General features: G+C 45.1%; 5 protein-coding genes and 1 long non-coding RNA gene across 37 annotated transcripts; 2 read left to right on the forward strand and 4 right to left on the reverse strand.

Annotated features, from left to right (window-relative positions):
- Nucleotides 1-49931: 49931 nt before the first annotated feature.
- HMGB3 (high mobility group box 3) lies at nucleotides 49932-54910 on the reverse strand. Of its 3 annotated transcripts, none has more exons than XM_086387968.1 (5): nucleotides 54782-54910; nucleotides 52445-52599; nucleotides 52026-52165; nucleotides 51363-51537; nucleotides 49932-50949 (listed from the first exon to the last, which is right to left on the reverse strand). In XM_086387968.1, the coding sequence occupies exons 2-5, from the start codon at nucleotides 52592-52594 to the stop codon at nucleotides 50812-50814; spliced, it is 603 nt and encodes a 200-aa protein (XP_086244094.1). In that variant the 5' UTR covers nucleotides 52595-52599; nucleotides 54782-54910; the 3' UTR covers nucleotides 49932-50811. The 3 variants fall into 3 exon arrangements, with proteins under 3 accessions (XP_086244094.1, XP_086244096.1, XP_086244095.1); XM_086387970.1 differs by lacking the exon at nucleotides 54782-54910 and adding an exon at nucleotides 54597-54779; XM_086387969.1 differs by lacking the exon at nucleotides 54782-54910 and adding an exon at nucleotides 54277-54690.
- Nucleotides 54911-112381: 57471 nt separating this feature from the next.
- On the forward strand, nucleotides 112382-230507 carry CD99L2 (CD99 molecule like 2). Of its 2 annotated transcripts, XM_086386278.1 has the most exons (10): nucleotides 112382-112502; nucleotides 190106-190168; nucleotides 206940-207008; nucleotides 207126-207221; nucleotides 209737-209802; nucleotides 220290-220331; nucleotides 220464-220583; nucleotides 224264-224281; nucleotides 225273-225338; nucleotides 226976-230507. In XM_086386278.1, the coding sequence occupies exons 1-10, from the start codon at nucleotides 112436-112438 to the stop codon at nucleotides 227038-227040; spliced, it is 672 nt and encodes a 223-aa protein (XP_086242404.1). In that variant the 5' UTR covers nucleotides 112382-112435; the 3' UTR covers nucleotides 227041-230507. The 2 variants fall into 2 exon arrangements, with proteins under 2 accessions (XP_086242404.1, XP_086242405.1); XM_086386279.1 differs by lacking the exon at nucleotides 224264-224281.
- Nucleotides 230508-230755: 248 nt separating this feature from the next.
- MTMR1 (myotubularin related protein 1) lies at nucleotides 230756-291677 on the reverse strand. Of its 9 annotated transcripts, XM_086386258.1 has the most exons (18): nucleotides 291354-291676; nucleotides 285554-285659; nucleotides 274284-274307; nucleotides 273633-273659; nucleotides 272083-272133; nucleotides 268236-268311; nucleotides 265736-265830; nucleotides 265236-265343; nucleotides 260683-260784; nucleotides 260282-260365; nucleotides 259292-259441; nucleotides 257676-257864; nucleotides 248190-248375; nucleotides 247297-247503; nucleotides 243967-244059; nucleotides 239247-239360; nucleotides 235609-235785; nucleotides 230756-232860 (listed from the first exon to the last, which is right to left on the reverse strand). In XM_086386258.1, exons 1-18 carry the CDS (start codon nucleotides 291512-291514, stop codon nucleotides 232699-232701), a joined length of 2112 nt encoding a protein of 703 aa, XP_086242384.1. In that variant the 5' UTR covers nucleotides 291515-291676; the 3' UTR covers nucleotides 230756-232698. The 9 variants fall into 9 exon arrangements, with proteins under 9 accessions (XP_086242384.1, XP_086242383.1, XP_086242385.1 ...); XM_086386257.1 differs by lacking the exons at nucleotides 272083-272133; nucleotides 273633-273659; nucleotides 274284-274307 and adding exons at nucleotides 269566-269620; nucleotides 284899-285005; XM_086386259.1 differs by lacking the exon at nucleotides 273633-273659 and having other exon boundaries at nucleotides 291354-291675.
- A 5894-nt stretch (nucleotides 291678-297571) lies between these two features.
- Nucleotides 297572-390031, reverse strand: MTM1 (myotubularin 1). Of its 10 annotated transcripts, none has more exons than XM_086386271.1 (16): nucleotides 389971-390031; nucleotides 387738-387839; nucleotides 366715-366787; nucleotides 364917-364989; nucleotides 363062-363156; nucleotides 349373-349483; nucleotides 344972-345073; nucleotides 324745-324828; nucleotides 322380-322529; nucleotides 317862-318050; nucleotides 313512-313697; nucleotides 311842-312048; nucleotides 310741-310833; nucleotides 310022-310135; nucleotides 305968-306144; nucleotides 297572-299257 (listed from the first exon to the last, which is right to left on the reverse strand). In XM_086386271.1, exons 3-16 carry the CDS (start codon nucleotides 366775-366777, stop codon nucleotides 299093-299095), a joined length of 1809 nt encoding a protein of 602 aa, XP_086242397.1. In that variant the 5' UTR covers nucleotides 366778-366787; nucleotides 387738-387839; nucleotides 389971-390031; the 3' UTR covers nucleotides 297572-299092. The 10 variants fall into 10 exon arrangements, with proteins under 10 accessions (XP_086242397.1, XP_086242395.1, XP_086242399.1 ...); XM_086386269.1 differs by having other exon boundaries at nucleotides 297572-299260; XM_086386273.1 differs by having other exon boundaries at nucleotides 297572-299260; nucleotides 363062-363178.
- Nucleotides 390032-444554: 54523 nt separating this feature from the next.
- Nucleotides 444555-564058, reverse strand: MAMLD1 (mastermind like domain containing 1). 11 transcript variants are annotated; one of them, XM_086386287.1, is made up of 7 exons: nucleotides 563903-564058; nucleotides 498519-498677; nucleotides 480658-482334; nucleotides 478421-478546; nucleotides 454117-454360; nucleotides 447987-448071; nucleotides 444555-447014 (listed from the first exon to the last, which is right to left on the reverse strand). In XM_086386287.1, the coding sequence occupies exons 2-6, from the start codon at nucleotides 498612-498614 to the stop codon at nucleotides 448031-448033; spliced, it is 2184 nt and encodes a 727-aa protein (XP_086242413.1). In that variant the 5' UTR covers nucleotides 498615-498677; nucleotides 563903-564058; the 3' UTR covers nucleotides 444555-447014; nucleotides 447987-448030. The 11 variants fall into 11 exon arrangements, 8 of the variants coding, with proteins under 8 accessions (XP_086242413.1, XP_086242412.1, XP_086242407.1 ...); XM_086386286.1 differs by lacking the exon at nucleotides 563903-564058 and adding an exon at nucleotides 561926-562151; XR_015158382.1 differs by having other exon boundaries at nucleotides 446963-447014; nucleotides 451658-454360.
- On the forward strand, nucleotides 562228-569491 carry LOC147341164 (uncharacterized). 2 transcript variants are annotated; one of them, XR_015158383.1, is made up of 3 exons: nucleotides 562228-562726; nucleotides 567438-567557; nucleotides 568449-569491. It is a non-coding gene; the product is annotated as an uncharacterized LOC147341164 (long non-coding RNA). The 2 variants fall into 2 exon arrangements; XR_015158384.1 differs by having other exon boundaries at nucleotides 562264-562726; nucleotides 567441-567557.
- Nucleotides 569492-576716: the final 7225 nt, after the last annotated feature.

The raw sequence follows: 576716 nt of genomic DNA on the forward strand, positions 1-576716 counted from the left end.
TAATATGCTGTCTAGGTTTGTCACAGCTTTCTTTCCAAGTAGCAAGCATCTTTTAATTTTATGGCTGCAGTCATGGTCCACACTGATTTTGGAGCTCAAGAAAATAAAGAATGTCACTCACTGCTTGTACTTTTTTCCCCTTCTATTTGCCATGAAGTGATGGGACCTGATGCCTTGATCTTAGTTTTTTGAATATTGAGTTTCAAGCCAGCTTTTTTCACTCTCCTTTTTCACCTTCATCAAGAAGCTCTTTAGTTCCTCTTCAATTTCTCCTATTAGGGTGGTATCATCTGCACATTTGAGGTTGTTGATATTTCTCCCAGTGATCTTGATTCCAGCTTGGGATTCATCCAGCCTGGCATTTTGCATGATGTACTCTGCATACTTGGGAAAAACTCCAGGAGATGGTGAGGAACAGGGAAACCTGGAATGCTACAGTCCATAGGGTCATGGAGTGTCAGACATGATTCAGCGACTGAACAACACCATCATTCTGCATATAAGTTAAATATACAGCCTTGACATATTCATTTCCCAATTTGGAACCAGTCCATTGTTTCATGTCTGGTTCTAACTGTTGCTTCTTGACCCACATACAAGTTTCTCAGGAGACAGGTCAGGTGGTATGCTATTCCCATCTCTTGAAGAATTTTCCACAGTTTGTTGTCATCCACATAGTCAAAGGCTTTAGCACAGTCAATGAAGCAGAAGTAGATGTTTTTCTGAAACTTCCTTGTTTTCTCCATGATTCAATGAAGGTTGGCAATTTGATCTGTAGTTCCTCTGCCCCTTCAGAATTCAGCTTGTACATCTGGAAATTCTTGGTTCATGTATTGCTGAAGCCTAGCTTGAGGGATTGTTGAGCACAACTTTGCTAGCATGTGAAATGAGCACAGTTGTACAGTACTTTGAACATTCTTTGGCATTGCCCTTCTTTGGGATTGGAATGAAAACTGATCTTTTTCCAGTACTGTGACCACTGCTGAGTTTCTCAAATTTGCTGATATATTGAATGCATCATTTTAACAGCATCATCTTTCAGGATTTGAAATAGCTCAACTGGAATTCCATCACCTCCACTAGATTTGTTCATCTGGAGAAGGAAATGGCAACCCACTCCAGTATTGTTGTCTGGAGAATCCCATGGACAAAGGAGCCTGGTGGGCTACAGTGGTCACAAAAGAGTCAGACACCACTGAGCAACTAACAAACACCTTTGTTCATAGTAATGCTTCTTAAGGCCCACTTGAATTCACACTCAAAACAACAGAATGGGAAAGACTAGAGATCTCTTCAAGAAAATTAGAGATACCAAGGGAAATGTTTTTCATGCAAAGATGGGCTCGATACAGGACAGAAATGGTATGGACCTAACAGAAGCAGAAGATATTAAGAAGAGGTGGCAAGAATACACAGAAGAACTGTACAAAAAAGATCTTTACGACCCAGATAATCATGATGGTGTGATCACTGACCTAGAGCCAGACATCCTGGAATGTGAAGTCAAGTGGGCCTTAGAAAGTATCATTATGAACAAAGGTGGTGGAGGTGATGGAATTCCAGTTGAGCTATTTCAAATCCTGAAAGATGATGCTGTGAAAGTGCTGCACTCAATATGTCAGCAAATTTGGAAAACTCAGCAGTGGCCACAGGACTGGAAAAGGTCATTCATTCCAATCCCAAAGAAAGACAATGCCAAAGAGTGCTCAAACTACTGCACAATTGCACTCATCTCACACGCTAGTAAAGTAATGCTCAAAATTCTCCAAGCCAGGCTGCAGCAGTACATGAACCGTGAACTTCCTGATGTTCAAGCTGGCTTTAGAGAAGGCAGAGGAACCAGAGATCAAATTGCCAACATCTACTGGATCATTGAAAAAGCAAGAAAGTTCCAGAAAAACATGTATTTCTGCTTTATTGACTATGCCAAAGCCTTTGACTGTGTGGATCACAATAAACTGTGGGAAATTCTGAAAGAGATGGGAATACCAGACCACCTGACTGGCCTTTTGAGAATCCTATATGCAGGTCAGGAAGCAATAGTTAGAACTGGACATGGAACAACAGACTGGTTCCAAATAGGAAAAGGAGGACGTCAAGGCTGCATATTGTCACCCTGCTTATTTAACTTATATGCAGAGTACATCATGAGAAACGCTGGGCTGGAAGAAGCACAAGCTGGAATCAAGATTGCCAGGAGAAATATCAATAACCTCAGATATGCAGATGACACCACCCTTATGGCAGAAAGTGAAGAAGAACTAAAGAGCTTCTTGATGAAGGTGAAGGAGGAGAGTGAAAAAGTTGGCTTAAAGCTCAACATTCAGAAAACGAAGATCATGGCATCTGGTCCCATCACTTCATGGGAAATAGATGGAGAAACGGTGGAAACAGTGTCAGACTTTATTTTTCTGGGCTCCAAAATCACTGCAGATGGTGACTGCAGCCATGAAATTAAAAGGCGCTTACTCCTTGGAAGGAAAGTTATGAGCAACCTAGATATCATATTCAAAAGCAGAGACATTACTTTGCCAACAAAGGTCCATCTAGTCAAGGCTATGGTTTTTCCAGTGGTCGTGTATGGATGTGAGAGTTGGACTGTGAAGAAAGCTGAGTGCCGAAGAATTGATGCTTTTGAACTGTGGTGTTGGAGAAGACTCTTGAGAGTCCCTTGGACTGCAAGGAGATCCAACCAGTCCATTCTGAAGGAGATCAGTCCTGGGTGTTCATTGGAAGGACTGATACTAAAGCTGAAACTCCAATACATTGGCCACCTCATGTGAAAAGCTGACTCATTGGAAAAGACTCTGATGCTGGGAGGGATTGGGGGCAGGAGGAGAAGGGGACGACAGAGGATGAGATGGCTGGATGGCATCACTGACTCGATGGACATGAGTTTGAGTAAACTCTGGGAGTTGGTGATGGACAGGGAGGCCTGGCATGCTGCGGATTCATGGGGTCGCAAGGAGTTGAACACAACTGAGCGACTGAACTGAACTGATAGATAAGATCATATCATCTGCAAAGACAGTTTTACATCTTCCTTTCCAATTTTGATGCTTTTTATTTCTTTTGCTTGCCTAATTGCTCTAGCTAGGATTTCCAGTTCTGTTGAATAGGAATGGTGACAGTGAGCACTCTTGTGTCGTTCCTTATTTTAGAGGAAAGTTTTCAAAACTTCACCACTGAGTATGATGTTACCTGTGTACTTATCACATATGGACTTGATTATATTGAGGCACATTCCTTCTATTCCCAATTTGTTGAGAGTTTTTATAATAAACAAATGTTAAACTTTGTGAAATGTTTTTCTTGCATCTATTGATATTACTATGTAATTATTATCCTTCATTTTATTAATGTAGTATATCACATTTATTGATTTGCTTATGTTGAAACATCCTTGCATCCCAGGGATAAACCCCACTTGATCATGATGTATAATCCTTTTAATATGCTGTTGATTTTAGTAGTATTTCATTGAGAATTTTAGCATTTGTATTTATGAGAGATATTGGCCTATAATTTTCTTTTCTTTCAGTGTTTTGGTATCATGGTAATGCTGGCCTTGTGAAATGAGTTTGAGAGTGTCCCCTCCTCTTCAGTTTTTTTAAGAGTTTGCTAATAACTGACATTAATTGGCCTTTAAATATTTGGTAAAATTTACCAGGGAAACAATCTTATATTGGAATTTTCCTTGTTTGACAGTTTTGACTACTGATACAATTTCCTTACTCATTATCGATCTGCTCAATTTGTTTATTTTCACATGATTCTGTCTTGATAGGTTATATGTTTCTAAAAATTTATCCATTTCTTCTGGATTATCTAATTTGGAGGAGACATGAAGATGCTGCCAGAGATACCACCCAAAGCAAAGAGAGAAGGGAGAAAATACCCTGGCTTCTCCCTCCTCTTGCTTTTAGATGTCAGGTCAGTTCTTCCCTTTGGCCAAAGTTTAACTGGCAGCCAATAGGCATGCAAGCCTGAAGAGTACCAGCTCCTGGTGATTCAAACCAGAGCAAGGAGAGGGCAGAGAATGAATCTGAGAACAAACAGGCAAATGGCCAGCACAGGTTTCTTAAATTAGTCACAAAAAGCACTAACTAAAAGAAGACAAATTTACAACATTAAAATGCAGAACGCTGGCTCATTAGAAGTCTCCTTAAAGAAAATGAAAAGACAAGCTACAAATTGGGAGAAGATATTTGGTAACACATATGATTGACAAAAGATTGTTACATAAAGGACTACAAATCAATAATAAGGAAAAAACTCCAAATAACTCAACAGGTAAACAGGCAGAAGACATGAACAGACATTTCATAAAAGAGGAAACACATATGCCCCATATCCATATAAGCAGATGCTCAACCTCATTAGCAATCAGGGAAATTAAAACCTAAAGTACAGTGAGATGTCATTTTAGACTGATTCAACTGGCAAAATTTTAAAAGTCTGGAAAGTGTTGGAGAGGATGAGGGACATCACAATATCTTATGCTTTTCTGATGAGAGTAAAAATTGGTATCACCACTTAGCCAAAACAATCTGGCCTAATATCGTGAAGTAGGATGTTTGTATCCCCTACAATGTAGCAATCACTTCTAAGTACAAGAAAAGGCCTAAGAATGTTCACAGCACTACGGCCCACCACAGCACAAAACAAGAACAACCCAAATGACAACAGGAGAATCAATAAACAAATTATGGTATAGTATTCAGTGGTGAAAATGAATGAACTAAAATCTTAAATAATAGCACAGAAAAATGTTAGTAACAATGTTGAGTGAAAGAAGCAAGCCAATATTGCATATATGATATGATCTTCTCTTTATAAATTTCAAAAAGGAGCAAAATGACAGTCTATTGCATTTATATGATAAAATTATATGTTATACTAATGCATATATATGGAATTTAGAAAGATGGTAATGATAACCCTGTATGCAAGACAACAAAAGAGACACAGATGTATAGAACAGTCTTTTGGATTCTGTGGGAGAGGGCGAGGGTGGGATGATTTGGGAGAATGGCGTTGAAACATGTATAATATCATATGTGAAACAAATCGCCAGTCCAGGTTCGATGCATGATACAGGATGCTCGGGGCTGGTGCACTGGGATGACCCAGAGCGATGGTATGGGGAGGGAGGTGGGAAGGGGGTTCAGGATGGGGAACATGTGTACACCCGTGGTGGATTCATGTTGATGTATGGCAAAACCAATACAATATTGTAAAGTAATTAGCCTCCAATTAAAATAAATAATTTATATTAAAAAAAGGGGGAACGAAGTCATAGAGAACAATTTCTAGGAGGCTGCATGCTCCCAAAACAAGCCTTTCTGTAAGTCCACTATAAAGCAGTTGTTGAATCTTGGGAAAAAATTATATATATATATATGTATTTCAATTATAAGTACAAAAATTCAGGATAGTGATTACCTCTTAATTACGGGAGAGACAGGGAATACGATGAAAGATGAACATAAAGTCAGATGTCAGATATAGGTAATATCTTAGTTCTCAGGTTGGATATAAGGAACATAGACAGTCTTTATATTAATCAAACAATTAAAATGAATATATTAAGTCCATGAAAAAAAAAAACAAGTAGTGATCATGCATTGTAAACCAAGAGTTATGCTTAATCCAATTCTTTGCAAAAAAAGGTTCTAAAGAAAAGAAAAAGAATCAGTTAAAAATTCTGGTTAAGCACAGCAGATTGAACAGATGAACTTATTCTGGTCACTCCAGAAACCTCACTCAAAGTGACTCTAGAGTGACTGTTTAAAACATTATAAACTCACTTGCAATTATTTTCTCCCGTTTTGAGGGTTGTCTTTTAATCTTGCTTATTGTTTCCTTTGCTGTTCAGAAGCTTTTAACTTTAATTAGGTCCCATTTGTTTATTTTTGTTTTATTTCCTTTACTCTAGGAGATTCTGACAAAGGATTAATCTCCAAAAGATATAAGCAGCTCATACAGTTCAATATCAGTAAAACAAATAGCCCGATAAAAAAAACTGGCAGAAGACCTAAACAGACATTTTTCCAAAGACATACAGATAGCCAATAAACACATGAAAAGATGCTCAACACCACTAATTATCAGAGAAATGCAAATCAAAACTACAATGAGGTATCACCTCACACCAGTCACAAAGGCCATCATCAAAAAATCTATTAACAATAAATGCTGGAGAGGATGTGGAAAGAAGGGAACTCTCCTGCACTGTTAGTGGGAATGTAAATTGATACAGCCACTATGGAGAATAGGAGATTCTTAAAAAACTAGAAATAGGACTACCATATGACCCAGAAATCCCACTACTGGGCATATACCCTGAGAAAGCCATAACTGAGAAAGATACAAGTGCCTCAGTGTTCATAGCAGCACGTTTACAGTAGCCAGGACATGGAAACAACCTAGACATCCATGAACAGATGAATGGAGAAAGAAGATATGGTACAAATATACGATGGAATATTACTCAGCAACACAAAAGAACAAATTTGAGTCAGTTCCAGTGATGTGGATGAACCTAGAGCCTGTTATACAGAGTGAAGTCAGGAAGAAAAAAATACCATATATTATCACATACATATGGAATCTAGAAAAATGGTATTGATGAACGTGTTTGCAGGAAAAGAATGGAGATGCAGATAGAGGACAGACTTGTGGACACAGTGGGGGAAGGGAAGAGTGGAGCAAGTAGCATCAACATATATACGCTACCATGTGTAAACTAGAGAGCTGGTGAGAAATTGCTATGTAACACAGGGAGCCCAGACTAGCACTCCGTGATGACCTAGAGGGGTGGCATGGGAGAAGGGGACAAAGACTCAAGAGGGAGGTGATATATGTATAATTATGGCTGATTTGCTTTGTTGTACGGCAGAAAGCAACACAACATTGCAATTTTCCCCCAATAAAAAATACTATAAATTCACAATAGTTGTAAGAGCAAAGGAAAAGACCTGCAGGAGAAATGGCAATTTGGAGAAGCTGGAACATGGAAGGAGGAACAGTGACTGACTTACCAGCCAGAGGAAGCCGTTGAGGGGAGAAGCAAGCTGATTTCCAGAGAATCCAGAGAGTCTTCAGAATTGGAGATGCCAGGTACCAAGGAAGGCAGGGTAATGTGTGGGGTTGAAAATACAGGGGTTTATTAAAAATATTATAAGGGACAGGTCCCCATTTCTATCCCAGCCTGTCAGATACCATGCCTCCAGTCAGGACACAGGAGGTTTATTCTCTGGGAAGGATAGGAGGGCAAACAGAAGGATTAGCAAACCTACACGCCTAGTGAAGTCTCCCTCTCCTCCAGCTCCCAGAACTCTGAAAGCTAAGATCACCATGTGAGCAGCTAGCTTCCCCCACACCCAACACACATGCACTTCACAGATTCCAGTAGAAGCAGAGAAAGCACATTTCAAACAAACATTAATATTAAGGGAGGTATGGCAAGATGTTGCAATAATTAAAGAAGGAGAAGAGGCTATGGGAAAGGAAAGAGGAAAAAGAAAATTATTGGTAACTTTAAAAATAAAATGCGCTATGTATGTGCTCAGTTACTAAGTCATGTCTGACTCTTTGCGACCCTATGGACTGTAGCCCACCAGACTCTTCTGTCCATGGGAATCTCCAGGCAAGAATACTGGAGTGTGTTTCCATGCCCTCCTTCAGAGGATCTTCTGGACACAGGGATTGAACCCACATTTCTTACATGGAACCCACATCTCCTGCATTGGCAGGCAGATTCTTTACCACTAGTGCCAGCTGGGAAGCCCTATTTTCCAACATATACAATCCTCCCAAATATATAATTCCCACACACACTTTCTCAGGAAGCTACAAGAAGATGTGCACCTCCTCCCCCACAATGAAGAATTAAACCATAAAAGAGAAGTAATGTGGGATCTAAGAAATGAGGGAAGAAGAGGGAGGAAACAAGAACCTTCAGAATAAGAGCTAGGCATTATGTCTAAAGAATGAGACACCATTGTAGGAAGGCGATCTCCAAGGGTAAAAAACAAGGAAGCAAATCTAATGTGTGTGTGACTGTATTATGAGGAATTTTACATCTCTGTTTAGAAAATCTGGAAAAAAAAAACTTAATCATAGGTACAGAAAAAGTGAAAGCAAATCAACTAAAGGCAGCAAGTATTGGCTCCAGAAAAAAATCAAAAGATGTGTTATAGTGGGATAGAAAGATATTGTTCAGCTAAGCCCAATATCTACATAGTTGTGATAATGTAAACGCTGAACATTTATTCCACCAAAGACTTTGACGGAACTACATTGAGAGCAGGGGGAATAAAGAATAGAGCAGGCATACTAATATAACAGAGATCATGCCTCATCTTAAAGAGTTGCTGCTGCTGCTGCTAAGTCGCTTCAGTCATGTCTGACTCTGTGAGACCCCAGAGACGGTAGCCATCAGGCTCCTCTGTCCATGGGATCCTCCAGGCAAGAGTACTGGAATGGGTTGCCAGTGCCTTCTCCGCTTAAAGAGTTAGGCCTTGCTAAATCATGTGTAAAAAGAAACATCAAGGAATATTAGTACAAGAATGTTATTTTGAATATAGGGGGTTAATATCAGTTTAAAAAGATGTGATTTGAACATGCTATCTCTGTAGGGTGATGCACAGGAATGGAGAGGAGGGTGGGGACTGGTGTTTTTCAAGATTAGTCCACTTATACATAGTGCTATGATTTTTTAATTACATTTGTATATTACTTTGATAAAAGATTAAGAAAACAAAGTGAAAGTTCTCCACGCCCAGAGGTCACCACTGTTAACTGCTGAGTATATAGTCTTCCAGATGTTCTGTCCCATCTCATACCACACACAAAAATCAACTCCAGATGGATCAAATGCTTAAATCTCAAAGTAAAACTTAAAAACCTTTTTGTGGACCACAGCTTTCTGACTTTGGGGTGGGGAAGAATTTCTTAACCAAGATTCAAAACGCACTTAGAAAAGATCAATAAGTAGGAAATTCTCTTCCTTAAAAGACATCATAATCAAAATGAAACAATAAGTCTGAGATGGGGAGATTTTTGCCACATATATAAACAACAAAAAATATCCAGGGCAAAGAACTAGAAATCATTTAAAAGTGGATAAGCTTTGCAATGCAAACAGGCAGAGGGCATGAGTAGGTATTTCACAGGAAAGGATATATATATAGTCTCCGTGTCTCTGTCTGTCTCTGTCTCTCTCTCTGTACACACACACACACACACACACACACACACACACACTGTGAAGGGAGGAGAGAAAGGGGGGTCCACCTCATTCAGACCCAGGGATCAAACAGCTAACAAGCATTGCAGGCAGATTCTTTACTGACTGAGCCACTGGGGAAGCACCATTATTGATCATGGAAATGCAAATCAAGAGAAGGCGAAGCCTTTCTCAAATGTCACCTTCTGCAGGAAGCCTTTCCTGGCCATCCTATTTAGGTTTCTAGCCCCATATATTCACTGATTTATATAGTACTCATCACCATCTAATACACTATCTACTATATGTGTTTATTTAGTTTATTTCCTGTTATCTTCATCCCACTAAAATGCCAGCTACAGGAAGGCAGAGATTTTTATCTGGCACAATGCCTGGCACTTGGTAAACTCTTAATAAATATTTGTTGACTGAGTGGATGAATGGATTTAATAAAACAAGAGCTCAAAGAGAATAAATAAAATGGGAGAAAATCTTCACAGGTCTATCGTGAATAAATTTTCTCAAAATAAAGCACGAACTGAATCAGCAGGTCATAAAACCATATTACATATTAAAAAAATGGATACAGAATCATTAACTTGGAAGCATGTTCTGATTAAATTATTTAACTTGAAGTAGAAAGACAGAGTTCTTCACATATTCAAGCAGAAAAAGCAAATCACCAAGGGAATAAAAACCAGGCTTCCCTGTACTTCTCCATACAAAGTACCTGTGCCAGAAGACAGTGGGGTTATGTTCTACAAAGTTCTGAGGGAAAGAATGTATGACTCAAGAATATTACACCCGCCCAATTCATTATTCAAGGCTAAATGCTATTCACAGTCAGGAAAGACTCAGGGAATTGAGTATTCATTAGTCCTTCTTGAAAAACATACCCACTGAAAAAAATCTTGCCAACCAAGGGGTAGACCAGAATTCAGAAATAGATAGCTATGAGCATTGAATCCATTAAAATATGAAACTAACTATAGAATCTCCACTAAGTGACCAGAGGGGTCACTCCCTTGCAGAATAAAGTGCATTATAACCATTAACAAAGTGAAGCCAATATAACCAACAAAAATTGGTTAAGTGAGAGAACAAGAAAATGAGATGGGAAAGATGAGACCAAGCCTTATTTCCTGTGGAGAGTCAATTGATAGGAGCTATGTAGATTTCAAAAGGTAGGGAAGGGGAGGGGTAAAGAGGAAGGAAAGAAGAGGGGAAAACAGGAAAAGAAAAGAATGTTTCCAATCACTTAACCCTCTTGATAATCTTTTTGACCCCCAGAGGAGCCTCTCTGGAGCTAATAAACCTTTGGGGGAAGAAACATCTACAAAGAACCCGCCTGCCAACACAGGAGACATAAGAGATGTGAGTTCAATCCCTGGGTCAAGAAGATCCCCTCTAGTAGGGCATGGCAACCCACTCCAGGATTCTTGTCTGGAGAGTTCCCATGGACAGAGGAGCCTAGTGGGCTACAGTCCACGGGGTCGCAAAGAGTCAGACATGACTGAGTGACTAAGCACACACACAAAATCAAATTTCACACTTGTTTTTAAAAATAACATGACTGGTATGATCCTAGTATTGGAAAATTCTTTCTGGATAGCCTGCTGTCTTCTACCTGGACATATGTATAAAGAGATAGTTGGGGGGGCTTCCCTGATGGCTCAGTGATGAAGAATCTGCCTGTCAATCCAAGAGACATGGGTTCAATCCCTGATCCAGGAAGATCCCAGATGCAGTGGAGCAAATAAGCCTGTGCACCACAGCTATTGAGCCTGTACTCTAGAGACTGGGAACCACAACTATTGAGCCCACATGCCGCAACTACTGAAGTCCATGTGCCCTAGAGCCAGTGCTCTGCAACAAAAGAAGTTACCGGATTGAGAAGCTCACGCACCGCCACTAGATAGTAGCCCCTGCTCACTGCAACCAAAGAAAAGCCCATGCAGCAATAAAGACCCAGTGCAGACAGTAATAAATTAAAAACTTAAATTATTTTTTAAAAAACAGGGAGATGATTGGGAAGCTATTCCCCAAATAGTAACCTTATTTCTTTATTTTCCAGATAATGAAACTGTTGGTGATTTGTTTCATCATTGTAATTCTTAAATTGCTTCAGAATTATAATATGCATTACCTACTTTATAAAAACAACAAATTGATTATTCTTTTAAAACTAGTAAGAATGAAGAGGCATCCTCCATGTGTGCAAGGCAACACATAGAAAGCTGTTTATTACTGCATTTTTTATAACAGGGCATAACAAAAACAACATAAATGTTCATGCTGGAGGAATGACTTAAAAACACGTGATACTGGCAAAAAGGGGTACAATGCACCAACTTTAAGAAATTAAGAAGAATTGTCCTTGGAAAGATTACCAGGACAGATAAGTGAAAAAGACCAAGTTACAGAATGATGTTTTTAGTAAGATGTCATTTGTAGTTTGGGTTTGTTTTTCTTTTTTTAACGCACACCAAAACTCCACATTGCTTTTTTTTTTTTTTTTTTTTTACTTTTTATTTTGTATTGGAGTATAGCAGATTAACATTTTTGTGATAGTTTCAGGTGAACAGCAGAGGGACCCAGCCATACATACACAAGTATCCATTCTCCTCTAAACTCCCCTTCCATCCAGGCTGCCATGTAACACTGATGGGAGTTTGCTATGCTATAGACTAGGTCCTTGTTGGTTATCCATTTTAAATATAGCAGTGTGTGCATGTCCATCCCACACTCTGTAACTATCCCTCCGCCCCATTCTTCCCCAACCATAAGTTTGTTCTCTAAGCCTGTGAGTATGCAAAACTCTACATTTCTCTATATGGATTATTGCAGAGGACAAGGTCAGGAGAGAGATGCACCAACCAGATAAATAAGATTCACCCAAGAGCAACTAGGGATGGGGCCAAGGGCTGCCTTTATCTGGGAAAGATGACATTTTTGGGGGGCGGATGACATTTTTAAAACTAGGATTTATCATGTATTAATTGCATAACTTATCCTTTGTTTTTAAGACAAAATGTTCAGCTTGATAGTTTAAGGCTCATGGAAGGGTCAGCTTTGACAGTAGAAGAATCATGCTATCGTCTAGACCTAGCATAAAGGAGCCAGAAGAACCTGCCTCCTCTCTCCCTGAGATGGGAGGTGGTAAGAGGAGATTGCACCCTAACGGGTGGGGGTGGCCTCTCCAGTGAAGGCTGCAAGACAGTGTAGAAAGCCTTCTGTTCTATACATTGGAGAATGGCATTTAAACATGTATAATATCATATATGAAACGAATCACCAGTCCAAGATCGATTCATGATACTGGTTGCTTAAGGCTGGTGCACTGGGACGACCCAGAGGGATGGTACGGGGAGGGAGGAGGGAGGGGAGTTCGGGATGGGGAACACGTGTATACCTGTGGTGGATTCATGTTGATGTATGGCAAACCAATACAATATTGTAAAGTAATTAACCTCCAATTTAAAAAAAAAAAAGAAAAAAAAAAAGCCTTCTGGGAAGAGATTGAGAGCAGAGTGGCATTTGTTTGCAGAGGAATGGAAGTCCTTGGAAAGAGCTTGATGGGGAAGGGCAAACCCTGGGAGAAGCCAGAATGGTCATAGCCACTGGGGATGGGGGCACTGGGTTGGGGAGGAGTTTGTCTCTCCTGAAGTATCTGAGGATTACCAAGATGAGAGATCTTGTTGGAAATGATTAGCCTCAGACATGCCCAGGTTGGCTTACAATCCCACTTGCACCTGACAATCCCAAATGGCGATGAGGCAGCAAGGAATCTGTTCTTGGCAAGGGCTGCCAAGAGGTTTGTGGAGGGCTGGCAAGAGTCCTGCTTACCTAGAGAGGAGTAGCAGCAAGGTGACCAGGGTGGTGGCAAAGGCCTTATTTGTAGATGTGATGGAGATCATATTAAAAAAAAAAAGAAAGAAACATCAAATACATATAATACTTACTATGTTCCAGGCACTATTTGAAATGTTTTACACATATATTCGATCCTCACAACAACAGGACATTGATCTATCCCTGTTATATCATCATAGAAATGAAGGCACAGTGATAGTGAGTGACTGGCCTAGGACCCCAGCACTTGGACATGGTGGAGCTGGGATTCAAACCCTTGCAACCTGGCTCTCGTATCAGGGCTCTAAACCATTACACAAATTACAAAATACCATATTTTAGTGATTCTGAGATGTATTTTTTTCATCTCTGAAACTGAGTTGCATCTTATGAGCAATGGTATTTCCTGGTTTAGCTGGCAATGTGTTCACTGTGTTGCTGCTGCTGCTGCTAAGTCACTTCAGTCGTTTCCGACTCTGTGCAACCCCATAGATGGCAACCCACCAGGCTCCCCCATCCCTAGGATTCTCTAGGCAAGAACACTGGAGTGGGTTGCCATTTCCTTCTCCAATGCATGAAAGTGAAAAGTGAAAGTGAAGCCATTCTAGCCGTGTCTGACTCTTCGAGACCCCATGGACTGCAGCCTACCAGGCTCCTCCGTCCATGGGATTTTCCAGGCAAGAGTACTGGAGTGGGGTGCCATTGCCTTCTCTGGTTCACTGTGTTAGGGGTATGCAAAATAATGGTGCTTCTTAAATTCGATGATACAGAGTGTTAAACTGTTATATTATCCATTCTCTTGAAATTGTGGTGCCATGGCACTTTGCACACATTAGGGATTGGGGAAGATCTTTGGCACCAGTAGGACCCAAGATGGGGCTGAGCAGGGCGGTGGTGGGATATCAGGGCTTGGTAGCCCACTTCCTGAATTTCATTAATGTCCCTTTCAGGAGAAGATGCCAGTGACATCAGTGACCTGGTAGGACAAAAGACATGGCCACATCAGTCATCGAGAACCCAGAGGGAAGCACAGAGACCCCTATGTGGATATGGGACCTTCTCTCCCTAAGGATACATAAGAATCTCCCCATGCCAGATGCCATCTTGGATAGCAAAAGTGTTTGGAGAAGAAAATAGAAAAGACTGACTGTTTGGTTAGACTGAAGTATCTAAAAAAAAAAATGGCTTTAATCAACATCAATAAGTAGAGGAGTTTCAAGGTGGGATAATAAGAATTATAGGAAGTTAGGAAGGCTGAACTTCTTTGCCTATTTGGATATGGTGAGTATAAATTGTGAATCTCACATTAATTACTTCTTCATTTGTATACTTGGCCATTACAAAAAAAAAAAAGATTTAAGATAGCCCAAATAGCATTATGACTATAGGATTTGGAGAGAATGGCACTCAGAAAGCCAGAGATGCTCATGGTGGCGTATCGCCCTGGGTCTCTCCACGCCCCAGTATTGCTACCCCATCACGTGGCAACTGGGAACTCTCCATCCCTCAGTATCTCAGTGCCCCTCTTGTATCCACTCAGCACTCCCCACCACTCACAGGTTGCTCTTGCTGGGGCCCATTCCATAGCCCATCACAGGATTCTGCTTCCTCAAACATGGTGCTGCCAGGAAGATCACCAAGTCCCCTTCTGCTGGTACAGACTCAAATCTCTTTGCTGTTTCCCCTTATCACACCACACAGGACTATCTGAAACACCAAGAGAACCCAAAACCAAAGGAGACAGGCAGCACTTATTCTCAGGAGATCCCTCTGGTTCCCAGGAAGAGATGCCTTCCAATGTCCTCAGGTCGGGGGAGAAGGACTCCATGGAGTGGACATGTCTGCTTTGGTCAGCCCATAACCCTCCCTATGTCTTCTAAGAATACTAGGTTTTTCCTTTAAGGAACTACGAGAGTCCCTTGGACTTCAAGGAGATCCAACCAGTCAATCCTAAAGAAAATCAGTCCTGAATATTCATTGGAAGGACTGATGCTGAAGCTAAAAGTCCAATAATTTGGCACCTGATGCGAAGAACTGACTCATTTGAAAAGACCTTGATGCCAGGAAAGACTGAAGGTGGGAGGAGAAGGGGACGACAGAGGATGAGATGGTTTGATGGCATCACCGACTCTATGGGCAGCTCAGGGAGTTGGTGATGGACAGGGAGGCCTGGCATGCTGCAGTCCTTGGGGTCGCAAAGAGTCAGATAAGACTGAGCGACTGAACTGAACTGAACCTCCTCAATTAATATGGTCCTAGAGGGAGCGGGCTGTAACTATAGCTCAGACTAGCCAATGAAAGTGATTCATCTCTCTAGTGAGAGGAATTGATGTTCTCAGGCAGATTATCTTCATATTTTTCTAGTTTTTCTATGTTGTTCTCAGCTGAGGAATTGAGCTGAAACAACCTAGTCTGCTGTTTTTGAAAGCAAAATTTTATTTCTACATTTTAAAATGTATGGACAATTTATTCGTGGGCCAGTATATGTTCAATTTTTGTGAATGTGCAGTGGTACTTGCAAACTGCATTACATAGTACAGAATATGATATATATCAATAAGATATTGTGACTGTATTATCATTACCAACTATTTGCTGCCATACTTGTAAAAAGACTACACGATTCTTGCCCACTGTCACATGACTTGCAGTGCCATCCTGTGGATGGAGTATAATTTCTCATCTCAATGACATCAGGCTTGGTGATGTGACTTAGTTTGGCCAGGGGAATATGAATAGAAATGATCTGAGCCACAAGGAGCAGAAGCTTTGAGCCATCACTGGCTATGCCATTGCTCTTTTGCCTCTGCCTCAATGCTGATATGTCCTGGGAAAGGGCTTCTCTTTCCGTTTGGATTTCAGAATAAAGAAAAACGATGGAGGCGAGTCAAAGGCTACCCCCACCAACACGTAATGTGATCAAGAAACAAACATTTGCTATTCAACAAACTACTGAAACTTGGAAGTTGTTTCTTACCACAGGATAATCTACCAAAAGATGATAAGTGTAGATAGACTTTATCATATCTTTGGATCTTCTATATATTTGCTTATCTTTTGTCCACTTGTTCGCTTATGTGCTGAGAGAGATAAATGTCTTTACTACAAATGGGTTTCTATTTCTCCTTGCATTTTCTGTGTGAACTTTGATACTCTATTATTTGGTTCATGGGTTTTCAGAACTATTAGATCACCGTGGCTCTTATACCTTCTTTTGTTTCTTGATTCAACCTTCTCTAAGAATAACATTAGGATCCCAGCTCTTTCACTTTGACTTCCCCGTTCACTGAGATAGAGTACTTTTATGGACCAGGACTGAGTCATGCAATATCACTCCTAAGGTTGAAGGGCTTGGAGACCATTCAGCCCTCTGAATCACACAGAACAGATAGGGATACTATTATATACCAGTCGTGATACTTCTAATAATAATACCACCTACCAAACGCTTGGCATGCCTCAAGCACTCTTCTAAACACTAACACATTTGGTGTGTGTGTTGTATTATTTGAGTAATGTATTATTTCTTGAGAAATCCAATGAGAGAGGTATTATTACTAGCCTCACTTTTAAGATGGGTAAACTGAAGCACAGAGAGGTTAAGTAACTTGCCCAAGGCTACATACGGAGTAGGTGGTAGATTGAAGAGGAGGGGCTGTTAGGCCAACACAAAGGCATGTATTCACTACAGTCAGTCAAACTGTGTTAATGTGAATTCTGCTGGAGCTACGAGTATGAGGACCCAGGGCTCTAACTCCTAGCAAGGTCAATTTTCAAACTCTGTTATGGAACTGGGATAATTTATCAAGATGTGTCAAGATGAGCCAGAGGCAAAATATCCTTCAAGATCAACCAACTCCCTTGGTTTCTGAGAAATCTGTACTAACTAGCTCACTTTTCCAAATGCCCTGAGAGTGAGACAGAGACTCCCTGACCAGAAGGCTCCCATCACTGCACAGCTCTCTTCCGCAGAGAGATGAACCACTGGCCACTTGAGAATTTACATACAGTGAGTGTCTGTCTCTCCTCACTCCCATTCCAAACCCCTAAGTTTAGCTTGAACTGACCAGAGACGTATTTTGCTTCTACAAATCCGAAGGCAAGAAATCACAGGTTTGGGGGATGGACTATCTCCCCCATGATAACTGACATAGTGTCATGATTATTCTATGGCACTTCTGTTCATTCCATGTTGTTTCAAAGGGTGGATGATCCCCACTCCTGTTGAGCCCTGGGGCAGTACCCCTCCCCTCAGAATTAGGGACAGCTTGCTCACCTCTCCTCCTCCTCCTCCCCCTTCCCTTCCTTCTTGTTCATGGTCTTGTTGCTCTCTCTTCACTGCAGGAGATGGAGGCGCCCTGGTAGGACGGCAGCACAAGGTGAGTCAGGCCATTCCAGACACTACTGCCTAGCACGAGGCCCATTCACCTCAGGCTCCTCTGCATCCCTCTGGCATAGCTGCCCCTGGCATCTGCAAGATGTGGCCTTCAGCAGGTGCCAGTTGCCCAGGGCAGTCATCCAGGCCCCTAATGGACCCACTCATGTGCGCTTTACTCTTTTCCCTGGAAGTGGATTAAGCATGTGGTAGCATCCATTACAGGCCAGGCTCTTTTCATGTAATGTAATGCTCTAGTCAAGTGTTTGGGATTATTATGACAAAAGGCTATCTGTCCTCGGATCCTCCAGCTTTTCCATCAGGCCCGTGAAGTTGCCTGCACATTGAATCAGCCCTTAAGGAAGAAGTATTCCTTCATTCCTCCCAACTCCCAGATGGGGACATAGAAGCTCAGGGAGGTGAAGGGACTTCATCAAGTTCACACAGAATGGACAGAGAAGGAGATTGTCGAACTCCAAGACTAGTGCTCTTGGCCCTACACCAAGCTAGGTTCCAAGGAGTCACAGTGATTGGGCCTGAGGGAGGAGCACAGGCCTGGTGTCTAGGCCTGCTTGGGCCACATAACAACATACAACAGACTGGCTGGCTTCAACACCAGACACTTATTTTCTCATGATTCTGGAGGTTTGAAGCCCAACACCAAGGTCATGTGATCTTCCCTTTGTATAGTTTCTTCTTAAAAAGATGCTAGTCAGATGGGACGAGAGCCCACTCTAACAGCCTCATTTTATCTTCATTACTTCTTTTAAGACCTTATCTCCAAATACAGTTGCATTTTTACATACCAGGTGTTAAGACTTCAACGTATCATTTTTGAGGGATACAGCTCAGTCTGATTCCATCCTGCCACTCCTGGCTGTCAGCCTCAGACAGGTCCCAGACCTCACTGTGCCCCCTGTGAAGACAGTTGGCCCAGGTCTCTAAGGCTCTATGCAACCTTGGTATCCTCCATGTCATAAACCCTCTCATCAGAGGTCTACGTCTGGGCAAATTTCCAAGGGATGCCTGTATTCCTGGCATAGAGGCTGACTCTTAGAAGGGAATCTGAGCAGAAAGGACTAGGGACCCTGTATCAGGGCCCATAAATCCCACAGAACCAGGGTGGGACAGACAGGTGGGCCAGGAAGATGGGATGAGTAGTTGACTGCTCCATATGAATCAGTACAGTCAAGTGGAGGCCCTGCCCTTGGGCTGTATCAACAGAGGCAAGGAGTTCAGAACAGGGGAGGTGAACCCAGTGGTTAGGAGCTCACTCCTTAGAGTAAGACTCATCTGCATTGGAACCCCATTTAGCTGTCAGATCTCTGTGTGCATGCTCAGTGGCTCAGTCATGTCCAACTCTTTGCAACCCCATGGACTGTAGCCCGCCAGCCTCCTCTGTTCATGGGATTCTCCAGGAAAGAATACTGGAATGGGTTGCCATTTCCTTCTCCAGGGGACCAAGCGGACCCAGAGATTGAAGCCCGCATCTCCTACACTGGCAGGAGGATTCTTTACCACTGAGCCATCTGGGAAGCCCCCTCAGTCTCTTTGGGTCTCTTCTAAAAAGTGAAACTAATTATAATACTTAACTCACAGGTTTTGTGTGAGGATTAAATCAGACCATTCTTATAAAGTGCTTAGCAGGGTACCTGAGTTAACATGAGTTCTCAGTGCTACGCAACATAGTGGATGCCATGGTGTATCACTCAAATCTCCCTTCAGGGCTAAAGCACTTCTTTCCCCAGCTGCTGGGCATGTGGATTCTCAGGTGTCAGTTTTCCTGAGAGTCCACTCCTGCAGAAATGGCCTCAGATCACATGCTCTGTGAAGGGCAGCCCCATCCAGTGACCAGTGGATATACACAGAGGGGAATAATGGCCTGGGCATTAATAATGGCCTCCATAATGTAGAATGATGCTAACGAGTCATCCCAGCTCCAAAGTTCCCCATCAGATTAGCTGAGTCCTTGTTCTCTCTTCCCACTGCTTCATGCCCTTCCCTTGCCCAAACATCTATCCTGATAGCATGCTAAGCTCCAACCCAAAGCCTGTGTCCCAGGGAATCCAACTTACAGGAAAAACAATAAAGACACTTATAGTGATCCCACTGCAAGAGGAGCATTCCCATGGCTCAATGAGGGGAGCCCCTCTGTGATCTCTTTCCCTCTAGCTCCACTTTCACTCCAGACCCACAGGCTTCCTTGTGTTCCTTATACACACCAAGAACACTTCTCCTCAGGGCCTTTGCACATGCTGTTCACCATGCCTGGAACACACTTCTCTCAGCCATGTGGCATACTCCTTCCCCTCCTTCAAGTCCAAAATTACAGCATCACTTTTACCATTTCAAGGCAAATCAAGCTGACCTCCCATGCTTAATTTTTATCCACAGCACCTACCACCTTCTAATGGACTGTGGAATACAATGTTGTCAGTATCCCCCAACTAGAACATCAGCTCCACAAAGTCAGGGAGCTTTGTCTATTTTTGTCTCTCTGTTTACCCAGCACCTTGATTCATGCCTGACATACAATGTTCTCAGGAAATACTTATTGAATGAAAGGATGGATGAATGATTAATCAACCCATAGGGGAATGAGGGCAAACAGGGGTGGGGGTGCTGAAAGAGTTCCTGAAGGAAGTTTCAGCTAAGCTGAGTGCGAAAGCTAATCATGACCTTAGGGCATTGTTTTTCTGAAGTGTCTCCAGGAAGAAATGTACAAGCACTTAACTTGTGAGTTTTCCATCTTAGATTTCTGACTATTTTAAGGCTAGAAGGTTTTTCCGTTTAATTTATTTTATAGCCCCACAAAAAAAACAAAACAAAACATTTTTCTCATCTTTTTTTACAAGTGTGAGCACCTGGGGAATGTGGGTGGAGGCAGGGGGGCCCTCGGGCCTGGTTCCTTGGCCCACACGTATATGGAAAAGGCATTCTCTAAACAGGGTTTATAGTAAACAGAAATCTTTGTCTTGAACATTTTTTGAAGCAGCCTTCTTCACAGCCCACAGGCCTTCGTGTGATGGGTAGAATTCAAGCATAGTGTCCTATCTGAGTTACCTCTGTGTGAGAAAGTTCTGGGAAAGACGGTGAACATATTTTCAATAAAATTTCTGCCATGACCTGGGAGACAGGATGGTATGTTCTGGTTAGTACAAGCATCTTGCAAGCCTCACAGTGATCTTGTGAGTTTGAGGAATGTGGGTGTAACTGACTTCTAGTTGGGAACGTGCGCCGTGTCCTTTATAACGAACTCATGAAATGAAAGCCAGTTCCTTAAGAACTTGTTGCCCACATATCTTCCAGTACAACGGTTCTCAGAGGGTGAGGAGGGTTGGGAGAAGCCCTCCTAGGAGGAGGATGGTCTCCAAATTATCTGGCAACCTCTTTTTTCAATGTGAATACCCTCACTAGGGCTTCCCAGGTGGTCCTAGTGGTAAAGAACCTGCCTACCAATGCAGAAGACACTGGAGACACGGGTTTGGTCCCTAGGTCACAAGATCCCCTGGAGGAGGGCATGAAAAACCACTCCGGGTATTCTTTCCTGGAGAATCCCATGGACAGAGGAGCCTGGCGGGCTATAGTCCATGGGATTGCAAAGAGTTGGACATGACTGAGCAACTGAGCACGCATGCACACACTCTCACTCATCACAGCCAGAGATTCAGACCCTTGCATGATGGATCACAAAGCACATTTATATCTGCATCACCAACACTAGTATCTCCCAGGCACAAGCTCTGGGCTCCAGTCTCCACCCATCACTGACTGAGAGTCCAACACTGTGCAGGAGGGTGGCAAAGATCAGCCTGCCTGCTCTCCACACACTCATGGGAGGCCTTAGACAAGGTTAACATCTGTGAGCCTCACTTTCCTATTCTGTAAAATGGGGCTAGTAATCCTTGCACTGAGTGCCTCCCAATATATTCTGCTTGCAGGAAGGATGACTGTTTGCCACAAAACCACCTGAAAATAGCCTCATCTCTGCATGCTAGGATGTGAGCAAGCACATGTGCACAGCAAATGGAGTCACACAGACTGCATCTCTATCCAGCTGAGACCACTTGCCAGCACTTCCTGTCTCTCCACTGAGCTATCACAGTCCCACGGACAGGTACCCTTCCTTCTCTATAGCGCCATCTCTGGTCAGCCTCACACATGTCACCCCTGTGTTGGCACCACCTTCAACGCCACAGAACATGCCAGCAAGGGTGAATGGTATCACTGATAAAATCAATCAATATTCCAAAAAGCCGGCTGCCCTTCTCAGACAGACACTGCTCTTTGATACATTCCATTGTGATGCTTCTGTATATGCATCGAGTTCTACTCTGACATCGAGATCATTTTCAGTTTTGTGTGTCTGACCTGCTAGGAATGGCCATTTTGAATGCGAATTCAATTTTGGTTTTCCAGGGTGTCCCTCACTTTCCCACCTTGTGGTCCAGGGCCAGCAAATCTTCAGAAACCGAGTTCAAGTGCATACCTTCATTCATCTGTTTAAGCATTCATTTGTTCATTCAGCAAACATGTGCTGAGGACCTGCTACATGCCAAGTGCTGTGCTAGGCTGTGGGACATAATAATGGAGCTTATAGTCTAGGCAGGAAATCAGAAATTAACAAAAAAAATAGTTACCCAAAAGCCATGACAGATGTCACTAAAGAAATGAATGGGAGGCCATGACAGAGGATGAAGGGAAAGGGTTATTTAAGGAGAGAGGGTACTCACAGGCTACGTCTCTAAGGATGAGAAGGCCGACATAAAAATAATAGTGGAAGGACATTTCAGGTAGAAGGAAGAGTAGGTACAAAGGCCCTGAGGCATGAAGGTGTGAGGAGAAAAAGGATGATGTGACCCTCTAGTGACCAGAAGGTTATGCTGGCACCCCTGCCCTTCCTGGCACAAGGTGGTACGGGGCTCCCTGACAACTCTGCCTGCTGTACTGGGATGCCAGCTCTGAGATAGAAGCAGCTTCCTCGCCAGGCTGGAAAGGTCAAATGGAGTGTTACTTGTGGAGGTATCTTTGAGAAACTGCCACCTTCCTTAAAAAGGAAATCCTGAAACCTCTTGCGTGAGAGAGGCAACATGGGCTCTGGACACTCACCCTGATCTTTGGCCTTCCCCCGGATGCTTCTTGCTTATCACCATTGCCAGTCTCTGGAGGACACTGCTCTTTTTCTGTTCTCCTTTTCCTCAGCCCTAGGACACAACTGAGAGGAGGTCAGGTATCTAAAGAAGATTCACCTGAGGGCTGAAGGGTAAGAACAAGTTAAGAAACACAGAGAATAACATGTAACCAGAAGTGGCTTTATCACTTCAGCATGTGGTCCACCAGGGTGTCTCCTTTCTAACAGCATCTGCTTCCCTGCATGCAGACGGCCTTTATCTCCTGCCACAATAGAGAAGTGGAGGGCATGGAACCTGTGGCCAAAGACAGACTCTTTTAAGACTGAAAGAAAGCACTATTGTATACATCACTTTGGCCGACCAGGACACATGTTAGCCCTCCCAAAGAGCAACACCAGGGAAAGAAAGAAGCAGAAGCCCCTCCCAGCCTTCCTAAGGCCTATTGTTCTCCAAATATTTCCAGTTCATTTTCCAGGCACATGGTAGTCCTGTATCCCTGGTGCCTTGGGATTAGGTGTGAACATGTGACCTGCTCTGGCCAATGGAGTATGAATATAAGTGTGGCATCTCCCTTCTGGGCAGAAACATATATATATATATATGTCAGTATACCATAGGGCATACTCCCTTGTTCCTGCCTTGGGGATAAGTGGAATGATGAGAACAGAGCCTCTCTCAGCCTAGGCTCTAAGTGAGGAGAATATAGAGGTAAACACTCAAAGAGACCCATGATCAACATATTACATAAGTGAGAAAGAATTCTTTGTTGAGTTAAGCACTGAGATCTTGTGGTTGGTTGTCACTGCAGCATCACCTAACCCAACCTGATTGACTCTCCTCCCAAATTCCAGTTCTAGGTCTGAGGAGCCACCCTTACCCAGACCTCTGCCCCACAGGACTGTGCCCTGGGCTGCCCTGGAGCTACCTTCCCCAAATAATGCCAGTATCCTTCTCAATTAGCTGTCCCAGACCCAAAGGAGAGCCCAGAGCAAAGCCAGTCTGAAGGATGGAGCCAGGAGCTTGTTGAGGTCAGAGCTTGGCAGTGAAATGAAGGAGCAAAATGAGTATTATGTGTTGATTTGTATCCCCCCAAATTCATATGAAGTCCTATCCAGCAGACTCCAAAATGTGATCTTATTTGGAAACGGGATCAATGGAGATGTCATTAGGAAAGATGAGGTCATTAGGGTGGATTCTAATATGACTGATGTCCTTACAAAGAGGAGAAATTTGGACACAGAGTCACCTTCACATGGAGAACACCACATGAAGATGAAGACATACATCAGTAATGATTCTACAAGCAAAGAAATGACAGTGATTTCCAACAAACTAGAAGCTAGAAGAGACGCCTGGAACAGATTCTCCATCACAGCCCTCAGAAGGAACTCTCCCAGCCAAAACATTGACCTCAGATTTTTAGCCATCAGAACATTAAGGCAATAAATGTCACTTTTTTAAGCCACCCAGTTTGTGGTCATTTTCTACAGTAGTCTCAGGAAACTGACATAATGAGAAGCAATGGCAGAACTAGCAGCAGAGTTAACAAGCAAATTTTGCAACCCTTCCTGAAAGTCTCAGAGCATCTCCAAGTTCCCTTGACACATACAGGTATGGTACAGATCGAGACACAGGGACAGATAAAGACACAGATACAGGTAAAGATGGAGATTTGAGTACATACAGAGCTGTAGATACAGGTACACACACACACACACACACACAGAGGGAGAAGTACATAGACACACCTGGACATGGGAACACACTGAGAGAAAGACACAGGTAAATATATAAATCAGATAAAGGTAGGATAGAGGTAGAGACACAGAAAAGAAGTGCAAATAGCTGGACAGATACAGAAACTAATAGAGGCCTAATAGAGGTAAAGACAGAGAAATAATACAGATAGAGACCCAGATACAGGTAGACATAGAGACAAACATAGAGATACTTATAGAAAACCAGATAAAGGTTCAGGGAGAGTCAAAGGTATAGATACAGACCAAGAAAGCATGAAAGGCTACAGTACAAAGATAAATTTTCAGATAGAGACCCAGATAGAGGGACAGCTGAAGATGCTGGAACAGGCTGCTAGAAACCCAGATACAGGTAAAGATATTGATCCATGGATAGACCTAGGTAGAGACACTGATAGGTACCTATAGAGACCCAGATATGGTAACAGACAGAAAGACAGATATAGGGCCAAGTTAGGAACAGATAAAGATGTTGACCCAGGTATTATACAGAAAGAGACACATTTACAGTCACAAATAGAGACATAGATACTGGCTCTTAAAGAAACACAAATAAATGTACAGGTGGACAACCAGATACATGTATAGATAAAGACTAGTTTACAGATACAGATACATCACTATAAGTACTTACTGAGAATCAAATACGGTAACTTGTGGAGACACTCATACTGGTACAGATAAAGACATAGTGATAGGTGCTTATATAGAGAAACAGGTACATATAGATAAACAGGTAGATAAATAGATAAACATATAGATAGACAGAGACAAAGATTGAATTATAACTAGAAACACAGACACAGGCACTGATAGAGACATAGTTACAGATACCATTATAGATGCAGATGCAAGTACTGATACATATAATGACAAAAATACAGGTACTGATACAGGCACAGAGACACAGACACAAGTACAGTTAGAGATACAGATACAGAGACAGTTACAGGTAGAAGACACAATACATGTACAAGCAGAGAGCCAGATATGGGCATGATACAGAAACATATGTACAGATAGAGACACACATGGATCTACAGGTAGCAACCCAGACACAGGGAGAGACATCAATACATGTGCAGGTAGAGACCAGGTACCAGTTAGAGATAGAGACACAGTTGGAGGAACAGATAAAGACACAGATTCAATTGCACACAGAGACTTAGACCCAGATAGAGGTATCTATAGAGATAGAGACGCTGACAGTTACAGAGAGACTCACAAAGAAATACAAATAGAGACGCAGATACAAATTGTTACAGAAACTCAGATAAAGGTACAGATAGTAAAGCAGATACAAGAATAAATAAAAAGAAAGATGCAGGCACAGAGAGAAATACAGGAATAGACTGAGACAGAGAAGAAAGTATTTCTAGAGATATAAATACAGGTACAAATAGAAACATAGACACAGATACTTAAAGCCACACAGATAGAGGTATAAACAGAGACACGGATACAGATACAGGGACAGGTAAAGGCACAGATCCAGGTAGTGACATCAATGCAGGTATGGATAGAGACACAGATGAGGTCTAGAGGTATTATACTTCTGCCCCTTCACTGACATCAGGACCCAAAGGTGCCCAATGGTCTCTGGGCAGGTGCCTAATGCCAACAGTTGATAATATCATAGATGGTATTCATAAATGGCTTTTAGAGTTCTTTGCTTGCTACATTTTCTCTAAAGAACTTCTTACTGGTGATGAGAATTATAAAGATAATTGGCTTTCTCTTTTCAGTTGGGCAGCCTGACAGCCCATGGTAACCCTTACTGGCAACTGTAGCCTAGGTGTGTTACATATTCATACATTTCTTTACCTTGTTTTGATTTTCTACTGCTTTTTGTACTTCCTCTAGGCTTGCATCTCTATTTCTATTTTATTAAATTGTGAATATTCTAAGCTATCTCAAATTCATTATCGAATGAAGTCAGATGTCAATCAATGAAATGGAGGCAGCTGTACACTACAGCGGTTCAAATGGACAGACCGGGGTCGAACTCCAGCTTTGCCTCTTCAGATTATGACGTTGTCAGCACTCATGGTCCTCTGCTAGGCCTCAGTTCCTCCATCTGTAAAATGTAGATGATAATATCTCTTTCACAGGGTCGTTTGGATAATTAAAGGAAAGAACATACATACATCACAAGCCCCAAGCCTGGAACGTACCACACAGTCAATAAAGATTTGTTCTTTCTTAGAGATGGGTATTTCACTTAGAGCAGTGGTCCCCAACCTTTTTGGCACCAGGGACTGGTTCTGTGGCAGACAATTTTTCCACAGATTGGGTGGGGGTGGGTGGAGAGGGAGATGAATTTTAGATAATTGGAGCATGTTATATTTATTGTACACTGTATTTCTATTATTATTACGTCAGCTCCACTTCAGATCATCCAGCATTGGATCCCAGAGGTTGGGGACCCCTGCCTTAGAGAGAACAAATAAAGAGAGAGGATTTTGGCGGGGAAAAGTTTGAGCTGACTTGGGAATCCCCGTGTTGATTAAAAAATTATTCACAACCTAAAAGTTTAGAGTTACATTTTATGCAGCAGGAATTTTTAGGACTTCAAGCCCAGGAGGCAGCATCTCAAGGAATCCTGAGAGAACTTCTTGGAGGAGGTGAGGGGGCAGCCAGGATATGCAGGAGTTTCTCTAGCAAAGGGTAGGTAGTCCGAACATCAAAAGATCACTGTGAATTAAAGAAAACCTGATATGTCAAGGAATTTAGCACTTTTCTGTCTATGGAAAGATGCAAGACTCTGGGCTTACTGAAATCATTCCTTTGATGTGCACCTCAGCTATCTGGGGCCGGTTTCCTGCTTTTATATCCACTGCTTCCTCAAGGCTCATGATGGAGAGTGGCTGCCTTTTGAGGGCTGCTAGATGGCAGGTCTTCTTTGCTTCCTGAGTTCATTCCCTCAGGGCTCTCTGGCTCCCCATGGGCTGTGGCTGCAATGGCTGATGAACTGTGACATCCCTTGTTTACTGATATGGCAGGAAAGAATCCGTTTCTCAAAACTCACTCCAATGAGGATGGATTTTCTCTGGGCACTGCCCCCTAGGCTAGATGCTTCTGAGAGCAGTGGAGGGCTGTGGTCTGACAGGCAGAGAGGGTGGTGACCTTGGCAGAGTGAGAAGGGAGCTCTGGCCAGGAGAGTCCCACATCCCACCGTGAAGGCCTCAGATGATCCCCAAGCCTCCCTGCTGAGTTCAGACATCCCCCCACCTGGCCCCCAGCCCCACCATCTGGGTAGCAGCCTTCTCCTCCCACACTGGCTCAAGCCACCAAGGGGCCGGCCAGCCCTCCCCACCTCCATCCTCTGCCTGGGGAGGACTGAGGCCCACGGTGCTGTGGGGAACAAAAGGCAATGATTAACGAGGCTCGGGGCAAGCTGACCCAAAGCAAGAGCCCAGCTCCAGCCAGTCACTGCACAGAGAGGCCTCCACCCTTGGCCTCAACCTCCTTTCGCCTTACCCCAAGCCTGTGTGAACTTGCTCTCTCAGCCACAGTGCAGGCCTGAATCCCAGGCCCCAGCCCAGCCCTTTCGTCTTCTCAGCTTGCTGTCCTCATCCAGTCCTTGTTGTTCACCTGCTTATTTGGTACTTTACAAAAAGAAGAGCTCCCTTTTGTTTTTTTCTTAACATTGCCATAAGAAATCTACGTGCAATGTACCAGGCTCAAAAAAATGCAGATGAGCAAAAAGAAACTAGTGCCCATTACTCACGACCCAAACACAGCCACAGGTAACACTTTGCTTTGGGCCTTCCAGCCTTGATTCTGTCAATATGTATCAATTGATCGTGGGAAAGCATTGTTTGGGTAGGTCAACAATGGTTGAATATCAGCAAATGCATATGGCTCATCCTGATTACACATTTAGCTATAAATGCATACATACATATATATTTTTTTTTCAAAGTGGGATTTTATTATACATAGTTATTTATAGCGTTTCATTACTTGAAATATATAGTGCACACAGTTCCACATTAATATGGAATCTATATCAGCAGTTTTAAGACATCTTAGTATTTCGAGATATAAATATATCATTATATCTTTAATCATTTGCCTGTTTTCCATCATTTACCATTTCAGCTACCTACAGGCACTAATGAATCACTGCAAACCTCAGTGGATTAAAATAATAGTGATGTGTTCATGGCCTCAATTTGGCCGGTAGGCTGACAGTCCTTCTCCTGGGCTCTCCTGGGCTTACTTGTGCAGTTACAGACACCCAACAACTTGATGGGGGTTCCAAGACCCCAGATGTTCTCAGTCAGATGTCTGCTGGTTAGTGCTGGCTGTTGGCCAGAGCTCCTCACTTCTCCACCTAGCCTCTGTGACAGGGGGCCCCAAGACCGCCCTCAGGCTTGCTGGCTGACTAGAAAGACTCACAGGACTCAGAGAAGTTGTTACAGTTATACTTTAAAGCAGCAAAAGGAAACTGACTGAAATAGGCAAAGGGAAAAGGTAGGTGGGACAAAGTCCAACAGAAACCAGCCACAAATTTCCAAGCATCTCCTCCCAGTGGAATCCCATGGGGACATGCTGAATTCTTCCAGCAATGATGAGTGACAACACATGCAATGTATTGCCAACCAGGAAAGCTCACCAAGCCTTAGTGCCCCAGGTCTTCAGTGCGGCACCCGTGTGACTGGCCTCGGCACTCAGACCCCAGTTAACCAGAGGTCAAACTGATACAGCGGGCCAAAGCCGCAGGGATACCTAGACACTCGCAGGCAGGAGAGGTCATGGGCTGGGAGCCAGGGGCTAGGGGAGGGCTAGCCTTTTTTGGAGATGCAGATTCTGAGTACTGAGCACCCAGAGCCTGCAGGGTCCCCCGTTACTGCACACCTCTAATCTTCCGGGACTGTAGAATACCATGGTGGTCTGAGAACCAAGAGGGTGCAAATGGAAACTGCAAGGCTTCTTAAGGCCGAAGTTCGAAGTCACACAGGATCACTTCTGATGCATTGTATTGGTAGGAGGAAGTCACAAGTCTAGCCCAGAGTCAAAAGGGTGAGAAAGTCCATTTTTCCTCTTGATGGAAGGAGCAGTGGGGCAACACTGCAAAGGAGGATGGACACGGGGAGGTGGACTTCATCGAGGGCATTATTGTAACCACATACTAGCAAAAATTCTTCTGTATTTTTTTACCATTAATAAGTAAGGCCGTGGTAATCAACCTTATTTGATGTTTCATTGATAATGCATTTTCTTTTTAAGATGTGCTGTGAAATAGTCCCTACATATCAAAACATGAAAATAACATAAAAAGCAGTAGGTGTACCAGGTTTAAGGATGTGTACTCTTAAACCTGTGTTTAATACTTTTCCTTTGCAATTGTAGCTTTTATGTCTGTTACTTAAATATATTTAATATGTTATGTGGGAATTTGGGGATTCTATGATGAAGCAATACAAATGGAAAAATCTATCAATGTTCTGAATTTTTTAACTTGGATAAGTAGTTGGAAGAGAAATTAGAATAAAAATGTTTAGCTTAATATAAGTGTCTTTTGAATGGGCTATATTTTTAAAGCACTACAGAAGTTTGCTTTTAATAAAAATCTGAATTATTTAAAACATTTAAAAGAATAATATGCTGGTATGTACTTACATTTTTGATGTATCTCAGTTGCTCTTAGAGTACACCCCAAGAGTAAAGAATGTGAACTTTTGAAAAACGTTCCCCAGGTTGCTAAATTCTTTTCATAACTTTTTTCCAGTGTTAAATGTGGGATTTCTCTTTTTTTCTATGGCTGTCAGTGGCTCTTTTTAAATAAAGGGTATTAACTAGTTATCTGTCCATTCAGAACTTACCAAGTATGTCAACATGAATGGTCTGATTTTCTTTTCATAAGGCTCTGGTGAGGAACATATGATTGGATTATTCTTTATTTTTTTCCCCCAAACAAGATTTTTTTTTTCCTTTCTTTCTTTGAACTTTTTATTTTGTATTGGGGTATAGCTGATTCACAAACAATGTTGTGATAATTTCAGGTGGACAGTGAAGGGACTCAGCCATACATATATTCGTATCCATTCTCCCCAAGATTCCCCTCCCATCCAGGATGCTACACAATATTAAGCAGAGTTCCATGTGCTGTACAGTAGGTCCTTGTTGATTATCTATTTTAAAGATATCGGTGTGGACATGTCCATCCCAAACTTGCTAACTACCTCTTCCCCACACCCTTCCCCCCACCCCGGGCAACCATATGCTCATTCTCTAAGTCTGTGTGTCTCTGTTTTGTAAGTAAGTTCATTTGTATCGTTTCTTTTTATATTCCACATATAAGGAATATTATATTATATTTCTCCTTCTCTGACTTACTTCACTCAGTATGACACTAAGTCCATCCATGTTGCTGCAAATGGCATTATTTCTTTTTTTAATGCCTGAGTAATATTCCATTGTATATATGTACCACATCTTTATCCATTTGTCTGTTGATGGACATTTAGGTTGCTTCCATGTTGTGGCTATTGTAAACGGTGCTGCAATGAACATTGGGGTGTATGTATCTTTTCAGATCATGTTTTTCTCTGGATACATGGAGAAGGAAATGGCAACCCACTCCAGTATTCTTGCCTGGAAAATCCCATGGATGGAGGAGCCTGGTAGGCTACAGTCCATGGGGTTGCAAAGAGTTGGACATGACCGACTTCACTTTCACTTTCATGCCCAGGAGTGGGATTGCAGGGTCATATGGTAGCTCTATTTTTAGTTTTTAAAGGAAGCTCCATACTGTTCTCCATGGTGCTGGACCAATTTACATTCCCACCAACAATATAGGAGGGTGCGATACAGTTATTCTTAACTCCATTGTATAGATGAGGAAAGTGAGGCTCAGAAAAGAAGCTGAAGGTGGAATCCAGGTTTCCATCTTCCAGCCCAGGGCACTTCCTCAAGACCACGGACTTCTAGAAGAAGAGATGACCTGATTCACGAGCCTTTGACCTGAAGGTTGAATCTTAGTCCCAACAGCACATTCCTGTAAGGAGATCATGAACGACACCCCTGGGGGAGCAGGGATGCAGGTCCCCCAGATACCAGGTTTTCCACTCCCACTGGCCACAGGAAATTGAGGGTTTGAGGAAACTAATTAACTGGCTAAAGGTCAAAGCTTGTAAAATTGAAAAAGAAAAGACTTATTATTCCCTCCCTCCCCCAGACGTTAAGCTCCGCTGGGGCTAAGCATACTTTGCACCTGGTTTGCAGAGGTCAGAGGGTTTGGAGAAGAAACCATTCATCTTTACTTTTCTCAAGTGACTGTGGTTAACCTGTCACCAGGGCAGAAGACCTTGCTCTACAAGATCAGGGCGCCCGCTAGTGCAGGTCAAATCCAGCTTTCAGCGGCTACTCATTTGTCCATCATCACCAAGTTCTGGCTTCTTTTCTATGCTGAGACCCAACCTGCAGGTGTTTGCCCTCCCCTCTCCGGACAGCCTTGCTGCATGTTCCCTTGCTTGACAAGAGGGTAAAAGGAAGAAAGTTCTAGTTTTTCCACCACCTCCACGCCAGGAAGAGTTCTGCCCTGTGCACAGCTCCACCAGCAGCATCCTGAGACCTCAGACACTTCCCCACCTTCTCAGCACCTCAGTTTCCCCCTCTGGATAATAAGGGTTTGAACTGGAGGCCTTCACAGGGTCCTACCAGCCCTGGCATCCTGGGATTCTCTGTTTGCTAAGCTCAGATGTTAGAGTAACTGGTCAGGAAAGTCCTAGGCAACAAAAGGATGGTTTCAGATGGAGCAGGCAGAAGGCAAGTGCTGTCAGGTGATGCCAGAGGACCCAGTAAGATTTCAGGGGGCTGGTGGCAACAACAGAAAGTGACCCACACAAACCAAAGGCCTCAGCATGGGGCTAGGGCATGCTCCTAAGAAGCACCAGGGCTAACCTGCTGAGAGATCCTACCTTCCATGGATAGGCAGGAGTATGCTGGAAGGAAAAAGGAGCCTTAGACTGCATGGTGTGGGATAATTCATCTGACCTCTCTGAGGCTCAGTTTCCTCATCAAGGAAAATGGAGTTAACAATCCTTGCCAATAAGCACATGAAAAGAAGTTCCACATCATTAGTCATTAGGGAAATGCAAATCAAAACCAAAAAGAGATGCCACTTCCCACCTACTAGGATGACTATAATAATAAAAAAAAAAAGGCAGAGAATAACAAGCATTGGCAAGGCTGTGGAGAAATTGGAACCCTCATACACTGCTGCTGCTGCTAAGTCGCTTCAGTTGTGTCCGACTCTGTGCGAATGTAAAAATGATGCAGCCACCATGGAAAATAGTTTGGTGGTTCTTCAGCAAAGTAAACATAGAATCACTGCATGACCTAGAAATTCACTCCTAGGTGTATACCCCAAAGACCTGAAAACATGGCTCCACAACACCTTGTATGCAAATATTCATAGTAGCATTCTTGATCACAGCCCAAAAATGGAAACAGCCCAAATATCCACTAACTTATGAGTGAATAAAATGATGTGTACTAACGCATATATATGGAATTTAGAAAGATGGTAACAATAACCCTGTATATGAGACAGCAAAAGAGACACTGATGTATAGAACAGTCTTTTGGACTCTGTGGGAGAGGGAGAGGGTGGGATGATTTGGGAGAATGGCATTGAAACATGTATAATATCATATATGAAACGAGTCACCAGTCCAGATTTGATGCACGATACTGGATGCTTGGGGCTGGTGTGCTAGGATGACCCAGAGGGATGGTACAGGGAGGGAGGAGGGAGGAGGGAGGAGGGTTCAGGATGGGGAACACGTGTATACCTGTGGTGGATTCATGTTGATATATGGCAAAACCAATACAATATTGTAAAGTTAAAAAATAAAATTTTAAAAAAAGAAAAAAAAAAAGATGTGATCTATGTATACAATCAAAAAGGAATGAAGTACTAATACACACATTACAACATGTAGGAACCCTGGAAACATACTAAATGAAAGAAGACAGAAAGACCCCATACTACATGATTTAATTTATATGAAATGTTCAGAGTAGGCCTATAGACACAGAAAGTTGATTAGTGGTTGCCAGGGGTTGGTATGGATGGGGAATGACAGGCAAAAGGTACAGAGTTTATGTTTGAGATGATGCAAATGTTCTGTAATTGATTAAGGTGATGGCTGCTGATACATATACTAAAAACCACTGAATTCTTCAACTTTAATTAATGAGTTGTATGGTATGTGAATTATATTTCAATAAAACTGTTTACTAAAAAGAAAGAGTCTTTTCCAAGTCTTTTTGATAGGATTGGTGTGAAGATCCAATGAGAGCAAAATCTTTTTTCCCTGCCTAGGCCAGGTCATTCTTTATTGGTTTACTCTTTTATTGTGAAATATAATACACGTACAGAAAAGTAAATAAAGGTTAAATATACAACCTAGCAATCTATGGTAAAGCACTGACACTCACCACAACATGGATGGACCTTGAACACATGATGCTCAGTGTGAGAAGCCAGACACAGAAGGACACTGTCTTAGTCTGTAAAATATCAGGCTCTGGGCTTCAACAACAGAAATGCATTTGCTCCCAGTTCTGGAGGCTGGAAGTAAAAGATCAAGGTGTCAGCATGGTTGATTTCTTTTCAGAACTCTCTCCTTGGCTTGGAGATGGCCCTCCCAATGTTGTCACCTGGTCTTCCTTCTGTACACCTCTGTGTCCTAATCTCTTCTCATAAGGACACCAGTCATCCTGGGTTAACACTCATCTTAATGACCTCATTTAACTTAATCACCTTCTAAAGGCCCTCGTTCCAAAGATGCTCACATTCTGGGGTACTGGGGATAATGACTCAACATGTGAACTTGGGGGACACCACTCAACCCATACACCCATCCTGAATAACTATCGTCTTCATCCCCCACTTGGGGTAAACACCATTATGACTTTTAGATTATCCTCTACTTGCTTTTCTTTATAACTGAGCCACTTTTTTACATCTCTAAACAATGGGGTTTAGTTTTGCCTATCTATGAATTTTGTACAAATGGAATCATCCAGCTTCTTTCCCTCAGCACAGTGTCTATGAGATTCTTCCACGTTGCCAAGGGTATCTGAAGCGCATCCATTTCCACTGTGGGAATATACCTCAGATTACTGATCTAGCCTGCTGTGGTGAACATTTGTGTTGTTTCCACTTCTTGCCCATTACAGGCTGTGCTGCTGTCACGTGCACGCCCAATTTGCTAGATGAAGCTCAACCATGTTCAAAGTGGTGGTACCAACATAAATTCCCATGAATGGTACAAGAGTTTCCTTTGCTCCACAGCTTCCTCAACACTTAGAATTGTCAGACTTGTTCATTTTAGTCAATCTGATAAGTGATGGTACCTCGTTGTTACATAAACATTTCATTTTTGTTACTACTAACAAGACTGAGCACATTTTCATAGATTTACTGGCTGTTGAATAGCCCCTTTTGTGAAGTAACTGTTCAAAACTGTTCTTTTGCCCACTTTTCTATGGGGTTGTCTGACTTCTTCATATTGATTTGTAAGTGTTCTTTATATATTCTGGATTCAAGTCCCTTTGCGTGCATGCTCAGTCATGTATGACTCTTTGCGATCCCCTGAACTGTAGCCCATCTGGCTCCTCTGTCCATGGGGTTTTTTAGGCAAGAACACTGGAGTGGGTTGCCATTTCCTTCTCCAGGGGATCTTCCCGACTCAGGGATCAAACCCACATCTCATGTGTCCCCTGCATTGCAGGCAGATTCTTTAGACACCAAGCCCCCTGGGAAGCCCCCCTTTGCAGTTACACACACTACAAATATCCTCTCCTTTTCTGTGGCTGGCCTAGTCATGCCTTTTGATGTCAATGTATTTTGATGAACAGAAGTTCTGGATTTTATTGTAGTGCAGTTGATCAGTCTTCTATGCTTAATGCCTGTTTCATGGGTGTTGATTATAAAGTCTTTCCCTACCCTATTTTATGAAGACATTCTCCAATATTACCTTCGAAAAGTGTTGTTGTTTCACCTTTTAGACTTAGGTCTACAATCCACCCAGGATTTGTTTCTGTGTGTGGTGCCAGGCAGAGCTTTAATTTCGTCTTCTCATATGGATCTCTCTCATTGTCTTAGCACTGTTACACATTTGTTCTAACACAGTGACACATTTGTCACAGATCAAGTGTCCATATATGCTCTTGGTGGAGTCTGGACTGTGACTCTTTGTCCTAAGCCCCCAGCTGTTTCCTCTAGGTCAACGGTCCCCAAACATCTCAAGGCAAAAGCAATTCTAAGTACCAGGCTCACCTCTTGAGTCCCTGGTCTCCTGGATCTTGGCTCAGTCATTTTTTTAACTCTGTAGTTAGCTCAGTGATGCTTTATGATGTTTTTAAAGGTTTTGTCCAGTTTTTTCAACAGGAGGGTTGGCTCAAATTATCTAGCCTTCCATGACTAGAAATGAAAATCCAGAACATGTACATCTGTTTTTCTTCAAATAAAAATATATGAGCATAGGTTTTTAAATTAAGGGATAATGAATATACAATATGCCAAAGCCTTTGACTGTGTGGATCACAATCAACTGTGGAAAATTCTGAAAGAGATGGGAATACCAGACCACCTGACCTGCCTCTTGAGAAACCTGTATGCAGGTCAGGAAGCAACAGTCAGAACTGGACATGGAACAATAGACTGGTTCCAAATAGGAAAAGGAGTACATCAAGGCTGTATATTGTCACCCTGCTTATTTAACTTATATGCAGAGTACATCATGAGAAACGCTGGGCTGGAAGAAGCACAAGCTGGAATCAAGATTGCCGGGAGAAATATCCATAACCTCAGATATGCAGATGACACCACCCTTATGGCAGAAACTGAAGAGGAACTAAAGAGCTTCTTGATGAAGGTGAAAGAGGAGAGTGAAAAAGTTGGCTTAAAGCTCAACATTCAGAAAATGAAGATCATGGCATCTGGTCCCATCACTTCATGCGAAATAGATGGGGAAACATTGGAAATAGTAGCTGACTTTATTTTTCTGGGCTCCAAAATCACTGCAGATGGTGATTGCAGCCATGAAATTAAAAGACGCTTACTCCTTGGAAGAAAAGTTATGACCAACCTAGACAGCATATTGAAAAGCAGAGACATTACTTTGTCAACAAAGGTCTGTCTAGTCAAGGCTATGGTTTTTCCAGTAGTCATGTATGGATGTGAGAGTTGGACTATAAAGAAAGCTGAGCACCAAAGAAGAATTGATACTTTTGAACTGTGGTGTTGGAAAAGACTTTTGAGAGCCCCTTGGACTGCAAGGAGATACTAGTCCATCCTAAAGGAAATCAGTCCTGAATATTCATTGGAAGAACTGATGCTGAAGCTGAAACTCGAATCATTTGGCCACCTGATACGAAGAGCTGACTCATTTGAAAAGACCCTGATGCTGGAAAAGACTGAGGGCAGGAGGAGAAGGGGACGACGGAGGATGAGATTATTGGATGGCATCACCGACTCAATAGACATGGGTTTGGGTGAACTCTGGGAGTTGGTGAAGGACAGACAGGGAGGCCTGGTGTGCTGCCGTTCATGGGGTCGCAAAGAGTCAGACAGGACTGAGCAATTGAACTGAACTGAATATACAATAGAGTGTATAAAATCTACTAATCTTAACTGTACATCCAGATGCATTCATGTATATGTATACACCCATAGATCCATCATTCCAAGACACAGAGTGTTTCCAGCACCCCAGATTTCCTCATTCCTTTTCCTGGTCAGTACCCTGCTCTCAGGAATATCTACTATTGCCATCCATTATTTTTGCTTGTTTTGAGTCATTCAATATGTACTCTTTTTTGAGTCATTCAATACTCTTCAACATTGTGTCTGCAAGATTCACCCATGTAATTGTTATACCTGCATTTCATTACCTTGCATTGTTGTACAGCATTCCATCACATGAGTATTGCACAGTTGATGTTTCCTTTCTACTGTTGATGAGCATCTGTGTTGTTTCTAGTTTGGCTACTACAAATAGTGCCATAATGAACATCGGCTTCATGCCTTGCGAGTATGGAGCCATTCTATTGCTATACACACCTAGAAGTGGAATTTCTGCTTTGCAGGATATGCAAATATGTAGGGTGGGGTTTTTTGCTATTAATATTTTTTCCAGTTTTATTGGCATATAATTGACAAAAAGTACTGTATAAGTTTCAAGTGTGCAGCGTAATGACTTACATACATTGTGAAATGATTACTAAACAAAGTGCAGTTAACATCCATCATCTCATATAGATACAAAAAAGAGGGAAAAGGTATTTTCCTCGTGATGAGAACTCTTAGATCTAGTCTCTTAACAACTTGCAAGTATAGCAAACATTCAGTTCTCATAAATACTAGCAAGTAGTCTTTCAAAATGGATCTACTACCAATTAGTACTCTCACCAGCAGTGTAGGAGAAGGCCATTTGCTCTACATCCTCACCAGCATTTGGTGGTATCTTATTTTTTAATTTTAGCCATTCTAGTGGGTGTGCAGTGGTATCTCATTGTAGTTTTTTCTTTTCCATTATGGTCTATCACAGGATATGACTATAGTTTTCTGTGCTCTACAGTAGGATCTTTTTTGCTGTTTATCCATTCTCTGTATAATAGTTTGCATCTTCTCATCCCAAACTCTCAATCCCTCTCCCCCTTAGCAGCCACAAGTTTGTCCTCTATGTCTGTGAGTCTGTTTCTATTGCATAGATAAGTACATTTGTGTCATATTTTAGATTTCTCAATGTAGTTTTAACTTGTGTTTCCTGATTAACTGATGAGCATCTTTTCATTCACTAATTGGACACTTGGGTTGTTTTTTTATGGTAGACCTTTAATTTCTTTTTAATCTGTTAAGGATTATTTATATCTTTAAGATTTCTAGTTTTTTGGGGGTTAATGTTGGTATTTTATGTTCTGCTAGTAAATCATCCATTTTTTTCCTCTACATTTTCAAATTCATTGCCTTAGAGTTTTTATAGCAACTTTATTGAGATATAGTGCATATGCCATGTAATTCACCCATTTAAAGGGCTTCCCTGATAGCTCCGTTGGTAAAGAATCTACCTGCAATGCAGGAGACCCCTGCTTGATTCCTGGGTCAGGAAGATCCGCTGGAGAAGGGATAGGCTACCCTCTCCAGTATTGTTGGGCTTCCCTTGTGGCTCAGCTCATAAAGAATCCACCTGCAATGTGGGAGACCTGGGTTCAGTCCCTAGGTTGGGGATATAGTGCACATGCCATGTAATTCACCCATTTAAAATGCACAGTTTGGTGGGTTTTAGTATGCAGTTTGCAATCATTACTGCCATGTAATTGTAGAACATTTTAATTATCCCCCCAAAAAAACCCTTAGCAGTAATTCCCCATTTCTCCCCAATTCCCCTTCCTCAGCCCCAGGCAACTCAAATGCCCATCCATGGGAGAAAACAAATAATCTGTGATATATATATGATATTATTTTTGTTTTATTTATATACAATGGAATACAGCAGTTGAAATGAATGAACTAAAGCAACAAAACAATATGCATGGATACTTGTGATGTCATTTTATGTAGAAAACAAGCCGTAAAAGAGTGCATATACCATGGTACCTTCTGGGACTTCCTGATGGTCCAGTGGTTAAGAATCTGCCTTGCAATGCAGAGGACTCTGGTTCAATCTGTGATCAGGAAACTAGGATCCCACATGTAGTGAGACAACCAAGCCCACACACCACAACTAAGGCTGCTCTCCACAATGACTGACCCCATGCACCACAGCTGGAGAGTCTGTGAGCCCTCATGAAAGACCCCACAGGTCACGACAAAGACCCCATGTACTGCAATTAAGACCTGATGCAACCAAATTAAAAAAAAAAAAAAAAAGAATGGTATCTTTTTGTAAAGTTAAATACAACTGAAATTTTCTGATTCGGTTTCCAATTATCCCCACCTCCTGGCATTCACACCCTCATATAATTTGCTACCCTTGAGTGGAGACTGAGCCTAGTCACTTGTTTCTAATAGACAGAATATTGCAAATTTGATGCAATTTCACTTCCGAGATTAGGTTACAAAGAAACTGTGACTTCCATCTTGCTCCCACACTCTCTCTGACTCTTGTCATTTACTCTCCCTTAATGAATCAAGCCACCATGTTTGAGCTGCCCTGTGGGGAGGCCCATGTGACAAGAAACTAAGGTCAGCTTCCAACCACCAAAGAGAAACTCAACACTCCCTAGAACCATGTGAGTGAGCTTGGAAGCAAGCCTCCTCCAGACAAGACTGGAGATGACTATAACCCTGAACCACAGGATCCAGCTAAGTGGTCTGGATTCCTGACCTAAAGAGCTGTGAGCTAATAAATGTTATATTTTAAGCCACTAGAATTTAGGGTGACTTGTTCTGCAGCAATAAATAACTAAGACAGTTCTCACCAAAGGAAATTGCTTGCAAATTCCAAGTACTCACCATGCTGCTTCTCCTCTCTATACTTTTGTCTGTGCTACCCCCTCCCCCATCCCTCTTCATTTAGTTAACTTCTCTTCTTTAACAAATAGCCCAGGCACCTCCTCCACCAGGCAGACTTCCCTAATTGAGCACTGACTAAAAGAGCCCTCCTCCTTATTCCCTAGGAACCCCCTGCTGACTTCTATTAGCACAGTTACAGTATTTTAATTACGTGTTTACTTAACTCTGCGGCCAGAATCATGCTCTAGTGCCATTATGTCCATATCCCCAGCTTTTAGTGGGATACTTGGCACAGAGTCCTTGGACATAAATCTAAATTCTGGTTCTGCTACCAACTATCTGTGTAACCTAGGATGAGTGACTTAGACTCTCTAGAACCCAGACCTCCTCCTTGAGCTGAACCAGGGAGGGGAATTCATATTTGCACTCTTCGTGCATTCCAGACACCAAGCAAGATTTTTAATGTCCTCTCTACAATCCTGTGTAGCCTCTTAGTCTTAGGATGATCTTCCACATCTAAATCAAGGTAGAAACTTTAGCGATTATGCTCCTCAATCAGCTGCTTTCATTTGATCAATTAAATATATGAGAAGAGAGTCTCTTGATAGAGAAATTAAAAGCAGATCCAACCCAAGAGGATTAAAAAAGTCACAGCTAATCCGATATTTTTAAGTGACATATTTCAGCCTTCTGTGAATGTTTCATGCCTGAAATAGGAGCCTCTTTTCATGTAAATGACTGAGGGTTTGGACAGAGGACAGAAGCATCATATGTTCTACACATCTTGCAGTGGGAACTGTCAAATGTCACAGTCAACATTGCCACAGTATCAGCACTGACATGAATCCACAAACCCACTGCAGGCCCAGGCCTGTAACGAAATGCACAGCCTAGGAAAATGTGCATCTCATATTTCCTACATGAACTGAAAAAAACAACTGTGGCCTGAGGCTAACAGCACGAAGATTCTTTGAGCTTTTCCTCAAATACTCCAGTTTAGAAACAGGTTGCAGAGTGTGAGTATGGAGAGGGGGAAGCCCTCTTCTAGCCCAAGGGATTTCGTTTCCCTCCAGGGACATTTCCAGGTCTGACACTTGGTGAGATCCTACCAGAGCAGACAGCTTCTACCAGGGTGGCAGAGCTAGAGATTTCCCTAGGGGGAAACTGATGCAGGGGGTGGGGTGGGGGGGTGGGGAAAGAAAGCCTGAAAAATGCAACTTCCAGGGGAAAGAGTGAGGCTGACAGCATGAATGGTCTGTGATTGCAAGTTCCAAATTTTCCCTCCTGGGGAAACCTGAGCAGGAACTTGTTACCCTTTTGAACACTGCTAAGCCTGGAGATGATTCTCTCTTAAAGCAGCTTCTCCTCAGGGACTTTATCTTGTTGAGACACTCTGCAACTCTTCCAGTGCTCCAAGCAAAAAAAACAGGCTCCTTCTCAATACCTCCTTCTTCCCCATCCACCACATCCAACCCCTACCAATCCTAAGTATCTCTCAAATCCAGCTACTCCTTTCTACCCCAGCAGCACCTCTGTGTACACAGCCCCAGCAGCCCTTGTCTAGATAAACTCCCACAATCACCCCATTTCATCTCCTTGAGCAGAACAGAAAATGCTGCGTGTTCATGATCCATTTCACATCCTTCATGGGCACACGGAATGATCACGTCTCCCAACTGCCCTTGCAGGTTCAATTCTGAGCCAGGGAATGTGGGTGAAAGTAAAGTAATGTCACTTCTGGGCCTCATTCTACAGCCTATTCTTTCCACTTCCTAGAATAATGAAAATAAAAACAAAAATAAACAAATGGGACCTACTTAAACTTAAAAGTTTTCATACAGCAAAGGAAAGCATAAACAAAATGAAAAGACAACGCTCAGAATGGGAGAAAATATTTGTAAAAAAAAAGCAATTGACAAGGGATTAATCTCCAAAATATAAAAACCACTCATGCAGAGCAATGTCAAAAAAACCCAAACAACTCAATCAAAAAATGGGCGGAAGACCTAAATAGACATTCCTCCAAAGAAGACATTCAGATGGTCAAGAGGCACATAAAAAGATGTTCAACATCACTAATTATTAGAGAAATGCAAATAAAAACTGAGATGAGGTATCACCTCACATTGGTCAGAATGGCCAACATGAAAAGATCTACAAGTAATAAATGCTGGAGAGGGTGTGGAGAAAAGGGAACCTTCCTACACTATTGGTGGGAATGTAAATTGGTGTAGCCACTATGGAAAACAGTACGGAGGTTTGTTAAAAGACTAAAAATAGAGGTGTCATATGATCTAGCAATACCGCTCCTGGGCATGGGTCCAGAGAAAAACATGGTCCAAAAAGATACATGCACCCCAGTGTTCACTGCAGCATTGTTTACAATAGCCAAGATATGGAAGCAACCCAAATATTCATCAATAGTTGAATGGATAAAGATGTGGTATATCATGGGCCTATATATATATGTATATATGTGTGTGTGTATATATATATATATATATACACATACATACAGGAATGGGCTTTGTGGTTCAGCCAGTAAAGAATCTGCCTGTAATGCAGGAGACCTGGGTTCAATCCCTGGGTTAGGAAGATCCCCTGGAGAAGGGAAAGGCTACCCACTCCAGTATTCTGGCCTGGAGAATTCCATGAACTGTATAGTCCATGGGGTCACAAAGAGTTGGACACGACTGAGCGACTTTTACTTTCATATATAGGAATATTACTCAGCCATAAAAAAGAATGAAATAATGCCTTTGCTGCAGCATGGATGGACCTAGAGATTATCATACTAATTGAAGTAAGCCAGACAAAGACAAATGTCATATAGTCTCACTTCTGTATGGAATCTAAAAAAATAATACAAATGAACTTATTTACAAAATAAAAACAGACTACAGACTTCAAAAACAAACTTATGGTTACCACAGGGGAAAGATGAGGGAGAGGGATACATTAGAAGTTAGGGATTAACATATACACATTACTGTATATAAAATAGAAAATCAACAAGGACCTACCGTATAGTACAGGGAACTCCATTCAACATTCTTTAATAACCTATATATATATATAGGTAAAATTGAATCACTTTGCTGTATACCTAAAACTAACACAATACTATAAATCAACTATATGCCAATGTAAGTAAAAATTAAATCAAAAAAATAAGTAAAGTCTATTCTGCAGTGACATGGAGGTTGTGGACTGAAGATGGTGCCACCACCAAATGCAAGGAGCTACCTGTGACATCAGTGAGATATAATCCTCCCGTTGTGCTTAAGTCACTGAGAGTTGACGACTGCTTTCACTCTTGCCCCCCCCCCCAATACCTTCTAATCCATTCTCCTCACAGATGCCATTGTAATTTAACTACAATACCTATCTGATCATGTCACCAGCCACCACACCCCAAACACCAACAGATGAAAATTCTTACCCTTGACCTTAGGAAAGCTCAAATTCTTAAGATGGCACATGAAGTCTAGCTCTGCTGAATTTTCCCCTTATCTGTTTCTCTTACTCATTTATTTAGGCAATGAATATGCATTTAGCACCAAGTATGCATCAGTGGCTCTACTAGGTCTGGGGAAGAGGGAACACAGGGAAATCATTTGGGAAGCTGTTACACTCATCCAGACAAAAGATAGTGAGGACCTGAACTACAAACTGTCTCCAGCTCTGGGTGCCACACCAGGGCATCAGAGTTGCAGATTTCCCTGGAGCGAAACTAATGAGCAAAAGCCTGAAAATGTAAGTTCTAGGCTAGCTCTAATGGGAGAATTTGGAGACAAGAGATTTACCTACACTGAGAGCATGAGTAAGAGGAAGGGTGGATCCAAGATGCTTGAGGAGGATATAATTGCCAGGATTCAAGAACTGATTGGCTGCAGAGGGTTAGGGAAAGAAGCCCAGGATAACTGCTTAGATTTTATTGGTGACATTAGATTAGTGGTTGTATTAAATAACTAAATTCCAATTATGATTATTAATTGAAATTTGTCTTGAAGCAAACAGTTATTTGTAAATACAAGCCGGGATGCAGTTCCAGATTGCAGGCTGGGATGAAGAACAGATTTGAGAAAAGATGAGCTTCGTTTTGAACACATGGAGTTCCAGGTGCCTGTGGGTACTCATCACCTGATGGGCCCAACTCTGTCTCCACTCTAGAGCCAGGTCTCCTGAACCAGCTGTCCAGAAGGACCACCAGTTCCCCACGGTGTCAAGTGCAAAATCACCTTTCCACTGCTGTGTCTCATATTTAGACTGTACACTTTTTACTATATTCACAGAGTTGTGCAACTATCACTGCTATCTAATTTTAGAACATTTTGTTTTCCCCCAAAGAATCCTATTAGCAGTTATTCCTCATTTCCCACCAGCAACCCCTAGCCCCTGACAACCACTAATCAACTGTCTTTATGGATTTTCCTTTTTCTGGGCATTTCATATAAATGGAATTATACAATACGTGGCCCTCTGTGACTGGTTTCTTCCCCTTCACACAATGTTTCCAAGGTCCATCTATGTGGCATCTGTAGTCAGGACTTCATTCCTTTTTATGGCTCAACAATATTGTGTTATATGGATAGACCACATATTGCTTATCTAGTCATTACTTGATGGACATTTGGATTGTTTTCATTTTTTTTAACTATTATGAGGTTACTTTTTTTCTGTTTTTTGTTGTTGTTGTTGTTGTTGTTTGGTTGTTTGGTTGTTTGGTTGCTTTTGATTTTTGTTTTTTTTTTTTCCAACTACAATTTTATTTTATTTTTAAACTTTACAGAATTGTTTTAGTTTTGCCAAATATCAGAATGGCTACACTGTGTGGCATGTGGGATCTTAGTTCAGGGATCAGGGATCCAGGGATGGAACCCATGCCCACTGCAAAGGAAGCACAGATTCTTAAGCACTGGCCTGCTGAGGAAGTCCCTCAGTTTTTACCTGTTATGAATAATGCTGCTATGAACATTCATGTACAAATATTTGTTTGAATAAGTGTTACTCACTCAGTAGTGTCAGACTCTTTGTGACCCCATGGACTGTAGCCCACCAAGCTCTTCTGTCGATGGAATTCTCCAGACAAGAATACTGCAGTGGATAGCCATTCCCTTCTCCAGGGGATCTTGCTGACACAGGGATTGAACTCAGGTCTCCTGCATTGCAGGCAGATTTATTTATTTTACCATCTGAGCCACCAGGGAAGCCCATTTGTTTGAATACTTGTTTTCAATTCATTGGGTGTATACCTAGGAATGGAATTGCTGGGTCAAAGTCTATATTCACATTCTATGTATAACTCTGCTTCAGGGACCAAATTGTTTTCCATACCATTTTATATTCTTACCAGCAATGTACAAGGATTCCAATTTCTCCATGTCTTCATCAATACTAGTTATTTTCCTTTTTATATTATTATTAAATGCATTCTAGAAGGAGTGAAGTGGTACCTTATTATGATTTTGATGTGCATTTTCCTGATCTATAGATCAGTTTCAGGAGTACTGCCATCTTTTCTGCCTGCCCGTAAACATGGCAGGTCTTTCCATTTCCTTTTTTTTTTTTTCCCCATTCCTTAAGGTAATTTATTTTTTTTTAATTTTATTTTATTTTTAAACTTTACATAATTGTATTAGTTTTGCCAAATATCAAAATGAATCCATCACAGGTATACATGTGCTCCCCATCCTGAACCCTCCTCCCTCCTCCCTCCCCATACCATCCCTCTGGGTCGTCCCAGTGCACTAGCCCCAAGCATCCATTTCTTTAGGTGATGACCTCTTTCAATAATGTTCTGTAGTTCTCTTCATATACATTTTACATTTTGTTGTTTGTTACTAGGTATTTTTTTTAGCTTTTGTTTTGTTACTTTCAGGTGTAAAGCAAAGTAATTCAGTGATACATATATATGTACCTATTTTTTTTTCAAATTCTTTTCCCATTTAGGTTATTACATAGTATTGAGCCAAGTTCTCTTGCTATATAGAAGATCCTTGTCAGCTATCCATTTTAAGTATAGCATTGTGTACATGTCAAACCCAAGCTCCCTATCTACCCCTCCCCCAACCTATCAATAAGTATTTCTTTTTGATGCTATTATAAATGGAATTGTTTAGTTTCATTTTTCAAATTTTTCATTGCTAATATATAGAAAAACAATTGTTATACATTGATCTTGTGTCCTGCAATTTTGCTGAACTCATCTGTTCTGACAGTTTTATTTGGAAACTCCTTAGGATTGTCTATATACAAGATGACCTCACCTGCAAGTGCACATAGCTTTATTCCTTCATTTCCAGTCTGGATGCTTTTGGTTTTTTTTCTTGCTTAATTGCCCTGGCTAGAACTTCTAGCACAATGATGAATAGAAGTGGCACAAATAGATGTCCTTCTCTTGTTCCTTAACCTATGGGGAAAGCAGGAAAGCTTTCAGTCTTTCACTGAGTATATTAGTTATGGGTTTTCCTAATTGTTCTCTACATTTTGAGGAAGTTCCATTCTTTTTTTTTTAATTTTATTTTATTTTTAAACTTTACATAATTGTATTAGTTTTGCCAAAAATCAAAATGAATCCATCACAGGTATACATGTGCTCCCCATCCTGAACCCTCCTCCCTCCTCCCTCCCCATACCATCCCTCTGGGTCGTCCCAGTGCACCAGCCCCGAGCATCCAGTATCGTGCATCGAACCTGGGCTGGCATCTCGTTTCATACATGATATTTTACATGTTTCAATGCCATTCTCCCAAATCTTCCCACCCTCTCCCTCTCCCACAGAGTCCATAAGACTGTTCCATACATCAGTGTCTCTTTTGCTGTCTCGTACACAGGGTTATTGTTATCATCTTTCTAAATTCCATATATATGCGTTAGTATACTGTATTGGTGTTTTTCCTTCTGGCTTACTTCACTCTGTATAATAGGCTCCAGTTTCATCCACCTCACTAGAACTGATTCAAATGAATTCTTTTTAATGGCTGAGTAATACTCCATTGTGTATATGTACCATAACTTTCTTATCCATTCATCTGCTGATGGACATCTAGGTTGCTTCCATGTCCTGGCTATTATAAACAGTGCTGCGATGAACATTGGGGTACATGTGTCTCTTTCCCGTCTGAAGTTCCATTCTATTTCCAGTTTTCTGAGTTTTTCTTTTTAAATCACAGAGGGGTGTTATATATTTTTTTTTGTCCCCTACTCCCCAGGGGTGTTATATTTTATCAAACACTTTTAATATATCTACTGAGATGATGCTTTCCTTATTTTGTCAATATGCTATCCCAGATTATTTTTTAAGCTAACATCTTAGGAGGATGGAGCTTCCCAGGTGGCTCAGTGGTGAAGAATCATCTGCCAATTCAGGAGACACAGGTTTGATCCCTGGGTTGGGAAGATCCCCTGGAGAAGGGGATGTCAACCCACTCCAGTATTATTGCCTGAAAAATCTCGTGGACAGAGAAGCCTGGCAGGCTGTTGTCCATGGGGTCTCAAAAGAGTCGGACATGACTGAGCAACTGGGTACACACTTAGGAGGATGCTCAAGATACAAAACAAGGTGGAATGTGGTTTGTTTGAAGCAGGAAAGGAAGCCTGGGGCTGCAGAGTTGACGGAGTGATCACTCCCTCCCAAATAGCTTTGGGCTCCACATGAAACTAAGCCAGAGGCCGAGTACAGCAAGTGGCCCCAGCGGCTCTCATCTAAGACTCCTTGTTGGGGTTGGCTCTGCCAGCCAATTGAGCCCTAACCCTTGGTCTTAGGGAGTGCTGGCTGGCCAGGCTGGCTGATTACAAGTACCCAGCCACTTTATCAACAGCAGCTCCTGAAAACTGCATATTCACCCTGACACAGGGCTCCAGAGCCAACTCCCTGCTACCCCTCTGGCTGAAGGGTTGATCTAGGTAGGGGTTTTGGAGTCCTTAACACTTGCTCTTTTTGATAGTATCTTTCTATTAAATGTTAGTTGAGATCTATCGTTACGGTGAAGTGTCCTTTTAAAGCCTTGATTATAATCAACCCAAAATACAGAGGTTCAGTATCTCAGACAGATTGCAGACAGCCCACTGATTACTTTTCGGGAAGACTGATTAAGAAACTTTATTACAGGAAATGAATGCATCCAAAGTCCCCAAACACATTTGTGACAAGAAGAGACACACAGAAGACACAGACAACAGTTTCCACATCACAGCCTTGTTCTTTCCAAAGTATAAAACATCATTCAAGAACGGGGTGAGGGTGTTAGAGGTGGTTAGAGAAAGTGGCTACTGTCCTTTTGATTAAAAAAATAACAAACAGGTTGGTGTTGCAGGAACACATACTGCGGGCCCAGAAATCAAGCTAAGCTGAAGCCTTAGGTGGTGACACCATACCACTTTTAGCATCTCAAAGAAGCTACAAGGCATCATTCTATTAAAAAGGAGCAATGGTAATGGGTGAGAATCTTACAGTAAGCAGTCCTCTCACTGCAAGCAGCGTATGGGCCAAGCTGTCTGAGTCTCTTTAGAACTAAATGTCTCCTTAATCAAAGACCACTTAACAAGTCCCCCACTTAGGTTTAACTACTATAGGAGCACAAAAAAAGTCATCCCTTTTAGTCTTTGCCCTTCCATAGTTGGCTTCTCTAGCTTCCACCAGACAGGAGCACTTCGAAGCACAAAATCGCTCCTTTGTGACTACAGGTTGAGCTTCCCTCCCATACTTGACTAGGTTGGTCACAGCTCCCATGTCTTAGCTTGGTTGGTTGTGTGTCAGGCAGCAGAGGCTTCAGTTGACGATGCCAAAGGCTGGAGGGAAGTGACTGGGCACAGCTAAAGCAGGCAGGGACCACCTGGGAACAGGTGCCTCTGGGCAAACCTCAGGACCAACGTTTTTTTAATTAGTGGTCATTTTCTAGAACTAGAAAAACACATTTAGGACAAACAGTTGCGATGTGAGAAGGAATGGCTATGAATACAGATTAGAGACCCAGCCAGTGACCATGACCATGACCCTGACAGAGTGGGGAAGATACTACCTGTAGACAGCCAAGCTTCTCAATAGTGAATTTTAAGAAAAGCACTTTCTTCTGTGTCATTAAAACACCCTTGAGTGCTTCACAGCCTTCAGCACGTACATTTGCGGATTAACGCCGGACATGTATTAACACTCACCCCCAGCACAGTCCCCTTCATTACTGCCGACACTTCAGTGCACATACACAGCAGAGCTCAAAATATTTAAGGTCACCATCTGCCACTATGGCCATCACCCCTCAGCCCAACTTGGACAAAATGCTACATCTTCCAAAAGGAATTAAACACTGAAACATATAACAAGCCTCTTCAAGCGTAAGAACATTTTAACAATTTATATTCCAAATAAACAAGCTCAAACCATGGGTAGACCAGTCTTTTTTCTGATGACATCTACTACTTAGAAGCAGTTGATGCCATCAGCTTGCCCTGCAGGTGCCCCTTGATGGAGCCCAGCCATCTTCCTTGAGGTGTTTGGTTTCTTGAAGTTGGAAGGAAAAGGACACTGCACCCTCCTCCATGTACCCCTCATTGGGGTCTAGGAGAGGATGCCAAGCTCAAGAACATCTTGATCATTGAGCAAAATAATGTTCTACTATGAGTACTGGGGCATGGGGAGGCATGGGTGAAAGAAAAAAAAAAAGCCTGAAATAATGTTTTGCTGTCTAGCAATGAATTTGACCACCTCCCCAGTGTGTGTGTTGGCGGGGGGGGGGGGGGGGGGGGGGTAGAGTGGGAGATTAAAAAAAAAAAAAAGAAACCAAAAACAAACCCCAGTAGTAGTGAGCCTCAATCTTAACCACCCACCTTCCTAAACCTCTGAGGACTGCTAAATCTTGTCTGTGACCTTAGCACCTACATTCAGCAGCTTAGACTTCACCTTAACGCCTTTCAGACACAAAATCACACAGTAGCTTCAAGTAGCCCTCTTTATCTCTGTCCTCAGTAGGTTGGCCACAGTAAGCAAGAGAGAAGTTATTTACCAGATTCACCAGGAGGCTAGTTACCAGATGCCATGGAGTGGGTTGTCCTCCTGCTAAGACTGCTGTGAGTCAGACATTTAGACTGTCATCATAGAGCACAATTTTAAAAATGTAATACTGTTTATTTAACTTCAAAAACATTTCAACATTCTAAACATACAAAAAAAATAACAGAACATTGCAGATCGTATTTAGTACAGAAGATTCTTGAACTTTCACTGGTGCAGTGGCTCTTGGCTTTGCTGACAATGAACAGTTCTACAGTTTGTTTAAAAAAAAAAACAAACAGTTTAAAACTACCGCACTTCAACTAAAAAGGATCCAAAACACTTCTCATGCCTGCTGACCCCCCCCCCCTCCACAGCTAAGAATGGCAGCGGGATGCTACGCTATATACAAAAACAAGACAACCTGAAGCTAAATGGATGCCCACTGCAGTGTCCACAGGTCCAGCCCCACAGTGCACGCCCTGAGCTACAGCCCCTCTGGAAGGCATTGCCCCCACAGCCTCCACACCAAGCAAGGAGCATCAAGAGTGTGTCTCGGTTGCTTTGTTCTTTTTACAAACTATAGATATGTACAGTTGAAAACTCGGGATTTCTAGCCAATGACCATAGAATTAACACACCACCTTACAAATTAAAAAAAAAAAAAATGCCAGAAACATCTTTAAATGCCTTGTCACACCAACAGCAAAGTGCACAGAGTGAGGAGAACACGAGAGCCTTTTCATTTTAAAAATGTTTGGAAATATGTACAACTTTGATACAGTTTCCAGGTGCTCCAGACACCCATGGCCACTTAACGTAAACCACTGACAATTGCTAGAGCACTTTCAGAGACTAAGATATGATCATGATCCAATTGGGTAATTAAACCTAATAAGGGCAACAGACACATCTTGGGTGAGAGGTGTGTCAATCAAGGCGCTCCCTACTCTAAGGTATTCACAAGGAGACAGATCAACAGTTTTTTTTTTTTTTATTCATCCTCTTCCTCCTCCTCCTCCTCCTCCTCCTCCTCATCCTCTTCGTCTTCCTCTTCCACCTTTTTCCGGGCAACTTTAGCAGCACCCTTGGCGCCATCAAACTTCCCTTTAGACTTATAGTCTGCGACATCCTGGAAGGGACAGACACATATTGCAAATCAGTCAAGGGTAGAAGCAAGCTATCCCCACCCCAGAAGGAGAAAACACAGGAGAAAGACAGGGCTGCTCTTTTAAATATTTCTTTCCAGATTCAAACTGGGTTCACAGCCATTGCAATTGCAGAGTGCATGGGTATTCACGCACTCTAAAAGTCCAGTGAATAAGCACTATCTGACCCTCTGCTGGGGGCACCCCAATATGATCACATTTTGAAGCCTGCCTGAAAAGCTGTCTTAGACACAACCATCTGTCAGAAGCCGGACCACCAATATACTAGGCGGATCTGGCATGGAGACGAGTCCTGCAGCAGCCATGGCAGCTGACCGTTCATCTTTCCAGGCTCCCGGAGGCCCCAACCTGTGCAGGGTACACTCTGGTCCCTCACCTTCTCATACTTCTCCTTCAGCTTCGCAGCCTTGTTGATATATGGCTGCTTCTCACTATCACTTAAGTTATTCCACATCTCGCCCAGCTTCTTTGCCACATCTCCAATAGAGATACCAGGGTTAGCAGACTTGATCTTAGGGCGGAATTCCGAGCAGAATAGGAAAAATCCAGACCTTGTCGGGAGAGAATTGTATACATCAGAGGAGAACCCACCAAAACGGGAGCTGAAGTCAAGATCTCATGTCGCTGAATGCACAAATTCCTACTACTATGACTCTTCCCTCAAGTGAAGAAATACGTGATGCCATGCACAATATTACAAAGTTGCAGGCACTAGAATGCTTAAGAGGTTTCAGCAACATACAGTGCTTTCTCAGTTACTGGGAAAAGGATAACGAAAATGCCAGTGGACACTGACACCCAGAACTGGGCTGTCTGCCCTCTTCCCAGTGGAAATGCCAACAGCCAACCACCATGCATGCGTACAGCTCACAAAGACAGCCACAACCAGGAATTTCCCTGGCCCTGCACTGTACAGCTCAAAGTATACATTGTTTCGCTGAGGTATCGCAACATCTCTTTAGGTACAGCTGTCTTTTTAAAAATCTTTCAAGCAGAAGGAAAACTCTTAACTGCTATCCTGAATCCTACAGCCACTTACGGTGGTCTCTTGGGGGCATTAGGGTCCTTCTTCTTCTTGCCTCCCTTAGCTGGTCCATAATCCTTCATTTCCCGATCATAGCGCACCTTATCCGCCTTTGCCATTTCATCGAACTTCGACTTCTCTTTCCCGGACATGGTCTGCAAAACACAGGACCTGTTAAATTCCTCAATGCAGTGAGCACATACCTGTTCAGCTGTCCTGTAATTATGGTGGCAGCAGCGAGAATCACTTGCAAAAGGGGATGACAGCCTTAAACCCTTGCAGAGTCTTCAAAAATAAAACAAAATTCTAAGGAGAGACAAGATGAGTCTAAGTAAAGAGGAAGAAAACAGCCACCTGGAGCTACACTGAAGGTCAGTAACCAGAAAGTGTGAAATCCAACTAAGCGTGGCTGGAAAGATATAAAAGAAAAATACCTTCCACCTCTCAGAGCATTTCTTGGAAAATTCAGCAAAATTGACAGGGACCTCTGGGTTTTTCTTCTTATGTTCCTCTCTGCACGTCTGCACAAAGAAGGCATAAGCAGACATCTTGCCCTTTGGTTTCTTGGGATCACCTTTAGCCATCTTGACTGATGAAGGGAAGAGAGACAAAGAGAAACAAACACAATGAACATCTGCAAGATATACAAAAAGTGGCCCTTTTGGAAGAACCCTTGCCCCCATCCTGCAGCCGCTCTAGCAGCTGAAGGCAGAGTAGGGAGGAAATCAGTTTCACTGTCGCTTGTCATTTAACTTTTGACCAGCATGAAGTGCGCTGGTTTGTGAGTTACTTCTCCGGGAGTGATCAAGTTCTCCAAATGGAACCGGCCCAAGCTGGGTGGTTCTGAGCTATATTGTGACTCAGAACTATTACGTTTTGCAAACTACAATTCAAAAGTGGTAAGGGCACACGGAGGACACGTTGGTAAAGGGTGCAGGCGGGTGGCAGAAGCTTGCAACCAACCACTTCGGCTAGCAGGTCATCTGTTTTACTATGTTAGAGACAACAATACTGTTGCCACTGAGGATTACAAGACCAAAGCAGGAGAACTGTAAATAGGGAACACTTGAAATTTCACTATTTTTGATGCGTTCTGGCTTATAAAAATGGCTTTTACAAGAACAGTAATCTGGCAAATGAGCAGATCTCCCTTGTACTATTTAGTTCCAATCTGTATCTTCATCATTACCTAAAGGGGGAGGGGAAACAGAAAGGGCTAGTCTTGCCCATCGGTAAAGGCAAGCATGTCCAGCCAGGAACACTTTCTGCAAAGTTTCCAAATCAAAATGCAGCTGTGGCGTGTCATCGTCCCTGTCCCACCCCCCCTGCTTCCCGCCATCTTTTCCTTTTCCCACACCCAAGGTCATCACGCTAAATTCAAGCCCTCCCCTTCCCTGGGAGCGACCGAGGGGTTGAATCTGGGCCCCGTGGCGGCGGCGCGGGTGCGGCGGCGCGGGTCGCGGAGGAGCCCGGGGCCGGCCACGGACGGCCGGGCTCGGCCCCGCGCTGGGTCACTCGGACACGCAGAATTCACCTTCCATTTTGTCAAAAGCTTCCTGATGAAAGAAAGTGCCCCTGAAATCCGCCACTGCCACCCGCGGGGGGCGTAGGGAGCGGGGGGCGGCGGCGGCGGCAGCGCGCCGGGGGCGCGGAGCCGAGCGGGCAGCGGCGGTGACCGCGGCGCCCGCCGCGCCTCCAAGCTCCGCTCGCTAAAATGGCTGATCCGCGCGCGGCCGGCGCGGGCGGCGGCGACGGCGGCGAACAAAGCGGTCCGGGCCCCGCCACCGCCGCCGCCCGCTCGCCAGCCCCCACCCCACCCCGCCCCGCCCGGGGCTGCGGGGGCAGCGGGCTGGACCCCCCGCCCCCGGCGGCGGCGCGGAGCGCACTCCTCGGGATAACAAAGGCGCCCGTGCGGCCATGACGCTCGGCCGCGCAGGGGCCCGCGGCGGCGCCCCCGGCCCTCCACGCCACCCGCCCCAGGCCGCGGGCGCTGGGGCCGAGGCCGGAGCCCGCCCGGGTGTCCCCGCCGCCCGTCCGCCCGCCGCTCGCCTGAGCCCAGCGCCGCGCCGTGCCGCGCCAGCCATGTTCACGGCGGCGGCGGCGGCGGCGGTGCCCTGCGGGCAGGAGATGAGCGGGGGGCGGCCGGCCCGCGCCCCCCCCTCCCCGGGCCGCCGGGCGCTCCCGCGACGGCCATGTTAATGCAGAAGCAGCAGTGCAGCCCCCCGGGGCCGCGCGGCGCCCAGCCGAGACCAGGAGCGAAGTTTGCCTGAGCCGTAGTCCCCGGTGGGCAGCGGTCGCCCGGCCTCCCCGGAGTCCGTCCCGGGCGGAGAAACACCGGCCCCCTGCCGAGGTCCGCCGCCCGGCGCCGGGACGCGCGCCGCCAGAACCCGCAGTCGCCCCTCGGCTCGCGCCGCCGCAGCTGCCCGAACATCTGGCTTCAGTGGGGGGGCCAAGGTCCCTGGGCCGCTGCCCCAGGGGGCGTCGGCCGAGACGGGTTCCGCGGAGGGAACGCAGCCCCGACAGTGGGGAGCTCAGGTTGATGCATGGAAAAGTTGAAACACCTGAATCGCTTTTTCCTTCCCGCACCTATAGCAAAGAAGAGAGGAGAAGGGGGCGGGAAGGGCGCGCGGAGGAGAGGCAGGGGGCGGCGGCGGAGCGCGCTTGCGGCGGCGCGGGCCGGAGGAAAGTTGTGCCGGCGCTGCTTCTGCGGAGGCGGCGACGGTAGCGGTGGCGGTGGTGGCGGCGGCGGCGGCGGGCGGTGCGAAACGTACCTGTATTGTTCGCTAGTCTGGGCAGCGCAGGGCACGACGCGAGGCTCAGCGCTCCACAGCCTCGCGCTAGCTGCCTCCACGAGAGCCGCCTGATTGGCCAGCGGGCTCCGCCGTTTAAAACAACCTCCTCGCCCGGCCATTGGCTGCGGGCCTCATGAATATTAAACAGGCGCGGGAGCCCATTGGGCGCGGCCGCTGGGCTCATTCATTCAAACAGAACAACCCGCCGGCGCTAGCTGCCGCGGCAAAACCCAGGAATAATAATAATCTCACTTGCCCACTCCCCGCGCCCCCCCCTCGCCCTTTTCGCATCGAGGTGGCATCTCAAAGGACTTTGGAGAGGTGGCTCCGCCATTCCCTGCGGCCTCGGCCTCTGCTGTTTGGAGGGCAAGGTCGAGCTGGGTTGCGCTGCCCTCTGCTCCTTCTGAGCCGCGGCCTCTGCGACCCGGGTCCCCTGTCCCCTAGGCAGCCCCACCCGCCACGCCTCACCCCAGCCACCCTCTCCGGGACGACTCTGGGATCGACTGTGAGGGTCGACTGTCCTTCACCTCCACCGAGTTCCGCCGCGACTCTGCTGCAGGGGCCTTGCGGCAGGCACCTAGCTCTCGTAAGCCCGGCGGAAAGCGACTGCTCGCTCGAGCAGGAAAGCTGCTGTGAGATCTCAGGGTTTCGGGACTCGCACTCCGCCTTAAAACAACCTGATTGTGCTCCCGAGAATTGCGCTCATCTAGACTCTTTCCACTGATTCCCAGAATGTTAATCTGTGCTGCAATTGCGGAACCAGCGAGCTAGGTGGGCTAGAGGACGAAAACGGAGTTTGGCAAAAGGAGAGAAATCGGGAGAAGTAGTAACTTTGTGGGCAGGGAGTCAGTCCCATATTCACCGCCTCAGTTTAGGCCCGCTTTCCCTTTGCTCTTGTGACACACACCCTATTGAAGAATGAAAGTTCTTGGAATGAATGAATGGGATTTGACTTGGCCTTGGCTTTGTCACTGGGTAGTATGGCCTTGAGGAAGTCAGTTCTTTGAGGGGATTCAGGCAATGATTTTCAAAGAGGGAGAGGGCAGTGTCACCTCTAACGGATGTTGGGAAATGTTGCTGCTGGAATTTAAAAGGCAAGGATGGCCAGAGATGCCAAATGTCCTGCATTGTGCAGGAGAGTCACTTAGGAGGGAGCAATGTCCCATTCCAAATGCTAGTATCAGCCCTGCTGAAAACTGTCTGAGGGTCCCCTTCCCTCTTGAAGATACCGTGAACCTCCTGGAAAGAATGGAGGAGAAAAAAGGAAAGCTGAGAAAAGGAGCACATTTCAAGCTTTGAAATTTGGAGAAAATAGTGGAAGAGGTATCATGAGTTATTCTACAGATATTCTGTTTCTAAAGCACTTTGAAAGCCCAGGATACTCACCTATTAATAATTTCCATATTTAGAAATGAGAGCCACCTGAAGATGAGTTTTTGAAACACTGTTTCCAGCAACTGTGGCTGAGTCTGAGCTGTACAAGGGAGATGACCTCAGAATGAACCTACCTCCCCACCCCCACCCAGCTCTTGCCACCTCCTCAGAGTGTCATGACCTAGGCTGTGGCCCTGTAGCTGGCATTGCTGGGCTTGGAACGTTAGGGATCCACTTGGAAGCTAATGAAGGCAAAGATAATAGTGCCCTTTTGCAAGAGCCACAGGTATCAAACTCAGTTTGTTAGGTCCCCAGTTTACAGACTCCTTGGAATGCAGACATCTTAAAGCTCTCTCATCTAATCCCCTGCCCTGTAAAGAGATAGCTGAGTGCTCACCTACCTTCTTGCATACCTCCACTCACAGTGAACTTACCATCTCCCTTCTGGGTTGTCGTCCATCTGGGCCTATCTCTGAGCCCTGGGGTCACCATCCCACACACAGTCTAACCCCTCATCCTTCAGAGATTGCACGGCAGGCCAAGTCTCTTCTCCAGGCCGACGGCTCCAACTTCTTCCACTGCCAGGTTCTCAGAGCCTGCTACTCTCAAGCCACCGCCCCCGCCCCGTCTTCTGTTTCTACCCTTCCCAGAGGGAAGCAGGGCCTCATTATAGTATGACCACTCTCCAGAGTGCCCTAGCCTCTCAGTGTTGTCAGGCCTTTCTGGGCCAGAGATGTGAGATGGGACAGGGGCCTCCTTCTGGTCCGGCCACTGCCTGGTGTCCTGGCCGCAATGGGAAGCTGCCCTTAGCAGTTGGAAGCACCAAGCTGGGAAAATCAGAATGGTCAGCCTCAGAGCCCATGGGCACTTCTTAACGGGCCCCGAGTGGCTGGTGAGGGTCACACTCATAAGCACAGGGAAGTCACAAGCAGCACATATATACAGACTCACACACACACCTGGGCACACCTAGGGCATTCACACACAGTAGCTTGAAAGCCAAGCCAGAGAAGTAAGAGAGCTTAGAGTAAGTCATGCCCAGACACCACCATCAAGATCCCCTCTTCCCACCCACTGCCAGAGCCCTGCCCATTGGTCTCTGATTTCTGTGTACATACCCCGAAGGACAAACTTCGTCTTCTTACTTGTCGAAGGAAGACTTTCCACGTCTGCTCCTGTAGAGTAAGTTGTCTTCTTACTCGTCGAAGGAAGACTTTCCATGTCTGCTCCTGTAGAGTAAGTTGTGCCCAGACACCACCATCAAGATCCCCTCTTCCCACCCACTGCCAGAGCCCTGCCCATTGGTCTCTGATTTCTGTGTACATACCCTGAAGGACAAACTTCGTCTTCTTACTTGTCGAAGGAAGACTTTCCATGTCTGCTCCTGTAGAGTAAGTTGTGCCCAGACACCACCATCAAGATCCCCTCTTCCCACCCACTGCCAGAGCCCTGCCCATTGGTCTCTGATTTCTATATACATACCCTGAAGGACAAACTTCGTCTTCTCACTCATCGAAGGAAGACTTTCCATGTCTTCCTTCGATGAGCAGCGATGAGCTTCCTTCCTCCTGAGCAGTGCCTTCTATCCAGTCGGGGCACTTGGCCTGAAGTGGCAACCTGTGCTCTCTGTTACCAGAACCTCCAGAAAGTGACTATGACATCACCGAGCCGTGTCAGAGGTCTGCTGATGGTTGTCATGTTTCCCTGCCCAGCCCCCCACAAACATACCTATGACCCAAGTCTCATGTCTCCCTCAGGCCCAGTGTCCCCAGTTTCTCCATTCCTTCCACACTGAGTCTCAGTTGGCAGGCTCCTCACAGCTTCAGTTTCTCCTCAGCCCATACTGTCCATGGCAGCAGCCTGAGTGCAAAAACTCTCTCATAACTCAATCCCATGTACATATCTTGAATGTCTACTCATAAGTAACAGAAAGGAGATGGGATGAAGGGGAGGGGCTGGGGATGGAGGGCATGGGAGAGACAGTAGCTTTGGGCTGTCACTGACGTTGTGGTGGGCCTTCTGCCATGTCACCTCAGCTCCCCCAGTCTCAGTGTTAGCTGTCAAAGGTGGTACGACCTAACTTCTCCATGCTGGCCACTATCCAGTCTGTGGGTGAGGAAGGGTAGGTGTGAAAGTGATCTGGTGGTCATGTATAAAAGGCCACCCAGGGGAGGCTAAGAATCAGCATGGAAGGGTAGAAAAAGTGACAAAGTCAGGGGTGAGCAGACATGGCCCAGACTCAGGGGTTCCAAGGCACTTTGCCTTTTCTATCTGCAGCAGAATTCAGTGCTCAGTGGCTTGGCTTGGGGGTAGCTCAAGGTGCTGGAGTGTGCTAAGCCCCTGCCTGGGCCTCCCTGGAAAGTACTTTAATGACATCAGTCCCCTAGGAGGCCAGGCCCATCCATGCAAGGGAACCTCAAACCAGAATCCCATAAGCCACTCCACTGCCTGGAGATGTCAGGAGAACATTCAAAGGAGATAAGAAATATGACGAAGTGTGGTAAAGAGGTTTACATTCAGTTCCTGTCAGTTCAAGACCCTCTCCCCCAACCCCCAAATTAGGAGTAATCCTCATCAGTCAACACAAATGAAACCCTAGTCCCTTAGACCTCACCCTACCCTACCCCTACCCCAGGTCTCCATCTGAGCACCCAGGGCTGAAAGTAACATCTCTGAGGCCCAACCTTCACTGGCTGTGAAGATCCCAAAATGAGCAGTCTTTCACAAGGGATCTGGTGGTGGTGGTGGTGGTTGTTTAGTCACTAACTTGTATCCAGCTCTTGCAACCCCATGGACTGTAGCCTGCCAGGCTCCTTTATCCATGAGATTCTCTAGGCAAGAATACTTGAGTGGGTTGCCATTTCCTTCTCCGGGGAATCTTCCTGACCCAGGAATTGAAACCAGATCTCCTGCATTGCAGGTAGATTCTTTACCCACTGAGCTACGAGGGTATCTGGGAGCCTTTGTAAAGTTCCATCTTTGCAGGTAGGGAGTCTTTAACTGCAAGCTTCTAGGCTTTCCCAGGGCCCCTGCCCACCTCTGCTCACTACCAGGGGAGCTGGGGCCTCCCGTCTCCTCTCCCCCTTGGCTTGTGGATGGGAATTGCCTTCCAACTGGACTCTTCCCAAGGAGAGGAAAAGTGCTTTCCCAGAGAGGGTTTCTGACACTCTTCTGATGGGCTGGATTCAGAGGCCACCCCCCCAGGAGCCAGTGGCTGAGCAGGGGCTGGAAACTTGGTCTCTTGATTGACCCTTAGTGTCACACTTGTCTTACTCTTAATAGCTCAGCTCTATGGCCATTGGCAATGTGGCAGGGGCAGTCAGCACCCCCAAGAAGAAGACGTTGCAGGTTGGGAACAGACAGGCAACTGGGGCTAGCCTATCCCACCTCTCCTGCTCCCAGGGCCACTGGAGAAGGGAGCCCAGAAGCCAGTGCTGTTTAGTGTGACACGGCCACACCAGCTTCCCAAGTGGCACTTGTGGTTAAAGAACCCGCTTGCCAATGCAAGAGACACAGGAGACGTGGGTTTGATCTCTGGGTTGGGAAGATCCCCTGGAGAAGGAAATGGCAACCCCCTCCAGTATTCTTGTCTGAGAATCCCATGGACAGAAGAGATTACAGTTCATAGAGTCTCAAAGAGTCAGACATGACTGAAGGGACTTAGCACACATGCACACACACACAAGGCCACACCAGCCCCACCAGGCCCACTGGCTCTCCTTTCAATGGATGACTGAAAGAGGAAGGAGGTCAACAACCAAAAGACTTCCTCCATATTTACTGTCCACACCACTGCCCTGTGGGCACACAATCCTAACCACACGAGCCAATGCAGAGTCAAGGATGTGCCAGGTAGACCAGGGCTCCTGGGAAAGATGAAGATGAAGTGAGAGCTCCCTGCCCCACCACCCTCCCCACGCACCCAGTCCTGGGAAGGCTGTAGGGAAGAGGGGACATTGAGGGGCAGGGAAGGGAGGGAAGGGGACACTCAGTAGGGTCAGCTCCGCTGACCCAGCCTATTCCCAGAACAGCCCTGCCCTGTCGGGCCTTGAAGACTTTCCCCACTACTGAGTGACCCAGTCTACACCACCTCTCCCTGGACTCCCTCCCACCTAGAGCGCAGCAGGAGGTTCTCAGAATCCTGCCCCCTCCCCGATCTCGCCTAATACCGCAGGCCGTTTGGTACCCACCTGAGTGATACAAAGGCCTGGCTCTGACTCATTGAGCAGCTAATGGACCAGTGTCTCCCTCTTTGGGAAAAGTTACAAACTGTTTCTCCTCACCTGAACCAGGGGGATTCCTGTGGTGGGGAGAGGGAGCAACGGAAGATTGCCACTCTTGAAAACGGGACCGGTGTTGCTGCGTTTAAAATTTGCCCCACGCCCTCTTTCTGGGACTAAGTTTAACATCATGAAAAGGGGAAGCAGTGACTGGTCCCCAGGGGAAGCAGTGACTGGTCCCCAGCATCCCTTCGGACATCACCATTCTTAGGATGGCTGGTGGGGCTTCACAAAGAGAATGGTTCTCCTATCTTCACCTACCTACCCCCCAAAAAAACCCCAAAACAAACCTGAAATGTGGCCTAGCAAAGGCCCTTCATGTGTCCAGTCCCTCTGGGAAGAGGGCTTTAGAAACAAGCCCAGTGGATGGTGTTAGAATCTGACTCTGACAAGGATGGCACTTATCATCACTATACATACCATCTCCCCCACCAGCTTCAATCTGTGTCTGCCCAGAAACTGGGGGCATCCTGTTAAGTCTGAACCTGTCCTTAGTCCACTGAGAACACTCAGACCTTTACCCTGTCCCTCCAGGGTACAGCCCATCTCTCCAATGGTCCTCGGGGGACTTCACAAGTCACCCCTCATCACCACACTCACCTCGGATTCCAGCTCTCAAGTTTCTCCTCACCCTGCTCGCACTCAGCAATAGCCACCCCAGGCCCTTGGCACATGCTCTTCCCTTAGCCTGGGAAGATCTGCTCCCTAAATCAGCAAGGCTCTAGCCCTCACTTCCTTTAGGTCTTTGCTCCAGTGTCACATTCCCTGACGATCAGTGGAAAACTGAAAGCCACAATTTCACATCGCCTGCCTTCCTTCTCCTGCTCTGTTTATGCACACACATTCAACACCAGCTCGTGAGCTCACTCACTATACTTTTACATTTATCACTCTGATTGGCAGTCTCCCCAGGAGATTGACTGCTGTTCTCTGCCATCTCCCCAAGTGTAGCATAGAGCAGGGACTCCATTCAGATTTGTAAAAAATGAGTTCTCCATTGACTCCATTCAGATTTGTTGATAATGAGTTCTCCATTGACCCTGATGGCTTACTACGTACATTCTTAAGGCAGAATCCCCAGCCTCAGGCAACTTGCCATCTAGAAAGCAGACATACCAACATCAATAAACAGGTCAAGGGTAAAATGTTGTTGTTCAGTCGCTCGGTGGTGTCCAACTCTTTGCAACCCCATGGACTGCAGCATGCCAGGCTTTCCTGTCCTTCACTATCTCCCAGAGCTTGCTCAAACTCACAGCTATTGAGTTGGTGATGCCATCCAACCATCCCATCCTCTGTTGTCCCCTTCTTCTCCTGCCTTCAATCTTTCCCAGCATCAGGGTCTTTTCCAATGAGTCAGCTCTTCGCATCAGGTGGCCACAGTACTGGAGCTTCAGCTTCAGCATCAGTCCTTCCAAGGATAAAATAAATGCCAGCAAAATAGAAGTGAAGGCCGGGGGAGAGCTTCAGTTGTGACTGTGGTGGGGCGGGTCTGAGGATAGGTAGCCACTTTGAGCTTGGCATCCAGGGTTAGTAAGGGTTCCATGGGCCAAGAAGGAGCAAATTACCACAGGCCGGGGGAAAGCAGAGTCAGACACGACTGAATGACTGAATGGAACTGAACTGGGGGAAAGCAGGACCCCTGAATGGAGGTGCAAAGTTGTGCACTGAACTCACTCAAAGGCGGATTCCAAGGCTGGAGAGGTAAGGGGAGAAGCCTCTCTGGAGACAGGGCAGTTGTCTGGGTGGACACTATCACCTGCAGCTTTTTGCAGGTAGTGACCCAAGCAGAGCTCTGTCTGAGAAAGCGCTCCTGTGTTGCTGTGGGAGGATGGGCCAGAGGCAGAGCGCTGGTGCGGGCCTGGAGTCCAGACCTTGGCAGTGAAGGTGGGGAAAACACCTGGATTTCTGCGGCGCCCACCTCCCAGCTAGAGCCCGTTGATCAAGTTGTAAACCTGACTGTCATGTCAGCCCTCCAGGGCCTCTCCTCCCCACTTCTGCTTCTGTAGCTTCTTCTTCCCGCTCCCCCCTTCACTCTTAATGGCAGTTCCCTCCCAGAGTGTCCCCTCTCCCATCCCTGGAAGTATGTGTGTTTACCTGCCATTCCTGCTGCCTCGGATCTGCACCCACTTTGGCTCTTAAGCAAGTGCTGCCACCCTTGAGACCTCAGCCCAATCCCCAGTCAGTGAAGGCACACTCCCCTGCCTGCAACTGACTTTCTCCCTCTGGCCTCCTTTGTGGTACGTCTCACAAATGGCATTTGGGCCCGCTTTAGGCGATTGCCTGCCGAATGTCTGTCTCAATTGGGCTTCTGCCCAATAAGCACATGGCTTGGGACCTAAGATACATTCAGAGGGATACTAGATGAATGAGCGAAGGTGTATCTGTGTTATCAGATGCTGGTGTGGAAGGCACCTCTCCTCCCTCACCTCCTACCCCCCCAGAAGGAGATAGCAGCCATCTCTGACTCCGGGAGAAGTGATGAGAAAACTAGAGGAACTGTGCCAATTCTGCCAAGGACTTCACTCAGCCAACCAGGGGAGCTCCCATGAATCTACCCCTCTCCTAGAAGACAGCCCAGGGCACTGACACGTAGGGCACTGCAGCAGGGGTCTGGATGCCCAGTCTTTATTTCTCAGCCCTGTAGTCCTGCAATGAATTTGCAGCGCTCCCTAGGGCTCTGGCTCGGCTTGCCAAGGGAGCTCCCAAGTCCAAATAGCACCAAGGAGCATTTAGGTTGGATGTCAGCCAACTTGGGCAAGGAACTTCAGTGCCCCGTATCTCAGGGTCTAAGTCACAAGTTGTTGCACGGATCCTGTGAAACATTCAGTGCAACATGGGTTGATTGTTTTAATGGTCACCTTTTGATTTTTTGGCTGCACCACATATACCAGGGGCTAAGCGGTGAAGAATCTGCCTGCAATGCAGGAGACGAAGGAAACTCAGGTTTGATCCCTGGGTCAGGAAGATCCACTGGAGGAGGAAATGGCAACCTACTCCAGTATTCTTGCCTGGAAAATCTCATGGACACTGGAGCCTGATGTGCTACAGTGCATGGGGTCGCAAAGACTCAGACACGACTGAGGGACTGAGAACACACGCGTGTTGGATGTTAGTTCCCCAACCAGGGATTGAACCTCACTCCCTGAATTGGAAGCCCAGAGCCTTAACCACTGGGCTGACAGGAAAGTCCCTCTAGTCGTCACATTTGACCTCACTCTGAGTTCTTCAGACAAAGCAAAGGAGCAGCAGTCAGAGGTCGATCCAAACACAGGTGGCACAAGCCTGAAGCATATCTGTCCGCAGCCAAGCCGCCTATGCTGGGAACTGCATCTTTCCTAGCAAATCAGCTCTCTCTGGGCTTTCTGCAACCTCAACTATAGGATCAAGACAAACTGGACTGGTGCATCTGAATGCATGCAGCACACCAGTCCTACACAACGAATATCCGTCCTCTAAATACCTGATGAGTTTCTGGTTCTGGGTTCCTGGCATCGGAGTGGGGAGTGGGGAAGGGCCAGAACCCTAGCAAGGGGGCATGTGGGACACAGTACTGTGATTGCCAGGTTCAGAGCAAGGATTGAGCTCCATTCATCTCCCAATGGCCCCACCTCCCCAGGCTGGCACAGTGTTTAGGCTCAGCCAGCCAGTGTTTGCTCTGAGGGAGACTTTTGTGCAAGAGTGGACGCTTGGTGAAAGGGACATCCTGAGTAACTGACAAAGGCCAACCTCATTGCTGCATTCTGAGGGGATAAGTGATATCTCTTGATGAAGTATTAGGCATATAGCTCTGCATTTCCAAACCCAAACCCACAGAGATATCTTAGAAGGACTAGCATCTTAGGATCACAGGCAGGTATCTGCTGTGATCTTAAGAGCTGCCCTCTGCTCCTCCACAGCTTCAAGGGGCCTTGGAAAATCCTTAGACAAGCTCCTGAGCCTCACTGATCCTCAGTTTCCTCTTCTGGACAGTGAATCGAGCTAGATACTAGATGATCTCCAGGGTGCTGGAGCATCCCTCAAAGGCAGCCACATCCCCTACCTCCATTCTCAATTGCCTAGAAGAAAGCACACTGGAAATGCCAGTGAATATTTGTTGAATGAATGAATGGGTGGAGATGCTCGAATTCTATGGTCTGGCAATGAGGTGGAAAAGTGTGTTTATATTCATAAAGGGATCTCCTTTGTTTGGGTTCTTTGCAAATGATTCTAGACAGCTTTTTCAACATGATGTGACCCAGATCAGCCTGTGTCAAGATTTTTTGCCTTCTCTTTTAACATGATTTATATAGATTATCATCTATATAGATTATCAACTTTCCACTTTCTTTTGGATATGTTCATACCTGACCTGCAAATAGACGGTCAGATAAAATGATAGCGGTAAGGAACTATAAACATAAACTACAAATGGCCCAAGTCTGATCAGAGAACATGATAATGATGATCGTCTAATGCTGCCTTGTATTTTGTCCCTTAACAGTTTGCTTATCTACTATCTGACCTGCACCCCACAAAGGTCCTGTGAGATATGTGGCATATTTTGAAAAAAAAATTAAAGCCCGGAGAAAGCAAATATTTTGCCCAAGGGTACCAGACCTTCGGGAGTAGAATAAGGAGTCACTCAGTGTTTCTTGCTTGCCTGTCTTTTTAACAGGCTTCACTGTCAGATTGTTTTCAGTGGGCAAACAATGACCATCCAGGATCCTCTGCCTGGGACAGTCCCAGAGAGAAGGGCAGCAAAGATCAAAGGGCCTGAGGTCAACTGCTGTAGTCATCAGATGAGTGACCTCCCAGCACCTCACCCCAGTGTGTCCCAAACTGACTCCCCAAGCTAAGCTCTTCCCCAATATGTGCCCCTCCCCCACCCTTCCCCCACTCCCTCCTGGCCTCCTGCCTGGCTCTCATTTTACCATATCTGCGCCCTCCCAAACACTGTCCATTCACTCTCCTAAACCTAGTGGCATCTCCCCATCCCAGTACTGAGCTGTGATCATCTCTCCCCTGGATGGCCACGACCACCCCAGCTGGTTTCCCTGTGCAGCCTCACGGATTACCCAGTCTCCACGCCAGCAACCCGAGGGACCTTTATAAATGTACTTTCCTGTCTTGTTACTGTTCAGTTTCAAACGCTTCGTGACTCTAGAACTTTGAGATGAAGCCACAGAGGGGTCTTTCCTCAGGGTCTGGTTCCCGCCAGGTTCCTACCACTACTTTGCCCCCAGCCCTGATCAAACACGGAGATCCTATTACTCCCCGCTCACTGGTCACACTTTTCCTAAGGGCTGAAAACCCTGGGTGTTCCAGTTGTTTCTGTACCTGTCTGGCTACCCTACCAGACCTGTAGCGCCCTGTTAAAACAACCCACGGCCCCATGGAAGGTCTGGGCCCTACTAGGATCTCAGAGTACAATGTGAGCAAAGTGGCAATGGCTTGCGGCATGGAGAGAGGAGGGCCAGCATATGGTAAAAACACTCTGAAGGAAAAAAAAACACGGGTGAAGAGAGAAACCCTCAGTAGCTTTGCCACTGCTGCAGCTGCCACCGCCACCACTGTGGCCTCTGAGAAATGCATCCACTCACTTCTGCTTCTTACCTTTAGTCTTAAGAACTGGATGATGCTAATGACAATGATCAGCCAGGGACCACATGGAAAGCCAGCTTCTGGAACACTTGACTGGGGGACCTAAAGCACAGTGAGTGTCACATGAGGAGTCACCCACTGTCTTCCAGATCCTGCTCCACGATGGGCTCGTGATTCTGTCATGAGGTCAACATATGTCGCTAGCTCATTTAAATATTTATGGTGGGTTTTCAAATCCCTTCTTAGCATGCCAGAGTGTTCAGTTCAGTTCAGCTGCTCAGTTGTGTCTGGCTCTTTGCAACCCCATGGACTGCAGCACGCAAGGCCTCCCTGTCCATCACCAACTCCCGGAGTTTACTCAAACTCGTGTCCATTGAGTCAGTGATGCCATCCAACCATCTCATCCTCTGTCGTCCCCTTCTCCTCCTGCCTTCAATCTTTCCCAGCATCAGGGTCTTTTCAAATGAGTCAGTTCTTCGCATCAGGTGGCCAAAGTATTGGAGTTTCAGCTTCAGCATCAGTCCAGAGTGTTGACACTAGATAAATCCTAGAACTTTACAGGTGCAAGGGCCATCTGCATCTAGTGGGAACTTTCCCTTTCTGAGATGGGGAACTGTGTGGGGCAGGTTCACAGAGGAGGTCACATGCACTTCCAGCCTCTGGATCAACTTGCAGCCAGATGAGTACCCCATCTGAACTTCCCCTCCAAAAACCCAGAGTGGTACAACCTCACAGAACAAAGCTTTGAGCAGGACAGAGTAAAAGTCAACTCCAGTGAGGATACAGTCTTGCAAGAATGCACCCTAGTGAGGATGTATCCTGGTGGGCTTATGCCCTGGCAAGCATGCATTCTTACTGTCAGGTTGTTTTGGCAGCTTTAAATACAAAGTTGTACTGAATGTGCATGGAGAGCACAAGCTTTGGAATCAGGAGTACCTGGGTTCAAGTCTCAACTCTATCCTTTCCTGATGCCCATGGGCTGGTTGCTAAATTTTCCTGTGCCTCAGTTTCCTCATAGGTAAAATGGATCTGGTAAGACCCACCTCACAGGGTAGCTGTGAGGATGGCAGAGGATAAAGGATGGAGCACACTTAGCCTGTGTCTGGGCACATAGGGACCATTCAGTATGTGTGTTTGCCCAGTAAATGTGAGATTATGGATCATCTTTTATCCTATTTCTTTATACTTTTTGACTCTAAGCAAGAATAATTTTATGACCAGAAAAAACAATAGAAGATAAGGGGAAGAAAACTATCCTTGCAATAATTTTTTTTTCAAACAGATTCTAGGAGGTACTGTGACTTCCTTTGTGCACCCGCCCCACACATTTCCCTATCTCGGAAAGGGAAAGTTCCCACTAGATGCAGATAGCCCTTGCACCTGTAAAGTTCTAGGATTTATAGGTATTCTCTCTACTGTCAGAGGGCAGACAGATGCTGCCGTGTCACAGGGCAGAGGGCAGAGGCAAGCTGGGAGACAGTGCCGGGACTATGGCCCCATGCTCTGGAACCATCACTGGTGCTTTCCTGCATGCTGCCCGGTGGCCAACCAGGCAAAGCCAACTCATAATTCCGAGACTTTTTACGGAAATAAAAGCACCCAGATCAGATGGGGCATTCAAATTTACATGCATTCATGATGAAGGGATGAAGTTTGCATTTCTTATTTCTGAGTTGAATGAAAACATAATGCTGTATTCTTAGGTTCTTTAAGGCATGGGAACAGAGAGAAGGTGGACTTCCCTGGTGGCTCAGTGGTAAAGAATCTGTCTGCCAATGCAGCAGACACAGGTTCAGTCTCTGGGTGGGGAAGATCCCCTGGAGAAGGGAATGGCAACCCACTCCAGTATTCTTGCCTGGAAAATCCCATGGACACAGGAGCCTGGTGGGATACAGTCCATGGGGTCACAAAAACTCAGACACGACTGGGAGACTAAATAACAACACAATTAAGATGGGAATTTGGGGGAAAGAGTGAATTCTAAAATTTTATTGGTTAAAAGGCCTGTGATCAGCTGCAACGTGGTCCTCCAAGAAATATCTATGCCACAATCATCAGGCAGGTCTCAAGAGGCAGGTCAGGTGGTCTGGTATTCCCATCTCTTTCAGAATTTCCCACAGTTTATTGTGATTCACACAGTCGAAGGCTTTGACATAGTCAATAAAGCAGAAATAGATGTTTTTCTGGAACTCTCTTGCTTTTTTGATGATCCAGCAGATGTTGGAAATTTGATCTCTGGTTCCTCTGCCTTTTCTAAAACCAGCTTCAACATCTGGAAGTTCACAGTTCATGTATTACTGAAGCCTGGCTTGGAGAATTTTGAGCATTACTTTACTAGTGTGTGAGATGAGTGCAATTGTGCGGTAGTTTGAGCATTCTTTGGCATTGGCTTTCTTTGGGATTGGAATGAAAACTGACCTTTTCCAGTCCTGTGGCCACTGCTGAGTTTTCCAAATTTGCTAACATATTGAGTGCAGCACTTTCACAGCATCATCTTTCAGGATCCTAAATAGCTCAACTGCAATTCCATCACCTCCACTAGCTTTGTTCATAGTGATGCTTCCTAAGGCCCACTTGACTTCACATTCCAGGATGTCTGGCTCTAGGTGAGTGTGAGTGATCACATCATCATGATTATCTGGATCATGAAGATCTTTTTTGTATAGTTACTCTGTGTATTCTTGCCACCTCTTCTTAATATCTTCTGCTTCTCTTAGGTCCTTATCATTTCTGTCCTTTATCAAGCCCATCTTTGCATGAAATGTTCCCTTGGTATCTCTAGTTTTCTTGAAAAGACCTCTAGTCTTTCCCATTCTCTTGTTTTCCTCTATTTCTTTGCATTTATTGCTGAGGAAGGCTTTCTTATCTCTCCTTGCTATTCTTTGGAACTCTGCATTCAAATGGGTATATCTTTCCTTTTCCCCTTTGCTTTTTGCTTCTCTTCTTTTCACAGCTATTTGTAAGGCCTCCTCAGACACTCATTTTGCTTTTCTGCATTTCTTTTTTTGGGGGATTGTGTTGATTCCTGTCTCCTGTACAATGTCACAAACTTCCGTCCATAGTTCATCAGGCACTCTGTCTATCAGATCTAGTCCCTTAAATCTATTTCTCACTTCCACTGTATAGTCATAAGGTATTTGATATAGGTCATACCTGAATGGTCTAGTGGTTTCCCCCACTTTCTTCAATTTAAGTCTGAATTTGGCAGTAAGGAGTTCATGATCTGAGCCACAGTCAGCTCCCGGTCTTGTTTCTGCTGACTGTATAGAGCTTCTCCATCTCTGGCTGCAAAGAATATAATCAATCTGATTTTAGTGTTGACCATCTGGTGATGTCCACGTGTAGAGTCTTCTCTTGTGTTGTTGGAAGACGGTGTTTTCTATGACCAGTGCATTCTCTTGGTAGAACTCTATTAGCCTTTGCCCTGCTTCATTCTGTACTCCAAGGCCAAATTTGCCTGTTACCCCAGGTGTTTCTTGAATTCCTACTTTTGCATTCCAGTCCCCTATAATGAAAAGGACATCTTTTTGGGGTGTTAGTTCTAGAAGTTCCCGTAGGCCTTCATAGAACCATTCTACTTCAGCTTCTTCAGTGTTACTGGTTGGGGCATAGACTTGGATTACCATGATATTGAATGGTTTGCCTTGGAAACGAACAGAGATCATTCTGTTGTTTTTGAGATTGCATCCAAGTACTGCATTTCAGACTCTTTGTTGACTATGAGGGCTACTCCATTTCTTCGAAGGGATTCTTGCCCACAGTAGTAGATATAATGGTCATCTGAGGTAAATTCACCCATTCCAGTCCATTTTAGTTCGCTGATTCCTAGAATGTCGACGTTCACTCTTGCCATCTACTGTTTGACCACTTCCAATTTGCCTTGATTCATAAACTTAACACTCCAGGTTCCTATGCAGTATTGCTCTTTACAGCATTGGACCTTGCTTCTATCAATAGTCACATGCACAACTGGGTGTTGTTTTTGCTTTGGCTCCATCCCTTCATTCTTTCTGGAGTTATTTCTCCTCTGATCTCCAGTAGCATATTGGGCACCTACCGACCTGTGGAGTTCATCTTTCAATGTCTTATCTTTTTGCCTTTTCATACTGTTCATGGGGTTCTCAAGGCAAGAATAGTGAAGTCGTTTGCCATTCCCTTCCCCAGTGGCCCACATTCTGTCAGACCTCTCCACCATGACCCGCCTATCTTGGGTGGCCCCACACCACATGGCTTAATTTCATTGAGTTAGACAAGGCTGTGGTCTGTGTGATCAGATTGGCTAGTTGTCTGTGATTGTGGTTTCAGTCTGTCTGCCCTCTGATGCCCTCTCTCAGCGCCTACCATCTTACTTGGGTTTCTCTTACCTTGGACGTGGGGTAGCTCCTCTTGGCCACCGGCCCTGACCTTGAACATGGGGTAGCTCTTCTTGGCTACTCCTGTGCCGTTGCAGCCTCTGCTCCTGCACCGTCACAGACCTGCTTCTTGAGAAACCTGTACACAGGTCAGGAAGCAAAAGTTAGAACTGGACATGGAACAACAGACTGGTTCCATATAGGGAAAGGAGTACATCAAGGCTGTGTACTGTCACCCTGTTTAACTTATATGCAGAATACATCATGAGAAATGCTGGGCTGGAAGAAGCACAAGCTGGAATCAAGATTGCGGGGAGAAATACCAATAACCTCAGATATGCAGATGACACCACCTTTATGGCAGAAAGTGAAGAAGAACTGAAAAGCCTCTTGATGAAAGTCAAAGAGCAGAGTGGAAAAAGTTGGCTTAAAGCTCAACATTCAGAAAACTAAGATCATGGCATCTGGTCCCATCAATTCATGGCAAATAGATGGGGAAACATGGAAACAGTGGCTGACTTTATTTTTTGGGGCTCCAAAATCACTGCAGATGGTGATTGCAGCCATGAAATTAAAAGACGCTTACTCCTTGGAAGGAAAGTTATGACCAACCTAGATAGCATATTGAAAAGCAGAGACATTACTTTGCCAACAAAGGTCCGTCTAGTCAAGGCTATGGTTTTTCCAGCAGTCATGTATGGATGTGAGAGTTAGACTATAAGGAAAGCTGAGCACCAAAGAATTGATGCTTTTGAACTGTGGTGTTGGAGAAGACTCTTGAGAGTCCCTTGGACTGCCAGGAGATCCAACCAGTCCATCCTAAAGGAGGTCAGGCCTGGGTGTTCATTGGAAGGACTGATGTTCAAGCTGAAACTCCAATACTTTGGCCATCTCATGTGAAGAGTTGACTCATTGGAAAAGACTCTGATGCTGGGAAAGATTGAGGGCTGGAGGAGAAGGGGATGACAGAGGATGAGATTGTTGGATGGCATCACCGACTCAATGGACATGAGTTTGGGTAGACTCCAGGAGTTGGTGATGGACAGGGCAGCCTGGTGTGCTGCGGTTCATGGGGTCACAAAGAGTCGGACAAGACTGAGCGACTGAATTAAACAATCATCAGGACCTCTAAAATATTAACTTATATGGAAAAAAGGCTTATGCAGATGTGGATGTGATGAAGTTGAGGCTACTGAGATGGGGAAATTATCTTGGATTACCTGGATGGGCCCTAATGCCATCACATGAAGCCTTATAAGAAGAGGCTGAGGAAAAATAGACACACAGAGGAGAAGAAGATGTAAAGACAGTGAAGATCAGCATTTGAAGACACAGGTTGGATAGATTCAGCTACAAGCCAAGGAATGCCAGCAGCCAGCTGAGGCTGGAAGAGATAAGGAATGAATTCTCCCTGGAGCACCTTAACTTCAGTCCTACAATACTGATTTTGAACTTCAGAACCAGAACAGAGTAAATTTCTGTTTTGTCAAGTCATTGAATTTATGATAATTTGTTACAGCAGCCACAGGAAACTAGTACAGGGCCCCTAGAGTTCACCTAGTCCAGTGGTTTCTGTACCTTTTTAAGCAGCAAAATCAATGACTTTTGGAATGAAATCATATGCCACAGCCTTTTGAGATGAAAGTAGAGGGGCAATGGTTCAAAGGGGTGGGGGCGGGCAAGGTCCTGACCTGCTTGGTCTTCTCCTTTCTTCATGGTGGCACCTTCCAGAACCTTCCATCAACAGAGTATAAAAAATATATACTAGTTCCAAGCACCTCATTGTACAAATGGGTGGCTGAGACTCTGGGGGGCTGGGTGATTGGCTGAAGGCCTCTCTTGGTAGGCAAGCAAGGCATACTTATGAGGAGTAAGCAAGATAAGCTACCTTTGCCTGCTCTTTTATCTTCCTTTTGCTGTTGGACTAAACCCCTGTCTCCCAGGCAAATAACTAAGAATACATTGGCATCTGTAGATGAGTTTCTGTTCTGAACAAGGACTGCCAATTGTGTCAAATATGGCAAGGCTCAAATGAAATATTTGTTCACAAAGAGCACAGACCTTGGGCAGGCTGTTAAAGCATCTTCAGAGATGAAAAACCACCCCTTGATTCCTCACCTGTGTTTGGAAATTTAGTCTCCCGGGTATGCCTGTAACAGGAGAGAGGGGGTGGACAGGAATGAATAGCAAAATTAAACAGCTGTTAGTATACCTGAAAATATGAATCCTTAACTGAATCAAAGAGAGCCCAGACAAGAACGCTGCTGAATGTCACAATGAGAGTTTTTTCTTGTTGCTAGATTCAAAAATACTGAAGGTCAGTTCTGCTAAAAGGCCTTTGTGGGGGATAAAGTAAAGGTTACAGTAAAATATGACTCCCCCTTTTCCCTCTGGCCTTGGGACTAACAGACAAAACATTAAAAGTCAGGTTGTCTTTTCTCCCCAAGCATAGCCAAGAAGGACGGCATTTTCAAAGGGAACTTTACAGGGAATTAACAGGAACCCGATGTGAAAGAAGCAGACAACATTCACCACCCCCTCCCCACAGGTTAAAATAGCTGATCATTTACCAAACTGATTCAGAATCCCTGATGATTATCATGACTGTTTCCAGGACTACTGGCCTTGTTCTATTTTGCACTCCTGCTACTTGATCAAACGGCATTGGGAAAAGTATTGTATCTGGAAAAAGGGAGGCAGGGTGTATTCCGCATGTTCTGAGAATGAACAAAACCCTGGGAGGTCTGAACCAAGACCAGTGGGTGAGCCAATGACGACATCAGTCGCCCGCTCAAGGCTGCTGGGAGGGAGCGCTTAGCACAGCAGATGGAAAACAACTGTCAGGCGATGGCAAGTGGCATTCGTCTGGCTTTCTTTGTTCATTGGAGTCGCTAAAGAGGGTGTGCTCCCTCCGCTCTGGAGGCCACATGGTTCCTCCCTTCCCTAAAGGAAAAGAAGGATGAAGCTCAACTGGCATAAAGATATCTTTATGCAAAACAAGCCAAGGCACTTCCAGAGTGGGGCAGCCTTCACAAAACGACTCATCTGGAACTTCTTTTTTCCTGGTTTATTTTGGCCTTCATTTAAGTATGGTCCTCAATTCGTGGCATCACCATCATTGGTGTTTGAGGTCCCTCTCTGCCTGGATCAATGCATCCACACATCCAGACCCTGTAGTTCCTGTCTGCCACTCCCATCCCCTTCCCTCAGAGCAAACACTTATGTGTGTGCTCTGGCAAGTGTGTAGAGTAGTGTGTCCGTGTGTTTTCAGTAAACACAAGTGATACTGTCCTGGAGAACTTGTTCAGTTTCTTCCTGGGTTCCTTTTCCACTCAGCCCTGTGTGTTACCACTCCATGCTGCTGTGTGTTTTTGTCAATTGCTTGTACATACTCCCTTACTCCTTTCACCAGTAATAAATACTTAGGTTGCCACTGATCCTCTGTCACCACAAACAATGCACGATGAATTCCTTCTGTGTGAGGGTCTCCGTGGGCTGCAGGCTGCATAAAGGTCTCTGAAGATATCAGGTCCTAATCCCTGGAACGTGTGATGTGACCTTAGATAGAAAAAGAGACTATGCAGATGTGATTAAATAAAGACACAGGGGCTGGAGAGGTGATCTACACATCAGGGTGGGCCTGAAGTGTAATCACAGAAACCAGGGGCCTTAAAAACAACAGACATTTACTCTTCTATGGTTCCGGAGGTCAGAAATCCAAGATCAAGCAGGACAAACTGCCTCCAAAGGCTCCAGGGCAGGATTCTTCCCGCTTTGTCCAGCTTCTGCTCGCCCCAGGTGCTCATTCCTAAGCTTGCAGCTGCATCCCTTACATTTCTGTCTCCATCTTCACATGGCCTTTCTTATGTCTTCATGTATCATTTCCTCCTTTTATAAGGATAACAGCCATTGGATAAGGGTCCCTTCTAATCCAGTATGACCCCAGCTTAATTAATTCCAGCTACAAACCCAATTTCCTAAAAGGGTCCCTTTCTGAGTTCCTGGGGGAACATGAACTTTTGGGAGACACTATTTAAGTGGTACATGTGCATTCTTTTAAAAGAGGGGCCAGGTATATGTCACACACACACACACACACACAGAAGGAAGCCATGTGAAGATGGAAGAGAGAGAGATGTGAAGATGCTGGCCTTAAAGATAGAAGTGATGTGGCCACAAGCCAAGGAACACCTGCAGCCACCAGAAACAGGAAGAGGCCAAGAAGCCTCCTCTCATAGAGAATTTGGGGGGAGTGTGATCTGCTGACAGCTTGATTTCTGCCCAGTGATGCTGATTTTGGATTTCTGGCCTTCAGAACTACAAATTTCTATTTTTTCAAGCCATTCAGTTTATGGGTCAATGTGGACATGTACCCTTGACCTGATGAGATACTGCCAGGTGGCTTTCCAAAGCAGCTGCTCCAAGTAGCTGGACCCCTACCAGCAGTGCACAGTGGTTCCCCTTTCTCCTTACCCTAGCCAATGCTTGGCATCCTAACTCTGCTTTTTGCCAATCTGACATGTGTGTATCTTATCTCATTGTTTTAATTTGCATTTCTCTCATTACTAATGAATCTGAACATCTCTTCACATACTCACTTGCTAGCCTTTTGGGTTTCTCCTTCTGGGAATTGCCTATTCATATGCTTTGCTCATTTTCCTGTTGGGTCTTTTTCTTGTTGGTTTGCAGAATTTTCTTGTATATTTTATCCATTAATCCCTTGTCAGCTTTAAACAGCAAATATCTTCTCCCCATCTGTTGTCTGTCTGTTAACTATCTGTGATGTCCTTCATGGAAAGAAATCATGAATTTTGCTGTAATGAAATCTATCAAAAGCAAGGCTGTCAACAGACCAGGGGGACTGGCCAGGGACTTTTGTGCAAACAGAGTAAGTGCATGTGTGTGTGCGTGTGTGGCACACACACAGACAGATACAGCACGGGCCATGCATGAGTAAGCATCTCTGAATGTCAACCCCCAGAGCTCAGTGCATCACCCACCATTTGGAATGAACTGCTCCCCTGCTCCTTCTGCAAAGACAAACAGTTTGGCACTGTGGTTCTCGGTCTTGGGTGTACATTAGAATGACCCCAAGGGCTTGCTGAAACCCAGATTCCTGGTCCCAGACTCAGAATTGCTTAATCAGTGAGTCTGCAGAAAGGTGCAGGTTCTGTTGCAGTTTTGGGGGGATGCTGCTGCTGGCCCAGGGACCACACTTGGAAAGCTGCTCCAGAGTAGGCAGGGAAGGCCAGCCTGGGGGGTCAGAGGCCATACCAGCTCGCAACTACACAGCCTAGAGAAGATGTGACAGCAGCTTATCAGCTAAAGGCCACTGCTCAAAGGACCCCAGGGGCTACCCAGCCAAGGAGTTCACATGGGAGAAAAATGAGACCCAAAGGGTCATTGACTTGCCCAGTCACGCTGGTGGCCAAGTCCAGATGGCCGGCTCAGTGCTCTCTTCCTTTCTACATACGTACATCCAAAGGACTCTCTTAGGAAGCACACATGAGCCTCCATGGTGCAACGACTTGCTGGGCAAAGGGACCCCCTGCCCCCCGGCAGCCACCCTGGATTGCGTTCCTGTAGTGCCACCATCCTTGTGGCTGGTCCAGGAGAAAGAAGCCAAGAAGTGCCTGAAAAGCATCCAGTGGACACCGAGACCCTGCCTTCAGCCGTCTCTTCCCTTCCCAGGCACTCTGGAGCAGCAGAACCACCCCACTAGGTTCCTCCCTGCCCCACCCATCCCCATTCCCCCTCTCCTGTCTCCCCTGCCCCCTGCCCCACCAAGGGAGGCATAGAAACTGGGCCCAGCCTCCTGTTCCACTTGGCATGTTCCCTGGGCTGATGACAAAGACTGAAAGGAGAGCAGGAAAGGTTGAAGACAGGTGAAGCAACCTGGCCCCATTCCCAGAGAAGGTGGGGAGGGTGGGAGAAAAAGTGGGGGAGGGGAGGAAAGGGGGCTAGAGGAGACAGAGAGAGACTGTGGGAAAGGAGAGCAAAAGAGAAGGGAGGTTAGGGAGAGAAACAAGGGGAGGGAGGAGAACAGAGGTGGGGAAGGGAAGGGGAGGGCAAAGGAGGGAGGAGGAAATGGCAGTGGGGGAGGGTGAAGGGGCAGGAAAAAGAAGCAGCCTTGTCAAGGGAGGGACCAGCCCAGAGGTTGGTAATCCCAGTGGGATGCCCCCAGGATGTCTCTGGGGAGACTGCAGGATGGGGCAAGGGCCTCTGGTGTCCACATCACGATGATGGCCACTAGGAGGCTGCCTCAGCCTGTGGAGTAGGGGAAAGGCTCTGGAAAGGGTGACCTGCTTTCTGGAAAAGAAGCAGTACAGCTGGGTGGTTCTTGCACCCTTGCCATCTCCCTCCTCCACCAATCCTTGCATCCCTCCCCTTCTTGCATTCCAGGTCTTAGTTTCAGTTCTGGAAGTCCAGCGTTCCCAGGTTCCATTAAAGCGGACCAGGCTGGGAGATGGACAGGCTATTCAGAGAGCCCAGGGCCCTGAATTCCCCCACAGTGCCAGTCCAATCCGTCACCACTCACTGGGCACACTGGGTGCCCACCTGCAGCAGGCCCCACTCAGTGAGGTCAGGCGTGGGCCCTGCTAACTGGCTTCAGGGCTGGGTGCCCTTTCATCAAGTAATAGGGAGCAGGCCAAGGAAAAGAGGGCAAGAGGACGTGGCCTGGGGTGACCCTTGGACCAATGGGCCTGCCAGCCTCTTGTCTCTTGAGTTCCTGGGGTTCCCACAGCCCCAGCAGCTGCCACCACCACCTGCCCCAGCCCTACGGGCCACCCCAGGAACTTTACAGGATCTCATGCCAAAGGACTCCTGGAAGCCCATCTCTCTCGCCTCATTCATCCAAACACATGTGTTGAGTTCCACCATTTCCTGGGCACTGAGCTTACTTTCTCCCTGTGGAGAGAGGGGCTTGTCATTTCAGTGGTGGGGATGACTCCAGCACTGCTCCTGCTTTCCAGAGGTGCCCCCAATCCTGTCTTCCCCGACCCCACCCGTCCCCTGCCCCACAGCCCTGCTTCCGCCAGATTACCTGGCTGCTGTGTCAGGGCAGCATTTCTTCCAACAAGCTGTCAAGCCAGTCAGGCCTCTGAGCTTCAGCACATGCATTGATGGGGACCACTACCAGAGCAGGAGCTAGATCTAATGCTAGCCAGCAAGTCCTGCAGCCCTGACAAAGGGACTCCCTTGAACCCCACTTACTCTCTCCTGCATCCACCCCACTCACTGCATGCCCAGCCCAGCACTCCCTACCCCCGTGGGTACTGCACACTCCCCCGCCTCATCTACCACACCTCAAGTGCCTTCCCCAGCTTTATCTTCCTCCCTTCCCCACTGGCCTCTTCCAGATCCCTCCTTCTTAACCTCTCCCTTACAATTCAGCATCTCCATAACAAGTATTGGTGAAGATGTGAAGAACTTGTCCCGGCTCGTGAGAATGTAAAAGATGCCACAGCCACTTTAGAATTGGGCGATTGGTTCTGCAACCAGTGAAACAGAGAGCTCCTATATGACCCAGAAATTCCATTCCTAGTTATAGACTCCAAAGAACTAAAACAGTGGCGAGGATTGTCCACCCAAACAGGGATTAAACATGAACATTCCGGGCAATATTGTTCATCACAGCTCCAAAGTGGGAATAACTCAAATGTCCATTAACAATGAATGCTAAATAAGCTGTGGTCTCTCCATACAATGGAAAATTTTTCAGCCACATGGAGGCATGAAGTACTGACACGGCTGCAACATGGATGAACCCTGAAAACATTACACTGAGTGAAAGGAGGCAAATACAAAAGACTGCATATTGTATGATTCCATTTATAGAAAGTGTCCAGAGTAGGCGAATCCATAGAGACAGAAAGCAGATGAGTGTTTCCCAGGGGCTAGAGGGGAGGGAAGCATGGGAGGGACTCCTTAACAGGGAGAGGGGTTTCTTTTTGGCATGATAAAAAAGATCTGAAATTTGACAGAGATGGTGGTTGCACAACACCGAATGAATGAAATGTCTCTGAATTGCACATGTTAAAATGATGCTTTGTACACTTTATTTTGCCTCTTACAAAAAAAAAAAAAATCCAGTTTTTTATGTCCTTGGCCCTTTTTCCTCACTCCACACCCTTACTCTGCCTGCAGCATGCAGCTCAGGGACCTAGTACAACCTTGCCTCTGCTCCCACTATGACAGTAATCATTCCTCTGCTTGCCCAACATCCTCTTCTCCCAGTGCCTGGAATACAGTAGGGGCTCAAGGCATTCTTGGCCAACCAATAAATGCACCACTGAATCCGGTCCCATTCCCTTGTTTACTGATGGGAAAGTGATGGCCAGAAAGTGGAAGTGATTTGTCCAGGGTCCCAGGGCCATCAGTGCCAGAGAGGAGGTTACAGACCTTGGCTCCAGCCCCTTCGGTAGGTGCCTCTTCTGTCCTACACCCTGCCTTCTCAGCATCTTTTCTGGCCCTCCTGCCCTCACTGGTCCCTATTTCTCACCCCTGGCTGCTCCTGGGGACTTGAATTGGGGTGCCTCTGGAGCCTTTGTAGCCCTGAGGCTCCAGAATTGGTGTGCCCCCTCACAACCCCTGCAAGACCCCAAAGCTGCTGATGAGTGGCCTCTGGCAGCATGATAGACAAGCTGTGTCTGAATCAGACCTTCCTGGCCAGGAAAACCTGCTGTGCCCAGGTGGGAGAGGAAGCCTGAGGGTGGCTCTTATGGACTCAATTGCTTCTCCTGTGTGCTTCTATCCTGGTTTGCAGAAGGATAGAAAGGTAGGCCGGATATTGGGGCTCATGGAGAGGCCCCAAGAAGGAAACTGACTTAACTTCACTGCTGAATTTCTTCTTCTCCAGGGCCTGGACCACTCAGGTGTCCTCAGCCTCTGAGGAAGTCGCCCTGGTCTGTGAGTGCAGTTCCCGGGCTTGGGGGGCGGGGGGCAGCCCTTCTCCATTTCTGGGCCATGAGGGGCAGCATGACTTTCTGGGCTTCAGCTCACACATTGGAGGAAGCAGAGAGAAGGCCAGCAACAGATCAGAGCTCAGGGCAGCCTTCCATGTCAGCCCCTGTGCCCAGAGCAGCAGAATAGGGCCAAGAGGCTGTCGCTGAAGCACTGGGGTCACTTTAATGGTAGCTAGAGGAGGCCACAGGGTGTGGAAGTCTTCTACAGGCCCCCTAAAGACCTAAATTCCATCATTAGAGATGCAATCCTTTGAGTGAAATGTTGCCCTCTTCCCCACTTTAAAGTCTACAAGAATATTTCTAACAAGCTTGAAATTCATATAACACATGACGTTCCTACCTCACGTAGTCATTGCACTGATGCCTGAAAGCAGGCAGGGCAGGACAAGAACTGTGAATCTGAGTTTATCACTGCAGAAACCAAGGCCCAAAGAGGGTGATCAACTTACTGTAAGGAGCCCAGCTAGCCTAGTACTTGTCACCTTGGATTCATCTGTCTCTATTACCTATAGTCCATGACTAACTGTAATAGCTTCTTCCTGTAGTACAGGGACAAGTAAACAACTCCAAAATAAACCTTTGCTTGGGGGCCCAGAATCCAAGTCAAAGCCACTGGGTTTAGAATTTAGAGTTCAAACTGCAGATCATTCAGCCAGCCCACAGACATCTTTCTGAATACCTCCTCTAAGCTGCCTTCTAGGCTAGGGACTTGAGCTTTGTGGGAGATTAAATAATGCCTCCAAAGATACCCAGGTCCTAATCTGTGGAACCTGCTTCATGCTACTTTATATGGCAAATGGGATTTTGTGTATGTGATTAGGTTGAGGATCTAGACATGGGGAACTTGGTCTGTGTTATTCAGGTGGTCTCTAAATGCCATCGTATACAGCTTTGTAAGAGGGATATTTTTATGACATACATGCAGAAGAAGAAGAGTCCGTGTAAAGACAAAGGCAGGCTGGAGTGATGTGGCCACAAGCCAAGGAATTCCGGCAGCTACCAGAAGCTGGATGAGGGTGAGGAACAGATTTTTCCATAGAACCTCCAGAGGGAGTCTTACTCTGCAACAGCTGAGTTTCAGCTCAGTGAGACCCATTTTGGACTTCTGGCCTCCAAAATTGAGACAGACTCAATTTCTGTAATATTAAGCCACTAACTTTGTGATAATTTGTTATGACAGCCATAAGAACAAGGCCTAACCTCTGTCCTAGAGGCACACCTGGAGGGTTAAACTGATGAATTCTGCAACAGAGGGATAAGTGCCCAGATGCAGACATCTCTCCCACCATTTTAGGATGCTCTCCTGGGACCAGAGGGATTCTGGAGGATTACCATCCATTTTTAACAGATAATAAACTTAAAGTTGAGCATTTCTCCTTGCTTGGCCCCAGGTTGACATCTGGATTTCCTGTAACAGCTTCCTGGCCATCCCCCCACATTGCCCACTTGGATTTCAAGATCACTTCACCTCTTTTAGCCATAAAACTGGGGTCCCAATGGATCTACTTTATGCGGCTGCAATGAAAATTCAAGATGGTAGGTGTGAAACCACTAGGGCAGTACCTGCCGTGTAGTAGATACTCTCTTAGAATTAGCTGCCATTATTCTTCGGTTTTAACCTCCATTGCTGTAGCCAGCTAAATAACATCCCCCCTTGTCCTGGTCCCATCAATATGTCAAGGATCTTGAAATAGGGAGATGGTCCTGGATTATCCAAGTGGGCCCAATCTAATCACAAGGGTCCTACATAAGGAAGAGAGAAGAGGCGATGATCTAAGCCAACATTGGGGGGATGAGGTCATGGCCAAAGGAAGTCAGTGGCATCTACAAACTGGAAAGGGGGAGTAATGGATTCTCCCCTAGAGGCTCCAGAAGGAACATAACTCTACTGACGTCTTAATGTCAGCCCAGGAGACCCTTGTCAGCCATCCAACATCAAGAATGATAAAATGATATATCTGTATTATTTAAAGCCACTCAGTCTGTGGAAGTTTGTTCCAGGAGCACTAGGAGATGAAGACACTTGTCTTTGTACAAGTATGAGCCTTTCATGCAGAGACCATTGCTCCCCTCCCCCTCCCCACACAGACATCCATGCCAGGGCCTGAACTGGTGCAGTGGTTCTACAGTGTGATCCCTAGACCCACGGCATCAGCATTGCTGGAGAATGTGGAAGAAATGAGCATGCTCGGGCCCCACACCAGACTTAATGACTCAGAAACTCTAGGCTGCAGCCCAGGAATCTGTTGTAACAAGGCCCCCAGAGGATGCTGATATGCCCTCTAGTTTGCCAACCGCAGAGCTCGTTGATTTGCATGTTTGCATCCCCTTGCCCCCACCACAGAGCAAGCAAGGACTTCTGTTACCTAGTCCCGCTGGTCAGACAGGGACCTCTACTCTATGTGCCTACAAAGCAGCTGTCCCAGCAGCCCTTGGGCCCCACCACCATCCTCTGGCTTGCATGTTTTTCCACTAGATTTTGAGTTCTGCCAGCCAACTGATGTGGCTTCTTGCAGGCTGTATGTATTCTTGACATCTGGGTAATCAGTAGGTGCTCAATGTTCAGGGGTATCTGATGGACAGATTGAATGCATGAAGCGATGTGCTGGAGACACATGTCTAGACCCTGTGTTTCCTGTCACCTGGCAGGGAGGTCTCCAGGCTTGGGCAAAGCAGTGTGTGTTTCTGCTGTGTGTACTGTATTGTCTGCCGTGTACTGTATTGTACACAGCCACAAACGACGGTGCAGAGAACAAATGAGAGCTGGAAAGAAGGAGTGGGAGGGTGGATGTGTGTGTAGAAGATGTGAGAGTGTTTGTGTGAGGGCCGATGGGGGGGATGTGACTGGGCGTGCATATGAGTGCCTGTGAGTGTGTGCATGTGTGAAGACACATGCATGGGAATGAAAGAGTATGTGTGAGCATGCGTGGTTGTGTGAAAGTGTGTGAGCCTGAGAGGGTGGCTGTGTGAGGGGTTATGGGTGTGTATGTATGCAGGTGTGTGGGTTTGTGTGTAAGTACAGACATGTATGTGAATGAGAGCTTGTGTGAGCCTGTGTGAATATATGTGACTGGAGAAATGTGTGGATGTGTGTGGGGGTGTGACAAGGGCAGATGTGTATGAGTGTGTGTGTGTGTGTGTGTGTGTGTGCATGTGTGCTAAATCAGTCAGTTGTGTCTGACTCTTTGCGACCCAATGGACTGTATCCCATCAGGCTGCTCTGTCCATGGGATTCTCCAGGCAAGAATACTGAAGCAGGTTGCCATTTCCTCCTCCAGGGAATTTTCTGGACGCAGGGTCTCCTGTGGCTTCTGCATTGCAGGTGGATTCTTTACCACTGAGCCACCAGGGGAAGCTCCCTGAATGATCCCTGTGTGAGCGTGGTTGTGGGACCACTTGTGGGAGGAGGGAGGAAGGGGTGGGAGGGAGGAAGGGAGAGAGCCCCTTGCCCCAGGCAGAGCTCCCCGGGCCCAGTGGGCCTGTGGGCTTCGGGCCCCCCAGGTGGCGTGCCCCGTGGCCCCGAGTTGAGCAACACAGAGCAGGTCAGCACCGGAGCTGTTGCTTCACCTTGGATTCCCATAGCACCTGCCCCGGGCCTGTCACCAGGGGCTGAGGAACCATGGCTGGAATTGAAGGCATGTTAATTACTACCAGCTTTGGGGCAGGTGCAGTGAGCCGGCTTGGCCACCTTCAGGGCCCTTCCCTGCTCCCCTCCCCAGGTCTGCAATCCCCCTGACTCCGAGCCTGCTGCTGATCAATGAATCAACTGCCCCAAGTCGCTAAGTGGGATATGACACGGCTTTGGAAGTCAGCAACAAATAATCACTGGCTGCTGACAGTCTATAAAGCGCACACTTGTGGAGAAACTGGATGCATCCAACACAGCCTAAGTAGCAGCTCGGGGTTTATGGGAAGCCACTGGCAAGCCGGCCTGTGAGCAATGTGGAGAGGCTTCCTCACCAGCAGGGAAGGCCCAGCACCAGCTTGCAGCATCACATACTCAGCCCCTGACAGCCGTGGGGGCAGCTCTGCACATGCAGCAGCAGGAGACCCGGGCCCTGCTGTCTTGCACCCCTGAAAATGTGACCTCTAAGAGAGTTCTGGACATTCCCAGGAGGGTGGAGGCAGCGGAGGAACTAGAGGTGGGCTCTTGGCTTTACACAGGGCAAGGAGTGGGTGGGAAGAGTAGTCTTGGTGCCACTTAGTCCCCAACAAAGAGACCAGAGATAGAGAGATGGACAACGAAGGCATTGAGCACCACTGGAGCCAAGCGAGTGATGCTGAAGCAAGACAACCCCTCTGAAACTGAGCATGGGGAAAAGATAGTCTGACATGTGACTCTCCAAGAACATGCGGCTTCCCTGGTGGAGCAGTGGTAGAGTCTCCCTGCAATGCAGAAGACCTGCGTTTGATCCCTGGGTTGGGAAGATCCCCTGGAGAAGGAAATGGTAACCTACTCCAGTATTCTTGCCTGGAAAATCCCATGGACAGAGGGGCCTGGTGGGCTATACAGTCCATGGGTTTGCGAGGAGTCGGACACAACTGAAGCAACTGAGCATGCACACACACATTCTGGGAACATGTGAATCCTCAGAGCCTCCTGCAAATTGTGGCCATGTGCGTGGAGGAGAGGGCACTTAGCCTGCAGAATCCACAGGGCTGAATGAGGCCCATATGGATGAGTCTCCCTTTAGATGTGAGAGAGTGCAGACCTTTGTGCTGGATGATCCCATTAGGGGATTGGAATGTTCTCTAGAGTTAAAGGACAAGGGGCACTCCAGAGGCCCAGGAGGGCTCAGACAGGCTTGTCTCTCGGGGATGTTGGGTCAGGGCTCCGTCTGGGGGCCTGGCTCAGCCTGGGTGGGTCGCTCACTGTTCAGGAAGTGTCGTACTCTCTCCTTTCCTGCTCCTTCCCTCCCCTGGCTCTTCTTTGTCGGCCCACCTACCCCAAATGCAGGCCTTGACCTTGGGCCCCACAGTCTCTGGCCCTCCCCATCCCATGAGCGAACCCCTTCTCAGGGCCTTGATGAGCCATCCCTGTTCCTGGTAAAGCACATCTTCTGGCTTCATCTGCTTGATGCAGAGGCTTTACTTTGAAGTCCCGCTGTCACCTCCAAACCAAAAGAATCCTTCCTTTCACCTTCTTCTGCCCTTCCCTTCCCCTGAAGCTCTCCCTGCCAACCTTCCAGTCTCTGGCTGAGGCCTCAGTGTTCAGGTTGGCCTCTAAGTGCCACAGAAAGGAAAGGCCTGAAGTTGGCCATCCCTGTTGTTTGCTCCTCTTCTGCCAAGGCAACTGCCTTAGTTTCTATTGTGCTTGGTCACTCAGTCGTGTCTGACTCTTTGCGACAATATGGACTATAGCCTGGCAGGCTCCTCTGTCTATGGGGATTGTCCAGACAACAATACTGGAGTGGGTTTCCATGCCCTCCACCAGGGGATCTTCCCACCCCAGGTCTCCCATGTTGCAGGCAGATTCTTTACCAGCTGAGCCAGGGAAGCCCATTTTGAAAGTCGCTCAGTCGTGTCCAACTCTTTGTGACCCCATGGGCTATACAGTCCATGGAATTCTCCAGGCCAGAATGCTGGAGTGGGTAGCCTTTCCCTTCTCCAGGGGATCTTCCCAACCCAGGGATCAAACCCAGGGATCCTGCATTGCAGGTGGATTCTTTACCAGCTGAGCTATCAGGGAAGCCTTAGTTGCTATTAGGTTGGCCAAAAAGTTCTTTTGGGTTTCCCATAGCGGGCTGACAGGTAATGGAGCACCAGGTCAGTCACTTACTTTCTAATGGTTCGGAAAAAAATGAGTGTGTGTGTGTGTATGTGTGTGTGAATGAGAACACACGCCCACACATATAAGGTCCAGTCTCCCTGCATGGAGTGTTCTCAGCTGTCCTCCTTGGGTGGCACCCAGAGGGACTTCTTAACTGAGGCCTTGTAGGGTGGACAGAGTAATGCCTCTCAAGGATGTCCCTGTACTAATTCTTGAACGTTTGGATACCATACCTTACATGACAGAAGAAACCTAGCAGCAATGATTAACTTAAGTACCTCCCAATAGGCTAATTCTCCTGGGACTTCCCAGGCGGCACTAGTGGTAAAGAACCCATATGCCAATGGAGGAGATTCAAGAGACAAGACGTGGGTTCAATGGCTGGGTCAGGAACATCCCCTAGCAAAGTAAATGGCAAATCACTCCAGTATTCTTGCCTGGAGAATTCCATGAACAGAGGAGCCTGGTGGGCTACAGTCCATGGGGTCGCACATGGAGAGACTTAGCACAGCATAATGTCCTTATAAGAGGGAGACAGGAAGATCAGAGTCAGAGAAGATATGGCGACAGAAGCAGAGATGGAGCAACGTGGTCCCAAGCCAAAAAATGTGGGCAGCCTCTCAAAGCTGAAAAAGGCAGGGAATTTGACTCTCCCTAGAGAGGAGGACTCTCTCTTCCCGAGAGAAGGAACACAGCCCTGCCAGCACCTTGCTGTTCGTTACTCCAGGGAGACCCATTTCAGACTTCTGCTCTCCAGAGCTGCAAGGTCATAAATATGTGCTGTCTTAAGCCACCAGATTGTGACAATTGGTTACAGCCTCTGCTGCATGGAACCTGGGGCTCTCCAGGGTCTGACTGTCTTGCTGACATTTACATCCCTTCTGGGGCTTCCCTACCTGAGCCCTGGCCCCCAGCAGGTGTTCGGAAACATTTATTGGAATTCACTCAGCCAGGGAGGCAGTGAGGGCTGCAGGGGCACGGCAAAGGTGTGAGGCCTCCTAGGGGCCTCTCAGAAGGAACTAGGATGGGATGCTTGCTCACACGTCTGGCTGCAGGGGTGGAAAGTGTACCTGTGTGGAGGAAGGGGGTGTGTGTCATTTTCCTGTTTGAGGAGGAGTCCCATGCCTAAGCACTCTGCCCAGGAAGCCTCTGGAACCTGCCATGCCTGGCTCTGACCTGTGCAGGTGTCACCTGGCCCAGGTGACAAGCTCTAGACCTGCAGAGCCCGGGAGCACTCTTATGCCAGGGCACACATCCTCACACTGGGCCCGAGCTGGGAGGCCCTCTGAGGGACAGCTGTGTCCCCTCCTCAGTGCCATCTTTGCCACTTGCCAGGAGGGAAAACCATGCATGGAGAGGCGAACGGCTTGCTTGCACATGGGCCCACAACCGCTCAGTGGCAGAGCTGGCGGGGAGGACCAAGGTGGCTGCTCCCCTTCCCCAGGGGTCACTGAGTGTTCACTTGTGAGCGCTGGGAAGGGGAGGAAACGGGACACGTGGCACCTCTGGGTGTATCAGAATCTGGGGGCATTTTCAGTGATGGACATGTGCTCAAAAGGGATTGCAGTAGGGGCTGCACAGCTATACCAATTTCCTAAAAATCACTGAATTGTACACCTAGATTTATGGCACTGACATTAAACCTCAACGCATCTGGGAGAGAAAAAAGGCATTAGAACATCTTTTTGGAAAACCCATCAAGAAACCTATATTATTTTTCCCAGTACAGACGCCTGGAAGTACAGACTTGCATTAATATTTTTGTCTAGTGTGTGTGGGGGTGGTTTAAAAAATAGGGCCCCCAGCAGCCCCCCAGGGCCTCCCCAGAGCAGACACAATGAGCATTTGTCTGCCCTCCAGGAGCACACAGTGGGCAGAGAGATATGTCTGTTTGCACAGAGTGAGCCAGCCATCACATCAGGCCCGCCCCACCCCCCTCCCCCGTAGCTGCTTTGAGGGCTGTGCAACTGGGTCTCCCCCCAACCCCCACCGCCCTGCCCCACCACCAAGGCCTTCCCTCTAGCCCTCCTTCAACTCAATCCATTACCTTCTGTTTACAGCCTCTTCAGACAGTTTTTCTTGGCCTGATGCCAAGCCAATTTGAATTCATTTTCCAAGCATGACCCTGTGAGTCACTGTATTAAATGCCTTCCAGAGAGTTCTCATTGCTGCATCCACACGGCACGCTTGGCCAGCCATCTGCAACCACAGTGAGGCGCCCAGCCCTGCGATGCAGCCCAGCGCCACTGACAATGGGCCTGAGAACGACACCCGTGCAGGCCAGGCGCAAACAGACCCACAACACGCATTCCTCTGAGAGTTCTTGGAAATTTCAAGAGAGGTAGGTCAGCTAAGGAAGGACTGCCTGTGAGAAAGACTTCCTTAAAAAAAAAAAAAAAGCTTTATGGACATATACCATGATATGTCCAGAAAGCTGTTTGTTTATATATACCATATACCATGGGCTTCCCAGGTGAGTTGATGGTAAAGAACCCACCTGCCAATGCAGAAGACCCAGGTTTGATCCCTGGGTCAGGAAGATCCCCTGGAGAGGGAAGTGGCAACCCACTCCAGTATTCTTGCCTGGGAGATCCCATTGACAGAGGAGCCAGGTGGGCTAAAGTCCATAAGGCCCAAAGAGTTGGACACAACTGAACAAATGAGCATGCACACATACCATACAATTTACACATTCAAGGTGTACAACTCAGTAATTTTTAATAAATTCACAGGTACATGTAACCATCAACCAGAGTCAATTTTGGAACATTTCTGAAACCCCTGAAAGACACCTCATACCCTCGAGGTATTGTCCCCTCTATCTCTGCATCCTGCCAGCCCCTGGCAGCCACTCACCTACTCTCTGCCTCTACTAGTCTCTACTAGACTCCCCTAGCACACTTTCACATGAATCTACTACATGAACTTTAATTTTTCAAAGGGAAAATTCGCCCAAGGACTGAGGAGCAGGATTTGGGGTCTAGGGGACAGGGTTCCTCCATACAGACAGGAGAACAGAACCTCATCAGGAGGAGACCTCAAAGGTGGGGTGTGAAAGTCACCCCTCTTCACTCCAGTGACCAGTGCACCAGCCCAACTCAGCCCCAGCCTCTCCCTACCCCGGCCCCTGCTCCAGGAGGGCCCTGTCGCCATAGAGACCCACCCTTCCTTGTGTTTTCATCCCCCACCCCCCAGCTGGCCTTCCCTGGGGCTGCCATCCCAAGAGGAGAGGAAGAGTAGGGGGGATACCTTTTTAATTCTCTGGAGGAGGCAGGAGGGAGCCCGGTTTTATTTGCACCCCAGGAAGAGAAGCACACATATGTACACATGCAGGCAGTCACCTCCTTATGGAGTCTGTTTCCTGACAGGGGCTCCTCCCTTTCCCTCCTGGCCAGAGAGAATTGGCCTTCCTCCAGTTCACCAGGCTTCCCTGGTGGTTCAGATGGTAAAGTGTCTGCCTGCAATGTGGGAGACCCAGGTTCAACCCCTGAGTTGGGAAGATCCCCTGGAGAAGGAAATGGCAACCCACTCCAGTACTTTTGCCTGGAAAATTCCATGGACGGAGGAACCTGGTAGGCTATAGTCCATGGGGTCGCAAAGAGTTGGACACAACTGAGTGACTTCACTTTCTTTTTTTCCAGTTCACCAGAGCACCATCCCCTGACTCGGAATCGCTAACACTGAGCTGCCCGAGGTTGGAGGCTTAGAGGTTGTCAGGCTCAGACCGGCCCAGGGCCCACTCAGGTTCTGCTTGCACACCTCCAGGGACCCACTTGTCACTGCCTTTCAGGGCAGCCCATTGCCTCCTGGGAAAACTCTCCCCAGCATCTTTAATGAAGTTTCCCTGTTTTCCCAGTCAGGCCTCAGGGGTCTCCTAACCTAACTCCTCCTCTCCTGGATAGCCTTCAAGAGATCTGAAGACAGGTATCAGTTCCCCTTGAGTCTTCTCTTGTCCAGGATGAGAAAAACAACCACCACCACAACTGTAATTATAACAGCACTGCCACACCAGCCCTGGAGTATTATCAGAAGCATTTTACCAATAAGAAAATGGAGGCACAGAGAAGTTTGACAAGCAGCTCAAGGGCACAGACTGGAAAGAGAGGGAGTTGAAGTTTGCATCCAGGTCCCTCTGACTGAAGCCCATGTTCTTGACCCCTGCATCCAACATATGCCCTCAGTATGGCCCATGCAGCTTTTTTTTTTTTTTTTTGAGCTAGAATTCACATACCATGACATTCACCTTTTAAAGTGGACAATTCAATGGTTTTTAGTGTGTGTACAGGGTTGAGCAGCCATTACCACTGTATAATTCCAGGACATTTTTACCACACCCAGATGAACCCTCATACACTTTAGGCAGTCACTCCCCATCTCCCCCTCCCCCAGGTGCTGGCCATCACTATTATTGCCTCTAACGGATTTGCCTATTTTGGACATTGTATATGAATAGAATCACACAATATGTGGCCTTTTCTGTCTGGCTTCTTTCAATTAGCAAAATGTTCTCAAGGTTCATTCCTGTTGTAGCATGTATTAGTACTTTCTTCCCTTTCATGGCTGAATAATATTCCATTGAATAGATATACTATGGTTGGTTTATCCAGTCATCTATTGATGGATATTTATGCTGTTTCCACCTTTTGACTCTTGTGAATAGTGCTGCAATGAACATTTTGTGTACAAAGTATTTGTTTGAACACCTTTTTGCAATCCTTTTAGATATATACTTAGAAGTAGAACTTCTGGGTCATATCTCTAATTTTTTGAGAAACTTCCAACTTGTTTTCCACCATGATTGCACTATTTTATATTCATACCAGCAATCAAGGAGAGTTCCAATCTTTCACTTTCTAGATTGTGTCCTTTGAAGTACAAAAGATTTAAGTTTTGATGAAGTATCTACTTTTTCTTTGGTCACTTCTGCTTTGGGTATCATACCTTAAGAAAGCACTGCCTAATCTAAGGTCATACAGATTGACACCTGTGTTTTCTTCTAAGCGTTTTATAGTTTTAGCTCTTATATTTGAGTCTTCGATCCACTTTGAATTAATTTCATACACAGGGACAAGCACAGGATCCAAATTCACTCTTTTGCATGTTAATATCCTCTTTTCCCTGCACCATGTGTTGAAAAGATGATTACTTTCCCATTTAATTATTGTGGCACAATTGTAAAAAATCAATTGGCCATAAATGTGAGAGTTTATTTCTGGAATCTCAATTCTATTCCATTGATCTCTATGTCTGTATATATATATATATATATATGGCTTCCCAGGTGGCACTATTGGTAAAGAACTCGCCTGCCAATGCAAGAGACATAAGAGTCGAGGGTTCAATCCCTGGGTTGGGAAGATTCAAAGATCCCCTGGTGGAGGGAATGGCAACCACTCCAGTAGTCTTGCCCGGAGAATCCCATGGACAGAGGAGTCTGTTGGGCTACAGTCCATAGGGTCGCAAAGAGTCAGACACGACTGAAGCAACTTAGCACACATGCACACACACACACACACACACACACACACATATATATATATATATATATATATATATATATATATATACTTGCTTTGCTGTGCCAGGTCTTAGTTGCAGCATGCAGGATATTTAGTTGTGGAATGTGAGCTCTTAGTTGTGGCATATGGGATCTAGTTCCCTGAGCAGAGATTGAACCCAGGTCCTCTGCATTGGAAGAACGGAGTCTTAGCCAGTAGACCACAGGAAGCCCCTCCATGGTCATTCTTATGCCAGTATCATACCTATGCAATTTTTAATTCAGGGATATCAAGACAATATAATGGAAACTACCCTCATCAAGGTGTATCCTTGCCAGGATGTATCCTTGAAACAGAAAAGGTTTTACTTTGGAAAAAGTCTCAATCTACTTTTTTTTTTTTTTTGGTAGCTTGTGCTTTCAGTGTTGTATCTAGGAAACCATTGCCAAGGTTGTGACAATTTGCCTCTATGTTTTAAGAATTTTATAGTTTCATATCTGTAGTTCTCATATTTAAGCCCTTGACCCATTTTTGAGTTGATGGCAAGGATGGCTGGCTTGATTTACATTCTGTCTGGCTCAAATTCTTACTCGCTATGGCTGTTGTTTCATTCTGAGTTTTTGAAGGTGATGTTCAATCGGTGCTCAGTTCTGCTAGAAGCTGATCAAGAGGCTTGGAGAACAAAGCAAGAGTCCGTCAGCAGGGCAGGACAGGCTCCACTCACAACCGCAGGCTGAGGGAGCAGGATTCTGCACATTGGGAAACTGATCTGCTAGGACCGAAGGGTATGGTTCTTTACCATGCCTCCCATTATTCCATGGGTTATTTCAGGAAGTTCCACAATAGCTGGGACACTGTACACAAAGGAACACAGCCAGGCCAGTGTAAACTGTCCTTGGCAAGTGGCAAACGGACACCAAACTCCCTACTCCTGAGCCTAAACTTCTCTGACCACAGCAGTATTCTTGCTCTGGCCTTTGGTGTCTGACTTCTCTCACTTAGCAAAATATTCTCAAGGTTCATTAATGCTGTTGCCTGTAGCCTGTATTAGTACTTCATTCTCAAAGCATATCATGTCATGGGCATTGTTTTCATTTCCTTTGGTTGCTGTAACAAATGACCACCACCTCAGTGGCTTCAAACAACATACATTGATTTTCTTACATTTCTGTAAGTCGGAAGGCCAGAATCAATTTCACTGGGCCAAAACCAACATGTCGGCTGGGCCAACCTCTTCTGCAGGCTTTCAGGGAGAATCTGTTTGCTTGCCTTCTCCAGCACTTCCTTGTATTCCTTGGTGCATGGGCCCAGCCTCCATATTCAAAGCCAGCAACAGAGCATCTTGCTTCAGCGGTGACAATGCCTCTGTGGGCAATGTCTCTGCCTCTCTTATGAGCCCACTTGTGATCCAGTTTAGAGCCAAGCTGGAGAATCCAGAATAATCTCCTGATCTCAGGGTCCTTAACTAAATCACATCTGCCAACTTTCTCTTGCTATATAAGATAACATTCAAAGGTTTTCAGAATTAGGATTCAGATATTTTTGTGAGCTGTTATTCAGCCTCCCACGGGAATGGAGGTGAAAATGTCTGCCTGTGGGTTTAGAATCTACATTGACCAACCCAAATCTTCCCTGCTAAATGGTAATGGGAGAGACTCCAGGATCACTCAAGAGGTTCCCTTTCTGCTGGTCTGAGTTACAATGACACCAGTTTCCATGCTTCTGGGTGCAGAGGGAGCAGCCAGCTGGGGGGACTCGAGTTGACTATGAATCTGCTCCAGTGCTGGGGCCAACAGTGGGCACCAGTCCCTGGCCTTGTGGATCCCTGACCATTTCCCCTGGGCCCATTTCCCCTGGGCCTTGTTTGTAGCCTGGTGCTTCTCATCAGAAGGCCACCTGCTTTTCTTATTGATGTATTATTGTGCTTTCCAGGCTTTATATATGTAACTGAGCCTGTTACCGGAGAAGGCAATGGCACCTCACTCCAGTACTCCTGCCTGGAAAATCCCATGGAAGGAGGAGCCTGGTAGGCTTCAGTCCATGGGGTCGCTGAGGGTCAGACATGACTGAGCGACTTCAGTTTGAGTTTTCACTTTCATGCATTGGAGAAGGAAATGGCAACCCACTCCAGTGTTCTTGCCTGGAGAATCCCAGGGACGGGGGAGCCTGGTGAGCTGCCGTCTATGAGGTCACACAGAGTCGGACACAACTGAAGTGACTTAGCAGCAGCAGCAGCAGAGCCTGTTACAGACACTGCAGAGCTGAGCACATTTATTCCCACTAGGAAAGTCCCACTCTTCAACGCCTAAACTTGCAAGGGCATGATGGCATGCCACCTGCCAACTGGTCTCTCTGATGAACACTCTGCCCCCTCACTGCCCCAGGGTGAATTGATAAGTCCTCCAATGGCGCCCCACTGTTGAAAACAAGACGAAATTCAATGGTCCTCATTTGGCATCAAGGCATTCCATGATCAAGCCCTGTACTTGGATCAGCCCCATGTCTACCAACACCACTCTTGGCTACCTGCAGCCTTTACACTTGCCTCCTTGGGCTACTTTTGTTTCCCCTCAGCATACAATGTCTTTTTTATTGAGATAGAATTCACATAAGGTAAAATGTATCAGTTTAGAACTTTTGACACATGCTACAACATGGATGAACCTTGAAAGCTTATGCTCAGTGAAAAAGGCCAGACACAAAAGGAAAAATAGCCTGTGGTTTCATTTCTATGAGGGATCCAAAACAGTAAAACCCATAGAGACAAAAAATAGAATGGAGATGACCAGGGGCTGAAGGGAAGCGATCACTGAGAATTATTATATGATGGGTATACAGTTTCAATTTTCAATGACAAATAGGTTCTGGAGGTGAATACTGGTGAAGGATGCATACCAATGTGAATGTACTTAATACCATTGAATTGTACACTTAAAATGGCTACATTTTATGTTATGTGTATTTTGCCATAATAAAACAAAAAATTTAAAGACAAAATTTACTGCTGTAACCAATTCCAAGTGTATATATCACTGGTATTTTCACTACATTTACAGGTTGTGAAATCAGCATCATAATCAATTTTAGAACATTTTCATCACTCCAAAAATACATCCCACCCTTATTATGCAGTCCTTACTCATCCCTCCCCTTCACCCTACTTTTTGTCTCTATTGGTTTGCCCATTTTTGACATTTCATATAAATTATGCCATACAATATGTGACCTTTTGTGTTTGGCTTATTTCACTTGGCATAATGTTTTCAACATTCATTCATGTTGCAGCATGTATCAATACTTTATTCTTTTTTATGGCTGAATAATACTCCATTCTCTGGAGAGACATTTCCTTTATCTACTCAATCAATTGATGGGCATTTGGTTTGTTTCCACTTTGGCTATTATGAATAATGCTGCTATGAAACAGACCTTGGGCTTGTGCATTGAAAGCTGGTAGTGGGATATAGAGAATGTCTAGCAAGCTAAATGGTTTGGGTTGGTTCATTCTGTTCAGTGACCATGAAGAGCACTGGACTCATGGAGCAGAAGTAGAACACTGCACGTGATAGACTCATCCCAGGGTGCAGCAGAATTAGACTCAGCACACTCTCTGTAGTTCTGTCACTCTCTGAGAAGATGAACAAGTCAAATACAAAACAGGTGAAAATCTTCTGATAAAGGGTAGCATTATTTTCAGTTCCCAACAGTCCACAAGAAATAGATGACACTGAAGGAAGGAAGGCACTCTCTGCGCTATGGGGCTGCATTTGGAAAGTGCTCCATGTAGCTTTCAATGCCGAACTGAATGAAAAATTTTATAAAAGATATTAAAATGGATCACATTTAAATGCCAGAATTTCATTTTCAAGATATGAAGGGACACATCGAGGAATGCACTTTAGAATGGAGTTCTCTGGAAAGGATAGGCTGAGCTAGCAACTAGACACTGGCCTTGATCGAGATAGAATCCTAGGAATTATCTCCACATGATGCTTTCCTCATTCACCCACTGGTCCTGTTTCTAAAGACAAAATGACAACTAAAAGCTCCTGGCAGAAGTTCTCTTGCAGCCTCACTCCCTCAGCTTGGGCTCACAGCAGCACAAGAGCGGAAGAGTGGTGGGGGCGGAAGAACCAGCAGATGTTCAGCTTGGCCACAGGCAGCACGTGGCAGAGCCTCAAACGTGTGTCTCAAATTCAGGCTTAGACTAAACAATTTGTTGTTGTTATTCAGTTACTAAGTCGTGTCTGACTCTTTACAACCCAATGGACTGCAGCACTCAGGCTCCTCTGTCCTCCACTATCTCCCAGAGTATGCTCAGGTTCATGTAATTGAGTCATCGATGCTACCTAACCATCTGACCCTCTGCCAACTCCTTCTCCTTTTGCCTTCAATCTTTTTCCAGCATCACAGACTTTCCCAATGAGTCAGTTTTTCACATCACGTGGCCAAAGTATTGGAGCTTCAGCTTCAGCATCAGTCCTTCCAATGAATATTCAGGACTGATTTCCTTTAGGATTCACGGGTTTGATCTCCTTGCAGTCCAAGGGATTCTCAAGAGTCTTCTCCAACACCATAGTTTAAAAGCATCCATTCTTCTGTGCTCAGCTTTCTTTATAATCCAACTCTCACATCCATACTTGACTACAGGAAAAACCATAGCTTTGACTAGATGGACTTTCGCTGGCAAAGTAATTTATTTGCTTTTTAATATCCTGTCTAGGTTGGTCATAGCTTTTCTTCCAAGGAGCAAGCATCTTTTAATTTCAGGGCTGCAGTCACAATCTGCAGTGATTTTGGAGCCCACAAAAATAAAGTCTCTCACTGTTTCTATTGTTTCCCCATCTATTTGCCATGAAGTGATGGGACTGGATGCCATGATGTTAGTTTTCTGAAAGTTGAGTTTGAAGCCAACTTTTTCATTCTCCTCTTTCACTTTCATCAAGAGGCTCTTTAGTTCTTCTTTGCTTTCTGCCATAAGGGTGGTGTGATCTGCATATCTGAGGTTATTGCTGTTTCTCTCGGCAATCTTGATTCCAGCTTGTGCTTCATTCAGCCTGGCATTTTTGTACTCTGCATATAAGTTAAATAAGCAGGGTGACAATATATAGCTTTGACGTACTCCTTTCCTGACTTGGAACCAGTCTGTTGTTCCATGTACAGTTATAACTGTTGCTTCTTGACTGGCATACAGATTTCTCAGGAGGCAGGTCAGGTAGTCTGGTATTCCCATTTCTTGAAGAATTTTCCACAGTTTGTGATGATCCACACAGTCAAAGTTTTTGGCATAATCAATAAAGCAGAAGTAGATGTTTTTCTAGAACTCTCTTGCCTTTTTGATGATCCAGTGGATGTTGGCAATTTGATCTCTGGTTCCTCTGCCTTTTCTAAATCCACATTGAACATCTGGAAGTTCATGGTTCACATACTGTTGAAGCCTGGCTTGGAGAATTTTGAGCATTACTTTGGTAGCATGTGAGATGAGTGCAATTGTGCGGTAGTTTGAACATTCTTTGGCATTGTCTTTCTTTGGGATTGGAATGAAAATTGACCTTTTCCAGTCTTGTGGCCACTGCTGAGTTTTCCAAATTTGCTGACATATTGAGTGCAGCACTTTCACAGCATTATCTTTCAGGATTTTAAGTAGCTCAACTGGAATTCCATCACTTCCACTACCTTTGTTCATAGTGATGCTTCCTAAGGCCCACTTGCCTTCACATTCCAGGATGTCTGGCTCTAGGTGAGTGATCATATCATCATGGTTGTCTGGGTCATGAAGATCTTTTTTGTATAGTTTTTTTGTGTATTCCTGCCACCTCTTCTTAATGTCTTCTGCTTCTGTTAGGTCCATGCCATTTCTGTCCTTTATTGTGCCCATCTTTGCACGAAATATTCTCTTGGTATCTCTGATTTTCTTGAAGAGATCTCTGGTCTTTCTCATTCTATTATTTCCCTCTATTTCTTTGCATTGATTGCTGAGGAAGGCTTTCTTATCTCTCCTTGCTATTCTTTGGAACTCTGCATTCAGATGGGTATATCTTTCCTTTTCTCCTTTGCCTTTCACTTCTCTTCTTTTCTCAGCTATTTGTAAGGCCTCCTCAGACAACCATTTTGCCTTTTTTCATTTCGTTTTCTTGGGGATGGTCTTGATCCGTCTCCTGTACAATGTCATGAACCTCTGTCCATAATTCTTTAAGCACTCTGTCTATCAGATCTAATCCCTTGAATCTATTTGTCACTTCCACTGTATAATTGTAAGGGATTTGATTTAGGTCATACCTGAATGGTCTAGTGGTTTTCCCTACTTTCTTCAATTTAAGTCTGAATTTGGCAATAAAGAGTTCATGATCTGAGCCACAGTCAGCTCCTGGTCTTATTTTTGTGGACTGTATGGAGCTTCTCCATCTTTGGCTGCAAAGAATATAATCAATCTGATTTTGGTATTTATCATCTGGTGATGTCCATGTGTAGAGTCTTCTCTTGTGTTGTTGGAAGGGGGTGATTGCTATGACCAGTGCGTTCTCTTGGCAGAACTCTATTAGCCTTTGACCTGGTTCGTTTTGTACTTTAAGGCAAAACTTGCCTATTACTCCTGGTATCTCTTGACATCCTACTTTTGCATTCCAGTCCACTATAATGAAAAGGACATCTTTTGGGGGTGTTAGGTCTGGAAGGTCTTGTAGGTCTTCATAGAACCATTCAACTTCAGCTTCTTCAGCAATACTGGTCAGGGCATAGACTTGGATTACTGTGATTTTGAATGGTTTGCCTTGGAAACGAACAGATATCATTCTGTTGTTTTTGAGATTGCATCCAAATACTGCATTTGGGACTCTTTCATTGACTATGAGGGCTACTCCATTTCTTCTAAGGGATTCTTGCCCACAGTAGTAAGTACAATGGTCATCTGAGTTAAATTCACCCATTCCAGTCCATTTTAGTTCGCTGATTCCTAAAATCCCAATGCCAATGTTCAGTCTTGCCATCTCCTGTTTGAACACTTCCAATTTGCCTTGATTCATGGATCTAACATTCCAGGTTCCTATGCAATATTGCTCTTTATAACATCAGACTTTACTTCCATGAAGTCAAATATTACCTGTTTAAGAAGGGAATCATTTGTTACTGCCTTGCGTGAGCATTTCCAGCTTTTGTTATCTTCAAATATACCCTAATGTTGATTTTATCTAGTGAGAAAGCTGTGGAAGCCAAGGACACATCTTATTTCATATTTCTCTCTGGGAGCCCTGCATGTGACTGACATGAAATGAGCATCGTCCATGATGCCTTGGTGAAGAGGAGGGTATAGCTATATATTTGGTGCTCTGGGCACTTTGGTCCCTCCTTCCTGTGCCACCTTCACACTTTCCATCAGACTCCAGCAGGGAGTTGTGACCTGGGCTCAGAACACACAGAGGTCAGCAACCCTCCCCCCTCTCTGTCACTGGTGGGAATTTTACTTTAGAAACTCTGATTTTGGATTTCTCCAAGACTATCTTTCTGTGGCAAAAAACAGTGAAAGAACTGAGCACTCCACTCAGAGGTCTCACTGTGTCTTCTGGGACTGCTGTCTCCTCACTGTCACTGCTGTGTCTGCCATGGTTCTAGCTGTCACCATTTTGCACCAGAATTATTGGAGCAGCTGCGCCTTGGCCCCTCTGTCTCCAGTGCTGCCCCCATAAATTCATGCTCCACACGTGCCAGTCAAGGTGGTGGTCCTAAAACAGATTTCTCCCTTTTACTTCCCAGTTCACAAATGGCAATTTAGCTTCAAGGAAATACCAAGATCCTGAGACTGGGGTTCTAGGCACCTTGACCATCTATCTGACCCCCATGTCGCAGCCCATGTCATAACTCCTATGATTCTCATGCTTCACGTATGGCACAATTTGTTTATTTCCAAAATGAAATGGATATTTCAATGCCTCTGAGTCTAATTTCAAGCAAATCTCACCTCCCAGAATGTCTGACTGTCTGAGACAAATTCTGAAAGGTTCACCTCCTCTCTAAGCTCTATTTCCTCAGTTCTCCTCCCATCTTGGGGTTTTGCCACAGTATGAAATCAATACATAATCTCCAAGGAAAGTGAGTAGACCACAATGAGATCCAACTTCATACCCACTAGGACACTATAATGAAAAGGTAGATAATGACAAGTATCGTTGAGGGTATGGAGAAATTGGAACCATGCTACACTGCAGCTGGGAACATTGTCTTAGTTCAGACTGCTATAACAATACCATACACCGGCTGGCTTATAAAAACATACATTTAATTTTCACAGTTTTGAAGGCTTGGGAGTCCAAGATCAAGGCACCACCAGATCTGATGTCTGATGAGAGTCTAGTTCACACTGTCTTCTCACTGTGACCTCACATGGCAGAAGGGACAAGGGAGCTCTCTCTATAAGGGACAGGGGTCTCTTCTATAAGGGCACTAATCTCATTAATGAGGGCTCTACCTTTCTGATCTAATCACCTACAAAGGCCCCACCTTCAATACCATTTCACTGGGGATTAATTAGGATTTCAGGATATGAATGTGGGGAGGACACATTCAGTCTACAGCAAATGTAAAAGGTTGCTGCCATTATGGAAAACACTCTGGGAGATCCCCATCGAGTTAAAGATAGCATTGCAGGCAGATTCTTAACCATCTGAGCCACCAGGGGAGCCCAGAGTCACTATAAGACTCAGCATATTCCATTCCTAGGTATATATCCAAGAAAAATTAAAATATGTGTCCATACAAAACTTGTACATGAGTCTTCATAGCAACATTATTCATAATAACAAAAGTGAAACCAGTTCAAATGTCCATCAATTGACGTATAAACAAATGAAATGTAGTGTAGTCATGCAATAGAATACCATTATGCAATAAAGAGGAATGAGGTATGGATATATTCTATAATATGGATAAGCCTTGAAAATAGTATGCTAAGTGAAAAAAGCCATACAAGAAAGACCATGTATTATATGATTCCATATATATGAAATGTCCAGTCTATGCAAATCAACAGAGACCAAATGGAGATTAATGGTTTTTAGCAGCTGGGGAGGGGGAAGTGGGAGGTGATGGCAAGGAGGGGTAGGGTTTCCTTTTGGTGTGATGAAAATCTTGTGGCACTAGATAGTGGTGATGGTTGCATAACTTTGTGAATATAATAAGAACCACTGAACTGTACATTTTGAAGGAGGGAATTATACAGTATATGCATTATGTCTCAAAAAAGCTATCAAAAATAAAGAAACTACTTGGTGAGTGCGTATTGAACAGTTACCCTATACTCAACACTGAGCAAGTATTTTCTCATTAAAATCCTATGAGATAGTGTTATAGCCTGAATGTTTGAATCACTGGTAAATTCTTATGTTGAAGTCTTAATCCCCAATGTGATGGTATTAAGAGTTGGGACCTTTTTGGGGTAATAAGATTTAGACGCAGTCATGAGGGTGGAGCCCCTAAGATAGGATTAATGCCCTTTCAAATTTGAGCAAACTCCAGGAGATAGTGAAGGATAAGGAAGCCTGTGTCCATGGGGTCTCAAAGAGTCAGATGCGATTTAGCAACTGAACAACAACAAGCAGGATAGAAGGACTAAGGGAAGATGCAATGGACAACAGAAAGCTCATAAGGCAAGGAGGCAGGTAGGCATGAAACCTGTTCAGGGGACAGTGAGGTCACCTGTTGAGCCTGATGTACTAAGACCAGGCAGGTTGTGAATTGAATGCCCAGACCCATGGCCTGATGCAGGAGAGGCAGTGGAACATTATGTTCAAAGGAGGAGATGACTGGTGTGGTGGTCGCTCTCAGAGACAAGCAAAAACTCAGCCAGCAGCCAGAGTATGTGAAGGAGCCACACAGCAAATGTCACTCCCAGGGCCTGACAGACTGGGGCAGGGGACAAAGAGAGTGACAGGAAGCAGAAGTGGGGATCTGTGATTACAAATGGGCTGGATATAGAGGATGATAAAGAATGATGAGAATAATAAAAAGAGATATGGGTACATGAAAACCTCTTCCTCTTGGGACTCTGCCTAAGCAGGAAATAAAGGGTGAAAGCCTGGGGAAGAAACCAGCTTCAGGGAACATTGACAGGAGGCAAGGTGGCGGGAACCGTGCCCAGATGGCTGTCCTGTGTCCGGGCGCCTTCTGTTTTCTCTTCCAAAGTGCTTTCCTTGAAGCTCACGTGGTTTGTTTTCTCTTTAAACAGCCTTTTAAAAATTGTGGTAAAATATAGTACATAATAGTTATCATTTTAGCCATCTGTAAATGCACAATTCAGTGGCATTAATTACATTAATCACCACCACTATTTACACCCCAAACTTTTCATCATTTCTGACATAAGCTCTACCCATTAAATAACACTTACCTTTCCCCCAACCCCCAACTCATGGTAACCTCTATCCTGTGTTCTGTCTCTATAAATTAGCCTATTCTAGCGAGATATTTCCTGTAAGTGGAATCATGCAATATTCGTCTTTCTGTTTCTGGCTTATTTCACTAAGCATAAGTTTCCAAGGTCCATCTATGTTGTAGAATCTATCAAACTCTTTTTCTCTTTTTTATAAATTGAAGTGTAGTTGATTTACAAAGTTGTGCTAGTTTCAGACGTAGAAATTTTGTTCCTTTATATGGTTGAGTAGTGTTTCATTATGAGAACAGATTCCACCCGTGCTTATCAGTGTCCACTGACACTGACAGGGTGACGCAGGTGACAGTGCTTGGCGCTATGACTACCAGAGACCTGAACACCAGAACCAGAGCTGCAAGTGACCTCAGAGAGTCTTGTCCAACCCAGAAGGAGAGTGAGCTGCCCAAAGCCTCAGAGGGATCGCCTAACACCTTCCCCTCCCCACCTTGCGCATACCCAGCACCCATATGAGAGGTAGAAGTGGCCCAGCTCCCGAAAACTGGGTACCCAGGTCCACCCACATGGGATGTTCCTTAGTTCCAGAGAGGCAGCTCCAAAAAAGAGCAGATTTCCAGCTGTTAGGGAAAGAAAGTATTCCAGACGGTAGGGCGATCAACTGTGCCAACGCTGCTGAAAGAACAAAGATGAGAGGACTCTGAATGGACGAAAGCAAACCTTTTTTGTAAAAGATTGGATAGTAAATATTTTCAGCTTGGTGGGCCATACGGTCTCTATCACAACTACTCAGCTCTGTCCTGGTGGCACAGTTATAGACAGTAGGTAAATGTGCCAATACAACTTTATTTATAGACATGGGATGCTGAATGTTGCATCATTACATGTGTCAGAAAATACTGTTATTTCTATTTTTCTCAAGAATTCTTAGCTGGCAGGCCATGTGAACGTAGGCAGTAGGTGAGTCTTAGCCCACAGGCACTAATTTGGCCAGCCATGGTCTCAGTCACTGATTCTCAGCCTTCACTGTGTGTTAGAATTACCAGGGGAGGCTCTAGAAAAACAGTAGTGCCTTACCCCACCCCCAGCCGAGCACATCAAAATCTCACAAAGGGAAGCCTGGCAGGGGGTCATTTTGAAAGCTTCCCTGATAACTGGCAATTCAGGTACAGACCCCAGAGAAATGAAAACATGCACCCACACAAAAACTTTTACATACATGTTCATGGCAGCATCACTTACAATAGCTCTTAACTGAAAACAACCCAATATCTATCTACTGATGACTGGATAAACAAAGTGTGGTATAGCCACACAATGGAATATTATTCAGCCATTAAAAATGAGGTTCTAATACACACTGCATCATGGATGAACTCAGAAAACATTATGCTGTATGAAAGGAGCCAAACGCAAAAGTCAAACATTGTATGATTTATTTGTATCCATTGTCCAGAATAGGCAAATCCATTAAGACAGAAAGATTTGTGGTTGCTAGAGGTTCAGTTCAGTTCAGTCGCTCAGTTGTGTCCGACTCCTTGTGACCCCATGGACTGCAGCACGCCAGGCCTCCCTGTCCATCACCAACTCCTGGAGATCACTTAAAATCATGTCCATTGAGTCGGTGATGCCATCCAACCATCCTATCCTCTGTTGTCCCCTTCTCCTCCTGCCTTCAATCTTTCCCAGAATCAGAGTCTTTTCAAATGAGTCAGTTCTTCACATCAGGTGGCCAAAGTATTGGACTTTCAGCTTCAGCATCAGTCCTTCCAATAAATAATCAGGGCTGATTTCCTTTAGGATTGACTAGTTTGATCTCCTTGCAGTCCAAGGGACTCTCAAGAACACCACAGTTCAAAAGCATCAATTCTTCGGCGCTCAACTTTCTTTATAGTCCAACTTCTCACATCCATACATGACTACTGGAAAAGCCATAGCTTTGACTAGATGGACGTTTGTCGGCAAAGTAATGTCTCTGCTTTTTAATATACTATCTAGGTTGGTCATAACTTTTCTTCCAAGGAGCAAGCATCTTTTAATTTCATGGCTGCAATCACCATCTGCAGTGATTTTGGAGCCCCCCTCCAAAAATGAAGCCTGCCACTGTTTCCACTGTTTCCCCATCTATTTGCCATGAAGTGATGGGACCGGATGTCATGATCTTAGTTTTCTGAATGTTGAGTTTTAAGCCAACTTTTTCACTTCCCTCTTTCACTTTCATCAAGAGGCTCTTTAGTTCATCTTCACTTTCTGCCATATGGATGATGTTATCTGCATATCTGAGGTTATTGATATTTCTCCTGGCAACCTTGATTCCAGCTTGTGCTTCATCCAGCCCAGCGTTTCTCGTGATGTACTCTGCATATAAGTTAAATAAGCAGGGGGACAATATACAGCCTTGACATACTCCTTTCCCTATATAGAACCAGTCTGTTGTTCCATGTCCAGGTCTAACTGTTGCTTCCTGACCTGCATACATATTTCTCAAGAGGCAGGTCAGGTGGTCTGGTATTCCCATCTCTTTAAGAATTTTCCACAGTTTGTTGTGTTCCACACAGTCAAAGGCTTTGGTATAGTCAATAAAGCAGAAGTAGATGTTTTTCTGAAACTCTCTTGCTTTTTCCATGATCCAATGGATGTTGGCAATGTGATCTCTGCTTCCTCTGCCTTTTCTAAATCCAGCTTTAACATCTGGAAGTTCACAGTTCACGTACTGTTGAAGCCTGGCTTGGAGAATTTTGAGCATTACTTTACTAGTGTGTGAGATGAGTGCAATTGTGCAGTAGTTTGAACATTCTTTGGCATTGCCTTTCTTTGGAATTGGAATGAAAACTGACCTTTTCTAGTCCTGTGGCCACTGCTGAGTTTTCCAAATGTGCTGGCATATTGCTAGGGGTTGGGGAAGGGGCAATAGGGAGTGACTGCTAATGGGTTTGGGGTTTCCTTTGGGGGCAATGGAAAGATTCTGGAAGTAAATAGAGGTGATTGTCATGCAATGCTGTGAATGTGCTCAGTGCCACTGCATTGTATACTTAAAAAGGTAAAATTTACCTCCATTTAAAAAAAAAAAAGTTTCCCTGATGCTTGTTTCATGTCACCAGGGTTGAGAACCAAGGGACCAGTGGAAGGAGACAGTGAATTTCAAAGCAGTAGGCCGGGAACTGATGTAGAGTTCAGTGGAGATGCCTTAGGAGTAGAAAGGATGGGCCCCTAATGCTTCCTGGGCTGGAAAGGACAGTACATTTCAGTTAGGCCCAAGGGCTAGAGGGGAGCCAGTCTGGTGGAGAAGGGCAGGAAAACACGAGCTTAGATTTGCTCTGATTGAGATGGAGGGCCTTTAACATGAGATTGACACACTTGAAGCAAAGGAAAAACATGATTAGATTCACCTTTTAAGAGGCTCCCTCTGGTGACTGGGTGGAGAATGGGCTGGAGGCAGCCATGCAGTTATTCCTGACACGTTCAAGACTGTTTGGAGGGCAGAGCTCCCAGGACTTGAGTGGATGAGAGTAGGACAGGGGTCAAACCTGCTTCGTAGGTTTGGGGTCCTAGCAACTGGGAGATTGGCAATGCCATTTCCTGAGATGGGGACCATGTGGGAGTGGCAGGGTGAATTTGAGGACAAGGCTGGACAGTCATGTTTTGGACATCACAGTGCTTCTTAAAAGTCATTAGACAGTGCAGGATAGGCTTTTGAATGGATGTGTCTGGGTTCCCAGGAGGAGTAGGTGGGTGCAACCTGCCTGTAGATGAGATGGCCCAGGGAGCGAGGACAGAGCGAGAGGAAGAGGGGGCCTGGTAGAAGAGACAGTGTGAGTAGAAGCACAGAGGCAGGGAGGGATGCCTGGCTTTGGGGAGCAGGGGGTGCTCTGGCAAGGCTGAAACCTGGGGTCAGAGGTGGTGGGAGGGAGGCCACTTGAAGAGGTCATGTGGGGCTAGGTCCTGCAGGGCCTTGAATGCTGAGCTCGGGAACTTGAGCCAGGACAATGGGAAGAAGGCATTGTGGGGAGGGTTGTGATCCACTCTTCCCGGCTGGCAGAGTAGGAGGAGAAGCAAGGACCCCAATGAAGATGCCCTGTTTCCTTGGTGATCTTAGTGGGAATGGAGAGAAAGCAGAGCTCTGAGAAGTCTTGAAGATCTCAGTGGATACATGGTCATCATTCTTTGTTCAAATTCACGCAGCCTGCATGAGGAAGATCTGGGCTGCCCTCATTGTTGCCTTAGTTTACCCAGGCCAGGTGATAAAAGTCTGCAGTCACACAGAGCTTTGATCCTTGCATAGGATTTAAGGGAATCACTAATCTGCTGGGTGGACTGGGACTGGGCCTCCATAACATCTGAAATCACATCCACTAGTACCCTGTGTGTCTGTGTGTGTGCATAGGGGTGTTTGATGTATAGGTGCCCCCAAAGGGAGGTGATGCCTATTGAAAACCAACAAGAGATATTTTTGAACACAATGTTATTACTATTAATTGGATGCTGTTTCCACATTTATGTTCTATACCCTTTTCTGGGAGGTTTCTTGGACAGCTTAGATGACATGCAAAGAAATAAAGAGGCCGAATGCTGGTGTTTGTGGTTTGAGTCTCCCAAGTACTTCAGAGAGACTTCACTGGGTGCATTAAATAAGGTCCACATTTGGGGAGGCAAGTGTTAAGTCCTATGTCTGCAGAGGTCAGGATTCAGAATGGAAAATACTACCTCGCAAATATTACAGGGACATCAGTTATTTGTCTCTTGTGTTGGGAAAATATGCAGGTAGAAGGTTTTGTCCTGCTTCACTTGGCACGCAGGTTTCCAGAAGACAGTGGGTGCTCTGCATTTAGATTTCCAGAGCAGAGGACTCCTCATGATGAGGAGACTTGAAACTAAGTGGTGACCCACTGGCATTTTGTACCTGTCTTTTTTCCCTTCTAGATTGTTGTGACCGTGGCCATCATAGCCATGATCATCGTGTTGTTGTATGGTCCTTGGTGTGTTAAGAAAACACTTCAAACCCTCAATGGGAATTCTAACAGGGATCAAAAAGCATGAGATGATTTGGGTCTCCTGGGACTTTGTTGCATGGGATTACAAAATGCTTGGTCAAAGGGTCCTTTCTGGGGGTGAGCAACTCTGTCTGCCCACTGTCTGTGAAGCTGAGGCTCCTGACCAGCCACACTGTGTTGTCTCTGAGCGAAGGAGCTGGAGAACCAAATTCTAGCAAATCCCCTTCCTGAGCCTGGCTCTCACCCTCCCCCCTGCCTCCACACCCCTGCCCAATCTCCTCCCCACTTGCCCCAGCTTGTCAATCTTCAATGGCTCTGGCTCCCAGAGCAGTATTTTCTTTTTATTTATTTATTTAAATTTATTTTTTATTTTTTAAATTTATTTTAATTGGAGGCTAATTACAATATTGTGGTAGTTTTTGCCATACATAGTATTTTCTGAGGCAGATGCTGGGTTCTGTACTACAGAGTCCTGAGTCTCTTGAAACAAATGGAACCTTGAAATACCAATCTGATCTCATCACCATGCAGCCTCACCCTAGCCCCACTTCAAAATCTTTGGGGTTCCCAGATGCGTTTGAATACAGTCCAAGCTTCACCTGCTCTAGGAACCTGCAGGACCAGGTTCCAGGCAATTCAAATTCAAAGGTTTGTTTCTGGGCCTTTGCTTCAGCAGGTGTCTTGGGATCCACACACTCCTGCCCCACCATCTGCACCGTGAACTGTTGCTTTTCCTTTAAGTCAGCTCTCCTGACCCTACAACCTCTCTTTGGTGCTCCCACAGTGTCCTGTGCTCCCCTCCCTAACTCCTCTATCACCTGACTGGCTTGTCATCTGTCTCCTCCCCACAGAGAACCTGGGACATCCTTTCTCCCTGAGAACAGGGCCAGGCCCACACAGCCATCCCCTCCTTCCTATGGCCACTGTGGCCTCTGCTGCATACATCCCCTAAAGCCAAACTTTTCTCATCAACCCCAGGCTCCCAGCTTTTCTGCTGAGAAGATACCAGTAACCAATCCTGTGGGCCCTTTACCCTGCCTCTCTCTTTCCCTGTCTTTCTGCTGCTCAATGGTTACAACCCTTCAGTGGCTTCCCTTCGTTCTCAGGATCAAAGCTCTGCTCATTAGCATGGCATTCAAGGCTCTGCCTGACCTTGCCTTACTAGAGAATCCAAGAGAGGAGAGAATACAAACATACTGTGCAGAGGAGGAGGCGATGGAGGGATAATTTGCTTACAGCTCAGAAAATATGAGAGGGAACATTGTTTAAGAATCCATTTTCATGGCTTCTGTTTACATATGGGGTGTGTCCCCCAAATCCCCAGATATCAGGGCCATGGGTGGGCTAAATACTGCTGGTTTAGCCATGGCTTTGCAGACTTGTGAATTTCACTGGTGAGCGGATTTATTTTAAGTTTGGTGATGGGCAGGCTTGCCAACTTATTATTTTGCAAAGTAAGCACGTTAAAACACTACTATCTTTTCATGAAATAAACGACTTTTGTATACCCGAAGAAGTCCACCATTTCAGAATAAAGGTCAGTACTCTCACATTATGTGGGGAACATTTGCCACAACAATGTCATTTTCTTCTTTCGCCCGAGACTGGTGAAGACTTGCCCCTGCTATCAGGCATTGGGGGAACTGTTGCAGCCCCAGTACACCCGATCCCAGAAGCCAGCTGTCTGCCTTCCCAGAACTTTGCAGTGGGGGCCTTTGTCTCTGAACTGGCCCACACAGTGGGGAGCTGGGCGGGTGGGGAGAGTGCTGGTCTCTTTCCCACCTACTCTGGAGCCCAGTCGGGGCCTTCAAACTACTTTGGTTAAAGGGATTAGGACCCAGGCTGTGGGAGGAGAGGAAGCAGACAGAAGGGCTTTTGAAGTCCTGAGCACAAGCTAAGCTGCACTGGGTCCTGGGGCCAAAGGGTGACCCTGGGTTGGGGTAAGGCATTTGTCCCCGCCCCTCATGTGGACTCCCTCTCCAGTCTGGTGCCCCAAGGATCAGGGATTGGTACTGCTGATGTGGACATTGGTGCTTTTGATACGGGCACCTTCAACAGGGATGGAGCTGATGGCAAGGCCATTCCAGAGCCCTGGTGGGCAGATGTCACCAGGTGGGTCTAATTTTGGCCATGGGTGGTGGAGGCCCCATCGGGGAATTTTGTAAGGAGGAGTTTGTGGCACTTAGGAGCAAGAACAGGAGCTCTGCACTAATAATAGTGAGAGAACAGCTGTTTTGGAGTTTGGAACACATCTCCCTAAGGATATAGTGTGTAATGAGGGTGGGGACAGAAGGGTGAGCCATGATGGAAGACCAGGCTGCCCTTAGAATCCTACTTATCTCAGATTAGTGTACACCCTCCCAGCTTTCTCTGTGCCTCTCCTGTACTCCCAGATGAGCCTGGTGGCCATTTGTTCATGTCACATTTCTCTGCCTGGATCAGTGCTGAGGAAAGGTGGGCTTTTTAAGAGAGGAGCTTGTCAGCCCAAATGGTTTTACAATTGGTGACAATTTGCAGGATACGAGAAGTTCAGGAAGGGGTGAGGAGTGGCAACAGGGTGAGGACAAGGAGAGTGGTGTGGAGACAAGGCTGGCTTGGCCAGGAACTGGTGCAAGTGGCAGAGGGGAGTGTGTGTGTGCCTGTGTATGGGGGGGGGGCACAGATCATGGTTTCTAAATTTAGAATTTCCTGGATGTAAATCAAGTCCACAATCAATTGCAATTCTATAGGGTAGCAGCTCGGAGAAGGCAATGGCACCTCACTCCAGAACTCTTGCCTGGAAAATCCCATGGATGGAGGAGCCTGGTAGGCTGCAGTCCATCAGGTCTCGAAGAGTCGGACACGACTGAACGACTTCACTTTCACTTTTCACTTCCATGCATTGGAGAAGGAAATGGCAACCCACTCCAGTGTTCTTGCCTGGAGAATCCCAGGGACAGTGGAGCCTGGTGGACTGCCGTCTCTGGGGTCACACAGAGTTGGACATGACTGAAGCGACTTAGCAGCAGCAGCAGCAGGGTAGCAACTACTTAAGAGGCTCTCCAAGTTCCAGGGAGGACCTCAGCGCAGCAGGATGAGGACCTGATGTCACTGGCTCTCTCAGACTTACACTAACCTAACTTATAAGAGACTGAGAGACAAACCAGGCCTCAGATAAGTCATTTTATGTAGGGAGACTTATCTGACAGGATAACTGACCTTGGACATTTGCAGTATTTTGACTAAAGACCTTTATTTTTTGTTTGTTTTGTTTTTGAGTGGGTGTCTTTTTGCACATGATAAACACGATCCTTTTCTGTTGGTTCTTGTTCCTGTGTCAGCTCCTGTGCTCATCTCCTGCTCTACAGGAGCACATTCTTTAGGCTCTGCATCATTACCTATTACTATTCATCCTTGCCATAGTTCAACCTGCTAGAATGGTGGTGACACACTTTTTATGTAAAGGGAAAGGTATAAGTATTTTAGGCTATGTGGGCTCCATGGTCTCTGTTGCAACTACTCAATTCTGCTGTGGTAGCACAAAAACAGCTGTAGACAGTACACAAATGAATTCCCACCTATGTTCCCACCAATTTCATGGATCCTGACATATGAATTTCATGTAAACTTCCCCTGTCATGGAATAACCTTCTTTTGATTTTTTTCAACCACTCAAAGGTGCCCAAACCATTCCTGGCTTAAAATCTGGCTTAAAACTCAACATTCAAAAAACTAAGACCATGGCATCCAGTCCCATCACTTCATGGCAAATAGATGGGGAAACAATGGAAACAGTGACAGACTTTATTTTTGGGGGCTCCAAAATCACTGAAGATGATGACTGCAGCCATGAAATTAAAAGACACTTGTTCCTTAGAAGAAAAGCTCTGACCAACCTAGACAGTATATTAAAAAGCAGAGACATTACTTTGCCAACAAAGGTCCATCTAGTCAAACCTATGGTTTTTCCAGTAGTCATGTATGGATGTGAGATTTGGACCATGAAGAAAGCTGAGTGCTGAAAAATTGATGCTTCTGAACTGTAGTGTTGGAAAAGACTCCTGAGAATCCCTTGGACTGCAAGGAGATCCAACCCGTCCATCCTAAAGGAAATCAGTACTGAATGTTCATTGGAAGGAGTGATGTTGAAGTTGAAGCTCCAATACTTTGGCCACCTGATGCAAAGAAGTGACTCATTGGAAAAGACCCTGATGCTAGGAAAGATTGAAGACAGGAGGAGAAGGACAACAGAGAATGAGATGTTTGAATAAGTATCATCAACTCAATGGACATGAATTTGAGCAAGCTCTGGGATTTGGTGATGGACAGGGTAGCCTGGCATGGTGCAGTCCATGGGGTCACAAACAGTTAGACATGACTGAGCCACTGAACTGAACTGAACTGAAACCATTCCTAGTTTGCAGGTCATACAAACAGGATGGTGGTCTGTATTTGACCCACAGGCCAGTGTGCCAAGCACCTCTGAGCCAGAAGACAGTCCTCTTGCCCGTTCACTGTGGCCAGTGACTTGCTGCTGGGATTGAGGTGTCTAGACCAGTTAGAGCCCCAGCTGCATTTGATTGAGATGCCTCGCCTAGAGGCTGCATTTACCTCACCTCCTCAAGTGTCCTCAGTGTAGATGCTGAGGTTCATCCATCAGAGCCTGGAGGGCTCCGAAACACCATGATGTCTAGTGTCTTCCTTATAGGCGGGATCCCTGAAGACTGAGGGCAAGGGAATGGCTCGAGGTACCCAGAGTTAGTGGGAAAGTTGGGGCCATATTCGCATCCTGGAATACAGAGCTAGTGCCCAACCTCATAGTAGCCAGTATTTCTTTAGCTATTACAAGAGTACAAAATGCCTTGAAAGTAAGAATATGTTAGTTTTATATGTTTTGTTTTTGCAGACCCAAGAATTCAGAGCAATGGATAAAAGTCACAGAAGGAAAGATCTTGGCTCCATGTCAGGGAGACCCCCACCCAACCACTATGGCTCAGAGGGTGGGGGAAGACTCTTTGAGGGGCAAGGAGGTGCAGCCTGGTGGGGGACACAGGAAGCCTACCAAGGGGACACTGGAGGGCAGTGGCAGTAGCCTACACCCAGCAGGATGTGGTCCCGGACAGCTTGTGCAGGATAACAGCAGGGACCAGCCAGATGACTCTGGAAGCAGCGGCGCTTTCTCTTTGTCTTTGAAAGCTGGCTGCAGCCAGAGCCTTTCTTGAGAGTGCTCTCATCAAAGGCTGCAGCTGGCATTTTGCTGTGACAGTCAGTGTAGGAATCTGATTTCGCCTGGTCCAGGAGATGGACTCTGTTTGAGCAGTTCATGGGAAAGGAACGTGGCATGTGTGTCTGTCACTGAGCACATTTACAGATCGCCTCTGCAGATGTGAACTGGCGCTTTCAGCGCATTCATCAAAGCCTTGGGGAGCTGACCCTGGTCCTCTTTCGTCCCCAGGGCCCGCGGCGCTCTGGCTGCAGGTCGCCCCCCAACTTCCCTCTAGCCTGAACCCGCGGCCCCCGGCCTCAGGCTCGTTTCCTCAAGACGTGCCGCTGTTTGCCAACCGTGGCCAGCCATCAAAACGTGTTTTTTTTTTTTTTTTAAATCTCTGGGCAGGGCTCTACTGCAGGATCAGCCAAGTCGGAGTGCAGCCACGGTTCTGACAAGCAAGTTCGGCCAAGGTGACAGGGGCAGGAGCGCGGGTGCCTGGTCCTGGCGCTGCAGCTGGAGGTACCCCTAGGGAACAGCTTTTGACCGGGAGGACACCAAGGCCACAAGGGGAACAGCCCTGTCCAAGGTCACCAGGCTGGCAGAACGCACCAGGCTCGTGCGCCGCCTCGGGTCCAGCTTCTGGCCCTGGAAGTGTCCCGCGCGCCGGGTGGAAATCACTGCACACCTTCGCTGCCAGGGCCTCCGGCTCCCCAGTCACTTAAAAAATTTTTTTTTAATTAATCAATTTATTTTAATTGGAGTCCCCAGTCACTTTTGACTCACAGCTCCAGGGCCACGGGGCCCACCTCGAAGACTTCCTTCTCGAGGGCGGGGTGTGACGGGGCACGCAAGTCGCGCGCCGGCTCTGGCCAGGACCCAGACCGCGCGACCTGCTGGGTGCCCGCGGACCACGCCCCTCAAGCGTCAGCACCGCCCGCAGGCTGCGGCCCCGCCCCCCGCGCAGCCGTCCCGCCCCCGAGGCTGCAGGCTCGCCCCGCCCCTCGCGCCACAGTCGCAGTCCAGCCCCACCTCACCCGGTCCCGCACGCCCCGGCACCAGAGCTCGTGCGCGCCCCCATCCGCCCTTTCAAGGCCGCGCCGCGCGCCCGCGCCGCTTTTGGGCGGGGCCCTGCAGTGAGGGCAGGGCTCCTCCCCCTTCTGCTCCTCCTCCTCTTTCTTCCCCACTCCTATCCGACCTTCCCCCTCGGGCTCTCTCGCGCTCACTGTACTCTTCTGGGCCCTGTCCGCCGGCTCCCAGCCATGGTGGCCTGGCGCTGGGCGTGCCTCATCTGCCTCGCTTTCTCCTTGACCACACTTGTCCAGAGAGGTAAGGCGGGTAGGGGGCACGTGGGGTCCCCGCCCTGTAGGCCGGCGGGGCTGGAGGCCAGTGCCCCGAGGGCCCGGTGGTGCGCATGAGCGACGCGGCCCCCGCCCGAGGGCCTGCTGCGGAGGCCGCCGGCGGGCAGGCGGGGCCGTGAGGGACGTTGGGGTAGGGGTGCGAGCAGAGGGCCGACCCTGCTGTGACCCCTGTGGTGGGTGGGGAGAGACCCGGACCCCTCCTGGTGCCCGGCTACAAAGAGCGGGAGAGTCCCCCCTTAAAATCCTGAACAGGGTTTCTCCACCAGTGACAACAGCTGTCCCCAGGAGATTGCCGTTGGGAAAACGAAGAGAGCACTCGTTCCCTTGAGCAAGGCTTCTCCAAAGGTGTTTCTAGGCCACCTGCAGCAGAAGCACCCAAGGAGCCTCTGGGGCTCACTCCTACTTTGTCAGGATCTTGGCGGGGATGGGGTGGGGGTGGACGGGGAATGGCAGTGTGGAAGTCTGACGAGCCCCCGCAGCTGCTTCTGGCACCCGTTCCAGTTTTCGAGCCATTGGTGATGTTTTCTCCAGGAGAGGGAGAGAACAAGTCTACCAGATCAAGAAAGCAAGTTCCAAGACCTGCAGCAGCATCACCTGGGACTAGTGAGGGATGCCGCATCCCAGGCCCCGCCCCTGACCTACTGAGTCAGATTCTGCTTTCACTACATCCCCGGGTCACAGGCACATTCAAGTTTGACAAGCATCTTAGAATAAATGCAGTCTGTGGTTAAAAATAGGGTCGCCAAGGAGTCCCAGCAGAATGTTCTTAGCTTGCTTATCTCATTTCCACTTCAGAAAAAGAGGTTGAGGAAAACACTGGAGTTGAGCGCAGAATTGTGCTCTGAGCTCTCCTGACACAAGGGCAGATTTAGCTAGTGAAAAACACATGAGCTCAGCAAAAACAAAATCATGTCCTATAACTGCGTTCTAGTGCAGGTTATTTTACTTATAAGGAACACTTCAAAAAAGTAGATAGTCCAAGGCAGTTTTGCAAAAGATGCAGAAATGTTTCTCATGTGGTCAACCCTCCTGGAGTCTAGACAAGAAGAACCATTCAGCATTCTACAAAGGTGCCATTCTAGACACGGATGCTGCAGCAGTGGATGAACTTCAGGCTCTGTCCTTGTGGAGCTGACATCTTGGTGGGGGAGAAAATGAGCACAGACTGATCATAGTCTATATATTATGTTGTCAGCACAGTGAAGCAAAACAAAGCAGGTTACAGGGTTGTTGACTTTTGTTCCATTTTTTCCTTTGGAGTTACGATTTTTATTTTGCTTATGATCCATTTGAGGCAAAAAAAGTTTGATCATTTGATTGACATGCATCTAATGATATGGAACAGCTGGAAGTGGAAGCCCAAAAAAGTTAGAAAAAGGATACTGCCTTCAAGTCTTCAACATGGTAGGCACATTGAGAAGATGAATTTAAATAATCGGGCCTCAGGTTTTCACCATCATGGGTTACACTGGGTGATTTATAAAGTGGTGAAGGAAATTGCAAAGGGATGCAACCAGCTTACAGAGGAAGAAACAGAGGCACACAGGTGAAATAACTTGCCTCAGGTGGCAGAGCTGAAATTTGATTCCAGGCTTGTCTAATTCCAGTTCTTGCTTTTAAGTGCTAGGCATAATGCCTTTACACCTGGAGGCGGCCCTCCTACGCCTTACTGGCCAAGTGCCCTTGGGAAAGCCAGAACGTGGCTTGGTTTGCTCATCCAGTTTGCTCATCAGTATAATGCCTAACAACTCAGGTATCTTGAGCGAACCAAGCATGTGTCACCCTCACATTTGAAGCCCTGCTTCCATCAGCTCCCATCTCCTGAGTGCTTGCTGTGTATCACTTCACACACACATGCACATATATATTTTAATTGCCCCAGGAGTTTGGCTTCTTAGATACTATCCCCACTTACCAGATGAGAGGCCCCTGGAGACCCAGGATCACACCCATTTAGGATGGCATCCTAGTGATCTTTTTACATTTTAATTAACGCTGAACCAGAACAATCTTTTTTGTTTCAAGGTAGGGACTCAGTTTCCTGGTTCTTTTGTGCAGAACAAGGTGACAAATCTGGGTTTTGCATTGGTGGTCCCCTTGGGGCATCCAAGCACTTTCAGTTTCAGAGCTGGTCTTAGGTCCCCACTGACTCTCCAGAAGCCCCAAAGTGGTAGATCAGGTGGGCCTGCCCAAGAGCCATTTTCTTCTTGGTCCTGGTCCTCAGTAATGAAGTGTGACTTAGCCCAGCAGGACTCAGAAAATGCTCAGAACCTTGAAGCAGTGTGTGAAATCCTTGCAGGTTCTGGCATGTCAAGACAGACTTTAGGCCCCCAGGAGTTGAGAAGGCGGTTAACAAGGCATTCCTGTTCTAATTACTGATGGGTTTTTAGTCCACTGTGTATTTTACTAGTTTTGAAAAATTGAGGACAGGTATGTCACCTGTCTGTACCGACAGAAATGGGAAGCTGTGCTTTTGACTTTCTGGGAGAAGGATCTCAGTGGTACAGGCGGGTGACAATTCCACTAGCCCCGTGTCTTCCACGCGCCAGGCCCTTAGTGCCTCACACATTTACACTTCCTAACTACCCCACAGTGGCTGTTTGCATACAGCCTTGAAAAGTAACTGAGTGGTAACCCATAGCTTGGATGAAAAACACGTGGTCCAGTAAGGTTTTGGACTTGAACTCAGGTTTATCTGCATAAGCAAAGGAGGGATTGTAAATGCAGATATACCCAGGGATGGAGCAGGTCCCAGAAATGTTAGACGTGGTGAAGAATTTGTGATGAGCGTGTTGGCAAATAGCCAAGTGCCTGCTACCTTAAAGAGAGGCAGCCCAGGGACTTTCCTAGTGGTCCAGTGGTTAAGGCTCTGAGCCCAATGTCTGGGACATAGGTTCAGTCCCTGCTTGTGGAGCTAAGATCCCACATGCTACATTCCTCAGCCACCCAAAAAAAAAACCTGTTTTTTTTTTTTTCTTTTAAAGAAGTAGCCCAGCCAAGAGGGCTGCAGAGCCAGCCTGCCCAGCCAGAACTACCATGATGCAGGGCAAGTCACTTAACTTCTTGGTGCCTCAGTTTTCTCATCTAGAAAATGGGGATAATAGCACCATCTGCCTCATGGGATTGTTGTTATGATTAAATGAGAATAAATGGATGAAGCACTTAGCACAACACCTGGCTCCAAGTGAGCTCTGTGTCAGTAACTATTGCAAAAATTACGCAGTGCAAACTTTGAAAATATTATACTAAATGAAGCCAGACACCAAAGCACACATATGGCATGATTCCATTTAGATGTAATGTCCAGAGTTGGCAAATCCATAGACGCAAAAAGTAGATTAGTGGTTGCCAGGGTCTGAGGAGAATGAAAAGTGACTGCTGAATAGGTACAGGGTTTCCTTTCACGGTGATGGAAATGTTCTGGAACTGGATAGAGGTGGTAGGTGTACAACCTTGTGAATGTACCAGGACTACTAAATTGTGTACTTTAAAAGGGTGTTGTTTAATTGCTCAGTCATGTCAGACTCTTGTGACCCTATGGACTATAGCCCCCCAGGCTCCTCTGGCCATGGGATTCTCCAGGCAAGAATACTGGAGTGGGTTGCCATTCCCTTCTCCAGGGGATCTACCTGACCCAGGGATTGAACCTAGGTCTCCTGCATTGGAGGCAGATTCTTTACCATCTGAGCCACTGCCAGCCAATATGTGGATTATGTTTCTGTTTGAAACAAATTCACTCTAGTCCAAGCAGAAGAGATGAAGGAGGTGGCAGCATGTGACCCTGGGGTTGGGGTTGGTCTTCAGGGCTGTTGAGCTTGGTTGGGCAAGGGAGTGCATGTGTGCACAGGTTGGCTCCAAGTGCTGGTGGTGCTGGGATTCAGGCAGAAGCCCTGTGGGCTGACTTGGGCTATTGAGTTTGAGCCAGACAGGCTGCAGGGGCATCTGCAATGTGCCCTGGGACTGCTTCACCCTGCTTGCCTGAGTGCAGGAATGGTCCCTGCAAAGGTGCATCCTAGGCAGAGGGGACCCTTCCCTGTCCTGCATGGCTCAGGGTTGCCCTTATGCACCCCAGTCATTGCACTGGACTAACAGGCTCTAGGGACTCTTTGCCTTTTAGCCCCGTTTTGATCGGTTTTCAACCCCTTCCTCATTGGCAAAGGTCCCATCCCCAACCCCTCCATCACTTTGGATACCAGGTAACAAAAATGTGTGTGTGTGTTAAACACACATACATGGAAATCAGCCAGGAGGAAGGGCCCCAAGCTGCGTGCAGCAGAGATGACTCTGATGAGGGTAACAAGGCTGTTTGGCTGAGCAGGGGAGTGTGGGGAGCAGCTGATTTTTGGTTTTATGAGATCAGGAAAGATTCTTTCCAGGTGAGCTAACTTTCCTGTTCTGGGTTCTTCCCCAACCTGGTATTGGTGCTTTCCCTGCTATGTGCCTGCTTCTACCCTTTGCACTCGATGCTACTCCTCTTCTGCTCTGTGTGTAGGGTTAGGGGGCGAGCTGTGGGGCTTTCTGTTCACCAACCCAGGCTTAGCCCTCCCTGAGGCTGCCTCACAGGTTCACTGACTGGCCAGGCTTGGTTTGCATGTAAGAGCCAAAAGCCGCCCTAAACAGGTAATAGAAATGGGTGAGAAAACCTTTTATGCACGTCAGTATTCCAAATGTTGGCAGCTCGGAAGCCATGGGGGCTTCCCAGGTGGCGCTAGTGGTAAAGAACCCGCCTGCCGTTGCAGGAGACATAAGGGACGTGGGTTCAGTCCCTGGGTTGGAAAGATCCCCCGGAGAAGGAAATGGGAACCCATTCCAGTATTCTTGCCTGGGAAATCCCATGGACAGAGGAGCCTGGTGGGCTATAGTCCATGGCGTCACAAAGAGCTGGACACGACTGAAGAGACTTTAGCATGCCGAGCACGCCCAGGAAGCTATAGGAGGCAGAATGATAATGGCTCCCAAAGATGTCTCTGGAACCTCTGACTACTTGAGTTTACATAGTGATTTTGGCAGGCAAGGAGATGTCAGTCGTTGTCTTTGAAGAGAGAATTCAACAGAGAGACCAAGATTGCAAAGCAGCTACAGAGTTTGTTAGAAGCACAGGACACGTGAGAGAGCACACGGGCCAACTTGTGGAGTAGGGTAGCTATGTCTTGGGTGACCCTCCTTTTGTGTCCCCTATGATCGTGTCATCTGCAGTTCCTTATTTGGGTTTCCACCAAGCACAATTTTGGGTCTTTTCCAGTGAGCACCTGAGCAAAACCCTCTGGGAGGAGAAGAAGCCACAATGCTGATCATATAATATTACAGTGTGTCCAAGGTTACTAGAGGATGACTTGGGACCCTTTCTGTGCGTGTGTCAGGCTGGGAACTGTCGACCACAAAAATGAGGAGGCTGCTGTAGGCTGCTTTGTCTTTTATCCAGTCAGGGTACTTAATCCCTATTGGTAGTTTATGTCAAAGGATCAGCATGAAACCGGTTGCAGCAGGTTAACCCGGGGCCTGCCTGTCTCCTCCCTCAATAGTAAAGGGGAATTAAGGTAGCAGATGAAATTAGGTTGCTGATCAGCTGAGCTTCAAATAAGATTCTCCTGGGTTATGCTGGCCAATGAAAGGACAAGATTCCTTTAAATATGGAGAAGTCACGGTCAATGTGATGTCCTGAGAGAAAGGTTCAGCTGGCTGGGGTCAGTTCTGAAGATGGAAGGAGCCAAGGAACACCCACACAAACTCTCCCCTAGAGCTTCCAGAAGGAATGAAGCCCTGGTGACACCTTAATGTAGCCCAGTGAGACTACGGACTTCTGACCTCCCAAACTGTAAGAAAAAAGCATGCATTATTTTAGGGCATTACATTTGGCATCATTTGTTACAGCAGCAAGAGGAAGCTAGGAGAAGCTAAGGGTAGATCTTATAGTCCTCTTCATTCTTTGAAAAAACATAGCTTGTGATGTTCCTTTATATTGTTTTCATTTGCCATTTAATTAACTTATTTGGCTGCACCAGGTCTTCATTGTGGTATGTGGGATGTTGTTCCCTGACCAGGGAGGGGCGGAACCCAAGCCTCCTCTGTTGTCTTAGCCACTGGACCACCAGGCAAGGCCCTATTTTGCCATTTTAAATCAATCCCTAATCTACTCAGAGTTCAGGATTTTAAAATAAATGTGCAGAAAATTGGATTGTGGTTAGGGCTTTCCAGGTGGCTCAGTGGTAAAGAATCTGCCTGCCAATGGAGAAGGCACGGGGTTTGATCCCCAGAGTAGGGAAGAAGGAAGTGGCAACCCACTCCAGTCTCCTTGCCTGGGAAATCCCATGGACAAGAGGAGCCTGGCAGGCTATAGCTCATGGGGTCGCAAAGAGTCGGAAATGACCGAGGGCCTGAGCACGACGTTCTTGGTGCGGCAGTGAACGCTTTGAAACATCTATGAGGGCTCTGAAAAGCGGTTGGTGGTCTTTTGCCTGGCTTTGATTTTAAACTGCTTCACAAGAAGATTGCAGACTGTGTCTTGTGCGGGAGGCCACCTGTATCCGGGGTCCCCGGCTGTGTCCCCCAAAGGCCTTGCCCCCCTCCTGTCCTAACAGCTGCACTGGAAGCAGGTGCAGTCTGTGGCCAGCAGCCAGGCCTTCTTTGTCTGGGTGGTGCCTGCCCCTTTGCTGAGGAGGCGGGGTGTGTTGCAGGCTCCCCTCTGTCCCCAGGCAGGTTGGGGGGGAGGACCAGAGCAGAACTGGGTGGGCCTGGACGGCCACTGCACCTTCAGGTGGTTTTCAGCTCTGTTTTTGTTCATTTCCTACCTGGGTCTGCTCATCCGATGTCCGAGGGTTGTGCAGCTTTGAAACAAAAACACTTTGAAAACTGTTGTGGAAGCCCACAGAAAGGAGTGCCCTGCCCAGTGAACATCTGTTTAAAGGAGCAGCCAGACAGCATCTGGCTGGCATTGCAAGGTGTTCTGTGTGGGATTATTTTCCAAATGAGAGGCAGTACCCTCAGCAGGAAGCATTGTTGCAGTGCAGAATTCATGACCCCCCCAAACAGTGTCAAGGCCACAGGCGACTTGTTCTGACCTCCTTTTCACGTTTATTGCTGCTTCAGCTAGCCTGGGATGACGGGATGAACACAGGGACTGCATTCCAGTGTGGCCCCACCATTTGCTGGCGACAGTTGCCTTATCTGCACCAAGAGGCTGCTGACCTCTCTGCTTTGTTGGCCTCACAGAATTGTTGGAGTAGCCAATTAACTGCTACTACAAACAGGCTGTGTTATCAAGATATTAGCAAAGTTAGGCTCCCGGGAGGGGAGGAGAATGGGAAAGAGGCCATCTGCCGAAGGGCCACTTTCCTTCCTTCCTTGCTTGCTGGGTTCTAATGAGCATTCAGGGCTTCCATTTACAAAAGTTTTTATTGACCAGAGCCAAAGTGCCTGCTGAATGAGTGAGCTGGGTTGAGTCCCAATGAGCTCAGAGGAAGAACTGTCCTAGGAGCAATTCTAATTTTGTTGCTCTTCATATCCCCTTGGCCTCTTGCAGAGTTCTAGGCTATCTTTTCTTACTTTCTCACCATTCATTCATTTGGTTCTATCATCTAGCTAAAAAAAAAGAGGTCGGGTGGAGGGGATCAAAAATCCAAAGTAGTAATGCCTAAAAAGAAAGAAACAAAAACTGTTTCAATCTTTTGTTGGTAAAATACACTATACCATGTGGACTTGTAGTGGTTTGGGACTCCCATTAATTTCTTCATAACACTTGGCCTCTGGAGAAGGCAGTGGCACCCCACTCCAGTACTCTTGCCTGGAAAATCCCATGGATGGAGGAGCCTGGTAGGCTGTAGTCCATGGGGTCGCTAGGAGTCGGACACGACTGAGCGACTTCCCTTTCACTTTTCACTTTCATGCATTGGAGAAGGAAATGGCAACCCACTCCAGTGTTCTTGCCTGGAGAATCCCGGGGACGGGGGAGCCTGGTGGGCTGCCGTCTCTGGGGTCGCACAGAGTTGGACACGACTGAAGTGACTTAGCAGCAGTAGCAGCAACACTTGGCCTCACAGCCCTCTCCCACAGCTGCTCCTGGCCAAGGTCAATGATAACTTCAGTGTGGCTAAAGCCCAGGGTCATCTGACACCTGTGATCACGCCCCCCCCCCCGGAAGCACTTTCTCCTCTTGGCTTCTGGAAGCCACAGTGGTCATTCCTTGCCATTTCATTCTTCTTCTCCTCTCTGACCTTAGGGCTCCCAGGCATGTCTTGGACATAGTCCACCTGGTTTACCTGTGCTTGCTTATCAGGTGCTTTCAGCAGCCTCATGGCTTGAACTGAAATCCCATCTGCATGCTTAAGACTCTTCAGTTTCTATCCCCAGTCCTGATCTCTCTTGATCTTTAGGCTCCTGCATTCACCCTCCCCACGTGGTCATCTGATGCCTTGCTGGTGTTAAAGTTATTGAAATCCTTCCAGTTCAGTTCTTCTCTCCCACTGAGTCCTCACCATTTCCTCAGGATTTCCAGACCTCCTTACAATCCAGCAACCAAATGGCCCCTGCCCTGTGCAGCCATGTTAACTTATTTTTACATGATCCCTGCTCATTGGCATCACAGAAGACCCAGTGAGAGCCTAAGCTGCTGCTGGCTGCCTCCAGACCTGCTCCTCCCACCTGTGTAATTGGCAATCCATCCTGCTAGGGGCTTTGGCCACTCTTCCATGGCTATTTTCTTCATAGCCCGTATCTGAACTGTCAGAAGACTCACCTGTGACCACCCTCAACTCATCCAGACTTCCACCACTTTTGACTTCGTCTCTGGCTGCCTCCCTTGGTTGGGCCACCGTACCCTCTCATTGGAGCCCTGGCTGTGACTGGCAGTGACTTTCCTACAAGTGTCTCTGAGTACACTCCTGCCCCCTACACTCCAGCCTCCACACAGCAGCAGAACCCTCCAACAGCTTCCAGTTGTAATGACAGTAAATCTAAATCCCTACTGTGACCTACAAGTCCCAACAGAATGGGGACTACCCATTCTCTGACCTTGGCTCCCACCCCTGCCTGGGGGTGGCTTGTTGGTCCTCCAATATGCTAAGCACTCCATCGCTCTGGCATCTTCATGTTTGTCCTCCCTTTTGGCTAGAAGTTCCTCCCCCAGGTAGTTGCATGGTGGGTCTCAAGGGCTTTTGGAGCACCCCTGTCGAGGGGGTCAGCATGGGGATTTGCCTTTCTCCAATCACTGTTTCCACGTGGAGAAGGGTCATGGAAGGTTGAGCACTTTTTACCCCCAGTTCAGTCCCTCAGTTGTGTCAGACTCTTTGCGACCCCATGGACTGCAGCACACCAGGCTTCCCTGTCCATCACTAACTCCCAGAGCTTGCTCAAACTCATGTCCATTGAGTCGGTGATGCCATCCAACCATCTTGTCCCCTGTTATTTCCTTCTCCTCCTGCCTTCAATCTTTCACAGCATCAGAGTCTTTTTCCACTGAGTCAGTTCTTTGCATCAGGTGACAAATGTATTGGAGCTTCAACTTCAGCATCAGTCCTTCCAATGAATATTCAGGACTGATTTCCTTTAGGGTGGACTGGTTTGATCTCCTTGCTTTCCAAGAGACTCTCAAGAGTCTTCTCCAACACCACAGTTCAAAAGCATCAATTCATTGGTGCTCAGCTTTCTTTATGGTCCAACTCTCACATTCATACATAACTACTGGAAAAACCATAGAGGCTGTTGATCAGGGTTTCTCAACCATGGCACTGTTGACATTTAGGATTGGAGAAGTCATTGGCAGTGGCCTCTCCTGTGCATCATAAGATACTTAGCAGTCTTGGCTTCTCCCCACTAGATGCCAGGAGTCCCCTCCGCCAAGTCTGCCAACCCCAAATGAATCCAGACATTGCCCAGTGCCCCCTGGGAGCAGAACCACCAAGGCTGAGACCGGCTGCTGTAGAGATTCTTTGTGACTGCACTCTTCATTTTCAGTATTCCTCACAAGTCACTGAAGTTCTGTCATTGTCACATTGCCCCAGGATACACGTTAGAGAAAAGCAGATCACAGCTAACCTTTATGGAGTGGTAGCAGCTCCAGCTGACTCTAGGAAAGCACGGTCAGCTCCTGGTGAGCTTTGAGCTCATCCTAGTTTGATCAGGCACATCACCAATTTCCTTAGGTAGCTATTTTCTGCATGGATTCCCACAGGTGGCTCATCTATTTTGTGTTCATCCTTATTAGTTTTCAGTTTTAGCTGATGACCTTGTCTTTTTAAATATGTTTTACAATTTTCTGAGAACTGTTAAGAAAGAATAAAAAGAAAAATGAGCCAAAGACTTGACCAGGCAATTCATAGAAGAAGAAATCAAATTGGACAACAAACATGAAAAGATGCTCAACCTCATTAGTAATTGGTGAGTTGCAAATTAAACTGTAATAAGATAAAATTGCATACCCTCCAGTAAGCTAAAAATTATAACGAAGTCTGACAATACTAGGTGTTTACATGGTTACAAGAGTAATATGTGCTCTTTGTAGTAAACTTGGAAAATGTAGAAAACCCAAGGTTAACCACTCTTAACACATTGGAATACAGTCTTTCTTTTCTGTTTTTTTTTTGGCTGCGCTGTGTGTCTCGCAGGATCTTAGTTCCCCAGTCAGGGACTAAATTGGGGCCCTGGCAGTGACAGTGCTGAGTCCTAACCACTGGACTGCCAGGGAATTCCCTATAGAATACAGTATTTCAAAAGCATTTTTTCCTCTGTAGAAATATGTATTCCACATTATTAGTATTGAACTGTGTATGGCTTTTCCCCTTATTGTGAAATATGGCATATAGAAAAGTGTGCAAGGCCTTTAACAAAATATAAAGTGAAGATCTGTGTCATCACCAATCAGGCCAAGAAATGGAATGTTGACGGTACCCAGTGGACCTCTGTGTGCCCTACTGGTCACAGCCCCATCCTCCCCTTAGAGCTGACACTAGCCTGCCTTTTCTGTAGTCATTTTTTTTTTGCTTTATTCTTCTACCATGTATCATGTGGCCCCAAATAGTACAGTCTCGTTTGGCCTCTCCTCTAGCCTTGTAGAAATGGAATTACACTCTATATAGGCTTTTGACTTTTGCCTCTTTTCCTTCAGCATTACTAATGATCTGTTGTGTGTATTTGTGGCTCATTCATTTTCATTGCTATGTGTTATTCCACTGTTTGAATATACCACAAGTAAAAAAAATTCATTATCTTATTGATGGGCTTTTGGGTTGTTTCCAGTTTTTGAACATTTCAAACAGTTCTGGCATAACTATTCTTAGGCAGATATCTACAAGTTCCTCTGGGGTACTGGTTCCTTTTTCATTTACTGGAGTATAGTTGATTTAGAACATTGTGTTAATTTCTTCTGTCAAGCACAGTGACTCAGTTATACATATGTATTTTTTTCATTATGGTTTATCATAGGATTTTGAATATAGCTCCCTATGCAATACAGTAGGACCTTATTGTTTACCCATTCTATATATATCAGTTTGCATCTGCCAATTCCAAACCCCCACTGCATCCCTCCTTCATCCCCTCCTTGGCAACCCCAAGTCTGTTCTCTGTGAGTCTGTTTCTATATCATAGATAGGCTCATTTGTCCCATATTTCAGATTCCACATATAACTGATATCATATAGTATTTCTCTTTCTTGTTCTGACTTCACATAGTATGATTAACTGTAGGTCCATCCATGTTGCTGCAAATGACATTTCATTCTTTCTTATGGCTGATTAGTATTCCATTGTATATATGCGTCTAGGGTACTGGTTCTTAAACTGTGGTCTGGGGACCCTTGGAGGACACCCAAAGCCTTTTCAGGAGTCCACAAGATCTAGCTATTTTCATAATAACACTAAGATGTTAAATGCATTTTGCATTGTTTTCTAGTGCATGTACAGTGTTTTCTGAAGTTGATATGACGTGTAATAACATTACTCTGGTGGCTAATGGAACATGTGGTTGTGTCTTCTTGTGGTTTAGATTTTTCTCAGTTTTAATTTCTAAATGACAAGTATCAATGGATATAAACCACATAAACAAAAGCTTTTTGAGATTCTCAATTTTTGAGTGTTTGAGCATTGCTGTCCTTGGGTTCTACCTAGGAGTGGCATTTCTGGGTGAAGTAGTCAATGTTTGTACCTTCAGTCTTATCAAGTGATGCCACACCATCTTCTGGAATGAAGTGGAAGTGAAAGTCACTCAGTTGTGTCTGACTCTTTGTGACCCCTTGGACTATACAGTCCATAGAATTCTCCAGGCCAGATTACTAGAGTGGGTAGCCTTTCCCTTCTCCAAGGGATCTTCCCAACCCAGGGATCAAACCCAGGTCTTCCACATTACAGGCAGATTCTTTACCAGCTAAGCCACAAGGGAAGCCCAAGAATACTGGAGTGGGTAGCCTATCCCTTCTTCAGCGGATTTTCCTGATCCAGGAATGGAACCGGGGTTTCCTGCATTGCAGGCAGATTCTTTACAAACTAAGCTATCAGGGAAGCCCCCTTCCAAAATAGTTGTACCATTTTATATTCCTATCAACAACATAGATGTGTTTATGTTGAGCCACACCCCTCACCAACACTTGGTACTGTCAGACTTCAGTATGATTTTAGTTACTAGTGGGTGTGTGATTTTGTATTTTTATGGTTTAATTTGCATCATTCTGGTTACTAATAAAGTTGGGCATCTTTTCATATGTTTATTGTCCAATTTGACTTCTTTACTAATAATCTAGTCAAGTCTTGGCTTGTTTATATAATCTTTTTTATGGTTCTCACTCTGTTGCTGTTTAGTTGCTAAGTTGTGTTTGACTCTTGGTGACCCCATGGACTGTAGCCCTCCAGGCTCCTCTGTCTATGGAATTCTCCAGGCAAGAATACTGGATTGGGGTTCCATTCCCTTCTCCAGGGGATCTTCCCAACCCAGGCATTGAACCCCATTCTCCTGCATTGCAGGCAGATTCTTTACCACTTCCCAACCCAGGCATTGAACCCCATTCTCCTGCATTGCAGGCAGATTCTTTACCACTGACCCACCAGGGAAGCTTTATTTCCTCATGTGCTTGGTTATTTTTGGCTGTGTATTACTATTGCCCTTGAAATATTTATATGGGGATTCTTTGAAGCCTAAGTCTAGGATAAATGTACCTTCTTCTAGAGAAGATTTCTATTTGACTTTGTCAGCTGCCTTAGGACATTTATTAGCCTGGGACAACTTAAAACAAAGGTCTAATTATTTCCCTTTGTTTCCATAGCACCAAGGCCGCTTCCTTGCAGTCCTGTGGAGGTTGAATTGGGAGGGGGCAAGTTTGTTTGAGAGTCACTCTTAACCCCAAGGATATGGTCCTCTGGTGTCCCAGTTTGATGTGAAAAGAATTTTCTATTAAATAGTTTCCTCAATTTAGGCAGCCATGGTCCTAAACTACAGTCCCCTTTCCTGTCTTGGAAGGTTGCCAAAGTCAAAGGCAAAATTTGTCCAGCATGGGTTCCTACATCTCTGAATTTCCTGCTGTCTCTTAGGTTTTGCCATCCATGCTTGTTGTTGTTTTACCATTTTGTGAGTTCTTCAGGGCCATTAAGGGTATGCCTTTTAAAATTGCCCATTTTCAGTTCAGTCTCTCAGTCATGTCCGACTCTTTGCAACCCCATGAACCACAGCACGCCAGCCCTCCGTGTCCATCACCAACCCTTGGAGTCCACCCAAACCCATGTCCATTGAGTTGGTGATGCCATCCAACCATCTCATCCTTTGTCGTTCCTTTGTCCTCCCGCCCTCAATCTTTCCCAGCATCAGGGTCTTTTCAAATGACTCAGCTCTCTGCATCAGGTGGCCAAAGTATTGAAGTTTCAGCTTCAACATCAGTCCCTCCAGTGAACACCCAGGACTGATCTCCTTTAGGATGGACTGGTTGGATTTCCTTGCAGTCCAAGGGACTCTCAAGAGTCTTCTCCAACAACACAGTTCAAAAGCATCAATTCTTCAGCACTCAGCTTTCTTTATAGTCCAACTCTCACATCCATACATGACCACTGGAAAAAATGTAGCCTTGACTAGATGGACCTTTGTTGGCAAAGTAATGTTTCTGCCTTTTAATATGCTGTCTAGGTTGGTCATAACTTTCCTTCCAAGGAGTAAGCGTCTTTTAATTTCATGGCTGCAGTCACCATCTGCAGTGATTTTGGAGCCCAGAAAAATAAAGTCAGCCACTGTTTCCCCATCTATTTGCCATGAAGTGATGGGACTGGATGCTATAATCTTAGTTTTCTGAATGCTGAGCTTCAAGGCAACTTTTTCATTCTCCTCTTTCACTTTCATCAAGAGGCTCTTTAGTTCTTCTTCACTTTCTGCCATAAGGGTGGTGTCATCTGTTCTTAATTGGAAGGCAGCTCCAAATAATCTATCCTGCTCTTACTAGAAACACAGATTGATGTATCTTTATCTTGTTTATGTGTGTAACCTTATATTGTATTTTTTTAGGCAATTAAAATAGTTTTCAGTACATGACTTCTGATGGATATTAAGGCAGACTCTGGGTCTTTGCTATTATAAATTACATTTCATTAAACATTGTGCATCATATTTGACTGAGGATAATGACAGGATGGCTGAGAGGCTGGTAGAGAGATGGTATGAACCTCAGTCAGTGCTCCATTCATGTCAGCTGTTGTTCCTGTTCTTATCACGTACACACATGAGGTGGCCGAGGGGCCTGTGGAGGAGGAGACAGTCTTGTGCTGGGCTGTGAGGAACCAGCCAGACAGTTACGGGTTGAAAGGAGTCATGCCAGGTGACAAAGGGAGCTGATTAAGGAATGTGATTGCCAGAGTACCCTAGGGGCCTGGCTTGAGTCACAAACCCTGACCTGGCAGCTGAGCCAATGCCAGTCAGCACAGGGATGTGAGACCTGCTACTGCACCAGGATGCCACCCCAGAATGCAGCCAGGCTCCTCCACGAGGTGTGTTGATTCAGTGCCTCCAGGCACCCTGCTGTGTGCTGAATCAATGCAGAAGACTCTAGCACTGGCCTTGCTTTCAGAAGCTCCTAGTGTGGTTGGTTCTCCTCTTGAAGTTGCGGATTGGCAGGGTGAGAGCAGAAGTTGTGACAGGGATGGCTGATGCTGGCTCGGATGTCTGCCATAACCACGCTGGGACGGTGCCAGTTGGGAAAGGAAGAGGAGTCTGTCAAAGGCCCCACAGAGAGCAGGAGCGGCTGGCACAGGGTTGTCTAGCAGGCTCTGCAGGTCTGCTGTGGCAGGAGGTCCTGGCAGGATTGCCAGGACAGGGCCCAAGCCAGAGAGTGGGATATGCAAGGTGGTGCAGTTCACCATGTAGAATGGAGATGGAGTTTTCCTCTAGCCAGGTGAATATGCATCAGTATCTCATGCCTTTTTATAGGTCAGTAGTTTTCCATTGTATTGGTGCAACATCATTCATCAGATGATGGACACTTGAGTTATTTCTACTCTTTGGCTACTGTGAATACTGCGGTAAACATTTATGTACAGATTTTTGTGTGGACATAAGTTTTCAAGAAGACTCTTGAGAGTCCTTTGGACAGCAAGGAGATCAAACCAGTCAATCCTAAAGGAAGTCAACCCTGAATATTCCTTGGACGGACTGGGGCTGAAGCTGAAGCTCCAGTACTTTGGCCACCTGATCTGAAGAGTTGACTCATTGGAAGAGACCCTGATGCTGGGAAAGATTGAGGATAAGAGGAGAAGGGGGTGACAGAGGATGAGATGGTTGGATGGCATCATCGACTCAATGGACATGAGTTCGAGCAAGCCCCAGGAGATGGTGCAGGACAGGGAAGCCTGGTGTGCTGCTGTTCGTAGAGTCACAAAGAATTGGACACAACTTACCAACTGAACAAAAACAATGCTTTCAGTTATCTTGGGTAGAAATGCTAGGTCGTATGATAATGCTGTGTTTTACCTCTTAAGGAATTGTCAGGTGAGTTTATAATCTCACCAACAGTGTGAGAAGGTTCCAGTTTCTCCCCATTCTTGCCAGTGCTTATTTTCTGTTGTTTTGAGAAAAACATCTTAATGACTGCAGTAGTATCTCATTGTGGTTTTGTATTTCCCTGATGACTAATGAAGTTGAATATTGTTTCCTGTGTTCATTGGGTCATATTCTTGAGTGAAAGTCTGTCCAATGCAGAGAGTACTAAAGTGGGAACCAGGAGGTCTTGAGCTAACCATAGCCATGATCTGGTCCAAAGTGGGCACTTCATATGGCTTCTTAGATTGATAGATTCCCAGGTCCTTTATGGTATGTTGTTCCTGTTAGACTTATTCCCAAGTACTTTATATTCTTGTTATAAATGTGATTTCCCCAGTTAAAATTTTAAGTAATGATTGTTGGCATTTAAGAAAGCTACTGATATATATATATATATATATATCAGAGAAGGCAATGGCACCCCACTCCAGCACTCTTGCCTGGAAAATCCCATAGACGGAGGAGCCTGGTAGGCAGCAGTCCATGAGGTCGCTAGGAGTCGGACACGACTGAGCAACTTCACTTTCACTTTTCACTTTCATGCATTGGAGAAGGCAATGGCACCCCACTCCAGTATTCTTGCCTGGAGAATCCCAGGGACAGGGGAGCCTGGTGGGCTGCCATGTATGGGGTCGCACAGAGTCGGACACGACTAAAGCGACTTAGCAGCATATATATATATATATATATATATATATGTATATATATATGTGTGTGTATATATATGTGTGTGTATATATGTATGTATATATATGTGTGTGTGTGTGTATATATATATATATATATAAAATAGAAGAAATGGAGTAGCCCTCATAGTCAACAAAAGAGTCCGAAATGCACTACTTGGATGCAGTCTCAAAAATGACAGAATGATCTCTGTTCGTTTCCAAGGCAAACCATGCAATATCACAGTAATCTAAGTCTATGCCCCAACCAGTAACGCTGAAGAAGCTGAAGTTGAACGGTTCTATGAAGACCTACAAGACCTTTTAGAACTAACACCGAAAAAGATGTCCTTTTCATTATAGGGGACTGGAATGCAAAAGTAGGAAGTGAAGAAACACCTGGGGTAACGGCAAATTTGGCCTTGGAATAGGGAATGAAGCAAGGCAAAGGCTAATAGAGTTTTGCCAAGAGAATGCACTAGTCATAGCAAACACCCCCTTCCAACAACACAAGAGAAGACTCTACATATGGACATCACCAGATGGTCAACACCAAAATCAGATTGATTATATTCTTTGCAGCCAAACATGGAGAAGCTCTATACAATCAGCAAAAACAAGACCGGGAGCTGACTGTGGCTCAGATCATGAGCTCCTTATTGCCATATTCAGACTTAAATTGAAGAAAGTAGGGAAAACCACTAGACCATTCAGGTATGACCTAAATAAAATCCCTTATGATTATACAGTGGAAGTGAGAAATAGATTTAAGGGACTAGATCTGATAGAGTGCCTGATGAACTATGGACGGAGGTTCATGACATTATACAGGAGACAGGGATCAAGACCATCCCCATGGAAAAGAAATGCAAAAAAGCAAAATGGCTGTCTGAGGAGGCCTTACAAATAGCTGTGAAAAGAAGAGAAGCGAAAAGCAAGGGCAAAAAGGAAAGATATAAGCATCTGAATGCAGAGTTCCAAAGAATAGCAAGGAGAGATAAGAAAGCCTTCCTCAGCAATCAATGCAAAGAAATAGAGGAAAACAACAGAATGGGAGAGACTAGAGATCTGTTCAAGAAAATTAGAGATACCAAGGGAACATTTCCTGCAAAGATGGGCTCGATAAAGGACAGAAATGGTATGGACCTAACAGAAGCAGAAGACATTAAGAAGAGGTGGAAAGAATACACAGGAGAACTTTACAAAAAAGATCTTCACAACCAAGATAATCATGATGCTGTGATCACTCACCTAGAGCCAGACATCCTGGAATGTGAAGTAAAGTGGGCCTCAGGAAGCATCACTACAAACAAAGCTAGTGGAGGTGATGAAATTCCAGTTGAGCTATTTCAAATCCTGAAAGATGATGCTGTGAAAGTGCTGCACTCAATATGCCAGCAAATTTGGAAAACTCAGAAGTGGCCACAGGACTGGAAAAGGTCAGTTTTCATTCCAATCCCAAAGAAAGGCAATGCCAAAGAATGCTCAAACTACCGCACAATTGCACTCATCTCACATGCTAGTAAAGTAATGCTCAAAATTCTCCAAGCCAGGCTTCAGCAATACATGAACTGTGAACTTCCAGATATTCAAGCTAGTTTTAGAAAAGGCAGAGGAACCAGAGATCAAATTGCCAACATCTGCTGGATCATGGAAAAAGCAAGAGAGTTCCAGAAGAACATCTCTTTATGCTTTATTGACTTTGCCAAAGCCTTTGACTGTGTGGACCACAATAAACTTTGAAAATACTGAAAGAGATGGGAATACCAGACCGCCTGACTTGCCTCTTGAGAAACCTATATGCAGTTCACGAAGCAACAGTTAGAACTGGACATGGAACAACAAACTGGTTCCAAATAGGAAAAGGAGTATGTCAGGCTGTTATATTGTCACCCTGCTTTTTAAATTATATGCAGAGTACATCATGAGAAACACTGGGCTGGAAGAAGCACAAGCTGGAATCAAGATTGCTGGGAGAAATATCAGTAACCTCAGATATACACATGACACCACCCTTATGGCAGAAAGTGAAGAGGAACTAAAAAGCCTCTTGATGAAAGTGAAAGAGGAGAGTGAAAAAGTTGGCTTAAAGCTCAACATTCAGAAAACTAAGATCATGGCATCTGGTCCCATCACTTCATGGCAAATAGATGGGGAAAGAGTGGAAACAGTGTCAGACTTTATTTTGGGGGGCTCCAAAATCACTGCAGATGGTGATTGCAGCCATGAAATTAAAAGACGCTTACTCTTTGGAAGGAAAGTTATGAACAACCTAGATAGCATATTCAAAAGCAGAGACATTACTTTGCCAACAAAGGTCCATCTAGTCAAGGCTGTGGTTTTTCCAGTGGTCATGTATGGATGTGAGAGTTGGACTGTGAAGAAAGCTGAGTGCCAAAGAATTGATGCTTTTGAACTGTGGTGTTGGAGAAGACTCTTGAGAGTCCCTTGGACTGCAAGGAGATCCAACCAGTCCATTCTTCTAAGTCTTTTTTTTTTTTTAATTTTATTTTATTTTTAAACTTTACGTAATTGTATTAGTTTTGCCAAATATCAAAATGAATCCGCCACAGGTATACATGTGTTCCCCATCCTGAACCCTCCTCCCTCCTCACTCCCCATACCATCCCTCTGGGTCGTCCCAGTGCACTAGCCCCAAGCATCCAGTATCGTGCATTAACCTGGACTGGCAACTCGTTTCATACATGATATTTTACATGTTTCAATGCCATTCCCCCAAATCTTCCCACCCTCTCCCTCTCCCACAGAGTCCATAAGACTGTTCTATACATCAGTATCTCTTTTGCTGTCTCATACACAGGGTTATTGTTAACAATCTTTCTAAATTCCATATATATGTGTTAGTATACTGTATTGGTGTTTTTCCTTCTGGCTTACTTCACTCTGTAGAATAGGCTCCAGTTTCATCTACCTCATTAGAATTGATTCAAATGTATTCTTTTTAATGGCTGAGTAATACTCCATTGTGTATATGTACCACAGCTTTGTTATCCATTCATCTGCTGATGGACATATAGGTTGCTTCCATGTCCTGGCTATTATAAACAGTGCTGTGATGAACATTGGGGTACACGTGTCTCTTTCCATTCTGGTTTCCTCAGTGTGTATGCCCAGCAGTGGGATTGCTGGATCGTAAGGCAGTTCTATTTCCAGTTTTTTAAGGAATCTCCACACTGTTCTCCATAGTGGCTGTACTAGTTCGCATTCCCACCAACAGTGTAAGAGGGTTCCCTTTTCTCCACACCCTCTCCAGCATTTATTGCTTGTAGACTTTTGGATCGCAGCCATTCTGACTGGTGTGAAATGGTACCTCATAGTGGTTTTGATTTGCATTTCTAAAGGATATCAGTCCTGGGTGTTCATTGGAACGACTGATGCTAAAGCCGAAACTCCAGTACTTTGGCCACCTGATGTGAAGAGTTGACTCATTGGAAAAGACTCTGATGCTGGGAGGTATCGGGGGCAGGAGGAGAAGGGGATGACAGAGGATGAGATGTCTGGATGGCATCACTGACTCGATGGACATGAGTTTGAGTGAACTCCGGGAGTTGGTGATGGACAGGGAGGCCTGGCGTGCTGCGATTCATGGGGTCACAAAGAGTCAGACATGACTGAGCGACTGAACTGAACTGATATATAAACTAAATTAAGAAGCTTCCTGCATGCATCTGGCCAAATAGCCCTACAGCAATGAGAGAGAATCACTCCCTTCCTTCCAATTGCACACTCTAGTGAGATCACCAGTATCAATGATTTGGGGCCTGCTATTTCAGTATCTACTTTAAAAATGCATTTGCCCTGATGGCCTTAGTGAAACCTTAGAGTAGACCAATGGGGCAAATGTCAGAAGCTACCTTCCAGTTTGATTGAGAAAATAAAGGGAGATGAAGAGGAAAGGCAGGGAGTGGAGATCTGAAGGAAAATATAAGCATGTTCTTAGGTGAGTGAAAAGAGCCAAGGAAAGAGGGTGATGACTGAAACACAGATAGGAAGTGATGGAATTGATTAATAGTTTAGTTTACTAGAGAGCAGGCAGTGGAAGTAGGAGTGTGGAACTGGTGGCAGGTAGTGTCTGGACTAGAGATATTCAAATAGTGGGCCCCTGAGGTCTAATTGACGTTGGGGTCATTGTTGTCTGTAAACACAATAAGTGGTGCAGCTGGGTTATTCATGTACTGAAGTTAAAAATGCATTTAGATTGTTAGAATCACATTTAGATGTTTTGGTTAAACAAAATACAGACATTTTAGAATCTGATGGGACAAGCCTTTATTAAACTATTCTTTCTAAAATTTCCTGTTTCCCTGTGCATACTATGGGTCAAATTTTCAAGTTAAAAAAGTCCATTGGGATTTTAATTGAAATTGCATTGACTAGGTTGATTTTTTAGGAGAGCTGACTTTAAAAAAGCATTATTTTCCCACCCAAACACGTTTTTCTACTGAGTTCTGTGTTCTTTTGCATCGTGTATCTTTCTTCACATTCTGTCTCACATTTCTTGTTAGACTTATTCCCAAGTACTTTATATTCTTGTTATGTGATTTTTTTCCCCAGTTAAAATTTTAAGTATTGATTATTGGCATTTAAGAAAGCTATATATATACACACATATTTTTATTGCTAATCACCTTACTAAACAATCTTTATTTCTCCTAGTTTTTCACTTGATACTCTTGGCATCTTGGCATTTCCAGGTATATGATCCTATCATCTGCAAACAGCACTGACTTGGCCTCCTCTCCAGTAATTTTTTCCCCTTAGTAATCTCTCACCTGATTCTCCTGGCTAGCACACCCAGGACTGTGTTAAATAATAGTGGTGCTAAGGGACCTCCTTGCTTGTTTCTGACTTTGGTTTGTGATATGTTGCTTTGTCTTACTAAGGATAAATCCTCACTCCTATTTTACAAAGGATTGGGATTTTTGAAAAATCAGATGTAGACCCTGAATTGTATCCAGTGTTGGTCTGGTGTCTCAAGATCTGTTTGTTCACCTTTAACCCATTAATATAGTAAACCCTATCCCTAGACCCCATCCTGGCAAGCGTTCTGGTGATCCCACAGTGCTTTGGATGTGTTCTTTTTGAGTACATGCTTGGGTGCTATTTCTGCACACAGTATTTTTATGTCAGTACTCAAAAGTGACATTGTTGTGTAGTGTTCTTTTCTATGCTGCCTTTCCCAAGTGCCATTAAAAGATGGGACATTTTTATCATTTCTCTGCTCTAGAAAATTTGAACAGTAGAGAAATCATCTGTCTTTTGAGGATTACAGTAATTCTCCTGTGGATTGAGCCTGGTTGGTTCTTGTAGAGCAGTAGTCATATATAGCTTTCTGATTTTTTTCCTCATGGTGCTCTATTTAGGTTTTCTCTTATATATATATGTATATATAATGTATATATAATATTCTATATGTTAGGTTTTCTTTCTTCTTGGCTAATTTTTGAAAATTTATGTAGTTCTAGAATAATATCCATTTAATCCAGTTCAATATAAACTCCATAATGGCAGGATATTTTTTGTCTGTTGTGCTCACTGGTGTATCCCTAGGACCTAGAACAAGGTAGGGCACATAGTAGGTATTTATAAATATTTGTAGTCTTTTGATTTCATTTTGTGTTTTTTCTCATTCCTAATTTGGATATCATCTATTTTTCTCTTTTTTTATGACTAGGTTAATGAGTGACTTAGCTCTTTTGCTGATGATTTTTTTAAATTTATTTTTTAATTGAAGGATAATTGCTTTACAGAATTTTATTCTTTTCTGTCCAACCTCAACATGAATCAGCTATAGGTATACATACATCTCCTCCATTTTGAACTTCCCTCCCATCTCCCTCCCCATCCCACCCCTCTCGGTTGATACAGAGCCCCTGTTTGCGTTTCCTGAGACATACAGCAAATTCCCATTGGCTATTTTACCTATGGTAATGTAAGTTTCCGTGTTACTCTCTCCATACATCTCACCCTCTCCTCCCTTCTCCCCATGTCCATAAGTCTATTCTCTATATTTCTCCATTGCTGCCCTGCAAATAAATTCTTCAGTACCATTTTTCTAGATTCCGTATATATATGTTAGTATATGATATTTATATTTCTCTTTCTGACTTAACTCTGTATAATAGGCTCTAGGTTCATCCACCTCATTAGAACTGACTCAAATGTGTTCCTTTTTCTGGCTGAGTAATATTCTATTGTGTATATGTACCACAGCTTCTTTATCCATTCATCTGTCGATGGACATCTAGGTTGCTTCCATGTTCTAGTTATTGTAAATAGTGCTGCAATGAACAATGGGATACATGTGTCTTTTTCAATTTTGGTTTCTTCAGGGTGTATGCCTAGGAGTGGGATTGCTGGGTCATCTGGTGCTTTTATTCCTAGTTTTTTAAGAACTCTTCATACCATCTTCCATAGTGGCTGTATCAATTTACATTCCCACCAACAGTGCAAGAGCATTCCCTTTTCTCCACACCTTCTCCAGCATTTATTGTTTGTGCACTTTTTGATGATGGCCATTCTGACTGATATGAGTTATCTCATGTAGTTTTGATTTGCATTTCTCTCAAAATGAGTGATGTTGAGCATCTTTTCACGTGTTTGTTAGCCATCTGTGTATCTTTGGAGAAATGTATGTTTAGGTCTTTTTCCCACTTTTTTATTGGGTTGTTTGTTTTTATGGAATTGAGTTATATGGGCTGCTTGTATATTTTGGAAATAAATTCTTTGTCAGTTGTTTCATTTGCTATTATTTTCTCCCATTCTGAGGGTTGTCTTTTCACTGTGATTATAGTTTCCTTTTCTGTGCAAAAGCTTTTAAGTTTAATCAGATCCCACTTGTTTACTTTTCTTTTTATTTCCATTACTCTAGGAGGTGGGTCATCAGAGAAGGCAGTGGCACCCCACTCCAGTACTCTTGCCTGGAAAATCCCATGGATGGAGGAGCCTGGTAGGCTGCAGTCCATGGGGTCACTAAGAGTTAGACACGACTGAGCGACTTCACTTTCACTTTTCACTTTCATGCATTGGAGAAGGAAGTGGCAACCCACTCCAGTGTTCTTGCCTGGAGAATCCTAGGGACGGGGGAGCCTGGTGGGCTGCCATCTATGGGGTCGCACAGAGTCGGACAGGACTGAAGCAACTTAGCAGCAGCAGCAGGTGGGTCATAGAGCATCTTGCTTTGATTTATGTCATCAAGTGTTCTGCCCATGTTTTCCTCTAAGAGTTTTATAGTTTCTGGTCTTATATTTAGGTCTTTAATCCATTTTGAGTTTATCTTTGTGTATGGTGTTAGGAAGTATTCTAATTTCATTCTTTTACATGTAGCTGTCCAGTTTTCCCAGCACCATTTATTGAAGAGGCTGTCTTTTCCCCATTGTATATTCTTGCCTCCTTTGTCAAAAGTAATGTACCCATAGGTGCAGGGGTTTATTTCTGGGCTTTCTATCTTGTTCCATTGATCTATATTTCTGTTTTTGTGCCAGTACCACACTGTCTTGATGACTGTAGCTTAGTAGTATAATCTGAAGTCAGGAAGGTTGATTCTTCCGGTTCCATTCTTCTTTCTCAAGGGGTCTTTTATGTTTCCGTATGAATTGTGAAATTTTTTGTTCTAGTTCTATGAAAAAGGCCATTAGTAGTCTGATAGGGATCACACTGAATCTGTAGATTGCATTTGGTAGTATAGTCATTTTCACAATATTGATTCTTCCTGCCTAGGAACATGGAATATCTCTCCGTTGTTTATGTCATCTTTGATTTCTTTCATCAGATCAGATCAGATCAGTCGCTCAGTCGTGTCCAACTCTTTGCGACCCCATGAATCGCAGCACGCCAGACCTCCCTGTCCATCACCAACTCCTGGAGTTCACTCAGACTCATGTCCCTTGAGTCAGTGATGCCATCCAGCCATCTCATACTCTGGCGTCCCCTTCTCCTCCTGCCCCGAATCCCTCCCAGCATCAGAGTCTTTTCCAATGAGTCAACTCTTCGCATCAGGTGGCCAAAGTACTGGAGTTTCAGCTTTAGCATCATTCCTTCCAAAGAAATCCCAGGGCTGATCTCCTTCAGAATGGACTGGTTGGATCTCCTTGCAGTCCAAGGGACTCTCAAGAGTCTTCTCCAACACCACAGTTCAAAAGCATCAATTCTTCGGCACTCAACCTTCTTCACAGTCCAACTCTCACATCCATACATGACCAGAGGAAAAACCATAGCCTTGACTAGACGAACCTTTGTTGGCAAAGTGATGTCTCTGCTTTTGAATATGCTATCCAGGTTGGTCATAACTTTCCTTCCAAGGAGTAAGCGTCTTTTAATTTCATGGCTTCAGTCACCATCTGCAATGATTTTGGAGCCCAGAAAAATAAAGTCTGACACTGTTTCCACTGTTTCCCCATCTATTTCCCATGAAGTGGTGGGACCGGATGCCATGATCTTCATTTTCTGAATGTTGAGCTTTAAGCCATCTTTTTCACTCTCCACTTTCACTTTTATCAAGAGGCTTTTGAGTTCCTCTTCACTTTCTGCCATAAGGCTGGTGTCATCTGCATATCTGAGGTTATTGATATTTCTCCTGGCAATCTTGATTCCAGCTTGTGTTTCTTCCAGTCCAGCTTTTCTCATGATGTACTCTGCATATAAGTTACATAAGCAGGGTGACATTATACAGCCTTGACGAACTCCTTTTCCTATTTGGAACCAGTCTGTTGTTCCATGTCCAGTTCTAACTGTTGCTTCCTGACCTGCATACAAGTTTCTCAAGAGGCAGATCAGGTGGTCTGGTATTCCCATCTCTTTAAGAATTTTCCACAGTTTATTGTGGTCCACACAGTCAAAGGCTTTGGCATAGTGAATAAAGCAGAAATAGATGTTTTTCTGGAACTCTCTTGCTTTTTCTGTGATCCAGCGGATGTTGGCAATTTGATCTCTGGTTCCTCTGCCTTTTCTAAAACCAGCTTGAACATCAGGAATTAACGGTTCACATATTGCTGAAGCCTGGCTTGGAGAATTTTGAGCATTACTTTACTAGCATGTGAGATGAGTGCAATTGTGCGGTAGTTTGAGCATTCTTTGGCATTGTCTTTGTTTGGGATTGGAATGAAAACTGACCTTTTCCATTCCTGTGGCCACTGCTGAGTTTTCCAAATTTGCTGGCATACTGAGTGCAGCACTTTCACAGCATCATCTTTCAGGATTTGAAATAGCTCAACTGGAATTCCATCACCTCCACTAGCTTTGTTCATAGTGGTGCTTTCTAAGGCCCACTTTACTTCACATTCCAGGATGTCTGGCTCTAGGTGAGTGATCACACCATCGTGATTATTTGGGTCGTGAAGATCTTTTTTGTATAGTTCTTCTGTGTATTCTTGCCATCTCTTCTTAATATCTTCTGCTTCTGTTAGGTCCATACCATTTCTGTCCTTTATTGAGCTCATCTTTGCATGAAATGTTCCTTTGGTATCTCTGATTTACTTGAAGAGATCCCTAGTCTTTCCCATTCTGTTGGTTTTCTCTATTTCTTTGCATTGATTGCTGAAGCAGGCTTTCTTATCTCTTCTTGCTATTAGCCTTGACTAGATGAACCTTTGTTGGCAAAGTAATGTCTCTGCTTTTGAATATGCTATCTAGGTTGGTCATAACTTAACTTCCAAGGAGTAAGCATCTTTTAATTTCATGGCTGCAGTCACCATCTGCAGTGATTTTGGAACCCAGAAAAATAAAGTCAGACACTGTTTCCACTGTTTCCCCATCTATTTCCCATGAAGTGATGGGACCAGATGCCATGATCTTTGTTTTCTGAATGTTGAGCTTTAAGCCAACTTTTTCAGTCTCCACTTTCACCTTCATCAAGAGGCTTTTGAGTTCCTCTTCACTTTCTGCCATAAGGCTGGTGTCATCTGCATATCTGAGGTTATTGATATTTCTCCTGGCAATCTTGATTCCAGCTTGTGTTTCTTCCAGTCCAGCGTTTCTCACGATGTACTCTGCACATAAGTTAAACAAACAGGGTGACAGTACACAGCCTTGACGAACTCCTTTTCCTATTTGGAACCAGGCTGTTGTTCCATTTGTGTATAGTTCTTTTGTCTCCTTTTATTCCTAGATATTTGATTCTTTTTGTTGCAGTGGTGAATGGGATTGATTCCTTAATTGCTCTTTCTGATTTTTCATTGTTAGTATATAGAAATGCAAGTGATTTCTGTGTATTGATTTTGTATCCTGCAACTTTGCTAAATTCACTGATTAGCTCTAGTAATTTTCTGTTACTATCTTTAGGGTTTTCTGTGTACAGTATCATGTCATCTGCAAACAGTGAGAGCTTTGCTTCTTTTCCAATCTTGATTCCTTTTATTTCTTATTCTTCTCTGAGTGCTGTAGCTAGGACTTCCAAACCTATATTGAACAATAGTGGTGAAAGTGGACACCCTTGCCTTGTTCCCAGTCTAAGGGGGAATGCTTTCAGTGTTTCACCATGAAGAATAATGTTTGCTGTAGGCTTATCATATATGGTCTTTATTATGTTCCTTCTATGCCAATTTTTAGAAGAGTTTGAATCAAATGGGTGCTGAATTTTGTCAAAGGCTTTTTCTGCATCTATTGAGATGATCATATGGTTTTTATCTTTCAGTTTGTTAATATGGTGTATCACATTGATTGATTTGCTTATATTGAAGAATCCTTGCATCCCTGGAGTAAACCCAACTTGATCATGGTGTATGAGCTTTTTAATGTGTTGTTGAATTATGTTTGCTAAAATTTTGTTGAGCTTTGCATCTGTGTTTATCAGTGATATTAGCTTGTAGTTTTCTTTTTGTGTGTTGTCTTTGTCTGGTTTTGGTATCAGGGTGATAGTGGCCTCTTTGAATGTGTTTGGAAGTGTTCCTTCCTCTGCAATTTTTTGAAACAGTTTTAGAAGGATAGGCATTAGCTCTTCTCTAAATGTTTGATAGAATTCTCCTGTGAAGCCATCTGGTCATGGGCTTTTGTTTCTTGGGAGATTTTTGATCACAGCTTCAATATCAGTGCTGGTAATTGGGTTGTTCATAATTTCTATTTCTTCCTGGTGCAGTCTTGGAAGATTGAACTTTTCTAAGAATCTGTCCATTTCTTCCAGGTTATCCATTTTATTCCCATATAGTTTTTCATAATAGTCTCTTATAATCCTTTGTATTTCTTCACTGTCTGTTGTAACCTCTCCTTTTTCATTTCTAATTTTGTTGATTTGATTCTTCTCTCTTTTTTTCTTGATGAGCCTGGCTAAAGGTTTTTCAATTTTGTTTATCGTCTCAAAGAACCAGCTTTTAGTTTTATTAATCATTACTATTGTTTCTTTCATTTCTTTTTCATTTATTTCTGGTCCGATCCTTATGATTTATTTCCTTCTGTTAACTGTGGGGTTTTTTTTGTTCTTCTTTTTCCACTTGTTTTAGGTGTAAGGTTAGGTTGTCTATTCCATGCTTTTATTGTTTCTTGAGGTAGTATTGCATTGCTATAAACCTCCCTCTTAGAACTGCTTTTGCTGCTTCCCATAGGTTTTGAGTTGTCATGTTTTCATTGTCATTTATTTCTAGAAAATTTATTTCCCTTTAGATTTCTTCAGTAACCTGTTATTTAGAAATGTATTGTTTAATCTCCATGTGTTTGTGTTTTTTTACAGTTTCTTTTTTCTTGTAATTGATATCTGGTCTCATAGCATTTTGGTTGGAAAAGATGCTTGATACAATTTCAATTTTCTTATATTTACTGAGGTTTGATTTGTGACCCAAGATGTGGTCTATCCTGGAGAATGTTCCATGTGCATTTGAGAAGAAGGTGTATTCTTCTGCATTTGGATGATATGTCCTGAAGATATCAGTGAGATCCATTTCATCTAGTGTATACTTAGATGGGCGTGTCAGGCGGTCTGGCTCTTAAAGGGGCACCCTGGGTGGGGTCCTTCTCTGTAGATGGTCATGTCATGCTGTAAAAGGGCCACCCTGGGTGGGGATGTACTCCTTAGATCGGCGTATGTGGCACTCAAGGGGGCACTCTGGGTGTTGTCCTACTCTGTAGATAGGTGGGTCTGGCTCTTAAAGGGGCACCCTTGGTGGCGTCCGGCTCTGTAGATCAGTGTTTCTGGCTCTTAAAGGGGCACCGTGGATGGTGTCATTCTAGGTAGATGGTGGTGTCAGGCTCTGAAAGGGCCACCCTGCGTGGGGACATACGCCTTAGATGGGTGCGTCAGGCACATAAAAGGGCACCCTGGGTGGGGTCCTACTCTGTAGATGTGGGGGTCTGTCACTAAAGGGGCACACTGGGTGGGGTTCCTCTCTGTACATGGTATTTCAGGCACTGCAAGGGCCACCCTGTGGGGCGGCCTGCTCTGTATATCAGTGTGTCAGACACTTAAATGGGCACCCTGAAGGGTCTTTCTCTGTACTTGGGCCGGTCAGGCTCTTAAAGTGGTACACAGGGTAGGGTCCTACTCTGTAGATCGGCGGGTCAGGCTCTTAAAATGGCACCCTGGTTGGGTTCCTGCTCTGTAGATTGTAGCCTCAGGGTCTTAAAGGGGCACCCTTGGTGGGGTTCTTCTCTGTACATGGACATTTCAGGCACTTCAAGGGGCACCCTGTGAGGCGGCCTGCTCTGTATATCGGAGTGTCTGACACTAAAAGGGGCACCCTGGGTGGGTACCTACTCCTTAGATGGGTGTGTCAGGAACTTAAGGGGTCCCCCTGGGTGGGGTCCTACTCTGTAGGTCAGAGGTCTGTCTCTTAAAGGGGCATCCTGGATGGGGTCCTTCTCTGTAGATGGGCGGGTCAGGATCTTGAAAGGCCACCATGGGTGTGGAACATCTCCTTAGATGGGTGTGTGAGGCACTTAAAGGGACAGGCTGGGAGGGGTTGTCCTCCATAGATCCAGTAAGCAGGCACTTAAATGGACACCCTGGATAGGGTCCTACTCTGTAGGTCGCTGGTCTGGCTTTTAAAGGGGCACCCTGGGTGGGATCCGTCTCTGTAGATGGAGAAGTAAGGCACGTAAAGGGCCACCCTGGGTGGGGACCTTCTCCTTAGATCAGCATGTGTGGCACCTAGAGGGGCACCCTGAGTGATGTCCTACTCTGTAAGTAGGTGGGTCTGGCTTTTAAAGAGGCACCCTCGGTGGCCTCTTGCTCTGTAGATCAGTGGGTCCGGTTCTTAAAGGGGCTCTCTGAGATCCTTCTCTGAAGATGGGTGTATCAGGCTCTGAAAGGTCCAACCTGGGTGGGGAACTACTCCTTAGATGGGCGTGTTAGGCACTTATGGGGTCACCGTGGGTGGCGTCCTACTCTGTAGGTCAGAGGGTATGGCTCCTAAAGTGGCACCCTGGGTGGGATCCTTCTCTGTAGATGGACAAGTCAGGCACGTAAAGGGGAAACACGGGTGGGGTCCTACTGTGTAATTCAGTAGGTCTGGCTCTTAAAGGGGCACCGTGGGTGGGGTCCTTCTCTGTAGATAGGTGGGTTTGGCCCTTAAAGGGGCACCCTCAGTGGAGTCTTTATAGATGGTGGCATCAGGCTCTGAAATGGCCACCCTGGGTGAGGACCTCCCTCTTAGATGGGCATGTCAGGCACTTAAGGAACCACTCTGGGTGAGGCCCTACTCCTTAGTTGGGCATGCTAGGCACTTAAGGTGTCACCCTGTTTAGGGTCCTACTCTGTAGGTCCGTGGTCTGGCTCTTATAAGGGCACCCTGGGTGGGGTCCTTCTCAGTAGATCGATGCCTCAGGCTTTGAAAGGGCCACCTGGGTGGTTACCAACTCATTAGATTGGCATGTGTGGCACTTAAAGGGGCACCCTGGGTGGTGTCCTACTGTGTAAATAGGTGGTTCTGGCTCTTAAAGGGGCACCCTCGGTGGCATCCTGCTGTGTAGATCAGTGGTTCCAGCTCTTAAATGGGCACCGTGGGTGGTGTTCTAGGTAGATGGTGGCGTCAGGTTCTGAAAGGTCCACCCTGGGTGGGGCCTTACTCCTTAGATGTGCGTGTCAGGCACTTAAGCGTCCCCCTGGGTGGAGTTCTACTCTGTAGATTGGTGGGTCAGGCTCTTAAAGGGGTGCCTTGGGAGAAGTCCTTCTCTGTAGACAATTCAGGCATGTAAAGGGGCACCAAGGGTGGGGTCCTACAGTTTAGTTCGATGGGTCTGGCTCTGAAAGGGGCATCCTGGGTGGGGTCCTTCTCTGTAGTGGTCGCGTCAGGCTCTTAAAGGGCCACCCTGGGTCGAGACCTACTCCTTAGATGGGCACGTCAGGTACGTAAAAGGGCACCCTGGGTGGGGTCCTACTCTGTAGGTCGGCGGGTCTGGCTCTTAACAGGACACCCTGAGTGGGCTCCTTCTTTGTAGGTGGACGTGTCAGACACTTAAAGGGGCACCCCAGGTGAGGTGCTTCTCTGTAGATGGGCAGGTCAGGCTCTTAAAGGGGCATCCTCAGTATGGGGGGTCCTTCTCTGTATATTGTTGTGTCAGACATTTAAAGGGGTACCCTAGGTTGGGTCCTTCTCTGTATATCTGCGTGTTAGACACTTAAAGGGGCACCCTGGGTGGGGTTCTTCTCTATAGCGGGTCAGGCTCTTAATGGGCCAACCTCTGTGGATAGGAGTGTCTGACTCTTAAAGGAGCATCCTGTGTGGGACCTACTCTTAGATCAGCGGGTCAGGCTCTTAATGGGGCACCCTTGGTGGTGTCTTTCTCTGTAGATGGCTGGGTCAGGTTCTAAAGGGGCACCCTGGTTGGGGTCCTTCTCTGTAGATGGGCGGGTCAGGCACTTAAATGAGCACCCTTTGTTGGTGTCTTCTCTGTAGATCGGAGTGTCTGGTACTTAAAGTGCCACCCTGGGTAGGGTCCTACTCTGTATATCAGCGGGTCAGGCTCAAAATGGCACCCTGGGTGGGGTCCTACTCTGTAGATCAGCACGTCAGGCACTTGAAGGGGCACCCTTGATGGGGTCCTTCTCTGTAGATGGGCTTGTCAGGCACTAAAGGAGCACCCTGGGTGGGGACCTGCTCCTTACATCAGCATGTCAGGTACTTAAAGGGGCACTCTGGGTGAGGTCTACTCTGTAGATGGGCACATCAGGCTCTTAAAGGGCCACCCTGGGTGGGGACTTACCCCTAGATGGGCCTGTAAGGCAGTTAAAGGGGCACCATGTGTGGGGTCCTGCTGTAGTTGGGTGAGCCAGATGCTTGATGGGCCAGCCTCTCTACTGTTCAGTTGCTGATGCTGGCCTGTGAGGAGAGAGAGGCTATGGTGATAGCTCCACTGCCTATGCATGACTTAGCAGTATTGCCTTGCTTCCATGGCTGCCTGGTTTTCCTCCACAGGCATTTCCCACCAGTCTCCTCCCTCACATCTCATCAGTCAGTCTCTCCACAGTCAATAGCAGTCCTCGCCCTGGGATTGCTCCACAATCCCTAAGCTCCAGCTCCCAGCTGCGGCATCTTCCAGGGGACCTGCGTCCCTGTCCAGGGTATTTATGACTGCAGCATGGACTCTGAAGCTCATTCCATTTAGGCTGCCACGGATCAGATGTTTCGCTCTCAGCCTTAAATGTTTCTCCTCTGACTCAGGTAATTGCCCCGATGTGGGGATCGGACCCCTGCTTTAGTTCCCCCACCCACCGAGGGCAGGTCCAGTCCTAGTAACACTCCTGTTTTCCCCCCTAGTTCCTTCGTCCTACTGAGTTTTGCATGGTTCTGTACTTTTCTGCTGGTCAGGTGCTCCTGTCTGCTCTCAGCTGGTGTTCTGCATGCACTTCCTTGCTGATGATTTTTAAGGAAATGTAGGCAGTAGGGAGCAAGTCATCTACTAGAGGGAAAAAAGTAAGTGCAGTTTACTTGACCCTGCTTCATGACTATTTGATGCCAGAAGATGTCACAGCAACACCTCTACATAATTTTAAGGGGAAAAGTTTAGGTCAGGTTGTCATTCTCGTGGAGAGGTGATATAAAGGCATTCGGAATAATTGAATACTTCCTGAACCCACATGTTGAGTTTTATTTGTAATTATCAAACACTTGAATCAGCCCAAATGCCCTTTAATGGGTAAATTGATAAAGTGTGGTACATCTAACCTGTGGAATACTACTAAGCAATGGAAAAGGGACAAACTTGATATGCACAACAACCTGGATGAATCTCAGATGTAGTATGCTGTGTGAAAGAAGCCAGTCTTAAAAGAAGACATACTGCATTATTCCATTTCTATGACATTCTTGAAATTACATCATTAAAGAGAGAGCAGATTAGTGGTGGTTAGCAGTCACAGGTAGGGGATGGGAAGAGGAAAGGTGGCAGAGAGGTGGGTATGGTTACAAAAAGGCAGCAAAAGGGATACTTGTGCCAATGAAACTATTTATCTTGACTGTGGTGGTCACATGAATCTACACTTGTGATAAAACTGTACAGTACTTAATAAATACAAATGAATGCAAGTAGAACTGGGGAAATCTGAATAAGATGGGTGGCTTATATCAATGTCGGTATACTGATTGTGATAATGTAGTATTTTGCATAATATGACCTTTGGGGGAACTAGGCAAAGTATACAAGGGATCTCTTCATTTTATTTCTTAACATTTTATAGTTAAATATACAATATTTATTATTGGAGAAGGAAATGGCAACCCACTCCAGTGTTCTTGCCTGGAGAATCCCAGGGACGGCGGAGCCTGGTGGGCTGCCATCTATGGGGTTGCACAGAGTCAGACATGACTGAAGTGACTTAGCAGCAGCAGTAGCATACAATATTTATTACTATAAGAACATAGAGTTAGGTGAAAAAATATGGATAACACTTTTAATTCTTTGGCTGTTTAAGTTTTTTAAATTGAATTATAGTTGATTTACAGCATTAAGTTTCAGAAGTACAGCAAAGTGACTCAGTTATACATACATACAGAGCTGTTCTTTTTCAGATTCTTTTCTCTTGTAGTTTACGACAGAGTATTAAATAGAATTCCCTGTGCAATGCAGCAGGTCTTTATTGATTATCTATTTTTATATATAGTAGTGTGTATGTTAATCCCAAACTCCCAGTTTATCCCTTCCCCCTGTATTGTTTCTTATAATTGTGTGGGAATCTAGTTATCTCAGTAAGATTTTCAGTGAAAAAATGGAATGCTTTGAAGGCTATATGTCACTCAGGAACCCTCTTGGGGACCTCTACTCAATAACACAAAACCACTAAGCAAGAGGTGATTCAAAGTAATGATTCTGAGCAGGGGATTCGAGGGAGGGCAGAATTGGCAGTGGGCACGGCTGCCTTCCAGCAGATCTCCGGCTGATTGATTGGGTAGAGAAAGGTGTCTGGCAGGAAACTCTGGGCCCAGAGCTCAGAACCACTTTGAATGTGGGTCTTTCAGTTTAGGGTTGGGGGCAATAGCAGCTGACATCACAGGAGGAAGTGGGATCTAGTTGGGAGAGTGGGTGAACCTGAGTGGTGGCTCTCTGGGGAGCCCCACCATTGAAGGGGTGGACAGACTAGCTACAGAGAAGATAAGGCCCGGAGGAGGAGCGTGGCATGTGGTTTCAGAATAGTGTTTCAGGGAAGGTTGCTCAGTGGTGTCAAAGGTGGTGGAGGGTCAGAAGGAGGAGCCCTCAGGTCGGCCACGTTCCTACCCTCCAGGTGTCGCCATTCTTGGCCACATACTCTCCTTACACTCCTCTCACACCGGAAGCCCCTCTTAACTCTCCTCACTGCCCCTCCCTAACCTGGCCTTCCTCATCTGCAGCCTCCTCCTCTTTCTTTGTCCACTTCCAGCCACATCCACCCCTCCTGACTGCCCTGTGCTCTCTGCGAACACAGCCAGCCCCTGCACCCCCAAGGCTTGACTTGGGAGGTTTTCTCTGCCCCAGGGCCCTCTCCTCCACTCCCTTTTCTGATCTGAGCTCAGCTGCTCCCAACTCACTGCAGCCTGGCAGGTGGAGCTGGTGATGGCCACTGTGATGTTGGGTCACCCAGCACACACAGCTGTTGTAACCCCATTTGTTTCAATAACTCCACCCCGGGCCTGAGATCAAGAACTCTGCTTTTCTCATCTTTCTCTCTCTTCCAGTCCCTGGTAGGTCTTCAGTGTTTGGTGGCTAAATAGTCCTGCCCTAACTGGTTGGTTCTATAATCCTATGAAAAGCATTCACTGAAGGATTACCTTTAATGAAAACTCTTAGGTCATTGACAATCTGATTGGATTTGCAGAAATCTGAATTACAAGCAGCAGACTCAGAACACTTCTGTTGTGTCCAAGCAAACCCTACCAGCCCCTGGAAGTACGCCCTGTTTTGCTTTTGGGCAGTCAGGCTCAGAGCCTGGTTAGGGGCCAGGTGTATTTATAGAGAGCAAGACATCTGCCCTTCCCTCTCTGCCCCCCACTCCCTTTGTGGGCCAGTCTCTAGCCCGGTCCCCTGCAATCTCTGACTCCAGTCATCTTCCCACTGGCTTCCCTGTGACTCTCATCCTGAAATTCAGGTTTCCTTTTATTTAATGGCTTAAAAAATTGATGTCTAATTCATGTACCAAGAAATTCATCCCTTTAAAATATACAACTCAGCAGCAGGTAGGACACTGACAGAGCTGTATAACTGCCACCTCTCTCTAGTTCCACGACATTTTCATCACCCAAAGGTGAAACCTGTATCATTAAGCAGTCAGTCTACATGCTCCCATCCCCCTGCTCCTCAGTTCAGTCGCTCAGTCATGTCCAACTCTTTGCAACCCCATGGACTGCAGCACGCCAGGCTTCCCTGTCTATCAACAACTCCTGGAGTTTACTAAAACTCATGTCCATCATGTCGGTGTTGCCATCCAACCATCTCATCCTCTGTCATCCCCTTCTCCTCCTGCCTTCAATCTTTCCCAGCATCAGGGTCTTTTCCAATGAGTCAACTCTTCGCATCAGGTGGCCAAAGTATTGGAGCTTCAGTTTCAGTATCAGTCTTTGCAATGAATATTCAGGACTGATCTCCTTTAGGATGGACTGGTTGGATCTCCTTGCAGTCCAAGGGATTCTCAAGAGTCTTCTCCAACACCACAGTTCAAAAGCTCCTGGCCACCTCTAATCAGCTCCCAGTGTCTGTGGATTTACCTATTCCGGATGTTTTACATAAATGGAATCATGCAGTGTTTAACCATTTGTGTCTGGCTTCGTATAAGGTTTTCAAGGCTTATGCAGGTTGTGGCCTGGCTCAGTCCTCATTTTCTTTTTTATCACTGAATAACATTCCATTGTGTGGATAGATCACTTTCTCCTCTCTGTGAGACGACCGCTACAAGCTGCCTTGTTAGTGGACGTTTCCCAGGGCTGAGGTGAGAGCCGAGGGACTAGTTATCAGACGAATGAATGGAGGGTTCCTGGTCGGCGATTCTGGGCTGTCTGCTTATATTTCTCAGTGGACACCCCAGTGGGATCTTCCCTTTCTGGGCTTGGAGGGTAGGCGGCTGGCACCCCAGGTGGATGGGAGCTTGCCGTGTAAGAGAGGGAAAGGCTGCGGCTGTTGGGGCTGTGGGTGGGGAGGCAACCAGTGGGCTGGCTGGAGCCAACCTGAAAAGGCTCCTCTTCCAGATCCCAGGCCCATTTGGGTCGCCAGCTCCTCCTCACCAGCTTGCCCAGTTTCTTTGGAAGGAAGATGTCCGGCTTCTCTGTGGTAAGGGGCTACACAGAGGCCAGGGAAGCAGTAGGTCTGAGCTCGGTTCCTTAGATTCCTCCTTGTCCCTCTCCTGCCATCTTCCTCCCTCACACTGACTCGAGGAGGCGGAGAGGGGCCTTCACTGCAGCTTCCACACTTCCTTGTGGACAGAGCACGTGCTCCTGAGCTTAGCTCCTTCCCACATTCGTTGTCATTATGAATACCGTTTTTATTGGAAACATGTCATACTTAGAGATTTGGGTGAATTGGCACTTGTATGATATCACATCGCACAACCTAGTCTTTTCATTTGTTCAAGTCCTCTTTTGTGTTCTTCAGTACATTTGACCCTTGAATGATGTGGGTTTGAACTGTGCAGGTCCAGTCATATATGGATATTTTTCAATAGTGAATGCTAGAACCGGTCTGTGACTGGTCAAATTCGTGGATGCAGAGGGGTGACTATGTAAGTTGTATGTGTATTGATTAACCCCCACATTGCGTGAGAATCAGCCATACTGTTTTCATTTTTTTTTTCACTTAGTTCTAGTATAGTTCTAATTATCTTTTGAAATTGAGGTATTGTTTACTTACAGTACATACAAAGGCCTTTACATACACACAAAGATACATAAAAAAATTTCCCCTTGTGGCTCAGGTGGTAAAGAATCTGCCTGCAATGGGGAGACCTGGGTTCAATCCCTGGGTTGGGAAGGTCCCCTGGAGAAGGGATAGGCTACCCACTCCAGTATTCTGGCCTGGAGAATTCCATGGACTGTATAGTCCATGGGGTTGCAAAGAGTCAGACATGACTGAGTGACTTTCACTTACATATAACCAAATGCTCAGATACTAACATTTTCAATAATGTTCCACAGTAGTGTTTTAAAATTTTTTGTGTACTTGGTTCTAGTAAGGTTCTTAATTTTTTTTTTTTTTTTGAGGTATGATTTACACATAGTGAAATGTGAGGGTATTAAGATCCTTACATTCAGTTTTGACGAATGCATGTCCAAACAGAACTTTTTCATCATCGCAAAAACTTCCCTCACATCACATAGCATCCCTCACCCAAGCAACCACTGATCTGAGTTTTATACCATAGGTTAGTTTTGTCTCTTCTAAAATTTCATAGAACTAAACCATACCATATTTACCCTTTCGTGACAGGCTTTTCTAATACAGTATAATGTTTTTTATTATATTATAATGTTATAATACATGTAAGCTGTTCCTTTTCTTGCTGAGCAGATTTCTATTCTGTGGCTGCATCATGGTTTATCCATTCCCTTGTTCACAGACTTTTGGGTTGTTTCCACTTTGCACTGTTACTCTTGGATGGAGACCTGGGAGTGAAGTTGCTGACTCATGGGGTATGACTGACCTTAACTTTTAAAGAAAGTGGTAGCTTTTCCCAAACTGGTTGTACCATTTTCCACTTCCACCACCAGCGTGTAATTGTTCCGGTCCCCCCACATCTTCAGTATTTATTTGGTGCTGTTCAGTTCCTCTTACTTTGATCTCTGTTCTGATCTTATCCACCTTCACTCTTCCAGAAGTTCATCCTGAGATTGCCCATTTTCCCCCACCCTCCTCGTTCCTAGTGCTTGTCTGAATGTACTCACTTGTGTGTGCCTTTCCTGATATTCCCCAGTGGTTTTGAGAGATGGGGATATACATGTGCTTGGTGTCCACCATCTGGAACAGAAAACCTGGGCAGATTTTTCATTATCCCAGCAGTCTCTAGTGTGACACCATGTCTTGAAGGTCTCTGTGAGAAAGGACCAACTGTTCTCCTATTTTGTATTCTTCCTTTTTTCTGCATTTGTTTTCAAAGCAGCAAAGAACAAAAAAAATATGATTCATGTTTCCTCAAAGCATTCCGATAAAGGATTATTAAACTTTCAGCCTAACTTTAGTGCAGGTCCAAGAATAACTTGCTTAAGAGGAAATGGGATTGTTGATATTTTATGTGATTTTAAATGTTAGAAATGGGTAGGATTGAATGGGAAGTCTCTGAGATGCAGGTGAAGGTGATGGGTAGGAATTGTTTCTCTAGGTTCTGGGAATACTCAGCCTGCAGCCTGCTGTCAGGTGAGTGACTGGCACCATCTCCTTCCTGGCTTTTCTTTTCCTCCTTAGGAGTAGCTGGTGCGTGGTCCCCCTAGTCACATCTTCAGGAAAATAACTGATGCTTTTCCTTCCCTCCTGGAGTAATACAGGCTCTCTCCAGAGAGTTCAGGACTCTGGGGCTAGTAAGGAGGGGGCACAGTGGGGTAAGGCAGTGGCTGTGGCTATCCAGACCCTGTAAGACAGTGGTAGGAGGTGTCCTTTCTTGTGGCAGCGATGCCTGGGCCAGTGGGAGTCTGTGACCAGGCATTAAAATGTGTCATCACCAAATAAGTTTGGGGCTTGCAGTATTGCTGATGTTGTCATAGTGTCAGGAATAGAGCATGATACATCTTCAGAGCATGATGAACAAGTTTGTGTGGCACTAAACTGCCAGGAAGCAGTTCCATAAGCTGGAAGGTGTTGCACTTTTTTGCCCCTGCCTTTGAAAGTACAGCTCAGAATCTCTGCACTGTCATTTGTCCACCTGTCTCTCGCTGTCTCTCAGACCATCAGGAACATGTTGGAAAGGAGTACTCCAGCCTAGGGGGGAAGCGCAGGGTGCCAGTCCAGGTTGTCGGCCTGCCAACTCTACACCCCTCCCTTCAACAGAACTTAGAGGCTGCGGGTGGGGTAGGGAGAGAAGCGAAGAAACCTAATTATGCAAATTTTGATCTTAAAGCTTTATTCATATGTTTCCTGGCAGGCTGTTCTTTAATCTCAAGAGTAAGATTGCTCAGAATTACCATATATTCCAGTTAATTGCATTAAAATTATAGCAAAGGTTGTTTTTGCTATAATCAAGAGTGATTTTGATTAATACTCATGAAATCAAATGCCTCGCCAGCGGTGGGGAGAGAACACCCTTCCCAGTCTGCTGGCCCTTCTCTTTCTTCCCACCCCTTTTCCCAGAGGCCAGAGATGCAAACCTGTTTGAAAGGTGTTTCTTTTTTAAACCAACTTGCTTACGTGGCTGGTCATTTGTAAAGAAAATTTCTCAAAGGGGGATTTTGATTATTGGCCTCTGTGCTTTGTGCAAAGGTTAGTGCTCTTTATTGAGGGAGGCAGAGAGAGGGCCCGAGCAGAGTTCTCAGCTGGTAACAGTGACAAGAGCACGTGCCATCTCGTGGCGGGCTCTGTGTGACCTAGAAGAGATTCAGGCAATCTGTGGAGTGTCTGCTGGTGGCTCATTGAGCACCTTGGGAAGATGTGGAAGACGCGTGGCTGCCCTTATGGGCAAGGCATTAGAATCACATATAGGCAAGACAGACACAAAATGGAATGAATTCCAGAGTAACATATGCACACGGTGCTTAGTTAAAGGACCGTGGTAGTGACAGTGTGCATGAAAGAAATGGCTGGATTCCAGAGAGATCTGTTTGCAGGTGGAATGAGTGACCTCATTGATGGGTTGGATGTGGGTGGTGAGGGGGAAAGAGGAGTCGGGTAGCATAACACTCTCCTTTCCAACTGGAGCAGCAGGAACTGGTAGTTCCAGTTCCTTGGTTGGTACCCATTCTGGGAGCCTGGTCTGGGGAAGGAAAGGAGAATACTTGCTGTTGATCCTGTGTGGAGGCAGCCTGGGGAACCAATGGGAGACTCTGGAGTGCTGCCAGGCTGTGCCCTTTCACCCCAGGGCTGTGACTGTGCCATGCTGAGCACTGTCACTCACCAGTAAAGACTAGGAGCAGACCCCAGCCATGGGAGTGTTTCGGGATGTGATGGAAGATGAATAACACCTCGCATGGTGCATGAGAGGGAGGAGGCAGTCCAACACCCATGAGAAGCCTCTTCCAGGGCCTGCTGTCTGCTGTAAGAACCCCTAGAGGGAAGACGGCCTGTGGTCGTCCCCATTAGCAGAGTGGTTAAGAGTTGGATTTGGCCAGGAGGCCCAGAAAGCATTCAGCCAGTGAATGACCTGCCCGGATTGACAGAGCAATCACCTCCGAGATATTTTGTGTTTCAGAGCCTTTTTACTTTCTGAGTATTGTACCTCGGGCTACTGTCCTGGGTACCATGTCCTTGAAATATGGCCAACTCGAGGGAGGAGGAAGTTGAAGGTTTGCAGAGGGTCACAGGGCACGTGAGGTCAGAGCTTTGGAGTCAGCACCTCCCGTGTGGCAGGCTCAGAAGCAGCTCCAGGACCCCTATTTCCCATTCACTAGTGAGGAGACTGAGGCTTAGGGGTGAGTGTGCTCACGGTGAGGTGATGGTGGCCTGGGCTAGGGCTGCAGACAGAAGTTGGGACGTCTCAACACAAAGTGCCAACCGAGTCATGGGCCTGGACCATATCACCCAGGGAGGGAGTTGAGAAGGAAGGAAGGATGGAAAGGGTGCCAGCACACATAAAGTCTGAGGCAGAGCTGCCAGTTGGGAGCCAGGGCAGGGATGGCCAGAGAGGTGGAAAGAAAATCAGAAGAAAAAGAAGTCATGTCTGTGTTCCAGCTTCCATTCCTGAGAATGGTTTTCAGGAGCAGTGGGCGAAGCCACTGTTGGCAGGGACTGGTGGCTCCCTGGCTGCTTTGGGGGACCTGTGTGTCAAAGACAGTTCAGCTCCACAAATGGATCCCCAGCCTAGCAGGTCCCTGTGCCTCTCCTGCTGGTCATCCCAACCAAAGCCCCCTAAACTAGCCATGAGGTTCAGGTCAGGCCTACTGGTAATGACCTGATGTACATGGGGAAACCCTTCCCTGGTGCTACTCAGATCCACAAGGGACCTCTGGAAGTGAGCTGGAAAGTTCCACAGCCAATCCTGTCTCCCTGTGTTTTTATTCTCTTATCCATGTCCCCAGGTAACACTTGTCACTGTCATCCTATTGATCAGTTCAGTCACTCAGTCGTGTCCGGCACTTTGCGACCCCATGGACTGAAACACGCCAGGCCTCCCTATCCATCACCAACTCCTGGAGTTTACCCGAACTCATGTCCATTGAGTTGGTGATGCCATCCAACCATCTCATCCTCTGTCATCACCTTCTCCTCCCACCTTCAATCTTTCCCAGCATCAGGGTCTTTTCAAATGAGTCAGCTCTTCGCATCAGGTGGCCAAAGTATTGGAGTTTCAGCTTCAACATCAGTCCTTCCAATGAACACTCAGGAATGATCTCCTTTAGGATGGACTGGTTTGATCTCCTTGCAGTCCAAGGGACACTCAAGAGTCTTCTCCAACACCACAGTTCAAAAGCATCAATTCTTCTGCACTCAGCTTTCCTTATAGTCCAACTCTCACATCCATTCATGCTGCTGCTGCTGCTGCTAAGTCACTTCAGTTGTGTCCGACTCTGTGTGACCCCATGGACGGCAGCCTACCAGGCTCGCCTGTCCCTGGGATTCTCCAGGCAAGAACACTGGAGTGGGTTGCCATTTCCTTCTCCAATGCATGAAAGTGAAAAGTGAAAGTGAAGTCGCTCAGTCATGTCTGACTCTCAGCGACCCCATGGACTGCAGCCCACCAGGCTCCTCCGTCCATGGGGTTTTCTAGGTAAGAGTACTGGAGTGGGGTGCCATCGTGACTACTGGAAAAACCATAGTCTTGACTACATGGACCTTTGTTGGCAAAGTAATGTCTCTGCTTTTTAATATGCTGTCTAGTTTGCTCATAACTTTCCTTCCAAGGAGTAAGTGTATTTTAATTTCATGGCTGCAGTCACCATCTGCAGTGATTTTGGAGCCCCCCCAAAATAAAGTCTGCCACTGTTTCCACTGTTCCCCCATCTATTTCCCATGAAGTGATGGGACCAGATGCCATGATCTTAGTTTTCTGAGTGTTGAGCTTTAAGCCAACTTTTTCACTCTCCTCTTTCACTTTCATCAAGAGACTCTTTAGTTCTTCTTCACTTTCTGCCATAAGGGTGGTGTCATCTGCATGTCTGAGGTTATTGATATTTATCCCAGTTATCCTGATTCCAGCTTATGCTTCATCCAGCCCAGTGTTTCTCATGATATACTCTGCATATAAGTTAAATAAGCAGGGTGACAATATACAGCCTTGATGTACTACTTTTCCTATTTGGAACCAGTCTGTTGTTCCATGTCCAGTTTGAACTGTTGCTTCCTGACCTGCATACATATTTCTCAAAAGGCAGGTCAGGTGGTCTGGTATTCCCATTTATTTCAGAATTTTTCACAGTTTATTGTGATCCACACAGTCAAAGGCTTTGGCATAGTCAATAAAGCAGAAATAGATGTTTTTCTGGATCTCTCTTGCTTTTTTGATGATCCATTGGATGTTGGCAGTTTGATCCCTGGTTCCTCTGCCTTTTCTAAAACCAGCTTGAACATCTGGAAGTTCACGGTTCACGTATTGCTGAAGCCTGGCTTGGAGAATTTTGAGCATTAGTAGTGTGTGAGATGAGTGCAATTGTGCGGTAGTTTGAGCATTCTTTGGCATTGCCTTTCTTTGGGATTGGAATGAAAACTGACCTTTTCCAGTCCTGTGGCCACTGCTGAGTTTTCCAAATTTGCTGGCATATTGAGTGCAGCACTTTCACAGCATCATCTTTCAGGATTTGAAGTAGCTCAACTGGAATTCCATCACCTCCATTAGCTTTGTTCGTAGTGATGCTTCCTGAGGCCCACTTGACTTCACGTTCCAGGATGTCTGGCTCTAGGTGAGTGATCACACCACTGTGATTATCTGGGTCGTGAAGATCTTTTTTGTACAGTTCTGTGTATTCTTGCCACCTCTTCTTAATATCTTCTGCTTCTGTTAGGTCCATACCATTTCTGTCCTTTATCGAGCCCATCTTTGCAGGAAATATTCCCTTGGTATCTCTAATTTTCTTGAAGAAATCTCTAGTCTTTCCCATTCTGTTGTTTTCCTCTATTTCTTTGCATTGACCACTGAGGAAGGCTTTCTTATCTCTTCTTGTTATTCTTTGGAACTGTGCATTCAGATGCTTATATTTTTCCTTTTTCCCTTTGCTTTTCAGTTCTTTTCACAGCTATTTATAAGGCCTCCCCAGACAGCCATTTTGCTTTTTTGCATTTCTTTTCCATGGGGATGGTCTTGATCCCTGTCTCCTGTCAGGAACCTCAGTCCATAGTTCAGGCACTCTATCTATCAGATCTAGTCCCTTAAATCTATTTCTCACTTCCACTGTATAATCATAAGGGATTTTATTTAGGTCATACCTGAATGGTCTAGTGGTTTTCCCTACTTTCTTCAATTTAAGTCTGAATTTGGCAATAAGGAGTTCGTGATCTGAGCCACAGGCAGCTCCTGGTCTTCTTTTTGCTGACTGTACAGAGCTTCTCCATCTTTGGCTGCAAAGAATATAATCAATCTGATTTCAGTGTTGACCATCTGGTGATGTCCATGTGTAGAGTCTTTTCTTGTGTTGTTGGAAGGGGGTGTTTGCTATGACTAGTGCCTTCTCTTGGCAAAACTCTATTAGCCTTTGCCCTGCTTCATTCTGTATTCCAAGGCCAAATTTGCCTGTTATTCCAGGTATTTCTTGACTTCCTACTTTTGCATTCCAGTCCCCTATAATGAAAAGGACATCTTTTTTGGTGTTAGTTCTAGAAGGTCTTGTAGGTCTTCATAGAACCATTCAACTTCAGCTTCTTCAGGAATACTGGTCGGGGCATAGACTTGGATTACTGTGATATTGAATGGTTCGCCTTGGAAACGAACGGAGATCATTCTGTTGTTTTTGAGATTGCATCCAAGTACTGCGTTTCGGACTTTTCTGTTGACTGTGATGGCTACTCCATTTCTTCTAAGGGATTCTTGCCCACAGTAGTAGATATAATGGTCATCTGAGGTAAATTCACCCATTACAGTCCATTTTAGTTTGCTGATTCCTAAAATGTCGACGTTCACTCTTGCCATCTCCTGTTTGAACACTTCCAATTTGCCTTGATTCATGGACCTAACATTCCAGGTTCCTATGCAATATTGCTCTTTACAGCATCAGACCTTGATTCCATCACCAGTCACATACACAGCTGGGTGTTGTTTTTGCTTTGGCTCTGTCTCTTCATTCTTTCTGGAGTTATTTCTCCATTGATCTTCAGTAGACTGTTGGGCACCTACTGACCTGGGGAGTTCATCTTTCAGTGTCCTATCTTTTTGCCTTTTCATACTGTTCATTGGGTTCTCAAGGCAAGAATACTGAAGTGGTTTGCCATTCCCTTCTGCAGTGAATCACGTTTTGTCAGATCTCTCCACCATGACCTGTCTGTCTTGGGTGGCCCTACACGGCATGGCTCATAGTTTCATTGAGTTAGACAAGACTGGTCCATGTGATTAGATTGGTCAGTTTTCTGTGATTGTGGTTTTCAGTCTGTCTGCCCTCTGATGGAGAAGGATAAGAGGCTTATGGAAGCTTCCTGATGGGAGAGACTGACTGAGGGGGAACTGGTTCCTGTTCTGATGGGTGGGGCCATGGTCACTAAATCTTTAACCCAATTTTCTGTTGATGGGTGGAGCTGTGTTCCCTCCCTGCTATTTACCTGAGTCCAAACTATGATGGAGGTAATGAAGATAATGTCGACCTCCTTCAAATTGTCCCGTGCATGCATTGCTACACTCTGTGCCCCCAGCCCTGCAGCAGGCCACCACCAACCCACGCCTCCGCTGGAGATTCCTGGACACTCACTGGCAAATCTGGGGTCAGTCCCTTGTGGGGTCACTGCTCCTTTCTCCTGGGTCTTGGTGCACAAGGTTCTGTTTGTGCACTCCCAGAGTCAGTTTCCCCAGTCCTGTGTAAGTTCTGGCAGCTCTGTGGTGGGTTAATGGCGACCTCCTCCAAGAGGGCTTATGCCATAACCCAGGTCTCCTGCACCCAGAGCCCCTGTCCCTGTGGTAGTCCACTGCTGACCCGTATCTCCACAGGAGATGCTCAAACACAGTTCTGTCCCAGTCTCTGTAGGGTCCCTGGGTCCTGCTGTGTACATAGTTTGTTTGAGCCCTCTTAGCATCTCTGGTGGGAATGGGGTTTGATTCTAAATGTGAATTCACCCCTCCTACCATCTTACTGGGGCTTCTCCTTTGCGCTTGGATGTGTGGTATCTCCCCACAGCTGCTCCAGCACCTACCATCTTACTGGGGTTTCTCTGACCTTGGACGTGGGGTATCTCCTCATGGCTGCTGCTCCTGACCTTGGACATGGAGTATCTCCTCTCAGCTGCTCGCCGCAGCACCTCAGAAATCTGCCGCCTCCTCCACCTCCCCTGTTTCATTACTAAAGTTCACCCATGCATGTGTTGTTTTTCTTTGAGCTATAATTCATGTACCACATACACCTGACCCTGAGAAAGATTTTGGTGGGATATTTGAATAGAGACTGCCACATTGTGCCCCCTCCCTCGTGCAGCATTGTGCTCAGCACTGCAAAGACCGTGTCTCCTGGAGTTGATGTTTTCAATAACTACTCTTAGTTAGGATGTATTTTTCCCCTGTGTGTTTCTCCTATTTTGACAACTTATGAGGCCAGGGCAGGGTCTCTTTCTCGAGGCGAAATCAGAGCTGCTGGTCACCACAACCAAGGCTAACCCAATTTCTTCTCTTATTGACATATTAGTATAGTAGTATGCTATATTTGGCACAATGAGCCAGTACTGATACGTTATTACTAAAGTCCAACCTTTTATTCAGATTTCCTTGGTTTTTCATTAATGTCTGTCTTATTTCAGGATCTAATCCCCTCCCTGGCATTTTGCCTCTGAGAAATACTGAGCTGAAGAGTTAAGAATTCCCAAAGACTGCAGTGTCTTTGGGTCCTCCATAGCCTGAGTGGTTGAAGGTTTCCTAACTTGGGTTTTTAAGAACACCACTAGCCAAACTTCATTGTAGGTTTCATCTTCTTTTTCTTGTTGCTGTTACTGCTGATGGAATTCAAGGTTACTCAGTGATCCTGCTTCCAGGTATGCCTGTGGGCAAGTGCATTACTGCTGAGGAGGGCAGAGTTGCCACCTGTCCTGTGCACCAGTCCCTGGGATGGGCCCAGGTCCTCTGCCTCATTAGTCTTTGTCTCCTAGCTCTCTAGTGAGGAGAATGGAGTTCACCTCACTCCAGAGTCCTAGCCCACTGTCACGATAGGGGCCTTTCGAGGCCGCTCTTTCCTTTTCATAGTTTCTGTGTCCCTTCATCTCCCATTCCCATTTCCTTTCCCCTCCCCTCATGAAGCACTTGTTCTTCATATGTCATTAAACACACACATGTCCCTGTGAAATTTTAGGAGTGTGTGTGATTTGTATAAATTGGACTGTGCCCTTCTGTTTCTTGTTTGCATTCAATACTGTGTTTCCTGGATTTCTTCATCTTGCTACATTGGGTTTGTTGCTTCCAGCAGCCCTGCTGCTGCTGCTGCTGCTGCTGCTGCGTCACTTCAGTCGTGTCTGACTCTGTGCAACCCCAGAGACGGCAGCCCACCAGGCTCCCCTATCCCTGGGATTCTCCAGGCAAGAACACTGGAGTGGGTTGCCATTTCCTTCTCCAATGCATGAAAGTGAAAAATCAAAGTGAAGTCGCTCAGTCCTGTCCAACTCCCAGAGACCCCATGGACTGCAGCCTTTCAGGCTCCTCCGTCCATGGGATTTTCCAGGCAAGAGTACTGGAGTGGGGTGCCATTGCCTTCTCCTCCAGCAGCCCTAGGGTGTGGATATATCTTTGTAAGCATTGCCGTGTTGTACCTCAGTGCTCTGCCAGTCATGGACCCCCACCCAAGTTGTGCCCAATTTCCCACCTTGCATTTGGTACTGCAGCAAGCATGGCCCTCTGTGTTTCTGTGGGTCCTATGCATGAGACCCTCTCTGGGATACATGCCCAGGAGTGGGGCTGTGGGTCAGGGGTGCACATATGTGGATTCATCCAAGCGCTGCCCTCTTGCTTCTACAATGGCTATACTGGTTCATACGCCTACCAGCAGGACCTGTAGGTTCCTGTGTTCCCACATTCTTTCCAACTCCTAGCTTTATTCATCTATTTCATTTTTGCCTTCACTATAGTATAAAGGGAACATTTCATGCAAAGATGGGCTTGATAAAGGACAGAAATGGTAGGGACCTGACAGAAGCAGAAGATATTAAGAAGAGGTGGCAAGAATACACAGGAGAACTGTACAAAAAAAGAGCTTCAAGACCCAGATAATCACGATGGTGTCATCACTCACCTAGAGCCAGACATCCTGGAATGTGAAGTAAAGTGAGCCTCAGGAAGCATCACTACAAACAAAGCTAGTGGAGGTGATGGAATTCCAGTTGAGCTATTTCACATCCCGAAATGATGCTGTGAAAGTGCTGCACTCAATTTGCCAGCAAATTTGGAAAACTCAGCAGTGGCCACAGGACTGGAAAAGGTCAGTTTTCATTCCAATCCCAAAGAAAGACAATGCCAAAGAATGCTCAAACTACTGCACAATTGCCCTCATCTCACACGCTAGTAAAGTAATGCTCAAAATTCTCCAAGCCAGGCTTCAGCAATACATGAATCATGAACTTCCAGATGTTCAAGCTGGCTTTAGAAAAGGCAGAGGAACCAGAGATCAAATTGCCAACATCCACTGGATCATGGAAAAAGCCAGAGAGTTCTAGAAAAACATCTATTTCTGCTTTATTCACTATGCCAAAGCCTTTGACTGTGTGTATCACAATAAACTGTGAAAGATTCTTCAAGAGATGGGAATACCAGACCACCTGACCTGCCTTTTGAGAAACCTATATGCAGGTCAGGAAGCAACAGTTCGAACTGGACATGGAACAACAGACTGGTTCCAAATAGGAAAAGGAGTACGTCAAGGCTGTATATTGTCACCCTGCTTATTTAACTTATATGCAGAGTACATCATGAGAAACGCTGGGCTGGAAGAAGCACAAGCTGGAATCAAGATTGCCGGGAGAAAGATCAATAACCTCAGACATGCAGATGACACCACCCTTATGGCAGAAACCGAAGAGGAACTAAAAAGCCTCTTGATGAAAGTGAAAGAGGAGAATGAAAAAGTTGGCTTAAAGCTCAACATTCACAAAACTAAGATCATGGCATCTGGTCCCATCACTTCATGGGAAATAGATGAGGAAACAGTGGAAACACTGTCAGACTTTATGTTTTGGGGCTCCAAAATCACTGTGGATGGTGATTGCAGCTATGAAATTAAAAGATGCTTACTCCCTGGAAGGAAAGTTATGACCAACCTAGATAGCATATTGAAAAGCAGAGACATTATTTTGCCAACAAAGGTCTGTCTAGTCAAGGCTATGGTTTTTCCTGTGGTCATGTATGGATGTGAGATTTGGACTGTGAAGAAAGCTGAGCACTGAAGAATTGATGCTTTTGAACTGTGTTGTTGGAGAAGACTCTTGAGAGTCCCTTGGACTGCAAGGAGATCCAACCAGTCCATCCTAAAGGAGATCAGTCCTGGAGGTTCATTGGAAGGAATGATGCTAAAGCTGAAACTCCAGGACTTTGGCCACCTCATGTGAAGAGTTGACTCACTGGAAAGTCCCTGATGCTGGGAGGGATTGGGGGCAGGAGGAGAAGGGGACGACAGAGGATGAGATGGCTGGACGGCATCACTGACTCGATGGACGTGAGTCTGAGTGAACTCCGGGAGTTGGTGATGGACAGGGAGGCCTGGCATGCTGCGATTCATGGGGTCGCAAAGAGTTGGACATGACTGAGCGACTGAACTGAACTGATAGTATAAAGTGGTATCATTGTGCAGAACAGCTTTGATAAAAGTCTCACCTCCTTGGTTCTACCCATAGTGTTTCCTGCATGGGTGTGCAGGTGCCTTGCTATCTCCTGACTGGGGAGGGATTCTGTATTCTGGTCAAGGGCCCTGTGTCCCCTGTCCTTCTTCTTCCCTCGCTGTCTCTTCCTACTTTTAGAAGTTTCTCTTAAGGTTACAGCTTCCAGGAGTTTTATCAGATTAACCCTACCTTCTCTACTCCTGACTCTGAATTATCCTAGAATGCTTAGGTACTGTGTGCTTGTATTGCTTTGCTCAGGCTACTGTAACAAAAGACTTTGTGGTATTTCGTTACAGCACCACAGACTGGAGGACTTAAAACACCAACAGTTTATTTTCTCATGATTCTGCAGGTCTGAATTAAGGTGTTGGCAAGGCCATGCTCCTTGGCTCTTTCTGAGACTCTGAGTGGAATCCAGACTCTTGCTCACTTCTTTTGGTAGCTGTCAATCCTTTGCTTGCAGCTGCACCACTCCAGTCTTTGCCTCCATCTTCATATGGAGTTCCTCCTGTGTCTGTCCAAATTTCTCTCTTCTTATAGGAATACCAATCATTTTAACTTGATCACATCTGCAGAGACCCTGTTTCGAAACAGGGTCACATTCACATGAATTTTGGGGGGACACTATTCAACCCAGTACAGTGTTATAGGTAGATTTCATTACAGCAAATAGAAGTACAGTTGACCCTTGAACAACACAGGGGTTCAGCGCCCCAACCTCCCTCACAGTTGAATATCAGCTCTTGGTTTCTGTGGTGGCCATATACCCGTGGTTCCTCTAAACCCATGGATCATGTAGTCCTGTAATGTTTTTTACTGGTAAATAAATATTCAAGTATAAGTGGACCCACACGGTTCAAAGTCACAGTGTTCAAGGGTCAACTGAACACAAAAAGCACCAAAAGAAGACTGCTCATGTCCTGATGGAGAGACAGCCTGGAAGTCCACATGGCTGCTCATCTTGAACCAGTGCTGCAAGGTGCACATGGAACTGTAAGATGGGTACCCACTGCATTCTTAGTTTACTTGCTGCCTTTGGCTGGTTTGTGCTTTGGTCTTCTCACTTGAGAAAGGAATCTAGTCAGCTTACCTTTACATGAGTATTTTGATAATTCACAAGATTAGCAAACCAAATTATTTGTGGATAGTTGGTCCCCACTGGAAGTTCCTCTGTGTTTTGGCTTAGAGTGACCAAAAGATGTTTTTCTCAGGTAAATGAAAGGCTCTGGTAGTTGGACCGCTCTGTTCATTGTTTTTAGCTTTGCATTGCACTAATGCCTGGCAAGTATAGTAATTGGAGAAGGCTGCACAAGTGACAGAACAATGGTGTAATGTTCACAAATGCCAAGTTGTAGTGAAGGTCTAATAATACAGTAAGTGTGAATTATGGACCGTAATCATGGCCTCTGTTAGTCATATTACCCAGTTAGAATATACGTAATTGTAAGTAGGTCTCTCTCTCTCTCTCTTTTTTTTTTTAAGAATAATTGCTTCTTGAAATACGACATTACAGGGTTAGCAGAATAGGATATGGACAGATTTCCAAGTGAATACTTCATGCCTGTTAAGAACAAAGGTGGACACTTGGCCTCTTTTGAGCAGATGTGGGATGTTCTGGTGAGTTCTCTGGACAGATAATGTACTGTTCTTGATATTCTCCAGGCCTTGCATAAGGTCTGACACCAAGTAGAAGCTCAGCAAAGGTATGTGGGCAGAACAGATCAATGTGTACCTAGAAGAAAGGAATGGAGTATCAGTCTCCTGTAGCTGCTGTAACAACTTACCACCAACTTGGAAAGTTAAAGGAACACAAATATATTCTTTTACATTCTGGTGGTTGGAAGACTGACATGGGTCTCAGTGCACTTAAATGACAAGGCTGTGTTCTTCCTGGAGGCTCTAGGGGAGAATCTCTTTGGCTTTTCCAGCATCTGGAGGTCACCCTGTCTCATGGCCTGCTTCCTTCCATCACATTGACCTTGACCCTCCCTCATCCCTCTTTTTACTATGTGATAACCTTGGGTCTGTGCAGATACTCCAGGATAATCTCCTTATCTCAGCAGCCTTCATCACATCTGCTAAATTCCTTTGCCATGAAAGGCTACGTAGTCATAGGTTCCCGGGGTTAGGATGTGGACATGCTTGGGGGATCCTGCCTACCATAAGGAGTGTTGGTTGTTATAACATTTTTTTCATTATGTTACATTGTTTTTGAAAAATAGTTTTGTTTTTAACTATAGAATTAATAGCTTTTCAGGAAAGAGGCATCATCCGTGGATAACTACAACTAACATTTTGGTATGTATTATTCCAGACTTTATGAAAACAAGAAATGAAAAAAAACAAGAAGAGGTTCATGAGGTGGGGTGACGGGAGCAGTAGGGGTTGGGGAGAGATCTTTTAGGCCTGCAAAGGCTTATTGCAAGGATTTAAGCATGTACTTTTCCCCCCCAACAAGGGGTGTATATCTTATTGTTTTTAACAGCTTCACTGATGTATAATGGACATTCTGTAAACTGTACACATTTAAGGGTACAGTTTGATCAGTTCTGGCATATGGATACAGCTGTGATGCCATCACTACAATCAAGATCATGACTGTCTGCAACAGCTCCAGAAGTTTCTCTGTCCCCCTAGTAATCTTTCTCTCCCCTTATCCCCATCTGCAGGCAACCACTGATCTGCTTGCTGTCACCACAGTTTTCCGTTTCCTAGCATTTTGTAGAAATGGGATCATACAACATTTACTCTTTTTTTGGTCTGGCTTCTGTCACTCAACATAATTATCCTGAGATTTACCCATGTTGGTGTGTATATCAGGCATTAATTCCTTTTCCTCCCTCAAATGAGCCAAGTCTCCTTTCTTAAGGTTGATGTTTAAAAAAAAAAAAGACAGGTTAGGTGACCTTGAGTGAAAAATGTGCTGAATGCCCACTGGACCCATGCCACACCCTGCCTTACCTTAGACCTCTCAGACCCCCTATCTGTGGAGAACATGACCATGGACCAAGTTAGAATTCAACTTGCTGAATCTGTTCCTTTATTTGACAAAGGCACCAAGACAGTTGAGTGAGTAGCACTGTGTTGCAATGTGGGTTGTGACATAGATGTCTTGACATCTGCCTGTTGCTTGCATGTACTGGTTGGGGATGCAAAATATGTTTCTGACTGGGGGATCCATGTTAGGTGCAATTGGGGGATAAACATAGTCTAAAGTTGCTGAGGTACTTAAAGGTGAGCATGCCTGCTGCTGAGCCTGGCTTGGATCATGTTTCAAGAGGTGCATTTGGGCTGGAAAGAAGCTTAGAAAGTAGATAAGTGGGATTCCGCTTCCTGGCACTCATCTAAATCCCCAGCACCCACCACCAGCGTGTCTGCAGAGGCATAAGCACAGAGCGGTAAAAAAAAAAAAAAAAAAAGGTGGGGGGGGGGAGGATCAGCTGAACAGCTGTGATTTTATTTTGCATCGTATTAATTCACTTATTTGATTTATATTCCCCCATAGAACTGGCTGATTTATGGATTTAGTTGACCAAATCAAGCAGACACAGGCTTGGATAAGTTCTTTGAAATTGCTATATAACCCAGGATAGCAATCTCCCTTTTTCCACAGATGTGAAAAACAGCAGTGGCGGGGGCAGGGGGCCCTCACTGCTTCTGAGGATTTGTGTTGAACGATGAGCCAGATTGATTGCCTCCTTCAGTGATAAGCTAGCCCCAGAAGGAGTGATGGAGCAGGATGTATTTATACCCACAGGCTGGCTTGTTCTGTGTTTTGACACTGTTCCTCAGATTGCTTAGTCAGTGTTTACAGAGCACCACACAAGCGCCAAGGGCTGTGGTCCCTAATTGTGTACACAGGCACTGAATTTGAGCATGGTTGTCAATAGAAGCCACAGTCTGCCATTGGGTATATCAGGGAAAGAATTAAAGCAAGCTGTTTCCTGCTTGCTTTATGATACACACAGACAGGTTCATGGAGAAAAGTTGTACAAGTGGAAGGAAGGTATTGGGGAAGAAGTGAGAAATATAGCAGGACTCAGATCTCTGAAGGAGCGTCATGGGCAATGGGACGGGCTTATTCTTTTATAATCCCAGAGCTTCAGGGCCAGTTTTGGCATAAACACAAGAAAGTTTCCAACAACCTGACTCTTCTAATGAATGACCTTCAATAGCACCTGCCTGGTACCCCAACCCAGGTGATTCTGAGAGGGAAGAGGTTTCTATTCTCAGTCAGCCTGTCCCTCTTGGCTGGGAACCTCTGAGTTATATGGGGAAATGAGACTGCTGTATTTTAAGGGATTGTTGATGAGATAAGATTTCAGATTCTGCCCACAGTTAATATGCCCTGAGATGGTTGTCTCTCTGTGGGGTTTCTTTTCAAGAAACCACCACTTGTTGCTATTCCTTTCTAATTGTGGTTTAAAAAAAACCCACCTAACTTGAAGTTACCCTCTTAATCATTTCTGATGGTGTAGTTCAGTCCTGTTAAGCACGTTCACGTTGTTGTGCAACCACATCTCCAGAACTTGGTCATCTTGTAAAACTGTTCACATTAAACCACTCTCCATCCCCACTCCAGCCCCTGGCAAGCCTCATTTCACTTTCTGAATGAATCTGACAGCTCTAAAGTACCTCATGTACATGGAATTACACCGTGTTTGTCCTTTTGTGATTGGTTTCTTTCACTTAGCATAATGCCCTCAAGATGCGTCTATGTTATCATCCCTTGCTGATTTATATTTTGTCTCCTACATCTTCTAAGATTTCTACAATGAACATCCCTCACTTGAAAACAAACAACAAAAATTACATAACAGTGAGAGGCATAGTACAAACAGGTAGGCAGGGGCCAGGTCTATTGGGCCTTGCAGGTCATAGTCAGTCATATGGAATGTATATTCCCTGTAGTGAGAAGGTCTTGGAGAGTTTTGAACAAAGAAGTGATGTGTTGTGCTATTTGTTATTTGTCTCCCTAGCTGCTGTGTGGAGAATGGGTTGGGATGGGGAGCAGACCTGGAAGGACCAAGCAGGTGACTCTTGTGGTTGTCCAGGCAGAATATGATGGCTGTTGGTGGAGATGTGGAGAAGTGGTTGAGGACAGCAGAGGGCATGTGGTAGGACTGAGAGCTCTTGATGGCATGGCTTGTGGGGTCTGGGAGGTATCTGTCCAGGATGACGCTCAGGTTTCTGGCCTAGATGGTGGAGAAGGGGCTGTGTCACCCACTGAAACGTATGAACACACCCAAGGGGTCTAGATTGGAGGGGCAAGTGCAGGCATTTGGTTTTGCGTGTGCTGAGCATGAGGTGGCTATCAGACATCGAGGGCTGATTGAGAGGGGAGGGAGTTGGAAGCATCAGACATGAACACCTTTTTTATAAGTTTGGTTATGAACAGGAGGAGAGAGAAGGCAGTATCGGGCTGGGGCTGCTGCTGCTGCTGCTAAGTCGCTTCAGTCGTGTCCGACTCTGTGCGACCCCATAGACGGCAGCCCACCAGGCTCCCCCGTCCCTGGGGTTCTCCAGGCAAGAACACTGGAGTGGGTTGCCATTTCCTTCTCCAATGCATGAAGGTAAAAAGTGAAAGTGAAGGCCCTCAGTCGTGTCTGACTCTTTGAGACCCCATGGACTGCAGCCTATCAGGCTCCTCCATCCATGGGATTTTCCAGGCAAGAGTACTGGAGTGGGGTGCCATTGCCTTCTCCATCGGGCTGGGGATGTACAGTCAAAAGAGAGATTTGAGCATGTTTAAAATAGATAGGCTAATACTTCCCAAGTTGATTTACAGATTCAAAGCAATCCCAGTTAAAATCCCAGCTGCCTCTTTTGCAGAAATTGACAAACAGATCCTAAAATTCATATGGAAATTCAAGGGACTTAGAAGAGCCAAACAGTCTTGAAAAGCAAGAAAGAAGTTAGGTGGATTCACATTTACTGATTTCAAAACTTATTATTAATACAACACAGCAGAATTCAGGACTAGGTGGTGCTGGCACAAGGATAACCATAAAGATCAAACCGAATCCAACAACACATTAAAAAGATCATACATCATGACCAAGTAGGCTTTATCCCAGGGATGCAAGGATTCTTCAATATCTGCAAATCAATCAATGTAATACACCACATTAACAAATTGAAAAATAAAAACCATATAATTATCTCAATAGATGCAGAGAAAGACTTTGACAAAATTCAACATCCATTTATGATAAAAGCCCTCCAGAAAGCAGGAATAGAAGGAACATACCTCAACATAATAAAAGCTATATATGACAAACCCTCAGCAAACATTATCCTCAATGGTGAAAAATTGAAAGCATTTCCCATAAAGTCAGGAACAAGATAAGGGTGCCCACTCTCACCACTTTCAACGTAGTTTTGGAAGTTTTGGCTACAGCAATCAGAGCAGAAAAAGAAATAAAAGGAATCCAGATTGGAAAAGAACTAGTACAGCCACTATGGAGAACAGTGTGAAGATTCCTTAAAAAACTGGAAACAGAACTGCCATATGACCCAGCAATCCCACTGCTGGGCATACACACTGAGGAAACCAGAATCGAAAGAGACACGTGTACCCCAGTGTTCATCGCAGCACTGTTTATAATAGCCAGGACATGGAAGCAACCTAGATGTCCATCAGCAGATGAGTGGATAAGAAAGCTGTGGTACATATACACAATGGAGTATTACTCAGCCATTAAAAAGAATACATTTGAATCAGTTCTAATGAGATGGATGAAACTGGAGCCTATTATACAGAGTGAAGTAAACCAGAAAGAAAAACACCAATACAGTATACTAACGCATATATGTGGAATTTAGAAAGAAGGTAACGATAACCCTGTATGCAAGACAGCAAAAGAGACACAGATGTTAGAACAGTCTTTTGGACTCTGGGAGAGGGCGAGGGCGGGATGATTTGGGAGAACGGCATTGAAACATGTAAATTATCATATGTGAAACGAATCGCCAGTCCAGGTTCGATGCATGAGACAGGGTGCTCAGGGCTGCTGCACTGGGATGACTCAGGGGGATGGGATGGGGAAGGAGGTGGGAGGGGGGTTCAGGATGGGGAACACATGTACACCCATGGCAGATTCAGGTCAATGTATGGCAAAACCAATACAATATTGTAAAATGAAATAAATCAATTAATTAATTAAAAAAAGATTGATGGAATAGAATTGAGACTTGGGATGTAAACCCTCAAGTTTATGATCAGTAGAACTTTGACAGTGGTGCCAAAACAATTCAGTGGGGGAGAGAATCTTTTTAATAATTGGTTCAGGGACAACTGGATTCCCATATGCAAAAAATATTGAAGTTGAACCTGTACCTCATACCATTCACAGTAACTCAAAATGGATCATAGGTCTAAATGTAACAACTAAAACGATAAACCTCTCAGAAGAAAATATAAGAATAAATGTTCATGACCTTGGTTAGGCAAGGGCTTTTTAGATAGGGCACAAAAGCACGTGATAAAAGAAAAATTAATTGGACTTCAAAATAAAAAAACGTTTGTGCTTCAATAGAAACCATCCAAAAAGTGAAAAGACAAACCCCACAATGGGAGAGAACATTTGCAATTCATGCATTTGATAAAAGACTTGTATCCAGATTATATAAAGAACTTTTAGAAGTCAGCAAACAAATACAACCCAATTAAAAAATGACCAAATAATCTAGACATTTCTCTTCATGGAGCTTTTCCTCTTTTCTTTCACTTGTGCTATGGCAAGAGGACTCTTTGGTAAGAAGAGTTTTCACATCTCAGACACTCATCAGGGGACTATTTTCCCTGAACGTGACTTTTGTTTTCTGACTGATCCAAAGGGTTGCCACTTGATCCAAAGACAGTCAGCCTTATGACCAGGAACAAATGGATGAGTAAGGAAGCACTTCAGAATGGAGGTTTGACAAAAAATTAAGCCAGGCCTGAAGTTCAAAAATGTTACTAGGGTACTGTCGAATTTTATCATTTAAAACAAGAAATCTGAATTAATTTTTTAAATCTTTGAACTTTAATAATAATGAATGTTTTTTGGCAACCAAGAAGGGGTAGATAATATTTAAAGAAATAAAAAAAAAAAAGAATTTGAGTTTTGAGGTCTATTAATTTCATTGTCTTCTAAGATGCAAACACCAACTTGTTACAAAGTTTTTTAATGAAAACCTCAGTGCTTATAGGAGAAAGTGTATAGGTTTCCTTGACAGAAGGTCTGTCTGTTTACTAAAGAATACGTTCTGAGTGTTGGTTCCCTGAACGTAGATGGTCTTGGGTTTCCAGTCTAAGCATCTGCTAGAAGAGTAGGAGTTAATTTGGGGCAGTGAACTGAGTGCTATTATATGACAAGGCCTGGTGCTGTGCTCCCATCTTCAAAGTTTCCAGTCATATGTGAGAGTTACAGGCCCAGATGTATCTGATGCAGTTAGTGAAAGATGGATGACCCATGTGATAGGTTTTACTTGGCAAAGGGGGAGAGCATTAAGGAGCTCCATGGAGCAAGCATTTCTGAGGATGCTGATGGCCTCTATAGGATTTCAGTAAAGAAAGCAGTGGGTGTGGAGGTAACAGATAATGGTTGGGTTTAGAATGATACGCAAGGAGTTTGGACTTGATTCTGTAAGCAAGAATGAAGAGAAATTGGGAATTTTTGAGTAACCAAGGGTGACCCAACTAGGTTTTTAGATATAGCAAGATATTTTTCTGGCAGCAGAATAGAATACTCAAGCTAAGGAGGGCATTTAAAGGGCTGTTGTGTTAATTGAGATGAGACGTTAAGGGAGTGACTACAAAAGTGCAAGTGATGGAATGAATACAGAAATATTTTGGTGGTAAAATAGGCACAGTTGGGTCATGGATGATTCATAGAGGAAGGATGAGTCAAGAATAATGGCCATGCTGGACTTTTCTGGTGGTCCAATGGTTTAGAATCTTCCTGCCAACACAGCAGAGTTCTGGTTGTATCCCTGGCCTGGGAAGATCCCACATGCCATGGAGCAACTAAACCCGCACACCCTGGAGCCCACACTCTGCGACAAGAGAAGCCACTGCAATGAGAAGTGTATACATCAACAACTAGAGAAAGCCTGAGTACAGCAACAAAGGCCCAGCGCAGCCAAAAATAAAGAATAATGGCCATGCTCCTGTCTCAGTGCCTAGGCAGGTGGTGACGCACCCACTGGAGCTCTTCTGTGTAAAGAGAGGAAGCCAAGCTGGGAAGGTGAGGGAACACAGCAGCCAGTTTGAGCATGTTTCTCTGGAGCTGTGGAAATCTCCCCTGCTAGGTCAGGTAGCATGGCCTACTGTACAGTCGTTGGGGAGAATGGGCTGGGCTGGGGATGGCCACCTGGGGCTCACAGTGCCTTTCTCTGTTCACATTGGCCTGGCCCGGTGGTAAGGCCAAAATCTCCATGAGCCTGTCAAGTGTAGCCTCGGATTTCACTGCTAATCCTACTCAGCAATGTGGACGGGGAAACCCCTTGCCAGTGCTTATACCTCACGACATACTTGCATTGTCTTTGAAGTTGACTTGAACAGGTCAGGTGCTCAGTCCAGGCAGGCTCTTGCAGGGCCCATGATGCATCCTGGGCTTCGTGAAAACATATGTGAACTCCATAATGAGCTGTATGTATTACAGTGAGATTCTCCTTTGTTTAACAGACTTGAAACATTTTGATGGATTCTCTTTATCTGAGAAATGAGTGGGTTGGGCTTGATGATCTCTGAGGTCTTGTTCAGCCCTTCCTGGCTCTGACTTGAAAACTTCCATCTATGCAACATCAACCAGAGACAGCTTCCTCATTTAAGGTATTACACAGGTTTTTTTGAAGAAAAATTTAAGTATACCAATCTCCACTTGTGTTTATGTTCATTGGCTAAAGGGGAAGGAAATGGCATGTGCACTGCTCATCATTAGTCACGAGGCTGTGGCTTAGCAGTGTTTGGGGATGGCTTTGTGACAGTCTTGTGCCTTGATTTCCCAGGCTTAATATCACATTGGTAGGACCTGAAGTCCATCAGATACTATGAAAGTGTAGATCAGAATGTGGCTTTTTTCTCTTTGCGTCTATTAAGCTTTTGGACATTTTAACTCTCATCTGTAAGCTATTTATTTATACATCTTTATTGAGGGCCTTCTACTTGGATATTTGCCATTCAATTCTACTTTACTTAATACCAAACATAATAATAGCTGATAATTGAGAGACTCCTATGTTTCAGACAGTGGGCTAATCACTTTATACATAATGACCAATTTAATCCTCGCATCAACCCATTGCAGTAGAGTGTCTTGTTATCTCCATTCTACAGATGAGAAAACTGAGGCACAGAGCTGTCAAGGCTCTTGTCCAAGGTGTTTCTGCTGGTGAATGGCAGAAGGGGACCTGAACCCAGCTCTTTAAACTCCAAAGCTGCATCAGCACTGAGATCCTCACGTGTTGTCTTGAAATGTCCTTGGACTAGAGTTGGGAAGCCTTAGGCTTCAATTTTTTTTTTTTTTTGAGTTGGAGTATAATTGCTTTATGGCAGCCCACTCTAGTATTCTCGCCTGGAGAATTCCATGTGCAGAGGAGCCTGGTGGGGAAAGAGTTGGACATGACTGAGTGATTAACACACTATAATTGCTGTACAATGTTGTGTTAGTTTCTGCTATACAACAGCATGAATCAGCTATACATATCCATATACCCTCTTCCTCTTGGACTCCCTCACACCCCAAACCTAATCCCACCCCTCTAGGTTGTCATAGAGCACTGAGCTGAGCTCCCTGTGCTATACTGCAGCTTCCCACTAGCTACCTGGTTTACACATGACAGTATATATATGTCAGTGCCACTCTCAATTCGTTCCACCTTCCCCTTCCCACCCCATGAGGCTCCAGTTTTTTATTTGACATCGGCAGGGCACTTAGAGTCTTGTATTGCTTCTTAGAGACTGGCCCCAAGAGCCTCTTGTTGTAGGGCTGTCCCAAGACCCCACGCCTCCTGGCACATCATCCTGACAGTTTATTTGTTCACGGTGGCTTTGTTTTCATCATGCCATCCACCTTATTGCTTTGAGGGTCAAGCAATCAGATATACCTTCAGTTTCCATATGAGGACCTCCTATGAGGTCAAGTGAACACCCCTAGTCAGTGAGTGGCTGAGCTGTGATGAGACATTGGATCTGTTGGCTCCAGGACTATTTCTCTTTCCACTGCCAAATGATTAACTGCTGTGGCCCTCAGCTTCCCACCCAATCAGGTGTCTGATCTCTGAGATCCTGAATACCCCAGTTGCAGAGCTGGTGACAACTAGTTCATTTTTAAATTGAGATGTAAGTTGCATAACATAAAATTCACCAGCTTAATCTGGTTTATAGTATATTCCCTAGGTTGTGCAAGCATCACTATTATCTACCTGTAGAATATTCTCATCACCCCAGAGAGACACCACACACTAATTAGCTGTTAGTCTTCATTTCCTGGGCTCCTGGTACCCAGTCTAGTTTTTAATTAATTTATTTTTTTGGCTGAGGACTCTCCTAGCTGTCAGCTTCAACTTCTGTGGAAAAGGTTATCCTTGCAGGCTTTCCAAACACCTTTGGAATTTCCTCTGAACAGCCATCATGGGCAGCATGTACCTTTCTATATGGAAAGAAAGAAATTGTCCTTTCCATTTCTTAATCCTTTTTCTGAAACTGTCCTTTCAATCGGCAAAGTGACTTAAGCAATTTGTAAAGCAAAATTCCTCCCCCAACACTGAAAATCAAGCTACTTGCCATGTATGCAGGGCCCTTAGATGCTTCCTAGAAATACGTAAAAAGACTTAGCCATGTCACCTGCATCTCCATCCTTCCTTGGACTGTGCCTGGCATGAGGTGCACCCTGTGAATATGGGGTGGACACCACAAATGTGTTGATGGCAATGGCTGTTTGGGACTGAAATGCTGATCCCTGCTTTCTGGTGAACTGTTGCCTTCGCGTTGTTCTTGTCCTCTCTCGGAGTGCTTTAAATTTATTCATGAAACTGGTGGGAACTCAGGTGGCAATAGCTAAATCCATTTAGTAATCAGAGGAAAGCCATTTTCATGTTCCCTCACAAGGCTGCAGCGCTTAGCCAACCCAGAGGATATTAATTACTCAGCATGCTTGGAGGTGTAAAAGAGTAAATTTATCAAGACACACGCGTTTGAATCTAGATTAAGGCAACAAGATTTAAAATGGGGCAGAAATTCGGGGAAATCTGGATGAGCGTAATTTAGCATTTTCGGTTTGCTCCCACCCTTTCCAGCACAAGGCAGGAGACAGAGGAAGTGTGTTCACAGACACGTTTGTGAAATTGACCATGCACACCCATGACTTTGCAGTGGCAATTTCCCATAAGCAGTTTTCAGGAACGTGCCTATGGTCGGCAGTGAGCCCCTACTGCAGCAGGGTGGGAAGTTGTTTTTCTGACCTGCAGGTTTCCCTTTTATTACTTAGCGGCCCAATGGTCCCCTGCCAGAGAGCCAGGGAAGCACAGGGCTTTACAAGCAGCTGCATCAGCTGAGGTCTTTATCACATTAAAGTGGAACGTCCTTATTCCATGGCTCATTTCAGGTTCAATCACCCTGTGCCCCCACCCTCTGTCTGTAGGTTCAATCTTCTGGGGCTAATTTTAGTCTTATTCTCTGAACCCAGATGATCAAGGGCCTTGTGCCACAGTTATATTTACTGGGTTATGATTTGAATTTCATTCTGGCCCATCCTCTAGTGTGGATCTTCCCTGTACTTGTTAACGACCTTGCTGGTGATCAAATTAGTTTCCTTTCAGATAAATAACTCCATTCCTTTGCAGTTGTGGCGTCGATGCAGGCACTAGCCCCAATGTCAGGCAGGTGGCTGTTGTCCAAGCTTTCTTGGACAAACTTAAATATAGTTGGAGTATTTATGGAAGCTTCACTCAGACAAGTGAAATCCTAAGATTAGGCAGCCACAACTTACCAGTCTCAGACGCCCCTTGGGTTCTTGGGTTCTTATTCACCAAAAAATGACAAGGTTTGAAAATTTGAGAACCAAAGCAGTTTAGGTGAATATTTATTCGTTTAGAATTTGTACTGGACCCTTGCAAAAATAATTGAAAGCTCCTTATATGAACAGAGGAAACGGGGGGAAGGGAAACCATCCTTAGAGAGCAGGGCGATGGATGTGAGCAGGCATTTGAGAGGCACGTGTCTCCCTGACTGGGTTGCGACTTCTCCTCTGACATCTCCAGTAAGCAGAGATCCTGGCTGTCCCTGCGGTTCTTCATCCAGCAGTAGGGAACAGACACATTGCTCTACAGGGAGGAGCTTGCTCTTGGCATGAAACCCAAATGGATTTGTTACAAAGTAGTATCAGGTACAATCTATTGGTAGCACTCTCATAGCTTGGGGACAGTTTAGATGATCACAATGAACATTCCCTTCAGGGAGTGCCTCCTTCCTGCCAGGCCCCGTGCCTGCTTCCAGCAGCTCACTGTCTAGAGCAGTGATGATGGCTGATTCTCTGTCAGGCCCTCCAACACAGTTGTCCCCAGCCAATCATGGCTGTTGAGCACTTGGAAGGTGGCTAGTGTGAGTAAGGCACTCGTTTTTAAAGTGTTTATTGAATATTAATTAATGTGAATTGCAGGAGCTACCATGTGGGACAGGGCAGGTCTAGAGAGAATGAATGTAAACACCTGACCAGAGTGGGTGTGCTTTCAGCTCGTCCAACTCAGTGGACGAGCGAGAGGACAACAGTGTGTGGAGTCGGGGTGGGTCAGGGGGCAAGGGACAGGGAGTGATGAAATCCACATGAAAGATACTCAAGGGGTGCATCAGTTGCATTGGCTCTCTCCTGGATTAGATGTTTCCATCAAGGCTTTGGCAAGTGCCAGATCTCAGCCACTTCATGGCAGAAGCCTCTAACAAGAGCCTGTTGTGCCTGTTTTTATAGCCCTCATTAAATGTGCCCTTAGCTTTAGATACCAGTCACCCAGGCATGGTGGGTCAGGTTGCAGTATGAGGTCAAGTTTGTGTTCCCTCCCAAAAGGGGACAGTCCACTTCAGGACAGACTCAGGCTGCCGGGTGCCAGTGGGTAGAACTGGCACTTTCCTTATTACATGTGTTTTCTCAAGGACATACACAGGCCCATGGGTACCATTTCCAAAGTTTTGCCTTATGTTAAAGGATGTTTTCCAATGGGTGTAACTAGCTCACTATATGCTTTCTCCATTAAAAGAAATTTGTGGCCCTCTGTGTTGGAAGTAACTTTTCTACCCGATGCTGGAGCACCAGCCTCCCAGGCATAGAGATTTGGGCCTTGTAAATTGAGCCTGTGATGAGTCAGCTGGTTTCTACTGCGTGTCTGGAATCAGAGAGCAAATCAGTGTCCTTAGTACAGAGGATTCCTGTCTGCCCTCCACCCAAACTGAGTCATTTAGTATAGGTCACATAGAAGAGTTATAGGATATAGCCTATACCTCTTATTTTTTTCTGATACGGAGCTATCTCCCTGATAGTTTTTTTTATTGAAGTAAAACTGATCTACAACTCTTAGTTCCAGGGGCACAGCATAGCAATTGTATATACTTCTATACATTTCAGAATGATCACCACAATACAGCTTTATTTAGGACCATTTGAGGTATTGTATCTCTCATGGAATGTTTGTTTCCATCTTGATTTTAGCAGCTGTGTTTGGTTGTAGGCTCTGAAGTCTTAATAGCTCGGGATGTAGATTGAAATTTTGAATGGTTTTGTCCTCAGATCATTTGGGTCCATTGAATTCAGGGTCAGTAACGGGTTCATAAATCTGCAAAATTGTGTTATCCCTTTTTTTATTCAGGTATAGTTGATGTACAATGTCATGTAAGTTTCAGGTTTACAACATATTCATAATTTTTATGAATAATTTCATGTATAGGTATTAGGAAATATTGCCTATATTCTCTATGTTGTACAATATATCCTTGTAGCTTATTTATTTTATACCTAATAGTTTATACTTAATCCCCTACCCCTATCTGGCCCCTCCCCTGTTTCCTCTCTTGGCTGGTAACCACTGGTTTGTTCTCTATATCAGTGAGTCGTTTTTGTTACATTGATTCACTTGCTGTGTTTTTTAGATTCCACAGTGATATCATACAGTATTTGTCTTTCTCTGGCAGACTTATTTCATTTAGGATAATGTCCTCTAAGTCTATCCATATTGTTTTAAATGACGTTATTTCATTCTTTTTTATGACTGACAAATATTCCATTATATGTGTTTATATTAGAGAGAGAGAGAGTGTGTGTGTGTTTTGAAGAAACATCCAATAGGATGATTGGCTTATGATAGAGAACTTTAAAAATTATTTATTATTACAAGATACATCACTTTATATACGAGATTAAAATAAAAAAAAGAAGGGTTCAAATGAATAGTTAAAGTTCTCTTTCTCCCTGACCCCTTTTCTCATTCTGTAAACATAACCACTGTTACCAGGCTGTGTGTAAGCTTCCGTCCAGAAGATTTTTATGGCTATAAATGTAGATATTCATGGAAAAAAATTTCTCTGCACCTTTATTTATGTAATACTGTATCTTGGAGCTCTCTCCCATGTCAGCACATAGGTTTATGCCTTTCTTCTTTTTAATAGATTTAATTTTTTATATCAGTTTTAGGCTCAGAGCAATATTGAGCAGAAGGTATGTAGTTTTCTCGTATACCTCCTGACCGCACACATACACAGCCTCTCTCATTACCAACACCCCCCTCCTCACCAGAATGTTACCTTCATTACCATTGATTAACCTATATTGACAGTATTATCATCACCCAAAGTGCATAGTTTGAATTGTGTTTCACTCTTGGTGGTGTTGAATTCTTGTCTAGGAAATCCCATGGTCAGAGGAGCCTGGTAGGCTATAGTCCATGGAGTCCCACAGAGTTGGACATGGCTGAGCATGCACACACTTGGCGTTGTGCATTCTTTGGGTTTAGACAAATATATAAATCCACCATCAGAGTATCATACAGAATAGTCTCACTGCTCTAAAAATTCTCTGTGCTCCTCCTAGTCATTCTGCCCCCACACAGCCCCTGGCAACCGCTGATCCTTTTTACTGTCTTCATATTTGTCTTTCTAGAATGTCAGATAGTCAGAATCATATACTATCTTACTTTTACAATTGGCTGCTTTCTCTTAGTATGGGCATTGGAGGTTCCTCTGTGTCTTTTCATGCCTTGATAGCTTATTTATTTTTAGTGCTGAATAATATTCTATTGTCTTGACTGTAACACAGTGTATTTATCTGCTCACTTACTGAGGGACAAAGAAGCCTGGTGGACTACAGTCCATGGGATTGCAAAGAGTTAGACACGACTGAGCGACTAACATTCACTTTCTGAAGGACATCTTGGCTGTTTCCAAGCTTTCATAATTATGAATGAAGAAATTATAAACATCTGTGTGCAGGTTTTTGTTTGGACATAAGTTTTTAACTCCTTTGGGTAAACACGAAGGAGCACAATTGGTGGATCATATGGTATGTATGTGTTCTTAGAAAACAGCAAACTGTCTTCCAAAGTGACTGTACCATTTTGTACTCCCAGCAGTAATATGATTTCCTTTCATTCTACAGCCTTATCAGCTCTTGGTGTTGTCCATGTTCTGGATTTTGGCCATTCTCATAGGTGTATACTGGTATCTCAGTGTTTTAATTTGAATTTCCTATTGACATATGATGTGCAACATGTTTTCCTATGTGTATTTGCCATCTATCTGTCTTCTTTAATGTGTCAGTTAAAGTCTTTAGTCCATTGTTTTCACTTGGTCTGCTTTTGTTTATGTGTATAGCTTTAGCAACCTCCTTACAAGGCATATACCAACTCTGACTCACACAGTTCATATCTTTTTTTTCTTTATCTCTTTCCCCCTCAGCATTCTTGATATATAATTGACAATGTGATGATTTGCTACATGTATATATTGTGAAGTGATTGCCACAATAAGATTAGTTAACACATTTATGTAGGTCAGGAAGCAACAGTTAGAACTGGACATGAAACAACAGACTGGTTCCAAATAGGAAAAGGAGTACATCAAGGCTGTATACTGTTACCCTGCTTATTTAACTTCTATGCAGGGTACATCATGAGAAATACTGGGCTGGAAGAAGCACAAGCTGGAATCAAGATTGCCAGGAGAAATATAAATAACCTCAGATATGCAGATAACACCACCCTTAGGGCAGAAAGTGAAGAGGAACTAAAAAGCCTCTTGATGAAAGGTAAAGAGGAGAGTAAAAAGTTGGCTTAAAGCTCAACATTCAGAAAACGAAGATCATGGCATCTGGTCCCATCACTTCATGGGAAATAGATGGGGAAACAGTGTCAGACTTTATTTTTCTGGGCTCCAAAATCACTGCAGATGGTGATTGCAGCCATGAAATTAAAAGACGCTTACTCCTTGGAAGGAAAGTTATGACCAACCTAGATAGCATATTGAAAAGCACAGACATTACTTTGCCAACAAAGGTCTGTCTAGTCAAAGCTATGGTTTTTTCAGTACTCATGTATGGATGTGAGAGTTGGACTATGAAGAAGGCTGAGTGCTGAAGCATTGATGCTTTTGAACTGTGGTGTTGGAGAAGACTCTTGAGAGTCCCTTGGACTGCAAGGAGATCCAACCAGTCCATCCTAAAGGAGATCAGTCCTGGGTGTTCTTTGGAAGGACTGATGCTAAAGCTGAAACTCTAATACTTTGGCCACCTCATGTGAAGAGTTGACTCATTGGAAAAGACTCTGATGCTGGGAGGGATTGGGGGCAGGAGGAGAAGGGGATGACAGAGGATGAGATGGCTGGATGGCATCACTGACTCGATGGACGTGAGTTTGAGTGAACTCCGGGAGTTGGTGATGTACAGGGAGGCCTGGCTTGCTGTGATTCATGGGGTCGCAAAAAATCGGACACAACTGAGCGACTGAACTGAACTGAACTAAATTGCATTTGTGTGTGTGTGTGTGTATCTGGTGAGAACATTTAGGATCTACCCTCTTGACGATAGTGTATCATATTCTTGCAAATTGCTAATTACAGTTACCAAACAGGTTCGTCTAGTCAAGGCTGTGGTTTTTCCTGTGGTCATGTATGGATGTGAGAGTTGGACTGTGAAGAAGGCTGAGCGCCAAAGAATTGATGCTTTTGAACTGTGGTGTTGGAGAAGACTCTTGAGAGTCCCTTGGACTGCCAGGAGATCCAACCAGTCCATTCTGAAGGAGATCAGCCCTGGGATTTCTTTGGAAGGAATGATGCTAAAGCTGAAACTCCAGTACTTTGGCCACCTCATGCGAAGAGTTGACTCATTGGAAGAGACTCTGATGCTGGGTGGGATTGGGGGCAAGAGGAGAAGGGGTAGACAGTGGATGAGATGGCTGGATGGCATCAGTGACTCGATGGACGTGAGTCTGAGTGACCTCCAGGAGTTATTGATGGACAGGGATGCCTGGCGTGCTGCGATTCATGGGGTTGCAAAGAGTTGGACACGACTGAGTGACTGATCTGATCTGATACCACACACTTATTAGATCCCTAGAACTCATTCATCTTGTAACTGGAAGTTTATACCCTATGGCCAACAATGACCAACATCTCCCCATTTCCCCCAGCCCTGCAGTCCCTGGCAGCCAGCCACCATTCTACTTTGTTTCTATGAGTTAGGTTTTTTTTAGACTCTATGTGCAGGTGAAGTCATACAGTTATTTGTCTTCCTCTGACTTTTTTCACTTAGCATAATACCTTCTAGATATATCCATATTGTTGAAAAGGCAGAATCTCCTTCTTTTTAATGGCAAATAAGATTCTGTGGTGTATATGTACATACCACATTTACTTTATCCATTCATCTATCTGTGGACGCTTAGTTTCCATATCTTGGCTATTGGGAGGAAGGCTGCAAGGAACATAGCTGGAGGGGGTGGTGGTGCAGATATCTCTTTGAGATAGTGATTTCCTTTGTTTTGGCAATATGGCCACAAGTAGGATTTGATGGATCATAATTCTGTTTATCAATTTTTGAAGACCCTCCATATTATCTTCCAGAGTGGCTGAACCAATTTACTTCCTACCGCAGTGCATAACGATTACTTTTTCTCCACACCCGCACCAAAACTTAGCATGTTTTTTTGACTCTAGCCATTCTAACAGGTGTGAGGTGATACCTCATTTTGGTTTTGATTTGCATTTCCCTGATGATGGATATTGTTAAGCATCTTTTCATATACCTGTTGGCCATTTGTATATCTTCTTTGGAAAAATGTCTGTTTAGTTCCATGTGAGTGACACAAACACACATTGACGAAAAGACAGTGTCTCTTCAATAAATGGTTCTGGGAGGACTGGACAGCTTTTACATGTAAAAGAATGAAATTAGAACATTCTCTAATGCTATATGCAAAAATAAACTCAAAATGTATTAAAGTCCTAAATGTAAGAGTGAACACTATAAAATTCCTAGAGGAAAACATAGGTAGAACACTCTTTGACATAAACTGCAGGAATTAATTTTCGATCTGTTTACTAAAGTAAAGGAAATAAAAGCAAAATAAACAAATGGAACATAATTAAAAGCTTTTGCACAGCAAAGGAAACTGTCAACAAAACAGAAACCAATGCACTATGATTCATTTTGAGTTAATATGAAAAGTCTAAGGTCTGTGTCTAGGGTTTTTGTTGTTGTTGTTCCATGTGGATGTCCAGGTGTTGTAGCACCATCTGTTGAAAAGACTGTCTTTTCTCCATCATACTGCCTTTGCTCCTTTGTCAAAGATCATTTGGCTGTGTTTATGTCAGTCTGTTTCTGGGCTCCCTGTTCTGTTCCATTGATCTCTTTGTCTCTTGCTAATACCACAGTATCTTAACTTTATAGTAAGTCTTGAGATGGGTAGGGTCAGTCCTCTAACTTTGTTCTTTTCATTCAATATTGTATTAGCTATTCTGGGTTTTCTTCCTCTCAGTATCAACTTGTCAGTATAAACTTAAAAATCAGTTTTGTCAGTCACAAAATCATTTGCTGACATTTCAATTGTGATTGCACTGAATCTATAATCAAATTGGGAAGAACTGACATTTTGACAGTATTGAATCTTCCTATCCATGAACATGAAATATCTCTTCTCTTTTGATTTCTTTCATTAGAGTTTTGTAGTTTTCTTTATATAGATCTTGTGCATATTTTGTTAGATTTCTATAAGGTGTTTATTTGGGGGAGGTGCTGCTAATGTAAACAGTGTTGTGCTTTTTGTTAATATTTCAAATTCCATTTGTTCATTGCTGGTACATAGGAAATCTACTTATATTAACCATATACCCTGCAACCTTGCTATAGTTACTTATTAGTTCTAGGAGTTTTGAGTTTTGGGGTAGATTTTTTTCAATAATCATGTCTTCTGCAAAAACAGTTTTATTTCTTCCTTTCCAGTCTTTATACCTTTTTTCCTTTTCTTGTCTTACTGAAGTAGCTGGGGCTGACAGTATGATGTTGAAAAGCAGTGCTGAGAAGGGACATCATTGCCTTGTTCCTGATCATGTTAGCTGTAGGTTTTTTGTAGATATTCTTTATCAAGTTGAGGAAATTCCCTTGTAGCCCTAGTTTACTGAGAGTATCCCATTCTTTTAAACAGCTGCAGAACACTTCATTGTATTGAAGAACCATATTTACTTCAACTATTCTTCAGTGAACACTTGGTCTGATTCCATTTCTTTTTGCTCTTGTAAGCAGTACTGCTATAAACATCCTGTACGTACCTCTTTGGGCACATGTGCAAGTATTTTTCTGTAACATGTACCTAAAAGTATAATCGTTGAATTGAGAAATATGCATATTTAAATTATTTTAATTGTCTAAATGTTTTAAGAATTACAGACCTGCAGGAAACTCGCAAGTACAGTGCAGGGACCTTCTTTTTTCCCCCTAATAAGTTGAGAAGATGTTACCATACCCTATGATCCTTCCTCTCACAACATACTTCAGAGTGCATTTCCTACAAACATCCTTTTGCATATCATCAATGTAACCATCTGAATTGGAAAATGAATGCAGATCCATTAATACTACCTAATTCTCAGACTCCATTCAAGTTTCACCAGTTGTTCCAATATTATCTAATACAAGGAATTCCCATTTACTATTCACCTAGATTTCCCAGTTATAGCATATTTGCTCTGGTGTATGTATTTATCTTCAAATACTTTTCTTCTGAATAATTTCAGAATCAGTCCCAAATATCTCTTGATATATCAGTATGCGTTTCCTAAAATGAGGACAACCCTCCTCTATGACTATAGTACATCCATCAAGATCAGGAAATTGACAGTGAGCCAGTATTGCCATCTGGTCCACAGACCTCATTCAAATTTCACTCATTGTCCCACTGATTATCTTTATAGGTTCAGGATCCAGTCCAGGAATACCTGTTGAATTTAGCTGTCATGATTTCCCTGATCTCAGGGACTGTAGTCTCTCAATACTTGTTCAATGCTGAAAGCTGTTGCCTCATGTTTTGTTCATTTTGTGGTTATTTATGATGGGAAGGCTAATCTGATACTGGTTATTTAATCAAAGGAAGAATTGAAAGTCTACTTTAGAATATTAGAAGCTGGGTTATTAAGTGCATGACTTTTATTGGTGGATTATATGATTTAAACCCATAAAATATGTCACTTTTCCTCTTTAGAGGTTTAGGTCTTAAATTTCATCTTGCCTTATATCAGTATTTTTTTCCTTCCTGTTAGCACTTGTTATATCAGTTCAGTTCAGTCACTCAATCATGTCCAACTCTTTGCGACCCTATGGACTGCAGCATGCCAGGCTTCCCTACCCATCACCAACTCCCGGAGCTTGCTCAAACTCATGTCCATTGAGTCGGTGATGCCATCCAACCATCTCATCCTCTGTCGTCCCCTTCTTTTCCCGCCTTCAATCTTTCCCAGCATCAGGGTCTTTTCCAGTGAGTCAGTCCTTTGCATCACGTGGCCAGAATATTGGAGCTTCAGCATCAGTCCTTACAATGAATATATTCTGAACTGATTTCCTTTAGGGTTGACTGGTTTGATCTCCTTGCACTCCAACGGACTCTCAAGAGTCATCTCCAACACCATAGTTCAAAAGCATCAATTCTTTACCGCTCAGCTTTCTTTATGGTCCAACATTCACATCCATACATGACTAATGGCAAAAACATAGCTTTGATGAGAAGGACCTTTGTCAGCAAAGTAATGTCTCTACTTTTTAATATGCTCTCTAGGTTAGCAATAGCTTCTCTTCCAAGGGAGAAGCCTCTTTTAATTTCATGGCTGCACTCACCATCTGCAGTGATTTTGGAGCCCAAGAAAATAAAGTCTGTCAGTGTTTCCATTGTTTCCCCATCTATTTGCCATGCAGTGATGGGACCAGATGCCGTGATCTTGGTTTTTTGAATGTTGAGTTTTAAGCCAGCTTTTTCACTCTCCTCTTTCACTATTATCAAGAGGCTCCTCAGTTCCTCTTTTCTTTCTGCCATGAAAGTGGTGTCATCTATATATCTGAGGTTATTGATATTTTTCCTGGAAATCTTGATTCCAGCTTGTGCTTCCTCCAGCTCAGCATTTCGTATGATGTGCTCTGCATATAAGTTAAATAAGCAGGGTAACAATATACAGCCTTGATGTACTCCTTTCCCGACTTGGAATCAGTCCATTGTTCCATGTCCAGTTCTAACCATTGCTTCTTAACATGCATACACATTTCTCAGGAGGCAGGAAAGGTGGTCTGGTATTCCCATCTCTTAAAGAATTTTCTGCAGTTGGTTGTGATCCACACAGTGAAAGGCTTTGGCATAGTCAATAAAGCAGAAATAGATGTTTTTCTGGAACTCTTTTGCTTTTTCGATGATCCAGTTGATGTTGGCAATTTGATCTCTGGTTCCTCTGCCTTTTCTAAATCCAGCTTGAACATCTGGAAGTTCTTCATATACTGTTGAAGTCTTGCTTGGAGAATTTTGAGTATTTGTTTGCATGTGAGATGAGTGCAATTGTGCAGTAGTTTGAACATTCTTTGGCATTGCCTTTCTTTGGGATTGGAATGAAAACTGACCTTTTCCAGTCCTGTAGCCACTGCTGAGTTTTCCAAATTTTCTGGCATCTTGAGAGCAGCACTTTCACAGCATCATCTTTTAGGATTTGAGATAGCTCAGCTGGAATTCTATCACCTCCACTAGCTTTGTTCTTAGTGATGCTTTCTAAGGCCCACTTGACTTCAGACTCCAAGATGTCTGGCTCAGATACCGTTGTGGTTATCTGGGTCATGAAGATCTTTTTTGTACAGTTCTTCTGTGTATTCTTTCCACCTCTTCTTAATAGCTTCTCCTTCTGTTAGGTCCATACCGTTTCTGTCCTTTATTGAGCCCATCTTTGCATGAAATGTTCCCTTGGTATCTCTGATTTTCTTGAAGAGATCTCTAGTCTTTCCCATTCTACTGTTTTCCTCTATTTCTTGGCATTGATCACTGAGGAGGCTTTCTTGTCTCTCCTTGCTATTCTTTAGAACTCTGCATTCAAATGGGTATATCTTTCCTTTTCTCCTTTGCCTTTTGCTTCTCTCCGTTTCTCAGCTATTTGTAAGGCCTCCTCAGACAACCATTTTGCCTTTTTGCATTTGTTTTTCTTGGAGATGGTCTTAATCACTGCCTCCTGTACAGTGTCATGAACCTCTGTCCATAGTTCATCAGGCACTCTATCAAATCTAATCCCTTAAATCTATTTCTCACTTCCACTGGATAATCATAAGGGATTTCATTTAAGTCATACCTGAATGGTCTAGTGATTTTCCCTACTTTCTTCAATTTAAGTCTGAATTTGGCAATAAGGAGTTGATGATCTGAGCCACAGTCAGCTCCTGGTCTTGTTTTTGCTGAGTGTATAGAGCTTCTCCATCTTTGGGTGCAAAGAATATAATCAATCTGATTTTGGTATTGACCATCTGGTAATGTCTATGTGTATAGTCATCTCTTGTGTTGTTGGAAGAGGGTGCTTGCTATGAACAGTGTGTTCTTTTGGCAAAACTCTGTTAGCCTTTGCCCTGCTTCTTTTTGTACTCCAAGGCCAAACTTGCCTATTACTCCAGTTGTTTCTTGACTTCCTACTTTTGCATTACAGTCCCCTATGTTGGAAAGGACATCTTTTTTTGGTGTTAGTTCTCGAAGGTCTTGTAGGACATCATAGAACCATTCGACATCAGGTTCTTCAGCATTATTGGTTGGGGCATAGACTTGGATTACTGTGATATTGAATGGTTTGCCTTGGAAAGAAACAGAGATCATTCTGTCATTTTTGAGATTGCCCCCAAGTACTGCATTTTGGACTCTTGTTCACTATGAGAGCTACGCCATTCCCTCTAAGTGATTCTTGCCCACAGTAGTAGGTATAATGATTATCTGAATTAAATTTACCCATTCTGGTCCATTTTAGTTCACTGATTCCTAGAAAGTCGATGTTCACTCTTGCCATCTCCTGTTTGAACACTTCCAATTTGCCTTGCTTCATGAACCTGAACATTCCAGGTTCCTATGCAATACTGTTCTTTATAGCATCAGACTTTACTTCCATTACCAGTCACATCCTCAACTGGGTGTTGTTTTCACTTTGGCTCCATCTCTTCATTCTTTCTGGACTTATTTCTCCACTCTTCTCCAGTACCATATTGGGCACCTACCAACCTGGGGAGTTCATCTTTCAGTGCCCTATCTTTTTGCCTTTTCATCCTGTTCATGGGGTTTTCAAGGCAAGAATACTGAAGTGGTTTGCCATTCCACTGGGGATCCAGCAAAGGGACTGTGAACCCCTGGGAATTTGACTTTGGAGGCCAGTGTGATTTGATAACAGGACTTCCACAGGACTGGGAAAGCAGGCTCTTGGAGGGCCCAAACAAGACCTTGTGTCACCAGGAGCCAGGAGAAAGGAGCAGTCCCCACAAGAGACTGAGCCAGACTTGTCTGTGAGTATCCAGGTTTCTCCAGTGGAGGTGTGGGTCGACAGTGGCCTGCAGCTAATCTGCTAATAGGTATATAACGCCTTACTAAAAACTAGTAAGGGGGTACCCTTTCTGCCCCCTTCTGATGTCTATGTCAAAAGTTTTCTCTGTTTCTTTTATACTTTAATGAAACTTTACTACACAAAAGCTCTGAAGGATCAAGCCTCGTCACTGACCCCAGATCAAATTCTTCTCCTCCAGAGGCCAAGAATCCCGGTGTTGTTCATGGCTCAAGGCAACAACCTTTCAATAGGAAATTTGCTCTATTTACACTCACTTTTTATTAGCATAGTTATACATATTATTGTGTTAGACAATATGGAAAGTCCATGTTTTGTATTTAACATATTTTTGTTTTTTCCATTTGGTGACTTTTGTTGAATTTTAGTTGTTGGTATTGACCTTTCTTTTCATTCTTGAATGAGTTAGAGGTTATACATCCTATATCTCTTTTTTTAGTGGTTACCTTAATTTTTTTGCTATAGGAAATAGATATTTAAAAATAAACTTTTTAAGAACAGTTTTAGATTTAGAGTGCAAAGCTAATACAAAGAGTTCCCATGTGCTCTACACCTAGATAGCTTCCCTTGTTATAACATTTTATATTAGTACAGTACATGTATCACAATTAATGAACCAACACTGATACAGTTATTAAAGTCCATACTCTATTCAGATTATCTTAGTTTTTTACTTAAAGTCTTTTTTCTGTCCTAGGGTCTGATCCAGCGTACCACGTGAATTTCCATCATTACATCTCCTTTGGCTCTTCAAGCTGTGCCAGTTTCTCAAACTTAGTTTTTGACAGCCTTGAAAGTTTTTAGGAGTATTCAGTTCAGTTCAGTTGCTCAGTCATGTCCAACTCTTTGTGACCCCATGGACTGCAGCACACCAGGCTTCCCTGTCCATCACCAACTCCTGGAGCTTGCTCATACTCATGTCCTTTGAGTTGGGGATGCCATCCAACCATCTCATCCTCTGTCATCCCCTTCTCCTCCCGCCTTCAATTTTTCCCAGCATCAGGGTATTTTCCAATGAGTCAATTCTTCTCATCACATGGCCAAAGTATTAGAACTTCACTTTCAGCATCAGTCCTTCCAATGAACATATTCTAAACGGATTTCCTTTAGGATTGGCTGGTTTGATCTCCTTGCAGTCCAATGGACTCTCAAGAGTCTTCTCCAACACCATAGTTCAAAAGCATCAATTCTTCACTGCTCAGCTTTCTGGTCCAGCTCTCATATCCATACATAACTACTGGAAAAACCATAGCTTTGACTAAAAGGACCTTTGTTGGCAAAGTCACGTCTCTGCTTTTTAATATGCCATCTAGGTTGGTCATAACTTCTCTTCCAAGGAACAAGCGTTTCTTAATTTCATGGTTGCAGTCACTACCTGCAGTGATTTTAGAGCCCAAGAAAATAAAGTCTGTCGATGTTTCATTGTTTCCCCATCTATTTGCCATGCAGTGATGGGACTGGATGCCATGATCTTGGTTTTCTGAATGTTGAGTTTTAAGCCAGCTTTTTCACGCTCCTCTTTCACTATTATCAAGAGGCTCTTTAGTTCCTCTTCTCTTTCTGCCATAAGGGTGGTGTCATCTGCATATCTGAGGTTATTGATATTTCTCCTGGCAATCTTGATTTCAGCTTGTGCTTCATCCAGCCCAGCATTTTGCTTGATTAATCAAGTATTTTGTAGGATGCACCTCAGTTGTAGTTCTTCTGCTCTTTTCCTTGTGACTATATGGGGCTTATGGAGTTATCCTTCCTTGAAAGGAAGACCACAGAGATTTAGTGCCCTTCTCATCATATCAAGGGAATATAGTATTGGGACTTCTAGTGGTCCAGTGGTTAAGACTTTGTACTTCCACTGCAGGGGGCATGGGTTCCATCCCTGGTCAGGGAACTAAGACTCCACATGCTGTACAGAAAGACCAAAAAAAAAAAAAAAAAAAGCAGGGAATATAGTATCAGTATAACTCATCACTATTAATCTTAATCTTGATCACCTGGCTGATGTAGTATATGTCAGTTTCTCCTCTGTAAGGTTATTTTTCTCTTCCCCACCCCTTATACTATAATCTTGGAAGGGAGTCAGCACTTATGGAGAGGAGAAATGTCTACATAAATTAATTTGAATTCTTCTGTTTTTATGTTTTTGCTGTCATTTATATCAGCATAGAGTCATGGATATTTATTTTATACATAGGGTCATAATCCAGTACCACTTTATTTTGCTACTTTAAATTTTTCCAGCTTGAGCCATTGAGAACTCTTTTCTGTCAGTTCTGTGCCCCTTTGACATATACCCACCAATATAAAATATTTTTAAAAGTACTTCCTAGCACTGTAAGAAGCTCAGATCTCATCTAGATATTTCCTGTCCCAATTTAGAATCAGCTATGTCTCCAAGGAGGTCTGGTTCCTTTTATTGGAGAATTGTGTTTAGAAACCAAAATCTGGGTGCCGGGTGTGTTCATTGCTACTTGGGTGGTGTTGCTTCTAGGCCTTTTCATCTGACAGAGCAAGGGGATGTATATCTGAATACTAACCCCATGTATATGCACATGTTTGTGAATATTTCTATATGTAACCACACACACACACACACATATATATATAGCTAAACATTATTCATACTGATGTCTCCAATTCTAGTCAACTGTCATATGGATCTCTTTCTAATTCTCTCGTCTGTAACCTCCCTCTCCAGCAGTGAGAAACCTGGCTTCTGTAATCTACTGTCCATTTGCTTCCTTGTTTAGTTTCAGTATACATGCAAAGTGATTTGCTTGAGACTTAATGTGTATACCCTGTGGGAAACTACATGCCTACCTAGAGGGAAGGAAAGCTGTCAAGTTCAGTAGCGATCAGGGTTGGGCAGATGGGTCCACTTCTGAGGACAAATTGTCTTGTGAAAAAACCTTCTGCACAGCCTTTTTAGTTATGTGTTAGATACTAGCCTAGGTGTAGGTGCTGGGGTTGGTGGGGGGGAGCATGTCCTAGGTTGCCAAAATGCAGAGCAGCCTTTGTATGAGAGTTGGGATGGGGTGAAAGAACTTGGCTCATTATCAAAAGTCATACTATGAAGAAGTTTTTTCTATAAGGTTATATTAAATACTTCATTTTTCATACACTTGAACCTTCAGTCTTCTAGTGGACTGAGAACTGTTTTTTTTTTGGTTTTGTTTTGTTTTTGCTGTTGTTTTGGAATCAATAGATTGCTTGTTGAGGGATATCAGTGTATCTTTGGGTGGCTTCAACTGATTTCCTTTTGTGGCATTGTCTTCATAATACTGTCTAAAGGGAAGTGACAGTTACAAGAGTATATTTGTATTATTTTATTTTTTTACAAGAGAGTTACATTTTTAAATCTTTTTTTTCTTTTTAATTTTCAGGATCTGGGGACACTGGCGGTTTCCGTCTGGAGGATGCAGTGGAAGGAACTTCTTCAGTAAAGCGTGAGTAGTAAATCAGACTATTAAATACATATAACAGTGCTTAATATGCACTACCCATTTAGAATACACATTCTAGGAAAATAGTAGGTGGCCTGTTTCACTTAATCAGATATAACATGGTTATTATAATTTGAATTATTTAAAAGAAAATCTGGATATTTAAAATCCTTTGTTTCCTTTATGGAGAATACCAAAAATGTATAATAATTGACCCAGGATTTTCTCTGACTCAAGTCATAGCCCTTGCTGGTGTGACACCCCAGCAGTGACCTCCAAGGACTAGCTTTTTCTAGCTCAGAAAAAGATACCTTGAAGTGAATAAGGGATTTGTTTCTCCTTTTAGATCTTTTTATAGTGACTATTCTTTATGTGGTGTCTACGTGTAACCTCTCAAATGCTAAGCTTTATCATCAATTTCTCTTTAAATTTTTTAAATTTAAATTTTTCTCTCAAGGTTAACCTTTTCTTTTTTACTTTTCTTTTTTTAATTTATTTTAATTAGAGGCTAATTACTTTACAATATTGTGGTGGGTTTTGCCATATATTGACATGAATCAGCCATGGGTGTACATGTTTTCCCCATCCTGAACCCCCCTCCCACCTCCCTCCCCATTCCATCCCTCAGGGTCATCCCAGTGCACCAGCCCTGAGCGCCTGGTCTCATGCATCGAACCTGGACTGGCGATCTATTTCACATATGATAATACACACGTTTCAATTCTATTCTCTCAAATCATCCCACCCTTGCCTTCTCCCACAGAGTTCAAAAGTCTGTTCTTTACATCTGTGTCTCTCTTGCTGTCTCACATATAGGTCACCATTACCATCTTTCTAAATTCCATATGTATGCATTAATATACCGTATCGGTGTTTTTCTTTCTGACTTCGCTGTGTATAATAGGCTCCAGTTTCATCCACCTCATTAGAACTGATTCAAATGCATTCTTTTTAATAGCTGAGTAATATTTCATTGTGTATATGTACCACAGCTTTCTTATCCATTCGTCTGCCAATGGACATCTAAGTTGCTTCCATGTCCTGGCTATTGTAAACAGTGCTGTGATGAACATTGGGGTACACGTGTCTCTTTCAATTCTGTAAACCATTCTTTTAAACATCCATGAATACTTAGAAAGTAAAGCTGATATTGCCCTTGGTCCCTCCTCATCCTGTAACACCTGCTCCCATTCCCCAGAGGGAATTGCCTAAGCCAATTTGGAATATGCTGGTCCCAATTAGTTTTCTCTGCTGTTATGAACATTTATATATATAGCTTGTTCAGTGTTTTATGTTTTACATAACATGTGTGCTGCTGCTGATGCTGCTAAGTCTCTTCAGTCGTGTAGGGCATCTTCATTTCAGTTATATGTATATATTTCACAACTTAAAAAAATTAATATGTATTGAAGACCTGAGTAAATATAGCTCTGTATGGTAGTTTCCTTTGTTACAGGATGTTTTAACAAAGTACCACAGACTGGGTGACTTAAAACCACAGAAATTTGTTTACTCCCAGTTCTGGAGGCCAGAAATTCAAAATCACAGTGTTGGCAGAACATACTCCTCTTTGAAGGCTCCAGGTGAAGAATGCTTCCTTGCCTAACCTAGCTTCTGGTGGCTCCAGGTGGTCTTCAGCTTGCAGCTGCATGGCTCCTATCTTTGTCTCCATCTTCACTTGCCCTTCTTCATGTGTGTGTCTTCCCCTCAGTCTTTTATAAGGACACTTTTTGTTGAATTTAGAATCTACCTGGATAATCTCGAATTATCTCATCCCACGATCTTTACTTAATTACATCTGCAAAGACCCTTTTTTCCAAGTAAAGTCACATTCATAAGATTAGTACTTGGCTATATATTTTGAGAGCCACCATTAAGCATACTACATTTTATATCTCATACACAAACGTTTGCTTCATGAAACTGGTATTCCAGTGGTATGGCTTCAGCCATGGCCAGTGATGCTACTTCTTACTGGCAGACATATGGTTTGTTTTTATTTTGCACAGTTACACATGGGACTTAAGTGAGCATTCTTGTCTGTTTCCTTTGTTCTCAAGTATAATGAAACTACAAGGCCAAAGGGTATATGTATTTTATACTTTAATAGATGCTGACAAATTGTTTCCAAAATGATTGTGCCATCATGTACTCCCACTGATACTGTTATGAGTACCTTTTTCCCCAGACCTTCATCATCACCAAATTTTACCAATTAAAAACATTTTGCCAGCATGATGGACGAAAGAGATCCTATTTTTTTTTTTTTTTGGCCATTTGCATTTTCCTCTTTGAATTGTCTGTTCATATCCTTCCCCCATTTTTCTGCCAAGTTGCTTGTCTTTTTTTTCTAATGAATATGAAAGGTCTCTTTGTATATTCAGGATTGAGAAGGGCAGGGACTCAGGAATTAGACTGCGTGTGTCTGAACTCTGCCTCTGTCACTTATCAACTGTTACCTTGAGTGAGTTATCTTTCTTGCACCTCCATTTCCTCATCTGTTGCATGAGGTTAATAATAATAATGAATTAGTAATAATTGTAAGAGTTCAATGAGATGGCCCCTGTGAAGCATTTAGCAGAGGGCTTGATACAAGGTGAGTGCTCAGTGTCAGCCATTATTATTATTTGATTTCATTGGGCGGACTTACTGTGGCTGGGCCTCTGGTGTAAGAGTCAAGCATATATGATGAATGTACACCTACTTAAACTGATCAAGAAAGTCAACATAATTCCCGTCTAACCTCCAGATAGAATTTTTGCAGAAATCAGATCAGATCAGTCACTCAGTCGTGACCGACTCTTTGCAACCCCATGAATCACAGCACGCCAGGCCTCCCTGTCCATCACCAACTCCCGGAGTTCACTCAGACTCACGTCCATCGAGTCAGTGATGCCATCTAGCCATCTCATCCTCTGTCGTCCCCTTCTCCTCCTGCCCCCAATCCCTCCCAGCATCAGAGTCTTTTCCAATGAATCAACTCTTCGCATGAGGTGGCCAAAGTACTGGAGTTTCAGCTTTAGCATCATTCCTTCCAAAGAAATCCCAGGGCTGATCTCCTTCAGAATGGACTGGTTGGATCTCCTGGCAGTCCAAGGGACTCTCAAGAGTCTTCTCCAACACCATAGTTCAAAAGCATCAATTCTTCGGCGCTCAGCCTTCTTCACAGTCCAACTCTCACATCCATACATGAGCACTGGAAAAACCATAGCCTTGACTAGACGAACCTTTGTTGGCAAAGTAATGTCTCTGCTTTTGAATATGCTATCTAGGTTGGTCATAACTTTCCTTCCAAGGAGTAAGCGTCTTTTAATTTCATGGGTGCAGTCACCATCTGTAGTGATTTTGGAGCCCAGAAATAGGCTGATCCTAAAATTCATATGCAAATTCAAGAAACCCAGGGTAGTCAAAACTGTCTTGAAAAGGATGTTAGAGGACTCACACTTCCAAATGTCAGAGCTTACTACAAAGCTGCAGTAATCAAAATAGTCTGGTATTTATCACAAAGGTAGATATAACTCAATGGAATAGAATTGAGAGTCTAGAGATGAACTATTATATCTGTGGCCAGTTGAATTTTGACCAAGGTGCTGAGACTGTTCAGCGAGGGAAGGAATGGTCTCTTCAATAAATGGTGTTGGGACAATTGGATATCCACATACAAAAAGTAAATTTGGACCCCTGCCTCACACCTTATACAAAAATTAACTCAAAATGGGCCATATACATAAAAACAAACTTCTAAGAGATTTATAGTTTTGTGTATGGTGTGAGGTGAGAGCCTTGAGCATTCTCAGGCCTTTCCTGAGCATTTCCATAGTCTTATACATGCAGGTGGCCTTTTAGATTCCCAGGAAAATCAATATAGTTAATAACAGTGATGGTTTTAGTGAAATCGTTTAACATCTCCAAAACCAAACACGACCAAACAACAAAACAAGCATAGTACATGTAAACACACCCCCAATTTGTAAGTTTGTTAATTTCCTGATGGAGAACTTTTTAATATCTCGGTCCCTTTCTCAGTTGTGTGCCAGCCCATCTGATCTTCATCAGCGCCCATTAGCCAGTGTGTCTGGGACCCATAGGACCACCAGAACATGTGTCTTTGGTGGAATGGCATCCTTTAAAACCAAGTCACTCTGCCATCCATTTTTTTCTATCTTAGCTTGCTTCTCATGCGACTGAGGTTTCAGAGAGATAGGCCCATCCGTCTCTCCTTGGCCTAGTTGTTTTTCCAGTTGGAGAACATTTCTCCTTTTTCCATTGTATATTTCTTATTGAAAGAGTCCCTGACACCTCGGTCAGGGTATTTGTATGTGACATCCATTCATCCATATTGAACAATGTTTACTGGGTGCTTGCTCGTTGCCAGGCACTTCCCCAGGAGCTGGGCATGCCACATGGACTAGGTCATTGCCCTCAGGGAGCTCTTTTCTCCAGAAGGACACAGTACATATAACAATTTCAGATGTTATGTTATCCAGTGCACTCCAGTGTTATGGAGTGCACTGGAGCAGATGCAATAGGGTGATGGGACAGGGAGGGCCCAAAATAGGGGTGACGACTTTAGATTAAGCAGTAGAGGCCTTTTGCAGGAAGGGCGATATGCAGGAGCAAGGAAACAGCCTTCAAAGCCAAGGGATCAGGTTTAAGAGCTGCGAGGCAGCAAAGAACCTCATTGAGTCTGGGGCCTAGAAGGTGGCCTGTGTGGCTAGAGTATGGACAGTGTTGGAGAAAAGGAGGAGCAGTTGGCAGGGGCTGGATCATTTAGGGTGTTAGCAGGTATGGTGACCACTTTATTATAAGTACAAGAGGAAGCTCCTGGAATATTTAAAGCTTTATTTAGAGAGAATTCCCATACCATACAACTCACCTATTTAAAACATACAATTTGGTCTTTTCTGGTGTATTCACATAGTTGTGCATCCATTACTATAGCCAATTTTAGAGCATTTTATCACCTTAGAAGAAACCTTGTTCCCTTCCCTTAGTGCCCCCTGATTCCTTGATTCTTCCCCTCCCCTAGAGCCCCTGGCAACCACCGGTCTCCTTCCTGTCTCCCTGCATTTCCTTGTTCTGGGACATGTCAGTGGAGTCATATAATGTGTAGACTTAAATTTGGCTTCTTTCACTTGGAGTAACACTTTCAGGGTTCACCATGTTGGTTTCAGAATTTTGCCCCTCCCTCTCCCCTGCCTTCACACCCTCTTCCCTCATCTCTCCCCTTTTCACTCTGTGTGCAATCGTCTCACAGGGGGATCTGCTTTTTCTTTTGCCAAATCAAGCTTCTTATGAGTGCCCCAAATTTCTCCGAATGCCATTGACACTGTCATAGAGCCCCACCCAGGGGAAGCAGCCCAGCTTATTGACTGTTTGGTTGTGCCACATCTTACAAAGAGGCACTCCCAGCAGGAGTGCAGTGTTGCTGGCCACGTTCACTGAGCATCAGAGAATCTTTGTTAAGTCTGTCATTTTGAGCGAGGCTTCACAGAAACAGATGACTTTATTTTAGGAGCTCACTGCTTTGATGACCTTGGCCTACTCTTCTAATTCCTTGATAAGTAGCTAGACTTTGCTCATTTCAATTGTTGACGATAATAAATCCCATTTAAAGGCTCACGACTAGAAAATCTGAAGTTAATGGTGTCTTAAAAAGTACACAAATCCAACATCATGCTCTGCATCACCACAGGCTCAGGCTCTGATGCAGCAGCTGGTTCCCTAGACATACAAGGAACATATACTCTTGAACTGGCACCTGTAGTTCTTCAGAGAAACCAGGATCCTCCAGAAACTGGGAATAGTAGGGTAGAGTCCCACAAAGCCATCGTGATCACGATGCTATGGCATGGCTTAAGGATAGACATGCAGATCAAATGAATACAAATTAGAGTCCCAAGTCCTTAGCATCTATGTTTTTTTCAAGCCAGAAGAAATAATTTTTACACAAGAGCTATATGAATCATGGATTTTAAGCTAATAATATGTAAGTCACAATTGCTTTTCTAAATATTGCACAAATGGTGGTTTCAGTAATGTCATTTCTCTTTCCGAACTATGTGTGTGCTAAGTTGGCTTCAGTGGTGTCTGACTCTTTGCAACCTTATGAACTATAACCTGCCAGGCTCCTCTGTCATGGCAATAATACTGGAGTGGGTTGCCATTTCCTACTCCAGGGGATCTTCCTGACTCTGGGATCAAACCTGCATCTCTTATGTCTCCTGCATTGGCAGGCGGGTTATTTAGCACCACCTGGGAAGCTGTATTCCTAACTATACATATCACCATAATACAAGGTATACATAAGGAGCCTCATTTAGACAGGTAAGCTGTACTTCTTCATTTTTAAAAATTTTTATTTCATATTAGAGGATAGTTGATTAATAATGATGTTAGTTACAGGTGTACAGTAAAGTGATTCACTTATACCCATAAAAATATCCATTATTTTTCAAATTACTTTCCCATTTAGGTTATTATAGCATATTGAGCCAAGTTCCCTGTGCTATACGGTAGGTCCTTGTTGGTTGTCTATTTTGTACTTATTCATTTTACAGGTACAAAGTCAAATGGAAATTATAGATATAAAACCATCTCTAAACTGATGATGTAGATTTTTTTTTGAAAAATACACAATGATAGCATGTGTCACTTGTGGTTCCCTTACCATAAAAATCAATCTACTGATTTGGCCTTCACATTGAAGTAGGCATTACACTTCACATTTAAGTATACCCAATGCCTTCCCTTCAGGGAAGAACCTCTTTGAGATCCTTATTTCCTTTCTTTTGGATATATATCCAGAAGTAGAAATGTCTATTTAGATCTTCTACCCCTTTTTTGATTGGGTTGTTTATTTTTTGATAGTGCTAATTTTAATTTTTTTGAGGAACCTCCATACTGTTTTCCATAGTGGTTACACCATTTTACATTCCCACTGACAGTGTACAAGGAGTTCCTTATTCTCCACATCCTCATCAACACATTTATCTTTTTTTTTTGATAGTTATCTTCCCAACAGGTATGAGATGATGTCTCTTTGTGGTTTTGATTTGCATTTCCCTGATAATTAGTGATGTGGGGATCTTTTCATGTACTCAATGGCCATTTGTATGTTTTCTTTGGAGAAATGTCTTAAGTGCTTTGCCCATTTTTAAATTGAAGTATAGTTGATGTACAATATTATGTAAGTTACAGGTGTACAATTTAGTGCTTCACAATTTTTAAAGGTTATACTCCATTTATAGTTGTTATATAATATTGGCTATATTCCATGTGTTGTATGATATATCCTTGTAGCTTATTTTATACATAACACTTTGTCCCTCTTAATCCCCCACCCCTATCTTGTTCCTCCCCCTTCCCTCTACCCCTGGTAACTACTAGTTTATTCTCTGTGAATCTGTTTCTTTTTTTTTTTATTCACTAGTTCTATTTTTTAGATTCCACATATAAGTGATACAGTATGTGCCTGTCTGACTTACTACACTTAGCATAATACCATCCAAGTCCTTCTGTGTTGTTACAAATGGCTACATTTCATTCTTTTTTATGGTTTCCATATCTTTAGCTATTGTAAATAATGCAGCTATGAACATTGCTGTGCATCTATTTTTTTTGGATTAGTGTTTTGGGTTTTTTTTGAAATATACACAGGAGTGAAATTGCTGGATCATATAGTAGTTCTATTTTTAGATTTTTGAGAAGCCTCCATACTATTTTCCATAGCAGCTGCCCCAATTTACATTCCAGCAGCAGTGCACATGGGTTCCCTTTTCTTCACATCCTTGCCAATAATTTTTTGTGGTCTTTTTGATGGTAGCCATTATGACATGTGAGGGTAATCATTGTGGTTTTGATTGACATTTGCCTAGTGATTAGTGATATGTCTCTTTTCGTGTGTCTATTGGCCATCTACATGCCTCTTTTGGAAAAAAATGTCTGTTCAGTTTTTCTGACTATTTTTTAATCAGGTTGTTTGTTGTTCTGTTGTTGAGCTGTATGAGTTGTTTATATATTTGTATGTTAATCCCTTATTGATCAAATCATCTGTAAATATTTTCTCTCAGTAAGTTGTCTTTTCATTTTGTCAGTGATTTACTTTCATATGATGTAAGTTTTAGTGTGTTATGTTTTTATTTTCACTCATCTCAGTGTATTTTATGATTTCCTTTGTGAGTTCTTCTTTGACCCCTTGTTATTAGAAGTGTACAATGTAATTTCCATATTACTGGAAATTTTTCAAATGGCCCTATGTTAATGATTTCTGTTTTCATTCCACTGTGGTTGGAGAACACAATTTGTATGATTTCAGACTTAAAATATATTGAGATGTGTTTTGAAGCCTAGCATGTGGTCTGTCTTGGTTCAGAATGTCCCATGTGCAATTGAGTAGAATGTATTTCCTGCGTGAGGGGATGTGTTCTGTAGATGTTTGGTAGATCTGGTTGATTTATTGCTAAGTTGCATCAGTAGTGTCCGACTCTGTGTGACCCCAGAGACGGCAGCCCACCAGGCTCTCCCGTCCCTGGGATTCTCCAGGCAAGAACACTGGAGTGGGTTGCCATTTATTTCTCCAATGCATGAAAGTGAAAAGTCTAAGTGAGGTCGCTCAGTCGTGTCCGACTTTTTGCGACCCCATGGACTGCAGCCTACCAGGCTCCTCTGTCCATGGGATTTTCCAGGCAGGAGTACTGGAGTGGGGTGCCATTGCCTTCTTCTTGATTTATAGTATTGCTCAAATCTTGTATTTTCTTTTTGTTATATATATGATTGAAAGGATTATATTGAGATCTCCAACTATTATTGTTGAACTGTCTTATGTTCCCTTCAATTTTGTCATGTTTTACTTCGTATATTTTGGGGACTCTATTGTAAGGTGCACATATGTTTAAAATTTTGTCTTACTGCTGTGTTTATCCTTTCATCATTATAAAATGTTACCCTTTGACTCTTGTAACAATTTTTGTCTTAAAGACTATTTTATTTGATAATAGTATCACTCTTACAGCTCTCTTAAGGTTGCTATTTGCATAGTATATCTTTATTAATCCTTGTACTTTCAACTAGTTTCTATTATTGCTGTTTTTTTTTTTTTTCTGAGTAATTGATTAATGATTGAGTGATTCCTGTGTATAAAACTAAACCTGTTTCATCTCTGCCTCTCCCATTACTTAAATTTAATTTCTCTCTACTACCTCCAGTTGTAGGAATAGTTATAGCATAGTCTCTTTTTTGGTTTCATTATTTTAATTTTATTCTATTTTTAGTTTTTTAATATAAATTTATTTATTTTAATTGGAGGCTAATTACTTTACAGTATTGTATTGGTTTTGCCATACATCAACATGAATCTGCCATGGGTGTACACGTGTTCCCCATCCTGAATCCCTCTCCCACCTCCATCCCCATACCATCCCTCTGGGTCACCCCAGTGCACCAGCCCCGAGCATTCTGTATCATGCATCGAACCTGGTCTGGTGATTCATTTCACATATGATATTATACATGTTTCAATGCCATTCTCCCAAATCATCCCACCCTTGCCCTCTCCCACAGAGTCCAAAAGACTGTTCTATACATTTGTGTCTTTTGCTGTCTTGCATACAGGGTTATCATTACCATCTTTCTAAATTCCATATATATGCGTTAGAATTCTGTATTGGTGTTTTTCTTTCTGGCTTACTTCACTCTGTATAATGGACTCCAGTTTCATCCATCTCATTAGAACTGATTCAAATGTATTCTTTTTAATGGCTGAGTAATACTCCATTGTGTATATGTACCACAGCTTTCTTATCCATTCGTCTGCTGATGGGCATCTCGGTTGCCTCTATGTCCTGACTATTATAAACAGTGCTGCGATGAACACTGGGGTACACATGTCTCTTTCCATTCTGGTTTCCTTGGTGTGTATGCCCAGCAGTGGGATTGCTGGATCATAAGGCAGTTCTATTTCTAGTTTTTTAAGGAATCTCCACACTGTTCTCCATAGTGGCTGTACTAGTTTGCATTCCCACCAACAGTGTAAGAGGGTTCCCTTTTCTCCACACCCTCTCCAGCATTTATTGCTTGTAGACTTTTGGATCGCAGCCATTCTGACTGGCGTGAAATGGTACTTCATAGTGGTTTTGATTTGCATTTCTCTGACAATGAGTGATGTTGAGCATCTTTTCATGTGTTTGTTAGCCATCTGTATGTCTTCTTTGGAGAAATGTCTGTTTAGCTCTTTGGCCCATTTTTTGATTGGATCATTTATTTTTCTGGAGTTGAGCTGCAGGAGTTGCTTGTATATTTTTGAGATTAATTCTTTGTCAGTTGCTTCATTTGCTATTATTTTCTCCCATTCTGAAGGCTGTCTTTTCACCTTGCTTATAGTTTCCTTTGTTGTGCAGAAGTTTTAAATTTTTATTAGGTCCCATTTGTTTATTTTTGCTGTTATTTCCAATATTCTGGGAGGTGGGTCATAGAGGATCCTGCTGTGATTTATGTCGGAGAGTGTTTTACCTATGTACTCCTCAAGGAGTTTTATAGTTTCTGGTCTTACATTTAGATCTTTAATCCATTTTGAGTTTATTTTTGTGTATGGTGTTAGAAAGTGTTCTAGTTTCATTCTTTTATAAGTGGTTGACCAGTTTTCCCAGCACCACTTGTTAAAGAGATTATTTTCTCTCCATTGTATATTCTTGCCTCCTTTGTCAAAGATAAGGTGTCCATATGTGCGTGGATTTATCTCTGGGCTTTCTATTGTGTTCCAGTGATCTATATTTCTGTCTTTGTGCCAGTACCATACAGTCTTGATGACTGTGGCTTTGTAGTAGAGCCTGAAGTCAGGCAGGTTGATTCCTCCAGTTCCATTCTTCTTTCTCAAGATTACATTGGCTATTTGAGGTTTTTTGTATTTCCATACAAATTGTGAAATTATTTGTTCTAGTTCTGTGAAAAATACTGTTGGTAGCTTGATAGGGATTGCATTGAATCTATAGATTGCTTTCGGTGGTATACTCGTTTTCACTATATTGATTCTTCCAATCCATGAACATGGTATATTTCTCCATCTATTAGTGTCCTCTTTGATTTCTTTCACCAGTGTCTTATAGTTTCTATATATAGGTCTTTTGTTTCTTTAGGTAAATATATTCCTAAGTATTTTATTCTTTCCGTTGCAATGGTGAATGGAATTGTTTCCTTAATTTCTCTTTCTGTTTTCTCATTATTAGTGTATAGGAATGCAACAGATTTCTGTGTATTGATTTTATATCCTGCAACTTTACTATATTCATTGATTAGCTCTAGTAGTTTTCTGGTGGAGTCTTTAGGGCTTTCTGTGCAGAGGATCATGTCATCTGCAAACAGTGAGAGTTTTACTTCCTCTTTTCCAATTTGGATTCCTTTTATTTCTTTTTCTGCTCTGCTGTGGCCAAAACTTCCAAAACTATGTTGAATAGTAGTGGTGAAAGAGGGCACCCTTGTCTTGTTCCTGACTTTAGGGGAAATGTTTTCAATTTTTCACCATTGAGGATAATGTTTGCTGTGGGTTTGTCCTATATAGCTTTTATTATGTTGAGGTATGTTCCTTCTATTCCTGCTTTCCAGTAAGTTTTTATCATAAATGGATGTTGAATTTTGTCAAAGGCTTTCTCTGCATCTATTGAGATAATCATATGGATTTTATTTTTCAGTTTGTTAATGTGGTGTATTACATTGATTTTGCAGATATTGAAGAATCCTTGCATCACTGGGATAAAGCCCACTTGGTCATAATGTATGATCTTTTTAATGTGTGGTTGGATTCTGATTGCTAGAATTTTGTTAAGGATTTTTGCATCTATGCTCATCAGTGATATTGGCTTATAGTTTTCTTTTTTTTTGGTATCTTTGTCAGGTTTTGGTATTAGGGTGATGGTGGCCTCATAGAATGAGTTTGGAAGTTTACCTTCCTCTGCAATTTTCTGGAAGAGTTTGAGCAGGATAGGTGTTAGCTCTTCTCTAAATTTTTGGTAGAATTCAACTGTGAAGCCGTCTGGACCTGGGCTTTTGTTTGCTGGAAGATTTCTGATTACAGTTTCAATTTCCATGCTTGTGATGGGTCTGTTAAGATTTTCTATTTCTTCCTGGTCCAGTTTTGGAAAGCTGTATTTTTGTAAGAATTTGTCCATTTCTTCCAAGTTGTCCATATTATTGCCATATGATTTCTGGTAGTAGTCTCTTATGATCCTTTGTATTTCTGCGTTGTCTGTTGTGATCTCTCCATTTTCATTTCTAATTTTATTGATTTGATTTTTCTCCCTTTGTTTCTTGATGAGTCTGGCTAATGGTTTGTCAATTTTATTTATCCTCTCAAAGAACCAGCTTTTGGCTTTGTTGATTTTTGCTATGGTATCTTTTGTTTCCTTTGCATTTATTTCTGCCCTAATTTTTAAGGTTTATTTCCTTCTACTAACCCTGGGGTTCTTCATTTCTTCCTTTTCTAGTTGCTTTAGCTGTAGAGTTAGTTATTTATTTGACTTTTTTCTTGTTTCTTGAAGTATGCCTGTATTGCTATGAACCTTCCCCTTAGCACTGCTTTTACAGTGTCCCATGGGTTTTGGGTTGTTGTGTTTTCATTTTCATTAGTTTCTATGCATATTTTGATTTCTTTTTTGATTTCTTCTATGATTTGTTGTTTATTCAACAGAGTGTTGTTCAGCCTCCATATGTTGGAATTTTTAATAGTTTTTCTCCTGTAATTGAGATCTAATCTTACTGCATTGTGGTCAGAAAAGATGCTTGGAATGATTTCCATTTTTTGAATTTAGCAAGGCTAGATTTATGGCCCAGGATGTGATCTATCCTGGAGAAGTTTCCATGTGTGCTTGAGAAAAAGGTGAAATTCATTGTTTTGGAGTGAAATGTCCTATAGATATCAATTAGGTCTAACTGATCTGTTGTATCATTTAAAGTTTGTGTTTCCTTGTTAATTTTCTGTTTAGTTGATCTATCCATAGGTGTGAGTGGAGTATTAAGGTCTCCCACTATTATTGTGTTATTGTTAATTTCCCCTTTCATACTTGTTAGCATTTGTCTTACATATTGCGGTGCTCCTATGTTGGGTGCATATATATTTACAATTGTTATATCTTCTTGGATTGATCCTTTGATCATTATGTAGTGTCCTTCTTTGTCTCTTTTCACAGCCTTTGTTTTAAAGTCTATTTTATCTGATATGAGTATTGCTACTCCTGCTTTCTTTTGGTCTCTATTTGCATGAAATATCTTTTTCCAGCCCTTCACTTTCAGTCTGTATGTGACCTTTGTTTCAAATTGGGTCTCTTGTAGACAACATATATAGGGGTCTTGTTTTTGTATCCATTCAGCCAGTCTTTGTCTTTTGGTTGGGGTATTCAACCCATTTACATTTAAGGTAATTATTGATAAGTATGATCCCGTTGCCATTTACTTTATTGTTTTGGGTTTGAGTTTATACACCCTTTTTTGTGTTTCCTGTCTAGAGAAGATCCTTTAGCATTTTTTGGAGAGCTGGTTTGGTGGTGCTGAATTCTCTCAGCTTTTGCTTGTCTGTAAAGCTTTTGATTTCTCCTTCATATTTGAATGAGATCCTTGCTGGGTACAGTAACCTGGGCTGTAAGTTATTTTCTTTCATCACTTTAAGTATGTCCTGCCATTCCCTCCTGGCCTGAAGAGTTTCTATTGAAAGATCAGCTGTTATCCTTATGGGAATCCCCTTGTGTGTAATTTGTTGTTTTTCCCTTGCTGCTTTTAATATTTGTTTTTTGTGTTTGATCTTTGTTAATTTGATTAATATGTGTCTTGGGGTGTTTCACCTTGGGTTTATCCTGTTTGGGACTCTCTGGGTTTCTTGGACTTGGGTGATTATTTCCTTCCCCATTTTAGGGAAGTTTTCAACTATTATCTCCTCAAGTATTTTCTCATGGTCTTTCTTTTTGTCTTCTTCTTCTGGGACTTCTATGATTCAAATGTTGGGGTGTTTAACATTGTCCCAGAGCTCTCTGAGATTGTCCTCATTTCTTTTAATTTGTTTTTCTTTTTTCCTCTCTGATTCATTTATTTCTACCATTCTATCTTCTACCTCCCTAATCCTATCTTCCGCCTCCATTATTCTACTGTTTGTTCCCTCCAGAGTGTTTTTGATCTCATTTATTGCCTTATTTATTATATATTGACTCTTTTTTATTTCTTCTAGGTCCTTGTTAAACCTTTCTTGCATCTTCTCAATCCTTGTCTCTAGGCTATTTATCTGTGATTCCATTTTGTTTTCAAGATTTTGGATCATTTTCACTATCATTATTTGGAATTCTTTATCAGGTAGATTCCCTATCTCTTCCTCTTTTGTTTGGTTTGGTGGGCATTTATCCTGTTCCTTTACCTGCTGGGTATTCCTCTGTCTCTTCATCTTGTTTATATTGCTGTGTTTGGGGTGGCCTTTCTGTATTCTGGCAGTTTGTGGAGTTCTCTTTATTGTAGAGTTTCCTCACTGTGGGTGGGGTTGTATGGGTGGCTTGTCAAAGTTTCCTGGTTAGGGAAGCTTGTGTCAGTGTTCGCCCAGAGCTGGATTTCTTCTCTGTCACTTCCAAGGCAGTTCCCTCTGTTTTAGCTTCTTCTGTTTGCTGGTCTTTTCGGTGTCTAATTTCCACCCTGCCACAAGGGTGCGGTGGTGGACACTTTTTTAGGCTCACTTGTTCAGTCGTGCTGTGGGGAGGGAGGGACGCTGCAAACTATCCCACTTTAGAGTATGTAAGTCATACACATATATATATATATATATTCTTTATCCATCTACTATAAACTTATATCCTTGCCAGCATTAGTTATGTTAATTTAAAATTTTGTTTCACTAATTTGGTAGCAAAATGAAAAGTTAGTGTAGGGAGTTTGGGGGAGAATGGGTACATGTATATGTATGGCTGAGTCCCTTCGCTGTAGACCTGAAACTGTCACAACATTGTTTGTTAATTGGCTATACCTCAATACAAAATTAAAAGTTAAAAAAAAAAAAAAAACAACACTGGCGTGTTTTCACAGTGTCTCGGCCACACTGGGTTTGCCCCCACTCACGGTGTGTGTGCTTTCCCTGTCATCACTGCTTAGGCTCTAGGTTGCTCTGCCGGGAACTGTCTGAGGCCGGCCCTGGGTTGTATGCACTTCCCAGGTCTAAGCCACTCAGGTTCAGGCGCTCGGGTAGTCCTCAAAGGCACAGACTCGGTTCCCTGCGTTTTGTGCCCTTCCTAGGTCTGAGCAGCTCAGGTGACCAGGTGTTTGGTGAGCACAGTTGCTGCGACTTATCGCCTCCCCAGTCCCTGCTGGTCAGATTTCTAGGTGTACAACTGGCGCACCTTCTCAGGCGGATGTTGACCATCCAGAATCCCAAGAAGTCTTAGTTAGCAACAAAGCCTGGTTGCAGTTTGGTAGATAATGCCTCTCTGAGGCCTTGATTGCCCCCTTCTGGCTCTGGCCTTGATTGCCCCCTTCTGGCTCTGGCTGCCTGTCTCTGGAGGGAGATGGTCTGCAGCCGGCTAGCTCTGCTCAGTCCTTTGTTCTGTGAGTGGGCCTGATGGTGTCTTAGGTTAGGGCTTTCTGCGTAGTAGCTATCCCACAGTCTGGTTTGCTAGCCCAAGTTAGTTCCCTCAGATTGCCCTCGGGGCATTCAGGCTGGTCTTTACTCTAAGCAATGCAGCCCGTGCCTCCCTGCCCAGCCCTGGCTTGCTAGTGGTGGATGCAGACGTCTGTGCTGCTTTTCCGCTGGGGGAGTTGCCATTGGGCACGTAATCCGTGGGTTTTAATTATTTATTTATTTTTCCTCCCAGTTATGTTAGCCCTCTGCGGTTCCAAGGCTTGCCATAGACTCGGCAGTGAGAGAGTTTCCTGGTGTTTGGAAACTTCTATCTTTTTTAAGACTCCCTTCCCGGGATGGAGCTCCATCCCTACCTCTTTTGTCTCTCTTTTTGTCTTTTATACTTTTCCTACCTCCTTTCGAAGACAGTGGGCTGCTTTTCTGGGTGCCTGATATCCTCTGCCGGCATTCAGAAGTTGTTCTGTGGAATTTACTCAGCATTCAAATGTTCTTTTGATGAATTTGTGGGAGAGAAAGTGATCTCCCCGTCCTATTCTTCTGCCATCTTAGGACTACCTCTAATTTTATTCTATTTTTAAACAGCATAATCTTGTTGCTTAAGGAAAGAAAGTATTGGAAAATTATGCATGTCATGTCATGTAATTGATGTGAAATGTCCACAATTTTAAAGGAATGTGGTTGAGCTGAAAGACCTAGTATTACAGCAGTAACCACACTTATATAGAATATTTTGTTGGTGTTATAACCACTTTCAGTTTATGAGACACTCCAATACTCAACTGGGAACATAATGTCGCTTCACCCCTGGGTGATGTTATCTGTGACTGCAGTACCAGGTTAAGAGTGGTGGAAACCAAGGCTTGGAGCTCTCAGGGGTTGTGCTCAAGCTCTGGAACCCCCTAAAGCATGTGGTCATCTCCTGTAGATGTGGGCTCAAGTCCCAGCTCCACTAATCAGATTAATCAAATGTGGGATCACGTCCATCTCACCACCCATCCTCTGAAGAAAAGCGAGCAGAACTTGTTTCATCTGAACCTTGCTACATCTCTTGGTCATCCTCAGAGGCCTTGGAGGGGACTCAGGGACCAGGAGCTCATGCTGTGACTTCCTGACCATGCCATGGCTGCTGTGTGTTATTGCTAAATGTGCTCCTCTTGCTGTCTCCCTTCCCCCTTTTAGAGAGATGGGATCATGTCACCACCACAACCAGGAGACCTGGAGCGACCAGAGCTCCAGCAAAGCCTGCAGGTAACTCGGGTGTTCTGAGGAGGGTACAAAAGATGGATTCCATGGAGCTCGCTGTGGGGTGGTGTCCAAATGAGCGACCTGTGATTTAACCAACTGACTTTCTCGTTTATGTTGTAGGGCCCCCTGCAGAAGATGATTTTAACTTGGCTGATGCCTTGGATGATCAAAATGATCGTGATCATGACCGCAAAAAGCCAAGTATAGGAGGAGGAGGTAAGTCCAAGTTGGCCCAGGCCAGCACCTTAGCTTCCTGGTCAGGGTGTAGCTCCTTAAGTACAATAGCCCACGGAGCTACTCCTCCTGGCCTTGCAGGCCTGGGGGTACTTCAAGGCCCAGCAGGACCTGACAGCAGTGGCTGACAAACATTTTGGTCTCAGGACTCACCAAGTTATTGAGGATCTCTATTGAGATGTAGGTCACATCTATTGATATTTATCATCTTATATTAAACCTAAAACCAGAAAAATTAATTAAACATGAACAACAATAAACACACATGTTAACATAAATAGCACATTTTTATGAGAAATAACTATGGCAAGATAAAAAGACAACTTAGTGAGGAAAAGTGGCATCATTGTACCTTTTGCAGATTTCTATAATGTGTATTTTAGTAGAAGAGCTAGACTCTCACATTTCCTGATGGACTCATTTGTGATATGTTGTTATGGTTGTGTATTTGAAGGAGATCTGGCCTCATAATAGATATGCTGTTGTAAGGGGAAGAATATTTTAATAGACTTTTCAAATCATTGATTAGTATCATTTTTTTGATAAGACACCCAAACTTGGCCACTGGTTGTTTGTTATAGGTTAAGTGCAGTAGAATATGAAACCATATCAATGAATTTCCCATACTCTATTTCATTAAATTCCACAGGGACTCTCTAGTACTTTTTAATGGAACTTTTACCCATTCATGGTTTTGTGCATTACACTTTGGTCATTTGGAAAATATTGATGTTCTGAGGTCTTTTGAGCTTCAAATAATGCCTTGTTTCATTATGCAGTGCCTGAAATTCACATTTGTTAATATCACCACCAATCTCATTAGAAAAAGTCTTTACATATTGGAAAGCTATTAAACTCACAGTGGTAGATATAGATTTTTCAAAATTCTCTTTTTTGTTTGAAATTTTATCACTGGCAACAAATATTGCCAGTGGTGTTCTTTAAAGGGACAGCCCCATTTTATTCATTTTCAGGAAAGCATCTGCCAAATACTCAAGTCGCCATAACCATAGTTAGCACATTGTTCTTTCTTTCTAGTAAAAGTTATCTTCTATGACAGAAAGCAACTAATACAAAGCAAAATTGAAACAGTCACACATGTGCTTTTTTGAGACAACTATAGGAGAAGGCAATGGCACCCCACTCCAGTACTCTTGCCTGGAAAATCCCATGGACAGAGGAGCCTGGTAGGCTGCAATCCATGAGGTCGCTAAGAGTCAGACACGACTGAGTGACTTCACTTTCACTTTTCACTTTCATGCATTGGAGAAGGAAATGGCAACCCACTCCAGTTTTCTTGCCTGGAGAATCCCAGGGACAGGGGAGCCTGGTGAGCTGCCGTCTATGGGGTCGCACAGAGTTGGACACGACTGAAGTGACTTAACAGTAGCATAGGAGAAGGCAATGGCACCCCACTCCAGTACTCTTGCCTGGAAAATCCCATGGAGAGAGGAGCCTGGAAGGCTGCAGTCCATGGGGTCGCTACAAATCGGGCACGACTGAGCGACTTCACTTTCACTTTGGTGCATTGGAGAAGGAAATGGCAACCCACTCCAGTGTTCTTGCCTGGAGAATCCCAGGGACGGGGGAGCCTGGTGGGCTGCTGTCTATGGGGTCGCACAGAGTCGGACACGACTGAAGCGACTTAGCAGCAGCATAGGACTTTGGAGTGGAACAGAAATGCTTTAAGCATGCTTCCCATTTCATCACACAGAATGTTAAAAGATGTGTACTCAATGGTTGAGCTATAATAAAATAACTTTTTTGGTTTCCTTGTATTAGTTTTCTATTGTTGCATAACAGATTATCACAAATGGTTTCCTTTGGTGAGGAGTTCAGCAACACGTAAGCTGAGTTTTCTCTTCGGGGCCTCAGGCAGCTGCAGTCATAGTGTTATCTGGGTCTGGGGTCTCAGCTGAGCTTGGGTTGTCATCAAGCTCATGTGCTTATTGGGAGAGAGCCATTATCCTTGCAGTTCTAGAATGAATGGTTGCTTGCTTCTTTAAAGCCACCAGGAGAAAAACAGAGATGAGATGGGGAGAGAAGGGAAATTGGGAAGAGGGGTAGAGGTGAGGGAGAGGAAGACAGTCTATTGCTTCTAGTGTGTGACCTCAGGAAGGGGTCAGCTGTGTTTTGAAGGACTCACTTGATTAAGTTCAAGCCCCCCAGGAAAGTCTCCCTTTTGATTAATGGGAAGTCAAACTGATCAGGTTACTACAGAGTCCCTTCACTTCAGCATATAATATCAGCTATTATATGCATGGGGTGAAGCCATCCCATGCATGGTCCCCCCGAACTCAAAGTCAGGGGATGCTGGGGTATATACACTGTGGGGGAGAGATTCTGGGGGCCCCTTGAGAGTCTTGCCTACCGCATTCATCACAAATCCTGTTCAGTGGCAATCACTTTCTGGGTATGTTAGACAACATTAAGTAACAGATTTCTAGTCACTGATAAATGTTTTTGGGAATTGAGATGTGTGTTTCATTTTCTCCAGGTTTTTCAGACAAGGATCTTGAAGACATAGTAGGGGGTGGTGACTACAAACCTGACAAGGGTAAAGGTAGGAGCATCGATTTGTCCAAATGGCTTATTCTCACTAAAGACAGGATTACACAGCAGCCAGGTTGGGAGAGTGGTTCTCAGCCAGCCTCTGGGGCTTCGCTTGGAATGATGGAGGCTGTGCAGCTGTTGGCAGTGGCGGCGGGGGAGTGGATTTATAAGACTATTTGGAAAAGCCACATATTTCCCCTGATGTTCCTTAAGCCATGGCACTGCACAGGATAATGTGTCCATACTAGCAGATGTCATTTGCCAGTTGGCACTAGTTATTGTACCTGAAGTCAGGGGACTTGCTGGGCACAACCTTCCCAACCTGGGGAGCCTGTCACTCTTGGGATGGGAGGAGCGAATCTCATCATGAGAAGAATTATTTTTAAGACACCCATAGCAAGTCAAATATCTTTTAAAATATCTTTTGATTCTGAAATAGTTTAAGGCTCACAAGAAATTGTAAAACTAAATAAATAAATTGTTCAGGAGAATTCCTGTGTACCCTTCACCCAGCTTCTCCTGATGTCCTAACAAAACTATAGTTATGTTGTCAAAACCAGGAAGCCGACACTGGTACATTGCTGTTATTAAGTCATATATAGACCTTACTCAGATTTCATCAGATTTTGTATATACTTGTGTGTGTGTGTGTGTTGTGTGTGTGTGTACACATGCACTTGTGGGTCGATGACATTTTATCACAGGTAGGTTTGAGTGACTGTAACTACAGTCAGGACACAGAACTGTACTGTCACCACAGAGAAACCACCTCCTGTCAGCCCTTCATAGTGATACCCTCCTCCAAGGCCAGATACTTTTCATTCCCCCCAAGTCATGCAAAGATTTAAACCTTTAATCTTAATATGTTGTCAAGATCTGATCCTAGTATGGAGACAGTGTTAGCCAGACTTGATGTGGCAAAATTACTTGTGGTTGTAACCTGTTCTGGTGATGTTATAACTCATCATTAGTGATGGAAATTTTTATAGTTGTAATTGTGATGGTAACATGTTGTGATGCTAAGTTGTGGCTGTAGCATTTTGTAGTGATTCCCTGTTGTGGTTGAAACTGTGGTTGTGAGTACAACAAATTCTGAGTGTAACATGTCATGAGTATATCTAGTGTCAGCCTGCTAGTTCTATGAACACCCCATAGTTCTATGAACTATGAACACCCCATAGTTCTATGAACTATGAACACCCCATAGTTCAGGCTGTGTGCCTTTCGTGTGGGAACAGTGTTGTCTTCTGATTAAAGGATACTGTAGTCAAATCAGTCCTTCAGAACACCTTTCCAAACAGTTCCATTTTGAATAAAAAGCTCTGAAAACCTCTAAATGAAACTCACAGGTGTCAGGAGAACATGGAACATTTAAAGGGCAAACCCAGCAAATTAGCCAATTACTCCCAGTGACAAATGGTATTTCCAGATGGTGAGAAGAGAGCAGTAGCAGCGTGTGTAAGCATGCCCACAAATGAAAGTCTGAGTGACATGTCGGGGGATTTCCTTATTAGCAAGGAAGAAGTATTAGGAAATTCTTTAATTAGGGTCATATTTGAACTTCTCTTGTAAAGAATAAGCAACTGTTAGCATAAGTTATGCCCTCTGTCATTATAGGTGTCAGACAAAAGAAAATAGAGAGTCTGAGCAAAAAAATATGAGTGTGAAACTGAAACATAGGTTATGATAAGAACATGATGAAATTCTCATACACTCTCCTCTATGCAAACATGCTAATGCCATGTATGAAGATAAAACATTATATTTAAATAAATGTTGATCTTCAATATAAAACAATCCTAAGTAGTGAATTTTCTAACCTTGAGTTTTAGCACTTAGACTCAACCATGATTTTGGAGTGTATTTCTGAAGTAGTATGTTACCTGTTATATGTTTTTTCTCAAGAAAACATTTCTAATGGCCCTGTGGGGAAAACACAGACAATCTCTCATCAACAGGTCCCACCAGCCCTGGTGCCATCAGCCTCCTCCTAGTATTTTCACTGACTGCATCTCCTCATTGTCCCCTCTGTGGTCTGTTCCTCAGTGTATGCAAGCCTGTACTCCCATTTCCCCAGAGCTGCTCTTTCATCTCCAGTGACTTCTTGGTGGTAACAGCCCTCTGTCCCATGTGACCTCTGCAGCATACTTTGCTGACCACCTTCTTCTCCACATTCTTTATTTCTGGGTCCTTCCTGGCACTCTCCCACTTTCTTGGTCTCATTCACTTCTTCCTAAATACTGCTGCCTGCTGGGTCCGTTTCCTTGGGCTTCCAGTTTGGTATGTCATTCTCTTCCCACTGAGGAAGAGAATTAGAAACCAAGATCTGGATGTTCAGTATATTCTTTAGTGGGTTGCTACTTCTAAACCCTTAAACTGGGCAGACCTATGAAATAGGAAGTATATGGATGTATTTTAAACCATATACACGTATGTATCTATAATTATTTCTGTATTTATTCATCAGCATCTATATTAACCTAAACATGAATTCATACTTAAGCCTTTTGGCAGTAGATCACAGTTGGAGACATAGTATTCTTTCCTTATTGATCTTTAACTTCTGTCTCTGACCATGAGAAACCTACCATCCATCAACTATTTGCTTACTTGCTCAGTTCTGATACTATACATGTATATAGCACAACCAGAATTGTTCATCCTTACTCCTTGAGAAACAACTTTACCAATTACAGTCCAGTGTTTGTTTTTCTTCTTTTGGCTTTACCTCATAGTGTCTGTCAAAATACCATTTGTTAAAAGTTGCTCACATAACTCCTTTATTACACCTCCATTCAGTGCAGTTTTTACACATATTTATAATGTAGATACATTCATTTGTCACAGTCTACATTCCGTCCTGGCATCTCCCACTAACCTGGTTGATATTTTGCTTTGTTCTTTTGCTTGTATACATCATTAAAGGTTATTCCTTGTGATATGTATTCATATGGATTTTTACAAATGCATATAGTCATATGTCTACCACCCAAGTAGCATACAGAACAGTTCTATCACCATAAAAATTCTCCTATACACCCCTTTGGTACTCAGCCTCTGTCTTTCCTCAACTGTAATCCATTCTCTCTTAGCACAACCACAAATCTGTTTATCATCTCAAGAGCTTTGCCTTTTTCTAGAATGTCATATAACTGGAATCATACAGTATATAACCTTTACAGACTGGCTTATTTCACTTAGCAATGTGCATTGAAGGTCCTTTATGTTTTTTCATGGGTTGATAACTCATTTCTTTATAATAATATTTCATTGTCTAGATGTACCACAGTTTGCTCATTCACCTGTTGAAGGACATCTTGGTTGCATTTAGTTTTTGGTGACTATAAATAAAGCTACTGTAAATATTTATATACAGGTTTTTGTGCAGACATAAGTTTTCAGTCCACTTAGGTAAATACCTAGGTATATAATTGCTTGGTCAAATGGTAAATCTAGCCTTACAACAAACTTCCCTGTCTTAGTTGCTCAGTCATATCTGACTCTTTGTGACCCCATGGACTATAGCCTGCCTGATTCCTCTGTCCACAGGGATTTTCCAGGCAAGAATACTGGAGTGGGTTGCCATGCCCTCCTTCATTGGATCTTCCCAACCCTGGGATCAAACCTAGGTCTCCCTCATTGCAGGAGGATTATTTACCATCTGAGACACCAGGCTGTCTTCTAAAGTGACTATACCACATATACCCAGAGAAAACCATAACTCAAAAACACATATTCACTGCAATGTTTGTTGCAGCACTGTTTACCATAGCCAAGAAATGGAAGCAGCCTAAATGTCCATCAACAAATGAGTGGATAAAGATATGGTGTGCATGCATGCAGGCTAAGTCACTTCAGTTGTGTACAACTGCAATCCTATGGACTGTAGTCTGCCAGGCTCCTCTGTCCATGGGGATTTTCCAGGCAAGAATATTGGAGTGGGTTGCCATGCCCTCCTCCAAGGGATCATCCCAACCCAGGGATCGAACCTATGTCTCTTATGTCTCTTGCACTGGCAAGTGGATTCTTTACCATTAGTGCCACCTGGGAAGTCCCAAAGATGTGGTACACATATACAATTGAAAGCCATTAAGCCATAAGATTCTGAAAGAGATGGGAATACCAGACCACCTGACCTGCCTCTTGAGAAACCTATATGCAGGTCAGGAAGCAACAGTTTGAACTGGACATGGAACAACAGACTGGTTCCAAATAGGAAAAGGAGTACGTCAAGGCTGTATATTATCACCTACTTATTTAACTTCTATGCAGAGTACATCATGAGAAACGCTGGGCTGGAAGGAGCACAAACTGAATCAAGATTGCGGGGAGAAATATCAATAACCTCAGATATGCAGATGACACCACCCTTATGGCAGAAACTGAAGAGGAACTCAAAAGCCTCTTGACGAATGTGAAAGAGGAGAGTGACAAAGTTGGCTTAAAGCTCAACATTCAGAAAACGAAGATCATGGTATCTAGTCCCATCACTTCATCGGAAATAGATGAGGAAACAGTGGAAACAGTGTCAGACTTTATTTTCTGGGGCTCCAAAATCACTGCAGATGGTGACTGCAGCCATGAAATTAAAAGATACTTACTCCTTGGAAGGAAAGTTATGACCAACCTAGATATCATATTCAAAAGCAGAGACATTACTTTGCCAACAAAGGTCCATCTAGTCAAGGCTATGGTTTTTCCAGTGGTCATCTATCGATGTGAGAGTTGGACTGTGAAGAAAGCTGAGCACCAAAGAATTGATGCTTTTGAACTGTAGTGTTGGAGAAGACTCTTGAGAGTCCCTTGGACTGCAAGGAGTTCCAAACAGTCCATTCTAAAGGAGATCATTCCTGGGTGTTCATTGGAAGGACTGATGCTGAAGCTGAAACTCCAATACCTTGGCCACCTCATGTGAAGAGTTGACTCATTGGAAAAGACTCTGATGCTGGGAGGGATTGGGGGCAGGAGGAGAAGGGGACGACAGGATGAGATGGCTGGATGGCGTCACTGACTCAGTGGATATGAGTTGGGTGAACTCCGGGAGTTGATGATGGACAGGGAGGCCTGGCGTGCTGCAATTCATGGGGTCGCAAAGAGTCAGACACAACTGAAGGACTGAACTGAACTGAAGCCATAAAAAAGCCATAAAAAGCACAGACATCACTTTGCCAACAAAGGTTCATATAGTCACAGCTATGCATTTTACGGTGGCCATGTACAGAACTTAGAGTTGGACCATAAAGAAGGCTGAGCACCAAAGAATTGATGCTTTCAAATTATTGTGCTGGAGAAGACTCTTGAGATCAGACCAATCAATCCCAAAGGAAATCAATCCTGAATATTCATTGGAAAGACTGATGTTTAAGCTCCAATACTTTGGCAACTTGATGTGAAGAGCCGACTCATTGGAAAAGACCCTGCTGATGCTTTCCTTCATCTGGAAAAGATTGAGGGCAGCAGAAGAAGGTGGCAGAGGATGAGACAGTTAGATTGCATGAGTGACTCGATGCACATGAGTTTGAGCAAACTCAGGGAGACAGTGGAGAACAAGAAAGCCTGGCATGCTGTAGTCCCGGGAGTCACAAAGAGTCAAATACAATTTAGTGACTAAACAACAACAGCCATAAAAGGGAACAAAATTGGGTCATTTGTAGAGACACGGATGGACCTAGAGACTTTCACAGAGTAAAGTAAGTCAGAAAGAGAAACACATTGTATATTAATGCATATATGTGGAATGTATAGAAATGGTATAGATGATCCTACTTGCAAAACAGAGATAGAGACATAGAGAAAAATGTATGGATACCAAGAGGGGAAAGGGGGGTGATGGGATGAATTGTCCATAGTAAGAGTAAATTGCAGTCTGAAATATGTTGTACCAGGGATTTTCTAGTACAGCAGAAGGCAACTCTAGACTCTTTGGTATGTAGTTGTGATGTAAAATTGTGAACTCAGAAGGCAAGTGAGGATGCAAAACATACTGTCCATGAAAATGAAGATCCTATCAGTGACCTGTGAAATAGCCTGTTTGAACTGTTCCTCCAGTTGTAGGCAAGTAGAGGTGGATGGATTTGCATGAGGCTTGTGTGTTTTCAAACATCTTTAAAAAAAATCATATGAAAAATACTTATTTCCCCATCAGTGGAGAATCACTAGTAATACTTAGGGGTATATGGTCACAGTACTTTCTTTTTTTTAATAAATTAATTAATTTATTTATTTTTGGCTGTGCTGGGTCTTCATTGCTGCTTTCAGCCTTTCTCTAGTTGCGGCCAGCAGGGGCTACTCTGTAGTCGTGGTGTGCAGGCTTCTCACTGCAGGGGCTTCTCTTGTGGTGCACAGGCTTCAGTAGTTGCAGTGCACAGGCTTAGTTGCCACATGGCATGTGGAATCTTCCCAGACCAGGGGTTGAACCCGTGTCCCGCGAATTGATAGGTAGATTCTTAACCACTGGCCCACTAGGGAAGTCCACAGGACTTTTTCCATGCATAAAGTATACATTTGTAAATGTTTAGTTTTTAAAAATGATATCAGTTCAGTTCAGTTGCTCAGTCATGTCCGACTCTTTGCGATCCCATGAATTGCAGCACGCCAGGCCTCCCTGTCCATCACCTGATCTCCCACATTGTAGGCAGACACTTTACGGTCTGAGCCACCAGGGAAGTCCTGTACAAAATTTTGTCCTGTTTAAATTTTCCATTTCTTTGAATCCAAGACATGAAACATTTCACCTCTGTCTTATTAGACACTCTTACTATATTATGTGAATTGCCTGTTCATGCCTGTTGCCCCGTTTTCTACTCATTTATGTGTATGGGCTTCTTTTATGTTAGGGATTATTAATCCCTTTTTATACTTTCTGAAAACATTTACCCATTCATCATTTGATGAACCTTTATATTGTTTCTGCTTTTTCACTTTTACAACTAATGCTATGATGAAATCAGCATACCAGTTTTTGTGTGGTCGTGTGTTTTCAATTCTCTTGGGTATACACATCTAGAAGTGGAATTGTCCAGCCTCATGGTAACTCTGTGTTTACCTTTGGGAGGAACCACCAACCTGTTTTCCACAGCAGCTGTACCATATTACATTCCCGTCAGCACTATATGAAAGATCCATTTTCTTCACATCCTTCCTAACACTTATTTACCTTTTGTAGATTCTAGCCATCTAACGTGTGTGAAGTGGTATCTCACCGTGGGTTTGATTGCATTTCCCTGGTAGCTAATGGTGCTGAGCATCTTTTCATGTGTTTATTGGCCATTTGAATATCTCTCTGGAGAAATGTCTTCATTTTCTTTGTCTATTTTAAAACAGAATTCTTTGCCTTTTTACTGAGTTGTAGAATTTCTTTATTCTCAATATTCATCCCTTATCAGATATAGAATTTGCCATTGTTTTCTTCCATTCCGTGGATTGTCTTTCCCTTTCTTGATGATATATTATGAAGCACAAAGGTTGTTGATTTTGAAGTTTAGCCATTTTCCCCTTTTGTTTCTTATGCTTTTAATAGTTAAGTTTTTACTTTTGGTATGATCTTTTCTGTTTCAGGCTCCTAGATTGAGGGCCAGGTTTAGAAAGTCATTCCCTACCCCAAGACAATATAAATGTTGTTGCACATTTTCTTCTAGTGCTTCTATTGTTTCATCTATTTTATATTTATTGGAAACTTATTTCCATGGGTGGTGTTGGTTTGGATAAATCTGTTATGCCAGTGGGTCATCAGTTGTCCCAATAGCATTTTTTGCGTGGTATGCCTTTTGTAAAGGAAGTGGATTCAGCCTGTGCTCAGAGGAAGTAAACAGAGCTCAGTAGTCAAACAGGGATCAAAACCATGACATTGGCTTGGCTAACTTCAATGGCAAACCTTTGCAGCCAAGTTCACTTCAGATTCATGGAACTGGAAGTGGTGGAAGGATCCAGAATGACTGCAGTTTTGTTTTCCAGTTGTTCTTTACCCTCACAGTATCTCAGCCCATGTGCCCATCTGAGCAATGGGTTACCCACAGGATGTGATCACATGATCACGTGTTTTTTGGTTTTTTTTTTTTTTTGAGAAAGGAATACCATTTGTTTGTCATCTTCTTAGAAGAACACCTTTGTCCAATAACTGGTGGTCAGATAGGAGTTCCTAGACTATAGAATTGAGCGTTTGCATCTCTTTGACAGCCAAGGGAAGCCCCGTATTCCCTCTGCATGCCCCTCTAGGCAGGTTCCGCAGGGGGCCTCCAGTTTTCTTTTCAAGTAACACCCTCATAGCTCATGGCCATACAGATCATGAGGTACAAGTTGTTGTGGATTCTTATGATCAAGAATTAATAAGGAAAGAGAGACTGGGGAACACTCAGCTTCATTCCAGTTCGAGGTGAAAGAAAGAGTGGGTAGAGTTGCTCATTCCTGGGCTTCCCTGGTGGCTCAGAGGGTAAAGTGTCTGCCTGCAATGCAGGAGACCTGGGTTTGATCCCTGGGCTGGGAAGATCCCCTGGAGAAGGAAATGGCAACCCACTCCAGTATTCTTGCCTGGAGAATCCCATGGATGGAGGAGCCTGGTAGGCTACAGTCTACTGGGTTGCAAAGAGTTGGACACAACTGAGCGACTTCACTTTCACTTTTCACCTGGAAATCTAGTGATGTGAACACGTCAGCAGAGGACATCTGTGTAGGTGCTCACTGCTACCCTTGTTGACGGCCACCTTGGGCACAGCAGGAGAGAGCAGTGATGGGCCAATGCAGCCAAACTCCAAGCCCTCACAGGTGACCTCATTGCTGACTTGTTAACATACAACGTGACTCATGTCCTGCTCTCTGGTCTGCTTTATCCAACAGCAGTGATAGTGTTTTTGAAAATGCTAGTGCTCTTGGAGAAGGAAATGGCAACCCACTCCAGTGTTCTTGCCTGGAAAATCCCATGGATTGAGGAGGCTGGCCGGCTGCAGTCCATGGGGTGGCAAAGAGTCCGATACGACTTAGTAACTAAACCACCCACCACCCATAGAGAATACAGGGTGTCCTGTAAAAAAAAAAAAAATGAAGAAAATGCTAGTGCTCCTTGTTTTGTAAATACTCATTCATATCCAATCAGGGATGTCTATAAAACACATTTAACTCAAGGATTCAGCCCCAGGTGGGAACATAGCAAATCTCATTTTCTCCCTCAAGACTCTTATTTTTAAAAATAGACTGTATTTTTTAGAGCAGTTTCACAGTAAAACTGAACATTTTACGGAGTTCCCATACCCCCCATACACCCACAGTCTCTCCATTAGCAACATCCCAAACAGGGGGTACATTTGTTACAATTTGTGAACCTACAGCCCCCCACCCAGAGTCTTTGATTGGTCAAGGAAATGTCAAAGGTCATTGCCTCTGGCATCTGAGAGCAGTTTCCCCCAAGAACCCTGGGCTCTGGGAGTACAGTCTTCATTCATTAATGAGCTTGTGTCCTGAGATGAAGAGGGTGCCCAGGAAAGAGTGCTCAGGGCTAATTAAATGTCCTAAATGGTACCCCTTGCTTGGCAGGGAGCTGCTGTCTGGGCTGTGTGTGTGCTGGTGTGTGTGTATGTTCTCTGAAAGTCGACCACGTTTAAGTTTGTGTGACCACCACTGCAATCAAGAGAACAGTGCTGTCACTGCAGAGGTCCTTCCTGTTTTTCTTTTTTAATCACAGCCAACTGCCTCCCTCTTTACCCTCCCTAACCCCTGTCAGCCACTAATCTGTTCTCCATCTCTGTGATATTTCATATTTCAGAGCTTTTTGAATTTCAAAATCCTAGATAAGGGATTGTCAGCTTGCATTGCTTTGTGTTCCACAAACAACTCACACTATATGCCAAGCTAGAAGTAGATGGCCTTAAAAAGCTCTTGATTATCACTTAATCCTGTGTACCTAAGTTACCGGAGTAGAAGCATCTGAATTTGAAGAAAAGCATGTAAAAGGGCTAACTAAGCACAAGAGGAAAGGAAATTGAAATATTAACCATAAATCTCTTTGAATAGTAGGATGATGAATTGTTTTTATACTAGTCTTTCATCCTTTTTTAAAACAAACTTTTACATAACCGTGGTTCTGTAATTAGATAAGCAGTAAATGTATGTTATAGGAGGCACTAGGTGCACAGGACCCACAGTGTTGGCATGTAGAGTCAGGCTTGCCCGGCATGAGCTCAGCTCTGCCACCTGCCGGCAGATCCCTCACCTGCGCACCTTCACTCTGGGGTGTTGTGGACACCTGCCCCCGTGTATGGCAGAGCTGTATGTAAAGAGCCAGGATACTACATGTTCTCAGTGCACGGTCACTGTCGTTTCAAAAATAAAAAGTTCCCCCTCGGCTTGGCAGGTGGCAGGCATAAGGAAGCAGGTCTTGCTGTAGTCAGGGCGAAGCCCCCCGGGGCAGAGATGAAGAGGGGTCTCAGTGAGTCAGGAAGGGGCTGTCACTCCCGACCCTGAGCTGGTGGTCACAGCGGACACTGACTGCTTTTGTCCTTTATGCAGGTGGTGGCCAGTATGGCGGCGGGGACAACTCTGATGACTCTGGTAAGTTGGGAATCCTGAGGTTTCTGTGGAAACCACAGGGGGGTATTGCTGGCCGCTTGGGTCTCCGGGTGGCCTTCCCGACCTTTCTTTGACGGCCATGTCTCTCCGTGCCTCCCCCCCACCTCTGCCTAGGAATGTCGGCAGAGACTGGCACCATCGCCGGCGTGGCCAGCGCTCTGGCCATGGCGCTGATCGGTGCTGTATCCAGTTACATCTCCTACCAGCAGAAGAAGTTCTGCTTCAGCATACAGCGTAAGTGGACCCACCTGCGGCCACGCCCTCCCACAGCAGAAGATAAACAGAGGGCCGGGGCTTTGGAGGAGGAGAGGGCAGCACTCTGAGCAAGCTAAGATTCAGCAGACTTCCCCGGGGTGAGGTGGAGGTGGGGCTGCACTTTTTTAAGCCCTCGGAGACAGACCTAGGCTTAACTGAAGTATAAACGAGCCTGGAAGAGAGGATTGGGGTGGGCCCAATAACCTCGGTCTTCCAAGGGTGACTACCGGGCTTCTTGTAGAACAGGAAGGAGGCTCTGGATTTCCATGTGGCTTCGGCTCTTGCCCAAGGGGACGTCAGGCCTTTGGCGACAGAAGGCAGATGTCCCTCAGACCTCTGAGTCCAGCAGGCAGCACTGTTGGGCCTGCCAGCCCACTCCTCACCCTGGTGACCCTTCCCTCCCTCTCGGATCCCAAGGAGCTGCTGGCTGCTGCCCGGGTGCCCCTGCTCTTCCCCTGTGAGCCACAGAATCTTAAAATACATGGAATCCTGAATTGTTTGAAAGGAACAGGAAGCAATAGGAAGAGTTTTGTCATATTGGTGGCTGTCGTTCTGGGTTGTAGTGGTGAGTCTGTCCATGGCGTGTGAGTGGAATAGTTACGGATGGACTCTGTCAGAAGCCCACCTACAGGCGCCCTGTGTTAAGGGATCCACACAGGAAAGCCATTGAGGGTGAACAAGACCACACTCAATTGTTTTACAAGCACGGCGTTGATGTATTGCTGTGTGCAGAGCGTGTCTCTGGTTGAAGATGGGAAATCTTTAGTTCAAGTAAGGGAACTTGACTCAGCCATAGTTTTCCTCTTTCCTGCGGCTCAGGACCATCTCCTGTGAAGTTTCCCCTGCCCTTGCTCTGGGCCTCTGCCCTTAATTCTAGCCTGGAGCTGAGCTTCCCAGGAAATGGACTTGGGTCCTAGAATGCTTTGCTTGTAGCTGTTGCCGATGTCTCCAGCCTGATTTTCCATCTGGCCATGACGTTTGGTGCTTCTACTCTTATACAATGTCTGTGACCGGGGCCATGGCATACAACTCCGCAGGCTGTGCACAGGAGTACCCCAGGGACAGCACGTGTCTCAGTGCACAACCTGCACAGCTGTTCATGGCTGCCCTGCTATAGCTCCAGAGCTTGGTTGTGTAGAGTGGTGTGAACAGTCAGAAGGAGTACAGAACTGAAGGTGGGGTTGGCCTTAGAGCTATCACTTGTCCCAGCTCAAAAGCAAACAAGCAGCTTGAAACAGCAAACCTATTGTCTCATGGTCTGGAGGTCAGAAGTTCAAGATCAAGGTGGCAGCAGCACTGGTTCCATCTGAAGGCTGTAGGGGAGGATCCTTTCTTCCTCTCCCAGCTTTTGGTAACCCCAAGCATCCCTTGGCTTATGGCCGCATCACTCCAGTCTCTGTGACTGTCATCTTCTGTCTCATCATTGGCTGTGGGCCCCACCCTAAATCCAGGGTGATCTCATCTTGAGATCCTTAACTTAGTCACATCTGCAAAGACCCTTTTCCCAAATAAGGTCACATCCACAGGTTCCAGGGATGAGGACATGGACAGAGGCTTTGGGGGCCACCATTCACCCCAGTTCAGCACTGTAACTATAACAGTGACATGAGCACAATCCATGGTTAATCAAAGACATGCCCACAGCAGAGTTGGGCCAGATGGCTCGGGGCCACAGGGTGGCTTGGAGACTTGAAATTGCATGTTGGATAAGAGAAGTAAAAGCTGGGCCTGCAGTCAGAGTAAGAATGGCTTCCCATGCTCACCAGTGCCCGACCCTGCTTGGCCCAGATCACTGCCCCAAGCACCACCACCTCCCAACGGGGCATCATGGCGGGTACCTTCAGTTTGTAGATGAGACAGCGGCTGAGGAGACTGTTGAAGGAACTCAGTGACCATGGGAAGTGATAAATCCAGAAGGAAAGAGTGCCGGTAGGTAGGAACAGGGAGGATGAGAGCGGTTGATTTCCAAACCGAATAGATGTCTAGGTTGTGTCTGTCTCTGCAGAGGCACTCAGGTGAAAGTACATGATTTTCCCACTTGTTTCCTAAAACAAAGAGGTGCAAGTTTCCACCAGTTGGAGTAGCAGTCAAAACCCAATAAAATTTGAGAATATGAAGGCTTTGGTACACAGAAACCAGTTAATTGTACAGCACTTGGGGAACAATAAACCTGTGATACTGAGGTGGCAGGACGTGGATGTGACCTCTCTCGGCAGGCGGGCTCTAGGGGTTAGGGTGTTGCTGGGCCACGTGCTGGGGGCCTGGCCCAGGGAAGCCAGCATGCTTGGAGGGCTGACGGGGGCTCCCAGGAAACTCATGGAACCTGTGGGCCTCTCCCAGCCCCCAACTCGGTCTGAGGGCTGGCCGCCCAGTCCTTTCCCAGTCTGTCAGTGATGTCTTTGTCATGGCTGAAACCACACTCTCCTGCGAGTGCCATCATCAGCCCCGGTTTCCTCTGAAGGAAACCGAGTTCAGAGCATCCTCCACATCTGAAAAGGCCCCCTCTTGCTTCTGTGTCTGTCCCCTGTGCCAGCAACATCTTCTTCCAAAGCTGGAAGTTGCATCTGCTCCTGTGTCCATGGCCTCCCCTTATGAATCCCTCCGGCCCTCCTGGGTCCTTCTGTCCCCCCGATGTGACATCAGAGGAGTCCCCGTTCCTGGGGCCTGTGCTCTGCCCCATTGCCAAGTCTCCTTGTCCTACATCTGGGCAGTTCCATCAGCTCCCCTCCCCCGCTGCCTGCCCTGGGCTCCCCACCACTTCTCTCTGCTCTGAACAGCCTGTGGGCCCTGTTTCAAGTGTGCAGGGGCTGCTCCCCCTGGACCTCCTGTGTGCCTCTGACCCAGCCCCTGAGCTTAACATTCAAAGCCCTTCATGGTATGGTTCCATCCATGTCCCTTCTCCTCCCCGCCTGTGGTCCGTGTCCCCAGAAGCCTTTCTGCACAGCTGCACTGACTTCCCTGAGGATGCACCGCTCTCTCCAGCACCCTGTCCGACACGCCCTCTCTTCCCCTAGCAGCTTTCATCCTTTGGGCCTGGGACACCCTCCCGGGCTGCCTTCCTGCCCTCCAGCCTGTGGGAGGATGTCTGTCTTGCCTGCTGCCACAGCGCCCTCTGCTGACCCACTGTGCAGCCCATGGCGTGGGATGGGGGCTTGCTGGTTTCTGTGACACCGCCCCATCCCATCTCTCTGAACTGTCAGCACCCATGGGTGCCTGTGTGTGTTGTTTCATCCACCGAAGTGTCCGTGGCCTCTGTGTTTGGGTAGCATCAGGAGGAGCCCTGTGGATGTGTGTGGGGGGTCAATCCCCTGAGAAGCCAGGACTCAGCATCTCCCATCCCCACCCTTTCTGTTAAGCCTCAGCCACTCAAACAGGGAAGTAAGTCAGGGAAGGCCAAGCAGAAGCCACTCTGTACCCGGTGCACAGGGATGCCCCGGGGGACAGCACACGACTGCTAGGAGGGCCTGACCCTGCCATGGTGCTTGGGGCCTTGCAGTTTCTCCTGCCACCAAACAGGTCCTGGCCTTGGGGACCCTCTGCTTCCCCTGTCTCTGCCCTCCAGCGCCAAGGGTCAGCGTGTTGCGTGGAAAGCCCACCTGGCTTGTTGCCAGGGGCTGAGTTTTTGCTCCAGGGTCCTAAGTTTTGTGTCTTGCCTTCAGATGCAGCAGAAGGTCAAGGTAACGACGTGCTCTGACTTACTCATTGTCCCCTTCTGCTTTGGTGTCTGCCCTTCATCACCCACCCAACTCCTCCCTCCCCTCCATGCTGCTCTTGTCTCCTCGCCTCGCTCCACCCCATCCCGTTCCCTGGCACTCACAACCATCTTTACTTTTCCCTGATACACGTGGGCATTTGGGCATGGCTGTGTCTCAGAGGTGCTGGGGTTGGGGTGGAGGCCCTCTCTAGGACTCAGATGCCCACCAGTGGTCATCCCTGAGGAACAACCAGAGCGCTGCCCATGGGCAGAAGACAGTGTGGCGCATGCCAGCTTGGCATGTGAGCACCTAGTCGGGAGGCCCAGGGCGCCCCTCCGTGTGCCTGCTCATCCATCAGCCTTGCTGGCCCAAGTGAGCACTGACCACACCTGCTAACTAGCCACACGTCCATCTTTCCTGGGCCCGCCCAGTGTCCATTTTGAGCCCAGAAATGCCCAGGGCAGGCAGGAACCTGAGTGCAGCCCAGGATGGTGGAGTGACTCACACTGGCGCCTGCTCAGTGGGTTTGTGAGAACCATGGTCCAATTTTCCCACAGGGCCAGGGCTCTGATGAGGTTTCTGGAGATAAGACATGGACTCTTGAGTCTCCCCAAGCAGCAGCAGCAGCAGAAGATGTGGGGTGTACTCAGCTTCATAGAGTCCCCAAACTGTGTTTGGACATTAAGTGAGGAGAAAGCCCCCAAACTGACTAGACTGGAGCAGCTGTCAGCGGGTCCTGGCCCTCCACACTGCAGCAGGGACAGACTTCTTCCCACTGTCTGCAGGAGCCCATCCAGCTGAGAACCCCTGGGCAGGGCAGCACATTCGGGTGGCCCAGGGTTTGGGAATCTGAGTTCATTAAGGGGCTTGGGCTTTTTCACCATAATGGAGGGCTTGGTCAGGAGTTGTCCATCATAGCCAGGGACACTTTGCTTCTGTGTCAATCACAAACTCCACCCTTGGCCTTTTGCAGAGGGTCTCAATGCGGACTACGTGAAAGGGGAGAACCTGGAGGCCGTCGTATGTGAGGAGCCCCAAGGTGAGGACTTCCTAGTCACTTTCTGTTGCTGAGGGCCTCCTAATGGCTGGGCCAGCATTGAGCAGAGCTGTGCTGGGAAAGCAGGAGCTCAGAGGTCTGCATTCCTAAAACTTCCAGCCAGAAAGATGGGCTGCAGAAGTCAGGGGCCCAGCACTCTCCTCTCCCCCGCCAGACTCCAGCCTCCTGACACTGGGCACGCCAGGACTGCAGTCAGGGCCGTCTGCACACTGAGGGGCACCATGTGAGTGAAAACACACACACTCCTAGCCAAGTGCCCACAGAAGCTTGTAGGGAATCTCTAGATGGAGTCCCCGGCCTTTTCCATTTGAAAACTGCCAAAGGCAAGACAGAACTTGTAAAAAACACAGACCCCATAATGGGAGCCCCTGCCCTCCCCCACCCTGTTCTGTGTTCATCAAGCACTCCTGGGTATGGAAGCGCCAGCCATGACAAGCTGTGTGGCATCAGGCTTCTGGCCCAGGGTGGCCAACCACTCAAGGCAGATGCAACCTGTGGCCCCAGAATGCCAGCAAGGCAGTCAGGAAAGGCTTTGTGCTTTCCATCACCCAAGGCCTGGGGGCTTGCAGGTCAGGGTGGGCATGAAAGACAGGAGCTGGGGTGTGCCTGTCCTGGGATGGGTGCCAAGGTGGCTGTCTGGTGGGCGGAGGGGCGCCCCCGGGGATGTGATGGGCAAGGCTCCATGTGGTGGCCTAGAACGGTCTGTGGCAGCGCTGCACTGTCTGGATGCAATAGCCCAGAATTTCAAACACGGGAACATGGACTCCACAGTAGCAGTCACTGTAGTCGTTCTTTTAAACTCTTGGCTACCATCATGTGAGTATCGCCATGTACCAGGTGCTGTGTTACATGCTTTATTTAAAATACTCCTCCCAGGGACTTCCCTGGGGGTCCAGTGGTTGAGACTCTGTACTTCCAATGGAAAGGGTGCAGTTTCGATCCCTGGTCGGGGAACTAAGATCCCTTGTGCCTCAAGGCCAATAAAAAGAATATAAAACAGAAGAAATATTGAATAGATTCAGTAAAGAACATAAAAAAAAATTCTTTTAAAGATTCCTCCCAAAAAAAAATAAATAAATAAAGATTCCTCCCTTCGGAGTTCCCCAGCTGTCCAGTGGTTAGGACTCTGTGCTTTCACTGCTGAGGGCCTAAGTTCAATCCTTGGTCAGGGAACTAAGATCTTGCAAAAAGAAAAAGAAACTTGTCCCAGTTGCTCCAGTAGAACCATTCCCAGTTTGGGTCGGTGGTGGTTTAGTCACTAAGTCATATCTGACTCTTGTGACCCCATGGACTGTAGCCTGCCAGGCTCCTCTGTCCATTGGTTTCTCCAGGCAAGAATACTGGAGTGGGTAGCTATTCCCTTCTCCAGGGGATCTTCCCGACCCAGGAATCGAACCTAGATCTCCTGCATATTCCCAGTTTACAGGTGAGGAAATGGAGGCCCAGGTGGTCGCCAGGTCCCTCTGCTCCTTCCTTCTCTCTGGGAGCACAGCAGCTGCCAGAGGCCAATCATCCAGGACAGACAGGCAGGGAGCCAGGTTTCTGTGCCCAGGGAAGGATGTGGTTGTCTCTCTCTGTCTTCGTGTGACTCCCTCCTGATGGGCATCTCATGTCCCTAGTGAAATACTCGGCCCTGCAGACGCAGTCCACGGAGCCGCCACCCCCTGAACCACCCCGGATCTGAGGAGCCGAGGATGCAAGGCCCCGCTCCACCGGGCAGGCCGTGGGCACACGGGGCCGCTGCCGGAGCCCCAGCTCCTTGTTTCATCTGGACCCACGGCTGCCACACCGCTCCTTCGATGTCATTGGCTTCTTCTCGTCCTGTTTCCCAGACGTAGCTCTGGGTGTTTGTGAGTCTGGCTCATGTGCCCACCCTGCCACTGGGCCCCCCAAGAGGCTTGCTGCCCAAATCCGAGGCTGGCCCCGCCGAAAGCCAGGGCCAACCTCGAGTGCCCAGGGTCGATGCCTCCCTAGGCCACCCTGCCCGCAGGCCTTATCAAGCTGGGGAGGGGGGACTGAGCAGAGGGAGGGCCAGAGGATGGGCAGGAGTGTGAACCCAGGGCTCTGTGGTCCCCTCCACACTGCACTGACTCGCCCGGTGGGTTTCTGGAAAGGCTGTGGGCAGGGACCTGGCTGCGAGGAGTGCACTGGTGAGCACCAGGAGACAGTGCGGGCACACACGCCACCCCCAGGGGGGTTTTATTTCCATCCCTCTTTCCATCTAGCCCTTACGCTGCTGGGCTCCCTGACTTTTCATTTACTTAAGTGCAAACTTGCATGTCACAGTATCCCCACCTGGATGTGTAGGAATCTCCTGGATGTATGTGTAGGAAGCTGTGGCTCTCAGGCCCAATTCCCCTATGATGCCAGGGCATGGACGTGGTCTCCAGTCTGACGTGATTAGCTTCAGGAATCACTTATGCTGCAGCATTGAGTTTTATACTAGGGCTGTGGAGGGTTCCCCACCCCACTCCATGTGTGTTTTTTGGTAACAGGAGCTACACATGACAGAATGAGCGTCAGAGCCTGAAACATGCCCACTGTCTACCTGGAGATGTCTGTGGGAGGAGGGGAAGGGGCATGGTCTTAGTGTGGGCACTCATGTGACCTGGGCACACTCTGGTCATCTGCTGGCCTGCCTGTGATGGAGATTGCTTGGGGGTCTGGGGGCACCCAGACTGGAGGGTTCTGTCTGCGGTGGGCTGGATCCAGGCTTTCTTCCTGGAACTTTTTGTCTGGGCCACGTGTGATCCTGATCCCCACTGGGTGCTGCTGTCAGGGGCTGAGCGAAAGTCTAGAGCCCCCCATCTATGGATGAGTTTGCAGTGTTAGAAAGCGCTCCTGGAAGCCTCATGTGAGTCTGCTTCACATGCTACAGGATGGCTGTATGTTGGCTCTTTTACATCTACCAGGCTGGGACAAGACAACTCTTGACTTCTTAGGGAGACAGTTGACATGAGAACAGACCCTGCAGGTCAGACCACGTGTGCCTCCCTCGTGTGTTCATGTTATGGAGAGCGTGTCATGGGCCCTGTGTCACCCGTGTCTGGAGGCTCATGCCAGGCCAGCCAGATGGTGTGTGGCCAGGGGTGAGGAGCATTGAGAAGACGGCAGGAAGTGAGCTGTGGAGGCAGTGCTGGTGAGCTCAGCCCGTTTCCAGCACCTCCCCCGCCTGTCCTCGTGGACTGATGTCCCCAGCCCTGACTGGTGCTGGGCTGGAGGCCACTCTGAAGGACTTTTGCATTGGTAGCCTGCTGTCACCTAAAGAGGGTGACATCAGGGCCCCAGAGTCGGGAGGGATCAAGGCAGCACTCATCAAGTTAGGAGGGCCGCTCACCACCGTTTGCAGGCATTTCAGAGAAAGACACAAGGCAGCACTTGTGCGTGGTAAGAGGCTCTCCTGGCCCCCGAGAAGTTTGGACGTTTATAGAGAAGTCACAGTGGTGACTAGGAAGGGAGCCATGTGGCCTGTGGCATCCTTGGAGTGGCTGGGCGCAGTGCCCCCAGTGGGGCACCTTGGCTCTGCAGCAAGGCACATCTGGTGAAGACCCTGTAATCCTGTCGGTGATAAGAGTCAGCGCTCTGTGGATCTGTTTGCTCGGTACCACTGACTTGGGTTAAGAGAGACCCACCATGCCCTTCCTTGTCTGTCTCAGTGCCCTCTGCATTGAGCCTGGAGCCCAGCACCCAGCTCTGCGCTGGTGACTGGGGCATTGAAAGTCACTCAGCCATCCATTTGCAGAGCTCCCATCCTGGGGCCCAGGACAGGGCACTGATGCTTGCTGATTCTTGGGGCTCTTGTAGCCATGTCCACCTGGAAGCTGTATTGACTGGCTCGGGTCCATCCCAGGTGGTAACGGAGGTAGCAAGTATGCTAGAATGGCCAGCTGACCATATCTAATTGCTATCAGCTTTACTGGGGGTGAGATGGGGGACTCAGTGTTTATAACAACTCTGAGCTCCTGAAGGATGGAGGCAGGGCACCCTAAGTGTCACCCAGAGAGTGGCACCAGGCCCACTGCCTTGGCTGCTTGGGGGTTAGTCCCAGTTCTCTGAGAAAGAAGCGGTGGAGACCGATGGCAGGATCTCCTATGCTTTTTCTGTGCTTGTGTTTGAGTATGAATTGTAAGCTCTCTCGTGTTTGCATTAAACAGAGTGGAACCTAACCAGTCCCTGGTTCTGCCGGTGTGAAGGCATGCCCTTTGTTAAGTGATGCTTGTTTTCCTAATTCATTATTATGGACCCAAAGGCCTTTCTTGAGAGGGTCAGGGTTCTGGCACTTCCTTTCATGCCAAGCAGCTTAGTGTCAGCCGTCCTGGGGTGGTCCCCTGCATGACGGGGAGCTGAGGCCTGGAGATGTCATGGGGGTAGGGAGGCGCAGTGGCAGGCCCCCGACTCACGACTCCTGAGCCCACAGCGTTGTCTTCTCCAAAGAAAGCCAGTAGCCAGGGTCCACTCGGGTGACATGTGATTGAGCCATAGAAAGTGGAACGGGGCCAGGGTGTGCAGGCAGAGTGGTCTGCTGGAGGTGGAGCTGCCCTTGTCACTCCATGAGGAAGATATGGGGGCCGCTGGGAGGGTCTCACGGTGTGGTGGCATTTTGTGCCGTACCAACCTTGTAGTAAAATAGCACCAAGTCCTCTAACCCAAACCCCCATGTGACTCTCCCATGCAGAAGTTGTGGCCCTCCCAGCCTTGCTGCTCGGTGTCGCTGCTGGGGCCCCCACACCTGCGTGGAGAAGGACAGGGACATCAGGCCTTAGAAGAAGGGGCCTTATATGCAGGGGCCAGCATGGTTTCATCCAGGCCTTTATAGCTCCCATAAAGGCCAGCACTCCCTCTGGAGACTCTGGGTGGGGACCCTATGGTTCCCCAGAAGTCTGTCCCATTTAAGCTCTAGGACTCATGGCCTGGAAAGCTGGCCTGGCCTCCTAAGGGCCACACCTGCCTCTCGGGGTTCCAGCCCTGTCCTCACATCTTAAGTGTTTTCTTAAGGTGTTGCCGATTTTAGAGTAGTTACCTATTTCAGCCAACACACTCAAGTCTTAGGATGAATTGCATTTACCACTTAGAAAATGAATTAAACCATGTAAGAGTACTTTACATGTATTGACTGTGTTTGACATATAATAAATTTTTGTGTAAGTAAAATGGACTTTCCTGGTGGCTCAGATGGTAAAGAATCTGCCTGCCAATGCAGGAGACCCAGGTTTGATCTCTGACTCGAGAAGATCCAATGGAGAAGGGAATGGCAACTCCTTCCCATGTTCTTGCTTGGAAAATCCCCATGGACAGAGGAGCCTGGTGGGCTATAGTCCATGGGGTCGCAAAGACTTGGACACAAATGTTTACTAATTTTCCACAAGGGAAAAATTACCAAAAATAAAGACAACAAAAAATGAGACCACGGAGCAAACATTATTTTAATTACAGATTGAAATACAGTGCATCAGATGAGGCAAATATCATACTGTACCAGTCTTTAAAAACCTGAACCATAAAGGTTTTACATTCTAGTACACTTAAATAAAACCGAGAAAGAATTGCTTACATAACAAAACTATACTTCAAGTTGTTTTAGAAACAGTTCTGTGCTAGGAAGACACTAAGGAAATGCTCTATTGTGCTGCTTTGAAACCAAATGGGAGCTTCTAGGGGTCCTCCTAGGGCCCAGCACGTGGAAGGGGGAGGGGTGGAGTGGGGCAGCTCCCTGCAGGTGCAATGCCCGCGGCAGGCTAGCTGACCTTGACTTCTCTCGTTCTCAGAAACATCATCCAGTCCCCAACAAGGCTAGTGGTCTTAGTGCAGCGGGGGGTTATGTACAGATATTTCCAAGGGAAAAAACGGGTCCCCGTTTGTAAGAAATCCACATATCAATGAATAATCCAGCATACCCATTCATAAATAAGCTTTTAGCTATTCTGGAAGCAGGAATCAAAAGTTACATCAATTAAAATGCAGTTTAGAAACAAATCCCCCAGATGGTAAACATGGAGAATTTTTTTTAGGTTATCAAATTACATAGAATAAATATGATACCTTACAGATACCAGATAATTTTCTATAAGAATCAGAAGGTTCCAAGTTGAAAAACATCTATTCTCTTAAGTATTTAAGTGTAAAAAAACGTTTAAGAATGTTTTCAAAACTAAGGTCAATATGGAGGGCTTTGGGTAGCATCCAGTAATTTAAAACCAACCAGATACTACCATGAGGTTGCACTCAGGTCTCACCCGGTGAGCTCTCCTCCACTCAAAGGCAAGCTTAATTCCTCCAGGGGGATGGGGTCTTGGGGGCTGGCAGGCATGGGCACAGTGCTGGGCATGAGGAGGAGGAGGGCAGAGTGCAAATGTGCAAGACTCTGACTCACCACCCAGAGCAGTTCAGAGCTCTAGTGCTAGTGGATGGAGCGTCTGATGGTCAGTGAATGCCTGCTCAGACTCATGGAGTCCTGGAGCCCAGAGATGGAAGCTGTGAGATGGGCAGGAAAAGGCCCTGAGACCAGGAAACTGAGGGAGGTGAGCGCTCTGCTTTTGGCATCCAAAGTCACAGTGCCGTGGTGGCTTTAAAGTACCAAAATGCAGTGACAAGGATAAACTGAGTTTGAAGGGATCTTGATGAAATGAGAACTATTACTTCAGACAGCAGGTAACAGGTGAGAGAAGACCCGCCTTGACAGTCAGCTGTCAGCAGTAGCAGGGGACAGGCGCCTGGGCCACCTTGGGAGGCAGGTCCCACAGTCAGGGGAGGACAGGACACATGGTCTGAGGTGACCACATTCAAATGAACCACGGCAGAGTTCGCATGAGCCCAGCTTGACCATGCTCACCCAGTTCAGTCAAGCAGGTGTCTCCTTCGGTGACTAAACATTTAAAAAAAAAAAGGACATAGGAAAATAAAGGTATGTTTCTCTTTTTAAAAAATACCTTATATGTACACACTGGTAACTGGTGCAGCAGGACTGCTGGCATGGGGAGATGGTGATGGTCTGTCTTCCCCAGCCAAGAGTTAACTGTCAGGCCCCAGGGTTTGGCGCTAAGAGCCGAAAGAGGCCCTGGGGCTGGCAACACAGCCTTTAAAAGGGGGTGGGTTGGTTTTTACAAGGATGTCCCACCTTGAGCCTGAACCCTGCATTCTACTCGCCCAAGGGTCCCCCACGCAGCCCTGGGCAAGTGCTGGCAGGAGGGAAAGACGTGTTGATGGCACAACAGCACTGATGAGAGTGGGGGCCGTCCCCTAGCACAGATCCGTCACTGGTGGGAAGCGCCACCCGGACGAGGCGGGCACAGGGCTTCGTGAGGAACGTCACAGGAGCCCCGCCTGGGCCACAGGGACAGCGGTGTCAGACTGACGTGTGCACGGGTGTCACTGAGTGCGTTGGCGAGGAGCCCCGCTCCGACGAGGCTGAGGCACGTGCTGCCACTTCCCGCTGCAGGTCCTCCACCCGCTTCTGCAGCTCTGCGCGGACGGCCAGCAACTCCTTGAGGTTCTGGTGGGTGGGCGTCTGTGGGCGGAGATGCGGTCAGCCCAGCCCCGGCCTCCTGACCCTCACCCCCACCTCTGCCCGGGGGCCCGAGGGCCCGCCCCGGGAGCTGTGGCTTGGCTGAGGCATGGGGACTCCGTTCTCCCTCCCAGGGGAGCCTGACCGCCAGAGGGGCCGAGGGTTGGGTGGTCCCCTCTGGGCCTCAGCTGCCACTTGGCAGCACGGACCTCACGCTGCTGACTGAAAACCCTCCCTCCACCGTGAAGCTGTGTTCAGCTTCATGAGCGAGAACAGGCGGGGGCAGAAGGCCCTGGAGTGGGCAGTGCTGGGAGAGGGCCCCTTGTCCGTGTTCACAAAACCTCTGGCAGCCGCGCCGGCACCCCTGCCCCGCCTCACCCTCCTGGACCACAGAGGGATGAGAGGGGCCTTCCCAGGGTGGAGTTCCACCAGCCTGAAGCTTGGGGTCATGGCCCCCACGCTCTCCTGCACTCAGCTCACAAGCTCTCATCATCACCTGCCACAGCCCTTGTGAATCTCAGCAGACCGGGGCGGGCAGAGTCACCAGCTGAGGGGGCATGGGGTGGGGGTCTGGGTAGCTCCCCCTTGGCCCCTGTCCACGATCTCCACAGAAGCCACTAGCCTGGGTCCTGAGCCTCAGCCAGGCCCTGAGACTACATGGACACCTTCCAGGGGCTTCTTCTTGCTGCCCTGAAGGTAAGACCCTGACCTTGTGTGATCTGACCCCAGCCTGCCTCCCCTGCTCACTTTTCACTGGGCCCTGCCCCTACTCCCCTCCTTCATTCTCGAACCTCCCAGGTTTTGGCAGATGCCTTGCATTCGCTGGCCGTTCTGCCTGGAGCCCTCTCCCCTCTGACCCTTTTCACTCACACACCGGGCTTCATCCTTTAGGGACTGGCTGGAAGAGCACTTGCTCTGGGTGGGGGTCCTCTAGGAGATCCCACGGCTACTGGGCCTGCGTGTTTCATCGTGCCCTCCCCAGAGAGTCTGGGAGCTGTCCCATTAGGCACGTGAGTAGTGATCACCCCGGTGGAGGAAGAGGGGAAGGAGGGGACAGATGAAAAAGACTAGACTGAGAGTGACCAGAGACATGAGCACACGAGAGAGATTCAAGACAGAAGAACAGGAACAACAGGGACAAGCAATTTGGCTAGGTGTGTTGGGGGAGGCACCCAGTGTCTCCAACACAGTAGGGTGCTTGGGAAGCAGCCCAGAAGAGGCTCGGAGCTAACTCCTGACTTTGGCCCCAGGAAGGAGGGAGGGGGCGCTAATGTGGGAGTCTGATGGCAGAGACCCCCCAAACAAGGAAAGTTGCCTTAGTTGCTGATTCCAGAGACCACTGGGGGGTGGGCAAACCTCCTCTCTTAGCCTTGGGCCTACTTTATATGTCCCTGCTGTGGGGGACTTGATTCCACTTGCTTTGCAATCAAGTGGCCATTACTGACCGCCCACCATCGGGGTCAGAGAGAGACCATGCGGGTGAGCACACAGCTTCACACCTGCCCAGGCCGAGACACTCATCTTACATCTCCATGCAGCCTTTCATTCTGTTTTCTCATCCACTGTTTTCATTTACAATAAAGCAGAGAAAATGCCCATCTAGGAGCCAGTCACCCAATGCTGCCATGTATGAGATGAAAGCCAAAAGGGTCCCAAAGGAAATAACACACAAGATATCAGCAGGGCCCTCCTCCTCAGAGAAAAGAGGCTTGTCCCCACTGCCTCCCCTCTGTCTGGCCCGGCTCCCTGCCCCCTCACTGGACACCAGCCTTCCTGCTGATCCCTGTGCCAGTCTCCACGGCCACCCTCCTTGTTCCTGCACTGCGCTGCTAGAGGGAGCTTCCTGCAGCCCCCAGGGTCAAGTCCAAAGGCCTGGACCTGCGCACCTTGGGTCTCCAACATCACCAAGGCCTGGCCCACTCCCCAACCTGCTCTGGGCCCAGCCTGGAGGCCCTCCACTACAGGACTGTCACGGTGCTGACTTTGGCAGCACGAGTTGGGAGTGGCATCAGATGTGGGTGCAACCATATCTGATAAGGGGCCAGGTTTGGGAACCATGCTTCTGAGGCAGTCTTTTGAAGGCCACAGCCAACTGTTAAGTGTCCACATGCCTTGGGACTAGTAAGAGGGGTGCTTCTTCATATAGGCATGAGCATAGGGACTGATGGCTTCCTGGCCACGAAATTGAAAACCTGTATTTAGAATACTGACCACTGACGTTGTCTATACTATTAGGTTTCGTGGGAAAAGGGCTGAGACTATCTCCCTGGTTTCAGATGTTCTTAATAAAAGAGCATTTTACAACTCTTAATCAAAGTTGATGTGTTTGCTACTCAAACCATACATTCAGCCCAGGATCTGGGTGTTTGGTAGGTAGAAATGTGCTCCAGCCCCACAGAAATGTGCTCAGTGTGTCTGCACCAGTGTGGACATGCCGGCTGCCCTCATCGCTCAGACGCGGGAAGCAGCTAGTGGCCCTCTGTCCGTGTTAGACGTTTGTCTCATGTATAGTGACAGAAGCTGGGCCCTCAGAGGGGGTGCAGGGGAGGGGCAGAAAAGGTGCTCAGGGCATCGCCTGCCGGCATGGTGAGAGGCCAAGGGCAAGGAAAGTGTCCTGAGGAAGGAGGGGGCGAGTGAGCAGGAAGCAGTAACTTAACAACACTTCATCAGCTCTGTGCTTTCATACAATTCTACACCATCATCTTTCCTTGGGCAGAAAGATACACTTTTTTCAAAATGAGGAAAGCATACCTGAGGCCTCATTCGTGGATTCCATCGCACATAATAGTTTACCCATAATTCCAAATGACTCAGACTAGCAACAGGATAGAGGACGTGGTTCTCATAATTCACAAAGAAGGGATTAGAAAATTCATCCAGCTGGCTATTGATATATGACCATAAAGATACAGTCTTTGTAGATACATCCTGAAAACCAAACAAGGAATACAGTGAAAAAAAATTCAACTTTCCTTCATATCCTCAAGAGCTTGTATCACGTAGAGAAAAGGAACTTGAATAATGAAGTGAGTTCAAATGATAAAAATCAGGAACATTTATTAAGCCCCACCCCACCCCACTGTGTGCATGACCTCGAGGTGGGGCTGTCTCAGAAACATACTGCTGAGTGAGATGACGTCTGGTGACTGTGACTATGTGAAGGCAGAATGAGAACTTTCTACCAATTGCAGGATGATGGTGCCCCTATTTAACAATACATTTTTATTCTTTTTTGCAGCTTGCTCTTGTGACCCTTAATATTAAGGACCATAGATAGAATTTACAGATAATATTCCTTTCACTGCAAAGTCATGACTATCTGGGGCTAAAGCCTTATATAGAGAACATATCATTAAATTATAGATCCCCACCTCCCAATTTTACAGTACATTGTCAAAATGAGAAAATGGTGAGGCCAGGAGTGCTTTCCACCAATCTGCTGACTACTCCTCAAGTTATCTAGACAGAAGAGATTCAATTAGGACTGTTTCATATTTTATATTTATAAGAAACAGCAGCAATATTTCAAGGAACCCCAAATAGCCAAAACAATCTTGGAAGAAAAGAACAAATGTGGAAATTTCACACTTCCCGATTTACAAACTTACTGCAAAGCTGCAGTAATCAGTGCAGGTGGTATTGGCATAGGATGGATAGACATCAATGAGATAGAATAGAGAGCACAGGGACAGACTGTCACATTTATGGTCAACTGATTTTCAGCAAGGATTCCGAGAAAATTCAATGGGAGACTGTTTCAACAAACAGTGCTAAGAAAACTGGATAAAGGTTTGATGCATAAGACAGGGTACTCAGGGAGGGTGCCCTGGGATGACCCTGAGGGATGAGATGGGGAGGGATGTGGGAGGGAAGTTCAGGATGGGGAACACATGTACACCCATGGCTGATTCATGTGAACATATGGCAAAAACCACCACAATATTGTAATTAGCCTCCAATTAAAAAAAAAAAAAACAACTGGATAACCACATGCAAATAAATGAACCCTTACCTCCTGCCACAGACAAAAAGTAACTCAAAATCAATTACATACCTAAACATAAAAGCTAAAACTATAAAATGCTTAGAAGAAAACCACAGGCTTAAATTTTCATGACCTTGGGGTTAAGCAATGAAATCTTTGATAAGTTAGACTTCATCAAAATAAAAAACTTGTGTGTTTCAAATGACACTACCAAAAACGTGAAATGACACTGCACAGAATAAACAAAATATTTGTAAACCATATCTGATAACACATAAGAAACTCTTCTCACTCAATAATAAAAAGACATGTGTGCATGCTGAGTTGCTTCAGTCATGTCCAAGTCTTTGTGACCCCATGGACTGTAGCCCGCCAGGCTCCTATGTCGAAGGGATTCTCCAGGCAAGAATACTGGAGTGGGTTGCCACTCTCTCATCACAGATAACTCAAAAATGGGCAAAGGATCTGAAGAAACATTTGTGCACAGACATATATAGATGGCCAATAAGCATGTGAAAAGATGCTCAGTATCAGTCATCAGAGAAACACACATGAAAATCATGATGAAATACTCCTTCACACCAATTGGGATGGCTAGAATCAAAAAGATAAACAATAACAAGTGTCTACAAAGATGTGAAAACAGGACCCTAAGACATTGCTTAGGGTAAATGTAAAATGTGGCAACTACTTTGGAAAAAGTCTGGTGGTTCCTCAAAGGGTTAAGCATAGAGCTCCTGGGTGTTTACCCAACAGAAGTAAAAGCATATGTCTTCACAGAACCTTGAACGTGAACATTCATAGCAGCAGTATTGGTAAGACCCACCAAAGTAGAAACAACCCAAATGTCTATCTGCTAATGACTGGATAAACAAATGGTGGTCTCTCCATACAGTGGAATATTATTCACTCATAAAAAGGGAATGAGGCACTGGTATATGCTAATTATCTATGATCTTTGAGAACAGTATGCTTAGTGAAATAAGCCAGACATAGGAAGACAAATACTGTATGATTCAATTTATATGAAATATCCAGAAGAGGTGAATATGTAGAGACCGAAAATAGATTAGTAGTTGCTGGGGCTCGGGGGAGGGAGACTAGGGAGTGTCTGCTAATGGGTATGGGGTTTCTTCTTGCGGGGGATGAGAATTTTAGGAACATTAGATGGTGGCGATGATTACACACTGAATATACTAAAAACCACTGAATGGTCCACTTTAAAGGGGTTAATTGTATGGTATGTAAATTATATCTCAAGAGAGATGATGATTTTTTAGAGAGTACATTTTGATTAAAAAAAAAAAAGATAAGACCAAAAGAGTTTAAATTCGACATATGAACGATATTCTGTTGATTTTTTTTTCTTTAAAAACAGCTTTAATGAGATAAGTCACATGCCATTGAATTCAATCTTTTTAAACTCCTATAGGCCTGTAGGAATGTGGATTTGATCCTGACATCAGTGGGAAGCCACAGGGAGGTTTCAGGCAGAGACCTGGAACGTAATGGGACTGAAGTTGGGGAATGCCCATCTGGTTGCTGTGTTTGGATTGAGTGTGGAGGTCAGAAATGCAGGGAGCCAAGCTCACTTCTGGGTAGCTGCCTTAGTCCAGATGCAAGACTGGGGGTTAGGGGGCTTCAACACGCTTGGAGCAGTGAGAAGTGGCCAGATTACAAATCCATCCTGGGGACAGGGCTGCCAGCACTCACTGAGGGACTGAATGTGGCAGCTGGGGTGGATGGGCAGAGGGGGTACTGAGTGGGATGCAAAAGAGAGAGGAACAGGAAAACAGCATTTAGATCCCTGAGATGGACGAAGTCACCTAGACAGAACAAGAGGAGGACCAGGGCCTGTCCAGGTGACTCCAAGTTTAGAGATGGATTAAAAGGGAAAATACTGAATGGGGAAGGCCAGCGAGGTGGGGGAGAAGCACAGAGGGTGTGGGGTGAGGGAGTCATCAGCTGTGGGGAGGCTGCTAAGAGAGGGGGAGGTGGGCACCGGGAACCTGCTCTTTTCTCCTAAGTTCTCAGATATTCCACCAGGCAGAAGTCCTTTTCTCTGAACCAGAGGACAATCGTGAAACTGCCTTCTCCCAATGCTTCCTCACTTTTGATCATCTCTGTCTTTTATCCGTAAGTGAGGAGAAAAGGAAGAGGTAAATCTAATGGAGAAGCTTGATGGAAAGCAAGTTGAACTTGCTACCTTGAGAGAATGGGCTAGAAGATTAGACACATGCACTGGGGCTGGTGAACCCGGGGAGGGCATTCAGTGCCAGCCCTCCATTTACAGACAACAGAGGGTGAGACCCAGTGTCCTCTCCATTCAGCCCCCTTCTACAGTGGCATGTAAGGGACAAGGCCCTCCAGCAGTCAGGAAAGCCAGGGGATATAATACACTTACCTCTTTGAGTCGTTGCTGTTCACAGTTGCACAAGAAAGTCCCAAAGAGACAACTATAAAGGTGATCCAAAATTGTAATCAAGAAGAATTCATTAAACTCGAATGCCGAAGGAAACTTAAATGGAGAGAGAAATAAGGTTTAGTTTTGAAGTTCAAATTCTAGAACAAACTGGAAAAGGCTGCTAAGCTACAACTTGGAATATAGTCAAACATGAAAAGGAAAACTGGCCCATGTAGAACTTAATTAGCTGTAGTTTCCAGTTCAAGCTTATAGGTCTGGCAGAGAAACAACCTGAAGCAACAAAAACTGGCATGCTTTTCAGTGCCTAAGAAAGCTAATGGGGCTTCCATTTCTTGCCATGATGATGGAAGAGCCTGCATTTGCCCTTCTGCCAGAAACAACTAGCGAGCGGGACACTCGACAGGGCCATGGGACTGTGATGACTCCCCGGCCCAGAATGGAAACCAGTGAGATAAGTCCTACTGTTGTCCTAGCTTCCCCTTTGGGGGCACATTCTGAGTGAAAAAAGTGGGGGGGGGGGTCCCAGGGAAGCGATTCAAGAAGAAATACAATGTCTTGGCAGTATATAATGTAAAAGGGGTAACACCACATGATCAAGTGGGGTTTCTCTTAGGAATGCAAGGCTGGTTTATGCAGGATTTGAAGATCAAGGTTACTAAAAAAATCTATTATCGTAATTCACTATATTGTGGCTCAGCTGGTAAAGAATCCACCTGCAAAGTGGGAGACTCAGGTTCAATCCCTGGGTTGGGTAGATCCCCTGGAGAAGGGAAAGGCTATCCACTCCAGTATTCTGGCCTGGAGAATTCCATGGACTAATAAGTCCATGGGGTTGCAAAGAGTCGGACACGAATGAGCGACATTCAGTTTCACTATACTAACAGAATATGGAAGAAAACCACATGATACTCTCAGTTGCCATCTTAGCGTATTCTTCATGGGGCTTAGCACAATTCCAGCAAAGAATGACCACTGCCAAGAGGTTCTAGCCAGTAGCTGACATTTAGTAGCCATGATAGAGATGCTCTGCAAATGGTAACTACAGTCCTAGCAACAGGTATGCACTGGGAGCTGACCTTGTACCAGAATTCTAATTTAAAAACATACTGAAATATTCATCACCTATTCAATGAAGCAAGGCCAGTTAGAACAAAACCAAACAGAACTACCCAGCATATTTTTGTGTGTCAAGTGTACTTTAAAGATCTATTCCCTAATCAGAGATGTTTGCATGCTATTGCAACTAATTATGTCATCTGTAAAGTGACAACCAGGGTCACCAATAGAAAGTTTATTTTTGAAGCTTATCTTTAGTACTTTACTAGGCCAGAGACAAGCTTCTCAATTAGAAACAATGGTCAACACAGGACTGTCCAGACTCCATCAAAAATTGTTATTTTCCTCACTAGGCAAGCAGAAGTTCTGCTCAGCTGCCATAGATTAAGACTTGTCTCTCTCTACATTAAGGACTGCTCTCAGAAAAACACACAACTCTCTTCTAGGGAGCCCCATCAAAATACTACTTCTTTAGAAACCTCTGGAAACTAGCTATGGATATTGTTCTAATGTTCTTAGAGGAACTAAATCAATGATGAACTAAATCAAATAAATCAGGCCAAAATGTTCAATATAGCTCCTGGTTAATCCTGTCTCAGTCTTTAAGGTTGCTCCTTGCAACTCTGTAAATGGCCTCATGTTCCAAATGGCTGTCTTTTAAAAGGCCAAGTACATTGTGTCAATTCTTCCTAGTATTTTTCCATGAAGCTTGGTTATATTCTATTAAGTTATTGGCACCAAGAAATTTATGAGTTTTAAGCAAAATATAAGTTATGTATATTCTAAAGCTTTATTAAATAAAGGATAAAAATGGAAGGCCTGTATTTCATTTTCAAACATTTAAAACTATACATTTACCAATAGCACAGCAGAGCTTCTACTGACATATTTTTGGAGTCATATGAGTCTTTATTCCTAACCCTGAGCCCACAGTTTGGATCTGGGAACTTGGTTCAGGGTGTTCTGTCGCCACCAACCACAAGCCTTACTCTGGTCAAGTGGGTGGAGAGCAGGTGTGGGAGGTCAGGGTGGGTGGGCTCAGCCCACGCCCTTCAGCACCCACATCTACTCAGGTTAGCTCAGGAGTGCTCTTCACTTCCAAAGGGCACAGTGGTGGGAAACATTTCATTAGTGGAAGTACCGACCTCTAGAGTGGTAACAAATAAGAGTAAGCCTCTGGGATTCACTGTTGTTTTGGCCTCTTCTAGAAGCTATACCATATACTTTAAAAAGTGTGGTCTCAAAAACCCATAGAAATCCATAATGAAATTCTGCACCTCTTGAAGGACAAAAACATCAACAATGTTTAAACTGATCCAAAAGGATAAAAAAGTCTCTTCAACTGGGGTTATTGCAGAATGTCTTTGAGACTGTTGTCTAGAGTCCTTCAATTACTTTTTCCCTCAATTCCTTTGATATCAGTTTGTGCACACAGACTAGCTCATTTTATTCTGAGGTGTCTAAAAACGTTACATTGACATAGCTGATTTAGCAGTAGGAAACCTAAAAATTAGTTAATCTTGTCACATTAATGCAACTTTTCTAACAAGCTGCATACTTCATTCACTTTTGACTTTAGATAGTGATAGTTAGACTGATCATTGGTGTGCCTCATTCTAACAATGTTATTTTAAAAGAAATTAATTATACAAATTTCATGGACAGACTCTTAAAGCTGTAAGAGGCATCTGAAATCTTCTAACCCAAACCCCTCATTTTCTTAAAAATCCAGTAAACATTACAAAAATTATACAGATTAGACATGAAAATAGGTACTAAGCAATATGAATAATGGAAGTCAGTTTGAAGATATCTCACACACACTCTTTGTCTAGGCTTTTGGGAGGAATAAGCTACTTCACATTCACAAAATTTGGGCTGATCCCTTCAGAAACATCAGAATTATCTTCTGTGTTCAACCACTTTATATAATTTTTCTAAAATGTATTTCATACCTTTTAGTCTTAACCTGAATGTAACCATCATTACTTTTGTTGCTGACTTGGCATCAATACAAATAGCAAGTACATGGCACTACGAAACAGTCAGACCTCAGGCCAGCCTCCGTGCCTTTTGAGTATGTGTTTGCCATTACCTGTTACTCATACCATCGGCTGCCTACCTCTGAGACCAGCCCTCTTTCCATGCCCCAGCCCTCTAGCTAATTGGGTGCTTTGAATCAGCTGGGAACTGGCACTTAGATAAGGCAAGAGCCCAGTCAGCTTGGGGAACCTAGCTTTAAAACAATTAGCCTCAGTATGCTGTTCTAAGGGAGGGCCTGAGGACTCTGAAATCTACTTTGGCTGCTTAGACACGGTTTTTCTCGAATTGCCATTCTCTCGTGATCCCTGCTACTCTAGGAGCATAGCCTGGGAGCTTGTTGGGAATGCAGAGTCTGAGGCTCTTCCTTAGACCCACGAATCAGAACTGTGTTTTGGTAAGACTTCCAGGGGATCTGTGTACACCATGAAAGTTGTGCAGAATCCCTGGAGGGCTTCTGAAAACGAGTGCTGCCCGCCACCCAGTGTTACAGGTCTGGGGCAGGGCCTGAAAACCTGCATCTCTCAGTACCCGGGAGGCTGAAGCTACTGGCCTCAGGACTGCACCGGGAATCACTTGCTGGGGTTCCTGGTCCTCTCAGAAGCACCTGGGGGACTTTTAAGCAGCACACACACCCAGGCCTCTGCCCAGGCCCAAAGAAGGGTCTCCAGGGCTGGGGCTCAAGCAAGCGCATCTTTGCTAGGAGACGGTCCTCTCCACGTGCCTGAAGCAGCCAAGGCCAGACCTCCAGCTCAACACGAAGGCGAGAGCCCAGGCCATGCTTTACCATCCTCCCTTCCCCATGATCCCATCCAAGCAGGTGCTTGGGGAGGGCTCTGTCTTTTGCTTACTCTCTCCTTCCCCTCAGTCCCTCTCACCACATCTTTGCCTCTATTTCTGTTTCCCTCCTTTCTCTCTCCAGCACGCTGGCCTCGCTCTCTGACTCTGATTCCAGGTCCATTTCTCTGGCACCACGTCCTGTGATGAGGATCAGATCCTAAGCTCGAGTTCTCATGTTGGAGATGAGGGAAGAAACAGCACATGCCTTCTGGCCGAGCAGCCTGGGGAAGGGGGACCCCTGCATGGGTAACGAGTGACAGGACCCTCGGCAGCCTCCCATCTGCCCCTGGCCCTGGGACACTCCCTCCCCTCCACACCGAGGGGTGGCAGGGGCTGTGGCCTGGGGCTGGCTATGGAGGATCCTGGATTCCCTGGTCTCCACCCCTTTGTTCAGTCACATCCGCATTTCCAACACCTGGGAATCTTCCAGCACCTGCTTGGCCAGGTTCCACATGTGCTCACCCTGACAGGGGGCAGGTGAAAGAGAGTAGGACGGAGGGCAGGGGCAGCTGCTGGACAGCATGACCGACAAAAAACCATATGCACAACAAAAGCACCTTTTGGTATAAAGTTGGTTGTTTCCAATTTTATGCTTATATTTCTAAGTCATGAGAATCAAACTGAGTTAAATAACAAAAGGGGTCATATTTAATACGCACACAATCTTCACTTTGAATGAACATGAAATTAAAGTTTGTCTTCAACTTTACGTTTATGTTTGGATCAGGGTATAAAGGTCAGAAATGGACTTGAAACCTCTCACCTGTCTCGTCATTTGCCAGACACAGTCAATAAACTGAAGGAATATAGGGGATCGGTCAGCATCTGCATGGTTGTCATTGCCATGGCCCACTCGCTGAAGAGAATCAAGAGGTTAAACAATTTAATGTATGCCATGGTCCTCTCAGAAGTCACTTTAACTTGCCTAGTGGCAAGAAGCATGTCTCTTTTATATGTCCCAAGGCCCAACAGAATTCCTGGTACATAAAAGGCTCTCAGAAATGTTCATTGCACTGAATTGACTTCCATTACTTTTAGGAAACAAAATTTCAGTTTACATGTTGATTGTTTTATAATTTTGCTTTAATATAGTTGAGATCAACAAGTTATAAGCAAATGGCTGGTCAACTTTGCACTCCAAGTGATGGGGTCAACCCCAGCCACCACATCGAGTGCTCCATGTCAGCCTGGGATGGCAATTAGCAGCTCACAGAGCACATTATGATGGTCATTTTCTCCACAAGTGTAGTTTTCCTCCCCCATTTTTCACAAATATCAGAAAGTCTGAGAATCAAAATAACGATTAACAATCTACAATTTTAAGCCAATTCCACATGACTCAGACAACCTCAAAATCTCACTCTTGAAATGCGAATGGGGAGGCCTTGCAGCAGGCCAGGTAGTATCTCTGAATTTTTATTCTTATAATTGACATCTAGCATTGTATGTCATACTTTTAGATATATTTGAAGATGTTAATAGATTCATATTAAAAGGTAAAAGATAATTTCAAATACATAAACAGGACTGACAAAAACACTGGAAATGTCAACTTAAAAGACCACCCAGGAATGAGCATTCTAACAGAAACTTTAGGTAATTTGGTGACTAAGCAAAAGGATGAGAAAGTTATGAAGATACAAGGCAATCGCCGCACAGGAAGAGTGACAAATACTGGGCGTATGAAACCACCACCAGCAAAGACAGAAAAAGAAATGACCAAATCAACAATGAACATCTCAGAGGAAGTGCGTTGCCTTCTTTTTTTTTAAAGACATTTTAATTGTAAGTGAAATATGCACATGAAATTTACTATCATAACCATTTGAAGTGTATAGTTTAGTGGCATTAAGTACATTCACACTGTTGTACAGCCGTCACCAGCATCTGTCTCCAGGAGTTCCAAAACAAAAACTAGCTGGCTGACTCCCAGCTACTGGGAGTAGGCTCACCTCAACAATGGTATAAGAAGGAAGTCATCTTTTAGCGAGTTGTCTGGACTAATACATGAAGGACATTACAGAATTGAAGTGTTGATATTTAAGCATTTTTATTCTCTTTCTAATAGCCATATGATCTTTTAGAGTAAGAACCAGAAGTCAGTTTTGTTTACTGGATTTTTCTTAACAGCTAGTATAATTCACAATTATGGACATTTAGGAAAGTTACTACACTTGCAAATGATTGACTGACTCCCTATTCCCCTCCCCCAGTCCTTGGCTCCCCTCATCTTCCTTTGTCTCTACAGATTTGACTGCTCTAGATGCTTCATATGCACAGAATCATGCAGTTTGTCCTTTTGCACTGGCTTCTTTCCTTTAACATAATGTCCTCATAGTTCCTTCACATTGTAGCTGGTGTCAGAATTTCCTTCCCTTTGAAAGCTAAATAACATTCCACTGTGTGGATAGACCACACTCTGTTTACCCCTTCATCTGTCGATGGACACTGGGTTGCTTCCACCTTTGGGCTATTAGTGAATTGTGCTGCTATGGACATGGGTGTGCAAATAAGTGTTTGAGTCTGTTTTCACTTCCTTGGGATATATACTCAGAAGCAGAATTGCTGGATCATATGGCAGCTCTATTTTTAATTTTTTGAGGCACTGCCATACTGTTTTCCAGAGTAGCTGCACGCCTTGCCTTATTTCTGTACTTCTCTATAATTTGTGGAAACTGCCCCTGTATTTAAGGCACATGGGGAAGTTTTGCACTGACAGTTCACAATTTAAGATTTGTTCTTTCCCTTAATAGACAGGCACTGAACTCTTACAGCGCATGCAAGGCATCCCTCCTCCCAGCCCTCAGGATTTCAGGCAGTTTGATGGTATCCAGTAGAGGTACCTGGGGTACCAAGACACATGGGACACAGCATCTGTGCTAAATCAATAATTCATTTGTGGTCTAGTCACAGGAGAAGACCTGTAAATAACAACAAAAAAGTGTGCCTGGAACTTCCTAGTCTGAAATGCGTATGGTGGGGCCATAGAATAAGCGAGCATCCCAGGATGGGCTATGAGAGTGAGCTAGGTGGGAAAGTCATGAGTCACAGTCCTGGTGGAAGTCTCTTTTGAGATAAAGCTTGAAAGACAAGCTTCTGACTGGCCAGGGGTAGATTCTATTAGAAGAAGTGGGGAGGGGGTGGAGGGAGAGTGAGGATGCCGTAAGTAGAGGGGCATGGTTGATACAAGGGGAAGAAATCTGGGCACAGAAACACCAGGTATGTGTGCGCACAGACAGAAGGCAGGGTGAAGACACGGCAAGAAGGCAGCCATCTACAAGCCAAAGAGAGACAGCTATCAGGACACACCAACCCTGACAGAACCTTCATCTTGGCCTTCCAGCCTCCAGAATGATGACAATAAATTCCTGTTAAGCCACCCAATCTTGTGGTACTTTGTCTGGCAAAATCTTATACACCAGTGTTCACAGCAGCATTATTCACCAAAAGGTAGCAACAACCCAAATGTCCATCAACAGGTAAATAAACAAAATGCAGTATATCCACACAATGGAATTCAGCCATGAAAAGGAATTAAAATTTGATAGATGCTATAACATGGATAAACCTTGAAAACACTGTGCTTTATGAAAATAAGCCAGTCGTAGAGAGACAAATAATGTATGACTCCACTTATGTCAGGAATCTAGAGTAGGCAAATTCAGGGAGATGGAAAGCAGATTAGTGGGTGTGAAAGGCAGAGAGAGGGAAATGTGTGTAGGGTTTCCTTTTGGGCATGATGGAAATGTTACGGAACTACAGAGAGATGGTGGTTGCACAACACTGTGAAAGCACTAAACGCCACTGAACTACATATTTTAAGATGGTTGATTCTATGTTATATGAATTTTACCTCAATTAAAAAAAGAAAAAAAAAGGGCATACCGACATGGAAAACAAAGACTGCCCTACCAGAGACATATTAATACAATGCTGATGTCTATAGTATTCTCTTATGGCAATTCAGTTCTCAGAGCACAAAGCCCTCATGTATGTGTATGTGTATCTGTGTGTATGTATGAGATGTGTGATATGCATGTGCATATGATGGAGCAACAAACAGTGAAACGTGCACCTCACCGTCTCAACTCACCAGTGCAAACCTATGTCCAAAGCTTATCCACTCCTTTTCTATGAGAGCCTCGAATCCTTTAATGGTGCGGTAATAACTGTCCAACATCAGCATGGCCAGAGACGTCAGCTGGGCTGTTCGATCCCAGCCATCACTGCAGTGCACCACGACTGAGGTCTTCCCGGATTCTACTTTATCAGCAATTCTTACTGCCCCAGCAAGAAGCATCTTCAAAAAAGAAGGCACATTAAATCAGGCAACATTTAATTTCTATTACAGCAAAAAGTTCCCTGGTGGCTCAGTGGTAAAGAATCCGCCTGCCAATGCAGGAGACCTGGGTTTGATCTCTGGGTTGGGAAGATCCCCTGGAGAGGGCATGGCAACCCACTCTGGTATTCTTGCCTGGAGAATCCCATGGACAGAGGAGCCTGGTGGGGTATAGTCCATGGGGTTGCAAAGAGTTGGACAAGACTTAGTGACTAAACAACAACAATAAGAACAACACAGCAAAAATAATTCCGTGGAGAACACTGGAAGTTCAAGTCAATAAACAAACAATGGAATCAATTTAAGAATCAGTAGGAAATATTAGTATCCTGGTGGAGGTGCGGGGCAGGAACTTACACTAAGGAAAAACTACAATAGTAAATAGGGTCCTTTACCAAAGGGCCACAAAGTACTTTAAAAACCTGATGTGAGGAAAGTATCATCCCTTTCTATTATGTCACAGGAGTACCTCAACAAAGACCACAGTTTGGTTGCTGTCTATGCAAACTATGAAAGCCCAAGCATACAGCAAAGATGCACTCATTTGCAATGCTGGGAAGCCACCTGGAGAGAGACACAGATAGCTTTACAGCCATCCACAGAGAAGTCTTAAGCAGATGGTGGGGCAGGACGGGCCCTCTCCGTACCCGAATGTACTCTAGCCAGTGGGTCCCGTCTACGTTGGACAGCCAGCGTGCCTCATCGATGGCCGGGTATGCAATCTCCTTCAGTTTTCGCAGCGACTCTCTCATGACGTGAATGTTGTGAATCTCCAGGAACATGAGTTCAGCGTTTGGGTAGGCACTTTCACTTTCATAGCCCCCACCCTTTGCCTGTGAAAACAAAAGACAGACGTCACTTCATCTCAGTGAATTTTTACTGTTCTTCCTAGTGCTGCCAGAGAGAGGCCACTCAGAAAGCCTCAGACTCATCTGTGTATCATAATAAGCCTCCTACATCCTTGTATGACTTTCCCATGGTTGCTGAAAGTACCACCAGCTGAGTGGCTTCAAGTGACAGGAATGTCTTCTCTCTCGGTTCTGAAGGCTGCAACTCCAAAATCAAGGTACTGGCAGGCCTGTGCTCCCTCAGAACCTTCTTGGAGAGGATCCTTCTTTGCCTTCTTCAGCTTCTGGTGGCCCAGGATGTTCCTGGTTTATAGATACACTAACCTCTGGCCCATCTTCACATGGTCTTCTCCTTGGGTCAGTGTCTCTTCTTATAAGGATTAGTACCCACCTTCATTCAATATGGGGGCTTCCCTGGTGGCTCAGACGGTAAAGAATCTGCCTGCAATGCAGGAGACCCGGTTTTGATGACCTCCTATTTTCACTTGATTACCTAATTACTTACTTTGCCAAGACCCTATTTCAAAGCTGGGCTGCAGCCACAGGTGCCAGGAGTTGGGACTTTAACACATAGTTTTTAAATGGAAACATAATTCGACCCGCAACAATCTTCTACCACCTGTCAGCAGTTTTAAAATGATTAACTATTGGCTCTTATACAAGGTGAACTGGGTTTTAAAACCTTCTGCCATCTATCTAAATAAAAAGGTTGTACTACTGCAAAACTTCTGTACAAAATAATTTGTAAATCTCAGATTTATTTAAGTAATTCAAGTAAAATAAAATGCAAATATAACAAAAAAGACAATATGGCTCACTCTTTGGTAATCTGATAACAAAATCTCGTCCATAACTAGCTTATACTTTGTAGAGGTCAACATCCAAAACACATCTGTTATAAGAATAAGTGAAAGTAAAACTGTTAGTCACTCAGTTGCGTCCAACTCTTTGTGACCCGATGGACTGTGACCCACCAGGCTCCCTCTGTCCATGAATTCTCCAGGCATGAATACTGGAGGGGGTTGCCATGCCCTTCTCCAGGGCATAGAGAAACTGAAACCCTAAAACATTGCTGGTAAAAGTTAAAATTATGCAGTCTCTGTGGAAAAAGATTTGCCAGTTCCTCAAAAAGTTAAACATAGAACTACCATATGACCCAGAAATTCCAGCTCCCACAGAACTAAAAACAGGTATTCACATGAAAACTTGTACGCAACAAATCATAGCAGCAATATCCACAATAGCTAACAGCTGAAAGCAACCCAAATGTCCACCAATGAATGAGTGGAGAAAAAAAGTGTGCTGTATGATTACAATGGATTATTTCTCAGCTACACAAAGGAATGGAGTACTGATTTGTGCTACAACAGAGAAACCATAAAAACATCATGCCAAGTGAAAGCAGCTAGGCACCTAAGACCAGACACGGTATGATTCCATTTATATGAAGTGTCCAGAAGAAGGCAATCCACGGGGAAAGTATTAGCGGTTGACATGGGTTGGGGAGAGGGGAGGATGGGGAGCGACTGCCAGTGGGCACAGGGTTTCCAGCTAAGGCTGTGATAGCATTCTGGAATGAGACAGTGGTGATTGCTACATAACACTGTCAAAAGACTGGAAGGCACTGAATTGTAAAATTTGGGATGGTTTCTAGAGGAGGAACACAGCGTTGGGCTTTGGGTGATGGAGCTGTGTCAGGGAGCAGGATGCATAGCTCTGCAGCATGAATGAGGGGGCTGGGTGGTGGCTCTGGGTGTGGGTCCAGGGCTCAGGGCCAGTGTGTGTGGCCAAGAGAGCAGTCAAGGTCAGAGGAAGGCCAACATTCAGGGAATGCAGAGCAAACGAGACTGAGGAGAGCAGCTGGAGACTGGAGGATAAAGAGAAAAGGGAAGAGAGTCTTTCAAAAACGAGAGGGTACTCAACTGCGTCAAAAGCTCGTGAGATTGACAAGAAGGCACTTGGTGGCCTTACCGTAAACAGTCTGGGAACAAGAATAGTGGAGCCAGCTCCAAGCGGAAGGGGACAGGGACTGGGGAGGGCTTATCTGCACAGATGGACAGATTTCCTGGGAGCCAGTTGGCATAGGAGCAGGCCGGGCAGAGCTGGCAGCAGTCAGGGGAGGGGTCCACGGGGAGGTGACCCTCATTTCCAGGCCATGGGGTGCAGTGGTATGTGGGTTCCAGCTGGGGGGGTGCAGTGGGATGTGGGCAGGTGGGGGCAGTTCCTGTCCGAGGGCTGGTGTGTTCTGTGCAGAAGCAAACAGCCAGCGGTCAGGGATGAAAGGCGTGGGGCCAGGCTGACCTGACTCCTGGGGAGGAGGTGGGGAGCCCAGCCCTGAGCCTGGGGTTCTGCTCAGCAGTCCTGGCATGGCCCTGGGGCAGGCGGGCAGCAAGGAGCAGGGGAGCATGCCTCAGCTTGAGGGTGCAGAATAGGGGCTGTAAACATGACTGGTGGGGAAACAACAGCACGGAATGACGGAAGACTCTCTGAACACCCACTGCGGACAATGCAGCCTAGACTCTAGTCCTGCCTGTGGGGCACGGTGACGTTGTTCATCACAATACCCTTTGCACCCACTGAAGATGCTGCTGGTTGAGGGATTCAAGGCACAGGCCTTGGTGGTAGGAGTGTGGGTTTTATCATCCCAGCCCTGCCCCTCCTCCAGTAGCTCACCTTCTCTCTGCGCCTCAGATTTCTCACCTCAAATACTGCAGAGGCTCACTATGGGAATTAAATACTAACTAAATAAACTATCTAATGAAAGCTAATCTGTGCAAGGCTCAGCACCCCTCACCCACTACTCGGCACCTTTGTATTATGACCTCCCTCAGCACCTACCATGCAGAGCCTTGAGATGGGCAATGACTCGGACCTGGTCCCACCAAGGGAGCCTGGAGGCTGGGGCAGAGGCCCCATACCCAGTAAGTGCATGAGTGCAGAGGACACCTGCTTAGGGCTGGTGTTAACCAGGAGAACTGAGTTAAAGCCAATGGGTTGCCTGAAAACTGATTACTAAAGCTCCAAATAAGACAAATAACAATCAGAAAATGGGATCATGGGAGAAATAGAGCATGAGTGCCTACTCTGTGTGAGGACAGAGAGCAGGCACCTGGAGGTCTGGAGACAGAAGAGGGTAAGGAGAGTGAGAAGGGACCTGTAGGTAAAGAGCAAATTAGCCAAGATGGCGGTGGTCAGGCAGCCTCACCCCACAGCCTCTTGCTCTCATCCCACATTTTGTAAATACATGGTTATGTAACAGCTGAGATAACTTATACCACTGTGCATGTGTGTCATTATGTACCCGTTTGGCCATGGGCCACTCTTGCTCTGTAAATATATATAAGCTCCACCTGAAAAGCCCTTGTAGGTATGTTATGGCTGCGTCTGCTAGGTCAACCATGAGAGAATACAGCATGTCTGGTGCTACGGCCACCACACCCGCCATTAGAGAATAAATATGTCTGCAGTTCCTACAGGTCCTTTTGTTTTCTTCCAGCTCCCCTACTCACACCTTGCCTACCCTGGGTTCAGCAAACAATATGAACAGTGAGACAACTGGCAGGCTGATACAGCGAGACAGGGCCCCATGTATACCCCAGCAGGAATTGGGGGGGAGAGGCTCAAACTTCTGGAAGACGTGATCCTGCTGGCCAGCCCTCCCTCTATGGGGGCAAAGCAGGGTTCTAGAGAGAAGCCAGCTATGTTGGGACACTGGTCCCCACTGGCATCCAAGTCCCCAAGAGTGAGCTCACAGCAGTGGCACCGGGGCCTCAACCCTCAGGGAAAAACAAGAGTCATGGCCCTTGGGAAGGAGGTGGCTGAAGAATGGCTCAGGTTTCATGATTACAGGCCAGCTGCTCAGTGCCTAATGAAGGCTCTTCAACCACCAGATGTAGACCCTAGGCAGTGGGGAGGATTCCCACGTGAGAATATAAAGTTTCACAGAGGGCGGCCAACTCCCAAAGAGACTGGCAGGACAGGATTTCCACATACTCAGACACCAAAGGCCACACAGCTCCCCACTGCTGCAGACGGAGTGTTTGTCCCTCCCAAAATCTCCATGTCAAACTGAATGCCCAGTGGGACTGCATTAGAAGATGAGGAAAGTGAAGCCCTGACGATCAGGACAGCGCCCTTCTAGGAAGAGACAGGACAGAGTTCACCGCTTTCTGCTCTGGCGGTGTGAGGACACAGCAAGAACATGGCTCTCTACAAGCCAGGACATGGGCTCTCAGCACACACTAACTCTGCTGGCACCCTGATTTTAGACTTCCAGCTTCCAGAGCTTTGAGAAATAAGTGGTACTGTTTATAGCTACCCAGCCTATGATATTTAGTTATAACTGCCCAAGCTGACTAAGACACCCCTTCCTCTAATCTCCCCTGACACTCATCTGTTGGCATCTGGGACCTCTCCCTTCCCTTCACTGGGTTCCTCTACTACCTGCCCCAGGCAGCATTTCAGGGGCTCTTGTGCCAGGCTCCTGCACCCGTGACCTACACTCCTTCAGTAACTTCATCCCCTCCCATCCAAGGCTGCAATCTCCACCTGACATGCTACCAGGCCCCGGTCTCAACCTCCAATCTGACCTTCTTCTGAGTTCCAGAGCTGTATCCTCCCCACACAGGCTCCTCAACTTGTAACAGCTTAAAAAGAAATTCCTTCCCTTCCCTTTCACTTTCCCAAGAAGAAAGCTAACTTAAAGCTGACCTCCGTAATGAAGTTAGGACTTCTGAATCAACACCCAGTGCCACTTGCCATCAGGGCCCCCATGGGCAGACGAGCCTGCCCACCCACCGACAGCTTTTTGTTCCAGTTGGGGAGTGGCTATTGTGTGGCAGTCCAGTTCTGGGGATCCAGGTGTGCTCAGTACCCTCCAGTCCCTGCTGTTGAGGCAAGACACACACTGAGGGAGGAATTGGCAGTGTGCTGAGGACTACAGAAAGGAAAGAGCAGAGCACCCTGGCATGGGAGACTGCCCTGGGGAAGTGGTGTTCCCACTGTGACTGGAAGGATGGGGCAGTGGTTAGGTGCACGTGGAGACTGGGAGATGGCACTGGGATATGCTGAAGGAGCTGAAAGGTGCTGCCACAGCTGCGATGTGGGCCTCAAAGGTGTGGCAAGGCTGGAAGGAAAGGCCCTTCAGCTTGGGAGGCTTCAGAGGCCCTGTGCAGAAATTGGTTGTCATTGCCTCAAGGCACTAGGGGTGCCCAGAGCTGGACCTTTAGAAAATCCCTCTGGCCATGATATGGAGAAAGGGTGGAAGGGAGCCTCTACAGAGTACCAGCAAACTGAATCCAGCAGCATAGTAAGAAAATTATTTATCATGACCAAGTAGGAGCTATCCTAGAAATGTGAGGGCTTGTATGAGTAACAGTACTAGGTGGCAGTAACAAAGCACCACAAAGCAGGTGCCCTAGAATGACACATTTATCCCCTCACAGCTCAAGATTGAGTTATTGGCAGGGTTAGTTCCTTCCAGAGGCTCTGGCTTCCAGGGTCTGTGGCAACTCTGGGGACCACTTGACATGTAGCTGCATGGCTCCAATCTCTGCCTTCATTGTCATGTGGCCATCTCCCCTGGGTCACTGTCGCTACACGACCTTCTTATAAGGACACACATCATTGGATTTTGCTGCCGCTAAGTCGCTTCAGTCGTGTCCGACTCCATGCGACCCCATAGACGGCAGGCCACCAGGCTCCCCCGTCCCTGGGATTCTCCAGGCAAGAACACTGGAGAACATCATTGGATTTTAGGCTTACCCTAATCCAGTCTGACCCCATATTAACTAATTATATCTGCAAAGACACAATTTCAAAATAAGGTCCCATTCTGAGGTCCCAGAGGATCATGAATTTGGGGGACATGCTATCCATACCACTACATCAGTCTACATACAAAAATCAGCCAATGTGTTGATAATACACCACATGACACAGAATGAAGGGGGAAAGTACATGATCAGACCTATTGATACAGAAAAGGCTTCTGAAAATCCAATATCCTTTCATGGTTTTTCATGATAAAATCATTCAACAAAAACCTAAGAACTGAGGGGAATTTCCTTAACCTGAACAGGGCATGTATGAAAAACCACAGCTAATATACCCAGTGTGAAAGACTGAAAGCTTTCCCTTTAAGATTAGGAACATGATAAGGATTCCTGCTTTCACTGCTTCTATTTAACAAGGTCCTAGAGAGTAAGTACCCTTCTGGCTGCTAGATGGGATTCTGCCAGATTCATGAATCACCTAATAAAGCCAACTGGATATTCCAAAAAATAAAACTAAAAAGCAAAACATGGTACTTGAGGTTCTTGCCAGGCAATTAGGCAAGAAGAAGAAATAAAACACATCGAGATTGGAAAGTAAGAAGAAAAACTATCTCTACTTGCAGACATGATATATATAGACAAGCTAATGGGGCCTTGGACAGATAAATATCCTTGTCTGGTTCCTAGACACATACACCACTAGAGTTGAAATCATTCTAGACATGCAATTTGGTGTCCGGCTCCTATCCCTTGTGTGGGATAAAACATAATGGACTGCCCTAGCTCTGTTGGATGTTTAGAGATTGCCTCCATGAATATAGCTTTTATCATGTTTTTCACAGTTTCCTGGGGACAGTACTACAGTGGTGACAGGAAGTACGCAGAAAGACCGACAGGGGTCACTGGATTCACCAGCTGTGGGGAGCCAGGGGACCTGACTGATTAAGCATGACTTTTTATAGTAGGCTGAAAAATGCCTCCCCCCACCCCACAAAGATATACACACCAAATCCCTGGCAACTGTAAATGTGACCCCTTTTTTATAGGTATGATTGAGGTTCTTGAGGTGAAGAGAGAATCCTGGGTTATCTTGGGTGGGCCCTAACTGCCATTCCAAGCATCCTTGGAAGAGAGAAGAGGAGAAGACATAGAGACACAGGGAGGGGGAGGCTCTGTGAAGACAGGGGCAGGCACTGGAGTGCTATGGCCGCATGCACAGAGGAGCTGCCAGAAGCCCGAAGAGGCAAGGAACGGATCTCCCCAGAAAGCCTCAGGAGGGCACCGCAGCCAGATCCCAGAAGGGTATGAGGATAAAGGTGCACTGTTTTAAGCCACTGAGTTTGTGGTCCTTGAGGGAACTCAGGTGCTGTCCATCTTCCTCCTTGTCCTGGTCCTCTCCCAGCTTCCCCGCCTCAGTAGCTGATACCACTGTTCATTCCTCTCACCCCATTTCCATCCTGATGCAGCCCTCTACATGAGACACCGTCACCCCCACCCACCCCACCCCGCCCCACCCCCATTACAGAAGAGGCTTCTGGAGCAGTTAGGTAACTTGCTCAGGGTTCTACCAAGCACCGAGGGGCAGAGCCAGGAGGAAACTCCAGGTGTAATTGAATGCAAAGCCAAGGGTTGTCACTACCCTGCCTCTTAGGCTGGTCTGGATATGCTTAGGTTTTGTTGCCTGGGAAGACAACCAAAAGGGGATACCAACCAGATGATGGGATGGAAATCCCATTTGGACCTCAGTAGGGAGCAGGGCGGGAGAGAAACTTGGAGGGCAAACTCAACACAGAGGCAGTGTTGAGTCAGGGCAATGGAGGAGATGGCCCAGGGAGATTGGGCAAAGGAGAAAAGAGGACCCAGACTGGGTTCGAGGCATGCTGCCATCTGCCAATTAGGAAGAAGGAGAGGAAGCAGGGAAGGAGGCTGAGCTGGCCAGGCTGCAGAGAGAGAGGTCCTGGGGCAAGAGATGTCATGAGAGCCAAGATCATGGAGCCATCTACTCTGGGTCAGTAGTGAAAACGACCTGAAAGTTCAGTAGTGAAGTTAACCTGAATGAGTTCTCAGGGACAGGCACCCACACAACCTTCACATGCAGTCTAGGGAGGAGGTATGCTGTTACTCCCAGTTCAGAGAGGTGACTGCAGTCTAAAGAGATGCAGTGACTGCTCACAGTCATGTACAAACAACCATGTGACCACTATGCTCCCTCAATGTGAGCTGGACATCCACTTCCCCAAGGCCCATGGTGGGGGCTGCTTGGCAGTTTGTGTGTATGGCCCACAGCAGTACATGTGTTAAGGGGACACCTGATGGCTTGTTTGCTCTTTGAAGTCTTGGGAAGGGCTCCTCCCGACAGTGAGATGGGGAGGCAGGAGGTTGGCTTTTTGGAGGACATGGGCAACAATGGAATAATCACTGAAGAAAGCAGGGCCACAAGCTGCCAAGAGAAACAAATACCTCCAAGCACTGCTGAGGGGGGCACAGCAGGGGAGCCCTCAGGCACTCCCCTTCTTGCCCTTTTCATAAATGACATGCTCAGGCATTTGTCAGATGTGTCTTGCCGCAGATCATCCAAAACCACCTCAGACGCCACCTCCTCTGTGAAGCCTGGCCCAGTAGCACAAGCTCCACCAGAACAGTGAACTCTGCCTACAAGGAGCACCTTGCCTCATCTACCCTGGAGTATCCCCAGCACCTGCTCCCTAGTACATGCTCATTACATGTTTGTTACCCGAGTATCATTTTACAGGTAGGCATGAGTTAATGCTGGGAAATATTGAGGGCAAGAGGAGAAGGGAACAAAAGAGGATGAGATGGTTGGATGGCATCACTGTCTCAGTGGACATGAGTTTGAGCAAGCTCCGGGAGATGGTGAAGCACAGGGAAGTCTGGCATGCTGCAGTCCATGGGGTCGCAAAGAATCGGACACGACTGAGTAGCTGAATGACAACAACATGAGATGGTAAGGGCTGTCCGCACCATCCCAATACCTGAAATTCCTCATGGAAGGGCCAGGACTCTGACTGCCACAGACCTGCCAGCAGGACTGCACTGTCAGCCAGTCATCTGTGGGAAATAGAAAGGACTCCACTCAGAGCCTTTCCATTGGAAAGAGGGCATCAGAGGCTGGGCCGCACAGCCCCACACTGTCAGCTGGTGGGCTAGGACGGAGCTGGGTGCCTTGTTTCACACAGCTGACTCCATTCGTACAGAGCTTCAGGCCAGATATGAATTGGTCAAGTAATCAAAGGTTAAAGGGACTTCCATGGGCCTCACAATCCTTTCACTAAAACGCTTACTAGATTCTCTAGGTGATCATTCTCTTTCTGGGTCTTTACTTTCTGGGTCAGCAGACAGGATTGTGGAGGGGCAATGAGAAGACCAGGTTTACGAGGGCTGGAGATCTAGGAGGCCCACTGTGGGCTGCTCCGCAGGAGTCCACCTTCACGGGGCTATCTGAACAGCATGAAGCTTTAGAAACAGCTCACAGGAAGAGCTTCTGCAGTACCTTGTTTGTGTCGGCGACGCTGTTTTGCCGGGCATCAAAGATGATGAGTTTGTGAGCCTGTGCATTAGCATCCATTATTGTTTGCAGGTACTTCTCATCTTCCTTGCAGCGCTTATCATTGGGACCCACAAGCGGCTGGCTGCAACGGGTAATTGTTGCCTGACTTTCTGGATGAATCCATGACAACACCTAGTGTTTGAAAGCAACAAGTATTAGTATGGAAACCAAGATGTGCTCTAATGTACCTGTGTGTATGCTCAGTTTCTCAGTCATGTCTGACTCTTTGCGACCCCATGAACTGTAGCCCTCCAGGCTCCTCTGTCCATGGAGTTCTCCAGGCAAGAATATTAGAGTGAGTTGCCATTTTCTTCTCTAGGGGATCTTCCCAACCCAGGGATCGAACCCAGGTCTCCTGTGTCTCCTGCATTGGCAGGCACATTCTTTAGCACTGAGCCACCAAGTTCTTAAGCACACCTGCTTTTAGTATTTTTGTCAAAAGGGACGGTTCAGCCTGAAACAGTGTGAAAGTAGCCATGAGACTCAATGTTTGGGTTAGGCAGAAAGGAGTCTGACTAAGTGAGCTCTAAAAAATTTCCTTTGCGTTTAAAATTCTAGGATTCTAAGAAAAACAGAAACTAAGTCAAACCGTGACTAACACCAAGCCCATTTCTATTTGATCGACTGATTTTGTCTCCTCATTTAAAAACACCTTTGAATCTCAGCTGTGACTCAGATGGTAAACAATCTGCCTGCAATGCAAGAGACCTGGCTTTGATCCCTGAGTTGGGAAGATCCCCTGGAGAAGGGCATGGCAACCCACTCCAGTATTCTTGCCTGGAGAATCCAATGGACAGAGGAGCCCAGTGGGCTATAGTCCATGGGGTCACAAAGAGTCAGACACGTTTGGGCAATTAACACTTGGATCTCAACTATGGTGTACGTGGCCAGATGAGGACAAAGTAAACAGTCTCTTGTAAAATCTAAAGCTATGTCCCCAAACCTACCATTTTCCTCCAGTGACCAAGACACTTGGGGTCAACCACATGGCACATGCAGGGCTCAAGACATGCACTCCCTCCCTAACTGTGGTTCCCTCCCTAATATGTATCCCCAGTGTACACATATATCCAAACTCACCAAACTGGATCCACTAAACATGTGCAGGGTTTTTTGTATACCAACAAATCTTTTAAAATACTTCACCCCCTGTTGGCTACTATTTCTTTCTGCAATGGTGGCCCTCCCAGTACAGGTACAGCCTTCCCCTCAGTATCTAAGAAAGAATGTATTTTCTCCAGGATGACTCAGTGACACCAGTGACACAAACTGTCAGCACATTAGCAAGCTTAGCCCTCTGCTATCCATATACCATGTTTTAAAAGCATGATTGAAGTTACTCTGGTACTTAGTAACATGAACTCATGGCAGGTGGGGTCATAGCAGGCAGACAAAATGCTTATATAGATAGTTCTTGAGAATCAAAGATATGTTCAGGTTTATAGACTTCTTTTTCTACTTTCCATTTTCTTCATGAGATTTTTTTCTAACTTGCTTTTCCCCATATTAGACCAAATACAGTATATGTTCATATCTAAATAACATTGTTTATTACTTACCGGGATTCTACCTTTTGCTCGAAATGCTGCTACTTTTGAAAGATCATCATCTTTTACACTAGTTGGCACAACAATGATGGCAGGGTAGGTGTCACAGAGCTCATAATTACTGTTTACTTTGGATATTTTCCAACTTTCATTTGGCAAGCCCTGCAAGGTGTCAGAGGAAAGTTGGTGGTGTGTGTGGGGACCATATTTTTACACTTTCAAAAGTACTAAGCATGAACCACATCCAATTATTTTCTAGTAAAATCCATTTGTAATTCATTTTTCATTACTGCTTAAAAGATTAAATATACATTTATTTTATATAAGCCATTGCCTAATTCATTTTTTAAAAAATCTAATGAAGCATGATTTCCAAACATACTAAAACATGCAAATTATATACTTGAATTCCAGTCCTATGTATTTCTTGTCATGTTTTTTATAACAAGTGAGCATAGTGTTCTTTAAAAGTACCCACAGAAGTCCTTTAGAGGAACAGAAACTTCTTTAAAATGTCTAAAGGAATATAAAGTCACTGTACCAAAACTAAGGTGCAGACCAAGAGTAAATGTCATGAAAATAATGTCTCATTGGAATATCTTCAAACTAACAATGCACTAAAGAACTTCTAGGCAGAGAAATGCCATCGGACTGACATAGCCACGTCTTTTACTCATAATCTAATTTAAGCCATTGCTTTATCCTTACTAATCAACTTACTATCAGAATATCTAATAAAAACCATCTGGCTGGTTTCTTTGTAACCCCTCCCCCTCATCCTGGTACTCCATTTGCCCTCTGAAAAAAGGAAGAACAAACAGTGGCACAGCTGAAGGTGTGGTGCAAGGAGAATGGGCATCCAGAGCTGAAGAACTGACAGACTAGGTGAGTTACGCCCATGGACAACTTGTTGTAAAAGGTTCCTTCTCCACTACATTTCTACCCTTTTAGGAAAAAGATGCTCAACCTATTATTTTCCAATTGATAAGCAGCACACTTTACCTGTCTTTTATATTCAGATACTGGATCATAAACTTTCCATCCATTCACTGGAAATTTTTCTTTATAGTTGAAGGCAAAGAGTGTCTGGATACAAAAGCACAAAATAGACATGTTAGCATCTTTGTGCTGTCACAGGCACACTACTAAAGCTTTTCATTCAGGTATGAGCTGAATGTATTGAGTCCTACTTTAATCTACAAAATTTTGTAAAACAACAAATTTGAAGTTTTCTTCATCATTACACAGAACTGACACACTTTAAGTACTCAATGTTAGTTACCAACAGAGAGAAAAGAGATAAAGGAAACCTCTGGAAGAAAGAATAACTAAACATGACATTTTTAGACTGCCACGAAGGCATTCAGACCCACACAAAAAGAAGGTTATTTCCATGTACTTACCTGCCCATTGGAAAGAGGAAATGCATGTTTGTTGAGGTTTTCAAATATCCCGAGTTTACTCTGTTCTTCCTGTTTATAAGCAAGTCGCAAGTTCCTCATATCCTGTCAAACAATTAGCAAAATTCATTTATTCAACATGTATTGAGTACCTATGAGGTAGACCCCATGGTATGAAGAGACAAAATATTTTTATTCATTTCTCACAAAACATAGTTGGCCCTCCATATCTGCACACTCCATACCCGCAAATTCACCCAAGCATGGATTAAAAACATTGGGGAAAAAAGTTCCAAAACACACAATTTGTCAAGCAACTATTTACATAGCACTGACATAGCACTAGGTATTTAAAATGATGTAGAGATGGTCTAAAGTACACAGGAGGATGTGCAGAGACTGTATACAAATATGATGCCATTTTACATTTGGGCATTCATGTCTCCAGATGTTGGTATTTGCTGGCGAGGGGGTGTCCTGTAACTAGTCCCTGGTAGACACCGAGTGGTGACTGGACTCCATTTTACTCCAACTAACAAAAGGCAATTCACAAAACACCTCCAACAAGATAATAAATTGAGGAAAATGGAACAAAGGGGAGGTGTTAGAGGGGAAAACTCATCAGATGGAACCAGGAGTAAGGTTAATACATAAAAGTGGTACATCAAGTGGTGTGCCCTTCTGTGCTAAAGGTGTGCCATAAACTCAGTTCTGGCTTAAGCTGCTCAAAGAGTCAATTATGGAATTCGCACCATCCATCAATAGAAATGCAACAGAGGTTTCTCCTCTGAACTCAGAGCAAGGATTCTGTGTCATGTAGAGACGGTGACTCTCAGTGACTTCCTTACAGAAATTACAATGTTGCTTCTCAAGATGAGTATCTGAAAGCCCCCTGCCACACAACCTGTCAGCCTGAAGCCCAAGTGGAAGTTGTCAGAAGCAAGGCCGACAAGGTGGCTCAAAGGGTACAATGTCTTCCCAGGACTGCCTTGAGCACTACCCCCTGACCTTTCTAAGCCTACACTCTCCGTTAAAACACAAGAATCTCATTCTTTAATCTTACACGGAATTCAAAAATAAATATGACCACAAACAAATTAAAGCAAAAGCAATTGGGGAAGTGAGGAAGGTATTGCTGTGGTATTATTTGTAACAGTGAAAGAATGGAAATAACCTAAATGCCCATCAATAAATAAGGGCTGGGTCAATGAACTACAGTACCACTGATGGCACACTACAGAGCTAATGAAAACAAAAAGTGGCTCATTAGGTACTGCTAGCAAGGAATTCCAAGATAATAGTTGAGGGGGGTAAGAAAGGTGCAGAACAATGAGTGTAACACACGACCATTCACATTTTCAGACACAGGCTTGTATGCAGAGGCCATCTATGGAAACCAGTGCCAGTGGGTGCCTGCAGAGTGGATCAGGGTGGCTGGAGAGAAACACTTTTTGCTACACAGTTTTTGTACTTTTTGAATTGCATATCAGCTGTTTAAACATGGTCCTGGCAATTCTACACTGAAGAACATTTTAAAACTGCTTTTCACAAAGGCTTGCCTTGACCACACACACACACACAAATATCGTAGGAAAGCAGCTACAGGACACCTGCCTAAGTGACATAACTTCCTGCTGTGCCATCCCGCCAAGCTACTCTGGCTACACACGTGCTCCCCAGTTGCTGACTGAGCTGACTTACTATTTAGGATTGCTCAGCTCAGAGGGAGAAGGCGATGGCACCCCACTCCAGTACTCTTGCCTGGAAAATCCCATGGATGGAGGAGCCTGGTAGGCTGCAGTCCATGGAGTCGCGAAGAGTCGAACACGACTGAGCAACTTCAATTTCCCTTTTCACTTTCATGCATTGGAGAAGGAAATGGCAACCCACTCCAGTGTTCCTGCCTGGAGATTCCCAGGGACGGGGGAGCCTGGTGGGCTGCCGTCTATGGGGTCGCACAGAGTCAGACATGACTGAAGCGACTTAGCAGCAGCAGCAGCTCAGAGGCAAAGGCATTGCCAGCAAAGACAGAGCATGTGTGAAGCCCCAGGAGTCTGAGTGTGGCAAGGGTTGGCGGGGTCCAAGGCGGGTGGGAGCAACTATAGGAATGGGATGGCAAGAACAAGGGGAGGCGGGCTGGAGTGGGAGCTGCCAAGGAAAGCAAGCCCGCTCACACCACGGGTTCTCCGTGTTTTCCCTCTAGCCCAAGGGTAACGGGCAGCTACTGAAGAGTTCTCAGTAGGGAAATGACCTGTTCCACAATTACAGAATTGACTCACCTACCCCACCCTCGGCTTTAAGTTCTGCAAAGGATTCCCACTGCTCTGCCTGCGGAGAATCCTGGAGAATCAGGACTGCCACCATGGACCCAAGGAGAGGACAGCCACGTGTTGCTCGAGGGATGCTACGAAGCCAGCAGATTTCTGAGCCGGCATAGTAAAGGCTTATTTGAAAACATGGGCTCAACTGCAGTCTAGGGCCAACCAGCAAGAGCTTCATTCAGAGATATGATGGAGGCAGACAGACTGGCAGGAATCTAATCCAAACCCCAAACTGGGAAGGGACCTGGATGGTGCTGCAGGCAGGATCTCTTGCCTGGTATTTTAGGTGAGGTTGTTAGTGAACTGTATTCCACAAGGCAAAGTCATTGGAACAAAGTATCAGTTAAGATGTTTCTTAAATGACTTTGTCGTTGTTCAGTTGCTCATTTGCTCAGTTGTATCCTACTCTTTGCAACCCCATGGACTGCAGCATGCCAGGCTCCTCTGTCCTCCATCACCCAGAGTTGGCTCAAATTCATGTTCATCTTTAATGATTAGTCCTCACCAAAGCTGTCACACAAATTTTACTTAATCCATTGGAGGAAAAGGACAAAATCAAAATTAAGCATGGCTCAGGTGCAAATTCCAACAAGAAACTCAACTGTGTTTTTAAGCACAGAATTTATGAATATTGTTGTCCCTTTAGGGATTCCTGGGTAGCTCAGTAGTAAAGAATCCACCTGCCAATGAAGGAGACACAGGAGATGCGGGTTTGGTCCCTGGGTCAGGAAGATCCCCTGGAGGAGGAACTGGCAACCCATTCCAGTATTGTTGCCTGGAAAATCCCATGGACAGAGGAGCCTGGCAAGATACAGTCCATGGGGTCACAAAGAGTAGGACATGACTGAGCAACTGAGCACACACATGCCCACTGTCCCTTTAGGAAGTCTCTGACTGAAAACTAGTCTTATAATGACAAATTGCAAAAAAAAAAATACTGATCTCTGCTTTCCACTGGATTTCTCTGAAATGTAACAAATCATGTCACCACCTAGGTTACAGGTCCATGTTAACTGGAACACTTCAACAGAAAAGAAGCAGTTTATTTTTCTGGAGTTGAGCTGTAGGAGTTGCTTGTAAAATAAATAACCCAATCAAAAAATGGGCCAAAGAACTAAATAGACATTTCTCCAAAGAAGACATACAGATGGCTAACAAACACATGAAAAGATGCTCAACATCACTCATTATCAGAGAAATGCAAATCAAAACCACTATGAGGTACCATTTCACGCCAGTCAGAATGGCTGCGATCCAAAAGTCTACAAGCAATAAATGCTGGAGAGGGTGTGGAGAAAAGGGAACTCTCTTACACTGTTGGTGGGAATGCAAACTAGTACAGCCACTATGGAGAACAGTGTGGAGATTCCTTAAAAAACTGGAAATAGAACTGCCTTATGATCCAGCAATCCCACTGCTGGGCATACACACTGAGGAAACCAGAATGGAAAGAGACACGTGTACCCCAATGTTCATCGCAGCACTGTTTATAATAGCCAGGACATGGAAGCAACCTAGATGTCCATCAGCAGATGAATGGATAAGAAAGCTGTGGTACATATACACAATGGAGTATTACTCAGCCATTAAAAAGAATACATTTGAATCAGTTCTAATGAGATGGATGAAACTGGAACTTATTATACAGAGTGAAGTAAGCCAGAAAGAAAAACACCAGTACAGTATACTAACGCATATATATGGAATTTAGAAAGATTGTAACAATAACCCTGTGTACGAGACAGCAAAAGAGACACCGATGTATAGATCAGTCTTATGGACTCTGTGGGAGAGGGAGAGGGTGGGGAGATTTGGGAGAATAGCATTGAAACATGTATAATATCATGTATGAAACGAGTCACCAGTCCAGGTTCGATGCACAGTACTGGATGCTTGGGGCTGGTGCACTGGGACGACCCAGAGGGAGGGTAGGGGAGGGAGGGGGGAGGAGGGTTCAGGATGGGGAACGCGGGTATACCTGTGGGGGATTCATATTGATATTTGGCAAAACTAATACAATATTGTAAAGTTTAAAAATAAAATAAAAATTAAAAAAAAAGAAGCAGTTTACTTCAACAGCTTATATAATGGTCTGAATTGGTTGATGAAAGGTTGAAGAGGTTTGTGTCCTGAAGACATCTAAGCGACTAACGTCCAAATTATTCTTACTATCCAAGAGCCCAGGGATGTTCCAGCTGGCCGCCCCATCTCAGTTTCTCTCCGTCTGCACAGTACCTTGCACACAATCTCTATGCCACAAGAGTTGTCTCCATGGCTTTGTGCTCCAATCTTCTCAACTCTGCTGATCACTCCCAGGGGGACTTCGAGGACGAAATGTGGGTCCTGGGTTCACAGATGAACATGAATGCCAATCAGTGTCAGTCAACAGAGTTTTCCAATTCAAGTCTTCACTGGCTACAAACATGTTTGCTTACTACTTTGATTTTCGTCTCGGTTCTGGCTAAGACACTAAGGTCTGGTTTATCACCTGCTTGGTGATGTAGATGTCAAGAGTATAATTAAACCCCACCCCCCACCCCCGTGAAAGTGTTACTTTAATGGCCTTTTTTTTCCCAACATACAAAATCTGCTTGCACATCTTAAAATGGGCACATTTTAAAACTGACTCTCAGTTCCTCTCAGAGTGGTAAGATTTCAGGATACTTTTTACTATCTTCATTATGTGCTTTCTTCTGCAGCATTGTAAAAAATAAAACTGATTTTTAAATACTCACTCTCTCTACATTCTTGAAGTACATCTTAAAGTCCGTCACTGTCAGCGTGCCAGTCACTGCTCCCACAAATGGGCAGATATACATGACATCTTTCACTGAAAGAAAAAACCCAAAATAGCATCTAGTGCCATTGGCTTGTGTTTCAATAAATCTTAACATGAGTTTCCACAAATATGTGATTCTAGTTTTCTAGGAAATTAAATTTTTTCATTACCTTAAACAAAGGCATAGATGGATAATCTTCTAACAAAATTCCATTTTTAAAACAAAAGTCTGATTTGCTACTTAATGAGGTTTTAAGTAAAGAGCCTCATAATAAGTTACATTTTGTCATTTCTTTCCAAAGAGTTCACATTTTCCCTGAGTGATAAATTAATCACATTCAAAAACATATTAATTAAACTCTGAAGATCCTGGGCTACATTTCATAAATCACTACTAATGAAAACTAACTAAAGCTAAACACTGTCCCCCGAAGCATCTCCAAAAAAACTGCTTTACAGATGGCAAAAACCAAAACCATGTCAATGAAGTGGGGAAAGAGTTCTTTGCTTCAAATTCTTCATCAGCTTCCATATTTCTTAATGTTTATATCAATATCAACATCCTTTATATAAAAATCAACAACACATGTGACTCCTATGAATGTTGGGAAGCTCACACCAGTCACAAAGATACCACATCTTCCCAATGTTCCCAAAGTGCTATTCCACTAAAAGTACCATTCCACTGAAAGCTCAAGAATGGACACAGTTACTGATGAATCCGAGGGGATAAATAACAGCACTAAAGCTGTCATTCAGCCAAATTCTCAAAATACTTATATTAAACTTTTATAAAACTCATTATGTACTGAGTGGCTCTATTGTTGGGATTCTAGGTATAAATGACAAGATTCCTTACTACTCACCAGGTAACTAACCAACCCCTGAGGGATACTACACAGAAAATCACCACAGAGCCTGATAAATGCTATCAGAACCATGTGGACTTGATGTGATAAGAGGTCAGTAAAGGAATGACTTAATTCAGCAGGGAGGCTGGGGAAGGGGAAGGGAGGAGAGGTCAACAAGTTGCCAGAGGTTAGTGTGGCTGGGTCCAAGGGTGCATGAGGACGATGGGACACGAGGCCAGAGATGACCTGTTCATCAGAGTTCATGGCAGTATTATTTGCAATAGCCAAACAACAGAAAACACCCAAGTGTCTGTCAATAGGTGAACAGATCAGCACGCTGTGATGTATCCACACAATGGAATACGACTCAGCAATGAAAAGGAATGACTGCTGACCACAGCACTCACAATATGGGTGAATATCACAATAATTAAGCAGAATGAGATAAGCAGACATAAAGACATACTCAATGATGCCATTTCTATAAAACTCTAGAAAATATCAACAACCCTCTAGAGCTTGGGAAAGGGGAAGAAGGCATGGGTGAGAGGGATTATAAAGGGCCCTAAGGAAACTTCTGGGAGGTAATAAGTATGTTCATTATCTTGACTGTGATGGTGCTTTCCCAGGTGTATAAACGTGTCAAAACTCTTCACATTCACTTTAAATCTGTGTAGTCTGTTTGTCTGGAGTAGGAGAGGCATAACAGAATTAACTCTGCATTTTAGTCCCATCATTCCCAAAACAACACAGATGCAGGGCTAGAAACGCTCCCAGAGGACGAAAGGCCAGAGAGGCCAGTGGAGCACCAGGAGTGGATGAAGTTCCTGAAGCCCAAGAGAGAAACCGTTTCAAAACTCAGGTTGGGATGAACAGAGCCCAGAGCCAAGAGTAGGCTATCACAGAGGAATAATGTGTGTGAAGGTCCTGGCAGGAGAGCCCAGCTACTCAAACACAACATGACCATGCTCCAGGACTGGGCACGTGCCTTTGGGAGGGAGCCAGGAGGGAAGAAGGCGACACCGAGCCTCACAAACCAGGCTGTCAACCCTAACCCTGGCAATCGTGAGGTGAAGTGGTCCCATCTGGCTGCCCTCCCACCCAGCCTGGCACAGTGGACTGCCAGCTGAAATGCCTAGCCATCCACTGCAGGCCTCTGCCCTTATAAACCAGGGTGGGCACACATGCCCTTTTCCTGCACTAAAATTGTACTTTCTGGACTCTTAAAAGCCACTAAAATTTCTTTGCCAAGTTCTCTAAATTGCCATTGAAAGTATGATGTGGATCATCCTTCAGGACCTTTTCCTTCTAGTGAAGGCTTCCAACAAATCATCAAACTGACATCACCGTGAGAGTCTCACCTGCCTCAGTTCATGGGGCAAAGTTGGTACTGCCACCCAAGACTCGCTTGGAGCTTCAAGGGATCCTCTATAGGCCCTTGTCTCTTAGGGTCATGATGACATGAAGAAGGACAAGGTCTCATCCATTTGTCCCCAAATTAAATGGATCTGGCTGATCTCCAGCACATACATCACCTGTGCTTACGAGTAATGTGCCATGTCATTTTATGGATCTCCATAAGCAAAATGTACTCGTTAAACTTACCAATGGCCTTGATTGATTCTCCTGGTAAAAGTGGCGCTTCTTCCATCTGTGCCAGCTTATTTCCATCCCTTAGAGCCTGGCAAGAAACCAAACATGAGTAAATCTCCCTTTCCATCTGTAGACCTGGGAAGAATGGTAGTGCTCTGTGCTCTTGCTACGAGGCTACAGAAGCGTGCAAAATGTATGCCCCCCTCCCCTTACAAGACAATTTCAAAGCTCTGCATCACAGGACACCATGCTGCATAGTCGAACAAATTGTTACACATACTTAAAGTTCACAGTTAGAAAGCATTAATACAGAGATGGTTTGACATGACAGATAGATACTGTAATCACTACACAGACAGCTATTACAAGGTGCCTCCAGAATTTGGAAGTAAGGTCAAAAAAGGTTACCTTCTGAGCGTGAAACTAGTACAAATAAAATCATTAGATGCAGATGCTTAAGCAGCTGTAGAAATGGCTCAGCTATGAGAGTGTGTGGGAAACCCCCCAAAGTCTAATTTAAGAAAGCAGGGAGGGTCTATTACTAAGGAAAGCCCTACTTTATAAAGCCTTATTTTATAAAATAAGAAAGCTTCCCTACTCCAACCCAGCTTCCTGCAGCTGCACAACGCGCAGGAGGGAGGACAGGCGAGCATGCTTGTCAGTGTGTATACAGGCCACGAGAGTGCGCCCTCATCTGGCAGACAAGAGCATTTCATCCACTCCTGTGGAGCAGGCTGTGTTGTTCATCAGGCTTTTCTCCCCAGTCAGTTCACACTGCTGATTCCACGCTTACCGAGCAAATTCCTAAAGAGGTCTCAGGCTTCCTGTTACAATATCACCAGGAAAAGGATGTCTTGGATGGCTGGAAGGATACATGCCCACATTTCTAAATGTCCAGATTGGCACTATGAACCAATAGAGCCAGTCTCTGGCAAGCCTGGTTGGATAGCACCAGATAACTCAGGGGAGCTGAGAAAATGATGTTCTTGAACTACAAATCTAGGGACCACAGCCTGAACTTCGTGCGTATTCCAAGGTACTGCCACCTTGTCAGATACTGCCAAGAAAACTGATCACTTTCTCCAGGCATCTCTGACATAATGTGTCATGAATAAGAGTAAGGTTTTCAAAACCTCAGCAATTCCCAAGCTGTGTTTCATAGAGCACTAAATTCCCAAGAGATGCAAACAGGACTTATTTGGAAAAGTTTGGGAAATGCTGGGTTAAAGGAAACAAGTTTAGCTGGGTTCTTTTTTTTTTTTTTTTAGTGAGACAAATCTTTAGCATGTTAATGCAGGCCGAATCCGCCAGAGGGCGCTAGAGTATGCTGCATTTCCCCTACCTCGTCCATCAGGGGCTGCTTTCTCCAAAAAGTACCTGTTAACATCAGGAGGTCACTAGTGTTGGGCAGAAAACAGAGTAGATAGTCCTAAGTTTTCAACATAATTTTATGAAGCAAAATACTAAAACTGGTATCTTTTATAATTCTAGTCAAAATTATTGAAAATTCAAAATAATTATTTTTCACAGTTATAAGAATAAGTAAGTGAAGTCGCTCAGTCGTATCCGACTCTTTGCGACCCCAGAGACTGTAGCCTACCAGGCTCCTCTGTCCATGGGATTTTCCAGGCAATAGTACTGGAGTGGACTGCCATTTCCTTCTCCAAGTTATAAGAATACTTCAATATATTTTATAAAGGGTCTTAAAGGACCACTTAAAAACACTATATATAGTAGGTTCATCCAATTTTATAAAATAAGAAGGGAAAATGTCAAAATATAAAGAGCAAATTCAATGCTAAATGTTGATCAAATGATATTTGTTTGGGGAGGGCACAAAATGACACAGTTCCTCCTCCTCCTAGTGTTCATCATCACCTCCAAGCAATTTTACTCAGTTTAAACTTTTAGTCCAGATTGGTTTTTAAGACACTTCTCAACCAACATTTTTAGGGATGCAGAAAACTGTTAAAGGGGACACAGAGAATGTTTGTGGATACATTTATACTCATACCTGTTTTGGAAATACAGCTTTGACACAATAAAGCATAAACCAATATTTATACTTTTCAATGTCCAGTTTTAGAAACACTAAAAATCACCAATCTTCACAGAAGCCTTATTTTGAAAGTCTGCTTTCTTTAATTTATTGCCTAACCTAGTGACTGATTTTATAATATAGTTACAAAGTGAGAAAGCAATTTTAATCAATATTCAAGTTTTAAATAACTTCAAATGTTACACTTTTAAAGCTTATTTTAATGGCTAAATATTATCATATACACTTAAAATCGTTAACTGATATTCAAAAATAAATGGGAATAGGTTATTTTTAAATATATTTACTAAAGCAAGCTGTTCTAATCAACTGAATTTGGAAGAGGTGGGGGAAAGTCTGATTCACTTTATAGCAAGTCACTTCACACACTTTCAAGTCCTCAACCCAGGACTAACTAATAAGATACCATTGATGGGAGGCAGCAGTGACTGGACCATTTTGAGAATGTACAAGACTCTCAAGATAGAGGCTAGGGATCAAAGGTTTCTCTTCTAACAGTCACGTTAAATCTGGCGTGAAATATTCGTGCATTTATATGAGGCATGAAACGTGTTGATGGGATAGAGACAAACCTCTCACTAAAAATAGTTAAATCTGGGACGTGCTTTGTACATGATGAAAAGGCAACTATCAGAATAAAACAAATCATTGATCCCACTGCTTCAGATCTCCCTATAAAAAGTTCACTGTGTACAGGAAAGACATTCAGCTTTAGCATAGGAATTCGAGAGGAGAATGGATCTTAAAGCCTCATTGTTTTGTGAGGACAGTAGATTCCCTCTAAAAAGCCGGTGTTAGGAGATAGGACGCACACTTGTGCTATATTAAGCTTTGACTGCAACTTCCAAGTTGCACAGGACATGATTTGACCCTTGATTTATCCAACCCATGTACATCATCAAAGAGGAATGTTCTTATGGATAAAATATGTCTCGTGAATACACCCAGCCCTCTTGGGGCCTCTGCTCCAAGTGTTGCCCGGTTGAGGAATTCTCTCTGATGATCTTAGCCCAGACCTCTGCTGGTGACCCATAAGGTCACCAACTTGCTGGCTCTCCACTGCCTTCTCCTCTTGAACCCAGGCTGCTGGGTGGATAGTTTCTGTAACAGTTGCCTGCCGAAAGCAGTGGTTTTCAAATGGGCCTCTGCAAAGTACTTCCAAGGTCACCAAAGGAGGGTGGGCTGGGCAAAGGGACAGCTGAGCACTGGGAGTTTGCCATGCTTCCCTGGAGCAGCTCCTCTAGAGGTTTCATATACTCAGTTTCTACATAAGCTTTGGGAAAAACTCTGCTACATTAAATCTCTCCAGAGTCCAGAGGTAGTGAGCAAAGAGTAAGTACTGAAGAAACCTCGATGAATGATTTTTTTTTTTCTTCTACAAAATACATGGAACTCATTCCATAAACACCTACAGCATGCTAGGTGCTGTGCTGGGTACAGACCTTGCAAATTTGAATAAAGCAAAGTCTGCACCCTTGAGGAGCACCCTGAGTGTGTGCATCTGCCCCTCTAAGTCTTTGTGAAGGCGCTACAGAATCGTGTTGTGACTGAGGCTCATTATTCCCATCAGTAAATCTACTTGGGAAAACTGAGAGGCAGAGATGAACAAATTTCTGGTTGACAAAATGTTGGATAAACCAATTTTTGCAAATAATGTCATAATGGAATCTACCAAACTTGGACAGGAGAGTGCTACTGTAGTGGAAAAAGCATTTGCTGGTTGCCTAGAAATCTAGTATGAAATGGCTTCTAAATGCACGGTCTGTAACTACAAACAGATGAACATGTACAACTTGCCACCTGATCAGCTTCAGCTTCAGAAGGGTAGCCATTGTGTTCTTCCTGAATCTCCTGCACAGCACCAGGTGCATGGACAAGAAAAGGCAAAGGGGCGGGGGGAGAGAAACACGTGCAAACAGACAGGTGAAAGGACAGAAGTTCTTTCTTAAAGAGACAGTAAGCATGTAACACACCTTTCATGGTTTTGCAAATCCCAACATTTTCCCCCTTGGAGTTAAGGAAAGAACGTGGAGGCCATCTATAGCATCCTCAGCCTAAAATGGAGTATCTACTCTGTGTTTGTGTTGGGGTGTAAAATGAAAAGCAACAAACATCATGGGTTACACAGAATGTACTGTCTTTTTAAAATCTAGCAATACTGCAGCGTACAGCAAAGAATCAAAATCACAGATGCATAACATGCTCATAAAAAAGAAAACAGACCACAGAGACCAGGCAGCGACCAAAATCCAGCCAAAATCCAAAGGCGGTTCGTAGACATGTGTTTTTAAAAGGAACTATTATGTTGCCCAGAGGTCAATGCCACTGGAATTAACAACATTTCCACACATGCACATGTGCATATCACATGCTGGGGTCATACATATGCAGATACATACAAATGCTCTGTTACTTATTGCTTATTGCTAATTAAATACTGTGATTTATGACTCAAAATCATATTAAATCTTTCTAATTACAGTATCAACGTGCTTCAAAAAATAGCTAAAATATCACATATCTTTATCTAAATTTTCCAATATCTTTACATGTATTACTGTTCTTAATTTCTTTATAGAATGAGTTTTTGAAACAGTAAAAACTTGGACTTTTAGTTTAGCCTGTGGTATAATGAGCATGAATATTGAAGATGACAAAATTATAACCCCTTTTAAAAGTTATATCAAGTCTCTGAGGCTGAAAATATTAAAATTTAGCATCAATATATTTTTCCTTCAAGAAACTTTGATCCCAAGGACTATATTTCTTTAAAAGGCAATCAGTGAATAAGTAGCAAAGCTTTAAAAGAATTTACTCTTCCCCACCTTTCATTTTTGTCAGTAAAATAAAATAGCTACTTAAAATATTTTTATACTTTATCATCAGGTTGAATTTAGTACACGGTACTGCTACCCTTCAGAGCAGGACAAATTGTTAAACACAGCCAGTTTTTTGAAATTTCCATTTTTTTAATACAAAGAAAATGGAATCATTCTTTGATAAAACTTTTAAAAACAGAAGAATGAATGACCAAATAACAACCAAAAAAAAAAAAAACAAAACCCACATAGCATTTAAAAGTCCATGCAAGTGTAAAGCCAAACACTAGTAGTTAACAATGTGAATCAATGAAAGAAAATGATGCCCATGAGCAAAAGAAAACGTGGTGAAAACAAAATTAAACAAAGATAAACCGACTAGAATCCAAGAATTTGATTTAACCTGCTTATTTTTAAAAGTTTAAAACTAAAGTCACTAAATGATTCTGTCAAAATCCACATTGTTTTCATTTAATGGAACAAGGTTAATTTTCAACATCTGATACTCAGGTTTAAATGCATGCACATTACCAATCTTTGTCTTGCTTTATGAATATTCTGAAATAAAGGGAAGGAAAATCATGAGGAAAATATAAACTATAATCCACTAGCTATAACAGCTACGTCTGTATTTTAAGAAATACTAAATGGGGCTGATTTTGCTAAATTCATCTTCAAGATTAGCACTTCTGCTTTTGGGATTCAGCATGCAAACATGAAATCTTACTTGATCTTGTAATCAAGACTTGAAATCTTAGATTGCCTACTCAGGATGGACAACTGACCACTTTGTTGTTTTTCTTGTTAATAAATACTCTAGCATGAATTATGTGATGAACAAGGTTAAATGAACAGGACTCTATAGGCCTAGACTTATAAACCCCATGCCATGAATACCCACTTGGTCAGAATTCCTGTAACACAACAAAAGTCAGTACTGCACAGTGGAAACAAATTTTAGCATCCTGCCCTCACACACATTGGCTTTTTCGCATATGAAAACATCATAACAAATAAAGCATTTCTAGTGAACACTGAAAGCTATGACACAGCAGAGCGAATTGATCTGAGTGACTCATAAAACCAGTGAGAAGGCAAAGAATACTAAATAGACTAAGTGTCCGATAAAGCACAGAGACACACAAGGCGGAGGCCCATGTGCTGAAAACCAAATATCCTTACCCTTATATCAGGCCTCCTGAAAACCTGTCAGTTAAAACACAGAACATCATCATCATGGACACATCACTATTGACCTGTGAAAGATGCTGTTAAGTTCGCCAGCCCATGCTCTAAGAAACATCGTAATACTCCAAATAAAACCCAGCAGGTCGATGCTAACATGTTTGCCCTCTAAGTTTCATTCAATATCCAATCAATCCTAACACATTTGTCTTGTAATTTGCAGGCAAGTCTATGATTTGGAGAAACTTATCGCCCTTAGCCTAAGACAAACTACATTATTTTAAATACAAACCCCTTCTGTCAAGGGCTATTACAAGACAGTGTGAACAGGCTGTGTTTGAAAAGTTCATTTGTGTGTCTGTTTGGAATACTGAACACATTTTCCCCATAGAAACAATGATATAAAAAGGTGGTTCTGCTCCCAAACCATCCCACAGAAACAAAACAAAACCGAACCAAGAAACCACAAAAGCGTCCACAGCTGGCGCGGAGCACAGCTCAGCCACGGTGTTAATGGGATCACAAAGCCTAGTTAAGCACAATCTTAATCTGGTTTCTATAGGAATTCTATTTCCAATTTGCACTTGGGACTCCAGAAATAAACCCCCTGATGTGGCCGCCCCAGAGGTAGAAGTTGCCTCTCTCACGTTAGCCCAGCCCCGACTGCTGCACATGGAAACGTGCAGCAGGAGCATTCGGGAAACGGCCCAGAGAACCAATGGAACTTTTGAAAAGCAAACAGTGCTAACAGTCTGAGGAAGGCTTGAATCATCTGTTCCTCACTCTCAACTCTGAAATCCGATCATCATTACATACAATAGAATGCCAGAGGTTCTACGGAAAACATCATTAAAAAAAAAAATCACTGGAGGTTCTTATTAGCTTCACAGGTTTTACTCAGGATAGATAAGAGGATCACGTGAATATGAGGACACACTTCAGAGAACATCATTGTATCGCTATTAAAAGAAAATACTCTTTGAAGTAAAAAAGGTGTTGGAACTAAGGGATGTTATAGCTCAAAGGGAATTAAAGCCCAGAAATTCCTAAATATAGACTATTTAGGCTAAGCTGAAATCTGCCCCTTTTTTTGAGGAGGTGATGGTGATGAATATGTTTATCTTAATTGTGGTGATAGTGCCACAAGGGGGCACCTATCAAAAACTCATCAATCTGTATACTTTAAATATGTGACATTTATCATTTGTTAATTACAACAGAAAAGTTAGTACAAAATACATAATATACACGCTTATGTTAATTTTGAAAAAACTCAAAATGGGACATCCATGGTAATAAAAAGTCAAAATAGAGAGGCTCCCCTCCCCAGCTTCATTTGTCAGTGATAACCACATTTAATGAGAATTTTTTAAATTATGCCTCCATAACCATAAATATGGTTACATCACTACTTCTTTTTTCACTTAGTTAATATTTATTCATCTATTTCAGAAGCATAACTAAAATTGCATTAAATTCCAGCAGTACATTTCACACATACATACACAGCATACCATGAAAATGATGTATTACTTAATACTTAAAGTTTTAGTATTTATAATTAGAAACAACAGAGGAGTTCAGTGATGAGGCACAAATGTCTAAAAGACTGAGGTATTATTTATTTCAATGAGATATAGGGATAGGGAGTATCATGACTTACGAGATAAAGTGAGCATTGTGACTAGCACGTTCCTAGAACATATATGAATTTTTTATTAAAATCATTATATAAGGTGAAAATTCATAAAAGGTAATAGTTTCATGTGTGTGTGTAAGTTAAGTTCCAAATTTGCTTTGCTATATAAATCATAAAAATTTCCTTGAAGGTAAGAACATTTTTTAGGTAGAGAGTTGGCATGCAACTTAAGATCTATATACATTTGTATATTATCCGACTATAACATAAATCATATTACCAGAATTTTTAAATGATGACAAAAACTGAACATAAATTATTAAATCGTGGAAGAGTTTGGAAAGTTTCATTATATAATGTGTAAATGATACCACTACTTCTTGACTTGTTAGTTTCAAACAGTAGCTAGTAACCTAGCTAGATGAGGAAACATGTTTTCTCACACTACTCCCTCCCTCTTCCCAATCTGCTGATTGAAATTGTAATTTCTAGTCCTTTTATTGTCCTTCTGCAGCAGCTGCATCATTAAAAAAAAATCATGAAATGATTTTTCGGTGGCAGCCATTCTTCTAGGAACCTTGTACGTACTAACATTTTATTCTCGGAACAACCTTGTGAGATAAAAACTATCATGGGCCCCATTTTCTGATGAGAAACCCAAGGAACAGTTAAGTAATCTGGCCAAGTTCAAGGTGTAGAGCAAGTACTTATACCCAGATAGTCTGCTACACCACCTCAGTGTGGTGCGGTGTAATTAATGCACAGGAACTAAAGCCATCCAATGTACTTCCACTCCCTCTTAACTCCCTCCAGGGTGGGTGAAGAAAGCAACAGTATGACCTCTTCCCTCGCTTCTCCTTGCTCCCTCCAAACCTCCACTCCAGCATGTTTATTTTCACATTTGCTCTGAGACTGCAATTAATTTTGTAATGTTTTATCTATAAAGAGATAGTAACAATTGACAACTAAAAAACAGCACTACAAGCAGCATCCCTGGGCCTTACATATGAATGTGATTCTGATCAAAGGTAGAGACCAGTGGTTTGAAGTCAGGAGGCCTGGAGCCTCTCTCTGCGTGCCCGCACCCAGCCTCAGTTTCTACACGTACAAAAGGAGAGGAGTCTACGAATGGCTGTGAGGTCCTGTCCAGTCCCCAAACCCTAGGAGCCACTTAAGCTTCCTTGGAAGAGTTCAGAAAACTCGGTGTGGGGGTGGGGGGCAGCAATCAGCACAATGGTTAAAGCACAGCTCAGAAGTCAAATCCTGCAACCAGCGCTGATTGGCCCTCAAGACCTCAGGCAGCTGCACAAGCTGTATCATTTTTTACATCATTTATCCTATAAGGAACTGGTAAACCTGTTTACCTGGGTTCTGTCAGTTGTTCTAGCAAATGATCGAACTCAGGGAGGGAGTTGTGGGCGCCCCCCAATTTGTAGCCAAGCCAAGCAGAAGTTCCAGGTAACCTGGGAACCCACTACCTGAAACTAGAAAACTTAAGTGAGAAGTTTTGTGGACTAAGCCCTTAACCTGTGGGGTCTGCACTAACTCCAGTGAGTATCACAACCAAATTGAATTGTAGAACACTCATCTGGTGTGGGAGAATTTGCCAGTGTGGGAACAAACCCACACATCTGGTGTCACAAGTGTTCTAAGTGGGTGGGGATTCCAACCTAAGCTGACTGTTGTCAGTATGATGCTCTTCATCTCTACACAGCCCCACCTAAACCTGTTCCCTTTCTGAGTTGGCTGACCAAGGGCCTCAAGGCTCATGCCCAGAATGCCCTGTTCTGCCTGTCTGGCTCCTCCCACCACACCTTGTTTCCTTGTCTATTGCAAAACTGACCACAGTTCAACTTGTACTGTACTTTTTTTTGAGTCTCTTTCCTCTATTATGAATTCCATGCAGCCCAGCCCCTGTGCACATTAGGTACTCACATCACATTTTTGGAAGTGGACCTGTGTTCAGCAATTATAATACACCCTTCTTGTACTCATTTTTACATATCATATACATTTTCATAGAGTAATAGCATACCATAAATGAGCACTGCATGCATTAAGCCTCTGCTATAACATCCACTTTACAGATGAGAACACTTGAGGCTCAGCAAGATAAAGTAACTTGTTGAGCAGCTAGTCAGGTACAGGGTGGGACTCAAGGCAAAGTGCCCTGACTCCAAATTTTATGACCTTTTTGATAAACCATATGATTCTAAGTCAAATATCAGTTTTTTAATAAATGTGTTATCTTTGAGCCTATGCCTCTAAGGGTTTCTTTCCATGAAAAGACTGTAATAGTGGAGTAAAAACATTCTAACATTTTTATTTGCATAATTATATGCTTCATTTAAATAATACTTCTGATATATCATGACTTGTTGGAAATATTAATCAAAATTTATTCTACATGCAATATAGAGTCATTCAGCAGTCTATAAAAATCTTGATCTTTTAAAAATTTAATTTCTAATTTTGAGATAACTGCTGATTCATAAGCGGTTGTAAGATTAAGAGAGATTCCATGTACCATGTCACCAAATTTTAGTTGTATATTATAAAACTACAGAGAACAATACCAGAACCAGGGCCCTGACACTGACACAGCCAAGATGCAGAACAATTTCCTCATCACCTAACATTGCTCTTTTGTGGCCACATCCACTCCTGGAAGGCCACATTCCCTCCCAGCCCTTCCCCTTCTCAGGCCCCAGCAACCAATAATCTGTTCTACATTTCTATAACTTTGTTATTTGAAGACTGTTACACAAATGAAGGGCTTCCCTGAAATCTTGGATGGTAAAGAATCCACCTGCAATGCAGGAGAGCCAGGTTCGATCCCTGGGTTGGGAAGAACCCCTAGAGAAGGGAATGGAAACCCACTCCAGTATTCTTGCCTGGAGAATTCCATGAACAAAGGAGCCTGGCGGGCTACAGTCCATGGAGTTGCAGAGTCAGACGTGACTGAGCTGCTAACACACTTCCACTACACAAATGAAATCATACAGCATGTGACCTTTTGGGAGTGGCAATTTTACTCTGTGTAATTCCCTCAAGATTCATTCAATTCTTTTCTCTGCCCTCTCTATTCTGCTGTTGAACCAATCCACTGAGGGTTTAGTGTTTTTCTTTCTTTTTTTGTGTGTGTTTTTTGGGGGGTTGTTTTTTCATTATTATATTTTTCAGTTTTAAATTTTCCACTTGGTTCTTATCTCATATTCCTTGCTGAAACTTTCCTATTTTTTGTCTCTCACTTCCTATGTTTTTATTGTGTCAAACATATCTGTAATTGTTTATTGAAGCAATTTTATGATGGCTTCTTTAAAATCTTTTTCACAGAATTCTAAAATCTGTCATCTTGGTTTTGGCATCTACTCATTCTCTTCATTCAGTTTGAGATCTTTCTGGCTCTTGGTATTATAAGTGATTTTAAATGGAAACCTGAGCATTTTGAATATTATTAAGAGTGTTGCTGCTGCTGCTGCTAAGTCGCTTCAGTCATGTCCGACTCTGTGCAACCCCATAGACGGCAGCCCACCAGGCTCCCCCGTCCCTGGGATTCTCCAGGCAAGAACACTGGAGTGGGTTGCCATTTCCTTCTCCAATGCATGAAAGTGAAAAGTGAAAGTGAAGTCGCTCAGTCGTGTCCGACTCTTCGCAACCCCATGGACTGCAGCCCACCAGGCTCCTCCATCCATGGGATTTTCCAGGCAAGAGTACTGGAGTGGGGTGCCATTGCCTTCTCCATATAAAAGTGTGGGTCTTACCTAACCCTTTTGTTGCAGCTGTTTCTCTGTCACTGCTCAAGCAGGAGGCGGGTGGGGAGCAGTGCCTCATTACAGGTGGGTTGGGGTACAAGTTCAGTTTCCCCTCTCAGTCCCCACTGACATCAAAGGCCAGGGGTCTCCTAGTTATTTCTGGGTTGGGGTGAGAGTTCCAGGGTCCAGTTAGGCTTCCGCTGATACCTGCCTTGCTGGGAGTGGCAGGAGCACATATGACTGACAGCACCGACCACAGTGGGGGTGTGGCTTCCCAGCCGATGGGTGGTGCTAAAAACCCTGACTGTCCACCAGGCCTCCCAACACCATAGCTGCCATGCTTGGTGTGCCTCGTTGCAGCCTGGTGAGGGTGGAATCTAGACTCCCTACTTGGCCTTGCTGGTGGGTGTGGGGCTGCAGCTTTTTCTATGGTGTTTGGCTGGAGCACAGTGGTTAGTGTCTAAAAGTTTTCTTTTTACTCGGCTGCCCCTTCCTGTCCTTTGGAGAGAGAGACTATGCTTTTGTTGTCTGCACCCATTGGCATTTCTGGGTTGCTGGCTTCTTCGGCAACAAGTCTGAGACATATGTGGTTAAAAAAAAAAAAAAAAAAAAACAGGGACATTACCACCCCATTGTTCCTTGGGTCCTGAGGTCCCTAAGCAGTCTACCTCCTTCTCTCTACCTTTCAGGGCGTTCTTTTGTTTATCTTATAGATCATGTCCAGGGTATTTATTTATACTGAGAGTGCAAAATAAGAAAAAGTACATCTGCTCCAGAAGCAGAAGCCCAAACCTTGACAGTTTTAAGAAATAATTCTACCTACAAGTAATCCCGAGAGATAGGACAGTACTCTGCCATTATAGTGATTACAAACTGGAGGCCTGTTGCTCAAACAGGCAGGAGCATGGTTGTTTTTATAATTAAATTGTTTCTAAGGGGACACACTTAGTTCTCCACAGATCTCACCCATGTCTGTTTAGCTTGTTAGCTCTCCCCTGTAGACATCTGTGTTTGCAAACTCTGATTTAATAAACAGACCATGAGGCCAAGCTATCAACAGTGGATTATGCCCATGGATTCAAAATGATCATGCTCAAACTTCCCTCTTTCTAGACTTGTACTCAATTTAAGAAGTATTAACTAAAATCAAGCTCAAGCATAATGAAGCCTTCCCCATACACTGCATCCCACTTCCCTCCAAAGCCCTTCTGGAAATTTTTGTTTTGGATCCAGAATTTAGTCACTGTACTAACCCTGGTAGCTCACACGGTAAAGCGTCTGCCTAAAATGCAGGAGACTTGGGTTCGATCCCTGGGTCGGGAAGATCCCCTGGAGGAGGAAATGGTAACCCAATCCAGTATTCATGCCTGGAAAATCCCATGGACCAAGGAGCCTGGTGGGCTACAGTCCATGGGGTCGCAAAGAGTTGGACACGACTGAGCAAGTTCACTACTACTACACTTCTAACCTACTAAATGATTAAATTTAGTACAAGACCCTCTCCATTTTCTCCTTTTTCTTCAGAATATTTAAAGAAGAGATCTAGCTACTGTGTGTTTGGTGATGAGAGTAGGAGAAACAGGAGGGACACAGGGGTGATGATGATGGTGGTGGTGGTGATAGTGATGTTGGATACAGAGGAACGAGAACAATCACATTAAAACTATGGTGTCCTAATTTCCTGAAGGCTGGCCAGAATCAAATCCTTTTGGACAAAACACAATTGAAGAATGTTCTAGAAAGAAAGGAATTTAGAAACTTTAAATCTAATCCAAACTCTTATCCTTACACAAAAGGAAAGTGATACTCAGAGGTTATACAAGGTTACAAAGCTAACCAGTACAGTCTGTGTGGCTCCACCATGTTCCCTCTTGGCCTAGTTCTGCTTTGCAAACAATGGAAGCTCATCAACTTTGTCACTTCTGCTAACAGTTCCTAAAAATGTTTCATTACAATTTATGACTGTATTTTTTTCATCTAATCTTTGGAACATTACATTCAGATCTGTTCTTAAATGTTTTGACAAATTCAAGAGAGAGATTTGTACTCTTTCTTAGCCTGTTAAAAATGGAAGCAACTGAGTTAGTAGTAGGGTAGGCAAAGAAGACATTTTATTAGATTTCTTCTAGTAGTCTTAATTATCAGGTAAATCTTCAAGATGACTTGGTATTAAGGCATACATTTATTAATTTAGTTAATCCATAATTCACATAATAGCTATCTACTTTTCCAACAGGGACAATGTTTTCCAAACTTCTGGCATCTTATTACCACCTGTACAAGTCTGGTTTGCTATACCTGTATGTCACCTGTACTAATATTAGTATTTATGTTGACTTTAAATCCACTATTTTTTCATATTTTGCCTGGCTTTAAGCAATAACAACCATCTATTAAATCACAAGTCTGATGTGCCAGTTTTTCTGCTACACATTAAAATAGTTATATAACTGTTAAAATATGTTCATGGGCATACCATCTTAACTCTTTTCATGTGACGCCAGTGTTATTCTTGGGTGATCTGACCCTAAGCTGTCAATTTATGATATGGGAAAATAATAAAGCAACTGTACTTTAAAATCTAACATGAGTGCTAATTATTCAGGTTTGTGGGAATACACCAGAAATGTATGGTATCATCATCGATGATGATGATGATCATTTAGGGAAGCTAAACTTTTCACAATTTATTGTACACAAGAAATACATAAGATCCACTCTTCCCCGCCCTCAGAGATTCTGATTTACTGAGTGGGATGCAGACCATGGAAGCTGCATTTCTGCAGGCATCCCAGGGAACACCCAAGGGCCACATTTTGAAAAATAGTGAACAGGAAGGCAGGACAAAATTCTTAAAATCACTCTAGCTTTTCAATAGGATGACTTGGGTTCAAATCCCAAGTCTAACTGCATGATACTAGTGTTATTGCTTAGTCATGTCTGACTCTCTGCACCAGGCTCCTCTGTCCAGGGGATTTTCCAGGCAAGAATACTGGAGTAGGGTGCCATTTCCTTCTCCAGGGGATCGTCCCAACCCAGGGATCAAACCGTCTCCTGCATTGAAGGCAGATTCTTTACCATCTGAGCCATCACGGAACTGAGTCACTTAATCTTTCTGAGCCTTGCTTTCCTCACCTGTTAAGCGATGATTATAATAAATGCCATCTCACTGGGTTGTCTTAAGAATTAAATGGATGATATGTCAAAAAAGTATGACAAAACCACAGAGCCCTACATAGGCTAGAATGCTTACAAGGGTGAGGATGCTGAACCACTCTCAGCAGCTACAACTGAGAACACAATCAGCATTCCAAATCAAGATGCAAGGGCTCTGCTCCAGAAAAACATCTGCTCCCATTTCACTACCGATATTGAGTCTAACCTATAATAAACTAACCCCCAAATTGAGTGCCTGTTTCAAATAAGATATTTGCACAATACATAATCTCAAGTATTATTATTGACTGATGACTGCACGCTAAATCCTCAAGGAATTGTATCTAGGCCTTCAGGGCCAATGCCAGGCACGGCTCCCATGCCAGAGGTGTCCCAAAGGCCCGTTTGGGATACCCTGATTTCAAGAACTACTTTATACACAGCATGTAAAATTATCTGTGGTTTAGAAACATTTTATGCTTTTATTATTTAAAAGAACTCTCTTCTTAAAGAAAACACAACAACTCCTGAATAATTAATTTAACACCAAATTTGCAGACTTGACTGCAGGACGAATCTAACAGACAGTGATAAAAAAAATGCTCTCACAATGCTGCCGATGCTGCTAAGTCGCTTCAGTTGTGTCTGACTCTGTGAGACCCCATAGATGGCAGCCCACCAGGCTCTTCTGTCCCTGGGATTCTCTAGGCAAGAATACTGCAGTGGGTTGCCATTTCCTTCTCCAATGCATACATGCATGCTAAGTTGCTTCAGTCGTGTCTGACTCTGTGCGACCCTATGGACAGCAGCCTACCAGGCTCCTCTGTCCATGGGATTCTCTAGGCAAGAATACTGCAGTGGGTTGCCATTTCCTTCTCCAGCTCTCACAATAATTCATCTAAAATTTTAGCTATGATCTGATGTAGGTACTTAAAATTCAATTTTCAAAACATGGAAAAGCATTCTTTTTCTCTGAATACCATCTGTTAAACCATTCTAACATGAGCTAATTCTGCAATACAAAATTCGTAAATAGACTAAAATAAAAAAAAAAAAACTTTAGTTGCTTCATGTTAGAGTATAGATTCAGTCTTATCTATTCATGTAGAGGTTAGATAGCTATCACATGGTCACCATTCTTTTCTAGAACCCACATAGCACTAACAACTATTCAACAATAAATGAAAACATTACAGGTAACTCCTAACTATCTGTAAACAAAAATCAACCCAAGGTCCAAGAGCCATTTTCTGCTAGTATGGGTCCTTGAGCCTCTCACTAGTGGGGTAGTGTCTCAGCTATGGTGGGGGCAGGAGGGCACTTGGGACCGGTGGGTCAGCAGCTGTCCAGTGCCCAGCCACTCAGGCATAGGTGACACAGCAAACACTTCTCCCACCCGGAAGCAGCATATCTGCCCACCAGCTCTTGTGGAACAGGAGCCCCAGCTGCTCCTACGTGGGCAAACACAAAAACCAGACAGCAGGGAAGCTTATCCAGAACTATACTACCACTCTTTTGGCTGGGCATATTATCCAATCTCTATTCAGCCACAGCCATGCCTTCCTCTGGGAGGCGTAATCGATAGTATCCCGTGGCTTGGATGAAGCAATTCCAACACCATAGCCAAATCTCAATTACACATCCCCCGGAGTCAGTTTCTGAACTTGTTACAGGGCAAGCTAAAGAGGAAGTGAGGTGAGAGCCCTTCAACAAGGACAGCTATTAAGAATGACTTAAGATCGTTATCACAGCTCTTGAACTGCTTGTAAGATTTGATCCCTGGCAAGGGCCATGATTTTGAGAGCCGTTGACCCAGGGTACTAAAATGTAATTTGTCCATACTTGTGAAAATCTATTCTCTCTTACCAGTGGGCAAAAATGACTATAATAAACTGAAACCTCAATTCAAGCAAACTCTACTACTGAAATTAAACATGGTTTCACTGAATGTACCTGTTAATAGTTTCTTGACATTAAAACAAAGTTAGTCTTTAGCCTTAATAAAGATGGAGCACGCAAGCATTTTATTTGTTAATTGATTCAACAAAAATTTATGGAGCACCTGTTATGTTCCAGGATCGTGCTGAGGGAGCAGTGGTGAGAAAAAGCCCCAGTCTCTGCTGACAAGGAGCTTATCACTCTTAACTTTAGAATAAGCAGGGAATCCAACTTTTAAAATAAACAAGAAGAGATTTCTCAATTCAATAAGGACTAAAAAATGAGGCTGCCCATACAATATTCTTGAGATTTTACAAGTTTTTTTTTTTTGCATTCCAGTATCACATATTAATGCTGAAAACCCACAGGTAGTACATAAATACAGAAACAAACTGTGAAGTTAGAGAAATCCTATCAGATGTTTTCTGAAATTTAGAATACTAATAAAGAAAATATAGGCATTTATTATAATCAAATCTAAAAATGTAATACATAATAAAATACATAATAAGATAATAAAGTGGAACTGGATTTTCAAAAGAATGATCATAATCAAGTCAACTTTTCCTCTTGGTTATAAAACTATGATCACATATACCTGATCCTGGTAAAAATGTCTCTTCTAAAGTTCGGATCTAACAACAGAGGACGTTTCACCCTTGTTCCCAAGCAAATGGCCAGTGAGCATCAGGGGGCCAAAGTCTTATTTGAATTAAATTTGCAAAGCTTCTTGCCTACTCAGTATATTGAAAATGAATTAAGGACTCAATTCTGCTTACCTTGTAATCTCTGGATACATTTTCTGATGTCACTGAACCTGAAATCTGACTAGAAATTGTAGCAGCTATAAGCTGTTTACACCATTCAACATGTGATCCTGTAGGACTAAAAGAAATAGTGCAATTAAAATATTTTAAGACATAGGCTCTGAGTGAGAAAAATGAGCACGGACTAGGGATATATGTACACTTCTTTTTTAGAAAACGAACTTCAATTAGGCTATTTGGTTACCTTTACATTTACTATAAGAACTGAAATACTGACTGACAACTAGGAAGTAAGAGTAGGTTCCAGGGTGATTTGAAATAAACCAACTAATTTATTTTAAGGTTAAGATTCTAGACCTCAGACAGTTAAGCATGTTATTTTCTAGCCTTTAATGAAATATTACTCAGTTACAACTATACAGAGTGAATATTCTCAGTGTAAGTAGAAAATTAATTCTAAAATGAAATATTTATCTTACAGCATATGCTCTTCAAAAATGCAATCAATTTCATGTTGGTAGTTTTAAATCTATAAAATGAGGTAATTTCAAATGAATCAAAGTGACTTTTAATGGAGCAAAGCTGATTGTAGGATTTTAGAAAGAACAGACTAGAGAAGTTATGTCCTATGTGTAGTAATAATGCAAGCTTACATTTCTGTAAGTGCTTTGACAACTTACAAAAGGCTCTACCAGTCCATTATTATATCAGAGCCTGACAACCACAAGTGGTAAGAAGGCAGAACACGGACTAGCTGACAGGTTTGAGATGAGAAAATTGAGGTGCAGAAGTGACAAGGCCCATCAGAAAGCGGTAGGCCTGCCTCCAGCTCCACTGGGGCTGTCCTTCCAGGATGCGGTACCACCAGTAATGACCAACTCATGGAGCCAGAGGGCAAAAACCCAGGCCAGCGCCACAGATGCTCGCCACTGCCTTATACGAGAACACAACAACGCAGAGAAAATGGCATCTCTCACTTGCATGCTGCTCTCAAGTGTTCAACACATTTCTGCACATGGCCTCACCTGAGCCTCACAGTGACCTGCCTTACAGAGGAGAAAACTAAGGCTCTAGTGTTTGACCAAGGTCCCGTGGTTGGTAAGTGGTCAGGCTCTTCTCACCTGACTTAAAGGACCAGGCAGCAATCTAGGCACTGAGGGAATTAAAAATGGCCCCCAGAGGCCAGGCTCCTCTCTCAACTCACGAAAGCACTGAAGAAATCAAGTTAAAGGGCATAAGATACTTATGAGAGTTTACCTCGCAGGTAGCTTTCACTGTGAAGAATGTTTCAGACCTTTGAAAATCTTATCACTAATGAAATCCACACTTGTGTATTGGAAGGACATAAAAACCTGGAATCCCTAGGCAGTGTGTAAAATAACCTAAATAGTAAAATAAAGACACTTGACATGCTCTACCTGTGATCTAAATTACATTCTCTGACCAAGACAGCCCATTGGTTGTCTGTGGGGCTGGAAATATAAGTCAGAATATTCCCTGAACGGGCAGACATTCCTATCATACTCTAAGAGCCTATTTACCACATTTAATAACTTAAGAGGAAGGAAGAGGGGGAAAGGAGGGAGATTGGTTTCCTTTTAAAGGCTAAGTCACCTTTATTGCCTGGTTCTATCATACTTCTCTTGGCACGCTGCACTTTTTTCCGTCAGCACCCACTCCTGATAGCAAATCTAACAGTAGGAACCTGTCTGTTCACCCACCATGGGGGTGGGAGGGCTGTTGTTACCCTCTGCCAAGCATCCTCTCCCCTTCCTTCTGATAAGGATGCCTCTGAGAACTGTAGGAAATTGCCCCTCCCCATTTCATCAGCAGGAGGAGGAAGGGGACACCCTGCTTCGCGCCCCCACTTGGAGGGGAGTAACCCAGGTCGCCAGGCCAATCCCAAGCTTTCCCATTGGATCAGAGGTGTTCCCAGCCTCAGTGCTGCTGGAGGCCATTCTCACCCCACCACCTTGAGGAACCCACAGAGATAAAGAGTAAGACAAGAAAAAAAAAAAAAAAAAACAGAGATGGGGAGCCCCAACCACAGTGCTTGCAATTCTGGCTGTAAACATGCCCATGGCCATCTTTCCCCCTGTCCACATCAGTGATGGAGCCAAGAAATTTCCTTCCCGGCCGGAACTAGAATGATTTGTGGTTTTTGTCCCTGCAACCAGAAGCATCCTGACCAAAAGAGTTATGAACAGTGTGGTATGGTGAACTGGTAGACAGGAGGCCTGGATCCGGGTCCTGTTTCTGTCACCAGCTTGAGCAAGCCACATCCTTTAGCAGGCCCACAGCTTTGTCAGCATTTAGAGAAGTACAGTATTCAGAAGAGAGAGGAGGGCCCACAGTCCACGGCTGAGCCACACCTGCAGAGCCAGGGTCTACTCTGGGCACGAGGACAGGACTGAGAAGGCCACGTTTCCTCTCCTGTCTCTGCTCTTTGCTCAGCGCAATCTCCCTGTATGCTCCTGGTGACAAAAGCCAGCTGCAGCTTGGGGGTCCCCAGCTTTGCTTCTCCAGCCTGGATGCTCTCAATCCAGAGGCCCAGGATCCCATGACACAGCTCCACTGGTCAGTCCCAGAAACCCTGCCGGCTCCACATGTCTAAACCAGCCTCAGTCACCAGCCTGCAACCTGTTCCTCCACCCTCATGTTTCCTAAGTCAGGGAAAAGCAGAACCTCACCCAGGGACCTCAGACTCCAAAGCTGACATTTACCTTGGGGCCCATACTCCTTTTCGCTCTCACATCTGAATGCTCAAGTCTTGTCACTCTTACCTGCTAAGTATCATGAGAAGGCACCTTGCCCACTCCTATTCCAACTCCCTTTTCCAGACAGACACCCATCATTTGTCCAGGTTCTCCTGCCTCATGAATTTAAGCTCCACCTCTATGCCAGTGACTCCCAAATTCAGGTCTCCAAACCAGACACCACCTCTGAACTCCAGGCCTAAACAAACCAACTGCCTCTTTGATATTTGCTCTGGGACATCCAACTGACATCTCATTGCTGTTCTATCCAGGCTGAGTGCCTGCTAACTTCCTAACCCTGTTCCACTTAGAGGCTTCTCCATCTCAGCCACACCGTCTTCCACAAGCTAAAGATACTGGAACTGTCCTCAATTCTCCCCTTCTCCTAGCCAATTGCCACCCTGCAGCAAACCTTGCTGGCTCTACCCTGCAGATGTCCTTCAGATGATATCTTAAGCCTGACCACTTCTCCTTTCCTCCAGCCTGCGGCTCCACTCGCAGCCACTATCCTCTCTCATTCTGATGACTGCAACAGCCTCCCACCTGCTAGACTCTCTGATTCAACTCCTTCCCCTTCCGGTCTGTCATCTGCACAGCAGCCATGGAGAGCTTACTGAAATCTACACCAGGTGTCATCCCTCCTCTGCTCCACGCCACCCACTCCACCGTCTGTGGCCCCTGTGACTTCTCTGACTTTGTCCTCTGCTGCGTCTCCCCAGCGCCCTCTGTGCTGGTGACACGGCTCTCCAAGTTGACCCTTGAACACAGGCCTCAGCCTAGAGTGCTGTCGCCCAGCTACGTGCATGACTAGACCCCTCATCAGGGGCACTACTGAAATGCCACTTCTCTCCGAAAGGCTTTCCCCGATCACCCTACACAACATTCCCAGCACTGCCCAGAGTGCACACCCCAGCCACTTCCTATCCCTCCCAGATGACTCTTGTCCCCCTGCACCTATCACCATCTAACACAGAACACATGTGACTTGGTCTTTGGTTTCTCTCTCCCACTAAAGATGACCCACGAGGGCAGGGATTTGTGTGTGCTAGCTATATCCTCAGGCCTAGCACAGTGCCAGACACAGAGCAGGCTCTCGTATTCACAGAATAAATGACTGAGAGAGGAGCATTTCTAGAACCTACGTAACCTAACTCAGTGAGACCACTGTGCCTCCAGTCCCTTCACAACACTACTGCGTGGCACTTGATCTCAAATGCAGAGGCCATCCTGCAGCTCCCCTGATGGAACTCCTCTTGTGACCCCTGTAACTAGGTGACCATATAATTCCTTTTCCAAACCAGGACACCAGTGTGAGTTGCAGAAGGACACTACTGATAATATCACTGGCCCAACCAGTACCCTGTACCATCTTGGGCCAAAGAGACCACACAGTCCAGTCTACTTGTAGCTAGGGTGGTTATTAAAAATGCAGAATTTCAGGCTCTACTCAGGAGGTGGCGGATCAGATTTAGGGTGGGACCCAAGAGTCTACATTTGAATCAAGCTCTAGAGGTGATTCTGACTTGGGCTCTACAGAGCTGTGTGGAGAAGCACTGGCCCAGAAGACAAAGGCATGGCTTCTTGGAAGGCACACAGGCCCCATCAGGATCTAGCCCCTGCCTTCCTACAGGCCTTTACTACCCGTTTCCCACATCCAGCGTCCAGCCAGGATGACACACGTTCCACTCCAGTGCCCAAACAATGCACCCTGTCTATCCCTACCACTAAAAATGAAGTGAATACCCCACTTCTGGGTACCATAGCGCAGTGGATCACAACTGAGGTGGTAGAGCCTTTTAGAAAAATTCTAACACCTAGGCCTCACGCAAATCTCCTGAAGGAGAAGCCTCAGAAGGGGGTTCTGGCCACCTGGAGTTCTTAAATAGCTTCTCAGATGATTCCCATGCACACATCATCCAGAGCGATTCCAAGCGCACCTCCACCCTGGCACTTATCACATTTGGTTTCAATGGCTGTTTTATTTGTATTCTCCACTAGATGTTAAGCCAGAGTGCAAAAGCCGTCTGCCATTACTCTCTAATTCTCCAAGCACTCATACATCATAGAATATCTACAGATAGTGCAACCCTGACCATTCCGCACACTATCTTAGCTGTGATTAGTTTTCAGAGAAGCTGACCACCTGGGTAATGACTTTATTAAAATGTACTGTAACTACACAAAGGGAGTGTTTCTTGTTGTTCCTATGCCTTTGGAAACTCCCCAAAGTTTAGCTCACTGGAGTGACTAAGGCAGGAACCAACATCTTAAACTGTCCTAGGGGCTTTAGGATCAGGATGCCTTAACTGCACTCTAGTGTCAGTGAAGTGCCCAAGATGAAGGAAAGCTACATACTCCAGGAGATGGGATCACCCAACTCTTGTCCTCAGAGGGTCAGGGTGGCCCTCCCACTTAGATCTGGTCGGTTTATGCTTCTAACTGCTTGATCTTAGTTCTCTGGCAGTGGGCTTAAGTGTTTGTGAAAACAATGAACTGGTCCCTTCAAAGTGTGAAGAACTGAAAGTAAACGCTGATGTGTTCTTGCATCAGGAGCAGTTTGGAAGTTTTCCACTGAAATGAGGGTATCTTTGCTCTAGCTCCGACACCCGCGGGGTTCCGCCCCCCCAGTACCCCCTCACAATCCCCACGTCAAAGCCCCCAAGCAGCGGCGGCGGGATTTGGATCTTGAGATCACTCGAGGCAAGGTCAGGCGAAAAAAGGGGCGCCGTGATGAAACTGCCTCCCAACGATTTGTGACCGAGGTACCGGCCGCTGAGGCGGCTCCCAGGTGCAGTAGGAGGCGGCCTGGGACGCGGTTTGACAGTTGCGAAGCCCCTCGGGGTGCGGGGAAGCTTCGGCGAGCTGCGAAAACGAGCCAGGTGCGGGACCAGCGACCAGGCAGGGGTTCGAGGGGCTCCGGAGGGGACGGGGAAGGGAGACGGGAGGCGGACGCCCCGGCTCGGCCTCAGGCCGGCGCGCGGGGAAGGGGCGGCCGGGCCTCGCGCGGGGCCCTCAGAAGTCGGGGCGCGGGGTGGGGGCGGCCGGGCCCCGCTTACCTGTCCAGAGTCTCCACGCTGGGCTGCCGGGAACCGACGGCGGGGCCCCCCGCGACCCGAGGGGGCCTCCTGCCGCCCGCCGGTCCCGGGCCCAGGCCCCCGCCGCTGTCGCAGCCCGCCGCCGCTGCCGCCGCCGCCGCCGCCGCCGCCGGCCTGTCCATGGCGCGTCGAGCCCGCCGCCGCGGGGAAGCCGCAATCGGGAGGGGAGCGGCGCCCCAGAAGGTCCGGCCGCGCGCCTCCGGCGGCCCTGATCTGCCGCCCGCCCGGCTCAGACGGCCGCCGCCATTAGCTGTCACCTGGCGCCCCGCGTTACCCACAAGGCCGCGCGCGTGGGGGTGGGGGGCGGGGAGGGCGGTGCGCGACCCGGAGCCCGGTCCCCAGGCCCCTACTCCCAGCTCCGCCAGAGCCCCACCTGGGCCACCGGCCCGCCAGCCGGCGGGGTGAGGCCCGGGCGACCTGGACACGTCCCAAGCCACTTGGGGTCGAAATCGACCCACGACTTAGGCAGAACGTGCTTTGCTCGGAAAACTCCTAGATGGGCTATAGCGATGCAGGGTTAAAGAAGAAAAAAAGTTTAGAGTAATTCTAGTATTCAGTACGATTTGTTTTCCATCAGTTTTCCTTAGAAAAGTTTTGCGGTGGGAGAAACCCCAACGCCCGTGGGCCTCCCTGCTCTTGACATCTCCAACCCCAAGCAATCCCATACATTTTAGCAACCTCCCGTCACTCCGTTCTTAGCCGCCCTTCCACGCCCCCACAAAGCCACCTCCCCGCCATCTGTAGGGCAGCCAAGTGTTCTGATGCCGCCCTCGGAACATCCGCCCTTAGTTTATATTATCAGCAACGTGTAACTTCTGTCGGCTAAATCACCGCTTGTGGAAATCAAGTCCATATCTGATGATAAAAGCATTTAGGATATTTGATTCCTGCTTTATATTTATTTTCCTGACCATTCTATTAGGGTTTGCATATCCAACGGGCTCACCACCCATTACCCACCCCTGATTTAGTTGGGGGTGGGAATGATGGCTACTGCCCCTTGCCTGTGATTGCCCTGGGTATGACCTGTGACCAAAGTCTGGCCAGTGAAATATAAAGGCAATAGTTTGCATTCTGATAAAAGGTAGACCTGTAGACAGGGAGTTATTAGTTCCCATCCCAAACCCATCCTGCCCTCTCACATTGATAACTTCCAACTGAACTATGAGAATGTGATGCTTGAAACCCTAACACCCAAGAGGGGATGAGCCTGAGGTGAAAGGGTGGCAGGGTGAGAAAAGTTAGGAGGAAGGAAGGGCAGATTTCCAGATATACTGGAGACCCACCTCTTGCAGGCTTCTGGTTCTCCAAAATTATTAAATCAAATGCTTAAGTATTACAGATGGAATGTTTGTTTCTCCCCCTACCTCCACCATTTATATGTTGAAGCCCTAACCATCAAACTGGTATTGAGGTATTTGGAGATGAGGCCTTTGGGAGGTGATTAGGTCATAAGGCTGGGGCCCTGAAATGTTTGGATTGTGCCTTTCTAAGGAAAGATGCCAGAGAGCTTGGACTCTCCTGCACGGAGGAAAGGCCATTTGAGAACATAGTGTGAAGGCAGCTCTCTGCAAGCCAGGAAAAAGGCTCTCCCAATTATCTCAACCTTGCCAGAATCTTGATCTTGGGACTTTCCAGACTCCAGAACTGTAAGAAAATAAATGCTCATTGTTTAAGGCACCCAGTCTCTGGTATTTTGTTATGCCAGCCTGAGCTAAGACACCCACTTTCAGTCCAGTACTTTGTTAAAAGGAAGTATGGGCATCCTATCTGCTCTGAGCATTGTCAGGAAGAAAATGGTGACATTTTAAACATATCCTAAGTCTCATACTCTTCAAGGAGAATAGGCCAAAGAGGAATCCATTCAGCACACCACTGCTTGTACCTGACGACCTGAGCAATCTGTAGCCTGACAGGTCTTCTCCTGCTGTCTGTTGTTTCTGTTGGTTCCCACTGAGGGCTTTCTATCTTTGCTTTTTTTAACTGTGTGTTCATTTTATTTTTAAAGTTATTTGTGAGAGTTCCTAAAGAAGCCTAGGACAAAAGTGTGTTACTAGATATTAATATTTACCAGATAATGCCAATCATCTTCAAAGCAGTCTATGAGAGTTCCTATTGGCCCACCTGGTCAATGCTTGGGATTGCCAGACTTTTCAAAGGTTTGCCAACACATGGGTGTGGGGTGGTATCACTGTGGTTCAAATGTACATTTCCCTGATGAGATATGACCAAGCTCCTACTTAACTAAGAAGACTCAGTTCTTAACTGCATTCCCAAGAAATTCCTCCTTGACCCCCTATCTTGGCCCCAAACCCCACCCCCACCATCTGCCTCTATTGAAGCAGGTTGCACCCTGCATGGGAATTACCAGTTAACTGGACTGTCTTCCCACTAGGCCAGACATTCCTGCAAGGAAGCCACTGTTTTATTCATTTTTGTTTCCCAACAAAGGTCAGCTGACAGAGGTCTGGGTCATAGGAAACAGTATTTGTTAATAAATACTATCTAAAATATGGTCTTGGACTTTCCTGATGGTCTGATGGCTAAGACTCCACACTTCCACTGCAAGGGCCATGGGTTTAATCCCTGGTTGGGGAACTAAGATCCTGCGTGCTGTGTGGTGCAGCCAAAAAAATAAAATAGTCTTAAAAAAAACACACACTTCTGGTTCTTTGTCGCATCTCTAAAATGATTTTTTAAAAAACCCTTAAAAAGCAACCCTATCAATTTTATGTTGTGGGGAGGCTAGATAGTACCGAGTTTGGCACATATGTCCCTGATACTTAGCTCTCTTTCTCCCATTCAGGGGCCAAGGGAGTTGGAGAGATGCAAGGATAGAAATAGGGAATAAAGTCAGAGGCAACTCAAACTCTAAATTTTGCCTGCAATTAACTAAATGAATTGAGCTACTCATTTACCCAATTGTGAATCACTATGGAGCTAGTAACAGGAGAGTGTGTCTGACCTCTCAAGGCTTGCAGACCCACCTGCCACCTGCCACCAGGGACTGGGCTGTGTAGCAGCATCACAGCTTCCTAATACCTAGAACCTTGTCCATGTTACCTTACGTAGCAAGGGGGCATGAAGATTGCTGACTCTCTGACTCTGAGGTGGGGAAAGCAGCCTAGGTCATCCAGAGGGGCCTAATAAAACCACCGGGGTCCTTTACATGTCAACAAGTGAGGCAGAAGAGTCAGAGTTGAGAGATTTGAAGGCACTGGGCATTAGTCGCCGGAGGAAGGTGGCCACTAGAGGCTGGAAGAGGCAAGACAAGGACTCTCCCCTAGAGCGGCCAGAGGAAAGCAGCCCTGCTGACACCTTGACTTTAGGCCAGAGAGGCTAACTTCAGCCCTCTGACTTCCAGAACTGTGAGAGAAGAAATGTGTGTGGAAGATAATAAATCACCACTAAGTTTGTGGTGATTTCTCACAGCGGAAACAGGAAACTAATACATGGGGCCAATGCCCTCCTGTGCCATAAATATAGTATGTGCTAGGTGATAAAAGTGTGTTTCTGAAAAGGGCTATGTGCCTTATAAGGAATCTTCTAGCATGAGCACTCCCTACCCTCACTGAGCAGATGGACGCTAAGGCCTCCTCGCAGGCCTCTGGATCCATGGCATCTGGGGGCTGGTAGGACCTCACATCTTCTATCCAAGAAGCAGGTCCACAGCCCAGACGGAAACCCAGGTCCCTACACGGCCCGACCTGTGTTCTTTCTAATACATGTTTGTGACATAAAGCACCCAAAATGAGATGAACAACCTTCTTTTGTAATTTATGTGGGCTGCACTGTGGAACAGTCCATTTCGAAAGCACATACATAATAACCATTGTAAAGGAATAAGCCATGTTGTCTGCAGCTACTAGGAAAACAAACTGCTATGTCTTAATGGTCATGTCTAAACATTTTGGCTACCCTACATAATTTAAATACTAAACATTTTAGCTACCCTATGTGGTTTAAAACATTATCACCTTTGCTTTTAAAGGACAAATTATTGCAAATAAGGAATAATCCATATCTGAATCTAAGCCTCATAAGAAAATGAAAATACTTTGTTTTGCTGATCTTTCATCTTCCAGATTCATTGAATACAAAAGACTTTATTAATAATTCTTTAACTAAGTTATAAATCTACCAATAAGTGTCAGAGTATCAGACTCTTATTTCAAAAATTGGTATTCTGTCCAGCAGTATGCTTTAGAGATTCTGTGAACCTAAAAGAATTCAACTGCAGTCTATTTCAATCATTAGGTTTTCCCTTGAATGTACTAATCCTCATGTTCTTATTTGCTGCATACATTTCTTTCCTTTGAGTGTCCCCAGAACTTACTTTAATAGCCATCAGTAACTATATCCTCTAGTCCTAGGTGTATATACTCTGTAATAAATCCCTGTATTTTAAGAACATTCCCTTTATAGTAGTCCTGCCAGGTGGCCCTAATGGTAAAGAACCCACCTGCCAACGCAGGAGATGTAAGAGACATGGGTTTGATCCCTGGGTCAGGAAGATTCCCCTGGAGAAGGAAATGGCTACCCACTTCAGTATTCTTGCCTGGAGAATTCCACGGACAGAGGAACCTGGTGAGCTACAGTCCATGGGATCACACAGAATCAGACACAACTGAAATGATTTAGCACACACACACACACACCTTTGCCTAAAGCTCCCAAAAGCCACATGAGCTGTGCACATGACTGACAGCTGCATTCTGTAGATAGGACTGCAAGTAAGGAGATATTGGTCAATGGATTTTCCAACTTTTGAGTATCATTCTATCCCAAAAGCATAAGGAGGAGCTGTCTTATCACAAATAAATCAGAAATACCATGACTATAGTTAGAGAAAACCTGTTATATTATCAAAAATATGTATGATTCCAATTACTTGAAGGGCTGCCCCAGGAAGAGTTTATTCTATTTCATTCCAGAAGGCAGAGCTAAAGCTATTCAGTGGGAATCCAAGAGGTAGCATTCAGTTTGGTGCCTGCATACATCTGTTTCAATGCTCTGGAACTTTGGGCACGTGGGTGAAGCCCTGCATCCATGGTGCTCTCCTCAGTTGAACAACAGGGACAAGAGAACACTGATGGCCATGAGGGCGCAGTGAGGGTGAAACACAGCTGTGCCTGAAGAAGAACCTGCAGAGTTCTATGAGTAAACCTACTCATAGTTTAAATGAGATACTTACTCTTTTAAGAGTCCTATTCAGATTTTTTAAATGGTAAGTGAACTATTATAACTATTTAGTATTCTTAGCACATGCATACATAAACAATTTCCAGTTGGCAGCATCTGAAGAATTTTCATATTTCTTACCTAAAGAGACTTTGAGTATGACTTATTTCAGTCTCTCAATCTCCCTTAATATTTTCCATCCAGAGTCTACAGTCTCACATCTCTGCAACCCAGCACTTTTGTGAAAGCTATCTTTATGTTAATAAAGACAGCTGTGGTTTGACACAGAGAACAGACTTGTGGTGGCCAAGGGGCAGGGGAGTGGGGGAGAGATGGGAGTGGGAGTTTGGGATTTGCAGATGCAAACTGCTATATATAGAAGGGATAAACAACAAGGTCCTATTGTATAGCACAGGAAACTATATTCAATATCCATGATACACCATAATGCAAAAGAATAGGAAAAATATATATGTATAACCGTATCACTTTGCCATACAGCATAAATTAATACAACATTGTAATTCAAGTATACTTAACAAAATAAATTTTATAAAACACAGGTCATTGTGCTGTGCTGTGCTGTGCTTAGTTGCTCGATTGTGTCCAACTCTTTGCGACCCCGTGGACTATAGCCTGTCAGGCTCCTCTGTCCATGGGGATTCTCCAGGCAAGAATATTGGAGTGGGTTGCCATGCCCTCCTCCAGGGGATCTTCCCAACCCAGGGATCGAACCCAGGTCTCCTGCATTGCAGGCAGATTCTTTACTGTCTGAGCCACCAGGGAAGCCCAAAATAAAGGCACTTGTGGCTTAAAATCTGCATTGTTAATGTACTTAAATTTCCAATATTGTTGGGATTTGGGGAGAGCCCTATACAAGGTTGCTAGTAAGATAAAGAGCATATGAAGTAGATCCAGGAAAAGCAAATAAGATGGGCAACATGCACATTTAAGACACATACACTACAAAGTTACAGCCCTGGGAATAAAGTGCAATGTTTAGTTAATGTATTTATTACAGCAGGTCTTTAGTCATTATTGCCATGAAACAGTTGTCATGAAATTTCACAAAATTCTTTCAGCTATTAGTATTAGCTTTTTTTTCTTTTTATGGAGTGACACTTTGTTAATTTATGAAATATTTACAGCGTTTACAAAAAGCAAGAGACTAATAAAATTTCTTATACATACAAAATTTATACATTTATACTACTGCATTTGAGATGTCTTATTTGGTAAACCATTAAGCTATGACATAAAATAATTTACAAAGATATATTTAATCTCTCTTAATTCATTGAAAACAAAACCATATTAGCTATAAATAGACCTTTACAAATCATTGTAAAACACATTAATTGCTTTTTAACTCTAGCCTTAACTTTTACAAATATACTGACTAAATGAATTAGTTCAGATATCAAATAGAACTGCATTTGAAATTGCATTTAATACTACAAAAAAAGAAAAAAACCTGAAAAAGCAAACCGCTGGGTACTTCAAGTAAAAATCTGTAGAACCAGTTTTTATGCACTCCTGGGTGGAAAAGGGTGTCAAACACCATTGAAATTCATAAACACCATACTTTCAAGAATACGCTCAACAAATGTACATCTGCGGCTTTTATTTCAGAGGCTGCTGCTCTAGGGACAGCTCACACATCCAAGATGGTCAACCCGACACTTTGGCAGATAAGCTAGTTTGACTAGAGCAACATTTGCAAAAACATTCACGTAAGCAGCATAATGCATCCAACATCTTCAAACAGTGCTAGAGAAGGGCTTTCCACCACCTGAAAACAGGTCAGAATTCTAGGCAAGCTCATGAAAGAACTTAGGAAACAGAAGTGGAAATGTTAAAAATAATCAAATCATATTTAACTGGGCCCTATCTTTTTTTTTAAATATAAAAATATGCTTCTCTTGGAAATTAGGGGAAAATACTTCATATTCCAAAATTTCAAAATAATGGAAAACTCATCTACACAGCTATTTCTCAAGTCATCACACATATGATGGTGTGAAATTTGGCAATTATTTAAACACCTTGTTTTTGGATCATGCCTCGGAAGCTGAGCTCAATTTGGTTTTGGCAGGAACACACATCTTTCACATTTAGGTTCACTTTAGATCACCCAAAGCAACTATTATAAGCAGTCTGAGGAAAATCCATCTCATAAACATACATTTTCCCCCTTTAGTTAAAAATGTCATTGTTCCAATGAGGCCCACAAAGTACATATTGTACACATAATATTTCTGAAGAGGTTGAAGAGGTAAATATGATTTAAATATTATCTTTCAAAAACCACTTTTGGAAGGTATCAGGATTTTCCAAAACCCCATCTGGGCTCCTTTCTTCCGATTGCCGTGTAGACACTGTAGTTTTCTTGCAATATGTATTCTAGAAGGCACATATTCAAGAGTTTAAGATTATGTTAGTTCAAGTTCTAAATGGAGGCAAATAGTTTAACCTACTTTGTACAGAGGCCCCGAATGAAAAGTCTGCTTTTTTCTTTATTAGAAGTGAGTCTGCACGTGGGGCATCATTTGTGAAGGGCTAGAAGGTGAGGCCGAGGGATCGGAAAGCTTGGCAGAGTTGGCAAGCTGCAATTCATCAAGGCGCTTGATGTACTCATCACGTAGGGCCAAGAGTTCCATGTAACGCTGCTCCACTGGGTTTGGCTGCTGGACAGAAGGAAAGATGTGAGTGCTTTCTGCCACCAAGACACACCTGTGCCCCCATCTGCTGCAGCTGCTGCTTTCTGAACAAACCCTGTCATTGGGGGGTTAATAGACATCATTTCCTTCACTACTGCACAATTTGCAAATACAGAAAAGCACAAAGATTCATGATAATAAAAAGATAGCCAGCTATCTGCCACCAAGAAATAACTCACACACACAGTTCCACACACATGTGTCGCCATCTTTTTAAAATGCATCTATCCAGGCATAGGTCCGGGCTGCTGTGTCACCTGTCCCCGCTGTGCTCTGAGAGGCAACAACCCTTCTCAGGCTGGGGTGCAGTCTTCCTTCCTGTGCAGACTTGCAACCCTTTTTCTCTGAGTATCCAGTAACAAAATATACCATTCTTCTCTACTTGGTAAAACTGGACCTCAGCGGTTTTCTCTAGTTCTCAATCCACATTTTGATCTGCCACTATGTTTCTGAACTGGATCTCAGTTGAGTTCCATGGAATACATAAACCATGGCTGCTCTATCCATCCCCCACAGGGGGATAGCATCACCACTATTACAGGTGATGCTGGGCCATCTTTGGACGCGTCTCCTCAGGCAAGTATATGAATGTTACCTGAATGAATTGTTCTGGTGGGTGGGGAAGGAACTGCTGAAGAGCACAGTATGATTGGTTCCACTTGACCACATGCAGTCCGACTGTTCTCTGAGGTGGGGAGATGTTCTTACCGTCTCACTAGTGGTGCCTGGCAGTTCCCGGTCACCAGTGCTTGGCAATGTAAGAGAAATAGTTTTTGCCAATTTGATGAGTGTAACTTGGTATCTCATGGTAGGTTTAGTTTGTATTGCTGTGCCCTAACACAACTTTTAACATTCTACTGTCCATATTAATGTATAGCAGAGAACACTGGCCCCAACAGGCAGCCTAGTGTGAATCTCCAGTCTACTGAAGTGCCTTTCTTTATGGCTAGTGGCTTCTAGAACTTCCACTGCATTATAGCTCAGTTGGTAAAGAATCCACCACAATATAGGAGACCCCAGTTTGATTCCTGGGTCGGGAAGATCCCCTGGAGAAGGGATAGGCTACCCACTCCAGTATTCTTGGGCTTCCCTGGTGGCTCAGCTGGTAAAGAATCCGCCTGCAATGTGGGAGGCCTGGGTTCAATCCCTGGGTTGAAAAGAGACCCTGGAGAAGGGAAAGGCTACCCACTCCAGTATTCTGGCCTGGAGAATTCCATGGACTGTATAGTCTGTGGGATTGCAAAGAGTTGGACACGACTGAGTGACTTTCACTTTCAGTTCAAGCTGCGTGCTGAAGCTGCAAGTACCAATGAGGAAGCCATGAAGACACTATGCTGATGAAGAAGGCTACACCCTAGATCTGACTTGTAATGCTCTTTGGGACTTGCATCAGAGAAGATGGCAGGAGCTAGGACTGTATTCATTTCCTGTGGCTGCCAGACTCTAGGGGAGGAGACTTCATTGCCTCTACCAGCTTCTGGCGACTCCAGGCTTCCTTGGCTTGTGGCCACAGCACTGCAATCATTCTGTTTTTACACAGCCTCATCTCGTGTATATGTCTGGCTTTCAAATCTTCTTCTCTTTTCTCTTATGAGGACACTTATCCTCGGATTTAGGGCCTGACTAAATATAGGAGGATCTCATCTTGATATTCTGAACTCAAGCACATCTGTAAAGACCCTTTTTCCAAGTAAGGTCACATTCACAGGTCCCAAGTGGATGTGTGTTTTGGGGGCCCCCATTCAACCCACTACAACCTGCCAAGGCCTGACTGGTGCTCTCCTCAGCGCTCTGCTTACAAAGGGGCAGGGTTTGGAGAAGTCTCCTCCTCCCTCCTAGCCCCATCCTTCCTGTGAGCCCCTGTTCTTTTTACTGTATGGCTCTGTTCGAACAGGAATGTGTGTAGAGTGACTGATGCCCACTAAGTGCTGTGCACTGCCCCTTAATACCCTTTGCCTGTTTTTCTATGTATATGCTCCACTGAGAGCTGGACACTGCTCCAGGGGCTCAGGATTCAGCAGTAAATGTGCGTGCTCAGTCATGTCTGACTCTTTGTGACCCCAGGGACTGTAGAGCCCACCAGGCTCCTCTCTCCATGGGATTCTCCAGGCAAGAATACTGGAGTGGGTTGCCATGCCCTCCTCCAGGGGATCTTCCTGACCCAGGGATCAAACTCAGGTCTCTTATGTCTCCTGCATTCCCAGGTGGGTTCTTTACCACTAGCGCCACCTAAAAGAGGCCCCAGTGTCCACTTCTGTGGTGTTTCTCTTCCAGCAGGGGGAGACAGACAAACAGCAAAGACAATGATGACCCTGGGAGGCCCATAGGACGTGGTCCATAGGACATGGACGTAGAGGTCCATGGCAGGAGGGACAGGGAGACACCGGGGGTGGGTGACACTCTCAACAGGGTGGTGGGAGTGAGTCACCTTGACAAGGTGACTCTTGGGGGAGGGCTGCAGGGAGGGGAGGGAGGTGGCCAGGCAGATGGCTGAGGGTCTCGAGGCCGAGCAAGGAGCCCAGTGTGGCCAAAGCAGGGTGTGTGAGAAAGAGGCATCAGTGAGGAGGCTGGAAGCCCTGCAAGCTTTCCTGACAGCCTGGGACAAGTGGCGAGAGAGCAGGGAAGGCGAGGATGACTGTGTGGTAAATGGAAGCTCACCTACAGGGACAGGAGTGTTTGCTGGGGATGGGTGTGTGCACGACCTCTAATGTGGTCAGAGTCTCACGTGTACAGACACATATGAACACCTACCACACTGCACACTTTGAACATGTGCAGATTATTATGTATCAATTATACCTCAATAAGGCTGGTTTTTAAAGTGGGGGAAAAGGATGACATTCAGGTTTCTGGCCAGGGCATGTAGGATGGAGCTGCCAAGCACTGAGATGCGGAAGCTGGTGGGAGCAGCAGGTTTGGGGAAGAGGACTCCATGTGCACTGGCTCCGTTTGCTGTGCCAGGACCATGGACCACTAAACATTTACCATCGATGCTCCATTCTTCCCCCTCCCCAGCCTCCACATCTCTGGTCTCTGTTTCTAGGTTCTGTTCTGCTTCAGATAAGTCTTAACATGTGGCAGGGCAAGGGTTTCCTCAACACTCTCCTCCAAAATGCTCTTGGTTATTTTTAAAACTTCTCTTTTCCACATGACTACTAGAATCTATTTGTTATTGTACCAGCAAGACAAGAAAAAGAAATGAGAGATAAAACAATCATTTTTGCCAATGATAGACAAGGCTATAGAGTTAGAAAACTATTAGAAATAAAAAGATCATTTGGTCTGGTAGTGGGTACAAAAGATGTCTAGCAGTCATTAGCCTAGAGACAAAGAGAACCAATTTAGGGATATAATAGAAGGAAAGAGTCCATTTGTGACAGCATATCACAGGACAGAACAGCGAGAAATGAAATTCATAGTGAAGTGACTGTAAATCCCACACCTCGACATGTCCCTCAGGGAATGATGTATGAAGTAAGGAGCATGCCAGGCACAGGCAGTCAGTGGCTACACAGGTATTTTAGGCTTCAAGTGATTTTCATATTCATATTCCTTTCTAACTTTTCTATGAGAAATGACTTAAACCCCACCCAGGTAAGCCTGTGAAGATCTGTCCTTGTTGTCATCCTAAGTAAAACAGGATCTGCCTGAGGCAACCCTGGTTCAGAGCCACATGGAGTGCAGATGTCCCCAAAGGACAATATGCAACACACCAGCAGCTGAAGGTCTCACTAAGGGTTTACGGGACTAAATTCTCCATTGGCTTTTGACCTGAGAAACTTCCTCATATTAAATAAAAGTACCAAATTTGCTTCTTCACAGTTTGTCAAATATAAGAATTGGTCTTGCCATCAACTCTCAGTTTTGAGGTTGTAGCAAAGGCCAGTGGATTCCGCTTTTAAAAAAAGCACATTAGCCCTGCCTTCTTCTTGGGGAATAGCTCACTGTGGGGAGAGGCTGGATATGTTTCTACATCTTTCAACACCAATAGTTTACCATAGTGCTGTGAATGTCCCTGGGATTCAGCAACTGCCTGTATACCAACTGGGCCACACAACTGAAGAACAATTTCAGTAGTTAAGTATATTCTTTTAGGTTTACATTACAGAATTTGAAAAGTCCTGTGTGATTGGATTGTAATCTATTTCTGTATGAAATAATGTTCTGCATAAGATCTTTTGGGAAATTTGATGCACTTAGTTCACATTTCTCCTCGAGCTTGATCATCAACGTCTGTTCCTGGGCGCCCCTGCAGTCTGGGAGCTCCTTGTGGACAGAGACCAGCTCTTCTTAATCTCTGGGTCCCCCCAGTGCCTGATGCATGGTATTTGGCAGATGAAAATGCAAGATGCCGAACGAAATAAAGATGTGTATAGGACCCTTGACATTCAGAAAATCTATATAGGAAGGGTGAGTTATTTTCTTGGAGTAAATCTCACAGATCATAATACAGACCAATCGCTGTCTCAAAATAAAAACCTCAATCAAAGAAATGTTCACTCCTACCTGGCTCAATTCCATTTGGCTCAGTTCTGGGAGAGTAAGGGGGAGAGACACGTCACAGTAAATTCTTCCAGTGATGTTGCTAAAAATCTGACTTGTCACACAATTGTCATTACCTTTGTATGTCATAAGTGAATTGCTCTAAATGCATGGAATTTCAAGAGCTTCTCCAAGTACAGATGGATGAGAAGAAGAGACTACAGAAACTGTACAGAAACTATCAACATTTTCTAATCACCAACAGTTATTTTTTTTTAAGCCATGATAAATACAGAAGAGGTAAAATTTATAGGACAAACAAGGCTCATCTATATAGTATTTTTTAACCAGCAAATAAACATGTCCCGTGTAACAGTGCTTAGAATCTTGGGAAAATTCCTATTTCCTCTTTATTTGATGTTCCAAATGCTAGAACTACAGCTAAATACACTCCCTCTGTGTACTTCTCAAATCCTAAACTAAACAAGTGAATGTTCTCAAGCCCTGGAATCTGTCACTTTCCAAAAGATCATACATTTCAACCATCATGAAACTGCAAAAGGCTTTCAGGCAAGCAAGCAGAGACCTTGAAACAAGAGGGCCAGCTTAAACGTGCATCTCCCTGGTGGGAAGAGGGTACACACACTGGCGTGTAGCCAGCTGCCTGAGTGGAACAAACAATCCAGAGTCAGACTGAGCACCAGGCCCTTCTATTGCCTGACTATGTGTAGTGGGATTAAAGCTGACACTTACGTAAGACTGGCCTGGGAGAACAGGTATTCAACCATCCTAACCACAGGAAAGTGTGCAAACCTTTAGAAAGAGTGATCGCAAATACTTAATATTTACAATGCTTAGAACAAATCGCTCAATGGATGTACTGCTGAGCCCTCACAAATAGGCTGGATTTTCCTTCTGATCTTGGATGCAGTAGTGGGAGAAAGCCTGACTGTGCCTTTAATAAAATGTGGAGTCTTTTGCTTCAAAAATCACCGTTTCCATGTTTGACTGATAAATGGCCAATTGACTGTACTATCCTTTGACAGATCAATTATCTTTATTTTAGAAGTAAAGACTTTCGGTAAAAAGCACTCTGATATTAGTTGACAAGTAACATACATGTGAATAGATAACAGAAAATGTTTGATTTCCTTGAAGGATCATCTCAGTCTAGTTTCTGGAAAGAACCTTCTTATGACGTGTAACAACTTTTAGTCATTAAAGGAAATACTTGACTATGAAAACTCAGAAATTTTCCAGAGATTTAAATTAGTTTACATCTTATGGCATAGATGAACTTATATGCAAAGCAGAAATAGAGACACAGACGTAGAGAACAAACTTACGGATACCAAGGTGGGGGACAGGGGTGGAATGGATTGTGAGATTGGGACCGACACATATATACTACTATGTACAAAATAGATAACTAATGAGAACTGACTGTATAGCACAGGGAACTCTACTCAATGCTCTGTGGTGACCTGAATGGGAAGGAAATTCAAAAAATAGGGGATATATGTATACATACGGGCTTCCTGGTAGCTCAGGTGGTAAAGAATCCGCCTGCAATGCAGGAGACCCCAGTTTGATTCCTGAGTCAGGAAGATCCCCTAGAGAAGGGACAGGCTACCCACTCCGGTATTCTTGGTCTACCCTGGTGGCTCAGACAGTAAAGAAGCTGACTGCAATGTGGGAGACCTGGGTTTGATCCCTGGGTCGGGAAGATCCCCTGGAGGAGGGCATGGCAACCCACTCTAGTATTCTTGCCTAGAGAATCCCTGTGGACAGAGGAGCCTGGTGGACTGCAGTCCATGGGGTTGCAAAGAGTCACACATGACTGAGCTTCTAAGCACAGCACATGTATACACATAGCTGAATCACTTTGCTGTACAGAGAAACTAACACAACATTGTAAAGCAACTATACTCCAATAAAAAATTAGCTTAGATCTTAGTTTTAAAAAACTGCATTACTCATATTGGCAGGAAAATATTAGTTCAACAGCAATCAAAATAAATGGTTTAGGCATTAAAAACAGTTTTTAACTGAAGTTAGGATTAAAAGCAAGTGTCATTTTTTACTCTCTTTTTCCTTTCATAATATTTTTAAATAACTGCTACATAACATTATCAAAGTCCCAAGCTAGTACTCATTTGACATCACTATATTCACAATGCTACTTCACTTACTTGTTGCTTGATTCTGGGGTTCCATCTAATATAGTAATTCACCCAAAGTTCCAAGTGACGCATACTGGCAACTGGATATAACACTCGATTGATTTCCTTAGTGTAGAAGGGATTTTTGAATTTGTCTTTATTACTATTGATCAGTGACCATAAAGAAACGGTTCTTTCTGTAACTTTCTAGAGGAAAGAGAAAGTGGAAAGCCTAAGTAAAAACACACCCCAGTACACAAACCATTTTTCAGGCTGCGGTGATACAGCTGAGCGTCAATTTGAATCACACATGTACATTATCCCCATAATAGCTCAAAAAGCCTCCTGTGCCTGGAGTGCTGAGCACCACTTCCCGATATTTGCATACATAATGGCTTGAGAGCCTCTGTTTCTGCTGGAAGACAGAGGGGCAGGATGCTGTAACATTAAATGCAATTCACTGACCTAAGAAAACTATTCCTGGCTGGGAAAACATTCACGAACAGATGGGCACCATGCTCTTTTGAATTCAGCAGCAAGGAAAAATTATCACAAGATCTCACTGACTTTTTCCATTTTTGTGTTTGTTCAAACTACAAAATCTTAACCTGGGTCTACTTGACAGTTTGCATCTAGATAGTTAGGTTAATGAAACACCCAGAGGTTTAATGCATCATACCAATATCCAGATATTTGAAACACCTAGATACCCAACTTCAGTGAAGCTTCATTTTTTCCGTCTGGTGCCCATCATTTCATACAGATGTTCATATCTTCACTGATTTTCAATTATAGGTTTTTTTTTTTTTTTACCAGTTCTGACCATAAATAGAGGAAAATCAAAACTTGGGAAATAAAAAGGCAAGTATTAAAATTATTGAAGGCAGAACTGGAAACTCTTTGTGGTGATGAGAGGTTCAAAAGGGAAGGGACATATATTCACCTATGGCTGATTCATGTTGATATTTGACAGAGAACAACAAAATTCTGTAAAGCAATTACCCTTCAATTTAAAAATATGTAATTTTTTTTAAAAATCAAGAAGAAAGGACCAATAAGATAAAAGTGGAAGCTGAAAAGAACAGCTTGAAATAAGTGACTGAAGAAATCCCTTGAACATACAGATTTTTTTAATGTGAATAGTAATAACAGCAGCATAATTTTGCCTTCTTGGGATCCACCTAAAACTTCTTTTGACCCTTTTGGATGCCACAATCTACACTGCTGCTGCTGCTGCTAAGTCGCTTCAGTCATGTCCGACTCTGTGCGACCACATAGACAGCAGCCCACCAGGCTCCCCCGTCCCTGGGATTCTCCAGGCAAGAACACTGGAGTGGGTTGCCATTTCCTTCTCCAATGCATGAAAGTGAAAAGGGAAAGTGAAGTCACTCAGTCGAGTCCAACTCTTAGCAACCCCATGGACTGCAGCCTACCAGGCTCCTCCGTCCATGGGATTTTCCAGGCAAGAGTAAAGGAAGGAGTGGGGTGCCATTGCTTTCTCCACCACAATCTATACTGCCTTGTCTTTATTTGCATGCTTGTTTTTATTTTTATACGTGCACACAGTTGACTTAAAGTCAAACAGCTAGACCAGGTTTGTTATGGAAAAAGCAGTCTCTCACCTTTCTCCCCCAAACAACTGTGTTTGACTTTTTAAATGTATCTGGTTATTTGGTACTTACCTCCACATCTTGGAGAAACACTATCCTCTTGCTATTTTTTGACTACACATTTATAGGCATTAACTCTTGACACTGTCACAGGGAGAATGGCTCCCACCCCACGCTGCTGTGCTCGCACCCTCTGCCCTGCCTGGGAATCCCCAATATATAGCGTAGCTTTGATGAGATCCATGTTTAGGGTTTAGATTGCTATGACTCAGCAAATGCTGAGGTCCTTCTTCTTGGGCTAGTCGCTTTCTCCAGAGATGATTCTTTCTGTTTTTTTTAAAAGTTCAGTGTAGTTCATATACCATAAAATTCATCATTTTAGTCTACAATGGTAGACTTTTAGTACTAAAATGCTTTTAGTACTTTCTCCATGGTGTGCAACCACCACCTCTGTCAAGTGCTAAGACATTTTCATCATCCCCAAAGGAAGGCCCATACACACTAAGAAGGAACTCCCCATGCTCCCCTCCCTCAGCCCCCTGTCAACCACTAGTCTGCTTTCTGTTTCTATGGACTTGATTTTCTAGACATTTCAGATAAATGTAATCATATTGTATGTGCCTTTTTATGTCTGACTCCTTTCAGTAAGCATATTTTCAAGGGTCATGCATTTGTGATGTGGGTGAGAACTCCATTCCTTCTGATGGCTGGATAATATTCCATTGAATGGAGAGACCACATTTAGTTTGTCTGTTCATCAGCTGATGGATGATGGGGTTGTTGAGGCCTTTTAGCTATTATGAGTAGGGCTGTCCTGCACTAAGTTTTTGCCTTACCCCTGTTTTCCTCCCTCTTGGGTACATACCCGGGAGTAGAAATGCTGGCTCCCATGATATTTTACACCCACACCAGCAACATCCAAGGGTTCCCTTCTCTCTCCTTCCCTGCCAACAGAGAAGGCTCCTACCTGAAAGATAAGGACCTGCTGCCAGGATGTAAGGAGTCAGCAGGGGACATGGGCGGAGGCCCTCACAGGCCAGCTGTTCCATTCACTCAATCCCTGATGACACTCAGGTCTCCAGCCTGGAGACCTACTCTCACTCTTTCTCGAGAAGAAACCTCTGTCCTCAAGTGTAGAGATGGGTGGGCGTGATCCAGGAAAGCTGCCTGCTTATTCTAAACACGCCTTCAGGGTATCTTATCCCTCCCCCTTTGCCCCAGAAGCCCTGAGTCATCTGGGGTTCCTGCGATGCAAAGTGGACTGGTTCTTGCCTTCCCTACTGCTCGTATGAGATTCTCAAGTGAAGTTATTTTCCACTTAGCTACTATCTTTCCAGCTTCCAAGTTTGTTACTGTGTCTCCTTTCTTATTTCCCCCTGCTCTTATGAGTTAATGCCTTTTAAAAATTTTCCCTTACTGACATTTTTATGGTGTTTTGGGAGGGTGACCTTGCATGCCTTTAATAGCCATGCTTACTCCAATAGCCAAGATATGTAAGCAACCTAAGTGTCTATCAACAGGTGAATGGGCAAATAAGATGTGTCATGTATATACAATGGACTACTACTCAGCCATAAAGAATGAAGTGCTGCCAATTGCAGCAACATGGCTGAACCTGGAGGGGATGATTATGTTTAGTGAAGTAAGTCAGAGAAAGAGAAATACTGTATGTTTTCACTTATATGAAGAATCTATAATATAAGTAAAGAAATGTAGAACACAGAAACAGACTCACCAATGTAGAGAACATACTAGTGATTACTAGCAGGGAGAGGGAAGGTGGGAGGGGCAGTATAGGGGTGGGGGAGTAACAGGTACAAACTATTAGGTATAAACTAAATAAGCTACTAGGATATACAGCATTGGGAAATATAACCATTATTTCATAATAACTTTAATGTGCTGAAGCTGAAATACCAATACTTCAGCGACCGGATGCAAAGAACTGACTCATTTGAAAAGACCCTGATGCTCGGAAAGACTGAAGGCAGGAGGAGAAGGGGACAACTGAGAATGAGATGGTTGGATGGCATCACCAACTCAATGGACATGAGTTTGAGTAAGCTCTGGGAGTTGGTGATGGACAGGGAAGCCTGGCGTGCTGCAGTCCATGGGGTCTCAAAGAGTCAGATACGACTGAGTGACTGAACTGAACTGAACTTTAAATGGAGTATAATCTATAAAACTACTGAATTGCTGTGTTATATACTGAAACTTACATAGTATTGTAAATCATCTATACCCCAACAAAAAAATCAATCTTACTCTCTGAGGGAAAAGTCAACGTCTTACCCACGAAGGCCACACCACAAACTCAATAACCTCTGGTTGAAGTGAAAACGCCCAAGCGTGGGGTACAAAATGAGACACTCTGCATTCACCACAAGCCAAGCTATCAAGTTCTTCGTATTTCATGGCAGACTAGACATATTTTGGTGACCCTTTAACCAAAAAGATGAGCATTTTTCACTCACCTGTTTCTCGCGAGCAGATTCACAGTTGTATAAGAACGTACCAAAGCGGCAGCTATACAGATGATCCAAAATTGTTATCAAAAACCGTTCATTGAATTCGAAAGCTGTAGGGAACTAGACAGAAACAAATGGGTAAGGAACACTTGAAAACCTGAGGCTTATCTCATAGAGCTCAGAAGAGGTGCATAATTGTTCTGGGGGGACAGCTGAGGCTGAGGTCTGCAGCGCCCTACGGCTCATCTGTTGGTGCTCTGCCCAGGGCTGGAGAGCATAAATGAGCATCAAGTAAAGGAATAAAGAGTCAAAAAGGGAAAACAAGCCCATTTTCTGGGGTTCTCCTGAGCGTACAGGATATTTGAGGTGATTTATTTACAGCAGTCTAAGGGAGCAGACATGCCCATACACAAACACCAGGGTAGGATAAATTGGAAATGATGACTGGTGGTGTCAATTGCACTGCTCTTCCATTAGCAGAGAGAGTATAGTTAAATATTACATTTTAAAACTTTATTATGAAAAATTCCAGTCAATATAAATAGTAGTGAGGATTAAAAAGTGAACCCCATGTACCCATCACCTGGTGTCCAGAATTATTTGCACATGGCCAAACTTGTTATATCTCTAACTCTACCCTGTGTTACTCTGACACAAATCCCAGATATTGTATCAAGATATTTAAAGATGAGGTGAAATGTATTTTCATCCAATATATCTCTTACCTGCTTTGACATCTGCCATACACAATCAATAAATTGGAGAAAAATAGGAGATCGGTCAGCGTCGGCGTGGTTTTTATCACCATGACCTATTCTCTGAAAGGAATTGATGATTTGTTTTAAAACTGAGAAAGGTATAACCCACAAAATGGGACAGTCACAACTCAGTAATCTGCCTTCCAAACACCAAGTTTCTCAGAGAGTGAATAGTATTTTTCCCCATGGCAATAAAGAAAATAATGTAAGGTTTCAAAACAATGGAAATTAAGCAGATAAACTTCTAAAAATATCAATGCAAACTGAGAAAGCATCATGATCCCATGTGAGCATTACAACTATTTTATCCGATCAGAATTTTGTGCAGCTGCAGGTAGACTGGAGCAGATCACCCTGCAAACTGTTACCAGTTGCTATGGGACCAATCTGAAAATTTCAAATCTTGAAACCATATCCAAAAGGGTGTGATTATTATAATTAAAAAAATTCTTTTTAAAAAAGTTTTTTTCTCAAAGATAAGTCAAAAACTTGACCATTAACAATGATTCTTTCTACTTGACAATGCTGTTCACAGTACTTATGAAATTTAGATGCAGGCTACAAGGCTACACAGCAGTGTTTCTAAAATGGTTTATGGGTTCACTTCAGGAGAACCATCCGTGGAACTTGTTCAAAGTGCTTATTCAAAGGGTGTCTGGAAACCAGACCTGCAAACAGACATTTTAATAGGTTCTCTTGGTCTTCAAAATATCTATCAGAAAACAGCAAAAGCCTCAACAAAAAGTCTAGCATATCTACAAATATTTGGCTCTAGTAGTTATAATATTAGTTGAGAAAGGAGTATCTTCCCTCTTTTGTACAGTTTGAACTGAAACACTTTCCATATCACTTTCAAGTGAAACTGTAAATGGCACAGATGGATGAACATGTCTCCTGAAAAGACTGGCTAAACCCAAGGCGCCACACATTTTCAAACCCGCAGAGTGTTTTTTTGTAATACTACTCAGATTTTCTTTTTAAAAGGAAATCAGTGGTTTCACAAACTAGTTTTTTTTAATCCCAGGTGGTAATGACCAGATAATTTAAAAATTAGTTTTGTTTACTTACAGATGCGAATTTATGTCCAAAACTGATCCATTCTTTTTGGACCAATATTTCAAAGCCCTCGATGCTCCGGTAGAAGCTGTCCAACATGAGCATGGCCAGGGATGTCAGCTGGGCCGTCCTGTCCCAACCATCACTGCAGTGCACCACCACCGAGCTCTTCCCCGAAGAAACCCTGTCTGCGACCTGGATGGCTCCTGTCAAAACAAGCTGGCAAAGAAAAACATGCGAGTAAATGGCCAGCTGGAAGGGACTGCTTAAATTTGAACTTAAAGCCTTTAGTAAAAAGTCCTGCTTTAAAATACTCTTAACGTCTAGAACAGGAAATGTTCTGAAAATGGAAGGCCAGGAACTACAAGGTTTATTGCTTTTCCTCTGCAGAAACTGCTTTCAAAGACAAAGTGAAAGTGAAAAGTGTTAGTCACTCAGTCGTGTCCAACTCTTTGTGACCCCATGGCCTGTAGCCCGCCAGGCTGCTCTGTCCATGAATTCTCCAGGCAAGACTACTGGAATGGGTTGCCAGTCCCTTCTCCAGGGGATATTCCTGACCCTGGGATCGAACCCACGTCTCCCACACTACAGGCATATTCTTTACCACCAGGGAAACTGAGGTAAGTAGGTATTAAAAAACAAGACAAACAGACACAAAGCCAAACTACATGTCAAACCTTCTTTCACATATGTGATTATATGAGTTCACTAGGGCTATCATAATAGTGTCACACAGACTGGGGGCTTAAACGACAGAAATGTATCATCTCTTAGGTCTGGAGGCTAGAAGTCCGAGATTAAGGTGTGGGCAGGGTCATGCTCCCTCTGAAGGCTCTAGGGAAGGACCTGTTCCAGGCCTGTCTCGAAGCTTCTGGTAGTTCCTGCCTTCTGGTAGGATAATTTCAATCTTCAGACGGTATCTTTCTGAGCATGTCTCTGTGTCCGAATCTCCCCTTTTCATAAGGACACCAGCCTTATTGAATTAAGGGTCCACACTACCCCAGTATGAACCTGTCATAACCAATCACATCTACAATGACCCTCTTTCCAAAAAAGGTCACACCCTGAGGTACTGAGGGTCAGGGTATCAGCATATAAACTTTGGGAGAACACAAACACATATATAAGCTCCCCAACCAGGGATGAAACCTGCACCCTCTGTAGGGAGGCACAGACCCCCCAACCACTGGACCACAAGGGAAGTCCCTTGTCAGTTTACAGAAATAAATTGCAGTTTCTAAAGTTGTTAGTTTCCTCACATAGTTTCATGTACTTTTAAAAGAATGGAAGTTTCTGATGCTTCTATCAAGACGAAGGATTGACTATAATAAAAACACGAAACTCATTCTTTAAATTAAGTCCATTGAGATTAGTTTCAATAAAAACAATTGCTCCAGATTCTTGTAGGTCGTATGCAGTAATGGTTACGTAAACCTGGGGGAAAGGCTCAACTACTCGCTATTGATGAGTTGGAAAGTGATATCTCCACAAACTCTCAAGAATATCTTTACTTTAGGTAAGCAAATTGTAAAGAAACACAAACTGTCGGCCCTATACAACAAATATTGTTTCTCTCACTGTTCAATTTTTTTCAATTTAAGGAATTAAAACAATTTCCTGTTTCACTGAACAATTATTTTCTTTTTATATATAGACATCTTTTTTTCAAAATATATACTTGCCTTGATATGTTCCAGCCAATGAGTAGATTCCAAACTGGACAACCAATGAGATTCTTCCACATTAGGATAAACAATGTCTTTGACTTTTTTCAAAGATTCCCGCATAACATGAATGTTATGAATGTCTAAGAAGAAAAGTTCGGCGTTATGATACACATCATCACTTTCATATCCTCCTCCTGTTGCCTAAGAAACAAGATACACAAAACAGTAAGTTGGGTTTTCTATTTCTTCCATTACTTACACAAATATTTCAAAGGTTATTAGTCATCCAAATCTTAACCTAAAACCTTGTAACTTTGATTTAATAATTGATGTGACTCGACTTCCTATCTGACACTAGACCTCAACAATATTAGTCACACTCTGAGCTGGAAAAAAATGATGGGGAGCTGGCAATTTATTGGGAATCTGTATTTGCAAGAAAAAAATCATTTTCAAAATGTCCTCTAATTACTAGCTCTTCTTCTGGATCTGGAAAGGCAAGAGCTGGTCCTGAATGGTTCTCATCTTCTATCTGATTTTAACAGTACTCCGAGGGCAGGCTCACATGGGACACGATGAGCTAGAGGAAAAAGATAGGCTTTGGAGACAGACCCAGGTCGATAGCTCAGCTTCAGCCCCTCTTTGCTGTGCAACCTGTGGCAAAACACTTAACCTCTCTGAGCCTCAATGTTGTCTCTTGAAGAACAGGAGATAATACTACTGAGGTCTCCTAAGATTAAAAGGAGCTGGGCTCTATAACAGCTAACACCAGCCACCATTTAATGAGCCTCTCTGACATCCCAGATACGGTGATTCTTGCTTTACATCATTGTATCTAATTCTTATAACAATGCTACAAGACAGGTATTACTATCTCCATTTTGCAAATGAGAACAGATGCTATTTAACTACCCCAAAGTCAGAGGTAAGCAGAATTTAAGTCATCTGATTTCAAAGCCTGAATCTTTTCTAGTGCCCTGTGACTGTCCATGTGCTATGCAAAAACACCAGGGACAGTGCTGCACATGGTTGGCCCTCGAAGGACAAAAGGTTTCAAGAGGAGGTGAGATGGCCGCCACCTGCCGTGGTGCCTGCCAGCATCAACCTGCCAGGGTGGGCATCACTTCCCCTTCACAGGGTCGTGAAGATGCCTGTTTTCCACGAAGACAAAAAGAAATGCTATGGTTTTGTTTAGGAACTGGGCTGATTTCTGCTTAATGTTTGAAAATGCCATGGAACACATGGCCCCTGGCCTTTTAAGAAAAGGTTAAATCATTCAGGAACCTGTGAAGAAAGCAAGCAGAAATGGAAGGATGCTAATTAACATCATAAAAACATATGAATATGTAAACTCACAAGTAAAGGTAAGTAAACAGTCAAAGCCAAGGACAGACAAACCACATGCCTGCCACTGCCACAGAAAACCTCTTCTCTTTTTATTTACAACAATTGTAGCTCGGGACAGAAGGGCCAATACATCCTACAGTTTTTTTCCCCAGGGTTAGTCACAGAGAAGGTTTCCTACAGTAGAAGTAAGGCTACCACTTGAACTTCAAACCTGGAGACCTATGTACAAGCCAGAGGCCTCGATCTCCACAGACTCCAGGTGAGAAATTGTTTTTTATTTAAACAGTAGTGTGTTTTTAAAGCTTGGTACAAATAGCATCAGTAGTAGACAACAAATATTCACTTGGTTGTTTTTAAATAGCTATCAGCTAACGAATATACACCCACATGGGTCACATTTCAAGGAATAACACCTTGCAGCTACAATCGGAGGTCACAACAGGAGTGTGCCTGTTCCACTGTGAACTAGCTCTGCAAGCCTCTCACACAAAGACACACATCACCCTCCCATGGACACGTGACATGTGGTTTGTAAACAGTTACTGATTTTTCAAAGACATTCCGAATGCTGGAGTTTCTTTTTTAAATAACTGAAGATGATACACAGAAAAAGTAATAATTCATTGCCAAAGTTCCTGCCAAACAGACATTAATACAACCCCACTTTAATTCATCACAGGGTGCTGGATCTTGTCTGTCTCTGGGTTTTGTTTGTTTGTTTAATTTAAAATGCTTGTTACATCTGGGGTTGTAAATTTCTAAATATCCGTAAGGGCAAAATAATTAGATTCAAAGAGAAGTCAGAAGGGTAAAAATCTATTAGTCAAGCGCAGAGTGAGTTACCAAAAGTTCAAAATCTCCAACTCAGATTAGTTTTGAAGTTTTCTTTTCAGTTCTCTTCAACAAAAAAGAACAACCCAAGTTACCTAGTACAATATACAGACTGTTGCCATGGATAGATGGCTAGGAAGACACAGCTGAGAGAGGAGGGGACCCTGAATGTGGTTTTTAAAGAATGATACACAGATTTTTCAAGCCTAGGTTTTTTTTTTCCCATAATACTTTCCTTCCTTTCATTCCTAAACAGACTAGACACACAGGCAAATTTCCTGAGTCTTAAAAAGGCATTCAATAATTCTACTGCTACAAAAATGAGCTTTAGAGTTAATATGATAAAGGTATTCATTTTATGCATTTTATATACCTTAAAATATCCTTTCTAAATACCTCATTTTAATGTTATATCATATCTGTTTCAGGCTAAATGTATACATGGAAATACTTCATTTTATGCATGTATTCAACTCTGAATTATACATGAAGGATAGCAGAAATATAAAAGTAAGGATAATACAACAAGATATTTATATGTGGGCTGAATTTACTAAACATTTTCTTCTTATTCCTAATCTATTGATTGATTTCACTTCATGATTGCTTTATAGATAATTTCAAAATCATTTTCATTATCTAAACCCAAATCAACTGCAGTAACAAATAGCTGGTCCAAAAATACACAAGGGGCAGGGGGCTCCCCAGGAGTAAAGGTGTCAGGTGCATGATCTGTGAGCGAATAATTGTAAATGGAGCTCCACACACATGCCCATGTAGAGAGACATTACAGGGTCTGTTTAGGAAACTACCACATCTAGGTGAGCTGCTTCAGGACTTGTTTTGCTTTCAGGCTCTTGCCTTGTGCTTTCAATAATGCAAGATGCCAGGTAAATGACTTCAGGATAAGTAAAATATCCAAGATGATGAAATGTAAGCCTACATCTGACCAGCAGCAATAAATCTCAAAGCTGGGATGGGGCAGGCCCACTGTGAACATGTATAAGTGACAACTGGAAATGAGAAAAGGAAAAAAATAAAACCAAAGTTGAAACTGAATGTCAAAGGTATTTCTGAGTCTGGGACCATATCGTGCAGGGGCAAACAGCCTTCGCAGCAGCTGCTGAGGGGCCCCTGCAAGCAACACTGCCTTATCACTTTACCTAGGTGTACTCAGCATACTCTGCTTAAGAAGGCCAAGGAAACCCTGGAGAAATAATTCTCTGAAGACACTGACACCAGGGCTTCCCAGGTGGCACTAGTGGTAAAGAACCCGCCTGCCAATGCAGGAGACATAAAAGACTCGGGTTCCATCCCTGGGTTAGGAAGATCCCCTGGAGGAGGGCACAGCAACCCACTTCAGTAATCTCACCTGGAGAATCCCATGGACAGAGGAGCCTGGCAGACTAGAGTCCATACAGTCACAAAGAGTCGGACACGACTGAAGTGACTTGGCACGCATGCACAAATAACTGTAAAATTCATATACATGGAGCTCCTCATTTCTTGGATTATTTCATATAACTGAGAACACACATTTCTGAGTTTAGAGACAAGACTGCTTAGATAAAGATACAAATTTAGGATTTTAACAATTACAGCTTCTCACAATCCCCACAGATGCCTCCCTAGTGTATACACTGAGAATGACATAGTGTTGACATTGAGGATGACCATCAATAGCCTAAAGGGTTCCAAAGAGATTCTAACACATGCCTGAGATCTTGGCCAAAACCCAAGTTCATTACAGCTCTAGACTTGCCTAGTTTATCAAAAGTTGACTTTCATTTGAATTTTTTTTTTAGGATTTTTCTTTATGTGTACCATTTTTAAGGTCTTTTTTGAATTTGTTACAGTATTGTTTCTATTTTATGTTTTGGTTTTTGGCCATGAGGCATATAAGATCCCAGGTCCCCGACTAGGGATTAAACCCACACCCTCTGCATTGGAAGGCGAAGTCTCAACCACTGGGCCACCAGGGCAGCCCCCTTCATTTGATTTTAAGGAAATCAAATTTTCAGATATGTTTTATGATTAAAACTACTTTCTACCTTAGTGAACTCATTTCCTGATCTAAGCAAAGTTTAATGAATTTAAATCCACATGTTGACCAGTCATGACAACAACATTCATGTGAAACACTGCACTCTGTATATAAGGTAGAACCATGTCACGAAATACACTCACCTTGTTGGCCACTGCATTGACATTGGGTCTTGCATCATAGATCGTGAGTTTGTTAACTTGTCTGTTTGTCTCCCTGATGACGTCGAGATATCTCTCATCCTCTTTATTTCGTTTACCACTCATACCAACAAGAGGCTGACTGCAACGCACAATGACGGTCTTGTTTTCGGGATGGATCCATGACAGCACCTACAGTTGGTTCAGAAATTTTAAACTATCAAGAAAACAACTAAATCTCAATTAAGACCATAAGAAAAGAGAGCCCTAACAATCATGATGAAGTGAAACTGATTTTGCCAAAATAGGATGTTTGTTCACCTCTGATTTCCCTGTGTGCCCAGAAACACATGTTTAACCGTTAGGACGATTCAGAGCCAATAAGAACAACTAATTGCTTGACTAGTCTTTTCTCAATTTGCACCACATCTAAAAATGTTAAATGCTAACCTAAAAATAGTTACATCACTTGAAATAGAAAGCTTCAGACATTTTATTTTAGTCTTGAAGCTTGCACCAGATTTGTCATCACCCAGAAACAGCTTCAGTAAAAGGTGAGAGATAAAGGAAACCAGCCCTGGTCCTGTCTCTATAATCTCAACTCATGCCTGCAAGTCATTTTCCCGATAGTCTCAATTCTAGAATCTAACACAGAAAACCCAAAGGAAGCAAACAGAACCTCAGGACAGCCATAGAGCTGCCAGGGTCTCCATAACAAAGCTTGGACATCTGCCTCCTGGGAGAGCTCTTCAAGCTTTTTCTCAGAATCAACCTTCTCTAATTTCACACACAAGCCCAGCACACTTTGCTACCTGGTTTTCAGCTCATAGCACCTAAGAAACAAGACTGTAAAAGGAAGCTAACAATGTAACATAGCCAAAACTACAGTACTGTCCACTTTCAATGACTGAATAGTTTGGCAGGTGAACTCTATCTCAATAAAGCTGTTAAAAGAAAAAAAAAACACACACACAGGAGCTGGGAGGTAAGCATGGTGGGTGACAGCATGAGCTCTGGGACAGGCACACCTCTTGCGGTGGTTCTGACCTGGGTACTGAGCTCACGGCCTCTTGTCACTTCCTTTCCCTCTTTCATAAAATATGGAGCCACGTGATGGTGTGGCACTGTTGGGAGGACAAATGGAGAACACATAAATCCAGCACAGAGTATAAAAACCCATGAAAATCAGGCACAAGAACCGCAGAAGTGTTCGAGCTCACTTAATACAAAGCCAAGTACGCTGTCATCTTCGAAGTCATCTCCCCACTCTGGCAAATTACAGGCATTGATGTCCATAAAAATTGCAGTGTATAATAATATAACAGGTTAGTGAGAAGAGATTATATGGTAATATGAATGAATACTCATTCAACTGAGTGTCTGCACCTGCCAGGGCCCAGTCAAAATACCACTGTGGCCTTGACTAAGAGTCCAAAGGCTCAGGACTGCGAGCCTGGGTACAAGCTCCATTTTCTAATCTACAGTGTGGAGGTGAGACGTGCCCACCCACCTGCCATGGCTTGGCCTCCAAGAGAGAAAAGATGTGAGATCACTTTTATGTATCTATATATTTTTAATTTAATTTTTTCAGGTTTACTGAGATACACTTGACCTACAACAATAGGTAAATTTAAGGTGTACAATATGTTGATTTGATACAAGATCACTTTTTTTTTTCTGGCCACACTAGGTGGCTTGTGAGATCCTAGTTCTTCAACCAGGGATCAAACCTGGGCCCTCAGCAGTGGAAATGCAGAGTCCTAACCACTGGACCACCAGGCAATTCCCCAAACGAGATCACTTTTAAAAGAGCAAATTGCTGTATATACAAGACATTTATTGTTTGATAAAGACCCTCATTCCCCAGTGCTCTCTGCTCTTCTTCCCCACTTCTCTCTGCTTGGGAGATTTAAGACTGGAATCAACAGGCCATGTTAAGAAACGCTATTCTTATGAGTTGTTTCACCTCTTACTTGCTTCTTCTTCTTTTCTACCTTTATAAAAAGGATGCTTGCTATATAGCCAGACCAGGTACAAATAATATAAACTTTACAACATCAACTACCATGAGTGCTTTAAAAGTATATGCTATTATATTAGGTTATTCTTATTGAAGTTAATATGTAGAAGCCATAAATAATTAACAATGTACACAAAGATTTAGCCAGCAAAACACTGTTTATAATAGCAAAAGGTTAGAAAGAAGCTAAATGTCTCACAATAGAAAACTGATTGACTCCATATACTGGCACATGAGCAGAGAGTCAACAGTGTGGAAGGTTCTTTCCAAGATAAACGCTAGGTAGAAAAAGCAGATTGAGACACAAACCACAGAGTAATTTCATTTTTTTCAAATAAAAATATGTATGCATAGAAGAAAGTCTGGAATAACATATATCAAAATGTTAAGTGTGGTCCTCACTAGATGGCAGTCTCCTTGATCTTTAACAGTATTTTTTTTAAATGTCTAAAATAAATAAATATGTTACTTATATGTTAAAGAATTCAATAACATTAAAACCAACCTGTTGGAGAACAAAGGAATATGTACCCATTTAATGGGAACATTAATGCATGTGGGTTATTTTATTATTCAGTGATATTTTAACACTATACATCTTATTTATGGATAACATAATAAGACTGCTTTCTCATCAATTCTTTTTGTATGTTTATGAGTTTTTTTAAAGAACTGAATATCAAATATTAATGATTTATTATTAAAAAGGAAATACGTTTCCTGGGTTACATTCAAGAGTCTGGTGGTTAGGAGTTGTATCAGAAAGAGTACATCATCAATTATTAGATATTATTAAGCACTGTAATCTATAGAGAGGGGATGGACAGTTTAGCCTTAAGTTTTTTTAGGAAAAAAAATGCAAATCGGTGCCCATTACAAGGTAAGGAGGATCAATAAAATAGCTAAGTAAAAAGCTAAGCATTCTATTTGCTCTACAGTGGGTTTCCATTCACTCAGAACTGTGGGAAATGCTGGATAAACATGGCAGCCTGAGCACAGTGGACTTGACTCAGTTCTTTCACTTCCTCTCCTGCCCTTAATCGCATGAAATTCACACACATGTACATGTGCACTCACATGCACTTTTGACACAGTAGATGTTCAATAAATACTCATTGAATGAAGGAGTGAACAAAATGAACCCACATTATCCTAATCCTTTCTCCTGTGGGCAAGGCATGTCTTAGCAACACAGCTGGCCAGGAGAGGGGTGGAGTCTGTGGCTACAGCACAGAAAAGTATGTTTCAGCAGAGCAGAAGAGGAGCGCACTGGTAACTCTGCTTCATTAGCACAGCATTCTAGCAAAATGAGCTAAAGACCATACTTCCAAGTATAATATATACCTCATGAAGATATGAACAGACACTTGCCCTTAGCGAACCAAGTGCATTTTAATTACAATTCATATTATGCTGATGCTGCTGCTAAGTCAGTTCCGTCGTGTCCGACTCTGTGCAACCCCATAGACGGCAGCCCACCAGGCTCCCCTGTCCCTGGGATTCTCCAGGCAAGAACACTGGAGTGGGTTGTCATTTCCTTCTCCAATGCATGAAAGTAAAAAGTGAAAGTGAAGTCACTCAGTCGTGTCCGACTCTTAGAGACCCCATGGACTGCAGCCCACCAGGCTCCTCCATCCATGGGATTTTCCAGGCAAGAGTACTGGAGTGGGATGCCATTGCCTTCTCTGCATATTATGTTGATACTACATAAAAGTTTCACACAAATATTCTTTTAAGGAAAAAAATGTCTAGACTTGGAAGTCAAAGGTGACATAACATTAAAGTTTAATTTCCTCAACCTCTGTTTTTCAAAGTCAAAAACAATGTACTTATTATGAGATGCCCTGAAAACTAACAGAGGGGAAAAATTCTCTAAATTTTTAGTCAATATGATTTATAGACACTTTAGTCAATAAGATTTATAGTGCAACTCATCCATAAATATTTAAGAACCGAAACACTACTTTATGAACTAGGTCCAGTGATACTGTAATATACTGTTTGGGATAATCCGCACTTGTCTCAAGATTGCTAATGGTTTGAATGCAGCTTACAAACGTGATGCAGATAGACGAATCCTAATAAAGGTGCTAAGTAAAAGCCTGTAATTACAGGCTCCATAACATAGGGTATTTCTAGTGTTGTTTCTAACGTGTCAACTGACACTGACCAAGAGCCTCACACCTGTTAATCACTGTGCTACAAATAGAGAAGCCACAGAGACCCTGTCCTCCCTTCTTCCTTTTCACCTAGTGCTACCTGTTCCCTCTCCTATATAAAAACTACTTGAGTTCATGCTCTATCCTTGACTGCAAGCTTCTGGGGGGGGGGGTGCGGGCAGGTAACGTCTTACTTCTTTCCTCATTTGGCCTGCTGCTTTGCACTCAGAAGACATTTGATAATATCTTGTGGGACTGAAATTCCAAAAGAGTGTTTCTCTAAATTACTTGACTACCATTCTCATGGCACCCTTTACAAAAGACATGAATTGCAGTACTCACTGGAATTCGGTTTCGGGATCGAAAAGTTGCAACTCTCCTAAGATCTTCATCAGAGGCACGATATGGAACCACCAAGAGAGCTGGGTACGTGTCACACAGTTTGTAGCACTTATTAATAAAAGTGATTCTCCAGTGGTGATTGGGCAAGCCCTGCAGGAGAAAAGGAAGTTCGTGTCAACACAGAGGAGTCCTCTCTGGGTCTGGCCATCACTAGGTCTCCTTTCTCCTTTCGAGCAGAAGGCAAATGTGCATCTGACAGCAGAGTGATAACACTCTACTGATTCCCAGTAAGGGAACCAGATTGGTAATCCAGATAACAGAACACAAGACAAAACACAGGTGGGCTCCAAAATTCTAAACTGTCATTGATAAATGCCAATTCTGTTCAACTTGAGATCTTCCTTCATTTCATGCCAAACTCTTCTCTACTACTTGTACAGAGAAACTCAAGCTCACCCCCCACCCACTCACACACCTTAAAGAAATGTACATTGTGTAATCTTCATGTGTGTCTAATTGAGGGTAGAAAAGCTATCAGGCAACTTCTACCCCCTACTCAAAACAGGGGGAATACTTCAACCTGCTCCAAAGTAGAAAGAAGCTAAGCTTGTAAAGAAATTCACAAAGTATGTCATTGTCAATGTATGGCAAAAACCACTACAATGTTGTAAAGTAATTAGCCTCCAATTAAAATAAATAAATTAATTTAAAAAATAAATTCACAGAAGGGAAGTAAGGAAAACCCCTTTGGGGAGGCTCATTTTGCCACCTCCTAAGAGTTTTCAATCAAGTGGTTTGGGATGGGTGATTGCTCTATGGCTTGTATGACAAATAGAGTCATTTGCATTTGAGGCAGCCGGCTAGTGTGACAGGGACACACAGAAGACATCTTCCATCCTACTGTCTACTCACAAAATTGGATCTAGTGGGGACAAGATCCAGAGGTGCTGGAATAACTCCCTCCCCACACTCACAAATACAGAAGTACACACAGAAAAGTGAGCCATGTGGGGGCTTGTTTTGGGAACAAGCATTGTACCTTGTCTTTAGGTCTGGCCCCATAGAGTCCAGACAAAGCAGATGAGTCTGATGTCAAGTCCAATTAGAGAGTTACAAGTCCCATCAGAAAGGTATAAGAAAAAAAGATGGAATATAATGGCAGTCTAGAAAAAAATACCTTCAGTAGTTCATATATGCATGCAAGCTTAAAAACAGGAACTGTTTTGTTTCAAGCTAGAAGCTTTGACCTACAAAATAAGTCTTACTACTGTCAACAATACTTCAAAATTAAGGTGCAAATAGTTTAATGTATAACACTACAGAGGTCTCCAAAACATGCAAGATGTTTCAATGGTCCTTCTTCTGCCTCCATATATAACCCAGAAGACAGGTTATTAATGACAGGTACACACAGCCTTTGAAAATGAAATAGTCTAAAGCTAGCAACAAGGCATACTACTTCATATATGTGCTCCAGAGATAAATTTCCACACCTGCATGTCTGATCAAGACTAAACAGGGAACTCAGCCAAGAGGCCTCATAGTGGAAGTGGTGGCTTAAACATTCTCAAGTCTAGTGTTTCGCACTTTGACTTTACACTCACTGGGCTTGATTTGATTCTCAAACCTAATTTGACAAAACTTCCCAATTATTTTACAAGCTTTATAGAATGAGATTTAGGAAAAATCTCATCACAAAACTCCTAGCTGTCCCATGATTTGGTTATAGCAGAGGTCAAAATGCAGCTCTTGTTCCATAAGAGGCATGGGAATCTTCTTAAAAATGCCAGGAGACCTTCACCTCTGAACAGCAACAATACTCGTAGCCTCCTACTTTATTGTTGCAAGTAAATATGCACATGGGTAAAGTTTACTAAGACAGCAATAAAGGCAGTTCTCATACACACTCATCAAAGCTTGCCTGGAAAAGTCATCATTACAGTTCTAATTCATTTGAATCTCTAAGCCAAAATGAATATAACTGAAATCTAACTGCCAGTAATAGTTAAGCTCCCAAACACATAAATACACTGTGACATCAATTCCTGAGTAGTAAGACAGAAGCCTGGCTTTTCTAGACTCTGAGTATTTGATTCATTTTGTGGACAACATATAATGGATGTTCTTCGTGTAGTGGGAAGAAAACGAAATTACCCATGCAACCGTCAATGCAGCTTGAACATGGCCCTGTAAGAGCTTGTAGGCTTCACAGTACTAGACAGACAGAATAAGCCATGTTATACTACTGCTAGGAAAAAAGTATTTAGCAAGGGTGTTACTAATTCTCAAAGAGCATGACCAAAGGCATATATCCTCAGCAGGCACATCTGAGATTCCTCACATGGCACAGTATCTACTGACTTACCTGCCTTCTGTATTCTTCAACCGGATTATAAACGGTCCATCCGTCCACATTAAACTTTTCTTCATTCAAAAATGCAAATATTGGCTAGAAAAGGCAAAAAAAAAAAAAAAAACCAGAATGTCAACTTCGGTGTAAAGGAACTAATACTCTACTAATACCACAACCTTAGATTTTTATTTTATTTTTTACCAGATTTGCCTACAATGAAATAACAACCTAATACTTTTTCTTGTCAGTTTTTTAAAACATTTATTTATTTTAATTGGAGGATAATTACTTTATGATATTGTGATGGGTTTTGCCATACATCAATATGAATTGCCCATTAAGCCAGAAATAACAGTGGCAAATTCAGACTAGACTTATGCTACCCTCTATCTTGATTAACCATTACTTTTGAGACCACAGTTTTCTATGACTACAAACATGACTTTTTCTTTTAGTGTTTTTTTTTTGTAAAGTAATTTATTTATTTTAATTAGAGGCTAATTACTTTACAATAAACATGACTTTTGGTGGTTTGTTTTTAAAATGCTGTTGCACAAAAATCAGACTTCCAGACCCAAAAACACCCATCAATTTTAAGCAGTATTAGCAATCAATCAGGTAAAAGACACTTAAAAAAAAAAGAAAGAAGAAAATCCAACAATGATTAGTAAACAATGCCACTGTCTCAAAAGGGACCAGTGATGCATTAATCTATTAAAAAAGAGACAGACCATTAGGAAAATTCTTAAAAGAAAGAGACAGAACATTAGGAAAATTCTTAATTAACTTCTCTGTGAGTTCTGAATCAATGCCCTGATCTCTGAAACGACACTCATCTCTTCTCTATGCTCATTCTCAAGGTGACATTAAGGAATTTCATGACTTCAAATGCCATCCATACCCTGGTAATTCCTAAATATCTATCACTCTGCAGCTCCACTGTGATCTTCAGACTTGGCCACACAAGTGACCACACCATGGCTAGAGGACTGGGATGTTCACAACTCCCACCCAATCCTGCTCCTCCCAGTCTCCCCATTTCAGCAGATGCCAGCCCCATCCTTTGCACCTTGGCTTATCCTTATCATTCACTGCTAGCACCCTGGTTTAAGGCTCTGCCACTTCCACTTGGATTATTATAATAACGCCTCCTAACTCTGCTTTCATCTTTACATCTAAAGTCAGAGTAGTAGTGGCACAACCTAAGTCAGCTCAAATCCTTCCCCTGCCCCCAAATCCTCCTGTGGGAGCTTTTCATCTCACTTTGGATAAAAGTGGAAGTACTTGCAATGGCCCCCGTGGCCTCCGCCATCTGGCCACCTCTCCCACGATGTCTCTGCTCCTCTGCTTCATCAGTCTGCTCCAGCCATGCTGGCTTTTAGTGCTGCTCCCCAAGAGCACTAAGCACACACCAATCTCAGGGCCTTTGCACCTGCTGTTCCAGTTGTCTGGAATCCTTGCCCTCATGGTTTCCTCCCTTCTTTCTTTCACATCTCTGCTCAAATATAACCTTAATCAATGAGCCTTTCTCTAAAACTCTACAGAAAAACAACACACACCCCCCGTCAACAGCACCCCTCATCCTCCTTCCCATTTTATTTCCATCACTTGTGACCATTTGACATGTATTTACTTGTTTGTTACTGTTGAACCCCTACCATCCTCTAGACCATGGGCTCCGTGAAGGCAGACACTTGCTTTCTTCCCATCCTCAATCCCCAGTAACTGAACAGTAGCTGGCCCGCATAGGTGGAATACAAATTTCTTGATCAAATGGAAATGGAGAGCTTTATACAGCCCCTGCACAAGTACTTTCTCTGGAGGCACTTTTCCTCTAAGTCTCTTCCTTCCATCCATCAGCCTAAGGCCTCAGGTGCACCTGACCCCATTATAGAGAATTATAGAGAATTTCTGGAAAATCATCACTTAGAAGTCTTGGTTTTCTGTGGCAAGAGGTTTAAGGTGAAAGCAGATCAGGATCATGATCTCTGGAAGATCTTCTTGAACTTTCCAAAGCATGTGGCCCCCTCAGTTCAGTTCAGTCGCTCAGTTGTGCCCGACTCTTTGCGACCCCATGTATCACAGCAGGCCAGGCCTCCCTGTCCATCACCAACTCCTGGAGTTCACTTAGACTCACATCCATCGAGTCAGTAATGCCATGCAGCCATCTCATCCTCTGTCATCCCCTTCTCCTCCTGCCCCCAATTCCTCCCAGCATCAGACTCTTTTCCAATGAGTCAACTCTTTGCATGAGATGGCCAAAGTACTGCAGTTTCAACTTTAGCATCATTCCTTCCAAAGAACATTCAGGGCTGTGCCCCCCTCAGCAGGTCTCAACTCTGCACTAGGCCCCAGTGCTGTCTAGTAGCAATGACACTGATCTAGCTGTGCGATTATTGAGGCTTTAGGCTGATAGTGAATCCACAGCAATACTTGATTATTCAGTACCCTTGGGGAAAACAAGTGATTTCTGTTAACTGAAGTTTAACTTGAAGGCAGAAGGACCTTTGGTGAGACGAGCACTAAAATGCATAGCACACGTCTTTATTCACACATGGCATCTACAGAACATGCCCAAGCATCCTTTTGGTGACATCATCTGAGCACCAGATACTGCACCTGTCAGGACCTGGCCTGGGTAAATACTCAACACTGCTGAACCTCATGCCAGTGGGATGCGTGTAGATGACGTGAGGCTGTACTGTTACTCGCTTTAGAAGAAAACCTAGAATCTGCTTTCCTGAAATAAGTTCCTGATTTCAACATGGTTTTTGTTCATTTTTTTTTTCTGGTTTTTAGTTATTTGCATCTTTCCCATGAAGCTTAAGCAAATACGGTGGCTGTTCAAGAAGAATAAAATTGCTTACTCAAAAAGGCCAGATAAAGCTTTCTCTCCAGAAAAATAATGTGTATTAATGCCAAGAGTGTCCTCTGACTTGCCAGCAGCATTTTCAATGTAACTTACTACTTCTCAACCACTAAAAATAAACCAACTCTTTATTTGCTTCCAATATGCTCTTGCATCTTATATTAAAATTACTGATAAGTGTAAGGTAAGTATACAAAATTCTTGTCATCAGAAGCTATTTCCATAGCTTCTTTTATAAGTCATATAAGAGAACTGTCTGTATCATATGGTAATGATACAGTGTCCTCAAGGTAGCACAACCTATCAGGTGCCCTTTCTCATGAAATAGCTCTAGAATAACACGTCACAGTCTGAGTGATGTCTAGATATATAGGACAAGTCCATGACTGGCATCCTTGACTCAGGAAACGTGCCTATGGGAACTCTGTGATGACACTTGATGCTAAGAACCACACTTGGACCTCAAATATTTCAGGCAAGTTTATGAATCAAATAACAGCAAGATATTTCTTGCCATGAAATACAAAGCAACACATCTAACACTGAACTGGAGCTTAAGGTGGAAAAGAACAGATGTTCAAGCCAATATTTTAACTATCCAAATAAATTAGCTGACAATTACAAGAAAATACCTTTTTAACGTATTACTTGCTAGTTTAAATAGGAAAATACGATGTGAACACTGAGCTGTCACTAACTCTTTGGCTCTACTGAAGTAAGCATCCTATAAGAAGCAACGCGGACATTTTCTAAAGTTGAATGTACAGGAATTACTTCCCAGATATTTTAATTTCTACCCTTTTCCCCCCTTAAAGATTAAGATAAGAGAACAAAGCAAGAGTTTAAAAACACAAGCTCTCAATAGAGTAACATAAAGGTGGATTATTACCAAAAAACTAAGACTACTAAGCATTAAAGCAAGGACAACATCACCCATTCATCTTTGCCTTATTATCAAAAAGTATTCCCTACAAGTGATTACTTGTTACAAGGCTAATTACAGCTCCTGCATGAAAATGCTAAAACCTAAAGTTAGCAGCTTACGTTTCTTGAGGATTTTACCTGTCATTTATTTTCCCTTATAGACATGTAGTTTTTAAGGCTTTGAGTCTCTGAGAATTTGATTTGCAGGTTGCCATTTTCCACAGTGATTCCTACCTACAGCCCTGGGTCAGGTTGGGACACTGTTTGGGAAACATGAGTCCCATGGTGGGAACCGCTTCTAGAGACTGTCCCTCGTGGGAACGCACAGGGAGTCAGGTTCAAGGATGGTGATGACGTGCCCTCAGTGACCCTGCCCCTGCACCCATCTTGCTTCCCAAGAAGGATTCAATCCCAGCTCAGGGAGTGGGTAGGGGGTTCAGAGATGGGGTTGGGGTTTCCCCAATGTGCCAGGCACTGCCTGGGCCCCAGCTCACCCCGCTGAATCAAGACCCTCTGGGGGAGGGTGGTAATGGCCTGATCCTGAAGGGCCATGGATACACCAGAACACTAGGAATCTTTCTGAGGGCTCTGTGTGCTCAGACTATTTGAGGGGCTGCTTGACTTTTTTATTTTTTTAAGTGATTTTTGAAATAATTATAGATTGACAAGAAGTTGCAGAGAAAGGTATAGGGAAGACCCATGTGCCCTTTACCCAGCCTTCCACACGTGAGCATCTTGCATAACCAGAGCCCAGTATCAAAGTTGGGCAACTGACATCAGAAAACAGACACTCTCAAGTGCTCACCCCTGGCTTCACGTGAGCATGTCTTCCTTTATTCGGCTCTGTATGAATATTTGGGCATTTCACCAATTCAGATTCCTACTAGTCAAGAAATACCAGGCATGGAGACTTAAAAAAAAAAAAAAAAAAGCAATGTTGTGCATTTTTCCAGGATTAAAAATAGTACAATGTAACATTTGCAAAATGTTAAAGGACAAAGTTGAGATGAAAATCTCCAATTTCACACTGGGGAAGACAACTCTGACAAAGAGAATGTAACTTGTCTTTTTAATTTAGCTCCGTTTATCACTGTTGTGTCTTGTGGGAGCAAAAATCTGAAATGACAGCAGATTTTAGCTTTCGCTTAATTAGCCATCATTTTAAAATGGCACTTATATAAAGATGCACCGACTCGCTTTAAACATCTAGATTGGATTTATTGTTATTGAGTAGATTCTATAAACACTGAGTGATTCATGAGCTTCCTTCTTTGAGGAGGGAGAACTGTGTCACTGAGTTAGAATTCCTAGATCTCTCGAAGGGCCTTCACAGACAGCCAAAGCCTTGTCGTGCTGCCTCTCAGAACTGGATTTTTGAGTGTCAGATTTATAAAAATTAAATACCACTGAAGACAGAGACAGTTACAGAAGAAAACAATTTTCACAGTATTCAAGGAAGTAAATAGATAAGCTCTGTAAGATATAATAGTGCTTTCAAATGATGCTGTCACCACACAAAGCATGGTCATCAGTGGACACGATTCACTGCATCTCTGAGACCTAGCTTTAAAAATTCAGGAAACCAATCACTAACTCTTTTGGGATAGAATTCTGCAATGTTTGAACAAGAATCTGAGGCATTTTTTCCTAATTTCATTTCAAAATTGAAGACATTAGCCTTTTTCAAAGTTTCCATTTACCACTGAAGGGTGCAGCAATGTAAAATTATCTCAAGAAACAAGACCACTTCATATAAGAACAATAATGCTTTCATTCAAGTTAGGAGGAAAAGTCTAAAATTTTAAGGAAGAACGATAGGAGGTGCTGAAACTTGGCAAAGTTTATAATTCTAAGCAATGGCTTCATGCTTGATACAGCGTTCAGCCTTTTACTATGACTTGACATAGTAAGAATTTGTACAACTGCATCAAAAGTAATTTCATCCAAAAGTCTAACAAAAGTCTCATAGGTCAAAAAGCAACCTGTGCATGAATTACCATTGCTACTTCTGTTTGCATAAAGAATTCTCCTAGTTCTACCACTATCCTTTTCCCTGGAGAAAATGGCTTTAATATTCTTGAGTCACCCTTACCTTCATTTATAAATGTACATATTCACTTATTCAGGAAAGGACTACAAAAGTTCACTTGAAATGTCATTTCAATCATTTTAGAAAAAGAACATTCTTTACTATTTGTCAAAATTATAATCATTTAAGGCTGACATTTCTCAGGGTTCATATGTGACATCACTTTTCACTGTAATTCTCTCTCCTGATAACTTTGGCCACGTCAGTGAAAATGCCAACGATCAAATCCAGGTCTACCAAATAAACCTCTCCCCAGGTTTATTTATTTAAAGCTTCAGATCTATGCAGCCACTGGCCTCCCACATACCCACACCTGGTTGTCCCCTAAAACCTGTGACTCAGCACAGCCAAAACGAACTTGTCTTCTCTTCTTTATTCTGTTCCTATGTTGCCCATCTTGACCACTGGCCCCACCATCAACCTGTTTACCCAGGTTGGATTCATCCCTATCATCCATTTCCCCTCATAACTATAACTGGTCAATCAACAAATTCTACTGATCTGATCTTCTTGATCTTTCTCAAGTCTGTTCTCTACTGCCCCTCTCCACTGTCCCATTTTAAGGACTCATTATCACATACCAAGGGACAAACGATTAGAAATGATGTCAATATACATCAACAGAGGATTAAATAAAGTATGAGACAGCAAACAGAGTAGTAACAGAGTGAAGAAGCCCACTTGGTAGGCAGTATGTATTGGTAAATTTAGAAAGCAAGCTACGGAGGTGCATATGTAGCATATTCCATTAGGGTCAAAGGAGGAAGGAATATAAATAATGAACTGCCTGCATAGGTTACTATCACTGGGTGGATAGCAATACACTGACAATGCTGGCTAAAGGGTGCTGGGAGGCAGATATTTTTTACTATTTTTACTGCTGTAGTTAGTTCACTCTACTATAAGAAGATACCTGGCTTAGAAGAACAAACTATCTGTCACAGTTCTGGAGGCTGAGAATTCTGAGGTCAAGGAGCCAGCATGGTCTAATTCTGTTGAGATCCACCTCCTGGTTTATAGAGGATGGCCTTCTTGCTGTACTGCACACGGTGGAGATGTGAAGTCTGGCCTCTTTTTAAAAGGGTACTAATCCCATCATGGGACACCACCCCCATGACTGCATCTAAAGCTAATCACCTCCCATTGCCCTGAGGGTTAGAGCTTCAACAGAAAATTTGTGGGGACACAAACATTCAGTCCTTTAATCTTTCCTTACTTTTCAACCATGCATACATTAGTCATTAAAAAAAAATTCAACATAAATGCTTGCTGAATAAAAGCCCTTTCTAAACAGGATATTCTTATAGGTCACTTGGTGGCTGCTAGCTCCTGTTCATTCATTCCACTGACATTATTAGATACATTTAAGAAACATTTACTTAGCAGACACTATCTCTTGTGAACAAGGTATTAAGCAGATAAAAAGAGAGTAATACACCACTACTGTCTTTAAAGAGTTAGAAATCCTCTGAAGGAGAGAGATGAGGAGGGAGCAGCTACTGTTCATGTAAAGAGGAGCAGGTTAAGTGCCCTGAAAGGTACAGATAAAGTGCCATGTGATGCCAGGGAATGCCAGAGTTACTTCTGGACAGACAGGCCTGGAGGGGTGCTAGTGGCATGGGAGATCACCTGGAAGGTAAGACGACTTTGGACACGGTAACCATGAGGACCACAAAAAAGTCAAAAATGAAAGAAAACACGAGGCCATCAGCAAACACCTCGGTCTGGCAGCCAGCCCGCAGGTGGGTAGAAAAACAGGAGACCGTGGAGAGATGTGGCTGCATGGTGGCAAGAACAGAGGTTTGCATTTACACTGACAGGGAGAGACGAGAGGCTGAAGTTTCAGAGGTGAAGGGGTGAGATAGTCTGAGCTGCCTCCCAGGGGCAGAAACCTGACAGACAGCATGTGTAGTGTGGGCTGGATCAGAAACAGAAGTACAAAAATCAGCAAAAGCACCATCCCCACAGCTCAGAAGAGATGGAAACCTGAACTAAGTTGGGCTGGGGACGAAGAACACTTGGATTTAGTAAATGTTACAGAAAAGAGAAATCTCCCACTGACCCTGATTTTGGAGGAGGAGGAAGATGGGGGGAAGGAAATGACAGCAATAGAGAAACTGGCAGCTCAAAGGAAGCTTGAGGGGAAAATGAGAGATTAATTTTAAACAAAGGTTTAGGCATCAGCTGAAGTCATGGAGCAGCTAATGGGAAACACAAAGCCATGAAGGCAATGCTGGTCAACACAAAAACAAAAAAGACTGGGGATAGCACAGAGCAAGGATGGACTTTTCTAGAAAACCGATATTTAGATGCCAGAAGCAAGCTGCTGCTGCTGCTGCTAAGTCGCTTCAGTCGTGTCCGACTCTGTGCGACCCCAGAGACGGCAGCCCACCAGGCTCCCCCGTCCCCGGGATTCTCCAGGCAAGAACACTGGAGTGGGTTGCCATTTCCTTCTCCAATGCATGAAAGTGAAAAAATAAAGTGAAGTCGCTCAGTCATGTCCAACTCCTAGCGACCCCATGGACTACAGCCCACCAGGCCCCTCTGTCCATGGGATTTTCCAGGCAAGAGTACTGCAGTGGGTTGCCATTGCCTTCTCCAAGAAGCAAGCTGATGAACTAGAAAAGGAGGGCCAGGAGACTGAGACCTCAGAAGCCACAGGAGAGGTGTCTGCCAGCGTGATGATCTAGATGCTCTAATTGATATTTCTGCTGACAACATCTAAAACTGCTGGATAAAACAGAAACCCTTTTTAAGAATGCACTCATGAGCCTACAAGGGAAGAAGAGACTCTCAGAAGCCCAAGCCAAACTGTGAATGGAATGCAGAGAACAAGAAGAGTGGGCAGGACTGGTTTCTGTGGCCTCTTCGGCTGCAGGAGATAAGATGTAATGCCCTGGGCTGGCCAAGATGGGTGTCAAACTGGAAACTTCCTTCAATAACACTGTACCCTTAGGGCAAGAACAAACAGGAAACAAGTTCCTGAGACTCAGAGGGAGCTTACCTGTCTAGGTGAACTGTGCTGAGCAAGGGAGCCTACAGCACAGGGCTGCCAAAACTCATAAAACTTTCACAGTCCCAAAAACATCCTGCAGAGAATTTAATCTGTGAGTGCCCCATGCTGGGAGTGCCCCCCAAACGCCTGGCAGAAGAAAACGTAAAACTGCCTTCAATCCTGGCCCTGGAGTCTTCCCACAGATAAAGGCCCAAGGAATGAGTCCACAGGCAATCATCACCAACAGCCCAAGAAAGTAGGCCCCACAAGCCAGGAGACCAAGCCTGGCTGAAGAGAGAGGTGGTGAATTAAGTGGAAGACCCAGCAGCCCTGACACAAAGGGATGCTCTGTCAATTCTAACTTGGGACATCTGGTGGATATTTTATAAACATCTATTGCAGGTATTCAATTAAAAAAAAAAATACCTTTGAATGACAGTGTGGTGGAAGAGGCCAAGGTCTTACAGACTACCAAGTAGGAGAACTTGTAGGGCCTGGAATCACTTTCAAAACAACAGTTTCGATGAACTTATTTGCAGGGCAGCAATGGAGATGCAGACATAGAGAACAGACTTGTGGGCACAGTGGGGAAAGGAGAGAGAGGGACAACTGGAAAGAGTAGCATCGAAACATATACATTACCAAATGTAAAATAGATAGTGGAAATTCACTGTATGACTTACGGAACTCAAACTAGTGCTCTGTGACAACCTAGAGGGGAGGGATGTGGTAGGAGGTGGGAGGAAGGTTCAAGATGGAGGGGATATATGTGTACCTATGGCTGACTTATGTTGATGTATGGTGGAAACCAACACGACATTTAAAAAACTTTTTTTTAATTTTAATTGGAGGCTAATTACTTTACAATATTGTAGTGGTTTTGCCATACATTCACATGAATCAGCAATGGGTGTACATGTGTTCCCCATCCTGACCCTCCCTCCCACCTCTCTCCCCATCCCATCCCTCAGAGTCATCCCAGTGCACCAGCCCTGAGCACCCTGCCTCATGCATTGAACCTGGACTGACAATCTATTTCACATATGATAATACACATGTTTCAATGCTATTCTCTCAAATCATCCCACCCTCGCGTTCTCCCACAGAGTCCAACAGACTGTTCTTTACATCTGTGTCTCTTTTGCTGTCTCACATAGAGGGTCATCGTTACCATCTTTCTAAATTCCATATATATGCATTAATATACTGTATTAGTGTTTTTCTTTCTGACTTACTTCACTCTGTATAATAGGCTCCAGTTTCATCCACCTCATTAGAATTAATTAAAATGCATTATTTTTAATGGCTGAGTAATACTCCATTGTGTATATGTACCACTGCTTTCTTATCCATTCGTCTACGGATGGACATCTAGGTTGCTTCCATGTCCTGGCTATTATAAACAGTGCTGCGATGAACATTGGGGTACACGTGTCTCTTCAGTTCTGGTTTCCTCAGTATGTATGCCCAGCAGTGGGATTGCTGGGTCGTATGGCAGTTCTATTTCCAGTTTTTTAAGGAATCTCCACACTGTTCTCCATAGTGGCTGTACTAGTTTGCATTCCCACCAACAGTGTAAGAGGGTTCCCTTTTTCTCCGCACCCTCTCCAGCATTTATTGCTTATAGACTTTTGGATAGCAGCCATTCTGACCAGTGTGAGATGGTACCTCATTGTGGTTTTGATTTGCATTTCTCTGATAATGAGTGATGTTGAGCATCTTTTCATGTGTTTGTTACCCATCTGTATGTCTTCTTTGGAGAACTGTCTGCTTAGTTCTTTGGCCCATTTTTTGATTGGGTCATTTATTTTTCTGGATTTGAGCTGCAGGAGTTGCTTGTATATTTTTTAAATTAATTCTTTGTCAGTTGCTTCATTTGCTCTTATTTTCCCCCATTCTGAAGGCTGTCTTTTCACCTTGCTTATAGTTTTCTTCATTGTGCAAAAGCTTTTAAGTTTAATTAGGTCCCATTTGTTTATTTTTGCTTTTATTTCCATTACTCTGGGAGGTGGGTCATAGAGAATCCTGCTATGATTTATGTCAGAGAGTGTTTTGCCTATGCTTTCCTCTAGGAGTTTTATAGTTTCTGGTCTTACATTTAGGGCTTTAATCCATTTTAAGTTTATTTTTGTGTATGGTGTTAGAAAGTGTTCTAGTTTCATTCTTTTACAAGTGGTTGACCAGTTTTCCCAGCACCACTTGTTAAAGAGATTGTCTTTTCTCCATTGTATATACTTGCCTCCTTGTCAAAGATAGGGTGTCCATAGGTGCGTGGATTTATCTCTGGGCTTTCTATTTCATTCCATTGATCTATGTTTCTGTCTTTGTGCCAGTACCATACTGTCTCAACACGGCATGTAAAGCAATTATCCTCTAATTAAAAATAAATTAATTAAAAGAAAACAACCCTCCCCCCCAAAGAAAACCCAACAGTTCCCCCCAAGTTGCAAGGCAGGGAGTGGAAGGGAGGATGTGAGGACCAGCGGTGAGCACTGTGCTTCTGGACATGGAGGGCGGCACGGGGAAGTAGAGGGCAGTCCAGCTGGGACCACAGTCCCCAGAGATGGGCACAGGGAGGATGGCCGGGCATGTCTCAAGACCAGGGGAGAGGGCAGCGGAGAGAGACAGAATGAAGACAGAGGGCAAAGTCTTGCAGGATGCAGGAAGGGAGGAGCTTTAAAAGCATGATTAGACCCTCTATGAGCCAAGTTTACTGTTAATTTAAGAAAAAAAAATGTCCTGGTCAGAAAAAGAGATGGAGAAATAAGCCACCCTTGGGTCTCAGTCCGCATCCAGGCTAAGAGGTGAGTGCACATGTGTAGCTTCTCATTCAATTCCCAGGTGAAAATGAGCTTCTGGTTGTTGGCTATTAATCTGTAATCAGCCTAGAAAGGAAGAGTCTGCTCCATTTCAGTCTGGTTTACAACCTCAAAGCACAGAAAAAGTACCCCAGGTCATTCATTCTCGGTTCGTAGGGTCAAAAAAGAGATGTATCCTCCCAGCCCCGTGTCGTATCCTTTATGGAATTATTTTGGTAGGCAAGCACCATGAGAAGTGCCATGAGAACACAAGGGGAAATGGCTCTGCTCAGACCACACGGCAGGGCAGGCTGGGGTTCAGTGAAGCCAGGAAGAAAGACAAGGGCCCTGCTTGCTGCTCTCCACAGAAAAGGCCTTGGAACCCGCAGCATCTCTCTTGGGGTCAGAGCCAGTGGATCTTCTCCCCTGGGCCCAAAAGATGGTCAAATTTACTAAAGCAAACACCAGAAGACTTTACAAGTCTCTGACTGCTAATCAGCTCATAGAAGAACAAAAAGTAGGAAATACGGCAATACTGCAGAGCCGAATCCAGAAAGGGGGCAAGCGCAGAGACACAAACCTGAGTGAGCCATGCTACTCCGCAAGCAGGGTCACAGGTGGAAAGAACAGAAAACAACTTCTGAAGAGCCCTGTGTATTACCTGGCACCACTGCCCATACATCCCATTTCTACTTAAGATGCTTTTTTTTTTTTTCACGCTCTCAAACAGACGACTTTCAACTAATCCTTTAGCAAGGTACAAGCCTCAGTTGGTTACTGAGACTACTAACTGTTACGTGTGGAGCATCTTTCTTTTAAAGGGCTTAAAGTGTCCCACATATGATCACAATGACTTTTTTCATATTCTTGGGAAGAGTGGGTCAGAGTAATCATCCTTATTCTTTCCACCTGCTGGGAAACACAGGGCGCTAAGAACAGAAGCACTGACATTTATTGGGCACTTACTGCGTGCCAGGAGCTCTTGTAAGTACTTTTCATTTGATCCTCACATAACCCCCTGTGGGGTGGAGACTGTTATTATCCCCATTGGAGATGAAAATGCTGAAGCACAGAAATATTACATGATTTTCAAAGTTGCGAAGCAGGTAAAGGACTGAGTTGGATTCAGACATGGAACTCTGGATGCCTGGGTCCCATGCTGGCAACCACCCTGCAGAAGGGACCTGCGAATGACTCCTCCCACTACTGAGCTTCCCCAATCCAGGCCACTGGGAGCCTGGCAGCTGGGTCTCGGGCTCCATTTCTTCTAGCTCTACATTTCCCTTATGTGAATCTACAGACCATGAGTTTAATCATACACTCAAGCCCTTCATTTAAACAAATGTCAAGAAAATCCACACAGACCTAAAGATAAAGATATATTTAAGCAACTGTATTAGTGCATGCTGCTGCTGCCGCCACTAAGTCGCTTCAGTCGTGTCCAACTCTGTGAGACCCCATAGACGGCAGCCCACCAGGCTCCCCCATCCCTGGGATTCTCCAGGAAAGAACACTGGAGTGGGTTGTCATTTCCTTCTCCAATGCATAAAAGTGAAAAGTGAAAGTGAAGTCACTCAGTCGTGTCTGACTCTTAGCGACACCATGGATTGCAGCCTACCAGGCTCCTCCGTCCATGGGATTTTCCAGGCAAGAGTACTGGAGTGGGGTGCCATTGCCTTCTCCTGTATTGCTGCATAAATAAACTTAAAACACAATTTATTCTACATATTCTATCATTATCAAACGTTCTAGACTATGAGTAACAGAAAGCCAAAGACTTTATACCATGATCCAGACACACACAGATAACAGATAGAGATGCTCTTAATATTTTCATGACTCAATAACAGATTGGGATTCAGAGTTTAAAAGAGAAAAACTCCCATCTAAAATTTGTATTATCTCTGATGATTCCATCTGAGTAAAACAATGAGCAAACAATAAAGGAAATCAATGAAAGAGGATCTTTAGCATTGAACATACCACTCTAACAATTAAACTATTTTTCTGTAGCAGTATCAGGCTCTGTTCATATGTACACCTGCCTTTAAAAAACAACCATGATATCAGAGGCATTGTCACATTTCTTATCATAAAAAGAAATACTAGTTCTATCATTTCCTTAGAACTAGTATTGACTTGCAATATCATTTAAGAAAATGGTACGATTTCTACTGTTGAAAAGCAAAGCAAAAATAAAACAAGAAAATAAATGTCCCAGTTCAAAAAGAAAGTGCAATCTAAACAATTTTCAAGTCTTAATGGATTGACTTAATATAGAACCAATCAAGGTAATGGTTTGGGATCCACTGTGTGTGGCTAAACAGCTCAAGGTCAATTCAAAGTTTCAGTCCCAAATGAACACACCGAGTGGTGAAAATACTAATGGGGAAGGACGCAAGAGAGCCAGGGCTGGTGTGAAAGAAAAAATCTCACTCACATGCCACTTGCTCATGGCTCGATTTGGAACCCAGCTCTCTCGGCCTCCAGACACCATTTCACCAACACAACCGCTACGTTACTTCTGGCATCCAGTGCCAATAACAATCACTGAGATAATCTGCAGCTGCTTTGACAGTTTCAGTAATATTAACAAAGTGCTATTTTTCAAGCAGGGGCCCTTTGTATTGTTCAATGCAATCAGGCTTAGATTACGCTTCCAGGAAATCCCTTTCTGGCACACTCTCGCATTCCCCACTGTGGCAGTTTGGAAACTTTTCTTCCCCTCCTGTCTCAGAGGAATAATTGTCCCTTCTCCTTTCCCAACCTGCCCTGCAAAATGGGCTTCAGCCCATGCCCCCACCCCACCCTGTTTTCTGCTCAGGAAAGGAACCCTCTTCTCTCTTGCTTTCCCCTGCCCACCATCTTCATTCACCTTTTTCAGATTCTCAGGGAAACATGTCTTCCCTCCAGCTGACTGCTACCACTACTTTGTGTTTTGAAACATCCCTTGCTCTCTCTTTAAACCTCCATCAACTGGCTCCCATCCCCACCACTCAGACCACCGCCTGCGATTCATAAAAGTTTAACCAGTGTATGCCTATACTGGACACTGGAGGGGCAGGATGAGAAAGGAGTGTCCCAGCCTCAAGCAATCCACAGTTAGGGGGTCCAGTCCCCAAGGACCTCTTCCTGAGTGTCCTCCCCAGCCCCACAACCTCACACACCCATCACCACAACTTCGCACACCCATCACCACCTTCTCAGAGCTCACTCTGCCTTTGGCTTCCACAGATCCCAACCTGCAGGCTCTCCCCATCACCTCTCTCACCATCATTCTCCTTGCTAGCTTCTCAGGTACACACCAGAGCTCCTCAACCCAGGACCTACAGGTGAGCTTCCAAGGGGCTCCAAGTCCCCTAAAATTTTACATCCAGTTTTGTACCTAAGTGTGTCTGTCAGTGGAGGAGAAACCCTAACTTGCACCATGTTACCAAAGGAATCCATGACTCCAAACAGATGGAGCACCATGATTCCAGGTCTATACTTCTGGACTCTCTTCTAAGAGGTGGGCTTGCAATTGCTGCTGGAAACTCTTGTCAAAAGATACTAACTGGCCCCGCGAGCAAAATAGAATTCCTCATCCTCCTTCCTCGCCCCAGCTCCTACCTGCTTCCCCAAATGAAATCCGTTTTTTACTTCCCTGCCCTGCTATCCCTCAGGCCACAGACCTCAGAAGGAAGGATGACTCACCCTTCCTCCCAGTTCTCCGAGATCAAACTACCGCCCAAGCATGTGGTCTCCACCTGCACCACCAGCATCTTGTTTGGTCCTCCCTCTGACCCTACTCCTGGCTTCATTTATTTCAAAACCTTCACTAAGTCTCCGCTACTTCCCAAGGTACAAGCTCCTGAGTCAGCAGATCCCTCCACCTGATGTGCCCAGCTCTTGCCCCCTCCTCCCATCCCATGCTTTCTGGCACCTAATAAGCACTCTCCATGCTGCCAACTTACCCTCCCTAGTGCTGAGGGTCAGGATCTTGCCTCTGCCTAAAAAACCACCTCCTCCACCATCCTCGTCCACAGGAAATGACAACCATCCTCAAGGCCCAACCCAAATGACTATCAATTCCACGCAGGCTTTTCCAGCTGGACCTGTTCCTTTTCTGGGAATCGCCAGCTGGCTTCCCTGGCCTCTTATGGCACTGGCTGTCGACCAACCTGTATCAGAGACATATGTGTTTGTCACATCACTTCTGTCACATCCCCAAATGTAACCAGGTCTCATTCATCCTACTACAACTTCTTGTCATCCACCTTCATGGCTCCCCCAACACAACCCAACACACTACCCTGAAATGAATTTGACTGATGAAATACCTGCACACACTGAATGGAATAGCAGGGGCTAACATTCCAAAGTGAAAGTGAAAGTGAAGTCGCTCAGTCGTGTCCGACTCTTTGCAACCCCATGGACTGTCGCCTATCAGGCTCCTCCGTCCATGGGATTTTCCAGGCAAGAGTGCTGGAGTGGATTGCCATTTCCTTCTCCAGGGGATCTTCCCGACCCAGGAATCGAACCCGGGTCCCCTGCATTGCAGGCAGACGCTTTACCATCTGAGCCACCAGGGAAGCCCCAAGCTATGTCAATAGCTGATCTGTTTTTATCTCTATTTTGTATTGTTTTGGTGAATAGTTTGATTTTCTTTTTTAAGATGACTTTGAGTGGTTAAAATTTAAGAGAATATAATTTTCCACAACTTTGTATGAGCCATTCAGTTCCTGTTTTTTTCTCCAGTTTTTCACTTTATTGTCTTCCTAAACAAAAAAGTAGGGATGCCTAGCACAGACACAAAAAATAAAGCAAAGCACCCCTCTGGACCACTCCAACGACAGCAACCCAGAATCCTATATCCTCTGATAACACACCCACAATATCCAGAAATCCATCCCAAGTCTCTCCACAGAATGAAACTTTCCTTCACTTTCCTCTGAACCTGTATTCACTTAAAAAAGCCATCACTGTACATCTCCCATGCAGAAGTGATTATGCTGAGGTTAGAGAGATAGATAAAGGCTGATCCTGCCTTGATAAGCTCACAGAATAGGAGGGGGATGGGCAATTACTATATAATTATGACAGAAGCCAGACTGAGGGAGGTAAGTGCTCCAGTAGCAGGACGTACAAAGTCCAAACAAGTGACAGGTGTGATGAACTCCCACCAGGGATCACGCATGATGTGGGAAAGGATCTAGGACTGAGCAAAATGGTGAGGGATGGGCTCTAGAGAGATGAAGGGACCTCAGGTAGAGGGGACGGGGAAACCAAAGATTGAATTGAGAAAGTTCTATGTATACCAGAGGGGCACAGGGCCATCCTATGTGGTTGGAGTCTAGGGTATAAGCCATGGGAAGTCACTGAACATTTTTTGTGTGAAGAGAGGGACATAGAGTGACATGATCATACAGTACTTTTAAAAAAAGACAGCAGCACAGAGGAGGATAAGTTGGAAGGAAAGTGAGTTGGGAAGCACAGGTAGATGGGAAGAAATATTCGAGAGTTACTCATAAGCAGAACCTGGGCTTCTTCCCTCATGGCTCAGATGGTAATGAACCCGCCTGCAAGGAAGGAGACACAGGTTCGATCCCTGGGTCAGGAAGATCTCCTGGAGAAGGGACTGGCTACCCACTCCAGTATTTTGTCTGGAGAATTCCATGGACAGAAGAGCCTGGCGGGCTACAGTCCATGGAGTTGCAAAGAGTCAGACACAACTGAGCGATAAGCAGAACCACACAATAATAATAATAATAACACCCAATAATAATAATAACACACAATAAGCAGAACCTACAGGATTTGGAATTGATGCAGCTAGGGAGGCAAGGCAGGGGAATGAGAAAGCTGACTTCATAAATAAAATACAAGGGTGTAATGTACAGCATAAGGAATATAACCAATATTTATAATAATAAAATGGAGTATAATCAGTAAAAATACTAAATCACTATATTTTATACCTAAAACAAATATAACATTGTAAATCAACTGTACTTCAATACAATAAATAAGTTTTATGCCTGATTGGGGCAGGGCAGTTGACTTCAAGTTCTTGAACCTGAGAAACTGAGGATCATCCAAATTGAGGGATATGTAGGCTGAAGAATAGTTCTGGTGAACTGCAAAGAGGTTAGGGAGATGGTGAACTTGTGATTCTCACAGACTTCCAGAGGAAGGTGTTTGAGAGGTTCATTTAGATTCACTCAAGGCCAATTTTCAAGACTAGATTTAGAAATTACCCATATAGCGATGACAGCTTAAGCTATGGATTAAACAAAATCATCAAGGCAAAGTGAGTAACAAGACAAGAAGGTTGATAGGGAACCACCACCAAGATGTCTACACTTAAGGAAAAAACAGAGGCAGTGGACACTAGGAAGGAACAGTCAAGATGGTACAGCAACACAGAAACCAAGACTCACAAAAAGAGAGTGGTCAAAATTACTGAATGCTTGGGGGAGATCAAAAACAATGAAGACTGAAGTGAGTCACTAGATTCAGCCAGAGAGAGGTCTCAGTTCCAAGGAGGTACCTTCAATAAAACTGGATACTAGAATGGTCTAGGGGAATGAATGAACCAGAGATGTGGAGAGACTAGAATGTTCTTTCCAGAAGTTTGGACTGAAATGAGAAATGGAATAGTAGTTTAGGGGAAAGCTGATTCAACACTTTAACCTGTTTTTAGGGTGAAGTGAAGTGAAGTGAAAGTTGCTCAGTCGTGTCTGACTCTTTGCGACCCCATGGACGAAACAGTCCATGGAATTCTCCAGGCCAGAATACTGGAGTGGGTAGCCATTCCCTTCTCCAGGGTCTCTTCCCAACCCAGGGATCAAACCCAGGTCTCCCGCATTGCAGGTGGATTCTTTACCATCTAGTAAAATCAAAAGGAGACAGAAAATCCCAGAGAAAGGAGATGACTGATCAAGCAAGATCACACAGGAGATGGACTGGGGCCTCAGCTCCTTCACACCTGCTGTGTAAACCATCTTCACATCTCTGATTATATAAGGCCAGATATGCAAAACTCAGGACAGAACCCATCCCCTCAATTAGTTTTCCTGGATTAGATGTACATTCTCACTTTCACAGTAATTCCAAAGATGTATTCCCATTAAACATTTTATTCTAGTCATTTAAAAATGTTAATATTGAAATATCTTTTAAATCACATATTTAACCAATAACTGAGAAAAGGCTTAACATGTATTTAACTCTTTGATATCATCACATTTGCTGTAAGCATCACATTTGAATCTCCAATCAACACATGACTCACAATGAGTACTCCAGATCCCCGTAGACCACAAGTCTTTGTATAATTGCCCTTTCCATCAGTCATAAATTTCCTCTGATGGAAAAACTGCTGATGAAATTCAGAAAGAAAGAAGCCATGTCTTGCTAGAAAAAAATTCAGGTCCCTATTGCCCCAAAACAAATAAATAAAAAAAGACAGGCATAGGAAGAAGAGTTCCATCTTTCATCACCTTCAGTCTAGCTGGAGCACTATTTATTCTATACTTAAAATAAAGGCATATATTTATTTAAAGAATTATTCCCCTGTTCTCCCCTTGATAGATGTTTGCCTTCAAGTTTGTTTAAAGTCAAGCAGAGGATCCTGTGATAAACCAAAATGGAAAAGAATACGAAAAAGTGTATATACATAAATATATAATTGAATCACTTTGCTGTACAGCAGAAATTAACACAACACTATTAAATCAACTAAACTTCAATAAAAATTTTTAAAAAGACATTTAGAGAAAATTCTGAGAACACTATCAAAAATAAAATCAATAAATCTTTTGAAATTTAAGTTTCAAATAAAACAACAACAACAAAAAAATAACAAACTCAAGCAGCAGAAGTGAAGGAGGCATTAAGAGGACACAAGCCAGGAAAAAAGAAAAAAAAAGAAGGCAAGATCAAGGCAGAATACAAAGAAAGATGGTTTGAAGAGCAAGATGCGTGGAAAGCTTATTTCAGTCCCTCAGTAAAACAAGGTGAGATTACTAAGTCTGCTAAATAGGAAGGAAAATTTTAGATATACACAGCCCAAAACTTGTTATGCACTAAGTCATAGGTTGTAAGCAACAAATGCATAAGTCTGTCCTGCAAATATATAGTAAACCCCATAAAATGACATTTAAAGTGTCAGTCCTTAAAAATAAAGAATCTGCGCCTAAACCACAAATCCGGATTTGAGAAGTACAATGGCCCTTGGGCTCAGAGCACTTGTTTCCACGTATAACTGGAACCACAGAAGCCTGACCCGCCTCACTCTCAGTTCCCAAGCTGAGGGCGATGAGCTCTGGGATGTGATGTCACAGCACTTCACGGACATGCCTGTGGTCACCTTGCCACCTTTGGCCTTTGGAAGAGGGCTGGCCCAGGTAGAGGGCAGGCTCGGGGGTGGCAGGGGTCACTTGCACTGAGCCACCCCATACAAACTGGCAGAGGAGAGGCTTGTGCCCTCTGGGAATAGGTCAAGCTTCTGTAGTAAACAGCCTCGCACACACACCCCACTGGGGAACGCAGCAGAGGAAGCAAAGGAGAACCCGGGAACCTACCAAACTGTGGGCCAGTGGGAAGGCATATCTTGTGAGGATCTCAAACATGTCTCTTCTGCTGTGACCCTCCTGTTTCAGCGCGAACCTCAGGTTTCTCAAGTCCTGGGGGCAAAGGACAAATGTGCCAATTCAGTCTGCAAACTGAGTCATGTTTGTTAGCAAAAAACCTTCTATTCTGGTAGAAGATCGACTTACCTGAAGAGGCAACAAAGCTAGACCACTAAGAAAATTACTTTGTTTTGTACCATATCTTGAAATATCTGGTTTTAAGAACCCCTGAAAATATTCCCATCATCGTCATGATTGTAAAGACAAGACAACTCACGTTAAACAGAAGACGGAGTTAAAGTTCATTTGTTAAAAAGAAAAACCAAACCTTGCCTAGTGCATTACTCCAATGTCTGTCTAACTGCTTTCTGAGGTATTTTTTTTTTTCTGAGGTATTTTAATTATAAAACTTTTATTCATAGGACTTTTATCAAATGTGTATCTGCCAAAAATGTCATTTTAAAATTGTCAAACATGTCATTAAAATACAGAAGCTCTCTCCCTCTCCCCTCATGCTTTTAACTTTAAAGTCTCTCTTTTAAAAATTAGGAAATGACTGGCATTTTAAGCTCTTATATTTTGTTATACAATTTTACTTTTTTTGTTTAAAGAAAATCACATTTCATTGGAACAATATGGTATAACTTAGATAAAAAGTATAAGAGCTAAAATATCTGCTATAAGCAAATAGGAACCAGGCTGAAAACAAACAGCTAGTTTCTTTAGGACTTTACAATCAGAATTTTACTTTCACAGACTTCTATAAAGACCACCTTAAGATCTACCATAGTAGGAATGACTATGCTTCTAGGAACTAAGAATTAATGCTCAAAACCAGATTTTAGAGATAGTTTCCAATACATATCTCTTCAATAAGCAGGGAAACCTTCTTTCAAACTGAATTCAGTAAAGTAAGTAAAATAAAATAACCTCCCTTAAAAATCAGTTTGTATTACCCAGCAAAAGATATAACATTCTATCATATTTTTGAAGCTGGCAGTTTTTGAGGTTGTCTCTTAAATCATGGTTCTGTGGCTGAGTGATGGCCGTCACCTTCCGCATCGCACATTCAATGCTTCAGGAGTGAGACAGATCCAGCCCCTGCCCTCTCAGATGTCACCATCTTCATATTTTCCTAAGTGCTTTTTCACTTGTTATCTCAAGAGCACTCTTGAAGCTTCCTAAGTCTTCAACACGCAGGAGACAAAAGCCTTGCTATACACATCCCCAAATGCAAGGGGCAGTGAAGGGAGTGTAAGGAACCAGGCTCTCAGGCCTTTCATCAACGACCCCACACCATCTCTCTATACGGATGGCATCTACTGGGCCTCGCCAGCTCCAGGAGTCCATGCTTTCATTTTTAAAAGCACATAACTTAATAGTGGAAGACAGAGGAGCCTGGTATGCTGCAGTCCATGGGGTCACAAAGAGTCAGACACAACTTAGTGACTGAACAACAACAACAAACTTTATAATATCCCAAAACTGATTCACAACATCTTCCAAGAACATTGAGACACTAGTTGTTGTCTCATGATGCAAAGCACTAGTCAAGTAGAAGGAAAAAAATCACTTCAATAAGATGATGTGCTTTTAAGGGGTTTACAAAGAGCCTGAAATACAGCAGTGGCTAGCTGAGGATCCCCAGGGCTCACAGATGCATGAAGGATCTTCTTCCCATCAGCCTTGGTTCCAATGATAACATGATGCCCTTAACCTCTCAACCAGAAACTAGATCATTTCTAAGTAAATCTTTATTCTGGTCCATCGGTGATTCAAACCACGACTTTCAATGCTCCAAAGCACAAGTGATTTAAGTGCCTTGGTGTGGCCATCTGATTCAGATGGAATTCAAAGACAGGGAGAATCACTACCTTGTCTTGCCAATGAGAAAACTGAAGTGGAAAAGGCAAGTGAGTCACAGGGGGCTGATCACCAAATCTGTGAGAGGACTATGGGCATATACTGAGGGGTGCCTTCAACCTGGTCTCCTAGAGCCTGACCCAGATGGGAAGGACACCTGGGGAAGAGCCACGTGGCAGAAAAGTCTTGCCATCAGACCCTTGGTATTCAGCAACTGGGATATGCAGTGCTGCGCCAAGCCTCAAGATAACAGAGTAAACACAGTCCACTGCAACAGCCTGCTGCAACAGCCCTGGTGAGATGGTCTGGCTCTGCTTTTTAGTTTTTTAAGCTCCGAGTTGTTAGCAGGGGCTGGCATGGGCTTGCGGGGTAGGAATTCCTATATTTGGAGCTGCCTTCTCTTTTGTTTGTAGATGACAACCACTGGGACTTCTGTCCAGCATGAGCAAGCTGCCACTGGTAAGCAGAAATCCCCAAGTGCGGCCCTGGTGGAGACAATCTGTAGGGGGTTCCACATTCTCATTTTGAGAAAGCAGTGCGGTGGGACTGTGGTTAGTGACTGCAGATGAAAGGGGACCTGCGGGAGACAGGGGGCGAGCCCTTTACCACTAGAGCAGATTCTCTTTCTGTCACCCTCAGGTCTGTTCCTGAGAAAACAGAATTCGACTCTCACAATGTCCTGTGTTTCCAGGGAGATAACAGAATTAAAAGGTTGTACTACAACATGGTTCTAGGCCACTGTCTTTGGGCTTGATACTAATTCCATGAAATATACATATGGAACATTTGAGAATTATGCCTGCCGACTTGTTCCTCAGCCCCATGTTCTTACAATACACAGTCAGAGGGTAAGAATGTGTTTTGTTGATTTGGGATTCATATTTAAATACAAGTTTTGCCCATTGACAAGGCAATAAATAGGATTTTTTCAATTCAATGAGAATGAGAGTCACTTTGAAATCATAGGAAGAGCAACCTCATTTTCCATGAAGTGCTGTAATAATAACAACTCTCCCCCCACAGATTCTTCTATGCAAAAGAGAAAAACCTTCCTCAAAAGTAAACCCCCAATTTCTAGGCCCCAAAGGGTAGAAAGGCACTAGGATTATAGATGAGGTATTAAGGGAGTGTGAATTCTACCAAAATCAACAAAAGGCTGCCAAGGTGGGGATTGAGGGAGCATTTCAGTTCAAGTCTCATTATGACACAATCCTTCACTTTCTGATGGAGTGTACTAGTCTTGATCTTTTAAAAACTGGAGACAAACACGTATTATCTTCAAAATCCAAAACAAGGTACAGGAGATTGGCTTTAAGAAACCACAGTGCACAAGACCAAAAGGAGACATGGGCCAGGACTGTGGCTCCTCCGTCAGCTCCCTCAGGCACCTGTAGGCAAGGAAGCCCATTGAGCAAACACTTCCTTTCTCACCCACAGAATGAAGGACTCAGACTGGCCAGGGGTCAGCACACTTCAGCCCAGGTCAGTCTTGGTGTGGTCTTCAAGCTAAGATTGTTTTTTATATTTTAAAAATAAAAATAAAAGACATTGTATTTTGTTGAAAAAAATAAAATACAATGAAGAATGTATGACAGACATCTTAATGGCCCACAAAGCCTAAACTATGTGCTTTCTGGCCCTTTACTGATCCCTGTACTAGACTAATGGTCAGAGACACTTGAAAGAGTCCCAGCCTCTGGAACACAGCCTTCACCAATTATCTTACAGTAGGATCTGACATAGAACCCAAAGCTTTGCCTTTGTCAACCCAAAGAGGGCTTCCCAGGTGCCCCTCATGCATTATCTAGCTGTGGGAACCACTTGGACAGATGACCTCCAAACCCCGTCTAGATCTTTCTAAGACTGGGTACTATAGTCTTCTAATATGGAATACCCAAGAAGGAAGTTTTCTGGTAAGAAGGTTTATTCTGTCATTTGCAAAATTATTATCTCACTGGATTTGGATCCCAACTCTGCCATCAGTTGGGTCATCTTAGCTAATTCACCAATCTCTTCTTAGCCTCAGACTCCTCATCTATAAAATGGGGACATCACTGTTCATCTCAGAAGGCTGCCCTGAGGCTTTAATGCAACGGCCCTAGCATGTGTTTAGAATGACAGAGATGCTCAATAAACAGTTACTACTATAGCTGACTGAATGTTATTATCATTAAATCTCTGCCATTCCCCATGCCTGACATGGTGTGGAGGTGTCTGGCTGGAGACACATCACACAAAGGGACACCAGGAGCAGACTTGGGCAAAAACTGACTGGCTCAGGTCCTCACGCTTGGTGACAACAGCAGGTTTCTTTCATAGGAACTCTTCCCCTAGAAGATTCTGGAATGCTTGATCATGAAGGGAGAACCACTCCAGGGCCTTGGATGAACAAGGGTCTTTGAGTTTTCTTTTAAACATACATTCACTTTTTATTTATCATTCAACACTAACGTGACTTTTTTTCCCATAAGAAAGTACTGAATCTCTTACTTTACAAGTAATATCTAGCCCATAGGAGTTCTCTCCTCTACTTGTGGCGCCTCCCATTTTTTCAATTCTTGAGATCACACCCAGAGGAACATCAAGTATTAGAGCAGAATCCTGTAATGGACAAAAAGACACAAGTCAATATTTCTGTCAGTACAATTAAACAATCAAAAACATACTTTTAAAAAACCCACGTGCTTTCAGGGCATTTTTACCTTGGTCCTTTTACCACCTTTTATGAATAAAAATATGATAGTGATCACACAGGAAAAAGCAAGCATGAGAATAGTCAGTTATGCAACCAAAATGCATCCCCTATATGGGCTTCCCTAATGGCTCAGATAGTAAAGAATCTGCCTGCAGTGGAGGAGATGTGGGTTCAATCCCTGGGTTGGGAATATCCCCTGGAGAATAGAATGGCAACCCACTCCAGTATTCTTGCCTGGAGCATTCATTCCATGGACAGAGAAACCTGGCGGGCTACAGTCCATGGGGTCACAAAGAGTTGGACACGACTCCTTAGTGTAAGTTGAACAACTTACACTAAACATGTGCCATTGTGCACTGCCTGCAGAATAAAGACTAAACTCACAGGTACACAATGCGGGGGCCCCAGGATGTGGCTCCCAGCCTGTCTCTGCAGGCTGCTGTCCCACAATGTTCTACACTGCAAGTAAGTAGATGCCTTCATAGTTCTCCAAATATTTTGTCTAAAGTCAGGGCTAGGGGCTCTGTGCACAGTGTTCTCTTTGCCTCACATGATCTGGCTTCCCAACTACCAACATTCTGCCCTGGCTTTAGACCTGGCTCAGCCAGCATCACCTCTAACAATGCCCTGCTTCCCATCTGATCACAGAGTTGACCACTGCCTTCTCTTCGGTTCCACAGCACTCAGTTTGGATGTTATTACACCACTTGCTTCTAGTCTCATCACCATCAACTTCCACGTCTGTATTCCCTCACTAGAAGCCAGGCATCTGGAAACAGTGTGTATCTTAGGCACAGGTGTTTTTCCCAAAGAAGGGCCTGACTGCATAGCTTCTCCATCAGTCCTTACCCAATACTGGACACAAGGGGTCCAGAGGACTGCTGGCATGAAAGATGGAATAACGTCAGTAAAGCCACATCAAGATCATCACACCAAGAGAACAGCAGCTGCCATGTTCAGAATATGTCATCTGGGCCAGAAACCACAACAGGGCCTTTGACTGCATTGTCCTGACAATGGACACAGATGAAGTATTCCCATTGCCTGATGTCATCACCAAGGCTTTAAAAAATTTTGGCTAACTACAGGGAAAGGTTGAGATTCAAGCCAAGGTCTTAGAACATACATCAAAAGAACCATAAAAATGGTCCTAACTCATTGAGCCCACAATGACACTCCTCTGACATTATCTTACAGCTATGGAGCAATAGGAGGAAAAGCTACCTGTGTAAAGATGGAGCCAGAGGCGGCCATCAGGACAAAGAACATTATAGTCAACTTGACAGAAGAGCACAAGCTACTAAAATAATTATGGTACATGGAAAAATAAGCTGAAGTATTAAAAAAAAAAAAACAGCAAACAAAATACACTGTGACTCCAAAAATGTAAAATATATATTCATATGGACAAAGGTAGAAAGGGCTACAGAAAATTTCAGTAATCCAATATTTTCTTTAATGCTGTGTTAGATGACTTTGATAACAAAAAATTTACAAGCTGCCTATTGAGTCTTTGTTCTTAAAAGATGTCCTTTGCTGTGGAATACAAATAAAATACAAATTTTTGCTTTTTATTTACCTTAAATGTCTTTAAAACAAAATACAAGAAAGTAATCATTTCTTCAAAAAATATAAATACCACTCGTGGGTATTCTAGAAATTTTAAAAGTCTAAGAGTGTGGTGTGTTCATGCCATGGACTACTGCTCAGCTACAAAAATGAATGAACTACAGATACACGCAACCACCTAGAAGAATCTTGAGAGCATCATGCTGACCGGATAAAACCACTCTCAAAAGCTCATGTGCTCTATGGTTCCATTCATACTTTTCTTGACACAAGAAAATTGTAGAGCTAGAGAACAGAGAAGTGGCCACCGGGGCTGAGGGGAAGTAGGGCGTGGCTATAAACGGAGTTCTGCATCCACAGAGGAGCTGCATATTTTGACTGTTGGTGGTGGGAACACGAACTGACACATGGCATCAAATGTCATCAGACTCTATGCAAAAACATGGCAAAAATGAGTGTGTGCAAAACCCGATGAAATCAAGCACAGTCAGAGTCTTAGTTAATGTTATCATGCCCCTGGATGTTCTGGGTTGGATAAAGCAATACAGTTAGTGGAGAAGCTGAGTGATGGGTACCTAGGACCTCTCAGGGACTTTTCTTCCAAGTTCTTGAGAGGTCGTATTTCAAAATAAAGTTTAAAAAGTGTGACGGTATGGCTATTGCAGCACTGTTTATAATAGCCAGGACATGGAAGCAACCTAGATGTCCATCAGCAGATGAATGGATAAGAAAGCTATGGTACATATACACAATGGAGTATTACTCAGCCATAAAAAAGAATACATTTGAATCAGTTCTAATGAGGTGGATGAATCTGGAGCCTATTATACAGAGTGAAGTAAGCCAGAAAGAAAAACACCAATACAGTATACTAACACATATATATGGAATTTAGAATGATGATAATGATAACGCTGTATGCGAGACAGCAAAACAGACACAGATGTATAGAACAGTCTTTTGGACTCTGGGAGAGGGCGAGGGTGGGATGATTTGGGAGAATGGCATTGAAACATGTATAATATCATATGTGAAACGAATCGCCAGTCCAGGTTCAATGCATGATACAGGATGCTCGAGGCTGGTGCACTGGGATGACACAGAGGGATGGTATGGGGAGGGAGGTGGGAGGGGGGTTCAGGATGGGGAACACGTGTACACCCATGGCGGATTCATGTTGATGTATGGCAAAACCAGTACAATATTGTAAAGTAATTAGCCTCCAATTAAAAAAAATAAAATTTTTTTAAAAAGTGTGATGGTATGGCTAGCATGGTGTAGAGAAAAGAGCACAAACGCGAAAGTTGGACAAAAAGAAGTGTCAAATCTGAGTTTTAACATTTATTAGCTGGATGACTCTGGCAAGTTACTGTGTCTCTCAGCTACATTTACCTGTAAAATAGGTGTGATTAGAGATAATGGACTTAAAAGTACCTGGCATGGTGCCTGGCACATGGTAGCTAGATAACAAAGGAAGTTATTATTATTATTATTATTATAAAGAATATCCTAGTACATGAAAGACATAACTGCACTCTGCAAAAACAGTGAATCCATGCTCCAGCAAGCAGCTACAGGGCTTTACTACGGGCTTTCCTCTTGGAAAGAAGGCATTTTTTTAGCTGGCACCATGGGGTGAAACCCCTCACTCCATAACTGAATTCTAAATGCTTACAGAAAAAAGACACTTCTCAGTAACCATGTACATATGTAACTGCAAACGAGAATGTTTTTTCTTCTCAATATCATGTAGTTATTAAACTATCAAGCACTGTTACTACACTTAGATTATATTGAAATTTATGAGTTATGTAATTTATATAGTCTATTCAACTGCACTCCTAAATATCAAACTTGTACCTAAAAAAAACACAGAGACACTACATAAAAGTCTGATATTCTAATATCAAGATGGAAGCAAGAATGCAAATTTAAAAAACAGAAGGATTAGAAGTGAGTGAGACCGTACTGTACTTTGCCACTGTATCAAGAAAATTCTACACTTCTGATTACCTTGACCCAACACAAAGCAGAAAATTGGACACTGAGGAAAACCAGCCAGCTCCTGACCAAAGACACCCACAGTCTAATGAGGCTACCTACCATGGTCTCCCCAAATGACAGGTTCAAGATCAGATAACCCAGCAGGCCCAACTGGAAGATCTAGGAGTAGGAAAATCAGCTTAAGTCTCTAGAAACCTGAGTCACCACTATCCGAATATCATTAAATATTTAATGATTCTCAAAGGTCCATTCTAATGCTAAATTCTATGCCTCTGTACCTGTAAGTATCTAAACCAATTGAGAAGTACACATAACAAACAGTCTAAAAGATGCAATTATTTGCCTTCTCTCTCAAGTGCATACTGACTAACAGAAACTGTACTGGATGCTTGGGACCATGGAGAGAAATAAGATGTACGCGTCATCCTCACAAAGCTCAGGGCCCAGTCTGGGAAATGAGACACATGCACCCAAACAGCCAAAATGCCAGGTTGTAAGTGTCCACAAACCTAGACAGCGTATTAAAAAGCAGAGACATTACTTTGCCTACAAAGGTCCGTCTAGTCAAGGCTATGGTTTTTCCAGCAGTCATGTATGGATGTGAGAGTTGGACCATAAAGAAAGCTGAGCGCTGAAGAATTGATGTTTTTGAGCTGTGGTGTTGGAGAAGACTCTTGAGAGTCCCTTGGACCACAAGGAGATCAAACCAGTCAATCCTCAAGGAAATCAGTCCTGAATATTCATTGGAAGGACTGATGCTGAAGCTGAAACTCCGATACTTTGGCCACCTGATGCAAAGAACTGACTCGTTGGAAAAAACCCTGATGCTGGGAAAGAATGAAGGCAGGAGAAGGGGACGACAGATGAGATGGTTGGATGGCATCACTGACTCAATGGACATGAGTTTGAACAAACTCCGAGAAATAGTGAAGGACATGGGAGGCTGGCATGCTGAAGTCCATGGGGTCACAAAGAGTTGGACATGACTGAGAAACTGAATGGCAACAAAGTGCCAAGAGGCATTTTAAAAATCCAGATGAAGTGGGATGAGAGGTCCAAGATGGCAGGACGACTTCTCCCTGATTGGGTCACAGCAAGGTCCTGCTGTGATGGCAAAGTTATAGACAATCCTTAAAGGGTGGAATAAAAGCAGGTGAAGATTGGCCTTCCAAAAATAGGTCATGGTGACAATGGCTACGCATGTGGGAAAGCATGGGAACTTTGTTTACAAAAAACAAAAACAAGTGGGCTAGGTTTAAGATCGGGTGGCAGGGGAATCCCCTGTAGAGTATCCCAGAGCTTGGATCAGGGTGACTGGGATCCAGGAAATGTGTCTTGGGAAGCAGCCTGCAATGACAGAATGTTGCTGCATGCAGATGCACCCAGCAGCCCTGAGTACCCCGCACAAGCCAAGGGAGGGGATGCCCATGCCCTGCAATCTTGGAAGCTAATGCTGCCAATGCTGCCACATGCTAATGCTGTGCAAGTGACATGATTGCCATGAGGATCTGAGAGCAGAGAGCAAACGAGCTGGAAAGCAAGAGGAAGAGATGGGTCAGAGGGACGAATCACAGAGCAGGCCCATGTGTCTGGGACAATGGTGGTCCCACCAAGAGATATGAAGGGCATGGTGGTGGGGCTGAGAGAAATATTAACACTGTCAATTTTAGGCACACTGGGTTTAAGCATCTAAACACAGGGAGTTTGACTGATAATCAAGTAACAGATATCCAGGAGGCAGCCGGAAATGCAGAAGTGGAAAATCCCAAGGGCCCCTCAAACTCCAAATGCCCAGAACTAAAGCACACGATGTTTCTCTCTCCAAACTACACCTTTCTCTGTCAATGGCTGGCACTCCATCCACCCTGTGACAAAAGCTGGAAACCTACCGGTCACCCTTCACATTCCCTTCTCCATTAGCCTTAATCCAATCTCCAGGTTGACTTCTTCAATCCTTCTCGAATCTGTCACACAGCAGGTTCTCAAGTAGTAAATAAAGAATGAAAGATCGGGTCTGGCACTATCAAGTTGGAAAGTAACTGACAAGTGAGAAAGAAGATGATAACGACAGAACTTGGGAAATACAGCTAGGGGGTAGGAAGGAGAAAGTGAAGTTGCTCAGTCGTGTCTGACTCTTTGCGACCTCGTGGACTGTAGCCCACCAGGCTCCTTCGTCCATGGGATTCTCCAGGAAAGGATACTGGAGTGGGTTGCCATTTCCTTCTCCAGGGGATCTTCCCGACCCAGGAATCGAACCCAGGTCTCCTGCAATGCAGGCAGACTCTTTAAGCTCTGAGCCACCAGAGAAGCCCAGGAAGGAGAAATGAACTGCAATAAACACAAAAGGCAGAAGCGAGAGAAGAGTCAAGGACACATGCAGAAAGAAGGTGGAATTAACCAACACACTACCGACTTTTCACTGCAGAGAAGGTGAAGAGCAAAGAGTCCACCAGGGTCTGTAGATCTGAGCAAGAAAAGAGGAGCTTCAACACGAAGCATGAGCAAGACCAAGAAGTGAAGGAGTTCCTAATCTTGAAGCAGCAGCAGCACGTAGGGACTCATTCTTTAAAAAGCCTAGCAAGGAAGGGGCAGAAAGAGGCTCATAGTATTGGGGTAGCAGGGAGGCAAGTTGTTTTAAAGCAGAGACTTGAGCAGGTCTGCGGGTCGGGGAGCCACTGAAAACCACGCGCGTAAGACACCGAACTGTGAGGCACCATGGCACCAGAGAGACTAGGAGGAAGGCTCACTTTGTAAAACACGACCTCCTGTTCCTTCCTTGGAGATGGGGAGGAGGTGCAAAGAACAGGTGAAAGCTCATGATAGGTGAATGAGGGAGATTTATGGGAGCTAGAAAAGACAACTTTTAACTTTGCAACAGAGCACAAGATGAGGTCAGCAAAGGAGCTCAGAGGGGTCCATCACTGAGGTGGTGGGGGATGTGATACATTGATCTGAGATGGAGAGAACTGCCAAAGCAGCCACGAGCCCCTTTCTAGGGTATGAAAGTGCAAACTCATAGTGGAGTTCATTCCTTAAATCCACTGAGTGACTTGCAACAGGATGATGCAGTAGTACACAGCCTCTCCAGCTTGAGGACTAACAAATTGAGAATGAATGGCAACAAGGGGCAGGAGGATTTGGGGTATCAGCAGGGACTGTTTTAACCTGAAAACCTCATTCCTTTTGCAGCAGCAAAATAAAGAGACGATTTAAGACTGAAATTTAAAAGAAAAACTATAGTTCAGATCCTACGTTCCCATTGACGTTTCTACTTACAAACACACTAGGATGTTTTATTATTACAGTTTTCTTAGCATTATTTCACCTCTTTTAAAATGAAAAAAGGTGTCAAATCCATTAGACAGAAGGAATGAAAAAAGGTCAATCTTGAAAAGTTTCCAACTTTTTTTTTTTTTAAAAGAAAAATACTACAGGAACCCTTTTGTCCATGCTTGTAATGAAGTGGCTATGCCTTCTCTCTGCAAGGGAATACATGCCTGGCTTTGAAATGTGCACAATGGGAGGTAAACTTTGCCTCCCTTCCGGATGGCGGCCAACATTTACAGCTCCAACTGCAGCCAATTATAGAGACTGTGGAACCTACTTGCTGCCACTCTTGCCAGATACCCAGCTCCTCAGTGGCACAATACCTCACACCTGGCCAATGCGCATTTCAGAACCAGATATTTGAGAGGCTGAGTCTGATGGACATGAGCGCTCCCCATCCACCTTGATCCCCCCAAGTCCTGTGTGCATACTGGTAAACCATCAAAAAGCAAAGTCAACAGACTCTGTCTTGGTAGTCTCTCCCAGAAGTACTTTTACCCAGTAAAAGTTAACATGTGTTCTGTCCTTAAAGAGGGTCTTGGGTGGTATTCATGAATCTGTAGGTAATACTCTGCCTAAACAATAAAATCACTATGGTCCTATCTTTTAGAGGAAACCCTAACGACAAATGTCTCCTTGAATTTAATCCAGGAAGAACGTACTGTTTCCCACTGTCAGAAAATGGTCTCTGTACACATAACTCACTGCTCATGCCACCAACAGTCCTAAGGGTTACCTGCTTTGATGGGAGGCTTCAAAGCCTCCCTTCCTTCATGTTCCCGTGCATCTTCAGAACTCCTTCCTATTTGTAAAGAAGGGTATGTGGAATGACTGGGGGTGAGAACTGGCAACTTTCAGATGGTGACTAACCCTGATGTGGAGGGGTCACTAAATTTCTTCAACTGTGTGGTAGATCCAAAGATGTTTACATTACTCTTTACAAACTTTCTATCTTAACTATTTCAAAAGAATTTTTAGGGACTGCCCTGGTGGTCCAGTGGTTAGGACTCCATGTGTCTACTGCAGCGGGCATGGGTTTGATCCCTGGTTGGGGAGCTAAGATCCCACAAGTCTTGCAGTGCAGCCAAAAAATAATACTAAGGATAAAATAATGATAATATTTATTCAAGTGGGGGTGTGCATGGCAGGACTGGGTGGGAATGAACATGGATGTGTTCTACTGGACAAAACTGCCTGAGGAAAGTCCACAGCAGAGGTGGCGAAGGGCTGGGTTAGGGAACAGTGAGTCAGACAGCTGAACCAGCGTGCTGGGGGACACATAGGAGAGAGGTGCAGAGGCAAGTCAGGGCTGAGTTGCAGAGGACCATGAACACTAAGGAGTCTGAAATGATGGGGGGAAGGAGCCACTGAGAGTTGCCAAGCAGGAGAATATCTGCAGGAGCTAAGAACAGGGATACGGAGAGGATACGGGCGGGAAGGCAGCAATGAAGACTGCAGAAGAGAAGGGAGGAGGGGGAGGTGACTGGAGGGTGCCTAGAAGAAGAGAAGAATCATCGAGAGAGGCAAAAACGCCCGAAGAAGGAACTGGCAAGTAGAATGAGCAAGAGAGTTTTGACCCAGCCAGGCACCTGGGGTCTCTATCAGGTGGTGAGCAATGAGAAGCTGGGGGCAGAAGAAAGGTCAGCACTAGAAAACCAGGACCAGGGCATAAGGGAAGGGGCCAGACAGCTGCCATCAGATGGGCTGAGTGTGTGGGCCAGGGCTCAGGAGGCTGCGAGGAGCTTCGCTGACAAACAATGTTATCTGGGGAGAACTGAGTGCAGCCAGGGAGTGTAGGAAGCCTCTCGGAGAATGAATAGAGAGAAGGGTGCCAAGGCCTGGGGGCTGGTGGAAGGAGGACCAAGTGAGAGGCTAATGATGCTCCTGTGTCCAAGGCCTGTGTTCTCCCTGGGGCTGCCGGCGACCTCCCCCAAACCTCCCCGGAGCCCCTGTTCCTTTTTTATCTCACCGAAGCTTGCAACACTTCACTCTGGTCCACTCCCTTCCTTCTAGATATTTCTCTCTCCTCCCAAGCGCCCACCCCCTGTCTGAGCCGGTCCTCTGTTCTGACTGTGGCTTCTGCTCCTGCCCGCTCCACCCCCCACAGACGCGGTCCCTGCCCTCAGGCTCCCTCCACAGCTGCATATCCGCTGGTCTCATGGCCCCCTCAGGAAATCCTGTATGTGCACCCGCTACTACTGTGATACCCGTGTGCTTGGACTTCCGCAGCTTCAGACTCCTATTTTCAAGGCTCCTGAGCCACATATTTACAGCTTGCACTCGCACAGCTGTCAGTCTGCATACGCACACAAGTCTCCCACGGCCGAGGCTTCAAGCCCCTCCTTCTCCTCTAATGTCTATTTCCATGGATGGGAGCAGCTCCGACCACTCAAGCCCAAGACCACAGGGATCATCCTTAATTCTACTCTTCTCTTCGGCTCCCAGCTCCAAATGCTACCCAGATCCTCCTGCCTCGCTCACGGAGGTTCCCTCCTTTCTCCTGCAACCCAGACTCGATTAGAACAAGCTCGCCTAGAAAACAAAGATAACTTCCTGGATGGTCTCTCCGCCTCCAGTCTTCCCTCCCCTAATCTGTCATACATGCTGAGACCTGACTTCCCTTCCTGAAACACACATGGGCTGTGTTGTTCCCCACGTGACACAGACACTGGTGATTTACGAGCCGCTCAAGGCTGGCAATGCTTCCAGCTTCATCTCTCCCCTCCCCATCCATGCTCCCACTCTAGCACAGCCCTCAGCCACTGTCACCAGACACCGGGCTCCTCCATAGCACTGTACACGCACCCTGTGGAGGGTCCTCTCTCTCTCCCTCCTGTTCAGGTAATGGTCTCCATTCACCAAGGCTTGGTTCCCACATCACCTCCTCTAGAAGGCATTCCATGACTCAGCACACAGTTACCCTGCTTCTGTCCTGTAATCGAACAGCATGATGCACCCATTGCAGGCTCTGCCACCTGACACCACACCTGCTCATCCCTGTGTTATGCACCCAGCACCATGGCAGATTCACCCTGGTGCTGAGTGTCTCTGGAATGAAGATACAGCGGCCTGAATGAACATAGGGTTAACCTGTCTTGTTCATGAACCTGAGCACCTGAGCTGAAGTACTCCTGAGAGGGAAACTGGAAGTGGTGCTGCTCCGGGAGTCCACAGACAACAAGAGTATTACAGGCCTAACCAGCCCTACTGGAGTCACGAGATCGAAGCCAAGCCCAACCTCGAGCACCCTCAAGGTCAAAAGGAGGCAACAGGATTTCTCAACTCAAAAGCAATGGTGGTGTTCAGGATGCCATGACTTAGTGCCATCCATGCTGCCTGCTGTCTCCCCATCACTTAGAGCACAATGCTATTGAGTACCTCCTGTCTACACGGAGGACCAGGAGGACTCCCTATTACTGATGGCCACAGAGACACTGGCACATAGATACGGCTGAAATCCTTCACTGCCACACGCCATGCTCTGTCCTAGTTCTCAAGAGCACAGCAGTGAAAAGACACAAGGCATCCCTGGCCTCAGACAGACCAGAATGAGGCCAGAAGTAAAATATATAAAGTAGGAGACAGTGAAGAAATGAATAAACATGAAAGGGGGAGAGGAGGAGGGGGAGGGATGTTAGATGTTCAGAGTGGGCAGGGGAGGTACCCAGTAGTAAGTCTTAAGACGGAACAGGCACACAGAGAGGGAGTGAGGGCTATGATGGAAGCTGGTGAAGGCTCTAGGGAGGACATGATTTTTGAGTGGGTTCTGAGGGACAAGAGGGCATCCAGGCACAGCAAGAACAGCCCAGGAGGGCCTTGCAGGCAGGGAAGAGACGACAGCACAGGGAGAAGCACTGTGAGTTGAGGCAAGAGAACTCAGAAGGATTTTTCTGTCCCATGATGGACAGTGGATTTTATTTTGTGGGCAACAGAGATCCATCAAGAATTTCCAGTAAGCCAGTCAGAGTGGAGTAGGGAGACCCCAGAGGAGGCCCAGGTGAAGACGGCTGAGTGGCAGCCCAAAGACCACTGTATCTACCAGCCCAGGACATCACCTGATGAAACAAGACACCTGACTCCCGAGTCTGGCCGTGCTCCCACTGCAGTGTTTACATACCTGAACCACACAGGTGTCCGCTTCCAAAGGCCAGGGACATGACGGCTCTTTGTCAAATACACACGAAACATCCACATTTTGCAGCAGAATTCACAATTAATGTTCATATTTAGGACTTTGAGAGACACTATGATGACTATGTTTTGAGGCCTCTGCATAATCACCCAAATGGCTTGCTTTATACTATGTTTTCTGCCACTAGCTGCTTGCTTTTATACTTGGACTAAATGCTGTGGCCAATTGGTCAAAATGTTTATATAAAACTTGGTGAAAGAAGAAAAAGATAAGCAGTTGGTGTCAAGTGGGTCTTTTCTTCACCCACTGCGTGCTAATCCCTGGCCTCTGGAGTGCCATATAATGACAAAATAAATAATGCCAGCTAAGAGTTCATCCAATGCCTTCTCCCTCCAAGTGGGAGGAGGGAAACAAGCATGTTCAAATATCCCAAGTATTAACACTCTTGGTGTATTTCTTTCTGCTCTCTTTTTGACATACAGTTTTTGTTTGTTTTCCACAGTTGAGATCACAGAACAGACACAATCCTGTCACAGCACTGCAGTTTAAATAATTTCCCCAGTTCATCAACAGTGACAGCACGAAATGGAACCAGGCCTGTGTGGCTGGTCAACAACCTGCTCTAATTTCATTTTTGATGATTATTGCATACATTAGCATAAAATCTCTCAGTGTGTCCCAATTTGACACTTGGGAGCTGTACAGAATGAGTCTCACTTTGGCTGGCCATATTATATTGTGTAGTATAATACAGTATTATACTGTATTGTACTGTATTATAGTTAGTTCAGCCTATATGTCTGTTAACTTTTTAATCCATCCCACCTGATTACTGGCTCAGATAAGCTTGAGCCCCTGTAAAGACAGACCTCTTCCATCCTTCACAGACACCACTGGTTTTTATGAACTAAATATTACCTACACTAAATTTTACATTAGTAGTTTCACTTCAATATCTTAGATTAAAACTACTTCAAATCCCTTCCCCTTCCCTTTAACCACCTTCTGAGTCAAAGGCTTGATGCCAGTTACACAGTCTATAACTCCACCGAAGTGTACTGCCACCATGTTTCTTTGTCAGGGTCAGGCATATGCTTTGATTCAATCAAGACAATGTGTCAGTAGTACTCCCAATGGGTTTCTTTCCTGGGTACTTAATCACCTGTTCAAATGATTAATTCTATAATACAACTGCTGCCAAGGGTTGAGGGCATCCCTGGTGGCTCAGAGGGTAAAGAATGCACCTGTAATGCGGGAAACCTGGGTTCAATCCCTGGGTTGGGAAGATCCCTTGGAGAAGGGAACGGCTACCCACGTTTGGCTCACTGCTCTCTTAAGTTTCAGAATCTTTCACATTCTGGAAAACTAGAACATGTGCTCAGCTTCACTCTTACTTAGAGGCCTGAATAGATTCACAAAAATAAAAGACCAAATCTCAGGACCATGTGGACCTAGAAACACGAAAGAAGTGGGCTCCCATAGCGAAGGCAATAAGAGCAATAAACGGCACTTTTCAGAATTTGGACACAAAAATGAAAATAATGTTTTTAAAAATCAAAAGATGCAAACTAATCCAGATTAGAACTGTTCAAAAGAAGTTATGGGGTAAAAGCAGTAAAACCAAAGCTAGATTCCCCCCAACAGTCTCAACATCTCCTGTTTATAAGCGGATGTTTGGCTCCTCTTTCATGTGCCCCAGACCTATTCACCCCTGCTTGGTCCACCTCATCAAAATACAACTGCCCCTTTGGGCTGGCCTGGGTAACGGGAACCCACCACATCCACCATAGGCCCTTCTAGAACAGCCATAGCAGCTGTTCATTCACTCTTTCCCTTCTGGAGCATCTCATGTCCAACTCATTGTTCCATCAGTGGAACATTCCTTGAAATGCCATGCAATAACAGGTAGAGTGGCATTCAGCCACACCACAGACATCCTAATTCCAAACCACTATCTGGTGTTCTGTAATTGAACACTTGGAAAATTCTAGAGCAGTGGGCCTACACAAGGGACTCACATCAGCATCCTTGTCTGTGATGTTTTAAAAAAAAATGATCACTGTGCCTGGACCACAGACCTGGACATTTGGATGCAGTATCTCACAGCATCTGTAATGGCTGCTAAGTGACCCCAAGTGGTTCTCAACGGTGCTTCTGGTAAAGAACCACTATTCCCCGCCTAAGGAATCTCGCCAAACGAGCAAACAGGTACAGTTACCAAATCCCCCTCCTCATATTATGAAGGACAAGACTTATTTTAATTCACTCTATTCCTACATTTACAGGTGTTAGTGTTACATGAGCTTTGCATAAGCCAAAAATTAAGAGTTGAGAAGCAAATATATCCCCCATGTTAATCTGATCCACAGTCAATCTTGCAAGGTAGAAGAGAAACAGTTTAGCATTATCTTTAACAGTTAGGGTCATCTTTATGGTCTTAGATTTTACTTACCGTTTCCAAACTTCTTAAATAAAGACGATAATTTGTGATGTAAACTCTTCCCTTAATGGGGCCATTGAAAGGACATATGTAAATAACTTCTTTGTCTATTAAGATAAAAAAAGTACCCTAAAATAATGGAAATATATACCAAGATACACAACAAATGGCACTACTTTAATATAAACTATTTGGCTAAGAATAACTACAATTTAAAAAATCACTGAAAAGGTCTAAAGCAAGCACTGGCAATGTTTCTACATTACCATGCCAGGTAGAGTGGAGCTGAGGGAGAACGAGGTGGGGCACATATCACCTGAGCTTACCCACCATGCTGCCACTACCTAGGGACAAGACCCTCACAGCTAGAGAGCAGAAGTGAATAAGGGCACCGGTGCTGCTACCTTCCGGTGGTTGTCAAGGTAACTACTGAACTGCAGGCTTCAACCAGAGGGTGGCAATTCACACAGGACAGTCTCACGGACTCTCTCCCGGACTGGGTTTGAGGTTTGCCAACCTCCAATCACACAAAACACTGCGATGTTTTTAATAAATGACTGTCAGCAGCAGAAATGTTTCTATAGTCTATTCTTTCTCTTTTAATAGTCCAGAGAAGAATGGAGCTAGATTCATGTCACACATTTAAGTGATATGAAACAGATGGCCAAGAAATTAGTATATCTTTGGTAGAATCAAACATAAGGAGAAACTAAATCAGGAGAGTTATTATAATAAAATGTATCTTTGTCTTATTTTTCAAGGATGTCCTTGAATGTGTTAACGGCATTTGTTTGTTTATTTATAATAATTTTTGAAACCCCTTTCTCCTCGGGTGCTAAATGAAAAATATCCAGTAAGTCTACTTCATGCTAACTCAATCAGTTACTACCTCTGTGAAGGTTTTAACACTGATACAGAACTAAAACTTCACATGTGAAGATGATCAAAAGTAAGATATTCTCCTTGTTCTTATCCACAAATTAGGATGGAAACATGCCACCCACTTCCTTTTCAAGACTAGGATCATGTGTGCAAGCCTGTGGACATGGAGTAGTTTCTCGTTGTGCATGGCTAACTCATTCATACAGGTATCATATCTATGACCTTAATCTGATTAGCACCATGGTCTCAGTCATTTAAGCTAAACAACCCAGATCTTAGTAAATAAACCAAAAGGTTCTCTGAAGCAGTGGTAACTGTATCATCACCAAATGGGAATCTGAAATGGGGATGTCAACTCTAATAAAAAAAAATGTTAATGCTCACAATCTTAGCACTTTGCTTAGAAGCTGTCAGGTGCTTCTGGATTAAGCCAGAATGATCTAGTCTTTCCAAAGTAGATACCTTTCTCTTAATATGAACTTACAATGAATAAAGTAAGACAAAAATCAGAATGTTACATCAACATTTCTAATTTTAGCTATCTGGCAAATAAAAGATATTTTAAACCAATATGTCTCCTTATATTTCAAAGAAGAGAGTACTTGGACTTTAAGTCTCGAAGTTGATCGTTTTAAAGCATATATGATGGGCTGTAAAATCTTATTACCAGTTTGTTCTTATAACCTTAAACCATAAGAGCTTATAGCTCTAGTGAGAGACTTGAAAGATATAATCCACATTTTTTTTCCAAAATAATTCTGACTTGATACAGAGAAAAAAAATATCACTGTCATGGAGAGCATGAAGCTTGAGAGAACTCTTTGATCAAGAAACAAATGCAGAGAGTTCTCACTACATTAACACTTTTAAACAAAGCTAGCCTATTTGTCTAAAAGTGACTTCGAAAGAGTCAGAGGGATTGAAGCCACCTGGCCCTCCTAGAACTCTCATCAATCTATGAAAATCCTAACCTCACAGGCCTTACCAGTAATGCGAATCTCTCCTGGCAGTCGAGGAAGAGTTTCTCCCACATCCCGATTAACTCCATCCCTAGAAGTCTGGAAACAAAACAGTGTCATCAGAAGTAAGGACATGACATTTGCACAGGATATTAAGCAACTAACCAGAAATATTGTTTGCAAATAAAAAAAATTAGAGACATAGTGACCATTATAGAAAATTGGCACAGAAAATCAAAACAACTAAAAAATACAACTTAGCGTTCAACATTCATTAGCTGTGTTAACTTTTAGTCTGTAACTAACATTAGCACACTTTTCAGTGATATTAATTAAACACCCCTTCCAAGTGCTTTACAGTTAACAGTGTTCAGGAAAGTGATAAAAAATGAATATTAAGTGTATTTGATGTTGTTGTTTAGTCACTAAGTTGTGTCTGACTTTTTGCGACCCCATGGACTGCAGCACACCAGGCTTCCCTGTCCTTCACTATCTCCCACTAAGACAGAATTCACTGAGTATATTCTATAGATACACATATATTGTGGCAGCTTTTTTCCATATTATTTAGTCCTATTTTGTTGAGCGAAGGAATGAAAACTTCATTTCAATGGAGCCTTAACTGAGCAACAGTAATTACAGCATATTCTCATATGTCAGAAAATAACACTGGGTTTTCTATTTTACTAACTTCTTTTCTCACGTAAGTAACTAGATAAAGAGGATGAGGAGGCCTGTCATTGAACTTTTGAGCCAACCAGGGCCTTGGAAACCATCTACACACAAATTCTTCATGTGACTCTACTACATCTCTAGGCCTTCTGCCTTTTGAGGTATTCTCATTCAATAACCGCAGCCACTCTGCCAACCAGGCAGTATAAACCACTAGCCAAGGTGAGTTCTGCGAGGCTAATCTGCCATGTGACTTGGATGCCTGGGAAAGGAGTCTTTCCATCTATTCAGCTGCCCCAGTGGATAAGTGCCAATGACGTGCTGCCTGTGTCCACTCCAGGACGTGCCAGACACATCACTAACATCTGTTTGGGAAAAGGGTTTTGTAAATCGCTATTTTTCATTCATTTTTTTTCTAGTTGTTTTCCAAAGTCACACTGCAATCATTTCATGTGTGAAGCTAGTAATCCTTGCCTCAAAGGAGTTTTGTGAATACTAAGTGAAAGAAACTACACAAGCACACTTCTGAAAATTATCAGGGGCTATGCACATGTAAAGTTGTATGAAACAGGGGAAGTGCGGCTTTTGTATTTAGGTGAGGGATAAGCTGTCAAAGAGGGTGGCTTTCTTGGATTTTTAGTGGTTTTATCCTTTTTTGTTCAGGTACAAAATAAAAATTCCTAGCTAATTTTCAATATGCTTTAGTGCTTGCAAGCTGAGCATTTTATACCTAGGAGGGCAAGGCAGATTGTTCTCAGCCAGGAATGCCTCCTGCAATATTGAGGAAGGTGTTAATATCCTGCTTGGTGGGCCCTGGTCTTCCGAACTCTTCTTCAGAAAGCTTTCAGGGGCAAGAGATTGCCTAGTATCTTAAATGTAATGTCTGGCAGTGGTTCACAAGTCAGAGGTTCTCAAAAATGAAGTTATACGAAAGGATTTACAAACAAAGCTCACTGAACACACCTAAGGTAGTCTGTCTTTTATGGAACGAGATGGGTTAACAAATAAAACTATGTGTATCAAAGAATTTGCATTATGTGAATGAATAATGAAATGAATAATTCAAGAAACCCAGAATGAGCAGCTAATATTCAAATATGAAAAGAGAAATGCAGAGAAAGAGGTATAAATAAATCTGAAAACTCAACTTACCCTCTTAATAGACTCATTCTCCAAGGAGTGTGAATTATATTTGGAAGTTGGTGCTGAGGCCATACTGGAAACTCTGCCAAGAAAGACAATGAATTCAAGAAATCAACAAAATCGTATGCAATTTCAAACATACTGCAATTGAGTACAAACAGGAGGACACTTGACAGGCCCCGTTTCCCTCACAGGAATGAGACACATGAAGGACCAGCCACAGCACAGCTCATGGGAAAGAGCTCCAGTGAAGGCGCAGGGAACCGTGAAGAAACAGAGAAGGGGGAGTTCAGCAGAAGACACCACACGCCTTTCTGTCATCAGAGAAAACTTAATGTTTATTAATTATGCAACAGGCTTCAAACATCCATACTTCTTCATTTGTAAAGACAGTTAAGAGACAGCCAAGCAGAGAGATAAAAAGGACAGACCGTTGAACTTATACTTCTTTCCCCTTTAATAATTCTGTCTTCTCTCAATTAAGGCAAGTTAAAGTGGCATGGATTTGATGGAAATCAAGTTCGTAGGATTTGATTTAATCAGCATTTTCTAGGGAATGTATGTATTTCATTTAAATAAGGCATATTCATCCCAGTTCAGACATAAATGACTTCCCTTGTGGCTCAGATGGTAAAGCGTGTGCCTACAATGCTGGAGACTTGGGTTCAATCCCTGAGTCAGGAAGATCCCCTGGAGAAGGAAATGGCAACCCACTCCTGTATTCTTGCCTGGAAAATCCCATGAACAGAGGAGCCTGGTGGGCTACAATCCATCGGGTCGCAAAGAGTCAGACACGACTGAGCGACTTCACTTTCTTTCTTTCTTTTTTTTAGACATAAACGAAACCATCATATGCAGAACACATACAATTAGCTTGTTAACCCAGGGGTTACTTTTGAAGATGATAGCAACAACAGGAAACTAAGCAATGCTTTGGCTATTTTATTTATCAAAGTTAATGAGAGAGAGATACATATGAAGTCACTGGTGGTTAAACCGTACTCAATTTAGCAAGACAATTGTGAACATTTATAGTTTTTTTTTTTTTTTTGCTGGGCTCATTAAAAGACCAACTAACAAAATCTGGCATGGAGAACACTACTACCACTTGGCACAAAACTTGGAAATTTGATAGCTGTGTGCTGCTGGTCAGTGTCCTAAAGAAATGCCTGAGAAAGGTGACAAAAGATGCAGATGAAGGTACCCATCAGGACAAAGATGCAGTGAGACAGCCAAGTGAGAACAATCTTTCAAGATTAGCGACTCTGGGCTTCCACCACCAGAGCTCAGCTTTCCAAGGGCAAGGGTGGGAGTCCTTTTGGGTCATGGCTATCTCCTGGCACACAATGACATTTGTAACTATTTGGTGAATGAGTGACTGATTATGTGCAAAATACATACTACTGTGAAACATCACTACACTGTGACCTTGTATATTGGTTCACCAAATCCCAAAACACTGGAACTAGGAAACTGCTGAGGCTGAAACATGAACAGTTAGGGGAAAATAAAATATGTCTTTATACAAAGGAATACTAAACTTAAAAAACCTGATACCATTAAGAGGTAGCACAATGTAAAATTAGAAATAACTTTTTTAAAAAAGATTAATGAATAACTCTAGAATGAATTAAATTCAGGCAAAATAGCCTTGAAAAACCACTCTAACTATAAATTAAAATCCAATCAAAATAACCCATTATTCTCTGAGACAGCAGAGTCGATGAGATGGACTGGATAGATAAAGTCAGATGTTTCTGCCCTGAAATTATTCTATCAACTAAACAATATTACATATTTTGGGGATTTTTTAAATTAAGATATAAAATTACTTTTAGTAATCATATGCTCTAACATTTTCATAAGTCAACATTTTCAAACACATGTTAAATTATTAACATGTCAAGTAAATGTAAGACATTTCAAACACTGGGCTATATAATCGACTCAGTCTTCACCAGTCTGTTTCTAAACCATAAAAGAAAGATAAATCTTCCTGTTTTCTTCAATTCTCATTTAAAAAAAAAAAAAAACTCAATTTAAAATGAAATATAAGAGAGAAAAGTCTTCCTTTTTTCCTTATTTTTAACTACCTAATTGAGCTATAACTCACATACCATACAACACACCCGTTTCAAGTGAACAACTTAATGGGATTGCACAACCACCACCACAATCAGTTTTAGAACATTTTCACCACCACCACCCAAAACCCCATACCCATTATGGGTATGTCACTGTCACTGTCACTGTCACTGTCACTCCCCATTCCCCCGGCCTCAATCACAAATTTGCTTTCTATCTCTACAGGTTTGCCCATTCTGGACATTTCATATAAACAGAATCAAATAATGTGCTGTCTTTATGTCTAAAGTCTTCATATGTAGCGTTATCCTAGAAACTGCTACTATTAAAAGCTGAACTGAGTGCAGAACTGAGAAATCCAAGGGTCTGGGTAACATGGGTTAGTTCCATGATGAGATGAACCTCTCTTTGTTGAAGGGTTCCAATGGACCCCTGAAATGAACACACGCTGGAGCAGCGTGATGCTGGACAGCATGAGTATTGAGCTGACTCCATTCAAATCCCAACTCTGCAATTCATATATTTGACCTTGAGCAGATTATTTCACTTTTCTGGGCTTTGGTTGCTATTACCTCTATCCTACTACAGCACAGTTGGGCAAAATGAAGCAATATACTGAAGGGCTTAGAACAGTGCCTGGTATATTTGTTAACAAATTATTAGCATTCTTTTAAATAATAAGAGGATAACAACTGAATACTGATGCCATAAGCAATTCTTCTACACATTAGTCTTGACCCCAGAAATACTAGGAAGAAAGCTCACTACTACAAGTATAGTGCCATGGCTGGTGGTGAAGTGAAAGTGAAGTGAAGTGAAGTCGCTCAGTCGTGTCCAACTCTTTGCGACCCCATGGAGTGTAGCCTACCAGGCTCCTCCGTCCCTGGGATTCTCCAGGCAGGAATACTGGAGTGGGTTCCTTCTCCAGGAGATCTTCCCAACCCAGGGATCGAACCTGGATCTCCCGTATTGCAAGCAGATGCTTTACCATCTAAGCCACCAGGGAAGTCTATAAAACTTCTCTTGAAAAAGTACATGAAAATACTGTGTCATTAGGAGCCTGGGAAGCAGAGCAGTGCTGTGGAAAATGTGCTAGACAGATAAGCACAGGCCCTGCGCTGGCTCTAACTTATCAAGCATCCATATCTTCATCTATAAAATATCTGTTGCTCTAAATGGAGTTCAATAATAAATAAAAGATACAGAAAAGTTTACAAAGGTCAGGTACCCTTTTGGTTATAGTGTATTTTGCCCCAAACCCCTAAAGATCAGCTTTAATCCTTTTTATTTTAAAAAACATTGAATCTGGGCTACCCTGGCTTTAAAGTGAAAATTGACACTTAATTCCCTATATATATGCTAATTTCAGGAATCTAACCAAAGGTAGACTTCTATCCTTTTTGATCCTGAAAAAAACTGCTGAAGATTTAAGCCCAGTCCTCTCCCATTGGGCTTCCCTGGTGGCTCAGATGGTAAAGAATCTACCTGCAGTGCAGGAGACTGGGTTTGATCTGTGGGTTGGGAAGATCTCCTGGAGGAGGTCATGGCAACCCACTCCCATAGTCTTGCCTGGAGAATTCCCATGGATAGAGGAGCCTAACGGGCTAGAGTCCATGAGGTCATAAAGAGTCGAACACAACTGAACAACTAAGCATCTCTCCCATTACAGAGAAGACGACAGGAAAGCCTAGAAGGGGTACAACAAGGCTCTGGCATGAGTCTGAGGCAGGACCAGCTCCAGACAGGTTTCCTAACATGGCAGTATCCTTTCCACCCACAGACAAGTGCGTCCAAGTGATTTCTATTTCTAAAGAAAGCAGGTTAATGAGACTGGTCCCAATCTCAGGAGAGAAGGAGTTTTAGATTAAAAAACAGTAAAGGAAACTCATCTAGGCAAGCAATCTTGGGGACCCACCCCCAACCCCTTCAAATAAAGCTACATAAAGGTGGCATCATTTAAAAAACTTTGAAAGTCACAAAGTGTAAAAGTCACTCAGTCGTGTCCAACTCTTTGCGACCCCATGGACGGCAGTCCATGGAATTCTCTAAGCCAGGATACTGGAATGGGTAGCCTATCCCTTCTCCAGCAGATCTTCCCGACCCAGGAATCAAACCAGAGTCTCCTGCATTGCAGGCAGATTCTTTACCAACTGACCTATCAGGGAAGCTTGAAAGTCACAACATAGCCTCAGTTGTGTCTCTTTAAATTTAAGACAACTAACCTCAATGGTCTCATGGTATCTCCCTCTGTCCTTCCCTCTGTGTCCCTTCACCTGTCTTCCCCCTGTCCCTCTGTCTCTCTGCCCTTTCCACCCCTCCCCCCATCTCCTTTACCTACCACTTACCCCCTTTCAGATAATCTGTTATTACTCTCCACCTCTTGCATACCAGAACACAAGCCCCCAGAAGAGAAGGATTATGGTTTGTTTTATTTAATGCTGCAGTTCCAACCCAGGTGGCTCAGAGGTAAAGAATCTGCCTGCAATGCAGGAGATGCAAGAGATGTGGGTTCGATCCCTGGGTCTGGAAGATCCCCTGGAGAAGGAAATGGCAACCCATTCCAGTATTCATGCCTGGAGAATCCCATGGATGAAGGAGCCTGGTGGGCCACAGTCCATAGGGTCACAAAGAGTCAGACACAACTGAGCGACTAAACAACAAAGCTGTTACGGTACCTGGTACAGTGCCTGGCAGCCAGTAGGTACTCAATAGCTATCCGTTACATGAATGAATGAACTGTTGTATGCGTAATATTTCCTTTAAGTCAGAAACGTATGCAAGCTTAAAAAAGGGGTAGAGCCAACCCTCAGTTAACCAAGATGCTCAAGGCTCCATGGCTCTGCACATCAGAAGAGCAGCACTGACTTCTCACACTCTGAAGCACCATAAAAAACTCGCACCAAAAAGAACTAACATTCTGCATTACAGACTTTGTGCTGGAAGAGATATTGGGTTGGCCAAAAAGTTCGTTCGGGGTTTTCCATACGCTGGTATCAAAAACCTGGATGCACTTTTGCGCCAACCCAGTATTTCAAATTAAGATACAATGTCCTTCTTCCAGACTAAGAAACTGCTCCCCTCTCTGTTGCATATGAAAAATAGGATTTCACAAAACACCTGCGGCAGATGTAACTATAAACACTCTCAAATAAATGAGGGCCAGTTTTACCCTTACTGGAAACATCTCAAAGCAGTAGAATTGGAAAATAAATTTGACCTTCACCTCATTGGGTTTCTGTAAGCAAAATCTAAACTCCAAGGGGAGCTCAGTTGCCATGGTCACCAATTTGCCGTCAATGGCCCTTGATTAGGGGTTTTCCTGAACTTGCCATGTACAAACCGTGAGGAAAGGCACGCAGTCCATCATCTTTGGATTTTATTTGCTGTGCTTTCTTACTCTGTATTGCTGTTTAAATAAAGTTAAAGGGTGATCTCTCTCTGGAGGCTCCCTTGAAAGCTTTGGAAACCTACCTAGTCTGCAAAACAACTTCAAAAGGCTGCCAGCGAGCAAGAAGTCATGTGTGAGCAGCTACTGAGCCCAGAATTCCAGGTTTTTCCAACGGAGCTTTCTTTACTTGGAAGTCCATTTTGAAAAAAAGGAAACACCAAATACTTAGGACAGAGCTGCTCAATACTCCCAGACCCAATGCTCCAATTTCTGTATAGCCCCTCTGGCTAGCCTGTAATGAAAGTTATGGATATTATCAACCCAGCCATAATTTTTTTTAAAAAGCCAAAATTTAAAAAATCATCAATATAATGTCTGACCTCCAGGATAAAGGGGAAATAAAATGACAGTGATAATAACTTACTTATCAATACAAATTACACTAGAAACAAAAACACTGCCCCCTCATTTCCAATTTGGCCTCTAGGGGGAGTTTTGCCCCCAGTGAGAACCACTAGCAGATTTCTGTTCTGCACCTGAATGCAGGACAGGCTTTACATGACTAAAGTTTATGCTGACTTTTGCATTAAAATTGCTCTGACTGTAGACCACCTCGGAGCAAGAAATGAAAAAGATGTGTTGAGATGCCCTCAAACAAACCACCCTGAACCAAAGACAATTGTTCATGCCCCAGCCATTTAGAGACCAGGTACAATCAATTCAATACTTGTTTATCCCACATGAAGACAAACGATGATCTGCAAAAGTAGGAGTTTATTTCATCTTATACATTTGTTTACAGATTTCTTTCGATGTGGACCATTTTTAAAGCCTTTATTGAATTTTTTTATAATATCGTTTCTGTTGTTTTCATGTTATGCTTTTTTGGCCATGAGGCATGTGGGATCTTAGCTCCCCGACCAGGGATTGAACCCACAGTCCCTGCACTGGGAGGTGAAGTCTTAACCACTGGACTGCTAGGGGAATCCCTTTATACATTTTTCTTGGAACAAGAGTTGCAAACTTTTTTCTGTGAAGGGCCAGAAACTATTTTAGGCTTTGTGGCAGCCACAGGCAATACGGAAATACAGGGGTGTGGCTGTATTCCAGCATGATTTTATTTACAAAAATGGGCTGCCACTCTGTCTTCAACTATTAAAGTATTTCCAAATGAACTTTCTTCAGCCAAAGTAAATAATAATCATGCCCTTTTAAACTAAGATATAAGCCCACCATTCACAGCTTATACCTTGCAAAAACATACTATGACCAGCTGCAAAATTTGTGTGACACAGTTGAAAAGAGGAAGGGATTCTATGTTCAGACCAGTTTGGCTTTCAAATCCCAATTTTGTCACTCAATTAATAACAGTCATTCAGTCTTGGACAGACTGCAGTTCTCTGTATGTGGGGCATGATACTACCTACCTTCATGGAGTCACGATAAGGAATGTGTAAAATGCTGGAACAGTAGATGGCAAAGCAGAGGCACTCAAACACCAAGTCCCTTCCTCGTAGAAAGAGATGCTTTGAAGCCATTTCTCAAAGTGGTGCTAACACACTAGGCTGGATTTTCCATAAAACATACGCTATCTAATACTGCCTAACCATTCTGTACACACATTTGCTTTCTAAGATAATCCATCTAATCTTGACAAAGCTCTGGACAGCTTTAAATCAGGTTACTCTCCAAGCATGCCTACTTCCATTAAAAAAAGAAAATGCTTGACTCCTAGCCCAGGGATCCCTATGTGGAGATCTTGCCTGTTTAACTTCTATTCTGATTCAAAGATATAGAAATACACTAGAGGTATCAGAGTAGGTCCAACTATAGTTATTCCAAAGAGTACCCCCATCAATTGTAAGTGGCTTATTGTCCAAATAGACACCTGCAATACATGTGTTAGAGCCTCTTGATTTGTTTCAGGACTCAAGGGACATTGTTTTCATGACTCTTCTTTGGAAATTACAAAATGTTAAATCATATTTCATTTAGAAACTCACTCTTTGTGTCATTTTGATATTTACTATTCATTTTAAAGATCACAATACACTTACTTCCACTTCTTTAAATGTTTCAAAGACCTTTCGGCTAAAAAAATACATAAATCTGAATCAGTGAAGAATGCATTTTGAATCATGTTTCCAGTGGTTAGTGATAGATCTGAGCTGATCCATTCAGCCTACTTCTTGGTCCCCTCATGACAAATGGCACATCTTCAAGACAGCTGACTGGCTCCAGTGGCATGTGCGGTGGCCATGGAACAGAGTAACTTTAGAAACACTTCATAACTTGAAATTGGTATGCTGAAGCAACTATTAGGAAAGCCAGTTATCATCAGGTTAACTTTTTTTTTTTTACATGAAAAGGCAACCTAGTAAAACACACATACATTTAAACAGATCATTAAATTCACCAATGGATTTTGTAACCACCAAATACCTGGCAGTAAACAAAGTTTTAAAATAGGAACAAGATCAAGTTCCCCATCCACCTGCCAATTCCCAAACTCATGCAGGAACCCAGCTGATCCATCTGCTCCATGACAGATCTGTATTTGGTTGAACTATTTTCCCCTGGGAGAAACTATTCCCCAAAAGTATATTTTCAATTTATAATTGAAAATGACCTTCTTACGCAAAAGTTAAAATGGCAATTGTTGAAGGTAAAAACCCATATGAAGAGCCACAGCTACATCAGTGATGAAGGTGCCAGTTCAGAACACTGAATTTCCCACGGACCTTCCCAGACAGGGCATCACTGACAAGGAATCCAATGGGAATTAGCACTAGAGGGGAAGGATCAGAAAGAAACTGAAGAGCAGATGTGCAATTTCTAGAAAAACAAAGAGGAGAGAAGGTTGGAGATGACAACCTGCCATTCGGCCCAATTCCTTTCAAGCATGTTCACTGGGAGGAGAAGCAAGAGCTGTGTTGGCACCGGGTCTTTAGGTATCCACTTCATGACAGAGGACGGGTCTGCCCATGTACACACGTGCACCCACAACACACACATGCTTCATTTCTCTGTATACTGCATAAATTCCTAACATTTCACTTCTTGTGCTGTACAGTATTTACCTATTTGATGACATTTTGCATCTCTCTGGTAGATCAGAGTTTCAAAATATGTGGAGAAGATGGATAATGGATGAAAATGGAAGCAATGCTACCATTTGAGATGAAATGAAATCCCAGGGTTGTCAACACTCTAATTCAAGCAGCAATGGGGGGAAAGACAAAATAATGGATGGGTGTCTGGGGCTCCTGAAACAAAGTACCACAAACTGGATGCTTAAAACAGAAATTTCTTCCTGCACGGTTCTGAAGGCTACAAGTCTGCAATCAGGACATTGGCAGGACCGTGCCCTCCACCCTACCCCACCCCCGGAAGGCTCAAAGGCAGAGAGGAACCTTCTTTGTCCCCTCTAGCTTCTGCTGGGAGAAGGCAATGGCACCCCACTCCAGTACTCCTGCCTGGAAAATCCCATGGACGGAGGAACCTGGAAGGCTGCAGTCCGTGGGGTCGCTGAGGGTCAGACATGACTGAGTGACTTCACTTTCACTTTTCACTTTCATGCATTGGAGAGGGAAATGACAACCCACTCCAGTGTTCTTGCCTGGAGAATCTCAGGGACGGGGGAGCCTGGTGGGCTACCGTCTATGGGGTCGCACAAAGTCGGACACGACTGAAGTGACTTAGCAGCAGCAGCAGCTTCTGCTGGTTGCTGGTAATCTGGAGAACTGTTTTATATAATCAAGATTGCTGGGAGAAATATCAACAACCCCAGATACACCGATGATACCACTCTAATGGTAGAAAGTGAAGAGGAACTACAGAGCTTCTTGATGAGGGTGAAAAAAGACAGTGAAAAAGCTGGTCTAAAATTCAACATTCAGAAAACTAATATCATGGCATCTGGTCCCATCACTTCATGGCAAATAGATGGGGAAACAATGGAAACAGTGACAGACTGTATTTTCTTGGGCTCTAAAACCACTGTGGATGGTGACTGCAGCCATGAAATTAAAAGATGCTTGCTCCTTGGAAAGAAAGCTATGATCAACCTAGACAGCATATTAAAAAGCAGAGATATCACTTTGCTAACAAAGGTACCTCTAATCAAAACTACAGGTTTTCCAGTAGCCATGTATGGATGTGACAGTTGGACCATTAAGAAGGCTGAGCACTGAAGAATTGATGCTTTTTTTTTTCTTTTTTTAATCTCTTTTTAAAAAATTAATTAATTTATTTTTTGGAGGCTAATTACTTTACAATATTGTGTTGGTTTTGCCATACATTGACATGAATCTGCCACGGGTATACATGTGTTCCCCATCTTTTGAACTGTGGTGCTGGATAAAACTCTTGAGAGTCCCTTGGACTGCAAGGAGATCAAACCAATCAATCCTACAGGAAATCAAGCCTGAATATTCACTGGAAGGACTGATGCTAAAACTGAAGCTCCAATACTCTGGCTACTTGATGCGAAGAGCTGACTCTTTGGAAAGACCTTCATGCTGGGAAAGATTGAGGGCACGAGAAGAAGGGGGTGACAGAGGATGAGATGGTTGGATGGCATCATTGACTCAACAGACTTGAGTTTGAGCGAACTCCAGGAGATAGTGAAGGACAGGAAAGCCTGGTGTGTTGCAGTCTACGGGGTCGCAAAGAGTTGGACATGACTTAGCAACTGAACGACAACAACAAAAACAACTCCAGAGCATGGTGAGAAATTCTAAAAAAAATGGAGATAAGTCTTCAAGGAACTAGCAACTGAGGTGGGAAGATGAATAAATATAAGACAAGTTAAACAGCAATAAAGATAATGAATAGGTATAAGTTAAATACACAAAGCAAACTGCTTTCCATTTACTGATTATCTGCTATGTGCCAGGCACTGTTCTAAGCACAGATGAACTCCTTCAATACTGCCAACAACCTCATAAGCCAACTACTAATATTCCTTCATATGAAAACACCCAACCCTGAGAATAGGAAGGTTAAATGTGGCCACTAAAAACGTTTGCAGTTGGAAATCAAACCCAGGCAGCCTGATCCTCGTCCCCACTATACCCACTAACAGATGTCTGTTGCTCTAAATTCTCTAATTGATGATCAAATTAAAAAATGAAAATGTTATGCCTCCTGCTTACACAGCTGAATAAAAAAATTTTTTTTGGAATCCCATTTCTATGTAATAAAATTTGATGGTCACAAAAAAGAACATTAGCCTTCATTTTAAGCATGATTAACCAAACAGCAACTCCTCCCCCCACACACAAATCCATGTCTGTGAGACCCTGAGGTAGTATATTCCCTCTTGTTTAACTGCAGTAGTACTCTGTATCATGAAAGAGTCTTTTCAAACTATATTTAAAAAGAAGGACAAAGTTTAATGAGGGTTCAAAATGTCTATCAGAGCACATGTAGCTAGATGAGTTATTCTACGAAGTTGTCCCTTTGGATGGTATGCACTTATTCCAGCAACACAGTCACTATGAAAAATATTCTTCCAATTCTTTTGAAATTGCTTTTAGAGCTTAAAGCTACATAAGACACCATCTCATGAATTTTTACTATATCTCAATTTTTAAACAAAAAACAATGCTTCCTACAGCATGAGTGCCCATTCTCTTTAATAGAGGAGGCGCAAAATGATTTTATCCTGAAGCCAAATGCCAAGTCCTTACTCACAGGATATTTTGTAAAAGTTGTCATGGTCTCTGAAGGCAATTCCAAAGAAGAGTTCCAAAAATGGGTTGGATAATTTTGATTTGTAGCTACCTGTCCCTTCTCTCAAGGGCTAGAAGAAAAAGCAGCAAGTGGGGTTTCCCAATGTTGCCTAGGGTCTCCCAATTGTTAAAAATGCTGGGCTTCATACTCCTTAATTAGTCCTAATTTATCAATACAAGGGCAGGTTGACCCTGAAAGTTAACAGAGATCAGCAGCAGGACTAGTAGCCTGGGCAACAGGCCCTTTGCCATAGTAGTTAAAGGAGTGTCTAAAAGGAATCTACAAAGACTGGCTTCATTAAAAAGCCTTGGAATTTCAGGAGAGACCTGCAGTTGTATATTATCATATGTGAAACAGATCACCAGTCCAGGTTCGATGCATGAGACAGGGTGCTCGGGGCTGGTGCACGGGGATGACCCAGAGGGACGGGATGGGGAGGGAGGTGGAACGGGGGCTCAGGATGGGGAACACATGTACACCCGTGGCAGATTTATGTCAATGTACGGCAAAACCACTACAATACTGTAATTAGCCTCCAATTAAAATAAATAAATTAAAAAGAGAGAGAGAGAGAACTGCGGTGACTCAAAACATGGACAATGGTATCTTCCTACTAGGGGCAGTTACCTATTATTCCAGCCACAAATACAAGCGGCTATCCATCCCTGCTCTAAACACACACACACACACACACACACACACACACACACACACACACACACTCTTCAAGAACTTGGCACTATTAGCAGGTAGAAAGCTTTGACAGATATAGAAGAAATAATCTAAGAAAAATGGCAGAAATAAGTCAAGGAGATGAAGAGGAACCAAAAGCAGTGTCAATAAAATGGTAAAGAAAGAAGGTAAATTCCAGTACGCTAAAAATGACACGTATGAATCTGACACAGAATTGCCATGGCTTTTGAAGGAGCAATACAGTCGGCCCTCCATACCTGTGGATGCATAACCCACAGATATGGAGTGCTGATTATGCGACTTGAGTATCCACGGATTCTGACATTTACAATGGGTCCTGGAACCAAACCCCTGTGAATACTGAGGAATGATTGCATATGCTGCTGTACAGAAAAAAAAAAAAAAAAAGAATTCCCAAGCTCCAGTTGGAAATTCTACTATCAACACAAAGGAGAAAAAGCTGGGTACTGATAGTTGATAAAAGTATGAATGTGATGATATGCAGTCAACAGGGCTATTCTCGAGGTATACTATCTTCCTGAAGATTACATCTGAGACATAGCTTCTACAAACATAATTCAGCATCTAATAATGATTTAAAAAAAATCTCAGCAAACTAGGAATAGATAAGGTAACCTGTGGAAAATCTATAATTAACTCTACTTAACGGTGAAAGATGCAATGTTTTCCCACTACGTGTGGGAACAAGGCAGGGTTGGTTGCTCTTATTGCTTGCATTCAATATATTTTAGAGATCCTAGCAACTTTAATAAGACAAGAGAAAGAAATAAAAGATATAAAACACTAGAAGGAAGAATTGAAATTGTGTTTGCAGACAACATGATCATTCATATAAAAAATCCTAAGAACACTACAGGAAAACTACTAGAACTAGTAAATTTACTAGAAAGTATGCTGGAAAATCTCATGGATGGAGGAGCCTGGTGGGCTGCAGTCCATGGGGTCGCTGAGAGTCTGACATGACTGAGCGACTTCACTTTCACTTTTCACTTTCATGCATCGGAGGAAGAAATGGCAACCCACTCCAATGTTCTTGCTTGGAAAATCCCAGGGACGGGGGAGCCTGGTGGGCTGCCGTCTATGGGGTCGTACAGGGTCAGACATGACTGAAGCGACTTAGCAGCAGCAGCAGCATGCATGCATGATATAAGTCTGCATGATATACATTATCAACATTAAAAATTATATTTGTATCACTGAAAAGTGAAAGTGCTACTCACTCAGTCATGTCCAACTCTTTGCGACCCCATGGACTATAGCCCACCAGGCTCCTCTGTCCATGGAATTCTCCAGGCAAGAATACTGGAGTGGGTAGCCATTCCCTTCTCCAGGGCATCTTCCCAATCCAGGGATTGAACCCAGGTCTCCACACTGCAGACAGATTCTTTTTCATCTGAGCCACCAAGGAAGCCCCATTTGTATCATTAGCAATGAACAAATGAACACTGAAGTATAAAAATATCATCTGCATAAATAAAAATGAAATATTTAGGGATATATTTAACAAAATGTGCACAAGATCCATACACTGAAAACTATAAAGCACTGCTGAGAGAAATTAAAGGCCTAAATACATGGACAAACATATCATGCTCACAGATGGGAAGACTCAATATTGTTATGTCATCAATATTGATCCATAGATTCAACACAATCTCTATCAATTCCCAATAGGCTTTGTCATAGAACCAACAAGATGATTCTGAAATTTATATTAAAAAGCAAAGGACCAAGAATGGCCAAAATAATCTTGAGGGGTGGGAAATTAAAAAAGAACAAACTTGGAGTACTTCCACTACCCAATTTCCAGACTTGCAATACTTCAGTAATTAAGACTGTGTAGTTCTGGCCTAATATTAGACATAGAGATGAACGGAGCAGTCCAGAATTAGATCCATCTTTTGGAGGTCCTAGGAATGGTCAATTGTCTAGTCTTTTACACAAATGATACTGGAACAATTTGACATTCATATGGAAATAAGTGAATCTTGACCCTTACTTGAAACAACATACAAAATTAACTTGAAATGAAGCACATAAGTATTAGTTTTATACTGTTGCATACAAACTTAGTAGCTGTAAACAACACGTTAATTTTCTCACTGTTTGTATGGGTGGTGGGTCAGAAGTCCAGGCATGTCTTAACTTCATCCTCTGCTCAGAAGTCTCAGAAGGCTGCATACTCAAGGGAAGCAATTACACAGGGTACAAACATGGAGGGGCAGCAGTCGGGGGACCACCTTTGAGTCAACCTACCAAAACAGGTCTAAACAAAGAGCTAAAACCGCAAAAGTCTAGAGGGAGACACGGGGAAATCTTTGTGAACTTACGTTAGGCAAAAGTTTTTTAGAGAACACAAAAAGCATAAACCATAAAAGAAAAAACCCAATAACTGGACTTCATCAAAATTAAAAATCTTTGCTCTTTCAAAGGCACAGCTAAGAAAATGGAACAGTAAACCACAGTCCAGGAGAAAATACTTGCAAATTACCTAATTAAGGCCTTGTATCCAAAATACATAAAGAACTAATGGACAATCCAATAAGAAACACGCAAAAGATCTGAGCAGACACCTCATCAAAGAAGATATATGAATGGTCAAAAAGCACATGAAGACATACTCACCATCATTAGTCAATAGGAATATGCAAAATAAAACCTCAATGAGCTACTATTACACACCCACTGGAATGGCTGCAATTTAACAGGACAGATGATAACAAATGTTAGTGAAAATGTGACAAGCAGAACTCTCATACTTGACTCTGCCACTGGGATGGGAATGCAAAATGGCACAGATACTTGGGAGAACAGGGTGACAGTTTCCTATAAAGTACAAGAAAGTATCCTAAGCATATGGCCCAGCAATGCCACATTTAAGTGTTTGCACAAGACAAATGAAAACATTAATCCACACAAAGACTTGTAAGCAAATGCTCATGGCAACTTTACATTCATAATTGACAAAAACGCTGAATTAACTCACACGTTCATGAACTAGTGAACAGACATATTGTTAAAGCCATACTATGGAATATACTTGGCAAAAGAAAGTAAAAACTGCTGATACACAATGAATGACAAAACGTGGATGAATATAAAAAACTTTACATTAAATGAAAGAAGCCAGCCACACAGTGCTATCTATATAAACCCACCCTCAACACACTTAAAAGAACTACTAGTATTCAGACCACATTCTCTGACCATCATGCAGCTACCTTAGAAATCACTTCTAAAAATTTACCTAGAAAAGGTATTTGTAAATTAAAACACAAACTTCTAAACAACTCACAGGTGAATGAAATAATCACAATGGAAATCAGAATATATTAGAACTAAATAATAGTAAAAAGACTGTTTTGAAAAATCCAAGCAGCAAAATAAATCCAAAGAAAGAAGAAAGGAGAAAATGTAGAGGAGAGAGATTTCCAGGGTATATTTTAAGTGAAGAAAGCAAGGGGCCAAAGACTGTATGTAGTATGCTTTTTTGGTGTAAGAAAAGGGAGGAAATGCAATGAGTGTGAGTGTGTCTGTGTGTATGTATACGCATGCACACCAGCTCAAATTTGCAAAAGAAACATAGAAGAATGAACTAAAAACTAATAACATTGATTACAGTGGCTAGGAGAAACAGCATGCCTGGCAGGAGACATGAGTTAAAGGAAAGCTTTTCAGAATATACCTTGATATAAATTTGACTTTCAGATTACGCAGTTTCATTAAAGTTAATCAGAAAGAAGCTTGAGAATATAATTATGCTCATTCTTTTCTACACAGTGACAAACTTCATAGTCTGCATAACCACAACCAACAAACCTTTGGTAAGACTCATCAAGAAAAAAAGGAGAAGGCACAAGTAAACAAAATGAAGATTTAAGAATGAAAAGACAGACATAACTACAGACATGGCAGCTAGTAAGTGGTAGTTTAAAACATTTCCACACCAAAGCACCAGGCATGGCTGGCTCTGGGGCAAGTTCTACTAAATATTCAAGGAAAAAACAACTCCAATTTTATACACTTTTCCAGAGACCAGAAAAGGGAATGCTCTCATTCACTTTATAAAGCTAGCAAAAAGGCACTAAACTAGGCAAAGACAGTAAAGCAAAATTAAAGCACAATCTCACTCACAAATACAGATGTAAAAATCCTGAAGAAAACATTACCAAACCAACCCAGCAATAAGAAATAATATCCATGCCAGCCATGCAAACCTGGTTAATGCTACCAAGTTATATGAGAAAATCCCTTAAGACAGACCATCACATCAACCTGTTTAAAGGGTTGGGGACAAATCATAAAGGCAGAAACGGGGGTTGATAAAACTCGACATCCATTTGCACCAAACAACCCCTCCCCCCACCCCCGAAAAAAAGGGCACTAGGAATGTGCCTACGCAAATCCTAAAGTCAACAAAACACTTTGTGGTGAAATTCAGAAAACATCGTGCCTTCTCCACTACAGATCCTGGGCCCCACCTCAAACCTATTGAATCAGAATCTCCAGGTTGGCTGCCAGGGAACGTGGAGTTTGGGAACCACCCTCCAGTGATTCTGGAGCACAGGCTCCTCGGAGTCCCAGCGCAGCTGCCAGCATCCTTGTCACCTGCCTGTGAGAGGAAGCCCGTCCCTGTCCCCCGGAGTCAGAATCTGCACTTCAGCCCCAAGGCCGCTGGTTTTCGGTGCTAGAGAAGCTGGGGACAGCTGCTCTGGAGCTCAGTGGCCCGCCAGAATCTCCCAGAAGACTTTTTAAAAATGAGGAGGTCTGATCTCTATCACCCCTCACCACCATCCCCATCAAATAAATCTGAATGTCTGGGTGGGGCCAGGGCATCAGGTCCTTAAGGCTCTCCAGGTGATTCTAATGAGCAGCCAGGGGGACAAACCATGGGGTGGCAGGCCCACAGCAAAAGGGAGCATCCATCTGGGGGCTCAGCTGAGCCAGAGGAGAGGCGTCCCTTGAGTCCTTTGAAGATGTCCCCAAGAAAGAAGCTTGCATTCCTCACCTCTGCCAACCACAACTTCTCAGTATAGCTTACCAAGCTGAGGCCCAGAGAGGAAGTCTCAGTAAAGAAGTGGGGATGTTGTGAGGATCCAAATGAGATCGGAAGAGCACACCAGGCAGAGGGCTCCGCACTGAGTACAGTGACGGTCAATGCAACTTACTACCCAGGCAGCAGAGGCTCCAACTGCTCTTCCGGCCTTGAGAGCAAATCTGATGACATCATCAGCAAATCAAGGCCAAAATGTATCTCTCAAAGCTGCGCTGTCCAAAGCTGGAGCCACTGGCAAGCAGAGCTTGAAACATGGCTAGTCCAAACTGAGGCCTGCTACAGATGTAAAATACATGCTGGATTTCGACAACCTTCATGCAAATAAGATGAGGGGAGCATCTCACTGTCATACTGATTACATGTTGAAATAATATTTTGGACATATTGGGCTGAATAACATACATTGTAAAATTGACTTCATCTGTCTTTTTTTGATGTGGCTACTAGGAAAACGGATGACACATGTGGCTTGAGTTATTTTTCAAATGAACAGCATGGTCAGTCCCAAAGGATCAGGAAGCAAGCTGGGATGTGAACTGCCACTCAGACCACACTTCTCGAACTGTCATTTACATACAGATCAGCTGGGGGTCTTCTTCACCTGCAGATTCTGGTTGTGCAGGTCTGGGGGGGCCTAAGAGTTTGCATGTCTCCTAAGTTCCCAGGGGCAGGGGCATCAGAACAATTTTATCAACAAGGAAAAACTGTTTTGTGGAGCAGGCCTGATGAGAGGCTCTGGGGAAAGGATCACGTCACTTCAGAGTTGATAATAGCGAAGAAAGGAAATGGCCAGCAGGGTCACACTCAGCCTCAACTTGAAAAAATCAGTTGTTAGGCCTCACAGCAAGGGCTACAGAGAGGTGAGGGCCAGCTCCGACTGCCCTCCATCTGGGACTCCCACTCGCTCCGACAGACCCAGCAGCACTGCCTTGTGCAAGGCAACTCAGGACCGGGAAGCTCAAAATGGAACTCCAACTTGGGGCTCTTCTATCCTTCCTGCCACAGTGACAAGGACCACAGCCTCCTGGGTGCACTGAAACTAAGTGCAAATCTTTCTTCTTTCTTCTCATGGTGATGCATGGATGGTACTGACCCATCTCGGCCAGGGGCACTTCTGCACAGTAGGGACATTTCCTCTTCCAGTCAAACAGCTGGCTGATTCCAGGCCTGCTGGAATGAACCCTGACAGCTCTGTCCCCACCTAAGTCATCCCAGGGCCACAAGGAACTTGAGGGTCATACAAGGGCATTGCAAGCCCCACCGGCTGATGCTAAGAATCCCCTTTATGACCCACCCCACCCGCTGAAGGTGAAAGTAGGACAGCCCGAGGGTTAGCCCATTGCACTGGGAGAGGCTCTGGGAAGCACACAGTGGCCTCCTTCTCACAAAATGCCCAAGGACAAGATAGCAACATGTAACAGTTATCACAAGCTGAAGAAAGGCATCCTGTGCAGCCAAGGTCTGAGGGCAGGGAACAAGAGCTGAATGAGTTACTTTTATTTTTACTTTCAATTATTACCCTTCAACTTCCCTTACTCCTCCCTACCCGCCCCCACCTCCCCCAACACGTCAACGAGCAAAGCAAAAAAACAAACCTAAACTCAAACTGCCAGTGACAACAGTCCCCAAAGAAATGGGTGGGCAAACAACCCATGGGACCTCTCCCCCAACAGGACTCAGAGCTTTCTTATTCATTGGCTAATTGACCATGGAAAGAAAGACTAAGCAGGAGCTCCCTTTCATCTAGTACCAGGATCTTTAGACCAACAACAGAATTTGCTGAAATGAACACACCCCAACAATTCTAAGCTATGCACCCTTGTCCAGTTCAAGTCAAAGAACGTTCACTAAACATCTCCTCCGTGCATGGGGCATGTTAGGGTTCTCTTGCCCAGAAAACTGTCTCCAACCTCAGCTTATGGAGTCATCTCAAGATACTGAGAAACATTCAAAGAGCATTTGGCCCCCATCCTGTTGGAAGGGAAGGTGCGGTGGACCTGGAGAGCAATGAGTCCCTGGACTGCTTCCAACCCGAGCCCCAGGAGTGGAGGAACTCGGCAGGGCATCAAGCTGCATTGAGAAGCTGAGGTAAGGTGTTGATTTGAAAAATGAAAGCCTTCCATTCTGAGACAGAAGAGGCAGGCAATATTCCCTGGTGCAGAGATGACCTCACTATTGCCCTGGGATTGTTGGTGACACAGCACTATGATTTTAGGAATCAACAAAATGGAAGCTCACACGGTGTACCAGTGGCTTCAGGTCCATCTGAGAGACTCAACAAAACACGTGCATGTTTCAGTGCTGACAGAAGTGGGCTTGGGCAAAGAGATCACACCCCCAGCGAGGATGCGCCAAGAACCAGAAGGATGCTGCCCTCTCACACCAGTTCTCCCAATAGCGATGGCTTACATAACACATGGATGCCATAATAATAATGCCCTACAGTCAGCAAAGGATGCTGATGCACACTGGCTCCCCTGAAGAGCTCTGGGACCTTGGAGGTACAGGCTGCCTTAGGTCTATCTTACAAAGATGAGCCAACAGCAGCGAGGAGAAAAGACTTGTCCAGTGTTACAGGGCTAAGAAGGGGCTTTCTACCATCTCCCACAGACACAAGGCTCCTTTACTCTTCCTTGCTCCTTGGGTAGAAATAGAAAGCACTAGTACATGATGCCAATTTTCTAAAGAGATGCCTGCCACGTTCTTAAAAAGGATGCCACCCTCCTGGTGGTCCTGTGGATAAATCCACCGTAAACATTTAATAAAAAAACTATCCTCTGACTACAGGATGGCAACTGGATCTCACCTGACTAATGCCAACTGGGTCTCCTGGTCCTCTCTGGCTCTCAAAGCAGAGGAATGGAAAGAAAACCTCTCTTATTCTATTCTTGTCTATAGCCACAAACAAAATATGGGCTCAAGTAATTTCTGAGTCCAAATAGTAAACAGAACTTAGGTGGGCAAGAACTGTGTGTGCTGCTGACAATGTCATCTTAAACTTAATGCTGGGGTCAACAATGAAATGCAGAAAAATGTCTAGAAAACCATGCTCATCAGATTTCCAAACATTTCATGAGACATGGCTAATATTTTTCTTCTTTAAAAGAAAGGAGTCCCACGTAGCTCAAGCCAGTAACAGTTAACATTTCTTGAGTGCCTACTATGTGTAAGATGCTATTATAAGCATCTCATATACCTTATCCTGCAGGCCTGCCAACAACCCTGGGAGGAAGGGACTACTGTTACTATCTTCATTTTACAGATAAGGAAGCTGAGGCACAGAGGTAAGGAGCTCACTTGACGTTACAAAGCCAATAGTACAGCCAGGACCCAAATCCTGAGTCAACACCTTAAAGGCGAACAACAGGGGCTGTCCCCTATCTGCCAAAAAGTAATAATGAACCGAGAAACTAGAAAATAAAGAAAGCAGAACTTCAAAGAGGTCAGAAACAGGGAAGGGCAATTACTAGCTAGTAATGAAAACAACCTCTTATTCTTTTATAAAGTTGAAAAAACTTTAGAAATAACGAGAAACTCTGGCCTTTTGAAATCCTTGGCCACCACTTCAGATTGTCACAGAAGCCTTGAAGAGGCTCCGCTTTCTCCTTATTTTGCAGTCCTCAATAAGACCGAGAACCCCATGTTCTTTCAGTGGTTTTTAAAGTAACTACATTTTGTTAATCCTTTCATTTAGGAACAAAGAATATTGGCATATTTTTTTGGTAACTTTAATGATTTTTTGGAACCTGTAAAAATGAAAACATTTACTTTGATGCCACTGAACATACAGAAAAGGAAAGAACTGAGAGGGTACTAAGCAGATGAACTTTAAGTTACCATTTTATTGGCACTCTTCTTCTGAGGAAGTTGGGTGTCTCTTGACTCTAGAGCTAATTTCAAAATGAACTAGTTTCTTAACTAAGCACAACACAAGGATTGAGGTCTCCTTCCCAAGGTAGGTTCCCAGTACAAACCAGCATGCAGGAAGAGATAGCTGTGTCAGGTAGCTCCCAACCAGCAGACACTGGCATAGGGTTAACACCCAACCCTTACCTCAGTCAGTAGGGCCTTTCGTAGCAGGAGTGAGGCAGCTACTGAGACAATGAAGGATGAGAAGCTCACTTCCCTGGGTGTTTGAAACCACTTACTATTTGCCTGGGGTGGGGCAGAGGGAATGCAAGTAAAAATGAGGCTGTGACAAACTTACATCCAAGAGGCAATCGCTGGAGAAATGATGACCTCCCAAAGGATCTCCTGGATTCAGACAGATTTACTTTTGGATATGGTGATTTGCTTTAATGGAGCAGCAGCTGACCATCTAACACTAGCGATGCTAAGTAATACCCAACCCCCTCACAAGCATGCTGGCCTGCTAGATGGTCATCTTAGAGTTTCAGAGCTCTGTTCTTCCTCAGTGCTCATCTCTGTTGGAAAATATATCATTGTTTATTTTTTTTATTGTCTGCTTCCCCACACAGAAGCTCTAGAAGGCAGGGACCTTGTCAGTGGCGCTGTCTGTTATCTTCCTAGCACTCAGGACTCTACAGGCACTGCATGGGCATTCTGAGTTTAATGAATGAAACCAATGACAGCTTGATAATCAATACAACTTCTAACTTTAAGGTAAGGAGACCAATGGTTACTGGACTTACTAGACTCTAGTAAGTCATACTAGACTTGACCATGAATGCATGGTCAGCTAAGTCATCTCAGCCGTGTCCAACTCTGTGACCTCATGGACTCCTCTGTCCATGGAGTTCTCCAGGCAAGAATATTGGAGTGGGTCGCCATGCCCTCTTCCAGGGGATCTTCCTGACACAGGGACTGAACTTGCATCTCATGTCTCCTGTATTGGCAGTGGGTTCTATACCACTAGTGCCATCTGGGAAGCCCCAGACTTGACCATACTAGACTCTAAAAGCCTCCTCGAATGCTCTCCACTTTCAAGTACCTCGAGAAACTGTTACACACTGGCAGGATCTCTGGTTTGAACTTACTCCATGCTGTGGAATCTCTTGACGCTATGCTGGGTTTTGCGAAACAGTCAAAAAGTCATTCAGAGTCAAATCTAGTGAACAAGTGATCATGCCCAATATATATGTTGGGTGAAAAAGAAAATGTGTCTATAAAAGAAGCCTTAAGAGTCTGGTAAACAGGTTTTGAAGGCAATTCAAAAAAATGGTTTGAACTACAGCAAAGTTGCTGGCTCAGTCTCCATAGACTCTAGGGTGGATACTTTACAAAGAACAAAATTGAGCTGTGATAAAAGCCACCCAGGCTAGAGGGATGCTATGATGCCCCCAGAAACCTGACTTGTAATATAAACTTTGCCATTAATTTTGCCACGTTAGTTAACCTCTCTGGGCTTTAGCTTCCCCATCGAGCAAACAAGTGAAGTATACACACTTAAAGGTCCTAGTCAATTCTAATATACCCTGATTCCATTCTTGTGCAGGTCTACTATGTCTGTTTAATAACCAGTCCCAATCCACTTCGCTTCATACTTTGCATGCCTCTATAAAGCCCGTGATTTAGTTTTTGCAGCAAACTGATTTCATATTTGCTTAGGCAAAAACTAAAATTAGTTTTCACTTCCTGAGCGCAGCAAGACAGTTAAGGGAGGCCACTCGGCAAAGGGCGCTTGCAATCGTGCCTGTATATACTTCCGACTGCGTATCAGGGAACTAACCGTTTGCTCCTCAAATCTCCCGTCAACTGTTGCAAAAGCAGATAAAGCTCCCGTGTGTGACACAGAAACACCAGTCGGGAGCGCCGATCAAGGCTTCGCGGACAGTGCCGGCCGGCGGCCCCTCCGCCGGACCCACGGGGGATGAGGCAGAGAGACATCCGCCCCGCCCGGAGGGTCAGGGCGAGGACCAGCCGCGGCGCGTCGCGGGGGAGGCAGGGCGGCTGCCCAGCCCGTTTGCCGCCCCGGGACGGGGAAGCAAAGTCCGGGCAGCGGCCGCGACGCCCCCACTCCCCCACCCTCCCGGCCAGCCTGCCCGATTCCTGTCCCGACCTTCGCCCGCTGCCAGCCCGGGACCTTGGGCAGGGAGAACGAGAGAAGCCGGAGGCACCTGCCTGCTGCTCCCCGGCCCCAGCCCTGGCTGGCCGGACAGCGAAGGCACTTGGGCTAACCGCCCCCCTCCACCCACTCCTGAGGATACTTCAAGGCCCCGTGGGACCTGCCGGCCCCAGGAGTCACAACTTCGTCCTCCCTGTCCCACCACCACGGCTTCCCGCAGTACCCGGCTCCGAGCCAGGCCAGCCGCGAGCGCGCACCCACCTCGGGGTCCAGGCGCCACCGCCGTTGCCAGGCTGCTCGGCTCCCGGGCCCTGCTCCGCCCCCTCCAGGCCCCGCCCCCTGCGGCCTCCCCGCCCTTGGCCACCGCCCGCCGCCCTCCTCCGCGAGCGGGTTGGTGGGCGTGCGTCACGTGCCAGGGGCGGGGCCGGCAGAGGGAGCCGGCTAAGCCCGAGGAGCAGCTCCTGTTCGCCCAGGAGGCTGCTGGGAAACCCTCTTTGAGGGGCCCGGTGAGTGGAAGCAGCTGGGAGTTGTAGTTCTAAATACAGTACCGGGAATGGGCGGGACCAAGATGCTAGGGGCCACCCTGTTAGAAGTTGGGCTAGAGTCCGAGCGGAGGCTGTTGGGTAGTGTAGTCCTAGAATTTTTCTCTGCGTCTCGCTGTTTTTCCCCAGTAAAGGGGAAATTCAGAGAGAAAACTTCTCTAGATAAAACTTCAGCGGGCGTCGCTAAACTGAGCTTTTTGGGGACTCAGGGTTGGCTGTGTGAAGCTGAGCTCCTATAAAGGAAAAATATTTCACTGACTGTGGTGTCCTTCATGCCACGCCAGCACCTTTCCAAGAACTCTCTAGAGACATAGTGAAAGGAAACATTTCAGGACAAAGTTCCCTCTACTTTTTTGAGGTTCAGGACAGGCGATCATTAATTCAGTAAAAAGAAAGGAAAAGAAAAAAAGACAACTTCAGGAAGAGAATTCAGTGTGTAACAAAAAAATAGTAAAAGAGTATTATTATTACTGCAATAGTCCTTGGGTTAAATTATAAGTATACTAAGCAGCTCAGGTAAGTGATGGTAAATAGGATTACTTTAACACGAACTTTTTGCCTCTTTCTTACTACTCCAGCATCAAAAACATGATACCATTGTGTGTGTGTGTGTGTAAATAAGCATATATCATTATATCAATATATACACACACATATATTAACCCTATTGAAGATTCAAGACTTCTCATCTGAATAACAAGGCCCTTCAAACCCTAACCCCACCTACTTATCAGCCACTTCTCCCAATGTGTCTCTTCCCTCTCCACTCCAACTTCTGGTCTAATCACAGCCAACTTCTTTCTCCTCTCTGAATGCACCGCTGTTCTTTCCTCCCTCCAGCCCCTTCCACTTGTCGTTCCTTTCTCCTGGATTGGCCATACTCCTAGAAAGGCAGCAGAATAGCACTTGCTCCAGGACAGGCAGAACTAGAAGCTCCTCCCAGGGCCCTTCTCATAGCACTGATGTTAGTTACTATTTGCTTACCAGTCTGCCCCATCAACTCCCCTCCCCCGACTATGAACTTCTTTGAAGCATGTTCATTTTTGTGCCAGATATCAAAGGAAGCTCAGTAAAAGCTTCTTGACTGTATGCATTGCATGCCGCACAGGCTCCCTGGCAGGCCACCAAGTAACCAGATTCCCAAATCTGTGAGTCTTGGAGCAGAGGGAGAAGGACCCTGTGGTTGGGTGGAGTGAGAGCAGCAGCTGGGTGGGAGGCCTTGCCTGTTGTAAGCACTACATCCTAGGATGAGGCTGAAGCCCTTTGCTCACTGGGGAGGGGGAGGTGGGAAGGAGGGGTCAGGGTACAGAGCAAAGACACTCCTTGTCCTAAGGAGGTTGTGACTGAAGATTTCGCCACCACCTCCAACCTGGGCCCAGCCCTGACCTAGCCTCAGCTGGAGAAGGAGGCAGCCCGATAGAGAAGGACAGTCTCTGGCCTGTGAAATGGAAGTGGGGACTCCTTCCTGCCTTCCTGCCTCATGGCCTTGGTGCAGGATCACTAGGGGAGAGAGGTGAAAGCACTTTGAAAATTGCCAAGTTGGAGCCCTGCAGAGGCGTTCCCACCGTGCCCTTGGTGAGCTGGCTGTATTCTTGACCAAGACCTGCCCTGCCTCAGGTTGGGGTGGCAACTCACAGGCCAAAGTATTGGGATGGCCAAAAAGTTTGTTCGAGTTTTTCTGTACGCTGGTATGGGAAACCCGAATGAATTTTTTGGTCAGTTCAAACGTGTGCGCGCGCACGTGTGTGTGTGTGTGTGTGTGTGTGTGTATTGGGGGTTCTTCAGGCTTCCTTCTGTTTCACAGGGGCACACACCTCTAATCCAGGGCCCTGTGGAGAGGGAGGGGCAGACGTAGACTTGACAGAGGCTGCTGCATTGGAACCTTTCTAGGTGGAGCAAAACATCCCATCCTTACCAAAGGCTGCCTGCTTTTGCTAAGACACAGAGCTGCCTATGCCCTGGGGCTCCATCCTGTTCTCCCAAGTTGGGAGAAGTAAAGCAGGAAGGACCAGGAGGGGCCCACACCCTTGGCCTGACTAGGTGTGCCCCTCCCCACCTCCAGCCTCCTAGGGAGAAGCAGTCCTGAGAGAGGAAATGGCCTGTTTCCTACCTCTCTCCCTCAGCACAGTCATCCCCAGGTCCCTGATGCTGGTGCTCTGACCCCCTCCAGTCCCCACCCTGCCTCGGCCTGATGCACGCTGGGGACTGTGACCACCTTATTCTGCCAGGCTCCCTATATTGGGCCTGAAGTGGTGGAAGGTGGAGGAAAGGGAAAGACATCCTTATAAAAGAGAAAGCTCAAGATGGAAGTGGTTAGAAATGAATACTTTTCAGTGTAGCTGCAGGGCCCTGGGCTCTGGCAGAGAGTGCCTGGAGTCTGGAAATTTGGATCCCAGTCCCAGAAATTTTATAGACAAGCTGTTAGCCTTGGCAATGTCACCTCACCTCTCTGATTGTTAGCTGCTTCCTCTGAAAAAGGGAGTTGAAGGCCATTTCCCAGGATTGCTGTGTTCTAGTTCATCAAAGACAGAGGGGAAGGTGCTATACAGTGTTGAGGCAGCAGCATGCCCAAGCTGCCAGGTGGCTGCTGGCAAGAGGCAGGAGAGGGAAGAGGCAGGCCCCTGGGCATCGGCATGAAGGCCCCTGGGCTCATTCTAGCTCTTCCATTCGTTGAGTGTGTGACTTTGGGCAAGTTCTTCTCTCTAAACCTGGATTTCCTCATCTGTGAAATGGGGATATTAGTGTCTACTTCATAAGCTTATTGAGCAGTATAAACACATGAGTGCCTAGGACTAACTTCTGCTTCTAAAAGAACCACGAGGTCCTTCTGTGTCCTCTTCCCCACGCCTACCCTTTATTTAAAAAGTAGCCTCAGGAAAATGGTACAGGCACTTTGGAAAAGTTTGGCAGTGATTTATAAAGTTAAATGTACACACAACCAAGCAATATCACTCCTGTATTTATCCAAGACACATGGAATCTTATGTTCCTAAAAAGACTTGTATTCAAATATTCATAGTAGCCTTTAAAAATAATAGTCCAGAGGTAAACATCTCAGATTCCCATCAACTGATGCATGACTAAGCAAAGATAGGTCCACACAATGCAATACTACTCAGTAACAAAAAGGAAGAACCACTGAAACATCAATAGAAATGAATCTCAAAAATGTTATGCTAAGTAGAATAAATAATACACAAAATGTTATATACTGTATGATTCCATGTATATTACATTTAGGGAAAGGCAAAACTATACTAACAGAAAGTAGATTTGTGGGGCCAGAGGTATGGGAAGGGGATTGACTGTGAAAGGGCAAAGAAGGGAGTCTTGGGCGGTGGGGGGTGGACATGTTTTATGCTTTGACCGAGATGGTGATTACATGATCGTATACAAATGCCCGAAACTCATTAAACTCTAAACATGAACTAGGTGAATTTCATTGTAGAGAAATTGTACTTCAGTAAAGTTGAAGTTTAAGGAGAGGGAGGAAGTAGCCTCAGTTAAGGTTCCTGAGGCTGTCCACAACTGTTCATCTGTTTTTGTTTGGTTGGTTGGCTGGTTGTTTTCAAAAGGCCCAAGGCCTTGAAGGGGAAAGGGTGGTGAAGCTTGCCCTACACATACCAAGGGTGAGCTGTAAGGCAAAAGCTTGGGTTGGGCTAGGGAACAGCCATCACCAGGAGAGGATGATGGCCCAGCTCTGCAGGGGTGGGATGGGGAGTGCTTACCTGGATGGAAGAAGCCGCAGAGTTGAGCCTAGAGAAATAGACATGATGTTCGTGGGCTCAGGGACAGGAAGTTGTCAGTGCTTTCTTTCTTAGCAGTGAGAATTTACCAGTGAGCTGGGGTACACATGGAAGGACTCCAGGGTACCGTGGGGTCCACCGGACCCTGTGTTCATCTGTAGACCAGGGTGCTAGTGCTGCTGTCTCCCTTCCAGTTTCCCGCCTAACTTAGTGCTGAGCTGGGACCTCCTTAGAGAAGCCCCGCTGGTCCACAGTGTCTATTTTCCCAGGTGCTGGGTGGAGTCTGAGCCAAGGAATGGAATAGGAAAACACTTACACACAGAGAGAAACTCAGACTTTTTTTTTCCCCAGGGCTTTTTGGACACAGGGACCAGACATGCAGGGATTATGACATCACAATGTTTCCATGGGCCAGCCCTGTTTGTCTCCCTCATCATCACTAGGCAAATAGAGGGTGTTCAGGAATGGCTTTGAGGTTAGTCCACAAGCAGCCTGGTGAGAAAATTGCCCCAGGCCCCAGTGAGATCACACAGCCAAACAAAGCCATTCAGAAGGAAGGTCAACTCACAAGATACCCTCCCTCTGCCCCCAATTATGAATTTTATTTACAAATCTCAGTTCGTACACTAAAAATTTTTTGAGGAAGTAAGCCCCATGAGGAACTATTTCATGATACATTAAAGTGTGTTTTATTCAAAACAGATGTTTAAAAAGAGCTTTATCTTTTTATTTAAAGGGGCTGTGCTAATTTATGTTGAGGAAAATAGCATGCTACTTTCCAAACAGTGAGAAATTTAGAGATCCAAGATCAAAATTGAGCGAGAATATATGAGAGGGAGAAATGACAGACGAAGAACATGAATCTCAGCAATTAGCCACTGAACCTTAATAAAATTTTGCTAGTGAATATTAATTAATCAAAAATAATTTTTAAAACTTATGAATAAATTTAACCAAGGAGATGAGAGACTTGTACAGTGAAAACCACAGAACATTGCTGAAAAAATTAAAGATAACAAATAAATGCGAAGACATCTGTGTTCATGGATTTGAAGATTGAATATTATTAAGATATCAATAGTACCCAAAGCAATATACAGATTTAATGCAATCTGTATTGAAATCCCAATGGCATTCTTTTTGAAGAAATAGAAAAATCAGTCCTAAAATTCATATGGAAGTTGAAGGAACCCCCAAATAGCCAAAACAATCTTGAAAAAGTAGAATAAAGTTGGACAACTCACACTTCCTGATTTTAAAACATTAATCAAAACAGTGTAGTATTGGCATAAAGAGAGACATACAGTCCAAGAGATAGAGTAGAAAACCCAGAAACAAATCCTCATATATAAGGTCAAATGATTATTAACAAGGATACAAAGATCAACCAATGGGGAAAGGTCAATCTTTTCAATAAATGGTGCAGGGAAAACTGGATATCCACATGTAAAACAATGAAGTTGGACCCTGATCTTACACCACACAAAAAAATTAACTCAAAATGGATTAAAGGCCTAAATGTTAGAGTTAAAACTATAAAACTTTTAGAAGACAACAGAGGGAAATCTTGACATTGGATTTAGTAATGATTTCTTAGATGTGACAACAAGATCACAGGAAACAAAAGTAAAAATAGGTAAATTAGACTACATCAAAATTTAAAAATTCTGTGCATCAAAGGACACAAAACAGAGTGAACCGGTAACCTATGGTAAGGGAGGAAGTATTTACAAATAGCATATCTGGTGAAGGAGTAATATGCTGAATGCACAAAGGACCCCTACAACTCAACAAGAAAAAAGTCAACCCAATTAAAAGGTGGGCAAAGAACTTGAACTGACATTTCTCCCAAGGACACATACAAAAGGCCAATAAGCAAAGGAAAAGATGCTCAAGGTTGCTAATCATCAGGGAAATGCAAATCTAAACCACAATGAGATCTCACATCACACCCGTTAGGCTACTATCAAAAACAAAACAAAACAAAACAAAACTCCAGAAAATGACCAGTGTTGGTGAGGATGTGGAGAAATGGAACCCTTGGGCATTGTCAGTAGGAATGTAAAGTGGTACAGCTACTATGGAAAAGTGTAAAAGTATATGGTGACTCCTCAAAAAGTTAAACACAGAATTGTTATATGATGCAGCATTTCCACCTCTCAGGGTAGATACCCAAAAGAATTGGAAGCAGAATTACAGAGATATTTTTGTATACCAATGCCCATAGTAACATTTTTCACAATAGCCAGTGAAAAGTGAAAGTGAAAGTCATGTCCAGCTCTTTGAGACCCCATGGACTAGACAGTCCATGGAATTCTCCAGGCCAGAATACTGGAGTGGGTATCCTTTCCCTTCTCTAGGAGACCTTACCAACCCGGGGATCTAGCCCAGATCTCCCGCATTGCAGGAGGACTCTTTACCAACTGAGCTATCAGGGAAGCCCACAATAGCCAGAGGTAGAAGCAACTCAAGTGCCCATCCATGGATGAATGGACAAGCAAAATATGGTCTGTACCCACTATGGAGTAGTATTCAGTCTTAAAAAGGAGGGAAATTCTGACATCTGTTACAGCATGGATGAACCTTGAGAACATTATACTAAGGAAAATAAGTCAGACACAAAAGGACAAGTATTGCATGATTCCAGTTATGTGAGGTACCTATGTAGAGTAATGCAATTCACAGAGACAAAGTTGAAATGGTGATTACCAGGAGCTGGGGGGAAGGGGATGAAGACTTATTGCTTAATGAGCACAGTTTCAGTTTTTAAAGATGAAGTGTTCTGGAGATTGGTTGCACAACAATGTGCATGTACTTAACATTACTGAACTGTACACTTAAAAATGGTTGAGATGGTAAATTTGATGCTTATGAGTATTATGACACAATTTATTTAAAGATTAATTAAACCTCCACAGTAGCCTGAGCTAAAGGGACCAGAAACCTAGACTTGTTGACAAGGTCCTCTGTGGTCCATCTCAGATGGGATTGTACACTTCCAAGGTCAGCTTCCACCCAGGACCGGAGGTCCCATGTCCTGCTTCAGAAACAAAGCCTCCCACAGGGAGCCAGAATTAACCAAGAGCCCCGGTCCCAGGCGACTGGAAGGATGAGGGAAGCAAGCACACAGGTCCTTTCCAAAATAAATACTACCACCTCTTCTTTGTGTCACTGCCAAAAACTCGTGGGAGTTGTAGAGGGAGATCCTTTCCCAGAGTGTCTTCTGGACCCTTCTTCTCCACTCTGGAGGAAAAACACCAGGGAGAAGGCTGGGGTGGGCAGGATACAATGGAATGGCCCTAGAGTGGCTTCCTAAGGATCACACCCAGTACGGGTGGGGAGCTGAGGGAGTTCTTTGGGAAAGTGCCTCTGAGAGTCTGAGGGAGGCGCTCCATTTCCAATTAGAGCTTCCAGGGATCACTTCCAAGATATTATCAGCCAAAGGCGGGGGGGGGGGCGCGGGGGGGGGAGGAGGGCGGGGAATGTGCATCCCCCCAAAGGAGACTGATAGCCCTGAGTCTTCAAGCCGAGGCCTCTGGGGCTAGCTCTTTGTGAGCAGAATGGAGCCCCTGCCATCTCAGTCCTACAGCTGTCCCCGTGGGGCCTCGAGGGAGTAAAACACGGGGTGTTTCTAGTGACAGCTGCAGACCACCCACCTGCCCTTCCTCACACCATGGGGCTGTGAACTAGGCCGACATGCTAGGGAATGAGAGGGCTGGCAACTTTTCAGACTGCTAAGGGAGCACCAGGAAAGCCCCGGCCTCAGGGCTATGCATGGGAACCTGCGTGGGCTAAGTGCCCCCTCCCAACCCTCACTCCTGCCCCCAACACAGAACACGGAGCAGGCTCTCTGTCTAGTAGCAGCTTGAGATATAAGCTGAGATATAATTTATACATGATAAAATTCACCCACATAAAGTGAAGTGAAAGTCATTCAGTTGTGATTGACTCTTTGTGACCCGATGGATAGTCCGTGGAATTCTCCAGACCAGAATACTGGAGTGGGTAGCCTTTCCCTTCTCCAGGGGATCTTCCCAACCCAGGGATCGAACCCAGATCTCCCACATTGCAGGGGGATTCTTTACTAGCTGAGCCACAAGGGAAAGCCCAAGAAGGAGTGGGTAGGCTATCCCTTCTCCAGGGGATTTTCTTGACCCAGGACTTGAACCAGGGTCTCCTGCATTGCAGGCAGATTCTTTACCAACTGAGCTATCAGGGAAGCCCCATGTAAAGGGTAGAATCAAATGGTTTTTAGGATAGTCACAAAGCTGCCCAGTCATCACCACTAAGTACAGAATATTTCATCATCCCCAAAAGAATCCCCGTATCCATGAACATTCACTCCCCATTTCTCCTTCCCCATCATGGAACGACAGACTGGTTCCAAATAGGAAAAGGAGTACGTCAAGGCTGTATATTGTCACCCTGCTTATTTAACTTATATGCAGAGTACATCATGAGAAATGCTGGGCTGGAGGAAGCACAAGCTGAAATCAAGATTACCAGGAGAAATATCCATAACCTCAGATATGCAGATGACACCACCCTTATGGCAGAAAATGAAGAGGAACTAAAAAGCCTCTTGATGAAAGTGAAAGAGGAGAGTGAAAAAGTTGGCTTAAAGCTCAACATTCAGAAAACGAAGATCATGGCATCTGGTTCGATCACTTCATGGCAGAGAGATGGGGAAACAGTGGAAACAGTGTCAGACTTTATTTTTGGGGGCTCCAAAATCACTGCAGATGGTGACTGCAGCCATGAAATTAAAAGATGCTTACTCCTTGGAAGGAAAGTTATGACCAATCTAGACAGCGTATTCAAAAGCAGAGACATTACTTTGCCAACAAAGGTCCGTCTAGTCAAGGCTATGGTTTTTGCAGTGGTCATGTATGGATGTGAGAGTTGGACTGTGAAGAAAGCTGAGCACCGAAGAATTGATGCTTTTGAATTGTGGTGTTGGAGAAGACTCTTGAGAGTCCCTTGGACTCCAAGGAGATCCAACTGGTCCATTCTAAAGGAGATCAGTCCTGGGTGTTCATTGGAAGGACTGATGCTGAAGCTGAAATTCCAATACTTTGGCCACCTCATGCAAAGAGTTGACACATTGGAAAAGACCGGGAGGGAGGCTGGGAGGGATTGGGGGCAGGAGGAGAAGGGGACGACAGAGAGTGAGATGGCTGGATGGCATCACTGACTCGCTGGACATGAGTTTGGGTAAACTCTGGGAGTTGGTGATGGACAGGGAGGCCTGGCGTGCTGCGATTCATTGGGGCCACAACGAGTCAGACACGACTGAGCAACTGAACTGAACTGAACCATCCCGGGGAAACCACCAATCAATTTTCTCTCTATATAGATTTGCCTGTTTTGGACATTTCACAGAAATGAAATCATACAATGTGTTACCCTTTGTGTCTGGCCTCTTTGACCTACTATAATATTCATCCATGTTGCAATATAAATCAGTACTTTTTATTGAAACAGTTGATTTAGAATATTATATTAGTTTCAGGTATGTACATGACTTCTTTTCATGGCTAAAAATATTCCATTGTATATATATATATATACCTACCATATTTTGCTTATTCATTCATCCATCATGGACGTTTGGGTTGTTTCCATTTTTTAATTCTTATGAATAGCACTGATGTGAATACTTGTGCACTATTTTTTGTGTGAACCTACATTTTCATTTATCTTGGATATACACACTTAGGATTGGAATTGCTAGGTCGTATGATAACTCTCATGTTAAGCATTTAGAGGGACTTACAGTCTCCCTAAGTGGCTGGACCATTTTCCATCCCCACCAGCAATGCATCAGCATTCCAGTGTCTCCATATCCCCACCAACACTTGTCATTGTCCATCTTTTTTTGTTCTAGACCTTCTAGTGGGTGTGAAATGGTACCTCATGGTGGTTTTGATTTGCACTTCCTGGTGACTAATTATATTTACCATATTTTCATTAGCTCACTGGCCATTTGCACATCATTTAAGGAGCAATGTCTATTTAGATCTACTGCCCATTTTTTTAAAATGAAATAATAGCAAATGAAGCAACTGACAAAGAATTAATCTCAAAAATATACAAGCAACTCCTGCAGCTCAATTCCAGAAACATAAATGACTCAATCAAAAAATGGGCCAAAGAACTAAACAGACATTTCTCCAAAGAAGACATACAGATGGCTAACAAACACACGAAAAGATGCTCAACACCACTCATTATCAGAGAAATGCAAATGAAAATGACAATGAGGTACCATTTCACACCAGTCAGAATGGCTGCTATCCTAAAGTCCACAAGCAATAAGTGCTGGAGAGGGTGCAGAGAAAAAGGAACCCTCTTACACTGTTGGTGGGAATGCAAACTAGTATAGCCACTATGGAGAACAGTGTGGAGATTCCTTAAAAAACTGGAAATAGAACTGCCATATGACCCAGCAATCCCACTGCTGGGCATAAACACCAAGGAAACCAGAATTGAGAGACACGTGTACCCCAGTGTTCATCGCAGCACTGTTTATAATAGCCAGGACATGGAAGCAACCTAGATGTCCATCAGCAGACGAATGGATAAGACAGCTGTGGTCCATATACACAATGGAGTATTACTCAGCCATTAAAAAGAGTACATTTGAATCAGTTCTAATGAGGTGGATGAGTCTATTATACAGAGTGAAGTAAGCCAGAAAGAAAAACACCAATATAGTATACTAACGCATGTATATGGAATTTAGAAAGATGGTAACGATAACCCTGTATGCGAGACAGCAAAAGAGACACAGATGTATTAGAACAGTCTTTTGGACTCTGTGGGAGAGGGTGAGGGTGGGATGATTTGGGAGAATGGCATTGAAACATGTATTATATCATATGTGAAATGAATCGCCAGTCCAGGTTCGATGCATGATACAGGATGCTTGGGGCTGGTGCACTGGGATGACCCAGAGGGATGGTACGGGGAGGGAGGTGGGAGGGGGGTTCAGGATGGGGAACACGTGTACACCTGTGGCGGATTCATGTTGATGTATGGCAAAACCAATACAGTATTGTAAAATAATTAGCCTCCAATTAAAATAAATAAATTTATATCAAAAGATTAAAAAATAAAATAAAAAAGTGGAGTTATTTACTTTTCTATTGTTGAGTTGCAAGAGTTCTTTATATATTCTGGGTACAGGTCCATTATCAGATACATGATTTGCAAAATTTTTCTCCCATTCTGTGAGTTGTATTTTCACTTTCTGCAAGGCTTCTGTTGAAACACAAATGTTTTTCATTTTGAAGTCTAATCTGTCTATTTTTTCTTTTGTCACTTATGCTTTTGGTTCCATATTTAAGAAATCATTGTCACATCCAAAGTTATGAGGATTTAACATTATGGTTTCTCAGAAGAGTTTTAGTTCTCACATGTAGCTCTTTGAGGCACTCTGAATTAACTTGTGTTTGATGTGAGGTAGGGGTCCAACTTCATAATTTTTCTTCTGTATATCCAGTGGCTTCACCACCATTTGTTGAAAAGAATATTCTTTCCCACCGAATGGTCCTGGCACCCTTGTTGAAAATCAGTGACACTTGATTTCTTGAGTATGTGTTTCTTTCTGGACACAATTCTAGTCCATTGATCTGCATGTCTGGCCTAATGCCAGTACCATACTTCTTTCTTTCTCTTTTCTTTCTGGGATCATTGGGAAGGCCACCTTGGATGGCATCTAATATACCCAGTGCTTCTAATTTCCCCAGGCCCTCTCAAACCTTCTTCTCTGGTCCACACAACAGCACACAAAGACAAATAAATTAGGTGATTATCCCTCTTTTACAAATGAAGAAACCAAGGCTCAGAGAGGCTATCAGTAGCTCAAGGTAACCGTGCAGGTAGACGGCAGAGCTGGGACCACAAACCAGTTTTCGACTATAAACTCAAGCTCTCTTGTGGACAGCACAGCTCTCTTTAAATGGTGAGACTTTAAAGACATGCTATTTGATCCTTCGAAGTAAATGCAGCTTCCACAGCTCCTTTCGCTGTTCTGGCTCATTTATACAAGGTGGGATATTCAATGTAGCTCATTTAAGTGAAAACATTTTATAAACTCTCAAGGACTAAAATACACACGGGGAGTCACTAGTCTTGTGTGTCTACAATGCCTGTTGCCTGGAATCATCTGGATCAGGGATCAAAATGGGCCACTTCTTGCACCTTCCCCCTCACTGCAGCTATTGCTGGACAGCAGGCTACTGTCACTACTTCACTTGTCCATCCCAGCAGAACAGATAATCTGAGACCTATGATTGTTCCAGTTGTGTTTACTGTTCAGGAAGCCCCCAGCATCACATGGTAGTCCTTCAGGGAAAGAAGAACATACAATATCCTTTTATGACTCCTAGTATTGTTCAGCCACTGAGTTATGTTCTTAAATTAAATGTGATTTCAATGAGCAGACATTGAGCCCTTGGATGTTCTAGACACAGTAGCAGGTGCTAAAGGGGAGAGAGAGGATGAAGACACAGCCAAGATCAGCAAAAGATGACAGCTTTACAGGCAGGACAAGAATGGAATCACTTGTGATGTTTCTTCACTCAAATTGTGTGCAGGACACAGACCTGGTCCCTGCCACCACTGGGTTGGAGCAAGTACTAAATTACCATCACAATAATACCCAGCTAAATATCTCATTACAGCACAGGGTACAGACCATGAAGGGAGGGGAGCCCATTGAGCCATGAAAGCAATGGCCAGGACCAGTCAGGACATCAGGGGGGTACCCCTGAGAAGAGCTTATTTGAGCTGACATGACATAGTGACAAGTATTGTGCGCTGGAAATGTACAAACTGCCCTGGGGACCCAGATGACAGACTAATGAGAACTTGACTGAGGTTGGGTACGTTTCACAGGAGCAGTGATGTTGGACGTGGGCTTCTACCAACCAGGAGAAGTTTACCAGGTAGAGAATGACAGGAGGCTGGAGTGAGCACAGAGGAATACTAGCGTGACCACAGATACAGGCTCCAAATATGGATGCCTTTGAAAGGGGGCAGTGTTCACTATTATGCTGCTGCCATGATGGGTATAAGCTGGAACTGTCCCCAGAAACCCAGATGCGTGATTCCTCCAAGCCAAAGCACACGATGGCGGTGGTGAGGGTGCTGGGAGCGTGTAGGCAACAGAGCCATTAAAGCAGCAGTCCCCAACATTTATGGCACCAGGAACTGGTTTCATGGAAGACAATTTTTCCACGGACTGGGGGTGGGGCAGATGGTTTCAAGCACACTCTATTTATTGTGCACTTGATTTCTAACCTAATACCAGCATTGATCTGACAGCAGCACTGGTCTGCTGCCCAGAGGCGAGGGACCCCTGAATCAGAGTGTGGGCTTGGGAGTGAGGGGTGGATCTGGGGAAGGCAAGCACATTAGCTGGTTAAGGTTTCAGGTCCAAATATTAATACAACAAACTGAGTGGCTTAAGCAACAGAAATGTATCCTCTCAGCCCTGGAGGCCAGAAGTCTGAGATCAAGCTGTTGGTAGGACCATGCTCCCTCTGCAGGTGCCATGGAAGGATCTGTTCTAGGCCTTTCTCCCAGATTCTGGGGGTCCCTTGGCTTGTTTGTGGCAACATCACTCAGACCTTCACACAGCGTTCTACCTATATGTGTCTGTCTCTGTGTTCAAAAATCCCCTTTTTTTATGAGGACACCAGTCATTGGGTGAGGACCTGCTTTCCAAAGACCTCATCTTGTTACCTCTGTGAAGATCCAAATGAGGTCACATTCCAGGCACTAGGGATCAGGATTGCAACATCTTTGGGAGGAAAACACAATTAAGTCATTAACAGTGAGGCAGAAGATGGCAACAGCTGTGAAAGAATGCCACACTAAAGAGTCTAGGCCATCCGGAAGGTCATAGGGAATTACTACCAGTTGGTAAGCTGGCATGTAGCACAGTCCATTTCAGAACAGTCACCGTGGCAGCCCAGCCCTTCAATTTAGTCCAATTAGAGATGGCTTTTTTAAAAAAATCATTATTATCCTCACATCCACAAAAATATCTTTTTGTTGTATTGCACTTCCCTTTGGGAAATCAAAGAAAGCAAAAAATGCATCCTGATAAAAACAAGATCCCTTTAATAGAAAGGGTAATTCCTGGGGCTTTCCTGGTGGTCCAGTAGTTAAGACTTCGCCTTCCAATGCAAGGTGTCTGAGTTTGATCCCTGGCCGGGGAGCTAAGATCCCACATGCCTCGAAACCAAAAAAAACAAAACATAAAAGAGAAGCAGTATTGTAACAAATTAAATAAAGACTTTAAAAATGGTCCACATGAAAAAAAATCTAAAAAAAAAGGGTAGTTCCTCACTCACCAACCATCTTCACCACCTGCCTTGCAAAATAACAATTGCCCCCTCTGTTAAAGTACACGTGTAGGCCAACTCTTTGTGAATGCTAGCAGGGGCGGGGATTGTAGAATAAAAAGCTGTGTCATTTTACAGGGTGAATTTTAGTGATGGTTGTCAGTGCCTTGGTGCTGTGTGTGATGTAACTAGCACTGAAAAATCTCATCTGCCTTTGATTCCTGACTTAGGCCGGGGTTGTTTTGTCTTTATTTATTTATTTGGCTGCACTTGGGATCTTTGCTCTTCATTGTGGCATGCAGAATCTTCTAGCTGTGCCATGTGGGATCTAGTTCCCTCACCATGGATTGAACCCAGGCTTCCTGCACTGGGAGTGTGGAGTCTTAGCCACTAGACCACCAGGGAAGTCCCATGACCAGGGGTTCCGAATGGCTCCTGGTGCCCAGGAAGGGCTCATCTTGGACCCTTTTATACTTGTCAGATTTGTCTGAAAAAATTCCGTTTACTCTTTTGCTAGAAACTGGGCAAACTTGGGACTTTGTGCCCATGACTGGCTTCTCTCAGCTGAAGGGCAAGTCCTTTGGGCTATTAAATGGATTTTATTAAATTTATTCATCTGGCAAATGTTTATTGATCACCTACTGTATACCTTTAGTCAATCCTAAAGGAAATCAGTCCTGAATATTCATTGGAAGGACTGATGCTGATGCTGAAACTCCGGTACTTTGGCCACCTGATGTGAAGAACTGACTCATTGGAAAAGACCCTGATGCTGGGAAAGATTGAAGGCGGGAGGAGAAGGGGAAGACAGAGGATGAAATGGTTGGATGGCATCACTGACTCAATGGAAATAAGTTTGAGTAAACTCTGGGAATTGGTGATGGACAGGGAAGCGTGGCATGCTGCAGTCCATGGAGTCGAAAAGAATTGGACATGACTAAGCAACTGAAGTGAACTGAACTATATACCTGATACTGTTCTGGGGAGTAGCATGCAGCAGTGGTCAGGGTGTGTTTCTGAGGTAATGCTGTTAGAGGGCAATTTGGTGATAATGGAAGCCACTTTGAAGCACACTTTTGTTAATTAAAAATATTCTCATAACTATTAATAATAGCTAATAAAGATTAAATCTGAAATGCTCACTTTGGCACAAACTTCAGAGAGAAGTATGTGGCGGGTTGAATAGTACCCCCCCACCCCTTCATTTATGTCCACCCAGAACCTCAGAATGTGACCTTATTTGGAAATAGGGTCTTTGCAGATGCAACTACTTAGGATCTTGAGATGAAATCTTCCTGGATTTTGTTGATGGCTGATGTTCTTATAAGAGGAGAGGACACAGAGACACAGTAAAGAAGGCCACGTGGAGATGGAGGCAGAGACTGGGGGGATGTGACCACGAGCTAAGGAGTATCCAATGCCACCGGAAGCTGGAAGAGACAGGAAGTGTCATTCTCTAGAAGCTTCAGAGACCGCACGACCCTGGCTGTCACCTAGCATTTGAACTCTTGAGCCTCTAGAACCGAGACAATACATTTCTGTTATTTTCAGCCAGGCAGTTTGTGGTACTTCGTGTCAGCAGCTCTAGAAAGGCCTTCCAGCAGGTCTCTGCAGACCCCTTATTTAGACTTCCCTCAAAAATGGAGAGACAGACCACAGCTGATCCCATGTACCATGCATGGCCAGAGTCCTGGGGGCCCCTGGGCTCCAGAAGGCAGTGGGGAGAAGTCTACATGAGGGCGAGGGAGGGAGGTCTGGATCACTTCCACTCCCCCACCTCCCTCCTTAGGGCAAACACGTCTTGCTCACGGTGCCCTCTGCATACCCTGGCCCAACCAACCCAGGGTGGCCAGAGCAACCTTGGTGGATAAATATTAACCAGCACAGCCCCACCCCTCTCTCCCCCCACCAACCCATCCTTCCTGCACTCTCCTCCTCACAGCATCCAGGAGGCTGACAGGAAGGAGGGGGGCAGTCAGGCCCACGCCAGGTGGGTCAGAGTGCTCTAACTGTGGGAGCTGTTTTGGGAAACACCTTTTGAGAAATCTGTCTTGGTGAGATGTGCAGAGTGAGTAGTCATTGTGCGAACACAGTGTCCCCAACCCGCGGCCCACAGCTTCCTGTCTGAAGGCCATTTATTTGCTCTGACTCCGAGTGTCCATTTCCTGAGCCCTGAATATAGCTTCCCATATAGTACCTTATGAAACCCTCACAACCGTGCTGCAAGGTCTGGATGATTACTAGACCCGTTTTAGAGATGAGGAAACAGAGGTTCAGAGAGGTTCAGGGACCATCTTAAGGTCATATGGCTCTTAAGTGGCACACATAGTGATTTGTAGCCATGATGACCCCGTCTAGAGCCCACGTGTGTACCCTCCATCCTGTTGTGGACAGGGTAAGCTTGGCACCCCAACCTGTCCTGGGCGGCTGCCTCATTTGTGTGTTCATTGTGGTTGTTTAACAGTCCCTTTTAAGATGAATGCACTACTCCCCACGGCCTCCAATTCCTATAATAAATTTATGGGAACTAGAAAAAGGCACTGCCCCTACCTTCGTGGGGGGGTTGTGCCTGTTTCAGGAGTGATCTAGACCTTTAAATACCATCCATCGCTAAAATATTTCTAACGTGTGCAAAAGCAAACAAAATCATTGCTAGTTTGCAACTTCTTCCTGTTTGTATCTTCATTCTAGGCCACAGTAAGTTCTGGTTTTCTGTGGGCTGTGTTCACTTTGTGTGTTCCAGGCCTTGTATAACCCACAACCAGACAACATCAATGCTGACTGATGAGGCTGGATACCCCTTTTGTCCATGTTCAGTGCTTCTCTGGGTTTAGAGAGCTGTTCCAGTTCCTGGGGGCCACCCCTGCACTCTGGGAGCCCTTCCCCTATTTGACCCCAAGCCCTGCAGGGGGAGATGATGAATTCCACAGCTTCTCAGTCTCTCTGGGCATCGTGCCTGGCGTGGAGGTTGGAGCCCCTTCTAAAATCGTCTCCAGGAAGCCTCTAGCCTTCAGGCCTTTTTTCCTCAGGTGGGATTCATCCTAATGCTTTTCTCCCCTTTCCCCCACTTGGGGCTGTCCCTGCTTATCACACAGGGTCCAGGGAACTACTGGGTACCATTCACCACTCAGTCCAAGTTGCTCCTGACACAGTTTCATTCTAGGGGGAATTCCAGACTGGGGACTCTAGTCAATGCCTCACCCCTTGCTCTTCCCAGACAGTGTCCCTTTGGGCCATTCCCACATCCCCACCCCCACAAAGTTCCCAGATTTAGAAAATAAAAAGAGATCCCCCATTTACATTTGAATTTCATGTAAACCATGACTATTTTTAGTATAAGTACATTCCATAAAATATTGGGGATATACTTATACCAGAGTGATCCCTCCTGCCCTGTTTGTTTGTTTATCTGTATCTCAAATGTACCTGGGTGTCCTGTTTTTAACAGGACACGTTGAGCCCGGCAGCCCAATGACTCACACCCCTCGCTGGGGTTTGCACAGGGCAGCAATTTTGGCTGGTAGCTCATGCTGGAGCCTGAAATGACTGGTGTTAGTGATGGAGTTGGAGTTCCCCAGAGTTCTCAGTAAACAATTCTGCTTCACTCTCTGTAGAAAGCCCAGGCCCACTCACACTGCGTTTGGACTGGCTTCCAGTATAATTAGGGGTTTTGTCCTTTTAGTCTTCACTGGGTTTTCAGAGCTTCTTGAGGGCTGGGACTGATTCATCTTGACTCCAGCCCTTCACTCTCTCCAGCCAGTCCCCCATAAAGTGCCCGGCAGAATTCAGAACCCAGGCTGGGAACAGCTCAAAAGAACACCCACAGAGATAAAAGACTCTCTGATGGCATCTCAATACAAAGGGCTGAAATGAAAGGCCTGTGGGCCCGTTTTATCACTAGAATGGCAGGTCCCTAAGGGCAGGATTCTCACCTGTCTCCAACCCTACTCTATCTCTGCCCCTCAGCAGGTGTCCAACACCCAGCAGGTGCTCCGTAGACACACTTGGCCCACAGGGTCTCCTACCCACCTCCGCTAACGTGTCAGAGCTGCCTGGTCTCCATCGCCCCTGGAGGAACTGAGTTGACAGTGATCGGATGTGAGTCCGCGGGCTAGAGGGCAGCGGGAGGAAGGCCGAGGGGCGCATGTGGCGGGGGGGCGGGGGGCGCGGGCGCGAGCAGCGAGCAGGCTGCAGAGCGAGGCTGGGGCCCCAAAAGGTAGGAACGGGGCGGCAGCGCGCCTGGGACTCGGAGAACTCCGCTCTGTAGCCCGCTGGGCCTGGTCACGTGACCCGCCGCCCAATAGGGAGGCAAGGAGATCCGTGGTCAAGGGCACGGGGCGTGGGGGCACCGAGGCCTGGGAGGGCCGGGCTTTCCGCGGCAGCGCCGGGGGAGGAGGAGGTGGGCAGGGGAGGGGCTGCCCGGGATGGGGCCGGGACTACCGGTTGAGCGCAGTCCGCTGGGAACGCGACTCCCAGGGCGGCCCGACCAGGAGGCGGCCTCTCAGGAGCTGGCTTGCCGTCCCTCCCGGGACCCCCGTCTGCTGTGCTGGGGGACAGCTTCTGAGGGACCCTTCCTACCTGTTTCACATACCCAGAACCTGAAAGAATGGAAGAGAGGTACCCGATGGTTCTTGAGGGGACACCCCTGACCTTTCCTTGTGGGCAGGACGGGCTGGATCACTTTGCCCACACCTCACACCTATCTCCTAGTAGGTGTGTGTGGACCCAAGTGTGTGTTGCTGAAGAAACACGGGTTGATTGAATGAGTGAGGCCTGGAAATTGTTGCAGAGGCTGAGGGCTGGCCTGTTGGGGGGATGCTGTGGGTCATCACGGGTGTCTGGGTCTGAGGGGCTGTGAGCATTCTGCAGTGAGAGGAAGCTGCCATTCTCCTGTTCCCTAAAGGGATGACCCCAAGCCAAATAGCCACAGTGCCCACTCTGGGGGGACATCGCAAGTCTGAACAATGTGATGATGATACCTCTCCTTTTTGTCCTAATGTCCGCTTCTTCCAGCACCACTATTCCCAGGCAGGGACACTCATGGGGTCCACAAAGCCACACTTTAGGGGTCTTCCAGTTCAGCAAATCAACTGCGGGAGCCTCCTCCTTCCACCAGAAGTGAGGACCCCTCCCTCCCCTGGACCTCCTGCACTTTATGTCTTGGTGCCACTCCCTGGGTATGTCCCATCACCTAGAATCTGAGAAACCTGGGTTGACATCCTGGCATCCCCGCTTCCTAACTTCTGTTTTTGAGCCTCTTCATCTGCACCTGTGGGCCTAGGTGTTGCTACTGGTAAAGAAGAACCCACCTGTCAATGTGAGAAATCTAAGAGACGCAGGTCCCATCCCTGAGTCCGTCAGATCCCCTGGAGGAGATGCATAGCAGCCTGCTCCAGTATCCTTGCCTGGAGAATCCCATGGACAGAAGAGCTTGATGGGCTACAGTCCATGGGGTCACACAGAGTTGGACATGCCTGGAACGACTGAGCACAGATGCACCTGCACCTGTAAGATGGGATGTTCATAATAGCACTAGGATCATGACAAGGTCTGAACGCAGTGACTCCTACAAAATGTCTGGTACAGAAATGGGCCTCGGCAAGTGGCAGTCTGAGGGCTGCTGGAGGGCAGGAGCTGGATCTTCTTCACTCACCTCCCTGTGGTGCTCCAAGGCCTCATGGGCACTCCCTGGAAAGGTGTTGAGCAAGCTGTGGCAGTTCTGCCTTGCCTGGCCAGCTGCAGTTCCCAAACTGGGCAGGGCTGAGCTTGCAGGCTGCGGCTGGGGCTGGGGGAAGAAGGGAGGCTCACCAGTGTGGGGTAGTATTTCCAAAAGTCCCCACCACTGAGCCTAGTTTGGGTCTTTTTTAGAGCTGGGTGTGGAGAACTCCCTGCCTGGGTGCTGAACCCACAGACAGGAATCAGCGTGCTTGGCCATCCACCTAGTTCAGTGGCATCCATAAGATGGCTGCTTCTGGAGGGCTGGGCAGATGGGGCTGGAGTTCAGGCAGCCTTGAAACCCTCCTGCTATTTTCCTAGTGACCCAGATTTGTGGCCAGGTGCCGGTCTCACTCCTGGCTGGTTTGACTGTATCTAGGGTTTCCAGTTTTAGCAAACAAAAATACAGAATGCCCAGTTCAATTTAAATGTCAGATAAATAATGAATAGTTCTGTAGGGTAAGTATGGTCCATTCCATCTTTGGGACATACTTACACTACGACATTATTTATTGTTTCTCTGCAAATCCCATGTAACTGGACTCCCTGCATTTTCCCTGGCAAACTTAGCTGGAGCTTGTCCAGACGCTGGGGACTGGAAGGGATTCAGTCTTGGGGTGGCGGGGGGAGAGGTGGAGAGGGAGGGGACGGCTCCCACCCAAGGCACTTTGAATTGATGTCAGAACAATGGCAGGGGTTGTTCTGTTTTTCTTTGCATAGAAAAAGAGCATTCCATGTCACTCAAAAAGAAAACAGAGCAGTGGATTGCAGCTCTGCCTTGCTCGACTGATGTTGACCCAGAACATGCCTAGACTCTGAAAGGGATATTGACTCTTAGACAAGTGGCTCTTTCATCTTTCTCTGCACCTCGCCTTCTTAGGGTTGGTGCCCACCACCCCGTGGCCCTTTTGGAATATGCTCGGGATGGGATGTGCAGTGGCCATTTGCCTCTCCAGAGGTCCCTGTTCTGCTGAGTTATTCGGATGTTCCAAGTACAAAGACCACTTGGTCAAGTGGCCTGATTGGCAGGCTCAGGAACAGATGTTATAAAACAAAGAAGGGTAGTTCAATTTCCCGAGCACCTGTGAAGCATCAGGCCTTTTATGTCACACAGGTTCTAATCTTCACAACTCTGAGAGGCCATACCATCATTCCCATTTGACAGATGGGGAAACTGAGGCCCCTCAAGAAAAAAGCCTTGTGTGTGGTCATATAGGAAGTGAGAGGTATGGCTGTGGTTCAGACTTTGTTCTCTCTGAATCCAGCACCTAAACTCTACCCCATCCATCCCCCTGCTCTGTGACCCTTGTGCCTACCAGCTTTCTGAATCCATGCTCCAGGTCTTGGTTTCCCTATTTGGTAAATGAGGGGGGGACAGATGAAGTGATTCTTGAGGTCTTTGCAAAGATTGTCTTTAGGCACTTACCATTTTCATGCATTTGCTAGTTGCTTGGCTTAAAACCCAACATTAAAAAAAAAACTAAGATCATGGCATCTGGTTCCATCACATCATGGCAAATAGAAGGGGGGAAAAGTGGAAGCAGTGACTTTCTTTTCTTGGGCTCCAAAACCACTGAGGATGGTGACTACAGCCATGAAATTAAAACATGCTTGCTCCTTGGAAGGAAAGCTATGAGAAACCTAGACAGCATATTAAAAAGCAGAGGCATCACTTTGCCAATCAAGGTGCATATTGTCAAAGCTATGGTTTTTCTAGTAGTCATGTATGGATGTAAGAACTGGATCATAAAGAAGGCTGAGTGCCAAAGAACTGATGCTTTTGAATTGTGGTGCTGGAGAAGATTCTTGCAAGTCCCTTGGACTGCAAGGAGATCAAATAAGTCAATCCTAAAGGAAATCAACCCGGAATATTCATTGGAAGGATGCTGAAGATGAAGCTGCTATACTTTGGCCACCTGATGCTAAGAGCTGACTCATTGATAAAGACTCTGATGATAGAAAAGATTGAAGGCAAAAGGAGAAGGGGACAGCAAAAGATGAGATGGTTAGATAGCATCACTGACTCAATGGACATGAGTCAGATCAAATTTTGGGAGATATTGGAGGACAGAGGAGTCTAACAGTCTATGAGGTCACAAAGATGGGGCATGATTTAGTGACTGAACAACAAAAGTTGTTGGAAAAGACTTCTGAGGTTGTTGTCCTTTGTCTTTGTTTTGCCGAAAGTTTTCACTTTCGTCTCAGGTTCAAAGGATTTGTTAACAAAATAAGCCACTCTATATACAAATAAATAATACAGTTATTTATTAGAGAATTATCTAGCTTACTTTCAACATACTAACATTAAAAGAAAAGAGAAATACAAAGAGAGAAGATACATCACCAAATTGGGTTTTGACCAATATCCAGACTTAATCAGTGCTGGGAAGTCCCGTGTCACAGCACATCTGGAGTCCCAATTGGGAAGAGGGTCCCAGGCAGCACATCCTCTCCATGGGTGAGACTTCAAAGATTGCAGTTTGGGTTCCTGCTTATAATCCCAGTATTCTTACCTGGAGAATCCCATGGATGGAGGAGCCTGGTAGGCTGCAGTCCATAGGATCGCAAAGAGTCAGACATGACTGAGCGACTTCATTTTCACTTTATAATCAGATGCAAACTGATATCATCATCAATCTGTGACCAAAATGCAAGCCTGGTTTCCTGTTAATGCTGTTTGTTTTGTCTTGCAAAGCTTGAAAGTGAAAGTGAAAGTGGCTCAGTCATGCCTGACTCTTTGCAACCCCATGGACTGAGTCCATGGAATTCTCCAGGCCAGAACACTGGAGCGGGTAGCCTTTTCCTTCTCCAGGGGATCTTCCCAACCCAGGGATTGAACCCAGGTCTCCCACATTACAGGCAGATTCTTTACCAGCTGAGCCACAAGGGAAGCTTGTAAAACTTGGAATGTTGTTAAGCCTGGGGCTTGGTTGGCCAGGTCTCTGGTTGGCCAGGTCCCCTTCACGGGCTCAACAATCTCAAGATTCCTCCCCCATCTTATCTAAGGTGCTGCAAGTCTTGTATTCACAGCAAGCAGGTTAGAAGCAAGGTCAGAGGCCTGCTCTGCATTGTCTCTGAATCCTAAACAAGACTATTTATTTAATTTCCATAACAGTCTTAGAGCAAAAAGACTGACAAACATTCATATTGCAACACTTAGCCAGTAACTCCCTATCCCCTATAGCACCTTTCATAAAAGAATGTTGCCCATATCCTGAAATATATAGTATAGTCCATTCTCGGGACTCTGACCTTTAACAGTCCATGCCTATAGAGACAAAAAGTTGCAGTACAGAGAAGAACATTTATTATTCCTGTTGGAAGTTTATAGGAACATCCTGACCTGATTCAGACACCAAGAAGTTTGCAACAACCAAACTCGCCCATCCCTCCCCTGGCCTTTAACAATGCTTTGCTGACCCTTTGGGAATGTCAGAGTTTTGGGGGCACGAGTCACCCACCTCCTTGCTTGACCTTTCTCTCTTCCAAACTCTAGCATTTCAATTTGTTTGGCCTCACCGTGCATCGGGCACAAGAACTTGTCTTCCTTCAAGTCTTAGCTTAAATATCATCTCCTCCAAGAAGCCTTTGTTGACCTCCCTGGCTAATGCCCACCCAACCCTGGTTGTTCTCTTGCAAAGTCTACATAGTACTAGTCACTACTGAAATCAAGGCATGTGTTTGTTTTCATGGAAGTAAAATTCACATAACCATCTTAACCTGGGCAGTTGAGTGACAGTTGGTATATTTACAATGCTATGCAATCATCACTCTACTAGTTCCACAATATTCTCATCACCCCAAAAGGAAACCCCATCCCCGTTAGCAATCACCCTCCATTACCCCGTCCCCGGCCCCTGGAAACCACTATCTGCTGTCTGTCTCTAGGGATTAGCCTCTTCTGGACAATACACATAAATGGCATCATACATTATGTGACCTTTTTGTCTGGTTCCTTTCACTCGGCACAGTGTTTTCAAGATTCTGGCATATTATAGCAGCTGTCAGTACTCCATTCTTTTGCATGGTTGTATTATATTCCATTGCATGTATCTAACACATTTTGTATTTCCTAGTCACAAGCAGATGGACTTTGGGTTGTGTTCACCTTTTGGCTATTGTGAAATTTGCTGTTATGAACGTTAGTGCACAGGTTTTTGTGTAAACATCTGTTTTAAATTATTTTAGGTCTTTAGCAAGGAGTGGAGTTGCTGGGCCAAACCATGACTCAATGTTTAACTTTTTGAACAACTGCCAAATTGTTTTCCCAAGTGGCTGCACTCCTTTACCTTCCCAGCAGAAATGCACAGGGGTTGCAATTTCTCTACATCCTTGCCAACAATTGTTATTGTCTTTTTGATTATAGCCGTCCTTGTGGGTGTGAAGTAGTAGGTCATTGTGGTATTTTAAAATTTCTTCTGTGCTTCCCTCCCGAATGTGGGATTCACAAGGCCAAGGGTCACATCTGGCCTGTCTTTTGCTATACCCAGCTCCTGGCCCTGGCACAAGGAAGGTTCTCAGCACCCAGAGGTCAAGTCATTGCATGAGTAAAATTGTTCTTGCTGAATCCTCCACTCACAGGGCCTGGCATAGAGAAAGCCAGCAGTGGCTGTGTGTTGTTTGTCCTGACGCAGTGGCCCTGTGATGTGGTTTGGCCCCTGGGAGAAGGGGCTTGTGAGGACCACCCAAAGGGAAGGATCGCGGCCTTGTGGGTTGGGGCTCAGAGTGGTGGTCCTGCCCCCATGGGACCTGGAGTAACAAGGCGGGGACTGGAGTAGGGGCTCAGTCCATGACAAAGATCCCTGTTCCAAGTGACAGTTTTCAGAGAGGTAAACAAGAGTAAACAAGGCTGCAGCACCCCCAGAAGCACTGGTTCACAAGGGGAAGTCCCTCTTCATAACTCTGCCTGTAGCAGCCCCTTGGAATGTTACTTCTGGCCAGGCTTCCCCATCTCATGTTGCCCTTTGGGATTTGGAGACCAGACTCTGGGCTAACAGCCTGGGGAGACTGCATCTCTTTAGCTGGAGCTTCTGGTAATTATCTCTCAGTTGCAACCACAGGGATGGGGAGCTCCTCTCACTGCCTGGTAGGGGAGGTGTAATAGAGAAGAACAAACGTGACTCCATATTGGATCTGCTTCTTTTACTTTAACCTTTGTATTCTATTGCTTTTGCTACAAGTTAAGAATATTGTACATAGCTTGAAACATACAGAATGGCCCATCCTCAAGGCTCTGACCTTTAAGAGTATAACACTTACCCATTCATATACAGATAAAAAGTTTTGGAACAGAGAATAATATTTGCTGGAGGCTTATAGGAACATCATGACCTGACCTACCTGGACAGCTGCAAGAACAAAGGATTCTGACACTGAGAAGTCTGCAACAACCAACCCTACTCCCTCTCTTTTTAATATAGAAGAAGACTGAATACTTTTATAAATACAACAGTATGTTGTACACCTGAAACCAATATAATGTTATATGTCAATTATATCTAAATTATAAAAAAAGTAGTAAAGTATTGGGCTTCCGTGATGGCTCAGACAGTAAAGAATCTGCCTGCAATGCAGGAGAACTACGTTAAATCCCTGGGTTGGGAAGATAACCTGGAGAAGGGAATGGCCACCCACTCCAGTATTCTTGTCCTGGAGAATTGCATGGACAGAGGAACATGGCAGGCTACAGTCCATGGGGTCACAAAGGGTTGGACATGACTGACCGACTAAGCACACACATACAATAAAGAATTACTTTATTTCAAGGTTCACTATCAGTTCAGTTCAGTTGCTCATTTGTGTCTGACTCTTTGCAACCCCATGAATTGCAGTATGCCAGGCCTCCCTGTCCATCACCAACTCCTGGAGTTCACTCAGACTCACGTCCATCGAGTTGGTAATGCCATCCAGTCATCTCAACCTCTGTCGTCCCCTTCTCCTCCTGCCCCCAATCCCTCCCAGCATCAGAGTCTTTTCCAATGAGTCAACTCTTCGCATGAGGTGGCCAAAGTACTGGAGTTTCAGCTTTAGCATCATTCCTTCCAAAGAATACCCAGGACTGATCTCCTTTAGAATGGACTGGTTGGATCTCTTTGCAGTCCAAGGGACTCTCAAGAGTCTTCTCCAACACCACAATTCAAAAGCATCAATTCTTTCTAAATTCCATATATATGCGTTAGTATACTGTATTGGTGTTTTTCCTTCTGGCTTACTTCACTCTGTATAATAGGCTCCAACCCAGAGGGATGGTATGGGGAGGGAGGAGGGAGCAGGGTTCAGGATGGGGAGCACATGTATACCTGTGATGGATTCATTTTGATATTTGGCAAAACTAATACAATTATGTAAAGTTTAAAAATAAAATAAAATTAAAAAAAAACAGAAAACAAACAAACAAACAAAAAACAAAAGCATCAATTCTTCAGCGCTCAGCTTTCTTCACAGTCCAACTCTCACATCCATACATGACTACTGGAAAAACCATAGCCTTGACTAGATGGACTTTTGCTGGCAAAGTAACGTCTCTGCTTTTGAATATGCAGTCTAGGTTGGTCATAACTTTCCTTCCAAGGAGTAAGCGTCTTTTAATTTCATGGCTGCAGTCACCATCTGTAGTGATTTTGGAGCCCCCCAAAATAAACTCTGACACTGTTTCCACTGTTTCCCCATCTATTTCCCATGAAGTGATGGGACCAGATGCCATGATCTTTGTTTTCTGAATGTTGAGCTTTAAGCCAACTTTTTCACTCTCCTCTTTCACTTTCACCAAGAGGCTTTTAAGTTCCTCTTCACTTTCTGCCATAAGGGTGGTGTCATCTGCATATCTGAGGTTATGCATATTTCTCCCGGCAATCTTGATTCCAGCTTGTGCTTCTTCCAGCCCAGCGTTTCTCATGATGTACTCTGCATATAAGTTAAATAAGCAGGGTGACAATATACAGCCTTGACATACTCCTTTTCCTATTTGGAACCAGTCTGTTGTTCCATGTCTAGTTCTAACTGTTGCTTCCTGATCTGCATATAGGTTTCTCAAGAGGCAGGTCAGGTGGTCTGGTATTCCCATCTCTTGAAGAATTTTCCACAGTTTATTGTGATCCACACAGTCAAAGACTTTGGCATAGTCAATAAAGCAGAAATAGATGATTTTCGGGAACTCTCTTGCTTTTTTGATGATCCAGCAGATGTTGGCAATTTGATCTCTGGTTACTCTGACTTTTCTAAAACCAGCTAGAACATCTGGAAGTTCACGGTTCACATATTGCTGAAGCCTGGCTTGGAGAATTTTGAGCATTACTTTACTAGCATGTGAGATGAGCACAATTGTGCGGTAGTTTGAGCATTCTTTGGCATTGCCTTTCTTTGGGATTGGAATGAAAACTGACCTTTTCCAGTCCTGTGGCCACTGCTGAGTTTTCCAAATTTGCTGGCATATTGAGTGCAACACTTTCACAGCATCATCTTTCAGGATTTGAAATAGCTCAACTGGAATTCCATCACCTCCACTAGCTTTGTTCGTAGTGATGCTTTCTAAGGCCCACTTGACTTCACGTTCCAGGATGTCTGGCTCTAGGTGAGTGATCACACCATCGTGATTATCTGCGTTGTGAAGATCTTTTTTGTACAGTTCTTCTGTGTATTCTTGCCACCTCTTCTTAATATCTTCTGCTTCTGTTAGGTCCATACCATTTCTGTCCTTTATTGAGCACATCTTTGCAGGAAATGTTCCCTTGGTATCTCTAATTTTCTTGAAGAGATCTCTAGTCTCTCCCATTCTGTTGTTTTCCTCTATTTCTTTGCATTGATTGCTGAGGAAGGCTTTCTTATCTCTTGTTGCTATTCTTTGGAACTCTGCATTCAGATGCTTATAACCTTCCTTTTCTCCTTTGCTTTTCACTTCTCTTCTTTTCATAGCTATTTGTAAGGCCTCCCCAGACAGCCATTTTGCTTTTTTGCATTTCTTTTCCATGGGGATGGTCTTGATCCCTGTCTCCTGTACAATGTCAGGAACCTCCGTCCATAGTTCATCAGGCACTCTATCTATCAGATGTAGTTGCTTAAATCTATTTCTCACTTGCACTGTATAATCATAAAGGATTTGATTTAGATCATACCTGAATGGTCTAGTGATTTTCCCTACTTTCTTCAATTTAAGTCTGAATTTGGCAATAAGGAAACCATAATCACAGAAACCAATCACTGAAACCATAATCACAGAAAACTAGTCAATCTAATCACATGGACCACAGCCTTGTCTAACTCAATGAAACTAAGCCATGCTGTGTGGGGCCACCCAAAATGGGCGGGTCATGGTGGAGAGGTCTGACAGAATATGGTCCACTGGAGAAAGGAATGGCAAACCACTTCAGTATTCTTGCCTTGAGAACCCCATGAACAGTATGAAAAGGCAAAATTATAGGATACTGAAAGAGAAACTCCCCATGTTGGTAGGTGCCCAATATGGTCCTGGAGATCAGTGGAGAAATAACTCCAGAAAGAATGAAGGGATGGAGCCAAAGCAAAAACAATACCCATTTGTGGGTGTGACTGGTGATAGAAACAAGGTCTGATGCTGTAAAGAGCAATATTGCATAGGAACCTGGAATGTTAGGTCCATGAATCAAGGCAAATTGGAAGTGGCCAAACAGGAGATGGCAAGAGTGAACGTCGACATTCTAGGAATCAGCGAACTAAAATGGACTGGAATGGGTGAATTTAACTCAGATGACCATTATATCTACTACTGTGGGCAGGAATCCCTTAGAAGAAATGGAGTAGCCATCATGGTCAACAAAAGAGTCCGAAATGCAGTACTTGGATGCAATCTCAAAAACGACAGAATGATCTCTGTTCGTTTCCAAGGCAAACCATTCAATATCACAGTAATCCAAGTCTATGCCCCAACCAGTAATGCTGAAGAAGCTGAAGTTGAATGGTCTATGAAGACCTACAAGACCTTTTAGAACTAAGACCCAAAAAAAGATGTCCTTTTCATTATAGGGGACTGGAATGCAAAAGTAGGAAGTCAAGAAACACCTGGAGTAACAGGCAAACTTGGCCTTAGAGTACAGAATGAATCAGGGCAAAGGCTAATAGAGTTTTGCCAAGAGAACACACTGATCATAGCAAACACCCTCTTCCAACAAAACAAGAGAAGAGTCTACTACACATAGACATCACCAGGTGGTCAACACCAAAATCAGATTGATTGTATTCTTTGCAGCCAAAGATGGAGAAGCTCTATACAGTCAGCAAAAACAAGACCAGGAGCTGACTGTAGCTCAGATCATGAACTCCTTATTGCCAAATTCAGACTTAAATAGAAGAAAGTAGGGAAAACCAGTAGACCATTCAGGTTCACCATGGATGACCCTTAAAAGCATTATGCTATGTGAAAGAAATCAGATATAAAAGGCCACATATTCTATAATTTCCTTTAAGTGAAATATTCAAAACAGGCAATTAAACAGAAACAGAAAGTAGATTACTGGCTGCCAAGGACTGGGAGTGGGATGTGGATTAATGGTTTGATAGGCACAGGGTTTCCTTTTGGGATGATGGAAATGTTTTGAAAATAGGTAGAGATGTTAGTTGAATAACATGGTGAATATACTACATGCCACTGATTTGTTTTAAATTGTGGATTTTATGTCATGAATTTTTAAAAAAGCAAATTCTCTATCCAATGCCCCTTTGTCCTCAGGATGGCAAGTCCTCATCAGGGTTCAGTTTCAGGCAAAGGTACAAAAATGGTAGGCAGCTTCATGCCAGGAATCACTAGGCTTTGGCATAAGAGCCCACCCAGGCCCTGTCACCCTACTAACAGCTCAGGGCCATGGAGCATCCCCTACCACGGCTTCCTGGCCTTTGTCTACCACCTAAACTTAAAATATCATTACACCCACTTCAAAAAATGTTAACAATAAGGAAAGTTATTAACTCATAACAGGAAGTCCAAACATAGGGCAGGCCCCACAAGCATTCAGATTTTTCTGCCCTTCTTCGCTGTCAGCCATAGCATTCATCCAAAGGCTGACTCCCCCAGGGTCCCTCATATGGCAGCAGATAGCAGCCCTGGCTCTGTGTTGTCTTGTTTGCATCCATGGATGAAAGAGCCAATAAAGGTTCTGATGAGCCTGCTTAGTTCACAGGCTCACACCTGGATCAGTGGCTGTTTTGGAAGGAAATGCCATGTGCCATTTGGCTTGAATCTAGGTTCCCGCTTTTCACTTGAACTTCCCAACTGTGGACGTGGCCAGGCCCCTACCCAGCCCCGGGCTGAGTCAGGCCTTCTCTTCTTGGGGCTCCCCCAGCCACTGGGCTACCTTATCACAGCACTGCTGCCACTGTCTGTTCATGGAGGTTTTTTCTCACTTTCTCTCTGGGATGATGAGACCCAGGGGTGGGGGCCTTCTCCAATGCTCTGGGGCCCTAGGGACTGTCCCAGAAGAGCTGCTTTGTATTATTTGCTGAATGAGGAGAGGATAAGTGAGTGGCTGGGTGGGTAGAATGCTGGGGCTAGGAAGGAGTTGGGGTGTGCAGAAGCCAGAGTTGAAGTGGAATGTGCCTGTGTGTGAGTGCTTGCAGCAGCTTAAAGTCCCCAGCACTATCCTCCCACCTGGAAGTCCTGAGCTGCAGCCACAGGGAGCCCTGGGTGACCGGAGGTCGGGTTGGTGTGTCTCCTTTAAGTAGCTGGGCCCACACCAGTTCTGACCCATTCTCCCCTCCCTCACACTGGCCTTTCCTGGCCACTGACCTCACCCCTCCTTCTCCAGCCTGTCCTTGTGTCACCCTCTGGATTTGACATGCACTGGCGCCCTCTGGTTATGAATAATACTCCAGGGTCATGTTAAACGTGCCTGTGCCAGGCCCTGCTTCTCTTCCCAGATGTGCAGTGATATAAGAGTCATCACCCGGATTCCCAGAGGGCGATGGGTTGGGGTTTCAGACAGAGGGGCTGCTGCCTGAGGGGTGGCAACTCTGAGGCCCAAGTCAGGGTGCAGTGCAGTGCCAAAGCTGCAGGGCCCTCTTTCCAGGGAAATCTTAGGTGCGTCCCTCTAGAAAAATGAATGACAGGACTTGCTATAGCTGGGAGTTGGGGACAGGAACCCTGCCTTCTCAGCTCCCCATCTCGTGCTCCATGGACCCTGAAGCTCTCAGCCTGTGCTCAAATCTCATCTCTGCCACTTAGTCATTTGGTGCCCTGAGAAAGTGGCCATGGCTTCCTAAGCCTCTGATGGACCATCTGTAACTGGATGGGAAGGGGAGAGCCAGGAGTCTTTGCCTCCAGGGATTTTTGTGAGCACTGCTTGGTGTGCTCAGGGAAGCTGCCTGGCACTCCTCCCTGCATTCTGAGGACCCCTTCAGAGTGCAAGCCCACTTTTTCTGTAGGCCCCCCTACCCTCGCCCGGCCTGCTTCGTATCACCTGTGTTCCCTCCCATCTCAGAATCCACCATCCTCTTACTCGTGTGACACGTCTCTGTCAGGCACCCACTATCATAGAGGCATTGAGCTGGGCATGGAAACCTTCATGGCGCACTTAGGATCATCCAGTGTCGGGAGAGCTGGACTGGGAGAACCTCCTTCTCCCACCTCCCACTGGTGCCATGGGTCCATTCACCTCTCCCCACGGCCCCTGTACTTGCTGCAGGGGAGGCTCTGGGGTGTGTCCTGATGCCCCTGGGAGAAGGCAAATGATGCTAAGTTAGTCTCTTGACCCCTACCTTGGCCAGGCTCATCTGTCCATGGGATTTGCCAGGCACAATACTGGAGTGGGTTGCCATTTCCTCCTCCAGGGGATCTTCCTGACCCATGGATGGAACCCAGGTCTCTTGCATTGGCGGGCAGATTCCTTACTGCTGAGCCACCAGGGAAGCCCCTCATGACTCTTATAAGGGTCCCATTCATGAGGTTCCACCTTCATGACATCATCTAGTCTTAATTACTTCCCAAAGGCTTCACCTCCAAACACCATCACATTGGAGGGAAGGGCTTCAACATACAAATTATGGAAGGACACAGACATACAGTCCAGAGCAGGCCACTTCCCCTGCCGCAAGCATAGGTGTGGTGAGTTGGGGGCATGCCCCTCCAATGAGACACCATCTCTTCTCCCCACAGATCCCTGAACCTGGGCCAATGAGACCCTACTGTGGCGTGCTTGGATGCCAGGTGCACACACGAACTTCTCGTGTGGTCACAGATACTAATCCTAGGATGTCAGCTAGGCCTGCCATCCTGGGGTGCATAGCACACATGGAGGTGCTTGGAGATTCTTAGCTGAAAAGGGTTGTTGGTTTTCTGATTATTGCAAAGTCAGCACACTGGAAACATATGTCATTGGCTTCTCCTGAAACACTCTTCCTTAAGCAGATTCTTTCGAGTTCTTTCCTGTCTGTTCGTATACATCACTCCCTCCAGGAATGAGCCATCCCCCTGTACCCACACCCTGGCCAAGTGTGGCCTTTTCCCTTGTGCTTTTACAACTCCCTGAGCTTGCCTTGGCCTAGACAACCTACCATCCTGTAGTGAAAGTTGCTCAGTCACGTCTGACTCTTTGCAACCCCATGGACTGTAGCCTGCCAGGCTCCTCTGTCCATGGAATTCTCCAGGCAAGAATACTGGAGTGGGTAGCCGTCCCCTTCTCCAGGGGTTTTTCCCAAACCAGGAATTTAACTGGGGTCTCCTGAATTGCAGGCAGATTCTTTACCAGCTGAGCTACCAGGGAAGCCCACCATCCTGTACTATCACACCTTTTTCCACCATGACCCTGTGATCATTTCCTGTTGTCACTTATGCCTAGCTCCAGGCCAAGGACTTAGCATACAGTACATGATCCCAAGCATGAATGAGTGAGCATTGCACTGTCTTCAAGGGAAGGAGAGACAGCCATACAGACCCCACCAAATGCTTCTGACCACTCAAGCACAGCCCTGGCCACTCAAGTGGTGGGAGGCAGGGCCCATGGCCAGGCCTAAGGGCATGTAGGGGCCTTGGGTTGCTGCCTGGCTGCAGTATGCAAGGTCTTGAGCCTCCACAGGGGTTGGGAGCACAACTCCCCCGCCCCCGCCCTGCTCCCCTTCCAGGGACGCATGCGGCCGCCAGGAGGAATGGGTGCCAGTCCTAGGAGTGGGAGTGAGCAAGGCCAGAAGAGCTGGGGAGAGCCAGGACTGCCCCACACTGGCCTGCAACCTGAGGCCAGTGTGTGAGGAGGTGTTTCATGCTCCAGGGGAAGAGGGAAGTCATGAGGGCTTGTCAGTACCAAAAGACAGCCTGGAGCCACACCAGCTTTCTCCAGCTTTGGTCCCTATCTTCCTGGAGGGTAAATTTTACTCCAAAACTGGGGGGAAATAGTTTATGTAATTAGTCAGTAATGTAAAGATTAGTTTTTTCTATTTAAACAGACATGGATGTAGTATGCTTTTGAATGCAGACTCCATACGGGTTTTTGTTTTTTTTTTTTTTGTATGTTTACAATAGTTTTTTTAATTTTATTTTAGTGGAGTATAATTGCTTTATAATGTTGTGTTTCTGCTGTACAAGGAAGTGAATCAGCCATACATATACATATATCCCCTCCCTCTTGGACCTCCCTCCCACTACTTCTCCAATCATCTGGATTTTTGAGCTATAACATATTAGGTATCAAAATGGCAGCTTTAGGCTATGCCCCAGATCATCCTCCAGGGCTGCATCTCATTCTGTTCAGTTGTTAGAGGGACACAGATGAAAAACACGAGGGGCACTGGCATGCTGGATGCGGGGCTTGAATTTCCATGTTCCTTCTTCCCATAGTTTGACCTCCCCATTGATAAAATTGCTCAGACCTCCAGTAGGCAATTATATTTTTAATTTAATTTTTATTTTTTATTGGAGTATAGTTGATTTACAATGTTGTTGTGTTAGTCTCAAGTATACAGCAAAGTGATTTAGTTAGTTATATATATATATATATATAATTATATATATAATTGAGCAGGCAAATCCTTTTTTTTTATATACTTAAAGTCTTTATTGATTCAACTGTAATAGCAACTGTTGGTGAGAATTTAATTTTTTCCCTAATTTCCAAACACTTGCTAGTTTGGAAGGACAGTTCAAAAACCAAGTAACAAAAACCTAATCACAGAGTCACTCAGGACTGCCTCGGGACTGCATGGTGCCCTCTGCTCTCCACTGATGACAATGAAATGGACAGGAGGGGTAAGGGAACACTTACATCAAGAGGGATGAGGGGAAGACCAAGGACAGTACTGGCATGCTCCACTTTTTCACTCAGAATGGAGGGAGCTGGGCCACTGGTGGTACAAAGACAGGGAAGGGCAGCGAGCAGGCAATTCTAATACTTGGGAACAATGACTACCTTTGAGATGGGCCCAGGATGAGAAACTAAGGAAAGACAGGGGGCCCTGCACCAACTCCCCTAGGGCCAGGAACCCAACCACCTCCCCCGACCCCCTCACCCCCACCCCCGCCACTGGGCACAAGCACCGGAAGTGTCTGCTTTTGTTGTCTGGTGAAGGGTGTGCATGTTCCTGTGCTTCTGGGGTGTTTGCAGTACCAGGCACCAGGCTGACCTTTTACCCCCACGATTCTCTGCCATCTTCCTCCCAGCTCTAAGCGAAGTTCTTGGGCCTCTGGGGCTTTGGAGAAAGAGAGGGGCCAGGGCTTGAGGGCCTGGGAAGGTTCTAGTTTGGACACTGATTACTGATGGGCTGCCCCCACCCTTGGAAGCGCCCTCGCTCCCTCCTCCCTGGCCACCTCAGCTTCTGCGTCAGCTTTCCCTGATCTGGACTCTACATGACCTCAAGCAAGACTGACTCAGCCTGATGGCCTCTCTGCTCACTTAGCCACACTGACTCTGTCAGGGCCTGATGTCCACCCTTAGTCTCCTGTCCTCACGCAGGTGTCATCATTCCCGAGTATTAATATCACCTGCTCAAGCATCGCCCCCCACGATCTTCCCAAGGGTGAAGTCTAGCCGTGGAGGGAGGTTGTATTAGTTTTCTGGGGCTATCATAACAAAGCCCCACGAACTGTAAACAACAGAAATGGGTTGTCTCTCAGTTCTGGAGGCTGGGAGATGGAAATCAAGGTCTGGGCAGGGTTGGTTTCTTCCACGGGCTGAGAGGGAGAATGCATTCCAGGCCTCTCTCCCAGTGTCTGGAACTTTGCTGGCCATCTTTGATGTTCCTGGTCTTGTAGAAGCATCGCCCCAATCTCTGCCTTCATCTTCACTCGGCCATCTTCTCCCTCTGTGCTTCTTTGTGTCCACATTCGCCATTCTTTTCAGGACCCCAGTTGTATTGGGTGAGGCACCCACCTACTCCACGGGGACGTCATCTTATCTAATTACATCCACAGCGACCCTATTTCCAAGTAAGTTCATGTTCCGAGGTCCTGGGGGTTAGGACTTTAACATATGGACTTTGAGGGGAGGGAGATCCGCAATGTAACCCATAACAGAAGTGAAGTGGAAACTCAAGTTCATCTGATGCTAAACGCCACCTTTTACGCCAGTATGCTGATGCTTCTCAAATTTTGTCACCGAGTCTCCCTAACAACTGAAGAGCAGGGCCTGCACTCCCTGGGTGTCCACTGGAGGAGTCTGAGTGTCTACCCCAGGACCACACTCCAAACGTGCCTTTGCTCGGGCCACCTCCTGCTGCTTCACATGCCTTGGTCTCCCTTTTCCCATCCTACCCCTACCCCAGGCCAAGTCCAGGGTAGCTTTCAACTACCCCATTTTTTCTAGAGTTCTAATGTTGATATCCCAGTGCTTCTTCAGGAAGGGAGGCCTGGGAGCCTCCATGAAGAGAGGATTCCCATTGGTTTTCTCACCAGAGCATCCCTAGTGACACCCTTCCTGCATCTCATCACCCCACCGTCTCTGCCTTTCCCTAGACTGAGAGCAACGTCATTCTGGCCAAGGCGTCTGGGTTTGTTGGAAGCTTCCAGATTGCATCTTGAAGAACAACTGCCAGGTGGAGGAGGAGCACGTGAAGGCTTTCCCTGAAAACGTGCTTCCTCATTTTCCCGGTCTGTGTCCATCAGAGCCTAAGGTTTCCATGATTGCCTTTGCAGCATGTGAACCTTGTGCATTTATTTGAGACACCTCTTAGGAAAGCACACTCTGATTTAATACCTTTCAGTCACACTGTTACACCACTCTACCCTATTTCTGTCTAACAGTTTGAGCACTGGAGTGCCTTGATTAGAATAATCAATTCTGGATCAAGAAACAGCCTCCCTGGGAACGCAGAATCCAGCCAAGCACCCAGATGCTGAGAAAACAGACCTCTCTTTCCAGTCACCTCCCCCAGACCTCAGGGGAGCTGTGCACAGTGGGCTCCCCAGTCCCCAGGTCCTGCCACCAGTGAAGAAGGAAATCGATTTTGATTGAATCCTTCCCAAAGGATTAACGGAGGCAGGTGGCCCCTCCTGCATAGCAGCTGCAGGTTGGAAGTTTGTCAGCATTTTCCCACGATCCCGGTGGTGGCAGGTGCATTTGAGGACAATCAGGAGTGTGTGATAAATAACAAGAGGCGAGTCGCTCACACTCCTGGAGAACCGGGCCAGCTGCTTGCTCTGTGGGAAGAGTCTCACTGGATCTTTGCAAACATTCTCCAGGACAGGTCTCATAATGATGCCCATTTTACTAATGAGCAGACTGAGGCCCATAGAAGGGAAGTAACTTTGTGATAATATAGTTAGGAAGTGTCAGTGACCAGATTCAAACCCAGGCCATCTGGCTCTGTGGCCCCAGAATAAGAATCACTCTGCCGAGCTGACTGTTGGTGCTAGAAAGAACTTGAGACTTTGACTGAACCCCTTTGTCTTGGTGAGGAAATTGATGCCTGGGGAGGGAGAGGAGCCTGCCCAAGTTCACAGGGCACGTGTGATGTCACAAGTCCCCATGGAGGGTGGAAAGTGAGTTGATGGGCACTGGTGGTGGGTTTAGTGGGGAAGGCTAGCCCTTTGGGGAGGTCCACCCACTGCTGTCCCTTCAAGGATACCTGGCAGGGGCATGGCTGCCAGAGGTGGTGGGCAACGGCCGCAGCAGAGCAGAGGGACAGGGGAGTCATGTGGGCTGCAGCAGAGGTCAGCTTATGGCCAGCCCTGGCAAGTGGTGGCCTCCCACCAGCAGCAGGGGACCAGCTATCCCCTTCCTGCCGTGGACAAACCTTGCTTTTCCCCCAAGTCCTCTTACGTGTCATTTGCTACCTGAGCTTGAGTTCTTGATTCCCACAGGAGTTCTTAGCCATCCAGGGGTCTGTCTGAAGGACAACAGACCCTGGACCCTCTCCTCAAATCTTGGGAAGCCTGAACTAGGTACCCCAGGAAACCCCTTGATGTCTTCATGCCAGGAGAGTGCAGGGACCACCCAGGATCTGCCGAGTTTCTCGTCTGCAGAACCTCAGCTGGTGACTTTGATAAGAACTGTTGTGCTGGCGTGATGGTGCTGGGAACCCGATTAGAGTGACCTGGTGAAACAGTGGGAATGAAGACATAACAGTAGGCTGTAGAGGGGAGTCTTTGAAGAATTTATGCTGTGAGTGGAAGCAGAGAAGTGAGGCCATTAGCTTGAGGGAGATAAGGAGAGGGATACAGGGAGAATCATCCAGAGGAGGGAGGGATTGAGTGCGCAGCAGTGAAAGGAGATTACCGGGATAAATGCAGGAGCAAAGCTCTTTTGAAGGTGATGTGACTGGGATCCAGGATTCTGGGGAGGGGCACAGGGACGGGTCTCTGTGGTAACAGCAGGAGAGGCAGGATAAGCAGGGACAGGTGTGAGTCCATGGTAGGTATGTGCCAGTTATGGTCTGATTGTTTCTACTTTTGGGTGGAGGGAGGTGAAAATGTGAAATAGTTGTGTAGAAAGGGGAAAAATACGTAGACTTCAGGGGTGTCCTTGGTACTGGACAATGTGGAGTGTTCCTATGTTGGGGATTGTTATTATTATAACTAAGAAAACTGTTGTTGTTCAGTCGCTCAGTCATGCACATCTCTGTGACTCCATGGACTGCAGCAGGCCAGGTCTCCCTGTCCTTCACCAGCTCCCGGAGCTTACTCATACTCATTTCCATCGAGTTAGTGATGCCATCCAAACATCTCATCCTCTGTCATCCCCTTCTTCTCCTGCCTTCAGTCTTTCCCAGCATCTGAGTCTTTTCAAATGAGTCAGTTCTTCACATCAGGTGGCCAAAGTATTGGAGCTTCAGCTTCAACATCAGTCCTTCCAATGAATATTCAGGACTGACTTCCTTCAGGATTGACTGATTTGATTTCCTAGCAGCCAAGGGACTCTCAAGAGTCTTCTCCAACACCACAGTTCAAAAGCATCAGTCCTTCCAGTGAATATTCAGGGTTGATTTCCTTTAGGATTGACATCTCCTTGCTGTTGGAAGGAGTCTCAAGGGTCTTCTCCAGCAACACAGAAGCACACAGCACCACTGAGAAGACTTAGATAACACCATTTCCTGGCATCGCTGCCGAGCAGTGTGGTATCATGGTTCAGAGCACTGGCTTTGAACATCTGCTTCTTGGATTGGCCCTTTCTGGCTGGGGAACCCTGACAGAGGCTCTTGAGTTGCCCAGGATCACACCGCCACAGAGGGACTGAGCTGTGACTCAAATCCAGACGCTGCATGCAGTCTTCCCCCTGGGGCCCCTGGCCTCTCTTCACTAGAGAAAATGTCAAACACCAAGAAATATCCAACATGCTTGTGCTGTTAAAAGAGATTGTTTGGAAACATGCGACTTTGGCTGCCCCGCCCTTTGCCTCACGTTCATGTCTGGTTCTTCCAGCCTGGGTTTGACAGGGTCAGGAACGCTCCCCAGCCTGCCCCTGCCAGGTTCCCAGGCTCCCCAACCCTTGAGCAGCTTGTCCCTGGCATCTCTGAGCCCCTCTCTTGGGGCCTGGAGCCCAGCCCAGCCCAGCTCAACTCTGTGCATCAAGAGCTTTGAAGAGAGACAGCCTTTGTTAGGCTTCCTCATTTTCCCAGAACTGTGAGGGGTGAGGCCCAGGACTCTCCTATGATAAAAATAACCAAAACAACCCCCTCAAACAAACAAAAATACTGTTCTGGGGATCTTGAAGGGACTGGCAAAGGGGCAAGGTTCCACTTTACCAGGCACCCATGAAAAACACTTGGCCCAGTGCTGGGCGTTCACAGAGGAAATACAGCAAACACTAAAATTGATATGGAAAAGAACTTTAGAGGCAAAGATATTCTAAGCCCAACACAAAATCTATCAGAATTTGGTGTGGGGAGGAATCTTCCATTTTTAAAATGTTGTCAGTGAACTCAAATCAGAACTGTGACATCGAGTGCCCCGGGCTCCTGTCCTTGTCCTGGCTACATCCCAGCAGAACATGAATCTCTTTGGTGGACTGGATTGGAGAATATGGGCCCTGTGTCTCTAAGGCATCTATGGTACCCAGAACAATCCCAGAGGGGGCCGTTTGACTTTATGGGTGAACTGAAGCTCTGCCTCTTCGAGGAACATTTTTGGAGACTGTTTAACGTCTTTTTGATGCTTTCATGCTCCCTGGCTTTTTGGGTTTGTAGCAGGCCATTTTGATGACAGAATTGTGTTCTTCTGACTTTTCTGAGCATGTCCCCAACACCTCACTGTGACTGTGTGGGTACATGCCAGGCACTGTCGTGTTTGCCTGCTAGACTTTTAACAGGAGTCTAAGAACCGTTGATACTGGCCATGCATATGGGCTTCACTTCTGTCCATCTGGGATGCCCTTCAGCAAGGACATTTAACAAAATCAGGCAGGTTGCCCACTGGCCTTTGGTAAATCCCCCCATGCTTTCTGTTCTACCTGGAGAGCCTCCAAATAGAATGACAACCTGGACTATCCCAATGGTAGGTAGAAGTTACAGAGGGGCTATTATGAGTTGGATGTTTCTGTCCCTCCCCCCAAATTTATATGTTGAATTCCTAATCCCCAGTGTGACTCTAGATGGAGATAGCCCCTCTGAGGAGGTGATAATGGTTTAATGAAATCATAAGGGTGGGGCCCTAATCCAATAGAGACCATTCCATTACAAGTGAGGAAGAGACATCAGAGCTCTTTCTCTCCACCCTGTGAGGATACAGCAAGATGGTGGCTATCTGCAAGCTAGCAAGTGGGGTCTGACCATGAACCAAATCTGCGGCCATCTTGATCTTGGGCTTCCCAAATGCCAGAACAAAGAGAAAATAAGTGTCTGTAGTTTAAGCTACCCAGTCCATGGTATTTTGTTATGGCAGTTCCAGCTGACTAAGACAAGGGTCTTCCTCATAGCTTGCCTTGGGCTGGGCTGGTGACCCCATTCTAGTGATTCCCATGTTGGAAGCACTCCGAAGTTCCTGGTCTGGTGATGCCACCCATTCATCTCAGGTGGCACAAGGCAGAGACTGGCCCAGTCTTGGGCTGACTGTACCATGGCAAGCTTGCTGGACACCTTGATGAGGTCTCTGCTCACTCCCCACCCAGGGGCTGCACAGATCCTGGCACAGGGGTTTCACTTTCCTAGAGGTCCTCTGCCCATGGTAGGTTGGGGAAGTGGACCCCCAAAAGTAAAGGCAACTCCCTGGCCTCAGTTGAGGCCCTGCATTTTCGTTCTGTGGCTTCTTTACTGTGAAATGAGTGTGTGGAGGTCGCCATTCTTCCTGTGACTCTTCTGCCTCTAGAGCAACACTTGGAGGTGAACATCTGAGGAGGAAAGAGCAGCCGGTAGCTGCCCAGGCTTGTTGCTCAGCCCAGCGGTGCATCTGGAGGGTGTCTTTGGCTGTTGCGTGGTGGTGCTGCCTGGTGGCTAAGCACAGAGGGTTAAGGGGGTGCTTGTGGGTTCTTTTCAACTCTTCTTTCATCACCTGCATGACCTCAGGTAAGTTGCTCTACCTCTGTGAGCACAGCTTCCTCTTGTGTAGAAGGGCCTCCCAGCCCAGCTCCTGAGTGTTGGTATGAGCAGTGATGATGCTGAGCTTGGTGTCTGGGCTGGAAATGTACAGCCATGCAACTCTTCACAAGTGCTAAAACAAAGGGGTCTTTTTCAGGGACCTCATGGGCCTCCACTGAGGAGGGTGGTCTTGTCAGGTTGGAGGTCATACCTTTTAAAGTCATCAGTTCAGTTCAGTCGCTCAGTTGTGTCTGACTCTTTGCAACCCCAGGGACTATAGCATGCCAGGCCTCCCTGTACATCACCAACTCCTGGAGTTTACTCAAACTCATGTCAGTTGAGTTGGTGATGCCACCCAACCATCTCATCCTCTGTCATTCCCTTCTCCTCCCACCTTCAATCTTTCCCAGCATCAGGGTCTTTTCCAATGAGTCAGCTCTTCCCATCAGGTGGCCAAAGTATTGGCATTTCAGCTTCAGCATCAGTCCTTCCAATGAATATTCAGGACTGGTCTCCTTTAGGGTGGACTGGTTGGATCTCCTTGCAGTCCAAGGGACTCTCAAGAATCTTCTCCAACACCACAGTTCAAAAGAATCAATTCTTCGGCACTCAGCTTTTTTTATAGTCCCACTCTCACATCCATACATGACTACTGGAAAAACTATAGCTTTGACTACATGGACCTTTGTTGGCAAAGTAATGTCTCTGCTCTTTAATATGCTGTCTAGGTTGGTCATATCTTTTCTTCCAAGGAGCAGGAGTCTTTTGATTTCATGGCTGCAGTCACCATCTGCAGTGATTTTGGAGCCCAAAAAAATAAAGTCTCTCTGTGTCCACTGTTTCCCCATCTATTTGCCATGAAGTGATGGGACCAGATGCCATGATCTTAGTTTTCTGAATGTTGAGTTTTAAGCCAACTTTTCACTCTCCTCTTTCACTTCCATCAAGAGGCTCTTTAGTTCTTCTTCACTTTCTGCCATAAGGGTGGTGTCATCTGCATATCTGAGGTTATGGATATTTCTCCTGGCAATCTTGATTCCAGCTTGTGCTTCATCCAGTCCCGCATTTCTCATAATGTACTCTGCATATACGTTAAATAAGCAGGGTGACAATATACAGCCTTGACGTACTCCTTTCCCTATATGGAACCAGTCTGTTCCATGTCCAGTTCTAACTGTTGCTTCTTGACCTGCATACAGATTTCTCAAGAGTCAGGTCAGGTGGTCTGGTATTTCCATCTCTTGAAGAATTTTCCACAGTTTGTTGTGGTCTACACAGTCAAAGGCTTTGGCATAGTCAATAAAGCAGAAGTAGATGTTTTCCTGGAACTCTAACTTTTTCAGTGATCCAATGGGTGTTGACAATTTGATCTCTGGATCAAGTCATACCTGGAGGTAAAGATGCCCTTTCTCTCCACCACTTTCCAAGGTGGCATCCAGGCAGGCCCATGGGCTCCTCCCCTCGCTGTCCCCCGCCCCCCACTGCTGCTCCTCCCAGGCCCTCACATGGGGAGTGGGGAGGCCTCTTAGCTTTCAGCTTCCCTGGACCACCTTCCCGTGTGGCCCCAGCCTCCACATAGCCCGCACGGGACTCCAGTCCCATGGGGGAAGGTGAGACCCGCATGTGCACTTCTAGCTCTTCCTTTCCTTTCCCCACCATCACTTTGGCCTGAAGTGGAGTGAGAAGCTGGGGGATGGGAGTCCTTACCGCCTCTTTTTCATCTTTTCTGCACATGTAGCACATAAGAAAATGGGCTTAGTTCTTGATATGATGACAGTGAGCACTGCATCAGTCAGGGTTCTACCAGAGAAACGGAACCAGCAGGAGAGAGAGACAATGTGCGTGTATTACAAGGAATTGTGATGCTGGGGGCTGGCTTACACAGTTCTACATTTGCAGGGCAAATCTGTAGGCTGGAAACTCAGCAGGAAGTGATTCTGTAGCCTTGAGGCAAAATTTCCCTCCTTTTTAGGGAAATCTTAAGTCTTTGCTCTTAAAACTTTTCAACTGATTTTCAACTGGATGAAGCCCACTTAGATGGTGGAGGGTAATCTCTTTACTTAAAGTCTACTGATGAGGGACTTTCCTGATGGTCCAGTATCTGAGACTCCATGCTCCCAATGCAGGATACCTGGCCAGGGAGCTAGATCTCACATGCCACAAGTAAGAGTTGGCATGCCGCAACTAAAGATTCTGTGTGCTGCAACTAAGACCCAGGGCAGCCAAATAAATTAATAATTTTTTAAAAGTCAACTGATTATAGATGTTAAACACATCTACCAAATACCTTCATGGCAACACCTACCTGAGTGTTTGATTATACAACTGGGCAGTATGTCCTAGCCAAGGTAACAGGTAAAGCTGACCACCACAGGAGCCAAAGGAATTTAGAAGACAAATCTTTTCTCTGTAGATAAACTCTGGTTTTCCAGATCATTGTCATGAACACAAGAATCCTATCTGAGGTATCGTAAGTTGGCTTTATCTTTCTTCTTATCTTCTTCCTGTGACCAGAATATTATGGGTAGAGTATCTCCCACAAAGAAATGTGAAAGAGAATAACACATTAGTAAATTTTTAGCTTGACATTTTGCCCAAGGAATGATGTTTTTCTTTAAGATTACAAATCATCTCCTTGAAGGATAAAAAGAAGCAACTAAGAAAACCAGAGAGCTCCCATGTACAAGGGTAGATGCTGGAGATTGTCCCCAGGGTGGATGATAGGGTTGTCCCTGGGCACGATGGGCACAGACTGCTGGAAAAGTGCCAGGAGAGCCAAAGCTGAGAAAGAGATAAGGGCATGCAAGATGCTAAGGGCGGAGTAAGGGGTGTGGTTTGAGCCCTGGTTGGTACTTGGTGACTGCAGAGGAGATGGGCCCGTTGCTTAAGGAGGCAGATTTAATATGAGCAGCTGCTAGAGGTAGAAGAGCAAGTCACTTCCTTATTTATTTCTCATTCAAAGGACAATCTCATCTTGCAAAGGGTCCAGCTAACATCACCATGTGGGAACAGCCACCTGAGACAGGGCAGGGTGGCAGCCCCCAGCTTCCCTGAGGGACTTCTGTGTCCAGCCCCAGGCTGACCCCTGCTCATGGTCCTATGCTCCCAGAAGACTCGAGAAGGACTCAGGATGGAAAGAGGGCAAGGTGGTCATCTGTGTCAAGTAAATTTGCTGACTGATGCTGGGTTGAGGCTCCCTGGCCCCACACGACCTTCTCCTCTCTCAAGGGCCTCTGCCCCTCAAACCAGAGACCCCTCCCGGGCAGGGTCCCAGCCTGTTGCCTTGGTCATCACGGCCCAGCCAGGGCCAGGTTGTGCCCAGGGGTGAGAAATCAAGTGCTAGGGCTCTGCCTTCAAATCCCCACCTGGGGCAGTGGTGGAGCTTCCAGGAGACAGGAGTGGCTGGTGTCCAGCACTGGTCACCAGGCTTCTCACATACTGGTTCTTATTTATTAGAATATAATTTGATGGGAAAGGACAGGTTTTTGGATTAACAGTTTATCTTAATATAAGAGTTTTGTTTTTAAACCCGTTTTGTTGACAAAGAGTTCACATAATGTGCTGTTTACCCATTTAAAGTGTACAAGTCAATCGTTTTGAGTCGATTCACAGATACATGCAGCCATCACTGCAGCCAAGTTGAGAACATTTTCATCACCACAAAAAGAAATCTTCTACCTTTTAGCTGTCACTCTCCTACCCCTCCATGGCCCCCAGCCCCTGGCGACCACTAATCTACTTTCTGTCTACTTGGATTTGCCTATTCTGGACTTTCAAATGAATTAAATTATATATATATATATATATATATATATGTGTGTGTGTGTGTGACTTTGTGTGACCAACATCTTTCACATACCATCATGTTAAGGTTCATCCAAATTGTAGCATGAATCAGAATTTAATTCCTTTTTAAGGTGGAACACTATTCCACTGAATGGCGAGACCACATTTTGCTTACTGACCCAATGAATATTTGAGTGGTTTCCACTTTTCAGCTACCATGAGTAGTGCTGCTATGAACATTTGTGAATGACTTTTTGTATGGACACTTGTTTTTATTTCTGTTGGCTATTTCCCAGGAGTGTCAAATGGTATAACTACGTTTAGTCGTTTGAGCAAGGTAATGGCTCATTTCCTCCTCACAACAGCTCTCTGAGGTGGATATACTATTATTATCTCATTTGGCAGATGAAGAAACTGAGGCACAGGGAACAGGAGGTGAACCCATGGAATTTGAACTCAGGGGCTCTGGCTCCAGCATTCCAGGCTTCATGGCTGCCCTGTGCTGCCCTTCAGCTTAGATTCTGTCCAAGTCCCATGAGGCCCTGGGCAGCTTTGCCTTTGGCTGGAGTCCACGCTTACCAAGCCCTCCCACTTCTGCTTGTGGGCCAGAGTGGTCAGCATGCTGAGCCTTGTCCCCAGAGGAGCTTTGTAGCTGTGGCTATCCCGTGTTTCAGAAAACACAAGTCAACAGCAGGCCCCTGCCTTGTTCCTGCCTCAGGGATACCCTTGGGGAACAGCTCTGGGGACCTTCTTCCTGATGGGCAGACTGCAGGGGGCAAGAACTCGTATGAAAATATCATTCTGTGTGTGTGTGTGTGCACGCGCGTGCATGCTCTCCTGGTCAGTCCCCTACATCAGTGTCAAGTGGGGAGCCTGGCCTGGCTTCCTCAGGCATACTTGCCTCAGGGGAGGTTAGAAGTGGCAGAAGTGACTTGAAGCCCACTTCCTTTTGTATCATTTGAAAAGCAGGTTGAAGTGATGACACGGAGTAGTGGGTGAACAGGGCACAGAGGGCAGGGAGAAGCAGAGCCTGCACTGTGGTGAACCAATGAAGTCGCTCAGTTGTGTCTGACTCTTTGTGACCCCACGGACTGTAGCCTACCAGGCTCCTCCATCCATGGAATTTTCCAGGCAAGAGAACTACAGTGGGTTGCCATTTCCTTCTCCAGGAAGATATTCCCTACCCAGGGATTGAATCCAGGTCTCCCACATTGCAGGCAGACACTTTACTGTCTGAGCCACCAAGGAAGCCAGGAAAGCACTGTGGTAGGTCTCAGGTATGTATGTAAGGTGGGGGTGGAGGTGGCTCCTGCCACACACTTTCTTTTTTAAGGCAAATTGAGTTTTAATGGTATGATCCTTTAAACACATGTATCTGGCACTGAAAATGGAAAGACGATTGGTATGGAGCAGAAAAAAATTTACCTTAATGTGATCATGTTTACGTAAACAATACAATGTCAAATCACCAATGTCTATTTCCAGCTCTCTTTGTCCCACCAGTCTTTTGCTTTCTACCCTCGATACTGGGTCTACTCTTATCATGCACTTTAGAAGCTGAAGACACACATATGATGTGCCAGAGAAGGGAGAATCAATACAATGGGACTAAGCACACTGAAATCTGAAAGGCAGTCCCACAATGTAGGTAATGTTAGGTTTCAGATACCCTGGAGGGAGAAGGACAGAACTGAGAAGGAAAAAAGACAACTGCCATCGCAGAAACCTACCAGCTTTCCCCATCGTGATCCTAAGATTACTAGAGTGAAGTTTGGATATTGGCCCTGAAATTGAATCAAATCTGCTGCTAAGATTCTTTAGCAAATGCTGCATCTTGTTGCTACTTGTCCATTCCTCAAAGCTTTCAATTCCTAGAAAGCATCTTTGCAAGGCAACATGCACGTTCACACCTATAGCCGATCTGATCTCCATCCTATGAGTCTTTACACATAAATTGCAGGTGCCTCAGAGTTTTTCTTTCACAGAGAAATGCCACATCCCATTTCTGGTTGGATCTTTTATTCTTTGGCTTGCTGTTGGAATATTTCTTCTAGTAGATAGGACTGATAGTTACTGAGCCCTTTGACTGGCTTTCTGGAGGAGGAAAGATGAGAGGATCTGAACAAGAAAGGAATGTTTGAGGCTCTCAGATTGGTAGAAGTTGGCTTTGGATGGATCCCATTCTACTTTGGATGGATCCCATTCTACTTTGAACGGTGGGACCCAGACTTCCACCAAATGAGAAGTTCTGCATGCTTTTAACAGCTGTATACTACTCCATTGAATGGCTTTAATTGGCCTTTATTTTGGACACTTGAATTGTTTCCAATATAGGGCTAGGTCTGACAATGCTGTAATCAACAATTTTGTTCACGTATCTTTGAATACCTATGTGAGTTTCTCTGAAACAAACTCCTATCATGTCCAAAGCCAAGCCAGTCATACTCAATCTTGCAGTTTTAAATACAGATCTGTGGGTCCCACTCTAGCCCCTCTAAATGATATTATTTGAGGTTAGGGCACAGGAAGGTGTATTTTTCAAAAGCTCCATGGGCAGTTCTGATGCATGGCTGGTTGAAACCCAATAATTGTTAAGCTGTGCCCACAAAATTATATGCATTTATCCTCCATAGAGGAGTGGAGGAGAGAGAACACATGTGTGCCCAGGCCGCAGCTTCACTGGCTATTGTCTGTTGTTATGTTTGAGACCAGATCAATAGAAAGGGCTTGACAGAGCATTGTTGGTGCTATTGGCCTTCCTTTCATTACAGGGGAGGTTTAACATCCTATCTGTGTTCACTGGCAATTTCTGTCTCTTCTATTAACTGACTGTTCATATTCTTTGCTCATTTCCTCCTGCTGGGGCAGTTAGTCTTTCTCTTAGTGATCTGAAAGAGTGATATTTGAATTTTTCTGTAGTACATACAAAAGAATAAATGTTTATCAAGGTACTTTAACTAAGAAGGTGAAAATAGAAACATTTAAAAAGAACAATTAAAATACATTGACAGACATAGAAACCAAACTTATGGCTACCAAAGGGGAAAGGTGGGAAGAGGGATAAACTAGGAGTTTTGCATTAACAGATACACATTTGCATGCATGCGTAGTCCCTTAAGTCATGTCCAACTTTGTGTGACCCTATGGACTGTAGCCTGCCAGGCTCCTCTATCCATGAGGATTCTCCAGGCAAGAATACTGGAGTGGGTTGCCATGCCCTCCTCCAGGGGATCTTCCTGACCCAGGGATCGAACCCATGTCTCTTATGTATCCTACATTGGCAGGTGGATTCTTTATCACTAGTGCCACCTGGGAAGCCCCAGATACACATTACTACATATAAAATAGATAACTTATAAGGATCAACTGTATAGCACAGGATACTCTACTCAATATCTTGTAATAACTTATAATGGACAAGAATCTAAGAATATATATATATTATATAAAACATAACTGAACATATATATTATATATATAAAACATAAATGAATCACTTTGCTTATATACCTGAAACTAACACAACATTGTAAATCAAGTATATTTCAATAAAAATTAGAAAAATAAAACCAATATTTTGATTAAAAAATATTGAGAATATGGAGACACTTCAGGTGAGCAAAACAGGTAAACGATGGTTTGAGTGATCAGTTTTTGCAAAATGGTGTCAGAAGGGGTGAGACAAAACCAATTTGTCCAGCTGTCTCATGCAGTGCGTGGCTGTTGAGGTGCCTGTAGTTTTGTGCTCAGCTACACTGGCTTCCAGAAAAGAAGCTGTAGGAAAATCAAACATTCCCCTGCCTTTTTTCCAAATAAAAAACTGGTCTCTATGAACTTTTTCTCCCACCTCAGATTGTTAGACATTTATTTAAAAAGCATCCTTCTACTTTTAAAAACTGTTTTTCCCCCAGTATTTGATTTTGAAAAATGTTAAGTCATCAGACAAGTTTGAAGAAATATATATCGAATCACTACAGACCCACCTCCTAGAGTCTGTGATTAACACATTTTTCTTCTTGCCTGATCACACCTCTCTATCTCTCTACCCACCCCTTTATCCACCCATCAAGCATCTTTTTAAAATGTCTTTCAAAGTCAGTTGCAAACATGAGTAAACTTCACCCCTAAGCACTCCAGCAGATCATTAACTAAAGTTCAATATTTGTTTAAGATTTTTCTATTTTAGGCAATATGTTTTTAACAGCAAGCTGTCCTGATCTTCAGCAAACCATTCTCTGAGTTTTGGCAATGCATACACATGTGAAGGCAATGGCACCCCACTCCAGTACTCTTGCCTGGAAAATCCAATGGGCAGAGGAGCCCGGTGGGCTGCCGTGCATGGGGTCACTAAGAGTCGGACATGACTGAGCGACTTCACTTTCACTTTTCACAAATGTGTTACCCACATCTTTAGCAGGATAGAAAATTGACCATCACTCCTGAAAGTTTCCTTGTCCCCCTTTTCAGTCAATCCCCATACTTGCTGTGAGGGTCCCATTGTTCTGATTTTCTTCACTTCTGATGACTTTTATCTATTTTGACACTTTGTATAAATGGAATTATACAGTACCTGTGTTTTTGAGTCTGGCTTCTTTCTGGCTTCCCTGGTGGCTCAGAGGTTAAAGCATCTGCCTGTAATGCGGGAGACCTGGGTTCGATCCCTGGGTTGGGAAGATCCCCTGGAGAAGGAAGTGGCAACCTACTCCAGTATTCTTGCCTGGAGAATATCATGGATGGAGGAGCCTGGTGGGCTACAGTCCACGGGGTCGCAAAGAGTCAGACACAACTAAGCGACTTCACTTTCTTTCTGGCAGCATAATGCATTTGACAATTGTCCAAGGAGTATCCCTCTGTGTTGTTGCTGGTATTGCATTGCATGGATACAGTGGAGTTGCTTTTATCCCTTCTTCTATTGATAGACACCTGGGTTGCTTGCAGTTTTGGGCTACTGTGAATGATATTGTTATGAAATTCTTGTCAGAGACAGTCTACTACTTTTATTTGTAAGTATTAAGTAAATCACCTTTTGTCTGTCAGGTGTTCCAAACCTTTTATTTTCCTAAATTTGTCATTTATCTTCTGACTTTCATGGTGTTTTTTCTGTATGCAAGTTTCAAAATTCTGTGTGGACAATTTTAACAATTTTTCCTTTATGGCTTCTGGATTTCATGTCATGATAGGAGGAGCTTAATCTACATTGATATTATGAAAATACCCACCCTTGTTTTCTTATAGTGCTTTTATGGGTTCTTTTCTCTATTTAAATCTTTGAATCATCTGAATTTATCTTGATGTCAGGAGGGAGGTAGAAGATCCAGATTTACTGTGCAGATGGTCAGTCAGTTTTTCCAGCACTGTGTATTGAGTCTCCCTTGCTGATCTGAAATGCCACTTTGCTATTGTCTTAATTCCCATGTATACTTTTATCTATTTCCTTTCCACTGACTCATCTGTCTTTTCCTGTGCCACAGCCACATTGTTTAAAATATAGTAGCTTCACGATACATTTTAATATCTGATAGTGCTAGAACCCTTTCTGGAGTCTTCTTATTTAGAAGTTCCCTTGCAATTCTTGTCTTGTTGACCTACTAGATGAGTCACCTTGAATCACTGTGTCATGTTCCAGAAAGGAATCCTGCTGGGGTTTTTATTGTGATCACAGAGATTTTGCAGATGGACGTGGGGGAGCAATCCATCTTTCCAGGATACAGAAAGGACGAGAGAAAGACAAACATCATGGATGACTCCCAGGTCTGGACTTGAAGACCAAGTGGATTTGAGGCCCTTAGCAGGGTGTGATGGCCACCTTCCACTGAGCAGAAGGCTTCCCAAGCTTGCAGGGATCCTAAGAAGTTCACCTTAGACCTTCAGAATTGGAGATATCCAGGGGAAGTCCTTAGGGAGAAGCAGGCCCTCAACACCAGCCACCCCCATTCTTTTTGGAGTCCATCCTCCAGCCGGAGTGGAGGTACTGGAGTGACCCAAGGCTTCCCTTGTGGAATCAAGACAGACTCCAGGGTCCTGTCCACCTCGGGACCCCAACTCCTCCCTTCCTGCCTAGCTCACTGGGCCCTAACCACTGACTTTTTCCCCCTTCCTCCCCAAATTGGTATGTGCTCTTTCCTCTGCCAGGAACATTCTTGCCCAAGCTCTTTCCCTCTCATCCTTGTTCCCTCTCATCCTTTCATCTCAGCTCAGATTTCACTCCCTGAGAGTAAAATCACTCTTTCCTGAGTGTCCCCACCAGCCCCACCACACTGGGGTCTCTCACTCTCTGCCCCTTTTGTGTTTCCTTTGTAGATGTTAATGCAACTTGTGATTGTCTTTGATAATGTGTCAATCACCTGTCCCCCTGTCAACCTGGTAGGCTACATGGGCCAGTTATTTAATCAAATACTGATGTGCTGCTGTGAAAGTACTGTGGAAATGTGGCGAACATCTACTGTCAGCTGATGTGAAGTAAAAGAGAATATCCTGAATAGTGTGGCCTCAGCCACACTGAAAGGCCTTAAGGACAAAGCTGAAGTTGTCCTGAGGAAGAGAAAATTCAGTCTGTGGATTGCAGTGCCAGCTCCTGCCCAAGTTTGCAGCCTGATAGCTGGACACCCTGATAGCTTGTCCCGTGGACTTCAGACCTCAGACTAGGATTTACACCATTGGTTCCCTTGATTCTCCGGTCTTAGGAATGACACCACAGGCTTTCCTGGGGCCCCAGACCAGAGATCACAAGACTTCTCAGCCTCCATAATTGTGTAGGCTGATTCTTTATGGTAAATCAATCTCCTATTGGTTTTGTTTCTTTGGAGAACACACACACACACACACTCGTAATCTACTCCTGGTACTATTCCTGTGCATGATCTTGACAGATGCACTCCCTGCTTTACTCCATTAGGCTGGGGACCATGTCTGTTTACCCGCTGGTGCCTGGAACAAGCATGCTTGTTGAATCATGGAATGGCCAATGGCCTGTGCTTCTCCCAAAGCCCATGTCCACTGCCAGATCCCCTGACTTTCCAGACTGAAGGGGGACCAATGAGAAATGGACTTTCAAGGGGCTGGAGCCTGCTTTAAGGGAGGTTGGAGGCCTTGGAGTCTCACATACTTCTCTAGCAACCTCCAGCATTTCCCCCAGGACCGGCCTCAGAGCTGGGGAGCAGGGTGATGGGACAGGGTGTGTAGAGAGCACCTCCCCACTGGTGACTGCAGGTCTTCATGCACCCCTGTGAGGAGACCTCAGGCCCCACCTGCAAGGTCCTCCTGGCCCTCCCAGTGAAGGACCTACACAGGCCAGGGGCCTCCAACCAAAGCTGCTGTCTGAAGCAGGTTCAGGGCAAACTCTCCTTGTGGAGGTCATCGAGCAGCATCCAAATGCTTTCATTCTTTCTTGCCCAGACACACCACACTCTTTGTGGCTGGGCTGTCAATATTCTGAGATGTTTGGAGGTTAGATGCAGGCTCAGGAACCTGTTTGCCTCCCAGGGAAGAAACTGGAGGAAAGAGAGCAAGGGGAGAAGGCCTCGAAGGTAAGAGGAAGCAACAGGAGAAAATGGACCTCAGAGGGGAAGAAGCATCCCAGGGGACTCCCAGGAGCCAAGGCAGTGCTGTTCTGGAAGGACTGAGAAGCTTCCATTGGGTTTATGGCCGGGAGGGAGTTGGCCCTTTAGCCAGCGAGCATACTTGGGAAGGAGCAGGACAGGAGTCAGATGGCTCTGGGCTGACAAGAGTCAGGGGAGGAGCGGCATGGCATCAGAGCTGCAGCTGGATGGGCTGAGGTATTTGAAGACCTTTGCACGTGGCCCAGTTCAACTCCCTTGGGAAGAATCCAGCAGAGAAGAGTATGATGGTGCAGGGGTATGGGAGAGAGGGCAGATGAGTGATGGCACAATGGTGGGAGCTGCCATCTCTGGGCAGGAGTAGCCTGGGACAACCCCTGCTAGGAGAAACAGGCTGGAAGGGCCTGCTGGGGCCAGTGAGGCCAAGCAGGGTCAGGTGGCAGGAAGTACTGGGGGGTGCTGTCCACACTGGCTCAGGCTTGAGGTCAATACATGATTGGGATGGGAAGTTAAACCAGCTCAGGAGGCCAAGCTCAGTTTTTATTTCGAGACTCTGAAGGCTGGCAGAGCTGAGGAGGTTCTGCTGCACTGGCTAGCCTTCAGCACCCCAACTGGTTGGCTGTGAGCAACAGTCTCTGGGCAGGTGGGTCCTGCTACCTCTGGGTCCACTGGGGATAGGGGACAAGAGAGGTGGGCCCAAGTGCCCCAGTCAGGCCCTGAGGGGCAGCCGGGGCTTGCCTGGAGCCTGGCACCACTGGGGCACTTGAGTTAACACAGGAGGAACAGAGGCCAAGCCCCTGACATGGAGTCGTGACTGGAGCTGCGGGACACTCACAGGACATTCCCATTCCCCAGATCTACGAGGAGTGCTCTGCAGGAAGCAGGAGGGGCTGTGTGAGCAGGTGGGTCAACCACTGGGGCTTTGGGGCCCTGACTGCTTCCACCATCCCTCTGGCCCACAGACTAGGGATGTCTGCCTCCACCCCTGTGGATTTTTCCCCCAGTAACAGCCATTGAGAGTGGCACATGGGGGCATCTTAGATGCTTCTTAGAGTATTTTAGGCTCCACTGGACAGGACAGGACAGGCCTGCTGCATTGTACCTGCATCCCTCAGCCCCCAAAGTCATTCTGTTGGAACATCCTATACCTTGACGATGAGTAGGTCTTCTCCCTGCCAGTTATGGGGCTAAATGTGTGTATTCAATTTTGGTTAAATGTGATCCCAGCTGGTGCTTCAGCTGCACTTTTACAGCACATAGTGTGTGCAAAGGGGTCCCCAACTAGCTTCCTCGCTGCCTTTGGGGAGATGTGGTTCCATATGCAACCTCTGCCACCTATGCACCAAGTCCTGGCACCTCATGGGAGAGGCACAGGTCCCATCTCTTTAGGATCTGCTTCAAAATGGGGCCACATTTCAGTGAAACTCTGTAGAAGCCACTTGCTTGCTGTGAGGGGCTTGCCCTAGTGTGAGGTGACAAGAACCCTTGTTTTCATGCAGTTTAAACTGCAAACAGCCTGCAGCCAAGACGCTGCTGGCAACTGCTGGTGGGGAGGGTGGGGAGAGGAGGGGGCCAAGCGGGGATTGGGCAGCAGATCAGGATTGATGGGTCAGCAGAAGGGGGGCCTAGAGACGGGGCCCCGAGCTTGAAGGGGGCAAGATGGCGGCACACCTCTTAACGCCCCGTTGGCCTAGCGTCCCGGACCACCAGGCTCTTACCCTCTGTAGTGCTCAGGAATATCAGGGTTGCACTTAGTTTAGACCTTGAGGGAAGGGCAAGGGACAGGGAGGGGAAGGGTGGGAAGACCATTTTCTCCTGGGACCATGCTTTCACCAGGGTCTTCCTGGATCTCTGTGTGAAGTGATGGAATTTCAGTCTCCAGGTCCCCGCAACCTCCAGCCACCCTATGTGGGTACCCCTTACATGAGAGACATTGGATCTTTAATTGGCTGTCACCGTCTCAGTGGAAAGAGGATGGTGGACAACTAGCTTCTCAATGCAAGCCTCCCTTGCCCCCTGCCCCAAGTGCAGTCAGTCATCTTAGCAGCCTACACCGTAAAGGATGTGCTTCTATGCTGTGATGTGAAAGGATCACGGTGCAGGCTACAAAAACTTCCTGCCCCTCTCTTCTCAGTGCCCAAGCATCCCAAGACAGGGAGCACCATCAGAAAGAACCAAAGACACCAGCAGGCTTAACTGACACGGGTTTGTAGACTCAGAATGCTCCCTGGGAAAATGAAAACACAGAGGTACTTTTCTCCTGTTTATTACAGAACGAAGAAAAAAACACACTTGCTTGAAACAGATGCCAGATTTCAAAAGCAGAGGCAGAATACCAGGTGGCAATTAAAATGTCATTACACAGAGTCTGGACATTGACAAAAGTTTACAGGACAGTGGGTGTGGGTTTTCTATAATAGACACTTAAACATACGTGATGATAACTGCAAATAGAAAACATCAGTGACAAAACCCAAATCAACTATTCATGTTTACAGATTCATTTTTTTCCCCAGACCACAGAGCCTTACATCAGAACAAATACTGAAAGGCCTTAAATCAGGAGCATCTTGCCTCCACCCTGCAAGGTGCCTGTTAGAGTAGTGCAAACTGTCTGAGTGATAAAGGGTAGAACCCTCAGAGATGCCCAGCTCACAAACTCTCTTTGCTTCTCTCAAATCTCCAGAACTCTCTGCTGCTGCTGCTAAGTCACTTCAGCCATGTCTGACTCTGTGTGACCCCATAGACGGCAGCCCACCAGGCTCCCCCGTCCCTGGGATTCTCCAGGGAAGAACACTGGAGTGGGTTGACATTTCCTTCTCCAATGCATGAAGGTGAAAAGTGAAAGGGAAGTCGCTCAGTCGTGTCCGACTCTTCGCGACCCCATGGACTGCAGCCTACCAGGCTCCTCCATCCATGGGATTTTCCAGGCAAGAGTACTGGAGTGGGGTGCCATTGCCTTCTCCACCAGAACTCTCTACCTCCTGGCAAATAATTCCTCTGCAGGCTACTTAATGATAAAACAGCTTGTGCTGTAACAGGCTCATCTGGAAAGAGCTAGAAGACGCTGCAAGGTTTGCAAAAGACATTAAGAATCACACTGGGTGATAGAAGTTTTAGTGGAAATGGGAATAGATGGCCAAGTGAGTTTCTATTTGGCATTTGTCAGTTTGCACAACACCTCTTGGTCACATCCACCATTGCATCAAAAGCGCAAGCAACTCAGCCACCTGGTTTGATAAGGTATGGCTGGACTGAACAACACAGTCTGCATATTTGAACAATGTAGAATACACACGGACAATGGCATAATAAACACAACTTTGCTGAAACAAAAGCCGTCATCTTAATTACAAACTCACAAAACGCAGTATAAACACTTCTGTCATGAACGTTTAGGAAAACCATGTACAAAATTTTCAGATATGTACAGGTAGCTTGAAAAAAATCACCAGATTTCCATTTTGTCACAGGTAGAGAGAGGGATGGGTGTGGGCTGCCGCCCCTCAAATTGTAATGAGGCAATAAGCATGTGGCTGTGTGGGGCCAGTGGTAAATTTGCTAAGGACTCACATCACTCCCTGGGGTGATAGCCACGTGGAGGTTTTTAGGGCATTTAAAGCTTGTCAGCGTTCTGGGGGACGTGGCCTGCACTCTGGGCCTCGGCACCCTTGTCAGCAGCCTGGTCTTCTGCAGTGCCACTGATCAGCCTCAGGTTGCCCATCCAGTCTTCATCTGGGCTCTCGGTGGAATCCATCATGAAAGTGTCGAAATCCACTTCAGAACAGTCAGGGAGTGAAATAAGATCGTCCAGTGGGGACTGGGACGACAACTCAGAGGGGCTCCCTGTTCTGTCACAAGGACTGGCCAGGGACTGGCTGGCAGCCACGACGGAGGTGGCAGCAGCGGCAACCACAGAGCTTGGTGGCTCAATGGCCTGGATGGGACTCTCAGGCCTGAAGCTGACCATACTTTGCTGGAGGGACTTGGTGGCATGTGGTGTGGGCACGGGGCCCTGCACCGGGCTCTGCCTGACACTCTTGTTGCCCAGAAGGCTGAAGCTGGGCTTGGCGGGGGCAGGACCCACCTTCTGGCTAGGTCTGCCTTCTGGGGCCACCTGACTAGGGGACACAATTGCCTGCTGCAAGGGAAACACTGGGGCTTCCAGGGAGGTTGTCACAAGGGCCTTGGCAAAGATGGTGCTGCTATCATAATGCTGCTGCATGCCATGAGCTGCTTGGCTTGGGGGTGGCTCCCTCAAGACTGGGGTGTGCAGAGATGCTGCTGCCACCACCCAGGAAGTGCTGTGGAGCACGGTGGACATTCCTGACATATGCGGCTGTCTGAGCTGGTGAGGACCCAGGGCCTGGCTGCCCAGGGGGCTGGGATAGAATCTAGGCAGGGGCACTCCTGCAGGAGCAGCCTTGGGCATCCCCATGTGCTGGTCAATGGAGCCGAGGCTGCCCAGGGGGTTGTGGCCCAAGTGTGAGGGTGTGGGAAATGGGGGTCTGAAGCTGAAAATCCCCTGCTGCCTGCAGGGGATTGGTGAGAGCATGCCCATGGTCTCCTGGCTCTGCTGCCTGATGGGTGAGGCCATTCCTGAACTCAGACTGCTATGAAGGAGCCCATCTCTGGGTGGTATCATGCGCTGGCTGGGTGGGGAGCTTGCCTTGGTCCGGCTACACTTAGAGATGACTTGATCTTGGATGGCTACCGAAAGAGAGAAGTGGGGGTCAGTTCCAAAGGTGTCTTCCACTTGGGCTGCAGTGGCCAGTGGGGAGCCACTGGCCCAGCACTGACCTCTCACCTCCTGCCCTTGGCTCCTACCGAGCACCCTCCTCTGCCCTTGTCCCTCCACCCTCAGCCTGGACTGCAGTTCTTGGGGGAAGCCTTCCTAGACCCCCCAGGTCTGTGCTCACAGCTCCCCTCCACCCAAGAGTAGATCACGTTGGACTGAAAATGCCCATAGATTTTAAGCTCCATGAACAGGGTCTGGGCCTGCTTTTATAAACTTCATACAATCCGTACACAGGCCTGGTACCACCCACCCCCTGAAGGATGTCCACCTCCTGACACTGGCCTGGAACTTGTCTGCCTGGTCCCTGCGGCTAAGGCACACCTGACATGCCACTCCATGCCACAGGTGGGGGCTTTCAGCTGGTATCAGGCCCGAAGGAAAAGGGGGTTTTGCAAGAGAATGGAGGAGTGATAGTGCTATGGCGCCACCAGGCTACAACAAAGATGCTGAACACCCGTTGGAAGGCAAGCAGCCTCCTCCGAGCCCCAGGCAAGAACACCCCTGTCCTGGCCCAATGTCACTACTGGCTGGGGACGACTGCTTAATACGTCTCCCAGGCTAGTTTGGCAGAGATCATCTGTAGTGTTTGGCTAACAGCTGTATCTTCAGCCAATCAATGTTGATTGCATGGTTGAGTCAATGTCTTCAATCAAACAGTGATTTCAGAGTCATTAAGACTGGGCCTTCAATTGGGACTCTACTTACACTTTCCATGCGACAGATCCAACCAAGGTGCCATGGAAGTGCCTCACAGACCTACTCTCTTTTCATCAATGCTTTCCAGAATCATCTCAGTAATGGTTTATGCTGGAGGGAATTCTCCCCCAACCTCACACAGTCTCCACCGTTCACCCCTTTGAGAACATGGACTTTTAACTGTTTACCTTGAAATTGACTCATCCGTTGGGCGATACGTGAACTGCGCTGTTCAGGGGTCATTGCCATAAGACCTGATCTCTGCTTCTCTCGCTAAGTAGAAGATGAAAAAGAAGTGTTAGATTCAGGCTACCAATAAATTCTAGCCTTGGTGTCGCTGTGTGGGGACTCAGGACGTGACTTTGGTGTAGCAGAAAGCATGAGTGAACACACCAACACATACTCGCATGCATGCCCCACCCCCCCAAGCAAAACTCCACAGGTATGGATACAAGTAGGATTCGGCACCTGAGTTAAAAAGCAATTGCGACAGCATAGGATGGGGCGGAGATACAGAGCTAAACAGCAAGAGCATGGAGAGAAAAGGTTTAGGCATTCTCGATGTCCTTCTGCTCGGGATGGGGCAGCAGTGAGATGCAGTCACCAAAGGAGGAAATGTGACATTAGGCTGCATTAATAGAAGCAGAGTATGTAGAAGGAGGGAGGTGACAGTCCTACACTCCTCTGCTTTGGCCAGACCATGTCTGCAGTGCTGACAAGAGTTTGGGCAGGCCAGTCTCAGGGAGACCCAAACTGGCTGCACCCAGAGGACACTAAGCAATGGGGCTTGGGCTCCCAAGCAAAGAATGGCTGAACCAACTGGGGATGTCAGGGGTGGGGCAGAGCGGAGCCTTTGGGCTATGTGGTGGTGGGTGCCCGGGCTGTCATGGGAAAAAGGGCCAAGGCTTGTTCTGGGTGGTCCTGGCATGAAGAGCAGTGGTGATCACTTGCTCACATGGATGCATTGCCCAACACCCGGAGTAGTCACTCATTCCCAGCTTCCCTTTGCTTTCCTGATGGGCAGCAGCATGGGTGATGGGAATGGGCTTCTGATTTCCATCTCCAAGCTGGGTGGGCACAGAGAGGAGCCAAGCTTCAGGGCTGCAGTCCCAGCCCCAGGTCTGGGAGCGCCTCGAGAGGCCCCCCACCAGAGAGCCAGCTGAGGGCCTGCAGAAGGCATAACTTGCCCCAAGACCCTCAGCCCTTTGGTGCCAGGCTGTGGCTGGGCCCTGGGTATGACTCGCAGTCCATTGCTCACCCGCTGCCATATCTCTCCCCTTCTCTGCTCCTCTGTGTGCCAACATCCAAGGCAGCTCCATCAGGGAGCACATCTCCCTGAGTTTACTTCAGAACTGCATCCCCCACACCCCTGCAGATGCCAGAAGAAGACTTGACTGGACAACACAGGCTGCCCGGGTGGCCTGCTTCTCTGCTCTTGGATGGCTGGCGTGGGAAGGGGCTGGGGCGGAGGGCCGGTGCTTGGGAGAGTGCCCAGCTCCCAGGTCTGGCGGCAGTTCCCAGCCTCAGTTCCTGCCAAGGCAGAGGACGAACACGAACACGTGGCAGTGGGCGGACTGCATGGCGAGCCATTTCAGCATCCTGCCCTTAGCTTGCTTCCTGTCCAAGCTCTTGCCTCCCTTCCCCTGGGGCGGCCCTCTTCCTGCTAAAGCATGCCTTTGGAGGAGGGCAGGACCCGAGGATCACAGGAGTCATAAGATCGCCAAGGCCATGCCTCTGCGAAGTGGGGGAGATGGGGGGTGGGGGGTGCTGGGCTCTGCCTGAGATGCTTAGGGTGGGCAGGCATTTCTGAAGGCAGCTCTCACCTCTGGTGTGCCCAGTCACCCTCCTACTGTGCCAGGAGATCCAGGCCGAAGATCTATGACCCCAGCTTACTAGTGTGACAGCTGAGGCTCACAGAGGGTCAGTGATGTGATCCAGGCAACACGGCTGGGTAAGTGCAGTGTCTCCTAACTGCAGATCCAGTGCTTCCATCTCTGTAGCCCGCTGCTTCCGGGACCGGCTCCTGGGCCCTCTGTCTACACCAGCTCTAATTCTGTCTATACCAACTCTAACTCCATCCCCACTGGCTGCTCCATTAGATTCACCAAATTACACAGTTGTACAGGGTGGGAGAGGGGCAGGTGGCGGCTACAGAGGGCGACGCAAGAAAAAGCAGGGAATGACGACGATGGGCCCAAGAGTCCAAAGGGAAGGAGATAGAGAGGAAGACACCCCCAGGGCCTGGGAAACCAGAGTGAAGGCGAGGCTGGGGCAGGGGTCAGAGTGGAGGAAGTGGGCAGTGTCTGCCAGATGACAGAAAATGCTTCTTGAAGGGTCAGGTTTACAGGGACAGTGGGATGTTGGCCAGCATTCATCCAAGGAAGCAGAAAAATCTGGAACATCCAGAGTTGAAGGGAAAGTCTGGTCAGGGCCACAGAAACTCCAAGTCCAAACAGAAGGGCTGATGCTGGCCATCCTGGGGTGTTGCTGTCAGGCAGGAACCTCTTCATGCCACTGGGGCATTGGGGGGCACCGCCAGCCCTCTGCTGCCCGCCTGGCCCCCGTCCCTGGCAGAGCAGCCAGACCGTTCTCTCCAGGCCCCCCTGGAGGCGGCTTCCTTTGTTTTGCAGACAGAGGCCCCCATCCTTTGTTCTCAATCAGTGTGCTCCAAAGATAAGCCCCAAGAAAATAGTTGTTGCCTTTTGACACTGACAATTAGGATCATTGGAAAATAGAGAAAACAGGAAATGACAAATGTTTTCAGTGACCCGGAGGAAGCGATGGCTGAAAGTGGCTGCTTAGTGACGGACACTCTGAAGGAGGGTTACAGAGGAGCTCAGCCAAGCACTCTTTTTCCTAGGACTGCGGGTGGTTGTCATGGCACTCGGGATTGCTGTACAGGTGACACTGAGGGGGCAGTGGCAGGTGGGCCCTCCGGGAGCCTAGGTGTGCTTCCCCATGTTGTCCCTGGAAGGAAGGAAGGAACTTTCCCAACGAACGTGGGCCCAGCTCCTCCTTCCATCCGGCCAAGGGGCCACCCTCAGAGAGGCCTCAGCCAAGATGGTAATCCAGGAAGTCCTGGGACTGCTTTTCTAAGCTTCATGCTAAGGCCAAGGAAGCTCTGGGGCTCACTTGAGGCATAGCACTCCATCCAAGTGTGCTAGGCATAGGTGGAAGAGACAGGCGCAAGGCTGGCACAAACCCCCCACTGCCTCCCAACACAGCAGAACCCAACACTCAGCTACCCAGGAGGCCAGGCTGCCCTGCGGGCCTCAGCCTTCAGCCACTGTGGGTGGGGGTCTCTTGTGAGCCCCCGAGCAAGCACCTGATACACCCTCTCTCCACTGCAGCCCACTCATGGTTTCATGACAGATTCAACCCCTTTGTAAAGCCCACAGACACGTTAACTGGATGGGGGATGGGACAGAGGCAGAGGGTTGGCAAGACCCCCATATGGATGCCCACACTGGTTTCCTGGGCTTCAGGTGGATTCAGCCTGAAATTACTTGGCCCATGATCCCCAGGAGGAGTGTGTTCTGACTGGGAAGGGCTTCAAAACGAATAGCTCTGACAGATGAGGGATGGAGGGAAGGGAGAGAAAGGGAGAGGGAGGGAGGGAAGGGACAAAGTGGGGGGTGGTGAAGGAGGGGTGGAAGAGGAGAAAAAAGGGCTGTGTGCAGGGGTTTCTTTTTCCAGCACTGGGGCACTCCTGCCTCCTCCCCAGCAGATGTGCCCCTGAGTGCCACGCACAGAGCAGCCTGCAGGTAGCAGAAAACACGCAGCTCTGTGTTAGAGGCTCAAAGGTTAAGGAGCTCCAGCGTGTGGGCTGCTTTGTTCAATACTCCACTACGAAAAGTACCTTCTTTGGTAGCTTTTGGAAGCCAAATTTGGAAACGGCTCACTGACTCTTCTGACTTTTCCTTTGGAATGACAGGAAGACAGCATTCTGCATGGAGATCTGAGTTCTAGGGGCTCCCACAACGGCCCTGGAGGGGGACTTCTCAGACCTGTGGGCCATGAAGATGCTTCCACTCAAAGCCCTGTTTGAAGGGCATGGATGCTCTCAGGCTGACACTGTCCTCAGGCATCCTTCAGACACAACACGGGCTGCCCACAGTGAATGCAGGCCCGCTTCACCATGTCCTAACTTTCCCTCCTAACTCTTGGAGCCTGTGACTCAGTTTCTCTGGAGTGCCTCCAGATGGGAGTGCTGAGGGAACCCCAGAAGCCAAGGCCAAGGCAGGCCATACCTGCTGTTTCTGAAGGCCTCAGCTCCGTGCCCTTCCCTGCCCAGTGGGGGGGATGGGGAGGGCAGCCTCACAGACTCTGGGGTCCCCAAAGCAAACTGCTGGATCCTGGGTGGGTAAAGAGGGTTTACCTGGCAGCCCAGTGAGGCCCCGTGCCAGTCAAACACGTCTTGTGGGTCTACCATGGGACCTAGTGGGTTTACCATGGGTGGGGCTCTGTCCCAGCCCTGGGGTGGTAATGTGTGTGTCTACTCTCAGGAAGCTCACCATGGAGGGAGAAACCAACAAATAAATCAATCAAAGGAAATCACAACCTCACAACCAAGTGAAGGGATGGGGAGGGGAGGCATGGCAGAAACCCGGGCTCAGGGCTTGGGGCCAGGGGGTCCATGGGAACATGCGGGTGCTAAGACAGGAGAAAGCTGAGGGTCTTTCTTTGCCCCTGGGGACCCCTGGAGCATGAGTCAGGGACCTCCCCTCAGTGATGACACTATCCTTGGGTTGGATCCAATCTGAAGCTGCCATTGGTAACTTCACAAAAATCACTGCTGTTGAAAATGACCGCCAGAGAGCTGGAGGTCGCCTTTTCTCCTCTCCACTTTCTGCTTTGCAGTTGACTTCTGACTCCAGGCACCTCTCCCGGAAGGGCCAGACTTCCATGCTGTGAGTGATCTGGCGGCAGAGGAAACAAATGTCTTTGCAGCTCGCCTCTCTTCTCCCCCAGAGGTGGGGGCCTGCGTCCTCCGTCTCACAGAAAGTCTGGCCTTCCTGAGTCTGGGCTGAGCTGTAGGTCCTGTCCCTCCAAGCCTTTCTCCCCACCCGGCCCCAAGGCAGGCCCAACTTCCATAGCTCAATAGTGAGGATCTGAGGGCCAAGATTCTGCCTCACCCTCCACTGCTTTGAAGAGAGATAACATGCTGGGGAAAGGAGTTCTCAACATCAGCTCACTCGGATCTGTCATTCTTTGCCTTCTGGGGACATGGAACACCAGGGTGGAACTCAGACACATCCTGAGTGGACGATGTCCCCATTTTTTTCTTTTTTTTTTGCTAGTTCTCTTTCTTTGGCAGTCTTGTGCTGGACAAGCTGAAGAGCACTGTGACTCTGACAGCACATAAGAGAAGGGTGAAAAAAAATAGAGACAGAGAAATCGATAGCCCTTGAATGGAAAGCACTGCTTGTTCCTGCGGGCCAAGGCCTGTGGGATGGGAGAACAAGGCCACGCAGATAGAAGCAGCATTTCCATTAGCAGCCAGAATCCCAGAGGTCATTTCAGCTGGATGAGCATCCTCTGATCACTCTTTCTCAGCAAATGCTCCTTTCTCTACTTTGCTTTGCAGAGAGGGCTGACGTCCTGCACAAACTGATACGTCATGCACCAGAACAACAAGTTCATGAGCCAAACAAAAGTCTCTGCAATGTCTGCTTGTACACCATCTTGCTGTCATGACCACTAAGGCAACTCCTTAGGATGAGTCAAGCCATTTCTTCCAGAATCTGGAGGACGATGCAAACTCACAGCCCTCTTGGCCAGGCCTGGCTTGGCTTTCTTCTGCCTGCCCTCCTCGAGTGGGGCCATCTGACTTCCCACTTCGTGAGGTGCACACGAATCCCAGGTAGGGTCAAAGAACACCTCGGGTTGTGAAGCCCACAGCAGATGGCTGGAGGAGAGGCAGCTCCCGAGTGCGTGCCAGCTATGGAGTAGGGGGGAAGATTTGTAGTTCCAAAGGCATAGGCCCTATCTACCTCCAGTTCACAGTCTGGTCACAGGGACAGACAGGCAGGGAAGGAACTGGGGTGTTGGATGGCCAACAGCAGGGAGGGAATAACTGTCCCCAGGGTGATGCCCACTTAGTTTCCCTCTTCTGGCTTGGGTGGTCTCTTTGCCAAAGACTGACTGGGATGCAGCAGAGAAAGCTCTGGACATCTCTCCTAGGTGCACAGAGCTTTACGGGCTGGGCTGTCACCTCCTCTGTTCCTCCAACAACACTGTGCAGCAGGTGGGCAGGCTGAGCAGGGGACTGCGTCCAGCTGACAGATGAGGAAAGCGAGGCTGGGGGGAGTGACTTACCAACAGTGTCGCAGCTAGGCAGTAGTGGAGCGGGCACCTGCCTCCAGGCCTTCGGATCCCAGCCGCCCCAGGGCGCTGCCTCTGAGGTGCTGTACGAGGAGGTGACTTGGGCCAGCTCATGAGCAAAGGAGCTGCTGGGCAGGAAGGACTCACTCCCCAGGGCCTGGCAGGACGGGGGCTGTCGCCCGAGGCTGACCTGGGGGGGCCTGGCTTCCCCAAGCTTGCAGGCTTTGTCTACATGAGTCTACAACAACCATTGAAGAGTCTGTCAGTGGCGTGGCCACGACTTGCCTCTGAGTACTCCTGTCACTGCCCTGACCGCCTAGACGTGGGTCATCTGGGGCTTTGATTAGACACACCAACTAGCCTGGGCCAACCAAACCCAGCAGCTCTGTGTTCTTAATTGTCTTGGGTCACAGACTCCTCTGAGAAGTCTCTTAAAAGCTACAGTCTCTCTCCACAGAAAAAGCATTTATGCTGGTGTCTCTCCCTTCCCAGCCCACCAACATTTTACATATAATTTCAGGGGTTTTCTGGACCACTTACTACCCATCCATGGGTCTCAGTTAAGGAGACTCTGCCTCCATCAGTCACTGTCTGGTTGGAAATGGGCATCAGGCTAGGTCAGATAACTGGTTCATCAACAATGCCCAATCCCAATCCGTCCCCATGCTCTCCCCCCCAACAGAGCACACCATTCTACACTGGTCTGTAGGTACATGTGTGTACATGTGCTGAGTAATGTGCACACCCAGGCAGTCAGGCAGGAATCTCCCAACAGCCCTGAGCTGCAGCCCTCAGGCACTTCACCCTGCCAGGGCCCCGAGGATTAGTGACTTTCGTGTGGGTGGCACCTCATAATGTTTTAGAAGACAGGGATTTCATCTGAATTGAACATCTGACCCCATTCTTTCAGCCAAAGGCAATTAAAACCCTCACACTTGATATCCATGTTAGAGGAAGCCTCAAGACTCCACGGAGGTGCTGAGGGAACCCTGACCTCCTGTTGAACACCTGACCACGGGGTGCCCAAGATGAGCAGGGAGAGCCCGCCCTGAGGAGAAGCTCTTTGTATGTAAAGCAGCCTCTTCATTCGCATGCTTTTCATACCTGAGCTTCAAGTGATCACCCATGTGTTATCAAACATCCCAGTAGATAGGGAAATATTTATCTCCTGATCCTCAGCTAAAGAGATGGAGTCAATTCAGTAAACATGACTAAGCGCCTACAGTGGACAATTCTCTGGATGGATGACAAGACACTAGATATTTGGATGCCTCATTGAATTAATGGTAAAAACTGCTACCACTGAACTGATCAAGCATTTGCTATGTACAGGCACTAAGCCAAGTGCTTTTGATCCTTAGTCTCACTCAACCCTTGAAACAGCTGTATGTGAGGCAGGAACGATTACTGTCCTTATTTTACAATGAGGACACAGAGGCCCAGAGAGGTTAACAAAGTTGCCCAAAGTCACACAGCTAGTAAGTAGCAGAGAAGGATGCAAATGCAGGTTTGCCTGGTTCTCAAGTCTACATGGAGTTTGGCATGGTGAGTGTATGTGTGCATGCGATTAGCTTGTCATATGGAAAACAAGTCTGAAATGTAGGCAACTGTTCAAATGTGTCATTAAGAGAAGTACAGGCCAGGTTTTACAAGGGGGCCTCGGGGTAAAATTTTAAGAACAAATTTGGCTCAGATGGTAAAGAATCCACCTGCAATGTGGGAGACCTGGGTTTGATCCCTGGGTTGGGAAGATCTCCTGGAGGAGGGCATGGCAACTCACTCCAATATTCTTGCCTGGAGAATCCCGATGGCAGAGGAGACTGGTGGGCTACAGTCCACAGGGTCACAAAGAGTCAGAAATGACTGAGTGACTAAGCACACACACAAAGATGGGATTGAGAGTTTTAGAGATGACATTCCTCTCCCCAAAGAAATACAAAAGCAAAAAACCACATGGAATATGCTTAGCAACTGAACTCAGTACATGTGGGAGAGAAAATGCCTTTGCCATCCTGGTGATATACCCACCACGGAGGGCCCGGCACCCCTCCACTCAGGTGGGTGCATCAGTGCAGAGCCAATCTCACTGACCACCTGCAGCTTTGCTAAGTCAAGCTCCAATTTGTCCTTGAACCAAGGTCATCTGGGACATGAGCAGAAACATCACTCTCTACAATGGGCTATTCTTTATGCCTGCATACTGAGCACCTTGGTAATTTAAAACAATGTTTTATAACCATGGAGGGGTTTTTGCAATCCTGATATACAACTATTCCTAGAGGTCTCATTCCTTGCCCACCAGATGACGACACAGTCGGAAAGCAATGAGCGGGGCTTATTTGTAGGGAACTGAAGCATTGTAAGCTTTTGCTCAGGAGTCCCTGGTAGCTTCATGTGACTGGTAGGATATTAGTGACAGGTCAAGAAGCAAGGCCCCTCATCAGCAGGAACATATGCTCCCAGTGCCTTGGTAGTTCATCAGGCAGAAAAAAACCTGCCGATGGCACATGGAAATTATGATCAGCAGAAGATGCCCCAGCAGTGTAGGAAGTTCTGTTTCAACAGCAGTTTGGAACAGGCCAGCAGCCACCCATTCATATGGAGCAGAATGGGAGCAGACACTTGGCAGACCAATGGGATCCTTGGTTAAAAAAAGAAAGATATAAACTAGAGATTCAGTCGAGACTCTGATTGACAAGGAGCTTTGTAGCTGATGTTCATGCATCTTCTCTGTTTTATTTACTTTGGCAAAGAAACCTCTGTCCCACACCCTGTTAGCAGGAGGCCCAGGTTCCAAAGAAAAGGTGGTAGGGATGTTTCAACTCCTAGAGATTTCCACACATAAGGTAAACCCATCTGTCTCTTAGGAATCACTGAAAATCTCAGAAAGCAGGTCAGTCCATAACTGGTAGACAATGATTACTACCTCTTGGATTGGCTGGTTCCATGTGATTCCAAATTTCAGAGAATCAGACCCTGGGATGAATAGTGTCTGATGCTGGTGCCCAACTTCACAGAGCTCACACTCACTAGGCCTCCCATGCTACAGAACATGCTAGAGAACCTGCTGGAAAAAGGTTGTCTCTGGGCCTCTCCAATAGCTTGCAGATACTTACAGCCCCAAGCACATCCTGTAAGCTCTGTTATTAGGGTTATTTGTCCCTGGGCCTCCCTTCTTCTTGGCAGCCAGGTCTCCCGCCCCACTGTGTCCTGTACTCTAACCTCCAGTCATACCATCTCCTTGGAGCTCCCCAGACAGGCTGCCACGTGCGTTCAGCCCTCTGTGCTCATGGTCCTTAGGGGTCCTGCATGTCTTTGGAGATCCACCCTGAGAATTCTGTCTCTCCTTTGGAGAAGAAAATGGCAACCCACTCGTCCAATCTTGCCTGGAGAATCCCCATGGACAAGGAGCCTGGTGGGCTACAGTTCATGGGTTGCATAAAGTCAGACAGGACTGAGCAACTAACACTTTTTGGTCCAGCGCCTATGGCTGAACACCTCTGACTGACTGAACATCCTTGTTGTGCCAAGTCTTAATCAAAATTAAATCCCTCTGGTGCCCAGACAGTGCCTGACATAGGCAAAATGTTCAACAAATATTTGGAAAATCCAACCAACTTGACTCTGTTATGAGTTTGGCATGATGTCCCTGGCACTTGGGAAATGATAACCTAGTGAAGGCTGTGCTAGCTTCTTTTTGGGATGATCATTAATGATAAACTGAGCCTTGACTCTCATTTTAAGCACATCGACTCATCCCTTTTCAATGCTGTTGGGTTAATAAAACCCATCAGCAGAACAGAAAACATAATCACACACTGTGGAAATAACATCTGTTAACATATTTATTGGACTAACTGTGCATGTACACATGTATTTGAGGCTGTCCTCAGTTTACAGGACAAGGAAGTGGAGATAGGTTTACCCAGGACACACAACGACAAGGTGGGTACAGACCTGGATCTGATTTACAGAGTGACTAAAACCCAAGCATCTGCTGGGTTTGGGAGAATAGGGCTCCTTCTCTGCACGTGGAGAGAAGCAGCTGGGTGTCCTTCATCCACACTGAAGTAACTCCATGTTGTTGGCTATTCTGTGACCTCACCATAGCGCAAATAGGCCCTGGTGTGAGGAGCTCAGATTATGACTTTCCCCCACAGACACTCAGGATGCTCTGCAAGTAGCAGGTGACTGCTCTGGATTTATCAATTACTAACTGGGTTAGATCTTGGCCCAGTCTTTGCCATGGAGGTCTGAAGGAGGTGCATGTGCATTTGCAAGGTTACAGTTGTTCACTATAATTCCAGTGGCTTCTAGGAGCTTGTAGATTTCTAGACTTACTCATTCTGAAAGTTTAGGCAACAAATCCTGAACTCAATTTCTTCACTGACCATGTAACAGAGGTGAACAGAGACAGCTCCGGAGGTACTGGAGACTTTGTGCATGTGCTAGAGGCTCTCAGAGGTCAAGATGCCAGATAAGTCAACAGTGAGATGAATATGCTAAGGTACTAAATGCCATCCAGACAGCCCAAAGAGGGCAAGGCAGACCTGTGGAAGAAGCTGGATCTTTGAGCAAACTGGTGACTGTCCCTACATGTCAAAGAGAAGTGACAGAAGACAACTTTGTAAATATGAAGCAGTGCTTTGGGAAACCAGGAAAAGGTAATGTGAGTCAGACTTCTTGGCCTCTTACTTGCCATTACACTCTTGGCCAAATGCAAATGGGATTTCACTGTATTACAAGCATGCATCTATTGATAACACTACAAGAAGTTTTACAACTCTAGCCTGAGATTCTGTAAGGAATAGAATCCCAGAAGTTCAACAAGCAGCATGTCCCACAGAATGTTGAGATGGGACTCAGCCTTCCAGAAGGAAGAGAATGTGCTCTTCAATATGGTAGCCCCTGGCCACATGTACAAAAGCACTTCAAGTGTGTCAGGTGCAAACGAAGAACTGAATTCTTAATTGAATGTACCTTTAATTAATCAAAATTTAAAGAGCCACATATGAATGCTGACAACAGTATGGAGAGTATAGCCCTTTGGCCTACTGGCTAAGAGTGCAGGCTCTGGAGAAAGAGGATCTGGCCTGGGCTTGACTCATGGATTGAACACTTCTTAGCTATGTAATTGTGGGGAGGCTGCTTAACCTTTCTGTGCCTTTATATTCTCATCTGTAAAGGGGAAGTCATAGACATGCATCATTCAGAGAGTGGTGGGGGTTACAAGACTTCATGGAGTTAACACACATGCAGTGTCTGCATGTTATATTCTCTGAATGTTAGTTAGTGATGATCTTAATTAACAATAACACTTCCACCATGTATCAAGCACTTTTACAATATTCCAGGCACTGTCCTGTGAGTTTTACATGGGCTAGCCTGGATTTGTGGGAGGAGGTGAACTCCAGGTCCTTCTATTCCACCATCTTGATCCACTCCTCCTAGAACCAAACATGCTCTAGGCATGGTCTGATCAATAGCTCAGCAGAGCTGTTACTTTTCCTATCTTTTGGTAAAACAGACTAACAACAGTTATAAATTACAATGATGATAATATTAGAAAGATTTGTTGAGCACTGAATCTAAGGAACTGGGTTCAGCCCTTTCTTGGAGTCATTTCAATTAATTCTTAGAACAATCTGAAGAGGGAGGCACTGTTATGATCCCATGGTAAAGATGAGGAAACTGAGGCACAAAGAGGTTAAGCAACTAGCTTAATTGAGGTCACTCGTTAGTAAGTGCCATGGCCTGGCCTAGAACCCAGACCTGTCAAACTACAGAGGCTATACCCTGAGTTTTGCTTGCTCAAATTGCCCAACTGGAACTTTTCTTAATTCAATATACAAGCAGACCTGCAGGAAGAAGATTCTGGAGGGCTGCTATGGTTCCATAGTTGTGCAAGGGCCACTGGGTAGGCTGTTGTGCCACCTGGGTGTTCTTTTCTTTTTATAACAACTGTACCAAGAAATGAGAACTCCAGGTTGACAGATTTCTGTTTGGATACATGTGGTGCAGGGAGTGTGAAGTTCACTTGAGAGATTCTGCAAAAAACTCTAGGGTAGCACCTATCCTATCTATTTGCTGGATCTAGGATTGGCTAAAATGGACGGGGTTCAAAATCAAGTTCCCTTCCTTAGTCAATCAAGTATTCAGAAATTAACCAGTTAAGTTCAACTGGTAAACTGCTATTTTGCCTGTGTGTTACTCGCTCAGTTGTGTCCAACTCTTTGTGATCCCATGGACTGTAGCCTGCCAGACTCCTCTCTCCATGGAATTTTCCAGGCAAGAATAGTGGAGTGGTTTGCCACAACCTTTTCCAAGGGATCTTACTGACTTGGGATTGGACCCAGGTCTCCCGCATTCCAGGCAGGTTCTTGACCATTTAAGGCCTCCCTGATAGCTTAGTTGGTAAAGAATTTGCCTGCAATGCAGGAGACCCCAGTTCTATTCCTGGGTTGGGAAGATCCCCTGGAGAAAGGATAGACAACCTACTCCAGTATTCTTGGGCTTCCCTGGTGGCTCAGCTGGTAAAGAATCCACCTGTAGGAGACCTGGGTTGGGAAGATCCCCTGGAGAAGGGAAAGGCTACCCACTCCAGTATTCTGGCCTGGAGAATTCCATGAACTGTATAGTCCATGGGGTCGCAAAGAGTTGGACACGACTGAGTGACTTTCACTTTCTTTACCATTTGAGCTACGCAGGAAGCCCACTATTTTGCCTAAGAAAGAGAAATAACTCAAGAAGAGGAAAAGGTAAAGTCAATAATGTTTAAATCAATCAAGGAATGAAGGAATAAGCATCTCTACACCTTCCCTAAGATGGGGAAACAGTGGAAACTGTCAGACTTAATTTTTTTGGGCTCCAAAATCACTGCAGATGGTGATTGCAGCCATGAAATTAAAAGACGCTTACTCCTTGGAAGGAAAGTTATGACCAACCTAGATAGCATATTCAAAAGCAGAGACATTACTTTGCCAACAAAGGTCCGTCTAGTCAAGGCTATGGTTTTTCCTGTGGTCATGTATGGATGTGAGAGTCGGACTGTGAAGAAGGCTGAGTGCCGAAGAATTGATGCTTTTAAACTGTGGTGTTGGAGAAGACTCTTGAGAGTCCCTTGGACTGTGAGGAGATCCAACCTGTCCATTCTGAAGGAGATCAGCCCTGGGATTTCTTTGGAGGGAATGATGCTGAAGCTGAAAGTCCAGTACTTTGGCCACCTCATGTGAAGAGTTGACTCATTGGAAAAGACTCTGATGCTGGGAGGGATTGGGGGCAGGAGGAGAAGGGGACGCCAGAGGATGAGATGGCTGGATGGCATCAGTGACTCGATGGACTTGAGTCTGAGTGAACTCCGGGAGTTTGTGATGGATAGGGAGGCCTGGCGTGCTGCGATTCATGGGGTCGCAAAGAGTCAGACACGACTGAGCGACTGAACTGAACACCTCCCCTAATACACACAACATTAATTTCAATGAATAAGCCTGTGACCTATTAACTCCCTGGGGTAGAGAATGGGTACTCCTCTCTGTCTCCCACAGTGCCAGACACAGAGCAGGTCTACAATACACTCTGAAATTTAGGCTCACTGTTTTCTATGGGGCAGTTCTAAGAGATGACCAGAGCCATGCCCGGCAGCAGTAACAATGGGTAATGGAGGGGGAAGACTGTGTGTTTGTTTGGTCAGGTTATGTGGGCCAATGGAAGTCACACTAGGAGCAAAGTGAGGTCAACAGCACTGCTATGAGAAACATCAGGGACTGGGTCAAAGGGTACCAAAACTCTCCAGAGGGCAGAGCCTCTGCAAGCCAGGCTCTGACAGCTTCTGGAAGGTTCCTATTGTCTCATGATGATGAGGGTGATGATAACAGCTACCACGTATGAACAAAGGCAATGCACCAGGCACTGAGTGAAACTCTGTACAGTTTTTCTCTCACTTAATCCCCATGGCAACCCTGGACGATGGGTACCATTATTATGTTCATTTTCTAGTTGAGGAAAAGAAGGTTTAGAGAGCAGAGTAACTTGCTCAAAGTCCGAGTCAGAGCTGAAAGCTGAATCTGGGTCTGACCTGCTCCAAAATAAGAACTCTTAATTACAAATACTAAAGAATGCAATGTCCAAAGCATAACCCTTCTGCTTATGCACACCAAATCCTCCCCCCTGCCCTCCTTGGCTGCAGTGTCTCCTCATTGGCTACAGTAAGGTGTGTTGCCAGGCCATGGGGTTCCAAAGAAGCCCTCCAACTAACCACCATATTCAGGCAACTGAGGAAGGGAGAGGCAGGATATCCTCTGGAGCCTTCCGGATTGAGACAGCAGATCTAATGCATGCATCTAAATTCACTCCCTTGCGAAGCCCCACTAAAAGTGCCATGAGAATTTGGTTTGGTGTGGTTTTTAAAGATACAACCTGGCAAGAACAAGGTGAATGCTTCAGGAGACATAGCAGCAGCAGCCTTTCCCAAGCTCTGAAGTAGCTAGACCAGGGTTAACTGACACCACAGACCCAGGGAAGCTGAATCACAGGCTGGCAGAGGGAAAGTGAAAAAGCAGCTTGGTCTAAATGGCAGGATGTTCAGCAGGCTCGGGAACAGGAGCCCCAGGTGGTCTCCAGCACTGGTGGGTGAAGTGGACACGTATGGCCAACACAATGGGGTAGATGCCTGGATGACTGCCCTGCCTCCACATCCCTGGGTATCTGCCTCTCCTCCACACTGGTGGAGGTTTGACTTGAATTGCTGAATTCCCTGCTCTGCCTTCCATATCCTGCTACTTGGATTAGCTGAAGACTCTCACTTCACCCCACAGAGGCATTATGTTGACCTCCACCTGGAAACTACAGTGCCTGGAGGTAGGCTGTGGCAAGCACAGCAAAGCAAGACAGCACCCCAACCCCTCGGGCTGTATTTCTTCTGCCTATCAGGGGTCCTGATGGCGGTGGGCTCTACCAACACTCAGATCCATTGTGCTTTCAGTCACTGACTCCCCTAAGAGGGAAGCCTCTGTTGAATAGTGACACTAGGACCCTTTGTTGCCTATGCACCCAGACTGTGCTTGCCACTTGGTTCTTCAAAAAAACCTGATTGCTTGTTGAAGAACTCAGTAATACATAGTGAAACAAATAGAAAAGCAAGAGAACATTGGAAGCATGATAGTGAAGGGGCACACATGGGGTCTACTAGGGGGTTGACAAGGTTCCATTCCTCAGCCTAACCAGTGGTGACACAAGTTTTCACTTTGTTGTTGTTCTTCAGTCACTAAGTAGTGTCAGATTCATGGCAACCCCGTGGACTGCAGCATGCCAGGCTTCCCTGTCCTTCACTATCTCCCAGAGCTAGCTCAAATTCATGTTTATTGAGTTGGTGATGCGATCTAACCATCTCATCCTTTGTCGTCCCCTTCTCCTCCTGCCCTCAATCTTTCCCAGCATCAGGGCCTCTTCCAGTGAGTTGGCTCTTAGCATCAGGTGGCCAAAGGATTGGAGCTTCAGCCTTCAGCATCAGTCTTTCCAATGAATACTCAGGGTTGATTTCCTTTAGGAATGACTGGTTTGATATCCTTACTGTCCAAGGGACTCTCAAGAGTCTTCTCCAGTGCCACTGTTTGAAAGCATCAATTCTTTGGCACTCAGATTTCTTTGTGGTCCAACTCTCACATATGTACATAACTTCTGGAAAAACCTAGCTTTGACCACACTTTTTCTTTCAACTGTTCATCTAGGCCTTGCACACTTTTCTGTATCTATGCCATATTTCACAATAAAAGGAAAAAGTTACATATGCAGCTTGATGCCAGTCATGTGAAATATATATATTTTGGCATAGAAAAAAAAATAATGAGCTACTGTATTCTAGCATGCTAGCAATGGTCATCCCTGGCTTATTTATAACTTTTATGTTTATGGTGTGTGTGTTAGTCACTTAGTTGTGTCCAACTCTTTGCAACCCCATAGACTGTAGCCCACCAGGCTCCTCTGTCCATGGGATTCTCCTGGCAAGAATACTGGAGTAGGTTGATATTTCCTTCTCCAGGGGATCTTCCTGACTCAGGGATTGAACCCTGGTCTCCTGCATTGCAGGCAGATTCTTTACTGTCTGAGCTATAGGGAAGTCCCTTTATATTTATATATTTTGCTATCTCATAGGGTTTGTGTTGTTGCTGCACGTTTCTGCATTTTCCAAGTTTACTACAAAGAGAATATATTATTCTTGTAATCAAAAGATCTTAAAACATATTGAAAAAAAGACAAAGTTCCCATCAAAGATTTGTACGTATCATATAGATTTTAAAACAAACAACAAAAAACCCCTAGGACTCATGTAAGTAAAAAATATGGTGTTATGTCAAGGAAACAACTCAAGTTCATGTAAAGGTATCATCATTTAGAGGTTAAAAAAGTTGCTTTGGAATTTAGGTCTTTTTTTTTTCTGCTGTCAAACCCAGCTCCTTCCAGAGATGTTCCAGTCGCTGTTGAAGAGGACAGGGTCAATACTATAAGGACCCAGTTCAGCACACTTCGAGGGTAGCCTGGTGAATTCTTGCCAGGAATGCCAACCATCCCAGGGTTCATGATTTGGTCTCTGCCTTCTTTCCCCCAAGATTTTGACCATATAGATACACAAGTAGGTATTCCAATGACAAGTCAGCCTTCCTGCTGTCCCTATCACACAGCAACCTATCAGGTTTTCTTCTTTCCTACTGGCCTGGGAGGGGGCATCCTTCTCTGCTTTCCTTTAACTGAAGGCCTCACCTTCTGTTTTCTTCTGACCTATTCTGTCTCCTTGCAGCTACCTCTGGGAATCGAAAAGGTAAGCACAAGCATAATCTACTACTATGCCTGGACAGACAGATATCCTTTTTAGGGGGCTGCCCTGGGTCTTCACTTCTGTGTGGGCTCTTCAGTTATGACTCGAGGGCTTAGTTGCCTGGAGGCATGTGGGATCCTAGTTCCCTGACCAGGGATGGAATCTGCATCTCCTGTATCCCAAGGTGGATTCTTAACCACTGGACCACCAGGGAAGTCCCCAGATATCCTTTTTGATGTGTGCTCATAGAAGGAGAATGGATTCATTGGTGACATCAAATATAAGCACAGTCTTTAAAGTCAACATCTGCAGGGTGTATTTCTAGTCAAGTTTGTATACTTCATCTATAATAAATGATCTGCCTTCTCTAAATAAAGAAATTGTGGGTTTGGTTTAATTTCATTATAAATTTATATTCAATAATAGAGAATTAGAACATTGGGGATAAAGAATATACAAAGTTTGCATTTCATTCCCTGATTTGGAGCCACCTGCTTGCTTCACAATACAGAGTTCATGAGCACAGAGTCTGAGCTAGGAGTCAAGAGACTAAGGTATTCCTCGGGGCCAGACATCCCAAGGTCTCACTAGATTTACATACCACAGCAGAGGGAAAATGTGGGGCTTCACTCAGACTGGCTCTTTAGGCCCTGCTGGGTGGGGTGTGCTGTGAGCTGCAGGGGCTTCCACTGCCTTCCCCCAAATGCTTATCTCCAGACTCTGGGCATGGGAAAATGGGGAGGTGGGCTGCTGTCTGGAGACAGGAGGCCCAGGGTGCCTGGGAAGGAGATACCTAGTTCCAAGGTACCAGGTTTCCCAGAGTGCAGGTAGGAGGAGTGTGAAAGCTTTGGCTGCAGTTGCCAGGGACGCTGAGGCCTCTCTATCAGTGTGTTTGTTTCATGTCAGAATGAGAAGGGACTGTGGGACTCATCTACACCAGAGGTTCTCAAAGTGGGGGTGCTTGGGCCAGCAGCAGCAGCAGCAGCAGCCTCTGGCAACCTGATAGAAATGTATACCCCTGGGTCCCACTCAGACCTAACAAATCAGAGCCCAGGACTTTGTACTATCACAAACCCTTCAGGACACTCAAGAAAGAACTACTGCTTCAATCCAACCCTCTCAGCATACAGAAGAAGAGACTAAGGGCCAGAGAAACAAGGATCCCTTGAGCCGAGGTCCAGCCTTGCTAACTCTATCCAGCGTGATGTGACGTGGATGCTGGGCCAGTGATTCCCATGTGCTGCTTTCCAACTCCCCCTTTTCACATGGGAACTGTTTTTTTTACCCCTTTACTATACCTCTGCTTTTTCTTTGCCAAAGTGAGTGTTATGGCCAGGGTTCCCGGGAACATAAGAAGCTACACTCTGACCAACTGAATCCCTTTGGGGAGGAAGAACATAGATTTTCAGGAGGACAGAGCATTTCAGGAGGCACATGCAAGGGAAGGAGGGAGGGTATAAATATAGTGACTTGGCCAGCACCTAGTCCTCCTATTCTCTGCAGTTTCCCTTCAGGCAGCCTCACTTGCCCTACATTGAACAAGTGCTTTGGGAATATGGCTCTGCCCAGGGTTGGAGAGCCATTGAGAGCCACTTACACAAAGCAGCATAGTGGATATGGGACCAACACAGGCCACTGTGCCTGACTGTACCAAGGGCTTTCTGGGAAAGATGCTTCTGTGCTCTTCTGACAAAGCTTCTAGAAGCAACTCTCTCTTATGCTCCCCTGGAAGAGGGCAGGAGGGAGGGTGTAGCTCCTGGACTTGCTGAGGGCTACCCGTGTGCCCACAAGGGGGAGCTGGCCTCAGGATGAAGCCAATGCTCCAGAAGGCCAGAGAGGCAGGAGGCAGAAAACTGCATCTCTGGGGACACTACTGAAGTCTGCCCAAGTGCTGGACGTGCACTTATAGGACTCAGTCCGTTCCCCTTTATCATTTCCTGTGACTTGCGACTCAGTATATCCTAAGCACTAGCTTGGCCCCTCTGCCCTTTATGAGGTTTGCATTACGCCCTGGGGGACAGCTTATCTCTAGCAACAAAGCCTGGGGCCTGTGGAACCCGACTCAGCCTTGTGTCATCTTTCTTTATCCACAGACTAGTTTATCTAAAGAAAATTCCAGCATCCCTCGGCTGTCTGTACAACATGATCCAGCAAACACACTGAATGCGGATGCCAAAATTGCTTCACTCACATCTCAAGTGTGGTACTCAAGCTTTTAAATACTTTATTTTGCATTAGTTGCATGTGATCCACATTTTAGTAGCAATAATCTATCTTAAACAGCATTAAGAATTCCTGGATCAAAATCAATTCTGATGCAAACTCAAATATGTATTGTACATTGTGGGTTTCTGTGATGAAAATATTTGACAATCCAAACTGGAATTCATCTATAGTAAATAACCAGTGCTACCTCCTAAAAGCAATTATCGGCACTGAACTCCTAAATTTTTAAATCCCTTAAAAAGTCCAAGAACATACCAGAAAGTTGAACTTTGATTTCAGAGGTAATAGCCATACACAAAAAAATTAAAAGCCTGTAAGAGGTGTTGTTGACTTGGATGCTGATGGCTCTAGGAGGAGGGTTCATTCTCTTTCTCAATCCCTGGTCCAATACGATTGGTGGGGTAACTATAGAGCTTGGAAGAGTGATACTGACCATTGGTGGCAGAGGAAAGAGCCAGGCAGAGCAGATCTGTAAGATGCTGGATCTCTATGAGTTCTGAGGGAATTGACAGGGTCAAGGCCATTGCCAGAGGCTGCCCTTTTCCACCTCATTCTGCTCCTCTGATCTGTACCAATCTCAAACTCTAACAGCTAAATACAGCAAGAGTGGGGATCAGGAGATCTTTCTGGAGGGTGACAGGAAGGAATCTCTGTGATGTAATTATTCTACTAAGAAAGACACTTCCAAATAAAAAGTGAATCAAGAAAATAAAAGAAGCTAACAATATAGCTGTCAAATGACAAAAAGAAATCAAAATGAAAGTCCACTAAGATCATTTCCACAACGGATATAATAGCCACCCTAATGGGTGTCAGGATTTTGTTTTTTGACAACATGAAACTAGAAAGTGGTATTTGAGAGCTTTGCCTGTTAGCATTTTTGAGCACTCAGCTTTGAAAGTGTTGCCTGGTAGAGGGAAATGTCATGGAGTTGCCCCTACTTATTCCTACTCAAGGAGGGTTGGGGGCCTCCCACACCTTTCAAAGCCTTGTCACATGGAAATAAATGATCAGTACTCAAAATGGCAAATAAGGAGTATTCTCCATTCAATTACTGGCCTTCTGAATTGGCTGGCTTGGCAAATAGTCTTCATATGCTACCCAGATATGGACCTGTACAGAACTCTGGGTCCACCACAACTCTGCTCAATTCCTCTGCTCAAAACTGGCCAAATATGGTAGCATGTGACAGGAACAAAAGGTCAGACAGAACCTGCATGCTTAGCTTCAACTCCAAAGCTCCCCAAAGCAAAGCAAGAGTTGGAGTAATTTCTGATGTAGGGTTATGCATCTCTCAGGCCTTTGTGTGCATCTCTTGGGCTGCCCACTTCCCTTTTTCCTGTGCATCTAGCATTCCATCACTGAGTCAAGGTCTATCAGCTGTGTGTGAGCCATGGTTCAATTTCTAACCTAACACGAAACTCAGTTAACATTGGGAGAAGGACCAAAGGATGCAAGAAATGGAGAAATGCCACCCTCTGTCTTAGAAGCTGTTATTCCATTGGCAGTCAGGAGCCCAGGCCATGCACGTGGGCCTGAGGTGGAGATGTGATCTCTTTAGACCTTTACATTGCTTTTAGCTTTCAACAACCTCACTGCTTTGGAAGGGAGGGGCTAACAAGGTAAGCCCACATTCAACAACAAAGCAGTGCTTGTCATTGTGGGCATAATTCATAAGATCAAATCAAAACCTAAACTTTTCTGACTGACTCTTTTGGAAGCAGCAGAAACTCTTTCTCTGGGGCTGGGGTGGGGCAGGGGCAGGCTGGGTTCTCTGCAGGCAGTGTTCCACCATCTGGTGCCCCCTTCACACTCTAAGCTGCCAGGCTGGAGCATACACACAATGTCACTTTGCCCCGTGGGCCCAGGTTGTGGGATTTAACAACTCCCAAAGGACAGAAGAGGTTCAAAGTACAAACAGACTCAGGAGAGGTTTCCATAAAGCTGGGGTGATGGAAACAGCTATTAATGGCTGTGGGACCATTAATGGATTTGAGAGAGGGAAGCTGGGGAGGGCACAGGAAGGAGGGACAGTGATTCAGCAGAGCCCCTTAGGCACATCCTTTGCTCACCCACTGGGTCACACCTCTGACCCACAATGCTCCTCTGGCACCATCCTGCCCTCAGTGACAATGCTGGCTATAGGCATTAGGGCCACAGCTGAATGGGGCAAATCCATTGTGACTTGCCATCTGCCCTAGACAGTTTTTCTATTTTGCAAACTTTTCATTTGTGGTCATAACAGTAGCTGAGTGCTTCACTTTCAAATCTGTTTTAGGTGTGGAAGTGGACAGCCTCTCTGTGAGGTGGTCTATATTTTGGGTTTGTATTAATAGATATTCATAAGGAGTTACAGTTTAAAGGAAGACAACCCAATGATTTCTTTCTGTCCTCTTTATGACTCTTTGAAAACTGAAATCAGATTCCTTTCCTTGCTCTACAGTGACAAATTCACAGGTATTTCAATGAAATTTAGTATTAAAAAATTATATACTTCACTTTTAAAACACCTCATTTGGGGCATTCTGACTTCAGTTGAGTTCACTGTTTTTCAGGTATGTTAAAAGAAAACGAACAAACAAAAAGCCAAACAGCAACTTGCAGGAGGTTTATGAAAACGGTTGCCTTTCTAGCTTTCATGAGTCAATTGTTAAGCAATTAAAAATTAAGGCTATTGATCACCATAAAAGAGGCATCAGAACTGGGGGGGGGGGGCGCTTTTTGCATTCCTGTAAATTCTGGTGTTGACCTCACTGAGTAATGATTACTCCAGGGGCAAAATGTAATGATGCCTCATTGCAACGTGACATCTCACTCATTCTCCAGGTTCCCACAGAAAAGAAGCTTGATGTTTAAAAGGTTAGCATTTGATAGGCAGCACATTTAAAACTTCTGCTTTTGGCAATGGGATCATACTTATCAATAATTACCTTAAATGTAAATGGGTTGAATGCCCCAACCAAAAGACAAAGACTGGATGAATGGATACAAAAACAAGACCCCTATATATGCTGTCTACAAGAGACCCACCTCAAACCAAAGGCCACATACAGACTTAAAAGATATTTCATACAAATGGAAACCAAAAGAAAGCAGGAGTAGCAATACTCATATCACCTAAAATAGACTTTGAAATAAAGGCCATAAAAAAAGGCAAAGAAGGACACTACATAATGATCAAAGGATCAATCCAAGATGTTAACAGTTATAATATATATGCACCCAACATAGGAGCACAGCAATATGTAAGGCAAATGCTAACAAGTATGAAAGGGGAAATTACCAGTAACACACTAATAGTGGGAGACTTTAATACCCAACTCACACCTATGGATAGATCAACTAAACAGAAAATTAGCAAGGAAACACAAACTTTAAATGATACAATGGACCAATTATACCTAATTGATATCTATAGGGCATTTCGCTCCAAAACAATGAATTTCACCTTTTTCTCAAGTGCACATGGAACCTTCTCCAGGATAGATCACATCCTGGGCCATATAATCTAGCCTTGGTAAATTCAGAAAACTTGAAATCATTCCAAGCGTCTTTTCTGATCACAATGTGGTAAGATTAGACGTCAACTACAGGAGAAAAAACTATTAAAAATACAAACATGGAGGCTAAACAACATGCTTCTGAATAACCAACAAATCACAGAAGAAATAAAAAAAGAAATCAAAATACGCATAGAAACAAATGAAAATGAAAACACAACAACCTAAACCTATAGGACTCAGTAAAAGCAGTGCTAAGGGGAAGGTTCATAGCAATACAAACTTACCTCAAGAAACAAGAGAAAAATCAAATAAATAACCTAACTTTATACCTAAAGCAACTAGAAAAAGAAGAAATGAAGAACCCGAAGGTTAGTAGAAGGAAAGAACTCTAAAAAATTAGGGCAGAAATAAATGAAAAAGAAACAAAGGAGACCATAGCAAAAATCAACAAAGCCAAAAGCTGGTACTTTGGGAAAATAAATAAAATAGACAATCCAGTAGCCAGACTCATCAAGAAAAAAAGGGAGAAGAATCAAATCGACAAAATTAGAAATTAAAATGGAGAAATCACAACACACAACACAGAAATACAAAGGATCATAAAAGACTACTATCAGCAACTGTATGACAATAAAGTGGACAACTTGGAAGAAATGGACGAGTTCTTAGAGAAGTACAACTTTTCAAAACTGAACCAGGAAGAAATAAAAAGTCTTAACAGACACCATCACAAGCATGGAAATTGAAACTGTAATCAGAAATCTTCCAGCAAACAAAAGCCCAGGACCAGACAGCTTCACAGGTAAATTCTACCAAAAATTTAGAGAAGAGCTAATACCTATCGTACTCAAACTCTTCTAGAAAATTGCAGAGGAAGGTAAACTGCCAAACTCATTCTATGAGGCCACCATCACCCTAATACCAAAATCAGACAAAGATGCCACAAAAAAAGAAAATTATAGGCCAATATCACTGATGAACATAGATGCAAAAATCCTCAACAATATTCTAGCAAACAGCATCCAACAACATATTAAAAAGATCATACATCATAACCAAGTGGATTTTATCCCAGGGATGCAAAGATTCTTCAATATTCAAAGTCAATCAATGTAATACATCACATTAACAAATTGAAAGATAAAAGCCATATGATTATCTCAATAGATGCAGAGAAAGCCTTTGACAAAATTCAACATCCATTTATGATAAAAACCCTCCAGAAAGCAGGTATAGAAGGAACATACCTCAACATAATAAAAGCCATATATGATAAACCCACAGCAAACATTATCCTCAATGGAGAAAAATTGAAAGCATTTCCCCTAAAGTCAGGAACAAGACAAGGGTGCCCACACTATCCACTACTATTCAACATAGTTTTGGAAGTTTTGGCCACAGCAATCAGAGCAGAAAAAGAAATAAAAGGAATCCAAATTGGAAAAGAAGTAAAACTCTCACTGTTTGCAGATGACATGATCCTCTACACAGAAAACCCTAAAGACTCCACCAGAAAATTACTAGAGCTAATCAATAAATATAGTAAAGTTGCAGGATATAAAATCAACACACAGAAATCCCTTGCACTCCTATACACTAACACTGAGAAAACAGAAAGAGAAATTAAGGAAACAATTCCTTTCACCATTGAAATGAGAAGTATAAAATACCTAGGAATAAATCTACCTAAAGAAACAAAAGACCTATATATATAGAAAACTATAAAACACTGATGAAAGAAATCAAAGATGACACAAACAGATGGAGAAATATACCATGTTCATGGATTAGAAGAATAAATATAGTGAAAATGAGTATACTACCGAAAGCAATCTATAGGTTCAATGCAATCCCTATCAAGCTACCAACCGTATTTTTCACAGAACTAGAACAAATAATTTCACAATTTGTATGGAAATACAAAAAAACCTCGAGTAGCCAAAGCAATCTTGAGAAAGAAGAATGGAACTTGAAGAATCAACCTGCCTGACTTCAGACTATATTACAAAGCTTCAGTCATCAAGGCAATATGGTACTGGCACAAAGACAGAAGTATAGATCAATGTAACAAAAATAGAAACCCCAGAGATAAATCCACGCACCTATGGACACTTTATCTTCAACAAAGGAGGCAAGAATATACAATGGAGAAAAGACAATCTCTTTAACAAGTGGTGCTGGGAAAACTGGTCAACCACTCGTACAAGAATGAAACTAGAACACTTTCTAACACCATACACAAAAATAAACTCAAAATGGATTAAAGATCTAAATGTAAGACCAGAAACTATAAAACTCCTAGAGGAAAACATAGGCAAAACACTCTCTGACATAAATCATAGCAGGATCCTCTATGACCCACCTCCCAGAATATTGGAAATAAAAGCAAAAATAAACAAATGAGAACTAATTAAACTTAAAAGCTTTTGCATAACAAAAGGAACTATAAGCAAGGTGAAAAGACAGCCTTCAGAATGGGAGAAAATAATAGCAAATGAAGCAAATGATAAAGAATTAATCTCAAAAATATACAAGCAGCTCATTCAGCTCAATTCCAGAAAAATAAATGACCCAATCAAAAAATGGGCCAAAGAACTAAACAGACATTTCTCCAAAGAAGACATACAGATGGGTAACACATGAAAAGATGCTCAACATCACTCATTATCAGAGAAATGCAAATCAAAACCACAATGAGGTACCATTTCACGCCAGTCAGAATGGCTGCTATCAAAAAGTCTATAAAAAACAAATGCTGGAGAGGGTGCGGAGAAAAGGAAACCTTCTTACACTGTTGGTGGGAATGCAAACTAGTACAGCCACTATGGAGAACAGTGTGGAGATTCCTTAAAAACTGAAAATAGACCTGCCACACGACCCAGAAATCCCACATCTGGGCATACACACTGAGGAAACCAGAATTGAAGGAAACATGTGTACCCCAATGTTCATCGCAGCACTGTTTACAACAGCTGGGACATGGAAGCAACCTAGATGTCCATCGGCAGACAAGTGGATAAGAAAGCAGTGGTACATATACACAATGGAATATTATTCAGCTATTAAAAAGAACACATATGAATCAGTTCTAATGAGGTGGATGAAGCTGGAACCTATTATTCAGAGTGAAGTAAGTCAAAAAGAAAAACACCAATACAGTATATTAATGCATATGTATGGCATTTAGAAAGATGGTAATGATGACCCTGTATGTGAGACAGCAAAAGAGACACAGATATAAAGAAGAGACTTTTGGACTCTGTGGGAGAAGGCGAGGGTGGGATGATTTGAGAGAATAGCATTGAAACATGTGTATTACCATATGTGAAATAGATTACCAGTCCAAGTTCAATGCATGAAACAGGGCACTCAAAGCCAGTGACCTGTAACAACCCTGAGGGATGGGTTGGGGTGGGAGGGGGCTTCAGAATGGAGAACACATGTACACCCATGGCTGATTCATGTCAAAAGTATGGCAAAAACCACTACAATAATGTAAAGTAATTAGCCTCCAATTAAAATAAATAAATTAATTTTAAAATAAAAGGACCTGTGACATGTTCTGTGAGGTGGAGGACCATTAATGGTACTTAGAAATCAAAAAAGAAACTGAGAAAACAATACAATTTTTGATAACATCAGTACCAAATTCTGACTGTTTTCCAAAATGGACTTTCATTTCCTCGCAATCGAGAGTAGTTAAAATTTGTTCAACATGCAGATGTCAGTCCCTAAATTATCAAAATCTATATTACACTGTATCTAATTTTATTTCCTTCATAAGCAGCTAAAAAGTGTTTCCCCAAACTAAACAGTTCTTTGCTGTCCAATTTTTAAAAAGAAAGGAAACACTAAGCTTGTACATACAATCGTGCTTAAATACAAAATAAAGATGCTTATTTAGTCAGATGTTCTTATCTCTGGTAGAGAAGGTGCGTGGAAGGTGAGGCCCAGCTCTGATTCAGAGGCTCTTTGAAATCTGACTTGCTTGCCCCGCTCCTTGCTCACTGCAGGCCAAAGCTTCCCCCAGACACCTTCCTCTTGCATTTCAGCAGGATTAACCCTTGAAGCAAAATCTGTGATGCTTTTCACCAGAATTAGTAAGAGACAAATGCAAAGAAACTTTTCTCATAACACAGGGGGTGTTGCCCTGCCTCTTAGCCTCAAAACGGCAGAATTAACAGAAACAGATGAAAAAAAGACTTCAAGCTCAAGGTCATAGGCCCTTCCTCGACAATGTTTGGTACATCTGATTCCAAGGGGATTGGGTATTTTGGCAAGGTAGTGGTCACGTGCTTTTAGAGGGTCATGAACGACATACAGGCTAGGAGCAGACTCACTTGCTGCCATCTTGACCGCCTGCCTCCAGTGGAAAATGGAGCCGCTGTCACTCTGACAAGGGAAGGGAATTCTCTCAGTCTAACTAACCTGGTTTTATAATTTTGGTTTTCAGTGGGCGGTCGCAGGGTGAAGGGATAGATTGTCATTTGCAGCGCAAAGCTGGCCCTTACTCGCCTTCCCATCCATTCTGTCAGCCTATCAGCAGCAGGCCCTCTGCATCTAGATGCTGCAGGTGGCCCTTGGGCTGCGGCAGGTGGCATGGTTGGGGTCCAGCTGGTGCAGGCAGAAACGGGCACTCCTGACTCCTCCTCTGCCCGCCTAAAGTCATCCTGTGGTCCCTTTGTTACTCAGCACCCACGTGGGGATGGTGCCACCGCTGCCTGGCTCCCAGCATTCCTGCCATCTCTGCTTGGAGGGAGAAGGGCCAGCACTGTCCCCTCCCCATTGGCCAGGGTGCTCAGGAAGCTGCTCTTCCCCTTTGTGGGGTCACCAGTCTGTGTCCACCCCTTGGCTGCTCCTCAGCCACCTGGTAAATGTCTTCCCTGACACCCACACTGGGAGGGCACTCCCCACCCCTCCTCTGCAAGCCACTTCCCAACCCTGAAGCCAGAGAGGTATTCTGAGTTTCCAGAACTTTCAACAGCAGAGATAACTTCGGCAGAGCATGATCATGTGCCAGGCCCATGCCGAGCATGCTGACCTCATTGCATTGAACACTCCCAGCAACCCCATTCGATAGGTATACTAGCATCTCCATTTCACAGATGGGGAGACTGAAGCCCAGAAAGGGGACAGAGCAGGCCAAACAAAGAAGTGGCAGAGCCAGGATTTGGATCCCAGTCATCCAGGCTCCAAGCCCAGCCCCTGGTTCACCTCCTGCCAAGACCCAGGGGTCAAGGCCACAATGTTCCTGGCTCTGAGCTGTCTCATTCTAAGAACAAGAGGGACCCACAAGTGAGGGTGACAAGAGAGCCTCCTCTAGGTCCCATTTCAGAGCCCCCTCCCAGGCCTAGCCCTCTAGGAGGGTGGATGGCAGTTTTCCTCATGAGCCCACGGCCTCCACCACTTTTGGGGGCTCACTGCTCCCTGAGGCCCAGAGATGTGCAGCTTGGAGTTAAAGGCAGAAACCATAACAGACCCAGGCAAGGGCTTGTCTAGCCTTCGCCAAGGCAGGCTCGGGTCCCCTCTCAAAATCTGTATAAACCATATCACGGGCCTCTATGGTCTATTTCTCTGCAGCTGCCCCCTTCCCCTCGGTTGCCTTGGCCTGCCTCAAGATCAGATTTCAGGCATTATTCCAAATGGCCAACATCTACATCCCTCGTCCCTGAGTTGCTACCCATCCAGCTCTGCAAGCCCATGTGCACCTAGGGTGCTCCTGCTGCCTCTTGCCACTCTGAGTCTTCCAGAGCACAACTCCCATCTCCTGGACAGAACTGTTTTATCTTTGAGTAAATGTTAGTGTCATCCTCCAGTGGCTTGATGCTAAAACTGAAGTCCTAACCCCGATTTTCACAATGCCCTAAGGCATCTTCAATAGTTTTCAGTGAGAAGGGGCATGCAATTATTAAAGCAAATTTCATTTTGCTTCACTTCAGTTAAAAACAGAAATCACCCAGCCTTGGGAGTAGGGTGGGGAATGCAGTGAGGAGATTTAGGGCCATTGAAATTCAACACACCAGGGCTATGTGTCTCGACTTCAAAGTCCTTCCCTTAGAAATCATTGGTCCACATCCCTTATCTGTAGTTTCAAGGCCAAAAGCTCTGAAAGCTTATTCTGTTTTTGTAAATTTGGTGCCAAAATTTATTTGGGAGCAAAACTTGACCCGGGCTCGGTTAAATATTCTTATTTCTCTGCAAAAATAATAAAATGCTACCCCAGATTCCACCACAGGGTTGTGTGATATTTGGCATATGCAGCATATTACCTTGCTTAAATCCCTAAAGTTCTGAATTGAGAAACACATCTGATTCCAGGGCTCCGAGACCCAAGTCTGGGAGCCTGGGCTGGCCCTGCTGAGCTGCAGAGTGTGGGCCAGGCTGCACCCCGAGTATGCTTGGTTCAGCATCTCTTATCTTCCAAGGCCATCAAAATGAAGTCCAGCCATTTGCCCAGGTTCAGCTGATGCTCAGAGGGCTTAAGTGACATTGCTCCTGGCACACTGTCCACACAGTGATGGTGTCTGGACTGGAACCTCAGTCCGACTATCTCCAGTGCCTCTGCCACGCTTACCCACTGCCCTGACACCAGATGGCATTTACCTTTTACCTCCAATGCAAGCAAGCAGTTCATTGAAATTGGATCAATCACTTAGCTGGTAAAGTGGAATCCCCCAAATTGAGCGAGACTAGTTTGCAAATAAGAAAGCGCTCCTATCAACAACTGGATTTGGCATTTCTGCTGACTCGAGAATTGCTTTCTCATGTTCCATTTAGAAACTACTCTTTAAGGCAACTATGATCTGGCTAAAAATGAATGCCCAATCCTCCTGCTACCACCCACAGAGGTGTGATGAGCTAGTCAATGCCAAAGAGGAGGACAAGAGTGTTTTCTGAGTGTTGGTTTGGGTGGTAGTAAAGCGTGGCCAAGTCCACCATGGTGGGAGCAAGAAGCATGGACTTCCTGTCCGTCCTGCAGGTGACCATGCTAAACACTCACCTCTTCCTTTCTCCCAGCTTCTCCTGATCACGGGACCAGCACTGAATTCTTAGGACTCTAATTCAATGTGGAAAGGCCACAAGAAGGAACATAGCCCCACAAAGAGAACCAGATCTAGAGACTCAGGCCTAGGAGACAGTCATAATGACAGCAAGCATCTGTTGGCAGTACTTTAGGTGCACTGAATGAACACATTTACTCCTTGAACAACCTACCATCACACCTGCTTTGTGGACGAGGCAGAAGTGAGGAGGGTCAGGCAGGATAGGCCAGGCCCCTGCATGCAGGGTTATGAGTGTGGCCTCTACAGCCACACTCCCTGCTCTGGCCCCGACTGGCTGTGTGACTGCGGGCAACTCTGCGGACTTCTCTGTGCCTCAGTTTTCTCAGCTTTAAAGGGAATGCTAACAGCCTCTACCTCTGAGGACCACAAAGAGAAGCAGGAGGGAAGAACTGGGTAGCACACTCAGCCCCAGGCAGCAGGGGCCCAGAATGCGGCCCCTGGCAGCGGTTGTAGCCCCTTGGGCTTGGCAGAGGTCACAGGTGTCCCTCCTGGCCTCGGGAAGCTCAGCCACGTGCTCCTTCTCCCAAGCCTTTCCCCAGCCCCACCTAGGGAATCAGCTGTGGGGGGGGTGGGTAGATTTTCAAGACCCTGAACATTAAGGATTCTCTCTCTGAGCCAGCTGCTCCGGCTCTGAGGCAACACAGTCAGACAACAAACACTCCCCACTGAAAACAAAAGAAACCAAAAAAGCTCACAATCTTAGATGGTGACACGGCTCCAGGCTGAGGATGCTGCCTGATAGGATAAGGGTCCCAGTGGTGATTCAGCTGGTGCTCCATCGAGCCAGCCACGGAAGTCCACGAGAACAGTTGGCAACACGCCTACAACAAAATCAAACCTAAGTGCTCCTGAACTGTGGACAAGGGCTGGCCGCTCACCCTGGCCTCCCCCACGGGTGCACCCAACCAAAGACTGATCCTTGGTGTGGAGCGCGTGGCTCATGAGGCTTCATGAAACCTGGATGAAAAAGACACGGTCTCTCTCCTCCTGGTACTGTCATGGCCATGGTCACCCAGAGCCCTCAGAAAAGAGGTCAGTCTTCCCAAGGAGTATCCCTCACGCTGCTACATACCCAAGCCTAGCACTTTACAGCCACCTCCTCAGCTTTTCTACAGAAGAAACAGGCAGGGTGGGAGACCGAAGTCCTGGGGGAAAGCTTGTGGAAAGCTTTCTAGCAGGGGGAATGGTGCCTGAGCCTTAGGAGCTGTAAGAGTGGGACAGGAAAGGAAAGGTGGGCAGGGAAGGCTACACACAGGCAATGGTGGGAGTCAAGGTCAAGAGCACAGAGTGAGCCAGTTGTAAGCACTTAAAGACCTGAAGGACACTGGTCTAAGGAGATAGATGGAGCCAGCTGATGGGCCTCCAGAATTTTCTGAGCAAGTGTGAACATGATCAGGTCTGTCTTATAGCAAGGTTATGCTTAGAGAAATGGATGTTTTATTGGGGCAACGAGTTTAAGATGGTTTATTGGGCAAAGTGTATGAGTTTGAACAAAGATCAAGAGAGCAATGGTAAAGAGGAAGCATGAAGACTGGAGCCGGGGCAGGGAGACACCTGATGTGGCTCCCACTGATCGATCCCTGCCTCCTGGTACCCTCACTACCTTGTGGTTCCCCACTAGTATTCACCACTTCATGCTCAAGTCTAATGAACAGAATGTTGCACACGTGATGCAATGTCACTTTCCAGACTAGGTTATACAGACTGGGGCTTTTGACTCACTGGCAACCTCCCCTCAACCTCTCTAGCTGGCATATTCTCTCTTGCTGGCATATTCTCTCTTGCTCACTCTGATGAAGCTGGCTATCATGTTAGGAGAAGCTCTGTGAAGAGGCCCATGTGGCAAGGAATCAAGGGAGGCCTCGGGCCAACAGCTCATGAAGAACTGAGGCCTCAGTCCAACAACCCATAAGGAACTGTTTCCTGCCAACAACCACAGCAGTGAGTTTTGAAGCCAGTCCTCCCCAGTTGAGCCCCGAGATGACCGCAGCCTTGTGAGAGACATGGGGCCAGAAGGCCTGCTAAGCCGTGCCAGGATCCCCAGCCCACAGAAACTGTGAAGTATTAAATAGTACACGTGTGCTGCTTAAAAGTGGTTGTTTCAGGCCAATTTGTTACATGGCCATAGATAACTAATACAGACAAAGATCAGAGCATGAAAAATGGAAACTGTGATAGATATCACCTGGTGAGAAGTAGGTGAAGTGAGTAATTGAAAAGACTGCAGGAGAAGAAAGAGAAGTCATAGGGGTATTGAGAAAAGCACGGGCTCTGGGGCAAGACCGCCTGCCTTCAAGTTCCTGCTCTGCCCCTTGCTAACTGTGTGACTCTGGGCAAGTCGTTTCAGTGCTCTGAGCCTCAGTTTCTTCATCTGTAAAATGGGGATGTAAGAATAACTACTTGACACATCTCCAACCTTTTCATTTAGGACCTGCCTCAGCATCTGGTGCAGGGGTCAACAAACAGCACACTGCCCAGCAGACATTCACTGTGGCGCTTCTAGAAGGCCCAGTTTGCAGCTTTATGCCAGCAGGGACAAGATTCAAGTGCTTAGAGCAATTTCCTTGCATCCTATGAAGTCTTCACTGGTCCTGGGTGAGGGAACGTGCCTCATGGCCCAGTTCAGGGGAAGTGGATCTGTGCAATTCTGACCTGTCTGCCCTGGTTCCTTCCCCTGGCAGCACCTCTGGGTGCAGTTTTCTCCCAGGGAAGCTAAGTGACCTGCACAGAAAGTGAGACTATAACCTTGGCCTCCTTAATATTGTGCTTTGACTGTGCAGAATAAGCCAACTTAAATAGACTTTTTCAGAGTCAAGCCCAGTCTCTAAAGAGCTAGAGCCTGAATTTGCCTCCAAAGCCGGCTCTCAATAGCATGAAACACAGTTCTTATTTCCAAAACCAAGGGACAAAACCAGAGATGAGATTGGCTTACCTGTCTGGGCAGAGAAGGCATGGAATCCCCCAAGGCCAGAGACCGCTGAAAGCGCTGTGGTTGCTGTGTCACGTGCTGCAGGAGGAATGAAGAAAGATCCGGCTGCTGCTGCAGCTGCAAGGTGGCCGTGGATGAGGCCGTGGCAGAAGAGGCCGGTGGTGGTGTGGGCTGCTGCAGGTAGTGGAGCAAGGCAGGCTGCCGAGATGTGGTGGGCACTGATGGCATCTTCTGGGGGCCTGGCTCAGACATGAAATGTGACAAGGGCTTGGTGTGGCCGAAAGTAAAGGGCTCTGAGGCTCCTGGGCTGGGGCTGCTCAGGTCCTGCTGCATGATCATGCTCAGGGTTTTGGGCTTGTAGATAGCACTGGCTGGTGGCTGTGGCTGGCAGAGCGGATGAGCGGAGGTGGTGAGGCCCTGGATCAGGGGGCACTGTGCAGTGAAGGACTGCTGGGGCAGGCTTGGGCTGGACAGTGTCTCTGGGCGATAGGGGGTTAAGGGCCCCGTGTTGCTGGTGGGCAGAGCAGACATCAGGTGCCCCTGAGGGTGTTTGACGGTAGAGGACATCAGGTTGGCAAGGATGGAGGTCTGCGTGCTGAATGGTGGCGGCTGCTGGAGCGTGGGGCTAGGGAACTTCTCTGGCGCATAGGGCCTGGCTGGCCCAAGGACGGTGCTGCTGCTGGGTGCCAGGCTGGACAGTAAGGTATTGGGAGAGCCCTGGAGGGTGGTCCCCGGCAGGCTGCTCGATGACATACAGGACACCATGAGCCCCTGAGGGCTGAAGGGCGGCAGCGGCTGTGGTGAGACCACAGGCACTGGCTGGTAAGGTGGGGAGAGGCCAGGAGAAGGCAGGCCAGACCAACTGGTGGTGGGGTCCAGCTGCTTCTTACTGGAGCCCTGCTTGCTGGCCGCCAGCGCTTTCAGCTGGTGGGCATGATGCCACTGAGACACTGGGAGTGGCGGCAGGGCAGCTGAGAGTGTCACCTGGGCCTGATTCTTGGCCTGCCCAGTCGAGGAACTTGGGGAGGCCATCTGCTTACTGGCAGGCGTAATTGCATAGCTGAACCCCGCAGAGGAGGGTGGGATCTGAAGCGACACCCCAGTGTCCAGGCTGCAACTGGAAGCAAAGTCCTTGCTGGAACTGAGGCTCTCCAAGCGTGGCATCTGAACCGTGGGCTTGGCAGTCGCGCCTAAGGTTGCCGGTGGGTGGTGTTGTAAGACCAGCGGTTCTTCCGGCTTGGTCCCCAGGATTTTCTCAAGATCGAGCTCACTCTGAGAAGATTCTTGAATTTCTGTGAGCTCCTCCAGCAGATCTTGAAGTTCCTGATCCACAGCCGGTGCGCTGTTGGTTTTGTCATAGTAAGGAATAGAGGGGCCTTTCACTCCCATTTCTGCTGTCGGTGGCCCTGCAAATGGTGGGCCCATGACACTGCCGTTCCTGGGGCTATTGTCCAGTAGTAACGGATGGCCAGGGGCTGCCATTGCTGTAGAACCAGGGTTCATGGGTAACGCAGGAACTTGCAGCTGTGCACAGGCTGTGCTGGGATGGGCACCCGGGCCCATCGAAAGGGTGACATCCTCAAGGCATGGTCTCTTGATTTGATTAGGGTAACCCTCGTCGCCCATGCCTGAAAGCTGGAAATCTTCTCCTTCCTGTCTCCGCTTAGTGGTTCCCTGTGCCTGGGAGAGAAAAGAGGAGACGGAAGGAAGAGGAGAGAAAGAAAGAAAGAGAGAGAGTGTTTATAAAGGCTTGGCACATTAATGCTATTGGACAGGAAACTTATAAGATAAAACAGATGTGTCAGTTTCAAGACTTACAGTTGTGAAAACTATACAATATAGTCTATTTTTAGAACCATGATGCTTTTTTGTTGTTTCATTTAGCCTATCTTGCTGGATTTCAGATAAAGCATTATGCTGCCTCTGTAACAGTTTTAGAAAGAGTTGTACAAACTATATAATACAGTCTATTTTTAGAACCATGATGCTTTTTTGGTTGCTGTTTCATTTAGCCTATCTTGTTAGATTTCAAATGAAGCATTATGCTGTCTGCACCAAACAGTACAGAAAGTCACGCATAGGATTTTCTCTGCCCTTTTGGAGGAGTTTTCGGGCAGATGTTGGAGGGCAAAGAAGAAATTGCTAAGCAAGTTGCAATTCACACCTGTTTATGGATAGCCTGATTTTTAAAAATCAAACCATGAGGTACACACTGAACATACATACTGAACATTTTTAGGTTGTTTCCCTGTCTTGGGTTACATGCATCAGGCTCCAGTGAGAAAACTGGCTACAGCACAGGCTTTGGAGGAATGAAGTAGACCTGGCATGTTCTTTTGGGCAGCTGTCTGAGAGACACTCTTTGGAGAATAACAACGTGCAAAACAGTCACTGTAGCAAGGCTCTGTGCATCTGTACATATGCATACACAAACACTTCCAAGGACACACACTGGAAGAGCATGCGTGCAACTCTGTGGAGTGCTCATCTCTCGAGGGTGACTGGCAGCTCCATTTAGTCTAGTCTCTGTATTTTTAAAAATATCGATCGTTTTTAACGGGAATGACTTGTAATCCCCCCTCAAATGTATAAAGCTTCCCAGGTGGCTCAGATGGTAAAGAATCTGCTTGCAATGCAGGAGATGTGGGTTCAATCTCTGGGTTGGGAAGATCCCCTGGAGAAGGAAATGGCTACCCACTCCAGTATTCTCCTGGAGATTCCCATGGACAGAGAAGCCTGACGGGCTGCAGTCCATGGGGTCGCAAAGAGTTGGACACAACTGAGCGACTAACACTTTCACTGTAATCCCTCCCCCCAAATATGCAGCTATCTAAATAAGAAATGCCTGTGTGCAGATGCATCATCAGGTTGGGGCAATAGGAAGCAACAGGGAATGGCCCTAGTCTGTGATGTGCACTTGGGGGAGCTGCCTACCATTTATAAAAGTCTAGCCTCCAGGAATACAGCAAAGCACTTAGTAATGCAGTATTTCTTACTCATTTAAGGCTCATACGGTCATCCACAGCTGACCTGTGAGTGACCATGACCTGCATGTGAAAGTGAAGGGGGTGGAGCACAGGATTCTGTGGAAACCACCTAAACGCCAATGCTGGCAGCTCCATTTCCCCTGAAGCCCTTTCCCATGAAGAAACCTCTTTCTGACTTGGCAGGCTCACCGGGGCATCCAGTGATGGTCCTGAGACATGCCCTCACATTTGGCTCACTGGAGGGCCAAGGCGTGTGTGTGTGGGCCACCCGCTAGCGTGACAGTAGTTATGACTCTCACAGCAGAGTGGACGTCAAAAGAGGTCCCCTGGGGCTGCACATCCAGGGCCTTGCTGCCCATCGGATTCACCTCGAAACCCCCAGCTTCCTGGCTCTACCACCACTGTCTCCTCCAGGCTGAGGCCCAGGCCCCCAAGCTCTGTCACAGCTCCCTGGCTAATTCTCAGTGGACCGCCAAGTTGATAACCACCAGCCTAGAGCATGGGTGGGGCAGGATGGCCTAGAGCCCTGGTGTCAAGGCAGACATGACAATGCATTGGCCTCAACACAGAATCTCTGAGTCCTGAGTTTGTTTATATAATCAGTGTCCTTTTAGTTATCATCTCATGATGCTGCTCAGACTATAATGGGAAGTGGGACACAATCTCTGACGTTTAGTGGACCCTCATTAATTGCTGGCTGGCATTAGAGAGGGCAGATATGGAAGTGCTCTGGGAATCCAACCCTGTCCTTTGAAGACGGGGGCCCTGAGACCCAGGGATGGGCAGCATGGCCAGAGGGCCCCAGGGGCGCCCGCAGATGCAGGGCCTGCCTCCACCACTCAGCTACCTCTGGACTTACAGTCTTCATTCCCCCACAGCAGGACGCCAACCACCCCATCCCTGCAGGGTGGGCTCCCCCTCTCTGAGAGAGGGGACTTGCTTACTTCTCTGCCTTTCTTCTTAAGAAGTCTGCAACCCCAACAAAGACACTTTCGGGGGTAGCTCTATCACCAGATTAATGAGGCCTGACTAGCAGGGGTGGGCGGGAAGGGGCTGGGGTGGGCTGCAGGAGGCACACGAGAGGCCCTCCACTCCACTCAGGAGTGCTTACTATGGACGTGACCCACGGCAGGTGCTCAGTAAACAGTAGCAGCTGAATGAATGCATGGCCAATGAACGCAAATGACCTAGCACCCAGCTAGCTGTTTCGTGTCTTCCTGGCCATTCATTCAATAAGTTAAGGGCTGCAGACAAGCTACTGTGTTTAAGACTGAAATTTGGTCTCTTATATTTTTGCCCGAAGACTTAAAAGGAAATCCAATATATCGAAAATAGAAATGTCTAAAATGGATCAGTAAGGAATGACTCAGTGTGGGCTTTACATAGGATCCCCTGCTGGGAGTCCGAGCTGGCAATAGCTATGCCCAACATGACGCTCTTAATGTCTTGGAATCAACGGAAGTTGAATGCCAGGGAAGTCTGCATAGGACCAGGTTGGGGAAGGATGGGGTTGGGGGGATGGGAAGGAAAGTAGGGAGGGCAGGGGCTGTGAGTTGCAAGGGCCTGGACTTCCTGGCTCACACTGTAGGTTTCAAGGTATTTCATTTAACTGTGGGTTGGCCATTATCCTTTTGGGATTAAAGGAGCAAGAGGTAGGGAAGGTAGGCCACAACCACCAGATGCTAAAGTTAATAGTGGGAACCACTGGCAAGGAAAGGGGCCTCCAACTCTCTGAAATGAGAGTATGTGCCCCCAAATTTTCAGGCACTCACTGAGTGCTGCCAAGCCACTAGTCCCCACTCAGTTCCACTTTGCTAATGGCTGCAGCTTTGCATTTTCAGATTTTATAGGGAGAGCTTTCAATGGTTGGCCTAAAGTAACCTGGCTCGATGGCCAGATCCCCAGCCAAGCCTAAATAAGCTGAAGGAAGTTGGCTGTGTGGACAGACGTACTTAGCCAGGCTACACCAGCATCTGCTCTCACCAGGCCTCTGGGAAGCGTGGCGATCTATTGCAAGTTCAGTGTCTCCTCCATCAGGATCCCATGACTGCTTACTCATCTCTATTGCGAGAAATCGGCCTGGCTTTCCCTGCTGCTGGTGCCACGCTGACATCATGGCTGGGTCACCTGGACACCTGGGTGCTGCCGCCACTGAGGTCAGCCTGTCTGGGCTGGGGTGCTTGACTGAAATAGGTGGCCACCCTTCTGATCAAGTGCCACAGAGAGCTTGCTACCCTGGAATGACTTCCCTTGTCAGCGTCATGTTGGGGGCAGCAGGTCCCCACCAAACTTCCAAACCCTTCTAAATAGCTTTACCTATGGCCATTTTCCAGTCTTTGTGGACTCCGTACAGCAAGCTGTGGACCCAGTTGCCAGGCAGCCCCTACTTCCTCCAGGTGGGCCTTGTACTACCCGTGACCCCGCCCTCTCACTGGGAGGGCTTTATTTTTTTTAACAATAAGGGAATCAGTAGCCATCTGCAGGATTGCCAGAGACCACATCTCAACCTTCCCTGTTTACATGAAACAGAATGGGTTATGATCTGCTCATGATCCACAGCTAGCTAGGGGCTAACACTAGCACTAGACCCCCAGAGGCCTGTGGTGTGGAGGGGGGAAGGGCAAGTGAGGGATGGTGCCCTGGCGTCTTTTAGAAAGGAATGACTTTATCTCCATCCACCAGGACCAGCAGAGTCCCATTTCATAATCGGGTAGACAAAGCCACCAATGTGATCCTCACGACCTGATAAACATTCATTAAAATGCATTTCAAAGCATGTGATGCCTTCCCCACCCCCTAAATAATGAGAAAACAAAGGCAACCCTTCTGATAGGGGCCAACTTCAGCTCTGAAGTCAACATTATTTCTGTTCTGTCTGAACAATGACATATGGCAATTCTTCCCTTTCTACATTTTAGTCTGGAATGGCAAAAAAAAGAAAAAGGCAACAAAATCTTGGAAAAAGGTCTAGGTTATAAGAGTACAGTCTGGGCTCAGAAAACAGGCATAAATAGAAGAAAGAATATTTCATATATATGTATATATTACTATTTCATATATATATATATACATATATATATGTATATAACTCATTCCAAGGAAGTCTGGCAGGCTGCTATAAACACTTAATTTTGGACACTGTAGCTGGTGGTTTAACAAGAACACCTACAAAAGGCCAGCAAAAATATACACTATCCGTTTTGACTAAGAATGTAGGAGGGTGTACGTGTCCAAGAGAGACCATTTTTTTCCCTCCAGAGGCCCTGAGCAAAAGCATCTCAAAGCTGGAAATCGCCTGTGGTGGTGCAGTCTCCCCTTCCTCCCTCACTAGCGCCCCCTGCGGCTCAGCAAGGCCGGTCTGCTTTTGCTTCTCTCAGGCTCGCTCTCTCACAAGACTACCCACCCACCGTCAACACCTTCCATGTGCTGTTACATATGCTTCCAGTGAGTTGCCAGGAACCTCATGCTGGCCAACGAGCTTGGATTTCAAGGCCTTTGAGACAAGAGTGTTCCAAGTAGACTTGCTCAGAACAGAGATGACATGGTGGGGCCTGGGCGAGGCAGCCCCAGAATAGAATAAGGGAAGATGCGGCAGGACCAGGACAGGGTTTGCAGGAAGAGAGAGGAGGTGAACTAAATCCCGACAAACTAAAACTGACATTTCTGTAGCACAAACAGGACTTTCAGCAGAAAGACTTTTCAGAACTATAAAGACCTGAGGCTGTGGAGAATCCCGGGGTGGATGGGAATGGCAGGGAATCCTGAATGCTGATTGGCTTCTAGAGGAGTCAGTTTGTCTCAGGAATGAATCTCTGCTAAGAGGTGGTTTGGAGCCAGAATCTCACCCAGGCTTGCCCTGAGCTGGCAGGCTTCATGCTTGGCAGAGACAGGCTGGGCTGGAGGAGCAAGCCCTGGAGTGGCACCAGCAGACCTGATGGAAGTCTTACCACCTCCATCTGCTGTGTGACTATGGGCAAGTCACTCCCCTTCTCTGAGCCTCGATTTCTTCTGCAGAATGAGTACACAGTTTGCTTGCCCTGGGTGCCTCACAGTATCCTTGAGGAGTACACATCAGAAGCACTTATTGTCACTGATGTCACTCCCCAGGCCCTGGTCCCCAGGCTGCCACAGTGCCCTCCAGTGTGGGCCTCAGCTTGCTCTCTGGCAGATGAAGTCACATCCTCTAGGATCTGGACATGAGGCTGAGAGTGGAAGGAGATGAGCAGCCTGGCACTGATGACACTGACCTGACAGCCAGTGGTGCTGCTTGCCACCACCCACCACTCTGGGCTCCACCACCCTTTCTGCAACCCTCAGCCATCCCAACCTGAGTGATCTCAACAGCAGCCCCCACAGATGGGGATTTTCTAGAACTGTGTTCTCCCTTTATGTAGTGCAGGCATACCAGGTGGAAAAATTGGTAGTTCTAAGAATGGCCTCAAACTCACAGAGGCATATGGATTTAAGGGGCTCATAATTCATCCTGTACCACCCCCTAAGAAGCCTCCAAATAGTCCATCATTGACCAAGTGTTTCTCGAGTCCGAGCCTTGCACTCCTACACTGTCAGGACTGCTGGGCCCTTAATGCCTGGCCAACCCCCTCCCTTTCACATGAGGGTTCATGAGGTGCAGAGCCAGGAAGAGATGTGCCCATGGACCAGTTCAGTTTCTCTGACTCCCAGGTTGGCCTCTTTCCACTGGAAGAAACCCTGCCCTGGACTCCTCCAAACACCTCCCCAAGTAGCATCATCAGGGGGACAAAGATGACTACTTCGGGGAGAAGATAAAGATGGAGTCACTTTCAAGTACCAGGATGGATTTGACAAGGTTGAAGGCAGGTCTTGAAGCGTAAGCAGAAGGGGACTTCACTTCTGCCTCTGCCCCAACAATGGGCTAAATAAGATGGAGACAGGCTTTAGACCATGGCAGGAAGGAATTTTCCTGCATGGGAAACTCAACAGCTGTGTAGGCACGGGAAGAATCCAGAGACACCTGACTCATCTGGTGTATTCTGGAGGTCACATGCTTACCGAATAAGCACATTTTAGTGGCTGGGCACCAACTCCTGGCTCTAAAATACACAAACTGCCTGCAGATGTACGCAGTTCAATGAAGAGATCTTCGAGTCAGGCTGTTTTAGCTCTGATGTCATAAAAGCAGAGGCTGGGAGGGAACATGGGATGACGAGTTTCGGGTCAGTGCACAGACCCTCCACATGCTTTAGGTCCTCTTTTTTTCCAGATTTATTGAGGTATGCTCGACAATAAAATTCTAATTCTTGAGGTTGTACAATTAGAATTTTTTTAAAGCACACAATGTGATGATTTACTATAAGTATACACTGTGAAATGATTTAGGTCCTCTTTTTCTCAAAATGAGGCAAAATTCATAGAGCATAAAATTAAGCTTGTTTGAGTGTACAAGTCTGTGGCCTCTGGTATGTCTGCAGTGCTCTGCAACCCAGATGGGGAGAGTGAGGCCGCTCACCAATCTGTTATCAGAATCATGTGAGCTTAGAGATGGAACGTGAGCGTAGGGTCTGGCAAGGTGCTCATATCAAATACATAAGTCTCTGTCTTTCCACTCTTGAAAACGCAAACACTTTCTTGGTGGTCCTAAAATAGTCTGTAACACAGTTACTCAGCAGCATTTGCCGTTCGAGGCAGACCTGCCTTTACTCATTGGCGGCATTCCTGAACAGCTGTGTGCAAGGCTAACTCTTGTCAACCAGATCATAAATGCAACAAGAATTTGCCATTGGAAGGAAATCCTCAGTAAAGGCTTTTATGAAGTGGAAGATCTCTCATCCAAACTTATCTTTCTTAAAGGTGTAGCACTCAGAGGTATTGGCCTTTCTCCTAATGAATCTTTACTGACTTTCAGCCGCAGACATGTGCTGATGTTCCAGAGTTCCAAGGCGCACAGCAATAAGAGCAGTTTTACGTATTGAGAATAATGACAACCTGAAACTATTCTTTTCTTTCACTGTGTGTGGAAAGTGTCTGTTATGGCACCAGAGAATATGTCAGACAGCCTGAAAAATTTCCCCTGCCTGTGTGTGTGTGTGTGTGTGTGTGTGTGTGTGTGTGTGTGTGAATGTGATGGTGTTGGTGATGGAGGTGGTATTGGTGCTGGTAAATGAGGTGGTGTTGGTGTTTGGTGGAGGTGGTGTTGGTGGTCTTGGTGTTTGGTGGAGATGGTAGTGTTGGTGTTTGGTAGAGGTGAAAGTGTTGGTGTTTGGTGGAGGTGAAGGTGTTGGTGTTTGGTGGAGGTGGTGTTGGTGGGGGTGCTAATGGTGGTGGTGAGGCTTTAACAGGTAGTGGCCTGGGTGCTGATGGTTAAGGCACCATTCCTACAGAGTGCTTCCTTTCTGGTCCACCTCACTGTAAGAAGCTGCACTGACTGGGCCAGGGGAAGACTGAAAGTGTTAACAATTCTGAATGTATTATTAACAGAAACTTCAAAACTGTCTCCTTGTCATCATTCATAATTACCTTTTTCTCACTTGGAAAACTGAAGCTGAATTATTGGCAAAAACACAAGAGATTTTTGTTTGTTAAAATGCTGCCAATAAAGTAATTCTGTCAGATTTAAGTACAGGAAAGGGCAAGGCATTCTTTAAGTTCCTTAGCTGTCACGTGGCTTAAAAATAATAGGATGGACAGCACTCGGCTACTGTACTCTTAGCTCTTTGAAGCCATATATTCAGAAAGCAGACGTTGGATGTTGGTGTCTGGGGGCTGGCTTCCTGGAGATATTTTATATTGGCCAAGTTCATTGTTCTAAAGTCCAAAGGCTTGACTTAAAGGAGAAAGAAAAAGAGGCAAGACAATGCTGAGATTTTCTGATGGTGTCATGCAGGCAGCCATAACACTGGACAACTTTAGTGTCTCAAGCTTATTCTAGAAAAAGAGAGTGGCATGGAGCATCTGTTCACTATAGAAAGGGAGGCTTCTAACTGTACAAAGCAGGGCTGTTTAGGGGACCCAGAACAGAGACCCTCTCAGAATAAGCACACACTGGGTAGAGGAGTGCGGAACCAGACTCCAAAGGAGCTGGAATTCAAGTACAGACAGTACACAAAGAGCAAGAACAAGAACAGAGTGTGAGTAGGATCCTTCAGAGGACCGAAGGGGAGTGATGTGACAGAGTGTTCAGGAGGATGGGTGCAGAATGCTCCAGGCAGGAGGACAGAGGTCCTGGGGGAAAGCTCACAGCATGTTCCAGGGACAGGCAGGTGGCCAGTGTGCTTGGTGTATAGCGAGCCAGGGGGACACCTGTGGCTCACAGAGAGCTTTGCCACCCTGGGAAGGGGGTGGATAGGAAGATATTTGCAATGGGAAACCACTGTCAGGGGTGGTTGCACCAAGGAATGACCAGCTCTGTCTATTTGTAAAAGGTCTGCCTGGATGGTAATGGGAGAGCTGTGGCTCAGGAGAGGAAGCAGAACTCCTGGAGAGGTGTCAAAATCTGTGATAGTCCCTCAAGTGGCACAGACTTATGAGAGGAAACTACGGCCTTGGGAAAAACGATCCAAAGCCCAGTGACTTAGATTAGGGGCTGTAAAACTTTCTGTAAGGCTCGAAGAGTAACTATCTTAGACTTTGCAGGCCATGTACTCCCTGCTGAAACTCTAGAGTGGACAATATGTTAATGAATGGGTGTGGCTTGTGCCAATAAAACTTTATTTAGAAAAACAGGCTGTGGGCCGCATTTCGTCCATGGGTGGGAGTTTGCCTAGCCCTGACCTACCACACAGGCATCTACCCCAAGGCACAGAGGTTATTTCCAAATTGCCTTCCTCACACTGCAGGGGCATACATAGGCCTAGTAGCAGGCAACATTTTCAGAGCTGAAAAGTTTCAAGATTTCAACCATCAGACAAGCTAGGTGACCATTTCTGAACTGGGTAAGGCATGCAGTAGTCTCAAATGCCCTGTTTAACCTTCACTAATGACAGTTGTTATTACTGCCCATCTGTTGGCAGGTGCTCTGTGGGTTCCATGAAAGGAAGGTTGGGGCTTCCTCCTCATCTCTGTACCCCCAGACTGCCTAGTCTTGTGACAGGGCTCAGCTGGCATCTGCAGATGTGAATTAAGCCAGGGAACAAAAGATTTCCTGCAAATGACCCTGGTCGCTTCTATTCCCAGCACAAGGCCAAGAGGCAAGCACTTTCCAGAAATTATGATGAACTCACTATCTGGCCCCATGAAGGACACCTCTTCGCCTTTTGTGTGTTCAGGGCCTCCTGTGTTCAACAAAGAGGGTGACCTGGAGACTTTCTGAGGGATCTTCTAGCCAAAAGGGAAGGCAGCCACTGCTCACTGAGCATTCAGTGTATGTCGAGGATGGAGTCAGGTCTCAGCGTCATGAGAGCACCTGCCAGCTGACTGCCTTGGGGAGCAATGGGCCTGGAGAAGAGCTCTGGATGGGGATCAGGAGAGGGACTGTGCCCTGCAGCCCCAGAGGGATGCAGACAAAGGCAGGTTGGTGCAGAGGGATAGGGGCAGGAGGGAGGGAGGGGTGGCACCAGCCACATATGGGTCTTGGGTCTGGGTCCTTGGTGGCCAAATTCACCCTGGGCTCCTGCCTGCCTTTCTAATTTTGTTACTTTGGGGTTTGGTGATCTGGTGATGGGAGGAGGAGGGAGATGATGAGCAGAAAGGAAAGGCCAAGAGGCAGAAGGCAGGGTTTTGACAAATTATTATACGTCAACTGCAGACATTAAAATCTGTAGGCCAAACCTTAAAAGTTCATGCTTCCTGTCCCCAGGTCTAGAACTGGGCACGCCAGGGGCAGCTTATGACATGCATCTCCACAATCTGAGCCACGCTGAGTTCTCCAGCTGGGGATTTTCAATGAAAGTAAGAGGCTCCATCCTGCACAGGCCAACCCAGAGTTTGATGTGCCCAGGGCCTGTGAACCAGGGCTGCCCCATGCCAGCCTGTACATACCCTAGTGGGCTCTCCTGTCTCCCTGACCTGGGGTCCAACACTGTCCATCCTGCCCCCACCCCAGGGAGCTCAAGTTCCAGACACCTGTCACCTCAGGCCTGACGTCAAGAAAGCTGGGGCCAGGGGCTAGACAGGAATGCAGCCACGGCCAGTGTGGGCTCCTGGAAGTTAAGAAATAGGCAGTGCCAGTGAGTGCCAGCTGCCAAGTAGACCTGCCCCTTTCAGGAGCCTCCCCTGAGCATGGACTGTGGTGGATTTTCCGGTCACCGCTGTGCTGGACGGTGCTACCCAGGCGGGACCCGGATGCAGAGCCCAGTGGTATCCTGCCAGGCCAGCAGTGTACTGCCCTCATGGAGAGGCCAGGCTGAAGGCAAGGCCTCTGCCTGGCAGGGCGTCTGGAACAGGGTCCAGCCCTCCCTGCAGGAGAAAGGGGCGGGAGGAAAGGAAGCGAACAGCTGCGTGCTCCGTGGGGGGGAATCCCCAAATAGAAAGGCGCACACACACTGCAGGCTGTGACCCAGAATGCTCAGAGTGGCACCACCCTGAGCTCCAAGGACACTTGTCTCCCATCACCCTTCTGAGTCAATGCCCATCTCTGATCATTTTTTTTTTTCAAAGTGCTAACAGTGTAATAACCTGTGTGGTTTACACTGAGTTCAGACCCATACCTTGTTCACAGTCATCTGACGTGGACAGAGGGCAGAGTCCCATGCAGGATTCCAGTAACTCTCAGGGACAGCTGCCTCCCCGAGGAGCTGATGCCTGGAGCCCCACCCCCAACCCCTGGGTCCAGAAAGCTCCCCTCTCCTGGGGCTGGAGCCGCACAGGCACCATGCCTGAAGCCTGCATGAAGCAGGGGACACCAGGTTGCCTCTCCAGATTTCTAAGACAGCTGTTTTGACCACTTAGCCCAGGACCTGGGTGGCTGTCCCTACCTCCCTGTGGGGTTTTAATTATACTGGCTCTTAGCTCCCAGGCTGGGCAGCTGGTGATGCCAGTCAGAAGATTCCATGGAGCCACGAGTATGAAGTCAAGATGCCTCTCCACTCTATCTCTGTTTATGGGCTGTCTGCTACTGGAGTGGACTGTCCAGGCAATCTAGGGCTCTGTTCTGTCCACTGCTATAGCCTGAACCCCAAGTTGTGCCTGATTGGGGAGGACTCTGTCTGTCTTAAGTCCCAACTGGGGAATGGAAAGCAGGCAAGGAAGAGGGGCTTTGGAGTCAGGGCACCTGGGTTTGAGATCTGAGTTTCCAACCTACTGCCCATATAATACTGGGAAAGCCCCTCGGTCCCCTCCCTGGTGAAATGGAGATCTTGGTCCGCGTGTCACAGGAGTAGACAAACTACTGTCTATGAAGGAGCATGCCCTTCTCCTCTGAGCTTCTGAGGACAGATCTGTTCCCCGTGAAGGAAGCCTGAGAAATCTGCCCTTGACTGGGAGCTGCTGTAGCCCAGTGTCTAGCACAGGGCTGGGTGCACAGGAAGGACCCCATAAAATTGGCAGGATGGGCCCTCTGACTTCAGGAGGAAAAGAACTTACTCATACAAAGTGCCAGGCAGAGCCTGGGGATGAAATGCGATGTCTCCTCACTGAGTCCCCCCTACTGGGCACAAAGTCCCAAACTTAGCACGGCAGCAAGTGAATGGCCCTCCTCCTTTATCTGAAGCAGACAGACAGACAAGGCTCCTTTCTTCCCTTTCTTCAGCTCCCTTTGCATTTAGAGGTGAAAAGAAGAAGGGGTGAGCGGTTGGTTAAGGTCATACCACGGGTACAAAGCAGGCTGCACTTGGGGCCACCCAAATGGGGACCCTTGATATAGCTCCCCTTTTCATACTGTTCATGGGGTTCTCAAGGCAAGAATACTGAAGTGGTTTGCCATTCCCTTCTCCAGTGGACCACGTTTTGTCAGAACTCTCCACCATGACCCATCCATCTTGGGTGGCCCTACACGGCATGGCTCATAGTTTCATTGAGTTAGGCAAGGTTGTGGTCCATGTGATCAGTTTGGTTAGTTTTCTGTGATTGTGGTTTTCATTCTGTCTGCCCTCTGATGGACGAGGACAAGAGGCTTGTGCAAGCTTCCTGATGAGAGGGACTGGCTGTGGGGGAAAAAAAGCTATGGTTTTTCCAGTAGTCATGTACAGATGTGAGAGCTGGACAATAAAAAAGGCTGAGCACCGAAGGATTGATGCCTTCAAACTGTGGTGCTGGAGAATACTCTTAAGAGTCCCTTGGACAGCAAGGAGAGCAAATGAGTTAATCCTAGAGGAAATACACCCTGCATATTCATTGGAAGGACTGATGCTGAAGCTGAAGCTCCAATATTTTGGCCACCTGATGCAAAGAACTGACTCACTGGAAAAGACCCTGATGCTGGGAAAGATTGAAGGCAAAAGAAGAGGACGACAGAGGATGAGATGGTTGGATGGCATCACCGACTCAATGGACATGAGCTTGAGCAAACTCTGGGAGATGGTGAAAGAGGACATGCAGAGGACAGAGGACAAGCCAGGAGCACGGCATGCCTTTCCTTTTCTGACTGTATATCTAATACCTTAAAGCTTCCATTTCATCTGGAGCTGCCTTATGAAGGGAATAGATGGCTGCTCAGAGCTGGGGAATCTTTACAACTTTGGGCGGGGTGTAGACTGAGACAGAGACAACTGAGTTCCAACTCCACCCGAGCTCCAAAACACACCCACCTGGCATGCTAGTATTTGAGAGATTTGTGTGCTAGTCTTCAATCCACTCACCATGCTGGGGGAGGAATGGATGGAGATCTTAACTTCAAAAAGAGGGGCCAAATGTTTTGCCTCTTGTTAAAACTCCATACACTCACTGCCGGGACTGGATGCCTTATTAAGCTTGAGTGGATGCCCAAACGTTCAAAAGGTAAAACTCCAGATCACACAAGAGTCATTAAGCAATCAGGCAGCTGAATGAATGAACAAATGCTGAGAGGGTGCTGTGCTTTCTTATGATAACTACTCCCGCCTGACATGTACTCAGGGTTTTGTGGTTTTCAACATGATTCAGAGCCAAGAGACAGCAGAGGCCATCAGCAAAGAAAGCAGGCTCTGAGCTCTGCTGTGTCTTAGCTCCGTGACTTTGTCAAGTTCCTTAACCTGAGTCTCAGTTTCCTGGGGATAGCCTCTTTATCTCAGGGTTATTTTCAGGATTACAGGAGATAAGGCACCTTGAATGCTTAGCAAGTGCCTGGCACCTAGTCAATTCTCAAATAAAAGTGGCTATTCTTACTCCTGGTTAATTTGATCTTTGTCCTCAGGGTGGGTAAAGGATGGCCAAAGCCCCATGGCTAGTTAGGAGCAGAAGCAAGACTGGAATCAGGTGTCCTGAGCCCTGGTCTTAAGCCAAGAGCGATCATCACATCGCATGCATGTTTTCCTGAATGGGAACTCACAATGATTCACATGGAGATCCCAGGGCTGTTTAAAAGAACTCTCCTTTGGGACTGATATAATTTTATGAGCAGATCTTGACTTGAAATTAGTTTTTTTGTTAGTCCATTTCTTGGAAAAGGACAAGGAAACCAGGTAAGCTGATGTCTGTATCAGACCTTCTCCACTGAGGCTGCTGGCAGGAAGAGACAGGGTGGTGTTAAGAACGTGATTCCAGAAGCACACAGTTTCCCAGGATGGGACTGTGGGGTATCATCCCTGGACACTAGAAAACATCCAAGGGAAAGCAAGCACAGGAAACAGCCAAGACCCCAGTCCAGGCCACACTCAGAAACACTAGCCCTGCTCCTGCCAAGGACCGCCTCTTGGTGCTCCCATTCTGGGTCCTGTACTTGTCTGGACAGCAGGTTTCATGGTGAACTGACTGGCCATTATGCTTTGAAACTGTCTGTCTCTGTCCACAATCAAGGGGTTGCTGAACTACTCAGCATGTGGGGCCTGTAGGGCAGAGCTCCACGTGGGTACTGGTTACCTTACTGAAGCTGCCGGGGTTGACCAGCCAAGAGAAGTCAGTTATGCTCAAACCAAGAGCTGCCCCAGCTACTGGTGGCCACATCAGCAGTGCCTGGCTCGGTCAGGCTCCACATTTACCCATCAGGCACAGCAAAGAGAGTGGGCTCCTTGAGTGTCAGGCCCTTCAGAGGCCACAGGCATCTTCCAGGAAGATGAACGTGGCTTTTATTGCCAAGAGGACTTATCTGAGAGACTTGCTTTTGGAGCCTAAGGCTTATTTTTTTGGATCTGCTCAACTGAGGCAGGTCCTTGGTCTTCTAGGACAGCTTGGACTTTCGGAACCAGCTCACTCAGAGCTACAGAACAAGGGGTGTTGCGGAGGAGGGAGAAACGCTAAAGCAATGCATGTGCATTTTTGGCCAGGCTTACAAAGGACTCTAAAGGCCACCTGCAAAGAGAAGCCAAGCCCAGAAATGGTGTGAGCCAAGTCTATTTCTCCAGAGTGAGGGTATGGGTGGCTGCTCGGAGGACGTGTTCTAGGAGGAACCCATCCTGCATCCAGATCTACACCAGTCAAAACCAAGCCGGTTACTTAACTAGTCACACTTTACACAGGGGTGGTGGGGCTCACAGGGTAAGAGGAAGAGGATCCTGCACCTTCAACCCCCACTACAATCTTTTCTCCTTGGGATGGAAACAAGTGTGGAACAAAGGAGAAATTGCAAGACCCGCTGAAACTGAGCCTGGTCTCTGGATGTATCACCAAGAGGTTTTCCTTCACAGACTTAGTTCTTGACCATAAAAGAGAAGCAAGAGCTAGAAAGGGTAATGAGGATGGAGGGTGGAGATTGACTTGGAAAGATGCCTGATGGGATGGCTGGCAATTTGGAGGACAGGATATGGGTAAGTAATTGCTCCCTCTCTGCCATCCCATCTGATTGGTATCCTTTTCGAGGTGGAACTCCAGTAAACAAAGTTTTGTAAATGTCTTCAACTATCACTTTCTCAATATATTTTTAGTGACAGACAACAAGGTCAAAAAAGAGAAAAAAGATTTCAACCATGTCCTCACTCCCTGACAGCTGTGCAAAGATCAGAATTCTCACCTAAATAGAAAACTGACTTACTCAAAGTAGACTGCCCTTGGAATTGGAGAAGCTGGGCCCTCTAGTTACGTGAAATGACATTACCTCAAAGCCCCCAGCTTCCATTTCTCTGAACAGGAAGGAAGCAGACCCACGGGTCTAGAAGAGCCATTTCCTCTCTGCTCTATTAATTGCTGAGATTAAGCAAGCCACTCCTTTGTGGACCTAATGCACTGAGATAACAGCCATTGTGCTTACAGCACCTCCTAGTAACTAAGCTAACTTGGTAGACTAGTGAGGTTGTAGGCTTTTATTGTCAACCAACCAATGGCTCCCATGTCTCTTTCTAGAATCCTGGCTCCCCAAACTACTTCTGGAATCCCTAACCCTTGAGTTTCACACTCATGGGTGATGTCTGAGTTCTGAGGGAGGCAAGCAGAAATTTGTCAGGTGAGTTTTTAAAAGGACATCAGGGCCAGAGAGTCAAATGGGAGTATCTTTCAGCGCCCTACTCACTGGCTTCCTGTTCTCAGTGGTACTAGGAAGCTAATGTAATATATCCAGTGCCTGTCATCCCCAAATTCCTGGCTTCCATTAAGAGAAAACGTATACTTTTTTCCCTTTTCACCCTTTGTCTCTTCCTAGTTAAAGGGGTGTACGCAGAGAGAGCTGGACTGGGAATCCAGACGGAGCCTTGGACTCTCCTGCTCTTCCTGAAACTCACAAGGAGCAGGGTCAGCTCATCTCCTGGATCTTTTCTAGGTCATATTTCAGTTTCTTTACATTTGGGGTTGGTATCTTGCCACCAAGTTTGCACAGAGAACTTCAACAACACATCTTATGTTCAAATTTAAGGTTAGAAACATTCAAAGCCCCCCTCCCCCCATAGCCCATTGTCTGACCGATTCCTGGAGCTTTCTGGGCTCCTGACGATTTCCCACCATGGCGAAATGGGGAAGCATGCTCTTGACTACAAGTCGACTTTTCCAGTCATCCATTGTTTGACCTGCAATTTTATTCTTGACTCTCCCAGGCGCTTCCCAAACGACCTAGACACAGGGCTTAGGGAGACAAAAAGTACACTGTCTTTCAGACACAAAGATGAGACCATTGACCCCGTGAATCACAGACTTGCACTCTGAGGACAGGTTTGGGTGGAGTTGGCTACGTGCATTTTTCTTGCCTCTCTTTCCACCCCACCACCCTCACTGAGCCCTTCCCACCTCCAGGGATGAGGGGCACGTCTGGTAGGCAGTTGGCTGGGATGAGATGGCAGTCTCTGGAGAGCTGAGGGATGGGTAGAGGAACAGCCCGATGTGACTAAATGACATCGGGCTTCAAGGCAGGGAAGGCTTTTCTGCAGGACACCATGAGATCTTCTGTTCTCTAACACAGAATTTTTTTTTTAATATGAAAACCAAGGTGGTTGGATCAGGTGATGGCTTAACTGCCCTTTCAGCTCTATTGAAGCCTTCGGTCCATAGAAGGGGCACCTGCCAACTCTGCCCCTGTGAGCACCAAACCAAGTGAGCAGACTAACAGGTCATAACCCGACAATCACTGGAAGGAAGCAATGGCTGTTGGAAGGGGCTCACGAAACTCCGGTGCACTGGTTTACAAAAAGGTAACCGAACCAGCTGCAATCACGATCACGGCTGTGCCAGCTGATGCCCTCTATGACAGACGAACAGACACATGCAAACCCAGGGACAGCAGATGTGTTTTATTTCTTTTTGTTTCTCAGAATGTCAACATGGAATTAGAGCTCTGCCAAGAGATTCATTTGTGAGGGAAGCTCTCCTTCCCTAGATCTCCTTGGCAGGACAAATACTGGTCTAAAATTTCCGTATCCACATATCTGGCTCTGGAAAAGTGCAGACGTACTTTCCCCATTCCTCCAGTGCAGACAACTGAAACCTCTGGGCCTTACATATAAAACAAGCACCAGAAGACCCTGAAAGGTGGGGAGAAGAAAGCAAACTGGATAAAGACCTTGGGACATAGGGAACGACGCAGTGGCAAACTCCCTGGGTTTTCTTTTTGCCTCACAGATCCCAGACTGGGACTGAAGAAGCAGACGACCCAAAGTACCAGTGAACACAGACAAAACAGCTCCTGCAAAAGTCTCCTCTCTTTACTCAAAGGGCCAGTAAAGGGGCAGTCTCCCAAGACTGAAAACTTTTATGCAAGAGCCAGTCTTCTTCAGCTAAACACCACAGACAAAAGGGTGGTCCCACCCAGTCCCATCAGCAAAGGCCAGTTGGGAGCCTAGACTCCACCCCCCCGAACAGAAATGAGTCATCTCCCCTGTTCCTGCCAGGGTGGTGTTAGAGGATGCCGCACAGAGTCAGGACCTTTGCCCCTGCACAGGGTCATAAGTCCACATCCCATCCCTTCCAATGTCAGCAGAGGTCACATGGGGAACAGTAATGAGGCACTCTTGCCCATCCCACCCACGGTGGCATTAGCAGAAGCCCAGTGGGGAGCTGGAACTATCATCACTGCCCAGCAACAATGAGAAGTTCCAACCTCCTTGGTGTCAATGAAGGCTAAGTGGAGAATCTGGATTTCCATAGTTACCTGGCAGAAATGAGACAGTGCACCCCTTTCCCTGCCAGAGCATTGTCAGAGAAAGCCAGCTAAACAGAAGATCTAAATGAGTGCTGAAAATCACACTTCAGGTAGGGAAGGGGAATCAAAACATTCTCAGATGAACGAAAACTAAAAGAATTCATTAAGAACAGATTCTCCTAAGAGAATGGCTAAAGGGAGCTCTCTAAACAGAGAGGAAGTGATAAAAGAAGATGTTTTAGACATCACTGAGGAAAAAGGAACCATGGAAAGAGAAAAAACATGGGTAAATAGAATAGACTTTCCTTTTCCTTAAAAAGTTTTCTAAATTATATTTGGCAGCTGAAGAAATGTATATATGATGTAGTACCAAGAAACACCAAAAAAATGGCATACAGAAAGATACATGCAGAAACACCATACACGAATCAGCAAATGAAACTCTAAAAAATTTTCAAGTCACCTACAGGAATACAGGAAAAAGAAAGTAGGGACAAATACAGAAAGCAAACAGAAATTAAAAATAAATTGGCAGAATTAAGCACTAATATCAGTAAGTACATTAAGTGAAAATGATCTAAATACAGCAATTAAAAAGAGATGTTGACAGAGTCAATTAAAAAAACAAACATAACACAACTATATGCTGTCTGCAAGATGCTCACCTCAAATATAATGATATGGACATGTAGAAAGTAAAAGGATGAAAAAACTTTTAAAATCAAGCAGGGGTGGCTCTGGTAACATCAAATAACTTCAGAACAAAGAAAATGACCAGATACAGAGAAGGGCAAAGGATCAGTCTACCAAGAAGACAAAGTAATTCTAAATGTGTATGCACCAAACAACATAGCTACATGATATACACGTCAAAATTAACAGTAACTGAAAGAAGAAATAGAAAATTTGACATTTATAATGGAGACTTCAATGTCCTCTCTCAATAACTGATAGAACAATTAGAAAATCAGCAAGATATAAAAGAACTCAACACCATCACCATTTAATAAGATCTAATTGATATTTATAGAACACTCCATCAAGAAAACAGTAAAATTTACATTCTTTTCAAGCATCCAAGAAATATATACCAATACAGACACCATTTGGACTATAAAACAATCTACAAAAATTTAAAAGCATTGAAGTAATATATGCTATTTTCTCTGACTACAGTGGAATCACAATAGGAAACAAAAACAGAAATGACAACAGGAAAATCTCCAAACACTTGGAAACTAAGCAACAAACTTTAAAAAAAACTCAGGAGTCAAAGAGGAGGTCTCAAGAGAAATTTTTAAAATAAACTGAACTAAATGAAAATGAAAATATATTACATCAAAATTTGTGGGACACAAGTAAATCTGTGCTGAGAGAGATATTTACAGTTATAACAGAAATGAGGGTAAGTCTAAAATCTATAAGTTTCCACCCAAGGAACCAAGAAAAAGGAGAATAAACCCAAAGCAAACAAAGAAGGGGAAAAAAAAAAACAGATATTAAAAGTAATATTGAAATGATATTAAAAACAGCCAACAAGCCCATGTAAACATGCTCAGTATCAACAGATGTTCAGTCAGTTCAGTTCAGTCGCTCAGTCATGTCCGACTCTTTGCGACCCCATGAATCGCAGCAGGCCAGGCCTCCCTGTCCATCACCAACTCCCGGAGTTCACTGAGACCCACACCCATCGAGTCAGTGATGCCATCCAGCCATCTCATCCTCTGTCGTCCCCTTCTCCTCCTGCCCCCAATCCCTCCCAGTATCAGAGTCTTTCCCAATGAGTCAACTCTTCGCATGAGGTGGCCAAAGTACTGGAGTTTCAGCTTTAGCATCATTCCTTCCAAAGAAATCCCAGGGCTGATCTCCTTCAGAATGGACTGGTTGGATCTCCTTGCAGTCCAAGGGACTCTCAAGAGTCTTCTTTAACACTACAGTTCAAAAGCATCAATTCTTTGGTGCTCAGCTTTCTTCACAGTCCAACTCTCACATCCATACATGACCACTGCAAAAACCATAGCCTTGCCTAGACGGACATTTGTTGGCAAAGTAATGTCTCTGCTTTTCAATATGCTATCTAGGTTGGTCATAACTTTTCTTCCAAGGAGTAAGCATTTTTTAATTTCATGGCTGCAGTCACCATCTGCAGTGATTTTGGAGCCCAAAAAAATAAAGTCTGACACTGTTTCCACTGTTTCCCCATCTATTTCCCATGAAGTGATGGGACCAGATGCCATGATCTTCGTTTTCTGAATGTTGAGCTTTAAGCCAACTTTTTCACTCTCCTCTTTCACCTTCATCAAGAGGCTTTTTAGTTGTTCTTCACTTTCTACCATAAGGGTGGTGCCATCTGCATATCTGAGGTTATTGATATTTCTCCCAGCAATCTTGATTCCAGCTTGTGCTTCTTCCAGCCCAGCATTTCTCATGATGTACTCTGCACAGAAGTTAAATAAGCAGGGTGACAATATACAGCCTTGACTTACTCCTTTTCCTATTTGGAACCAGTCTGTTGTTCCATGTCCAGTTCTAACTGTTGCTTCCTGACCTGCATATAAATTTCTCAAGAGGCAGGTCAGGTGGTCTAGTACTCCCATCTCTTTCAGAATTTTACACGGTTTATTGTGATCCACACAGTCAAAGGCTTTGACATAGTCAATAAAGCAGAAATAGATGTTTTTCTGGAACTCTCTTGCTTTTTTGATGATCCAGCGGATGTTGGCAATTTGATCTCTGGTTCCTCTGCCTTTTCTAAAACCAAAGGAGAAAAGCAAAGGAGAAAAGGAAAGATATAAGCATCTGAATGCAGAGTTCCAAAGAATAGCAAGAAGAAATAAAAAAGCCTTCCTCAGAGATCAATGCAAAGAAATAGAGGGAAACAACAGAACAAGAAAATTAGAGATACCAAGGGAACATTTCATGCAAAGATGGGCTCAATAAAGGACAGAAATGGTATGGACCTAACAGAAGCAGAAGGTATTAAGAAGAGGTGGCAAGAATACACAGAAGACTGTACAAAAAAGATCTTCACGACCCAGATAATCACGATGGTGTGATCACTGACCTAGAGCCAGACATTCTGGAATGTGAAGTCAAGTGGGCCTTAGAAGGCATCACTACAAACAAAGCTAGTGGAGGTGATGGAATTCCAGTTGAGCTATTTCAAATCCTGAAAGATGATGCTGTGAAAGTGCTGCACTCAATATGCCAGAAAATTTGGAAAACTCAGCAGTGACCACAGGACTGGAAAAGGTCAGTTTTCATTCTAATCCCAAAGAAAGGTAATGCCAAAGAATGTTCAAACTACCGCACAATTGTACTCATCTTACACGCTAGTAAAGTAATGCTCAAAATTCTCCAAGCCGGGCTTCAGCAAGAGATGTTAGAGAAATGCAAATCAAAACTATGACATACCACTTCATACACAGTAGGATGGCATAATAAAGAAAGGGAAATAACAAGTGTTGACAAGAATGTGGAGAAATTGGAACACTCATACATTGTTGGTGGGAATTGAAACATTACAGCTGCTAGGGAAAGCAGTTTGGCAGTTCTTCCAAAGAAAGTAACATGGAATTACCATCAGACCCTGCAATTCCATTCCTACATATATACCCAAAAGAAATGAAGATCGATATTCAAATATTTCTACACAAATGTTCACAGTAGCATTATTCATGATAATCAAAAGGTGGAAACAACCCAAATGGCCATCAATGTGTAAATAAATAAACAAAATTTGCCTTGTCCTTACCACTGACTTATTCAGCCATACAAAGGAATAAATTATTGGTATATAGATAAAACCTACTAAGTGAAACAAGTCAGTCACCAAAGGTCACATATTATATGATGCCATTTATACAAAATATCCAGAATAGCTGAATTCATGGAGACAGAAAGCAGATTGGTGGTTGACAGGGACTGAGGGCAGGGGAGAAGAGGGGACTAACTGCTTACTAGAGATGAGGCTTTACTTTGGGTGATGTAAATTTTCAGGATCTAGATAGAGGAGATGGTATAGTACATTGTGAATGGACGAATGCCACTAATTGTCATTTGAATTTCACCTTTATTTGTTTGAAAAACCCACCAAATACTGGCAAAAATGAGAGAAACTGGATTATTTATGCATTGTTTGAGAGAATGAAAAGTGGCAAAGCTACTCTGGAAAACTCTTTTGGCAGTTTCTTAAAAACTGAACATGTAATTATTACATGGCCCAGGATTTGCACTCTTAGGTATTTATCGCAGAGGAATGAAGTCTTGTATTCATACAAAAATTGGCAAACAAGCATTTATAGTAGCTTTACTCAAGATAACCTCAAACCAGAAACAACCCAGAAATCTTTGAATGGATGAATGATTAAACAAACTGGTACCTACATACCATGGTATACCACTCAGCAATAAAGACATGACTGTTGATAATGACTTGGATGAGTCTGTAGAGAATTATGCTGAATGAAAAAAAGGCAATCCCCCAAACTTAGCCACTGTGTGATTCCATTTATATAACATTCTTAAAATGACAAAACTATAGAAATGGACTAATTAGATGTTGCCAAGGAGTAAGGAAGGGGTTGGTGTGGAAGGGAAGTGGATGTGTCCATCAGTCGGTGAAATGAAGGATTCATGTGGAGATGGACATGTTCTGTACCTTGACTGTACCCATGTTGGCATCCCAGTTGTAATATAGCTTTGCAAGATGCTATCATTAGGCAAAGCTAGTTAAGAGGGCACAAGGGATCTCTTTGCATTGTTTCTTACACATGCATGTAAATCTACAATTGTCTGAAATCCACAGTTACAATCATACGATCATATTATTTGATACAGAAGAAGCACATCACAAAATTCAACACCCATTCATGATGAAAACTCTCAGAAAACCAGGACTAGAGAGGAACTTCCTCAACTTGACAAAAAGCATCTGCAATATTTCTACAGCTAACATCACATTTAATAATTAAAGATGAAAGCTTTCCCTCCAAGTTTGGTGACATGGCAAGGATAACTACTCTCACCATTGCTCGTATCAAATCAATATGTTGAACATCTTAAACTTACCCCATGTTGTGTATCAAATATATTCCCAAGAAAACAAAAAACAAACCAGAAACAGTACTGGAGGTTCTAGCTAGTTCATTAAGGCAAGAGAATGAAATAAAAGGCACACATATTAGAAGTAAAACTCTCTCTATTTGTAGGTGATTTGATTTTCTACATGGAAACCTTAAAAAATTTACAAAGTATATCCTGGAACTAATAAGCAAGTTCAGGAAGGACTCAGAATACAAGATCAACATATAAAAATCAATTGCACTTATAAATTCCAGCAAAGAATGCATGGGCACTGGGATTAAAAATACGGTACAGTTTACTATTGCTCAAATACTTCTACAGTGAAAATCAAGCAGATCACATCCAGGACTGTATGCTAAAACCTATCAAACACTAATGAAAGATCAAAGATGCTACAAATGTATAAAGGGATATTCTGTGTTTACAGAATGGAAGACTCAACATTGTACAGATATCAATTTTTCTCAAATTGATATACAGCTTTATCAAATTCCTATCAAAATCCCAGCATGATTTTTGGTAGATATAGATAAAATTATTCTAAAATTTCTATGGAAATGTAAGGGAAGGAGAAGAGATGAAACAATTCTGACAAAGAAGAATCAAGTGGAAGGAATCAACTTGCCCAGTTTCAAGACTTATTATATGACTGCATTAAACAAGATAGTGTGGTATTGGCACAGGGACAGACACATTGATTACTAGAACAGAACAGATTCCGGAAATAGATCCACATAAATATGCCCAACTGAGTCTTGACAAAAATGCAAAAGCAATTCAGTGCAGGAATGGCAGCATTTTTTTTTTCTTTTTTTTAAATTTTATTTTACTTTTAAACTTTACATAATTGTATTAGTTTTGCCAAATATCAATATGAATCCCCCACAGGTATACATGTGTTCCCCATCCTGAACCCTCCTCCCTCCTCCCTCCCCATACCATCCCTCTGGGTCATCCCAGTGCACTAGCCCCAAGCATCCAGTATCGTGCATCGAACCTGGACTGGCAACTCGTTTCTTACATGATATTTTACATGTTTCAATGCCATTCTCCCAAATCTTCCCACCCTCTCCCTCTCCCACAGAGTCCATAAGACTGTTCTATACATCAGTGTCTCTTTTGCTGTCTCGTACACCGGGTTATTGTTACCATCTCTCTAAATTCCATATATATGCGTTAGTATACTGTATTGGTGTTTTTCCTTCTGGCTTACTTCACTCTGTATAATAGGCTCCAGTTTCATCCACCTGATTAGAACTGATTCAAATGTATTCTTTTTAATGGCTGAGTAATACTCCATTGTGTATATGTACCACTGCTTTCTTATCCATTCATCTGCTGATGGACATCTAGGTTGCTTCCATGTCCTGGCTATTATAAACAGTGCTGCGATGAACATTGGGGTACACGTGTCTCTTTCCCTTCTGGTTTCCTCAGTGTGTATGCCCAGCAGTGGGATTGCTGGATCATAAGGCAGTTCTATTTCCAGTTTTTTAAGGAATCTCCACACTGTTCTCCATAGTGGCTGTACTAGTTTGCATTCCCACCAACAGTGTAAGAGGGTTCCCTTTTCTCCACACCCTCTCCAGCATTTATTATTTGTAGACTTTTGGATCGCAGCCAAGGAATGGCAGCATTTTTAACACATGGTCTGGAACAATTGAACATCTATAGGCAAAAAATAAACTTCACAATCTCATGCCTTACACAAAAATTAACTAAAAATAGACCAAAGAGTTAATTGTAAGATGTAACATTACACAAGTTTTAGAAAAAGGTAGGAGAAAAATCTTTGGGATGTAGAGCTAGGCAAAAAGTTCTTTCTTAGACTTGACAGCAAAAGCATGACTCATAAAAGGAAATATTGATAAATTAGACCTTATAGAAAGTAAAATATTTGCTCTGTGAAAGACCCTGTGAATAGGATGAAAACATGAATAGGAGAAAATACCTGCCAACCTCCTATTGGATAAAGGACTAGTATCCAGAACATATAAAGAATCTCAAAAACTCAACAGTAGAAAAACAAACCACCCAATTAGAAAATAGGAAAAAGACATGAAAAGACATTCCACTGAAGAGTTTCTAAGGAAGGCAAATAAGCACATACACAGATGTTCAATATCATTAAACATTAAATAATTGTAAATTAGAACCACAATGAGATTCCACTACCTACCTATCTCTCTCTCTCTTTAGTCGCTAGGTCATGTCCAACTCTTGCGACTGCATGGACTTTAGCCTGCAGGTTCCTCTGTCCATGGAATTCTCCAGGCAAGAAGACTGGAGTGGGTTGCCATTTCCTTCTCCAGGGGATCTTCCTGACCCAGGAATCGAACCCGGGTCTCCTGCATTGCAGGCAGCTTCTTAACCAACTGAAGTATGAGGGAAGCCCCACCTACCTATCAGAATGGCTAAAATAAAGAGCAGTGGCAACACCAAAAGCTGGTGAGAATGTGGATCATCTGGACCACTCACTGTCAGTTGGAAATGTAAAACTAGCTACGCAGCTATAGGATGACACAGCACTTGCACTCTAGGGCTTTTATTCCAGAGAAATGAAAATTTATGTCCACACAAAACCTACTATTATCAAACAAGCTACCCATTTAGCTCTAAGGGAAAAAAGACAAAATTGAAAAAAATAATGCTGCTTTGGCTCTTAAAGACTCCACTCTACCAATTTGTTGCCCTGCCCCTTTGCGGTTCCCAGCAGCCCAGTGTAGACAGGACAGGTGATAGAGCAGTCGGAGCTGTGTGGATGAAGGCAACCTCCTGACTCAGCATTGCATCACTACGCTTTGGGACCAGCTGGGCCAGGGGAGCACGGCCAACAGGAAACCCAGGTGAGAGTTCCCCGCCTGGAAACTGACTTTGGTCCAAGTCAGAAGGGGTCTCCCGCCACCAGCACCCCAGCCTCTCCAGACGTGACCTCGTTTCCTCTTTGCCTCTAGAGGAATCCAGGCCTGGGAACCAGCCCTCAGGCAAACCTTTCTGCCACAGCAGCGGTGTGCTACCTTAGCACACACGACGCCAGCTCGGGCTCCTTCTGCCCTGGCAATATCCATGAACAGCTAGATAGGAAGCCTAATGCCCCCCATTAACAGAAACCCAACCCCAGCAATGTTTCCAAGCACAATCCAAGGTTGTGGATGAACTCCCAAATCATCTGCTACACACACTTTGGATTTCAGCCTCAGAAATCCACGTGAATCCAGCTTTCTCTATTCACATTGGCTTTAATACAGAGAGAAAATGCCACCCCTCTGCCTGCATCATCAAGTAAGTCCATGCTCCAGGGAGAGGCTTGGCTCTGGGGTTCAGTAGCCTGTTGACATGGGGAATGGTGTGGGGTGAGTGGTGTCCTCCAAGCTCAGGTTCAGGGCAGAAGATTGCAGGCAGTGTCTCTCCCTTTCAGCCCAGGCTTTGAAGGCACCCGAGGGACCCCAGGGTTATCACCGGCTCACTGCTCCCTGCCTTAGCCAAGGGCTCTAGTACCGGATGTCTTGCTGTGGACTGTGGACTCGGCCAGAAGTCTGATGTCCATCTCAACGTGCCACTCGGGGTCAGATCTCCGGGCATGACAGAGGAAGGAAACAAACCAAATCAGAGGCACTTGGCAAAGAGGCAAGGGGAGCATGAGGATGGAGCAACCCTGAAGGACTGAAATCTTTCCAAGCAACAGAGTCCAAGGCCCTCCCCCAAGGAACTAAGGAGCAGAAAGCCTTGGGCTTCAGACTGAAAGGTGCAAAGGCAAGCTACACAGGAAGGCCAAGTTGACTCCACATCTCTCATCCTAGCTGCTTCTTCCCCTATGGTCCCTGGATTGGGTGAGGAGAAGGGTCCTGCTCAGCCATTCCCATAGGAATCTCTGAGACCATGAGATCCCATCCCAGGTCTCTGGCTTGTTGGGTGTATTTTGAGTTAGGATAGGAGACACTGGGATATTAGAGTTCTCATTTTTTTTCAAGGGTGAAATTTAGCTTCCAAATGAAAGAAAAAGTCAAAAGACCTCTGGACTTCAAACGGGCTTACAGAGGGATGGAACCCAGCCAGTCAGGTGGAGGTAATAGGACGGCAAAATAATTCAAGTCTGTCTTCAGACATGTACATTGGTGTTAACATTGAATTGTGGCCCCCCATTCATGTTGATATCTTGACCCCAGTACCTTAGGGTGTGACCTTATTTGGAAATAGGGTAGTTACAGATGTGATTGGAGTAGGGTGGGCCCTTAATTTAATAGGGCTGGTGTCCTTATGAAAAGGGGACATTTGGACACAGGAGGGTAGCCTTCCTGATACCTTGATCTCAGACTTATGCTTTCTGCAAATGTGAGAAAATTCTTGTCTTTGGTTTAAGTTTGTGGAGCTTTGTTATAGCAGCGCTAGCAAACTCATATACCAGGGAGAAAAATGCTAAAGGGAAGGCACAGGTGCCAGTGAGGCTGGCCTGTGTCCACAGCCAAGGGGGGCTCCCTCAGGGAGCTTCAGGGCTTGTTACTCTTCAGAGGTAAAGGATCCTCTTGTTTGGATGACTAAGAGCTGGAGTGTTCTGAGCCCAGGGCCATCTGTCTCTCGGCACTTAAAGAACACCCAGTTCTGGACTCTTATTATTTGGCCTGTCCCACCACCTAAAGACAGGGACCCAGGCAGCTAAGAGCTGGAGCATCCAGCCCAGGGCTCTGCTTATGGCGAGAGCATCACAAACTTGTGTAGACAAAACTGGCTGGGGTGCAGGGCTGTGTGGAAAGTAAGAGGAAGCAACAGGAAGGAGGCACCACCACTGGAGAATCACAGGATGAGCTGAATACATGCCAGGAGGCCAAGGCCACTGCTATTATCCAGACCACCAGCAAAGAATGCCTGGTGGGAACAGATCCATCAACCCACTGCCATCAATCACAGCCATGGTGGGCTCTAATCGTAGCAGATGACCCTGCTCTAAAAGGAACTGGCTGCTGTGAATTCCGATTTGCCATGAGAGATGTTGGTGTGAAGGTGTAAGGAGTCAAGTGAGATGCCCTAGTCCAGAGGAGCTTGTCCTGGGTAAAATAGGGAGAGCCCAGGCTGGGCTCAAGGGTGAAGAAGACTGGCCTTCTAGATGTTAGGAGAGTCAGGGCTTCAAAGCCCAAGAACAGGCCCTGAAGCAGGAAGACTGGCTTCTCAGTCATGACTCCTTAACCTTGAAGATTCAGTTTCTTCACATGTAAAGTGCAAAGTTCTATATAGAAATCTAACAGCTACCACTGAGTGTGAATGGATTCAAACTTGGGTGGCCTAGAACCATCTGAAGGAGTCTGTCAGCCTAGAGTCTTGATGACTTGTTGGATTGGAGTCCATATGTCCCTAGGAATGCATGACACGTTGTTCAATATTTCTGTGCATTTGAAAAGAGTGCTTTGAGAGTATCCAAGAGCCACAAGGCATGTAATTACAGGTTAATAAATACCTCAATATTCTAAAACACTGCTTTCCTTTTTTTAAAAGTTGACTTGAAAAAGCCCAAAGTGATGTGGAGCAATTGGAACCATCACATATTGCCAGTGGGAATGTAAAATGGTGCAGCCATTCTGGAAAAGAGTTTGGCAGTTCCAGGATAAGTTAAGCATAGAATAGCCATGAAAGTGTGAAAGTGTTAGTTACTCAGTCATGTCTGACTCTTTGTGACCCTATGGACTGTAGCCCACTAGGCTCCTCTGTCCATGGGATTCTCTAGGCAAGAATACTAGAGTGGGTTGCCATTTCCTTCTCCCAGGGATCTTCCCGACCCAGGGATCAAACCCGGGTCTCCTGCATTGCTGGCAGATCTTATTGTCTGAGCCAGCAGGGAAGCCCCAAATATGACCTTATAATTCCATTCTTGGGTATAATACAGCCAAGAAAAATGAAAATAGGCCTCTACCAAAGCTTGTACAAGAATGTTCATAGCAGCACTACTTCTGACAGTGAAGAGGTAGAAACAACCCAGATGTGCACCAACTGGTAACTGGCTAAGCCAAACATGGGCTCTCCATACAATGGAGTATTACTCAGCCATCAAAAGGCATGAAGTACTGGTACATGCTACAACATGGATGAACCCTGACAACATTATGCCAAGTGAAAGATCACAAAAGACCACAGAGAGTATGATTCCATTTATATGAAATGTCCAGAATAGACAAGTCAAAACAGTAAAAACACATCAAATTGTATGCTTTCAAAGAGTGAATCATATGGTATGTAAATTATATATTAATTAAGCTTTTATAATAAAGACCAAATTATTATCACTCTCTAACTTGGGGTTTTAGAAAGTTGTTCCTTTTAGAAAAAGGATAAACCAAGGTTATAAGTTTGGGGAGAGGAAAAAGTTTCTATCCTGTACTCTGAGCAGGACTAGCCCCTAAATGACACAGAGGTGCTGGGACCTTTTCCACATTATCAATAAAGAACTTACAGACTTGGTTTCAAAATAATACCTCAAGATCTGGTTGCTGCAAATTCTGCTTCAGGGAACCACTGCAATCTGCCTCCTTTTGCATTTCAGATACTGCCACTGAAGTTATAAATGACCGGCCACCACACACACCCCTGAGTGCCCTGCACTGCTTGGTGATGAATCAGCTTGAGGCCGGGGGCTTCCGGCAAGTACAAACGTCCCATGGTCCTATGCAGTAGGTCCAGAGAGCAGACTTCTGCTTCAAAAGGAGCCGAAACTTGTACAAACCAACAAGTCAACTGGGATCACTGTGTTTCCAGCTGGCCCCACCTGGAAACAAATTTGACTCCAAGACCGAGTGGCACAGAGTGTCCATCCGTGACATCAATCAGAACAGAGTTTTCTGCAACTTGGGGACATCCAGAAATGAGGGCAGATCAAGACAGTCTTAGAGCAGGGATAACAATGCTGATCTTATCACATGATCGACTGTGGCAGAAACAGCCTGCGAAGTGATGCGAGGCCAAGTTTTGTCAAGACCTCATTTCTTAGTGGACTTGTCCACCATCATCTTTTTCTGTTTTAGACATCATGCGTTTTGAAAATTGAAAGTTCACTGGGATTTAAAGTGGTAGTCCAGACGGGCCCTCTAGATGCCGGCATTCCTAGGTGCTGAATCCCCATGAGTTCCCCCAAGCTTTCCCACAGTAGATGACCAAGGTGGGTGTTGTGCCAGAGGGGGCGTGTCTGGAAACTGTTCCAGTGTCCTCTCCAAGGCCAAACCTGCCACTCATACGTTGGTACACATACAGACACAGATGCACACAGTCACACATGCTCAGAGAAACATACACAGACACAGGTACCCACAGTCACACATGTACACACAAATGCACATACAAATAGACATCAGATGCACAGGTGCACACAGACACACGAAGACAGACACAAATGTGCACACAGACATACAAAGGCATACACAGACACACACATTCAGAGACACACACAGAGACTCTCTTGCTCGCTCTCTCCCTGTCCCAGGAAGTACCCAAGCACTAGAGGCCCAGGGGAAAGACTCCCCTTCTCAGTGGAGGATGTTCCCATCAGTCCCAGTCCCAGGGCACCCAGCCCCTCGATCTTGCCATCCAGATGGGCTTCTGTTCAGAAGCTCTCAGGCAGCTCCAGTACCACCAGCACAGGGAAGAGAAACATAGCTTCACCCTCTTCCCTCCCTGCTCACCCCTTGGCCCTGGCCCTAAAGGCAGACATGCAAGCAAGATCCTTTCCCCTAGACTTAACATACAAGAATCACTGGAGGTGCTGGGGTAGGGAGGACGTGGTTTGGTTTTGTGGCAATTTCAGTAGGCAATAGCTTCAAGCTTATCAACGAGCAGGCAAGTGAACATTTACAAAGTGTTTGGAGTTGGTGACCCAAAAGACATCCTGAGCGGAACACTGGAGTCAGGAGACCTGGGGTCCACTTCTATCTCAAACAAATCACGGACTCTCTAACCCTCAGATTCATCTGCAAAGTGCGGCTGATGCCCTTTGCTCTTTGCCTTTCACATGTACTGTGTGAGGGCCAGATGAGAATCAGAACCTGAAAGTCCCTGGGGAAGAGGACTGGGGGGAGCCAGCCCCTTTCTGCATTTCTGAGCAACGAAACTGAACAGCAGCTGTCACTTTTGTCCCCAGCTTCTATATACTCACACTTGGTTAGAGTCCTACAATGTTAGTGTGGGGAGGAAAACTACAGATGAGAAGGCGACCTTCTTCTTGAACAAAGAGGAAAATCAAGGCAGAGACTAGTCCAGGATGGCATGGAGTGTTGGGCAGAGAAAGCTAATACTACTTGTTAGGCTCACTGAATCTGGAGTCAGGGTGCAATTAAGGTGAGCTGGGCTGGAGACAGACACCCCATCTAATGTGCCCTTGGGTCCACATTCCAAAAGGAATGAGCCAAGAAGCCTAATATACCCCTGAGGCTGCCTCCCAGGCCATACAGTGACCTGACCTCGCTTCAAACCATCAACAGCACTAAGGGTACAGTCTTTCCCTGCCAAGGCTGGTTAGCACACCACTTCACCTCTCCATTGTTCACTTTATTTCAATAGACCAAAGAGTTTGGCCTGGAGGACCCTACAAGCCTTGCCAACTGGCACTGCCTCGATGGCCATTCATGGACTAGGACTCCGAAGCCACAGTGCAGACCTCCTTCAGTGGCTGCCTGCAGATTCCTAGTGGGGCTGGGCAGGGTTTGGGGTCCCCACCTTCCACACTCAACCAAACACTCATGGGATCCCCACCCCAGATTCTAAACAAGGCCATCTGGAGATCAGAGCCCTGGACAATGAATTAGGACAAGGCTGGAGAATTCACCAACCTCAGAGTCCAGAACACTCTAAAAAGAAAGAGGAAACAAGGAAGGTGACAGGCAAGAAATGTGGCACTTGTCACCAGGCATTGCAAGGAGGCATCCTAGGAGGTCTGCACCCCAGTCCAGCCTTCTGTGTCCATCTACACTGTGGTGGGTTCAACTGAGAAAATGATTTAATAGGGTGTGTGGCGGGAGGGGAGGGTGTGTAACATGTGGCATAGAGGAGCAGTGAATTAAAAGAAGAAGAGAGCAATTAAAAAAAAATAAAGACAACTAGGCTAGAAAAGATTTGTGAAGAGTTCAGCTGAGTGCCAAAGAATTGATGCCTTCGAATTCTGTGCTGGAGAAGACTCTCGAGAGCTCCTTGGACTGCAAGGACATCCAACCAGTCAATCCTAAAGGAAATCAACCCTGAATATTCATTGGAAGGACTGAGGTTGAAGCTGAAACTCCAATACTTTGGCCACCTGATGAGACGAACTGACTCATTGGAAAAGACCCTGATGCTGGGAAAGATTGAAGGCAGGGGCAGAAGGGGACAACAGAGGATGAGATGGTTGGATGGCATCACTGACTTGATGGACATGAGTTTGAGCAAACTCCAGGAGTTGGTGATGGACAGGGAAGCCTGGCGTGCTGCAGTCTATGGGGTTGCAAAGAGTCGGACACGATTGAGCAACTGAACAACATGTTTAATTGTCTTCCTGGGACCTCCCTGGTGTTCCAGTGGTTAAAACTCTGTGCTCCAAGGCACGGGGCCTGGGTTCAATCCCTGGTCAGAGAACTAGATCCCACATGCTGCATCTAAAGATTCTGTGTGCCACAACTAGGACCTGGCACAGCCAAATAAATAAATAAAACTTTTAAAAAAATAGTCTTCCTGAACACATTCCACTCTCCAGATGGATATTGGATAATAAGAAAAGCACTAGGGTTGCTCTTAAAGACTTCATATGAAATCCCATTTGATGGGAGGAAATGTGCTTTCACCACTTACTATGATGTAATAAATTATCTCCATTCTTGGAAATGCCTCTCTGCAAGTATTTTAGATATTATTTCACAAATGAAAGAAAACAGTCAAGGCTGCTACCATCAGCTTTGGAGGAAACAATCTAATTTTCCAGATATTTATCTATTGCAAGTTGGCAACAATGGCTCGGGTTACTAAAGACAGCGGGAGAATGCCTGTGTATTTCAGAAATGGTCCCCAGACACTTCCCTTTGAGAACACAGTCAACAAAAATGCACAGAAGCAGGCATTAAAGATGAATGCAATTTCACAGGCAGCCATTCAGATGCACGGCATGATAAAGAGGCAAGAGCAATGTGGTACAAATGAGCCTGGCCTCTAGAAGAGTAGGAAGGGAACATGGACACAAATACCTTTAGGAGGCTACTTGGGTTGATAGTGAGAGTGGATTTCTAAAGTTCAAACTACACAAGTTCTATGGCTGGCCCCATGCCAAGTTAGCCTATTTATCAAGCAAAAACTACTCCAATCCATAAGCCCAAATGCTAAATAATACTAGGGTGAATAAGACATTTTTACTTGATCATAAGTGTCTTCCCTGAGTCAGAAAAAAATGATGCCATTTTGGAGCTTAAAACTGGGGTTTAGAACCACAGGGTTCTAGTCTACCAGAAGGAAGAAGGTTCTTGAAAAAGACCCATGTCCTGCTTCAGGCTTACCCTATAGTGCTCAAGGGACCCAGGCAGCTCTGTGCACCAAGAAGGCAGCCAGGAATCCCAGGGTTCTGGTTTCTCCTTGATTTTATTTTCTAAGTTTTTATTGGAGTATAGTTTCTGTACAATGTTGTATTACTTTTCTCCTTAGTTTTATCCATTGTATTTCTTCTATACTAATGTCTTCAAAATCCAAATCAGGACCACCTCCATAATCTCAGCAGTCCTTCCTGCTCTAATTCTTTCAAGGATGAATATCTAACTCCATTGTGGGTCAAATACAAATATATATTTCTGTGCTTAATTCAAACAGCTAAAGCTTAAAAGCCACATTACCAAGATACATTACAAACCCACAGAACTTGAGATGCTTCAGAGGAGTATCAACCATTACTGAACCTCAACTGTGCACAGAAAATGAAAGCCACTCAGTCGTGTCCAACTCTCTGTGACTCCATGGACTATACAATCCATGGAATTCTCCAGGCTAAAATACTGAAATGGGTACCTGTTCACTTCTCCAGGGGATCTCCCCAAACCAGGGATTGAACCCAGATCTCCTGCATTGCAGACAGATTCTTTACCAGCTGAGCCACCAGGGAAGCCCAAGAATACTGGAGTGGGTAGCCTATCCCTTCTCCAGCATATCTTCCTGACCCAGGAATCGAACTGGGGTCTCCTGCATTGTAGGCAGATTCTTTACCAGCTGAGCTACCAGGGAAGAAGATATGGAATTCAGAAATTTACCAGATAAACACTTCTGTGCCAAGACTCTGCAGTTCATTCATCCCATCAGCCATCTATATATTCATGCAATCAAGCTGCCTGTGTTACACTGAGCTGTCCTTTCTCTTTCTCCTTATACTAAGCAAGTATGAGAGAGTTGTGGAGAAGGTGTAAGAAAAGAGACAAACTTTTCATTTTGTATTGCAGTTAAGGTTTGGTAAAGTCCTGTTACTTCTATAACCTTGATGCATCCAGAAGGTACTGTTTTAATAATGCTTTTTATTTTTTTTAATGGTAAGAACCCTCTGGTGGTTCATGAAATTCATTTCATATTCATATATGAAATTGCTTTTTATGAGAGAGGATCTCTGCTGAGTTTCTCTTGGGCACTGGAAGTTAGAGGAGGAAGCCCCCACACCTTTAAAGGCCGATAGGGTCTCTGGTTTCTATGAAAATGTTTTCCACTGTCAAAGCACTTGTACTCAGAAGAATCAGAATGAAATGAGCCCAAGGCTTTGTATCTAGTACATGGCAGTCTACATGCTGCCTGCAGGGTTGCACACAGGCGCTCATTATAACTTCTAAAGTTGGAATCAAGAGCCCTGGGTTCAAGCCCCAGCTTGGGGAGGTCATGGGATACACTGCCTGTATCTGGAGTGTGCTCATCACCCTGTCTTTCTCCAACCTGATGACCCCCACTTGTCTATATTGCTGGATGGAAGCTGGGGTGCACCAGAGCAGATGCTGAGACCTAAGGCATGGTCACCCTGACAGCAGGCCCAGCTCAGTACTGAATCACCATCACTGAGGTCAATTAGAAGCTCCCAGTTTTTTTTCCTCAAGCCACAGTCCTCCCATCCCATTCTTGGGCAGATGAATTCAAGACCCAAATATAGGACCTTGCCTTTTGTTTCTGTTGAACCTCCCATGACAATCTTGGGTCATCAAGATCTCTTTGGATCCTACAATACTTTCACGCTACAGAGAATCCATCGTCTGGGACTATGTCAGGGCCGGATGTGTTAAGAGTGATTCTCTCATCTCATCCAGATCATTGAGAAAAAAAGCAAAGCAGGCCAAGAGGAACTTGCCTGGAATGTGCCCCAAGACTTCCTTCTCCAAGGGGGACAAGACTCCACAGCCTTTGGATTCGGTCATTTCACTGGTTACACAATCACATAACTGGGCTATAAATGAGGATTTCACAAGCCCTGCTGCCAAATGCTTTGCTGAGGTCCAAAACCACTTGCCTGCTTTTCTCTGCCCTACCTGCCTAGGGAGCTTCTCCAACAGAAAAGAATATTCTACCCAACGCACTCTCCCATGAGCCCGTGGGGACTAGGGGGGAGCCCCACTCCTTCTGCTTTTGTTTCAGACCTGCTCTGGGCTGGCTTCCTTCTCTAAGCACCCCCATGTTTGCAACTGCTCCAAGAGCATGTTCTACAATTTTCCCAGGGAGCTGCATCAAGCTAATTAGAATCATGTAAGATATCCAGTTTAAGGAGTTTCTTTTCTGGAAATTTGCAAGTAGCTGGCCCACCTGGTGCTTTATGGTTCTTTTTGGCAGTTCTGCATGATCCAGAATGCTCTCCCCTGCTCTGTGCCATGGGGGTGTCATTCGTCCCAGCTCTCAAGGAATGGGAATGCTATGCAGCCCCTTCATTTGTCACCATCTTCCCATCGAGCTAAACCATATAACCAGCCGATCTATGACTCCCAGGTTGAAGGGCATTCTCTTCGACAAAGAAGTCTGAAGTTTTTCTCCCAAGAGCCTGGCTTCTCCTCCTGCGGATGAGTCTCTTCGCCAGCCCAGGACTCCTTGAATGTGGGGTCTCCTTACCTTCTTCTTTCCCTTCAGTCACATACCCCAGTGCTTCACCTCTGACTCGGATACATCTTGGCTGCTTTGGTTTGATGCTGTGTTGCATCTCTAGACGGTCTGGAGTCTTTGAGCTTACGTCTGGTTGGTTTGAGTTCATGGAACAGGATTTCTTCTCATCTTCCCTGTGTTGTGCCTCTGGCAAATGGGTCCATTAAATAAAGTGGCTTCAGTTCCCCAGTGGCCTGCCTGCTTCTCCATCAGGAAGTGCAGTTTCTGCTCCTGGGGCTCTGACAGCTCCCACCAGCTGACTTGCTGTGACCCAGGAAAGGAGGAACCAGGCCAGAGAAAGCCACCCTGGTAGCAAAGGGCTCCACTGCCCAGGTCTTTAGGGCAATCCTGAGATAGGTGCAGTGTGGGATATGGTGACAGCCTTCCAGACGCAGTGACAGATGGCTTCTAGGCAGCCTCCAACTTGTTGCAGATGACGCCACTATTTGGCCTTGGCTAGCACTTCCCCACCTGGCTTGGAGGCCAAATCCAAGAGGCAATGGGTGCACCAAAGGCTGAAGTGGCCTTGCAGCTGGCAAGACTGTGCCTTGGCACAGGCAGTGGTGGTAACCAGTTGACCCAGCATGATAATGATCTCCCCTTCTCTGTAAACCTTGTGTCCCAGAGTGGGGGTGGGGGTGGGGAGGTGGTGCTAATACACTTCTGGGTGGGGAGAGGTAAGCTGGTGTGATCAGAGTTGGTGCCTTGGAGCTTTCATTCTGTGAAGCAGACAGAGCTGGGGTTCCTTCCCTGAGGAGGGCATTTGGGCGGAGGAAGGGGAACAGGGCCCTGATCAGGCCTGGTGACACCAGCGAGCACATGGCTGCCTTGGTGTCCCCTCCATGGTGAAGTCACACACCCTTAGAGAGAGAACCTAGGGCTGGATCCAGACCTGGGTATTCCTTGAAGGTTGTGGGAGCCAGGCTTCAGATTCTGCCACCATGAGAGGTTGGGTGGGGAAGATCCTGTGGAGGAGGAAATGGCTACCCACTCCAGTGTTCTGGCCTGGAGAATCCCATGGACAGAGGAGCCTGGAGGGCTACAGTCCATGGGGTCACAAAGAGTCAGATGCAACTGAGCACAGACACACACAAGAGGCAGTGCAGTAGCTAAGCAGTTAAAGCATGGACTCTGGTGCCCAAAGGCCTGAGTTTGAATCCTAGCTCTGCCACTTAAGAGCTGTGTGGCTTTGGTGAAGTTACTTAACCTCTCTGTGTGTCTATTTCCTTATCTATAAAAGAGATGATAGTAATAGCATCTGCCTCATAGGGTTGTGATGAAGATCAAAGACACAGTATCCATCATGTGCTTTGTGTGGTCAGCCCTACCAAACATTCACTATTGGCAGGTCTTCCTCTAGGCCCCCTCTAGGTCCAGGCAAGGAACCTGGCCACGGTGGCCCTAGCCACTGGGTGGAGTAAAACGTCAGAGCACAGAGAGCCATGCTGACACTCTTTCTGTCCAGTCTCTCCACACTAGAATACGAGCCCATGCTATCTGCCAGTCCCTAGAAGAAAGCCCATTGCAGGGTGGGCACACAACGACCAGTGAATAAGCAGCTGTGGAATTCCCCCTTGTGGTGGATGACCTGGAAACATGTGTCAACACTCAAACGTACTCACTTGGCTGCAAAGACTTTGGGGTGACAGCAAAAGACACTGAAGCAGGCTTCAGACATTCTACTGGGTCAGAACCACGAGATGGCCTAGGAGTCGGGGCCCTGCTCCCTTGCTGCAGGGCCTGGCCGTCCCTGGGCCTTGGCCTCAGTATCCTCTCTGGATGACAAACAATGTAAGGTGGGCCCTGCACTGTGCCGTCCAGGAAGCTCCTTTTCCATTAGAGCCCCAAACACACAGGGCACTAGCTGAACAAGTTAGGCTAAGGCTTGGGCTCACTCCTGTCAAATTCAAGGTCAGGCTCAATTTCTGATAGCCATATCCATACACCATTTCTACATCAACTCTAGGAGCCAATTTCTTGGGCTTCCTTTATAAAATGTTCACTTCCCTTCCCCCAATTCCTAACTTACATTCAAAGACATTTTGGGAAACAGGTATATTTTGACAAGAACAATTTGAAATTGCCACAGGTATAAACACAAGTATAGACACAGTTGTTTGGTTTACTTATGAGAGCCCCAGAGTCTGTGGAGAGGCCGCATAGCCTGCACTTGATGTGAAATGCAATGGACCAAGCCATCCTGGAGAAGAGGGCTCGAATTCTTTTAGGTTGTTAACTTGACCACTAATGCTTTCAGAGACCAGATCTTGGCAGCAACGATCCCTGTCTGTATTTGTCATCTTTGGATAATCACAACAGGAATGGCCAGTGTGGATGCTGGGCCTGGCTTACTCCATGCTGCCAAGTAGCCAGTCAGGAATGGTCCCAATGAATGGAGTTTTATCAAGAGGAAAAGTCAGAGACCTTGCACTGGCGTAGGGACTATGTAAGGCTGACTACCTGGCAAGGGAAGGAGTGGCGTGCCCAGGAGCATCAAACTGATGGTACCCACAATCCATAAGAATGGTTTCGATTCCACAGAAACTTCACCCAGGTGGGGAAAGCTCAACAGGCCACCCACAGTCTTTGCAGAGCTCCTCTAGGTGAGAAGGTGCTTGCTGTACACTTTCTTTTTTGGATCATCCCACAACATCCTCACAAGAGAGGCTGTCTGGTCCTTGCCAAAACTGGAGGGAGCTCACAATTTCTATAGCCCTCCTCCTCTGTCAGATTGCACATCTCCATGTTTTAAGTTCTCTGGCTGGCCACCTGCATTGTATTTCCTTTCTCCACCATGTGTTAGCACAATTCACAGGTGGAGAGCAGCATATACAAGTGACTTATAGACTGTGGCAAGCTAGCAGAGAAACATCTGAAAACAGCTCATACAATCAAATCCCAATGTTTGAGTAAACCACCATCCCAGGACTGACTCCCCCTCCGCCCCCTCCCCCACCCATTGGCCTTGCAAGTCAAGCTACTCAGTACTTCCATTCACAGACATAAACATCCACTTATGAGTTCCAAAAACACCATCTAAGTCAACATTTGGACTCAAGGAACGTTAACAGGACTACATAATCAGGCAACTCACATTTCTGCTGTGTGCCTTTATAAAATTCTCTGGGAAGGATGCACTGGAATCTTACAGAAAAAATGTTGACGTGGAAGTAAGCTACCAGTACACAGAAATCTTGGATTTTAAGTTAAAAAATATTGTACTCTGAAGATAAAGAGAACAGAGATTTTTCTTTCTTATCTGAGAACACATTCTTCTACAGAATTGCTGAAATGGAAGTAATTATCAAGAACTGAGAACATTCATCAAGAAAAATCTGTTCTTTCCTTGATCTAAAACTGGGTAGCTGGAAGAACCAATAGACTGAAAATGAAATTAACTTGGACTACAAAGAACACTTAGTTTTCTCCCCCCAAACCCTGATGTTTTACATTTTCCCCAGATACAGTATATAGGTTGTCCCACCATTATTACAGTAACAGTGGCCACCCCTCACCCCAGAAGTGTGCTGCTAAGTGTTTAACAAGCAGCTTTCTGGGGGGAAAAAGCTCTGACTCAAGGTTCTGTCACAGCACTTGATGGATTTCTGCTGAAAATGTTCTCACTGTGGCTGATTTTGAGCTACCAACATGATATCAACAAGCTGGTAAATTTCCTGAAAGCAACTGGCTTCAGGGAGCCAGTAGGAGTTCTAGCACACCACTGTCCCCTCTGCTGTGTGTGTCCTCTGTGCCTTCTACTCTGGGATCATGGAGATGGCAAAGAGAAATCACCAAGGAATAAAGCAGGTTGCTACAACGGTCCACAGGCTTCCCAGGTGGCACTAATGGTAAAGAATCGAGTTGCCAGTCCAGGTTCGATGCACGATACTGGATGCTTGGGGCTAGTGCACTGGAACGACCCAGAGGGATGGTATGGGGAGGGAGGAGGGAGGAGGGTTCAGGATGGGGAACACATGTATACCTGTGGCGGATTCATTTTGATATTTGGCAAAACTAATACAATTATGTAAAGATTAAAAATAAAATAAAATTTAAAAAAAAATAAAAAAAATAAAATATAAGTTGAGATGTCAAAAAAAAAAAAAAAAAAAAAGAATCTGCCTGCCAACGCAGGAGACCAGAGTTTGACCCCTGGGTTGGGAAGATCCCCTGGAGGAGGAATGGCAACCCACTCCAATATTCTTGCGTGGAGAATTCCATGGACAGAAGAGTGTGGCAGGCTACAGTCCATAGGGTCGCACAGAGTCAAGACATGACTGAAGTAACTTAGCACCCGTAATGGTCCACATGTGCTGCCTTTTGGTTGATAAACTCTTCCCATGAAAATAATTATTATAATGAACCTTTTTGAAGGACCAACATAGTGCCAGGATGTTTGACAAATATTCTCTCATTTAATCGTCATGTCAACACTAGGAGGTAGGTCCTGTTATCATCCCTGTTTCACAGAGGAGAAAACTGATGTTCAGGGAGGTTCAGCAATTCACCCAAAGTCACACAGCTCCTAAGCAGGGGAGCTAGCACTGGAATCTAAGTTCCCTGCTTGTGCTTTGCAGTAAGAGGAAAGTGCAGTACAAGAAAAAGCTGCAAGGTCGACAATTTGACTCAGCTGAGGAGTCAGGGGGAAAAAAAATACCTCCTAATTAAATAGGTCTCAGTGTTGCCTTAGCAGGGGATTCTTAACCCAGGACTCATGAGCACAATCCAGTGAGTCTATAAACTCAAGTGGGGAAAAAAATTACATTTCTATTTTCACTAACCTCTAACAGAAATTTAGCATTTCCTTCAATTATGAATGTTGGCAACAAACCACAGTAATATTTACATAACCTGTGGCTGTGTTGCCAAGAGAAATCAGAGATATTTTTGTTTCACATTGTAGTCATAGCAGGAATCTCCAAATATCACCACTTTGAAGTTACAGTAGTTGCGAGACATACTGCTAGATCTTACTTAATGCACTAACAAACACTTCTATAACTATGTCACAAATTTGTTTTCTTAGTAAGGTAATCATTTTGAGACTATTTTGATCTGACTGGTATCCTTTGTGATACCATTGTTTTCTTTTGTGCATTTTTAAACCATTTGTGGTTTTTTTTTTTTTTTTTTTTTTTACAAAGGTCCCTAAGTTTCACCAGAAAGCCAAGGGCATTTGTAGCACAAAAAGGCTTAAGAATCCCAGGCTTGGAAAGGAATTTAAACAGCATCTAGTACTAAGCATCTTCCCTTCCAGGTTTGAGAACCAGCATGGCCCCAGTAAGCTCAGAAACCACCCATCACAATTGCTGTAAGGATCCTATGACCTATAGCCCCTTTGCCCTATGTGTGCATGTGCTCAGTCACTCAGTTGTGACTGACTCTTTGTGACCTCAAGGACTGTAGCCCGCCAGGCTTCTCTACCCATGTAATTTTCCAGGGGGCCCTTTTCTCCTCCAGGGGATCTTCCAGACCTAGGCATCAAACTCGCAGCTCTTGTGTCTCCTGCACTGGCCAGCGGGTTCTTTACCACTAGTGGCACCATGCCCAGATATAATGAGTCTTTTGATGGCTCGTTAAAGAGGTTCTTCTGAGAGCTCCATGTCTGGTTCCCAGAAACAAGCATGCTTGTTTATTTAGAATGGCTGGGCCCAACTGGACAGAGGCTGTGCCCATAGCCTGGGCTCATCGATGGGTACTCCAGCATTTTTCCTGGGTGAGACAGCTTGGTCTCGTGACTCAGTCCTTCCTGGGAAATGGCTGAGAAGCAACTTTCAGAGATGAAAGCTGGAGTGGAGAGGGTGACAGAGGGAGGGGCTGGGGACAGGCTGAGTCACACCCCTAACCACTCTCCTAGGCTCTCCTGGAAGTGCTGTTCCATGAAAAGGGGGTTCTGTCCTGCCCTCTCAGGGCTGAATCATCCCGGGGCAGCTTAGCTCCTTTGCCTGCATCCTCTCAGTGGGGCCTCAAACCTGGCCAGTATCTGCCACAGAGAAAGTCTAGAACGAGTGTGTTACTATTTTAGTGGAAAAATAAGCACAGGGTGGGTCATCAGGCAATAGGCGACCCACCTCCTCTTGGCTGAGCATCAAGAGATCCCACAGATGCCTGCAGGATCCCAGGCACTTGCATTTTAACAGACTAAGGAAGCCAAGCTACAGTTTGGGATTTTTGGAGCAGTTCACTTTGGGCGGCGCTTGTTTTTGCTCATTTCTCCCCAGGCTCTGTGAGGTGATGGAGGTCCGAGGGCAGTGTGCCTTTCCTTCCTGACTTGCATGTTTAGACTTCATTGTGCTGGAAAAGGAGGTCCTTGCATGAATTCTTTTTCTTCTGAACAGCCCTACCACTCTGGCTATGTGACACGGATCAGACTTTACCCTTCTGTGCCTTGGTGCCCCTCCTTTGTAAAAGGCAATAATCATGGAATCTACCCATCAGGTGCTTTTTAAAGGCACCAAGCATAAAGTGCCAAGGACCAGCTGCTGCCACTGCTCTGTGTGGCACCTGGCACTCAGGCCTGGCTAAGAGTGCAGGCCCAATACAGGTTCAGAAACAGAATGCTTTCTCTTCCTCTTCATCCCTTCACTTTTAACCCAAGTGTGGCGAGAAGTGATAGCACTGCACCAGGGCAGGAAAGCCTCCAGTAAGTGCTGGTCTTGTAAATATCAGAGATGAGAACTTTGCTAAGAAATGTCTGCAACAGACTTCTTTCTGCAAATCAAGTAGGATGAGGCCTCAGAGCTGGGCTCAAGTTCTAGTCCCTGGAGTCAAGTACTGAAGAGGAAACTGAGGCCCAAAGAGGGGAGTGGCCTGACAGCACCAGCCCTGGAGCAGAGGTCTCCAGCCTTCAGGCCACCAGTCCCCAGGCGCTTTCTGAACACAACTCCTGAGTCACAGAGCAATGCCTGGCACATAAGGCCTCTGTCCTGCTGGCAAGGGACTTCTATGAGAAGGCATGGTGTCATGCAAGCCTCCTTCCCACCTTGCCTCTCTCTGACAAGCCTTTAGAGAGATAACAGGAAACAGGAGTGCTTACAAAACAGTCAGTGCTCCAAGCAAACATGGCACCATGACCCTTTCTTTCTGACTTATTCCAAGTTAGAGGCCAGCTGTATGCCACCCAGTAACATGGCTTCACAGGTGGGCTCCAGGGCCCAGAAAACTGCCTACTCATTCTCTGCAGAGTTTCTGCTTCTTCAGCAAGCCGCCAGAGCCAGGCTCTGAGCACTTGGTGGTCCCCTCCCTCCACTTGGCCCCTACAGCTCTCAGCCTCCCCTTCAAAGGGGCCACTTTGAGCCACATTGACATTCCCTATTCCCAAATCTCTGACCCCCCTCATCCAGTTTTCCCTTCACCACTTTCCCCCACTTCCCATCTTGTTTCATAATATAGAGCAAAGCTGATTTCTGGATTAAGCCCAATGTCTACTTTGCTGCAGAATGTGTGAAAAGCCCTGGACCTTGGCCAACCCCATAGAAAGCCATGGATTAAAAAAAAAAAAAAAATCACACCAGTGCGGAATGTGATATTATACAACTACTTTGAAAAAACCAGTTTTGGAATTTTTTTCAAAAGTTAAGAAATATACTTTAGGACCCAAGCACCCTACTGCTGGGTATTTGCATAAGAGAAATGGAAGAGTAAATGTCCACACTTATATTGACCATCACTGTACTGACGGTCACTCCCAATTGGAAATAACCCAAATATCCATCAACAGGTGAATAGATAAATAAACTGTGACATAATCCATACAACAGAATAATCCTCAGTGATTAAAAAAAAAATAGAATGAATGATGGATACACACATGAATTGGCACTCAGTCATTAAGCTGAATGAAAGAAACCAGACCCCCCAAAAGAATCCTTATTCTGTGGTTCCATTAATACAAAACTCTAGAAAAGCCACTTATTCAGGATTGACAGAGAACAGATCAGTGGTTCCTGGAGGTGGTGGAGAGAGGCAAGAGGGAGGGGTCACCACTGGGTATAAGGAAACTTGGGGAGGTGATGGGCATCTTTGTGATCTTGACTGTGGTGGTGTATACATGTGATAAAACTAATCCAATGCTGCTTCAAATACATAGTTTACTGTCTGTCAATTGTCTGTTGAGGTCTCAATTACACCTCAACAAAGCAATGAAACCATCCCACCAGCAGCTCAGCTGGAGTGTGGGCGATATTTGGCCTTTCATAGGATGTGTTGATGTACTTTGCTTGGCATTCTGGTGCGCCTGTGCTTGCCCAGCTTCCTGGGTGATAGTGCCTGGTACTATTTCACTTGGACTTTCTGGAAGGCTCCCAGGAAGTCATCGTGTGAATGCAGTGGGCCTGGCCTCTTTCCAGTGCCATTTTGCCCCTGTCCACCACAGGGGGCACTTGATCCACCCAGGAGTGAAATCCAGGAGAGCCGGGCAATTTGGCCCTTCATTCCACATCAATAAATGAGAGCCGGTCTCCACTCACTCAGGCCTTCTGGGCTGCCTGGCCCTCCACAGGGTCATAGACAGGAGTACATATCTCCAAATTTTCAGAAACCAAGTAATAAATATAGTTTCAAGCCCACAATGACTGTCCATTGGGGCAAAAATCATGTAACCAATTTAGCCATTTTAGGGTGTACAATTTGCTGGTATATTCACAAGGCTGCACAACCACCTCTTCTGCCCAGTCCCCAGATATCTTCCTGACTCCAAAATAAGCCTTGTACCCATGAGCTGCCACTCCCCATCCCCCACACCCCACCACAACTCTTGGAAGCCATTAATTTGCTTTCTGGCTCTGTGGGATTACCTATTTTGGACATTTCCTATAAATGGGATCCCAGAGCACATAATCATCTGCATCTGGCTTCTTGTCCTTGTGGACGTCCATCCATGTTGTAGCATGGCTCAGTATCTCACTCCTTTTCTTGGCTGAGTAATATTCCATTGTATGTAATGCAGTGACTAACCTTCTCAGAGAACTTCCGGTCTGTGTCCAAGACATACCACTTAAGTCACAGGGCAGAAGGAATCTGTAGATCTCTTAGGCTACCATCTTGTTTCTCTGACAATAGCATGTGACAACTTACGGCCAATGTGCAGGCTAAGTCACTTCAGTTGTGTTCAACTCTTTGTAACTTTATGGACCATAGCCTGCTAGGCTCCTCTGTCCGTGGGATTCTCCAGGCAAGATTTCTGGAGTGGGTTGCCATTCCCTCCTCCAGGGGATCTTCCCAACCCAGGGATTGAACCTGTGTCTCCTGTGACTCCTGCGTTGCAGGCAGATTCTTTACTGCTGAGCCACTGGCAAAGCCCTCTGACCAACACCTAGTACTTTTTTGTTCTAATGAGCATCTCTTTAGAGAGAAACAGGGCAAGGTGGGTCAGAAATATAATCTCTTCTTAAGCCACCAATACAGCCACTGCCAGATTTTTACACCATGAATATTTCCTCCACATCCCCTCAAGAGTCCCTGAGAGCCCATTCAATTGTTCTTTCATACCACTCATATTAGTTTTCTGTGGCTACCATAACAAATCACCATAAACTGGGGGGCCTTAAACGACAGAACTTAATTCTTTCCCAGTTTGAGAAGCCAGAAGTCTGAAATCAGCATGTCCACAGAGTTGGTTCTTCTCTCTGTGGGTCTGTGTCCAACTTTCCCTCTTCTTATAAGGACACCAGTTATATTGGTGTAAGGCCCACTCTAATGACCTGATGTTGACTTGATCACACCTGCAAAGACCTTATTTCCCAAGAAAGTCACATACCTAGGCTATGGGGGTCAGGACTTCAGAACATATCTTTTGAGGGACACCATTCAAATGTCTGAGTTGTTCACAACAGTAGTTCTATCACAGATTCTAGCCCGCATCTCTGCCCAGATGAAACATCCATCAAGCCTGTCTGTGGAGCAAGAAGGAATATCCATCCACAAGCAGTGTTGATAAAGGTTTTTGGAAAGTTAGTGTTTTCTCGATCCTTACTCCTCACCCTCTGCCTTCTCCTCTTTCTTCCCCTCCTCATCCTCTTTTTCCTCCTTCTTCTTTTCCTCTCCCTCTCCCTTCCCTCAACCTCAGAGCCACCGGAGATACTGTGGGAGAGGATGGTTGGGGTCACCTCAGAAAATGCTCTGGATATTAGCCAAATAAATTTAGCCTTCAGTCTGTGTGTCCTGGGTCCTGGCAGAGCTAAGGCCAGAATCGTGTTGTAGGAGACATCAGAAGCATACAAAGAGATGGGAAAGCACAATTGAATGAGGGAGCAGTAAGTTAGGCAAGGGCATGGGTGTGGGGAGGGTGCTGAACAAGCACAGGGGGGATGATTTTAAAAGAAGGTGATGTGTCTGAAATACATATGTACATCAAATCAGACACGACCAGAAACAAAATGGACTGCCACACAAGGGAGTGGGGGTTTCCTGCCCCAGAAATGTATGTTTAAGCATATGCCAGGAAAACCACTGAATGGAGAACTTAGGCATCATAAGTCTGGTGAGGCTAGGAAAGTTTATGATTCTGTCTAACACAGGGAATTCATGATCACAGCTTCTAAAATGCTAGAGAATCAGGACTGCGTGACCAATCAGCTAGTGAGGGGGTGTAACAGCACAAGTTGGAAATAACGCCCCAGTTTCTGGTGAGTGTTACTATTATTGGAGTGAGGGTGCTGGTGGGCAGGGAGGAAGGGAAGTTAATCCTTGCACACAGTGAGCTGAGGGGATAAGAGGGCTACAGGTAAGCAGGTGGAATGGACTGAGACAAATCTGGGTTTTGAGCTCACGTGACAGGCTGGAGACCCAGATTTGAGTCACAGGTGTACTTCCTACAACAACTGAGCAAGGAGGAGACACAATAGGAAAGAAAACCTCATTTACAAAAAACGACGAAGAAAATGACACTCTTAGGAAGCAACAAAACAAGCATGTACAAAACCTCTATGAAGGAAATGCTAAAACACTCCGGAATGACTTGAAAGGAGGCATGACCAAATGGAAAGACACTTATTCTTTTGAATAGGGTGACTCAACATTATAAAGATGTCAGTTCTCGCTTACTTAGTTTATAAATATCAGATGTAATCCAAATGAAAATACCAACAAGCTTTCTAATGCTGCTAGACAAGTTAATACTAAATTATATGAGAAACATAAACATACAAAAGTAGCCAGTAAAACATATTATAGGGCTCTTCTGGTTCCCACCAAGGTGGAGTAGCTCCATTCCTCCCAGGTCCTCCCTCACATAATTAAAAAACCTTGCACATTGCCCCAAAATGTGAATATACTTAACGATATTGAACTGTACACTTACAGATGGGTAAGAGGATAAATTTCACACATTATGTGTGTGAAAGAATGTCAGTTGCTCAGTCGTGTATGACTCTTTGTGACCCCATGGATTGTATCACTTCCAGGCTCCTTTGTCCATGGAATTCTCCAGGCAAGAATACTAGAGTGGTAGCTATTCCCTTTTCCAGGGGATCTTCCTGACACAGGGACCAAACCCAGGTCGCCAGAATTGCAGCTAGATTCTTTACCATCGAAACACCAGGGAAGCCCCACATGCTGTGTATTTTACCACAATTAGAAATGTTTTCAAAAACAAACTGCAGAGACAAGCAAAACCTGGGCATAATACAACAAACAAGCACGGGAGGACTCTAGAAGGTAGAAAGCAAAGGTGGTCAACTCTATAGGCTTGAGTTTTTTGGGTTGCCTCACTGACTCTCAGATATCCTGAACAAAATGGTGCCAAAGCCTCCAGCAGGGAACCACAGGTGCGCATGCACGCCCACGCATGCACACACACACAAACACCCTCTAATAAAAGACTTCCCCCCAGAGGATGGTGAAGAAGGTAGCCTACGACAGAAAAGTTTCCTGAACATCCTCACTCTACTCTAACCAACACCAACAAAAAAGCCACCCCTGTCCTGTGGTTTCAGCCAGGCAAAGTGGGTTCCATGTCAGCCCAGCCCCAGCCCCATGTGAGCACATGTCTGCACTCGGATTCCTCTGCCCAGAGGTGTCAGGGATCCAAGCAGACTCACAATGCCTCCCTCACTCAGGTAGTGTCAGCAAAGTCCAGAAGGGAGCTGAGCCTCCATACCCACCTGGCAGACTGAAACAGCTGGTGTGAGCTGGGGTTCATGAGTAGTAGACCTGACCAAGTCCTTCTCTCCCCAGGTATAAGGGTGATTGAATGGGAAGCTTAATGTCCACTCCACCCAGTGTCAACAAAATTGAATAAGGTCTTGCAAGTCAGGGCCTCTCAAGGTTCCCATCTCCATCTGATCACTGGCATGAGTTAAAAAGGACTAGTGAGGAACTGAACAACCACACCCTCACCTGCAACAAGACTGAATGAAGCAGAGTGCAGCAGGTTGACACTGCATTCTTCTTTCCCCCTCTCCTCACCTGGGGTCCGCTGGACCCAGAAGGAATCTGAGATTCCTCTTCTCATACGGCAGCAAAATGACAGTGTGGGTCAGCCACCCACTTCCCCCTCCCCAGCAGAACTTAATGGGGAAGCTGAGCTTATACCCCACTCAGAGGCAAGGCAAGGCAAAGTCCATGCTCCACTTTGCCAAGTAAGGTGTCAGCACAGCCCAGGGGTAGCTAAACATCCACCTCAGCCACCAGCAAGAAGGCTGTATCAGTTCAGCTCTCTACTTTTGCCAGTTTGGGGTCAGTGGGGACCAGCAAGAAACTGAACACATACATACCCAGCAAGCCCTCACATTATGCCTCAGCAGGGGGATCACTTGCTAGAAATTGAGATGGAATACCACCCAAGGTCTCATAATATAATATGCAAAATGTCTAGGATATGATTTTTTTTTAATCATTCATTATACCAAGAACCAGAAAAATCACTGTGTGAATGACTAATAATGATCAACAAATGCCAACACCAACATTATTCAAATATTGGAATTATTCAGAAAGAATTTTGAGGCAGTTATCATAAAAATGCTCAACAAGCAATTACAAATACTCTTGGATCAAATTAAAAAACAGGAAATCTCACCAAATAAAATGTATAAAAAAGAACCAAGTGGAAATTATAAAACAAAAAATACAATAAAAAAGAAAACAACCCACTGAATGGGCTAATAAGTACAGTGGAGATGAGAGAAGATAGAACTGGTGAACTTGAGGACATATCAATAGAATTCACCCAATCTGAAACACAGAAAGAAAATAAAAAAGGAAGAGGAGGAGGAAGAAATGGCCCTCAGGGATCTGGGACAACAACAAAAGTTCCAACACTTACATCACTGGAGGCCTAGAAGAAGAGGAGAACAATTGAATAGTCAAAGAAATAATGGCTGAAAATTTTCAATATTTGGCAAAACCCTAAACCCACAGACTCCTGAATCCAAGATAATCCTAAATAGGAAAAATCCAAAGAAATTCATGCAAAAACATTCCATAATCAAACTTTTGAAAACTAAAAGACAAAGAAAAACATCTTGAGAACAACCAGCCAATACTGACACATTATGCATAGAGAGCTATCAATTAAAATGACAGGGGATTTCTTTTCAGGAACCATGGGGTGCAGAAGGAAGTGGCATAACATTTTTCAAGTGCTGAAATAAAAGAATTGTCAACTCCAAATTATATATCTGGCAAAAAATATCCTTCAGGAATGAAGGGGAAATCAAGACATTTTCAGATGAAGGAAAACTAAGAGTTGTTGCTCATAATCCTACCATTAAAGGATGGCTAAAGGAAGTTCTCTTACCAGAAAGGAAATGACTTCAAACTTCATAAAGGAAAGAAGAAATTCAGAACAGGTGAAAATAGTGATAAGCATAAGAAGCTATTCTCGTGAGTTTTTAAAATCACATTTGATGGGTGAAAGAAAAATTATAACACCATTTCATCTGATACTCAATGTATACAAAAGAAATGGTTAACACAATTACACTTAAAAAGTGGGGAAGTTAAAGGGGTTTAGATGGAATTAATATTTCTATACTTAAAGTGATTAACATGTAGACTGTGCCATGCCGTGCCAAGTTGCTTCAGTCATGTCCAACTCTTTGTGACCCCACTGACCGTAGTCTGCCAGGCTCTTCTGTCCATGGGATTCTCCAGGCAAGAAGAGTACTGGAGTGGGTTGCCATGCCCTCCTCCAAGGGATCTTTTCGACCCAGGGTTCTGTGATAAATTACTTATGCACACTGTTATTGGAGTAACACTAAGTGCTTACTAGAGTAACCATGAATAAAACTATGCAATATGATATACTCAAAAACACTGAACAAAAATCAGGATAGATTCCTAAAATATTTCTAAGTAACCCATAAGAATGTAAAAAAAGAGATCAGAGAAACAAGAACCAGAGAAAGTAAAAAGACAAATAATAAAATAGCACCCTTAAGCTGGAGGATATCAATGACCACCTTACATTTATATGGTATAAACATACCAAATACAACACAGACACTGGCAAAGTAGATTTTTTTTAATGACTTTACTATATTCCATCTACAAGATACTCCAAATACAACAGCACAGGTAGGTTGAAACTAAAGGATGGAAAAAAATATACCAAGCAAACATATAATTTTTAAAAGACCAGCAGTGGCTCTATTAATATCAGAAAAAGACTTCAGGGCAAAGTAAACTATTGGAAACTGACAGAAATTATGTGATAATAAAAGGATCCGCCAGTAAGATATAATGTGCCACTCAACAGTCTCAAGACACATGAAGCAAAAACTGAGAGAGCTAACAGGACACACACATTCGTATTACAGTTGAGGACTTCAATGCTCCACTCTTAGCAATAGTTGAACTCAAGAATATCTAATGTATAAAACACTTATACATTTGTCTCAAGATACTATAGAACATATGGCAAGATAGACCACATTTTGGGCCTTAAAACATACCTCAACAAATTTAAAAGAACTGCAACCACACAGAGTATATTATTTAACCAAAACAGACTCATACTAGAAATCAACAACAGAAAGAAATCAGGAAAATCTCAGGAAAATCAGGAAAATAAAACAATACACTTCTAAGTAACCCATGGGTCAAAGAGGACATCTCAAAGGAAATAAAAATGCTTTGAACTGAATGAGAATGAAAATGTAAGTAATAAAAACACATGGAACATAGCTAAAGCAGTGTTAAGAGGGAAATATATAGTGCTAAATGCATATATTAGAAAAGAGGAACAGTCCCAAATCAGTATCTAAGCTAAATCAATAATCTAAGCTTACACCTCAAGAGTCATGGAAAAATAAACCCAAAGGAGCAGAAGAAATACAGAAAAGATTTTTTAAAAAATCAATGAAACTGAAAACAGAGAAAAATCCACGTACATAAAGCCAGTTCTTTGAAAAGATCGGTAAAACTGACCTCTATCAAGACTGAAAATAAAGAAGACAAAAATGACCAATATCAGAAATGAAGCATGGGATAACACTTACAAGACCTGGCAGACAGCAAAAGAATAATAAGGAAATATTATGAAAAACTCTACACACATAAATTTGACAACTCAAATGAAATGGACCAGTTCCTTGCAAACCACAAACTACCAAAATAGATTATTTGAATAGCCTTATCACTCTTAAGGAAAATGGATTCATAGTTTAAAAATCTCCCCCCAAAACACCAGAACCAGGTAGTTTCACAGAAGAATTCTACCAAACATTAAAGATTAATTAATACCAATTCTATACATTGTCTTACAGAAACTAGAGAGATTTTCCAATCCATTTTATTAGGTTAATATTACCCTGATATAAAAAATAGATAAAGACAGGACAAAAAACTAGAGACCAAAACCCATCGTGAACACAGATGCAAAAATCCTCAAGAAATTATTAGCAAACGACCACAACTCACACAATATGAATTATAGAACCCAAGTCACCCTATACTGATTTAAAAGATTAATTAGTAGTTTATAAACTCTCACAAAGGAAATCTCTAAACCTAGGCAGTTTCATGAAAGAATTTTACCAGATATTTAAAGAAGAATCTGTACTGCTTTCATACGATCTCTTTCAGAAAACAGAAAAGGCAGGCAAACTCCCCGTTTCGTTTTATGACTCTGATACCAAAACCAGTCAGGTACAGTACAGAAAAAGAAAATTACAAGCCAATTTAAAAGAACTGAATTTTTAAAAAATTGGCAAATCGAATCCAGGAATATCTAAAAGGAATAACACAATGACTAACTGAGGTTTATCCCAGGATTGCAAGGCTGTTTCACTTTCTAAAAATTAATACAGAGAAGGACAAATATCATATGATATTACTTGTATGTGGAATCTAAAAATATACTACAAATGAACTTACTTAAAACACAGAAACAGAATCACAGACATAGAAAACAAACATGGTTAAACAGGGAAAGGGGAAGGGATCAATTAGGAGTATGAGATTAACAGATACATACTGCTATATATAAATTAGATAAACAACAAGGGTTTACTGTATAGCACAGCAACTATATTCAACATCTTATAATAACCTATAATGGAAACTAATTGAAGAATAGAATATATATATATATATATATATATATATATATATATATATATATATATATATACACACACACACACACCAAATCACTTTGCTGTATACCTGAAACTAACAAAATATTGTAAATCAGCTATAATTTAAAAAAAGAACAAAGTAAGAAAAAAATTAATTCATGTTATACATAATATCAACAGGCTAAATAAGAAAAATCACAGGATTGTTTTGTGCTTGATTTTAAAAAAAGAACTCTCATAAAAGAATAAAAAAGGACAACCTTCCTTATCTTGATATAAAGCATCTGCAAACTCCATAGCTAACATTATACTTAACGGAGAGAGACTGGATGCTTTCTCCCTAAGATCGGAAGAAACCAGGCAAGGATGCTTGCTCTTACCACTGCTACTCAACAAAATAATTGTAATTTTAGCTACTGTAACAGGTATGAGAATGAAGCAAAAGCCATACAAACCAGAAAGGATGAACAATGCCTGTCCCTATCTGCAGAAAACATGATTGTTTACATGGAAGAGTCCAAAGACTTGACAAAAGAATTCCTAGAACTCTTACCTAATAGTAGTTCAGCAAGTTCAGCAAGGTTGGAGGATATAATATCCACAAACAAGAAATCAATCATATTTTTATATACCAACAATGAACATTTGGTAATGTTCAATTCCAAATAAAATTTCTAAAATTAAAAACAGAATACTCTGCAACCCAAAGTGAAGTCGCTCAGTCATGTTCAACTCTTTGCAACCCCATGGACTGCAGCCTACCAGGCTCCTCCATTCATGGAATTTTCCAAGCAAGAGTACTGGAGTGGGTTGCCATTTCCTTCTCCAGAGGATCTTCCTGACCCAGGGATCAAACCCAGGTTTCCCACATAGCAGGCAGATGCTTTACCATCTGAGCCACCAGGTCTATAACCCAGGCCTTCCACATTGTGGGTGGATTCTTTACCAGCTGAGCCACAAGGGAAGCCCAAGAATACTGGAATGGGTAGCCTATCCCTGCTCCAGTAGATCTTCCTGACCCAGGAATTGAACCGGGGTCTCCTGCATTGTAGGTGGATTCTTTACCAACTGAGCTATCAGGGAAGCCGTCTACTGGCATAAGGATAGATGTATATAGATAGATCAATGATACAGAAATGAGGGCCAAGACATAATCAAATTTGTAAGCTTTTGCACAAGTTCAGTTCAGTTCAGTTGCTCAGTCGTGTCCGACCCTTTGCGACCCCATGGACTGCAGCACACCAGGCCTCCCTGTCTATCACCAACTCCCGGAGTTTACTCAAACCCATGTCCATTGAGTCGGTGATGCCATCCAACCATGTCATCCTCTGTCGTCCCCTTCTCCTCCCACCTTCAATCTTTCCCAGCATCAGGGTCTTTTCAAATGAGACAGTTCTTCGCATCAGGTAGCCAAAATATTGGACTGTCAGCTTCAGCATCAGTCTTTCCAATGAATATTCAGGATTGACTTCCTTTAGGATGGACTGGTTGAATTTCCTTAACCATAAACAAAATGAAAAGACAACCTACAGCCTGGGACAAAATATTTGCAAATGATACAACCAACAAGGGGTTAATTTTCAAAATATACAAACATCTAATACAACTCAATACCAAAAAATAAAAAAATGCAACAAAAAAAATAGGCAGAACACCTTAATAGACATTTCTCCAAAGATATACAGATGACCAAGAGGCACATGAAAAGATGCACATCACTAGTTATTAGAGAAATACATAGCAAAATTACAATGAAGTATCACCTCATGTCTGTCAGACTGGCCATCATCAAAAAGTCTACAAATAAGAAATGCTGGAGAGGGTGTGGAGAAAAGGGAACCCTCCTACACTGTTAGTAAAAATATAAATTGGTGCAGCCACTATGGAAAACAGTATGAAGGTTTAAAAACTAAAAATAGAGTTACCATACAGCCCAGCAATCCCACTCCTGGGCATATATCCAGAGAAAACTCTAACTCAAAAAGATATATGCATCCCAATGTTCATAGCAGCACTATTCACAATAGCCAAGACATGGAAGCAAACCTAAATGTCTATCAACAGATGAATGGATAAAGAAGATGTTAAATATATAAACAACAGAATATTACTCAGTCATAAAAAGAATGAAATATTCCCATTTGCAGCAGCCTAGATCGACCTAAAGATTATCATACTAAGTTAAGTCAGACAGAGAAAGACAGATATTCTATGTTATCACTTATATGTATTATCTAAAAAATGATACAAATGAATTTATTTACAAAACAGACTCACAAAGAAAACAAATTTATGGTTATCAAAGTGGAACAGGGAGGGGAAGGGGTAAATTAAGAGTATGGGATTAACAGATACACATTACTGTATATAAAACAGATAAACAACCAAGATTTACTGTATAGAACAGGGAACTATATTCATTATCTTATAATAACCTATAACCTGAAATAATATGATACTGTAAATAAACTATAGTCAAATTTAAAAATAAAAGAAATGAGGGTCAAGAAATAAATCTTACATTTGTGCTCAGTTGATTTTTGTCAAGAGTGTCAAGACAAATAAGTCTTTTCAGTAAAACATGTTGTGACAATTCAATATCCACATGCAAAAGAATGACATGATTCTTTTTTCACTATACACAAAAATTAACTCAAAATGGAAGACAGACCTAAATGTAAGAACTAAAACTATCAGACTCCCAGAAGAAACACAGGAGTAAATCTTTGTGATCTTGAATTAGGCAATGGCTTTTTTGGACATGATATCAAAAGCACAAGTGATAAAAGAAAAAATACATAAATCAGACTTCATCAAAATGAAAACTTTTGTGCTACAAATAATAACCATCATAAAAGTGGGAAAATGACTCAATGAATGGAAGAGAACATTTGCAATTTATATAATGTATGAGGGTCTAGTAGTGAAGGAAATGGAACCCACTCCAGTATTCTTGCCTAGAGAATCCCATGTACAGAGGAGCCTGGCGGGCTATGCAAGAGCTGGACATGACTTAGAAACAAAACCACCACCACCCCATGAGGGTCTAGTGTTTGGGATATATAAAGAACTCTTAAAATTCAACAATAGAAAGACAACCCAATTTTAAAATGAGCAGGGACATCCCTAGTGGTCCAGTGGTTAAGACTTTACCTTCCAATGCAGGGAATGCACATTGTATCACGGGTCAGGGAGCTAGGATCCCACATGCCTTATGGCCAAAAAATCAAAAAGTAAAAAAAAGAGAAAACAGCAGCAATACCATAACAAATTCAATAAAAGACTTTAAAAATGGTCCACATTGTTAAAAAATCTTTAAAAATAATAAAATGAGCAAAGGATCTGAACAACCATTTCTCCAAAGAAGGTATTTGTGTGTGCTTAGTCACTCAGTCATGTCTGAGACTTTGTGACCCTATGGACTGTAGCCCATCAGGCTCCTCTGCCCATGGGATTCTCCAGGCAAGAATACTGGAGTGGGTTGCAATTTCTTTCTCGAAGGGATTTTTCTGATCCAGGGATTGAAGCCACATCTGCTGTGTCTCCTGCATAGCAGGCAAATTTTTTACCCACTGAGCCATGAGGGAAGCCCCAAAGGTACACAAATGGTCAATCAATGCGTGAACAGATGCTTAATATCAGTGGCTATAAAGAAAAAGACAGGAAATTACAAGTGTTGGTGAGGATGTGGGAAAATGAAATCCTTATATATTGTTGGTGAGATTGTAAAATGGTACAACTACTTTGCAAAGCAGTCTGGTAGTTCCTCAAGTATTAAACATATTATTATCATATGATCCAAAATTCCACTATTAGGTATCTACGAAAGGTATCTCTACACAAAAATTTGTACATGAGTTTTCATAGCAGCTTTATTAATCCGTTCACTTCAGTTCAGTTGCTCAGTCATGTCCGACTCTTTGCGACCCTATGAATCGCAGTATGCCAGGCCTCCCTGTCCATCACCAACTCCCGGAGTTCACTCAAACTCATGTCCATTGAGTCGGTGATGCCATCCAGCCATCTCATCCTCTGTCGTCCCCTTCTCCTCCTGCCCCCAATCCCTCCCAGCATCAGAGTCTTTTCCAATGAGTCAACTCTTCGCATTAGGTGGCCAAAGTATTGGAGTTTCAGCTTTAGCATCAGTCCTTCCAATGAACACCCAGGACTGATCTCCTTTAGGATGGACTGGTTGGATCTCCTTGCAGTCGAATGGACTCTCAAGCGTCTTCTCCAACACCACAGTTCAAAAGCATCAATTCTTCGGTGCTCAGCTTTCTTCACAGTCCAACTCTCACATCCATACATGATCACTGGAAAAACCATAGCCTTGACTAGATGGACTTTTGCTGGCAAAGTAATGTCTCTGCTTTTGAATATGCTATCTAGGTTGGTCATAACTTTCCTTCCAAGCAGTAAGGATCTTTTAATGTCATGGCTGCAATCACCATCTGCAGTGATTTTGGAGCCCCCCAAAATAAAGTCTGACACTGTTTCCAGTTTCCCCATCTATTTATCATGAAGTGATGGGACCAGATGCCATGATCTTAGTTTTCTGAATGTTGAACTTTAAGCCAACTTTTCACTCTCCTCTTTCACTTTCATCAAGAGGCTTTTTAGTTCCTCTTCATTTTCTGCTGTAAGGGTGGTGTCGTCTGCATATCTGATGTTATTGATATTTCTCCCGGCAATCTTGAGTCCAGCTTGTGCTTCTTCCAGCCCAGTGTTTCTCATGATGTACTCTGCATATAAGTTAAATAAGCAGAGTGACAATATACAGCCTTGACATACTCCTTTTCCTATTTGGAACCAGTCTGTTGTTCCATGTCCAGTTCTAACTGTTGCTTCCTGACCTGCATATAGGTTTTTCAAGAGGCAGGTCAGGTGGTCTGGTATTCGCATCTCTTTCAGAATTTTCCACAGTTTATTGTGATCCACATAGTCAAAGGCTTTGGCATAGTCAATAAAGCAGAAATAGATGTTTTTCGGGAACTCTCTTGCTTTTTCCATGATCCAGCGGATGTTGGCAATTTGATCTCTGGTTCCTCTGCCTTTTCTAAAACCAGCTAGAACACCTGGAAGTTCACGGTTCACGTATTGCTGAAGCCTGGCTTGGAGAATTTTGAGCATTACTTTACTAGCATGTGAGATGAGTGCAATTGTGCAGTAGTTTGAGCATTCTTTGACATTGCCTTTCTTTGGGATTGGAATGAAAACTGACCTTTTCCAGTCCTGTGACCACTGCTGAGTTTTCCAAATTTGTTGGCATATTGAGTGCAACACTTTCACAGCATCTTCTTTCAGGATTTGAAATAGCTCAATTGGAATTCCATCACCTCCATTAGCTTTGTTCATAGTGATACTTTCTAAGGACCACTTGACTTCACATTCCAGGCTGTCTTGCTATAAGTGAGTGATCACACCATCATGATTATCCTGGTCATGAAGATCTTTTTTGTACAGTTCTCCTGTGTATTCTTGCCACCTCTTCTTAATATCTTCTGCTTCTGTTAGGTCCATATCATTTCTGTCCTTTATTGAGCCCATCTTTGCATGAAATGTTCCCTTGGTATCTCTAATTTTCTTGAAGAGATCTCTAGTCTTTCCCATTCTGTTGTTTTCCTCTATTTCTTTGCATTGATCTCTGAGGAAGGCTTTCTTATCTCTCCTTGCTATTCTTTGGAACTCTGCATTCAGATGCTTATATCTTTCCTTTTCTCCTTTGCTTTTCGCTTCTTTTCACAGCTATCTGTAAGACCTCCCCAGACAGCCATTTTGCTTTTTTGCATTTCTTTTCCATGGGGATGGTATTGATCACTGTCTCCTGTACAATGTCACGAACCTCCATCCATAGTTCATCAGGCACTCTATCTATCAGATCTAGTCCCTTAAATCTATTTCTCACTTCCACTGTATAATCATAAGGGATTGGATTTAGGTCATACCTGAATGGTCTAGTGGTTTTCTCTACTTTCTTCAATTTAAGTCTGAATTTGGCAATAAAGAGTTCATGATCTGAGCCACAGTAAGCTTTATTCATAATAATAGTCAAAAAGTGGCAACAACCCATATTTCAATCAGCTGGTGGAATATTATTTGGCAATAAAAAGGAATGAAGTAGTAAAACATGGATGAAACTTGAAAATACTATAGTAAAGCAAAGAAGTTCAGTCACAAAAGGCTGCCTAGGTATGGCTCAAATTATAAGAATGTACAGAACAGGCAGGTCCGTAGATACCTGAAACAGACTACTGGCTGCTAGGGGCGGAAGGTGAGGAGGAATGGGGAATGGCTGCTACTGGTGATGTGATTTCCTTTTGGGGTAACAAAAATGTTCCAAAATTAGGTGGTGGTGATGGCTGCATGACTCTGTGAATATACTACAAAGCCCTGAATTAACACTTTAAATGAATTTTATGGTATGTGAACTATATCAATAAATCTGTGTTCAAAAAACACAATACTATTTACAATTGATCTAAAGAAAATGTGAAGTAAATCTAAGAAAATGTGCATATAATCTGTATTGAGAATATTACAAACTGCTTATAAAAGAAAGATTGAAACAAAAGAGGGACACTGTGTTTATTGATTAGACTCAACATAGTAAATATTTTAATTGTCCTCAAATTGATCTGTGATTTTAATGCAATTCCCATCAAAATCTCAGCAAGATTTTTTTTTGTAGCCAAGACAAGCTTATTCTAAAATATGTATGGAAAGGTTCAGGTCCTAGAATAAAATGATTTTGAAAGACAAGAATATATAATAGGAGAAGGCACTGTTGTTGTTCAGTCACTAAGTCGTGTCCAACTCTTTGTGACCCCATGGACTGCAGCACGCCAGGCTTCCCTGTCCTTCACCAACTCCCAGAGTTTGCTCAAACTCACGTCCATTGAGTCAGTGATGCCATACAGTCATCTCATCCTATGTCGTCCCCTTCTCCTCCTGCCTTCAATCTTTCCCAGCATCAGGGTCTTTTCCAATAAGTCTATTCTTTGCACCAGGTGGCAAAAGTATTGGAGCTTCAGCTTCAGCATCAGTCCTTCCAATGAATATTCAGGACTGATTTCCTTTAGGATTGACTGGTTTGGTCTCCTTGCAGTCCAAGGGACTCTCAAGAGTCTTCTCCAACACCACAGTTCAAAAGCATCAATTCTTCAGTGCTCAGCTTTCTTTATAGTCCAACTCTCACATTCATACATGACTACTGGAAAAACCATAGCTTTGACTATATGAAACTTTGTCAGTGAAGTGATGTCTCTGCTTTTTAATACACTATGTTTGTCATAGCTATTTTCCCAAGGAACAAGTGTCTTAATTTTGTGGCTGCAGTCACTGTCTGCATTGATTTTGGAGACCAAGAAAATGAAATCTGACACTGTTTCCACATTTTCCCCATATATTTTGCCATGAAGTGATATGACTGGATGCCATGATGTTCATTTTCTGAGTGTTGAGTTTTAAGTCAGTTTTTTTTCACTCTCCTCTTTCACTTTCATCAAGAGGCTCTTTAGTTCCTCTTCATTTTCGGCCATTAAAGTGGTATCATCTGCATGTCTTGAGTTTATTAATATTTCTCCTGGCAGTCTTGATACCAGCTTGATTCATCCAGCCTGGCATTTCCCATGATGTACTCTGCATCTAAGTTAAATAAAAAGGGTGACAATATGCAGCCTTGACATACTCCTTTTCCAATTTTGAACCAGTCTGTTGTTCCATGTCCGATTCTAACTATTGCTTCTTGTCCTGCATACAGGTTTCTCAGGAGGCAGGTAATGTGGTCTGGTATTCCCATCTCATTAAGAATATTCCAGTTTGTTGTGATCCATACAGTCAAAGGCTTTAGCATACCCAGTGAAACAGAAATGTATGTTTTTCTGGAATTCCCTTGTTTTTTTCTATGACCCAGTATAGGTTGGTTCCTCTGCCTTTTCTAAATCCAGCTTGTACATCTGGAAGTTCTGAGTTTGCATATTGCTTAAGCCTAGCTTGAAGGATTTCGAGTATAATCTTGCTGGCATGTGAAATGAGTGCAATTGTACGGTAATTTGAACATTCTTTGGCATTGCTTTTCTTTGGGATTGGAATGAAAACTGACCTTTTCCAGTCCTGTGGCCACTGCTGAGTTTTCACTGTACCTGGTATCAACATTTATTATATAAAAAACATTAATCAGGACTGTGTGGAATTGGCAGAAGAATAGACACACAGATCAATGGAGCAGAAATAGACCCACATAAGTGTGCTCCATTAATTTCTGACAAAGATGCAAAAGCAACTCAATAGAGGGACAAGCTTCTCAACAAATGGTGCTGGAGCAATTGGCCATTTATACGCCAAAAAAAAAAAAAAGATGAATCTTGATTTATATGTCACACTTTGAACTGAGAAAGCAGAGACATCACTTTGCCGACAAATGTCCATATAGCCCAACTATGGTTTTTCCAGTAGTCATGTACAGAGGTGAGAGTTGTACCATAAAGAAGGCTGAGTGCCAAAGAACTGATGCTTTCAAACTGTGGTGCTGGAGAAAACTCTTGAGAGTCCCTTGGACCACAAGGAGATCAAACCAGTCAATCCTAAAGGAAATCAGCCCTGAATATTCATTGCTGAAGATGCTGAAGCTGAAGCTCCAATACTTTGGCTACCTGATGCGAAGAATGGACTGACTGGAAAAGACCCTGATGCTGGGAGAGACTGAAGGCAGGAGGAGAAGGGGACGACAAAGGATGAGATGGTTGAATGGGATCACAGGTTCAATGGATATGAGTTTGAGCAAGCTCCGGGCAGATGAAGGACAGGGAGGCCTAGCATGCTGCTGTCTATGGGGTCATAGAGTCAGACATGACTGAGCAACTGAACAACACAATATTAGCTTCCTGATTTTGATCAACATTTTATTCTTACGCTAGAGAATGTCTTTATTCTTAGGCAATACACATTCAAGTATTTTGAGATAAAAGCACATTGTGTCTGCAATTTATTTTCACCCAGTTTAGAAAAAGAAATGTGTTTGTGTGCATGTGTAGAGGGGGGAGTAGATAAAACCAAATAAATGTGGTAAAATGCTAGTATTTGTGGAATTGAGAAGGTATGCAGAAATTATTTGTATTTTCCTGACAACTTGGCTTGAAATCTGAATTCATGTCAAGCTAAAAATTAAATTTAGAAAGCTTAGAAGTGATCAGTTAACCCAGTGGAGAGCAGGTGTAGATAGAAGCCTGAGGGCCAACTGTTAGAAAGTATTCACAGTTTATACATGGGTTTATAAGAGGCAATGGGACAGGTGTCACAGGCACACACATTTGGAGAATACTAACTATTGTTTTGATAAATTTCAAAACAAAACCAAAAGAAAAAAAAAAAAAACGGAGCCTTCTTCTCAACAAACAACCTGTTGCAAACGCCCCTCAAACCTGGCTCAGCATGGCAGACACCAGGTGGTCTGCTGAACTCCTTCTAGGTCCGCACTCAGAACCTGGCCCACAAGACAGAAAAACAGAATAGGAGGGCTCCTTTCAGGTAGAGCCAATTGGCAGAATGGATGGATGGGTGGGTGGATGGATGGATGGATGGAGAGTAGATATAAGAGTTTAGATATAAAAGGCTACTAAATACTCTTGCTGAAAAAATTATATCAATTAGTGATTATTAGCAGTATTAGTTATTATAAATAATTTCAGCCCAGAGAACAAAGAAAGCATTTTATAAAGTACAGTTCATCAGTGACCTGCTAAAAGGAGAACATTTAACTTGAATAGTCTAGTTGTGTTTTCCAATATGGTAGCCACTAACCACATGTGGCTACTGAGCAGTTGCAATGTGGTTAGTCTGAATTGAGATGCACTATAAATGTAAACTATACACTGCAATGCGAAGACATAGAATCATAATCTAAAAACTGTGTACAATATCTCAATAAGTTTTATACTGATTATATGCTGAAATCATAATTTTAGAATTGTCATTGTTGTTTAGTTGCTCAGTCGTGTTCAACTCTTTGTGACCCCATGGACTGTAGTCCACCAGGCTCTTCTGTCCACAGGATTCTCCAGGCAAGAATACTAGAGTGGGTTGCCATTTCCTTCTCAAGGGGATCTTCCCAAATCAGGGATCAAACCTGTGTCTCCCATATTGCAGGTGAATTCTTTGCCACTGAGCCATGCAGGAAACCGCCATAAGTTTAGATAGATTAGGTTAAATAAAATATATTTTTCAAATTAGTTTCATCTGTTTCTTTTTTACTTTTTTAATGTGGCCACTAGAAAAATGTTAATCTGTATGCATGGCTCGTGTTTATGACTTGCATTATATTTCTTGTAGGCAGAACTGGCCTAGTTGATCAATAGTTTTGCAAGTTTTTGCTCAAATCTTACCTTCTCAGCAAGGTCCTTCCTGTCCACCATATTTAAAAGTGTATCCTTGACGTAAAAGACTCATACACTGAGAACTACAGAACATTGATAAATGAAACTGAAAATGATTCAAAGAAGTGGAAATATATCCTATGCTTTTGGACTGGAAATAATTACTATTGTTAAACTGGCCATACTATTGAAAGCAGTCTACAGAGTTAATACAATCCCTATCAAATTAACCATGAGCTTTCTCACAGAACTGGAACAAATAATCTTAAAATTTCTATGGAACTGAAAAAGACCCAGAATTGCCAAATAAAGAAAAAGAACAAAACCTCCCAGACTTCAGACAATACTACAAAGCTACAGTAATCAAAACAGTGTGGTATTGGCACAAAAACAAACATCAATGGAACAGACTGGAGCCCAGAAATAAACCCACACACCCATGGTAAATTAATCTTGAAAAAGCAAACAAGAATATACAATGGAGAAAAGACAGTCTCTTCAGCAAGTGGTGTTGGGAAAGCAGGACAGCCACATGTAAACTAATGAAGTTAGAACATACCCTCATACCATGCACAGAAACAAACTCAAAATGACATGACACCATAAAACTCTTAGAAGGGAACATAGGCAGAATACTGTTTGACATAAATCACAGCAATATTTTTTTGGATCTGTCTCCTACAGTAATGGAAGTAAAAGCAAAAATACAAATGGGACCTAATTAAACTTAAACGCTTTTGCATGGCAAAGGAAACTACAAACAAAATTGGAATCAGAGAAAATATTTTCAAGCAATGTGACCAAAAAGGGATTAATGTCCAAAATATCCAAACAGCTCATATAGCTCAATATCAAAAAAATTAAAAAAAAACTCAATAAAAAATGGGAAGACATTTCTCCAAAGAAGACATATCAGTGGCAAACAAGCACATGAAAAGATGCTCAGTATCACTAAGTATTATATAAATGCAAATCAAAACTACAATGAGGTATAACCTCACACTGGCTAGAATGGTCATTGTCAAAAGTTTACAAATAATAAATGCTGGAGAGGGTGTGGAGAAAAGGGAACCCTCCTACACTGTTGGTGGGAATGTAAATTGGTGCAGCCACTGTGGAGAAGTATGGAGGTTCATTAAAAAACTAAAAATAGAGTTGCCATATGATCCAGCAATATCACTCCTAGGTATATATCTGGAAAAGATGAAAACTTTAATTTGAAAAGATACATGCACTCCAATGTTCACAGCAACACTATTTATAATACCCAAGACATGGAAACAAGCTAAGTGTCTATCTACGGATGAATGATGTAGTGTATACACACAAAGCAGATGCAGTGTATATACACAAAGGAATACTACTCAGCCATTTAAGAAATAATGAAATATTGGTATTTGCAGCAACATGGATGGACCTAGAGATTATCATACTAAGTGAAGTCAGACAGAGAAAGACAAATATCGTATGATATCACATATGTGAAATCTAGGAAAATGATACAGATGAACTTTGGAAAGCAGCAAGAGACCCACAGACACAGAAACAATCTTATGGTTACCAAAGGGGAAAAGCGTCTGAGAGGGATAAACTAGGAGTATGGGATTAGCAGATACAAACAAATATATACAGAATAGACAAACAACAAGGTCCTACTGTATAGCACAGGGAACTATATTCAGTATCATGTAATAAACTACAATGGAAAGGAATCTGAAAAGAACAGTTGCTATACACCAGAAACTAACACAGCATTATAAATCAACTGTACTTAATAAAAATAAAGTACCTACTAAAGAGAAAACAAAAGTGCACCCTTGCCCAACATCCCCCAACTCCCTTCCCTGACTCATTTTGCTTCAAGATACATCACTTCAAACATATTATAGTTTTTACATATTAATCTTGCTGTTACTTGTCTCCCCCACTAGAGTATCGTCCATGAGGGTTTTTTCTGTTTTGGTCACTCTTATATCCCTGCTCCTGCTGCTGCTAAGTCACTTCAGTCGTGTCCGACCCTGTACGACCCCATAGACGGCAGCCCACCAGGCTCCTCTGTCCCTGGGATTCTCCAGGCAAGAACACTGGAGTGGGCTGCCATTTCCTTCTCCAATGCATGAAAGTGAAGAGTGAAAGTGAAGTCGTTCAGTCGTATCTGACTCCTAGCGACCCCATGGACTGCAGCCCACCAGGCTCCTCTGTCCATGGGATTTGCCAGGCAAGAGTACTGACACATCATTAATTGGCATAAGTTCTTTCACTGTGGGTATTTAGTAGCCTTTTACATCTTAACTCTCATGTATCTGCTTATTCTACCTTCCATCCATTTCTCCACCCATTCATTCATCCCCACCCATCCATTTTCCAACAGTGCCTGGCACAAAATAGACACATACACACAAAATCTTTGCTCAATCAGCTTTTCAAAATGATTCCTGAACAGTTCCTGAACTGACCAGCATCCAAGTTCCAGTTTCATCCTGACCCCACCTTTCCTTCTGTTCAAGAGGGAAAAGAGAGGCAGCCTGCTATCCCTTTCCTCAACCCCGAGAGGGTCCACAGGAGAAAGAAGGATCCTAGGCACTGCCCTCTTTTCCCACCTCCCTTTCTGCTTTGATTTCAAGGCCAATGCTCTCAAATCTGTGTGAGGAGGAGGGAATAGATACATTTTTCCAAAAGGCAGACAGCCTTCAGGAACTATGTGGGCAGAGAAGCACATATACTTAAAAGTGCTAGAGCGATTTTCATCCTTTTTTTGGACTTGATGTCCCCCTTCCTCTTTCAGACAATTACTGAAGTTAACCACTAGAAAAGATTAAAAGGTCATATAATCCACTGGTCAAATCACATTCTCCAAATAGAACAATCCAAACCAATAAAAAGAAAAATCTCAGAGAGCCCACCATCCCTCTAGGCCAGCCCCTCACTGTAGTCAAGGGACCTACAGGGCCCAGAGAGGGGAAGGGACTTATCCAAGGCCACACAGTGAGGGAGCAGAGCTGAGCCGGGCATCCAGGCTGCCTCCCTCTCAGACCAGGATCTCTCCAACTCTACATCCCCATAGTAGTCCTGTCCCAGGCCAGAGGAGGTGGTGGCCAGGCCCAGAGAAGAGGTGGTTGGTTGGGCCGGAAGCAAGAGAAACAGTCCTAGAACTGCTGGCCCTGTGGGGACAAGCTGGGTAGAGTTTGTAAGAACCCCATGAACTACAGGTGGCCAATACATTTATATGGTTAGAAAACTAACAAACAAGCAAACCTGGTAAGTACTATGGGTGCAAACAGTGGTGCAAAATCTTCTCTTAGACAAGACAAACTGTTAGTCACTGCAAAAATCAGGGGTGGGGCGGGGCTGGGGGCTGGGTTCTTTTTTTTTTCTCATAATGAAAATTAGCAAATATGAAGTCAAACCCAAAGCATCTTACATGTTTAAATTAAAATCATTTAAAATAATAAGGTCCTAAGGACCACACCCCCCTGTTATTTAAAAAAATCTGATTTATTTAAAATTAGGCCATCAAAAGTATTTAGCTGCGAAAAACTCAGATGCTGGGGACAGAGATGGGGACAAAAATCCCTTTTTGATAAGCTACTATTTGATGGCTAGAAATGAAAATCTCTCAGTCCTCTATTCTACTGACTACAGGCCCACCCCAGCTGGAAGCCTGGGTGCTTCTTCTGTAAGGGTCTATGACCTATGGGGTGGGACAAAGAGCCCCCAAGTGGGCTGAGAGCAGGAATACTTGAGTCCAGGATCAGCTCAGCTCCTGGTGGCTTGCTGGGTGATCCGGCCCCAGCATCCTCATGTGTAAAAGCAGGGGTCTCTAAGGGAATTCATGCTTTCCCCATTCTTTGGAAGTGAAAGCCACTCAGTCGTGTCCCACTCTTTCTCCAGGCCAGAATATTGGAGAGGGTAGCCTTTCCCTTCTCCAGAGGATCTTCCCAACCCAGGGATTGAACCCAGTTCTCACGTATTGCAGGCTGTTTCCTTACCAGCTGAGCCAGAAGGGAAGCCCCAAAATACTGGAGTGGGTAGCCTATCCCTTTTCCAGGGGATCTTCCCAACCCAGGAATCGAACCGGGGTCTCCTGTATTGCAGGCAGATTCTTTACCAAATGAGCTGTTAGGGAAGCCCATTCTTTGGCCCTACATAAATCCATATCCACTTTTTGTTTTTACCCAAACTTTTGCTAAGAGTCACAGTCTCCACCTACCAAACTAAAATGAAACCCCCACGCTTTCAATCCTCAGGTCGTTTCAAAAACAAATTATGATTTCTGCTTTTCAAATATTGTAATTAAAGTGTTAGTTTCTCAGTCATGTCCGACTTTTTGTGACCCCCATGGTCTATAGCTCACCAGGCTCCTCTGTCCGTGGGGATTCTCTAGGCAAGAATACTAGAGTGGGTAGCCATTCCCTTCTCCAGGGGATTTTCTGACCTAAGGATTGAACCCGGGTCTCCTGCGCTGCAGGCAGATTCTTTTACTGAGCCACCAGGGAAGCCTGGCAATTCAGAGAAGCATGAAATGGCAGAGGGGGGCAGAGCATTCAGATTCCCCTTGTCAATCCCTTCACTGTACAGATTGGGAAACTGAGGCTCCTAGTGGACTTGGAGCACAAGTTGGCCAACCCCTAGGTGAATATTCTTCCCACTGTGGAACTAGACTCAGAAATTTGGTTGCAAACAGGGAATCTGCCAAAGGCCAAACACAAACTGCCATACTTTCTGATTGAAGAAGCACTGCTGTTTCAGTTGATGATGTGATGATGTCTGAAATTACCAGGTGGCATCTGCTTCTCTAGTGGCTCAGTTGGTAAAGAATCTGCCTGTAATGCAGGAGACCTGGGTTCAATCCCTGGGTCAGGAAGATCCCCTGGAGAAGGGAATGGCTACCCACTCCAGTATTCTTGCCTGGAGAATCCTATGGACAGAGGAATGTGGTGGGTTATAGTCCATAGGGTTCCAAAGAGACACGATTGAACAACTAACACTTTCAGTATCTTTCACCACTCAGCTATCTGCTTTCCAGGGGCCTGTACAATTCCTCCCCTCCAGATAAACAATGAAGCTAAGGCCGAGACATTCCAGCAAAGGATGGGGTGCGGTTACCACACCACATGATGAGCCGGTATTGAGCATCCATGTTCATCATCCTCGCCACTGAGCCAGCCTGGGGAATCGGCTGGTTCAACTAAAGAAAGAAAGGATGTGGGGACACCTCAGTTTGTCTGCAATCCAGTCCAAAGCCAACCAGCACTGCTCTTTATAAAGGACAGGGAAAGCCCAAGCTCCTTCGCAGATCCCATCTGCTAATTTCCATGGCAGGCAGATGTGGAGAATCCTCCACGGCGCTGGGCCAGGGACACACCCCCTGGCCCCACTCCAGAGCCAAAGAGGGCTGGGCAAGCAGGACCCTTAACCAGGCATGGCGTTGGGAACTGTCTAAATCCCAAGACACATGTGCCCTATCCCTCCCAAGCCAGACTCTTTTATGCTAACTTGCCTGCGTGTAAATTACACGATCTCAAAGGAAAGGATGATAGGACGCTCATGTCAAAAGAGACCTGCTTTTCTTTAATTTCTTGGGCCAAATGGGAAGGCAAAATGAAGAGTAACCAATCAGCAACCTGAGAGCGTGCCCACACCTGCTGTTTGTAAGACTATCTTACCAACACCATGTTGCTGGAATCTGCCATCATACCATTAAGCTAGGTAAAGCCAGCCTTCTCATATACCCATCTGACAAATGAAGACACTTAGGGCAGCTTCATGAACTTGAACAAATCCCACAGGTGGTCAACACCTGGCACCAATGGCAAAACTCACTGTTCTTCCCACCACAGCACAGCTGCTGCTGCTGCTGCTAAGTCACTTCAGTTGTGTCCGACTATGTGACCCAATAGACGACAGCCCACCAGGCTCCCCCGTCCCTGGGATTCTCCAGGCAAGAACACTGGAGTGGGTTGCCATTTCCTTCTCCAATTCATGAAAGTGAAAAGTGAAAGTGAAGTCGCTCAGTTATGTCTGACTCTTCTCGACCTCATGGACTGCAGCCTACCAGGCTCCTCCACCCATGGGATTTTCCAGGCAAGAGTACTGGAGTGGGGTGCTATTGTCTTCTCTGCCACATCGCAGCATTTCTATCCAAATGGTAACCGGCAATGGTGCCACATTGAAGCATTCTTAACCCATCTCAAAGGACCCATGAAGGAGCAATGAATGGGCTTCCAGAAAGGTATACAAGCCCCTGAAATTAGATACACCATTGCATATAATTCTCAAAGAAGTCCATGAGCCACACAAGGCAAAGAGCTGACCCTGCTCTAGAGAGACAGGAATCATTTTAGGTATGAAATGGGACTCAAGAATACACAGAAGAACTGTACAAAAAAGATCTTCATGACCAAGATAATCACGATGGTATGATCACTCACCTAGAGCCAGACATCCTGGAATGTGAAGTCAAGTGGGCCTTAGGAAGCATCACTACAAACAAAGCTAGTGGAGGTGATGGAATTCCAGTTGAGCTATTTCAAATCCTGAAAGATGATGCTGTGAAAGTGCTGCACTCAATATGCCAGCTAATTTGGAAAACTCAGCAGTGGCCACAGGACTGGAAAAGGTCAGTTTTCATTCCAATCCCAAAGAAAGGCAATGCCAAAGAATGCTCAAACTACCATACAATTGCACTCATCTCACATGCTAGTAAAGTAATGCTCAAAATTCTCCAAGCCAGGCTTCAACAATACGTGAACCGTGAACTTCCAGATGTTCAAGCTGGTTTTAGAAAAGGCAGAGGAACCAGAGATCAAATTGCCAACATCCGCTGGATCATCGAAAAAATAAAAGAGTTCCAGAAAAACATCTATTTCTGCTTTATTGACTATGTCAAAGCCTTTGACTGTGTGGATCACAATAAACTGTGGAAAATTCTTCAAGAGATGGGAATACCAGACCACCTGACCTGCCTCTTGAGAAACCTATATGCAGGTCAGGAAGCAATAGTTAGAACTGGACATGGAACAACAAATAGGAAAAGGAGTAAGTCAAGGCTGTATATTGTCACCCTGCTTATTTAACTTATATGCAGAGTACATCATGAGAAACACAGGGCTGGATGAAGCACAAGCTAGAATCAAGATTGCCGGGAGAAATATCAATAATGTCACATATGCAGATGACACCACCCTTATGGCAGAAAGTGAAGAAGAACTAAAGAGCCTCTTAAAGAAAGCGAAAAAGAAGAGTGAAAAGTTGGCTTAAAGCTCAACATTCAGAAAACTAAGGTCATGGCATCAAGTCCCATCACTTCATGGCAAATAGATGGGGAAACAGTGGAAACACTGGCAGACTTTATTTTTTGGGGGTTTCAAAATCACTGCAGATGTTGACAGCAGCCATGAAATTAAAAGATACTTACTCCTTGGAAGGAAAGTTATGACCAACCTAGACAGCATATTAAGGAGCAGAGACATTACTTTGCCAACAAAGGTCTGTCCAGTCAAGGCTATGGTTTTTCCAGTGGTCATGTATGGATGTGAGAGTTGGACTGTAAAGAAAGCTGAGCGCTGAAAAATTGATGCTTTTGAACTGTGGTGTTGGAGAAGACTCTTGAGAGTCCCTTGGACTGCAAGGAGATCCAACCAGTCCATCCTAAAGGAGATCAGTCCTGGGTGTTCATTGGAAGGACTGATGCTAAAGCTGAAACTCCAATACTTTGGCCACCTGATGCAAAGAGCTGACTCATTTCAAAACACCCTGATGCTGGGAAAGACTGAAGGCAGGAGAAGGGGACAACAGAGGATGAGATGGTTGGATGGCATCACTGACTGAATGGACATGAGTTTGGGTAAACTCCAGGAGTTGGTGATGGACAGGGAGGCCTGGCATGCTGCAGTCCATGGGGTGGCAAAGAGTTGGACAGAACTGAATGATTGAACTGAACTGAACTGAACTGGGGATCAAGAGACCAGCCAGGGTTGGCTTCTATGAAATCAATCTCAGAAGAGTCTTGGCAGCCAGGTGGTCCTGGCCATGTTCCAATCTCAAGGACAGAAACAGCTTTATGTGGGCAGGATGCCATGGGGCTGGGGAGGGGTTCCCCAAAAGGGTCTTTCCAACTGTTGAACCCCTCCTACCTGCACCCTGAAGAGCACATGCTCGCCAAGGAATGACAACCCTTACATCCCATAATTCCAGTAAGAGGTTCCAGATTCTCCCTAGTAAGGAAATCACAGGGCTCAGTGGTCAAGAAATCACCTGCAATGCAAGAGCTGAAGGAAACATGGGTTTGATCCCTGACTCTGGAAGATCCCCTGGAGCAGGAAATGGCACCCCACTCCAGTGTTCTTGCCTGGAGAATCCCATGGACAGAGAAGCCTGGTGGGCTACAGTCTATAGAGTCGCAAAGAACTGGACATGACTGAAGCAATTTACACACACGCACAAGAGAATCAAATGAAGGCACAGAGGGTGAGAACGGTGCCTTTTCAGGTAAGGGTGAGTGGGCAGATCTAGGATGCAGGAAGGGAAAGGTTGGGGGACTGAACCCAAACTAGTGTGCTTAGAATTTTGCAAAGGGCCAACCCAAAGGCACAACTGAAAAGGCCAGGAAGGCTGTCCTCAGCCCCGGGTGGAACAAGGGTTTCAGACCTAGCTCTGTCTGTCTGGGTGCTGCCTTCCAGAGAGGACGTACTGAGGATACTAAGAGAGGCAATGCTAGCTTCTAGTTCTAGACTTCTGGGTCAAAGCATGTTCTAAAAGGCAAAGGGCCTTCCCTTTTGGGGAGGAAATGAACAGGGATCATGCTTCTCAGCTCCTGAGACAAGTGTGTGTGTGTGTGTGTGTGTGTGTGTGTGTGTGTGTACAAGTTCAGCTCTGCATGACTTCCCCGGGCGGGCAGGGAGGCGAGGCCCCACAACTAGCTCATGTGTCCAGATGCGAAGGACTCCTGTCTGAGAAGCCAGACTTCCCAGCCACCCTGGGGTGGGGAAGGGGTCTCTGAGTATTAGCCACCGCTGCTGTTTGGGGATAAAGAGAACTGAAGGGCTGCCAGGTGGCTGCTGCTCCAGTGGGAGGGGCAAATGGAGAGGGAAGGAGAGTCGCCTGCTTGGAGCATCCCTGTAGCTTAATCCTGCAATTTCGCTGTCACTGCACTCTGAACGGGTTCTGCCTTGGGAGCAGGCCCTTGGGAGGCTCCAATTTGATAATGGCCTCACCTCTGCCGAAGAACCAGACCTTGCCACCTGCCCTATTAGCAGACAGGATGGGCTCCCAGGCTGCCCTCCTGTGCAGGGTATTAGTAATGTGCCAAAGGCAACACATAGGCCATAAGTCGGAGCACTGGCTGCCCCACTGGGATTAGTGCAGAGACACTCTCCATATTTTCAGGGCTCTTTTTGAGGGCTGTGGCTGCGAGGACTACAATAATATCATAACGTATAACTATAATTCTCTGTACCCCATCACTGGCAGATCGCTAGAAACAACCAGACTGTTCACTTTCATTCAAATGTCAGCACCATTATTTTAACACCAAGTGTGTCCGATTTGACTCCATATCCCTCCACATGGATGTGAGAGTGGTGGCAAGATGAAATGGCATACTTCTTTGAGCTTTTGTTACAACATGTTCATGTGGCAAACTGTGAAGAAAATGTAGTAATTAGAGGTTAAATTAATCCTTGACAGACAAGCGGCTTAGAAACGCCCTCCTCCCCAAACCCAGCATAAAGCACACCAGTCTTTCAGAATTAGACACACAAAGCATGTGACGTTGGCAACCGCACTGAAACTACTGTCCCACTTAAAATTCCAAAGTCGGCGTTGCAACCTCCAGGGGCAGATCTTACACACTGAGGTCTCATTAAGAACAAAACCCAAACAACCCCTGCCACTGCCAACAAAGCCCACCCAGCCAAGCCCTCCGAGTGGCTGGTGGCCCCACACTCCATCAGCAACTTGAAAACAAGATATGACACACGCCTTTTGGAGGCACCACAGCCTTGGCCCTGTCTGATCCTTCACTTACAACCTCCGATTTCAGCTGGAAGAGAAAAGCCCTGTGACTTTATAGAAGAGGAAGTGGGGCCCAGAGAGGAGGCCCGACTTCCCTGAGGCGGCACAATGAGGGGAGACCTAAGGGAAAAGTCTAGTCTCCCACTCTCAGGTAAGTACCAAGTTTGGAATGCCTGCTTAGCACCCATGGGACTTTCCTCTTCCAGCTTGAACATTCTGTAAGCATCTGAGTGTCCAGGTGCATTAGTTCACCAGTGCCAATTCTTTGCAGGAACTGGGGTCACCTGGCCAGGGGGTTTCCAAAAAGGAAGGCAAGGCTGGATCCTGTCCCCTGTGCCATTCGTGTGATGTGGGGGGTTCAGGTTCAAACACTGGCAAAGTGGAAAAGCACTGTTAAGGATGGGGAAGAGGGCTTGGGACAGCTGGACAGAGGACTTGAGATCGTCTGAAGCATTCAGGATAACAACTTAGAGCTGTCATCAGGCCTTTAGTTCAAAAAGGCCCAAACTTCCTCTCCAGAGATGGAAGAAGGCACAAGCCGGGGTCACCGGGTCCTTCCAAGGCAGATGTCATTCAATAGCTCAGGCCCTGCAGCCTTCAGGGGCCTCTTCTAGAAGCAGCAGAAACCAAGTCCAGATCCTCCCACAGGTGGAGGAGAGGAAGAAGCGCAGGGTGGAAGCTCATGCTCAGCTCATCCTCCTCTGGGCCTTGTGGAACAATTCTCAGTCTTAGGAAAGCAGCATTTCCCACTTAATGGGTTACTTCCTGGGCAAAGCAAGCAGCAGGGCACCCTGGGAGGTGAAGGTGGTTGGGATGCCCCGTCGAAGCTGGGGCTGGGCTGTGTGCCCAGGGGCATGGTGTGGGTCAGAGGGCAGCCAGGGCAGGACTTAAGCCCTGTCCCTGGAAGGCTTCACTCTGGGGAGCCCACAGTCAGCAAAGCCCTCCACTATGCCTCACCCCACAGTGACAAATCTGATTGCTTTGGGAATTATGAAGAGGTCAGATAAAATTGGGGCACTTCTGTGAATGGGGAGAAAGAAGAAAGCAATGGAGTGGGAGAGGGAGGGAATCCAACTGTTTTTTTCTTTTCCTATCCCCTCCCCTTGCAGAAAATGCTCCTGGTTCTTCAGCTGCCAGGCTGGTCTCCTGCGAGCAGGACCCCATGGGACTACGCACTGAAATCCTGGCAGATAAATAGTATAACAAGCCAAGCCCCTCATCTCCTCAGGGAACTCCCCCACTAACTGCCCAAGGGCTCACCAGAGCCCGATGTTCCTCCTCTGCGACACTTGCAGATGAAATTATGACACAGTGATGACAGAAACAAGTAATAAGCACTGCCATAAAACCCAGTCAGGTTCGTACAGATTAATGAAGTTTCTCGCCTCAAAGTCCGGAAGACAGTTCAGGACTCAGTGTCTGCAAAATCAGACTGTTCACACTGAGCTTGGTGACGCTGCTTTCCTGCCGTACAGTTGACTGCTGCTGCCTAGGTTACCCCAGTGGCTGGCGTTCTGAGAGATGTATGATGGGAATTGGTTTATTGTGCTGATCCATAGTAAGTGACTCCTGTTCCCTGATCATTTATCTCCCTCCCCAACCACATCTGGGTCGGTCTATTCACGCTCTCAGCATTCTATCTGCTCCAACAAACACTCAGCCTTTTCTGCTTGGATAAGGAGATTTTTCAGTTACATCCATTATATGTGTATCAACATTTATGGCAGCAAAATAATTGCCAGAGAGCTCAGAGGACAAAAGGTCCTCCCTCATAATGTGATTGGTAAAAAAAAAAGAAAAAAAATCAATATTAACATCAAGCAGGCTAGTGGCAGATTCTTACATGACTGCTGTGTCCTCCAAGTTGGAAATGTGATTTTTTAAAAAACATCCAGCTGGACTAGGAAGCAGTGAGTTCAGAGCCCATACTCCAGTGGGGCACATGTGTGGAGGAGGAAAGCCTTTTTGTCCTTGAAACCTTGACTGAGTAACTGCAAAGCACCAAATCTGTTCTATACTAGATGAGTCCTTTGGAGACATGCCAGTCTAATTTCAAAGAGCTTGAGTCCCGTTATCTGGAAACCAACCAGTGATGAGGTGGCTGGCCGTCAGCAGGTCCTCAGACCACCAGATTAGGGGTACCAGACAGGAAGCCCTGCAGGTTGCTTTCCAGCCTCCAGCATCCACGCGTCTGGGTTAGAAGTTCACATGGGTGAAAGACTCAGAGAGGGAACACTTTCCACTTCTGTGTTGTTTGGATTGACCTTCTGTCCTTTTTTTTCCTCCCTCTTCTTGATGCCCCTCAAAATCTCAGCTCCATTTCTTTACCTATCTAGCCCCCGCCCCACCCCAATAGTATTTCAGTTCGCCAGAAAATGACTATTCCATTCACAAATCACAGAATGTTAGAGCTGGAAGGCACTTGGACTCCAAGGTCATGGTGGGGGGAGGGGGGCAAGGAGGGAGGATGGACTTGCCCAAGATCACTGTGCCAGTTAGTGGGGAGATTGTTCTAGAACACAAGTTTCCCAGCTCCTAGGCTAATGATCTCCCGAATGCATCACTGCAGAAAAAGAAAAATCAGAATCTTGGAAAAAGTTTACGGCAGATAGGAAGCCCCTTTAAAGAAGGCAAGTGGTTCTGCTGTCAGAAGGACCACTTGCCCAAGATCAGTTTCTGCCCATTTCAAAAACCTAAACAGCAGTTGAGTTTCCTAGGGAGAATCTATTAACAGGCGTATTTTAAGCCTTTAGGTGATCCGCTTAAAAGGAAAAAAAAAATGATATTAAATGTGCTGGCCAACCTTGACAAAATCCCTTTCCTTAGTGCAAAGAATCAACCACAGTAAATCTCTTACCTTAAGATGCAATGAGTGCATGGCCCCCGCCCCCACCCCAGCAACAGGCTATTTCCTAGTTGAGTTTAAAAATTCAATGACGTTCCTATTTCAACCCACACATCTGTGTCACTGTCAGCGTCAGTGGCAGGAAAACAGAAGTAACCCTTTGCTAATGATTTCCTAACATGGAATTTCCTCGTATCTCCTCAAGTCTTTCTGTTTCCAATGCCAAACTGTTTTCTCTCCCCGCCCCCCTTTCTCAAACACATTGTACTGAAGGAAAACTGAAAATGGTCCCAGGCACAAGATGATGCTTTCTAAGGAGATCTTACAAGGAAAAGCTGCAGCTCTTTGTGATATTTTTAAGAGGTGGGGAGAGAATTGCTAGTTTTTCTAAAGCCAGTACCAACAAAACAGAGATTTCCTTCTGGGCATCTTGGAATCTCTCAGCCTGGCTCTCTTTCCCTTCTCCCGCCTCCTTCCCAAGTTCCACTTTGAGCAACATTCATACACCAGTGCTGAAGGTAACACGCTTAAGCAGTGGAGGCACGCGTGGGAGGAGGCCGAGGGCCAGGGACGAGGCCAAAGGCCCTCAGGGCCAGGGACGATCTTTGCAGAACTAACACAAAGAAGCACAAAGCAATATAGGCGCCCATGACGTTTCTCCTCTGGAGAATATCCTATTTAATATGCACATTGGTCACAGAGAGAAAAGAGGGCTGTTACTTTAAGGGGAAGTCGCTGATTAGCTGCTCGGGCTGGCAGCAAACAGCTGGTCTGTCCGGCAGGTTCAAGGCCATTTCAGCTTCTCTCTTATGGAGGCACCATATGTTCCATCTCGCACATCAGCAGCTTTATTTTCCAATGATCTTGTTCCAGAAGGGAAGCACAAAGGGAAAGGAGAAGGTGGACCCCGTGTTTACCCTCTGAGTACTTCCTGTGGTTTTTAGATGCAATGGGGATGTGTATGTTTCGAGGCTGGGGATAGTTAACGCTTCTCCTTCTATTCCAAAGACCAGAGAACAAATGTCGGATCAACAGTTACGAATACCCTCCAGAGATCGGAAGAGAGTGCAGTAGGGGAAGGACAGTGAAAAGGCACACATACTACGTGGCCAGGACATTGAACGGGAAGATGGGGTGGAGGCGGGCAAAAGAGATCTGGAGGAATCTGCTCAGGAGACCGACCAGTCGAGTTCGGGCCCCACCTACTTCTCCTGATTTGTCAATTTTTCTTATGGCCAGTATTCCCTTTCTGAACAAACTTCACAAATAGACCCGCGGACCCGTCAGGGGGGCGGGGTCGGGGCCAGTCAGGCCGACAGGCTGGCTAAAGGTTACCTTAAACAGTATGTTTAACATTCCTCAGCTCAAAATCGACTTCCCGCAAGTTTGGGGGTGGGGTGAGGCAGGGCAGGTGTCAGGGATAGGGGCCGGCTGAATCCTCACTCCAACTAATGCTGGGAACCCGTGGGTTCTTAACACTCCCAAGCGCCGGGCCTTGGATCCCTACTCAGGCGGCCGACTCTTCACAGTCCAGAGGTGCGCCCTTGTCCCCACTGCTGGCCCGGGCTGCACGAATCTCGGAGGGGAGGTGGCAGTCCCGACTCCCTCCCTCCATGCAAAGGGGCCCAGCGGAGCGTTTGAACCCCTGTGTTAGGGGCTGCGGGCGGCTGGAGGGCGCAGGAGGAGGGAGGGGTGCAATCGCGGGGTGGCGAACGCCTCAGAGTCGCCGCCATCGTCTCAGCCGTCATCTCAGCCACCAGCAGGTGCGATAGCCACCCTGAGTCCTAACGGCGAGGGGCGCGGGCTGCAAAGCGAAACCGAGGCAAGGGCGCCCCCTATGCCCGGGACCGGGGAGTGCAGTGGCGAGCGGCGAGCGGCGTCGGCCCATCCTGCGGAGCGTGCGCCGCCTCTGGCCCCCGCGCCAGTCCGCTAGCCTAGCCGCCCGCCCAGCCGTCCTGGCGGCGGGGGGCCCCGGGTGTCCACGGCCGGACCGCCCGGCGCACTGCCGGCGCCAGGAGCCAGGGGCTCCCCACACCTTCCGAGATTCCTGCCGAGTGGCTTCGAGACCCAGCGCCCTCCCCCACCGCCTACACTTGCCCTCCTGTCCCAAGCAACTCGAAGCCACTGGGAGGCAGCCGCCCCCGCCCCTTGCCTCTGCGTCCCTTTCCCCTTCCCTCTCTCTAGCCTCCAGGGAAACAAAGGGGCTTTTTATAAAGCGAATTGGCGGCGGCGGCGACGGGGATGGCGGGGGGGGGGGGGGGAATCTATAAAGACAACAAGAGGCGGGGTGAGGGACGAAGCTGAACGGCCTCCGGGAGCCCCAAGCGACCGTGGCGGCCAGGAAGCCCCAGCGGGAGCGCGGCCGACCCCCCGGTCCGTGATCTCTCGGGTGGGGGCCCGCGCTCGCGGAAGGCTGGGCTGCCCCGTTGAGATGCTGCTTGCCGGCTCGCCGAAGCCTGGGAACCGGATCGCCCCGGCCGCGGGACCCAGGCTGGGCGGCGCGAGCCCCGCGGGTTCTCCCCTGGGAGACGCGGGCCCTCTCCTCTTCCCAGCTAACTCTTTCGAAATTGCTCAGGCTTGGGGAGAGTTTGCGTCTTTGTTCCAGCGAGGCAGCCTCTCGTACAACCGGCTCGCTCGCCCTCACAAAGTGCCGGAGCTGGCCTTGGTCGGCTACCTGCAAATGGCACGTTCGCCGTGGGGACGGCGCCCTGGGGGGAATTCCTTCTGCTGCCGAACAACGACAAGCCACCCCAGCAAGTGAAGTCACTTCTCTCCACGTCCCTGAGCCATCCTGTGCTCCCGCCCGCGTACACACTCACACCTACAATCGGGGCGCCCCAAACGGCCGCACCCGGCTGCAGGGGCACGACGGGGCGAAACCCCGGCCCGAAGTGCGTCTGTCTGCTCAGGTTCCGACGACTTCAGGGCAGTTTTCTGCAATCTAATCCTATTAGTGTCTGCTCAGTCCGCATTTAATCACGGATCAAAATCAGACGGTACGGCCAGCTTTCCAAGAGGCTTCCGACACGCTGCCTCGGGACGGAGCCTGACCGAGCCAACTGGCCGTGAAAAGTATTTGGCGGCGCTCCGGGGGGCTTCCCACCCGCCCTTGTTGGCGCTGGGTTGTGCCGCTGCTCCGAGGCCTGGGAGCTCGGGTCGCGGGGGCGCCGGGAGCTCCGGGCAGGAGCCCAGTCGGGGCTGCCTCCGGCCGCCAGCTCTGCTCGGGGCTGCTCTCCAGAGGAGAATTTGGCAGGGAAGGGAGCGAGAGGCGGCGGGCTCGGCGCGCGCACACTCCACACTCCCGTTCGGTGGCGGCAAACTGGCTACGGGTGGGGGTGGGGGGTGAATCCTGCGCCCAGCGCCCACTGCCGACTGGTCCAGGCTCTGGGAGCCGGGATGCGAAGGCAGCGTCGCCAGTGGCCTCCCGGCAGCGAGCGGCTCCGGGTGCGCCGGGACCGAGCGGGAGCCTCCTGGTGGCCCAGCGCGGCCGGGTGAGCCCTTGTGGCCCGCGCCCCTCTGCCTTCCCTCCTCAGTGCTTGACTGCCCCTGCCCGATTCCAGATACCCGGCGAGCGTCGGGGTGCAGGCACAGGCCACGGTCCCGGGCAATGCGAGCTGCGCTCCGCTCGGCCCGGCCAGTTAGAGAAGCGGGCGACCACGCGCAGCGCCAGGTGGGCCGTGTGCTCGGAGCAAACTTCGGGGTCCCCCGGCCCTCAGTAATCCGGGGCCTGCGCTCCTCCGCGACGCAGGCCACAAGTGGGGGCCACAAGTGCAGCTCGGCGCCCCCAGAGCATTCGGACCTCCCGCGCCCGCCCTCAGCCTTACCGTGCTGCGGAGCTCCCGCGGCGGCGGCGGCGGCGGCGGGGGCAGTGCCCAAGGGGCAGGCTGCCGCCAGCGCGGGCAACCTGACCTCCTTGGTGGCAGATCTCCCGGGGCTAGTGGCCGGTGCCCCCCGAGCCCGCCCGCCGCCGGCCGCTTCAGCTCGCGGCCAAGTTCATGCCGGCGGCGCTGCAGCGGCGGCCTCAGTCTGCTCGCTCCATTCCCACCGCCCGGCTCCGCGCCGCGCGCCCGGAAGGTGGAGTTTCGGGGGTTTAAGTTACTGATAGGCATTTCTCACTGCTGTGTCACTCGGGGAGGAGGAGACACGCACGCCGCACACTCACACACCCTCACACTCAAGGCGACGAACGGCTCCGGCCTTAAAGGGGAAGCCGCGCTGCCCCGCCCGCGACCCCGCTGGACAGGGAGTCCTGAAACACCGAGTTCCGGGCCCGCACCGGGCCGGGGGCAGCAGAAGGCGGCGACCGCCAGAGGGGCCTACGGGGCCGTCCAGCCACTCTCTGAACAGGAAAGCGGCCACAGGCTGGCCTCCCTGTGGTCGTCTCGCTTCTCCAGTCAACTCCAGCTGGGCAGCCGGGCAGCAACGGGAGGCAAGGAATGGGCACGGGGACACTCACCTCGGTGGCTCCGCACGCTGCGGGAGACGGTCGGTGCCCTAGGCGGCAGGTGGCCTGCCTAGACGGTGCGCCGCTGGCCAGAGGCGACAGCGGGGTGACCGAGCGTCCCCGGGCACGAGCGGATGGAGCTGGCCGGAGGGCAGCAAGCGGGGCCCCGCGCGCGCGGCAGGTACTCTTCCCGCTTCTGGGCCGAGCGAGCCGGCGGTGTGCGCCCTGGTAGGACGCAGAGCGAGCTGGGAGAGCGGGAGAACCAGCACTCACCAGCGACAGGGCCGGAGCGCGTGCCAGACCAACGGAGACCGCGGGAGGCCAGAGAGAGGGCGAGATCGAATCCCAGAGTGGCACTGGTGGAGAGGGGGCCGGAGCGGGAAAGAGAGACACAGTGCGGGGCGGAGGGGAGAGAGACAGTGGGGGCGGGGGAAGAGAGACACGAGGGGGGGGGGCGGAGGCAGAGAGAGACAGTGGGGGGCGGGGGGTGCGAAGAAACAGTGCGGGGCGAGGGGTAAGAGACACAGTGGGGGCGGGGGAGGAGAGACTGTGGGGGACGAGGTAAGAGAGACACAGTCGGGGGTGGGGGAAAGAGACACAGTGGGGGCGTGGGGGAGAGACAGTGGGGGTCGGGGGGGAGAGAGAATAAGAGCTGGCAGCTCCCCGGAGGACCCCTATTGTCACCCGGGACAGAGTAACAGCTTCAGGTAGCCAGTTCCACGCCCGTCCCCCTTTCCCTCCTCCGCAGAGACCGACCCCCAGCCGCGGCCCTGGCCTCATCTCCCTCGCCCCGGGAGGGCGCTCACCTTCCGCGGGCCGCTGCCGGGCAGGGAGCGCAGGTCTCACGGCCGCCGCGTCGGCCCGCCGGCTCCCGCCCAGACGGCCAAGGTGTCCCGCGGTGACAGCCGTGGAGACCCGGGCTCTCAGGTGGCGACTACCGAACTGCACCCGACCCCGCTTGTGGCCTAGAGGCGCCCCTCCCCCGGGGGCCCCCGCCGCCCCCGCTCCCACCCGGGTGCGGACCCTGTCTCAGCCTCCCGCCGGCGTGCTCGGCGAGAAGCCCGGGCGTGCCAGCCAGTCTCCCGCCTCTCTGGCCCCGGGCCGGCGGAGCCCCCGCGGGAGCTGGGCTGGCCTGGCCTCGCGCCGCGCGGGGTTATCCCGGGGCAGACACCTGCGGCTTCTGCAGGAACATGGCTTCTTCGTGAACTGCCCGGCGGCGAGCCGGAGCGTGCCGCCCGCCCTCTACCCACCCCCTACCCCCCGGGGCACCAAGGCCCGTGGCTCCCCTCCCCGTCTCCCCCGGGGGCTGGCCCGCGCCCCCCAATCCGGGGTCCCCGTCTGGGCTGCATTTCCTAACCTAAACTTCCAGAGTGGCGGCGGGGGCCGAGCCCAGCCCGCGGACGCCGCGTCTGGTCCGACAGCAGCAACGCCGAGTGCAGCCCCTGAGTGGCCTGTGGGCTCCCGCCTGCACCTCCGAGGAGCGACCTGTTAGCAGCACATCTGGTCACGACTCGGCCGAGTTGCGGGCCGGGAATAAAGGGGAGGACCTGCCTCCCTTTCGGCCCCTCCTTCCCTCCACGCCCACGCCCTCGGTCCGAGAGAAGCGCCGAGCCCCCTCCCAGAAGCGAACGAAGTCCTTTCGTGGGCTGCGTAGGTGTGCCCGAGCAGATCGCTGGCCTCGGAGCGTTTCCCGAAGTTTCCTGACGGAGGAGCCACGCCCGGGCCCCGCCGCGGGCACAGGTGTCGGAGTCCTGCTCCTCCGTCCCGGTCCCGGGGCAAGGGCGGCCCTGCCGGGCTGTTGGGAAGGAATCCACCTTGGCCGGGCCCCGCTAGGGTTGCCCTGCCAGGAGAACGTATCGTGCTCTGGTGATCAAAACGGATCGCAGTTCCTTACCTCCGGTCCCCACTAGGCCGCAGTTGGAGACCCGGGGCCCTGGCGGGTCGGGGTCCTGCGGGGACCGGGGTCATCCTAGACCCACCGCGTCCCCGTAGAGCGAGAGCAAGTTTGCATCTTGAAGGAAAGTGGATTAAACAAAACGGAAGCAGGCATAACTGTTGTCTGTTACCGAGTGTTGCGAATGGTTTTCAAATTTGCTTCCCGCCCACCTCCAAGTGCACTGATCCTGGGGTGGAAAACGGGGATCGGTTCCCAGGAGCCTTCCCTCCACCCTCGTGTCACTTCTCCGCTTCCTCAGTGGACCAGGTGGTCCTCACTTCCCCGTGGGGCCTGGGAGTCAGGGAGATCCCAGGCGCACCCGTGCCAGAGGATCCACGGCCCGCTTGGCACAAGGGCCTGGATGGCCGCTAGACATCTCCAGCTCCACGAGGCCTGAGCCGAACTCCTGACCGTCCCTGAAACACACTCCTCCCATAGTCTGTCACCTTAGTTCACCGCGGCTCCATCCTACAAATTCCCTACAGTTTTCCTGGATGCTTTTCTTTCGCTCACACCCCATATCCAGAGAGGCAGATAGTTCTCTTGTCTCCATCTTCAAAATGGTTCCACGCTCCCAGCCTTCTCCCTTCTGCCACTGCTACCGTCTGTGCCTGGCCACCAGCATCTCCTGCCTGGATTATTGCAGTAGCCACCTGAAAGATTGCCATTTCCTACCTCCCTCGCCCTCTTCTCCCCTGCCCCAGGAAGGTCTTCTGCAGCAGCTCCCCACTTCTCCCAAACTGGATGACACCATCTTCCTTCTTGCCCTCACTTGCTCTGCTCCAGGCCTCCTGACTCTTCCTCAACACACAAGGTACATCTGTCCTAAGGGCCTTTGCACTGGCTCTTCTGTGTGTTGGAATGCACTTTACCAGATGGCCACTGGGTCCGCTCCCTCCTTTCCTTTCATCTTGACCAACCCTGGCAGAAGTCACCTGGCCAACCTATGCAACAGTTCAAAGCCCTATACCCATCTCTGGCACTCCACTCCACTTCCCTTTGTTTTCTCTCTAGTACTTAACTAGCTTAACTAACTGACCTGCCAATAGATTAGATCCCAAGAGAGCCGCCATCAGTGCCTGTTTTGCTCACTGTTAAATTCGTAGCTCCTGACATGTTACCTGGCACAGAATATCTGCTCACTGAATGTTAGTAGGATTCTGTTTTCCTGGAACATTTCAGGAAACTCTGGGAGCCACAGGAGTGTACAACACATGGGGAAAGGGACCCATAGCTGTCATTACATTTTAAGGAGGTTTATGAGACCAGTCTCGGATCATGTCACCAAGGGGCATTGTGGCCCAGATGTGTTGTGGTTCTTTCAGTTCCTGTTGGAAACAGAGGTTCCCTTGTGGTTTTTGCCTTGAGTACTCCAAGGCTAATGGAGAAATGGGAGGCAGTGAGGAAGAGGACTTTGTACTCATTGAATAGACTGGCTATGAGACCGTTTTGTTGCCCCAAATGTGAACCAGGTCTGGAGCTAACAGCTCTCTCCATGCATCGAGGTATACCGTGTACTTTACCTGCATGAGTCTATTTACCCTGTAGATGCTAAGCTGTTGTCATCTCTGTGTTCTCGATGAGGAAATGAGAGGCTCAGAGATGGGAGGGCATGTCTGGGGTCATGCGACTAGAGAGTGGCCGAGCAGTAAGCAGTTGGGCCTCAAAACTTGGGCTGCTTCCACCTGTCAAGTGGCTGCTCACATTTAGTGGGAGCAGCCCTGGACTGCGGGTCCAGGCAAGGAAAGGAATTCTACAACCTCTCCAGGGGCTGCCCTTCCCCAGGGATCTCCTGGCCCTGTTGCTTGAGAAGCTGCCAAGCAAAGGGTCAGACTTGGGCTATGGGAGTTCAGGGGCACCATGGCAAGGCCAATGTGGGCCCTGCCTTTGGTCTGACACAAACCTGTAGCTCGAGAGATAAGAAAACAGTCAGCAGACACCTCTTATTCATAGGCAGAATCCTGTGAACATACAATAAGTTTTTCCACATTCATGTGACAGGTGTGGAGCTTTAACTGGGCAGCTTCTGGAACTCTGTGTTGCCTGCGTAGGTGGGGGCCCTTGGAGAGCAGGCATGCTGACTGCAAGTATAGCAGTTGCTCTGTTCGTCAGTACACCCTTGCTCCAAAGCCTCCTGTGGCTTTCTACTGCCGATAGCACTAAGTCCCAACTCCTCAGTCTGGTGTCCCACAGGTGGGCCTCAGCCTTCATCCAGATTCATCTTCTGGTGTTTTCACACATGCTCCTGGGCCTTCTGCCCAGTTGAACTGTTGACTGGACACCAAACAATCCTGGTTCTTCTGACCTCTACACTTTGCTTATGCATTTCTGCCTAGGATGCTGGCTGTCCTGTCAAAATTCCACCTGACTTTCAGGGCTCCTCTCAAAAGGCTCATCCTCCATGAAGCCTGGCTCAAGTTGCATCACAGCACAGCACCGGTGCCCTCTCTCCCTCCCTCTGCCAGCCGTGAGCCTGTCTGTCTCTCTGATTCTGCACGCCTTTGCCCTCAGCTCTTCCTGTTCCACTATTTTACCAGAGACGTTTGGGGTCCCCCCAAAGCCTCCCTGATAAACTCACGGCTGACTCATGGCTGGGACAAAGAGGGGTTCACGGTGTCCTCTGAATGACAGAATCCAGACCCAGAGGGAAGAAATGGGGTGATACACAGTGGCAGAGCTCAGCACAGGGCCTGACATTGCCACCCCTCACCCCCAGCTGCTGCACATGCTTAGAGGCTGTTGGCTGTGTCTGGAAGTCACCCCCTACCTACACTCTCCTAGCCTCTCCCCTGTTCCTGGCCCCCTGCAGCTATGCCCCCTACCCGGTGCAGAGACCACACCCCACAGCCCAGGCTCCGAGTGTTAGGCTCCCTGAACATTCTTTCAGGGCTTGTTATTAATAATGCCCCCTCTGCATAGAATCCTAACCGCGATGACCTGCGTTTTCTGCCCACAGCAGACTGGTGTCCACAACCAACAGGAACCGGGACAGACAAATATCTGTGGGGAAGCCCAGGGTGGTGACTGTCTCCTGTTGTAGATCCAGGTGCAGCCGCTCCGGCATCTCCTTACTGAGGTATAGTCAGGGTTGCAGCCCCCTCTGGACGGAACTACTCTTGGCAGGGTACCTGGTCTATAGGTTGTTTGTCCTCAGAGAAGAGGGTACTGTTATGTGCCCCAAACACCCCCAAAGACAGAAGGCAGGTATTGAACGTAAGGTGAAATATATTAGGATGAAAGCTCAGTTCTGCATGTGGGTCCAAAGCCATGTGCAAATGATTTAGGCAAATGGTGAGTGTTTTGCTATGTTTGGCAAAAGGTGATTGTGTGCCAGGTGAGGAGTCAGGTTGGGGCACTTGCTGAGGACATGTAGCATTTTGCCCTGGTGGGGTGGACGAGAACCATTGGGAAATCCTTTTAAGTTGAAGTATCATTTTGAGTTGAATTAGTTCTCTTCACCATGTTCTTAATTTTAATTTTCTCTGGGATGTTGGTGGTGGTAAGCACTTTTAAGATTCACAATGGAAACAAATGGGAAATTATTAAAATATTGATTATAATTTCCTGGCGACTTCACTGGTTTAAAAAATAGGAACCTTTAAGAAAGAAGCCCTCATTAGCAAGTGAGCAGTTAATCAAAAGAATGGCTTGCATCGATTTCACCATGAAACCAGAAAGCTGTGGCTACACGTCAATTTTTCCCCTGAAGCTCCTTGCTTACCACAAATGCCACTTTCAGAATGCCATAGGTAGTATCATCAAAGGGTAGATAAGGATGGGAAATGGTTTTGGAAACATAGAAATATAATTTAGGTAATTAACATAAATCCAGATGACTGCCAGTTTTCCTCTTGCACCATACATACAACTGAAAGACACTGTCAAAGCTTTTATATAGAAAAAAGTATGCAGATGGCTTGCTAATTATTACTCTCTATGCGATGACATTTTTTTTTTTTTCCAACAGCACAGGCACGACTCAGGCCTCACATGGGAAGAGGCTCCATCCACTATTCTAGGACCCTTCAGAACATTTGCAATTTTGTGATTAGAAATACACACACCCACCAAAATCCAGGCCTGTGGCTATCCTAGCAACCAGCTAGTCTACTGCCGCACCATCGCTACAAGGGTTCAGAAGGTTAATATGACCTAACGCCAGGGGACCAGCCAGAGCCCAGCATCAAGCAGGCATACTGTCCAGGCAGACACTGGGAAAAAACAAAAACAAAAACACAAATGGACAACGTGCTCCTGCTGTTCTTGGTTTGGAAAACACAATCATCTTAAAATTAAAAGCAGCCCAAACTGTTGGCATACCCACTGTGCACCAGGGCCTGTACTTCACATCATGAGCTCATGAAGCCTCATAAGAACTAATTTCAGAGTGGTGCAGACTGAGGTTCAGAGACGTTCAGCAACTTGTCTTGAGATCGCACAGCTGCTCACTGGTGAAACCAAGATTTGAATGACCTAGGCGGTCTGCTACAGCAGCCTCCAAAAAATTCCATGAAGATAAAACTCACCAGGGAGATGGGAAATAACATGCACTTCACGTTACCAACTCTGTACCTGTAGCTTTGCTAGTTTGCTGGCTTGCACTGCCTCATGAAAAAGGACTGTCACATTTTCAGCAATTTTGTGAACTTGTTGATAGGTCTTGGTAGCTTGTAATTGACCATGGTGGGAGTAGCTACACTTCCAGAAATGGGCACAGGTCCAGGCTGGTTATAAATGTTAAGAAACATTCCATTGCATACAGACATTAGAGCCAGACTGCCTGGTTCAAATCCTGGGATCACCACTTGCCATATGGCCTGGGGAAAAATGGAGACCTTAGTCTGCCAAAGGGAGATAATCACAGTGCCTGTCTCATTGGCTGGTTGAAATCTTTCAAATAAAAATAAATCCATATAAAGCACCTGCCACAGTAGAAGTGATGGGCTACTGTTTGTAAAAATAAGTATACTCCAACTGCTAATAAATACTATTATTTTTATTATTACTTCATCTAGAGTACAGCAACATGTCCTAAATATTCTCTCTGCCTCTGGTCTTGTACCCTCCAGTGCATCCTCCTCACAGATGCGAGGGTAAATTTCTAGAATACAGATCTTACCTTGTTCCTCCCTTGCTCAAAATATTTCTGCTGCTGCTGCTAAGTCGCTTCAGTCGTGTCCGACTCTGTGCGACCCCAGAGACGGCAGCCCACCAGGCTCCCCTGTCTCTGGGATTCTCCAGGCAAGAACACTGGAGTGGGTTGCCATTTCCTTCTCCAATGCATGAAAGTGAAAAGTGAAAGTAAAGTTGCTCAGTCGTCCAACTCCTAGTGACCCCATGGACTGCAGCCCACCAGGCTCCTCTGTCCATGGGATTTGCCAGGCAAGAGTACTGGAGTGCGTTGCTGTTGTCTTCTCTGCAAAATATTTCTATGGCTCCCTATTACCCTCAGGGAAAAGTTGCTGCTCCAAAATATCAAGATCTCTTAGTCTGTTTGGTCTGCCAGAACAAAGTACCCTGGACTGGGGGCTGAAACACCAGAAATACATTGTCTCCCAGTTCTGGAGAGTAGATGTCTGAGATCAAGGAGTGAGCAGGCTTGGTTCCTTCTGAAGGCTGTGAGGGAAGGATCTGTTCCAGGTTTTTTCCTTGGCTTGTAGACAGCCATCATCTTCCTGTGTCTCTTGACATTTTCTTCTTTCATTACACACCCTGTGTCCAAATTTTCCCCTTTTTATAAGGACATGGACAGTATTGAATTAGGGTCCCACCCTACGCTACTAGCATCTCACCTTAACTAATCACATCTGCAGGGGCGGGGGAGCCTGGTGGGCTGCTGTCTGTGGGGTCGCACAGAGTCGGACAGGACTGAAGTGACTTAGCAGTAGCAATAAGGGCACATTCTGAAGTACTGACAGAACATCAACACATGAATTTTTGTGGGACACAATTCAACCCATTACCATCCACCCTCTGGTCCCTCAAAAGTTCATGTGTTTTTCTCACATGAAAAATACATTCAAAATCTCCAAAAGTCTTATCCCAATTTAGCATCAACTTTCAATCTAAAATCTCATCCACATATCATCTAAATCAGGTATGGATGAGACTCAAGGTATCATTCATCCTGGGCCAACATTCTTCTTCATTTGTGAACTTGTGAAACCAAGCAACAAGTTATCTGCTTTCAAGATGGATGTGATGGTTATGTTTATGTGTTGACTTGACTGGGTTAAGGTAGGCCCAGAGAGCTGAGTGTGTCTGTGAGGCATTTGTGGAGGACATTTGCATTTGAATCAGTAGACTAAGTAGAGAGACTGACCCTCATCAATGAGGGTGGGCATCGTGCAACCCATGAAGGCCCAGATGAATCAGGTGAAGGAAAGGCAGACCCCACTCTTCTCTTAAGCTCAGATGGCCATCTTTTCCTGCCCTAGAACTTCAGAGCTCCTTGTTCTCCCACCTTCAGACTCTGGGACTTAGTCCAGTGGCTCCTTGGTTCTCTGGATTTGGACTGAATTGTACTGTGGGCTTCCCTAGGTCTCCAGCTTGCAGATGGCAGATCGTGGGACTTCTTGGCATCCCTATCATGTGAGCCAATTTCTATCATAAATCTTCTATTCTTTCATCCATCTATAATCTGTCATCTCCTACTGGCTGTGTTTCTCTGGAGAACCCTAATACAGCGGGACAGGCAGAGGATAGCCATTTCCATTCCACATGGGAGAGATTGGCAGGAAAATAGGGACCACCTGGTCCCAGGAAAGTCTGGAACTTAGCAGGGTAAATTCCATCTGATTTTAGGTTTTTGAATAATCCTCTGGTTCAATGGTTTTCCCTCCAGGTTTGTCCCTCAGCCCCCACAAAAACAACTCAGGCAGTGGACATAGCCAACAAGTGGCTGTTCCAAAACACATTGTTCTTTCATACCTCCATGCTGTGCACTCTGTGCTCCCCAAGGGCTGCAGAGGGCCCTCCTTTCATGGCTCACTTGGGCCACTCCTCTCAGCCATCAGGCCTCAGCCAGAGCTTTTGTTCTCATCTGTGTGGCCTTCATGGACCCCCACCCCCCACCCCTGCCCAGAGGCCAGGAGAAGGAGCTGCCTGTTTACAAAAAGCACCTTGGCAAGTGAGCTGCTCCTTGACATGGGTGGAGGGGTGGGGGTGGGTTAGGGGGGACCGGTGAGGGATGAGGGGATGGGATGGAGGGTGGAGGTGGTGGGAAGTGGGGTCCTCACCACTCTGCCCTGTAACTGCGGATATGCCACACTAGACTGGCACCCCAGGAATTCAACTTGTTGTGTATCAAGTCTCAGCCCAGGGCCAGGTGCAGAGCTGTTGTGCCATACATAAATGCTTTTGCTGAGCACTTCCTGTGCAGAGTGTTGGACTTAGGCTGAGCATGCTTGGGAGAACAAGAACGGACCATCTCACACTCATCATTAGAGCCAACAGAAGTACTACTTTGCAGAGCCGCAGGGCCCTTGGCTGTAGGCGCTGACACCTGACACGTAGTAACTCATGGGATCCAGAGATTACACGACACAGTGTAAAGGCAAGCAACCAGAAGCCAGCCGACTTTCAATCCAGGCTTTGCCACTTCGTAGCTGTGTGACTTTCCCCTCTCTGTGCCTCTGTTTCCTCTTCTATAAAATGGAGCTCATGGGGTACCTACTTCAAAGGACTTGTGTGGACTCAGTGACTTCATATCTTTCAGGTGTCAGCTGTCACTCAGCTACAGCCAGTTTTGAGCTGCTGCTTCTGCTGATGCAAAATGCTTGCCAAGGGCTAAGCATGCTCATCTGCCCAGGGACAGGGCTGGGAAAGGTGAATCTCAAGGGCCCCTCCAGCCCTCACAGGGCATCTGCTCCATGCATGAGATGACCAGAGTGCACCAACAGGCAACATGGACAAACAAATGTGTGGATGTGGGGAGGGGGATGGTGACGCCAGATGTTTGTTGGTGGCAGCTCCATCAAATGATAGGAGTTCTGGCTTGGGAGGCAAGACCCTGGGTTCCCAGCTCAGGCCTGTGCCTGACCCAGTGTAGGACCTGGAGCAAGCTCCCTTCTCTCCCTGGGCTTTACTTCCTGCTCTCCACAGGCACAGACCTCCCAACTGAGGCATTTTCCAGAAAGGCCCCCTACTTGCCTTGGTAGTTGAGAGACCTGTCCTGGGTTGCAGGAAGCTACCGATTGTGTTGGAGCTGGAGCTATGCCTCCACCATCCTGCCTTCCAGCCACACAGTGTGTCTGCCAGCAGGGAAGTGCTACTGCCTTAAGGAATGAGTCTAGATGTCACCTGGTGCAATTCAAGTAATGAAACCAAAGGGCAAGGCAGTGCCTTGCTGATCTACCCTGTGAGCTGGGACACTCGTCTCCCCAGCCCTTTCTCCTGAGCGCAGGGGCAGGAGAGACCAAGAAGCTGCTTCGCTACCCAAGTGCATTCTCTCTGGGCACCTCATCTCTGCCCCAGAGCCTCAGGACCTAAGATTTGGTGCAGTCTTCTTGCCCCTGCCTTGTTGCCCAAGGCTCTTCCAAGGTGGCACTATATGGGGAATTACGGTACTGGGCACTTGCCAGGAGGAAGAGAGTATGTGCTTTACATGGGGCTGAAATGTCCCTACTGTTCAGAGAAAGGAGATTCAGAGAAGATGGCAAAATTGGTGCCTTTTGCAGCAGCCAAATTTCCATCTCGTTGTGTGCTGGCAACGTGATGCCCAGAGCCAGATTACACAGGCTGGTGTCACATTGCCTCAGCGGCAAAACAAACAGCGTTAGTAGTCAAGTCCTCTGGGTGTGGTGGCAGATGCCTGGCTGGCTCGGGAGGGCCATAGTGGTCGCCTTAGAGTTTTGGGGTGGTCAGCAAGCCAGATGTGGTGCCACACTGAGCCTCAAGCAGGGCTCAGCTTCTTTCCTGTCCTGCCCTGTCCCCAGCCCTGTCCCACAGAAGCTATCCTTCCCAAGACGTGTCATCGTCCATCCCTGAGTCCTGGCCCTGTTTGGCTCCTCATTCCTAAAGACCAAATATGGCAGTATACCACATCATGGGTGCCACTCCTCCGTGCTCAGTGAAGCTGGTGGAATCAGAGCAGAAGCCTCAAGAAAGCTATGGAGTATAAGTTCTGTAGGGTGGCCATGAGGGACTGAGTTTCTGTGCAGTGGGATGAACAGCAAGCCAAACATTTCCTGCCCACTCTCCCAGCCAACACCACGCCAACCCCTCTTGCTGTCTGCTTGTTCCTGATAATGAAATGGCCATTTTGCCTGTGTAATGTTACTGATTTTATTAGTGATTATTGATTTTCAATTGTGGTTTCCTGGGACTGTGGGATGGAGCAAATTGATGGCATCTCCATCCATTCACTTGAGGCTGTGGGCTAGGACAGGTGCAGCTCAACCATGGTCCAAAGGGTATCTTCCTGCTTCTTCATTTCCTTCCACTCACTGTCTTCTCAAGAATCCTCCATCTCTCTTCCTCCAAAGTCCCAGCTACAGATGGGAGCAGATAGGGCTTTAAGTGGAGGCACTGATGATTTTTTTTTTCCCATGGCTCTGACTGATCTCAAGACCCACTCTGCCCTCATTTTCCCCTGGAGGAAATGCTGGCTGGTGTCTTTGGCAAGCTCTAATAGCAGAGACACCTAAGTGCAGACTCCTAAGGTGTGGAGGCAAAGTCATACCTTCTGTGACAGAGGTTTTCCTTCCTTTAGAAAACAGCTCTTGGAGTGCTACTGTGCCTTGGTAGAGAGTGTTTGACCGTGGAACCCCAAGTAACCGTAAGTCTGCAGTTGCCCATCATGAACTAGGTATTATTAAATCCAATAAATCATAAGGTCAGGTAAGTACATCCTTTGTATGGTGAAAACAGTATAACTGGACTTTGGATCCAAGAAGGTACAGAGATTCAAGTAAATGACACAAACAGATGGTCCAGACTCTTGTGTCATCTACATCTGTTGTGTTGACCATACCATTCCATCAGCTCATCCCTACAGCTTCATGGAGTTTCCCAGTGCCCCGCTGATGGAGGTTAAAATGATTTGGGCCTGGGTCTCAACTGGCTTGGCACAATGTATTGGTAAAAGCTCAGAAACAAGTGGACTGCAGCTCCATTCCAACTCTATTCAGTGATAACATAAAGAAGGGTGATAAAGGGAAATACTCCTAGTGGGTGGAGTTGCAAGTGACAGAGTTGGTTATCAACCTGATGTGGTGGGAGAAGTGGTCTATAGACCACTGAATGGGAGTGATTGCCATAGCCTATGGTCATGTGTCAAATTTTGCCCACCTTCCAAATTCATGTGTTGAAGTCCTAAGCCTGGTGCCTCAGATTATGAACTTACTTGGAAATAGAGTCATCGCAGATGTAATTAGTTAAGATGAGGTCATACTGGAGTAGGGTGGGCCCTAATCCAATGTGACTGGCATCTGTATAAGAAGGGGAAGTCTGGACACAGAGACACATATAGTGAAGAGATGCGGAGAGAGGTGGCCATCTATAAACCAAGGAAAGAGGTCTGGGACTGATCCTTTTTTCAGAGCTCTCAGGAAGAACCAACCCTGCTCACTCCTTGATTTTGGACTTTAAATCTCCAGAATCTGGAGACAATACATTTCTGCCCTTTAAGCCACTTTGCTATGACAGTCCAGGCAAATTAACACACTAGTTGGCTAGGGGCCCAGAGGGAACATGCTTGGAAAATCATGTTCATGGCCAAGAAGATGCAGGAATGGGCATGGGATTCACCAGGATGACCATGAGGCCAAGCATCACTTGTAGCACTGGGCCTGATAGAATAGCCCATTAAAGGCTTATCAAAGATGATAGTTTGGGAATAACACATTTGGCTCGAGGGGCTGTCCTCCAGGACACAGTAAGGGCATGGACCCAATGGCTGATATACAATCTCCAATAGTTAGGACCCACAGGTGTGGAAGCCAAGGGCTGGACCTACGGAGGAGTGGGCCTTCTCACCGTCACTTCCAGTGACTCCTTTGTGAAATCCGTGCTTCCTCACCCTGAAGCAGGAAGCTTCCTGGCCTTCAGGCAGATTAGAAGTTCTGGTTTGCTGGGATGGATTTTTTGCTCCAGGGGTCACAGTAGCAATTCCATTGAACTTAAAGCTGCAGTGACCATCTGGTCAGTTTGTGTTTCTCATCCCTGCAAGCCAGCAGGAAAAGAAACAAGGGATTAGGGCTCGCTATAGCAGTGGTGGGGACAAGTATGTTTAGAGCCCAGTAAATTCCATGGGGGCATTTTCTTGGTGCTTCCGTGTCCAATAATAAATGCGCACAGGCAATTGTAGGAACCATGGCTCAGGGCAAGGCAGCCACAGGCTTTAACTCCTCAGGGGTACAGGTGTGAGTCGCCTTCCCAGGCAAAAAAATACAGAGCAGCCAGAGGAACAGAGGGTGAAGGAGAGCACAAGGACTAGCAGTTATGGCCCTGGCATCAGCTGTTGCAGCAGGGACTGTCACTTTTCCACAAACCCTCTTGGATTAAAGTCTCTGCAGAGGTTGCAGCTGGTCAGCACCCTGAAGGGGCCTCTGGGTAGATAGAGTAGTCTTGGACTTTAAATGTCTTAAGGAAGAATTGAAAGCATTTTCTCAGAAATGAAGGCCCCATATGGTCCCATGGGAGGGGACATGATGGAAGGCCCCTCACTTCTTTTCCTTCGGGTCATTCTCCCCGCCACATCCTCATACATAAGGCTTTGTCTTAGTTTCGACTTTCCAGGGAGTGCAGGCTGAGGGAGTAAGCACAAGCCAGGCCTCACGGCGCTTCCAGACTGACTGGAGAGGAAACAGGACATTATGTAGCTGGTGTAATGTCTCTCATTCAGTATGGCAGGAATGCAGGAGATCACAGCAGCCTTAAGGCCTAGGAGGGCTTCCCTAAATTGTGACACATGTCTCATCAGGAGAAAGGAGTATGGGCCATTGCTCTTGAGGGGAGTGTTTTTTCAGGGCTGAGGGAGTGGGGGTGTGTCCAAGACTGTTGGATGTTTCAGTCTTAGAAGCAGAGCTGGCTGTGGGGAAGGGGGGCAGCTGGAGCTGTGAATTCTTTCTAGAAGAAGTGAGGCCCTGCAGGAGATGAGGCAAGATGGGGTTCAGGACCCAGGGGGATAGGTCTGTATCCACAAAGGAAGCAGCAGCCCTTTTCCCTCTGAGGTTGAAGAGAAAGAAGGAGGGGAGGCTGCAGAGGGTGGGTATGCCAACTTAGAAGTAGCAAG

The sequence above is a fragment of the Bos grunniens genome, chromosome X, assembly GCF_055505025.1.
Source record: "Bos grunniens cultivar Pamir isolate PY7600 chromosome X, Bosgru_T2T1.0, whole genome shotgun sequence".
Taxonomy (NCBI): Eukaryota; Metazoa; Chordata; class Mammalia; order Artiodactyla; family Bovidae; genus Bos; species Bos grunniens.

Coding starts and splice junctions, on each gene's coding strand:
- HMGB3 (XM_086387968.1), bottom strand. CDS start 52,594: ATGGCTAAAGGTGATCCCAAGAAACCAAAGGGCAAGATGTCTGCTTAT. Junction 51,538..52,025: donor AATGCCCCCAAGAGACCACC/GTAAGTGGCTGT, acceptor TCTCCCGACAAG/GTCTGGATTTTTCCTATTCT. Junction 50,950..51,362: donor TGAAGGAGAAGTATGAGAAG/GTGAGGGACCAG, acceptor TGTCCCTTCCAG/GATGTCGCAGACTATAAGTC.
- CD99L2 (XM_086386278.1), top strand. CDS start 112,436: ATGGTGGCCTGGCGCTGGGCGTGCCTCATCTGCCTCGCTTTCTCCTTG. Junction 190,169..206,939: donor AGGAACTTCTTCAGTAAAGC/GTGAGTAGTAAA, acceptor TCCCCCTTTTAG/AGAGATGGGATCATGTCACC. Junction 207,009..207,125: donor AGCTCCAGCAAAGCCTGCAG/GTAACTCGGGTG, acceptor TTTATGTTGTAG/GGCCCCCTGCAGAAGATGAT.
- MTMR1 (XM_086386257.1), bottom strand. CDS start 291,514: ATGGACAGGCCGGCGGCGGCGGCGGCGGCGGCGGCAGCGGCGGCGGGC. Junction 268,312..269,565: donor AGCAGCCCCTGATGGACGAG/GTAGGGGAAATG, acceptor GTTTCTTGCCAG/GCTCTAAGGGATGGAAATAA. Junction 232,861..235,608: donor ATCCACGAATGAGGCCTCAG/GTATGCTTTCCT, acceptor CTCCGCCCACAG/ACGCCCACCCACCAGAACCT.
- MTM1 (XM_086386267.1), bottom strand. CDS start 366,777: ATGGCCTCAGCACCAACTTCCAAATATAATTCACACTCCTTGGAGAAT. Junction 363,157..364,916: donor AGGAGAGATTCGCATTACTG/GTAAGGCCTGTG, acceptor TTATCTTAATAG/ACAAAGAAGTTATTTACATA. Junction 313,698..317,861: donor TCAATGCAGTGGCCAACAAG/GTGAGTGTATTT, acceptor CTTGTTTCTTAG/GCAACAGGAGGAGGATATGA.
- MAMLD1 (XM_086386280.1), bottom strand. CDS start 562,210: ATGCCTATCAGTAACTTAAACCCCCGAAACTCCACCTTCCGGGCGCGC. Junction 482,335..561,925: donor CGCGGGAGCTCCGCAGCACG/GTAAGGCTGAGG, acceptor TTTCTCTCCCAG/GCACAGGGAACCACTAAGCG. Junction 447,015..447,986: donor ACGGATGAGTCAATTTCAAG/GTAAACAGTTAA, acceptor CTCTTTCGGTAG/CCATCCAAGATCAAGTCATC.